This window comes from Bufo bufo, chromosome 3, assembly GCF_905171765.1.
Source record: "Bufo bufo chromosome 3, aBufBuf1.1, whole genome shotgun sequence".
NCBI classification, from domain to species: Eukaryota; Metazoa; Chordata; class Amphibia; order Anura; family Bufonidae; genus Bufo; species Bufo bufo.
The window spans coordinates 87,387,677-87,964,392 of record NC_053391.1 but is presented as its reverse complement, the minus strand read 5'-3'; the positions used below and the strand labels follow the sequence as shown (position 1 = coordinate 87,964,392).

At 44.6% G+C, this 576,716-nt stretch overlaps 7 protein-coding genes across 13 annotated transcripts in view; 3 read left to right on the top strand and 4 right to left on the bottom strand.

Annotated features, from left to right (window-relative positions):
• The window catches only part of NIT2 (nitrilase family member 2), a 25,681-nt gene extending 220 nt beyond the window's left edge, over positions 1-25,461 (bottom strand). The window contains exons 1-10 of the mRNA XM_040423300.1: positions 25,368-25,461; positions 21,543-21,661; positions 19,277-19,397; positions 17,177-17,265; positions 14,129-14,222; positions 13,939-14,013; positions 6,911-6,989; positions 4,187-4,285; positions 2,244-2,299; positions 1-33 (exon numbers count right to left, since the gene is read on the bottom strand). The exon at positions 1-33 is cut by the window's left edge and continues 220 nt beyond it. Coding sequence (XP_040279234.1) covers positions 1-33; positions 2,244-2,299; positions 4,187-4,285; positions 6,911-6,989; positions 13,939-14,013; positions 14,129-14,222; positions 17,177-17,265; positions 19,277-19,397; positions 21,543-21,661; positions 25,368-25,392 — 790 coding nt within the window. The 5' untranslated portion in view covers positions 25,393-25,461. The remainder of the gene's footprint in view (positions 34-2,243; positions 2,300-4,186; positions 4,286-6,910; positions 6,990-13,938; positions 14,014-14,128; positions 14,223-17,176; positions 17,266-19,276; positions 19,398-21,542; positions 21,662-25,367) is intronic.
• Positions 25,462-34,620: 9,159 nt separating this feature from the next.
• TBC1D23 (TBC1 domain family member 23) lies at positions 34,621-111,291 on the bottom strand. 2 transcript variants are annotated; one of them, XM_040423298.1, is made up of 19 exons: positions 111,125-111,289; positions 72,644-72,755; positions 71,298-71,403; positions 69,636-69,840; positions 69,386-69,509; positions 62,663-62,787; positions 62,528-62,574; positions 61,243-61,346; positions 58,842-58,958; positions 57,135-57,227; positions 56,880-57,050; positions 54,657-54,699; positions 52,749-52,858; positions 52,467-52,609; positions 49,605-49,649; positions 44,936-45,024; positions 39,877-40,012; positions 39,574-39,768; positions 34,621-36,025 (listed from the first exon to the last, which is right to left on the bottom strand). In XM_040423298.1, the coding sequence occupies exons 1-19, from the start codon at positions 111,214-111,216 to the stop codon at positions 35,944-35,946; spliced, it is 2,139 nt and encodes a 712-aa protein (XP_040279232.1). In that variant the 5' UTR covers positions 111,217-111,289; the 3' UTR covers positions 34,621-35,943. The 2 variants fall into 2 exon arrangements, with proteins under 2 accessions (XP_040279232.1, XP_040279233.1); XM_040423299.1 differs by lacking the exon at positions 49,605-49,649 and having other exon boundaries at positions 111,125-111,291.
• Positions 111,292-156,980: 45,689 nt separating this feature from the next.
• On the top strand, positions 156,981-495,785 carry CMSS1 (cms1 ribosomal small subunit homolog). Of its 3 annotated transcripts, none has more exons than XM_040423292.1 (10): positions 156,981-157,134; positions 473,052-473,152; positions 480,368-480,439; positions 483,517-483,646; positions 490,359-490,418; positions 490,942-491,044; positions 492,696-492,756; positions 493,551-493,638; positions 494,833-494,921; positions 495,583-495,785. In XM_040423292.1, the coding sequence occupies exons 1-10, from the start codon at positions 157,074-157,076 to the stop codon at positions 495,664-495,666; spliced, it is 849 nt and encodes a 282-aa protein (XP_040279226.1). In that variant the 5' UTR covers positions 156,981-157,073; the 3' UTR covers positions 495,667-495,785. The 3 variants fall into 3 exon arrangements, with proteins under 3 accessions (XP_040279226.1, XP_040279227.1, XP_040279228.1); XM_040423293.1 differs by lacking the exon at positions 156,981-157,134 and adding an exon at positions 272,659-272,710; XM_040423294.1 differs by lacking the exon at positions 156,981-157,134 and adding an exon at positions 454,321-454,562.
• On the bottom strand, positions 167,363-205,875 carry FILIP1L (filamin A interacting protein 1 like). Its single transcript, XM_040423290.1, has 3 exons — positions 205,410-205,875; positions 186,099-188,844; positions 167,363-167,706 (listed from the first exon to the last, which is right to left on the bottom strand). The coding sequence occupies exons 1-3, from the start codon at positions 205,580-205,582 to the stop codon at positions 167,524-167,526; spliced, it is 3,102 nt and encodes a 1,033-aa protein (XP_040279224.1). The 5' UTR covers positions 205,583-205,875; the 3' UTR covers positions 167,363-167,523.
• LOC120994610 (filamin A-interacting protein 1-like) lies at positions 261,954-457,565 on the bottom strand. Of its 4 annotated transcripts, XR_005777443.1 has the most exons (6): positions 457,141-457,565; positions 325,843-326,116; positions 323,252-323,425; positions 311,100-311,278; positions 295,760-295,866; positions 262,126-262,230 (listed from the first exon to the last, which is right to left on the bottom strand). XR_005777443.1 is itself a non-coding variant. In XM_040423295.1 (5 exons), the coding sequence occupies exons 2-5, from the start codon at positions 326,104-326,106 to the stop codon at positions 262,092-262,094; spliced, it is 756 nt and encodes a 251-aa protein (XP_040279229.1). In that variant the 5' UTR covers positions 326,107-326,116; positions 457,141-457,565; the 3' UTR covers positions 261,954-262,091. The 4 variants fall into 4 exon arrangements, 3 of the variants coding, with proteins under 3 accessions (XP_040279229.1, XP_040279230.1, XP_040279231.1); XM_040423295.1 differs by lacking the exon at positions 295,760-295,866 and having other exon boundaries at positions 261,954-262,230; XM_040423296.1 differs by lacking the exons at positions 295,760-295,866; positions 457,141-457,565 and adding an exon at positions 349,416-349,576 and having other exon boundaries at positions 261,954-262,230.
• A 36,791-nt stretch (positions 495,786-532,576) lies between the features above and the next one.
• LOC120993228 (cell cycle control protein 50C-like) lies at positions 532,577-554,829 on the top strand. Its single transcript, XM_040421778.1, has 7 exons — positions 532,577-532,871; positions 538,566-538,676; positions 540,281-540,391; positions 543,841-543,928; positions 551,905-552,048; positions 553,652-553,861; positions 554,501-554,829. The coding sequence occupies exons 1-7, from the start codon at positions 532,665-532,667 to the stop codon at positions 554,689-554,691; spliced, it is 1,062 nt and encodes a 353-aa protein (XP_040277712.1). The 5' UTR covers positions 532,577-532,664; the 3' UTR covers positions 554,692-554,829.
• Positions 554,830-563,105: 8,276 nt separating this feature from the next.
• LOC120993626 (zona pellucida sperm-binding protein 4-like) lies at positions 563,106-572,299 on the top strand. Its single transcript, XM_040422103.1, has 12 exons — positions 563,106-563,280; positions 564,691-564,812; positions 566,482-566,578; positions 567,105-567,260; positions 567,349-567,536; positions 567,775-567,872; positions 569,714-569,841; positions 569,925-570,114; positions 571,088-571,232; positions 571,321-571,396; positions 571,482-571,574; positions 572,163-572,299. The coding sequence occupies exons 1-12, from the start codon at positions 563,106-563,108 to the stop codon at positions 572,297-572,299; spliced, it is 1,605 nt and encodes a 534-aa protein (XP_040278037.1).
• The last annotated feature ends 4,417 nt before the right edge of the window (positions 572,300-576,716 follow it).

Here is a 576,716-nt window from a genome sequence, read left to right as displayed (position 1 = left end):
TTTGCTGACGAACATCCGCCAGGTACTGCAAATCTAAAAAACAGGAAGCGGTGCAATACTGTGACATAAAATAATGAGATGTAACTAAGGCCGAGTTCACATCAGCGTTCAGCCTTTCCATTCTTTTGCTCTGTTATAGGAGCAGGATATGGGAGAGTATGGATTTGGCACTTAACTGAGCCGAACGGAGCCTACGGGCCCCATAGACCATAATGGGATCCACTAGGTTTCCGCTCAGAGGAAGATTTTTGAAGCGGAGACAAAAATCTTCCTCTGAGTGGAATCCTATCAGGCTCCATTATAGTCTATGGGGTCCGTAGGCTCAGTTATGTGCCTAATCCGTCCTTTCCGTTCTCCTGCTCTAATAACGGAGCAGGAAAACGGAAAGGCTGAACGCTGATGTGAACTCAGCCTAATAACGTCCGCTTCACCGGTATTATACTGATATACTTATTTATTAAGTTCACATATATATATAGAAAACACTTCCTGAACCTCTCTTCTAACATTTCTTCATTGGAAATCCAAGCAGCGCAGAATGTTTCACGTCCATCCTATTGCAGCATGCCGTAAAGCAGGGATGTGAATCACTATATAGACTGGGGCAAACGCAGAGCATTTACAATCTTGCCCTCTGCACCCAGGACTGTAATATATATATCGCTCCTAAAATGTCCGAACATTTATAAACACTCATACCATTTGCTATGGGTTTTTATATTATACCAGCAGATGATATAGTGATTTCAGGTGACAGGACCACTTATAAAATAGTTATAAATAATGTACACATCAGAAGCTAATAGATTTAGTCACACCTCCCCCGGGGAGCTTACAATCTAAGCACTAGATTTTGGACAAAGTCCAGTTGCATAATAAAGCCAACGGATAGATTGAGTGTACTTTTGGAGGAAGCCAGAGCACTTAAAAATATAGAAACTCAATACAAATGTCCAGGATTCACTGCTGTAAGGCAGTGGGGAGACAAACATTGAACAGAGGGTCCCCGAACAAAGAATAAAGAGGTTGTCCTTCCAAGTAAGTGTTCATATTAATTCCAAATGAGGCAGTGCTTCTCTATTCTTAAAGGGCATCTGTCAGCAGTTTTGTCCCTATGACACTGGCTGACCTGTTACATGTGCACTTGGCAGCTGAAGGCATCTGTGTTGGTCCCATGTTCATATGTGTCCACATTGCTGAGAAATAGGTTTTAAAATAAATGCGAATGAGCCTCTAGGAGCAACGGGGGCGTTGCCATTACACCTAGAGGCTCTGCTCTCTCTGCAACTGCCACGCCCCCTGCACTTTGATTGACAGGACCATGCATGATCATGTTTACACTGTCTGGCCCTGTCAATCATAGTAAAGAGGGAGAGGCAGTTGCAAAGACAGCAGAGCCTCAAGGTGTAATGGCAGCACCCCCATTGCTCATATATTAAAACATCATATTTCTCAGTAATGCGGACACATATGAACATTGGACCAACACAGATGTCTTCAGCTGCCAAGCGATCATGTAACAGGTCAGCCAGTGTCATAGGGACAAATCTGCTGACAGACGCCCTTTAAGGGGGTTTGCTAGAAGTTATAGATTGATAACCTATGCTCAGGATAGGTCAGCAATATCAGATCGGTGGGGGTTCACTCCCGGCACCCCCACTGATCAACTATTCGAAGACGCTGCTCCGAGAAAAGCCCTTGAAAGATTCTGACCTCTGCCCTTCCCTGACCCTTTTCTTTTGCTAATGGTCCTTTTACATGGACTGATGTTACAGGCAATTATCGGGAACAAACCAAACGTCAGCGGAGATGAAGATCCGTTTGCATGCAGTAATCATCTCCACTATATGGGCACAAGCGATCGCTGCACTGCACTGAAACAATGATTTTAGGTGCTGATGAGTTTCTACAAATGCTGAACCTTGATAAGTGTCCCGATTATCGGTCCGTGTAAAACGACCCTCCTCAGGTTTAGGGTCCATTCAGACGTCCGTAGGTGTTTTGCGGTCCACAAATTTCGTAGGTGCAAAACACAGACACCAGCAATGTGCGTTACGCATTTCACAGATCGCCGGCACTATAATAGAAAATGCCTTTTCTTGTTCACAGTTGCGGAACGGATCCGGACCCAAGTTGCGGACGTGTGAATGGACTCTTACACCTTCCAGGAAAATTTAAAAAATAGGCAGCGGTCACAGATTTCACTAATAAGGAGGGAGGTCTAAAACAAGCACTCCATTTACCAATGTCTGCAAAAATGATTGTCTCATCTGCTTCAGCCTTTGCAATGACCTCTCCCCTGAAAAAGAAAAAAGTGATTAAAATAATTATCATCACAGGTAACCTTCACAATACCATCCAGACTGCTTTTCCTGCTTCCTTGGTTTTAATTTTGGACTTTATTTGACTTTTTTGTTTTTTACTTTTTATTTTAGTCACACAAAACCTTTTACTGGTTTATTTCAGATGTTTTGATAAAGAAATATATAAGAAAAAGCTAAATCACATCTTCTAGACCAGGAAAAAAAAATATCAAGGGACAAAAATGCAGTACGTGTAGGGCATTTTCTAATTTTCCTGTTGGCTAACGTAATATCTGAAAGTGTGCTGTTTAAAAAGAAAAAGAAAAAGAAAAAAAAAAAAGAAAACGAGTGCAACCACGCTTAGGGCTCTTTCACACGAGTGTGCCCCTTGTGGGAATCACGCTCCGTGTAAGAGAGGGATAATGCGTTCTGGACTTACAGAAGAGCAGGGCATTATCATGAATGATAATGCTATGTGCCTCTGCGTTACCCATCATGATAATGCCCTGCGTTTCTGTAGTCCAGAACACAGGATCTCTCTCACACGGAGCGCGATTCCTGCAAGAGACACGCTCGTGTGAAAGAGCCCTTAAACTATTTGTACAGTGGATACTTACTGATGAATACTAACTAAAATAAAGCGCTCTGTCTGGCATGGCTTTTGCTGCTAGTAAGCTGCAGAAAACTGACTGAAATCAATAACTGTGATAAGCAGAGATTGATAAAAATGGACTCCTTGCAATGCTTTCTTCCCGTGTTGTGGTTGCATTTGATCTCAGATACTTCAAGTGCAATCAGCCTCCTGCTAAACTGGACAGCCCGTCTGAGACAGAGATTCACGTCTGCGCCAGTTTTTTTTCCCCCGCATTATCCTGTTCCATTTTAGAAGGAAACGTGACACAATATGACACAAACGAACAATGCCTAAGACCCGTGGACTACAGCGGGGTCCATCATGTTTCCAGCATTTTACAGAAGAAAACAGAGCCGCCAGCTGCACTACTTTGTCCAGATTTTTTAATAGAGACTCCAATGCAGACGTTAAACTACCCTGAATGTGCTGGGGGGGATTACAAACCTAATGTGACAACCTCTAGTGAAATGCTCAAAAATCCTGGCAAACCTTGTCCTTCTGATATTTGGATCCCAAATGAACGGTTGTATTAAGGATAATAGGATGAATTAAAAGCTGTAGTAATTCTATAGCTTTTATCTCTGCGACTTCTGATGTGCTGCTGTAGTATTAAGTGTGAGTTCACCCATAGGTTTTTAGTGGTGTTTTTTGCAGTTTTAGGTCCAGCTCCAGATGTTAGTTGGTCTATGGGAAATCTGAAACACAGGGCACACAGGTTTTCTTGTTACTGGCATTTTTGTTAATTAAGTGGCTTTTTTTTTTGGGGAAGGGGGGGGAGTTCTGGCCTGTTTTCGGCAGGATGTTGAAGATTTTGATGTTTTGACATATGGAGAGAAAAAAAACTGCAGAAAATAAAAATGTAGTTCACACAGTTGTTCAGAAAAAAAAAAAAAAACGCCACTAAAAAGATAATGCCATAACGACTGCATGCGCAATTTCTATGCTTTTTTCTTTAGTGGAAGAAATCTGACAAAAAAAAAAAAGTCTTCTGTGTAGGGACTCTGCACAATCCTTTTTTTTTTTTTAAGACTCCCACGACGATAAGCTAATCACACTGATTGTCCCACCAGAAGCAACAGCGATCACCTATAATCTGTCGTTAACCAAGTGTTTAATTTTCCTGCAGCGCCACCCCAGGTGAAATAATGTATTACATGTCGTACACTGAAACTTGTATTTCAGAATGTCTTAGAGAAATGGTGCCACATGCATCTCTCCCTTATGGAGGACATATTTTATGATGTCTTACCATGGGCTGACCACGGTGCTGTGTCCCCAAGCCACATAGGAGGCTTTATCATCTCTAGCGGGTGACGCAGTGGCCACATAGACTTGGTTATCTAAAGCCCTAGAAAGGCATAACAATTCAATATGAGACACACAGATTAACATGGCTCAGCAAAACATTTCAGGATCCTTTGAAGCTTAGGCTACTTTCACACTGGCATTTCTGGGTCCGCTTGTGAGATCCGTTTCAGGGATCTCACAAGCGGCCCAAAACGGATCAGTTCAGCCCCAATGTATTCTGAATGGATAAGGATCCGTTCAGAATGCATCAATTTGGATGCGTTTGGTCTCCGTTGCATTTTTTAGACGGTCACTAAAACGCAGCTTGCAGCGTTTTGGTGACCGTCTGAGTACGCGGAGCCAAAACGTAAGTCAATGGGGACGTAAGTCAATGGGGACGGATCAGTTTTTCACTGACACAATATGGTGCAATTGAAAACGGATCCGTCCCCCATTGACTTTCAATGTAAGTCAAGACGGATCCGTTTAGACTTAGACTTTTTTTTTAATGAATAATGCAAACGGATCCGTTATTAACGACTACAAGCGTTTGCATTATTGATGCGGATCCATTTGTGCATATACAAGACGGATCCGCATCAAACGCGAGTGTGAAAGTAGCCTTATTTGTAGGGAATATAAAAGCCAACAAAACCTATTACTCCAAGATTAAGAGGATTACTCTAGGACAGGGATGGTCAACCGGTGGCTCTCCAGCTGTTGTAAAACTACAATTCCCACCATGCCCTGCTGTAAGCTGATCGCTGTAGGCAGTCTGGGCATGCTGGGAGTTGTAGTTTTGCAACAGCTGGAGAGCCGCAGGTTGGACATACCTGCTCAAGGATGAGGGCTGCTTGGAGCCCAAACCCACTGTAATCTGACATAGGACATAGAATCACAGCTAGTTGAAGCATAAAGCGATTAGCAATGACCCTTTGGGCATGCCTATGAGGTTTAGGGAAACTCTGCACATACACAGCAGTGACCGTGACCAGATCTCGACCCTCCACCGATGTCATGTTCTTAACTAGGTTTCTGGCCTAGTTGTGGACGGTTCAGAACTATTTCCCTCAACGGTCAGGAGTAATTCTTGACCATTCCTCTTTACAGAACTGTTTCAGTTCAGCAATATTCTTGGGATGTCTGGTGTGAATCGCTTTCTTGAGGTCATGCCACAGCATCTCAATCGGGTTGAGGTCAGGACTCTGACTGGGCCACTCCAGAAGGCATATTTTCTTCTGTATAAGCCATTCTGTTGTTGATTTACTTCTATGCTTTGGGTTGTTGTCCTGTTGCAACACTCATCTTCTGTTGAGCTTCAGCTGGTGGCCTTACGTTCTCTTGCAAAATGTCTTGATAAACTTGGGAATTCATTTTTCCTTCCATTATAGCAATCCGTCCAGGCCCTGACGCAGCAAAGCAGCCCCAAACCATGATGCCCCCACCACCATACTTCACAGTTGGGATGAGGTTTTGATGTTGGTGTGCTGTGCCTCTTTTTCTACACACATAGTGTTGTGTGTTTCTTCCAAACAACTCAACTTTGGTTTCATCTGTCCACAGAATATTTTGCCAACTGTAAACGTGCAGCAATGTTTTTTTTGGACAGCAGTGGCTTCCTCTGTGGTATCCTCCCATGAAATCCATTCTTGTTTAGTGTTTTACTTATCGTAGATCCGCTAACAGGGATGTTAACATATGCCAGAGACTTTTGTAAGTCTTTAGCTGACACTCTAGGATTCTTCTTCACCACATTGAGCAGTCTGCGCTGTGCTCTTGCAGTCATCTTTACAGGACGGCCACTCCTAGGGAGAGTAGCAGCAGTGCTGAACTTTCTCCATTTATAGACAATTTGTCTTACCGTGGACTGATGAACAGCAAGGCTTTTGGAGATACTTTTATAACACTTTCCAGCTTTATGCAAGTCAACAATTCTTAATCGTAGGTCTTCTGAGAGCTCTTTTGTGCGAGGCATCATTCACATCAGGCAATGCTTCTTGTGAAAAGCAAACCCAGAACTGGTGTGTGTTTTTTATAGGGAAGGGCAGCTGTAACCAACACCTCCAATCTCCTCTCATTGACTCCAGTTGGCTGACACCTCACTCCAATTAGCTCTTGGAGATGTCATTAGTCTAGGGGTTCACATACTTTTTCCACCTGCACTGTGAATGTTTACATGGTGTGCTCAATAAAAACATGGTAACATTTAATTCTGTGTGTGTTATTAGTTTAAGCAGACTGTGATTGTCTATTGTTGTGACTTAGATGAAGATCAGATCACATTTTATGACCAATTTGTGCAGAAATCGATATCATTCCAAAGGGTTCACATACTTTTTCTTGCAACTGTATATTACAAACTGTCTCATATAGGTGCATTCTGTGTTATCAAGCTGCCTTTGCAGGACCTGATGGGTCCCAGATAACCCCTTTAAGTTAAGGACAAGAACAATAACATCTGAGATAATATTAATCCAGAGTCAATGGGAACCTATTAAAGCAGGGGTCAGCAAATCGACACGCCAGATGTTGTGCTCCATTCACTCCTATGGGTGTTCAAAGAACAGCTGAGCAAGGATACATGCTGGAAGGTGTAGTTTTACAACAGCTGGAGTGCCGGAGGTTGCTGACCCTATGTAAAAGCAATTATCTTAGAAATTCATTTAGAATAAACTTTCATGCTTACCGAGCTCTTTGTAGTAATTCCCAATGTGCTGGACCAGTCGTCATATTAAACGCCCCTGGGTACACCAACAACTGACACCCTAGATTTAAGGCAGAAAATAAAATAACTGTAAAAGGGGCTGTCTAATTTAGAAAACTCATTTTTATATCCAAAATTAGGGATCGGAGGAGGGCCCTCTGTTCAGGATCCTCATCTCTTGGCCACAGTGAAGAGTGGAGGACCTGTCCATAGACCCCCTATTGATTTGAATGGGCATGGAGCAATACTTCATTTCTCCTGTGTTGGGGCTTTAGGGAAATTGAACATTTACTACCAGGTTTTGCTGGAAGTCTCAGCAGAACGACACTGTATGATCTGCTTATTGTCCAGAGACCCTTCTAACAAGTAGGGATTGTCTAAAACAGAGAACCCCTTTAAGTAAGTGACATGTAAAAAAGTATTCTGGTTCCTGCAAATAAAAGTAATTCTTTGCATAAGGCCTCCTGCAAACGAACGTGTGCGCCCCGTGGCCGTGCTGTGGCCCACAAATTAAGGGCTGCAATGGACGAACACCGACTGTGGGGCAGCCGCAGCAGATCCCTTTAATGGGTCCGTGATCCGCCCGTTCCGCAAAAAGATAGGACATGTTCTATCTTTTTGCGGAACGGAAGTACGGAACGAAACCCCATGGAAGCACTCTGTAGTGCTTCAGTAGGGTTGCGTTCCACATCTCCGGATTTGCGGACCCATTGAAGTGAATGGGTCCGTATCCGTGATGTGGAATGCACACGGAACGGTGCCCGTGTATTGCGGATCCGCAAATGCGGTCCGCAATACGGTAACAGGATACCTACGGTCGTGTGCAGGAGGCCTAATGAGAAAGTGCACAATTTTCCAATACATTTTCTGTAGCAAATCCTTAGAGTTTTCAAGATCTCTACTTGCATTTTCTCAATAGGAACCTTTCTTGGGTGTTTCCAGTGATGTGATGGACGCACAGGTATATGGCTCGCAGTGGCGTGCCTAGGGTGTTTGGCAGCCGGGGCGGGTCCTTTCTCTGGCACCCTCCCCCCCCAAAAAAAATTGTACCCCCTCACAGTAGTTTTGTAAAGATGTGTGCCCCCTTCACAGCAATCATGCCCTCTGGCTGTGCCCCCTTCACAGCAATCATGCCCTCTGGCTGTGCCCCCTTCACAGCAATCATGCCCTCTGGCTGTGCCCCCTTCACAGTAGAAATGCCTTCTGGCTGTGCCCCCTTCACAGTAGAAATGCCCATTGTGCCCCCTTCACATTAGTAATGCCCTCTGTGCCCCCTCCATAGTAGTAATGCCCTCTGTGCCCCCAGCTGTTTGAAGAGAGGACAGCGCTCATATGAGAGCTGCTTTCTCTGTTCTGTTCACCGGCTCACGGTAGCATTTGCAGTGATGAGCAGGTAAACAGAGCAGAGAAGGCAGTGCTCATACAAAGAAAAAGAAAAAAAAGACAAAGAGACATACTTGGAAAACATTACATACAGCGCTACAGAACATACAGGGTCATACAGTGCCAAATACCTCTTACATCCAGTGACTTCTCTGATGTAGATATTCGCTTTCCTCTTCTTCTCCTGTTAGACCAGACCGCCATGGCGGCTTCTTTCAGCCGCGCCTCGTCTCTGCAGAGTTTAGCAAACAGACATCTTATTTTCTTACTTTTCCATCCTCCTCACCTTCTCAATACCCCATCCTGCCACCCCCAATACTGTGTCTGCTGTGCTCCCCAATACTTTCCTGCAGAAACAGTCCCCCTGAAAATACTATTACGACACAGATAGTGTGTCACTACAAAAACACCCCATTATATTGTGCGCTAGTACAAAAAAAATCCCCCCTTCCTTTCAGATCAGACCCCCATATAAAACCCTAAATGAGATCCCCCCATCTCAGACCAAACCCACTTTAGACCTCTATGTCAGACCCCATATAAGACCTCAGTTTTAAACCTCAGATCAGACCCTCATTAGACCTCCATGTAAGACTCCGACCCAATATCAGACCCCCAGATAAGACCCCCATTAGACCTCCAGACCCCCATTGGACCTCCAGACCCCCAGTCAGACCTCAGATCAGACTGTAAAATAATAAAGTCACTTACCTCCTGTTGCCACTCTCCCTCCCCTGGCCGTCTTCTCTTCTCAGGGCTGACGCTGCACTCACCTGACATCCTGCAGCGTCAGGTCTGAGTGCGCTCTGTACGTCCTGACGCTGCAGGCAGCCAGGACACAGCAGCGTGGGCCCTGAGAAGAGCGAGCAGGAGGAGGGGTAAGTACTGTATAGCGCTTCACTCCCCCTCCTCCTGCAGACTAGTGAGCGCTGAGTATTCCCTTTATAAGATGCACTGCATTTATAAAGGGAAAAGCAATGAGTGCTTCCATCTGTATTTATGGAAGCGCTCATTGCTTCTGGCACCCCCCTGAGAGCTGGCACCCGGGGCGGACCGCGCTCCCCCCCTGAAAAACTGAAAGAAAGATACAGAAAATTGTAAAACTTTTCATTATACAAAGAATAGCACTTAATCACTGAACCAGAACATCCCGTTCACTTGTACTTCACATTCTAGCTCTTTGCACAGAATGATTACGAAACATGCCTCACAGAGGAATCTATGTCTATATGCTTATGTGGGCAGGAACGTTTGATTTAGTGAATGAGGGTAAAGTGATATATTTTAGCACACTGCACTGAGGTATATTGATGTACAGTCCTGATCAAAAGTTTAAGACCACTTGAAAAATGGCAAAAAAATCCTATTTAGCATGGCTGGATCTTAACAAGGTTCCAAGTAGAGCTTCAACATGCAACAAGAAGAAATGGGAGTGAGACAAAACATTTTTTGAGCATTCAATTTAATGAAAACAACGAATATACTGAAACAGGCTGTTTTTCAGCTGATCAAAAGTTTAGGACCACACCTCCCAAAAAAAACTAAACCCCCCCAAAACAGAAATCCAACTTCCAAACATGAACTCAGTAATGAGTAGCTCCGCCGTTATTGTTTATCACGTCAAAAATTCGTTTCGGCATGCTTGATGCAAGCGTTTCCATGAGGTGAGTGGGAACATTTCTCCAAGTGGTGAAGACGGCCGCACGAAGGCCATCTACTGTCTGGAACTGTTGTCCATTTTTATTAAACTTCCCTTGCCATCCATCCCCAAAGGTTCTCAATTGGATTTAGATCAGGGGAACGCGCAGGATGGGCCAAAAGAGTGATGTTATTCTCCTGGAAGAAGTCCCTTGTCCTGCAGGCATTGTGTACTGTAGTGTTGTCCTGTTAAAAAACCCAGTCGTTACCACACAGACGAGGGCCCTCAGTCATGAGGAATGCTCTCTGCAACATCTGGACATAGCCAGCGGCCGTTTGATGCCCCTGCACTTCCTGAAGCTCCATTGTTCCACTGAAGAAAAAAGCACCCCAGACCATTATGGCGCCCCCTCCACTGTGGCGCGTAGAAAACATCTCAGGTGGGATCTGCTTGTCATGCCAGTAACGTTGGAAACCATCAGGACCATCAAGGTTACATTTTTTCTCATCAGAGAATAAAACTTTCTTCCACCTTTGAATGTCCCATGTTTGGTGCTCTCTTGCAAAGTCCAAACGAGCAGTTCTGTGGCGTTCAAGGAGACAAGGTCTTTGAAGAGGTTTTTTGTTTTTGAAGCCCTTCAGTCTCAGATGCCGTCTGATGGTTATGGGGCTGCAGTCAGCACCAGTAAGGGCCTTAATTTGGGTCGAGGATCGTCCAGTGTCTTGACGGACAGCCAATTGGATCCTCCGGCTCAGTGCTGATTAAATTTTTTTGGGTCTTCCACTTGACTTTTTTGTTCCATAACCCGCAGGATCATTCAAGAAATTCCAAATGACTGTCTTACTGCGTCCCACCTCAGCAGCGATGGCGCGCTGTGAGAGACCCTGCTTATTCAGTTCAACATCCTGACCACGTTCAAAAAGGGAGAGTTTTTTTGCCTTTGCCATCACAACGTGTGACTACCTGACAGAAAATGACAATTAATTCACATCTTTGCACAGATTTGGCCTTTTAAAGGCATGTGGTCCTAAAATTTGGATCAGCTGAAAAACAGCCTGTTTCAGTTTAATCGTTATTTTCAAATAATTGAATGCTCAAAAAATGTTTTGTCTCACTCCCATTTCTTCTTGTTGCATGTTGAAGCTCTACTTGGAACCTTGTTAAGATCCAACAATGTAAAATATGTTTTTTTGCCATTTTTCAAGTGGTCTTAAACTTTTGATCAGGACTGTATATTACTACTCTATCTACCTACAGGGCTGGCTGCCTTCTTAATTAAGAGCCTGGAAATGCAATGGCAATTAAAAAAAAAAAAAACACTTTGTAAATAAGTAACCCTGGTATGACCACCGCTCCCCTCTGCCAGTGTAGCAGGGAGATGTCCTCCTGCAGAAGTAGATGTGTTCTGCAGGGACAGTAGGTAGGGGTATCACAAAGACAGATCCTTCCTACAATAAAGCCAGCTAATAAGCCCATCGCCACGGGTCCAGCTTCTCTCGCCACGTCTGGGCAAACGTTCACACAGCAGGGGTAATGTAGTATTACATGCATGGACCACACCAGGTCAACCTTTAAAGAAGCTCTCCATTCTAGCAAATAGCCCCCCCCTCTCTTATGATGTCTACACATCCTTATAGAGCACAAGGAGTGTTTGTACCATAAGAAAATCCTAAACCTATGTTATAGTAAAAAGACAAGGTAGGGAGGCTCAACACTTGAAATGAACGGATAGCGGTGGGTTCACTGCTAATTGGGTCACTCACCCAATTAAGAAAATGAAATATATAGCAAAGAAAAGCAGGCAACACCACCTTCTGGAATAAGCGTGGAAAAGTGGAAATACTCTTTGGAATATTTATTCAGAGATATCACACATATAAAAATGGCCAATATAATGATATAAAATACACTAAAACATATCAGTTACAATAATACACTGAATAAAAACAATTGATAAGGAAGTGGTCTCCTAAAATAATGTCACATGAGATGAATTGCGGCAGAGAGTTGTAAAAATTATTTTTGCCAAATAGGACTGTCTCTGTGAGACTCTTACCGCTCAATAGTCCCGATGTCTAAGGTAGACTTCCACAGAGCGGTGGAGAGGTGTAATCACCAGAACCCTGGACGCTGGATGTTGAACAAGCGTGCAGTAAGTAGTCACACGTCGGTGCAGGATACAGACACCGGAGCGCAGGACGCTGAGTGCTGAATATTCAACTTGGAGGGCGTGCTCTCAGTCAGGTGATCCTATGCAAATGGATCAGATGTTCTGATCAGCTGACAAGCATCGCCCAATCACGTACCGCTCAGGTCCTTGTACCAAAGGTCACTAGGCACAGCGTCAATCCAGGTCCTCAAATTGCAATATTGGTGGATAATATTACGAGTGTAAATACTCTTTGTCCACGGGATCTTTCGTACTTTGGGTCCGGACCAGTACTGGATATGAAGACCACTTGACTACGCAACCTTCATATCCAGTACTGGTCCGGACCCAAAGTACGAAAGATCCCGTGGACAAAGAGTATTTACACTCGTAATATTATCCACCAATATTGCAATTTGAGGACCTGGATTGACGCTGTGCCTAGTGACCTTTGGTACAAGGACCTGAGCGGTACGTGATTGGGCGATGCTTGTCAGCTGATCAGAACATCTGATCCATTTGCATAGGATCACCTGACTGAGAGCACGCCCTCCAAGTTGAATATTCAGCACTCAGCGTCCTGCGCTCCGGTGTCTGTATCCTGCACCGACGTGTGACTACTTACTGCACGCTTGTTCAACATCCAGCGTCCAGGGTTCTGGTGATTACACCTCTCCACCGCTCTGTGGAAGTCTACCTTAGACATCGGGACTATTGAGCGGTAAGAGTCTCACAGAGACAGTCCTATTTGGCAAAAATAATTTTTACAACTCTCTGCCGCAATTCATCTCATGTGACATTATTTTAGGAGACCACTTCCTTATCAATTGTTTTTATTCAGTGTATTATTGTAACTGATATGTTTTAGTGTATTTTATATCATTATATTGGCCATTTTTATATGTGTGATATCTCTGAATAAATATTCCAAAGAGTATTTCCACTTTTCCACGCTTATTCCAGAAGGTGGTGTTGCCTGCTTTTCTTTGCTATATATGTTATAGTAAAGCCTCATGCACACGACTGCACCTGTTCTGTGGTCCACAATCTGCGGATCCTCAAATCACGGATACCAGCTATGTGCGCCCCGCACTTTCCCATCCTAATCTTTTATAAAAATGCCTATTCTTGTCCGCAAAACAGACAAAATTTATTTTTGATGACATTCGTGTTTTCTCCTCATTTGTTGCAGCCCTTTAGAAATGAATGGGTCTGCGTGCAATCTGCAAAAAAATGCGGATCGGGTGCAGACTAAAAAGATGGTTGTGTGCATGAGACCTAATGACATCTCGATTCTTATAATGTCACCTGAAATAACTTTAAAGGCTATGTACACCATTTTTTTTATGGTTGCATTTTACTAATTTTTGGCTAAAAATCTTTTTTTCAGTTAGCTTTTATTAAAAATATTGAGCCGTTCTGTCACAAAGGGTTAACTGTTTTTCTGTGTGACTGGTACTTTCACTTTGCGCCACGCCAGTCATCTAATAACCCTTATCTCTAAACTACTGAGAGATCATAAGCGCTTATTTAAGCCACATTCTTATCAGTAAGATAAGAACGGAGTTATAATGAGTGTTTATAAGGTCAAAGAGCCGAGATAAGGAGTCCGTCTGCTCCTGGTCTGACGGAAAAGACAGAAAATTCAAAGGGTGCTACTAGAGCATCTCAGCTCTGTGCAGAAAAAAAGACCACATATTTTTAATAAAGTCCAATTTAAAAAAATATTTTTAGCTCAAAAGGAGTACAATGCAATAATAAAAAAAAAAAAGCCCACAAAAGAGTACATAGCATCTAAACTAAATACATAAAATAAAGCCAAATACAATGAATTCTCACCTTTCTTGGTATAGATTTGGGCCAGTTCTGCAAACCTGATGTCATAGCAGATGCCTACTCCAATTTTGCAAAAGGCTGTTAAAAAAATATTAAGAGATTACATTCTACACCTTGATTCCAGGGATGTGAGACGGTCATGTCATACACTGCACTATTCTGCTGTGTTCACCCTAAGCAGAGTCCAACATACGTGTATCAAACACAGAGAGACTGTCTCCAGGACTGAGTGTTTCTGACTCCTGGAAACGAATTTTCCCTGGAATGTCAATATTAAACAGGTGGATCTGTGGAAGTAAAAAGTGAAAAATAAAGACTAAAGTTACATATCGTGTCTAACTGTACCTACGGATTAAAAAAAAAATAACTCAAAATAAATTTACTTAAGTTGTTGTTTCCTTTTCTGCACAATGGGACTTGAGACATACTGATAAAACCAATCAAGGACTTATATGACAAAATACAGAGCTCCAGTCCCCTGCTCTATTGTGCACGACTTGCAGCTGCCACTAGAGGGAGCTCTCTGCTACAGACTTCTACAGCAAATATTGACCTCAGCAATAAGGCTCCATTCACATGTCCGCAATTCCGTTCCGCATTTTGCGGAACGGAATTGCGGACCCATTAATTTCTATGGGGCCGCACGATGTGCGGCCCCGGGACCGGAAATGCGGACCCGCACATTAAGTGCTGGCGATGTGCGGTCTGCAAAATGCGGAACACACATTGCCGGTGTCCGTGTTTTGCGGATCTGCAAAACACACACGGATGTGTGAATGGACCCTAGGGCTACATGTAAAATGCAGAACGGAATTGCGGACGTGTTCATGGAGGCTAAGGCTACATGCACACGACCGTATGTGTTTTGTGGTCTGCAAAAAAAACGGATGACGTTCCGTATGGCATCCGTTTTTTTTTGCGGATCCGTTTTTTTTTTTGCGCATTCATTGTAATAATGCCTGTCCGCAAACTAGAAAAAAATAGGACATGCACTGTTTTTTTTTCGGGGCAACAGAACGGACATTCTGATGTGGACAGCACACTGTGTGCTGTCCGCGTTTCTTGCGGACCCATTGAAATGAATGGGTCCGCATCCTATCCGCAAAAAAAACGGATAGGACACTGAAACAAACAACGTTCGTGTGCAGGTAGCCTAAGTCTGTAAAGCATTCATAATGTCGGCTGCGGGCTCTGAGGCTGTGCGATGAACAGCATGGGATTTGTAGCTAAAGCAGAAAACGAAAAAATAAATCTTCATCCCCTATAAAGATGTTTTCAGAAATGACTTAGCAGAGAATGCTATGTGTACCTGGTGACTTACAATACGGAAATAATCTCATTTTAGAAAAAAATGTTGATCAACAATGGCTCCATTTTGTTTATTATATGGATTACATTTTCCGACACTTTTTTACTGATGATCTATCCTCTGGATAGGTCATCATCATTATCTGATCGGTGGGGGTCCGACACCCAGGACCCCCACCAATCAGCTGTTTGAGAAGGCACCGATGAACCCGTGAGCGCTGCTGCCTTCTTGCAGCTTTTCCTACGCCAGTGACGACACACTCATCGGCCTAGGAGCAGCTCAGTCTTAGACTCCATTCACACGTCCGCAAAATGGGTCTGCATCCGTTCTGCAATTTTGCGGAACGGGTGCGGACCCATTCATTTTCTATGGGGACGGAATGGATGCGGACAGCACACAGTGTGCTGTCCGCATCCGCGGTGCGCGGACCCGATCTTTGGGTTCGCAGCTCCGCAAAAAGATAGAGCATGTCCTATTCTTGTCCGCAGCTTGCGAACAAGAATAGGCATTTCAATGGGGGTGACGGGCTGGTGTGTTGTGGACCCGCAATTTGCGGGTCCGCAACACACCACGGACTTGTGAATGAACCTTATTGGGGCTGATATTCAATACCAAGCACAGCCGGTATACAAATGTAAGCGCTGTGCTCGGTAAACTGAGAGAAGGCAACAGCGCGCACAGGAGTGCCAGTACCTTCTCAAGCAGCTGATCAGCCGGGGTCATGGGTGTCGGACCCCCACCGATCACATACTGATGACTTATCCTGACGATAGGTCATCAGTTAGAAAGAGTCGGAAAACGCCTTTAATCTGGCTTCCAAAAAGGAAAAACAGGCAGATTCTATGTCTGAATCATACACGTAACATTGCCACAATAAGGCTACTTTCACACAGTCCGTGTTTGATCAGTGATTGTGAGCCAAAACCAGGACTGGAGCCTACACAGAGATAAGGTGTAAGGGAAAGTTCTGTGTTTTGGACCCTGCATGGTTCTGGCTCACAACCACTTACGCCCCTTGAAGAAGCCGAGCGAAACGCGCGTCGGGGTGCGCTCACCAAGGCTCTAAGGTTTGTCCCCCATTACATGTTTGATTGGTGTCACTTGGGTTTCAGATGGATTTGGCACATGAGTGTCTGATGTTTTTGATACTGATATCATATATTATTTCCAATACCGGTTGTAACTTGGTTGGTATGTTATCACCTGTATGACCATGATAATGCACGTTTGCCTTTGGCCTGCTGGGGAGATTCATTATCTCTGCACTTATATTATTGTCAGGCCATTAGGAGGGGTACAGTGATCTGGTGTATGTTTGGTGTGGCGCTGATTCGCAGCACTACTGCATTACTGCTATGTATTAATTATATTTATTACTGTCTATTTTGTTGTCTTTTATGAGGCTATTCAATAAAAATGTGTTATTTATGTATATGTGTGTTCTTGTTCATCGGGTATATTGAGTTTATGCTCACACATGATTCTTCATCTTTTTGATGATTATTTTGGTTATAATGATAGGAAAACTCTGACCAAACACTAACTGCGTGAAAGCAGCCTAAGGGTCCATTCACACGGACACCCGGGCATGTGCGTTCCGCATTTCGCGGACCGCACATGGCTGGCACTTTAAGGGTCCATTCACAAGTGTTTTGGGGTCTGCAAGTTGCGGATCCGCACATGGCCGTCACTTTAATAGAAATGCATTTTCTTATCGTGTCTGCGGACATGAATAGGACATTTTCTTTTTTTTTTGCAGAACGGAAGTGCGCATCTTTTCCGGCCCCATTGAAAATGAATGTGTCCCTTACACATACAACCGAGGACAACCAGATACATGTAGAGCAAATGAAAAATGATAGATTGCGACTTTCTTACAATCCCCCCCCCCACGGTCTCTATGTACCGCAGTGTTTATAGAGGCTCCATTACCTTCCTGTGCTTTACCAGTAATGTACCATCTGGGCCATAAACTGTACAAGTGTTGTACAATTTCCCAGAATCCTCTTCTGGAATTGAACCTTAAAGAAGAATGACATAATTAGACATAAGACCTTCAATGACGTGTACAGGACACATACAGGTATATGAAGAGACTACATAAGGATTATGGTTTTTGTGTGAGGAAGGAGCAAAAGATTGTATGGCCAGGGCTGTCAGTGGTGTACATAGAAGGGGGGCCATAGCAAAATGACCTCCACATTATGGCGATGGGGTCTGCCGCTTGTTCCCTCCTCCATGCCATTTCCATGACCCTTGGGACAATTGCATACCCCTTTGTTTGCTCACTATGCAGTTCCCCAGTTGAATTAGTTTCTTGCCAAATGTTGTTGTAAAAAGCAATGGCTTAAAAAAAAAGTTGCAAGGACCCGTTTTGCGACTTTTTTAATGCCTGTGCGACAATATTTTGTTGCATCAGAATTTTTGCGAGGGGCAGGGGTTGGGATCCGCTAAATTTACTATCATGCGTAAAAGAGGAATAAAAACTACTCCAGTCAGGAGCTGGAGTAGTTTGTACTCCAGGTGCACAGACTGATAGTGCATACCTCATCATAAATTAGGTAAATCCTCCATCAGCGCAGGGGAAACAAAGACCGGTGTAAAAAGCCAGTCTTTGTAAATGACCCCCAAAGTCCTTGCTGTGCCTTGATTGACGTTCTGCCCAGTGGTGCACATCAGCGCTATATCTGCAGAGCAGAATGTTAATTGAGGGCATCCTGCCCTCAATTAACATTCTGCTCTGCAGATATAGCGCTGATGTGCACCACCGGGCAGAACGTCAATCAAGGCACAGCAAGGACTTTGTGGTGCGAACAAAAAGGACACTGTAAGGCCTCTTTCACACGAGCGTGTCCGGATAAGGTCCGGATGCGTTGCGGAAAACCCGGGCGAGTAGGTACGCAATTGCAGTCAGTTTTGAGTGCGATTGCGTTCTGTTGTTCAGTTTTTAGCACGTGGGTGCAATGCGTTTTGCACGCGTGATAAAAAACTGAATGTGGTACTCAGACCCGAACTTCTTCACTAAAGTTCAGGTTTGGGTTCAAGGTTGTGTAGATTGTATTATTTCCCCTTATAACATGGTTATAAAGGGAAAATAATAGCATTCTGAATACAGAATGCATAGTACAATAGGGCTGGAGGGGTTAAAAAAAAAAAAAAAAAAAAAAAAAAAATTTTTTCTTAACTCACCTTAATCAACTTGTTCGCGCAGCCGGCATCTCTTCTGTCTTCTTCTTTGAGGAATAGGACCTTTTTATGACGTCACTGCGCTCATCACATGGTCCATCACATGATCTTTTACCATGGTGATGGATCATGTGACGGACCATGTGATAAGCGTAGTGACGTCATCAAAGGTCCTATTCCTCACAGATGAAGACAGAAGAGATGGCGGCTGCGCGAACAAGTGGATTAAGGTGAGTTAAATTATTATTATTATTTTTTTAACCCCTCAAGCCCTATTTTACTTAGCATTCTGTATTCAGAATGCTATTATTTTTCCTTATAACTATGTTATAAGGGAAAATAATAAAGATTGGGTCCCCATCCCGATCGTCTCCTAGCAACCGTGCGTGAAAATCGCACCGCATCCGCACTTGCTTGCGATTTTCACGCAGCCCCATTCACTTCTATAGTGCCTGCGTTGCGTGAAAAACGCACAAAATAGAGCTTGCTGCGATTTTCACGCAACGCACAAGTGATGCGTGAAAATCACCGCTCATGTGCACAGCCCCATAGAAATGAATGGGTCCGGATTCAGTGCGGGTGCAATGCGTTCACCTCACGCATTGCACCCGCGCGGAAAACTCGCCCGTGTGAAAGGGGCCTAAGTACTCGCCATGCGCTGTTCACCAGTAGTCATCTGGGCGGTGCTGGAAAGGTAAGTTTTATAACTTCTTTGCCTCCTGTTAGACATTTACACGCCCCACAGCAGCATGCCGGTGGTTTAGTAACTAGAGCTCTGCTGACAGGTTCCAGTACTACGGCAGATGACAGGTCCACTAACACATCACCAGTAACATTGCATCTTACCTCCGATTAGATAGATCCCACATTCCTTGGCCACGTCTGATAACACCTGCGTGGACGGCCCAGGGATCTTCTCGGCATACTCAGGAAAGAATTTGGTACCATAAGGAGAATTGAAGCACTCCTAGGAAGAAACAAGGCCACAAAAGCAAGATTATTACTTAATAAATCACTTTCCTTCAAGAGCTGGTGGGGAGATAGCTGGGGGCGCCCTCCCTGCAGCCTCTGCTACATGACTGATAAGTGAAGATTGAAGATGTAACGAGGCCCCCGGCCATCTTCCCGGGAAATACTTGCATCGCCTGCATAAGGAGCTGTTCAGACAGATTTTCAGGTGACTTGTCACAATGAATCTCAGTAGTCATGGCCAGTTCATCTGAAATAGGGCACCTTATCAACACCGTGGGGGGATCTTCAAGGACGACCTGCCATCTGTCTTAAGGCTGTATTACACCGCCTGATGTGGTAGATGATTGCTCCCCTCCCAGCAATCGCCTTCTCGCTAGCGGAGGAGACCGCTGCTATTACATGCAGTGATCTCCTCCGCAGCATGGGGAGGGGCGATCGCTATGCCACCGCTCATCCTCATGCTGTATAGTGGTTTGCCGGTGGCAGATTGCTATTAGGCTCCATTCACACGTCCGTAAGTGTGGTGCGCATCCGGTCTGCAATTGTGCGGAACCATTCATTCTCTATGGAGGCGGAATGGATGTGGAGAGCACACTATGTGCTCTCCGCATCCCCAAACCATCTCGATTGGGTTCAGGTCCGGTGACTGTGGGGACCAGGTCATCTGGCGCAGCACCCCATCACTCTCCTTCATGGTCAAATAGCCCTTACTTTCAAAGTTTTCCCAATTTTTCGGCTGACTACTGACCTTCATTTCTTAAAGTAATGATGGCCACTCGTTTTCCTTTACTTAGCTGCTTTTTTCTTGCCATAATACAAATTCTAACAGTCTATTCAGTAGGACTATCAGCTGTGTATCCACCTGACTTCTCCTCAACGCCACTGGTGGTCCCAACCCCATTTATAAGGCAAGAAATCCCACTTATTAAACCTGACAGGGCACAGCTGTGAAGTGAAAACCATTTCAGGGGACTACCTCTTGAAGCTCATCAAGAGAATGCCAAGAGTGTGCAAAGCAGTAATCAAAGCAAAAGGTGGCTACTTTGAAGAACCTAGAATATGACATATTTTCAGTTGTTTCACACTTGTTTGTTATGTATATAATTCCACATGTGTTAATTCATAGTTTTGATGCCTTCATAGTCATGAAAATAAAGAAAACTCTTTGAATGAGAAGGTGTGTCCAAACTTTTGGTCTGTACTGTAATATATATATATATATATATATATATATATATATACACACATACATAAGGGCCTGTGTTTGAGCATCCATTTAGGGCATTTGTCTCAGATTCTACAAAACAGTAGACAAAATATCCCGCACGCAGGACTTTATTCCGGCAAAAAAATGCTTAAAGAGTGGACTCCTGACGGAAACCAAACGGAACAGAACAACAGAAACTAGCGCAGATGTGAACGAGCCATAAATAGCACCGCCACATCCGAAAATATTATATCACATTACTGACCCCACCAGGTGAACGCCTAATAAAAATTTTTAAAAAAGCACAATGCCAGAACTGCATATGAAATGATCAAAAGGTCTTAAGTACCCCAAAATGGTACAAATAAAAACTACAGCAGCTCATCCTGCAAATACACAGATCGGCTGGAAAAAAAAAAAGTTATGGCTCTTGGAAGGCAGGAAGAAAGTAGGAAAATGGCTCTGCCAAAATGAGTTGGTAAGGGGTTAAGGAGGACGCGGCAGCTCTCCGGACATGTGATTTTAGCAAACACTTGGGCTATTCATTAAATAACAACCGTGGACTCTGCCTTCCGCACCTCTCTTATTCCTGCAGGTTCAGGATGGAGACTCACGTTCACACACGGAGCGCGATTCCTGCGACTTTGCATGATCTAGCAGGCGATTACCGGGAGGGAAGAGTTCCTTCCCAGCAATAGCCTGCTCGTTAGCAGAGGAGACTACTGCCATTACATTCAGGGATCTCCTCCACAGTATGGGCAGGAGAGGTAGTTATGCCATCGCCCATCCCCATACTGACTAGTTGTTTGCCAGCAGTAGATCGTGAATACACTGCGCGATCAAAAGAGGATTTTTAAGCATGCTGGAGGATTCCAATTGCATTCGATCATCGCTGATGTCTAATACAGCCTTCAGATCCATGGACATACTCACGGGCAGGGCCACGATCTGCGCGCCTTGCTGTGCAGCCCGTTTTATCAGCTCAGATGCTCTTTTCAGGTTATCGGATTTCACCGGCGACACCAGGAGCTGCACTAAGGCCACTTTAAATTCTAGGGAGACAAATGGAGGTTTCAGGATCAAAGACGTGTGACGCTATATAGCAGTGTGCCGCGAGGCTGCAATCTCACAGAGCAAGAGGACTAAAAGAAAGACAGATTTTGGATCCATGTCTGTGTTTGGCTCAAATAATGGGAATCTGCCAGGGGTGAACCAGTGGCATCACCCTATGCCTCATTCACACGTCAGTGTTTGGTCAGTGTTTTCCATCAGTGATTTTGAGCCACAAGCAGAAGTGGAGACGACACAGAGATGAGATATAAGGGAAAGATTTGCCCCTGCTCTGTGTTTAGAGCCGCAGCTGGTTTTGGCTCAAAAAAAAAATCACTGACCGAACACTGACGTATGAATGAGGCATTAGGGTCCATTCACACATCCTTATGTGTTTTGCGGACCTCACATGGCCGGCACTATAATAGAAAATGCCCAATCTTGTCAGCAATTGTAGACAAGAATAGGACATGTTCTATTTTTTTCGGGAACGGAATTGCGGATCCGTAAGTGCGGATCCGCATTTCTGGATACGGACAGCACATAGTGTGGCCCCATAGAAATGAATGGGTCCGTAATTGCATTACGCAAAATGCGGAAACAGAATTGCGGACGTGTGAAAGAGGCATTAGTCTGGATGGAGCCAGTAGATTGCCCTCTAGGCTCTTCTAACAGGCACGGGGCTCAGGCTCGCCCAATAGTATAGACTGCATGTGACTGCTTTTTAGAAGTCGCAAAACCTTAGGCCTCATGCACACGGCCGTCGCAATTTGCGGTCCCCAATGCACGGGCACTATCCGTGAGGCTGCCGCGACAGATCCAGACCCATTTTTTGCTGTGCGGAGGCAAGGAGAGAAACCCCACGGAAACACTCCGTAGTGCTTCCATAAAATGCGCCAGCCACATGTGACCTAAGGCTCTGTTCACACTATGACCATGGCTTCTGTTTACAACGGAGCCAGGTCCACTGTTAAGGGGCAGGCGCAGGAGCTGAGCACACTCCACAGTAGCTGCGTTATACACAAGACCCACCACCTGCAGTGGCCATTTAACCTCTAACAAATGGGGCATCTTAGCAATTAGACAGATGGAGGGGGCTTCCTTCTGCAGCCTGACTGCAAACTCCCCACACCCTCCCAAAGTGCTGAGCGGCTGTCATAACGGAAATAAAGTCAAGAGCACAATACAAAAGTACAGCAGTGATTGCACGTTCAAGTCCTCTAGGGGGATTGGAAAAAAAAAAAAAGTTTACTTTTTTTTTTTTTTTTTAGTTATTAAAAACAAACATTTTTCATATCTAAAAATAAAATTTATGTATATATCTGTATTGGAGCATCCATTTAGGGCATCTGTCTCAGATTCCACAACACAGTAGACAAAATATCCCGCACGCAGGACTTTATTCCCGCTAAAAAAAACGCTTAAAAAGTGGACTCCTGACGGAAACCAAACGGACCCCATTCTAGTCAAAGGGATCTGTTGGGCTCTGCTGGTTTCACTTAGGCCCCTTTCACACGGGCGAGTATTCTGCGCGGATGCGATGCGTGAGTTGAACGCATTGCACCCGCACTGAATCCTGACCCATTCATTTCTATGGGGCTGTTCACATGAGCGGTTATTTTCACGCATCACTTGTGATTTTCCTCTTTGTCCGTTTTTCTCACGTAACGCAGGCCCCATAGAAATGAATGGGGTTGCGTGAAATCCGCAAGCAAGTGCGGATGCGGTGAGATTTTCACGCACGGTTGCTAGGAGACGATCGGGATGGAGACCCGATCATTATTATTTTCCCTTATAACATGGTTATAAGGGAAAATAATAGCATTCTGAATACAGAACGCATAGTACAATAGCGCTGGAGGGGTTTAAAAAATAATAATAATAATTTAACTCACCTTAATCCACTTGCTCGCGCAGCCGGCATCTCTTCTGTCTTCTTCTTTGCTGTGTGCAGGAAAAGGACCTGTGGTGACGTCACTCCGGTCATCACATGATCCATCACCATGGTAAAAGATCATGTGACGGACCATGTGATGACCGGAGTGATGTCACCACAGGTCCTTTTCCTGTACACAGCAAAGAAGAAGACAGAAGAGAAGCCGGCTGCGCGAGCAAGTGGATTAAGGTAAGTTTAATTTTATTTTTTATTTTTAACCCCTCCAGCGCTATTGTACTATGCATTCTTTATTCAGAATGCTATTATTTTCCCTTATAACCATACAATCTACAGAACACCGATCCCAAACCCGAACTTCTGTGAAGAAGTTCAGGTTTGGGTACCAAACATGCCGATTTTTCTCACGCGAGTGCAAAACGCATTACAATATTTTGCACTCGCGCGGAAAAAATTGTGCATGTTCTTCCCGCAACGCACCCGCACCTTTTCCCGCGATGCCCGTGTGAAAGAAGCCTTAGTTGTTCTGCTCCTCTATTGGTGCAGAACAGAATAAACTAGCGCAGATGTGAACGAGCCATAAATAGCACCGCCACATCCGAAAATATTATAATATCACATTACTGACCCCACCAGGTGAACGCCTAATAAAAAAAAAAAAAAAGCACAATGCCAGAACTGCATATGAAATGAACAAAAGGTCTTAGGGTACTTTCACACATGCGGCAGAGGATCTGGCAGGCAGATCCGGCAATCCGGGCGCAAACTGATGGCATTTGTCAGACGGATCCGGATGCGAATCCCTCTGACAAATGCATTGAAATACCGGATCCGTCTCTCCGGTGTCATCCGGAAAAACGGATCCGGTATTAATTTTTTTTTTTTGCATTTTTAAAAGTCTGAACATGCGCAGACCGGAAAACCGGATCCGTTTTGCCAGAACACTTAATGCCGGATTCGGCACTAATACACTTCAATGTAAATTAATGCCGGATCCGACATTCCAGCAAGTGATCAGTATTTTTGGCCGGAGAGAAAACTGCAGCATGTTGCGGTATTTTCTCCGTCCAAAAAACGTAAGAGGGACTGAACATCCTGACGCATTCTGAACGGATTACTCTCCATTCAGAATGCACGAGGATAAAACTGATCAGTTCTTTTCAGGTATTGAGCCCCTAGGACGGAACTCTATGCCGGAAAAGAATAACGCTAGTGTGAAAGTGCCCTTAAGTACCCCAAAATGGTACAAATAAAAACTACAGCAGCTCATCCTGCAAATACACAGATCGGCTGAAAAATAAAATAAAGTTATGGCTCTTGGAAGGCAGGGAGAAAGTAGGAAAACTTGGTAAGGGGTTAAGGAGGACGCGGCAGCTCTCCGGACATGTGATTTTAGCAAACACTTGGGCTATTCATTAAATAACCGTGGACTCTGCAATCCGCACCTCTCTTATTCCTGTTGGAAATCTATAAAATGTATAAATAAATGGACAGAATTGCCATATTATGTAGCGTAGAATTATTTGCTAAAACAGGCATGTGAGGGGAGGTGACCCGATGGGGGCACCATGGGGACTGCCACCTGTGGAACTACAACTTCCAGCATGCCATGATGGCACCGACCTACTGGGAGCCCCAGGTTTACTCCCCATGTAACCTGAGGTCTGTGTCCCTTCCTCCTTTATGGACACTAGTGTGTGCAGAAATACAGGGACGAGAAAGGCCGGTAAGTAACCCGTGCGGTAAGTTCCAGGCTCCCCCCGCCACTGAGGACAGGACCCCACAGCAGCACTGACATACACCCGGGTACTTACTGGCCATGGCTCTAGCAGTCTGCATAATGTAATGTGACCTGCAGCACGCTCCTGTCAATCATCCACCAAACCCGGAAGTGGGCGTGCACCTCCGCCTATAGGGATTGTGGGAAGTGTAGTTCCAGTGCTTGCGTTCTGTAGCATGAACGAAGACGGAGACGCCATGAAGCCATCTTGTTTTGCCACTTTTTTTTTTTCTTTCTACAAATTGTTTTAAGGAGGCCCGAGGAAGGGTCAGAAATATTTCATGATATTTTGCCTGGCTGAAGAATATAAGTCATTGCCCCCAGTTATCAGCCCTTTACTCTAGGGAGAAGCTGGCTTTGAAGGAAACCACATGGGCCAGCGCTATAGTGAGGGGGCACAACAACTACCTGGGGAAGCAGTAAGGGGGCACTGATAGGACCCATTCACACAACCATATTTTTCTGTCCGGATTTTTCTGTTGCGGATAGGATGCGGACCCATTCATTTTAAAGGGGCACGGTGTGCTGTCCGCATCTGCGCGTCCGTTCCGTGACCCCGCAAAAAATATAGAACATGTCCTATTCTTGTCCTTATTTGCAGACAAGAATAGGCATTTCTATCATGGAGAAGGACGTACAAAATGCAGAGCGCACAGGGCCGGTATCCATGTTTTGTATCACGCTGCGGTTTGTTCTCCGGTATGAGAACGGAAGGCATTTTGGAGCACTCCGTTCTGTTCGGTTATGTTTTGTCCCCATTGACAATGAATGGGGACAAAACAGAAGCGTTTTTTTCTGGTTTTGAGACCATATGACTGATCTCAATACCGGAAAATATTAACACTAGTGTGAAAGTAGCCTAAGTCCTGTGTGGGTACACCTTTACGGGTATCATACCGAGAGCGCACTGCCAAACTGTGTTGGCCCCTAAGGGGTAGTAATACTGAGTGCGAGCACAAAGGAGACTAAGCAGGATAGTGTATGGAGAGAAGACGGCAGGATTACTGGTGTCCTCAGGATGGCTCCTGCATTGTACAGCGGCTGTGCTTGGTATCACACCTCACCCCCATTTACTTGAATAGAACTAAACTGCTCCTAGACCACGTGACGTCACTGGGCCCAGGAAGAGACTGCAGCTCCGCAGCCGGACCCCCGCAATTCAGATATTGATGACCTTTCTGTGCAAGCGCTGCTTCCTCTTCAGAATTATCTGCGCGTTGTCTCCTTTGTCAGTGGCGGCACAGTGTAATTAGAAACTGCTCCATCTAAGTGACTGTACTATTTCTGTGCACATAGCTGTATGAGGGCTTATTTTTTGGGGGACAAGTTGTACTTTCTAATGCCAACATTTATTATGGCTTACAATGCCCCATATGTATAGGTTTTTATGTCTAAATAGTGTAAAAATAAATTTAAACTTTGAATTTTTTTTTTTTTTACATCATCCTATTCTAGTATATCTACTAGTTATATCTACTGAGCTGTGTGGGGGCTCATTTTCTTGTGGGACAATCTGTAGCTTTTATTGATACCATTTTGGAGTGTGTGACTTTTTGATCACATTTTATTTTATTTTTTTTGGGTAAGAGAAGCAATAAAAAAATGTCAAATTGGCCATTTTGCCCCTTTTTTCCGTTACACCATTTTGTTTATTGGAAAAATATTTTTATAATTTAATAGTACAGGCGTTTTTTGTTGCGGTGATACCCATGATGTTTATATTTTTTGTTATTTATTTATCAATTTTTTTTTTTTATTATATGGAAAGGGGGGGTGATTTAAACTTTTATATTTATAAAAAAAATTATATATTTTTTACTTTTTTGTAATGATTTTGAAGCTTGTATTTGAGCGTACAAAATCCCAATGATTTTTTTTTATTCTGAACAATCATGGATTTTTTTTAATCCAGTTATTGCTCAAGATTGCTCATTTCTTATGTTGGCCAGCCACCTGGTGGCCAAAATAATAATTGCAGCTTTAATCAATTACCGGCTTCCTCACTGGCTGCAGAGGATGCCGGTAAGAAGCCCTTGATTTCACTTGATCATAGCATCTAAAAGCTTTAATTACCGCGAGACCCGAAAGCCATGACACCCGCTACACGTGCGAACGGGTGCCATGTTTCCTGTAGCGAAAGTTTTTTTTTTTTCTGGTCTGAGGGATACCTCATCAGATTCTGCTACTTCAAGGGGCCACCATAAAGTGGCAACACTCAGAATGGTGTTAATGGAGGGCACGCTGCTAGCAAAGGGGCTTCTTGCTGACCATCTACTTGCTGCGTGAAAATGAGCAGTTTCTTTCATTGAAGAGAAAAACACTCATTAATTAAAAAGGTTTTCCAGTTTTCCTCAGTATAGGTCATCAATATCTGATAGATTGGGGTCCGACTCCTGGCACCCCCCACGATCAGCTCTTTGAAGAGGCCCTGGCGCTCTGAGTGCTGTGGCTTCTTCCTAGGCCGATGATGTCACATTTGTGGCCACAGTCTATGTGCAGCTCAGTCATGTTCAAGGGAATGAGCCAGTCTACAATGAATGGCGCGGTGCTTGGCATGCTGTCAGGAGGCTGCAGCGCTCACCGAAGTTGCTTCAAACAGCTGATCAGGCGAACAGATATTGATGGCCTATAGGATAAATCATCAAAATTGCACTCCCAGAAAACCCCTTTAAGGCCTCATGCACACGACCGTATCCATTTTGCGGTCCACAACATGCCGATACCGTCTGTGTGCACGCCGCAGTGCTTCAATAGAACTGCTTTTTATTTTCTGCAAAACAGACAAAAATAGATAATGTTCTATAATCTGCGGAATGGACACACGGATAACATCTGTGTGCAGTCCACAGAAACGAATGGGTCCGTGTTTGATCCGCAAAAAAAAAAGGAATTGGTCATGTGCATGAAGCCTAATACGGACGTCTGTTACCTTGTTACAGGTTATGTCTGTGTTGCAGGCACCTGGAATAAAAAACGCACTTCTCCCTCACGTCAGTAAAAGTGCGTGCGGTTTAGGGCTCATTCACACGGCTGTATCTTCCCCGTGCTGCAGACCGCAATGCACAGGCACCGGCTGTGTAAATCCCGTATTGACTTAATGGGTCAGTGATCTGCAATATACGGCAAAAGATAGGACATGTCCTATTCTTTTGCAGTGCAGAGGCACGAACCCGAAAGCCCACAGACGTTCTAGTGCTTCCGATCCGTGCCTTTGCTCCGCACTGCAGACTCATTCAAGTCAATGGGACCACAAACGTGGTCACACGGCCGGTGTCTGTATATTGTGAACCTGCTGTCTGCAATACGGGCACGGACCGCCTACCGTTGTGTGAATGGGCCCTTACTGAGTGGCGCACCGGAGGACACAGCTGTCTTTATGTTAATTTCACACGAGCGAGTTTTTCATATGGGTGCGTCCCACCCCTGGACTGAACCCTGACCCATTAATCTCAGTGGCTATATGCACAAGCGTTGTTTGTCCCTGACATCTATCTGTCCATGCATAAAAAAATTGAAGCATGTTCTATCTTCATCTATTTTTCACTCAGTGCTGCTCCATTCAAGCCAATGTAAAGCAAATGTATCATCAACATTTTTTTCTGCTCGTTAAAACCAGATAGTGACGCATCTCCTTTTTTTCAAATCTCTTTATTTTCTGATTGCAGATTTTTTTTTCCATTCTATTTCCTGAACATGATTTTGGGGGCGGCCATCTTGCCTGAGCTACTTATTTAGAAAGCATTAAAGGGGTTAACTGACACTAACAAATGCTCCCCCATACGCCGGGCCCCTCAGACTGATTCAACTTACCTGTCTCCCCACGCTGCTCCTGGTACCGCTGCTGCTTCTCCCAGTGCGCGGAGGAACACGTCCGGTGTCGGGGGGGGGGGAGCAGCCAATGGCAGGCGTTTTCGGGGACGAGCCTCCCTAGCGTCACCCACCAGGTGTTTTCATCCACGCACAGGGAGAAGCAGCAGCGGCAGTGCGGGGACCATTTGTTATTGCACTTTAACACTATTATTACCACATTGGGGCCCATATACTTAGTTTTTTCTTTATGGCTCTTTTTTGTGACAGCAGCATCTATATGATCCCTGATACTTTCCTCATACATGCACTTTGATACAATCTCCTCAGGAGTCCGCACTTTACATTTGGTGTATCATGTCTCTTTTTATCTATCTATGTTATATGTGTATTTAATAAAGTATATTTTTGATTTGAAGCCTGTTTAGTCTCCATTGTCTTGTGTAGGTCTTATTATTGTTTACGGAGTAGTTTTTGACTAGGGTCTTCTATAGTGCCCTGCACTACATCTGGGCCAATATTAGATTTTTATGTTTTGTAACCGATATATGCTGCTATCTAGTGTTGGTCGAGCATTGGTGCTTGTGTGCTCGAGTAGAACATGATGCTCGGTGAGCACCTGGGAGAACCTGAGCATTAAACCAGACACCCCCTGCTCTGAAGAGGGGAGGGTGTCGGGACTCTAGTTCAGCTTAGGAGTCCCTGATCCAACTCCATATATAGCTATGTCCATATATGAAGTCAGTGCTTGAGGACACCAAGTGTATTTAAATCTAATTTAGCCTCTATTTCTGAAAAGTTTCTGGCGGGATTCGAACTCACAACCTTCTACATTACAGCCAAGAATGTTAATCACTACACTATAGAGCTGCATGGCCAGTAACTTAAAAAATATGAGACTTCTGCTGTATAGGAATACTTACTACTACTAACAGAAAAAGTATCATTTTATTTTTTTGTAACTGGCCATGCAGCTCTATAGTGTAGTGGTTAACATTCTGGTGCTGTAATGTAGAAGGCTGTGAGTTCGAATCCCATCAGAAACTTTTCAGAAATAGAGGCCAAATTTAATTTAAAACATATATATAAGTTTTTAGCCATAATATATTTACATATATTATATATTTAGAATATATCATATATTATAATATATGTAAATATACTGATGTTTTAGCCATATTATGCATTCATATATATCAGAAGTATGATTTTCTCTCTATATATAATAATTTTTAGTAAATATAAAAATTTTATGTAGCCTCTATTTCTGGAAAGTTTCTGATGGGATTCGAACTCACAGCCTTCTACATTACAGCCAAGAATATTAACCACTACACTATAGAGCTGCATGGCCAGTTACTAAAATAAAATGAGACTTCTGCTGTATATGAATACTTACTACTACTAACAGCAGAAGTATCATATTTTTTTAGCCATGCAGCTCTATAGTGTAGTGGTTAACATTCTTGGCTGTAATGTAAAAGGTTGAGTTTGAATCCCGCCAGAAACTTTTCAGAAATAGAGGCTAAATTAGATTAAAATACACTGACTCGAGCATCGCGCTTGAGCAGACACGATATTGCGATGCTTGAGCTGAACTGGTGTTCAGCTGAGCATAGAGATGCTTGAGCTGAACTGGTGTTCAGCCGAGCATGCTCGCCCAACACTAATGCTAACCACATGTGAATATAGCCCTTATCATAAGAAAAAAAATCTATCCCCACCCACAAAACAATGTCTCTTTATTGTGCATTAGTGGCTACCAGGCCGTGCCTTTAAAGGCTATGTATACCTTTGGGGGCAATTATTTTATTATTATTATTATATTGTACTCCTTTTGAGCTAAAAATCTTTTTTTCAATGGATCTATAATAAAAAATGTTGAGCCTCTTTCTCTGTGCAGTCTTGAGATTCTCTAGTAGCAGGCTGACGCTCCTTATCTCTGACCTCCTAAACAAACACTCATTATAGCACATTCTTACAGATAAGAATATGGCTTAAATAAGTTTTTAGGACCCTTTAGTAATTTAGAGATAAGGGTAGTTAGATGATCAGCACAAAGTCAAAGTACGATTCACACAGCTAGACAAACAGGTAACCCTTTGTCACAGAACGGCTCAATATTTTTAATAAAAGCCAATTGAAGAAAAAAAAATTTGCCCAAAATTTGTAAAATGCAATCATAAAAAAATGTCCCTGAAGGTTTTATATAGCTTTCAAGGATTAAACAAAGACAGAAAAAGGTACTTGAGCCCTGGTAGTAAAGGGATCCGGACTTCAGTTAGTTGTTATGCATGGTGGTAAGTAGTGTCGTGCTATGGGCCTCAATAGAACCAGAAAGGCAGATGACCAGTAGCTGTATGACTGATCTAAATCTTATCATAGACAACTCACTTCATAGTCCTTTACCTGAGCATTTATCACACAGCAGCATAAAAAAGCATATAGAAAGGATCTGTTGGTGCTCCTAATTCACTAAGTCCAAGTACTCCCCAGGAAATAACACTTCTGGAGCATCTTTCCTTAGAAATCAGACTTGCGCTGTCCCTCTCTTATTCCTCTTTGAATTTTACAAATAAAATGAGCCATTTCTTATCAGGTAGGGCTGTGTCCCTGCCCAGAGTACCTTCACACGCTGCCGATTTTGTTGCAGAAAATTCTGTGGCTGAAAAACAGTTCCATTCACCCGACTGGGGCTTTTCAGGAATCTGCAGCGTGTGAAGGTATCCTTACAGGCCAACCAACACTGACATGGTCATACTATGTAAGGATTCATGGACAGGGGGAACGCGAACACCTACTTCTCAGTTTATTCATACATTTCTAGTAAGAATAATAGAGGCAAGGCACAACTCAGAATTAGAAAAAAAAAAAAAGATGCTCAGGAATTGTTCTATTGTGGGGAGTGTTGTGCATTTTCATAAGTGTACAATGTATCTGATGATACTATATTCAATATGGATGATCATTGCCTTTAACAGCATGTGATCAGCATGAACCTGGAAAAAACCAAGATGGGTTCATGGCAAGTTCAATGTGTTAAAAGTAAATATATAGGGAGCATTATACTTCGTATTTTTGTTTAGAGACATGGATTTATCTACACTGGTTTCTCTAAACTTGTCTGTCTGAGGAACAATGGTTGTTTCATGGCTAAACCATGATCTGATAAGAGACGTCCATAAAACACATCTGGTGTGAAACAGATATCTATTCATAAATTCATTTTATATATATATATATATATATATATATATATATTCCTGTGTGCATTTATTTAGCGTTTGAACTTGTTAATGATTCATATATACTATGTGGTATTGATGTATTATAACCAAATATTATTAATGTATCTTTATGTGTCTGTATCTCACTGAGAGGATATATTCTAGGGGATAGAGAGTGTTTAAAGCGAACCTGTCACCATGATTTTGCGCATAGAGCTGGGGACATGGGCTGCTAGATGGCCACTAGCACATCTGCAGTACCCAGGTACCATAGCTCTCTGCGCTTTTATTGCGTTAAAAAACAGTTTTGAGTGATATGCAAAATTACCTCATATGAGTCCTGTAGCCGGAGATGAGTCAAGCGTCAAGGAGCCCAGCACCGCCCCGCGTCCTCCGAATCTCCTCCTTGCCCGGTGACGTCACAGAGCTGGATCGCCGAAATCTCGCGATGCGCGAGCTAGCACATGCGCAGTGTCGGCATCATGTTCATTCCCTGTGCTGGCATCAGCACAGGGAACGAACTACGCATGCGCCAGCTCGCGCATCGCGAGATTTCGGCGCTCCAGCTCTGTGACGTCAGCCGGCAAGGAGGAGATTCGGAGGACGCGGGGCGGTGCTGGGCTCCTTGATGCTTGACTCATCTCCGGCTACAGGACTCATATGAGGTAATTTGCATATCACTCAAAACATTTTTTTAACGCAATAAAAGCGCAGAGAGCTATGGGACCTGGGTACTGCAGATGAGCTAGTGGCCATCTAGCAGCCCATGTCCCCAGCTCTATGCGCAAAATCATGGTGACAGGTTCGCTTTAAGTTGAATTTTCTTAAATAGGGTTTATTTTAGAGGAGCTGATGTTATTTCAAACATCATTACTCAATAGCTGAGACAGTTAAGATACACAAACCAGGAGAAAACTTTCTAAAGGACCATTATACTCTTATCTGCCCCATAAATTCAGGGATTAGGGAAACTTCTGATACCGCCAGTCAGTCTGAGCAAAGTGTCAGAAAGAGTCCCTCCTAATTGATTTAAGGTGGGAAAGGTCAAAGTTTAAGTGGTAATAAAGCAATATATATGTGTTAATTCTTAAAATATTTAAAATTGTTATATGATACAACAGTGCCATCAAGTGGTAGATGGGCAGAAGTTTCTAAGGAATGTCAATTAAATGACATCATCCCCATGTTTAACATACGTCACACCCACCTTATCGAATTGGAAATCCCTAATCCAAGAGGGGATGGGCATAGATAAGGATTGGAATATCTGAACCAGTTTTGGGAGATCAGGACACTACACAAGGATTGCACAAAGAGAACACTTCACAAAAGATTCATCAGCATCACTTCAAAGATTCATTCATCAGCATCACTTCACACGTCAGGAACGTACCACAGGACGGGACATATCTAAATCTTGGAAAGCTGGGTCCATTCTAAAAGCCCTTTATCCCAAAGCCAGGGGTAATGTATAATCTATTTCATTTGCAGTAATTATAAATCGCTCCAATTGGCATATAGTTGAGACCCCATTATTAGTGGGTCAATAGTGTTAAAACAATAATTTTATGGGAAATTGTAATGAACGTGCACATCATTAGAATTCCTGTAATATTGCTATCAGAGTGGGATCTCTGATCGGATTTTATTATCCGTAGTTAGGCCAACGGGCGTATTTATAAGGTGTCTCTTACTGCCATATTCTTTGATTGAGCATAAGGGATTTTCCACAGATTCATTTCTATTGTTTTTGTTGTTGTTGTTACATTATAATATTTTGATAATCAGTACACTAATCGGTAATAATTTGATAAAAGAAAAGAGTAGTATTGTATTGTACTTGGTGTAGTAAATTAAGTGAGCCCGGTGTAAACGGTGGAGCATCATCTTGTGGTCAATTTTGATATTATCCTTGTATTCATTTGTATGCCATTTTTACTGCATGTATTTATTTGTAATAAATTATATTTTATATAATTAATTGCACCCTGTTTCATTATCTGCACAAATTAACTTTAGATTTCATCAATAAAAGAACTGGCGTTTATATGTCCGCCAATTACATTTTTAATTTTTCATATTTCCTAAAAATATGAAATCATAATTTTTATGATTTCATATCTTATATGAAATAAATACTCGACAGGAGCACAAGTATTTTCTAAAACATGTCACAATGCCAGGTCTTTTTTTTTTTATTGCATACGAGAGAAATACATAAAGCGTTAATAAATCCTCAGACACACTACCATGCAGATGTTTTCCGTAAAATGTTTTATTATTCGGCCACCGGTTATGAGTTTCGTAAAAGCAAATGTACATAGACAAGATTTGCTATCATTCAATATGAGGACTTAATACTTGTAGAAGAAGCTTAGGTCCTGATGTAACCTCAAGTTCAACGTCTGGATCATTGAATAAAAAAAAAATTAAAATTAAAAGCAGAATTACTCTTTAACCAGCCATCCAGGGAAGAGGCAGGATGCTTCTGTGTGCTTTATGATACAGATGCTTGACTATACTTGCAGCTTCTACTTATTCCTTCCATATAGTCTTGGCCATTAAAGTGGTTGTCCCGTCTGGGACATTGATTGCGTATCACAAGGATGTGCCATCAATGTCAGATAGGTTCGGGTTTCATCTCTGGGACTTGCTCCCGTCTCCAAAACAGGCCCCCAAAGTGCAGGGCCAGCAGCCGAGCATGCGTGGCCACCCTCTGTTCTCCACTATGGGGGTTCAGAAAATAGCCAAGCACTGGATCAGCTATTTCCGGCAGTCCCATAGCTGTGAATGGAGAGGTGGCCGCGCCTGCGTGGTGCACTTTCCATTCACCGCCATGGGGCTTCCAAAAAATAGGTGAGCGCAATCGCTTGACTGTATATGGAACTCCCATAGCAGAGAATGGAGAGCAAGCAGCGAAGGCATGGTGCGCTCTCCTTCACTGCAGGTGGCCCGCGCCGATCTGACATGGATGCCTTTTCCTAGCGATATGCCGCCTATGTCCCAGACGGGAATACCCGCTCTGTCCCACAACACGTTGCACATTGTTCCCCAAATATGACTTCCAAATATAATGGCTACAATAAACTGAACAGGCATAGGTTATAACTCGGCATACAGCGCTAGCCTTGGGTAAGTTCGTTTGTTTCATGTCGGGCGTACAGCTCCATAGGACACATTGTTAGTGCACTGCGGTCAGAGGGATTTGGTTTAGATGTGAATCGGCTTCCGGTGTGTAATACAGTCCTCTCTGTACACCGTCCGCTCTGAATACTGATGCGTACCATGGCAGGTATGCTAACCTGAGTGTTATTCCCCATGTACAGACACCGTTCCGTCACTGAACCTACCGCCTCACCTTCTCTCCTCCGCAAACAGTCGTCTTCAGTACAGAAATGTTCACTTGTCAGAATTATTCTTATACAAAAAAAAATTAAAAATAAAGTTAATGTAAAAGGGAGTGTTATGAAAGAGAATCCGGAGGAAAATTAAATAAACTTTTTTATTATCTTGCCAACAAATAAAAAAGGTCTTTTTCTCGTCCAGACATTAGGTATCTGTGATATCGGGAAGGTGTTAGCTCTCCAGAGCATCGAGGACTTTAATGATCTGTTGCTTAATGGCTTTGGTTGCGTCTCCTGCATTTGGAATTAAATATCTGAGGAAAAAATAAAAAAAAAAACACATAGGTCAGCAAGCAATTAAGAGTATGTTCACATGGGACAGATTTTGTTGCAGAAATGTCTGTGAATGAACAGGGGGGTCACTGAAATCCACCATCTGAAACATAGCTTTTATTAGTATATTACAATAAGAACTCGTCCCCATATATACACACAAAAAATGAAAAAAATAATGATAATAAAATGAAAATAGCTATCCCATAAGGGCAATGAAGTATAGGGCGGGTCGGGTAGACCAATGATGGAAATAAGGGAAGCTGACCCTAGTTTCACCCTATACTAGATGGCCCTACCTACAAACGGAATAGCCGCCCCCGATAGGGGCGATCCCGTGTCTCGTGCCTCCTATAAACCCTAGGAGACCCTAAACAGGGGGATGGGTACTGCCAATAGATCAATGGCAGGCAACCTATTCCTAGACAATAACGTACAAAAAACAACAAAATAGTGCATGTATCCCAAGTGATATAGACAAAGACACAGTACCAAACATGTGAGCACACGTGAGGTCTGAGAACAAGCCCAACGCGTTTTGCCTAATTGATGATCGGCTCGTCAGGGGATTACTATGAGAGTGTTGTCAGAACAAACCTAAGAGAAATATGAATGGACCAAGATGCAGCCAATCAAAGACAACTATTGAGAACTAAAGTATTGTCTATTTGGTTCCCAAATCTGGATAAACTAAGCGGTAGAACCCCATATGCACTTCAGGGGATACATAGATAGGACTCCCGGTTAACAGTCAGGTGGTCAATACCCCAATGTGCAGGTAAGATAATGCCGATATTGATGTATCAGGACATGGAATGATGATAAGCAGCCATATAAAGGCAAATTAACAACAGGTTACAACCAAAGAGGTACAAAGATGGCTGGATAACTGATATACAATCCAAGTCTATTCAAATAACAACCCCTTATTGGTATATTCTGTGGTGCAAATAGCGAAAACAATGTCCATAAGATAGAACAACAAGCCAACTCAGTAACAACAGATATTGGTAGAATCCCATATAGACAAAAGGGGATATATAGATATGACCCCCGGCTGATAATCAGGTGGTCAATACCCCCATGTGTAGACAAGGGAATACCATTCTCTCAGAACATGATGGTAAGCAGGCATATATAGGCAAGTTGACAACATGCTATAACCAAGGAGATGGCTGGATAACAGATATATAATCCAGACCCATTCAGATAACAACCTCTTATTTGTATACGTGGCAGAACAAATGCAAAAATAAATAAAAAATGGAACCAGATACAAACTCAGTTATAACAAGCGTGAAGTGGTGCTAGGTTTGCGCCATGATATTTAGTGATACTTGCGTGCCCAGGCACTAGCGGGGAAGGGGAGAGAGGTCCCACAAACAATACATGCCGCCGCGCTGATGATATCTGCAGAATGACACGCTGTATGGCGCGCTGTTTTAAATGATCGGCTGGTCACCTGACATCAATGAACATCAGTTCCATTCATTTGAATGGAATCAAAATTAAAAGACTATAAGGGCATTACTAATATGTCTTCTACTGATCTGCAAAAAGTCTAGGGTGCGTCATAGGTCCCACATCTATGTCTGGGAAGAGTCCAGCTATGAACAGAACCTCTTGAGCGTGCAGGTTCTGAGCTGCAGTAAGGCGCCTTTCAGACGAGCGACTTTTCCACGCAGGTGGAATGCGTGAAGTAAACGCATAGCACCTGACCCATTCATTTAATGTTTTCAACGCATAATTTTTGCGTTGCGTCAGAATCGCAGCATGTTCTATATTCCGCGTTTTTCACGCAGCCCTGGCCCCATAGAAGTGAAAAACGCATTGCATCCGGATGTAATCCGTTTTTCATCGATGTCTGCTAGGAGATGTTGTTTGTAAACAATGGGTTTTTTTTTCACGCGCGTGAAAAACGTATCAAAACTGATTGCACCCGCGCAGAAAAAAACTGAAACCCTGAACGCAATTGCAGACAAAACTGACGGAACTTGCTTGCGAAATAGTGCGAGTTTCACTGAATGCATCCTGACACAAAAGAGGCCTATGACAGCTATAGAGGCGCGTGGTCCCTGTATTGTATTTCTGTACGCCTGACTTGCATATGTCCAGAATGTTCCATCAGATGCTGTATGTATAGAGGTATTCCTCCCTAGAAGCCTGCATGCGGGGAAAGGAGGGCTTTGTCGCTCCGTGCCAACATGTGCATATGTCCTTATATTAATATACTGTGTGTGGGGTATTCTGATCCTCGCCTAACGGTAGATATTGGGTGCATAGAAGATTGTGCATGTTATGATTCCAACAAACCTGATTCTTTGTTCTCATAAGAGGAAAAGCCGCCACCAGAAGTTTCTGGCAGCGGCTTATTTCCCTGTCTGGTGGGGCGTCAGGGGGAATAAGTGTCCACTGAACAGGCGATCTAAGGCTTCATTCACATTTCTGTTTTTCACGGACATGTTCTGTATGCATTTTCCATAAATCACACACGTACCCATTGATTCTAATGTGTTTGTTCACTGTGGGTTAGTGAAAAATTTCACACAGACAGGCACCACTTCGGTCCGTGATGTGGACCAAACACATCCATTGAAGACTATGGGTCCATGAAAATCACGGACACAAATACAGATGGCATCTGTCTTTGGTCCGTTTTTCACTGACCACTGGTAGGAGATGCTCTGGAAATGAATTTTCCGCTGAGCAGTGTGAAATATGGACCCACGTATCCCTTCATGGATGGGCATGGAAATGTGAATGAGGCCTAAGGTGTGTGGCCAGCTTAACGGTACAGCTACTCAGAGGTTCTGATGCAGACTTTACGCAGCGGAAAATCTGTAGCGTGTCGTGCCGAAATCTGCAGGTGCAAAATCCACACCAAACAGTGAGAAATTTGCTGTGGATTTCGGTGCAAAAATGCTGCATATTTGCAGCAGATTGCTCCCTCTGCACTGCAAGGGTTAATAATCAGTGGCAGAAATCCGCAGCCTGAACGGATTTGAAATCTGAACGTCAAGGTATGTGTGAATTTCAGTGCGGAAAAGGTCTGCGGCATGTGGATGTGATTGGTGAAAATCTCTCTGACTCTGCTCCTATGTAAACACTGGGGATTTTCCATGCACAAATCCGCTGTGGAAAATCCACTACGTGTGGCCGAACCCTTCGCATGTCCATAAGAATAGGGATGAGCGAACTTGTGTTTTCAAGTTCGGCGTACAAGGTTCGGGTTATCTAAGAATTCCGTTATGGATTCCGCTACCACGGACCATAAGTCATGGTCCAAGGTAGCGGAATCCTTAACAGAATTCTTAGATAGCCCGAACCTTGTACGCCGAACTTGAAAACACAAGTTCGCTCATCTCTACATAAGAAGCTTACACGCAGAAAACTTGAGATTTACTCCATACATTATATCAGGGAGTTCCCTTTTAAGCAATTGCCTAATACGCTCAGTAACTCGGGTCAATTGCCAGCTCATGAGTACAAAGGTAATCCAATGGGCGCTATCACATCATTTAACACTTACCTCTCCACTGCTAATATTTCCACTCCTGAGGCACTGCTATTACCATACTTAAACGTAATCAGCTCAGGGTGTTTCTTTTTTGACGTAATCTTGACGACCGAGCTGAGCGCCTGCCGCGACTGTATGTAAGCGAATCCCTTTCTGGACTGGATCTCCCGCAGACAATACATGTGGGTGGCAGTTACCAGAAGGTGGCTTTAAAAAGAAACGGGAGGGAAAGTGAGTGAGCTTCCACACAGGGGGTCAATTATTTATTCTTACATTCAAAAGTGACTTGAGATATAAGATGTGGTGGTGACAGACCTGAGAAACATATGTCCGTTTTCTTTCACCTCGTGACAGGAAAAGTGGCTCTTGATGTCAGGCTTGTTTATCCAGGTCTGAATGTTAACAATTTCTTTGCGGTCATCATCAGACATGGAGGAGCTGTCAATCTCATCTGAAGAGATATCATAGCAATTAAAATAGTCTTCTAAATGATTAAAACGTTTTATCTAAAGGCCGTATGAAGGGTCACTGCAATCTACGGCGACTGGACAACACCATCAGGTAATATCGCACATTATCAAGTCGTAAGTGTATTACAAAGGCTGATCTGATATTGATAGCCTATCCTTAAGATAGGTCTTTCATTTCAAAATCCTGGACAACCCCTTTAACCCCTTAAGGACTCAGCCCTATTTCACCTTAAGGACTTGGCCATTTTTTGCAAATCTGACCAGTGTCACTTTAAGTGCTGATAACTTTAAAACGCTTTGACTTATCCAGGCCATTCTGAGATTGTCTTTTCGTCACATATTGTACTTCATGACAGTGGTAAAATGAAGTCCAAAAATATTTTTTTTTTGCATAAAATAAAAAAAATAAAAAAAAATACCTAATTTACAAAAAAAAATTGAAAAATTTGCAAATTTCAAAGTTTCAGTTTCTCTACTTCTGTAATACATAGTAATACCCCCAAAAATTGTGATGACTTTACATTCCCCATATGTCTACTTCATGTTTGAATTATTTTGGGAATTATATTTTATTTTTTGGGGATGTTACAAGGCTTAGAAGCAAATTTTGAAATTTTTCAGAAATTTACAAAAATCCAATTTTTAGGGACCACTACAGCTCTGAAGTCACTTTGCAAGGCTTACATAATAGAAACCACCCAATAAGGACCCCATTCTATAAACTACACCCCTCAAGGTATTCAAAACTGATTTTACAAACTTTGTTAACCCTTTAGGTGTTGCACAAGAGTTATTGGCAAATGGGGATGAAATTTGAGAATTTAATTTTTTTGCCTAATTTTCCATTTTAACCCATTTTTTCCACTAACAAAGCAAGGGTTAACAGCCAAACAAGACTGTATCTTTATTGCCCTGACTCTGCCGTTTACAGAAACACCCCATATGTGGCCGTAAACTACTGTACAGCCACACAGCGGGGCGCAGAGTGAAAGGTGCGCCGTTTGGTTTTTAGAAGGCATATTTTGCTGGACTGGTTTATTTACACCATGTCCCAAAACTGATTTTACAAACTTTGTTAACCCTTTAGGTGTTGCACAAGATTTAATGGAAAATAGAGAAAAAAATTCAAAATTTAACTTTTTTGGCAGATTTTCCATTTTAATATTTTTTTTTCAGGTACAAAGCAAGGGTTAACAGCCAAACAAAACTAATTATTTATGGCCCTGATTCTGTAGTTTACAGAAACACCCCATATGAGGTCGTAAACTGCTGTACGGGCACAGGGCAGGGCGCAGAAGGAAAGGAATGCCATACGGTTTTTGGAAGGCAGATTTTGCTGGACTGGTTTTTTTTGACACCATGTCCCATTTGAAGCCCCCCTGATGCACCCCTAGAGTAGAAACTCCAAAAAAGTGACCCCATTTTAGAAACCACGGTATAGGGTGGCAGTTTTGTTGGTACTAGTTTAGGGTACATATGATTTTTGGTTGCTCTATATTACACTTTTTGTGCGGCAAGGTAACAAGAAATAGCTTTTTTGGCACCGTTTTTTTTTTTGTTATTTACAACATTCATCTGACAGGTTAGATCATGTGGTAATTTTATAGAGCAGGTTGTCACGGACGCGGCGATACCTAATATGTATACAATTTTTTTTATTTATGTAAGTTTTACACAATGATTTCATTTTTAAAACAAAAAAAAGTTTTAGTGTCTCCATAGTCTAAGAGCCATAGTTTTTTCAGTTTTTGGGCTATTATCTTAAGTAGGGTCTCATTTTTTGCGGGATGAGATGACGGTTTGATTGGCACTATTATGGGGTGCATATGACTTTTTGATCGCTTGCTATTACACTTTTTGTGATGTAAGATGACAAAAAATGGCTTTTTTTATACCGTTTTTATTTTTTACGATGGTCATCTGAGGGGTTAGCTCATGTGATATTTTTATAGAGCCAGTCGATACGGATGCGGCGATACCTAATATGTATATATTTATTTTTATTTATATAAGTTTTACACAATGATTTCATTTTTGAAACAAAAAAAGAATCATGTTTTAGTGTTTCCATAGTCTAAGAGCTTTTCAGTTTTTTCAGTTTTTGGGCGATTATCTTGGGTAGGGTATGATTTTTGCGGGATGAGATGACGGTTTGATTGTTACAATTTTGGCGTACATTTCAATTTCATCATAGTTTTTCATTTTTTATTTTTATGGTGTTCACCGTTCGGGTAAAGTAACATGACCGTTTTATAGATCAGGTCGTTACGGACGCGGCGATACCAAACATGTGTAGGGAATTTAATTGTTTTCATTTTTAATCAGTGATAAATGTGTTTTTTGATTTTGACTTTTTTTTCACTTTTTTAAACTTTTTTTTGAACCAGACCCACTTGGTTCTTGAAGATCCAGTGGGTCTGATGTCTTTATAATACAGTACAGTACACTATATAGTGTTTTGTACTGTATTTTACTTACACTTTGTCTGAACAGATCTATGCCTTTAGCACAGATCTGTTCAGCACCATGGACAGCAGGATGCCTGAGAAGGCGTCCTGTCGCCATGGGAACCTTCCCCGTCTGCTCAGTTGTGGCCACAACTGCACAGACGGGGAAGGGTAAGGACTGGGGCTCCCTCCCTCTGTCACCCCATCCTGTCAGGGGGCTGCAAAGGCACAGCAGCCCCCCGATGGGAGAGGGATGGAGCTCCCGACTGTTAACCTGTGCTTTTCCATACTGCGGTCCGTACGGACCGCGGTATGGAAAGGGTTAAACGGCTGACATCGCATCACAGATGTCAGCCGTTTATACCAGGGTGTCAGCAATGTGCTGACACCCTGGTATACCCACTAGACGCCAACGATTATTCAAGGGGAGGCGGGCGGGGGATCGCGATCGCGATCCCGCCTGCCGCACCGCCCGCCTTCAACACCCCCCCTGCACCTCCCGCCGCCATATCATCATTCAGGGGTGCAGGGGGGGTGACACATATATAATTTAGGCATATTAAAGTTTCTGATCCCCGCGGTCAGGGACCGCGGGGATCAGAAACTGTAGAAAGCGCAGCAAACCGCAGGTCTGAAATGACCTGTGGTTTGTTGCGATCGCCGACATGGGGGGGGGTCATCGGACCCCCCCCGCGCATTTAGCCGAGGTGCCTGCTCAATGATTTGAGCAGGCACCTTGTTCCAATCACCGCCGGCCGAACGGCAGTGATCGGAACAACACATGACGTACCGGTACGTCATGGGTCGTTAAGGACTCGGGAAACATGCCGTACCGATACGTCATGCGTCCCTAAGGGGTTAAGGCCTTTTTACATAGGCAGTTATTGGGAATGAACTGTACGTTCCCGATAACTGCCCATTATTTACATGCAGAAATCATCTCCTATGTATGGGGGCGTATGATGGCTACAGCGATCGTTCACCCCCATACGGATTTATTGTTTGGAGGCAGCACATCCCCGTTAACACAGGAGGATAGACTAAGGATGATTCCCATGAACAGATGAAACCATCTGTTTGTTTGCCAGGTGACTGGTGGCACCAATAAATGCACAGATCGATTATACTGTAAACACTTGTACCCTACAGTGACCCTGATCCTCAGCCTGTGTAAAAGGGCTTTCAGGATGTTGTGTCTCCAATAGCTAGAATCTGTGCACACCCAAGGTGTTTGTTTTTTTTACTGCCTCTTCGTTTGAAATCAGTGGTGGTCCAGGCTTAGGATCTCATGTTGCAAGATCGTCACGTGACAAACCCATCAGCTATACATTACTTTTAGGGATGTATTAAAGGGGTTCTCCAGGAAAGAAATACAAATAAAAATACAGAAAAACATGTTATTATAAACTCTTAAATGCCTTATAATGGCTCATTTTGTCTAGGGGACTATCAGTGCAGGAGTTAAAATGGCCGCTGTCAGATTCCTGGACATGGAATCCGTCCTCCTAATCTCACAGCAGGACGGCCTGTATGAGAAAGAAGAGTACAGAGCAGGAGTCCTTTGCAAGCTCCTCTGCCTGTATGAGCACTGTGAAGCACAAAATGATATGCAGATGACAGCTGAGATAAGCTCTTACCTGTCTGTCAGTCTGAGAAGAGAGCTGAAAGGGAACCGGTCATCAACTTTATGCTGACCGTACTGAGGTACGGTTATCCATGAAGTCCTGCTCTCCCGCCCACCTGCTGATGACTGACAGGCTTCTACCTAGTTTTCTCCCTTTCTCTCTAGGAGAGAACTGCCAATCAGCAGATGGGTGAGAGAGCAGGAGATTATGGATAACCATGACTCTTCTCAGGTAGATTTGACTCTTTTCAAGGCCTGGGCTGCAATGATTATGATGCTGGTTCTCGGCAACCACTTACTTTTAGCTGATGTGTGACACACCGCTAAAATCAGTATTTCTGTCACTACTGCCCTCAGTACGGTCAGCATAAAGTTAATGACAGGTTCCCTTGAAGTCACCTCCAACACACAAGCTGAAGTGTTTTCTAATGACACTTTTCCCCCACAGCATTGTGTGTCTGGTACTCATCCCTACACTTCATCTTGTGAGTACGAGGCGAGGTCCGTCCCAAAGCACTTATCTCAGCTGTCTTCGGTACATAATATAGAGACAGGAGGTTACACAGGGCTCCGGCTCTGTGCTCTGCGTTCTCACACAGGCCGTCCTGCATTAGGAGGATGGATTCCATGTCCAGGAATCTGAGAGTGGCCATTTTAATTCCTTCACCGATTGTCCCCTAGATAAAAATGAGCCATTATAAATATTTATAGGCATTTAGGAACTTATTTATAATAAACATGTTTTTTCAGTATTTTCATTCTTTTCTTACCTGGAGAACCCCTTTAACTATTGAAATAATAGAAACAAACTATACATTATAACAAAAAGGTACCTGTGTCATATTCTTCTTCATCTCCAATGCTAAACACCGGTTTGACACCCCGATACGGCTTCCCCACTCTGTCGCTGCTGCTGACGTGTCTGCAGGATTCAGAGAAGGAAATAACATGGAGCTGATTTAATGAAAGCTAAAAGGCATGCAGGAGATATAAGCCGTCCTTGTTGTGAGAGGGGCACCATGTGACATTGTGCTGTTAGATTAAGCTTCGGCATTAGTCGTGTAAGCATTACACAGCAGGTTATGTCACCAGGAGATGTCCATGCAAGCAGAGTTGCATGCCTGACCGTTAAAAGCAAAAGCAAAACTTTTTGACTGGTAAGTAAAAGCTTATCATCTGCTGTAGAGTTGCGGGGTGCCCATTACTGCATTTTGTGTCCCTTGTGTATAGAGTGTATATACAGGGTTCACCTGGGATATGCTACATTCCTGGACAAGCAGCCAGAGAAACGCGAGGGGGGCGACAGTCCAGGAATGAGCAGAACGGCTGTACCATTGGCCATAAACCTCTGCAATCTTGGGCCACAGATATGATCCAAATACTTGTGTGCCAGGGAAGGAGCAATACGAGCTCTGCAGAGGAGGTACCGTTCTGCCCCAGAAGAACCATCCCTTAGGACTGTTTTGTACGCAGTCCCTAATGCTCAACTATAAAGCAGATTAAATATCGTAAGGACCCACAAATTACAACTGTGTGTCGTGGGTTAACAAACTTTCTTAAAAACATGTCAGACGTGTGGGAATATCCGGCGATGCAAAGAATAAGGCCTCTTTCACACGTGCGATACTGATTATGTCAGGGTCTGTTCAAAGAAAAACTGATGGTTCTGCACGTAAATTGAATCAGTTATTTCTGCTTTTGCGTTCAGTGTGTGCATTTTTTTCCCCACCGGATTGCATGTGTTCTTCTACTGCATGAAAAAAAAACACACAATATCGATATGGATACGTGAAAAACAAGGCTCATGTGCACAGACCCGTTGAAATCATTGGGTCAGGATTCAGTCGATTCCCAAAAAGGCATCGCATCCAGACGGAAAACTTGCTCGTGTGAAAGAAGCCTAAGGGACTGATTCACACGAACGTATCCCGTGTCCATTCCATTTTCCCCGGCGCCTCCCCAACGGCACTGATAAGAGGGTATCCCCGCCCCCGGGACAGGAAACAACACTGGAGCTCCAGATTAAAAAGGCCTCCTCTTCTTACCTAAGCCAGTGTTGTTTCCTGTCCATGGACAGCCGCGGATGCTCCTGCCAGTACTATGAAGATCACCTGGCAGCTGGAACTCCTAGAGAGGAGATCTTAGCATCTCTACCGAAGTTGAAACAAGCAACAAACTTTTTAGCTGATGCTTCAGCTGATTTGGTGAGACTATCTGCTAGGATTTTTCTATGGGCAGAAAAACATCGACTTCCTTATCAGCGGTCCATTTAAAGGGAAGCAAAAATCTTGTAGCAGATTTCTTAAGCAGGCAGACAATAAAGGAAAGATATGGGGCCCTGAGTCCCGACGTATTCCAATTGATCACAGCAAAATGGGGTGTTCCAATCCTGGACTTCTTTGCAGATCGGGGCAACAGGAAGGTACAGAGGTTTTGTTCTCTGTCCCCACAGGACCAGCCACAGATTCTAGATACCCTATCTCGTCCAAGGCCAAAGGGGCTGCTTTATGCTTCCCCCCCCCCCCCCTTTCAGCTTAATTCCGAGAACCCTAATGAAAGTGGTGGAAGAACAGGCGCAGGTAATTATGATCGCTCCTTATTGGACAAGAAGAGCCTGGTTTTCCCTGCTTCTCAATCTGTCGGGGGGGGGGGGGGGAGAATACTGGACTCTTCCAGCACTTCCAGATCTTTTATTTCAGGGTCCGATTCACCACCCCAGAGTCTCTCAACTCAAATTGACAGCTTGGAGATTGAACGCCTAGCTTTAAAAGGAAAGGGCCTCTCGGATCCAGTAATCTCCACTATACTAAAAGGTAGGAAAGTCGTGACATCAAAAATTTATCTTAGGACCTGGAAGGCCTTTCTTGCCTTTACGAAGAGCAAAAACTGTCAAAATTCCCTTCCGAATGTTCCCATTATTTTGGATTTCCTACAGTCGGGGTTGAACAAGGGTCTCAAACCCTCTACCCTCAAAGTGCAGATATCGGCCTTGAGTATTTTTCTGGATGCAAAATTGGCAGAACCACCTTTAATCAAGGAATTTATTAAAGGTGCAGTCAGAATCTCACCAACCATACGCTCTACCATTCCAACATGAAACTTAAATTTAGTTCTTACAGTCTTAATGGAGTCATTGATGGTATCTTCATGAAGCTTTTATCACTTAAGACTGCCTTTCTTCTAGACATAATAACCATAACAACTGCTAGAAGATTCAGGCACTCTCTTGTCGTGCACCGGATCTTAAAATTTTAGATGACCGTATAAGCGTTCCTTCCAAAAGTAGTTTAAAAAGTCCATTGTAATCTGGAAGTTGTTCTGCGTCCTTCTGTGATTCTTCTACCATGGACCAAGAGAGGAAGTTCCACAATCTGTATGTAAGACGTTGCCTACTAGGTTATCTGGAGAGAACAAAGCAGATCAGACAGTCGGACCACCTCTTTATCCAGTTCCAAGGTCCTAATAAGGGTCTAGAAGCCAGGAAGCCTACAATCACTCGGTGGATAAGAGACGCTATCTCTCTTTGTTATACAAACAAGAATCTTGTTTCCCCAGCAGGACTCAAGGCCCACTCGACTCGGGCTATGTCAGCCTCCTGGGCAGAAAACGCTGCTATATCAATTGAACAGATCTGCAAAGCGGCTGCCTGGGCTAATCCTATGACCTTTTTTAAGCACTACAGGCTGGATGTGACCCATAATCAGGACTTGTTCTTTGGGCGTAGAATTCTTTCTACAGTAGTCCCTCCCTGAAATATGTTCATTCTCTGTTAATCCTCCTGTCAATGCTGTTGGGGAAAAGGGTTAATTACTCTTACCGGTAATTGGATTTTCCATTAGCCTCCCCAACGGCACTGGGGGTTTTTCCACCCTTCTTTGTTATTTTTGGTAAAAGTATAATTACCTTGGTGGATTGTATGATGTTGAATTAATAATAATAATTTTTCTTTCCTGTCCAGGGGGTGGGGATACCCTCCTGTCAGTGCCGTTGGGGAGGCTAATGGAAAATCCAATTACCGGTAAGAGTAATTAACCCTTTTCTTTAAGGCCCATATGCGGAACTATTCACTTTAATGGGCCCGCAAAAAAACCTGAATTGACTCCGTGTGCATTCCGTTTCCGCATGTCCGTTCTGCAAAAAAGATAGAACATGTCCTATTCTTGTCCGTTTTGCGGACAAGGACAGGCATTGTTACAATGGATCCGCAAAAGAAACGGATGCAATATGGATGTCACACGGACGTCATTTGTATTTTTTGCAGACCGCAAAATACATACATTCGCATGCAGTCTCCGTTATTCCATTCTTACCAATATCACTTTTACAAAACCATAATACGCTTTAAAGTAATTGTCCAGGATTAGAAATAGCACCACTATGGTCCACGAGATGAATGCAGCTCAGCCCCATTCACTTCAATGAGGATAAAGTGCAATACTAGACACAGCCCACTGACAGAAGGGGCGCACTTTCTGTGAAATTAAGAGACCCTCTTCTAATCCTGAACAACCCTTTTAAGTTAAAACCTCCTTGAATAACCCTCACAATGAGAGAAACCTCCGCAAGCATTGCTCTGTAAGAGAAAAAGCCTGGAATAAATGGACTTCTTATGAGGACAACATGTGGATCAGCAAACAATATGGCGACCAGTCCACAGATTTACCATACATGAATAAAGTGCAGCAAGCAAACAAAGCATACAAAATATTTCTACACACGGTGAGCCGAAAATATTTTGTAGCTTTCAAAAGGCACTAATGGGGAAAACCAGTAATGTGCTTCTAATGTCCGTGTCTATTGGAGGAAAGTGTGAGAGGAAATGGTTGGCATTAACGCATCTATAATTTACTATTCTGGAGTGAAATGTTATGAGCAGAGAGCAGATCAGCTTCAGATGGAAGAGAACATTAGTGCGGCTGTGCGGTTAGGAGACGAGGTGAGCGGGGCCCTCTACTCTTCAGTAATGGAGAGAGAAGCATCAGTGACACCGACAGGCCACAAGGGGGCAGGATCTTCCACAAGGACCAAAGTTGCTTTTCAGAATTTGGGCGCCTATAGATTATAGACTAAGGCCTCATGCACACGACCGTATTTAGTATCCGTGTCTGCTCATTTTTGGCGTATTGCACACGGACCCTTTCATTTCTATTAGTTTGCAAAAAAAATATAATAATAATACAGCACAGCTATGTCATCCATCTGCTGTCCGTTCCGAAAATGATATAACTTATGGTCGACAAAAATAGTTATTTCTAGTAATGGGAGTGAGAAAATTGCGGATTGCACTCGGAAGGTATCCGTATTTTGTGGCTCCGTGATTTGCGGACCACAAAAACGGACACGGTCGTGTGCATGAGGCTTAACATACAGCAGTGGAATCAAGATGGCGGCAGGGGAGGTGGGGCTGGTGGCACGTGTCGGCGTGACTGATGCTTACGTAGGGTGAGACACTGTGCTTAGAGGACAGAAGAGGTGGTGGAATCACAGCTCACTACAGCTTACCGCTCCAAACTCGCCCTCTCTGGCCAGGGAAGATTGAAAGTCATTCTACAGTAAATTGAGGCACAGGACACAAACCGAAAAGGATTACATCAACAAAAAAGTCACATTAACCGACAATTCCAATATGTCTGATCTTAAAAACTAATCAACAAATACTCGGGGAAAGAAATACAGACTTTTCTATTCACTACACACATTTCTTTTTAGAACATTTTCTACACATATAACCAGAGACGTATAAAAAAAACAAAACAAAAAAAAAAAAAAAAAAAACATAAAATCAGCAATTAAGTATTACTGTAACCTTCAGGGGTTTCTGGTGATCTGCTTGACTTGTGCTCCAGCATCTGCTGCGCTTGTCTGACTATTTACCAGACACAACGCCATACTGTGGCTGTGCCTGGAACTGCAGCCCACTACAGCTCGTTCCCTCTTCTATAAAGGCTCATTCATGCATCTGCATCTGTTCCGCAATTTTGCAGAACGGGTGCGGACCTATTCATTTCAATAGGGCCGCAACAGATGAGGATAGCACACCGTGTGCTGTCCTCATTGGTTGTTCTGTTCCGCGGCCCCTCAAAAAATATAGAGCACGTCCTATTCTTGTCTGCAATCGCGGACAAGAATAGGCATTTCTATAATGGGCCACCTGTTCCATAAATTGCGGAAAGCACACAGGCGGCATCCCTGTTTTGCGGATCCGCAATTTGCAGACTGCAAAAACCCGGCGCGGTCGTGTGAATGCACCCTAAAGATAAAGCTGAACGTTTACCAGGACTGCAACAATGATAGCCTATCCCGATAACAGGGCAACAATATTAGATCAGTTCGGGTCCAACTCCCCCAAATCAGCTGAATAAAGGGGGCTGGGGCATCTCCATTGCTTTCTAGGTGCAGCGCTGTACTTGGTAGTGGCTGTGCCTGGTATTACAGCTCACTGAGGCTCAGTCCCGTTCAGGTGAACAAGAAATATCTGCAATTCCTGGCACAGCCACAACTGACAGAGCGACGCTGAGTCCTGGAAGCTACGAAGGAGTTATTTTCCCCTTCTATCAGCTTATTGACAGGGGAGCTGGGAACTGAACCCCCACAAGTCTATTCTTAGGTTAGGCCATTCACTTTAGAGTCTTTACCTATTACAGGGGTTGTCCAGACTGTTTTAAGTGATAGACTATCCTCAGGATAGGCCATTACTAGCCTATTGGCGGGGGTCCGCCACCCTGAACACCCACAGATCAGTTGTTATGTGTTGCTCCTTCTTCAGAAGTCATCGCTGGAACTGCACACTTGCCATTGTAGTAGACGGCTCTTGGCGCTGCAGTAACAAGCGCCGTCCACTACAATGTAGACAATGCTCTGTAGCTCTGGCGCCAATTTCCACTGACGGACACACACAGAACAGCTGATCAGAGGGGGTGCGGGGTGTTGGAGCCCCGTCGATAGGATCCGGAGGATCAGCCATCGCTTAAAAAGGCTGGACAACCCCTTAAAGGGTTTTCTGTCACCTGAGAAATGGGTATTAAGCTGGCTGACACTAGCCATGTGCTAATGTCAGCTGAACAGAACTATATTAGAGCCATCTCACTGTCTGAAGCCTTTATTGAGGAAAAACAAACTTTTATAATATGCTAATTAGCCTCTAGGAGCAGGGGGGGGGGGGGGTTGCACCTGCTACTAGAGGCTCCGTTTGCCCACCTCTTTTCACGCCCTTCTTCTCTTGATTGACAGGGCCAGGGCAGCGCTGCTCTCCTCCCGCCGGCCGTGCCTGCAGTGTAAATCTCCCGCTATTCAGTATTGAACGGCGCAGTGAGGAAGCCAACAGCCACCGAGCGTCCTTCCCTCACTGCGCCTGCGACGAATACTAAACGGCGCGAGATTTACACTGCAGGCACGGCCGGCGGGAGGAGAGCAGCGCTGCCTGGCCCTGTCAATCAAGAGAAGAAGGGCGTGAAAAGAGGTGGGCAAACGGAGCCTCCCCCCCACTAGAGGGTAATTAGCATATTATAAAAGTTTGTTTTTCTCAATAAAGGCTTCAGGCAGTGAGATGGCTCTAATATAGTTATGTTCAGCTGATATTAAGCTGGCTGACATTAGCCATGTGCTAATACCTATTTCTCAGGTGACAGAAACCCTTTAAAGTTTAATCTTTCTAAAAGGGGAGGAGGAATAACATAGCTGTACACCTGCAGTCCTGATATACATTAAATGTATACAGTGCATTCATACAATCCTACTCTATACAGAACGGACATGGACAGGTCTCACAGCTATATTCAAGGCGTCTTCATAAGGCAACTAAAAGTGTGTAAGAGGAAGAAGAGCACAAACCACTAAATGTTAAAGGGCAAATGAGCCTCTAGGAGCGACGGGGGCGTTGCCGTTACACCTAGAGACTCTGCTCTCTCTGCACGTTGATTGACAGGGCCAGGCAGTCATGATATCGTTTACACTGTCTAGCCCTGAGTCAAAGTGCAGAGGGTGCGGAGGTTGCAGAGAGAGCAGAGCCTCTAGGTGTAATGACAACGCCCCCGTTGCTCCTAGAGGCTCATTTGCATATATTAAAACATCATTTTTCTCAGCAATGCGGGCACATATGAACATGGGACCAACACAGATGTCTTCAGCTGCCAAGCGCACATGGAGCAGGTCAGCCCGTTTCTTAGGGACAAATTTGCCGACAGATGCCCTTTAAGGGCAGGCCATAAGCTGACGGTGAATAACTGCTTCACAGTAAAGGTCTTTTTTAAGCCAATAACTTATCTGTATTGCACATTTTATCCCAACAAAATGAATGAGAAGTAAAAATCCTGATACAAGGAGCCATGGGATGCAGTTGGCGTTTCACAGCACTTACACACTCACCTGTCTACAGGGGTGGAAGTATTCTCAATAAAGCTGATCACTTTCTCCTTGACATTCACAGACTTTGTTTTCAATGCCACCGTCATTTTATTTACTAAAGACTTCACCCCTTTGCCGTCCCCAAATCCATTGGAAGAATCGCCCTGCAAAATAAATCACCTCCGTTCTTAAATGTGCAAAACCTTATTACTGCGACATTCAGTCCTCGGGGCGTTACCATACTATACTGCTATACGGTGTAACATCAGGAAGAGTCAGGAGGCAATGAATATCTGCACTTACATCTGTATAGGAGCTCATACTGCCCCGGGATCCAGATGTACTAACAATCCAATGCCCATAGCCACAGTCCGGTCCGTCTACATTCATGTCTGCCAGGTGCTGCTGCAACACTGTATAAAGAGCAAAAAACAAAGACTGAAAAAACACACATTAAAGGGGTTTGCACGTTATATGGGACAATGAATAGAGGAGATTTATGCAATTTGCTAATATACAATGTGCTTTTTTATTGCCTTTTTAAGCAGTATCCAATGGTAATACTGGTCCTCTCCCCGCACAGCCCTGCTGCTCTTATCCTGATAATAGCCTGTAATGTATCCGATTGTAAACCACTGCTCGTGTGCAAGCCAGCACCTGGATCTGAATACTTTTGTAATTGGATTTAATTAAACATTTAGTATAGCCACTGAGTTATTCATTGAAATCTATCTGTATAGCGCCACCTGCTGTTTGCACTTTAGTGGACGCACATGCTCAGTTCCATCCTTCCACTGCCACCAGCTGCAGCAGACAGACCACGTTTCCTGAGAAAGGGCACGCCCCCGTGACCTGGCAGCTTGAAATAAAGCAGAGCAGACTAAAGATGTCGGATTTTGAACATTAATCATGGGACAGCCCCTTTAATCTGTGCGTGCGCATCAAGAAACCAGTGCAGGCATAGTGCGTTACAATGGGAGAGACTAATAGGGGGAGTCGTATCACGTGCTTCTACATCAGCAGCCATTTTCAGGATGAGCGTATTGGGGCACTGAATGACACTGTGGCAATTTTATGATGCGTTACTGCTCAGGACGAGCTGTCTGTAAGGGAAAAAAAAGGGGATGCAATTTTCATCGGATTTTACCTAGTCCCTTTTTCCTCTGTAAAATACCCCACTCCCCTAAATTTGGAGCTGGAGGCCAGCCGCCTGGTGAAAGAGCACCCTCACTAGGACTGACCAGAGTACCTGCAAAATTGGGGTGAAAAGGAGGAAGCGAGCGCCCGACAAAAGGATAAGACGCAGAATCGGAAAGAATTATGTAACATATTCATAGATTATAAGGCTGAAAAAAAAAAGATCTGTCCATCCAGTTCGGCCTGTTATCCTGCAAGTTGATCCAGAGGAAGGCAAAAAAAAAAAAAAAAAAACGAGGTAGAAGCCAATTTTAGGGGAAAAAAATTCCTTACCGACTAAAATCACGCAATCAGAATAACTCCCATGTGATTTATTTCACATTGAATGATGACCATAGGTGTGGTGAGTACAACCGCCCACTGAACCGAGGCATTTTTTAAGATATCAATAAATCATCAATATCAGGAATCCTCTTCACTTGAATGGGACGAGCAGTTGTAATCACACTGCTACAAGCGAGACGGCGTGCAAACAGCTAAACAGTGAAGAGGATGCAGTGCTGTGACTTCAGATGATCGGCGAGGTGCCAGGAGTTGGACCCCTGCCGTTCTGATAGTGATGACCTATCCTGAGGATGAACAATGAACAACCCCTTTAATTAGAAAGCCCAGGGACAATTTTTGCTCTTGTTTAATTGGCTATAAACAGTGGAGATGTAGCCATCAACACTGAGCGCTCTGCTTCTTTATAGAGAGAAGACTTCGATACTCAGGGGGCAGCACCTCACAATATAATAAAACAGCAAGGACGTGTGTGTGTGTGTGTGTGTGTGTGTGTGTGTGTTTGTGTGTGTGTGTTTGTGTGTGTGTGTTTGTGTGTGTGTGTGTGTGTGTGTGTGTGTGTGTGTGTGTGTGTGTGTGTGTGTGTGTGTGTGTGTGTGTGTGTGTGTGTGTGTGTGTGTGTGTGTGTGTGTGTGTGTGTGTATATATATATATATATATCTCTGTATATATTTCAAATACCTGGACAAACATCTACATTCGCACAGATGACTACAGCAGAAAGTAACTTACCCATAAATCCTCCTTTGGCAATACTTATATATTCCTTGTTTTTCTGTTAAAAAAAATAAAAAAATAAAACAAACACATTGAATGAAGAAATTTTACCCATCAACATAAATATTCTTCTGGTCTACATGATCCAAGAACATTTCTAGTGACAAAGGGGCACATTTATTAAAGGGGCATTCTCATCTCAGACAATGGGGGCATATCGCTAGGATATGCCCCCATTGTCTGTTAGGTGCGGGTCCCACCGATGGGACCTGCACCTACAACGAGAATGAAGCGGGGAGCGCTGTGGCTGGAGGACCCTGGATTTCCCGGGGTCCGTCCACCACCAAGCACTGCTCCCATAGAAGTGAATGAAAGCGCACCGCGCATGCGCAGCACATGCTCCCATTCATTTCTATGGGGCAGACGGCTTGGCTATTTTCGGCAGCCTCATAGAAATGAATGGAGAGCGGCTGCGCATGCGCAGTGCGCCCTCCGTTCATTTCCCGGCTCCGTTCTCATTGTAGGTGCGGGTCCCGCACCCATCAGACAATGGCGGCATATCCTAGCGATATGCCTCCATTGTCTGAGATGGGCAAAAACCCCTTTAAGACCAGCATTTTAGACGCCGGTCTTAATAAAGCCCCATAGCTGGCGGTGGATTCGCCAGTGTTATGAAGAGGCGCCGGCCTCTACATAACTTCGCCTGATCCACCACCGCTTCTAAATGTATGAGAGCCTCCTAGCCGTCTTACATTTAGACCTTTTTCTATACCCATTTCAATGGTAAATGAGACGGGCTGGCCCCTTCCCTGGCACATCCACCTATTGTGAGCGGAGAGAAGTCGCTGATTGCGGCGCAACTAACCGTTTGGGTTAGGTGTTCTGTAGATTGCTATTATTTTCCCTTATAACATGGTTATAAGGGAAAATAATACATTCTTAATACAGAATGCATGGTACAATAGGGCTGGAGGGGTTAAAAACCTTAACTCACCTTAATCCACTTGATCGCGCAGCCGGCATCTCTTCTGTCTTCTTCTTTGCTGTGGACAGGAATAGGACCTTTGATGACGTTACTGTGCTCATCACATGGTCCAATCACATGGTTCATCACCATGGTGAGGGACCATGTGATTGGATCATGTGATGTGACGTCACCACAGGTCCTTAGCCGGCAGCTCAACAATACAGAAGAAGACAGAGATCCGCAACTACGCGATCAAGTGGACTCGGTGAGTTAATTATTAAAAAAAAATTTAACCCCTCCATCACTATTGTACTATGCATTCTGTATTAGGAATGCTATTATTTTCCCTTATAACCATGTTATAAGGGAAAATAATACAGATCGGGTCCCCAGCCCGATCGTCACCTAGCAACCATGCGTGAAAATCGCACCGCATCCGCACTTGCTTGCGGATGCTTGGGATTTTCACTCGGCCCCATTCACTTCTATGGGGGCCTGCGTTGGGTGAAAAATGCAGAATATAGAGCTTGCTGCGATTTTCACGCAACGCACAAGTGATGCGTGAAAACCACCGCTCGTGTGCGCAGCCCCATAGAAATGAATGGGTCCGGATTCAGTGCGGGTGCAATGCGTTCAACTCACGCATTGTACCCGCACGGAATACTCGCCCGTGTGAAAGGGGCCTAATAGTAAAAAGGGTGGTTTCACTCTTGCATGTTTTTAGGAAAAAGCTATTTTTTTATGGCAGTTTTCTATATATAAGTATTTGCAACAAAAAAAATGCTGCAGCCCAATGTATGCTCAAAAACCAATAGTGAAATAAAAAACATGTACTATAAACAGTGCTTTATTTCCTCGTATTTTCTCTGTGTATTTTTGGGGGTCCATTGTATTTTTTCAGTTGTCTTCCCAACGCCTGAAAAAACACGTTAAAAACGTGCCGCATCATAGATGGAGCACAGTTAATACAGACAATCACTGAACCAAGGACGCGGCGGCGAGGGATTGCTTAGCTATTACTCCTTTTCTTTTTTTGTCAGCTGCTGGTAAAAAATGCCATGAGGCTGGACAACTCCAATAATCCATAGAGGATTTAGATCGAACACCGACCATTAAGTCCAACACCAAATTATTTGCAAAAGGTGATAACAATTAGTGACCTTCTGTATCTGTCCCTCTAGATGGTAAGTAGGCAGAAAACAGATTCCTGGACTGCAGTTGATTCTGTGATTCTATTAATCATGAGCCTATACAATATGAGGAGATCAAACCTGTAAGAAATGGGCAAGAACCATATTCATGTACATGTCTTCTTCTTCCCTGCCACTGCCCATGAAGCACAAGTGTTCTCCTCCGGCCACCGAGCCAGACTCAATGGACTGCTTCTGCGCCTCTAGAAGAGACTTCACCGACAATGCAAACTCTCCGGGATTGTGTAGCATCTGTAGAACACACATCAGAGCTCACTACATACAGTACAGCAGGCTTTCACAGCTAGATCAGCAGTGACCGAGAAGTCTACACACCAAGTCCGAGTCCAAGTGAAACGCTGTAGAGAGATGGCCAGAATTGTACTGCTCTGCAGGCCGGCAATCCACCACAAAGAACCGCACGCCATCCTGGAGGAGCAAGAAAACATGAGTGTTATGCCTTCGGCCTCATGCACACGGCAGTTGTTTTGGTCCGCATCCGAGCCACAGTTTTTGCGGCTCGTATGCGGACCCATTCACTTCACTTCCGTCGCTCCGTTCTGTGGTCCGCAAAAAAATATAACCTGTCCTATTCTTATCCGTTTTGCGGACAAGAATAGGCAGTTATTTTAATGGCTGTCCGCGCCGTTCCGCAAATTGCGGAACGCACACGGACGCCATCCGCGTTTCTGCGGATCTGCAATTTGCGGACTGCAAAACACACAACGGCCGTGTGCATGCGGCCTTATTCACACAGTGTTCGGTCAGTGATTTTAAGCCAAAACCAGGTTCGGCTCTAAGCACAGAACAGGTGCAGATCTTTCCCTAAGGGTTTGCGGAACGCACAGGGCCAGCCCTATATAGAAATGCCTATTGTTGTCACTGCTTGTCAGCCGGCGGTCCCATATTCTCCAGCATCATCTCTGCTGGTCATAGGAGGAGAACGCCATTGCGTATGCTCTCAAGAAAAGAAGATTCTGGAGATTATGGATCAGCTGGCTCAACAGCTTTGACATATCCACACTGCCGAATATGATCAAGCCGAGAAACTGTGCATCTCCACCTCGTAACACTCACAAGGGTGGCTACACTATGGAGGGGGAGCTGAAAGGCTACATGGCGCTAGAATACGTTAATATAGTAACTTGCACAGAAAAACGGTTATAAAGGATTAAACACAGTATTATTTGTGGGATAACCTCTTGATCTATATTGTCTTTAAAGTGAAGGAGATATGAGAGAATCTATGAGGGACATTACTGCACCAGCAGATAACATACTGTATGCTAGAAATAATACTTCCAAGCTGGATCGGACTGCAGACATCATGCACTCGTGTGCTGAACGGAGTCAAGGCTGCAATCACGTGGTGCCACATTACTGTGGGCCCTTTAAATAACCCCCTCTTTGTAAACAGGCATCAAGTGCTTAGACTTTTTATTCACCAAGAAATAGTAAAAGGTAAATACAAGAAGAGTCTTGTGCTCTGTACATATTGCCTGTCTGTATCCTGCAGTCTAGTGTTTATTAGTTCAGCTAAACACAAGGATGTCCCTGAAGAGTAAGCACACGGCCACATGGACTGCTGTGGATCTTCTGCAGATGTACCCGAAATCATGCATATTGCGGTGTGGAAATGCTGTGGCGGTTCTACCAATTTCACCCCATGCACTGCAAAGAGTGAAATCACAGCCGATAGTAACATAAAATGACATGCTACGGATTTAAAATCTGCAGTGCATGACACCGTATGTGCGGATTTCACTGCAGACACGCTCACCCACGTCACTGCTACCGTAAACTCTGCGGGTTTTCCGCGCACAATTCTGCTCTACGTGCGGCCATACCCTACCTAAGGAATGTGCCTGCTGGGTGAGAGAAATCTAGAACATTTTCTTTTATTCCTTATATGCCGGATTCTTTGGCCTAGTTGCATACAGCGTACTGGCAGAGAGGGTCAAGGTCACGTTCATTTCCTTTTGCTCATGGCCAACACTGCAGATGTCTCCTAATAAAGGACTCAATGGCACTTACTGTACTTACCTCTTGCTGATTTGCCTGAAGAATTTCTGGTACAGAAATTGCCAAACAAAGAGCCTGACTGAGATCAGAGTCGTCTTTCAGAGCGATCAAGCTGCTGCCGAACAAGCTCTGGTTGTCCTAGAATAAAGATACATAGGCAAGTAAGAGGCCAGAAACATCATTAAAGACTGGCGTTTACTTCAATGGGTTGTCCAGGTGGCATATCCTCAGGATAGACAATCAATATCCGATTGGTGGAGGTCCGACAACCCGCTTCACCTGCCGACCAGCTATCTTGTGGATAGGTCATCAATATAAAAATCCTGGACAGAACCCCTTTAATGTTATTAAAGGGGTTTTCAGACTTACAACATGTATTATCTATCCACAGTATCGGTGATAAAATGTACCATTGCCGGAGGTCCGACTGCTGGCACCACCAATGGTCACGACAATGAGGGTCCCCTGTGTGACCACAGCAACATTCACTGCCTAGGGAACTGACGGAGATAGCGTGCTGTGCTTGGCTGTCCCTTAAGCAGGCCATACACACTAGATCAGGGATGGCCAACCTGAGGCTCTCCAGCTGTTGCAAAACTACAACTCCCATCATGCACGGACAGTCTACAGCTATCAGCCTACAGCAGGGCATGGTGGGAGTTGTAGTTTTACAACAGCTGGAGAGCCGCAGGTTGGCCATGCCTGCACTAGATAAAGCTGAACCTGCCAACAATTTTTTCATGTGTATGGGGGTCTCTCGGGCTAGATACACTGGTGCCAGGCACCTATGACAGCGGCTTATCTCCCATAGAACAAAAAGAAGGCAAACTCAAGGGGCCCCTCATACACATTTGATGATTGGCTTTATCCCCACACTCTATTTACACATTGAAAGAGATCCCTGTTGGCTGAACGCATGTATATGGCCAGCCTCAGACAGTGAAGAGGGTGGTGATCATCCATGCACGATACCACGGGGGCTCTCGTTCACTGACCTCTTCTGTGATAAGTCTTAAAGGGGTTGTCTCACTTCAGAAAGAGGCATTTATTCTGTAGAGGACGTTAATACAAGTCACTTACTTTGCTGGCTGAATTCATTTTTCCATCAAATTATACACTGCTCGTTTCCATGGTTACAACCACCCTGAAATACATCAGTGGTGGTCGTGCTTGCACACTACTGGAAATAGGGCCGGCCTATGCACACTGCCATGGTCCCAGCCACCAGAGAGGCCGTTGCTTTTTCCTATAGTGTGCAAGCACGACCACCACTGATTGATTGCAGGGTGGTCGTAACCAAGGAAACAAGCAATGTATGTGATGGAAAAATGAATCCAGCCAGCAAAGGAGGCAATATGGACAATCACAATATATTAGTAAGTAGGGGTGGGCGATATGGCCTAAAATCTATATTGCGATATAATTTGAAGCATGTGAGATATGCGATATATATTGCGATATATTATTTTCTTCTGTATGTATACAAAAAATACAAATTAATAAACTTTGCAAGAAATTTCATCAGCCCCATGCCATTTGCCATCAGTCCACGTCAGCCCCATGGCATTTGCCAATTGCCATCATCAGACATGTGACCCCCAGCAGTGAGCCAGTGCCATCAGATCAGCCGTATATGGCATTTGCCATCATCAGGCATGTGTCCCCCAGCAGTGAGCCAGTGCCATCAGATCAGCCCCATGTGGCATTTACCATCATCAGACATGTGTCCCCCAGCAGTGAGCCAGTGCCATCAGATCAGCGCCCCATGGCATTTGCCATCATCAGACATGTGTCCCCCAGCATTTTCCATCATCAGACTCCATGTGTCCCCCCTGCTATATATTCAGACAGAGCAGCCTGTCTCAGTGCCATCAGAAGATGATCAGGTTCAGGCCATCCTTTGCAAAATAATCCTTTCCTTATCCACTCTTCTCCTCCTCCCCCCACCCCCCCCCCCCCAACCCCGATCCTCCAGCAAGAGTCCCCGTCCCCCCACAAGAGTCGCTGTTATTATACTTACCTTTCCTGCAGGGTGCTCGGCAGCGGCCGGCTAATGGAGTCCGCAGATGTGGCATCTTCTTCAAGCACTGGGCGGGACCTGACTGACGTCACATACAGCGTCAGCAAAGCGGGCAGACGCTGTGTGCACGCCGGCCCTGGCCAGTACAGCGCGGTTCGGAGTGGGGAGGCCAAGGGGCGGTGAGCCAGAAACTTCTGCGCAATCATTCACTACCGCTCCGTGGTCATATCGCAGGGCGGCGATATACACAAAATCCATATCGTGGCACATATCATATCGCCCACCCCTATTAGTAAGTGCCTCGTATTAACTTCCTCTGCATAATAAATGGCACTTGCTGAAGTGAGACAACTCCTTTAAATAAATACTCCACCTCATAAACTTAAAAATAAATGCATTTACCTTGCGAAAAGAAGCCGGAGTCTTGATGTAGTAATGATGAGCCAAACTGAACAGATCTTCTATGTCTCCTACATCAAGGTTAGTAGGTGGACTTTCCAGGAACTCTAAAAAAAATAAATGCATCTGAAGGATGCCTCTGGTATTTGTAAAGGCTTGACATGCCACAATAACTATTTCCATTGTGACTCTACTTAAAGGCTTATGCATACGAGCATATGTATTTTGCGGTCCACAAAACACAGATCTGCAAAAAAAAAAAAGATGGCATCCGTGTGACGTCCGTCTTGCATCATTTTTTTTTTGCGGATCCATTGTAACAACAATGCCTGTCCTCGTCCACAAAACAGACAGGAATAGGACATGTTCTATTATTTTGCGAAACTGACTTGAGGACATACGGAAACGGAATGCACACAGAGTTATTTCAGTTTTTTTGTGGACCCAGTGAAGTAAATGGTTCCGCATATGGGCTGCAAAAAAAAAAAAAAACGGAACGGACATGGAAAGAAAATAATGTTGTGTGCATGAGCCCTAAGTCTGTGGCATGCAAGGCCATTTTGCTGAATTAATGAAGGTTCAGGTGATGGTTTCAGCTCGCAGACCACTACCAATAAAACAGTTCTCTGTTAGACCCGTTTCACATTGCCCAGCAGTACAGAACACGTACAAGACTATGGGTACAATTCAAGAAGACGCTCAACAAGATAACTCATCTTCAAATTGAAGCCAACCAGCGACTAGATGATTGCTGCTGGTCTGCCTTCAGAAACCCCTGCCCAACAGTTAAAAAAAAACAAAAAAAAAAAAAAACTGTCTGTTTGCAGACTGTCCCTGCCGAGTTCCGTCAGCTGACAGCTCATGTCCTGACCTCATAGAGACTCATTATAGCTAAACTCTTATCAACCCCATAATATGAATATGGCTTCAATGAGTGTTTATGAAGTCAGAAGATCAGAGATAAGGTCTCTCATGAGTCAGCTGACAGAACTCAAGAGCGAGTCTGCAAATAGACTGATTTTTAACTGTATGTACCACAAAATTGCTCAAAATTGTTAATGAAAACAATTGAAAAAAATTATTTTCAGCCCAAAATGAGTAAAATGCAATAGTTAAAAAATTGCCCTGAAGGTGTCCATAGCCTTTTAGCCTAATAACCAAGCACCTGTACAGTTTTATATATCTGTTACGCTTCAGACTGCATTGGCCTATTAGTTTGCCGCTACTCTGGATCATCAACACCGAATCCACAGAATAAACACCCCTCAGAGCATGCCCACAGTCTTACTTATGAGTTCTTCTTTAGACTCCATTTCTTCAGCCAAGACAGCCTCTCTGCAAAGACAGATAAAAGCCATTAGTGCCAGATCAATACGGACACGGAGCCCTAGCAATCTGCCTCACACCTCCCCCAAGTACTCACTTGACATTGACAAGCATGATCAGCATCAAGAAGTACATGATGAATGGATCTGCCTGCTGTAAATAACTATCCCAAATCGCCTGGGTGACTTCCACCGAGCAGTGATAGGCAAAGAGGCTACCAAACTGAAAAATCACAAATGAAGAGACGATTAGCCACAGAGAACACATGCGAGACCGGGACGCTCCTTCCTGAGCAGGGTACAGTCACCTTCTATTCAGACATAGGCCGCAGCCATGGCAAGGTTCGGAAACAAGACCCCACCCGTCACTGTCTGCCTCTGTTCGTGAAACCAGTCTGGCATTTATGGACCAATATATTAAAAGTTTGGGATACTCTCTTTATAAAAGTGGTTTTATTTCTTAAAGGGAGGATACATAAAAGAAAAACAATTTCTCCTTTAAAGGGGTTATCCAGGAAATACTATTGATGACCCACCCTCAGTATTGGCGGCCTCCCGGGCACTTATGAAGCACAGCACCGTACAGCAGCTGTGCTCGGCGTCGCAGCTCAGTCTCATTGACTTGAATGGGGCTGAGCTGAAACTAGTCATGTGACGGATGTACGGTGACGTCACACGGCCTAGGGAGAGGATGAGGTGCTCAGAGAGGTCGGCCTCTGCGGATCTGATATTGATGACCTATCCTGAGGAATGGTCGTCAATATAAATTCCCCAATAACCCCTTTAAGTCCACACTTGATTTAGGCTTAGCGAAATTTTAACTCTTGCCTAGAATTAGCCACTCACTCCTGTACACTAAGGGGGTCTTTTAAAAAAAAAATATACGCCACTTTTTGGCGTATTTAAGACCCAGATTTTGTTGCAAAGGTGTTTTGAGGCAAAATGTGTTGTTTTTTCTCCCCCCCCCATGTACGCCACTGGGGACCCGAAGTGGGCAGGCCAGCAGGCCCATCTGATTCATCATTTTCTATGCCTGTTTTTGGAGTAGAAATTGACTGGAATCTATGCCAGCAAGGGAGCTGGTAAAGGGCCTAAGCTCCTCTACATAACTTAGGCGCATCAATCGGCAGTGGACATGGACTAAGACCGCCGTCTAAATCGTGGTCTTAGTTCATGTCCCCCTAAGGTCCTATAGAACGCTTGTCAAGCCCCATTTTGGAAATGTATAGAAAATAACTAACCACATACACAGCATAGCTGAGCTGTTCCCCACAAAAGGTTCCGAGATGAGACCTGACAACCACGGTCCAGGACACCAAGAAGTGACTGCACCAGATGTATAGTACTAGATAACATTTGGATAGGACCATGGAATCTATTAAAGAGAACCTGTTAGCTCTTCTGGAATGCTTATGCTAGTAAATAATTCTGGAACATCTTTTCTCATAATTCTATAATATCCTATAATTCCTCCTAGAATTTTATAATAAAATTGACAATTGGGTGTTACCAGTTGTTGGTGGTGGTGGGGGTGGGTGACACTTTCCAATCTTGAAAGTGCTGCATGACTGTGCAGGGACAAGTGGTTTTCCAGAACATAGCTGACCTATCCTCAGTAAAGGTCATCAATATCAGATCAGTGGGGTTCTGCCTCCCAGCACGCCCACGATCAGCTGTTTAAAGAGGCCGCCGTGCTCCGTTGAGTGCTACGGCCTCTTCCTTGGCCAGTGATGTCGCATTCATTGGTCACATGGCCTCTGTGAAGCTCAGTCCCATTCAAGAGAAACATACCAAGCACAGCCTCAATACAATGTATGGTGTTGTGCTTGGGATGCTGTGAGGAAGCCGCAGCACTCTTCAGTGCTGCAACTCTTTAACACAGCGGGCCAGCAGCGGCAGGGGGTACTTGGAGAAGGACCCCCATTGATCTGATATTGATTACCTATCCTGAGGAAAGGTCATCACTATTGTACTCCTGAAAAACCACTTTAACCACCTCAGCCCCCAGTGCTTAAACACCCTGAAAGACCAGGCCACTTTTTACACTTCTGACCTACACTACTTTCACCGTTTATTGCTCGGTCATGCAACTTACCACCCAAATGAATTTTACCTCCTTTTCTTCTCACTAATAGAGCTTTCATTTGGTGGTATTTCATTGCTGCTGACATTTTTACTTTTTTTGTTATTAATCGAAATTTAACGATTTTTTTGCAAAAAAATGACATTTTTCACTTTCAGTTGTAAAATTTTGCAAAAAAAACGACATCCATATAGAAATTTTGCTCTAAATTTATAGTTCTACATGTCTTTGATAAAAAAAAAATGTTTGGGTAAAAAAAAAATGGTTTGGGTAAAAGTTATAGCGTTTACAAACTATGGTACAAAAATGTGAATTTCCGCTTTTTGAAGCAGCTCTGACTTTCTGAGCACCTGTCATGTTTCCTGAGGTTCTACAATGCCCAGACAGTACAAACACCCCACACATGACCCCATTTCTGAAAGTAGACACCCTAAGGTATTCGCTGATGGGCATAGTGAGTTCATAGAACTTTTTATTTTTTGTCACAAGTTAGCGGAAAATGATGATTTTTTTTTTTTTTTTCTTACAAAGTCTCATATTCCACTAACTTGTGACAAAAAATAAAAAGTTCTATGAACTCACTATGCCCATCAGCGAATACCTTGGGGTCTCTTCTTTCCAAAATGGGGTCACTTGTGGGGTAGTTATACTGCCCTGGCATTCTAGGCGCCCAAATGTGTGGTAAGGAGTTTGAAATCAAATTCTGTAAAAAATGACCTGTGAAATCCGAAAGGTGCTCTTTGGAATATGGGCCCCTTTGCCCACCTAGGCTGCAAAAAAGTGTCACACATCTGGTATCTCCGTACTCAGGAGAAGGTGGGGAATGTGTTTTGGGGTGTCATTTTATATATACCCATGCTGGGTGAGAGAAATATCTTGGCAAAAGACAACTTTTCCCATTTTTTTATACAAAGTTGTCATTTGACCAAGATATTTATCTCACCCAGCATGGGTATATGTAAAAAGACACCCCAAAACACATTCCTCAACTTCTCCTGAGTACGGGGATACCAGATGTGTGACACTTTTTTGCAGCCTAGGTGGGCAAAGGGGCCCATATTCCAAAGAGCACCTTTCGGATTTCACTCCTCATTTTTTACAGAATTTGATTTCAAACTCCTTACCACACATTTGGGCCCCTAGAATACCAGGGCAGTATAACTACCCCACAAGTGACCCCATTTTGGAAAGAAGACACCCCAAGGTATTCCGTGAGGGGCATGGCGAGTTCCTAGAATTTTTTATTTTTTGTCACAAGTTAGTGGAAAATGATGATTTTTTATTTTTTTTTCATACAAAGTCTCATATTCCACAAACTTGTGACAAAAAATAAAAACTTCCATGAACTCACCATGCCCATCAGCGAATACCTTGGGGTCTCTTCTTTCCAAAATGGGGTCACTTGTGGGGTAGTTATACTGCCCTGGCATTCTAGGGGCCCAAATGTGTGGTAAGTAGGTAAATGACCTGTGAAATCCGAAAGGTGCTCTTTGGAATGTGGGCCCCTTTGCCCACCTAGGCTGCAAAAAAGTGTCACACATCTGGTATCTCTGTATTCAGGAGAAGTTGAGGAATGTGTTTTGGGGTGTCATTTTACATATACCCATGCTGGGTGAGATAAATATCTTGGTCAAATGCCAACTTTGTATAAAAAAAAATGGGAAAAGTTGTCTTTTGCCAAGATATTTCTCTCACCCAGCATGGGTATATGTAAAATGACACCCCAAAACACATTCCCCAACTTCTCCCGATTACGGAGATACCAGATGTGTGACACTTTTTTGCAGCCTAGGTGGGCAAAGGGGCCCATATTCAAAAGAGCACCTTTCGGATTTCACAGGTCATTTTTTACAGAATTTGATTTCAAACTCCTTACCACACATTTGGGCCCCTAGAATGCCAGGGCAGTATAACTACCCCACAAGTGACCCCATTTTGGAAAGAAGAGACCCCAAGGTATTCGCTGATGGGCATAGTGAGTTCATGGAACTTTTTATTTTTTGTCACAAGTTAGTGGAATATGAGACTTTGTATGAAAAAAAAAAAAAAAAAAAAGCATTTTCCACTAACTTGTGACAAAAAATAAAAAATTCTAGGAACTCGCCATGCCCCTCACGGAATACCTTGGGGTGTCTTCTTTCCAAAATGGGGTCACTTGTGGGGTAGTTATACTGCCCTGGCATTTTCCAGGGGCCCTAATGTGTGGTAAGTAGGTAAATGACCTGTGAAATCCTAAAGGTGCTCTTTGGAATATGGGCCCCTTTGCCCACCTAGGCTGCAAAAAAGTGTCACACATGTGGTATCGCCGTATTCAGGAGAAGTTGGGGAATGTGTTTTGGGGTGTCATTTTACATATACCCATGCTGGGTGAGAGAAATATCTTGGCAAAAGACAACTTTTCCCATTTTTTTATACAAAGTTGGCATTTGACCAAGATATTTCTCTCACCCAGCATGGGTATATGTAAAATGACACCCCAAAACACATTCCCCAACTTCTCCTGAGTACGGCGATACCAGATGTGTGACACTTTTTTGCAGCCTAGATGCGCAAAGGTGCCCAAATTCCTTTTAGGAGGGCATTTTTAGACATTTGGATACCAGACTTCTTCTCACGCTTTGGGGCCCCTAGAATGCCAGGGCAGTATAAATACCCCACATGTGACCCCATTTTGGAAAGAAGACACCCCAAGGTATTCAATGAGGGGCATGGCGAGTTCATAGAAATTTTTTTTTTTTGGCACAAGTTAGCGGAAATTGATATTTTTAATTTTTTTCTCACAAAGTCTCCCGTTCCGCTAACTTGGGACAAAAATTTCAATCTTTCATGGACTCAATATGCCCCTCACGGAATACCTGGGGGTGTCTTCTTTCCGAAATGGGGTCACATGTGGGGTATTTATACTGCCCTGGCATTCTAGGGGCCCTAAAGCGTGAGAAGAAGTCTGGAATATAAATGTCTAAAAAATTTTACGCATTTGGATTCCGTGAGGGGTATGGTGAGTTCATGTGAGATTTTATTTTTTGACACAAGTTAGTGGAATATGAGACTTTGTAAGAAAAAAATAAATAAATTCCGCTAACTTGGGCCAAAAAAATATCTGAATGGAGCCTTACAGAGGGGTGATCAATGACAGGGGGGTAATCAATGACAGGGGGGTGATCAGGGAGTCTATATGGGGTGATCACCACAGTCATTGATCATGCCCCTGTAAGGCTTCATTCAGACGTCCGGATGCGTTTTGCGGATCCGATCCATCTATCAGTGCATCCGTAAAAATCATGCGGACGTCTGAATGGAGCTTTACAGGGGGGTAATCAATGACAGGGGGGTGATCAGGGAGTCTATATGGGGTGATCACCACAGTCATTGATCACGCCCCTGTAAGGCTTCATTCAGACGTCCGGATGCGTTTTGCGGATCCGATCCATCTATCAGTGCATCCGGAAAAATCATGCGGACATCTGAATGGAGCTTTACAGGGGGGTGATCAGGGAGTCTATATGGGGTGATCACCACAGTCATTGATCATGCCCCTGTAAGGCTTCATTCAGACGACCGGATGCGTTTTGCGGATCCGATCCATGTATCAGTGCATCCGTAAAAATCATGCGGACATCTGAATGGAGCTTTACAGGGGGGTGATCAGGGAGTCTATATGGGGTGATCACCACAGTCATTGATCATGCCCCTGTAAGGCTTCATTCAGACGTCCGGATGCGTTTTGCGGATCCGATCCATCTATCAGTGGATCCGTAAAAATCATGCGGACGTCTGAATGGAGCTTTACAGGGGGGTAATCAATGACAGGGGGGTAATCAATGACAGTAGGGTGATCAGGAAGTCTATATGGGGTGATCACCACAGTCATTGATCACGCCCCTGTAAGGCTTCATTCAGACGTCCGGATGCGTTTTGCGGATCCGATCCATCTATCAGTGGATCCGTAAAAATCATGCGGACGTCTGAATGGAGCTTTACAGGGGGTTGATCAATGACAGGGGGGTAATCAATGACAGGGGGGTGATCAGGGAGTCTATATGGGGTGATCAGGGGTGATTAGGGGTGATCAGGGGCTAATAAGGGGTTAATAAGTGACGGGGGGGGGGGGGGGTAGTGTAGTGTAGTGGTGCTTGGTGCTACTTTACTGAGCTACCTGTGTCCTCTGGTGGTCGATCCAAACAAAGGGGACCACCAGAGGACCAGGTAGCAGGTATATTAGACGCTGTTATCAAAACAGCGTCTAATATACCTGTTAGGGGTTAAAAAAAACACATCTCCAGCCTGCCAGCGAATGATCGCCGCTGGCAGGCTGGAGATCAACTCTCTTACCTTCCGTTCCTGTGAGCGCGCGCGCCTGTGTGCGCGCGTTCACAGGAAGTCTCGCGTCTCGCGAGATGACGCGTATATGCGTGACTGTGCGCAGGGCTGCCACCTCCGGAACGCGATCCTGCGTTAGGCGGTCCGGAGGTGGTTAAAAAGGAGAATGGTAACACCCAGTTGTCAATGTAATCATACATTTCCTGGTGGAATAACAGAGGAACAGGACAATGCAGAGTTATGAGTAAAAAAAAAAAAATGCAGACTTGCTTGGCATACAAGAATTTACTAGAGGGCTAAGAGGTCCTCTACAAAAGGGCTGTCACCAGTACCTTATCAGACATTCGGCTAAAGTATAATAAAGTGTACAATGCGTATACTACACACTCTAATGAAGGATATACAACCCAACACTTACCCAATTAAGTGCATAAAGATCTGGTGTGATCTTCTTCGTGTCCAGGAAAGAACACAGTTCGGGCTCGTGATACTGGAGGAGAAGCCGGAATAGGTGGAATGGTTTTCCTTTCTTGTAACAATCTCTAAACAGAAAGAGATACCTGACAATCAGAATCACCGCGGCTGCACACGTCACGGATCCAGAAATCCATGGGGACACATTACCTACCCAGCCCCACGTCATACCAAACACACATACATGTGAATACCTTGGAATATACTTATTCATGATTGCATAGAAGCAGTTATAGAAGTCGCTCCGTGACAGGTTGAGGTCCACCAGCGGTTTCAGTAGGTAAAGCCAGCTGACGTTTTCATGGTACTTGACGTTACGGGATTTACAATAAAAAGTGACTACAGATTCAATGTCCTGGAGAACGACTGGTCTCCTCTCCTCGGGTATGGTGAGCTGGTCTGAACAAACACAAAGGAAGCAAGATGATAATGATTCAAGTGCAAAAACCATTTCACCCAGCAGAAAACCCCTACTTGTTCGGGAGAGTTCCCATCTCTGCTTCAATTTCTGTTCTTCTGATCCGTCCGAAGAACAGAAAATAATGAAAATAAATACCGGATCCCGTGCATAAGATATGCACATTGCGTTTGAGCCATTTCCGTCTGAGATCCGTTTTTGTAGATGGGGGGGGAAAAAAAGTGCTGCATACAGTACTAAAAAAACAGATCTCAAACTGAAATGGACCAGCCGACCAGCGCCAGAATTAAAGGGGTTCTCTGGGAATTGGGAAAATGAAAATACTTAAATATTACTTATTACTATTATAAATATACTCCTAAATACCTTTCATTAGTTATGATGGCTCGTTTTGTGTAGGGAGCAATCATTAGGAGAAATAAAATGGCCGCCATGCGATTAAGTACACACAGAACCTGTCCTAATCATACAGGAGGACATGCTACTTGAGAGCAGTGCCTCATCTTCTTTTATGGTCCTGAATACAGTTCAATATGATCCTCAGCTAAATCTATGTAGAAATGGAGTTCATGAGAAGACATGAAGTACAGAGAGCCGGTGGGGGTGATGTGGATAATGTGCAGCAGCACTTGTATGCAGACTCCATTACCACAGTCTGTCCTGTCCATCCTCTCTGTACCTCATGTCTCCTCCATTCCCACAGAGATTCAGTTAAAGTGCTTATAATCTATATTCCCTGACAAGTAGGAGAGAAGGATGAGGCAGCTCTTTACCTCATGTCCCCCTGTGTGATTAGGACAGGTTTTGTGTGTATTAATAGGACAGCGGCCATATTGTTTCTCCTAATGATTGCTCCCTAAATAAAATGAGCCACTATAAATAATGAAAGGTATATGGGAATATATTTACAATAAAGTAACATTTAAGTATTTTCATTTTCTAAATTCCCGGAGAACCCCTTTAAGTGGTGTGCGCCTCCACACTCTATATCAGTCTTGATACATCTCCCCCACAAAGTCTCTCAGTAATCAGCTGTAGTTTGTGGGTAAACGCTAAAACCTAAGGGAAGGTCCACGTGGGACATATAATTGTGCAAAAAAATCAGCTGTCGGTCACACTGCAGGTCAATTTACACTGAGAATTTTTTGCGAGCATGTGGATGAGATTGGTAGTGTAATACACTGTCGATTTAGCACGAGAGAATCTACAACGTCAAATTCACAGCGCATCTATCATGTGTGAACAATACCTAAAAGGATTTATGGAAATGGGTTATCTAAACTAGACAACCCCTTTAAAAACCTGGTACCTGGTGAGGTCCAATTTCTCCAAGTTCGCCAACCAACTTGGTGCCAGTTACCTCCTTATCATCCAGTAAAGCCCATTACAGAACTGGTTGAGGAACTCCTGTGTGATAAATAAATCCCTTAGGTCTTACCTATAAGATTTTGACAATCCTGATGAATGACAGACTGCTCTGGAAGATCTAAAGAACCGTCCCACGCTGCCAAACTGTCCCCTTTTCCTGCAACGTTTAAAGCGATCTAGAGAGAGAAAAAATAGTGAACATGCATTATGCTCCATTTCATTGACACTGGGGGAGGGTCATTTATTATTACCCCCTTAAGCCAGAAACCTGTGTTTAAAGAAAAAAAAAAAAAAAAACTCTCAAACTCCCAATTTACAACTTTTTGAACTCCACTGCACCTAAATTTAGGCAAAAGTCTGCCATAGACACTAATTGAAAAGGAGAAGTGGCGGGGTGTACTATGGGTAGGGCCATGTACCCCCAGCACATTCACTACGATTTACACCAGTTTACTAGGTAAATAACGTCTCAAAACTACTTCAGCTAAAGGCTGGAGTGAATTTCAGTCTAAGCATAAGGACTGCGTGAGGATGCGCCTAATTTAGGACAAGACCTGTACCTTGTCATAAATTAAGTGCATCCTCTGGCGTGGAGAGGCATATCAAAGCCCAGCGTAAAACACTTGTCTTAGATAAATGACCCCCATTGACTTGAGCTGGTTCCACCAAAATCTAATCTGTATAGAGGCCTCCTGACAGAGGTGTCTGGTAATGGTGTACTTCCGCCTAGCAGTGATCCCGGCGACGTCACCAGCACTTAGGGGGCAGTCTTTAGCGCTATCCTAGTCTGAAAAAAAGCGCTAAAAACCGTCTAATAGTGCTGGTGACTTCACCGGGTTCCCTTCTAGATGAAAGCCTCCACCTAGCGTACCCATGAGAAACCCGGTACGTCACCAGTATTGAAAAAAAAGCCCTTGTTCCGCGCTAAACAGCGTACGGCAGGGGGGGAACATCGGTACATTTTTAGCTATATATCATACATAGTAAATGAGTGAAGGGGAACTTATGTCTGGGTTCAGTTCTAAACCCAGAGAACCCCTTTAAGTAGCATGAGAGAGTAGACACAGAAATAAGGCTCTGTTCACATCACATTTGAGAAGTATCCAGTGGGCCTCATTCGCTCAGTCCATGCTGTCCTTTTGATATATACATCAGATGCTGTTTCATGCAGCACTGATTAACTATTAGACTATACTCTTCTGTACAGAGGATACAGTAAAGTATATGTTTCTGTACAATGGAAGCCTACTGGTCACGTAAGCCGATGCATGCCTTGTACAGCGCTATACCGCACTGCCTGCCGTCAGAGATTGGGGCGTCGTTAGAAAATTCTCCTGACCTATACCTCAAACGCAACGTCTACAGAGTCTACACTGAACACCAATATACATAGAGAGCAGAACGGAATATTCTTACCTTCCATACTTTTGCCCTGAGGTCTGAAGGGACAGGCCGCCCTTGTATAATATTTCTTACAGTTTCCAGGTCACAACCTCCTGCCTCAAGAGCCTCGGCTAGATCCGTCTCCCTGCAAATACAGAAAAACTGAGTTTTAGGTAACGATCACAGATTGCAAAAGGATTCCGGAATTACAGGAATGGAACAATACTGTAGACGTTAGAAGCCAGAAGGATCACAGAAGCAGACGGACACCTTTTTGGGCGACAGGGTAACTAGAGCTTTCATCAAAAATAGCTGAAGACCCCCCCCAAAAAAATCTCTCCTCCCCCCTATCTAATTTCCACAGTTTCTCCAAAGTTACCACAAAGAGATGTCATTTGGCAAATTTGTCAAAAAAGGGTATTCCTGAGCATTTTTGAGTGTTACCGAGCTAATGCTGGGCGAGAAGTATTCCCATGATATGCCTTTATCACCTCTGGTGCTTGCCCTGATATCCAGAATACCTATTGCCAATTCCACATCCCCGTCCTGCCTGGTAAGGTGAGCACCACATCCAGGTGGGTAATGAATGGAGAGTTGGCACAGTTTCTAAGGGAGTTAGCATAACAGCCAGGAACCCATACCCATCACCACACGGACAGAAATAATAAAGAAGTACACTCCTCAGCATTGAAATGACTACAGCAAGAAGGAAAAGGAAATCACAGGATGGATGGACATCTTAATGATATGCAAATGATAAAAAAAATGGAAGCAAAATATTCCAGACATCTCAATTTATTCAATATAGAGTATGAATGCCACGTACAGAAATACAAGCACTTACATGACCTGGCATGCTATCAATGAGGTTGTCTGAGGTATGTTCTGCCACGCTGAACGCACTTCGCCGACGCAGACTGCTCACAGTAGGACGAGCAACATGTGGCCTGGCATGGTCCTGTTAAAGATGACCTTTCATCTGTTTAACCCTAGTCTGATTAGGGTCTTACCTTATAGGGTGGCCCCCACTGATGTCATCGCACTTTTTTTTTTTTTTTTTTTTTTCAATCAGAGCGCACCACTCATAGCCAGGGAGAATGAGCTCCTTCCTGGCTATGAGCGGTGCGCTCTGATTGGATGCGCTCACAGCCAGGGAGAAGAGAACCGCTCCACTCTCCGTCATCAAAAGGTCCTATTCCTCAAAGAAGAAGACAGAAGATGCCGGCTGCGCGAACAAGTGGATTAAGGCGAGTTAAATTATTTTAAATTAATTTTTAACCCCTCCAGCCCTATTGTACTATGCATTCTGTATTCAGAATGCTATTATTTTCCCTTATAACCATGTTATAAGGGGAAATAATACAATCTACACAACCTTGAACCCAAACCTGAACTTCTCTGAAGAAGTTCGGGTCTGGGTACCACATTCAGTTTTTTAATCGCGCGCGTGCAAAACACATTGCACCCGCGCGATAAAAACTGAACAACGGAACGCAATCGCAGTTAAAACTGACTGCAATTGGCTACCTACTTGCGCGGGTTTGCCGCAACGCATCCGGACACGCTCGTCTTCAAGGGGCCTAAGGTAAGACCCTAATTAGACAAGGGCTAAACAGATGAAAGGTCCTCTTTACAGGGGATATCTGATTTCTGAAACATCCCCCCCATGTGCCGGGCCCCTCACAGGTAATATACTTACCCCACTCCCTGTGCCGCTCCTGGTCCCCGCACCGCTACTGCAGCTTCTCCCTGCACACGGATGAAAACATCCAGTGCCGGAGGGGGAGCAGCCAATGGCAGGCGGGGACAGGGACAAGCCTCCCTAGCATCGTTTTCATCCATGTGCAGGGAGAAGCTGCAGCGGCGGTGCAGGGACCAGGAGCGGGGTAAGTATATTACCTGTGAGGGGCCCGACACACGGGGGGGGATGTTTCTGAAATCGTGATAACCCCTTTAAGAAATGGCTCCTGTGACACTTTGGAGAAATGGCCATACCACTGGTTCCACGACCAAATCATTGTAAGGCCGAGCTGTTTCTGTGCCTAAAATGAAGACTAGAGGAGTCTGGATACTGTACATTACGATACCCCACACCATAATCCCAGGAGTAGGACTGGTGTGACGTTCCCTTGTGAAGGCCATGGTATTGACCACGTGGTCTACAAACCAATCTCTGGCTAAAATTGAGAGGACAAAAGCAGGTCTCATCGCTGAAAAGCACAGACCTCCATTCCAGCTGTCTTGCTGTGCACCATGATAGCCTTTGAGAGCGGTGACATGAGGTCAAGGGGACACCTCTATGTAGCTTGTCTTCTGGCTTGTAGCCCAATGTCTTGCAAACACCTTCTGTTCTGTTTGAGTAGACACAGTTTACCACCACAGGCTTAGGGCCCTTGTAGACGAGTGTTGGTCACGCTGCGAGTCCGCAGCGCAGCTCCCGGCCTGAACTCCCAGCGCTGCCGGGGGTCACATAGCATTATATTGATTTATGATGCTATGTAACCCTTACAGTTCTGGAATGTATTGTATATAACTGACAGCATTATGCCAGTGTTATCCAATACATTTCAGAACTGTAAGGGTTACATAGCATCATAAATAAATATAATGCTATGTGACCCCGGCAGCGCTGGCACTTCAGGCTGGGAGCTGCGCTGCGGACTCGCAGCGGGACCAACGCTCGTCTGCAAGGGCCCTTAGGATGTGAGGTTTAATATCATTTGCAGTACAGAATGGATCACTACGACCCATTACTCTAATCAGACCATCCGATTGTTCTCCTAACCACTAGGACACACAACGCTGCACAGTACTAACATCTCGGCAAAGGCGCGCAGTGATCTGCTGAAACGATCTCAGCTCAAGGATTCTGTCCCTCTCAGTTGGGGGACAGGTGCCTATAACTGGCACATCGATGAACAGGAGGCATCGCACAATCATCCCACACGACGGGATCCGAACATTTCACGTCCCACAAAAAAAACTGTCTTTTTTGCCTCTCCCACCTGCCACAGATTGGAGCTAGGTGCTTGAATATGTGATCACCTATAGATCTTAGCAACACCTGATACTCCCTCGTTTTGCCAATGTTGAGGAGTGTAATAATAAACCATGTATACATGCAGAATATGCTGGCGATACATAAATAATGGGTAAGGAATAAGATGGCAAATAAAATGTTGACAGGAAAGCAGCGCAGGCTCTGGAGCAGTAGATTCTAACGTCGGTCTGAGGATGTGGAGGAAGAAATCAATAGAAGCGTCAGGTTTCATCCGTGATGTGAAGACATGAATTACTGCACTATGGAGGTCATCTCCTAATGTAGGTGAAAGTGCTCGGCCGGCAGATGGGGGCGGCTCCGAGGGATGAAGACAACATCTCTCTTATCGTGGTACTATGCAGACCCTGCTGCATGGACTGGGTGCAAGGGTGCCAACAGCATGTTCTAGGATTTTTAAGCCAATTAAGAAATTTGGGGTGCCAAGATTTGGACCACCACCAATAGTCAGTAGGGGCAGCATCACTGTTTGGAGCACTACGTTCCCATCTTTGCAGTATCTGACACATTGACACACAGAACCAGCTGTGTCTGGCACTTTAGCATAAACCTAGCCACTAGAATGGGCTGACTTGCATTACCAGGCACAGCCACAATGTGGCATCGAGATTCTGGGGGGTAAGAGTCCCTCCATAACACATTGATTGCCTATCCAGAGTCAAAAGTGCAAGCTGCATACCTATATCTGACCCTTCAAAATAATTACTCAATTGAACAGGAGATTGTCGGGAAGGAAGTGTTCCTTTCCTGACAATCGCCTGCTCGGTAGTGGAGGAGACCGTTGCGATTACATGCAGCGATCTTCTCCACAGTATGGGGAGGTGAGATCACTAATGCCAACGCTCGTCCCCATACAGAATCACTGCTTGCCGGCAGCAGGGGCCTTTTAGACACCACGATCTGCTGCCAGCAAACAGCGATTTCGATGTCTGCCTGAAAGATAGGATTACCCGATGGACGAGCGTTTCACATGTTCACTGGGTAATCGGCAGTGTAAAGGCCCATTAAGGCCTCTTTTACAAGAACGATACAGACTGCTAGGGTGCGTTCAGTGAAGTTCACACCATTTCGCAGGCAAGTTCAGTCCGTTTTGTCTGCGATTGCGTTCAGTTTTTTCTGCGCGGGTTCAATCAGTTCCGCGTGAAAAAAAACGGAAGGTTTACAAACAATAACTCGTAGCAACCATCAGTGAAAAACGCATTGCATCTGGACTGCATCCAGGTTACATCCGGATGCAATGCGTTTTTCACTGAAGCCCCTTTCACTTATATGGGGCCGGGGCTGCGTGAAAAACGCTGAATATGGCCTCGTGCACACGACCGTGCTGTTTTTTGCAGACCGCAAACCGCGGATCCGCAAAAAACGGAAGCCGCCCGTGTGCCTTCGGCAATTTGCGGAACGGAATGGGCAGCCTATTGTAGACATGCCTATTCTTGTCTGCAAAACGGACAAGAATAGGATATGCTATATTTTTTTAGCGGGGCCTCGGAACGGAGCAACGGATGCGGACAGCACTTGCGATTCTCATGCAATGCAGAACTGATGCCTTAAAAACAACGCTCATGTACACAGACCCATTGAAATGAATGGGTCAGGATTCAGTGCGGGTGCTATCCGTTCACTTCACGCATCGCAACCGTATGGAAAACTCACTCGTGTGAAAGGGGCCTAAAGAAGACCGGTCACCAGAAAATGCAATCTGACAGCAGCGTGTTATAGAGCAGGAGGAGCTGAGCAGATTGATGAAAGATTCAGTAAAACCTATCATTTTTACATTTATATCTTTGCTTTTTTCTGGAGGGATGTGTTATCAGTGATAGCATTGTGTGCATAGAGCGATAGCGGTCAGTCACTGATATCCTGTCCCCCTGTACCGATAGCTCTTCACAGGAGGTAGAGAAAGCAGAGATATAAATGTATAAAATACAGGTTTTATTGAATCTTTTCCCATAAAACTATATACCAATCTGCTCAGCTCCTCCTGCTCTATAACATGCTGCTTTCAGATTGCATTGTATTTTGTGATGACAGGTTCTCTTTAAGCCGTTCCACTGCTCTCCTCACAATAATGACCTGTGATCTCAGCTATTATGTGTACTGCATGTACAGACACAATGGTCACCAATACAGGAAGTCATTGACTGCTGGGGAGAAGGAACCTGCCACAATATGCAGGGGGAGGACAGGAAAAGCAGCAAAGTTTCAAGGTATTTTATGATTATTACATTGCAAAAAAAGGTAAATCAGCTGATCGCTGCGGGTCTGGTATCTGGAACTTCAATAATGTTGCTTAAAAAAATAAAATAAAATCAATGCCAAACCTGTGCAAATACTGACCAGCAGTGCAGATTTTACATCTGGAGCACTTCAATTTAGGCTAGGTCTACACGACGACAGTCGATAGATTTTCTGCAACTGTTGCGTCGCAGTCGCAGCATGTTGCATGTTAAAGTGCGACACCATAGACTGCCATTATAAAAAATTGTCGCGCGACATTGGTGCAACAAAATGTCGCGCAACAAATGTCGTCGTGTAGACCTAGCCTTATTTTGCATGCATAGGGTGAAGTCCACTACAAAAAAATTGCGACACCGCAGCTGCTGGCAAGTGTAATTGCAACTCCACAGTTCCATTCACCTCTGCCGTCCAACTGAAGTGAATGGGGACGGCAGATGTAATTACACTGCTCGTCACTGTGATGTCGACGGTGAGCACAAATGAAAAGAGGGCAGCGCTCGTACCAGCACAGTGTTCTCTCCAAACTGCTGATCGGAACCCCCGCCGATCTGATAGGGATAGGTCATCAATATAAAAAAAAAAAAAAAAAAAAAAAATAAAAAAAGAGGTCAACCCATCAATACCTGAAAAACACAGTTATACACTTAAAGGGGTTATCCCATGACCAATGTAAAAAATAAAACAGACACCATATAGTACATAACACCCTCTTTCTAACAAAGCTAGAACCAGCCCTGTACCTCACATGGATCCAGAGATCTCCCCATTCATTGCTCTGCTAGATTTATATCAAGCTGACAGCTCAAGGGGAGTGTCTTATCTACTGCAGCTCAGGGGGCGTGTCTCAGCTCTCCCTATCACAGCTCAGGGGGCGTGTCTCAGCTCTCCCTATCACAGCTCAGGGGGCGTGTCTCAGCTCTCCCTATCACAGCTCAGGGGGCGTGTCTCAGCTCTCCCTATCACAGCTCAGGGGGCGTGTCTCAGCTCTCCCTATCACAGCTCAGGGGGCGTGTCTCAGCTCTCCCTATCACAGCTCAGGGGGCGTGTCTCAGCGCTCCCCATCACAGCTCAGGGGGCAGTTGAATGACGATACTGAGCATATGCGGCCATCTCAGCGAACAGGTCAAAGAAATAAGAACAAAAACCAACAGCAGGTGGCGCTATACAGATACATTTTATTGAATAACTCAGTGGCTATGCTAAATTTTTAATTACATGCTATTATAAAAGAATTCAGATCCGGATGTTAGTTTGAAAACTGTAGAATATTTTTCATGAATATTTTTCCCTTTAATAATTGTAAGAAATCTATAAATTTGGGCCCACAAGAGACACGTCACCACTGAAGCCAGTCATTGGCTGCAGAACATCAGATGATCAGGTCCGTGCCAGAGAAAAAGTTAAACAAGCCATGGACCGGAAGATGGACACACAGGAGCCAATGCACAGGACCAGAGCTGCGGGTAGTAGGTAAGTATGAACCTTTCCACATATGCAGTGGCAAATCCGCATCAAATCATGCAGATTCTGGTGTGGATTTTCTTGCAGAAAACAGTGCAGATCTCATATCCCTGAGGTCAAAACTCTGTAAGACATGGGTGTCAAACATGCGGCCCGGCAAAGATATTCATTGCTCTGGTTACCTGGAGGCGGGCGGAGATAAAATAAAAAAGTCAGAGGCGGTCCAGGAGCGGTTGAAGGATGGCGGAGCAGTTGGAGGCGGTCCAGGAGAGGATGGAGGCTGGCGGAGGCGGTCCAGGAGAGGATGGAGGTGCGCAGAGGTAAACGTCACGTCCTGATGTGACGTCATCAGGCTCCGCCTGGAGTTCTGACATGCTGCGGACGGCGCCATTGCGGCTATAGACACAGGGTACCAGATTCACAAGATAAGAAAAGTACCGTATTTTTCGCCCCATAAGACGCACTTTTTCCCCCCCAAAAGTGGGGGGGGAATGCCCCTGCGTCTTATGGGGCGAATGCTTCCATTTTACAGCGCAGTTTGCGACGCTGCAGCATCGCAGACTGCTATGTATGAGCCGGGAGAGAGGAGGGGCTGGAGTCCGTAACTAGGGGCGGGGCCCGGTGCAGTCACTGTACTCTTACACCGGGCCCCGCCGCTCACCAAAGTATTTATAAACGTGAATCCTTATCCTGTTATTAAGTTGAACTAACGCTGCGCTCTCCCATGTTCCCATGTTCCCCTGTATCCCCATAGCACTTACTTAAGCTTCCATAGCAGGCAGAGCGGACGGCAGCAGTAACGTCACTCACTGACGTCGAGCGCCTGCTCCGCCCACTTTATGAATGAAGCAGGCGGAGCAGGCGCTCTACGTCAGTGAGTGACGTTACTGGTGCCGTCCGCTCTGCCTGCTATGGAAGCATGTTCGTAAGTGCTGTGGGGATACAGGGGAACATGGGAGAGCGCAACGTTAGTTCAACTTAATAACAGGATAAGGATTCACGTTTATAAATACTTCAGTGAGCGGCGGGGCCCGGTGTATTGGGGGACACTGTTATGAGGGGGATCTGTGGATGACATATAGCAGTGTCATCCACAGATCCCCCCCCATAACAGTTCCATCCACAGATCCCCCCCACCTCATAACAATGCCATCCACAGATCCCCCATAACAGCACCATCCACAAATCCCCCACCCCATAACAATGCCATCCACAGATCCCCCCACCCCATAACAATGCCATCCACAGATATCCCACCCCATAGCAGTACCATCCACAGATCCCCCATAACAGTGCCATCCACAGATCCCCCATAACAGTGCCATCCACAGATCCCCCATAACAGTGCCATCCACAGATCCCCCATAACAGCGCCATCCACAGATCCCCCATAACAGCGCCATCCACAGATCCCCCATAACAGCGCCATCCACAGGTCCCCCATAACAGCGCCATCCACAGGTCCCCCATAACAGCGCCATCCACAGGTCCCCCATAACAGCGCCATCCACAGGTCCCCCATAACAGCGCCATCCACAGGTCCCCCATAACAGCGCCATCCACAGGTCCCCCATAACAGCGCCATCCACAGGTCCCCCATAACAGCGCCATCCACAGGTCCCCCATAACAGCGCCATCCACAGGTCCCCCATAACAGCGCCATCCACAGATCCCCCATAACAGCGCCATCCACAGATCCCCCATAACAGCGCCATCCACAGATCCCCCATAACAGCGCCATCCACAGATCCCCCATAACAGTGCCATCCACAGGTCCCCCATAACAGCGCCATCCACAGATCCCCCATAACAGCGCCATCCACAGATCCCCCATAACAGCGCCATCCACAGATCCCCCATAACAGCGCCATCCACAGATCCCCCATAACAGCGCCATCCACAGATCCCCCATAACAGCGCCATCCACAGGTCCCCCATAACAGCGCCATCCACAGGTCCCCCATAACAGTGCCATCCACAGGTCCCCCATAACAGTGCCATCCACAGGTCCCCCATAACAGTGCCATCCACAGGTCCCCCATAACAGTGCCATCCACAGGTCCCCCATAACAGTGCCATCCACAGGTCCCCCATAACAGTGCCATCCACAGGTCCCCCATAACAGTGCCATCCACAGGTCCCCCATAACAGTGCCATCCACAGATCCCCCACATGACAGTGCGTCATGCACAGACCACCATTAATTCAAAGCCCACCAAAAGCACAACTTTTGGTTAAAAATATTTTTTTCCTATTTTCCTCCTCAAAAACCTAGGTGCGTCTTATAGTGAAGTTTAATATTTGTGTATATATGTATATATATATATATATATATATATATATATATATATATATATATATATATATATATATAGGTCTCACTTGTGTTATTGGGCAACGGGATGTTGGGGGTCAGCAGTCATGAAACAACAATGTTGTTCTATGAAAATGTACGATTTTTTAATTTATTTTTTATGCGGCCCACATAAACTTAAATTTTGTTTTTTTGGCCCATGTTAGCCTTTGAGTTTGACATGCTTGCTGTAAGATATCCGAAACAATTCTGCAACAGAAACCAACATGCAGCGGATTAACACTATTAATATTATCATTCACTTTGCTGTTATTCCAATCCACTGCCGATTTTCCGTCTGCAAGTCCAGACGGAAAATCCGCACTAATTCTATGACACGTGGACGAGACCTTTGCAATGCACAGGGTGAAATTTGGGTCAAATCGACAACACGATCGGCATGCAACATTTAGACTTTGCTGCAGATCCATTGCCGGAAATGCATTGAAATCCGCACAAAAACACATTGCCTTGTGCCCGTGGCCTAATATTCCTAGGATCTCATTATTACACAAGTACTGACAGGAATTGAGGAAATTCTCATAGAAATGGCACAGAGCCGGCTCTATATTACCGAGAAGTGGAGTTCAGTGTATTGGAGGATGGGCTGTACCATTCCGAGGTGCAAATGTGATCACAACCTCCATCGCCAAGTAACTAATCCTCATCTTAATCCCATAAGTAGGATCTAGAAGAAGATGAGGAGAGGCGAGCAGCCTAGATAAATCCTGGAAGACAGGAGCGGCTCCAGAGAACATCTCCACCGCCCCACGATTGATGATCGGACGGTTTATCGTTCCAGCTGATTGAAGTCCTTAGATCAATAGATGGATGAAGGAGTTTTCTTTGCCATCACATCTCTCACATGGGATGTTATTGACCGAGTACCATTTACATGCAGCAATATCAATAATGAACTTGTTTGCAGAGAAAAAAAAAAAAAACACAACACACACTTTCTATAACGCAGTTCCAAATTTTTAGGTAAAACGTTTTTAGCCGCTGATAGAGAAAGACTGAGACCTGCTTCCCCCGTCGACTCCCAATGATTGACAGCTTCAGTGTATGACTGTGTTCACACCGACCAGCCTAAGGTCATCTGCACATGGTGGCAGGTGAACGTACATAAGAACTGCACAAATCTGCCCAATAGCGGTATATGGTGTGGATTTGATGCGGTTTTGCCGCAGATCTCACCCTTCATTTGAAAAGTGTGAAATCTGCAGCTAAAACCGCAAACATAATAGACATGCTGCGGATTTTGAAATCCACACATCAGGTTAATTTCCGCACGCAAAAATCTGCAAAGTGTGCATGAGATTTGTGTAATCGCATACACTATGCTGGTACTGTATTACGCTGCATTTTTTTGCGGCTGACCTAAGGCTACCTGTGCACAGGTGCGGGTTTATCAACAGGTTTCCCTGTTCTGATTTCTTTGCGTTTCTGCACCAAAATCTGCATGCGTTACTTGTAGATTTTGATATGCATTTACCCCAATCTGACCCTTTGCATCGCAATAAAAATCCGCAGAAACAATTGACATGCTGCGGTTTTCAAAATACGCACAGAAGGTCTGGCAACACTCATTGACTTTGCCAGTATTATATTACACTGCAGTCTTCCCCACACAAAAATCTGCACAAAAATTCTGAATTGCATTTACCGGTAATCGTTTTTCCATGAGCCCATGACAGCTCTTAAGGAGGGGCTCTGGCACAGAGAGGCAACGAGCTGAGAGCCTTTTCACTGCCGCTGTGAAACAGCGCCTTCTCAGCCCGGGTACACTGCCACCAGCTTCTCGTTTGATATAAGCCTGGTCCGCTAACAGGATTATATAGGGTGAGAAACCAACCCGCGGTAGCTTATAACTAGGCCAGAACACGGACGTGGGGATTCGTGATCAAGATACAAGATAGCAGAAGATTAAATTATGTATTTAATCTCTTTAAGGGCTCACTAGATATAACACAATATACACAGAGAATATATACAGTGGTCTGAGGCTACAGATACAGGTGATATAGGTACAACAGGGTTAAGCAGAGCAAAAGTCAGTTACCGGGTAAGATGAAAGTTACTTTGGGTTATAATGGTGGAATAGTCCTTGGCTGCAGTCACGTGGGGGCAGTGAGGTCAGCTGGTTCCCAGGTCTCTCCAAACACATTGGCACGATGTGACTGTCACGGAACCATGAACCAGACGTACAACAAGAGATAAGTGAAAATAAGAAGGCTTTATTGAAAATAAAGCTGTAAAGCAAAAGTCCAAACGGATGGTGAAACCGAGCAGAGTCTTTGCGAAGCCAGAGGTCAGGAACCAGAAGGGTAGTCAGACGAAGCCAGGATCAGGAACCAGCAGGGTAGTCAGACGAAGCCAGGATCAGGAACCAGCAGGGTAGTCAGACGAAGCCAGGATCAGGAACCAGCAGGGTAGTCAGACGAAGCCAGGATCAGGAACCAGAAGCAGCAGCAGTCTTAGGAGCATGTGAACACAAGAGGACCAAGCAAGGAACTGAAGCCACAGACCTCCTATATATATGAGCTAGGCATCCAGCTCCTCCCAGGGGAAGGAGGAGCCGCAGGGTGGAAGGCTACAAGAAACCCAGGACCCAAGATGGCCGCCAGCACATGTCAAACGAAGGAGAGCAGCAAGCAGGTAAGACCATGACAGTACCTCCCCCTCAAGGGCCCCTCCTCCGCGGAGCACAAAACGGTTTCTGAGGGAAGCGTGCGTGGAAGGCTCGGAGCAAGGCAGGAGCATGGACATCTGCGGAGGGAACCCAGGAACGCTCCTCTGGACCATAACCACGCCAATGGACCAAAAACTGCAACCGACCGCGGACCAGGCGTGAGTCCAGGATATTGCTCACCTCATATTCCTCACGATTGCCCACTTGGACCGGACGAGGCCGAGGAACCGAGGAAGTGAAACGATTACACACCAGTGGCTTCAACAGGGAGACATGAAACACGTTGGAGATCCGCATGCCAGGAGGAAGCGCAAGGGCATAGGCTACCGGGTTTACCCTGCGAAGCACTCGGAAGGGACCAACAAAGCGAGGCGCCAGCTTGGGAGTGGGCACTCGGAGGTTGAGGTTGCGGGTGGACAACCATACACGGTCTCCGACCTGGTAGGAAGGAGCAGGCGCTCGTCTGCGATCAGCCTGGAATCTCTGGCGCTGCGCAGAGACCTCAAGGGACTTCTGGATCTGTACCCAAGAAGCACGTAGGACGGAAAGGTGATCCTCCACAGCCGGAATATCCTGGGGAGAGAATACCTCCGGTAACACGGCAGGTTGGAACCCATAATTGGCCATGAAGGGAGACGTCCCAGAGGAAGAGTTCACCGCCGTGTTCCTGGCAAACTCAGCCCAAGGCAGGAGGTCAACCCAATTGTCTTGGTGATCGGAGACATAGCAACGAAGGAATTGCTCCAAGGCCTGATTGGATCGTTCTGCGGCCCCATTGGACTGAGGGTGGTAGGCCGAGGAGAAGGAGAGATGAATCCCCAACTGGGAGCAAAAGGCGCGCCAGAACCTGGACACAAACTGACTCCCCCGATCCGACACAATCTCCTTAGGCAAACCGTGCAACCGGAAGACCTCCCTGGCAAAAATCGTGGCCAACTCTTGTGCAGAGGGTAACTTCTTGAGAGGAACACAGTGGCACATTTTGGAAAACCGATCCACAATCATGAGAATGACCGTATGGCCTCGGGATGCAGGGAGGTCCACAATGAAATCCATCCCCAGGTGTGACCATGGGCGCTCCCCGGTGGCTATGGGTTGCAGAAGGCCCAACGGAAGGTGCCGAGGGGACTTACTCTGGGCACAAACGGAGCATGCCGCTACATATGCGGCGATGTCGGAACGTAGGGAAGGCCACCAGAACAGACGTGAAACAGCCCAGGACAGCTGATTCTTTCCAGGATGCCCCGCGGTCTTGGAGTTATGGTAGGTTCGCAACAACCGAGTGCGCAACTCCTCAGGCACAAAACATCTGCCGTTGGGTCTCCCAGAGGGAGCACCAGATTGAGCCGCCAAAATCTGCTCACCCAGGGGAGAGGTCAGGCTGGTGCGAATGGCGGCCAGGATCTGATTCGGAGGTATGACCGAAGTCGGAATCGACTCCTCCCTGGACAGCTCGGAGTACTGCCGTGATAAGGCATCCGCCCTGATGTTCTTGGAACCGGGTAGGTAGGAGACCACGTAATTAAAACGTGACAAGAACAGAGCCCATCTGGCCTGACGTGGTGTCAATCTCTTGGCCTCAGAAAGGTAGGTCAGATTCTTGTGGTCCGTCAGGATGAGAACCGGAACCACCGAACCCTCGAGCAAGTGCCTCCATTCTTTAAGGGCCTGCACGATGGCCAATAACTCCCTGTCACCAATCTGATAGTTGCACTCCGCGGAAGACAGTTTCCGGGAGTAAAACCCACAAGGAAGCAGAGGACCCTCTGGTGTTCTACGCTGAGACAGAAGGGCGCCTACTCCCGTCTCAGACGCGTCCACCTCGAGGACAAAGGGCAACCCAGGGTTGGGATGCGACAGAATCGGAGCCGACACAAAGGCGGACTTTAGGGCCTCAAAAGCTCGGATGGCCTCGAGCGGCCAGACCTGGGAATTACTGCCCTTCCTGGTCAGATCCGTGAGAGGCTTGGCCAGCATGGAAAAGTCCCTGATGAACTTCCGATAATAATTGGCGAAGCCCAAAAAGCGCTGCAGGGAACGAAGACCACTGGGCTGGGGCCACTGTAAGACAGCCGAAACCTTCTCAGGATCCATGGAGAACCCCTCAGCGGAAATGATGTAACCTAAGAAGGTTACCTGGGATCGGTGAAATTCGCATTTCTCAAGCTTACCGAACAGCTTGTTCTCTCGTAACCGTTGCAACACTCGTCTGACATCCAGAATGTGGGCCTCCATGGATTCAGAATATACCAAGATGTCATCCAAATAGACTACCACACACTGCTGCAACAGGTCACGGAAAACATCGTTGATGAATTCCTGAAAGACTGCGGGCGCATTGCACAACCCAAAGGGCATAACCAAGGATTCGTAATGACCGGTCCTGGTGTTAAACGCGGTCTTCCACTCATCGCCCGCCTTGATCCTTACCAGGTTATATGCCGCCCTCAGGTCGAGTTTGGTAAAGACCGTGGCCCCTTTAAGGCGATCGAACAGCTCGGAAATCAAGGGTATCGGGTAAGCGTTCTTGATCGTGATGCGATTGAGACCCCTGTAATCGATGCAAGGCCTCAACTCACCGCCCTTCTTTTTCACAAAGAAAAATCCAGCCCCTGCCGGGGACGAAGATTTGCGAATGTGTCCGCGTGAAAGCGCCTCCCTCACGTACTCCTCCATGGCCTCATTCTCCGCTACCGACAGTGGATAGACTTTGCCACGAGGAGGAACGGCACCAGATTGTAACTCTATGGCACAATCGTATGGGCGGTGCGGAGGTAGGGCAACCGCGCACACCTTATCGAATACATCCCGGTACTCCTCATATTCAGGAGGCAATAGAGAGTCCGAGGAAGTACACAGCAACTTGACAGACCCATGGATGCAACTAGCCCCACACTGCGGTGACCACGAGAGGATCTCGACCGATCTCCAATCGAAAGTCGGATTATGCTTCTGGAGCCAGGGGTACCCCAAGACCACCGAGTAGTGTGGAGACGAAATAACCTGGAGGCAGACCGACTCTCTGTGAACGGCACCAATGGCTATCCCCACTGGAAGGGTCTCATGAGTCACGTGTGGCGGCAGAAGGGGTCTGCCGTCTATCGCCTCAAGAGCCAGTGGGGAACCTCGAGCCTGCAGAGGAATGGAATTGGCGGCAGCGAACACACTATCAATGAACAAACCACCAGCACCAGAGTCCACCAACGCCTGGGTCGTCACCGAGCCCCCGACCCAGGAGAGGACAACAGTGATCAGTGGTTTGTCAACACGGGAAACCGGGGACGAGGAGACTCCACCCAAGATCTGCCCCCGACAGGATCTCAGGGTACGAGCGTTTCCCGGACGGTTCGGACATGCCAACCGAAAATGCCCACCGAGACCACAGTACATGCATCGGCCCTCGCGTCTCCGGAGTGCCCTCTCCCCCTCGGACAGGCGAGCAAACCCCAGCTGCATGGGTTCACCCCCAGACAAGTCATCCCCAGGAGGCGTGGGAGGAGAGGGAGGCACGGGTGGGACAGCAAACGTAGGCACCAACCTGTTAGAAGACCTCCGCAGGTTCTCCTTAAAGGAAGGTCTCTCCCTGAGTCTGGTGTCAATCAAAATCAGGAAAGAAATAAGAGACTCGAGCTCAACTGGTAGGTCCTTAGCTGCAACCTCATCCTTCAAGGCATCCGAGAGACCATGAGAGAAAGCAGCGACCAGAGCCTCATTATTCCAGCCCACCTCTGCTGCCAGGGTACGAAACTCAATGGCGTATTCAGCTACGGATCGTGAACCCTGTCTGATGGACATAAGGAGCTTCGCAGCAGAGGCAGCACGAGCCGGCACATCGAATACCTTCCGAAGAGAAGCAACAAAACCGGAAAACTCGGCAACCACCGGATTGTTGTTCTCCCATAAAGGGCTGGCCCAGGCCAAGGCCTTGTCCGAGAGCAGCGAGATCAAGAAGCCCACCTTTGATCTCTCAGTAGGAAAGGCATGTGGCAGCAACTCGAAATAAATGCCCACCTGGTTAAGGAAACCTCGGCACTGAGTTGGCTCTCCCCCAAAGCGCTGTGGAAGAGGGGCAGAACCGGTCATACCCCGAAACACCGCAGGCGCAACAACAGGTGTCGGGGTAGACTCTGGCGCAACAACCGGAGCGGCAGTAGGAGCGAGCCCAGGAGCGACAACCGACCCATCGGCAACGGGAGCGAAATGAGCCGTGCGTTCAAGCAGGGTTTGCAACGCCACAGCGAACCGACCCAACAGGTGATCCTGCTGATCAAGTCTGGCAACCAGCGTGGGTAGCGAGGATGGCCCTGTACCGTCAGAATTCATGGCTTGGTCCTAATGTCACGGAACCATGAACCAGACGTACAACAAGAGATAAGTGAAAATAAGAAGGCTTTATTGAAAATAAAGCTGTAAAGCAAAAGTCCAAACGGATGGTGAAACCGAGCAGAGTCTTTGCGAAGCCAGAGGTCAGGAACCAGAAGGGTAGTCAGACGAAGCCAGGATCAGGAACCAGCAGGGTAGTCAGACGAAGCCAGGATCAGGAACCAGCAGGGTAGTCAGACGAAGCCAGGATCAGGAACCAGCAGGGTAGTCAGACGAAGCCAGGATCAGGAACCAGAAGCAGCAGCAGTCTTAGGAGCATGTGAACACAAGAGGACCAAGCAAGGAACTGAAGCCACAGACCTCCTATATATATGAGCTAGGCATCCAGCTCCTCCCAGGGGAAGGAGGAGCCGCAGGGTGGAAGGCTACAAGAAACCCAGGACCCAAGATGGCCGCCAGCACATGTCAAACGAAGGAGAGCAGCAAGCAGGTAAGACCATGACAGTGACCCCCTTGAGAAAAGACCCCGCCCGCTGGCTTGCATGGGCTTATGACCTGTAGCTGGCCGCTCCCCTCCTCGCCTAGGGGTAGGGTCCCCTCCTCCTTCTCTGGTGCTGGCAGCAAATTACCCATAAAACCCCTTAGGGCTCATAGCCCCACACCAGATTGTCGCAGGAAGATGGTTCCGGGCTCAATTGATCCGCCTGGGTTCCGGCTACAACTAGAGTCCAAACATGGTGCCGCTATGTGGTTTCTGTGGGGAGATATGTATATCTCCCCTCCCAGGCATCCTAGCATCAAGCCAGGACAACGTGGATGTTTGGCTTTGCCCCAGGATCATAAAAAGATAACTGAATTATGCCTGGGATGGACGGACGATTCATGATTCCTTATGAAATGTAGGTGCCAACATGTCTGGAAGGTATCATTGATCCTGGGCAAGGGCTGAGACCTCCTGCTGGGGGTTTTCCTGCAGGATTAGCTTGCCTCCAACCTGGCTGGTTGAGGTGTGCCTTTATCCACCTGGGGCCTCCTTGAAGCCTAGACCCCTGGGGCTTCCTCCCTTGCTAGCTGACAGCAGATGGCCGGGAGGTGGGAACATATTTTGCGTGTACACTGACTGTGTACATGCCAAAAGGTGAATCAAATGACAATCACGGCTGCCAATAAATGACAATCCATATTCCTGACATGCATTATATACAAGCTGAAAACATAGGGTGGGAATAAATCCCGGGTGCTGTCATGGGCTCATGGAAAAATGATTACCGGTAAGTGTAATCCTGAATTTCCCTGACGACCATGACCGCACCCTTGAGAGAAGACTAGAATAGTAACTAGCTTAGGGGGGACTACTGCCTGCAAGACCTTCCTGCCAAAGGATAAACGGTCTTTAAAGTCTAAATCTAACCAGTAGTGATGAAAAAAAGTACATGGAGACTTCCAGGTAGCAGCCCTACAAATTTGTTCTAGAGATGCATCAGCCCTCCCTGCCCAAGAAGTAGAAATGGATATGTTGAGTGAGCACCAAATCCCAAAGGGGGAGTTTCCCCCACTGAGGAATGGGCTAAAGCGATAGCCCCCACTATCCATCTGGATAGAGTTCTAGAAAAAACTTTACCTTTGTTCCTTTCACCAAACTGTACAAAAAGTCTATAGGATTTCCTCCATTGACTTTCAGATATTCATACAGGCATCTTTTAACGTCTAGACCAGGGATGGGCAAACTCGGCCCTCCAGCTGTTTTAAAACTACAAATCCCCTCATTCCCAGTCTGCCTACAGCTATCAGCCTACAGCAGGGCATGATGGGATTTGTAGTTTTAAAACAGCTGGAGGGCAGAGTTGGCCCATCCCTGGTCTAGACAATGGAGCCTCCTCTCTTTCTCGTTCTTTTGGGATTGACACAAGGATGGAAGAACAAATGTCTTGGGTCCTATGAAACAGGGAGACCACTTTAGGTAGAAAAGAAGCATCTGGTTTAATGAGCACTCTGTCCTCGAGGATGTAAGTATAAGGAGGAGAGGCTGAAAAGGCAGAAATCTCACCCACACGCCTGGCAGAGGTTATAGCCACCAGAAAAGAAGTTTTGAAAGACAAAGTTTTAATAGATAAATCCAGCAGAGGTTCGAAAGGAGGCTCCATCATTCTAGACAAAACTAGATTAAGATCCCACGGGGGAACAGAAGATCTGATCACAGGCTTAAAAGAGGACCTTTCACCACTCCTGACATGTCTATTTTAATAGTTTCATGCATTCCCCATGTAATAACAATTCTGGAACATCCATTCTTATGTCTGTATATTGTGCCATTCCTTGATTATTTCTACTAGAAGTTATGAATGAATTGCTAGCAGTCTGCAGTAAGGGTACAGAGGGGAGGTAACAAGTTGGGGGCGTGTACCTGCACAGACTCACTCTATCCAATCAGTGCTGTCCTTTTCATGACTGTGCAGGTACAGTCCGGAAGAATCCAGGGATCTGCAAGAGATAGCTTCCTCAACCAAGTGAGCCACGTTTCTCCTTGGCCAGAAAGGGGCGATTAGAATGAGCCTCGTCTGTTCCTGCCTTAGCTTCTGTAATACCCTTGGAAGAAGTCTTAGAGGAGGAAAGGCATACAGAAGCTGATCCAGCCATGGAAGGGAGAAGGCGTCTATCCCTGATGGAAAATCTTTCGGATTTAGAGAACAGAATAGGTTGCATTTTTTGTTCGGTCTGGTTGCAAAAAGGTCTACTTGAGGTTGGCCCCACAGCTGAACTATCTGACTGAAGACTTTTTGGTAGGGGTGCACCGAAATTCCGGCGGCCGAAAATATCGGCCGAAAATGGGCCTAATCCATTTCGGCCGATATTGGTACATATCGGCAGAAAATATGGGGTTTGGGATTTGTGGGATTTGTCACCCGCGCCGGGCGGGCGGTTTACTTTAAGTCACTGCATCTTTATTTTACCTTACAATCGTGACGCTCCAGTAACAACTCTGCAGGCAGAGCGGAGGGCGGCGTAACGTCACTTACTCACGTGACGCGCCTGCTCCGGCTCCTTCATTCATAAAGTGGGCGGAGCAGGTACGTCACGTGAGTAAGTGACGTTACGCCGCCCTCCGCTCTGCCTGCAGAGTTGTTACTGGAGCGTCACGATTGTAAGGTAAAATAAAGATGCAGTGAGTGATTAGTCTGCTGTGAGCAGCAGGGCCGGGGCTGTTATGGGTAGGGGGATCGGTCTATGGCACTGCTATGGGGAGGGGGGATCTGTGCACTGTTATGAGGAAAGGGATCTGTGCACTGTTATGCCCATAACAGTGCACATATCCCCCCCCTCCATAACAGCGCCACCCACAGATGAATTTCATTCATGAAAAAGAATTATTAATAAAATCATTAAAAAAAAAGTATTTTAAAAGTATTTGGGCAAAAAGGCAGTTTCGGTTTCGGTCAAGGGCATCCTGAATTTTCGGTTTCGGACCAGAATTTTCATTTCGGTGCACCCCTACTTTTTGGTTTAAACACCATTCTCCCTGATCCAAATGGTTTCTGCTTAGATAATTCGCCACCTTGTTTTCTGTCCCCTTTAAGTGTACTTCCTTGATGAAAGGAACATAAGGAATGATTAGAGAAAAAAAAATGTCTGAGGCTAAGGACATAAGATTTTCTGACCTTGTCCCTCCTTGTCTGTTTAGATATTATACCACCGTGGCGCTGTCTGGGAAGATTTTTACTCCCTTTCCTCGTATTTTGGGTAGTATTTCTCTTAAGGCCAACAGAACCGCTCTCAACTCATATTCGTGGAATCCTGACTCTGTTGAACTCCACACCCCTTGCCAAACCCCCCCACTGACAATAGGCCCCCCACCCGGTCGAACTGGCATCCGTGGTGATGGTTATTTGCTCCTATAGATCCCAAGGGAGGCCCTGAGTCAGATTTGAAGGTTCCATCCACCAGGTTAAGGATTGTATCACCTGAGGGGTGAGAGGAAGCGGGGCATCCAATGGGGACAATGATCCCTGCCACTCTTTTAGAATGTGCCATTGAAGCGTCCTGGAGTGAAACAGGGGCCAACTGACAGCAGGTATTGTGGAGGTCATTCTGCCTAATACTGCCATCCCTTGCCTGATAGTTAGATTTTTTGAGGCTACCAAGGACAGCATGTCTTCTCTTATTTGGGATATCTTGCGCTGGGGGAGGATGCAACGTAGCTTCACAGAATCAGTCCTAGAAACACACATTTTTGGGAAGGGGTCAGGTTTGACTTTAACCAGTTTATCTGCCACCCTTGCTTCGCTAGAATTTCTATTACTATTAATTTATTTATTTTTTTCAGATGACAAGGGCACTCTGAGATAGCTCAGGTGCCATGTTTATTTAAAATTATTTATTATTTTACTTTTATAAATTACAACTTGAATATACACGTTTCCAGTATTTGCATGCATCCTGCGTAAGCATACCAATAGGATAAGTTCAACTTAAACATTTCATTAAAATGCATACATCCTTTAAATAAAGCCCCAACCCTCCCCAATCCCTTCTGGATTTTAGCCTCAGTGCCTCCGGAGCCTAGTGGGGTCGACGGGTGAGCCCGCCAGTCTCTACGAGCTTCTCATATAGCCACATAGGAAATATACATCAAGTGTAGAGTATAGGGGTTGCCGGCCTGCCTCCTCCAACTACGTCCAGTTCGCCCATATCCTTTCCCAGCGTAATAACAGTTTTTTGGATAGACATAGGTTCTAGTCTTGTCCATCAGATTTTTCCATTCTGTTATAGGGGGGGAATCACAGGAGCCCCGTTTTCTTGCGATTATGACTCTGGCTAGTAACATAACTTTCAACCAGGCCGAAAACTTGTGTCTATTAATATCCTCAGCTCCAAGAGTTCCCAATACCGCAAGCTTAATTCCCATTTCCAGGACTTTATCCAGTTTGCTAGCCAGTAACTGATAAATTTCTACCCAGTATTTCCGAATTTTTGGGCAGCTCCAGATCATATGCATGAAATCGGCCTGACCTATTTGGCATTTAGGGCACTTAGATTTCGATTTCCCATACATCCTTGCAATTTGTAATGGGGTATAATACAACCTGTGGACGATTTTGAATTGTACGAGTCTAAAGTTGGCAGAGGTGATAGCCCAGTTTATATTTTTATATACCTTCACCCAATTAATACCAGTGTCGTTTCCTATCTCTAATTCCCACTGCTTTTCACTTTTAAAATGTGTCGAGTCAGCTAATCCATCTTTAATCTGTTTATATACCTGAGATATGGAAGTTTTTGTGTCTTTCCAGTGGTAACAATAATCCGTGAAACTATAGTCTGCTACCTTTAAAAGAGGTTTATTTTTTATATTTCTAAATGCGTGCTGTAGTTGTGCATATCTAAACCAAAATATATTATCTAGTTGGGAGTCGGGCAGCATTTCTTTTGGTGATCTTATACTCCTGGACTCAGCTAAGTGCGAAACTAAAACTATTCCCCGTTTTTGCCAATACGTGTTCTCTTCTATTTTCAGGAATTCCTTTAAATTATAATTGTGCCATAGTGGAGTAAAACTTAAACCCTGTGTAATCCCTAGTACTTTTTTAATTTTATTCCATACCAACTGTAACATTCCACTAATGGGGCAGTATTTCCCTCGAGTGGCTAAATACCCGGTTTCTAATATACTAAAGATATTGCGATGAATCCCCTAGTAATCTCTTGTGAGAAATTCTATAGGGCTATTCTCTCCTTATCCCATGCACCATTGAATTTGTGCAGCCATATAATACCCCTGAATATATGGCAGGGATATTTCTAGAATATATTCTATTACTTCTAGAAGGTCTACGGATTCTGCTACCACTAGAAGATTGTCCAAATAAGGAATAACCAGAATGTCTCTTTCCCTTATGTGGGCCATAACCTCTGCCATCAGTTTCGTAATAAGAGCCTAGGGGTCTGAGATATTCCAAAAGGAAGTGCCCTGTATTGTAAATGATGAACTTGGCTTTCCATAGACACCTCCACTCTGAGATATTTTTGAAAATCTGCATGAATTGGGATGTGATAATAGGCATCCTTTATGTCTATGGTAGCCATGACACAGTCTTTAAAGAGATGTTTTATTGCAGACTGTACGGATTCATTCAGAATTTTTTGTATTTTAGGTATTGATTTAAGTCTCTCAGGTTTATAATCATTCTGAATGATCCGTCTGGCTTGGGTAAGAGAAAAAGGGACAAATAAAAACCTTCTCTGAGTCTGGAACAGGAACAAACCATTTTCTTTAAAAAAGGGAAAAAAAAACTTATTGTCTTAGTGCTAAGTCTCTTACAGAATTTGGAACCAGATTTGCAATTTTTTATCTTTCCGGAGGGGGAGAGAGAAACTTTAGACGAAAACCTGTCTTTTATAATACCAATATAATCCAAGGGCTTGCCGAAATTTTTTCCCCCCAAGTTCGAGAAAAGAGAGAAATTCTACCCCCCCCCCCCCCCCCATGGGACAGTAACCGTTATTGTTGACCGGTCTTGGGCCCTGAAGTGGACTGGGTATTAACCCCTTAGTGACAAGCCTGTTTTGGGCCTTACTGACAAAGCGTTTTCTTTCCTTTTTTCATCGTCGCGATCCAAGAGCTATAACTTTTTATTTTTCCGTCTATATAGCTTTATGAGGGATTGTTTTTTGCGGGACAAGTTGTCGTTTTTAATGGCACACGTAACTTTCTGATTAACTTTCATTAACTCTTTCAGGGAGGGAGATGGGAAAAACAGCAATACTGCCACTGCGTTTTTACGTTGTAAATTTTACGGCATTCATTTTTCGGTATAAATAACATAATATCTTCATTCCCCGGGGCAGTACGATTACAGTGATACCAAATACATACAGTTTTTTTGTTACATGAAATTTTTTTTTTGCATTGCCGCTTCCCAAGATCCATAACTCTTATTTTTCTTTCTATGGAGTTGTGCGAGGGCTTGATTTTTGCGGGATGACTTGTATTTTTCATTGGTATTATTTAGGAGTAAATGGCGCTTTTTGATTGCTTGTTATTACTATTTTTCGGAGAATAAATGAGCAATTCTGTCTTTATTTTAAAATAAAAAAAAATTCGGCGTTCACCGTAGGGGATAATTTACATGATATTTATGTAGTCCGGGTCGTCACAATACCAAACATATAGGGAAAATTTTTTGTTCCATTTTTTTTCATTGAAAAGCGTATTTTCTATGGAAAAAAATTAAAGCATAATTTTTTTTTTTATGGGATTTTTTTTATTGAATAAATGTTTTTTGTTTTTTTTTACCACTTAATAGTCCCACAAGGGGAATATAACAGACAGCTTTTTGATTGCTTTTAAAATGCAATGCACTATCCCTATCGTGCATTGCATTTTAATGGAAATGCTATTCAAACATTGACCAGCAGACTGCGTTAGAGAGGCGCAGCCTGCTGGAAATTACCGAAAGCTGGACTGGGGCCTACGTCAGACCCCAGGCAGCCTTCACACACATCGGCACCCCTCGATTGCATTTGCGGGGTGCCGTTAGGAGACAAAGGGAGTCCGCTCCCTCTGTCAACACTTTACATGCGGCGGGCGCCATTGCCCAAGGCATGTAAAGTGTTAAACAGCCCAAACCAGCACTCCTGCTGTCCGGGCTGTTAGAGCAGGGCCGCGGCTCTCATGTGAGAGACGGGTCCCCGCTCCCCGGGGGACCCGTGCAGCACTTAGTGACCGCTGTAAAAACACATATGGGTGGGCACTAAGGGGGTAAAGAGGAATCCCTTATCCTTCCTACCTCTGTTTTCTTTCCAATTATTCAGCTTTTTGTCAGTTTTATTAAAAATGTTTCTGTGAAAAAGCTGTTGTCTTTTAGGGGGTCTGGAAACAGCAAAGCCTTTTTTTGTTGTTGTCAGAGGCCTTTTCTAAAAGGTCATCCAAAACTGACCCAAAAAGGAAATCTCCCTGGCACTGAATAGAGCATAGCTTATTTTTTTAACCCGTGTCACCAGACTACCCCTTAAGCCAAATGGTCCTTCTAGCAGAATTAGATAGAGCTGCTGACCTGGCATTTAATCTTAATGCATCCACAGAAGCATCTGAAATGAAGGCCACCGCTTTAAAGGTGGTAGGAAACACACCAAGCAACTGGTCTCTGGAGGTTTTATTCTGTATATGGGATTCCAACTCTTGTAGCCATAACTTTAAAGACCTGGCAGTAGAGGTAGTGGCAATATTTGGTTTAAATGATCTTTCAAGGCACCGAGGTCCTCAAAAGGCAAAAAAGACCTTTTAGAAATCTTGGCGATTGGGGCAGGAGGACTCGCCCTCATAAAAAGGATATTTTCTTTTAACATTTCTAGAGAGAAAAAAAACTTCTTGTCTGTTTTTTTCCCACTCTTTCTGAATTAAATATTTTATATTTTCATTCAACGGAAAGACTCTTGATCTTTTGCACCCCAGGTCACCAAACATTATATCCATAGGCGTGCGCACAGGGTTGGGCTCTTATCCGAGGTTTGATTAGGGGTCATTCACATTGGGGTCTGATCTGAGGTCTTATTGGGGCTGTCAGCTGAGGTCTGATTAATATTGGTGGTCTGACCTCAGGTGTAATGAAAAATATTTTTTTCTTATTGTCCCCCTCTAAAACCTACAATGCGTATTATGGGCCAGAGTGTCTTATAGGGCGAAAAATACGGGTAAGTTTAAAAATTATTTCTTCTCCCTTCATTATATTAATAGTGCGGGTCTGTATCTATGTATGCAGAGTGTATTTGTGTGTATATATATATATATATATATATATATATATATATATATATATATATACACACACACACATACACATACATATATATACATACATACACACACACACACACACAGTTGCAAGAAAAAGTATGTGAACCCTTTGGAATGATGTGGATTTCTGCACAAATTGGTCATAAAATGTGATCTGATCTTCATCTAAGTCACAATAATAGACAATCACAGTCTGCTTAAACTAATAACACACAAAGAATATAAATGCTACCATGTTTTTATTGAACACACCATGTAAACATTCACAGTACAGGTGGAAAAAGTATGTGAACCCTTGGATTTAATAACTGGTTGAACCTCCTTTGGCAGCAATAACTTCAACCAAACGTTTCCTGTAGTTGCAGATCAAACGTGCACAACGGTCAGGAGTAATTCTTGACCATTCCTCTTTACAGAACTGTTTCAGTTTAGCAATATTCTTGGGATGTCTGGTGTGAATCGCTTTCTTGAGGTCATGCCACAGCATCTCAATCGGGTTGAGGTCAGGACTCTGACTGGGCCACTCCAGAAGGCGTATTTTCTTCTGTTTAAGCCATTCTGTTGTTGATTTACTTCTATGTTTTGGGTCGTTGTCCTGTTGCAACACCCATCTTCTGTTGAGCTTCAGCTGGTGGACAGATGGCCTTAAGTTCTCATGCAAAATGTCTTGATCAACTTGGGAATTAATTTTTCCTTCGATGATAGCAATCTGTCCAGGCCCTGACGCAGCAAAGCAGCCCCAAACCATGATGCCCCCACCACCATACTTCACAATTGGGATGAGGTTTTGATGTTGGTGTGCTGTGCCTCTTTTTCTCCACACATAGTGTTGTGTGTTTCTTCCAAACAACTCAACTTTGGTTTCATCTGTCCACAGAATATTTTGCCAGTACTGCTGTGGAACATCCAGATGCTCTTGTGCAAACTGTAAACATACAGCAATGGTTTTTTTGGACAGCAGTGGCTTCCTCTGTGGTATCCTCCCATGAAATTCATTCTTGTTTAGTGTTTTACGTATCGTAGATTCGCTAACAGGGATGCTAGCATATGCCAGAGACTTTTGTAAGTCTTTAGCTGACACTCTAGGATTCTTCATTTCATTGAGCAGTCTGCGCTGTGCTCTTGCAGTCATCTTTAAAGGATGGCCATTCCTAGGGAGAGTAGCAGCAGTGCTGAACTTTCTCCATTTATAGACAATTTGTCTTACCGTGGACTGATGAATAGCAAGGCTTTTGGAGATACTTTTATAACCCTTTCCAGCTTTATGCAAGTCAACAATTCTTAATCGTAGGTCTTCTGAGAGCTCTTTTGTGCGAGGCATCATTCACATCAGGCAATGCTTCTTGTGAAAAGCAAACCCAGAACTGGTGTGTGTTTTTTATAGGGCAGGGCAGCTGTAACCAACACCTCCAATCTCATCTCATTGATTGGACTCCAGTTGGCTGACACCTCACACCAATTAGCTCTTGGAGAGGTCATTAGTCTAGGGGTTCACATACTTTTTCCACCTGCACTGTCAATGTTTACATGGTGTGTTCAATAAAAGCATTCCCTGGACTTTATGTGGCTGTCATGGCCCATAAACAGGTAGGAACAAGAGTTAGGGACCACTCAAATGAGACGACCTTGACGCGGTGAGTGGCTTATTACGCTTTGGCCAAAATGTACACCAATGTCTCATCCAGCATGGAGGCAGGGCAGAATGCTGGATGTAGTGTGCGATCACATTTGCATTTTCTGTTTGCTTCAATAAAAACATGGTAACATTTAATTATTTGTGTGTTATTAGTTTAAGCAGACTGTGATTGTCTATTGTTGTGACTTAGATGAAGATCAGATCACATTTTATGACCAATTTGTGCAGAAATCCATATCATGCCAAAGGGTTCACATACTTTTTCTTGCAACTGTATATTACAAACCGTCTCATATAGGTGCATTCTCTGTGTTATCAAGCTGCCTTTGCAGGACCTGATGGGTCCCAGATAACCCCTTTAAGTTAAGGACAAGGACAATAACATCTGAGATAATATTAATCCAGAGTCAATGGGAACCTATTAAAGCAGGGGTCAGCAACCCGACACGCCAGATGTTGTGAAACTACACCTTCCAGCATGTATCCTTGCTAAGGCTACTTTCACACCTGCGTTCAGGTGTCCGCTTGTGAGCTCCGTTTGAAGGGGCTCACAAGCGGCCCCGAACGCATCCGTCCAGCCCTAATGCATTCTGAGTGGAGGCGGATCCGCTCAGAATGCATCAGTCTGGCAGCGTTCAGCCTCCGCTCCGCTCAGCAAGCGGACACCTGAATGCTGCTTGCAGCGTTCGGGTGTCCGCCTGGCCGTGCGGAGGCAAGCGGATCCGTCCAGACTTACAATGTAAGTCAATGGGGACGGATCTGTTTGAAGAGTGCCGGAGGTTGCTGACACCTATGTAAAAGCAATTGTGTGTGTGTATATATAATATATACTTACATACACGCGCGCGGCGTGTGTGTTTGTGCTTTAGGGTGCACACCCTAATGCAATACGCTGCACACGCCTATGATTATATCTTAAATAGATTTTTGTTCTCTAGATTCATCCACCTTCATCGTGGCTCTAATAGCCTTGAGCAGAGAATCCGTATCCTCAGGGGAAAATAAAGTTCTACCCGTGGTTTCTTCATCTGAGGAAGAGTTTGAATCTTCTAGGATTTCTCCTTGCTTATTCTCGTCTGAAGACTCAGAATCGGATACTATATTAGAGTGACCCTGCTTGCCTGAGGCTGAGGGAGGGAGGCACTTTTTAAACATTTGCATTGAATCGGAAACTTCAGATTTGACAATATCTTTGATACTCTGAAGTAGTGACAGGGATTCCTCCTCTACCACCTTGTTCACACAATGCTGACTTAACAACTTAGACCAGGAAGGAGCGAGTTCTTTCTTGCATACAGCACACGCTCTTCCTTTAGATTTTGTGGTAGCTTCCCTAGGGCCCTCTTTGATATTCTAAAATAAAATAAAAGAATAAGCCCCTATTAGACACTGAAGGAAGAAATAAAAGGTGGGCATTCGCCCCCTTACCTCCCCCAGGAATACCGGTCTGGCGTCATGACCCTCCTGGACATCAGCGCGCTGACTACCCTCTTCCTCTATGGTACCAGACAGGGACAGAGTTTTCCATAAGTGGATCCACAGAACACATCCAGGACTCAGAAGGATTGGCCCCAGACTTATAAGACTCCACTAGGAGCCACCTGCTGCCGCACCAGGTAACCCCTATAAATGTTGCACCTCAGATGCTCCTGCAGCCTGATCCTAGCTCTCCACATAGACGTCCTATCCATAGGACAGGAAACGGGAACTGGTGGTATAGGGGCAGAGCCCCTCCTTAAGAGCTCTCCACGAAAGTTCCTGTTTCCTGTCCTGGATGGAGGCGGTCTCTCAAGGGTTCTGTCATGGGCGTAAGGGAAAAACATACATACATAATCTACACCATGTACAAGGAATCTTAAAGGGGTGTTCCCATTATCAACATTTATCAGCTATGGTGGTGGTGGGGGTGCTTCCCCATGTTCCCTGTGTGAATGCAGCACGGGATGCATGAGCACCACCTCTCCATTCACACAGGAGAAGTGTGATCCTATGGGTAATGTTCTGCTGGTCCAGAAATTCTAATGGATCTTACTAAACATACCACCTACTGAATAGACCAAGTACACCCCCCCCCCCCCACCCCCTTCCTGTTCAATGTCATTAGGGAATATTACTGCCATTAGAGTCTGGGCAATAAACCAAATTAACTCAATTAGTTTGCCCTTTTAGTGCCCGATGATATTGATTTTTAAAAAATCTTCATATCGATCATTTTTAAAATTTATCCTGGAGTGTTGTGACTTTTCAGCAGATCCGGTGATGTACCGGGTCTCTGCTAGGGGGATGCTTCCGCCTGGCAGTGAGCCTGGTGACATCGCCAGCGCTAATAGGTGGGATTTAGGGCTGCTCTAGCCTGTAAAAAAGCTAGGGCAGAAGCCTCCGCCCAGCAGTGTAAGTTTGTAAACAAAAAAAGCCCTTGCCCTGCGCGATTCAGCACAAGGCAAGGGAGAGCATTGGTGGATGAAATGTATCGATGCTCATCTCATAGGGGCTGTCCGGGTGAAGAAGGGGATGTGCCCGGGTTCAGCTCTGAACCAGGACAACCCCTTTAACGTCTGGGTGCCAGATACTACAGGACACCATCAAATGCTCGTGGAGTCCATGCCTTGATGGGCTAGGGTTTCTTTGGTGGCACGGGGGGTACGTACACTATTTTAGGCAGGTTGTTTTAATACATTGGCTGACGTGGTGTATATCACATTTTAGGTATCAGCAGTCGTCTCCACTGACGTCAGTGAGGTGCGACAATTCATGTACCGACGTCTCGACGGAAGGTTAACCATGTTCTGCCCAGGAATATTTTGTATTTGAAGGCCCACTGTATCATATGGTTGAGCTGGGCATATAACGTCTCCAGTCACGTATCCACCGCAGGCCTGGGATGTGCTCTCAATCCCCGAGTAGCAGAATTTAAGGATGCGAAGCATAAAACGTGATAAAGCGCTTCCTCTTCCATAGTCAGCAGCTTCCTTTTATGAAGAATAAATCCCATGACGTCTGTGTGTCATTTCCTCAATAGAAAGCGTCTCAGTTTCCATCTGTATAATGGAGGCCCCACACTGCAGACAATAGTCATGGCTGGAGGAGATGCGTGGCTCCATACAACAGACGGACACACACCTGCTCTCTGGAGCCCCGATTCAAAAACCCCAGATGCTACTGCCTCGCAGGCATCAGCCAAAGTCTCCTAATAACTGTAAGCGTGGCTGTAATAGGTTGCGGTATTACTCACATATTGGAACCTTTGAACCGCACTCACCTACCTTGCCTGTATGACGCCCACAGTGCCTGCAACCTCCTGGAAACCGCTGACTAAGCCGTAAATCCGCGCCTCGTGCATCTGCTGTAAGTAATGTGTCTGGCCAATAAAAGTGACAGCATCGGGCAAGAATTCAGGGAATTTTACAGCAGCCAGATGAGGTCAATCCTTCATCTTTATGACAGGCAGAAACCGTGCCAGGAAGTCAGGTACATGGAGAATATGGCGGCACACACCCAGGCTCAGGCCCCAAGGCTATTGTGCACCTATGGCGCTGTCCAACACCACAATTATTACACGGTCAGCTTTTTTTCTTGCAAAACTGCGGTAAAATATCACAGTGTACGGTAATGGTGGTAAAAATGCAATATTCTGAATATTCCCTTAGGGAAGACATAGTCAAGCATCATAGGGTGAGGTTTCTTACAATCTTATCCACCTTGCTGGTACTGTAAGGGCTCATTCACACAAACGTGTGCTGCCCGTTTTCATATTGCGGACCGCATTTGCGGATCCGCAATACATGGGCACCGTTCCATGTGCATTCCGCATCATTGATGCGGACCCATTCACTTCAATAGGTCCGCAAATTCGGAGATGCGGAACGGAAGAACGGAATGGAACACTACAGAAGCACTACGGACTGCTTTCTGGGGTTGCGTTACGTGCTTCTGCACCGCAAAAGGATAGAACTTGCTCTATCTTTTTGCGGAACGGAAGAATCGCGGACCCATTCAACTGAATGGATCCACAATCCCCATGCGGCTTCCCCACGGACGGTGCCGGTGCATGTGAACGAGCCTTAACACACAGCGGATTTGCCGCACAGAAATCTACGACATGTGGAAGTACCCCAGCCCAGTCTAGTACTGCAGCTAAACCCTAATCACACAGGACATTGACAGACGTTGAGCAGTTTTGTCATTCAGGAAAATTCCTTTAAAGGGGTTTCCCAAGTGTTTAATCCTGAGTATAGGTCATCAGTATTTGATCGGTCCCTCGTCAATCAGCCGTTAGTGCTGTGATGGGCATCCTGACCTTCTCGCCACTCACGGGGCACAGTGCCATCCATCGTATAGTGGCTGTGCTTGGTATTGCAGCTCAGCCCCATTCAATTAAATGGGACCGAGCTGCACATAGGCCACAGCCTCTTCAAAAAGCTGATCAATGTACTGATGCCTGTCCTTAGGTCATCTCAGACAACCCCTTTAAAAGGAGCTCAGTTAATAAATTTGGGGAAAGGTTAAAAAAAAATAAAAAATTTTTTTTTTTAAAAGCTGACTTTGAACCGAAAAGACCGCAGAACAGCTGGTCCTGGAAAGTCAGGGCCTGTAGGAGATTCTCATCCATACAGAATATACAGTACGCTGTATTATGGACATGCATCACCTACAAACGGCATTCCTTACACATCTACGGTACATTCCTGACATACTTCCAGGTCTGTTTCGATGGTGTCAGTCAGTAATAAAAGCTTCCGTCTATCCCACAATATACATTTTTGCAGCAGTCACACTGAAGCCAGCTGTAGACATGTCATACAGGTTATCAGCCCCTGCTCCCCCATATACATCGACGCATGGTTTAGCCCAGTGTGAATATCATTTAAAAATAGGGAAGAGACTACTTAAATCGGGGAGGGTGCAGGATCGGACTGGATGGAAAAGGTCGGGCTTTCTGGCAACATAGAAGCGCTGACTATTCGGTACTGACAACAGAATAGGATTGGCAGAGAAACATACCGTCTATGGCCAGTTTGTGGGCTCATGCGTAAAACAGAGGCACATACGCAGACCCGTATCCGAGAGGCTATGTATTGTACCTGAAAGCAGTTGTCCAAGTTAACAAAAAATAAAAAAAATGGAGAAAGGCGGGCACGGTGTCCAAAAAAACAAAAGAAGTTATATCGGTTCACCCCCCCCCCCCCCCTCCAGTCCTATTGGCCGTGCTTGATTTACATGGCTGCAGTGGCGACGTGTCCGTGTACAGGCACCACTGCTGCAGCCAAGATGATGATGTCATGGCTACAGCGGCGGGTGTGAACCAATGAGTAAAACATATTATTTTTAACGCCATCCCTGCCTGTCACCAGTTTTGTTTTGTTTTTTCTTAACTCGGACAACCCCTTTGCAGGGGTATTACAGTTCTAACAGGTTATGCCCTGTCCACAGGATCATGAGAATGGGGGCTCCGTACCGCGGCTGCCACTCCATTCATTCTCTATAGGGGGCTATAGAGAGGTGAGCGCTGTGCTTGGCTATCTCTGGCAATGACTGGGACAGTACAGCCGATCCTTTCATTTCAGGGTATGGGGTCCCCGTTTTCGTGACTGGTGGGTTCCGGTGGTCAGACCCCCACTGATCTAATACTTACTCCACATCCTGTGTATAGGGGATAACATGCTATAAGTGGAATACTCCTTTAAGCCCCGTATCCATGTATATGATGGATCAGGAGGCAGAGCACGGCCTGTATAACCTCTGAATTACCGACCCGGACATCAAAGATCCAGAATACAGCCAAGTGCATGGAGCCGAAGACTGCGCTCACATAATGATTAACTCTCTAGTCATCACTAATGTGTTTTAAGACTGCACAATGATCAAAGTCGACACCCAGTGTACAGGAAGTAAAGCAATGTATTAAAGGGATTGTCCAGGAAAAGATATTTATGACTTATCCTCAGGATAGGTTATCAGTATTAGGTCTGTGTGGGTCCGACACCTGGGACCCCAGCCGATTAGCTCCTGTGAGCACTGCGGCCTTCTCACAGCTTAACAAACACAGCGCCGTACATGGTTTAGTGGCTGTGCTCGGTATTGCAGCTCATCCCCATTCACTTCTATGGGGCTGAGCTGCGCCTAGGTCATGTGACCGATGAACGTGATGTCACAGCCTAGGAAAAGCTGAGAGAGTGCCGGAGCGCTCACAGGTGCTGTCTTCTCAAACAGCTCATCGGTGGGGGTCCCGGGTGTCGGACCCCCCACTAATCCGATATTGATGACCTATCCAGAGGATAAGTAATCAGTAAAAAAAAAAAAAAAAAACTCAGAAAACCCGTTTTTGGCTACTTTCACACTAGCAGCAGGACGGATCCGACAGGCTGTTCACCCTGTTGGATACGTCCTGCCGCTATTTCGCCGTGCTGCAGCTCTGTCCCCATTGACTATAGGGGACGGAGCGGCGGTCCGGCGAAATAGCAGCAGGACAGATCCGACAGGGTGAACAGCCTGTGGGATCCGTCCTGCCGCTAGTGTGAAAGTACCCTAAGGCTACTTTCACACTAGCGTTTTTGCTTGATCCGGCAGGGTTTAGCAAAAACTCTTCGGTTACTGATAATACAACCGTCTGCATCCGTTATGAACGGATCCGATTGTGTTATCTGTAACATGAACTCCATTGAAAGTCAATGGGGGACAGATCAGTTTTTTATTGTGGCAGAAAAAACGGATCCATCCCCATTGACTTGCATTGTCTTGCTCCGCATCCCACGACGGAAAGCAAACTACAACATGTTGCTATCCAGTCTGGGAACGCAACTAAACTGAAATGCATTCCAATGACAATGAATGGGGACAAAACTGAAGCGTTTTTTCCCGGTATTAAGCCCCTATGACGGATCTCAATACTAGAAAACTAAAAAGCTAGTGTGAAAGTAGCCTAAGCTATAATGAGTTCAGGAGATCAGAGATAAAGTTTCACATGAGCTGTCAGCTGACGGTATTTTAACCCCATATATATATTTAAAAAAACTGCTTAATATATATTTTTTTTAAACAAAGACCAATTAAAAAATGATTTTAGCCTAAAATGAGTAAAATGCAATCATAAAAAATAAATAAAAAATTGCCCTAAAAGGTGTCCATAGCCTTTATGTAGCAATTCCCCAAGTTCCATGCCGCCAGCCCGCCTAGGCCCAAGTCTCCCAGTCCTGCCTCCTCACACTGCCAGTACTCAGGATATTATACCAAGGTGCCCGTTCTCCTAGTCTCCCCATCCCATAGTGTCAGTGTCCGGCTATGCCAGCTCTCCTAGTCCCCCCATCCCATAGTGTCAGGCTATGCCCGCTCTCCTAGTCCCCCCATCCCATAGTGTCCGGCTATGCCCGCTCTCCTAGTCTCACCATCCCATAGTGTCCGGCTTTGCCAGCTCTCCTAGTCCCCCCATCCCATAGTGTCAGTGTCCGGCTATGCCATCTCTCCTAGTCTCCCCATCCCATAGTGTCAGTGTCCGGCTATACCAGCTCTCCTAGTCCCCCCATCCCATAGTGTCCGGCTATACCATCTCTCCTAGTCTCCCCATCCCATAGTGTCCGGCTATACCATCTCTCCTAGTCCCCCCATCCCATAGTGTCCGGCTATGCCCGCTCTCCTAGTCTCCCCATCCCATAGTGTCAGGCTATGCCCGCTCTCCTAGTCCCCCCATCCCATAGTGTCCGGCTATGCCCGCTCTCCTAGTCTCACCATCCCATAGTGTCCGGCTTTGCCAGCTCTCCTAGTCCCCCCATCCCATAGTGTCAGTGTCCGGCTTTGCCAGCTCTCCTAGTCTCCCCATCCCATAGTGTCAGTGTCCGGCTATACCCGTTCTCCTAGTCTCCCCATCCCATAGTGTCAGTGTCCGGCTATACCAGCTCTCCTAGTCCCCCCATCCCATAGTGTCCGGCTATGCCATCTCTCCTAGTCTCCCCATCCCATAGTGTCCGGCTATGCCATCTCTCCTAGTCCCCCCATCCCATAGTGTCCGGCTATGCCATCTCTCCTAGTCCCCCCATCCCATAGTGTCCGGCTATGCCATCTCTCCTAGTCCCCCCATCCCATAGTGTCAGTGTCCGGCTATGCCAGCTCTCCTAGTCCCCCCCATCCCATAGTGTCCGGCTTTGCCAGCTCTCCTAGTCTCCCCATCCCATAGTGTCAGTGTCCGGCTATACCCGTTCTCCTAGTCTCCCCATCCCATAGTGTCAGTGTCCGGCTATACCAGCTCTCCTAGTCCCCCCATCCCATAGTGTCCGGCTATGCCATCTCTCCTAGTCCCCCCATCCCATAGTGTCCGGCTATGCCATCTCTCCTAGTCCCCCCATCCCATAGTGTCCGGCTATGCCATCTCTCCTAGTCCCCCCATCCCATAGTGTCAGTGTCCGGCTATGCCAGCTCTCCTAGTCCCCCCCATCCCATAGTGTCCGGCTATGCCATCTCTCCTAGTCCCCCCCATCCCATAGTGTCCGGCTATGCCATCTCTCCTAGTCCCCCCATCCCATAGTGTCCGGCTATGCCATCTCTCCTAGTCCCCCCATCCCATAGTGTCAGGCTATGCCAGCTCTCCTAGTCCCCCCCATCCCATAGTGTCCGGCTATGCCATCTCTCCTAGTCCCCCCATCCCATAGTGTCCGGCTATGCCATCTCTCCTAGTCCCCCCATCCCATAGTGTCCGGCTATGCCATCTCTCCTAGTCTCCCCATCCCATAGTGTCAGTGTCCGGCTATACCAGCTCTCCTAGTCCCCCCATCCCATAGTGTCCGGCTATGCCATCTCTCCTAGTCCCCCCCCATCCCATAGTGTCCGGCTATGCCATCTCTCCTAGTCCCCCCACCCATAGTGTCCGGCTATGCCATCTCTCCTAGTCCCCCCATCCCATAGTGTCAGTGTCCGGCTATGCCCGCTCTCCTAGTCCCCCCCATCCCATAGTGTCCGGCTATGCCATCTCTCCTAGTCCCCCCATCCCATAGTGTCCGGCTATGCCATCTCTCCTAGTCCCCCCACCCATAGTGTCCGGCTATGCCATCTCTCCTAGTCCCCCCATCCCATAGTGTCAGTGTCCGGCTATGCCATCTCTCCTAGTCTCCCCCATCCCATAGTGTCCGGCTATGCCATCTCTTCTAGTCCCCCCATCCCATAGTGTCCGGCTATGCCATCTCTCCTAGTCTCCCCATCCCATAGTGTCAGTGTCCGGCTATACCATCTCTCCTAGTCCCCCCATCCCATAGTGTCCGGCTATGCCATCTCTCCTAGTCCCCCCATCCCATAGTGTCCGGCTATGCCATCTCTCCTAGTCCCCCCATCCCATAGTGTCCGGCTATGCCATCTCTCCTAGTCCCCCCCATCCCATAGTGTCCGGCTATGCCATCTCTCCTAGTCCCCCCCATCCCATAGTGTCAGTGTCCGGCTATGCCATCTCTCCTAGTCCCCCCATTCCATAGTGTCCGGCTATGCCATCTCTCCTAGTCCCCCCATCCCATAGTGTCCGTCTATGCCATCTCTCCTAGTCCCCCCATCCCATAGTGTCCGGCTATGCCATCTCTCCTAGTCCCCCCATCCCATAGTGTCCGGCTATGCCAGCTCTCCTAGTCCCCCCATCCCATAGTGTCCGGCTATGCCAGCTCTCCTAGTCCCCCCATCCCATAGTGTCCGGCTATGCCATCTCTCCTAGTCCCCCCATCCCATAGTGTCCGGCTATGCCATCTCTTCTAGTCCCCCCATCCCATAGTGTCCGGCTATGCCATCTCTCCTAGTCTCCCCATCCCATAGTGTCAGTGTCCGGCTATACCATCTCTCCTAGTCCCCCCATCCCATAGTGTCCGGCTATGCCATCTCTCCTAGTCCCCCCATCCCATAGTGTCCGGCTTTGCCATCTCTCCTAGTCCCCCCATCCCATAGTGTCCGGCTATGCCATCTCTTCTAGTCCCCCCATCCCATAGTGTCCGGCTATGCCATCTCTCCTAGTCTCCCCATCCCATAGTGTCAGTGTCCGGCTATACCATCTCTCCTAGTCCCCCCATCCCATAGTGTCCGGCTATGCCATCTCTCCTAGTCCCCCCATCCCATAGTGTCCGGCTATGCCATCTCTCCTAGTCTCCCCATCCCATAGTGTCAGTGTCCGGCTATACCAGCTCTCCTAGTCCCCCCATCCCATAGTGTCCGGCTATGCCATCTCTCCTAGTCCCCCCATCCCATAGTGTCCGGCTATGCCATCTCTCCTAGTCCCCCCATCCCATAGTGTCCGGCTATGCCATCTCTCCTAGTCCCCCCATCCCATAGTGTCCGGCTATGCCATCTCTCCTAGTCCCCCCATCCCATAGTGTCCGGCTATGCCATCTCTCCTAGTCCCCCCATCCCATAGTGTCCGGCTATGCCATCTCTCCTAGTCCCCCCACCCATAGTGTCCGGCTATGCCATCTCTCCTAGTCCCCCCATCCCATAGTGTCAGTGTCCGGCTATGCCATCTCTCCTAGTCTCCCCCATCCCATAGTGTCCGGCTATGCCATCTCTTCTAGTCCCCCCATCCCATAGTGTCCGGCTATGCCATCTCTCCTAGTCTCCCCATCCCATAGTGTCAGTGTCCGGCTATACCATCTCTCCTAGTCCCCCCATCCCATAGTGTCCGGCTATGCCATCTCTCCTAGTCCCCCCATCCCATAGTGTCCGGCTATGCCATCTCTCCTAGTCCCCCCATCCCATAGTGTCCGGCTATGCCATCTCTCCTAGTCCCCCCATCCCATAGTGTCCGGCTATGCCATCTCTCCTAGTCCCCCCCATCCCATAGTGTCAGTGTCCGGCTATGCCATCTCTCCTAGTCCCCCCATTCCATAGTGTCCGGCTATGCCATCTCTCCTAGTCCCCCCATCCCATAGTGTCCGTCTATGCCATCTCTCCTAGTCCCCCCATCCCATAGTGTCCGGCTATGCCATCTCTCCTAGTCCCCCCATCCCATAGTGTCCGGCTATGCCAGCTCTCCTAGTCCCCCCATCCCATAGTGTCCGGCTATGCCAGCTCTCCTAGTCCCCCCATCCCATAGTGTCCGGCTATGCCATCTCTCCTAGTCCCCCCATCCCATAGTGTCCGGCTATGCCATCTCTTCTAGTCCCCCCATCCCATAGTGTCCGGCTATGCCATCTCTCCTAGTCTCCCCATCCCATAGTGTCAGTGTCCGGCTATACCATCTCTCCTAGTCCCCCCATCCCATAGTGTCCGGCTATGCCATCTCTCCTAGTCCCCCCATCCCATAGTGTCCGGCTTTGCCATCTCTCCTAGTCCCCCCATCCCATAGTGTCCGGCTATGCCATCTCTTCTAGTCCCCCCATCCCATAGTGTCCGGCTATGCCATCTCTCCTAGTCTCCCCATCCCATAGTGTCAGTGTCCGGCTATACCATCTCTCCTAGTCCCCCCATCCCATAGTGTCCGGCTATGCCATCTCTCCTAGTCCCCCCATCCCATAGTGTCCGGCTATGCCATCTCTCCTAGTCTCCCCATCCCATAGTGTCAGTGTCCGGCTATACCAGCTCTCCTAGTCCCCCCATCCCATAGTGTCCGGCTATGCCATCTCTCCTAGTCCCCCCATCCCATAGTGTCCGGCTATGCCATCTCTCCTAGTCCCCCCATCCCATAGTGTCCGGCTATGCCATCTCTCCTAGTCCCCCCATCCCATAGTGTCCGGCTATGCCATCTCTCCTAGTCCCCCCATCCCATAGTGTCCGGCTATGCCATCTCTCCTAGTCCCCCCATCCCATAGTGTCCGGCTATGCCCGCTCTCCAGGTACCAGTACAGACCTCTCCAGCCTCTCCCACCCCGGTCCCTCCTGCCTCCACAGCTTCTCCCAGCAGCAGTCCTCCAAGTCCGGGTCCCATGATCAGCTGTGCCCGCTCCCTCCTACCCCGGAACTATTCACACCCGATAATAACCCTCCAGCCCCTTCCCCGCAGTCCCCTCACCAGATGTCGGTCTCCTCTTCGTCTCCAGCTCCCGGGGATGACAGTGGTGGGGAGGGAGAGGACAGCGGAGACAATTCCCCGGGCTCAGCCATGTTTCAGTGTTGACGTTCCACGTCACTCAGCCGTAAAGCAGCGAAAAGCACCCAGCTGGGGCCGTGAAGTCCTGATGTGAGCTGATATTACATGGAATACGACACAGGCTGACAGGACAGCAGCCGTATGTAGTCGTGAACGCGCGCAACATGCACTGTACGGGTTCTCAGAGGGGTCATGGGGCTCATGAATGACAATTACCGGTTTGCTTTTAGGATTGGACTGTAAGGCAACGTTTTAATCATTAACGTGTGACATATACATAAAGTTTAAAAGGACATCTATCAGCAGATTTGTACCTATGACACTGGCTGACCTGTTACATGTGCACTTGGCAACTGAAGACATCTGTGTTGGTCCCATGTTCATATGTGTCCACATTGCTGAGAAAAATTATGTTTAAATATATGCAAATGAGCCTCTAGGAGCAACAGGGGCGTTGTCATTACACCTAGAGGCTCTGGTGTCTCGCCAAATGCCCGCCCTCTGCACTTTGATTGACGGGGCCAGGCAGTGAAAATGTCAACACACCTGGACCTGTCAATTAAAGTGGAGGACAGTAGAGCCTTTAGGAGTAATGGTAACACCCCTGTTGCTCCTAGAGGTTCATTTGCATATATTAACCACCTCAGCCCCCAGTGCTTAAACACCCTTAATGACCAGGCCACTTTTTACACTTCTGACCTACACTACTTTCACCGTTTATTGCTCGGTCATGCAACTTACCACCCAAATGAATTTTACCTCCTTTTCTTCTCACTAATAGAGCTTTCATTTGGTGGTATTTCATTGCTGCTGACATTTTTAACTTTTTTTGTTATTAATCGAAATTTAACGATTTTTTTGCAAAAAAATGACATTTTTCACTTTCAGTTGTAAAATTTTGCAAAAAAAACGACATCCATATATAAATTTTTCTCACAATTTATTGTTCTACATGTCTTTGATTAAAAAAAAATGTTTGGGTAAAAAAAAAATGGTTTGGGTAAAAGTTATAGCGTTTACAAACTATGGTACAAAACTGTGAATTTCCGCTTTTTGAAGCAGCTCTGACTTTCTGAGCACCTGTCATGTTTCCTGAGGTTCTACAATGCCCAGACAGTACAAACACTCCACAAATGACCCCATTTCGGAAAGTAGACACCCTAAGGTATTCGCTGATGGGCATAGTGAGTTCATAGAACTTTTTATTTTTTGTCACAAGTTAGTGGAAAATGATGATTTTTTTTTTCTTACAAAGTCTCATATTCCACTAACTTGTGACAAAAAAGAAAAACTTCTATGAACTCGCCATGCCCCTCACGGAATACCTTGGGGTGTCTTCTTTCCAAAATGGGGTCACTTGTGGGGTAGTTATACTGCCCTGGGATTCTAGGGGCCCAAATGTGTGGTAAGTAGTTTGAAATCAAAATCTGTAAAAATTGGCCGGTGAAATCCGAAAGGTGCTCTTTGGAATGTGGGCCCCTTTGCCCACCTAGGCTGCAAAAAAGTGTCACACATGTGGTATCTCCGTACTCAGGAGAAGTTGGGCAATGTGTTTTGGGGTGTCATTTTACATATACCCATGCTGGGTAAGATAAATATCTTGGTCAAATGCCAACTTTGTATAAAAAAAATGGGAAAAGTTGTCTTTTGCCAAGATATTTCTCTCACCCAGCATGGGTATATGTAAAATGACACCCCAATACACATTGCCCAACTTCTACTGAGTACGGAGATACCACATGTGTGACACTGTTTTGCAGCCTAGGTGGGCAAAGGGGCCCACATTCCAAAGAGCACCTTTCGGATTTCACCGGCCATTTTTTACTGATTTTTATTTCAAACTACTTACCACACATTAGGGCCCCTAGAATCCCAGGGCAGTATAACTACCCCACAAGTGACCCCATTTTGGAAAGAAGACACCCCAAGGTATTCGCTGATGGGCATAGTGAGTTCATGGAAGTTTTTATTTTTTGTCACAAGTTAGTGGAATATGAGACTTTGTAAGAAAAAAAATCATCATTTTCCGCTAACTTGTGACAAAAAATAAAAAATTCTAGGAACTCGCCCTGCCCCTCACGGAATACCTTGGGGTGTCTTCTTTCCAAAATGGGGTCACTTGTGGGGTAGTTATACTGCCCTGGCATTCTAGGGGCCCTAATGTGTGGTAAGTAGGTAAATGACCTGTGAAATCCGAAAGGTGCTCTTTGGAATGTGGGCCCCTTTGCCCACCTAGGCTGCAAAAAAGTGTCACACATGTGGTATCGCCGTATTCAGGAGAAGTTGGGCAATGTGTTTTGGGGTGTCATTTACATATACTCATGCTGGGTGAGAGAAATATCTCGGCAAAAGACAACTTTTCCCATTTTTTATACAAAGTTGGCATTTGACCAAGATATTTATCTCACCCAGCATGGGTATATGTAAAATGACACCCCAAAACACATTGCCCAACTTCTCCTGAGTACGGCGATACCACATGTGTGACACTTTTCTGCAGCCTAGATGCGCAAAGGGGCCCACATTCCTTTTATGAGGGCATTTTTAGACATTTGGATCCCAGACTTCTCACGCTTTAGGGGCCCTAAAAAGCCAGGGCAGTATAAATACCCCACATGTGACCCCATTTTGGAAAGAAGACACCCCAAGGTATTCAATGAGGGGCATGGCGAGTTCATAGAAATTTTTTTTTTTTGGCACAAGTTAGCGGAAATTGATTTTTTAATTTTTTTTTCTCACAAAGTCTCCCTTTCCGCTAACTTGGGACAAAAATTTCAATCTTTCATGGACTCAATATGCCCCTCAGCGAATACCTTGGGGTGTCTTCTTTCCGAAATGGGGTCACATGTGGGGTATTTATACTGCCCTGGCATTCTAGGGGCCCTAAAGCGTGAGAAGAAGTCTGGAATATAAATGTCTAAAAAAATTTACGCATTTGGATTCCGTGAGAGGTATGGTGAGTTCATGTGAGATTTTATTTTTTGACACAAGTTAGTGGAATATGAGACTTTGTAAGAAAAAAAAAAATAATTTCCGCTAACTTGGGCCAAAAAAATGTCTGAATGGAGCCTTACAGGGGGGTGATCAATGACAGGGGGGTGATCAATGACAGGGGGGTGATCAGGGAGTCTATATGGGGTGATCACCCCCCTGTCATTGATCACCCCCCTATAAGGCTCCATTCAGATGTCCGTATGTGTTTTGCGGATCCGATCAATGTGTCCGTGGATCCGTAAAAAACATACGGACATCTGAATGCAGCCTTACAGGGGGGTGATCAATGACAGGGGGGTGATCAATGACAGGGGGGTGATCAATGACAGGGGGGTGATCAGGGAGTCTATATGGGGTGATCACCCCCCTGTCATTGATCACCCCCCTATAAGGCTCCATTCAGATGTCCGTATGGGTTTTGTGGATCCGATCCATGTATCCGTGGATCCGTAAAAAAAATACGGACATCTGAATGCAGCCTTACAGGGGGGTGATCAATGACAGGGGGGTAATCAGGGAGTCTATATGGGGTGATCACCCCCCTGTAAGGCTCCATTCAGACGTCTGTATGTGTTTTGTGGATCCGTAAAAAACATACGGACATCTGAATGCAGCCTTACAGGGGGGTGATCAATGACAGGGGGGTGATCAGGGAGTCTATATGGGGTGATCACCCCCCTGTCATTGATCACCCCCCTGTAAGGCTCCATTCAGACGTCCGTATGTGTTTTGCGGATCCGATCCATGTATCAGTGGATCCGTAAAAATCATACGGACGTCTGAATGGAGCCTTACAGGGGGGTGATCAATGACAGGGGGGTGATCAATGACAGGGGGGTGATCAGGGAGTCTATATGGGGTGATCAGGGGTGAATAAGGGGTTAATAAGTGACAGGGGGGGTGTAGTGTGGTGGTGTTTGGTGCTACATATTGCTGAGCTACCTGTGTCCTCTGGTGGTCGATCCAAACAAAAGGGACCACCAGAGGACCAGGTAGCAGGTATATTAGACGCTGTTATCAAAACAGCGTCTAATATACCTGTTAGGGGTTAAAAAAATCACATCTCCAGCCTGCCAGCGAACGATCGCCGCTGGCAGGCTGGAGATCCACTCGCTTACCTTCCGATCCTGTGAACGTGCGCGCCTGTGTGCGCGCGTTCACAGGAAATCTCGCGTCTCGCGAGAGGACGCGTATATGCATGACTCTGCGCAGGGCTGCCGCCTCCAGAACGCGATCCTGCGTTAGGCGGTCCGGAGGCGGTTAAAACATCATATTTCTCAGTAATGCGGGCACATAAGAACATGGGACCAACACAGATGTGTTCAGCTGCCAAGTGCACATTTAACAGGTCAGATAGTTTCATAGGGACAAATCTGCTGACGATGAGATTTATCAAAACTAGTGTAAAGTAGAACAGGCTCAGTTGCCCAGAGCAACGAATCAGATTCCACCTTTCATTTTCCAATAGAGCTCTGAAAATTGAAAGGTGGAATCTGATTGGTTGCTACGGGCAAGTAAGCCAGTTTTCCTTTACACCAGTTTTAATAAATCTCCCCCATAGCCTTAAATCCAAGGGGGAAGCGGTAGGATTACCCATGAAAACAGATTTCAGTCACCAAATTGCATGTTAGGAATCATTAACACCAGGTGGTAAGAGTGAAGACGAAAATGCCTATGGGTGAAAAAAAAACTTACACATAAAAAGATAACATTAACAAAGTATAACTCATTCGCACATACCTCATATATACTAGGCAGACGTTGGTTTCTTATATCTTTTGTAATTTTTGTTTTTCTTCATTGAAATTTGAGTAGAACTTTTTGCTAGTAAAAATTAAAGGGGTTGTCTGTCTCATCTTGGACATTGGTAGGATACACCCCCAACATCTAATAGAATGAAGCTTGCAAAGCGACGGAGGGTGCAACGCACATGCACAGTGCCTTCCATTCATTTCTATGGGAGAGCCACGTGGACAGGGTAGACTTTGGTAATGTGGGGCTGTGGTAATGAAGACTGCTGCTCATTACCCCCAATCTGTGTCTCTGTACTTCATGTCTTCTCATGAACTCCATTTCTACAGCGATTCAGCTGAAGATCATATTAACCTGTATTAATCATAATTCCTGACGAGCAGAGCAGAGAGGAGGATGAGGCAGCTCTTTACCTCAGTGTGGTGAAGAAACTTTTCCTCCCCTGTGATTAGGACAGGTTTTATGTGTAGTAATAGGACAGCTGCCATTTTATTTCCCCTGATGACTGCACCGCACCCTAGACAAAACGAGCCATTATAATGATAGAGATGTGAATATCATTCTGTTTCAAGGACTACGTAACCAGGTGATTTCTATGTAGCTGCTTGAAACTGCCTCTTCCATATCACAAGTGCCTCCCCTCCCCCTTCGCTTCAAGCTGCCTGTTTATTCAACACTGCAGAAAGAAAGGAGGGGGAACGAAGCTGCAGAGGCCCCTCTCTTCTCCACTAGTGATGAGCGGCAGGAGTCATATTCGAATTCGCGATATTCAAAAAATCGTCAAGGTAATGATCGCATAATATGCGAATATTACGCGATCAATACAGGCGTGGGTCAAAAACAAATCTATAGTACTAAATTGAATATAGTGCTATATATTAGTTTTTTAGAATATTCTTCATTTTTTTTCCATCTGAAGTCATGATTCCTCCCTGCTAAGGTTGACAAGCAACTTAAGCAGGGAGGAATCATAACTTCAGATGGAAAAAAATGACGAATATTCGAAAAAAATGAATATATAGCACTATATTCGAAATATCCGCGAATTCTCGAAGTTGCAATATTCGCGATAAATATTCGTAATTCGAATATTTTCGCTCAACACTATTCTCCACACAGATGTGTCAAGATTGATGTATGGACTCTAGAAGAATGCTTAAGCCAATTAGTTAGATGATATATATATCCAGTGCCTATAAAAGCTCCTCCTTGAGGTGTCACATATGACTTATGCAGTATTGATAGTGAGAAGCCATTACAATATGGCGCTGGCACACAGATGTTTACGTTAGTTCACATACCAAAGTATGTAAGATAGTGCACAATGCGCAGATGCCAAGTGTTATCTCTTTTCTTCTTACCTTTTTAGCCAATGAAACAATGCCTGGGCTTCAGTGGAGGAACGCCATCCCTGAACATATATCAACTGCTTAAACTTACTGTAATAAAAAAAAGAAAGAGAGATTGTCTTTGACCCACCTGTGTCAGTGTCTGTCTCTACCACGCGTGGATATTGACCCCTTGGGGTACCTTGATTTGGAGCACCAGAGTGTATCTTAAATGCTTTAATTGAAAGCAGCTTCAACAATAACTAATGGTAGGTATTTGGGAATATATTTATAGTAAAGTAATATTTAAGTATTTTCAGTCATTTTATTTTATTTATTCCCGAAGAACCCCTTTAAGTTGCATTGAGCTGTCCTGAAGTAAAAACAGTTGAATGCGGCATGAAAACAGAAATGACTGGCACACAAATGTGCATCAAAGTTGGCACAAAGTTGAATTCGGGCCACTGCTACCATACAAAGGGTCGTGCCCTGTATCGTATGCAGTTGGGGTCAGCCTGGCCATAACAGGTTCTTGGCACAAGAACTGGCATCAAAATAGGCAGATGGACACTTTTCACTGATTTGAATAAGTAACTGGTGTTTTAAAGGGTTAAATTAATTGAGGCCACTGATCTCACTCTGAACTCAACTGCATATGATGCGGGGTATTGCCCTCTGTATGTTGGCAGTGTGAGATCAGTGGCCCCAGGTCATTTAACCCTTTAAAAACACCAATTAGTCATTCAAATGAGCGAAAAGTGTCCGACTGCCCACTCTGATGCCAGTTCTTGTGTATATTCATAGTGAAAGATCAGTGGCTCGAATTAATTTAACCCTTTAACTCACACTGTTTTGTGCCAACTTTGATGCCCATTTGTGTGCCAGTCTTTTCTGTTTTCACGACGCTTTTAACTGATTTTACTTCAGGACAGCTCACTGCAACTTACTTTTTTACTCGTGAAAGTGGTGTTCAAGTCATTAAAGGGGTTATCCAATGTCATAAACAGCCCCCCATGTGCCGGACCCCTCACATAGATCATACTTACCTCGCTCCCTGCGCCACTCCTGGTCCCCGTGCCGCCGCTTCTGCCTGTGCACAGATGAAAACATCCGATGTTGGGGGGGAGCAACCAATGGCAGGCGGGAATGGGGATGAGCTTCTCTAGAATTGCAGGTGACGCTAGGGAGGCTCGTCCCCGTTCCCACCTTCCATTGGCTGCTCCCCCCCCCCGACACCGGATGTTTTCATCTGTGCACAGGGAGAAGCAGCGGTGCGGGGACCAGGAGCGGTGTGGGGGGCGGGGTAAGTATATTCCGTGTGAGGGGCCCGGCTTATGGGGGGGGGCATCTGTTTATGATATTGGATAACCCATTTAAGAAAAATGGAAAATACAAATGATGTGAATAAGAAACTGACAAATAAGAAACCAATTTCAGCCTTGTGTTATATATTATGGCTTCTTCAAGTTTGCAACAGTTATTCTATACATACAGATGTAGTAGGGTTAACACACAAACTCTTAACTCAAATTTCTTAACTCATCGCGTTATCTTGAAGCGTTAATTTTTAACGTAAATTTGTTTTCCCTTAGTCCTAACAGCAGCACAAGTGAGGAGTTCTCCCCTGTGAAACTAGTAGGACAGGTGGAATTTTTGATGAGAATAAATTTCCTACCAAGTAATAATTAAATAATTAGTAAAACCCACCCCTATAAAGGGCAGACTGCCCATAATTCAGTGCTTTTATAGCAAGTAGAAACAAACAAGGGTGGGAAATTTGTGTGCTGCTGTTAGGACTAAGGGAAAACAAATTTACGTTAAAAATAAACGCTTCCCTTACGTCCTAACCAGCAGCACAAGTGGGGACCTAGCAAGTAACCCAACAAATTAGGAGGGCCTTTCCCAGGTATAATCTTATTTATTTTTATTTTTTTATGAGAGGGCGGCAGACAGAATGGTACGTCCGAATGTTACCCCCTCCGAACGCCTAGAGTCTAGGCGATAGTGTCTAATGAAAGTGCTGTGGGAGCTCCAGGAAGCTGCAGCACAAATCTGTTCAAGTGGAACGAGATTTCTTTCCGCAAAAGAAGTAGATATTGCCCTCGTGGAGTGGGCGGTGACAAAGGATGCAGGAGCCAAGCCTTGGGATAAAAAGGCTTCCCGGATTGCCTCCTTTACCCATCTACTTGGAGATGGTTTGGAGGCTTTTAGACCTTTGCTTTTACCAGAAAAGGAGAGCAGTAGGTGTTCCGCTTTCCTAAAGTTCGCAGTCCTGTCCAGGTAGATTTTTAGATTTCTGGAAATGTCCAAGGAGTGAAGGGCTTCCTCTTCAGGAGATGATGGAGTAGGACATAGGACTGGCAGGGAGATAGTCTGATTTCGGTTACCGAATGAGGGAACCTTAGGAGAAAAGGTCGGTAGAAATCTCAACAGGACAGAGTCCTGGAGAAAGAGGGTATAAGGCTCAGTGGCGGCTAGGGCCTGTAATTCTCCAATCATTTTGGCCGATGTTATGGCCAGTAAAAATGTGACCTTTAAGGATAGAAACTTAAGGTCTACATTCTCTAAGGGTTCAAAGGGGGGAGAGGATAGCCCCTTTAGAACAATGGATAAATCCTATTCAGGGATAGGTCTCAGGATTCTAGGTTTTAATCTTTCGGCTCCCTTGACGAACCTCCTGAGTAGGGGGTCTTGAGATAATGGTCTACCTAAAGAGGCAGAGAGAGCACTGATGTGGACTCTGAGAGTAGACGGACTTAGACCCTTGTCCAGGCCGTCCTGCAGGAATTGTAAAATAGCTGAAAGAGGAGGATCTGAGGGTACTACCTCTTTAACAGCACACCACTGAAGAAAGATCTTGTGAATTCTTGAGTACGCCTTGTTTGTAGACTCCGCACGGGAGTGTGAAATAGTTCTCAAGACCTCCACAGAAAGCCCTCTAGCTTCTAGTAGGGGCCTGTCAATCTCCAGGCTGTCAGATTGAGTTTCCTCAGATCTAGGCAGGGGCCTGTGTCCTGATACACAAGGTCCTGCATTAGGGGAAGTCTCCAATATGTGCCCTGACTCATCTTCATGAGCTGGGTGAACTAAGACCTCTTCTGCCAGAATGGTATTATTGCAATGACCGGGGTCTGGTCTTGTCTGATTTTCGTCAATACATGTGGTATCATGGAAAGTGGAGGTAATATGTATGCCAGCCTGAACCTCCATGGAATGGACAGAGTGTCTATCACCAAGGGGTTGTCCTCCTTGTAGAGGGAGCAGAACTTGTCCACCTTCGCATTCAACCGTGTCGCCATCAAGTCGATCTCTGGAATACCCCAACATAGAGTGATCTGGGAGAGGATGTCTCTGTTCAGTGACCATTCGCCTGGAACTGGTAGACCCCGACTGAGTCGATCTGCAACTATGTTGAGATCTCCCCTGATGTGAACCGCGGCTAGGTGGGATAGACTGAGCTCTGCCCAAGAGAGAATTAGACCAACTTCGTGGAGAAGAGGTTGAGATCTCGTACCTCCCTGTCTGTTGATGTAAGCGACCACAGTCGTGCTGTCCGAACTGACTCTCACCGCCTTTCCGCGGATGAGAGGAGCAAAGTGATAAAGAGCTAGACGTACAGAAGCCTCTCCTGTGGAGTCCAGATACCTTGTACTGGACTGTCTTCCAGATGGGCTCCCCAACCTAGAAGGGAGGCGTCTGTGGTCAACGTGATCCAACAAGGTTGAATCAAGGACCTTCCATCTAATAGGTTCCTCCACCATTTGAGTGAGGACCGGACTTTGACAGACAGGGAGTGAGTCTTGTCCAACCCCTTTGGGTTGTGGTTCCAGACTGCTAACACTTCCTCTTGAAGTGGACGGAGGTGCCAAAGGGCCCAAGGAACTGCTTCTGCAGATGCTGACATGTGGCCCAACATCTTCATAAGTGTTCTGATGGACACTCGACGAGGTGCCATGAGAAACTGAGCAGCTCTTATGACTCGATCTTTCCTTTCTGGGGAGAGAGAGAGAGTCATCCTTTGAGAATCCACGATAAACCCCAGGAATACCCTGGAAGTGGAAGGCAGGATCTGGGACTTTTCCCAATTTATCAGCCAGCCTAACCGCTGGAGAGTCTGAAGAGCCAGATGAAGATGGGTCTGAAGAACGTCTAGAGACGCAGCTTTTAAGAGCCAGTCGTCTAGATATGGCACGATTTCTAGTCCTTGAAGCCTGAGCTTGGCAACAACCGGAGCCACAACCTTGGTAAAGGTGTGGGGAGCGGAAGAGATGCCAAAGGGTAGAACAGCAAACTGGTAATGCTTTACCACACCTTTTATGGAGACCGCAACTCTTAGGAACTTTCGGTGAGTTGGATGAATAGAGACATGAAGATAAGCGTCCTTTAGATCTATGGTGACCATGAGGTCTCCGGGATTTAGAATATTGATTAAGGAACGGATGGTCTCCATTCTGAAGCGCTTCTGCCTTATGAAGCGATTTAGGTAGCACAGATGTATTATCATGCGCCAGTCTCCAGAAGGCTTTGGGACTAGAAATATGGGGGAATACACCCCTCACCCTCGTTCGTGGGAGGGAACCTCCTCTAGGGCTTTTTTGTGAAGGTAAAGGAGGACTGCGTCCTCCAGGATCTTTTGTTTGATTTGGGGTAAAGGTCGGGTTAACACAAATTTCTCCTGAGGGGGAGACACGAAATCTATAGTGTAACCGAACAAAATTATATTTAGGACCCACTGGTCCGGGATCTCTTGCAGCCAGGTCTGCTGAAAAAAACTTAAACGACCTCCGACCGGAGGATTGCACAGAGTGTCTGGAGGGGAAGGGAGAAGGTAAGCGGGAGAGTCATAGGTCCGGAGGACGCCTGACGCCTCTGGGATCTCGAGGGGCCCTGATGTCTTGTGTTTCTGGACCTACTGCGACCCCGAAAGGACTGTTGATTTTTCCCTTTCTTATCTGCCAAGCTTTCCATGAGCTTATCTAGCTCAGAACCAAAAAGCCTTCCTGGCTCATAGGGTAGGCCACTTAAGTTGAACTTGGAGGTGTTATCGGCGACCCATGGTCGTAACCAAAGGGGCCTACGGCTGGCAGAAGAAAGCGCCATACCTTTCTCAGCCAGTTTCAAGTGCTGCGCAGAGGCGTCACATAGAAAATCCGCTCCCAATAGGAGGGTCTTAAATTGGTCCAGAATGTCCGTTCTGGCTACTCCGGCCTCTAGGTCAGCCTGAATTCTTAGGATGCGGGAACGTACAAAGTCTGCGGTCTCAGAGGAGGCGACAGCTACTGACGCGGAGGCTGCAGCAGCAGAATAATTGCGCCTTAAGGTGCATTCGACCTTTCGGTCTAACGGGTCCTGGAGATTACTACCGTCATCTGATGGGACTAGGGTCCTTTTGGACAGTTTGGATATCGCCATGTCAACCTTTGGAGGCGGTACCCAATGGTCAGACTCCGATTCCTGGAGGGGAAACATGAGTTTAAACCTGTTATTGAGGACTGGACCCTTCTCTGGGTGTTTCCATTCCGTAAGCATAAAACTCTTAAGGTTTTCGTCCACTTTGAAGGTTCTTAACCCCTAGATGGCGGAGCTTCCCCTTGCTCAACATCACGGTCCCTTGACCGGATGGAGCGTAAAAGCCTTTGAGTCTTCTCGGCTGGGAACAGGAACAGTGAATCTTCGTCGTCAGAGGAAGAAGAGGAATGGTCGTCCACGGAGATTGCTTCCAGCATAGGCATCGGACCCGGAGATGATTCTCTTGGTCTCTTTGAGGCGAGGGCGCTTTTAATTTCGGAAATAGAATTTCCCATGAAGTCCTTCATCCACCCAAACATGTCGCTTGCAGTGGGTTGCGACAGAGGGGGACGACATGATGGACACCGATTGTACTCTTAGGAGTCCGGCATTGGGATCTCGCAGGAAGCGTATACTAAATGTCTCTGCTTGTGGGCGGATTTACCGCGCTGATCACCGTTAGGAGATGCCATCTGAAAATACATTTTCAGTTTAGAAGTAGTAGCCACAGGCTGTAGCTTTAGCTCTCAGTAGTAGTTAGCAGGCACAGAACTGTAGCCTTAGCTCTCTGCTCAGAAAGAGGAAGTACTCCTCTTGTTGTGGGCTTATATAGGTGGATAGCTCCACCCCTAACCTTAGATCGGCCCCCTCTGGATAGCACCGCCTCACTTAATCTTTCCCCTAGGAATATAAGCTTTTAAAACATATATACATAATATATATCATTAAATATGCAGCCCGCAGGGCTCATATAACTAAAATACACTTGCGTTTTAAGTTTAACAACGCTGGCCGAAACCGGAAGTCGTCAATGACGCACCTCCTGTCGGCCGTGCAGCATGCAGCAGGAGCCGGCGAAGAGACGCCGGCGATCCAAGCCCTGTAGGTGGCCGAGCGCTGATAGGCTCCGCCCCTGTAGACTTGACTGCCGCTACCGCAGGTGCAGCGTGCGGCGGATCGCGAATTAACGCCATGAGCAGAGGGGACCCCATCAGACAAGCGGTAGGAAAAATCGATCAAAAAGTAAAAGTATTTTTAAAGTAACAGGCCGTGGCCTGACCCGTCCTACTGTCCACAGGGACGGAGAAAAAAAGCACTGAATTATGGGCAGTCTGCCCTTTATAGGGGTGGGTTTTACTAATTATTTAATTATTACTTGGTAGGAAATTTATTGTCATCAAAAATTCCACCTGTTCTACTGGTTTCACAGGGGAGAACTCCCCACTTGTGCTGCTGGTTAGGACGTAAGGGAAGCAAAAGCTATTGAAAAGCAATTGAAGGTGTTTGCTTAAAGGGCTTCTGTCACCGCACTAAAGTCATAATTTTTTTTTTGGGCTAGTTAAATTACTTATACTGCGATATATGAAAATATAATGGTCTTACTTACTTTGATTAAGCAGTTTCTTCTAAAAACAAAGTTTTATAATATGTAAATTAGGTCTCTACCAGCAAGTATGGCGTCTACTTGCTGGTAGCAGCTGCAGAAAACCGCCCCCTCGTCGTGTTGATTGACAGGGCCAGCCGGGATCTCCTCCTCCGGCCAGCCCTGTCGGCATTTCAAAAATCGCGCGCCTGTGTTCATTCGGCGCAGGCGCTCTGAGATGAGGAGGCTCGCCTCCTCAGAACTCCCTCAGTGCGCCTGCGCCGATGACATCACCGAAATAGAAGACGTCATCGGCGCAGGCGCACTGAGGGAGTGCTGAGGAGACGAGCCTCCTCATCTCAGAGCGCCTGCGCCGAATCAACACAGGCGCGCGATTTTTGAAATGCCGACAGGGCTGGCCGGAGGAGGAGATCCCGGCTGGCCCTGTCAATCAACACGACGAGGGGGGGGTTTTCTGCAGCTGCTACCAGCAAGTAGGGCGGCTTGAAAGACCTAATTTACATATTATAAAACTTCGTTTTTAGAAGAAACTGCTGATTCAAAGTAAGTAAGACCATTATATTTTCATATATCGCAATATAAGTAATTTAACTAGCCCAAAAAAAAAAAAGACTTTAGTGGGGTGACAGAAGCCCTTTAACCACTTCAGCCCCCAGTGCTTAAACACCCTGAAAGACCAGGCCACTTTTTACACTTCTGACCTACACTACTTTCACCGTTTATTGCTCGGTCATGCAACTTACCACCCAAATGAATTTTACCTCCTTTTCTTCTCACTAATAGAGCTTTCATTTGGTGGTATTTCATTGCTGCTGACATTTTTACTTTTTTTGTTATTAATCGAAATTTAACGATTTTTTGCAAAAAAATGACATTTTTCACTTTCAGTTGTAAAATTTTGCAAAAAAAAAACGAGATCCATATAGAAATTTTGCTCTAAATTAATAGTTCTACATGTCTTTGATAAAAAAAAAATGTTTGGGTAAAAAAAAAATGGTTTGGGTAAAAGTTATAGCGTTTACAAACTATGGTACAAAAATGTGAATTTCCGCTTTTTGAAGCAGCTCTGACTTTCTGAGCACCTGTCATGTTTCCTGAGGTTCTACAATGGCCAGACAGTACAAACACCCCACAAATGACCCCATTTCGGAAAGTACACACCCTAAGGTATTCGCTGATGGGCATAGTGAGTTCATAGAACTTTTTATTTTTTGTCACAAGTTAGCGGAAAATGATGATTTTTTTTTTTTTTTTTTTTTCTTACAAAGTCTCATATTCCACTAACTTGTGACAAAAAATAAAAACTTCTATGAACTCACTATGCCCATCACGAAATACCTTGGGGTCTCTTTTTTCCAAAATGGGGTCACTTGTGGGGTAGTTATACTGCCCTGGCATTCTAGGGGCCCAAATGTGTGGTAAGGAGTTTGAAATCAAATTCTGTAAAAAATGACCTGTGAAATCCGAAAGGTGCTCTTTGGAATATGGGCCCCTTTGCCCACCTAGGCTGCAAAAAAGTGTCACACATCTGGTATCTCCGTACTCAGGAGAAGGTGGGGAATGTGTTTTGGGGTGTCTTTTTACATATACCCATGCTGGGTGAGATAAATATCTTGGTCAAATGCCAACTTCGTATAAAAAAATGGGAAAAGTTGTCTTTTGCCAAGATATTTCTCTCACCCAGCATGGGTATATGTAAAATGACACCCCAAAACACATTCCCCACCTTCTCCTGAGTACGGCGATACCAGATGTGTGACACTTTTTTGCAGCCTAGGTGGGCAAAGGGGCCCATATTCCAAAGAGCACCTTTCGGATTTCACAGGTCATTTTTTACAGAATTTGATTTCAAACTCCTTACCACACATTTGGGCCCCTAGAATGCCAGGGCAGTATAACTACCCCACAAGTGACCCCATTTTGGAAAAAAGACACCCCAAGGTATTCCGTGAGGGGCATGGCAAGTTCCTAGAATTTTTTATTTTTTGTCACAAGTTAGTGGAAAATGATGATTTTTTTTTTTTTTTCATACAAAGTCTCATATTCCACTAACTTGTGACAAAAAATAAAAACTTCCATGAACTCACTATGCCCATCAGCGAATACCTTGGGGTCTCTTCTTTCCAAAATGGGGTCACTTGTGGGGTAGTTATACTGCCCTGGCATTCTAGGGGCCCAAATGTGTGGTAAGGAGTTTGAAATCAAATTCTGTAAAAAATGACCTGTGAAATCCGAAAGGTGCTCTTTGGAATATGGGCCCCTTTGCCCACCTAGGCTGCAAAAAAGTGTCACACATCTGGTATTGCCGTACTCAGGAGAAGGTGGGGAATGTGTTTTGGGGTGTCATTTTACATATACCCATGCTGGGTGAGATAAATATCTTGGTCAAATGCCAACTTTGTATAAAAAAATGGGAAAAGTTGTCTTTTGCCAAGATATTTCTCTCACCCAGCATGGGTATATGTAAAATGACACCCCAAAACACATTCCCCAACTTCTCCTGAGTACGGCGATACCAGATGTGTGACACTTTTTTGCAGCCTAGGTGGGCAAAGGGGCCCATATTCCAAAGAGCACCTTTCGGATTTCACAGGTCATTTTTTACAGAATTTGATTTCAAACTCCTTACCACACATTTGGGCCCCAAGAATGCCAGGGCAGTATAACTACCCCACAAGTGACCCCATTTTGGAAAGAAGAGACCCCAAGGTATTCGCTGATGGGCATAGTGAGTTCATGGAAGTTTTTATTTTTTGTCACAAGTTAGTGGAATATGAGACTTTGTATGAAAAAAAAAAAAAAAAATCATCATTTTCCACTAACTTGTGACAAAAAATAAAAAATTCTAGGAACTCGCCATGCCCCTCACGGAATACCTTGGGGTGTCTTCTTTCCAAAATGGGGTCACTTGTGGGGTAGTTATACTGCCCTGGCATTTTCCAGGGGCCCTAATGTGTGGTAAGTAGGTAAATGACCTGTGAAATCCTAAAGGTGCTCTTTGGAATATGGGCCCCTTTGCCCACCTAGGCTGCAAAAAAGTGTCACACATGTGGTATCTCCGTACTCGGGAGAAGTTGGGGAATGTGTTTTGGGGTGTCATTTTACATATACCCATGCTGGGTGAGAGAAATATCTTGGCAAAAGACAACTTTTCCCATTTTTTTATACAAAGTTGGCATTTGACCAAGATATTTCTCTCACCCAGCATGGGTATATGTAAAATGACACCCCAAAACACATTCCCCAACTTCTCCTGAGTACGGCGATACCAGATGTGTGACACTTTTTTGCAGCCTAGATGCGCAAAGGTGCCCAAATTCCTTTTAGGAGGGCATTTTTAGACATTTGGATACCAGACTTCTTCTCACGCTTTGGGGCCCCTAGAATGCCAGGGCAGTATAAATACCCCACATGTGACCCCATTTTGGAAATAAGACACCCCAAGGTATTCAATGAGGGGCATGGCGAGTTCATAGAATTTTTTTTTTTTTGGCACAAGTTAGCGGAAATTGATATTTTTAATTTTTTTCTCACAAAGTCTCCCGTTCCGCTAACTTGGGACAAAAATTTCAATCTTTCATGGACTCAATATGCCCCTCACGGAATACCTGGGGGTGTCTTCTTTCCGAAATGGGGTCACATGTGGGGTATTTATACTGCCCTGGCATTCTAGGGGCCCTAAAGCGTGAGAAGAAGTCTGGAATATAAATGTCTAAAAAATTTTACGCATTTGGATTCCGTGAGGGGTATGGTGAGTTCATGTGAGATTTTATTTTTTGACACAAGTTAGTGGAATATGAGACTTTGTAAGAAAAAAATAATAATTCCGCTAACTTGGGCCAAAAAAATGTCTGAATGGAGCCTTACAGAGGGGTGATCAATGACAGGGGTGGTGATCAATGACAGGGGTGGTGATCAATGACAGGGGGGGTGATCAATGACAGGGGGGGTGATCAATGACAGGGGGGTGATCAGGGAGTCTATATGGGGTGATCACCACAGTCATTGATCATGCCCCTGTAAGGCTTCATTCAGACGTCCGGATGCGTTTTGCGGATCGGATCCATCTATCAGTGCATCCGTAAAAATCATGCGGACATCTGAATGGAGCTTTACAGGGGGGTGATCAGGGAGTCTATATGGGGTGATCACCACAGTCATTGATCATGCCCCTGTAAGGCTTCATTCAGACGTCCGGATGCGTTTTGCGGATCGGATCCATCTATCAGTGCATCCGTAAAAATCATGCGGACATCTGAATGGAGCTTTACAGGGGGGTGATCAGGGAGTCTATATGGGGTGATCACCACAGTCATTGATCATGCCCCTGTAAGGCTTCATTCAGACGTCCGGATGCGTTTTGCGGATCGGATCCATCTATCAGTGCATCCGTAAAAATCATGCGGACATCTGAATGGAGCTTTACAGGGGGGTGATCAGGGAGTCTATATGGGGTGATCACCACAGTCATTGATCATGCCCCTGTAAGGCTTCATTCAGACGTCCGGATGCGTTTTGCGGATCCGATCCATCTATCAGTGCATCCGTAAAAATCATGCGGACATCTGAATGGAGCTTTACAGGGGGGTAATCAATGACAGGGGGGGTGATCACCACAGTCATTGATCATGCCCCTGTAAGGCTTCATTCAGACGTCCGGATGCGTTTTGCGGATCGGATCCATCTATCAGTGCATCCGTAAAAATCATGCGGACATCTGAATGGAGCTTTACAGGGGGGTGATCAGGGAGTCTATATGGGGTGATCACCACAGTCATTGATCATGCCCCTGTAAGGCTTCATTCAGACGTCCGGATGCGTTTTGCGGATCGGATCCATCTATCAGTGCATCCGTAAAAATCATGCGGACATCTGAATGGAGCTTTACAGGGGGGTGATCAGGGAGTCTATATGGGGTGATCACCACAGTCATTGATCATGCCCCTGTAAGGCTTCATTCAGACGTCCGGATGCGTTTTGCGGATCGGATCCATCTATCAGTGCATCCGTAAAAATCATGCGGACTTCTGAATGGAGCTTTACAGGGGGGTGATCAGGGAGTCTATATGGGGTGATCACCACAGTCATTGATCATGCCCCTGTAAGGCTTCATTCAGACGTCCGGATGCGTTTTGCGGATCCGATCCATCTATCAGTGCATCCGTAAAAATCATGCGGACATCTGAATGGAGCTTTACAGGGGGGTAATCAATGACAGGGGGGTAATCAATGACAGGGGGGTGATCAGGGAGTCTATATGGGGTGATCACCACAGTCATTGATCACGCCCCTGTAAGGCTTCATTCAGACGTCCGGATGCGTTTTGCGGATCCGATCCATCTATCAGTGGATCCGTAAAAATCATGCGGACGTCTGAATGGAGCTTTACAGGGGGTTGATCAATGACAGGGGGGTAATCAATGACAGGGGGGTGATCAGGGAGTCTATATGGGGTGATCAGGGGTGATCAGGGGCTAATAAGGGGTTAATAAGTGACCGGGGGGGGGGGTGTAGTGTAGTGTAGTGGTGCTTGGTGCTACTTTACTGAGCTACCTGTGTCCTCTGGTGGTCGATCCAAACAAAGGGGACCACCAGTGTCACGGCCATGCCCATGACCGTGACTCCTCTTACCGCATGCGGTTGTCTGCGGTTTTGTATGGGCGTTCAACCACGGGTGAGGGCCGCTTGTTTGTGGTCTCACTTGTGGTTGCCGCGGACAACCAGTGTTGCAATTTGCAGCAGAGCAGCCTGAACGTTCTTAGGCAGCTGCTGCCCTGGCATGCGGTCACACCTAGCAACCCTATTGTTAAGTGTGTGTGTTGTGTGCACTGTGTATTATGTTTTGTGTGCACTTTCCCTTGATGTATGTTTGTTTTCCCTTCTGTGTTACTGGAAGGGTTAACTTCCTTCCCAGTGTGTGTGTGATGTCACTGGGTGTGTCCAATCCTTGGGTGTGGCCACTTGGGCCTATAAAGACCCTCTCTCTTGCAGAGCTCAGGAGGTTGCTTCAGCATGCTTGCTGATAGCAGCCTCCTGTGTTTGTCATCCGCCAGTGAGAGCCACCACTGTGGTCATAGTTTGAGTTTACAGTTTAAGTTTATGTTTATGTCCTCTTATGTCATGTTGTATGTGATGTTCTGTTGGGACCTTCCTTGTCACTTTGTGCAGTTTACGGTTCTGGATTCCTGTTGCTCAGGGATCCAGTCAGCAAGGCTGTGGCAGGTTGGTGGAACTTCTATTTCGCCTGCTACCCGTAAAACTGTTTGTGTTCCCCTTTTTCCCAACAGCTTGGCCAGTGAGACTCCTGCTCCTCCGCGTCTAGGAGGAGTAGGTCGTCTTACCCTGACTCCTAGCGCAGGGATCTGCGGAGGGTAAGATAGGGCTCCGAGGTTCCTGCGCATGGGTCCTCCTACCTTTAAGGTCGGCCCATGCAGTTAGGAGTTAGGGTCAGGGTAGGGACACTGTTAGGAGGTGACCTGCTCCCTATCCTGTTCTCCTGTCCGAGTAGGCCTACAGCACCTGGCATTGCACGGCTGAGGATTTCCCCCATCCTCAGCCGTGACAACCAGAGGACCAGGTAGCAGGTATATTAGACGCTGTTATCAAAACAGCGTCTAATATACCTGTTAGGGGTTAAAAAAAACACATCTCCAGCCTGCCAGCGAACGATCGCCGCTGGCAGGCTGGAGATCAACTCTCTTACCTTCCGTTCCTGTGAGCGCGCGCGCCTGTGTGCGCGCGTTCACAGGAAATCTCGGCCATCGCGAGATGACGCATATATGCGTGACTCTGCGCAGGGCTGCCACCTCCAGAACGCGATCCTGCGTTAGGCGGTCCGGAGGTGGTTAAAGGGGTTATCCGAGTTATGAAAAAAAATAATATAGCACTGAATATCTGATATATAACTGAGCTAAGCAAGTTTTATGCAAAAAAAAAAAAATATATATATATATTTCCTCATTTCCCTGGTTGTTTTCTGGCCCTTTGTTTACATGCAATAAAAACAATCTCTGCCCCTCCCCCTGCTCTGCTAAGGGAGTGAATACAAGAGCTGCCCTGAGTGACATGTCTGACTGCTGGGAGTCTTTGAAGCATGTTGTATGTGTAGGACTACAAGTCCCAGCTGTATAATGACACTGCTAAGAGAGTGAATACAAGAGCTGCCCTGAGTGCTGGGAGACTCTGCAGCATGTTGTATGTGTAGGACTACAAGTCCCAGCTGTATAATGACACTGTTAAGGGAGTGGATACAAGAGCTGCCCTGAGTACTGGGAGAAAACAGCAACTTGTAAGTGTAGAACTACAAGTTCCACTTATATAATGACACTGCTAATACACACAGGATCTTCCCCCTACCTGTAATGCTTTGCAGAACTTATCTGTCAGCTCCTGTGCCCAGCATTTGTCTCCTCAATGCCTGCAGCTACACAGTAAACACTTCAGCCCTGAGTCTGTGCAGCTGAAGGGGTTAACAATCCTAGCAGAGAGCAGAGTGAAGGGGGCGTGGCCAGCACAGTGACATCTCGTTTACAGGCTTGTAAACGACCTTTATCAAAGCAGAGAGAGAAGCTGACATCACAGGTCATGTGACCCTCAGTGAAATCGGAGAAACCAGCTGTTCTGTCCCCACATGAAGGCGAATGAAGGTGTAACTGATAATGGCTTTGTGACTGTCCTACCTTCGTATCCAAGCAGTGGAGCAGACCGGACCGGCAGATGCTCAGGTTAGATGGATCCAGACGTAGACATGAGGATGCAATCAAACGTGGGTTTATTTGATCCAGAGCAGTGACATACGGTGATGGAATACAGTAGATGCTGTCATGTGGATGTCTTTTCTGAGGCTAACTGCTGAGGCTAACTGCTGAGGCAACTGCTGGTCAAAAACTGATGCCTTCACAAGCCGAGGTGTGTGTCTCCAGTCACAAAGAATGCAGCACTGAAAAAGGCTACAGGAAGTGACCAGGCCCAAGGCTGCTAAAACCACGCCCAGAGAAAAAACTTTATAGACAACGAACAAGGCGTGCAGCATACAAATTCCGGCCAGCAGATGGCAGCAGAGAACAATAGACTTAAACAACATAGGTAAAACAAGAAATAATACAGTGCAGAAATTCAATATGAAAGGAACAGCACACTCCCCGTCTGAAATTCACTTTGGGGATTTCACTATGACGAATGTCCATAAAATATAAACAACCTGTAAAAAGAACATGTTAGAATGCAAAAACATAGATTAGTCCTGTTTTCCAACTTGGAATGGAGAAGATCTGCGAAGCTAGATACAGTCCTGTTCACCCTGCAGGGACGTTCTCGATGGGCAATATTAAAATGAGTTCGTTGATTGGTCTTGAGAACGTTTTAAGCTCGTCTTTCCTGAAGATCTTCAACTCCACCTTCCGGACCTTGCCATCCTTGCTAGGGAAAACCTTTGAAATTAGTCCGATAGGCCAGTCAATCCTTTCGGTTTGTTGCTCTTTCATCAATACAAGGTCTCCTTCCTTCAAGTTTGGTTTGTTGTGTTGCCATTTTCTTCTTCCTTGAAGAATACTGAGGTACTCCTTTCGCCACCTGTTCCAGAAGTAATCTGCTAGATATTGTACACGCTTCCAGTGTTTTTGGTAGATGTTAGCATGAGTAAATTCTCCACTAGGTATTAGCGTATTCTCAGTTTTTTGGGTAAGTAGAATAGCCAGAGTCAGTATGGCTGGTGTTTCAGGATCCATAGACACTGGCACAAGGGGTCTTGAATTGATAATGGCCGAAACTTCGGCAAGAAGGGTGACTAGAGTCTCATGTGTGAGTCTTGACGAGTTTACATCCATCAGCATAGAATTTAAGATGTTGCGTGAGATGCCGATCATTCTCTCCCAGGAGCCTCCCATGTGGGAACTATGAGGAGGGTTGAAAATCCAAGTGCAACCCTTTTCCGCCAACTGATCTTGAATGGACTTGGTGTCGATGTTAAGTTCTCTATAAGCTCCGATGAAGTTGCTTCCCTGGTCAGACCTCAATTGTTTAACTGGTCCTCTGATTGCGAAGAACCGTCTTAAGGCATTGATAAGGCTGGATGTGTCCATAGATTCTATCACCTCTATGTGAACTGCTCGCACGCTCATGCAAGTAAATAGTACAGCCCAACGCTTACTGTTTGCGTGACCGCCGCGGGTCCTGCGTGCGGACACCATCCATGGCCCAAAGACATCTAGGCCAACATAGGTGAAAGGCGGCTCTGTACATAGTCTATCCGCAGGCAAGTCGGCCATTTGTTGGTGTAGTTGTTTTCCTCTTGCTTTACGACAGTGCACACATTCATGCAGTACTTGGGCCACACGTTTTTTCATACCTATAATCCAAAGGCCTGCAGACCGTAATTTGCCCTCAGTAATTTGTCTGCCTTGGTGTTCGGCCCTTTCGTGGTAGTGTCGGATTAGCAAGACGGTGATATGATGTTTGTTGGGAATGATGAGAGGATTTTGTTCTGCAATTCCCAGGTGGGCTTGATTCAAACGACTGCCAACTCTTAGCAAGCCAAAACTGTCGATAACTGGGTTTAAGTTGGCAAGAGGACTTTTTAAAGGAATCTGCTGTTTGTTGTACAAGCACTTCCATTCTATGTTGAAATATTCCTGCTGGACGTGACGTATTATGAGGTGCTCGCTATGAGAGATGTTCTCAGCAGAGAAGGGTTTATGACAGGCATGCCAACCATGACAATCTTTATCTTGGTGAGTATTATGATAACATCTTGCAATATGCACTAACCTTGCAATAGTTCTGACGAGTCTCATCCAGCTGGAGAAACGTTCAAAGCGCTGACAACCGAAGCTGGCGGTTTGCTTTGTTCCAGTGACTAATGCACTAACTTCAGCGCGGATTTCTGGATCATTATCCGGATCCTGGATGCTGAAAACTTCCTGTACACGTTCGTCCGCCTCTTCAAGCAGAAACTCTGGACCTGTAAGCCAAGTAGAGTTAATAAAGGAACCTATAGACATAGGCCTAGTGGCGTGATCTGCTGGATTAAGTTCGGATGGTACGTAGTGCCATTGTTCAGGTTTGGAGGACCTCCTGATTCTCTCTATGCGGTTACTAACGTACACATAAAATCGCTTGGTCCGATTGTGGATGTAACCTAAAACGACCTTACTGCCGGTGTAATACTGGACTTCAGCTATGTCGACACCCAGTTCTTGTTGTATGAAATCCGCAATCTCCACTGCCAACACAGTCCCACAGAGTTCCAGTCTGGGAATAGTATGATCGGGCTTGGGGGCTAACTTAGCCTTACCAAAGACGAATCCAACGTGATTTTGGTTGTTGGGTTCTGTCACCTTCAGATAGGCAACCGCTGCGATGGCCTCCGTGGAGGCGTCCGAGAACACGTGGAGTTCTTTCTTTATGCTAGAGGAAAGTGAAGTTTTAATATAGCATCTCGGGATGTGGATCTCATCCAAGGCACACAAAGATCGCTTCCAGGCTTCCCATTTTTGCTCTTTCTCGGAGGGAAGTGGGGTATCCCAATCCTTGACTGTTTCAGAAAACTGTCTCAGTAGAGATTTACCTTGTATGGTGATGGGCGCTACAAATCCCAGCGGATCAAATAGGCTGTTTACCACTGATAGGACGCCTCGTTTTGTGAATGGCTTGTCTGCACAACTTATCTGAAAACCGAAGGAGTCGGCTGAGAGATCCCATCTGAGGCCCAAGCTCCTCTGCACAGGTGGACTGTCCAGTCCCAAGTCAATGTCCTTGAATCCTGGTGCATGATCGCCTGATTCGAAGGCCCTCATAACGGCCAGGCTGTTTGAAGCAATTTTGTGTAGTCTAAGTTTAGCTTGGTACAACATACTTTGAGTCCTTTTGAGCAGATCGATAGCCGCTTCTTCAGTCGGTAGTGATTTGAGTCCATCGTCTACATAGAAGTCCTTTTCTACAAAGTCTCTGGCGTCTTTACCGTACTTGGATTCTCCCTCTAATGCAGTTCGCCGAAGGCCGTAAGTTGCCACGGCAGGTGAAGGGCTGTTTCCAAATACGTGTACCCTCATTCGATATTCTGCCATCTCTGCGTTGGTGTCATTATTCTTGTACCACAGAAACCTGAGGAAATTCCGGTGGTCCTCTCTGACTACAAAACAGTGGAACATCTGTTCAATGTCGGCGGTGATGGCAACGAGCTCTTTTCTGAACCTCATCAGCACTCCAACTAGGTTATTCGTCAGATTAGGACCTGTGAGAAGGACATCATTAAGAGATACACCTTGATGTTTGGCACTTGAGTCGAAAACAACCCTAATTTGATTAGGTTTCCGTGGGTGATACACTCCAAATGAAGGCAAGTACCAGCACTCGTCGTTCTTCCCTAAGGATGGAGCTGGTTCTGCATGGTTGTTGCGGAATATTTTGTCGATAAAGGCAACGATGTGTTCTCTCATCTCAGGCTTACTGTTCATGGTACGCTGAAGAGAGTTAAATCTAGACAGAGCTTGTTCCCTATTGTTCGGGAGTCTCACCCTGGTAGCTCGGAAGGGTAATGGAGAAACCCAGTGATTGGTTTCGTCTTTAAGGAACTCATTGTCCATTATCTTGATAAATTCTCTGTCCTCTACTGACAAAGCTACTTTATCATCGTCCTTGCTTGTGTGAAAGACTAATCTTCCCAAGTTGTCAGCAAAGTAGGGAATGTCATCAGGTGGTTGTATGAGGTCTGGAGGCTTCTCTTTCACCTCATAGTGATGAGGGCAAGGCTTAATGCAAGTTGTGCGTCCATCTCCACGCACGTACGTTTTGAAAGAGCGGATTCTTGGTTGATCCAAGCATACATTTCCTATGACTACCCATCCCAAGTCCAGTCTCTGGGCGTATGGTGCATAGTCGGGACCATTACACTGTTGACGCACCTTGTGCACCCTTAGATTGTCTCTGCCAAGCAGGAGTAGAATCTCGGCGTTGTTGTCCATAGCTGGGATAACGTTGGCTAGGTGCCTTAGGTGTGGATGGTGAAATGCAGCTTCCGGGGTAGGAATTTCATCCCTATGGTTGGGTATTTGATCGCATTCGATCAGCGTCGGTAGAGGTATTTCCGTATTTCCACTGACGGAACAAGCGATGAATCCTTGTGCCCTCCTGCCGCTAGTCTCTATGCGACCCGAGCAGGTGTTTAAGATGTAGGGTTCTGACGGTCCCTTTATTCCAAAGGCTTCAAAGAATTTAGGTCCTGCTAGGGAGCGGTTGCTTTGGTCGTCAATGATGGCATACATTTTTACTGCCTTTTCTGGTAGCCCCTCCGGGTAGACCTTTATTAGGCATATGCGGGCACAACATTTCTCACTTTGGCCCTCCCCACATACGTCCAAGCATGAGCAGGAAACAGCAGTGGCTGTGTTAGCGTGGTTCTGGGGCTCCCCGCCATGACTTTGAGCAGGACTGGTGGTGACAGCAGCAGGTGAATCCCTTGTGAGTGGAGTTGGGTGCATAGCTGAGGCATGTCTTTCACTATGCCACTCCTCACACTTGATAATGGATTTACAGTCCTTAGCCATGTGCTCCAATGAAGCGCAGCACCTGAAGCATACCCCAAGCTCGGTGAGGACTTTCTTGCGCTCCTGTATTGTTTTGGATCTAAATCCTCTGCATTTGTTCAGTGAGTGTGGTTTTTTATGAATGGGACATTCACGATTGAAGGCCTTGTTTCCTGATGAGGTAGTGTACTGTCTACCAGTGGGTACTGCAGATGATGGTAGGTTAGTCTTTCTAACATTCACGCTGCTCTTAAAGTCTCTGTGTTTATGTACAATACTTTCGTACCTTGATGATGGTGTCACTGAGGCTGTAGTATTGAACTCCAGGAAGTCGAGGCTGGGGTCATTCCTCATCTGGGACTGTTCATCGATGAACCTACAGAAATGAATAAATGGGGGAAAAGTGACGTCATGCACTCTTTTGTACCTTGAGACTGATGCCGCCCACTTCTCTTGCAGGCTGTATGGTAGCTTCATGACAATTGGGTTCACCCCATGGGCTGTATCCAGGTAGCACAGCCCGGACAGACGAGGGTCTCTTTTGGCGAGCTCCAGTTCCATGAGCAAATCACTTAAATCCTGAAGCTTATGGACATCTTTGAGACTGATCTTGGGGACATTCTGCAGTCTCCTGAATAGTGCCTTCTCTATTGCTTCTGCACTGCCAAAGGTGCGTTCGAGTCTCTGCCAGGCCGCAGCGAGACCTGCTTCTGCTTGTCCCACATAGACAGTTCTAAGGCTCTTGATGCGATTTGTGGAGCCTGGGCCCAGCCAGTTGATCAAGAGGTCGAGCTCCTGCTCTGCGGTTAGGTTGAGGTTGGCGATGGCGGCTTTGAAGGTTGCCTTCCAGGCTCTGTAGCTCTCCGCACGGTCATCAAACCTGGCAAACTCAGACATATCTGATTTCTCACTGCTTGTTGCCATGACAACTTGTGATGCCCCTGGGGCGTATAGGCTGCGTGGCGTGAAAGGGTGAGATGCTTCCGGGTAGAATGATGTTGCTGCAGGGTTGAGCTGTGGTCTAGCCTCTGTAGATTCTGATGACTGCTGCTTGAGCTGTGGAGGTAGGCCAGGAAACACCTGGTAGCCATCTTGCTGTAATAACTGCCCTTGAGAGAGCGCGTCTGGGCGACTGTTATTGGATTGCTCGGGTGCTGTGGGTGTCACTGGCCCTGCAGGTAGAGCTGACTTGGAGGTTTCAGTGTTGTTGGCTTGGACAGTACTGCACACTGGGGGTGGTGCAGATAGCCGTTTCAGTACATAGTCGCTGGTGCGATCAGCTGGATCGTCTATCTCCTCTGGTGGTAAGCAGACTGAATCAAGGCCTTGGCTCAATGCTTGCTCAAGTAGTCTTACTTTTGCTAATGCGATTTCCTCTTCCCTCTCTGATTCAAGGATCTTTATTCGAGCCTCTGCTTCCACTTCTGCCCTCTTGGCTTCTGCTTCTGCCCTCTTGGCTTCTGCTTCTGCCTCTGCCCTCGCAAGGACTTCTTTTTCGGTGAAGGAACGCCTCACTTTGGATAGCTCTGCATTTATGCGGGCCTCTAGTAATCTGTCGCTCAGGGCGGAGCTTCTAGAGCATGATGATCTGTAGGACCGCGAGGAATGTTTGGATGAATAGGATCTGTGTGATCTAGTTTCTTGCAAATGAGAGATGCGGAGTTCCACTTTATCTTTAGCGTCCAGCACCATGGCGTCTCTTTGTCTGTCTATTGATTCTGCCTTGCACAATTCTGACGGGGCTTCTTCAATATTAGAGTATTTTAGAAAGGTTATATACCTTGTGGACAGTCTCTTGTATCTTTCATGGGCTGCGTTCAGCCGCCCGACGGCAACTTGTAAACTGGTGGCATCGCCTGAGGAGGACTTAAGTCCTGATATGAGGGAGGAAACTCGTTCCCATAGCTCTTCCAGGTTGTCACATAGCTCATCTTTCATGGTGTGATAGTTTTCTGTGATCTTTATAGTTGGTTTGAGAGAGCGCCTTGGTCGCGTGACTTGGTCTGCTGGAAGTGTGGGTTCTACCTCCAGCTCTTCATAATGATCAGTATCAGGTTGCATTTGCTTTGTTTTATCACTGGGGAACTGTACGAGGTCCTTTTCGGCCATTTTTATTTAAGGTGCGCTGTCTCTTTAAGAAAATGAACTTTTGAATTGGGGGCTGAAAATTGCAGTGCGGCTCGGATGAGGCACCCCGATGAGTTTCCCAAAGTCCTTTTAGTGAATTGCGGGGTTTTGGTTTAAGGGAGGCCCCGCGTGTGTGAACAGTCCTTATATCATGCGAGCAAGGGTTAATATAGGATGTAGAAAGTGGCTTGGCGAGTAGTGGAGGACTTCCAGGCGAGAGTATATCTACTGCGGACACGCCGTGCTTCCCCTTAGGCTTATGGGACATGCACTGTTGCTGGGCAGATTTGCTGGGAGTGGGCCTGTGGCAGGGGAGGTTCCTGAGTGTGGCGCTGGGCTCTGAGGGGAACCTGTAGCCGGGCATTGGACATTCAGACGGATATTGACTGGGGTATAAGGCTTTAAGGCAGTTTTTGACTGTTCTGTCCCCACATGAAGGCGAATGAAGATGTAACTGATAATGACTTTGTGACTGTCCTACCTTCGTATCCAAGCAGTGGAGCAGACCGGACCGGCAGATGCTCAGGTTAGATGGATCCAGACGTAGACATGAGGATGTAATCAAACGTGGGTTTATTTGATCCAGAGCAGTGACATACGGTGATACAATACAGTAGATGCTGTCATGTGGATGTCTTTCCTGAGGCTACTGCTGAGGCTACTGCTGGTCAAAAACTGATGCCTTCACAAGCCAAGGTGTGTGTCTCCAGTCACAAAGGAATGCAGCACTGAAAAAAGGCTACAGGAAGTGACCAGGCCCAAGGCTGCTAAAACCACGCCTAGAGATAAAACTTTATAGACAACGAACGAGGCGTGCAGCATACAAATTCCGGCCAGCAGATGGCAGCAGAGAACAATAGACTTAAACAACATAGGTAAGAAGAAATAATAATAATACAGTGCAGGAATTCAATATGAAAGGAACAGCACACCAGCCACTGGAGATAAAGTGAGTGAATTGGAAAGCTGTTACATTTGCCTAGTTAGGAACATAGAAAGAACAAAAAAATAACTCGGATAACCCTTAATGCATTTAGTTTAGATAACACGTCTCATAAAGCATGTGTGTTATCTGTACTACATCTGTATTTAGACATTTTTACAGAAAATATAATAATTTTTATTTTGTTGTCCCTAATCCCCTAAATACAATTTTTCTAATATACTTTATTTATTAGGGGAGAGCGGTATGTCACCCGTAGGTGATGCAGGACAGATAGCGCTGGATTGTGCGGTCAAGACAGCTATTCCCGTGAGTAATGATGTCGGTGCTGGCCTGATGTGATGCTGAAAGTGTCAGCGTTGGCCTGTTGTAAATATTTGTATCGATATAATAGTGTATGTTGTTTATACTTTGAGCAAAAAACAAAACAAAACTGAACTGAAAGTTAGCATGAATAATAATGGAAGTATCTCTACCTTATGATTCATCCGATGTTAGTCCTTTTATTGGTGGTACGATGTGGTGATCGATATAGGTTGATCGCTGAGAGCTTCTTCTAGTGGTTCTGTTTCTTTAAGACGCGGCGTCCTCCTGGCTCACCTCCTAGCAGCAGCGCGGCCCCGGCCGGAAGCACGCGCAGCGCGAGGGAGCTTGTTCGTCTGTTGCCCGGGAAACCGTTGGTGGTGACGTCACCGCTTTGGGTACAGGAGCCTCCGTAGGACAAAAAACTACCTGCGCGTTTCAGAGCTCCTCACCAGACAGTAAGCAGCGGGATCTCCCCATCCAGGTAGATCTGTCCGGTCAAACTATAGGAGCGCAGGGGGAGCATTCTTTCCTACTTTATTTATTAATTTTGTATTTTTACTGTACTTTTACATCCCTAAAGCGCACCATTCAGTGTGCGCTTAAAAGTCAGTTCTTCTTACACCGCTGAGCTGTCAGTGATGTATGGAGTAGGGCTGCAACGATTAATCGAAGTTATCGATAATATTCGATAACGGGATTCGTTGTCGACGAATCCCGTTATCGAATAATAGGCCGATTCGTTGCTATGCGGACGGGAGCGGGTGGTCAGGCGCTATGCCTGCGGGTCCTTAACCGGCAGTAACTTTTACTTGAACTATAAATCACTGCATCTTTATTTTACCTTACAATGAAGCTCCGGTAACAGGCAGAGCGGGCGGCAGCGTAACGTCGCTTACTGACGTGACGCGCCTGCTCCGCCTGCTTCATTCATAAAGTGGGCGGAGCAGGCACGTCACGTGAGTGAGTGACGTTATGCCGCCGCCCGCTCTGCCTGTTACCGGAGCTTCATTGTATTTGTAAGGTAATAAAGATCATAGCGCTGATTTAAAGTTCAAGTAAAAGTTACTGCCAGTTAAGGAATAGTCTTTAGATATGAATACTGATGTGGCCGGTGTATTAGGAGATCTGTGGATGGCAGTGGTACTGTTATGGGGGAGATCTGTGGATGACACATAAAGCATAAGATTCTATATAGTGTCAACCATAGATCCCCCCATAGCAGTGTCATCCACAGATCCCTCTCCCCATAACAGTGCCATCCACAGATCCCCCTTCTCATAACAGATCCCCCTCCCCATAACAGTGCCACTCACAGATCCCCTCCATAACAGTGCCATCCATAGATCCCCTTCATAACAGTGCCATCCACAGATCCCCCATAACAGTGCCATCCACAGATCCTCCATAATAGTGTCATCCACAGATCCCCCATAACAGTGTGTCATCCACAGATCCCCCATATCAGTGTGTCAGCCACAGATCCTCCATAACAGTGTGTCATCCACAGATCCCCCATAACAGTGTCATCCACAAATCCCCCATATCAGTGTGTCATCCACAGATCCTCCATAACAGTGTCATCCACAGATCCCCCATAACAGTGTCATCCACAGATTCTCCATATCAATGTGTCATCCACAGATCCCCCTCATAACAGTGTGTCATCCACAGATCCCCCATAACTTGTCTTTTTTACATTGTAATGCAACATTTTTATAATTATATGGTTGATTACTGCTTTGCACACTCTTGGCATTCTCTTGATGAGCTTCAAGAGGTAGTCCCCTGAAATGGTTTTCACTTCACAGGTGTGCCCTGTCAGGTTTAATAAGTGGGATTTCTTGCCTTTCAAATGGGGTTGGGACCATCAGTTGCGTTGAGGAGAAGTCAGGTGGATACACAGCTGATAGTCCTACTAAATAGACTGTTAGAATTTGTATTATGGCAAGAAAAAAGCAGCTAAGTAAAGAAAAACGAGTGGCCATCATTACTTTAAGAAATGAAGGTCAGTCAGTCAGCCAAAAAATTGGGAAAACTTTGAAAGTAAGGGCTATTTGACCATGAAGGAGAGTGATGGGGTGCTGCGCCAGATGACCTGGCCTCCACAGTCACCGGACCTGAACCCAATTGAGATGGTTTGGGGTGAGCTGGACCGCAGAGTGAAGGCAAAAGGGCCAACAAGTGCTAAGCATCTCTGGGAACTCCTTCAAGACTGTTGGAAGACCATTTCAGGGGACTACCTCTTGAAGCTCATCAAGAGAATGCCAAGAGTGTGCAAAGCAGTAATCAAAGCAAAAGGTGGCTACTTTGAAGAACCTAGAATAGGACATATTATCAGTTGTTTCACACTTGTTTGTTATGTATATAATTCCACATGTGTTAATTCATAGTTTTGATGCCTTCATAGTCATGAAAATAAAGAAAACTCTTTGAATGAGAAGGTGTGTCCAAACTTTTGGTCTGTACTGTATGTAACTCCTAAATTTGTTTTAATATGGCCTTTGAACATAATTTTTCAAGTAAAATCATATAAACCCCTTTTTTGTCATTTTGGTGTTTTTTCCAGATGAATCCATTAACCGCCTCACGTCCGCCCATAGGATATAAACGTCCTATGGGTGGACGTCTATTTCTGACAGCACGTTTTAAAACGTCCTGTCAGAAATAGCAGCTGCACGCTAATCGTGCAGCTGCTGATCGGGTTGCCCGCTGTCAGTGACAGCAGGGCAACCCTAAGACAAGGCAGGGACAGTGCCCAGGTGTCCCTGCCTTCACGATCGCTGCAGACACAGCGCTCGCCGAGCGCTGTGTCTGCAGAGCAGGAAGCGCTGTGCGCTTCCTGTTCCGGCCCGGCGGTCATGTGACCGCCGTGACCGGAGTGTGCAGGAGCTGTGTGAGGTCTCTCAGAGACCTCGATCAGCCCTGCACTGAGGCTGTACAGCGCAGGATTGCTGCTGTACAGCCTCTATAGGGGTGCATTTGTCCTGTAACTGAGGCTACTATGTCAGCCCCAGTTACAGGAGAAATCAACAGTGAAAAAAAAATAAAAAGTGAAGTAAATGTCCCCCAGAGGTCTTGTATGACCTTATGGGGGACGAAAAGTGTAAAATAAAATAAAAATAAAATAAAGGGTTGAAAAAATAAAATAAAATAAAGTTTCACATGTAAAAAAAAAAAAAAAATCCCAAGTAAGGAATAAAAAAAAAAATTAAAAATAGAAAAAATAAAATAAAATAGACATATTTAGTATTGCCGCGTCCGTAAAAACCAGCTCTATAAAAATATCACATGACCTAACCCCTCGGGTGAACACCGTAAAAATAAAATAAAAAAAACTGTGTCAAAACAAGCAATTTTTGTCACCTTGCATCACAAAAGGTGCAACACCAAGTGATCAAAAATGCGTATGTCCCACAAAATAGTACCAATAAAACCGTCACCTCATCCCGCAAAAAATGAGCCCCTACATAAGAAAATCTCTCAAAAAATAAAAAAACTATAGCTCTTAGAACATGGAGACAATAAAAAAACATCATTTTTTTGATTTCAAAAATGCTATTATTGTGTTAAAGTGAAACAAATAAAAAAAAGTATACATATTAGGTATTGACGCGTCCGTAAAAACCAGCTCTATAAAAATATCACATGACCTAACCCCTCGGATGAACACCGTAAAAAAAAAAAAAAAAAAACTGTGTCAAAACAAGCAATTTTTGTCACCTTGCATCACAAAAGGTGCAACACCAAGTGATCAAAAACGCGTATGTCCCACAAAATGGTACCAATAAAACCGTCACCTCATCCCGCAAAAAATGAGCCCCTACATAAGAAAATCTCTCAAAAAATAAAAAAACTATAGCTCTCAGAACGTGGACACATTAAAACATAATTTTTTGGTTTCAAAAATGCTATTATTGTGTAAAACTTTAATAAATGAGAAAAAGTATACATATTAGGTATCGCCACGTCCGTAACAATCTGCTCTATAAAAATGTCACTTGACTGAACCCCTCAGGTGAACGCTGTAAAAATAAATAAATAGAAACTGTGCTAAAACAACCAATTTTTTGGTCACCTTGCCCCATAAAGTGTTATAATGAATGATCAAAAAATCATATGTACCCAAAAATAGTACTAATAAAACTGGCACCTTATCCCCTAGTTTCCAAAATGGGGTCACTTCTTGGGAGTTTCTACTGTAAGGGTGCATCAGGGGGCTTCAAATGGGACATGGCATCTAAAAACCATGTGGAGTTCCTTTCCTTCTGCGCCCTGCCGTGTGCCCATACAGCAGTTTACGACCACATGTGGGGTGTTTCTGTAAACCGCAGAATCTGGGTAATAAATATTGAGTTTTGTTTGGCTGTTAACCATCGATGTGTTAAAGAAAAAAATTGATTAAAATGGAAAATCTGCCAAAAAAGTGAAATTTAAAAATTTGATCTCCATTTTCCTTTAATTCTTGTGGAACGCCTAAAGGGTTAACAAAGTTTGTAAAATCGGTTTTGAATACCTTGAGGGGTGTAGTTTCTACAATGGGGTCATTTATGGGGGTATCCACTATGTAGGCCCCACAAAGTGACTTCAGACCTGAACTGGTCCTTATAAAGTGGGTTTTGGCAATTTTCTTAAAAATTTGAAGAATTGCTTCTAAACTTCTAAGCCTTCTAACGTCCTAAAAAAATAAAATGACATTTCCAAAATGATGCCAACATAAAGTAGACATATGGGGAATGTTAAATAATAAATATTTTATGAGGTATCACTTTCTGTTTTAAAAGCAGAGAAATTGAAATTTAGAAAATTGCGAATTTTTCTAATTTTTGGGTAAATTTGGGATTTTTTTCATAAATAAAGGTGAAATATTTTGACTCAAATTTATGACTATCATGAAGTACAATGTGTCACGAGAAAACAATCTCTGAATGACTTGGATAAATAAAGGCGTTCCAAAGTTATTACCACATAAAGTGAGATATGTCAGTTTTGCAAAATTTGGCCTGGTCAGGAAGGGGGCAAAGGGCCCAGATGGGAAGTGGTTAATCAATGAAATTATCGACAACTAATCGATTATTTAAATAATCGTTAGCTGCAGCCCTAGTAAGGAGTACTCATTTTATGAGTTGGCAGCAGCAGCACAGGGAGTACGGGCAGGAGCACACATTGCTGCTCCTGCCCGTGCTCTCCGGACAATTACTAACTGCTGGCATAGCACCCTGTAGTACCCATCTACTATACCAGGATTAGCTGAGCGGAGTGGGCTCCTGCTTCTGCCTGCTCCACTAAGCTAAGAGAACTGTCATAAAATGAGTACTCCGTACACCGCTGAGCTGTCAGCGGTGTAAGGAGAACTGGGTTTTAAGCGCACACTGAATGGTGCGCTTTAGGCCTCATGCACACGACAGTGTTTATTCACTGTCAGTGATTTGGCTTCAGTGGTCCGTGTCCGATTTAGCTTCAGTTGTGTTTCCTTGTGTCTTCCTTTTTTTTGGTCTGACAGGGGGGAAAAATGAAAAGTGTAATTTTATTGCACCAAGGTCTTGTAGAAAAAAACGGACGCGGACACGGATGACATAACAGTTGTGCATCAGTTTTTTTTGACGGACCCATTGACTTGAATGGGTCCATCCTCTGTTTTCCACTGACAAGAATAGGACAGGTTATATTTTTTTGACGGACTGGAATCACGGACGCGGAGAAAAAAGAGAGAACTATCAGTTTTTTTTCACAGCTCCATAGAAATGAATGGGACCTCCGCTAAACTGTGAAAAATGACGGAAGGGACACGGATGCACACAACGGTCGTGTGCATAAGGCCTTAGGGATGTAAAAGTACAGTAAAATGCAAAATGAATAAAGTACCGCAAATTTTTTTAGGGGTTTAGGGAGAACATATTAAAAATCATTATAAAGTTTAGTTACTATTTAATGCGATGGACCTGGCATTTTCCAAGTTGTGAAGACGGCACCTGTTGTATGTGCATTTATCTGTGCGTAAAACAAGCCCACCCCCTTAGGCTACTTTCACACTTGCGCTTGATCGGATCCGTTCTGAACGGATCCGATCATATTAATGCAGACGGAGGCTCCGTTCAGTACGGATCCGTCTGCATTAATAACTTAGAAAAATTTCTAAGTGCGAAAGTAGCCTGAACGGACGGATCCGCACGCCTCCGCACGGCCAGGCGGACAACCGAACGCTGCAAGCAGCGTTCAGCTGTCCGCCTGGCCGTGCGGAGGCGAGCGGAGCGGAGGCTGAACGCCGCCAGACTGATGCAGTCTGAGCGGATCCGCATCCATTCAGACTGCATCAGGGCTGGACGGAAGCGTTCTGCTCCGCTCGTGAGCCCCTTCAAACGGAGCTCACGAGCGGACAGCAGAACGCTAGTGTGAAAGTAGCCTTACATGTACAGCGCTGGGTTCGGGCAGGTGCAGGAGATGCGCCCGCCCGATCCGCGGCAGGGGTCCGGCAGTCACTGATAGCCGGACCCCTGCTGCATGCGCCGGCATCGGTGAAATCACAGATGCCGGCGCATTAACCCTTGATGTGCCGTGGTCAGCGCGATGTCCTCGGGGACCCGATGGCATGGAAGGCAGCGCGATGCCTTCCTTGGGCATCGGGTCTGGCTTCTGGGGGAGAGCCTGTGAGATCCAGCCCCCTGGATCTCACAGGCAAGAAGCTGTATGAGTAATACACAGTATTACACATACAGCCAATGCATTCCAATACAGAAGTATTGGAATGCATTGTAAAGGGGATCAGACCCCCAAAAGTTGAAGTCCCAGAGTGGGACAAAAAATAAAGTGAAAAAAAAGTTAAAAATTTAAGTTTCATGTAAAATATAAATAAAAATATCCTTGTGCCAAAATAAAGGGGAAAAAAAATTTAAAAAATAGGGGAAAAAAGAAAAGTACACATATTAGGTATCGCCGCGTCCGTATCGACCGGCTATATAGAATTAACACATGACCTAACCCCTCAGGTGAACACCATCATAAAAATAAAATAAAAACTGTGCTAAATAAAAAGAATTTGGTCACCTTACATCACTAAAAGTGCAACACCAAGCTATCAAAAAGGCGTATAACCCCCAAAATAGTACCAATCTAACCGTCACCACATCCCACAAAAAATGAGCCCCTACCTAAGACAATCGCCCAAAAAATAAAAAAACTATGGCTCAGAATATGGAGACACTAAAACATCATTTTATTTTGTTTCAAAAATGCTGTTATTGTGTAAAACTTAAGTAAATAAAAAAATGTTGACGTATTAGGTATCGCCGCGTTCGTAACAACCTTCTCTATAAGGATACCACATGAACTAACCCCTCAGGTGACCACCGTAAAAAAATGAAAATAAAAACGGTGTAAAAAAAAACTTTTTTTATCACAAAAAGTGTAATAGCAAGTGATGAAAAAGTCATACGCACCCCAAAATAGTGCCAATCAAACCGTCATCTCATCCCGCAAAAATCCTACTCTACCTAAGACAGTCGCCCAAAAACTGAAAAAACTATGGCTCTCAGACTATGGAGACACTAAAACATGATTTTTTTTGTTTAAAAACTGAAATCATTGTGTAAAACTTACAAAAAAAAAAGACATATTAGGTATCGTCGCGCCCGTAATAACCTACTATATAAAAATATCACATGACCTAACCCCTCAGGTGAATACCGTAAAAAAAAAAAAAACTTACATCACAAAAAGTGTAATAGCAAGCGATCAAAAAGTCATATGCACCCTATAATAGTACTAATCAAACCATCATCTAATCCCGAAAAAAATGAGCCCCTACACAAGACAGTCGCCCAAAAAATAAATAAAACTACGGATTTCAGAATGCGGAGACACTAAAAAATCTTTTTTTTTCCAAAAATGCTTTGTTAAGTAAAACTGAAACAAACAACCCAAAAAAGTTGTCATATTTGGTATTGTCGCATCCGTAACAACCTACTCTATAAAAATACCACATGATCTAACCTGTCAGATGAATGTTGTAAATAACAAAAAATAGAAGGACTTCCGGTTCCGGCGTGCGGAGGAGCTCCGTATACCCAGCTACATACCAGGGGATTGCCGGGACCCAGAGCCTTACCTCCCCGATCGCTGCCTCTCACCTTCAATCGGGAGGCTCATGGAAAAGTTTTTAGTCCGCAGCGGCTCCCCACAGACGGACTCTCCTCTCCCACCACGAGATCCAGACCAGCTGCAAGCAGGCAAGATGGCGGAGGGGAAGCGGAGAGCGACTCGCTCCTCTTCTCAGCCCCCCCTTCCACCCGATGCTGAAAACTCCAAGGGGGTGCAGGCAGCGCAGACTCAGCAGCTGCAACAGTTCCAGGGGATGGAGCTTCCATGTAAAGAAATCGCGATGGCAGTCGCGCAAATATTGGCCCCTGACATAAAGGCCACTCTGAAAACTACTATAACCATGAAGCAACTACAACAAGATATTGCGCAGAATTCTTTGCGTATACGTGAATTAGAGGACAAAGGACTGATGAGCTGGGGAAAAATCAAACCCAGGTCAGAGAAATTTTACGCATTAATCAGGCCTTACAGGACAATATCCGGATTATAGGACTTTCCGAGGACACTCCGGCACACCAGCTGGCTCATTTTTGTGCCACAGAACTCCCACAAGCGTTGGGGCTTCCATCGCCACTTACAGTAGAAAGAGCCCATAGAATCGGCCCGCCCAGAGAGGCACGCTTGGAAGGTCAAACATCCAGACCGAGGGCGGTTATAGCAAAATTCCTAAATTACGCAGACAAGGAATCTATCCTGCTGAAGTACAGGCGCTTAAACCAGCCACTCACAGTAAGAGGACATAAACTTCTGTTGTTTGGAGATTATTTTGTGGAAGTGGCCAAGAAGAGGAGAGCCTTCTCTCAGATATGTACACAGCTGGTGCAAAAGAAGATCCGGTTCACCCTCATTTACCCAGCCATGCTGCGTGTCTTTAGACAAAATGGGGGGACTGACACTTACCTGTCACCAAGTGATGCGATGGCTGCTCTGGAGGACGGCAACTCCGCTGGCAGCCCAAGGTTAGGAACAGCACCCAGAGGACGCTCATCACCTAGAGGAGGACGTACGAGGTCCTTCGACGCATATTCACGCCTGTCCGGAGAGGCTCTCAGTCAAACATCCAACTCGGACTGGGACTGACTTCCTTTATTGGAGACTACTCAGGCTGGAAGACACTCTCATTGACGGTACCAGGATATCGTGGGCCCTTTGCTGATCTCTGGGACTCCCACAGTCCTAAAAGCTGATTTGTTCTTCTATGCTGGGGACAGTGGGTCGTGCTGGTCTTTTGGGGGAGTGTATCGGTGCGAGTACCTTCTTGTTTGGAGACGGGGGAGAGCGGGTGGGAGAGGGGAGTAATCACTACTAGATATCTACGGGTAATAGGGGCAGAAGAAAGATGGGAGGAAATCTGGCGAGGCAGAGTCCGGCTACTCTCGCCAGTTTAGTGCGAAAAAAGTGAAGTCTAGAAAGTCACCACACGGATCGCCAAGTTATACACAGGCGAGACAATTTGTTTTTGTTACTGTTCTAAGGTTGGGGGAAAAGTTGTTGGTTGCATATTCGGTCATGATTTGTAGATGTACTGCTCCTATTACATGTGATGTGAACAAATGGAAGAGGTTTCCTCCTGGTGGCGCTCCCTGCAATTACCTGGAATGTAAAGGGTCTCAGGGCCCCGCAGAAAAGATTAATGGTACTTAAACACCTTAAAAAATTGAATGCTGATATTGCATTGCTTCAGGAGACGCACCTGGAGGAAGCTGATCTGTGGCGTATGCAACGTCTCTGGGTAGGGCGTGTTCTAGGCTCCCCCTCGAGAAGTAGGAAAGCAGGGGTAGTGGTTCTCATTTACAAAAGGGTGAGATATGATGTCGTCTCAGCGGTTTGTGATGATGAAGGCAGAATTTTGAATCTCAAGTTAAACACTGATGTGGGATTATTGAACATCTTTAATGTTTACGGGCCGAACTCCGGTCAAGCCTCTTTTTTTAGGGACCTGGAAAGCGAGATTTTATGGGATGCGGGGGGCCAGATTCTGGTAATGGGAGACCTCAATGCAGTGCACAATCTGGCAGAAGATCGTAAACAATCTCAACCCACGCATCAGACTCAGCAGTCCATTGGAGGGGGAGGTATTCCCTGGGATCCTTTTTGAGTTCCACAGGGCTGACAGACATATGGAGGTTCTTGAACCCGGTAGAGAGGGAATTTACTCACTTCTCTCATGCGCACCGGTCGTGGTCTAGGTTGGATTATGCCTTGACCTCGCCGCAGCTCTCGGAGAAAGTTCTACTAGCGGAGATCACAGACATGGTGGTATCAGACCACGCCCCGGTGTGCATTACACTTGCTGAAAATGCCCCTAGAGGTACTGACCAAGTGTGGTGCATGCCTAGCTACCTGATGTCGAATGATGATTTTATAGACAAGTTGAGGGGATGGTGGTGGGAGTTCCTAGATAACAATGCAGGTCATAAAGATAATCACTGCCTTCTCTGGGACACAGCGAAGGCGGTCATCAGAGGGAACATAATTTCATACACAGCGGCTAAGAAGAGGAAGGTGTGGCTTGGGCTTCAGCAAGCTACGGAAGTAGTCCGTGGCGCATACACCTCTTTTCTAGCGAACCCTACTGACCTAAATAAGGTCAAATGGGTCACGGCGAAACACAATTACGATCACAATTTAGAACAACAGATAAAGTTGTACTTGGACTACCACTCAGCTAAATTGTTTAAGTATGGCAATAAAGCAGGGAGAATGCTGGCCAATCTGATAAAAACACAGCGTTATAGCCCTGCCATTAAGTCAATAGTAGATGGGTCTGGGAAAAAACTCACAAATCCGAAGGATATTGTGGAATGCTTTGGGAAATATTATGAGGCGTTGTACTCACAGGATGGGTATAACCAGGCGACACAGAGGACATGTTGCGTCATCTCAATAAACCAATTTCAGTTGAGGAGGTTCAAAATACTATAAAATCACTTAGAAATGGGAAAGCGCCGGGCCCAGATGGGTACCCAGCGGAGTTCTTTAAGGCCCTAAGAGAAGAAATTTCCCCAACTCTAACAGAGCTATTTAACTCCTGCTTAGCTGGGGGAGATATTATGTCGTCAGGGAAATTAGCACACATAAAGCTTATCCAAGATTTCTCCCGTGCATCCCCCATACCCTGGAACTCGCTACCCCAACATATCAGACTCTCACCTACATTGGAATCCTTCAAAAGAAACCTGAAAACCCACCTCTTCAGACAAGCCTACAACCAGTGACCCTGCTGCCTCTATACCGCCATGACCTACTTAACTCGCACCTACTGTGTCCTTCTCCCATACCATGTAGATTGTAAGCCCTCACGGGCAGGGCCCTCTCTCCTTCTGTACCAGTTTGTAACTTGTCTTGTTTATGATTAGTGCAATTGTCTGTATTATGTATGTACACCTCTTCTCATATGTACAGCGCTATGGAATGAATGGCGCTTTAATAATAAATAATAATAATAATAATAATCCCTAAACCGGGTAAGGATATTGCCCAGATGGGCTCCTACCGTCCGATCTCCCTGATTAATCAGGATTTTAAAATCATGACCAAACTGATGACGAATAGATTAGCGGACTTTATGCCATCCCTGATTGGCCCTCATCAGGTAGGGTTTACTAAGGAGAGAGCGGCTGTGACTAATATTAGGATGGTTTTAGCAGTGCAGGATTATTTGCTCCATGGACATGACGGAACTGTTGGCCCTGCCTTGTTGTCTGTGGATGCGGAAAAGGCCTTCGATAACGTAAACTGGAGGTGGCTCTGGAGGACACTGGAGGCCTTTGGTCTTAGTGGACCGTTTCGGGCATTCCTTGACAGTATGTATGCTAGTCCAAGAGCGCAGGTTCATTTACCAGGATTTTTGTCGGCGCCTTTCCGCCTCCACAGGGGCAAGAGGCAGGGTTGTCCTCTATCCCCTCTCCTTTTTAACCTGGCCCTGGAGCCATTGGTCCGATTCTTGATACAGTCAGATCTGTATGAAGGCATAAAGGTGGGGAGTAAATACATGTTTTGCAGACGACATTCTGCTCTTTATTAATTCCCCGGCCACAGATTTACGAAGAGTTCTAGACTCCTTACACTACTTTGGGTATACGACAGGTTACCGAATTACTGTGAGTAAAAGCCAATTGCTATATTTAAGAGGCTTTGCCCAGCATCTTTGTTTACCGCCTATGCCCCAAGTTGTGGAAGTGGTTCCTCAGTATTTGACATATCTCTGCATTAAAATAGGCAGAAGCCCGCTATCTCTCTACAAGTTAAACTTTGACCCATTAATCAGGAAGATAGAGGAAGAACTTGAGAAGTGGTTACATTTACCGCTGTCACTATTTGGGAAAGCCCATCTATTAGAGATGGTTAGTTTTGCCAGACTGCTTTATCCTATCCAAACCATTCCTCTCCTGCTGAAACATGTAGATGTCAACAGGATTCATGGTGCTTTATCGCATTTTCTATGGCAAGGGAAGAGGCCGCGGATTACGTACGCCAAATTATGTTTACTGAAGTGGGAGGGTGGACTGCAGATGCCCAATGTCAGGAATTACAATTTGGCCTCCCTATGGAGACATATCAGGGATTGGCTGAAAGGGTCGTCAAATTTCTCAAATACGCCATTAGAAAGGGAACTGGCTGCTCCATGGGATCTAGGGGCCATCTTGCACACTAGAGTCCGAGACGTCCCTCCTCTTTTTAGAAAATATACATTATTGAAAGATACTTTTGCGACATGGAGAGGGATTCGTAAACTCTACCGGTTGCCCATGTATCTCTCTCCGTACATGCCGCTATGGACCCTCCCGGCAGGGAGGCAATCTGTGATGTTTACCCGATGGAGAGAGAAGGGGATAATCTCCTTGAAACAGCTACTGGCCCCCACAGGGACCGAGCTCCAATCATGGCAGGAACTCCAGTCACAGCTCCGATTGCCTCCCTCACACTTTCTGCCCTATAATCAATTAAGATCGTTTTGTAGCGCACAAGCCACACATATGGGAGATCGGGAGAGGCGAGCTTGGTTTGATGCCCTGTTGGGGGTCCAGAGCTTTTCCTTGTCAGACCTATACCGGAAAGTTCAAAATACTCATTCAATTCCTTTGGAAGCCAAGGTCTTCCAGAAATGGGAAGTTGAGCTTGACGACCACCAAATTGAGAGAAGGGATGGAGCGAGTGAGGCAGGCTATTAGCAATGAGACATGGAGGGAAATGCATTTTAAAATATTACACAAGGCAACATATGCATTCGACTTATCTTATAAAGATGCCCCAGCGCATTATCTTATCTTATAAAGATGCCCCAGTGCATTACAGAAAGCCAATCTACTACACAGGTTGTGGAGCTGCCCTTCCCTGCATCCCCGATGGAAGGGGGGGTTGGAGTACATGAAGCAGATTTGGGGAATAGATGTTCAACTAACCCTGTTACATTGTATTTTTCATTATATTCCTTTTGATGCCAAGGGGGAAATAACCCAGTCCACACACGTCAAAGGCATTCATTTGTTTTTATTGGCAGTCAAAAAAACAATACTGAGACATTGGATATATCCCACCATTCCAACACTGGAAGAAGTTGTAGGTACACTGAAACAGGTCCTTTATATGGATAGGTTAGAAGCGGAACATAACAAAGAAAAGTCTACAAAGCCCTTTTTTAGTAAGTCGGGGAAGTTTATTGCTCATGCTCTGACTTCGATTGAAATACAGGAGCTGATGACACCGTTCGGCCACACTAAGTGGTATCTGGAAGAACAGATAAGAGGGACGTTAGGAAAACTGGGATTGGAGAACATGTGAATGTGAGTTTATATCGGCAGATTAAGAATATAGGGAGCTACATATCTGTCAACAGATGTATAGACCGATAGGATATATCTGCGCAGGCATCTTCAATGATGGGGTTGTGACCGATAGTTTTTTTTGCGGTTGGGGAAATTGGTTATAAGTCGGGAGGGGGGGGGGGGGAAGGAAAATGGGGGATATACCTGTTTTGTGATTAATGTGATACACTACCTGATTCTTTATGATCTCATGTATGTTTATGATGACATACAGTACAGACCAAAAGTTTGGACACACCTTCTCATTCAAAGAGTTTTCTTTATTTTCATGACTATGAAAATTGTAGATTCACACTGAAGGCATCAAAACTATGAATTAACACATGTGGAATTATATACATAACAAACAAGTGTGAAACAACTGAAAATATGTCATATTCTAGGTTCTTCAAAGTAGCCACCTTTTGCTTTGATTACTGCTTTGCACACTCTTGGCATTCTCTTTATGAGCTTCAAGAGGTAGTCCCCTGAAATGGTTTTCACTTCACAGGTGTGCCCTGTCAGGTTTAATAAGTGGGATTTCTTGCCTTATAAATGGGGTTGGGACCATCAGTTGCGTTGAGGAGAAGTCAGGTGGATACACAGCTGATAGTCCTACTGAATAGACTGTTAGAATTTGTATTATGGCAAGAAAAAAGCAGCTAAGTAAAGAAAAACGAGTGGCCATCATTACTTTAAGAAATGAAGGTCAGTCAGTCAGCCGAAAAATTGGGAAAACTTTGAAAGTGAGGGCTATTTGACCATGAAGGAGAGTGATGGGGTGCTGCGCCAGATGACCTGGCCTCCACAGTCACCAGACCTGAACCCAATCGAGATGGTTTGGGGTGAGCTGGACCGCAGAGTGAAGGCAAAAGGGCCAACAAGTGCTAAGCATCTCTGGGAACTCCTTCAAGACTGTTGGAAGACCATTTCAGTGGACTACCTATTGAAGCTCATCAAGAGAATGCCAAGAGTGTGCAAAGCAGTAATCAAAGCAAAAGGTGGCTACTTTGAAGAACCTAGAATATGACATATTTTTAGTTGTTTCACACTTGTTTGTTATGTATATAATTCCACATGTGTTAATTCATAGTTTTGATGCCTTCATAGTCATGAAAATAAAGAAAACTCTTTGAATGAGAAGGTGTGTCCAAACTTTTGGTCTGTACTGTATATATTTGCTGTGTATCGCCAACAGCTTTGTATGCTGCTAAATTGTATTTTCCCTGAATAAAAATGTGTTTTAAAAAATAAAAATAACAAAAATAAAAACTGTGGCAAAACAGCTATTTCTTGTTACCTTGTCTCACAAAAAGTTTAATATAGAGCAACCAAAAATTATATGTACCCTAAAATAGTACCAACAAAACTGCCACCTTATCCCGTAGTTTCTACTCTAGGGGTGCATCAGGGGGGCTTCAAATGGGACATGGGGTCAAAAAAACAGTCCAGCAAAATCTGCCTTTCAAAAACCGTATGGCGCTCCTTTCCTTCTGCGCAATACTGTGTGCCTGTACAGCAGTTTACAACCACATAGGGGGTGTTTCTGTAAACTACAGAATCAGGGCCATAAATATTGAGTTTTGTTTGGCTGTTAACCCTTGCTTTGTTAGTGGAAAAAATTGATTACAATGGAAAATCTGCCCAAAAAGTGAAATTTGGAAATTTCATCTCTATTTTCCATCAATTCTTGTGGAACACTTAAAGGGTTAACAAAGTTTGTAAAATCTGTTTTCTATACCTTGAGGGTTGTTGTTTCTAAAATGGGGGTCACTTTTTTTTGTAATTTCTACTCTAGGGGTGCATCAGGGGATCTTCAAATGTGACATGGGAGCTTAAAATTATCCAGTGAAATCTGCTTTCCAAAAACCATATGGCGTTCCTTTCCTTCTGCGCAATACCGTGTGCCCGTACAGCAGTTTACGACCATATATGGGGTGTTTCTGTAAACTACAGAATCAGGGCCATAAATATTGAGTTTTGTTTGGCTGTTAACCCTTGCTTTGTAACTGGGAAAAAATGGATTCAAATGGAAAATCTGCCAAAAAAGTGAAATTTTGAAATGTTATCTCTATTTTCCATTAATTCTTGTGGAACACCTAAAGGGTTAACAACGTTTGTAAAATCAGTTTTGAATACCTTGAGGGTGTAGTTCTTAAAATGGGGTCATTTTTGGGTGGTTTCTATTATGTAAGCCTTGCAAAGTGACTTCAGACCTGAACTGAGCCTTAAAAAGTGGGTTTTGGGAAAAAAAACTCACCCGCGTTTTGAGCTTACTTTTACCATCTGGTGATTGATAGCATGTTATTGGGTAATTGTACCATTCTGCCAATTGAATTTATGCCATGATTGTTGTTCTACTGACCAAAATGCGTTAGGGCTGGTTCACAATTGCGTTAGGGTATTCCATTATAGGTTCCGTTTATAACGATATATAGATTAATTCTCGGACTGAATGCAAAACGGAAACCAGTCCTTCATAACGGAAACCAGACGGATCCGTTATGCTTGCCCATAGACTTCTATTATGACGGATCAAAACGGAATGTCTCTTAAAGGGTTCCATTTTGCATTCCGTCCTAGAATTCCATTATAAACACAACCTGTAACGGAATACCGTAATGCAAGTGCGAACCCACCCTTAGCAGTAATATACTGTGGCTTTGAAGTTATTTTTTATTAATTCCTTGAAACAAAGTTAACTAGGTGTGCTGGACAACTTCATCTTGGATTAAACACCACTGGAATTTTGCTTCATCTCTGGTCAGCTGTGTGTAATATATATATATATATAAAACAAATTCTGATAACCTTACCAATCATGTTATTGTGTTATATGATTTGTGCCCACTTTTATATATTGCAAAACAAGTGAAAGATGTTGGAATTCTTCCTGCAATTCATTGTAAATTTCTGTTTATTTACGGTGTCAATAAAGACGATTGCAGAAAAAAAAAGTTGTAACCAATCAGTGGAGGGAAGGGGCGTGGTTTACTGCGGGATCGAGGCTTGGATCGCTATCCCCGCCCACACATGTGGTTCTGAGTTGAACCTGAAGAGTTGGTAACATCCAAGTTGTCAGAGTTGAGCGCGGAGTTTGGGGTGACATGGCGGATGACCTGGGAGATACGTGGTGGGAGGAGACAACTGGCGGCGCCGCTGATGAAGGTAGGGATGCCTGTCATGTGTGGGTGATGTGGTCATACGGCTGTGAACGGGGGAGCTACAGCGCCCTTCTCCTACGTGTCTCATGAATGGTCAGCAGCTCCTGGAGATCTCCATGTGTGTGAGCTAGGGATGAGGACGACTAGGAGGTGAAGTGCTGAGCGCCAGTGAGATGTTAGTCCTGTCAGGCACGCCCCCGAGTACAGAAGCCACGCCCCCAACCAAACCATAGCCATGCAAATGTAAGCATTTTATAAGATGCAGCCAGTTGTAATGACTCAAACGGATGCCTATTGCTGTGGTTTTGAGTAATAAATAATGTGCAGAGCTGACAGCGGCACAGCGCACTCATACAGCGCAAGTCCTCGGACACTATGGCTGTTATACAGGGGAGGCTGCCACCCTCATCATGTCTTCCCATGCTATTCCAGCCAGTGCGCCCTCTTCTCCGGTGCTGCCCCGGGCACAGCGCGCCCCCTTCTCCGGTGCTGCCCCGGGCACAGCGCGCCCCCTTCTCCGGTGCTGCCCCGCAGCCCCGGGCACAGCGCGCCCCCTTCTCCGGTGCTGCCCCGGGCACAGCGCGCCCCCTTCTCCGGTGCTGCCCCGGGCACAGCGCGCCCCCTTCTCCGGTGCTGCCCCGGGCACAGCGCGCCCCCTTCTCCGGTGCTGCCCCGGGCACAGCGCGCTGCATGCCCCCTTCTCCGGTGCTGCCCCGGGCACAGCGCGCCCCCTTCTCCGGTGCTGCCCCGGGCACAGCGCGCTGCATGCCCCATTCTCCGGTGCTGCCCCGGGCACAGCGTGCACCCGTCCTGTGGCACAGTGCACCCCCCTGCATGCTCTATTTTGTCCATATTTACGGATCCATTACGTCCATTATAGCCAATGGGTCCGTGAGCAACATGGATGCCATCAGTGCTTCATTCGTGCTACACAGATAGGGATGAGCGAACTTTATGTTTCAAGTGTGGCGTACAAGGTTCGGGTTATCTTAGGGCACTTTCACACTAGCGTTATTCTTTTCCGGCATAGAGTTCCGTCCTAGGGGCTCAATACCGGTTCAGAACTGATCAGTTTTATCCCCATGCATTCCGAATGGAGAGCAATCCGTTTAGGATGCATCAGGATGTCTTCAGTTCAGTCTTTTTGACTTTTCAGGATGGAGATAATACTGCAGCATGTTACGGTTTTATCTCCATCCAAAATTCCGGAACATTTGCCGGAATGCCAGATCCGGCATTTTTTCCCATTTAAATGCATTAATGCGGCCCCGAGTGTTCCGGCAAAACGGATCCGTTTTTGTGGCCTGCGCATGCTCAGACCGGAAAAAAATGTGAAAGAAAAGAAAATGCCAGATCCGTTTTTCCAGATGACACCGGAGAGACGGATCTGGTATTTCAATGCATTTGTCAGATGGATCAGGATCCTGATCCGTCTGACAAATGCCATCAGTTGGCATACGTTTTGATGGATCCGGAAGGAACTGCTTGCCGGAATCCTCTGCCGCAAGTGTGAAAGTACCCTAAGAATTTCGTTATGAATTCCGCTACCACGGACCATAACTTATGGTCCGTGGCAGCGGAATCCATAATGGAATTCTTAGATAACCTTGTACGCCGAACTTGAAACACAACGTTCACTCATCCCTAATCACAGGAGATTCTTAGAAAATTAGTTTTGATCTGTGCAGTGTCTATGGAACACGGATGACACACGGAGAGCAAAAAACGGACACATGGATCCCTCACAGAAATCTTTACTGATGAATCACTGACCACACTGTCGCAGCTTTCAGCAGGGATCCGGATGTGTGAATGAGGACTTACTCAGCAGAGCAGTCCACAAAACCTTCATCCATAAAAGCATTTATTGGAGAGTGTTTGGCTCCTCAAGGACTGCTGCAGAGCTGACTCTCCATTGTATGTTCTCGCCGCATTTGTGATGTGGATCTGTAATGTTATTTCTATAAATTGACCTTTTGAAGACATTGTACGGCTATTTTCACATCTGCGTTTTCCTTTCCGGTTTTGAGATCCGGCAGAGGATCTCAATAACGGAGAAAAACGCTTCAGTTTTGTCCCTATTGAAAATGAATGGGGACAAAACTGAACAGACCTGATCGTAGGGCACCAGCTTCTGCAAGCAGCGTTTTCGGACACGGTATCCGGCATGTTCATTTTTTTTATATAATACAACCGGATCTGTTCTGAACGGATGCAGCCAGTTGTATTACTCAAACGGATGCGTTTTGAGATCCCATGCCGCATCTCAAAACCAGACAGCAATACCGCCGATGTGAAAGTAGCCTAATTAGGATATTATCCAATCACTGTGAACTACTGGAAGTAGAGGGATTGTACCGGTACAGTCTGTAACGGCTCATTCAGACGGCCGTATGCTGTCTGCAAAAGTGTGGATCCCTTTTTTTGCGGATTAGGCACAGACCTATTCACTTCTATGGGGCCCTTTTCTTCTGTTCAACGGCTTCGCAAAACAAATAAAACCTGTCCTATACTTGTCAGTGAAAATCAGGATGTGGCCCCATTGAAGTCTATGGATCCACAAAAATGCGGCAATCCGTTTTTTTTTTGCAGACATGCTCAGCGCTTGTGCGAGAGCGCTGCGTCCTCGTTAATGATCGCTTGCACACTGCTGTGCTGTGTAATTACAGCTGCTCGTCAAGTGAACAGGAGAAGAAGTTGTAATTACACTGCACCGCCCCTACCAGGGAGACAGTGTGCAGGGAAGTATTGAAGAGGACGCAGCGCTTGTATGGGCTCCGCGGCCCCCTTAAACAGCTGATCCACGGGGTTCCAGAAGTGCAGATATTGATGACGTGTCCTTAGTATAGCCCACTGCACAACCCCTTTAGAAACCAAAAAAATGAAAAAAACAGAACTTTGATGTGCGTAAGTATTCACCCCCTGAAAGTCAGTACTTTGTGGAGCTGGCCTTTACTGCAGTTACCGATGCAGTCTCTTGGTATGTCTTTAGTGCTTCTACCGATTGGGATTTCTGTCTATTCTTCCAGGCAAAACCCGCTTCAACCCCTTGAAGTTGTCAGAGGTCATAGTTGTCATAGACGCCTGTTCAGGCCATTTTACTCCCTGGAAAAAGTCTAAGGTGTACCGATACTCCTCAGACTCTTCTTCCCCCATTCATCAGTGCGGTGAGCGATGCTGTCTGTGCCTGAAATAACCAATAGCAAAGCTCCTTACAGTAAGGAGCTTAGTGATTGGTCAGTTTGAGCTTATGGCACACCGCTCTGAAGTGAGGATGGAGGCGCACGATCCTCACTGGCGGGGTAAGTGGCCCTGCTGTGTAGTGAAATTTAGTGGGGGTCCCGGATCTGAGCGCCTTGTTTTTCTCTATAATGATGAGTCTGAAGCCTCAGCCGAGCGCTGTCTCTCCTCCCTGCTGAGTGCGGTACTGAAGACGGCCTCAATAGAAGGTCTAGGGGACCGTCTTCACTACCGCGCTCAGCAGTGAGGAAAAGTGGCTGAGCTCCTGCTTATAGAATTTAGCGAGGGTCTCAGCGCTGGACACGCCAACAGGAGACCAGCAGCAAGCAACACCAACCTCCGACTTGGGTCTGACCGCCAGCTGAAAGGCAGCGAGGACACGGGAGGGAGACCCTCAGGGCAGGTCATTCTATTGTCCTGTAGCCAGAAAAATAAAGGAGGAGCAGCTTATAGATGCAGCAGACTGTGATGTGCCTGTGTACCCGCTGTGGGGCCCAGCACAAGCCCCTGGCTGATATCACAGCATGACTGACTTATAGATACCCCTACTCTCATTGCCAATGCTAATCCTGGAGATAACAGGGGGAGAAGAGAGGATGCTGCATGAGGGGTAGGGTCGGGTTCACACACAGACAGTAGTGGCCAAGGAAAAGCATCACTGTCCCACTATATACCGGATACTACTAAACTATGTGCGCTATAGTCCAGGACACTATATACCGGATACTGTATCACTATGTACACTATAACAGTATATACAGTACATTATCACACTATGTACACTATAACAGTATATACAGTACATTATCACACTATGTACACTATAACAGTATATACAGTACATTATCACACTATGTACACTATAATAGTATAACAGTACACAATCACACTACATACAGTACATTACCACACTGTGCTACCCTGAGCCTACCACCCTGACCCTGCAGAGCCCTCTGTGCCACCCTAAGCCTACATAGCCTCATACTGTGCCAACCTGACCCTGCAGAGCTCTCTGTGCCACCCTAAGCCTACATAGCCTCATACTGTGCCAACCTGACCCTGCAGAGCTCTCTGTGCCAACCTAAGACTACATAGCATTAGCATCCAATCTGAGACCACTGCAGAAGGGGAAGCTCTCATGTGGGCAGCACGGTGGCTCAGTGTTTAGTACTGGTGCCTTGCAGCGCTGAGGACCTAGGTTCGAATCCTACCAAGGACAACATCTGCATGGAGTTTGTATGTTCTCCCCGTGTTTGCGTGGGTTTCCTTTCCTCCCACAATCCAAAGACATACTGATAGGGAACATAGATTGTGAGCCCCATTGGGGACAGTTGGTTGCTAATGTCTGTAAAGCGCAGCGGAATATAGTTTATTTATTTTACGTTTATTTACGTTTATTTATTTATTTTATTTTATGCATATAAGTGCATAAAATAAATAAAAGGTGCGAGGTGCTTTGTCCAGTTGCCCCTAACCTCCATTTCCACTGAGTGTAACAGTGTCGGAGGAATGACTGTAATAAGGAGTCTACTGTTCACAGCTATACCGGCAAGAACTGGTGGCACTGTTTAGGTGGCAGTGGTCTTATGTTTAGTATATAACCTCCAGCTAAATTTAAAATATTCTAAATTAGCTTTTTATACATGGAAGACAGTTCTAGATACTAGTAATGGTTTCCCTGCATAAATAGCAACCCCTTAATGTTACGTAGGCCTTCGTATTAACTATCTGAATTACTGTAACTTTCGTACTCCTCATCGGCTAAAAATACTCCTCAAAAATGGTAAGAGGAGTGTTTACTGTAGCGCGACCTCTGTGGGTTTTGTTTCTGTATAGCAGTCTTCAAGTCATGTCATAGATTCTCGATTCTGGGTTTGCGTTTCCCATGATGGACAGTTTCCTCTGACCAGAGACCCTTCTTCCATGTGGTTGGGGAGTCTGCCGCATGCTGTTTGCTGATATCCAAATATGTTTTCTTATGCTGTTCTTTAAAGTGTCACCGCACATTGAAACATTTTTGATATGTCATATAACTTGCCAGCAGTAAAGGTCCTGCTGGGTGTTATCAGCAGCGGGTGTGTCTGTCCAATCAGTGCTACTGTGCAAACACCCCCAGCTGGTAACACCCATCAGTACCTTTTCTGCAAGCTGCTGGGAATGCGTTCATAAACCTCTAGTAGAAATAACAAAGGAACGGCACAACATAGCGTCATGGGTTGTGATACTTTAGTGTCACAGTCCCGGTTAGGAGTTGGGACGTAGCTGTACATCTGATTACAGCAAGTTACATGCAATCTGAATGAACAGCTACGTCCATTTGCAGCAAGGGGTTAATGGTGCTAATGGTGATCTATACCACTAGGGGGAGCCCACTGCCTAGGGATTAGATAGCATCTTTTGCACACCATATTAAATTCTTGTGCACTGATCGCCCCCTAGTGGTAGCATAAAGATTCTTAGCACTTAAAATGGCATTATGTGAGTGCTAAAATGAAAGGGGTTGTACAGGTTTTTTTATTTTTTTTATCGATGACCTATCATCAGGTGTCCGATATGCGGGGTCCAACACCCTGCACCCCGCCGATCAGCTGTTTGAAGAGGAGGCAGCGCCCCATGCAAGCCCTGCTTCCTCTTCATTTCACTGCCGATCGTCTCTCTTGCAGGGGCGGCATAGTGTAATTACGGAGCGCCACCGTCACCGGTGGGGTGCCAGGTGTCGGATCTCCGCCGATTTTAGATATCGATGACCTATCTTGACGAAAGGTTATTAATATAAGACGCCTTGCAGAACCCAAAAGTTATAAAATAAACCACAGCAATCATTCTGCAGTGCCATTAATTGGCTGCAGTGGTTGTATGCCAGCATGGTGTCTTCATACCAAGACAAACAGTGAACCATTACATGTTGGCGCATGTGCAGCGTGGGATTTAACCAGTAAGAACTGCCTTTACGCTGCTGCTAACCTTAAATAAATAAAAAAAATTATATAGCAGAAGAACTTGAAGATACCGTGTTAACACTATGTTTTCTCACCATTTTCTCAGAAGGTGGGTTTTGGGTTCTACAAGCCCCTTGCAAAGCGTGCAACAGACTTGGGGCTCATGCACACGACCATGTTTTTTGTCCGCATCGAGTCTGCATTTTTTGTGGGTCAGATGCTGACCCATTTATTCAGTGGGGCCGCAAAAGATGTGGTCAGCGTACTGTGTGCTGTCCGCATGTCCGTTCTGCGGCACCTGCAAAAAAATAAAAATAAATAGAACCTGTCCTACTCTCCCATTTTTATGGACAAGGATATGACTTTTCTATAGATGGCAGTACGTTCCGTTCCGAAAAAATGCGGAACGCACATGGCCGGTATCCGTGTTTCGCAGATCGCAAAAACTGCTACAGCCATATGCATGAGCCCTTAGTATCATTTGTGGTCAGCGACTGTACCGATGACTGGATAATGGGCAATCAAGGGTTCACTGATGTGAGTGGGAGCGAAGGCTAGGCCACACAGAAGTACTGTAGCCATGATAGAAAAGTGTCAGAACACACAGGGCATTGCTGTGTAGTCACAAACCTTGTCCCCAGCCACCATGATGGACATATGAGCTTCAGGACTGGACCATGGAGCAATGTAAGAACGAGACGTGGTCTAATGATTCACACTTTCTTTTACGTTATGTGGTTGGCCTGGTGCATGTGCATCACTTACCTGGGCAGAGATGGCACCAGTAGAAGAAGGCAGGCTGGCGGAGGCAGTGAGATGTTCTGCACAATTTTCTGCCTCAATAACCAGGAGTCCTGGCATTCATGGGTTACACTTACTATGACACGTACCACCTACCTAAATATTTTTGCAGACCACGTACCCTGCTGGTGGTGGTGACTTCTTTCAGGAGGACAATGCTCTCTGCCAAACTGCACAAATTGCTCAGAAACGGTTTGAGGATCATGACAGAGAGATAAAAGTGTTGACCTGGCCTCCGAATTCCCCAGATTTGAATCCGGTTGACCATTTTTGCTCATTTTGGGCTAAAAATAATTTTTTCAATTGGTCTTTGTTAAAAATATTGAGCCGTTCTGTCACAAAGTGTTTTCCTAGCTGTGAGAATTGTACTTCTCACTTTGTGCCGGTCATCTAATAACCCTTATCTCTAAATTACTAAAAGGTCATAAACACTTTATCAGCAAGATACAGATTGAGCTATAATGAGTTATTGAGACTACTTTCACACTAGCGTTCGGGGCTCCGCTAGTGAGCTTCGTTTGAAGGCTCTCACAAGCGGCCCCGAACGGATCCGTACAGCCCCAATGCATTCTGAGTGGATGCGGATCCGCTCAGAATGCATCAGTTTGGCACCATTTGGCCTCCGCTCCACTCAGCAGGCGGACACCCGAACGCAGCTTGCAGCGTTTTCGTGTCCGCCTGGCCGTGCGGAGCCAAACGGATCTGTCCAGACTTACAATGCAAGTCAATGGGGACGGATCCGTTTGACGTTGACACAATATGGTGCAATTTCAAACGGATCCGTCCCCCATTGACTTTCAATGTAAAGTCAGAAGTCCCTATTAATATACCATCAGATCGGAGTTTTCTCCAATCCGATGGTATATTTTAACTTGAAGCGTCCCCATCACCATGGGAACGCCTCTATGTTAGAATATACCATCGGATTTGAGTTACATCGTGAAACTCAGATCCGACAGTATATTCTAACACAGAGGCGTTCCCATGGTGATGGGGACGCTTCAAGTTAGAATATACTGAGAACTGTGTACATGACTGGCAGATGCTGCCAGGCAGCAGGGGGCAGACCCCCCCCCCCCCCTCCTGTATTTAACTTATTGGTGGCCAGTGCGGCCCCCCCCTCCCTCCCCAGTATTAATTGTAACCAGTGCGGCCCCCCTCCCTCTATATTCATCGGTGGCCAGTGCGGATTCCCAGTATTAAATATGACCAGTGCGGCCTCCCCCTCCCTCTATATTTATTGGTGGCCAGTGCGGATTCCAAGTATTGTGACCAGTGCGGCCTCCCCTCTTCCTCCCCCCTAATTAAAATCACCCCCCCCCCCATCATTGGTTGCAGCGGAGAGTACCGATCGGAGTCCCAGTTTAAATTGCTGGGGCTCCGATTGGTTACCATGGCAGCCAAGACGCTATTGCAGTCTTGGCTGCCATGGTTACTTAGCAATAAATAGAAGCATTATACTTACCTGAAGAGCTGCGATGTCTGTGTCCGGCCGGGCGCTCCTCCTACTGGTAAGTGACAGGTCTGTGCTATAGGCAATGCGCCGCAGGGGGCAGTCATGTACACAGTTCTCAGTATATTCTAACTTGAAGCGTCCCCATCACCATGGGAACGCTTCTGTGTTTAGAATATACTGTCGGATCTGAGTTTTCCAAAGTGAAAAATCAGATCTGAAATAAACAGTTATGCAGACGGATCCGTTCTGAACGGATACAAGCGTTTGCATTATAGGAGCGGATCCGTCTGTGCAGACACCAGACGGATCCGCTCCTAACGCAAGTGTGAAAGTAGCCTTATAATGTCAGAGAGCAGTGATAAGGAGCCCGTCAGCTCCCTGCCTGACAGAGCAGAGGGAAAATACAGATACTACTAGTAGATAAACTTAAACTGTGCAGGGAAAATAGCTCATCATTTTTAATAAATACCACTTGAAAAAATGATTTTTAGCTCAAAAAGAGTACAATGCAATAATAATAAAAATTGCCACCAAAGGTGTACGTAGCCTTTCATTTTTTAACACAAAAGTAAACAAGTAAACTTCTGCATCTTGGCCTAGTTTTTATTCAGTAATGACATGGTCAAATTTGTAATTTGTTGCTCTTCATCTGTGATTATATTTACCTATTTTTAAGGCCCCTTTCACACGAGCCAGACGGTTTGACTCAGGGTGCGTTCAGTGAAACTCACACCATTTCGCAAGCAAGTTCAGTCAGTTTTGTTTGCGATTGCGTTCCGTTGTTATAAGGCGGGTGAATTGCACATTGATGCATTTTTCACGCATGTGATAGCAATGTTTACAAACAACATCTCTTAGCAACCAGCAGTGAAAAGCGCATCGCATCTGCACTTGCTTGCGGATGCAATGTGTTTTTCACGCAGCTCCATTCACTTCTATGGGGCCAGGGCTGCGTGAAAAACGCAGAATATAGAACATGCTGCGTTTTTCAGGCAACGCAGAACTGTGAAAGGGGCCTTAGACCTCAGTAGAACGTTATGTGTATTTTATGCCAGACACTTCTGGTGGCGGCTTATCTCCCGGGAGAACAGAAGGATCGGGTGAAAATATTAATTTCAACCGATCCTACTGTCCCCGACATCATCTGTTCGGGAAGAGTTGGGTGCTCCCCACACACCTTAGAGTGTCTGCCGAACCTGCCACTGTCAGCGGGTCTGCCTGAAATACACTAACGTGTAGGGGCCTTAAAGGGAACCTGTCACCGGGATTTAGTGTATAGAGCTGAGGACATGGGTTGCTAGATGGCCGCTAGCACATCCGTAATACCCAGTCCCCATAGCTCTGTGTGCTTTTATTGTGTAAAAAAACGATTTCATACATATGCAAATTACCGTGAGATGAGTCAGGGACAGGACTCATCTCTGGTTAATTTGCATATGTATCAAATCGTTTTTTTTACCTAATAAAAGCACACAGAGCTATGGGGACTGGGTATTGCGGATGTGCTAGCGGCCATCTAGCAGCCCATGTCCTCAGCTCTATACACAAAATCCCGGTGACAGGTTCCCTTTAAAGGGGCTTTCCAGGAAGGACTTTTTATCTGATGCCTCCATAAATGGAAGATTCATACTTCCCCGCTCCCAGGCGCTTGGGTCCTCGGTAAGATAGGTCATCAGTATGGTGTGGTTGCACAACCCCTTCAATATCACATAGATTTCGCTATATAGAGAAGTGTAGTCTGCTGCGCCCTCCTATACAGAGAGGGACGCAGCAAAAAACATTCACAGTGCGCTGTATTTTACATTTTTTTAACTTTTTTATTTTTTAAAAATAAAATCCATAGAAATCCCGCACATAGACATACATTGTAACCTCTACTAAGCAATATACAGAATGAGAACGAAGAACCCCCTCCATAGTGGTGCAGTACGTTGCCTGACGCCTCCACTCACGGGGATCACCTCTTTGACGCACACTGGAAATTAGACACCGCTCTTGGTGAATGGAATTTGTCTTTGTTCACCTGTTCGCCATTTATTGCATTTCCTACTGGCTTTTTAATGGGTAGCTTGGATGTGGTCCAGGCTTTCGGTTTTGGAATCCGAGTTGGCGGACCGCCATGAAATGCCTCTTCTGACACCTGAAACAGAATGGAAGGAATATGTTGTAATTGTAATCGTTTTATGGGCTAGACAGGACGGTTGTACTAGATATAATGTCATGTATACAGTGACCACCCTGCATTTAGAGGATCGGGCTGGACGCATTCCCCGAAGCAAATTGCCGCCAGATTTTGGACTGTTATCTACTGACGCTTTTCTTGCTGTGCTTCTAAATTCTTATGCACGTACATGCGCAGCCGCCCTCCATTCATTTTCTATGGGGCCTCGGCTATTTCCGTTGGGCCCATAAAAGTGAATGGGAGCGGTGGCCGGTCATGTGCCGTGTGTTCCTATTCACTTCTATGGGGAATCCTGCATCCGCTCCAAAATCTTCTTCTGAGCGGAAACCTAACGGACCCCATTATAGTCGACGGGGCCTGTGGGCTCCGTTCGGCTCAGTTATGTGCCGAATCGGTCCTTTCCGTTTGAGTGGCAGGAGAATGGAAAGGCTAAACGGTGATGTGAACGAAGCCTTAGTGGTCTGTATTCACTTTCTCTACATGATAAATGTCATTTGCTGAAGTGAGACAGGCCCTTTAAGTAAGATCAGCTGTCATTCTAACGGACCGTTTGCTCTTTTATTTTTATATTATGCTGGATGAAACTAGAATAATTTGCAAAAGAGAATGGCTATATGTATTTATATTGCTCATCATTTGGTTCTGTTAAAGCATTATATCTATATAAGCTGTCTTACATTTCATATACTTCGGCGGATCCACCGCCAACTTAGGGGTTTGTTAGGAGCGTCGTCTAAAACGCCGGTCTTAATAAATGTGCCCCTTTATGGGTATGAGAGAGATGTTCCATTAAAGGGTTTCTATCACTTTGTTTCACCTATTTAGCTTTCAGACACTAGCGATCCGCTAGTGTCTGCTTTATCTAACCATCCTAATATAAGAGCTTATTGTCCTGCCGTTTAGCTAAAAAAAGAACTTATATAGATATGCAAATGAGCCTCTAGGTGCTATGGGGGCGTGATTAGCACCTAGAGGCTCCGTCTACCTTAACAAACTGCCGCCGCCCAGCGCGTCCCTCCAGCCCGCCCATCTCCAGCTGAAGCGATCCTCTCCGTGCGCGTCTCTGTTCTGCGCATGCGCAGTAATTGTCTGATCGCTTCCCTGCTCAGACATCTCCACTGCGCCTGTTCCTCGGAGCACTATGACGTCATCGGCGCAGGCGCAGTGGAGATGTCTGAGCAGGGAAGCGATCAGACATTCACTGCGCATGCGCCGAATACGAGGAGCATCGCATTCCGGAGGAGATGGGCGGGCTGGAGGGACGCGCTGGGCGGCGGCAGTTTGTTAAGGTAGACGGAGCCTCTAGGTGCTAATCACGCCCCCATAGCACCTAGAGGCTCATTTGCATATCTATATAAGTTATTTTTTTAGCTAAACGGCAGGACAATAAGCTCTTATATTAGGATGGTTAGATAAAGCAGACACTAGCGGATCGCTAGTGTCTGAAAGCTAAATAGGTGAAACGAAGTGATAGAAACCCTTTAAGTAGAAATGTTGTGCTCATATTTCATCACTAGGTGGCAGCATTTCCTTCTCCCATCATCTTCTGCTACAACTATAACTTTATATGACAGGGTGTTCTTATGTATTAAATTAATGGAATTGTCACAAATATAAACTTGTAATAAATGGACGGCCTCACTGCATCACCGCCTGCGCGTCTGTCATCCTTTATACTTATTACTATCCGCTTATTCGCTTTAATTCATCTTTGCATTCGCTGAGATTACAGAGCATTCAGGAGCTCACCCTATACTGTACCCACCACAGGCACACATGGGTGGTACGGACAGTTTCATCAGCAGATAATTAATCGGATACATTGTTTTCCTAACATGGGATAGAAGAAATCCACAAGAGCAAATTTAGTACATGTAGCCCCCATGCTGCCGGCACTCGTACGCGCCGTGGTTTCCTGATTGCAGGACAGTAATAATAGTAATCACTGCCATGAGTTTTATATGTTTGTATCATCCATATATTTAGATCTCTTCGGTTTCCCCTTACACTTTATTTTTTATTTTTTTTTGCATGTCGCATGCATTTTCTTTTCTTCATACGTGGGTTAAATCCGTTTCTTTTTCAGGCATTTTTTTCTCTATAGAGAAGGGCATGGAAAAATGCCTGAAAAAAAAACACAATTGGGCCTCATGCACACGGCCGTTGAACGTCCTTTCCATGCAATTTGCGGTCCCCAAGGCACGGGCAATATCCGTGCAGATTCCGCAGACGGATCGAGACCCATTCAACTTGAATGGGTCCGTGATTTGTCCGTACCGCAACAAAGTAACGCATGATCTACCTTTTTTGCGGTGCGGAGGCACAGACAGAAACCCCACGGAAGCACTTCGTAGTGCTTCATTGGGGTCCCGTGCCTCCGTTCTGCACCGGACCTTCCGGATTGTGGACCCATTCAAGTCAATAGTCCACATCTGTGATGCGGGGTGCACACAGCCGGTACCCGTATATTGCGGACCCGCTGTTTGCGGTCCGCAATAATGGCACGGCCGGATGTGCATGAGGCCTCAGAGCTCATGCACACGGCCGTTGCCCGGCCATGGCCGTATTGCGGACCGCATACGGCGGGTCCGCAATACACGGGCACCGGTCGTGTGCACCCCGCATCACGGATGCGGACCCATTCGCTTGAATGGGTCAGCAATTCGGTAGATGCGGAACGGAAGCACGGATCAGAACCCCACGGAAGCACTACGTAGTGCTTCCGTGGTGTTTCTGTCCGTGCCTCCGCACCGCCAAAAAAATAGAACATGTTCTATTTTTTGGGCGGTGAGGATGGATCACAGACCCATTCTAGTTGAATGGGTCTCGATCCGTCCCGGCCACAGCAAAGACGTTGCCCGTGCATTGGGGACCGCTAATTGCGGTCCCCAATGCACGGAACGGCCACACAACAGCCGTGTGCATGAGGCCTTTTTGTGATGAAAAATCTGATCGGTGGGACTCCCAGCACCCCCACTGTTTGAGAAGGCCACAGCTCTAGAGAACGGCGCCCTTTTCCTAGGCCAGTGACGGCACGTTCATCAGTCACGTGCGTAGGTGCAGCGCAGTTCCATTCAAGTGCATGAGGCTGAGCTGCAATACCAAGCACCCCTGGAAGACCCTTAAAATGAAAAAGGTTATTTAAAAAAAATATTCTTTGATTACCAATTTCTTTAGGTGCCCCCACAACCCATGTTCCACCAATGTACATCATTGTGATGTGCCATCTACAGTGGCCAGTAAATGCCATGGTCTCTGATGTCCCCGCTGGTGAGCCTCACTATGTGTTCACACGAGCATCACGCCTCCCATTTCACTGGACTTTGGAAGCCAGCGAGGAGAGAATATGACTGCAGGACCCGACTACGCAGAGTTTGTTTGTTGTCTGTTACCATGGAAATGCACAGGACTGCATCGGAGCTGTAGATACAAAACGATTGGACAGTTTTAGCTAACCCCTATCGCACCGTGTCTTCGTTTTTTCATTTTCTATGCCCAGTTTTAATGAAAGCGGCCTCCTCAGTACTCGCTCGTCCCACAAAATGGCCGCCTCTGCCGTGTGTGTAGGCGACGGGTGCGATTTAGAACTTAAACAAATGTTCTAAAGGGTAAAAGCAGATCCAGCTGTTGCGGATTCGTTTCTGGTTTGTGTCACATTAGCATGCTGTAACATTTTCCAGTACAGTAAAGATGGCTTTCGGTCACAGGCTGTAATGGATCTCCTTGTGGTTATTCACACATTACAGCCAGAGATTGGCATCGCATGGAAAGTGCGGCGGCGTGATGAGCAGAAGCGTACCATCTCCAAACGAGCAGATGTGTCCTGGGCTCGCCATAAACCGCTAGCCCCGCCATAATCCTCTTTTGTAAGGAAATGAGAGAGAAACTTTCCCCTCGTCAGTTTGTTTTGCAGCGTTGCCATGGTGATGCAGATTTCCCAGGCTTTTTCCGTCACCAGGGACCATAGGCCAGTGACCAGTGCGCGTTCTACCACTGACTGCACAGATACCGGGCCCTGGAGGAAGTCTTCACGCTGGAAAATGAGGGAATGCAGGGGAAAAGCAGGCAGAGATCGAAATTCTGCATCGCGCCTCTCTCTCTCTTTCCATCAAAAAATATAGTGACTGGTCATCCAGTCAAATAAGTTGCCTATTTTTATGGACAGTCCAGAAAGTTCTGGACGGTTGTCAACCCTTCTCTCTATATGTAAAAAAAAAAATCCAAAAATCCTGAGGTTTTTGCAGTGGCCAATAAGCCTAATAATAGACACCACTTCGTCTGTACAGATCACCTTTCAGCAGCCATCTCATTATCATCACAGGCAGGATTACAATGGCAGGTATCACCTATATATAGATAACACAGGATCCACTATTCACAATAGGTGGTATCACAGCTACTGTCTAATAACAGGCAGCACTTCATCTGTACAGATCACCTTTCAGCAGCCATCTCATTTTTAGCACAGGCAGGATTACAATGACAGGTATCATCTTTTATAGATATAGATAACACAGGATCCACTATTCACTACTAATAGGCATCGCATCGCCTGTACAGGTCACCTTTCGGCAGCCGTCTCATTATTATCACAGGCAGGATTACATTCACAAGTATCACCTATATATAGAGAACACAGGATCCACCATTTACAATAGGTGATATCACAGCTTATCTACTCCCTCCTGACCTCTGCACAGGTTACAGAGCATGCCTGGAAAACTCTCCCATAGAAGTAAGTGAGTCACATGGCGGCTGCTGTAAACCATATCTCTAAATGCTGTTAGGAACAGCTCAGGCAAGATGGCTGCCCCCATAACCATGTTCTGGAAATAGAATACAGAAAGTCTACAATCGGAAAATAAAAACGGATTCGAAAATAAGATGCGTATCGCTATCTAGTATTAACTAGGAGGAAAAAAATAATCGACGACACCTTCCCTTAAACTGAACACTCCAGGAAAGTGTTATTCCCAGTGCGGGAACAGGAGTGTGAACATGCGACTTTTATGTTTGGTGTAACAATTTTAGAGCTGTTTACTGTGCCATTCCTCTCTTATTCCTCCAGGAAATCTATGAGCAGAATGCCATACCCTTGTCTATAGGACATTTCCCTTCACACTCTGACGTGTAGAGCGCTGAGAATGGGTCGAGGCACATGTTATTGTGAAGAGGAATGGAAACACCCGTCATTTCTTATTCAAACATTTCCAGGAGGAATCACAGAGGAAGTTCTTAGTAAAGTTGCTCCAGAATTCTTATGAGGCATGCAGCTATATATGGGCATTAAAGGAGTAGTGACAGGTCCCCTTTAAAAATGGGGTCATTTAGTCTTTTAACATTTTTTAAGAGAATATTTTCATATCAGAGATTTATGACATCTCCTGTGCATCACATGACTCTAGAATGGGGGTCCCCCGACCCCGTCCTGCTGGCCACCGCATCTAGGCAGCAAGAGGCTGACATATTTATGGCATATCCACAGTATAAGGCTACATGCACACAACCGTATGTGTTTTGCGATCCGCAAAAAAAAACTGATGACATCTGTATGCCATTCGTTTTTCGGATCCATTGTAACAATGCATAAAACGGACAGGAATAGGACGTGTTATATTTTTTTTGCCGGGCTACGGAACGGACATACTGATGCGGACAGCACGCGGTGTGCTGTCCGAATTTTTTGTGGACCCGTTGAAATGAATGGGTCTGCATCCTATCCGCAAAAAAAATCCCAGAATGGACATTGAAACAAAATACGTTCGTGTGCATAAGGCCTAAATGTGTGAAATAAGAATACTTCCCTTCCCACACCTGAATGGGGGCTGAGCTGCAGTAACTCTACACGGCCAGTACACATTAGATGTAGGGTTGTTGCGGGTATCGAAATTTCGATACCCAATCGATACTTTTGTCCCGGTATCGATACGATACCGGGATTTCCGTTTTTTCGATACTGGGCTGCGCTTCTGCGCAGTCTAGTATCTCTGAACATGAGCGCGCTGCTATCGGCGCGCTCATGTTCTCTCTCAGCAGCACGGGGAGAAGGAAGCTGTCCTCCCTCCCCCTGTGCTGCTGCCGCTGCCACCAATGAGAAGAGAGGGGCGGAGGAGGGGCGGCAATGAGAAGAGAGGGGCGGAGGAGGGGCGGCAATGAGAAGAGAGGGGCGGAGGAGGGGCGGGCGCACTGCGCCACCAATGATAGGATTACTATCGGAGCGATGGGAGGAGACATCAGCTTCACTAGTGGGCGTTCCTTTTCCCTGCGCTGCGATTGGACAGCGCTACAGCCAGGGAGAAGGAACGCCCACTAGTGAAGCTGATGTCTCCTCCCATCGCTCCGATAGTAATCAGCAGCATGTGGAGCAGGAGAGGAGACAGTAATGGGGCACTGCGGGCGAACGGAGCGGCGCCCAGGACTAAATGGTGAGTGCTGAGACATCGCTGGGCGCCGCTCTGTGTGGCCTAATAGTGAAAGTCTGGACTCATATACAGTAGTCAGTCTTTAACACATACAGGAGGCGGGTGCCGGCAGCAGAATCGCATTGCCGGCACCCTGCCCCTGACAGGGAGCTGCGATCAGCGGCAGTTAACTGCCGCTGATCTGCTAGTACCCGCCTCCTGTATAAAGGGGTAAAATCATTGGTGGTGCAGTGTGCCCCCCCCCTCAATCCCCCCATCCCATTAAAATCATTGGTGGCACAGTGCGCCGGCCCCTCTCAACCCTCCAGTATTAAAATCATTGGTGGCAGTGGCCACAGGGACCTCTCCACTCCCCCTCATTGGTGGTGCAGTGGCAGCTTCTGATCGGAGCCCCAGCTGTGTAAGCCTGGGGCTCCGATCGGTTACCATGGCAGCCAGGACGCTACAGAAGCCCTGGTTGCCATGGTAACATCCCTGATGCTGTGTGCACAAAGCACAGAGCAGCAGGGACAGTGTGGAGTCCTATTCACCCTGATAGAGATCTATCAGGGTGAATAGGAAAAGGGATGAAAGATCCCAGGTTCTAGCCCCTAAGGGGGGAAATAGTTATTAAAAAAAAAAGTGAAAAAAAAAAAAACACTAAAATATGAAGTATAAATCACCCCCCTTTTCCCAATTTCACATATAAAATATATAAATAAACATATTACATCGCCACGTCAGAAAAGTCCAAACTATTAAAATATAAAAAAAAAATCTAGGTGGTGAATGCCGGAAAAATAAAATAAAAACTGCGCGATTCGCCATTTTTAAAAATGAGGAATGCACGTGGCTTTTTTTGTTTATTTTTTTCGCGTGGTATCGAATGGTATCGAGTATCGCAATACTTTTTCATGGTATCGAAACCGAATCAAAAATTTGGTATCGCAACAACTCTAATTAGATGGCGCTTTCTGCTTCCGCTCCGTCCACTGTTTTGTTTCCAGGGTTGGCGGCTGCCAGGTGTCTGCCCCCCACCCATCCGATAGTGATGACCTATCGTGCAGTTAGGTAATCAGCCATGTGACTCATGAATGTGATGTCACAGTCTCACCCGGCTGCCGCAGCTGGTGGGTGGCGATGGGTGAGTTGAAGTCCTAGCGATCTGATATTGGATACCGATCCCAAGGATAAATCATGTATAGGTAAAGGGGTCGGCCAAGGAAAAATATTCCACGTTTTTCGTAGCAACACCAGAATACATTTATAATTGTATATAATTCAAGGTTTAGCACAGCCGCTGAGTTATTCATGAAAATGTATATAAGTATAGCGCCACCTGCTGTTTGTTCTTTATTTCTCTGTCCACTTTGCTGAGATGGACAGACGTGCTCAGTTCCATCGTTCACCTGCCACCAGCTGCATTTACTATTAGAGGATGGGACAGTTACATGCCCCCTGAGAAAAGGCACCCCCCCCCCCCCCAAGAAAGGACACTACCCTCAAGCTCTAAAGGGAGAGAGAGGCCGAAATGACACACACTCTGAGCTTTGAATGAGAGAGAGCTGCAGCAGAAAGAACACCCCCCAAACTGTGACAGGAAGAGAGCTGCAGCAGAAAGAACACCCCCCAAACTGTGACAGGAAGAGAGCTGCAACAGAAAAAGCATGCCCTGGAGCTGTGAAATGGAGAGCTGGATCTGTGAAATAGAGAGCTGCAGCAGAAAAAGCATGCTCCTGGAGCTGTGAAAGAGAGCGAGAGCTGCAGCAGAAAGAACACCCCCCAAACTGTGACAGGAAGAGAGCTGCAACATAAAAAGCATGCCCTGGAGCTGTGAAATAGAGAGCTGCAGCAGAAAAAGCATGCCCCTGGAGCTGTTACAGGAAGATAGCTGCAGCAGAAAAGCATGCCCCTGGAGCTGTTACAGGAAGATAGCTGCAGCAGAAAAGCATGCCCCTGGAGCTGTGAAAGAGAGCGAGAGCTGCAGCAGAAAGGACACACCCATGAGGTGCCAGCTTGAAATAAATCTAACAAAACAATTGGAGCAATGAATGGGGGGGATCTCTGGATCCATGAGAGGAGTATGCACCGCACCGGACTTTCCGTTTTATAGATTTGCCTCTGTGTGCATGCTCGGTAGTGCAGTTTCCTCTCCTTGCACTATAGTTATATTACATGATGCAGCGTTTGTCGCACGTGTGCATCCATATGTATGGCTGGGCTGCAGGAAAAGGCTTTCTGGGGTCTGCGTCCTTGGCTGATTATTACCAGACGGCCTCTGCTCCAGCTTCCTCGTAGATTGCGATCATGTTAGTGGAAACAGTGACTGCTTAAACAATGCTCGTGTCTAATTATCAGACATTCTTCTTGGACTTCATTCCTCAGCTTCCAAGTAATGGACTGGAAGGCGGAAAATGAACGTCTGGCATGCTACGGTAATGCTATGGCTTGGCAGGGACTCAATGGAACTTGCAGCTCTTCTTCCATGGATAGATTTTACATCCTCGTGATGATGGGGAACTGAACAGAAATGAATATCGCGTTTCTTTTCTATGTTTTTCAATATTTTATATATTGGCTCAGATTCAGTACGTGTCCCCATGACTCAGGAGGTTTTGCAAAAAGATTGTTATTTTAAAGGGGCTTTCTGGGAATACTAGGATTTTTAACAGATATACGTATCTCATATACATCTTCCCCATGCATTTATTTTTCCAATTTTGACTCTCCTGAGTCTCATTTTCTCCATGTAAAGAAATCCATCTGCTTGGTCTCCATCCAGTATGTAGCACTTCCTGTTGCTGTATCCAACCAAACCCATGATGCACTTCTCCTTTCTCAGTAACAGCTCCAGCACCGCCTCTAACAATGTCCAGTTAGTTTATTGCCCCTCCCGTGGACATAACTTCACAGGAAATAGAGATGACTGGACATGGTCATGTGACCACAGCCCAGAACAGAAGATAAGAGCAATAAAGGGAAAATAAATACGATATTTTTTGCTTTATAAGACACTTTTTCCCCCCTCAAAAGTGGGTGAGAATGTCAGTGCGTCTTATAAAGTGAATACTAATGAGTGCTTCTATTATGTATGCGTTTGTTATTATGCAGGAGGCGCGGGGAGCCATGAGTGAAGTGCTGCAAGCTCTGCCAGTACTCATCGCTCCCTGGTCTATTATGGGCCCACGCTGCCCTGTCCTAACTGTGTACAGCGCGAGGACGTAGTGCGTGCACTATGACCTGATGCTGCACGCAGTTGGGTCACAGTGCAGGCCCGGAGAAGACCAGGGAGCGTGACTGCAGGAGAGACTCCTGGACCTGCAGAGTATTGCAGAGCAGGAGAGGTAAGTTAATTATTTTATTTTGGCTGATGGGGGTCTCATCTGAAGTCTGATGGGGATTTGACATGGAAGTCTGATCTGAGGTCTGACATGGGGATCTGATTTCTGATATGGGGATCTTAACTGGCATCTGATGAAAAATATTTTATTTCTTATTTTCCTTCTCTAACACCTAGGTCGTCTTATAAAGTGAAAAAGATAGTACATTACAAAATTACAGCTGGCTTCATAATTTTTTTTATATAGGATGTTCATGCACACTGAAAAACCCCTTCAAAGGGGTTCTCCAGGAATGAAAAAAAAATTTAAATACTTAAATATTATTTTATAATAAATATATTCACAAATACCTTTTATTACTTAGAATGGCTTGTTTTGTCTAGGGAGCATATATTAGGAGAAATAAAATGGCTGCCGTCCTATCAGTACACAAAAACCTGTCCTAATCACACAGGAGGACAAGTTACTTCACCACAATGAGCCATAGAGCTGCCTCATCCTCCTCTCTGCTCTGCCTGTCAGGGATTACGATCCTGAATACAGGTGAATCTCTGTGGAAATGGAGATGATGAAGAGACATGAGAGGAGGGTGAGGCTGTGGGTAATGAGCAGCAGCACTTGTTTACAGTCTCCATTACCACAGCCTGTCCTGTCCATCCTCTCTGTACTTCATGTCTCCTCATGAACTAAATTCCCCAGAGATTCAGCTAAAGTGCTTATAATCTGTATTCAGGATCATAATCCCTGACAAGCAGAGAGGAGGAGGAGGCAGCTCTTTACCTCAGTGTTGTAAAGTAACTTGTCCTCATGCGTGATCAGGACAGGTTTTGTGTAAACTGATGGGACAGCGGCCATTTTGTTTCACCCTATGATTGCTCCCCAGACAAAACGAGCCATTATAAATAATGAAGGGTATTTAAGAATATATTTATAATAAAGTAACATTTACTATAAGTATTTTCATTCCCGGAGAACCCCTTTTAAGGAGCACCCAAAAACATGTTTTCTATATGTGTTACTGAAGGCAACTGTCTTATTCCCCTCCCAAAGTGCTTATATACAGTGTCTTATTCGATGCCTAGGGCCCACAGATTAAATTTATACTGGGTGCCCGGCCCCACTGTGCATGCAAATATATCCTGACCTTATTTCCAAATTTCCATTGGCCATGTTCTCCATACACCTCAATAGAAAGGCGGCTGCATTTGTAGATGGCCGTGTCTCCATTAAAGTCTATGGAGATTGTGGGAATGGGTGGACTCTGATCCAGAGGCATTTCTGGCATATCACGGAGAAGGTCAGATCACCAGTAAGTGCGCCAGCATGCCTTTTTACCGCAAAGCAGGTGATTATTATTGGATGTGTGGTTTTGCAGGTAAACAACTGGCGGCCATTAATAATCTGTTTGAAAACCCTGCCGAAAACAGCAAACATGGACACATTGGCTGACCAGTGTACTGTGTACTCCTGGCTCGGGGGCCCCCAGGGCACTTATCGGCTCCCCTGTGGGTATAACTGCCTGCTGTGTATTCATATCCAGACCCCTCCCAGGGGCTTATTAAAGAGGACCTTTCACCTGAAAATGCAAGTTAAACTAAAGATATACCCTTACTTGCCGGCCCCCGGTGGTGCTTATTCAGTTGTTCATTTTGCACTCAGTGCCCCCGTTTGTCAGCGTGCCCCCCACAATATTTCTCGCCTTCTATGCTAATGAGCCATTCGGCCCAACTGGGCGGGCCTGCAAGAGTTCTCCCGGGCGTGTCTTTCTTCTCCCTGGCACGGAGCGCATCCAATCAGCGCGCTCCGCTCTTAGCCAGGGAGAAGAAGCTCCAGTTCTTGCGAGATTCGCGAGAACTGGAGCGATTTCATCCATCCTGAGCCGCGAGCAAGGGTATATCTTTAGTTTAACTTGCATTTTCAGATGAAAGGTCCTCTTTAAACCTATCCTGGAGGGAAGGGAGTGCTGCTATTTACATGGGAATATATGTTGGAGGGGGTGTAATATTTGCATGGGACTGTATGATGGAGGGGCTGAAGGGAGGGGAGTGTTATTTACATGGGGCTGAAGTTTGGTATCGCCGTAATCATACCGACCCCCAGACTTCGTATCTTATTTTTAGCGCATGGTGAATACCGTAATATCAAAGCCCAAAAAACCTTGGTGGAATTTTTATTTTTTTCACCCATAAAGAATTTTTTTCCCGTTTTTCCAATACAAGCTATGGTAGATTAAATGGAGCCAATCAAAGTACAACTCCCTGCCTCCTAAGACTGTGTGAACAAAACATTTTAAAAGTTGCGGCTTTTGGAAGGCGGAGAAGAAGAAACGAAAATGCAACAACTGGCCTGGTCCCTAAGGGGTTAACGACTTATACTTACTATTCTAGTCTGGCTGTAAAAGCGTGTGCGTCACCTTCCAGAAAATGCACGGACTTGGCTATTTCCTACTTTCATTAGATATGTTTTCAGAAATCTGTATTCGGTGCCAAATCATTTACCAGAAATAGGAAAGTATACGGGCAGCGAGTTTATCACATACCCCCGGGGTCTCCCGTCCTGTACTACGTGAAAATATTTACAGCATCTAAGGGTCTGTTCATATGGAACATCAGCAGAAAACTTGTCGCTAAGGAATAAACGGAACAATAATGCTCCATAGGAAACGAGGAGGTCATTGCAGTTCCTTCGTTCGTGCGTCACTTGTCTGATCATCTCTCCGAAAGGGAGCGTTTAAAATGAATAAAATGTCCTTAAAGCAGCCCAGTCTTGTCATCGGTGATCACTCGAGACCTGATGCTCTCAGCATTAATTAAAAGGGATTTCTAAGACTTTAGAACTGTTGACCTATCTTCTGGATAGGTCATCCGTAGCTGATCGGTGGGGGTCCGACACCCGGGACCCCTGCCGATCAGCTGTTTGTGAAGGCCTGTGAGCGCCTCGGCCTTCTAAGCTCACCAAGCACAGCGCCGTACATTGTATACCGGTCTGCTTGGTATCGTGCTCAGCCCCATTCACATCAATGAGGCTGAGCTGCTCCTAGGCCATGGGACCAATAAATGTGACGTCACTGGTCTGGGAAAAGCTGAGAGAAGGCTGCGTCACTACTGCGAGCGCCTGTGCCTTCTCAACCAGTTGATTGGCGGGGGTCCCGGGTGTTGGACCCCCACCAATCCATAGGACCTCCTCGTTTCCTATGGAGCTGAGAGAAGGCTGCGTCACTACTGCGAGCGCCTGTGCCTTCTCAACCAGTTGATTGGCGGGGGTCCCGGGTGTTGGACCCCCACCAATCCATAGGACCTCCTCGTTTCCTATGGAGCTGAGAGAAGGCTGCGTCACTACTGCGAGCGCCTGTGCCTTCTCAACCAGTTGATTGGCGGGGGTCCCGGGTGTTGGACCCCCACCAATCCATAGGACCTCCTCGTTTCCTATGGAGCTGAGAGAAGGCTGCGGCACTACTGCGAGCGCCTGTGCCTTCTCAACCAGTTGATTGGCGGGGGTCCCGGGTGTTGGACCCCCACCAATCCATAGGACCTCCTCGTTTCCTGTGGAGCTGAGAGAAGGCTGCGGCACTACTGCGAGCGCCTGTGCCTTCTCAACCAGTTGATTGGCGGGGGTCCCGGGTGTCGGACCCCCACCAATCCATAGGACCTCCTAGTTTCCTATGGAGCTGAGAGAAGGCTGCGGCACTACTACAAGCGCCTGTGCCTTCTCAACCAGTTGATTGGCGGGGGTCCCGGGTGTCGGACCCCCACCAATCCGTAGGACCTCCTTGTTTCCTATGGAGCATTATTGTTCCATTTATTCCTTAGCGACAAGTTTTCCATATAAACAGACCCAGAGGATAGGTCATCAGTTATAATTAAGTTTCGGAAAACCCCTTTAATGCTAGGAGCATCAGGCACTTATGCACCTGGTCAGCAGGTGGCCTCCTGAATTCAACTGTATTACCGTCCTCAGTATGGAGATAGGGCGGTATTTTATGCTGCACTGTGGTGTTTGGATTTGCTGGGCGGTATTTTGTGCTGCATTACGGTATTGCTGGCCCTGCCTACTTCTGTTGTCCCTGTCTACTTGTGGCTTGTGTTGTCCCGCCTTCTGTCAATTTGGACTCGTCTACGTTTTAGGGGCACTTTAAGTTTTTTTTTCCACTTTCAGTTACCAGTCGGCCCCTGCTTCCGTTTAGATGCTTGGATTCCTTGCTTATTGGCCCGATACTGACAACGTATGTCTTTGTTTGAGATGTTCGGCTGCGGCTTTTTCACCTTTATCAAAATGAACATGCACTTGTGGCATATTTGTGCCTCTCTGGTGCCACCTAGAGGTGAGCTGATGTAAAAAATTCATAAATCTGAGCTGCAGTAGCCAATCTCTGATCATTAGTGAGGTTTTTTTTATTTTTATTGTGCAGACAATGGAGGAGATTTATCAAAACTGCTGTTAGATGCCCATAGCAACCAATCAGATTCCACCTTTCATTTTTCAGAGCTCCTTTGGAAAATGAAAGGTGGAATCTGATTGGTTGCCTTGGGCAGCTAAGGCTACTTTCACACCTGCGTTCAGGTGTCCGCTCGTGAGCTCCGTTTGAAGGGGCTCACGAGCGGTCCTGAACGCAGCCGTCCAGCCCTGATGCATTCTCAATGGAGGCGGATCCACTGAGAATGCATCCGCCTGCCAGCGTTCAGCCTCCGCTCCGCTCAGTGAGCGGACACCTGAACGCTGCTTGTAGCGTTCGGTTGTCTGCCTGGCCGTGCGGAGGCGAGCAGATCCGTCCAGACTTATAATGGAAGTCAATGGGGACGGATCCGCTTGAAGATGACACCATACGGCTCAATCTTCAAGCGGATCCGTCCCCCATTGACTTTCAATGTAAAGTCTGAACGGATCCGTCTGAAGCTACTTTCTGACTTAGAAAATTTTCTAAGTTATAATGCAGACGGATCCGTTCTGAACGGATGCAAACGTCTGCATTATAGGAGCGGATCCGTCTGATGAAACATCAGACGGATCCGCTCCGAACGCTAGTGTGAAAGTAGCCTTAGCCGCTTAGCTTTGCTAATTCTCCCCCCTAGTTTCTATCTGTAGCACTTACGTAACTCGCCACAATTGGCCTCACTTCTTGTGATAAAGGAAGTTCTCCACATAAAAATCTGTCTGTGTTCAATAAATTAGGCTTCATTACTGTTTATTTCATGGGAACAAATCACAGCCTGTGTCAATAAAAAAAAAAAAAATGGGACTCTTCACAAAAGAACCTCCTCAGTTATAGTCCCACTGAATCCCACGCGTTTCCTGCCTGGGATGACACCATTGAGGCGATCTCGTAATGTCTCTCAGTAGCTGCTCTGTCATTCACTTTATGCCGCCTGGAAAGTGGGAAGCCGTCTCATTCCCGGTTAGAAAGATAAATAATCTCTAATAGGAGCGCAGTGTTAATATATTTAGTATAGCACAGATGTCGACGTGATGAGGTTATTCCACTTATGCACCCATTCATCTGCTTCAATTACCTAAATAAATCCTAGACTTCCCTTAGGAGTCGCCTTCATTGATGGGCCCCATTGCAATACATTAAAGCCTTTTTTTTTATTTTTCCATACTATTCAGTACAAAGAAAAGTTTGAGATTTGCCCTAATGAGTCACTGTCTCGTTTCCAGTGGAATGTGAGGGACTTTAACACTTATTTCTGCTCGGTTTCTCTGTCTTAAAAGGACATAACGGTGCCTTTAACTTCTGTCATGTGAAAACCTCTGTGTTGGGGCTCATGCATCACACACACATGGTTTGGTCCGCATCCGATCCGCATTTTTTTCCTACCCATTCATTTCAATGGGGCGGCAAAAGATGTGGACAGCACGCGGTGTACTGTCTGCATCCGTATGTTTACTCAGAAACAGGCAACGGTCGTGTGCAATGAGGCCTTACCTTTAATAAACCAAAACACTAGACTGGAGAATTACATAAATAGCAATTACCCCATTATTATGGGACTTTAGTAGTGGGGATAGTCAGATATCAGCTAAAGGTTCCTGGATCAGCTCACCTTGCTCTGCATGGACTCAAGCATGAAAAGTCTCCAAAAACAGCAAACAGTGAATGAAGTCCAGCATAATCCTCTTCATAAAACTATTGTCTAGATTTCAGTCCTTTAGAGGGAGTCTGTCACCACAATTTGACATTATAGACCGCTTACATGGCGCTGTAGCATAACTATACACGAGGCAAAAACAGTTTTATTCATATGCAAATGAGGGCTCGCAAGTGCCCAGGGTGCGGCGTTCGGGCTGTAAGTGCCCAGGGGCAGAGTTCGGGCTGTAATTGCCCAGGGGCAGAGTTCGGGCTGTAAGTGCCCAGGCCACTTTGCCTTCTTCTCAGATAACCCCAGTGTACCAGCTGAGATCGCGGCGGCGCATGCGCACTGCATAAATCCCGTAATGGTCATCACAGTGCGCATGCCCGGGCCGGCGGTGAACTGCGCACTCGTAGGATCTCAGCCAGTACACTGTATGATGCAAGAGGCTTACAGGGCGGGCCAAGCAACAGGCTGAGGAGGGGTTATGTGAGAAGAAGGCAGAGCAGCCTGGGCACTTACAGCCCGAACTCCGCCCCTGGGCACTTACAGCCCAAACGCCAGCCTTGGACACTCGCAAGTCCTCATTTGCATATGAATAAAAGTGTTTTTGCCTCTGGTGAAATTCAGAACCATAAAAAACAAAGGTACCATTTGACTCGTGTATAGTTATGCTACACTTTTTGGTGGCGTATCACTAGGATATGCCACCAATGTCAGGTCCACCTCTGGGACCCACACTCATCTCCAGAACTAGACCCCTGAACTTAGAGGAGAGTAGCACAGCTGCCCTCCATTCATTTATATGGGACTGCTGAAAATAGCAAAACGCTATCTCCGGCAGTCCAGTATAAGTGAATGGAGCAGTGGTCATGCTTGCACAGTGCACTCTCCATACATTTGTATGGGACATCCAAAAGTAGCCGAGCGAAAATAGATGATGAGACCTCCAAAAAATTTTGGAACTACAACTTTCGGGGGACCTGTTCTGGAGATAGGATTGGGTCCCTCTGGGACATCCTAGAGATATGCCATCAATGTCTCAGATGAGACATCCCCTGTAAGGACTAGCGTTGTCAGAAACATGTTGACCGAGGTTCCCTCCAGGTTCACATTATTCTGCTATACTCCGTCAATATTGCTTGGATAATGTTTTTAAAAGACTGAAATGAAGAGGATTGCACTGGACTTCATTAACACTTTGCTGTAGTTAGATATCAGCTGGCAGAGGTCTGGAGAATTTCTTATTTCCCACTGTAAGGCTACTATCACATCTGCTCTAGTCATTTCTGTTCTGCTCTATTGGCTGAAACGAATGGAGCTGAACAAACCCAATTGACTATAAAGGAGTCTTCTCTAGTTTCCGTTCCAATGTCCACTTTTTTAGTGGGAAAAAAAGTCCAGCATGCAGGACTTTTTTTGTCCACTCCCTTTGGTGGAATCTGCAGCAGAGCCTCCAACGCAGATGTGGACAAGCCCTAAGGCTATTTGAGGTTCTGGTAGTCTTAATGGCTAGATATCAATAGATTTAGAAGTTTACTCTTTAAATTACATAAATGTTTTGCTGGGGTTGTAAAGAAAACTTTACCTTTTATTGATTACAAAAATACCATGAATAATCAGTGGAAATTTTAAGAAGGAGAATTTACTCCTAACCTTATAGTATAATGGTTAAAGGGGTTATCAGAGATCATTAAAATCTCAGACAATAGTGTCTTGGAATAAAAAGCATGATATACTCACCTCGTTCTCCAGTGCCATTCTCTGCGGCACTTGTCCAGACCGCCTGGGGCTGTTTGTTGATATGCCTGGATATGACACCTGACCACTGTAGCAGTCACTGTCCTCAGTGGTCCATAGCTGAGGACAGTAATTGGCTGCAGTGGTGAGGTGCCGATTCCAGGCCCATCACTGTGAACATCATAATGTTGGTTATATTGGTTATATAACCCTATTCAGCACCTCTCTATGGAGGACTCAGCCTGTCTGACTATACATTGATTTCATTGGACACCATGTAATTCTCCATTTTCCCCGTGTAGGCCCTGGAGAGGAATTGAACTCTTACTGCCAGGTGTAGAAATTTGGATGCATAGTCCACAATCATGGAAGGATGATGCAATTTTCCACAGAATGAGTTGAAGGAACGTTTCTATTACAGATTGCAAAACCATTTGTCATAAACAATCGAATGTAATAAAAGAAAATGAAAGTAAAAAATAAAACAATAAAATATAAAAAAACATTATGAATTCTTTTTAAGCTCAGACTTCACTCACAAAGGTTGTGAGAAAATATTACATGAAATGCAATCAATACAAGTGCACATTTTTAATAAGTACTCCATACAGATATTGTAAATGTGAAAATAGAATAATCGTGTATGCACGCCCAGGTAAACAAAATGTATATTAAAAAAAATGTTAACGTGAAAACAGCTCTCCGAAAATTAAAGTTTTAAAAATTGGTGCGATTTGTGCAAAAAGGTTCTAGGAAATGGGATTTGAGTGGGAGTCGGATCAATTATTCACGTTACTTACTGTAATTTGTGATTGCCGTGATAGTGGAGTAGCTGTTGGTGTTATTGTAATACTGCTGGTGATTTTATTTGTGGGTTTATTTGGAGTCCCGTTAGTCAGTGAATGTCTTTTCTCTTGCACGGGCGTGAAGGGACTGGTGGGCGTTCCTAAGTGGATGTGTATTTTATTGTCCTCAGTAGTTATTACACTTGATGTTGAACCAGAACTGTTTGACCTTTGAAACTGCCAACCAGTCTGTTTGTCAGGGGAAACTCGAAAAACTGCATGTGTTCCACCAATTTCCATAGGTTCTGGAGAAAGCAGCCGATCTGGGGAACTAGAAGAACTTGCTAAAGCCAATACCTGGATAGGGGACATTGTTCTCTCGGGAGTTATAGAACCACATGAGTCTGGGCTCCTAGGCCGTACAAAAGAAGTCATTGTAAGGGGTGGTACTACTTGCTCTGGTGTTACATATCCATCTATTACTCTCGATTTCACAGGTGTCAATGAACCATTTTGAATAATTGTTATTCTTTGTTTTGGAGTCCCACAACTTGGTATTACGGCAGTACTTGTAAAGGAGTGTGGGTTTTCCATAGTAGGGCTTGTAATTTCAAGTGTGGCTGTGTTTTGTCCATGATCTGGTGTAACTTTGATATGTAAAGGTTGTCCAGGTGTATGTGTAAGGACCATATCTCCTGGATGGATGTAGTTTCCATTTTGTTTCAAATGTACTTTCCCATTTTGGGCCTGTTCTTGACTAGGCTTATTCCATGGAGATACTTCTTTTCTGTTGTTGTTTATAGAATTTCCATTTGTGGAGTTGCACTTGTAAGTTATAGCAGAATCGTCATCATTTGCCTCATCGTCCTCGTTATCACTTTCTTGATAAAGTTGTCCGTTTATAACTGCTCTCTCCAAAGGAACAAGACTTTTGTAATCGGGTGGCTCATTGTATGTTGGATCTGTCTGCACCTCTTTTGAAAACACTTGAAAATCTGAAATTCTCCGTCCATTAAGGCTAGGTCTAAGGCTCTTGCTAAACCGACGATACCTTTCAAGTTCCTTCGAGAGGTTTTCCATTTCTTTTGACAGCTCTTTGTTTCTGTTTTCTTGTTGATTGAGCTTCCTCTGAAGGACAGACTGGTCTCCTTTCAAACGACAAATGTTATCTTCTGTTTTCATGTAGTCATGGATCTTTTCTTTCAAGGCCGTCACTTCTCTAGAAAGGTGACCTGACCTTGCCTCTTCTTCCTTCAGCTTTGCAAGTAACATTTTCTCTTGGTACGATCCTGATTTCTCAGCCAGTTTGTGGTTTGCTAGTTCAATTTTTATGACTTCAAGTTCTTCAGAAAACATTTTGGCTTTCTGCTGTTCATTGTAATATTTTTTCTCCAGAGATTCAAACTCGTCCTCCGTTTTCATGAGGTCATCTTCCATTGCTTTCATTTGCTTAAGGGTGTGTTTTAGCCTTTCAACCTCTTGCGTGAGCTCTCTAATTTTGTTGTTTTCTTGGTAGAATGCTTCTGGCTGCCTACTTTCTTGTTTCATTTTGTTCTTCAGAAACTCCTTTTCAATAGATTCAAGGGACTGAAGCTTCTTCTTGAGGACAGTAACTTTGGACATTAGGTCATCTCCCTTCTCCTCCTCTGCTCTTAGTTTGCACTTGAGATCTTCATTATCTTTTGTGATTGTGTGCATCTTCTCCTGTAATTCTGCATTGGACTTAAGAGACTTCTTACTTTCTTCTATCAATTTCTCAGTGATAGACGTCACTTTGTTTTGTTCCTGCTGTAGTTGTGTATTAGCTGACTTTAATTTATCCTCAGTTTGCCTGATTTTTTCTGTTAGTGATTTCCGTTCCTCCACAAGCAACACAGTCAGAGTTTTTAGTTTGGTTAGGTCTTCTTTTAGTATATTTTCCGTCTTTTCAAGCTTCACTTCAGTTGCTTCCAGCTCCCGTATTCGAACTTTTAAACTTTCTAGTTCATTACACAGTTGTTTGGTGGCTGCTCGCTCTTTTTCCATGGTGCATTTGATAGATTGACATTCTTGTTTACTTTTATTAAATGCGTCTTCCAGTTTTTCCAACTCATTAATTCTTTTGCTCAGCTTGTCTACCTCTACTTTAAGGGATTTACTTTGTGATGCTTCTTTTTCTAATTTTTTGTTTAGATCTTTGCATTGTTCTTCCATTTTTATGAGTTCTTCATCTTTGCCTTCCATTTCCAGCAGACGTTTTCTCAGCTCCTCAACTTCTGCCATGAGGCTGGAGTTTCCACATTCTCCTTTATTCATCTTCTCTCTTAGGTCATGAAGTTCGTCCTCTGCTTTACGCAGTGTCTTGTTTGTTTCCTCGAGCTCATCGATTTGTCTACTGAGAGCTGCCAGCTTTAATCTGAGTTGGCGATTCTGAGTTTCCTCACTGGTTAGTTTGGCCATCATGGATTCGTGCTCTTGAAAGAACCTACTTTCCTGAGTTTGAAGTTCTGTTTCAAGTCTGTTTGCTTTTTGCTCTTCTTCTTCTGCTTTTAGTTCTGTAGTGGCAAGTTTGTCCTGTGCTTTTTGGGCAGTTAATGTTAGCTCTTGGATTTTGGCACTTTGTTCATGTAAGTGTTCAGTTAACCTCTGTTGCTCATCGACCACAATTAACGCAAACGACTTCAACTTTGTGAGCTCATCTCTGAGTTTGGTTATTTTTTTGTGGTTCTCTCTCTCTTTTTTAGCTTGGTATGTTGTTTCCTGTTCAATCAGCTTTTTTAGCCTAGAACATAGAAGAGAAAATGAGGCATGAAAACTAAGGGTCACAATTTTAGAAACATAAGGAAGTATAGAATGTGGTTTAAAACTTATGTCAAGTAGGCAAGTCTTAAAATAATCTAACATTTCTTAAATGAGTTCTCTGCGTATATAAATTAGTGCTCAAGTGCTTTATTTGGTACATTTTTTTAAAACTATTTTCCAGGAATTTTCCTCTGGATAGGTAATCAATATCTGATCAGGGTCCGACCCCTGGCAGCCCTGACCTTTTAAGAGGCCATGGTGCTCAAGCGAATGGAGCTGAGCTGCAGTACCAAGCACAGCCTGTATACAATGTACAGTTCTGTGCTTAACAGCTAATGGGTAGGGTTGTCGGGTGCCGGACCCCACAATCATATATTGATGACAAATCCTGAGGATACATGATCAATATTCTTCTTTCAGAAAACCCCTTAGAAAGTTAAACTATCTTACTGAATATCCTAATTTTTTAGCTTAAAAAGTTGAAGAAATCAATATGGTATATTCTCATTTGTATTGTTTTATTGCCTGAAATAGACTGTTATAGTTGAATTTAGGGGCTTATAAGGAACATGCATTTTTTCATATTTTTTTGCCTATGGATTATCTACTATTACTGTTACAAATGGGGTTACACCATTCTTAGGGCCAGTTCACACAAATAATTTTGAAAAACATGCTTAAAAAATCAGAGTGGAATCTACGTGTTTGTTTGTTTTTTTCAGCACAAATAATGCTTCTTTTTTGTGTATTTTTTTTTGTACGCCTTTTTGATGCAGTTTTTTTACTTTTTTAACCACCGGGTTCAATACAAAGCTGAATTTTCAGCTTGAGGTTTTTAAAGCAGATCTGCATCAAAAAACTTACAGAAATGCATGGACTTACATGAAGCTGTTTTCTTTTGCTTCCCATTCATTTCAATGGGAGATTCAGTGCTGTTTCTGGCCCAAGATAGGCCATGCTGTTTCTTTTTTACACGTGTAATAAAAAAAGTGCTGCTTCCCATTGAAATGAATGGGAGGCTGTGTTGAGGCGTTTTTTGGAGCAGATTTTAAGGCAGAAATGCTCCAAAATCAGTGACTAAAAACTCAATGTAAAAAGTACCTGAACCCTTGATGGAAAGAAAGCACCAATGTGATCAGAGCCTAAACTGGATTTTTTTTTATTTTTAGCCCTAGTCCTACCCTCCATTTGAGAATAACATTTCTTGAATATTGTTTAAGTCTACTATGGCTTCCCCATTTCTTCAGCGATAACTGATATAGTACGTCAGATAGATAGGATATTCAAGAGCTAATAATAATAAAATAATTAAAATACATAAAAGTATTTTGTAAATATGAAGTATTGTGTGATCACAAGTATCATTAGGATGAGGCGACTCGCCTTTCCCTTAGTTGCCAACTGTCCCAAATTTGTAGGAACTGTCCCTAATTTTCAGAGACCTGCCCTGGAAATTCAGGCTGTCCTAGGCCGAAAATGGAGGCGGTAAATGTAAGTGGACATTCACGGGTGGGTCTGGGTGTTCCTAAGGTGGGGCCCACATGCCCTGAATTACTTACTAAAGTGTTGGTAAATATGCCTTTAAAGGGTTTCTACCACCACATTTTCACCTATTTAGCTGTCAGACACTAGCGATCTGCTAGTGTCTGCTGTACCTAACCATGCTATTGTAATCCCTTTCTCTGCAGCGGTTACCCTAAAAAATGTAGTTTTATTGGTATGCTAATGAGCCTCTAGGTGCTATGGGGGCGTCTTTTCAGCACCTAGAGGCTCCGTCCACTCACTATTTCTGCCGCCCAGCGCGCTCCAGCCCGCCCCTCTCCTCTAGATTGACAGCCCACTCGCGCCTGCGCCGTGTGCTTCTGTATTCGGCGCAGGCGTAGTGACTGTTGGACTGCTCCCTGCGCCGTAATCGGTGCAGGCGCAGTGAAGATGCCGGCGCAGGGAGACAGTCACTGCGCCTGCGCCGAATACAGAAGCACACGGCGCAGGCGCGAGAATTCGGCCGAGATCAGAGAAGTAGTCTGTCAATCTAGAGGAGAGGGGCGGGCTGGAGCACGCTGGGCGGCAGAAATGGTGAGTGGACGGAGCCTCTAGGTGCTGAAAAGAAGCCCCCATAGCACCTAGAGGCTCATTTGCATACCAATAAAACTACGTTTTTTTAGGGTAACCGCTGCACAGAAAGGGATTACAATAGCATGGTTAGGTACAGCAGACACTAGCAGATCGCTAGTGTCTGACAGCTAAATAGGTGAAAATGTGGTGGTAGAAACCCTTTAAATTGGTTTTTAAAATGCACATGATTTTGCTGGGTATCTGTTATTTGACCCTCTATTCGTGGGCGAAGCAACTTTTTTCCAGCAAAATCATGTGGCCATTTAATAATGAATTTAAAAACCTGAACAGCCACAAGCCGCTGAGGTTTTGAGCCTTATTGGTGGCGCCCCATGCAGCCTCACCCTTACATTAAACCAACATGGGCTACATGGAAAGCATAGGAATAGTGGGTGGCTCATTACAGACAGCCGTCGTTCCAAAAGAGGATTATAAAGTAACAAGGCATCACTAATGGCTGTTGTGTCCTAATAATTCTGTGTTGAAAGGACTGGAGAGGGAAGCGCTCTAGTGTCTAATGCTCTGTATGGAGCTGGTGATAGATTACTGCACGGCATGATCTCATACGGCGTTCTGCCCTTCCTATATCCTGACATTTTGGATCCACAGGAATTGTGCTCATGACTGGAAGGCTGGCACAAACGCACACCTGGACCGGTGCCAGAAATTTCACTGAATGAGATGTTCATTGAGCATAACCACGTGTATCCTCAGATGAGACCAGAACAAGGAGTCTACTGCCGATCTAATCTATGTTAATGTTCTAGCAGCACGAGGCTTCATGCTTTGCATTACGAGGGAACGTGTGGACAAGCGTCTGACATGCATATATTGCATAAGCCCTTGTGCACACTGCAAATTATAGAATGTGTCCTATTCTGGTCTGTATTGCGGAGAATAGCTATTTCTATTGATGTGAGTGAGAAAAATGCAGAATGCACACAGAAGTTATCTGTATTTTGTGGATCCGTGGTTTGTGGACTAAAATACAGATACGGTTGTGTGCCTGAAGTCTAATACTTTGTTTAAAAATTAAGCTTGTCCCCGTTATTCTGCACTGAATACCCCATGAAGACAAAGTGAAAACAGAATGTTCGAAATATTTGCCTATTTATTTAAAAAGGAAATAATAAAATCTTGCATTGACATAAGTATTCAGTCCCTTTACTCAGGACTTAGTTGAACCACCTTTGGCAGCGATTACAGCTTCCAGTCTTCTTGGGTATAATGCCACAAGGTTTGCACACCTGGATTTTCTGCCATTCTTCTCTGCAGATCCTCTAATGCCCTGTCATGTTGGAAGGGGACAGTTGGCGGACATCCATTTTCAGAGATATTCGATTGGGTTCAAGTCAGGGCTCTGGCTGGGCCACTCAAGGACATTCACAGAGTGGCCCCTGAATTGTCTTGGCTGTGTGCTTTGGATCATTGTCTTGTTGGAAGTCGAACCTTTGGTCTAGTCTGAGGTCCAGAGCACTTTGGTTCACGTTTTAATTAAGAATATCTCTCTACTTTGCTCCATTCAGTTTCCCTCAACTCTGACAAGTCTCCTTGTCCCAGCTTCTGAGAAAAACCCTCCAGATCATGATGCTGCCACCACCGTGCTTCACTGTAGGGATAGTTTCCTCCAGACACGACACTTAAAATTGAGGCCAAAAAGTTAAATCTTGGTTTCATCAGAGCAGAGAATCTTGTTTCTCACAGTCTGAGAATCCTTTAGGTGCCTTTTTTTTACAAACTTGTATGTGTCTCTTACTGAGAAGAGGCTTCTTTCTTGCCACTGCCATAAATCCCAGATTGGTGAAGTGCTGCAGAGGATCTTTGGACCTCAGCCAGAGTGAGCATTGGGTTCTTGACCACCTCTCTTACCAAGGACTTTCTCCCCCAATTACTTAGTTTGGAGGGGCATCCAGCTCTAGGGAGAGTCGTGGTTGTTCCAAGCTAATTCCATTTGAGAATTATGGAGGCCACTGTGGTCTTGGGAGCTTTCAGTGGAGCAGATTATTATTATTTTTTTGTACCCCTCTCCAGATCTGTGCCTCCACACAATCCTGTCTTTGATCTCTACAGGCAGTTCTTTCCTTCTCATGTCTTGGTTTTTGCTCTGATGTGTATTATCAGATGTGAGCCCTTATATTGACAGAGGTGTCTTTCCAAATTATGTCTAGTCAACTGAATTTACCACAGGTGGACTCCAATCAAGGTGTAGAAACATCTCAAAGATCAAAAGAAATGGGAGGCCCTCACAGCTTAATTTAAAGTGTCATATTAAAGGGTTTGAATACTTATGTCCATGTGAAATTCTAGTTTTTCCTTTTTTCATAAATTAGCAAAGCTTTCTAAAATTCTATTTTCACTTAGTCATTATGGGGTATTGCGTGCAGATTGATGGGAGTACAAGGCCGCAACATAACAAATTGTTAAAAAGTGAAAGGGTCTGAAGACTTTCCGAATGTACATTGTTAGACCCAAGCACTATATTCATGATACTTTTGCCAACATGTGCGGCAGTTTTTCTAACTATTTTCCCAGCTGAAACCTGTGCCACGTTGTGAGGCATACTGTACTCCATCCACTTTATGTGACTGAGACAGAAATAAAAAATTTCCCATGTGGACATATAGGCTAAATGTAAACATACTAAATTACATGAAGCCTACACAGAGAGTTTAAATTCACAAAATTATTACATGTCCTGTATTGGTTGTCTGCGCTGACTTGTTCCGTTACAGGTAGACATGCATGCGTGACTCGCCATACATGCATGTTTCTTCTAGTAGAGCTGGGAATCGGTGGCTGGAATTGCCATTTATCTCCGAGTGAGCATAGACTGCACAGGATGATTCATTCAGAATATGCGGACTGCAGCACTAGCCGAGCATTGTGGCAACTTTAGGTTGCATCCACACATGACAGCGTCACCGCATGCGTAAAATCTGGAGGTCATAAAGTATAACAAAGGGCATTAGCACTCATGGATATGCTGCAGGAGATTTCTGCAACGGAGATTGCACTTCACTAGTCCCGTGGTGCAGATATATATATATTTACATGTCCTAGAGACACATCAAAAGATTTGATTGGGGGGGTCCGAGGTCTGAGACCTCCACAATCACTAGAAGGGCTCACATAGCATGCTCGCTCTCACCACAGCAGATGGACTCAATAGAAAGTCTATGAACCTGTGTCAAGTCTGTCTCCTACAGCAGGGATCATCAACCTTCGGCGCTCCAGCTGCTGTGAAACTACAACTCCCAGCATGCATGCATACATGCTCTGTTATTCTTCTCCTATAGAGAAGCATTCTGGGAGTTGTAGTTTCTGAACAGCTGAAGTGCCGGAGGTTGCTGATCCCTGTCCTACAGAGTTGAGCTCTTGAATATCCTATGTGAGCAGTTTGTTCTCCTCTTTGTAGTGATCTGTGGGGGTCTCGACACTCAAACCGCCATCGATCAAAACCTTTGTTGTGATGCTATGACAGATCAAAAGTTTAACCTGTACAGATTAATCTGCAGTTTTTTTTTCCCCCTTCAGAAGGTGAAATCCTGATCAAAATCCCCCGTGAGGACTTACCCTTAGGCCCCTTTCACACGGGCGAGATTTCCCGCACGGGTGCAATGCGCGAGGTAAACGCATTGCACCCGCACTGAATCCGGACCCATTAATTTCTATGGGGATGTGCACATGAGCGGTGATTTTCACGCATCACTCGTGCGTTGCGTGAAAATCGCAGCATGCTCTACTTTGTGCGTTTTTCATGCAACGCAGGCCCCATAGAAGTGAATGGGGCTGCGTGAAAATCGTAAGCATCTGCAAGCAAGTGCGGATGCGGTGCGATTTTCACGCATGGTTGCTAGGAGATGATCTGGATGGGGACCCGATCATTATTATTTTCCCTTATAACATGGTTATAAGGGAAAATAATAGCATTCTTAATACAGAATGCTTAGTAAAATGGGGATGGACGGGTTAATAAAATTAAAAAATAAAATTAACTCCCCTTAATCCACTTGTTCGCGCAGCCCGGCTTCTCTTCTGTCTTCTTCTTTGCTGTGCAGGAGGAAAATGACCTGTGGTGACGTCACTGCACTCATCACATGGTCCGTCACATGGTCCATCACCATGGTGATGAATCATGTGATGGACCATGTGATGAGCGCAGTGACGTCACCACAGGTCCTTTACCCAGGTCCTGAAGAAAGAAGAGATTCCGGCTGCGCGAACAAGTGGATTAAGAAGAGTTAAATTATTATTATTTTTTTAACCCCTCCATCCCTATTGTACTATGCATTCTGTATTAAGAATGCTATTATTTTCCCTTATAACCATGTTATAAGGGAAAATAATTACATCTACACAACCTTGAACCCAAACCCGAACTTCTGTGAAGAAGTTCAGGTCTGGGTACCACATTCAGTTTTTTATCACGCGTGTGCAAAACACATTGCACCCGCGCGATAAAAACTGAACAACGGAACGCAATCGCAGTCAAAACTGACTGCAATTGCGTACCTACTCGCGCGGGTTTTCCGCAATGCACCCGGGACGCATCCGGAGCCAAAACGTGACGCCCGTGTGAAAGAGGCCTTAGGGTATGTTCACACTGAGTTTTTTCTGTGCTGAAAAAAGAAAAAAAACTTGGATTCTGCCTGTTTTTTTTTTTTCTCAGCTTTTATTTTTTAATGCGGTTTTTGCCATGGTTTTTGACTATTTCCTGCTCACGGCAGGTCTAAAAAAAAGTAGTCGTGACATGGGCAGAGAGGGGGACGGGTCGGTAGACCGTCTCATTTACCATCTTCTACTCCTGTATTAGGCATAGAAAATGGTCTAAATGTAAGGCTACTTTCACACTAGCAGGGTTCAGCAAAATCTCTTCCGTTACTGATGGTACAACCGCCTGCATCCATTATGAACGGATCCGTTTGTATTATCTTTAACATAGCCAAGACGGATCCGTCATGAACTCCATTGAAAGTCAATGGTGGACGGATCCGTTTTCTATTATGTCCGATTTGTGTCAGAAAAAACGGATCCGTTGCCATTTACTTGCATTGTGGGTCATGACGGATCAGTCTTGCTCCGCACCCCAGGATGGAAAGAAACCCACAGCCTCTCTCCGGTATGGGAACGCAACCAAACGGAAAGGAATGCATTTTGGGGAATTCCGTTCTGTTCAGTTCCGTTTTGTCCCCATTGACAATGAATGGAGACAAAACGGAATATAGAGATCCTATGACGGATCTCAATACCGGAAAATAGAAACTTTAGTGTGAAAGTAGCCTAAGCCAGCAAGGAAGTTGTCTTACATTTAGAAGCCGGCGCCTCTACATAACTGGCGGATCCACTGCCAGCGCAGGGCTTTATTAAGAACCACGTCTAAAACGCAAGTCTTAATAAATGACCCCAGAATCTGTGTGAACGTAGCCTTATACTGTTCTTCCCTAAAAAGAAGAGATCCCGTCTACTTGCGGGGCAAGGGTACATTCACACACGCTGGATTTATTGTAGACGTTTTAGGGAACGCCATTAGAAGAGGCTTGCAGAATTAACTCAATTCAGATGAATGAAAATGATTTCAGGTTAGGCTACATGCACACGACCGTATGTGGATCCGCAAAAAAAGTCCGTATGCCATCCGTTTTTTTTGCGGATCCATTGTAACTGCCTAAAATGGACAAGAATAGGGCCTGTTCTATTTTTTTTGCGGGGCTACGGAACGGACATACTGATGCGAACAGCTGTCCGCATTTTTCGCATACCCATTGAAATGAATGGGTCCTCATCCTATTCCCCCAAAAAAACGGAACGGACACGGAAACCAACAACGTTTGCGTGCATGTAGCCTTACAGAAATTTGAGAAATTTGTAAATCTGCCACATGTGAATATATACGATTTTAGCTTTGGGAAGGTTTTTTATAGCTCTGCATGAAGTGATGTCACTACCCCATACACGCACAATACACGTATATGTAGATTGATGTCATCATTCTCCGTCTATGTAAAGCAGTTTGTGTCTCAGACTCTCCCAGGAGGTAGACGTGCTGACCAGATGATGGGTCTGTTAGCAGGCCAGATATTCTAATCATACTTTGATGATGTCATGTCATCATGATCCACATGTGGTGTACAGCAGGGCGGACGCCAGCAGGACCACCTGCATTTCATCAGCGGTTCTCACATAGTGTGTGTCCTCGTATTTATGTAATCTGGAAATGCCCAGCGTTGTAACAGATAACCCTTCAGAGCTGGAAGCGTATTTCTTCAGCTTGGAGCACTTAGGAGTACTGTCACTCATCGGAGTGCTCCCTTACTGGTTTCTAAGTACTGCGCATAGGGGGAGATTTATCAAAACTGGTATAAAGTAGGACTGGCTTAGTCACCCATAGCAACCAATCAGATTCCACCTTTCATTGTACAGAGCTCTGTTGGAAAATGAAAGGTGGAATCTGATTGGTTGCTATGGGCAACAAATGCCAATTCTACTTTACACCAGTTTGATGAATCTCCCCCATGGACTATACCTCTATGCTCCCTATATGTATATACTGTAGTTATCGACATGGGCATATAACCATCACATGACAGTATTTTCGGTCTGTGTCTATTCTGCATTTTTTACGGACCCTTCTTTTCTATGGGTCCGCAAAAAATGCTGACGGCACACGGATGTCATCCATGCACGAGAGAGAGAGAATCACAAGGTGTCAGCCATTGTCCTATAGAACACACAAAGGTCCTTAAAAGGGACAATGATGGCATAGCGCTAGGATACGCCATCATTGTCAGAACTTCAGAGCGAGACCTCCAAAGTGAACAGCGAGCAGCTGCGCATGTGCCGCCACCTCTCTCACCGCTATGGGACTTCCGAAAACGGTTGAGCGCACTTGCTCGGCTATTTTCAGAACTCCCATAGTCATGGATAGAGAGGTGGCGGCACATGCGCGGTGTGCTTCCATTCTCTAGATAGGAGCTGGTCCCACAGCTATCCTAGCAATATGCCATCAGTGTCCCAGAGGGGTCCACTCCTTTTAAGACTCCCTTCCAGTCATAGTAGGGGGGGCACTTGAATGTTTATGGGGTCCACTAGGCAGGTGATACATGTTTGATTGCTGGGCTAGCCCTTTACGTAATGCGGTCTTTTATATGTACTGTAGGTTCACACAAGTTCTTATCATGTTCCCCAGTATTGTCAGTCTGACCTGGCATTGATGAGAAGGTGTTTCGTGTTATCACTTGCCCATAATTGGCATCGCTCTGGGCACTGGCACGGCCGGTGGCTGCTTGTAGTGTGTGTAGAGAGTTTGGTACATTGTATGTGTGACATGTTGGCAGTACATTATGAACACTTATCAAAGGCTAAGACATCTGAATTTGTGGTGACTCTCCTTTTACAAGCAGGTGTGTAGACACGTATCGAGTCTCTTCCGCTCTCCTCTGTAAGGCCTCATGCACATGCAGTCCCCAAATCACGGATACCTGTCGTGTGCTTTCTGCATTTTCCCATCCACGGATCCCACAGTATGTTTTAAATGCCTATTCTTGTCTGAAAAACGGACAAGAATAGGACCTGTTCTATTTTTTTGCGGGACTGCCTGAGGCCTAAAGCTGTAGCTACATGGCGACGTGTTACGTGACCCTAGATCTCTGTGTAGCAGGGCAGCCATTGAACAAAATGGGGTCACAGCAGGACTCGCAAGTGACGGCAATGCAAGAATCACAAAAAATCCAACACTGCTGTCTATTCAGTTGCATGGTTGCACCACCACACGGCGATCTTTGGTCATGCGACGCCTGGTGCTGCTGAAGTCGCCGTGTAGCCCTCACCTTTACTTTCTGCCCCCCAGTGACGGATTATCTGAGGCTGTTACAGCCCCCCACTAAGGATTTCCATGGTTCTGCTCTGTCAAATGACTGAAGTGCTAGATTCGACACACAATGGATCCGAACGGAGACAACCGGATCCCATGGACTATAATGGGGGTCTGTTTGGTTTCCGTTTTGGAGGTCACTTTTTCAGTGCAAAAAAAATGTCTTGCATACAGGACTCTTCAAATTTCTTGACAGAATCTGCTAGGATATGCCACGTCTGGTACCCATTTCTATCTCCAGAATGGGGTCCAAGAAGTGAAGGGGAGAGCAGCTGCGCATGTGCGGCCATCTTCCGTTCACCACTATGGGGGTTCTGGTTCGGCTGTTCCTGGCAGTTCCATAGCGGTGAATGGAGAAGTGTCCGCACATGCTCAGCTTGCTCTCCATTCACCACTATGGGACTTCTTATTTTCACGAGTCCCATAGCAGCGAATGGACAGCAAGTCGCGCGTGCGCAATGTGGTCTCCTTCACTTCAGAAGCCCCGTTCTGGAGATAGAAATAGGTCCCAGAGGTGGGATCTACAATTATCGGACATTGATGGCCTATATCGCTAGGATATGCCATCAAGGTCATGGGCATACCCCTTTAAGACTAGCAAATAAAATACCAGTCTTAATAAATGGCTCCCCATCTGCGTCGTTAACCCACCAATTTAAAGTTGACATGTAGAAGTCCCCTACCTAAAAGGTTGAATAACTTTGTAAATCCATTCCATTACTTGTAGTGATCTTGAATTAACAGCCTGCATTGTACTTCAGAGCAGCACTCCTAATTCTGTAAGCGTCACATTTGAAATCTCACCACATTCCTAAATGTTTTCTCTGGAGATTTGCATTCTGGGAATTGTCACTGGAAGTTAGAAAACGAGCTCTCGCATGTGTCTAATAACATGCTTGTTGATGGTTTCCGGTAATAACCAGCAGAAATGTGAACGAGGACATGATATTAATCACAATTAGTACAACCACCGTTACTGAATGTTCTTTAAATAGGCATGATGTAGGAGCTGTAGAAGGATGCAGAGGATGACGGGTGCACATATGCTGCGCTGCGGGGGGATGTATCCCAGCTGATGTGCGGCTTCTATCCCAGCTGATATGTGTCTTATACGTGGACTTTCTTTGCTGCTACGTGCCATTGCGATGAATCAGCGGCCAACGCCGACCTCCATATTCCATGAAGGTCTTATATGGTTGCAAAGTTTCCAGGAACTTCCCTGAGAGATCTGTTCCGCTACTAATTATTTATTCATCTTTTCTGTGTTTTTTTAAATCCATTTCTGGATAAATTGTGCTCGGCCGAGACCAACTGTACATGGGAATTGGGGAAGTACAAATTAGAAAGTGTTTTCCTTGGTAAAGCACTTGCCAGACCATCTGAAGTGCAGCTGGTGGGGCTTTGAGGGATGTTCTGATACTCGGCCGGCTGGCTGCCTCTGCTCCACATCATCTCAGGGGATTTGAAGCAGCAAATAGGGATTTTTCACCCCCCCCCCTTTTAACTCCGTTTTAATCCGCTTCATCGGAAAGAATACCTTTTAGTAACCTCAGGTTGTAGACAGAAGTTGGGGTGTCCTTCTCTGTGCCTTCTATCCATGAAGGACACCCCTCCCGTCCTATGTTAAGTCTCATTTATAGAGGATCTCTAGGACCACCATCTACAATAGCGGGGTAGGAGAATGAGCAGACTTGGGGCAAAAACTAGCTTTAAAATCTTCCTGTAGTTACCTACAGTGACATCACAATGATTGTATGATGTCATCACTTAACTGGCAACTCCCTAATATAATGTCATTATCACCATCTCTGCTGCTTTCCTGCACGCCCCCCTGTAATCGATGTTGGCAGCCTGTGTTCTGTCAGGCTGGTCCTGGCTGTCGCCATTCCTGTCTAGTGACTTCTTAAGCAGCTTCCCATTGAATGGACCCTCGCTTGAGGGAAATTCGATGGTAAGCTCCCCTGGCACACGAACCGACTCGTGGGATTGGCACGCCGCACGGCCTAATATGTAGTCAGGATTAATATTACGCGTCCCTGTGTGATTAAAGGAAAGCCGCCGACTGCAGCAGTATTCCTCGCTGGAGCATCGTCACCTCGTGCGCAGGTTACCAGCTTGTCACTCTCTAGGTGTTGTCCATCTACAAGTTCGAGCATGCCTCGTCAGCGATCGAAACGCGGGGTGTGATGGCTCTGCATGCTGAGACTTGTAGTCCTTTAAATGCACGCCTTTCTCCCACATCATCTTTGTAAGGCACTTTTCACACCCCATCTGCAGTGTTCCCGTTAGCAGTATTTCCTGACGGAAACCTGTGACACGTGCGTTTTAACATAGTCACGCATAGCCACCTATATAAAAAAATATATACAGTACAGACCAAAAGTTTGGACACACCTTCTCATTCAAAGAGTTTTCTTTATTTTCATGACTATGAAGGCATCAAAACTATGAATTAACACATGTGGAATTATATACATAACAAACAAGTGTGAAACAACTGAAAATATGTCATATTCTAGGTTCTTCAAAGTAGCCACCTTTTGCTTTGATTACTGATTTGCACACTCTTGGCATTCTCTTGATGAGCTTCAAGAGGTAGTCCCCTGAAATGGTCTTCCAACAGTCTTGAAGGAGTTCCCAGAGATGCTTAGCACTTGTTGGCCCTTTTGCCTTCACTCTGCGGTCCAGCTCACCCCAAACCATCTCAATTGGGTTCAGGTCCGGTGACTGTGGAGGCCAGGTCATCTGGCGCAGCACCCCATCACTCTCCTTCATGGTCAAATAGCCCTTACTTTCAAAGTTTTCCCAATTTTTTGGCTGACTGACTGACCTTCATTTCTTAAAGTAATGATGGCCACTCGTTTTTCTTTACTTAGCTGCTTTTTTCTTGCCATAATACAAATTCTAACAGTCTATTCCAGGGATGGCCAACCTGAGGCTCTCCAGATGTTGCAAAACTACAACTCCCAGCATGCCCAGACTGCCAACAGCTATCAGCCTACAGCAGGGCATGGTGGGAATTGTAGTTTTACAACAGCTGGAGAGCCTCAGGTTGGCCATGCCTGGTCTATTCAGTAGGACTATCAGCTGTGTATCCACCTGACTTCTCCTCAACGCCACTGATGGTCACAACCCCATTTATAAGGCAAGAAATCCCACTTATTAAACCTGACAGGGCACACCTGTGAAGGGAAAACCATTTCAGGGGACTACCTCTTGAAGCTCATCAAGAGAATGCCAAGAGTGTGCAAAGCAGTAATCAAAGCAAAAGGTGGCTACTTTGAAGAACCTAGAATATGACATATTTTCAGTTGTTTCACACTTGTTTGTTATGTATATAATTCCACATGTGTTAATTCATAGTTTTGATGCCTTCAGTGTGAATCTACAATTTTCATCGTCATGAAAATAAAGAAAACTCTTTGAATGAGAAGGTGTGTCCAAACTTTTGGTCTGTACTGTATGTGTGTATATGTATATATGTGTATGTGCATTTATTTTTATTTTTTTACTGGATGCCTCTATATGGAATAGCTCAGTTTCCTGCATTATTCCTTGTGGTAAAGAAAAAACGGAAACCCTGACAAGTACCGCCCAAACCGAGGAGACTCTCTTCATAGCGGGGACCTATGTATACATATAATGTATGCGCCAGGGGTTTTACAAGTATATATGGTAAATGTACACTTAAGATGCAATGTGAAAAGATCCTAGTACTACAAAAATCTTAGTATAGGGCCACAGACATACCGCCATAGTATAGCTCAATAGAAACTTCCAGGTATATAAGTGTCCTTAGTGTTCCTCCATATGCTGAGGAATGGAAAGTTTACTCCTGTCATATGAATCTGGAAATGCTATGTATATGTGTGTGTGTGTGTGTGTGTGCGCGTGTGTGCGCGTGCGTATGTATTAACCCCTCCCCAGGTGCTTTGCTTGTAGTGGAGCACGGTATGGCAGCACACAGGCCATACAGCCCTGCACTAGGGAGCCATATGGTTCCCCTGTTCTACTGTACAAGCTCCATGTGCATGAAGTTTTTTTTTTCTCTCCTGATGATGTCTACTAAAGATACCCATGATGTAATGTCGTCCCAGCTGGGACTTGTAGTTCCACCACCGCTGGAACGCTGCAGGACGCTGCGCTGCTACCTAAATCCTAATGTGTGAATCGTGAGACCTGGTACTCTCCAGCCGCTGCGAGCTGGAGACTGTCATCTCACACCATCCATGGCAATACACCAATGGAAGCTTGTATATGAACCTGTTTATGTATTGTAGTAGCTAGCTGGGACTTGTAGTTCTACCACAGCTGGGAAACTACAGGACGCTGCGATCCAAGTGTGAACTGTGAGATCTGGTACTCTCCAGCAGCTGCAAGCTAGAGACCATTACCATCTCGCGCCATCCATGGCAATACACGGATGGAACCTGTTTATGTATTGTAGTCGTTTTTATACGAACCGTAAAGTTTTATATGATAAGTTTTTGGCTGCTTTTTAGCCTATGACATACAACAATAATAATAATAAGTGGGGAGGACTATCCCGGAATCCAATATTCCTCCATCACCCTGCAAGTCCATTGGCAGAATACAGGCTGCTGTTTATTCCGTCTGTGGCACAGGGGACATGGACTGTCACGAGCTCGCCCCCGCTGTCCGTAGATCTTTATACTCCTGTCCCCCAGGGGCACAGCTGCTTCCTTACAGGAGGCTGATGGACCGATCTCTCAGGCTCCGGACTGTAATTACCCTTCGTATAGCGCCGTCCGTCTCCCTGCAGTCCCTCCTCCATTAATGAGGTTTTCTGTCTAATCTCTATTATGTATTTTATAAAAAAAATTCCAGTTCCTACTTTTTCTACCTTTTTACTCTGATTTCTTCCTGCCCGAGGTCCATTTGTGTCAGTCGAGGAAGATGTCTCGGAGAATCGCCTCTTATTCCGCTCGTCCTAATGTCGTCTATAACCCAGAATTTACCCCATTAGGACCAGAAACACATTCTTATTTGCTTTCTTAATTCGCTGCACATGGCGCTGGGAGGAATCTGAACTCTTGGGGCAGTTCTGACCTTCTTTACCGACATGGCGAGACCTTCATCAGTGACATGCTTCAGCTTTAACTTAAAAACATGTGACTGAAGAATTTGGGAAGAATCCCCTCCAGAGCATCGCGTCTTCCATGTAACCTCCAGACACCTCAGACTGCATGCTGCTGCCCCTGCGAGGCGCCTCAGCCCTATAGACGCTTTTACAATGGCCCTCTGATCTGGTCGTCTGTATGGATTACCGCCATATGGGGCGATATGTGTTCATTTCCTTGTGAGTTCTAATATCTCTATAAGCCCTCCTAAAACACGTCGATTACACGGCTATAACCCAGCAGGCACCCGCTGCCTCTGTCATTTTATTAATGGTAGCGTATCAGCCAGTATAGAGGTAGCAGAGCTGAGTTTGTCATCGATTACAACATTGTGGATTGCAGGTAACCCTCCACCCTTATCCTAAAGCCTCATTCACACGTCCGTGCTCAAATCCGTGAGAAGGTGGTCAGTGATGCATCTGTGAAGGATGTGCGTTTGGTCCGTTTTTTTGCCATCTGTATTTCACGGACACTATGCAGCTGAAAAATAATTTTCGAATCATCTCTTCCTAATGATCCGTGACACATGGATGGCATCCGTGTTGCATCCCTGGTTTTCACGGACCTATAGACTATAAATGGGTGTGATGGATCCGTGAACACTGACAAAAGAGAGCATGCCTCCGTGCTAAAAACACGGACTGCGCTAAAACACTGTCTGAATACACACATTAAAATGAATGGGGACGTGTGCTGTCCGTGGAGAACACGTACAGCACACGTCTGTGGAACACTGACCTGTGAATGAGGCTTAACTGGGAAAGTTTTCAGGTTGCAGCCCCAAAGAGTTAAAAAAATAAATAAAAAAAACTGCACATATGTAGGTTCCTGGACTTGCTGTACCCAACGTGCTTACTGTATATTACTGCTGCGTAGATCTAGCAGAGCTGAGTTTGTAATAGCTGTGACAAAACGCGCTGTCCATGATTGCAAGCAACTTCTCCATTATCTTAATTCCATGCAGTGAGAGAACATAATCAGCTCTGCTATGTCTGTACCTGACAGAAGGATAATTATGGAAGGACTCTTCAAGAGCGCAAATGTCTCTGTCTAGGTACTTGCTAAATGAGGATAGTGCACCAGAATATGTTGGTGCTAGAGGCAGGGGAAGCAGAGCTGTAGTTGTCATGTTGTTAAAAAAAACTAAAAATGAGAAGCTACGACAAACTCAGCTCTGCTACAAATGACTGTAGGGACATTGAAACTTTTCAAAGTGCACCAGAATATGTTGGTGCTAGAGGCAGGGGCAGCAGAGCTGTAGTTGTCATGTTGTTAAATAACTCAAAATGAGAAGCTACGACAAACTCAGCTCTGCTACAAGTGACGGTAAAGACAGTGAAACTTTTCAAGGTGCTGCAGGATGTGATGTGCAGCAGAAGCAAATGGAAAGCGGTGTGGTCCAGATGGCCAGGCTCTTACCTGGGGCTGTAGGGCTGTAGGGAACGGCCACAGCTGCTGCTGTCCCATGGAGGGACGGACGTCTCGGAGAGGCAGTTTTCTCCCAGGCATGAGATGTGAGCATTCCAATGGAAAAGGCAAACAATGAGAGATAGGCTCTCAGCTTGTCCCAAGCCTATAGGGCATGACGTCATGGGACTGCCTTCTGAGCTGCTGACTGCTGCTGTCTGACTAGTGCAAGCCCGGCCAGAACCTGGGAAGTTTATTAATGTTTTCTGGCCGCGCCTGAGGTTCAAGCCTGTGTGAAATCCTTCATTTGTCTGCGCAGGAATGTGCAGAAGGCTGGAGCTACAGAAAGCGCTGTCTGCTCGCTGACCATGGAGTCACTGGGAGTCATTACTGCTCAGGCGCTCAGACTGGCCTTTCTCTACTGCCTACTTTCTGCTAGAGGGAAAGCTTTGGGCAGCTCCTCTGTGAAGGATGTGGACTTTGTGTTTCTGTGGAGGGGGCTCTCGGGGGGATAGTATTTTATTTCCTGATGATGTAACTACACAACAATTCTCCCAGTGATGATGGGAAGGCCAGATGAAGTCCATCGCTCTTTTGTCTAAGCGTTTCAGCTTTTTTCTCGTCTCCTCGCCGGTTTAGCGCAGGATGCTGAGGGGCCGCCGGGCTTTGTTTTACCGCTTTTCAGCAAATTTTGTAAGAATATAAGATTGCATTATCGGCATGATAAATTTCAAGTGTATTACCCGGGATTAGTAGTAATGGTTGTAGTCATTTAAGAGTCCATTCACACAACCTTAAGTGTTTTGAGGCCCGCAAATTGCAGATCCGCATAACACGGGTAACGGCTGTGTGCTTTCGCATTTTGTGGAACGCACACAGCCAACCCTATGATAGAAATGCCTGTTCTTCAAGAATAGGCATTTCTATATTTTTTTGCAGGGCCGCGGAAAGGAACTACGGATGCGGACAGCACATGGTGTGCTGTCAGCATCTTTTGACGCTTCATTGAAATGAATGGGTCCGCACACGTTCTGCAGAACGGATGCGGACCCGGAATACCGTTGTGTGAACGGACCCAAAAGCCGTTCCTGTATTATTCCTGCTAGAAGTTTACAAATAAATTGCCAGCAGTCTGCAGTAAAGGTACTGCTGGGTGTTATCAGTAGTGGGTGTGTTTGACTCTGTGCTGCTGGTGTCAGACTGTGCAGGGACACACACCCGACTGCTACCACCCATCTGTACCTTTTAGGTCCCTTTCACACGAGCGAGTTTTCCGTGCGGGTGCAATGCGTGACGTGAACGCATAGCACCCGCACTGAATCCTGACCAATTCATTTCTATGGTGCTTTGTACATGAGCGTTGTTTTTCACGCATCAGTTTTGCATCGCGTGAAAATCGCAGCATGTTCTAAACAACAAGCTGAACACTTGACTTCTGAGGATGATGGATGAACAGGACTTTAACAAGAACCACAATCCAGCTCTTCCAAAACCAAATGAAGCTATCCAAAGCAAGGAGTGATGGGTAATTACCAGTCAGACTAAATAGGGGGAGGTAAAGGTCACATGATCCACACCTGAACAGGAGGTGTGGACATACCAGCAACACACAAAGTGAAACCAAAAGAGGCTGTCAGATCACTCATGTGCAGCCAGTCTTTCAGACGTTCTAACACCTGTCACAGGTGTCACAGACAAACATGCCGAGAGGCGGCCAGAATAAAACTACGACATCGTAGTTTTATTCCTGCCGCCTCTCGGCATGTTTGCCGTTCTGCGGCTGGACCTTTATAGTCAATGGGGCCGGAGCTGACTTCCAGCAGCATGCATCCGGCAGGCTGTTCCCCCCCCCCCCCCCCTACCGGAACAGCCTGCTGGAGAAGACTGCCGCTACTGTGAGAGTAGGGACAGGAGAGAAAAAAGAGGGGGTTAGTCACCTGGCTCTCACAATGAAGGTCAGGAAACCTAACTCGCAGGGCGCCAAAGGTTTGGATCCGACAAAGAAGAAAAAAAGTTTTTTTTATAGAGAATATATATATATATATATATATATATATATATATATATATAGGCTGCCAGTGAGATAAACCTAGCTAGGAAATGCACCTAGGCAAGAATAAGCAATTAGGGAGAGGTAGAAAGGGTTTTTATCTCACAAGGGGGCGCCACTCTTTGCTTAATTGTTTGCAATATTCAATTACCAAATGGTTATAATATTTAAAATATCTTAAAATGTTTTAAAATATTTTACCAGAGTCACTATGTCTGAGAAGCTGGAGATTGATTATTCAGTAGATTTTAAGCCAAATTCATATAAAACCACATCTGTAAAGTGAAACTAGGTTCGTACTCACTTCACCCAGGAGGAGTGATGGGGGATAAACTCAAAACACCCCCAAACCCTTCCTCCTGCGCCTGGTTCGCTTCTAGAATATCAGGAAATAACGGCAGTCCTGTAGCTGGAACTTCTTGTCAATTCCTTTATTTGGAAAATCAGGGTGGGGTGAGGAGGAGGCCCAACGCGTTTCGGGGATATATAAATCCCCTTCATCAGGAGCATGCTGAGAGTCGTAGTTTCACCACAGCTGGAGTACCGGAGTTTACCCATCACTGCCCTATCCTTTATGATTCACATCTGCTTTTGGCTTCAACATTGCATTAACAAACCTGATCAAAACCTAAAATGGAGAAGGCGGGGAGTCGATCGGCTAGTAAGGACAACTGCAGCTTCTCAGCCATTGACCGTGAGCTCTGGGGACACCCACTCGATAGGTCACTGGTATTGGGCGCCGATAGCGGCTGAACCGGAGAAGCGAGAAGTTAAAGAAAGATGGCGCAAGAGTCGGCCGTGATTTACAGCCTGCAGAACTTCTGTGAGGACACTACAGGTCCTCTTCACCCCCTGGACATCTGACAGGACCATCATCTATCCTCACATAGACAACCTGGTGAAAGCAAGTCTACAAGCTCAACCCCATAGAAATGGGTAAACCCCTTAGGCTCCTCTTAGACTCATTTACACCTGATTAAAATTTCCTTGAAAGTTGGACGCTTAAAGAGGTGGGCCACACTCCTGTCCTGGCACCGACATGTATCATGAAATGGTTTCCATCTCGCAGTACCCACAATTCCCCGCATGCCTCACTCCCCCACCTCTCCAAATTCGTCACATTGCACAACATGGTCAGTGTAGTAGATTTGGCACATGTATACTAAGGGTAGGTTCACACTTGCATTAAATAGATCCAGCAGACTGCTCTCGGCTGGGGTTCACCAGATCCAGCCTAGCCGGATACTGCCATTCTTCGCTGGACCCTATTGACTATAATAGGATTCGTTGGAGATCCGGCTACGGGTTTTCGGATGGACAAAAATGGTGCATACAACGGTTTTTGAACTGTTGAAAGCTGGCATTTCAATGGAAAGAGGCCAGATCCCATTATAAGGCGGTGACGGCAGTTTCCGGCTAGGTCGGATCAGGTGAACTCTGGCAGAAAACAGCCTGCTGGATCCATTCAACACAAGTGTGAACCTACCCTTAAGGCTACATGCACACGACCGTATGTGTTTTGCGGTCCGCAAATTGTGGATCCGCAAAAGAAACGGATGACGTTCAGTATGGCATCCGTTTTTTTTGCGGATCCGTTTTTTTTGTAATAATGCCTATCCTTGTCCGCAAACTAGAAAAAAATAGGACATGCACTATTTTTTTTGCAGAGCAACGGAACGGACATACGGATGCGGAGAGCACACGGTGTGCTGTCCGCGTTTTTTGCGGACCCATTGAAATGAATGGGTCCACATCCTATCCGCAAAAAAAACGGATCGGACACGGAAACAAAATACGGTCGTGTGCATGAGGCCTTACAGTCAGTGAAGGGAGCTAACCTTGATGTCATGGATGTAGTGTTGAGCCAACTTGTGTTTTAAGTTCGGCGTCTAAAGTTCGGGTTATCGAAGAATCGGGTTATGGATTTTAAATTCCGTTATGGTCCGTGGTAGCGGAATCCATAACGCGATTCTTTGATAACCCAAACTTTAGTCGCCGAACTTAAAACACGAGTTCGCTCACCACTACATGGATGTGTTGGTCACATGGCATGTCCTCTAACCCCTCAGGGCTTCACATTGTATGGTTCTAAATCGACGCACCCCAGGACTGTTAACATCCAGTGCCGCATCATAAGACCTCCGGAAAGTGGCGAATAGAAAGAGAGGATATATTTATAACAATACAGGCAAATCTTTAAGGCCACCTGCTCGCGTAGTATTTAAATGGGGTTTCCGAGAATATTTAAGGCCTTCTGCCCATGACCGTATCTGTTTTACGGACCGCAAATCGCAGATCTGCAAAATACAGATGCGTGTGCATCCCACAATATCCGCTGGACTCGCTGTTGAAAAGCCTATTCTTGTCAACAAAACGGACAGCACATGGATGACACCCGCATGCTGTCCTTTTTTTTTTTTTTTTTTTTTTTTTTTTGCGAGCCCATAGAAATGAATGGGTCCGTGTTGATCAGCAAAAAGCAGATTGAAGGCGGACCAAAAATACGTTTGTGTGCATGAGGCCTAAGGTTCATACTTGCCTGCACCTTGCCGCTCCAGTCTTGTGCACTGCCTCCCGTTCCTTCCATTCCACACATCACCGCTGAAGCCGGTCATTGGCTACAACTACGCAGATGACCATGTCCATGCCCCGGCCAAAAGAAAACAATCTGGGGACTGGAAGTTAGAGGAAGAGGAGCAGCACACAGGACCAGAGTGGAGGGAAGCGGGTCAGTATGAATCGTTCAGGAGGCGATGCAGGTTAGGGGCCTTCCATTGTTTGTTAATATTTCCTTTAAACCCCTTTAAAAGTCCTGACACTGATAATATAAAAAGGTTATTATTTCATAATGTACTGGCTGGAGAAAATTAGTCCTTAAAGGGATTGTACCTTAAAAAAAAAAAATTCTACATTTTTCAAACCGGCACCTGGATCTGAATACTTTAGTAATTGCATGTAATTAAAAATTTTGTATAGCCACTGAGTTATTCACTGAACTCTATCTTTATAGCGCCACCTGCTGTTTGTTCTTTTTCTAATTTCTCAGTCCTGCTCACTGAGATGGAAGCACATGCTCCGTTCCATCCTTCAAATGCAACCAGGTGCAGCAGAAAGGACATGCCTCCTGAGAGTGCACGCCCACTGAGCTGCCACTGAGGTACAGGGCTGGTTCTAAGTTTGTTACAAAGAAATTGTCATGTACTATATGATGTCTGATTTAAATTTTTTTTAAATGAATCGTGTGATAAGCCCTTTAACTTCCTCGTTGTGAGGCACATGAAACTCACTCAGTGAGACCATTACTACGGCCAGAGAGAGTCTCCCTGTAGTAACACTCCCTGTAGCATCACTCATTACAATTAAGGCCTCGTGCACACGACCGTTCCGTTTTTTTTTTGCGGATCCGCAAAAAAAGAAGCCGTCCGTGTGCCTTCCGCAATTTGTTGGACGGAACAGGCGGCCCATTGTAGAAATGCCTATTCTTGTCCGCAAAACGGACAAGAATAGGACATGTTATATTTGTTTTTGCGGGGCCACGGAACGGAGCAACGGATGCGGACAGCACACGGAGTGCTGTCCGCATCTTTTGCGGCCCCATTGAAGTGAATAAATCTGCACCCGAGCAGCAAAAACTACGGCTCGGATGCGGACCCAAACAACGGTCGTGTGCATGAACCCCAACACTGGGACTGTTCATTAGTTATTTTGTGAATTAATGTTTTTAGATGATGTTATTGTATTTTATTATATAGATCTGTTACTGTAAGCCAGCCATTTGTATAATGTGTTGTATCTTGAGGACTACCCTGCAGATAACAGCAGTGGATTACCCATCTATAGAGGGAGCCCTATCATTTGTGTTAACTGCTGCGGAAGGACAATATTTAGCATTTCATTTTCAATGGCATAGTACTGCCAAAATGCGAAACAAAAACCGCCAAAAAATTTGTAATTTGTTTTCTGCCAATATTGGGCGTCATTATAAAGACTGGCTTTTTACGCAAGTCTTTGTTTGCCCGTTGTCCATAAATTAGCTGAATCCTCCGGCTGTGTGCACCTGTCGAGAAAAACTACTCCATTTCCTGAGCGTAGTAGTTTTTTGACTACTGACGTAAATGTAAGTAAATATGCTGGCGCCAATGGCATGACCCTGATCCCCGCCACTCCCAAATGGCAAGGACGATGTAAAAATGCCCATGTGACAAAATATTGTCACACGAGCGTTAAAATCGTAAAGCGGGGTCTTTTACATTTTCCGTCACAGTTCCCCCTGGGATACTTCATTTAGGTCTGCATTTAAAAAATAAAAATACTGCACGATATGTTCTCTATGTACATCTCTATACACGTGTTCTTACTAGTACATTGCACGCCTCTGTTTTTACTAGTGTTATGTAAAATGGAAAACAAACAGACTAATACAAAGTTAATAGTTAACACTTGTGTGTGGTATTCGGCTGGGAGGTTCAGCCCTGAAGGACGAGCCAGAGGTCAGACCTCGCGGTGAGGACATGCCCAAACCACCAGTTATTCACAAGATGGTGCAATGCTGCTGTTTGTCTATAGGGCACCCTATCATTGCCAGTGCTTGGGGTGTTGCGTTTAGCTCAGCTAGTCCTACAAGGCATGGTGCCTGGTCTAACAGTGACTTTCACGTTGACCGGTTTAGGCCTCATGCACACGACCGTTGTTTTGGTCTGCATGCGAGCCGCAGTATTTGCGGCTCGGATGCGGACCCATGCACTTCAATGGGGCCACAAAAGATGCGGACAGCACTCCATGTGCCATCCGCATACGTTGCTCCGTTCCGTGGTCCGGAAAAAAAATATAACCTGTCCTATTCTTGTCCATTTTGCGGACAAGAATAGGCAGTTATATTAATGGCTGTCCGGGCCGTTCTGCAAATTGTGGAACGCATACGGACACCATCCGTGTTTTGCGGATCTGCAATTTGCGGACCTCCAAAACACACAACGGTCGTGTGCATGAGGCCTTACTCTCAGGAAATTGTAATGTCTCATAGTTGGGGATCATTCAGTGTTTGGAATCCTCAGCTTGCAGAGTGGAGGTCAGGAAAACCTTGTTCTCCTGATGGATTTACCTCTAGGATCCTCTACTATCCATGGAAATGCCATCATTTTGTAAGATGGGACTATCTCTTTAAAGGATTTTTTAAACAAGTTATTTTTGCTGTGTTTTAAAAAAAAATAATTGTAGGGAAAAAAAAAAGCTGTTACGGCAGTGGGTGTGGAACCACTGTGTCAACAAACTGGTTTGGCTTTGGGCTAATCCTCAGAGGATTATTCTGGCAGTACCTGGTTTTCATCCTTTAACCTCTATACAGGGATCTGGACTTCGCTGCAAAGGAACCACCAGGATGGTACTTCCTGGAGTAGTCTCTGTATGATTGACAACTGATGCACAGGGATCAGAGACAGCGGTGTGGGGCACTGAAGGGTTAGGCAAGACCATAGTCAGGGACAGGCTGAGGTCAGGGCAGGCAGAGTATGAGTAGTACAATAGTCTGGGGTCAGGGAGGACAGAGAAGCGTCAATACAGAAGTCAGGCACAGGTCAAGTAGTGGAGGGTCAGAATCCAGCAAACGGGCAGATAAACAAATCTAGCACACCTTTGCGGGACCTAGAAAGTTAGGATCCTATTGCTCAGGCACCATCCAATAGGAGAAGATGCCATAAGTACCCAAAGGTGGCCAGCGATAGGCTGGTATGAATTTGGATGCATGTTTGCTGACTCTTTAAGAGCTGGAGGGAGCTTGCGCAGCCTATGCCCAGAGGGGCGAGGCCTTGCAGCTCGCCAGAGAGAAGGTGCAGACAACTCCAGCAAGTTGAAGAGGAGGACCGCCGGGTTTGGGACGCCAGTACAGGAGAAGGAGCGGCGCCCATGTCCACCTGGGAGAGCTTAACGCCAGCGGGTATGGGTCACTGAAATGGCAAAAACCTTTAGGTTCAAGTGTTTTTCTTTCAGATTTTTTTTTTTTTTTTTTTTAACAATAATTTTTTCTGTTTTGCAACTTTCAAAGTATGCATTTTTCCTAGTGTTTTTTTGAGTCCTATAGACATATAGGAAAAACACCAGGAATAAATGCCATATTTAGAGCATGCTGCATTTCAGAAAACACACCAAAAATAAAAAGGCTTTGGCCTGTATTTACTAATGTGTCTGCACCAAAAATCTGTCTAAAAAGCTTTGTGAGAAAGGGGGCTGGGCCTAAAATGCACCTCAATTGTAGCGTAAAGAGGCGTGGAGCGCCTTGTCCTAAATTAAGCGCATCCTCCTGTAGTCTGTGGATGTAGATTGAAAACCACTCCAACCCCTGACTGGAGTAGTTTTCATTCATCATTTACACCTGTTTTTAGGCGTAAACGTTTGTGAAATTGCAGGAATTTGCACTGGACACGTCCGCTCCACTCCCCAGTGGCAAGGAAAGCATTAAAAAACGCCATTGTACGGGCAGTTAAAAAGTCGCAGAACGTGGTCTTGCGACCTTTTTGCGCCAATTACAGATGTAAAGGCACCTAGTAAATCATCCTCAGTGGGGGAGATTTATCAAAACAGGTATAAAGGAAAACAGGTTTAGTTGCCCGTAGCAACCAATCAGATTCCACCTTTTCATTTTTCACAGCTCCTTTGGAAAATAAAAGGTGGAATCTGATTGGTCGCTATGGGCTTGGATAAATCTCCCGCAATGAGTTTTTATGATTGACTATGGACTTTAGCTCCTAGAGAACCAGCCTAATTTGGGCCTTTTGAGTTTTTTTTATTTTAGTAAACTTAATTTAAAAGGGATTCTGTGCTTTTGCTATATTAATGACCTAAGCTCAGATAATATCAGATCAGGAAGGGGGGGCCTGACATCCGGGACCCCCCGCTGATCAGCAGTTTGAAGAGAATGCAGTGCTTGTACTTCCCATTCAGGTGAATTGGAGGGAGCCGTCCCATGGCGGAGTTGTAATTAGACCTGCTTGCTGCTGCAGTGTTGTAGGTGAGCAGGGAAACGGGAAACACAGAGCTTGTATGAGCGCTGCGTTCTCTTCAGACAGCTGGCTGTGGGGGTGTCAGCTCAGTGTTTGAACCGAGACACTGAAAAGATGATTTTTTTTTTCTCCTTTTTTAAATTATTTTATATACTCTTTAGGCACCCTGTACATTTCGTTGAATGTCAGACCAGCCTTTTAACCATGTGTTCACTTTATAGTTACTAAAATGTCCTACCTGGCCACATGGAAAGAGTCTTACATAGGTAGAGACTCACCCGAGAGGGGTAATCTAAATTGACTGTGGAGGAGATTTATCATCTCCCTGAGCCAGAAAAGTGGCCTTAAAGGGGTTGTCTCATTATGAACAAGGATAGATCGGTAGGATATGCCCCCCTTGTCTTATAGGTGCGGGTCCTGCTGGGACCCGCACCTATATCGAGACCAGAGCCCCGCACTGGCTCGGCTATTTCCGTTAGCCCCATGGGGAGCTGGCTTGGTGGTGGCCGGACCGTAGTCCTCCAGTCACCACCTTGCGGGGCTCCGTTCTCGATATAGGTGCGGGTCCCAGCGGTGGGACCCGCACCGATAAGACAATGGGGGCATGTCCTACTGATATGCCCCCATTGTCCATGATGAGACAACCCCTTTAAATAGTCACTTATGTTTGTGACTTTTTAGAAAGAAGGCGTGGGAAGGAGACGTAGCTGCCTTAGATTTCTGTTTAGGCACGCAGACTGCTGGAGGATGCGCCTAATTTATGACGAGGCCTGCACCTCGTCATAAATTAGATGCATCCTCCGGCAGCACAGGGGATATCCGCCGGTCTTGATAATTCTCCCCCTATGAGTCCATAATTAATATTGGTCTCCTCATCTGGCAACTGTGCCATGAAACATACATGTCCATATAAATAGAAAAATAAAAAAGCGTATCAACAGAATTATGGGGGGTCATTTATTAAGACCGGCGTTTTAGACGCCGGTCTTAATAAAGCCCCATAGCTGGCGGTGGATCCACCAGAGTTATGTAGAGGCGCCAGCTTCCGAGCTGTCTTACATTTAGACCATTGTCTACTCCTAAAATAGGCGTAGAAAATGATAAATGAGATGGGCCTACCGGCCCATTTCCCACGCCATGCCCACAATTTTAGACCTGGCGTTAGCAGGGAAAGTCGCAGATGGCATCGCAACTAACCGCTGCGGTAATAATAATAATAAATTATCCCCTATGTCAGGGATGGCCAACCTGCGGCTCTCCAGCTGTTGTATGCCCTGCTCTAGGCTGGGCATGCTGGGAGTTGTAGTTTTGCAACATCTGGAGAGCCTCAGGTTGGCCATCCCTGCCCTATGTCTTCAGAAATCACTGACCTTAAACAATGTCTGTGCTCCTGCCACTTGATTTCTTGGGTTACACTGGGACATATAGAAACGACAGCGACAGGCGTACAGATGGAAGTTCCCAGAGATTTGCCGGCTGTGCAGAAGAACCAGTTTTACCAGTTCACTGGGAAATGTTCTTGCACTGGTTATCAGTGAACAGCCCTGATGACATCAGACTCGTGTTCCCACTTCCCCTGTAGCTAATCTAATCGGCTACCAGTTACTGTAGTGGATGGAGACGAGCAGTCCACAATATTTCATATCTGGTACTGCTGAGGGGCGCTTTAAATCATGTACATACATTTAGGATACTTCCGCATAGGACAGATAGACTGCAGCGTTTAAAGAATTGCATTCCACACACTGAAAAAAAAAAAATCTGCAGTGTAAATTGACCTACAGTGTGAGTTTTAAATTTGCAGCAAGTCAATTTGTACTGTGGATTTCCACTGGAGATTTCACACTCTGCAATTAAATTGAATGGGAGCTGAGCTGCAGTACCGAGCACGGCCACTATATTTTAAACGGTGCTGTGCTTAAGGCTTTGTTAAAGGGCTTGTCCCACTTCAGCACATGGTATGTATCATGTAGAGAAAGTTAATACAAGACACTTACTAATGTTTTGTGATTGTCCATATTGTTTCCTTTGCTGACTTGATTCATTTTTCCATCACATTATACACTGCTCATTTCCATGGTTATGACCACCCTGCAATCAATCAGCGGTGGTCGTGCTTGCACACTGTAGGAAAGTGTCAGCATCTTTGGTGGCTGGGACCATGGGAGCGAGCAAAGGTAGGCATGCGAAGCAGCTCCCATCCTGACCACCTTGTATCTCCCCTGCAGCGGTGGTCATAACCCCTGGAAACGAGCAGTGTATAATGTGATGGAAAAATGACTCGGGCAGCCAAGGAGGAACTATGGACTATCACAATACATTAGTAAGTGCCTTGCATTAATGATACTCATCATGTCATTTTTTTAGCACATATTGAATGCCATATCAAAACCCAAAAAACCATGGCGAAAGGGCATTATTTAAATTTCACCAAAGACCCCCCCCCCCCCCCCCCGCCCCATTTTTCCATACAAAAATGTAGTGAACTAATAGTGTCATAAAAAAAAAAGACTTGTCCCACAAAAAAAATAAGCCCTCATAATGCTGTGTGAATGGAAATGTAAGAAGTTTGTCTTGGAAGGCAGGGATGAAGACATGATAATTGACCTTGTCCTTAAGGGGTTAAAAGTGCTAGTTACAGCGGCTGCAGGGAAAGCTTTGTGGGGTACAGGTTGGCGGACCCCACTGAATGCGTTTTTGACCTACCCTGAGGATAGGTCATCAACATTAGGAGCCTGGTGAACCCTTGTAATCCCTTCATGACATCCACGTACATGTATGGTAGATGGTGCCTGCTCCAGAGTGGAGAAGGAGCCATAGCCACTAGCCATTTCACACAACAGCCACCCGAGATAATGCCAATCGCAGACATTTAACCCCTCAGATGCCGTGGTCAGTTGTGACCATGGCATCTGAGGCACACTGGGAGATCAGGGAAGCCGTTCGTTCTCTGTAATAGCCTGGGTCTCTCTGAAGGAACTCAGGCTATTACAGCTGTAGTTCCTATGTAGGCTTGCAGGTAGCAGGGCTGCATAGGAACATAGTGAGTTTCCTATACACTGCAATAGTAATTCATTGCAGTGTAATGGAGAAGCGAACAGAAGAGCCCCTAAGGTCCCTTTCACACGAGCGAGTTTTCCGCGCGGGTACAATGCGTGACGTGAACGCATTGCACTTGCACTGAATCCGGACCCATTCATTTCTATGGGGCTGTGCACACGAGCGGTGATTTTCACGCATCACTTGTGCGTTGCATGAAAATCGCAGCATGTTCTATGTTCTGCGTTTTTCACGCAACGCAGGCCCCATAGAAGTGAATGGGGCTGCGTGAAAATCGCAAGCATCCGCAAGCAAGTGTGGATGCGGTGCGATTTTCACGCACGGTTGCTAGGAGACTATCGGGATGGGGACCCGATCATTATTATTTTCCCTTATAACATGGTTATAAGGGGAAATAATAGCATTCTTAATACAGAATGCATAGTACAATACGGCTGGAGGGGTTAAAAAAAATAAATATATAATTTAACTCACCTTAATCCACTTGATCGCGCACCCGGCTTCTCTTCTGTCTTCATCTTAGCTGTGTGCAGGAAAAGGACCTTTGATGACGTCACTGCGCTCATCACATGGTCCGTCACATGATCCATCACCATGATAAAAGATCATGTGATGGACCATGTGATGAGCGCAGTGACGTCATCAAAGGTCCTATTCCTCAAAGAAGAAGACAGAAGAGAAGCCGGGCTGCACTAACAAGTGGATTAAGGTAAGTTAAATTATATATTTTTTTTAACCCCTCCAGCCATATTGTACTATGCGTTCTGTATTAAAGGGTTTCTATCACTTCGTTTCACCTATTTAGCTTTCAGACACTAGCGATCCGCTAGTGTCTGCTTTATCTAACCATCCTAATATAAGAGCTTATTGTCCTGCCGTTTAGCTAAAAAAATAACTTATATAGATATGCAAATGAGCCTCTAGGTGCTATGGGGGCGTGATTAGCACCTAGAGGCTCCGTCTACCTTAACAAACTGCCGCCGCCCAGCGCGTCCCTCCAGCCCGCCCATCTCCTCCGGAATGCGATGCTCCTCGTATTCGGCGCATGCGCAGTGAATGTCTGATCGCTTCCCTGCTCAGACATCTCCACTGCGCCTGCGCCGATGACGTCATAGTGCTCCGAGGAACAGGCGCAGTGGAGATGTCTGAGCAGGGAAGCATCAGACATTCACTGCGCATGCGCAGAACAGAGACGCGCACGGAGAGGATCGCTTCAGCTGGAGATGGGCGGGCTGGAGGGACGCGCTGGGCGGCGGCAGTTTGTTAAGGTAGACGGAGCCTCTAGGTGCTAATCACGCCCCCATAGCACCTAGAGGCTCATTTGCATATCTATATAAGTTATTTTTTTAGCTAAACGGCAGGACAATAAGCTCTTATATTAGGATGGTTAGATAAAGCAGACACTAGCGGATCGCTAGTGTCTGAAAGCTAAATAGGTGAAACAAAGTGATAGAAACCCTTTAAGAATGCTATTATTTCCCCTTATAACCATGTTATAAGGGAAAATAATACAATCTACAGAACACCTAACCCAAACCTGAACTTCTGTGTAGAAGTTCGGGTTTGGGTACCAAACATGCCGATTTTTCTCACGCGCGTGCAAAACGCATTACAATGTTTTGTACCCGCGCGGAAAAAACGCGAACATGGAACGCCATCGCAGTGAAAACTGACTTGTTTTAGTGTCAAAATCGCACCATTTTCCCTGAACGCATCCGGCCCCAATCCGCAACGCCTGTGTGAAAGGGGCCTAAGTGGACTTAAGAGGTAATATATATAATAATTTTTTTCTTTAAAAAAAAAATTATATTAAAATTCTAATCGTCCCTCTTTCCCCATGATAACAATAAACAACAGATCATCGGCATCACCATGTCCCAAATTGCCTGTATTATTAAAATGTATATGTATTTATCCCATAACGTGAACGTCGTAACCAAAAATAAAATCAGTATTGCCTATTTACCATTTTTTCATCCCTTCAAATAGAATAAAAAGTTATTAAAAAGTCATTTACAGCTCAAAATTGTATCCCTGAAGACTACAGATTGTCCGACAAGAAAAACTATACAACTGTGCTATCGCTGCAACTGTACTGACCTGTAGAATGAGGGTAATAGGTCAGTGTTAACGCATAAGGGACACTGTAAAAATGAAACCTCAAAAACTATGATGGAATTATGTTTTTTTTTCCATTTGGAATTTTTTGGTCCCACTTCCGACTACATTGTGCGCAATATTAAATGGTACCATTAAAAAGTACAAATTGTTTGCAAAACAAAAAGCCCTCATATACGGCTATGTGAACAGAAAAATAAAAAAAAGTTCTGGCTCCAGGAAGGCAGAGAATGAAAAGCAAAACACGAAGATGGAAAAGCGTTTGGGGCTGAAAGGGTTAGCTATCAATCTATAACTTTTTGTAATCCAATTTTTGAAACCCTGTGTTTTCTGCAGGTCCGAAGGACTGGATAGAGAATATGTCAGCGCTCCAATTAGTTTACCAGTTAAACTGGATTTTATTTTTTTATTTTTTATTGGAATGAAAGCTTTATGAGATTATAGTCTGGTGTGTAATGTTCGTCATTCCTCGAAATAGCAGTAAAAATATGGCCACAACTGCCGAAAAGACAAGGAAAACACAGCCACGACGCCTCCTACGCTACTAAACAAAGCTCCGTCTCCCTGACAACTAATAATAGGTTTGCTTTGTTGTTCCAGTGAAAAAACAGAAGTGTGCAGCGATTTCGGCGAACGCTGAACTTCAACATTTTCTAATTAAAGAGAACAGACGAGCGCAATTATAGCAGAATTAACGTTCCCACCAGAATTACAGCTGCTAAAGTAACTTCCATTGTAACTTGGTTTGTTAAAAGGCTGAATATGTCCTGTTGTTTAATGTTCTTCGACTCTTAAAGGCGTATTCCAGCAAAATGCAAAAAGGATGGTCGTGGTGAATTTTTACACATTCCCTTCAACCCAGATATTTCAAAACGTGACGATATGAAAAGTGATACGACTTCAAACATCTGTTATGTGAAACCTGACAGTTCCAGTTATCTCAGTGGGCTGTTGACAGCCATGACCACATTCGTGTACCTTTGTGACAAACAGGAATTATTTTATAAAAATTTGTAAAAACGTAAGTTTGTGCTTAAGGGGGTTTTCCAGGATTTTAATATTGATGACCTATCCCCAGGATAGGTCATCATCCATATCAAACCGTCACCCCTGCTAATCAGCTGTTTGAAGAGAGTGCCGCACTCCATGCGAGCGCAGCCTTCCCTTCACTGTTTACTTGCTCGCCGTCACCAGCGCAGCGGTGAGCAGGTGTAAGCACAAGGCGTCCCATTCATTTTAATGGTATGGCTCGTTCCTATTTAAGTGTATACGACAGAGCTGTTCTATAGAAGTGAATGGGGCGGCTTCTTGTAATTACACCTGCTTACCGCTGTGATGGCGAGCAGGTAAGCATTGAAGGGAAGGCTGCGCTCGCATGGAGTGTGGCCTTCTCTTACAACAGCTGATTGAATGGGGGTGCCGGGTGTCAACCCCGCGGATCTAATATTTATGACCTATCCTGAGGACAGGTCATCAATATTAAAATCCCGGAAAACCCTTTTAAAGCTTAAGTACAAGCAGTGGTTTACACTTAGGGTACTTTAACACTTGCGTTTTTCTTTTTCCGGCATAGAGTTCCTTCCTAGGGGCTCAATACCGGAAAAGAACTGATCAGTTTTATCCCTATGCATTCTGAATGGAGAGCAATCCGTTCAGGATGCATCAGGATGTCTTCAGTTCAGTCTTTTTGACTGATCAGGCAAAAGATAAAACCGCAGCATGCTACGGTTTTATCTCTGGCTCCAAAAAATTAAGACTTGCCTAAATGCCGGACCGGGCATTCAAAATACTGGAATGCCGGATCTGTCCTTCTGCTCTGCCCATGCGCAGACCGGTAAAAATGTAAAAAAAAAAAATCAAAACTGATCCGTTTGTCCGTATGACGGACAGACGGATCCGTTCTTGCAATTTATTTTTAAAGACTGATCAGGATCCAGGAACCATACTTCCAAAATCTACATTCCTTGGGATTGCACAGCATATTGTACATACAAATCCAATTTAATAATTTGTACACACAGCCACCGTCATGCAACTTTGCATCAAACGGGGAGGAAAAGCGAAAATTGCACAAAAATGTAACTTTGATTGAAATAGTTACTTAAGCTGATCCCTTAGGGTGTGGCTACACGGTCAGGTTTCTGGATGCAGTTTTTTAGAATCCAAAATCAGGAGTGGGTCATAAAAGGAGAGAAAGTATAAAAGACAAATACAACTTCTCCTATTTTTTTTTTTTTTTTTAATTCTAATTCACTCTTGGTTTTGGCTTCCAAAACTGCATGCAGAAACCTGACCATGTGACTGAACCCTTATGCAAAAAAATAGCAAGTATGCTTTCTGATTGATAAGGAGGAGGGGTAGATAACGTGAACAAGAGTCCATGTTACCTCTCCCTATACTGTTTACACAGGCTGAAATGAGAGCTCCTACAATAACTTGTTATAGCTCTGGCTAGATTGTGGCTAGAGTTACAATTCAGATCTGGTTTTTAGCGGAGACTTTTGGCTTTAAATCATGGTGGGGGGAAGTCATGGTTTTTCCGGAACTACATCGTTTAGTAACAAAGCAGTAAAAGGGGTATCAGATATGTTCTTGGCTACTGAAGTGTTTCTCACTGCATATATATTCTTGGGAGAGAAAGGGTCAAGGAACATCTCTAGCTGAAGTAAAAGAAGAAGGCCTTGAGTTGTCCATTTCTGTCAGCTTAAAAATTCTCTTTTTAGCCTGTTCTTAAAGAGGTTGTTTCATCCTGATATACCCCAACAGAACAAATGGAAAGGAGCTAAGGATGCTTTTGGGATCCCCCTGTATGACCAACGAGCAGCAGCTCTCGCTCTGGAGGACCTAGTCTATTTAAAGGGGCTCTCCGGAAATTAAGAAAATAAAAATACCTAAATATTACTTTATTATAAATAGATTCTCAAATATCTTTCATTAGTTATAATGGCTCGTTATGTCTGAGGAGCAATCATCAGGGGAAACAAAATGGCTGCTGTCCTATTACTACACACAAAACCTGTCCTAATCACACAGCCACATCCCCACACCCTCTCTGTACTTCATGTCTCCTCATTAACTCCGTTCCTTCAGAGATTCAGCTGAAAATCATATTAAACAGTATTCAGGACCATAACCCCCTGACAAGCAGAGCAGAGAGGAGGATGAGGCAGCTCTTTACCTCAGTGCGTGTGATTAGGTCAGCTTTTGTGTGTACTAATAGAACAGGGGCCATTTTATGTCTCCTAATGATTGCTCCCCAGAGAAAACAAGCCATTATAACTAATGTAAGGTATTTGGGAATTTATTTATAATAAAGTAATATTTAAGTTTTTTCATTTTCTTAATTCCTGAAGAACCCCTTTAAGTATCGCATAGCTGCTATTCATTTCCCGCTTGCTGAAAACAGCTGCGAATTCCACCTATCCCATCACAGACTGCAGAACAGGTTAGGCTAATTTCACACTAGAGTTAAAACTTTTTGGCAGGCTGTTCTAGCAGAGGAACAGCCTGTGGGAGTTCATTGTATCTGGCATAGCCGTTTACTGCCTTTCCCCGCTGGAGCCCATTGACTATAACGGGGCCCGGTGAGGATCCAGACGTTTTCTGGCATGAGGGCCCATGATTCAGGTGGAAAAAAACTGGTGCAAGCACTAGTTTTTGTCCGGCTGAATCCTGGCATTCATGCCCGCTGGGTCCCATAATCTGGGGGTGCTCCGGGCCTTTCCAGGTTTGACGGATGTGATGAACTTGGTCAGGCTGTTCCTTTGCCAGAATAGCCTGCTGGATAGTTTTAAGTCTAGTGTGAAACTAGCATTAGAAAATGGAATAATCATTACTCAATTCACCAATCCCGTGCTGCTGAGGTTCCAAAACGTACTGGGTCCCCGCTAGTCTCCACTTCTTGGTCCCGCCCTGACAAACAGGAAATGAGATGGGACACCGCTGCCAGTGGAAGCTGAGACAGGACCAGGAACTGAAGACCAGTTGGGACCTGGTAAGCATTGAAATGCGGCCCCATTATGTCACTTTCCTACAAAGTTTTATCCCACTGGCCAGCCTCTTCATATGAAATAGTTTGACTGAGACATGGAAATTATGTGAGCCCATTGGGAGCAGCTTTGATGTGATGACCATCTCTGTACAGCGCAGCAGAATACGTTGACGCTATATAAGCAACATCAAGTAATTCATTGCCAATTTTTCTCGTATCGCCAATATGCAAATGTCACACCTGCTTTGTTTTTTTACTGCCACTGGTTACATAGTCCAAGATTTTTGGCACTTGACTTCTGTTCTCCCAAGCCGATCAGAAAACAGCCATAAGGAGGAGTGAGACCGAGGTAAGGGGCACGTGATGCTGACATTACAGTAGGAGATATCAAGTTCTGCATTCCTGCATTTTTTCCATATATATATATATATATATTTTTTTTTTTACTTTTCCAAACAAATCTCTTATGTTTCCTAGTAAATAATCTACTCCAGATGTAAGTACCTGCTCTTCAGAGTAGATGCAGCCATGAGGCCGGAGTATTATGGCGTGACACAGAGCCTTCGATCTGAGCAGAGCGTGCCTCATGCCCACAGAGAACCATAATCCTATAATTGCCGTTTTCATTAATCTACGGAATTTTCACTTTGGGTTGAAACATAGATTTATAAAGTTAAACCGAGAATGTATTTTGGTCTTTTTTGTTTCCATTACAAATCGAGGTGACGTATGCCTGTTCTGGCTTTTGTAAAGTCTCTGACTTTTTTTTCGCCACACAGGCTATCTTCTCCCTTTACCTCATACAATTCACTTCAGGATCCAGTACTGTAGCAGCGCTGCACGTTTTGTGCATTAAAGGGGTTCTGCATCCAACACCCGGGACCCCCACCGATCAGCTGTTTGAGAAGGCAGCGGCGCTGGCAGTGGTGCCGCGGCCTTCTCGCTGTTTACCGCAGGCCCAGTGACGTCACGACTAGTATCACTGGCCTGGGCGCGGCTAAGCTCCATTCAAGTGAAAACCCTTTAATCATAAATGGAGCTTCATTCTTAGTACAATTATCTTCATTTTAGGTTTTATAAATGTACCTACCTTAAAGGGAATGCATCATTTTATGTTTTTGACTGATTAAAACCAGATAGCGACACTTTCTTCTTTCTAATGTGGTTTTATTTTCTGATTTTTTTAGATTTCGTACTCTATTTTCTGTACATGAATATGGGGGCGGCCATCTTGCCTGAGCTTCAGTTAACAGATTTAAAAAAGATTCTACGGGAGGTTTTCTTAGATATGCTTTGTGATTGTGCAGAGATCACTGTGCAGGGAGGAGGAGTAGATAAGTTGTGACCATCTACTGTGAATGGTGCATTATTTTGTATTCTGTCTGTGATGAAGGTGAGATGACAGCTGACAAGTGATCTTTACAGAACACGAAGATCAGTCTATCTTGAGGCTCGTTGGCCAGAGTAAAAACTGCAAGGTTTCTGGAATATTTTTTTTTTCTTTTATATATATATATACACTGAACAAAAATAAAAACACAACACTTTCGGTTTTGCTCCCATTTTGCATGAGCTGAACTCAAAGATCTGAAACATTTTCTACATACACAAAAGACCCATTACTCTTAAATATTGTTCACAAATCTGTCTAAATCTGTGTTAGTGAGCACTTCTCCTTTGCCGAGATAAACCATCTCACCTCACAGGTGTGGCATATCAAGGTGCTGATTAGACAGCAAGTGTGCCTTAGACTGCGCACAATAAAAGACCACTCTGAAATGTGCAGTTTGATCACACAGCACAATGCCACAGATGTCACAATGTTTGAGGGAGCGTGCAATTGGCATGCTGACTGCAGGAATGTCTACCAGAGCTGTTGCCCATGCAATGAATGTTCATTTCTCTACCATAAGCCATCTCCAAAGGCGTTTCAGAGAATTTTTGTTCAGTGTACATTGTGACATGAACAATAAAACATTCTTAAAAAATATGTTTAATGTAAAGACGGCTTAAATAATACATCTTTTTCTGATCACACTTTCCCCTTAGGCCTCCTGCACACGAACCTGCGCGCCCCCGTGGTCGTGCTGCGGCCCGCAAAATGCATGAACACAGTCCGTGGGGCAGCCGCGGCGGACCGCAGACCCATTCACTTTAATGGGTCCGCGATCCGGCCGTTCCGCAAAAAGATAGGACATGTTCTATCTTTTTGCGGAACGGAAGTACGGGACGAAACCCCACGGAAGCACTCTGTAGTGCGTCCGTATGGTTCCGTTCTGTGCTTCCGTCCCACACCATTCCGCATCTCCGGATTTGCGGACCCATTGAAGTGAATGGGTCCGCATCCGTGATGCAGAATGCCTACGGAACGGCACCCGTGTATTGCGGATCCGCAAATGCGGTCCGCAATACAGCAACAGGGCGCACACGTTCGTGTGTAGGAGGCCCTAAGATGTTGGTTGCCTTATTATTTAAATGTATTTGCTATGATTTTATGGGGAGCCATGCACTAGAAGATCCACTAAAACATAGTGAATTCAACCATGGGACCATGTAAGAAGTCCTTAAACTGTCATATTTTTTATCTGCTAGTTTATTAGAGCTAGGCATGTATACCTGAGTTAGTCTGTCAATGATTATCAAAAGATCTGTAATTAAATTATAACAGCTTTTATTAATGTCCTCTGTCCCTTTCTACTGGTCCCTTAAAAGACCGTTGCGAGGGCTTTTCTGTCTTCCCGTTAGCGTAAACAGAAGACAGAGGGGCGGTCCGTCACACTGCATGCCTGCATTAGGCTTCAGAGTGAGGGTGGGTGTCTCAGTAATCCAGTCTGATTGGCTGGCAGGGAGCTGCTGGCTACAGCAAGTGTGTATGTGAAGTGAGGTAAGGCAGTTCTCAGGGAACTGGCAGAGGAGCCATCTTGAGAAGATTATTGTAGGGTTCAAAACAGCCATAACTAAGGGGAAAAAAATCAAGGAAAACAGTGGTAAGTGAAGAAACTAAAGACTGCCTCATGCATAATGCTGCAGCAGCAGTAACATACAGTGGCGGAAATAATTATTTGACCCCTCACTGATTTTGTAAGTTTGTCCAATGACAAAGAAATGAAAAGTCTCAGAACAGTATCATTTCAATGGTAGGTTTATTGTAACAGTGGCAGATAGCACATCAAAAGGAAAATCGAAAAAATAACTTTAAATAAAAGATAGCAACTGATTTGCATTTCATTGAGTGAAATAAGTATTTGAACCCCTACCAACCATTAAGAGTTCTGGCTCCCACAGAGTGGTTAGACACTTCTACTCAATTAGTCACCCTCATTAAGGACACCTGTCTTAACTAGTCACCTGTATAAAAGACACCTGTCCACAGAATCAATCAATCAAGCAGACTCCAAACTCTCCAACATGGGAAAGACCAAAGAGCTGTCCAAGGATGTCAGAGACAAAATTGTAGACCTGCACAAGGCTGGAATGGGCTACAAAACCATTAGCAAGAAGCTGGGAGAGAAGGTGACAACTGTTGGTGCGATTGTTCGAAAATGGAAGGAGCACAAAATGACCATCAATCGACCTCGCTCTGGGGCTCCACGCAAGATCTCACCTCGTGGGGTGTCAATGGTTCTGAGAAAGGTGAAAAAGCATCCTAGAACTACACGGGAGGAGTTAGTTAATGACCTCAAATTAGCAGGGACCACAGTCACCAAGAAAACCATTGGAAACACATTACACCGCAATGGATTAAAATCCTGCAGGGCTCGCAAGGTCCCCCTGCTCAGGAAGGCACATGTGCAGGCCCGTCTGAAGTTTGCCAATGAACACCTGAATGATTCAGAGAGTGACTGGGAGAAGGTGCTGTGGTCTGATGAGACCAAAATAGAGCTCTTTGGCATTAACTCAACTCGCTGTGTTTGGAGGAAGAAAAATGCTGCCTATGACCCCCAAAACACCGTCCCCACCGTCAAGCATGGGGGTGGAAACATTTTGCTTTGGGGGTGTTTTTCTGCTAAGGGCACAGGACAACTTATTCGCATAAACGGGAAAATGGACGGAGCCATGTATCGTGAAATCCTGAGCGACAACCTCCTTCCCTCTGCCAGGAAACTGAAAATGGGTCGTGGATGGGTGTTCCAGCACGACAATGACCCAAAACATACAGCAAAGGCAACAAAGGAGTGGCTCAAGAAGAAGCACATTAAGGTCATGGAGTGGCCTAGTCAGTCTCCGGACCTTAATCCAATCGAAAACCTATGGAGGGAGCTCAAGCTCAGAGTTGCACAGAGACAGCCTCGAAACCTTAGGGATTTAGAGATGATCTGCAAAGAGGAGTGGACCAACATTCCTCCTAAAATGTGCGCAAACTTGGTCATCAATTACAAGAAACGTTTGACCTCTGTGCTTGCAAACAAGGGTTTTTCCACCAAGTATTAAGTCTTTTTTTGTTAGAGGGTTCAAATACTTATTTCACTCAATGAAATGCAAATCAGTTGCTATCTTTTATTTAAAGTTATTTTTTCGATTTTCCTTTTGATGTGCTATCTGCCACTGTTACAATAAACCTACCATTGAAATGATACTGTTCTGAGACTTTTCATTTCTCTGTCATTGGACAAACTTACAAAATCAGTGAGGGGTCAAATAATTATTTCCGCCACTGTATGTTACTGAAAACATGACACTTTAACTCACTGTTCATCCCACAGAGTCATTTACAATACAGGTTCCTGGGTGGATCATGGCAACCGCTGCAGGAAACCTGAATAAGCAGGCCGGAGCGGCCAGATAGAAGACATTCTTGGATCCCCTTGTTGTCAGGGACCATAGAGGCTAAGCCCTTTTTCAGTCGGTGTTTGTTTCAGTTAATGAACACATTTTGGCTTCCCCCCGATCCGGACGCGTGGGGCCAGTCGTCCCAGTACACCCCGGCTGCCTCCGTCTCACATATTAATGACTGTTTTGTTTTCATAAATAAACCAATTTGTTGATCATTTTTTATTCTTGGTCTTTTCTTTGACCCCCTTAATACGAGCCAGGCCATGAAAGACCTTTCTTGTCCTGTAGGAAGGCATTGCTGACGCTGTATCAGCTGTTTCCAGTAAGGGGACCACCTGCCCTCGTGGACGGCCGCTTCCCTTTCTGGGGGGCACATGGTAGTAGTTGGTTGTTTTGGCAATTGTTGCGCAATAAATCTGAGCTCCCTTGTTGTGAGAGCGCTTGTTTCACACTGCGAGCATGCTGGTGTTGCCATATGATCTGATGTGTTCTCAGTGTGAACTGCAGGTGGATGACATCATACATGCTGCTCTCACTTCTTTGTAACACAAGACGGGGTTAACACTGCTCTGTGAACTGCGCAGGTTCACCTTCCTACATCATTGTGCAGTGAACATCGACGTATAACCTACAGAAGCAGTTTGGTCGCTTTACTAATATGTTGCATTGCTCCTGATCCTGATTTATGGCATTTGTATATCGCCATTGTTGTCCAGTCCCTGCGTTTACTTCTCCTGTTATCCATTGCTTGTTCAGTGTCTGGACAGAACTTAATATCTTGAGATTTAGTTTCCAGAACTATCGTAGGCAAAGGGAACATGGAATTTTATAACTTGTAGTTTCAGCATAAAGTAGAAAATGATCTTATAATGTAGTGTGCGTTGTAGCACCACTTTCCTGAAGAGTCAGTCTCTGATTTTTAAACCCTCCTTTCTATCTTTATTGACATTCCCCTGTCTCCTCCAAATCTCGGATGTGCCGTAGCCTTTCACTCCCTATGCATGTGCAGTGCAGCGAGATGTACTCCCTGGGCATGTGCAGTGCAGCGAGATGTACTCCCTGGGCATATGTACTCCCTGGGCATGTGCAGCAAGGCATACTCCCTGGGCATGTGCAGTGCAGCGAGGCGTACTCCCTGGGCATGTGCAGTGCAGCGAGGCGTACTCCCTGGGCATGTGCAGTGCAGCGAGGCGTACTCCCTGGGCATGTGCAGTGCAGCAAGGCGTACTCCCTGGGCATGTGCAGTGCAGCGAGATGTACTCCCTGGGCATGTGCAGTGCAGCGAGATGTACTCCCTGGGCATGTGCAGTGCAGCGAGGCGTACTCCCTGGGCATGTGCAGTGCAGCGAGGCGTACTCCCTGGTAGGGGTGGGCGATATAGACGATATGCAATATAAACTATATAAATCTGGCCAACGATAGAGATTTCGTTTATATCGCCATATCGCAGTAGGACATGGCATGCGCCGCTCTCGGCAGTCACCATGTTCTCCTGAGCCGGCACAGTGTAGGAGAGAGTCCCTCCCTCCCCACTGTGTGCGGTTTCCGCTGACAACCAATGAGAACAGACTAGGAGGAGGAGGGGAGGGACTGTGGCCACTGCGCCACCAATGAGAACAGAGAGGAGGAGGGGAGGGACTGAATACAAACGTAGCCTGCATATGCCGGCCATATCCCATACCCGGCCTCTATTACTGCGCTCCGTGATCCTGAGGGGTTAATTGCAGCGGATCACGGCGCGCAGTAATAGAGGCCAGGTGTGGGTTATGGCCGGCATATGCAGTTAGCTACGTTTGTATTCGGACATATTAACTATATTTATTGGTGGTGCTGTGGCCACAGCCCCTCCCTTCTACTCCCCTTCTTCGAAGTATTACATTAATTGCGCCCCCCCCCCCTTCCACACGATTAAATCATTGGTGGCAGTGGCTCTGATTGGAGCCCCAGCAGTGTAATCGCGGGGCTCCGAACGGTTACCATGGCCAGGACGCTACTGAAGCCCTGGCTGCCATAGTCTGCTCCTTGCTGCTGTGTGTACTATGCACAGAGCAGCAGGGAGAGTGTGAAGTCCTATTCACCCTAATAGAGCTCTATCAGGGTGAATAGGTCAAGGGTTCTAGCCACTAAGGAGGCTAATAGTTATTAAATAAAAAGTAAAAAAAAAAAAAAAAGTTTAACCCCCCCTCGAAATATAGAATATATTGCACATGCTTAAAATTATATTGCAATATAGATTTTAGGGCCACCCCTACTCCCTGGGCATGTGCAGTGCAGCGAGGTGTACTCCCTGGGCACGTGCAGTGTTCCTCAGCACTGTACTAAACTGCCTCCTCCCTTCCTGACACTGCTCTTAGCCTGCCCACATGATCATTGGTGGCGGAGGGAGGAGTGTGTTCCACACTGCACCTGTTTGCTGGCCACATCACAGTAGGAAGGGCAGGACACTCTCCTTTCTTCTCAACTGCCAGAGATGTGCGACCACTAATCAGGACACGGTGTACTAAGTTCTCTCAGTTGGACCTGATACTAATCTGCGCTATTGTGCAGCTTAGTATTGAACCGAAGAGGGCATCAACGTTTGGAAATAGTATCGATATGCCACCCTATTCTAGTGTGACCTTTTAAATCAAGATTTGATGTGAACCTACCATTTTCATCCAAAGCACAAAAATGACCACACAGTATATTAAGTGGACCAGATCAAGGTTAATGGAGGCCCCTGGTCAAAAACATCGGAAGCAGCCTATTTTGGTGGAAGGTGTACACAGACCCATTGAAATGAATGGGTCAGGATTCAGTGCGGGTGCTATGCGTTCACATAACGCATTGCACCCGCACGGAAAACTCGCTCGTGTGAAAGGGGCCAAAGTGTTAGGTCTACCCGCGACCACCAAGCAACCAATATGTCCGCTCTTCCAGTTACAATGTTTCCAAAAATATGGCTGCCGCAACAGAATTGGAAGATTCCGCCGTCTCTATAAGTAAAAGAAGTATAATGAAACAACTTTGGGTAGAACGCTAACTTCTAATTTTCTCCTAATAATCTTGCAACAATGACGTTCTCTCCAGGTTAAAACTCTGTTATGAACCTCCACAACGATATCCCTCCGGCCAGGTCCTCAGCACGCGCATTCCCAGGGGCAGAAGAACGCATTTTTGCTTTCTTGCTGTGTTCTTTTTCAGGATATTCTTGCATTCTTTAGCCTTTTGTCGCCATGGAAACGCTATGTGGTGGGGACGTTGTTTAAACTGGTCCAGCTTCCTATATCTTTATTATTTTCTGTTGGCAGCCAAGTGTCTAGTCAGGCTAAGCTGTCCAACTGCATTAGATCATTTCCTTTGTTGCGAGAGCAGTTAATAGCTGAGTCGTTCTTTTTTTTTTTCCCCTTTCTCATACAACATGTTTCAGAATAGCGCCAGGCGTTGTGCTGCATGGACGGAGCGTTTCTTGTATTCTGTCCCATATTGCTCAAGCGCCTTCGCTGTAATATGCATTAGAAACGCTTGTTTAGGGCTCATTCAGACGACCGTATATTTGTGTCTGCAATTTGGCGGAACAGATGTGGACCTATTCATTTCAATAGAGCCGCAAAAGATGCGGACAGCACACCGTGTGCTGTCCGCATCCGTACTTCTGTTCGGTGGGGTCGCTAAAAAGATAGGGCATGTCCTGTTCTTGTCCATCGCTGCGGACAAGAATAGGCATTTCTATCATAGGGCTGGCCGTTTCGTTCCGCAAAATGCTGAATGCACACGGCTGGCATCGGTGTTTTGCAGATCCGCAGTTTGCGGACTACAAAACGAATGCGGTCGTCTGAATTTGCCCTTAAAGGTATGTTAATGGAAAGACAACCCTTGTGGAACTGGAAGCTGCTGGTCCACCTTTTCTGACCTCCGGTGATCACTTGTAGCCACGTCTGTAGATCCACCAAAACTGGAGGCGCTCTTTGAGAGCTGCTCTCAGTTCTGGCTCATAGAGGGGGTAACTATTAGGGTATAAATAGGGCATATAATCAAATGGACCCCAGTAGATGGGTTCAGTAACCTTATTATGAATTCACAGTTTGCTACTAAGCCAAAAAAAAATTATATATATATATATATATATATATATATATATATATATATATTATTGTTAACCCTTTCATGACCGGGCCCAAAAAAAGCCTCAATGTCCAGGCAACTTTTTGTGATTTTATGCACATGGTGGTTTAGTGACCGTAACTTTTTTATTTGTTTGGCTACCAAAGTATATGTATTTTATTAATCTAGGTTTTGATTTGGAGGGAAACCCCTAATTAAATGTAAAGTTTTTTTTTTAAATTATAGCTTTTTATTTCTTAAATATTGAAACTGATGCAAAAATTAATTATTGCAATGGGTTCCCTATTTTGTGACTATCGTTTTCATATGTAACCTGTATAGGTTTGAGCGAATGGGGCAACTATGGTGACTGATTACTGCATTAAAATATATTTTTTTTCTTATATTTCAATTTATTTTTGGCACATATGCCCCCCCAGAAGGTCATTAAAAGACCTCTGGAGGACACAGATTTTTTATTATTTTTTTCACTGTAACTGGGGCATCCTCAGGAGCCCCAGTTACAGGGGAAAACAGTCCTCTGTGGGGGCATTACACACAGGCAGAGCTGATCAGGGTCTCCTTGGACCATGCAGCTCTGCTTCTGCCCCTGCCCCAGACACCCCTGACGGTCACATGACCGCCGTGACTAACAGAGGAAGCGACTCTGCCGACCTGCTCCTACTAGATTGCAGGAGCTTTAGGCCTCTTGCAGATGAACAATACGGATTAGGTCCGGATGTGTTCAGGAAAACTTGCACCATTTTGCAAGCAAGTTCAGTCAGTTTTGTTTGCGATTGCGTTCAGTTGTTCAGTTTTTATCACGCAGGTGGAATGCGCATCGATGCGTTTTTCAAGCATGTGATAGAAAACTGAATGTTTACAAACAACATCTCTTAGCAACCATCAGTGAAAAACGCATTGCATCCGCACTTGCTTACGGATGCGATGCATTTTTCACGCAGCTCCATTCTCTTCAATGGGGCCAGTGCTGCGTAAAAAAAAAGCAGAATATAGAACATGCTACGATTTTCACGCAACGCAAAAGTGATGCGTGAAAAACAACGCTCTTGTACACAGACCCATTTAAATGAATGGGTCCGGATTCAGTGCGGGCGCAATGCGTTCGCATCACGCATTGCACCTGCACGGAAAACTCGCTCGTCTGAAAGGGGCCCTAATTGCTGATCAGTTCGTCTGCAGTAACTCTGGAACTTCATACCTGCTTCCATTGATTACTGCAGTGCTGCCTCCGTTCACTTCAATGCCGCAGTAACCAACTCTCTCCACTACACAATGGGTGGAGCTGTGTAGTTCCTGAGCCAGAGTTACTCACACTCACACTGATCTGATATTGGTGGCCTGGAAGGAGTGCACAACCCCTTTAAGATGAATAGTTTCACATGAAAAGCTTGACTAGCAGTCATATATTCTGTATACAGCTAGCTCTAAGGCAGTCTATTGATTTCGAAGCGGGTGACGCAGGTCGCATCAGAACTGTAATCTATAATAAAAAACTCTTATCACTGATTACATTGCAAATTTAAAGGGGTTCTCGGGGCTTTTAATATTGATGACCTATCCTCAGGATAAGTGATCAATATCAGATTGGCGGGGGTCTGACATCCGGTACCCCTGCTGATCAGCTTATGAGGAGACGGTGTGCACGTGCCGTCTCCCGTCTCTTCCTGCTCTGCTTTGCCATAGGCATAGCAGCAGCAGGAAGAGAAACTGGAGACGGCATGTGCACACTGTGCGTGCCGTCTCCTCATACAGCTGATTGGACAGGTTTAGGACTTATCCCGAGGATAAGTCATCAATATTAAAGGGCATCTATCAGCAGATTTGTCCCTATGACACCGGCTGACCTGTTACATGTGCGCTTGGCAGATGAAGACATCTGTGTTGGTCCCATGTTCATAGGTGTCCGCATTGCTGAGAAAAATGATGTTTTAATATATGCAAATGAGCCTCTAGGAGCAACGGGGGCGTTGTCATTACACCTAGAGGCTCTTCTCTCTGCAGCTGCCATGCCCCCTCCTCTTTGATTGACAGGGCCAGGCTTCATGATGTTTTCACTGCCTGGCCCTGTCAATCAAAGTGGAGAGGCCGTGGCAGTTGCAGAGAGAGCAGAGCCTCTAGGAGTAAAGGCAACGCCCCCTTTGCGCCTAGGGCACCTTAAATGAGCCGCCAACACTTACAATGGTCATCTGCAGTGGCAGCGCTCATTAAAGGGGTATTCCAGCGTTATCAATACACAGTTCCATGACCTCCAAATGGTTGGGTGAAATTAAATGTTTGCTCTCTGCAACTGCCCCATCCTCTGCACTTGGATTGACAGGGCCAGGCAGTTCAAACATCATCATGCCTGCCGGGCCTTGTCAAAGCGCACATGTAACAGGTCAGGCAGTGTCATAGGTAGAAATCTGCTGACAGATGCCCTTTAAAGGGGTTCTCTGGGCCTCTTTCAGCTAACCTGTGGAGGGAAGACATTTTGAGCAGTGCTTATTCTTCCGTCTTTCTGCCGATTCTGCAATCCTGGCTGCAGGCTCCTCCTCTGACGTCACGGCCGGATATGCTCCTATTTCTTCCTGTATTGCGACATTTACATCATGCAGCTGCGCAGGAAGAAAGAGGAGCGACATCAGATGAAGAGCAAACAGACGGCCCAGCCAGGGTCGCAGAATTGGCGGAGTGACGTATAGATAAGTACTGTGTCTTCTCTCTACAGATTAGCTGACAGAGGCGTTTTAGGTACAAGCCCGGAGAACCCCTTTAAGTGCAATCTGCTATTAACTGCTTTTATATCAAATGCTTTTCATGCGGTTAATTGAATGGCCCTTATATTTTGCATTCGTACGTGCCTTTAAAATGACAGGAGTTTTTTTTTGCAGGCGCTGGAAAATTCCTTCTTTTAGCAAAGGTTGAATGCCCAGTTGTCCAAAAATCTATTTTCTTTGAGATGTATCCTCTTATGTTAGCTCAAACTTCAGTCATAACCACCGAAAAGAATGAGTCATTTTCTTGCAGCGTTGAGGAATTATTTATTGCCTCCTGCTCACAGGGTACGGTTGTCTTTCTCAGCCCTGGAATCATAAAGTCGGCTTTCCCCTTTATGTAGGCCTGTTACGTGTGTTTTATTTTACTGATTCCACAGACGCGGCCATTCAGAGATTTTATAGCGGCCATGACTCTGCGGACTTCTGACACCCAGATCTTCATCCTTTTTTTAAGTATCAGAAATATCTCATTATATACAAGAGAGTTTTTCATGTTACAGAGACGGTCAGATCTCCTGACATATCCGTTTTAGTGCATTTCCCATGAAATAGGAATTGTGGGGCATGTTTAGTTAGATCTTTGCTTCGTGCCATTCCTCTGTTATTCCTACTAGTAATTTCTGAATGCACGGACAGCTGGGTGTTACCAGTTAGAGGCGTGTCTGTACGCAGTCTGATGCTGTCCGTTCAGTGGTAATAGTGCCAGGCTGTCCAAGGGAATGTTAACGCTCAGTTGTCAATTTATTCATACGTTTTCAGGAGGAATAACAGAGGAATGGCAAAACACAGAGTAAAGCCTCATTCACGTGTCCGTGCTCAAATCCGTGAGCAGGTGGTCAGTGATGCTTTCGTGAAGCTGTCCATGAAGGATCTGTGTTGGGTCCACGTGTCCGTTTTTTGCTGTCTGCGTTGCATCCGTGTTTCACTGACACTGAACAGCTGAAAAATCATTTTTAAAGCATCTCTTCTTAACGATACGTGAAACACGGATGGCATCCGTGTTTTTCATGGACTTATAGACTATAATGGACGTGATGGATCCGTGAACACTGACAAAATAGAGCATGCATCCGTGCTAAAAACACCGACCCATGGACCCTGGTAAAACACTTCTGTCAGAATACACACATTAAAATGAATGGGGACGTGTGCTGTCCGTGGAGAACATGCACAGCACACTAGGGATCAACCGATTATCAGTTTTACCGATATTATCGGCCGATATTAAGGATTTTCAACGTTGTTGGCATCTAATTTGCCGATATACCGATAACGTACGGAGAACAAGGATCGCGCTGCTCTCAGCGCTCTCCGTATTCCCTCAGCAGCACAGGGGAGAAGGAAGCAGTGTCTCCTCCCCCTGTGCTGCTGCTGCCGCCAATGAGAGGAGGGAGGACAAGAGGAGGGGCTATGGCCGCTGCGCCACCAATGAAGATACCTCTCTCAATCATTCATATACAGGAGGCGGGAGCTGGCTGCAGAATCACATAGCCGGCTCCCGATCTCTATGAGCGGTCGCTGCGATCTGCGGTAGTTAACCCCTTATGTGCCGCGGATCGCAGCTACCGCTCGTAGAGGTCGGGAGCCGGCTATGTGATTCTGCAGCTAGCTCCCGCCTCCTGTATATGAATTAATGAGAGACTTATCTTCATTGGTGGCGCAGTGCACCCCCCCAATCCCCCCAGTATTAATCATCGGTTGCGCAGTGCTCCCCCCCCCCCCCCAAAAACCCAGTATTAATCATTGGTGGTGCAGTGCGCCCCCGCCCCCCCCCAAGTATTAACATCGGTGGCAGTGGTCCCCTCCGCTCCTTCTCATTGCATTGGTGGCAGTGGCCACAGGGTCCCCTCTCCCCTCCTCCTCAGTGGCAGTTCCGATCATCGGAGCCCCAGCAGTGTAAGCCTGGGGCTCCAATCGGTTACCATGGCAGCCAGGACGTTACTGAAGCCCTGGCTGCTATGCTAAGCTCCCTGCTGCTGTGTGTACTATGCACAGAACAGCAGGGAGAGTGTGAGATCCTATTCACCCTGACAGAGATCTCTCAGGGTGAATAGGACAAGGGTTCTAGTCCCTAAGGGGGCTAATAGTTAGTAAAAAAAAAAAAACACACCAAAATATTAATTATAAAAGAGAAAGAAATATTTACAAAAAAAATAACTACACGTTGACAATAAACATAAATTTTCAGCAGATTTTTTTCAAAAATGAAAATTCACAGAATATCGGTATAAATTATCGGCTATCGGCCGGAAAGTTCACAGATTATCAGTATATGTATCGGGCCTAAAAAATCTATATCGGTCGATCCCTACAGCACACGTCCGTGAAACACTGACGTGTGAATGAGGCATTATAAGAAAAGATTCTCCTGAACAGCTCTATAGGGAATACAACCATTTGCTAATACAGACATGTCAGGAATTCCGACAAGTCCCCATTAAACCAGTGAATATTATTTTTTCACAGCTTGGGGAAAGTCTCCTATTCACCTGTTGCCCCTTTAAAAATCTTACTTATCGGGGTTCCTTCTTACAGAAATGTATGCTCCATATATTTTCCCTTCAAGGTTCTTATTATGCAAAAAGTCTCATGCATGTAGTTGTATTATGGTTACAAATGCTGCAGTAGAGCACCCTTTGAGGTGTATGGCGCTGTACTGTGCCGCCATTGATGCAGATTTTATACAGAAGTAGACAAACTAACTGTAGCATGCTCCATTATATGGACAATTATTAAAAGGGTTATGACACAAAAAATATTCTACAGTTTTCAAACCAGGACCTGGATCTAAATCCTTTTATAATTGCATGTAATAAAAAATTTAGCATAGCGCCTGAGTTATTCAATAAAATGTATCTTTGTAGCGCCACCTACGGTTTGTTCTTATTTCTTTGTCCAGCTCACGGAGAAGGCCGCACATGCTCAGTTTAATCCTTCAACTGTCCCTGTGCTGTGATAGGTAGAGCTGAGACACGCCCCCTTAGCTGCAGCAGATAAGACACTCCCCTTGAGCTGTCAGCTGGATATAAATCTAGCAGAGCAATGAATGGGGAGATCTCTGGATCCATGTGAGGTACAGGGCTGGTTCTAGCTTAGTTAGAAAGAGATTGTCATGTACTATATGGTGTCTGATTTTCATTTTTCACATTAGTCATGGGATAACCCCTTTAAGGTATTCTGTACAAGCATTGCTCCTTGGGTGAGATCTCAGTCATAGGGCAAGACATGAAGTCTCTGCTGCCTTGTAGTATGGAGTCACATGGGACTTTGTATGCTGCCATACAGCCTCCTGCACATGGATTTTCCATATGCTTGCGGCCCAAGGCAATTTTCTTTCCACTAAGGAACTGGGGAAATGAATCCAAAGGTGGGGCAAGGTTAGGGTGAGAAGGACTAAGAGAAGACTATTTATGTTAAGCTGGAGAAACCAAGTATAAATAGAGGTGGAGCGGTGCAACATTGATTGTCTGCCACTTACAGTGCTGTTCTAACACCTCTCCCAAAGCAGTTTAATCACAATATCTTCAGTCATGCAAATTGCAGACAACATCTTACCTCCGTGAGGTCCTTGACCTCATGTTGATTATGATAAATTAAAAATGCTGACTGAAGCATGAGTCACCAGTATTTAATGCTGGAGATTACTTGTACAAGTCATTCTAATTGAGAAAAACAGTTGGATCATTAGTAAAATGTCTTAAAGAGAAAATACAAGAAGTCGAGTTGCTCTGACTTATTACTACTGATATACCTATTCACTTATGCAGTTTGGGAGGCAGCAAATCTTAATTAAAACAGTAGGTATGAGGAGCAATTTCGATTCCCTGAGAAAAGAATTACTAACAGATTATGCTGAGTATTCTAAGTTGTTTATGTCATGGCTGGCCAGAATTAATGCGGTCAAAATGATGATTCTACCTAAGATCCTCTATAAACTTAGATGTATCCCTCTTATCATTCCTCAAAAAATATTAAAATTGTTGCAGTCGGATCTTATAAAATTTATATGGGGTAACAAAACACCTAGAGTGGACCGACGAGCCCTATACCCAAAACTGAGAGAAGGGGGACTTGGAGTCCCGGACCTCATTTGTTATTACAAGGCGAACCTCATTGAGCAGACTAAAGAGTGGTGGGCGCCTTCCTCGCTATAGAGATGGCATGAATTAGAATCCACCTACACAAAACGGGGTTCTCTTCCAGGCTTTCTTGCCGCCCTTTCCCTGGAAGCGCCTAAATCTTCACCCCCTCTCTTGACTATGCAAGCAACAGTTTGGACCTGGTGCCATTATATAGAGAAAGGGTTGCTTTTCTCACCTAAGAGATCTGAGATTCCACTGGTTGCGCTTACGTATGGGGTTCCCGATCTCTCCTTAGAGAAATGGGAGGAAGCAGGTATCATATGTTTAGATCAGTTGTATGAAGGTGACACTATGAAAACATTTGAGACCTTGCACCAAAATTATGGTATACCTAATACTTGTTTCTATCAATACCTACAAGTTAGGCATATGCTGCAAAGAACGAGACCTCCTATTATTTCATTGAATAAAATTACCCCTTTTGGTAAATACTTTATTAGTACGACAGGTCAGGGGAAAGGCCTAGCTACTGCATATCATGCACTTGACCCTACTCTAGAAACAAAACTGAACTTTATGGTGAAATGGGAAGAAGAGTTTGAGAGCTCTTGGTCGTTCGAGGAGTGGAGGGATGCTTTCCACTGGATGATAGCTACTGCCAAATGCATTAATCACATTGAACAAAATAGGAAAATACAACTTAGATGGTACTTGACGCTGGCCCGCATAGCACACATGGATCCTGAATATAGTTCAAACTGTTGGAGGAATTGTGGGGAAAAGGGAAGCTTATCACATATGTGGTGGTCGGGCCCTATTATTCTCCCTTTTTGGAGGACCTTATCTCGACAGTGGCGGGCTTCCAGATCCCCCTCGACCCTCCATTAGCTGTCCTATCAATCGGAATAGGAGTTTTACCTCACTACCATAGACCGGTTGTGATGGGCATTCTCTCGGCTGCAAGGAAGCTTATCGCGACCTCCTGGAAGATGCCCATTACTCCTCAGGTGCCTGATGTGATCTCACTAGTTAACCAGTATATGCAACATGAATATATATATATGCAGACTCTCACTCGGAACGCTTAAGGGCTCACAAAAGGTGGGAATTGTGGAACTCTTGTCCGTTCGCAGTTAAGATTCACTCTATAGCTTTGTAGTGACTGATGATGTGGTATACATATATGGCGGGAGAGAGCGGTGGACGGAGGACGGCGGATGGATAAAGGTGTAAGGTAAACACATAGAGGGGCACGCTAAAGTATAGAATAAATTATATCTTAGAAATGGATCACAAGTTCTGGATTCAATTTATTAGTTTTGTTCTTGGAATGACTGTGTTACAATCTGTTGTGTATGTCACCAATATGCTTTGCATATATTATGTAGCATCACAATATGAATGCCAAAGTTGTACTATGCAAATCTTAACATTGTTCTGGCTTATGCAAGTGACATATTTACTGTCTGATTTTCTTATGCTGAAAAATCAATAAAACTTGAAAGTTTAAAAAAAACCAGTAGGTATTAAGGGAGAGAGCAGACAGTGGAGAGGCGATAGTACACCGCCTTCAGAGGCGATTGCGTTCCTTGAGGAGGACAGCTAATCATATTGCGAACTGATCTTGGCATTTCTTATTTCCAGTGCACATGATCTTGTCTTCCTGTGTATCAGCACTATATAAACCATTTTTATTGTCTGTATTTTACGCGCCGCACTGATATCTCGCCATTGTATACACGGGTATTCTAACTACCCACATGCTGGCTATTAATTACTGCTCACATGAAGCTATCTTTAGCAGCCTGCTGTGTCTCTAGAAGCAGAAAATCACAGTGGTCAGAAGTGAAAAGATGTCCACGTGTTTTTCCCATTTTTAAAGTGCATTTCCTTTCAACATTGAGAAAAAATGCCTGAAAATGTAAGACCCTGAGTCGTCCTATGAAGGGTTTTAATGTTCCCGTCAGCTGCCACTGGTGGTAGCCATTACTGTTCTCATGGTGGTTTGCCACCCAGCTTTCTACAGACGGTGAGTGCTATATACATCACATTTAGTACATTACATACCGCTCCCCCTCCGCTCTTAGAGGAATACATTTAAAGGGAATCTGTCACCAGCGACCTCCAAGGCACGTAGCTGTGGTTCACGTGATTAAAACGCTGATTTTCTTTTGTTGATCTGAGTCTTCGTTCCCGAGTTATGATACATTTTCTTAATATGCAAACTAGGCCTTTGGTGCAGTGAGGGTGTCACCGTTGCTCTTGTTGCACCCAAGCTCCACTCCTTTCTGTGGTTAGCTGCTTTAATTGACAGGGCCAGGCAGTGGCAAAGCGGTGAGGGAGATACTGGCTCGATCATCAGGCAATCCAAATCTTTTGACAAAATAATCGTTTGCAGGAAAATTGTGCTGTCTAATAACTATCTGCCGCCAGCAAACCACTATACAGCATGGGGACGAGCGATGGCATAGCGATCGCCCCTCCCCATGATGCGGAGGAGATCTCTGCATGTAATAGCAACAGTCTCCTCCGCTAGCGAGCAGACGATTGCTGGGAGGGAACGCTTCCTTCCTGACAAACGTCTGTGTGATCGGGGTGTGTAATATGGCCATTATAAGTTGATTGCTGTGACTTTCTTCTCTATCCCTATTGAAAACACATACAGTGCCTTGCAAAAGTATTCACCCCCTTGACTTTTTTCGTATTTTGGTGCCTCACAACCTGGAATTAACATGGATTGTTTGAGGATTTGCATTATTTAATTTACAGAACATGCCCACAACTTTGAAGATATTTTTTTAATTTTTTTATTGTGACGCAAACGACAAATAGGACAAAATAACAGAAAAATTCAATGTGCATAACTATTCACCCCCCTAAAGTCAATACTCTGTAGAGCCACCTTTTGCAGCAATCACAGCCTCAAGTCGCTTTGGATAAGTCTCTGTGAGCAGTTGCCACATCTTACCACTGGGATTTTTGCCCATTTCTCCTTGCAAAACTGCTCCAGCTCCTTCAAGTTGGATGTTTGCGTTTGTGAACAGCAATCTTTAAGTCCGACCACAGATTTTCGATTGGATTGAGATCTGGGCTGTGACTCGGCCATTCCAACACATTTACATGTTTCCCCTTAAACCACTCAAGTGTTGCTTTAGCGGTGTGTTTGGGGTCATAGTCCTGTTGGAAGATGAACCTGTATTTAGCACCATCCATCTTTCCCTCAACTCTGACCAGTTTCCCAGCCCGGCTGCTGAAAAACATCCCCCCACAGTGCTCCAGACTAAAAAAAATACCTAGTAGCCATTGGCTCCTGAACTGAAAAATTTAGGACCCAAAACAAATTTTTAGTCGCCAAATCGAAACCAAATCAAAATTTGGGTATCGTGACAACGCTACGCCGATCAGATCGGCGTAGGGTTGTTTCGATACCAAAATTTTGATTCGCTTTCGTCACCATCAAAAAGTATTGCGATACTCAATACCACGCAAAAAAAAAACACCAAAAAAAGCCGCGTGTATTTCGCATTTTATGAAACGTTCATCCCATAATAGAACAGTCCGATCCTATTTTTTGGGGTGACAAGGTGACTAGAAAATGGCGAATCGCATGGTTTTTATTTATTTCTGTTATGGCGCTCACCACATAGGAGATATTTTTAAATAATTTAAAGGGATTCTGTCACCAGGTTTGACCCCTGTCAGCTAAACATATGCTGATGTTCAGGGCGTCTTCACGATTCCTAATGTGGTCTTATAAATGTCATCTGTGGGCTTATTTAGCTAAAAAACAGCTTTTACTAACCTGTCAGTCAATCAAATAAGGTGCCCAAGGGGATGTGAAGCGATGCCAGGTGCCGGCCGCACTCGCCGCCGTTCGTGCCCAGCGCCGCCTTTCCGGACTTCTGCGCCGCCTCCTAATTTTTGTGCCGCCTCTCGCTCTCCCTCCCTCCCCCCTCCTCCTGCTGTAAGATCTCGCGCTTGCGCACAGGCCTCTGCCTGATGCGCCCGTGCGGACTTCTCGATTTGGCTTCTTCCAGCGAAGTGTGCATGCGTCGGCACTTCGCTTAACCGAGATCTTATAGCAGGAGGAGGGGGGAGAGAGGGAGAGCGAGAGGCGGCACAAGGATTAGGAGGCGGCGCAGAAGTCTGGAAAGGCGGCGCTGGGCACGAACGGCGGTGGGTGCAGCCGGAACCTTGCATCACTTCACATCCCCTTGGGCACCTTATTTCTTTGACTGACAGGTTAGTAAAAGCTGTTTTTTAGCTAAATAAGGCCTCTTTCACACTTGCGTTGTTGGGATCCGGCATGCACTTCCGTTGCCGGAGGTGCCTGCCGGATCCGTAACAACGCAAGTGTACTGAAAGCATTTGAAGACGGAACCGTCTTCCAAATGCTTTCAGTGTTACTATGGCACCCAGGACGCTATTAAAGTCCTGGTTGCCATAGTAGGAGCGGGGAGCGGGGGAGCGGTATACTTACAGTCCGTGCGGCTCCCCGGGCGCTCCAGAATGACGTCAGAGCGCCCCATGCGCATGGATGACGTGATCCATGTGATCACGTGATCCATGCGCTTGGGGCGCCCTGACGTCACTCTGGAGCGCCCGGGGAGCCGCACGGACGGTAAGTATGCTGCTCCCCTGCTCCCCGCTACACTTACCATGGCTGTCAGGACTTTAGCGTCCCGGTAGCCATGGTAACTATTCAGAAAAAGCTAAACGTCGGGTCCGGCAATGCGCCGAAACGACGTTTAGCTTAAGGCCGGATCCGGATCAATGCCTTTCAATGGGCATTGATCCCGGATCCGGCCTTGCGGCAAGTCTTCAGGATTTTTGGCCGGAGCAAAAAGCGCAGCATGCTGCGGTATTTTCTCCGGCCAAAAAACGTTCCGTACCGGAACTGAAGACATCCTGATGCATCCTGAACGGATTACTCTCCATTCAGAATGCATTAGGATAATCCTGATCAGTATTCTTCCGGCATAGAGCCCCGACGACGGAACTCTATGCCGGAAGACAATAACGCAAGTGTGAAAGAGCCCTTAGCCCACAGATGACATTTATAAGACCACATTAGGAATCGTGATGAGGCCCTGAACATCAGCATATGTTTAGCTGACAGGGGTCAAACCTGGTGACAGAATCCCTTTAATCGTTTGGACTTTTCGGACGCAGCGCTATGGAATATGTTTATTTATTTATTGTTTATATATTTTATATGTAAAATTGGGAAAGGGGGGATTTAAACTAGGGTATTTTCACACTAGCGTTTTTCATTTCCGGCATAGAGTTCCGTCACAGGGGCTCTATCCCGGAAAAGAACTGATCAGGTATATCCCCATGCATTCTGAATGGAGAGTAATCCGTTCAGGATGTCTTCAGTTCAGTCATTTTGACTGATCAGGCAAAAGATAAAACTGTAGCATGCTACAGTTTTATCTCCGGCGAAAAAAGCTGAAGACTTGCCTGAATGCCGGCATTTTTCCCCATAGGAATGTACATGCGCAGACCGGTAAAAATGTGTAAAAAGATACAAGACGGATCCGTCTGTCCGCATGACAAGCGGAGAGACGGATCCGTTCTTGCAATGCATTTGTGAGATGGATCCGCATCCGGATGCGTCTCACAAATGCATTCAGTCACATCCAGATTGGCGGATCCGGCAGGCAGTTCCGACGTTCTATTCACCCTTAGGCCCCTTTCACATGGGCGAGATTTCTGAGCGGCTGCAATGCGTGAGGTGAACGCATTGCACCCACACTGAATCCGGACCCATTCATTTCTATGGGGCTGTGCACAAAGTACCTGTGGTGACATGAATGTGCTCTTCACATGGTACATCACATGATCCGTCACCATGGTAATGGACCATGTGATGAGCTCAGTGACATCACCACAGGTCCTTTAACGGGTCCTGAAGAAAGAACAGGAGACCGGCATCTACGGGATCAGGTGGAGGAGGGGAGTTGAACATTTTTTTTTTTAACCCTCATTGGCACTGCGCCACCAATGTTTATTATACTAGGGGGTTGGGGGCGCACACTGCGCCACCGATGTTTATTATACTGGGGTGTTGGGGAAGGGGGGGGGCGCACTGCACCACCAATGAAGATAACTGACCTGTTAATACAAATACAGGAGGCGGGTGCTGGAATCAAATAGCCGGCACCCGACCTCTATGACAGGGCGCAGGCACGGTGTGACAGGGCGCAGGCTGCCAGCTTCCTCACCGCGCCTGCGCCGAATGCTGAACGGCGCGAGATTTCACCAGAGCACAGGGCTGGCAGACGAATGTGAGCGCTGCCTGGCCCTGTCAATCAGGACTTGGAGGGAGGCGACAAAGGTGGGAGAACGGAGCCTCTAGGAGCAGGAACAACGCCCCCCCCCCCTCTCCTAGAGGCTGATTAGTATATTATAAAAGTTAGATTTCTGGCGTAACGGAGGCATAGATAAAAGTAGGAATAGGCTAGTTAGGTTTAGCTGACATTAGCACATCGATAATGTCAGCTAGCTTCATAGGGTTAAATCTGGTGACAGAATCTCTTTAAAGGGGTATTGTCTCAGACATTGGGGGCATATCGTTAGGATATGCCCCCATTGTCTGATAGGTGCAGGACCCGCGCCTATCTCGTAATCTGAGCCAGCAAAGTGAAGGAGGGCGCACTGTGCATGCACGGCCACCCTCAACTTATTTCTGTAAGCCAGCCAAAAAATAGCCCAACGCTGGCTCGGCTATTTCCGTCGGCCCCATGGAAATTAATGTGAGCGCACCGCTCGGCTATTTTCAACGGCCCCATAGAAATGAATGGAGGTCGGCTGCATGTGCGCGGTGCTTACAATATGCCCCCATTGTCTGAGATGGGAATACCCCTTTAAGGTTCAGCACAGTTTTCAGTTTGTATTGTGTAATTGTTTTGGCAGTAATAGACAATACAATTGTGTTACATGGTTTTGCTTCTGTTTAGCTTAGGAAGTCATGAAATTGGAATGCACGTTAGTTCACTCTCTGACAGTTCTCCATGTTTAGCTTCGGGTTAATTGCAGCATTCAACAGAGAAGACGACCATGTGGAAGTAGCATTGTTGTGACAGTGCCTACAAGTTCCAGCATTTTTATTGTCATCTAGAGCAGCAGAGCCGTATTCATGTTTTAGCGCTCGTTCTTTCAAGCGTTTTAACATTAGGATTTCGAGTGGCAGCAGTTGGAGCAAGTAGCAGGGTAGGTATTAAGTAGCATCAGCGGATCTTCCGTCTTCCAAGCAAAGTCTGACAACTACTGTGATTTAATCTCCCAGGAATTCCGCTGATGATCCCCTAGATGGTACCACAGTTTTCCCTTTTAATCTTTTAAGTCGTCCAGCTTTGACTTTGTATTGGTTTAGTTTATGTAACCATGGGCACTGTCCATAGTCTGATGTACCTTTTTACATAGTTTTGGGGATTGTGATGGTTATTATGTAAATTTACACCAAACTTGCGTTCTCCCCCTTGTCCCCGAATGCAGTAATTGCTTAAACCGCTGCAGCTACGCTGAAAATTGATGATACCGCCGGAGTTTCCATTGGACAAAGTACATTGGTCGTATTTCATGTGAAAAACAAAAGCCTAATTTAAAAAACATAAGATGATTATTTAATGGCTTAATGCTGTGATGCACACGGACGGCTTGCCATCATTTCTGGAGCAACCCCAGGATCTGTATTTTTTGTGTTTACTGAGTCTGGAAAGATAATTATCACTGCCTAAGTCCTTTCCTTCGGAGTGACTGAAAAAACGTAATTATCACCTCAATTTATGTAGAATTGCTGTAGAAATGGATATGGATGTTTAAAGAGTCACTGCACTTCCACACAATTTCATTAAATAGAGAATGGTGTAAGTAGCACATTTCTAAATCACTTCATTTATAAAATCTACCTGCATCCACCTGGAAAAAGCTGTAAAGGTATGGCCACTAGGGGTCTCACTTCCATCTATGTTGCAGTCACTTCCTGTTGTCAGGCAAGATCTGTCCTGGGTAACAGAGACTCAGAAGACAGCTCACAGGAAGTGGGGGCGTGCCAGAGCTAGCTGAGATGATGAGCCTGATAAAACAACTGCTTCTAAACATCACAGGAGCATCCTGCTTTTCTGTAAGTGTGTTTTTTCTCCCCTTATCAGCTTTTTGAGCTCCCGAAAAGAAAACAAACACAGTGGGAATTGAGGTCACTGCATACAGTACGGGCAGAAGGTAGACACCCACTGCTTGTGAGAGAAATGCATCTAGCTGCGCAGCTGAAACAGGGAATAATATAGCTGAAAGAGAAGAGACTTTAAGGAAGCCCAAACATAGCTGTTCCTTCACAGTTCTGATTGTACAAAGTAGCACAGCCATTATGCAAACTTTTGTTTTGAAAACTCCGTTACACTTGAAGGCCTTACTTCTCATTGGTAATCCTAAATGTTTTATCCTGTAGGCTACGTGTGCACAGGAATGAATTTGAAGATTTTCACAAGGATTTTGCGCTGTTTTCTGTGTGTGGTGTTTGTTGCGGATCTACTGCAGATCTCGAGCACTTCGCAGCTACTGAAAAAGCTGCTGATTTTTGCCGCAGAAAAGCTGCATTTACGTGTGGCCATACCCTTGCGGTACTAATGGCTAGTGTTTCCCAGAAAGGCTTTCTGAGGTTCATTTACCACAGGCGACACATCTCTGAATCCAGCATAGCCAGATAGTGCCACGTGCCTGCTGGACCCCATTGACTATAATGGGAACCAGCGGAGATCTGGAGAGTAGCCGGATCCCCACTGGTTCCCATTATGGTCAATGGGGTCAGGCTGGCAAGAAAATGGTCTGCTTTTTCCCCAGAAAGAGCTCCACCCGAGTGCATGGGCTGCATCTGGTACTGCAGCTCAGAACCTTTCATTTCCCTGAGGATGAGCTGTAGCACCAGGTACAGCCCATTGAAAATAGCGCAGTGTGTGTGGACAAAATACACTGTCACGCTTACCTATTCAGCAGTGCTCCTAAATGTACATTTTAAACGTACAGGCTAATATTTAGACTTCTTTTAGTGGCCCGGCAGGCAGAAAAATCTGAGGAGTCTTTTTTTCGGTTTTCAGTGTACGATCTGTGGTTTCGCCTAAGGATTTAGCCCCATTCAAACTGCGCCAAAATTTTTGACATGCATCTTTTAAGTGTTTTTTTTTTTCTTTTTCTCCTGTATAGAGAATGGGAATTTCTATGGGAAAAAACACCTACAAAAAAAAAAAAAAACACGCTCAAATCATGCTGTGTTTTGAAAAATGTGCAATGGACCCCCCAAAAAAGTACTGAAAGTGAGAAAAATATACCACAAAAAAAGCATGCAGTCTTTCTAGTGTGTTTAATAATTTTCCTATTGCCTTACAGCTAAAATCTGGAGGTTTTTTTTGCTGGAAGAAAGTGGAAAGAAGTGGCTGGAAAAAAATGCATTAGGCTGGGTTCACACGAGCTTGTCCGGATGCGTCCCGGTGTGTTGCGGCAAACCCGCGCGAGTAGGTACCTAATTGCAGTCAGTTTTGACTGCGATTGCGTTCCGATGTTCAGTTTTTATCGCGCGGGTGCAATGTTTTTTGCACGCGCGTGATAAAAAACCGACTGTGGTACCCAGACCCGAACCCGGACTTCTTCACAGAAGTTCGGGCTTCGGATCGGTGTTCTGTAGATTGTATTATTTTCCCTTTATAACATGGTAATAAGGGAAAATAATAGCATTCTGAATACAGAATGCATAGTAGGTGATCAATTGAGGGTTAAAAAAATAATAAAAAAATTAACTCACCTCCTCCGCGTAGTTCCCGATCTCTTCTTTACTTCTTTAATGATGAGCTGTCGGCTAAAGGACCTTTGGTGACGTCAGATCACATGCTCCAATCACATGGTACATCACCACGGTGATGGACCATGGTATTGGAGCATGTGATCTGACGTCACCAAAGGTCCTTTAGCCGACAGCTGATCAGAAGAGACCGGGAACTACGCGATCAAGAGGAGAAGGTGAGTTAATTTGTTTATTTTTTTTAACCCCTCCAGCGCTATTTTACTATGCATTCTGTATTCAGAATGCTATTATTTTCCCTTATAACCATGTTATAAGGAAAAATAATACAGTGAATAGACTGTCACCTAGCAACCATGCGTAAAAATCGCACCGCATTGCACCCGCGCGGAAATCTCGCCCGTGTGAACGCAGCCTTAAAGGGACTTGTCTCCTACAAATTGTATGTGCGAAGCCACTTAAAAGGTTTTTTTTTGAGATAATGAAAAAATTGGCAGTGGGGTGGCTGGGATGCCATAAAATAGTAAAAGACTCCCCTCATGCTCCAGTGCCACTTAGCTCCCCCTGGTGTTCATTTACAGTACTACATGAATGAGGTGCCCGTCTGCGCCACATGACCGCTGCGGACAGTCACTGGTCTCGCTGATTCTGCCAGTCAGAAAGCACAAAGGATGGTACTGGTTACGTCCACTGCTAAGTAGTATATCAGGATATGGTAAGGTTATAGTCAAAGGTTACCAAAGATCATTTCCATTGATATTTCCAATGACATGTTTTCAGAAATATGCTGTCTGCAAGACGTCGGTTATGACAGATCCGCTGTAGCGTGGAGAGCATCAGAATAGTTAAAAGGCAATACCAGCCATCATCATGAAGAGCTATTTGGGGGCATTGTTCTACCTCACCCAGCGTCTTATAAGCAAGTTTGGCATGGACAATCTGCAGAATCTAATTGTAAGGCCCTGTCAACCTTGTGCAGATAAATGCCTCTTGTATGCAGTTTTATCTTCTATTTTCTAGCCCTATGTTCAGTCGGACTCTGCCAGAGTAGGGTCACAAATCCAGTTGACAAGGCTAATGGTAATACCAATTGTGTGTCTCCTGGTTTGGAGCCACAAAACCAAGAATTTTTATGCCGTCTTGGTTTAGGGTCCCAAACTTGCCCATCGCAAACCCATTCATCTCCACGGGAAATAAGTGAAGTTCAGAATCACCAAGAGAAGAGTCCAGGACTCTTCTCTAGAGGTATCGAGTGAGGCCGAGGATGCTACACCTTGCTTCCGTACACCTGTTCTGCAGTTTGATCACACCCGTAGTGAAGCGAGGTATACCATCCTCTGCATTATCAGAGCACCGCAGTGGCACTGGAGAAGAGTCCTGGACTCTTAGTTTGAATTTCATTTACTTTCTTTGCCGGGAAATGGTGAGTTTGCTATGGACGTTTGTAGGACCCTAACTTCCATCTGCCTAACGGCATGCTGGTGTTTGTTGCCCAGAACCATTTACCTGTAATTGGCGCATGTGATTTTTTTCGATAGGGCTATTGGGTTTCCCGCAGAGAGGTTTAGGAGGACTGCTTTAAATTTAGATTTTGCATAGTATAGTTAAAAAAGAAAAAAGAAAAAAAAGATCTGCCTATAAAGTTCCCTTCCCAACTAAAGAACAGGGCTGTCCTCTTGTTTGTATTGCCCGGTATGAGTTTGGCACACCCTGTGTGATCTACATAGAGAAATGACATGATGGAAAAGTCCGCTCATGTAGGAAAGTGATGTCACTGCTCGTTTCCTACTTGATTTCAGCTGCAGGTGAGACCCCTGATGTGTTATCTGACCACAGCATTTGGGAAAATCTTCTTCTTATCTTGCCCTTCCGTCTCCCCCAAAGGAACACTGTATTAAATTCTAGAGAAACTGGTGACATATTGTATATCGCATGTACAGTAGTCTGCAAAGATCATGGCTGCGGTCTTAATTTGGCTTCCTTGTTACCATAAGTCTGTCACCCACTCCCGCCCCCCTACACTTTCCATTCACCCTCTCCAACATGTGTAGCCACTTATATGCCAGGAAAGGAATCTCTGCTCTGCCCTCCTTCTGCATGATGCAATGGCAGACTGTTTGGAGCCATGGAGAACACCATTAGAATATATTCACATTTCTGTTTTCTCTTAAATCTATCGCTGCCCTTTTATTCCTTATGTACAGAAGAGTGCAACCAGAACAAGATCCAGTCCAATGCAAAGGCTCTAGGGGATTTCATGGAGGTAAATGGTGTCTTTCCAGAAAGTGCTTTCCCCCCCCCCCCCCCCCCCCCCCCCATTTAATGTTAAGAGTTTTGTGAAACGCGTTTGTAGGACGTTGCTTTACAGGGCACTTCCTATGAGGCGCAGTATCATTTACCCACTCGTAGCAAGAATTATTGCTTTGTATTGATGTTACCAAATATAAGACATCAGCTTGTTCATGCCGAACCCTTACAGCTGTCCAAAACACAACCCCCCCCCCCCCTCAAAAAAAATAAAAAAATTAAATGTATTACATTTTGCTGTCAATGGTTTTATGGGGGCAGAAACATGAGATTTTAGTGGGTGAAAATGCACAAAACGTACATATTTAGAAAACTGCTAATTTGGAGAAATCCTTAACGAGGTTATCTCATCAAGACGATTCATACACGGTTAATACGGTTGAAAAAAGACATAAGTCCATCAAGTTCAACCAATGGATGGGTGGGATGTGAATTTTAGAAAAGAGAATAGAGACCTCGATTTCTACACTTTCATAAGTATTATAGTGGTCCTGAGTGTCCTCAGGATAGGTTATAAGTATCTGGTGGGTGTGACACCTGGAACCCCCGCTGATCAGCTGTTTGAGAAGGCATCGACAATCCCGTGAGCGCCGCAGACTTCTCGCAGCTTTCCCTAGGCCAAGTGACGTCACGTTCATCTGTCACATGGCCAAAGGCACAGCTCAGTCTAATCCAAGTGAATGGGGCTGAGCTGGGACACCAAGCACAGCTGTTATACAATGTATGGCACTGTGCTTGAAAAGCTCAGCGAAGGCCGCAAGGCTCACAGGAGTGGCGCTGACTTCTCAAATAGCTGATTCACAGACTATTCCCCAGATTCACAGTTCTTACAGTAAAGAAGCCTTGACACCTCTAGGGACTAAACTTTTTCTTCTCCAGTCGGAGGCAGTGCCCCTTGTCTTTTGAGGGAATTTTACATGGAACAGTTTTTCACCATATTTCTTGTATGGTCCATTTACATATTTGTATAGGTTAATCATGTCCCCCCTTTGATGTCTCTTCTCAACTAAATAAATATCATTCTTTTAATCTTTCCTTATAACAAAGACCATCCCTGCCCCTTATTAGTTTAGTTGCTCTTCTTTGTACTTTTTCCAACTCCAGGGCACCCTTTCTATCCTTAGGGCATATGGACATCACACAGGTTTCCCTTACCCCCGGACCTCCTCTATGAGCCAGAATGAAAAGACATAACGCCATGTAAAGCTACATTTCCTGGTGGCTGTGGCTTCTCCAAAAAATTTGCTGCTTGCTGGGTGCAGGATCCAGGACAATTGCCCTGCATATGCTTTAAGGCCTCTTTCAGACGTGCGTTGCGGGAAAATGTGCGGGTGCGTTGCGGGAACATCCGCTATTTTTCAGCGCGAGTGCAAAACATTGTAATGCGTTTTGCACTCTCGTGAGAAAAATCACGCATGTTTGGTACCCAAACCCGAACTTCTTCACAGAAGTTCGGGCTTGGGTTAGGTGTTGTGTAGATGTTATTATTTTCCCTTATAACATGGTTATAAGGGAAAATAATAGCAGTCTGAATACAGAATGCTTAGTAGGTGATCAATTGAGGGTTAAAAAAAAAAAAAAAATTAACTCACCTTCTCCTCTTGTTCGCCTAGTTCCCGGTCTCTTCTTTACTTCTTTAATGATGAGCTGTGGGCTAAAGGACCTTTGGTGACGTTAGATCACATGCTCCAATCACATGGTACATCACTGTGGTGATGGACCATGTGATTGGAGCATGTGATTTGACGTCACCACAGGTCCTAGCCGATAGTTCATCTTTTAAGAAGTAAAGAAGAGACCGGGAACTACGCGAACAAGAGGAGAAGGTGAGTTAATTTTTAAATTTTTTTTTTTAACCCTCAATTGATCACCTACTAAGCATTTTGTATTCAGAATGCTATTATTTTCCCTTTATAACCATGTTATAAGGGAAAATAATACAGTGAATAGACTGTCACCTAGCAACCATGCGTGAAAATCGCACCGCGTCCGCACTTGCTTGCGGATGCTTGCGATTTTCACGCAACCCCATTCACTTCTATGGGGCCTGCGTTGCGTGAAAAACGCAGAATATAGAGCATGCTGCGATTTTCACGCAACGCACAAGTGATGCGTGAAAATCACTGCTCATGTGGACAGCCCCATAGAAATGAATGGGTCGGTATTCAGTGCGGGTGCAATGCGTTCACCTCACGCATCGCATCCGCGCGGAATACTCGCCCGTGTGAAAGGGGCCTAAAGTTTTTTTTTTTTATTTGGACTCTCCTGCCTCGTTTTCACCAGGTATACAAATAAATAAGAAAGAGCTTCATGGACATGGTCATGTGCCTACAGCCTAGAGCGGAAGATAAGGGCAATAATAGTAAAAGAAATACATTACAAAATTACTGCTACCTTCATCAATGATCAATGCAAACCGGACTTGTAGTCTGGCCGAAAGCTGGCATATATTCCGGAAAGTGTCCGTATCCCCATAGTACCCATTATCTGGCTTTAATGATGATGTGAATGTAGCCTAATAGACATAGCCGATATACAAGAGCGACACTTTTTTTTCTAAATGCACATAACCCATTTATGCTCAATATAACTTTTTGTTGCAGATCAATCTAAAATTTGTCCGGGAAGCAGAGATGGGGGATGCCCATAGAACTGCTGAATTTCTATCTTGGACAGGACTAATGGTTCAATTAGGGGTGGGCGATATGGCCTAAAATCTATATTGCGATATGATTTTAAGCATATGCGATATATATCGCAATATATTGTTTTCTATATTTGGGGGGTTTAAACTTCTTTTTTTTTTTTTTTTTTTTTACTTTTTATTTAATAACTATTAGCCTCCTTAAGGGCTAGAACCCTTGTCATTTTCACCCTAATAGAGCTCTATTAGGGTGAATAGGACTTTACACTCTCCCTTGCTGCCCTGTGCTTTGTGAACACAACAGCAGGGAGCTGACCATGGCAGCCAGCCTCTCATGTGCCCCCCAGCCTCTGATCCTGCCCCCCAGCCTCTGATCCGCCCCCCCAGCCTCTGATCCGCCCCCCAGCCTCTCCCTCTTATCAGCCCCCTCTGGTAACTCAAACCCACCCCCCCTTCCTCCCCAGTATTAATCATTGGTGGCAGTGGCCACAGGGTCCCCCCCCCCCCCCCATCATTGGTGGCAGTGGGCAGTTCCGATCTGAGTCCCAGCAGTGTAATGCTGGGGCTCCGATCGGTTACTATGGCAGCCAGGACGCTACTGAAGTCCTGGCTGCCATGGTATGTTAGTGAGCAGCATTATACTTACGTGCGCCGTGGCCGCCGGGCGCTCCTTCTCATAGGTCTGTGCGGCGCATTGCTACTGCTGTAAGCATTAGCAATGCGCCGCACAGACAGAAGAAGGAGTGACCGGCGGTCACGGCGCACATGAGTATAATGCTACTCACTAACATACCATGGCAGCCAGGACTTCAGTAGCGTGACTCCTGGCTGCCATGGTAACCGATCGGAGCCCCAGCATTACACTGCTGGGACTCTGATCGGAACTTCCCACTACCACCAATGCAGAGACTGAAGAACATTCCCGGCACCCGACCTCTGACAGGACTCTGTGATCCGCGTGATTAACACCTCAACTGAGGGGTTAATTGCGGCGGATCGCAGCATGCAGTCATAGGGGCCGGGATATGGCCGGCACATGAACGCTACGTTGGTATTTAGGCATTCATTCTACTCTGTTCTTATTGGTGGCCAGCGGCAGCCGCGCACAGTGGGGAGGGAGGGACTCCCACCTTCTCCACTGTGCCGGCTCAGGAGAACATGGTGCGCGCCGAGAGCGCGATCATTCACTACCGGTCATATCGCAGTCCGGCGATATGCACAAAATCCATATCGTGGCACAAATATATATCGCATATCGCCTATATCGCCCACCCCTAGTTTCAATACGAAAAAATGTTTTACATCCCTGTCCTTTCTTTCCTTAATATTTACCAGAGAAAGGGGTAACATCCAGTCGTCCCTTTATGCATGCATTTCTAAAAGGAATAACAAACGAATGGCACAAAGCGTATGTCTAAAAAAATAAATAAAAATAAAAAAATGCACCAGTTATTTTATGGGATATTTACTAAAACGGACACAAACCTGTCCTGTTTTAAATGGGTTACCTCCCGAAAAATATTCTACAGTTTTCAAACTAGTACCTGGATTTGAATACTTCTGTAATTGCTTGTAGTTAAAAATGTATTATAGCTACTGTGTTACACACGATCTGTATAGGGCCACCTGCTTTTTGTCGTTTTTTTCTAAATTCTCTGTCCAGCTCTCTGTGGTTGACATCCATGCTCTGTCAATCGTCAACTGCCACCAGCTGCATCAGAAAGGACATGCTCCTAAGAAAGTGCCCCCCCCCCTCGTCACTGCCATCCCTGTGAGAGATCTGAGGAGATCTCACGTGCAGCAAGTCTATCTGACAGGTTCTAGGTGTTTCTTTTTCAGTTTGTTGTTGTGGGCAGGATCCCACCTCTCCACAGGTTCGGCTCGTTTGCTGTTTAGAAGCTCTATTTCAGTCTGCCTCTGTCTTCTCACCATGCGGTTGATATTTCCTTCTGGAGTTCCTGCTGGTTGTGGATCCCTTGTTCCTCACTCTTCCCAAGCTAAGTTCCGCTTTTACTCTGTGTTGTTTGTGTCAGTCTAGGACTCAGGGAGATGCTGGCCCCTTCACTGTGGAAGGTATCGGCAGTCTCATCATTCCCCATTCCCTAATCTAGGGTTTGCTACAGTATTAGCAGGGTCTAGGTACGAGTGTATGTGTTTGTCCACCATTAGGGCTTAGACATACTGTCAGGAGTCGGAGAGACTCAGGGATTGCTAGGAGGTAACCATCTCTCCCTCACTAGCTTCTAGGCCTAGACTGTTATCCTATGCTGTCTGTTTATCTTGTGTACCTGTTATCCACATTACCCCGTCCCCCCCCCCCCTCGATAAGCCAGCTGGAAATAAATCCAGCAGAGCAATTGCATTAATGAATGGGGAGATCTCTGGTTCCATGTGAGGTACATGGCTGGTTCTAAGTTTGTTAGAAAGAGACTTTCTTGTACTATGTGATATTGGATATATATATATATATATATATATATATATAATCTGTGTGTATAATATTGGTTTGTGGGAAGAGAATGGTATATCTTGTAAGTAACTGAGAGAAATCCCTGCTGTTTCTGTGCTTAGGAGTGCAGTAGACGTTCATTATCAGTGATTCTTCCCTCTATGACCCCAATGACTGGGTGAGACCGCCCACTGGACTCATCAGTATAGAAATATCCACAGATAGGTAGATATACTCCTTCTTTTCCGACAAACCTATCTATCAATTTGCTCCTCCTGCTCTGTAACATGATGGTAGGAGATTGGATAGTGTTTCCATGATGACAGGTCCCCTTAAAATTAAAGCGCCCCTCTGGTTCAAGAAAAGTATTCATGTTAACTGGGAACGAACAGAACACATAGATGGTGGTGTGTCTGTTCCACAGTCCCGCTAAAAAGATAGAACATGTCCTATTCGTGTCCTTTTTGCGGATTAGGCATTGTTACAATGGGTCTGCAAAAAAAAAAAAAAAAAAGATGCAACACAGATGTCATCCGTATTTTTGGGCAGATTTGCATTCCTTGCCCCACATTGCGGCCCACAAACAGTTGTCCACAATAAACGGGCACCGGCCCTGTGCACTCCGTTTCATGGATGAGGACCCATTGACTTGAATGGGTCCGCCATCCACAAGATACGGCGTGGAGGCATGAAGCTCTTTTTTATCCGTGCCTCAGCACTTCAAAAAAAATATAGCATGTTCTATTTTTTTGGGGCGGTACAGAACGTATCTTGTAGATCTCAGACTCGTTCAAGTGAAGGGGTCCGCGTCTGCAAAGAGCGTGAACTCGGCCGATACCCTGCATTGTGGACCTCTATTTGCAGTCCTTAACACTGGGCACACACTCTTATATACATGAACCTTCAATGGGAATTTTCTTTCTTGAACTGTAGGGTTGCTTTTAAAGATCTCTGACAAGATTTCTCACAAATTGCTTGCGGTATATGATATGTGGTCGTTTTTATGGATGTTGTAGTTTACCTGATGCTTTATATATGCTTATTTAAGAAGGCCAAACCTTTCCAGAATGCTAACTCTGTGACGATATTATGTGTACCTTATAAAACTAGAAGGAAACAGAAGGAATAATTTTTGTTTACAGCTATATTTCCTCATTAATGGACTTTTTTATTTCCGGACTTGTTCATCTGGCATCCCAAAAGATTGCTCCAAGTCTACTCATTCACTTTAAGTTTCTGGCTCCTTACGTTTCCGCATAGTGTTGTGTCCGCATACAGATGTGAGTCCATTCTCACAAATACATTGTTCCTTTGTTTATTTCAAAGTAATAATTGTTTATGAGGAGGAGGAAATGTTTTAGTCTTACGTGTGCAAATCTCAGGGAGCGCCTTTCATCACATCCTGGAATATGTATATAATGGATTATGACGTGAAGACCTGGGAGTCTCCATGTTGACGGGCTGCGCTGTGTATGGTCTGATCCTGTGTGTTGTCCCATCGGAGTGCTCCTCTAAAGATGAGGTGATCGGGCCAAAAACACGTTTGTATTCTGTAACAGTGAATACAAATATAGTATACACAATACGGGGCTGTATACAAAAAACTATGAGGTTGTTATGATTGGGCTAGTTTGTTAGTTTTTTATTTATTCAGATTTTTATGTCTTGGAGCATTAAAAATCTGTTGCTAAATTATATGAAAATGTAGCGCTAATAAATAAGAATGTAATAGTTTATTACAAGTATTATATTTTTCAACAATTCTAAAAATAAGGACTTCGCCTTCATGGGAAATGAAGACCATATATCTCATTAATGGGACTGTTTGGTTTCAAAAACATGTTTGAATACTGATTTAAGGGCATCCATTAGTGGGGAATCTGTAAGTGGAGGCGTCCATGGTCGAAAAATGCATCCCTTTTTCCAGAGCTTGATTTTAATGGGTACCATTCTTCCTTTGCCCTGTGGTGGCGCTGCAGCGGAACTGAACACTTGCTGCCAGGTTCCCATGTGCGTTACAGCTGTTTGCTGGGGTTTCAAACATCTTTAGCAACTTTATTTGTATGCTTTATTAAAAGCATACAAATAAAGGGTTGTCCTAACCCCAATTGAGAATTCAATAATCCAGATTGGAAAGTCATATTCTAAAACCAGTTCATAATTATTAAAGGGGGTGTCTGACCCCTAACTCAAAATGAAATACACTTAAAGCCACTCACCGCTGCCAAGCAGCTCTGTTGCAGCGCCAGCCGTCCTGTTCCTGTTGCTTTGGTCCGGTGGACTGGAAGTGTAATGCCTTGTCCGTCATTTGTTAGCCTATTGACTGCTAAGGTGTATGTGACGAAGAACAGGGCGTCGCACTTCCGGTCCACAAAGGACTGAAAGCAGTGACGACATAAGTGCCAACAATGCTGAGCTGCTCGGAAGGGGTTAGTGGCTTTCTTTTTAAAGGGAATGTGTAATCTGAAAATGACCTATTGTTTAAATTATGTTTTTATGTTAAACACATTTTTAAATAATTTTTGGTGATGTCATTTTTTATTTTCCATGTGAATATCTAAACAAAAAACGTAAAATACTGCAGTTTTCTGACCGTCCACTAGAGCTAATAGGCGAAACTTGGTCTGTACAGTTCACTTTACTGCAGTTATCTCCTTATCATTAGAGACAGGTTTAGAATGACAGCACCTCTGTGTACAGATAAGACAGGATCCTCCATTCACAATAGGGGAATGTAAGAGTTTATCTCTTCTTCCCTTGCGCAATGACCTCTGCACAGGACACAGAGCCTAGAAAACTCTCCCATAGAAGTCAGTGAGGTCCTCTCCTGTCCGTTCTGTCTATGGACCATGGGACTGCCATAAAGCAATTTACTTAATGCTTTCTAAATGCTCTTCCAAACAGCTCAGGCAAGAGGCCACCCCCCCATAATCCTATTCAAGAAATAGAATATAGCAATTTGTAATCAGAAAATAAAAACAGATTCAGAAAAAAAGGATATGTGTCGCGATCTGGTTTTAACTGGCAGAAAAAAACAGTTTGGTGACACACATCCCAGCCATTATTTGATTTTGAGTTCAGGGTCAGACACTCCCTTTAAGAAATATGAACTGCATTTACAATATCACTTTCCAATGTGGATCATGTTGGAAAACGGACAGTAAAACAGATATATGTGTGCAAGATTATTTACTCTACCCTTCCAACCACTTGATCTGGTCAGACTACCACTGAAATGCTACATTAGATGTCCAGGTCTTTGAGTTCTGGTTTTCCTGGAATAACGTTAAAGGCCTTTAAGGTTCCACTGCTGGATCAGAAAATCCTGAATTGTGATAAAGTGATTTACAGTCCAGGTAAATATTGGGCACCGCTCCTCTGTAACGGACGCATTCAACGAGACTTCAACAGATGTTTTTTTGTTTCTTTCCAACCCACGGTGCAAGGACAGACCTGGCTAATTCTTCATTTCATCATCCTCCTAAAAGCATTGGAAAGGCCATTAATAAAGTAGTAGCGCCAGTTGCTTGTGACAGCCCGTCTGTGGATTTTGGAGAAGTCTTCTTGTGTAAGTGAAGTCAGACATGACAAGAGTGATCCCTGTGGAAGGCTGGGAAGGACATGGCAAGGCATGGGTTCTGCTGAAAAGTAGCTGAAGTGTTTTGCTTGTGACACAATAAAGATATATTATCCGTTAAACTTCAGGCTGTAGAAGCATAAATTACATGACTAGGATGGTGGAAATGAGCCGTCAAAGGTTTCCTAGAAGATAGGAAAGCGAAGTCTCCTTGTTTGCTAGTTTGGGAAATTTAGGAACCTAGTTTTAATGCTGCTACATAAAAAAATAACTATCATGCTATATTCAATCTCAAGATACAGTGGGACAAAAAAGTATTTAGTCAGCCACCAATTGTGCAAGTTCTTCCACTTAAAAAGATGAGAGAGGCCTGTCATTTTCACCATAGGTATACCTCAACTATGAGAGACATAATAAGAAAAAAAAAATCCAGAAAATCACATTGTCTGATTTTTAAAGAATTTATTTGCAAATTATGGTGGAAAATAAGTATTTGGTCAATAACAAAAGTTCATCTCAATACTTATATACCGTTTGTTGGCAATGACAGAGGTCAAAACTTTTCTGTAAGTCTTCACAAGGTTTTCACACACTGTTGCTGGTATTTTGGCCCATTCCTCCATGCAGATCTCCTCTAGAGCAGTGATGTTTTGGGGCTGTCTCTGGGCAACATGGACTTTCAACTCCCTCCAAAGGTTTTCTATGGGGTTGAGATCTGGAGACTGGCTAGGCCACTCCAGGATCTTTAAATGCTTCTTACGAAGCCACTTCTTCGTTGCCCGGGTGGTGTGTTTGGGATCATTGTCGTGCTGAAAGACCCAGCCACGTTTCATCTTCAATGCCCTTGCTGATGGAGGGAGGTTTTCACTCAAAATCTCACGATACATGGCCCCATTCATTCTTTCCTTTACACGGATCAGTCGTCCTGGTCCCTTTGCAGAAACAGTCCCAAAGCATGATGTTTCCACCCCTATGCTTCACAGTAGGTATGGTGTTCTTTCAATGCAACTCGGCATTCTTTCTCCTCCAAACACGACAACTTGAGTTTTTACCAATAAGTTCTACTTTGGTTTCATCTGACCATATGACATTCTCCCAATCCTCTTCTGGATCATCCAAATGCTCTCTAGCAAACTTCAGACGGGCCCGGACATGTACTGGCTTAAGCAGGGGGACACGTCTGGCACTGCAGGATTTGAGTCCCTAGAAGCGTAGTGTGTTACTGATGGTAAGCTTTGTTGCTTTTGTCCCAGCTCTCTGCAGGTCATTCACTAGGTCCCTCAGTGTGGTTCTGTGATTTTTGCTCACCGTTCTTGTGATCATTTTGATCCCACGGGGTGAGATCTTGCGTGGAGCCCCAGATCGAGGGAGATTATCAGTGGTCTTGTATGTCTTCCATTTTCTAATAACTGCTCCCACAGTTGATTTCTTCACACCAAGCTGCTTGCCTATTGCAGATTCAGTCTTCCCAGCCTGGTGCAGGTCTACAATTTTGTTTCTGGTTTCCTTCGACAGCTCCTTGGTCTTGGCCATAGTGGAGTTTGGAGTGTGACTGTTTGAGGTTGTGGACAGGTGTCTTTTATACTGAAAACAAGTTCAAACAGGTGCCATTAATACAGGTAACGATTGGAGGACAGAGGAGCATCTTAAAGAAGAAGTTACAGGTCTGTGAGAGCCAGAAATCTTGCTTGTTTGTAGGTGACTAAATACTTATTTTACCGAGGAATTTACCAATTAATTCATTAGAAATTCTACAATGTAATTTTCTGTATTATTTCCCCCCATTCTGTCTCTCATAGTTGAAGTGCACCTATGATGAAAATGACAGGCCTCTCTCATCTTTTTAAGTGGGAGAACTTGCACAATTGGTGGCTGACTAAATACTTTTTTACCCCACTGTAAAAACTTTATGAAATAAACTTCCCACCAGACATCTCCTTCAATCAAGGAAGGACCTGTGCCTAGGAGGCCATCCACATAAGATAATAGTCAACCAAACCCCATCATTTGTGTTGGATCTGTTAACAATCTTATGTGTGTGGTAGGCTCTTGACTCTCCCTTGATGGCAGATGTTTGGCGAAGGACAGGTTGGACATGTTGGATCTTGACATGCTTCCTTCTTTGTTCCTGTGGGAAATAAAATGCTGGCTGAAGTATCCATCACATTTCTTATAATTGTAGGATACTTTTTATTACATTCACTCCATGCTATGGTAAACCCATGACTGCTAGCGCTCTCCTAGTTCAGAGATGTCAAACTCGTGGCCCTCCAGCTGTTGCAAAACTTCAACTCCCAGCATACCCAGAGAGCTGTAGGCAGGGGCGGATTGGGAACTTAAAGTGGCCCTATTTTGTAGGTAAGTCCAAATTAGGCCATCATGGATCTGCAAAAACACTTCCGTTACAATATTACAACCGCATGCATCCGTCATGAACGGATCCGGTATTATGTCTTCTACAGCCAGGACGGATCCGTCAAAAACACCATTGAAGGTCAATGGGAGACGGATCATTTTTTTCTATTGTGTCAGAGAAAACTGATCCATCCCCATTGACTTACATTGTGTGTCAGGACGGATCCGTCTTGCTCTGCACCACATCGCGGACAGAAAAACTCTGCTTGCATCGTTTTTCTGTCCGCGATGGGGATGCACCCAAATGGAAACGGAATGCATTTTGGTGCATTCCATTTCATTCAGTTCAGTTTTGTCCCCATTGACAATGAATGGGAACAAAACTGAAACGTTTTCTTCCACTATTGAGATCCTATGACGGATCTCAATAGCGGAAATGAAAACGCAGATGTGAATATAGCCTTAAAGGAAGGCGAGATAATAAGTAGGCAGGGTCAACATTACCATAGTGCAAAATACCATCCTAGCAGAACCAAATAACACAGTATAGCACAATATACTGCCCCAAAAGCTGGCCCTCTGTGGTGGCCATCAATAGCTACAATCTTCTGTCCTTCTCCTCCAGTTGTCTATGGAGCAGGGGGCTTAGGAGGTGAGGTGCAGGCCACAGCAGTTGAATTTTTTGAGGGCATGTGCGTTCGCTGGCTGGGTACGTGAGTGCCTGATTCTCACAGCATCAATTACTGTTGAGAGCTCATTATGTACCATAACCAGTCAGCGGCAGAGAGGAGGACTTGGGTGGTCCCTTGGGGCATTGGCCTACTAGGAAATTTCCCTGTAGGGTCTGTGGCCAATGTACCCCTGGCTGTAGGCTGTCGGGCATGATAGAAGTTGTAGGTTTTGCAACAGCTGGAAGGCCACGGGTTTGACATCCTTGTCCTAGTTAGTTTCTATGAAGGCTTGTGCTTATTCTCACAGATCCCATATCAAAGATGATTTTCCAAAGGCCTCCACTGGATCTGTTTAGAAAGAGTCATAGAAACTTTTTTAGAAAATGTTTATAGTTTAGTGTCTTAAAGATTAATGCCAAATCCTCAAAAATTTTGCGACGAGAGATGACTCATTCCGTCTCATGTCACAACAATGTGGTTTTGAAATTTTCTCTTCCCTCGAGAAGCTATTAAAAACTAAACCTAGTGCTGGAGAGTGAAACTGATCAAGTGTTTTAAATTATGTTCTCAAGTTGGGCTATTTGCCAGTTTCTCATTGGAAATGCTCTCCAGCAATATAAAACCTATCATTTACACTGACAATGCTAATGCACAGTTTACATTTCAAGCGCCCCAACGTTAGCTATACAACCAAACACAATCCTGACTCTTTGCAAACTGTTTGTGTAACTGGAAACCGCCAAGTGTATTTTTAGGCGGAATGTATATACTGATGAGATATGCTTCACTGGCACTGATGATGTATGTCTATGTAGATCAACACTGGCTGCGCGTGTGTTCGTCAGTCCCGCAATGCAGTAATATTAGCAAATGGTTTATTTGGCAATTTAGAGTCTGCAGAGGTTATTGGTTGGGTTGTGTCATTGTAGTCACACTTTGATATTGCATTCCTTCATGCTTTTCTCAGAATACAGACGGGAATTTTATAACGAGGACATTTATTTATTGGTTTGCAACTATTGTTTTACACTGTTTCTAGCAATCTATGGCGTTTATTAGCTTCATTCACTTGTAGGCTAAACACTCCTCTTTTTTAATATGTGGCAGAAAATGATATGACTTCCTTACTGCTGAATGATAGATGGCTAGTTAATGAGAGAGATACTAAAATAACATGGACTCGCCCCACCCGAATAGTAAATTATAAGCCGTGCATCCTGTGATTTCTGCAGCATCAGCACTGATTTCAGCAGCCAGTTTCTCTCTTTCCTATTGTCTATTTTTAATGGTGATATCCATAAAGCAAACTGTGTCTTTTAGTATGTGTTTTTTATTTATTTATTTATTTATTTTAAATAAGGTTCTGTATATTCCAAGCCAAAAAATATTTATGGTATATCCCAGGTCAGAGATCCTTGCAATCACATTCAGCACAAGTACAGTACAGAAAAAGAGGCTCACCTGGCAGTTCTCTTCTGTACTGTAAGCCCCTTTCCTGTATTGTACCTGCACCGGATAGTGAAGCACAAGGTGTAGCGTGAGACTTTAGGAGAAGTCAGGGCCAGGCATGCTCACGTTCAGACGGCCTGGTCATGTCAATTAAAGTGCAGCGTGCGTGGCAGTTGCAGAGAGGACTGAGCTTCTAGGAGTAATGGCAACACCCATGTTGCTCCTAAAAACTCATTCGCATATATTAAAACTTCATTTTTTTTCTTTAATGTGGGCACATAAGAACATGGGACCAACACAGACGCCTTCAGCTGCCAAGTGCACATGTAACAGGTCAGCCAGTGTCATGGGTACAAATCTGCTGACAGATGCCCTTTAAAGCTTCTTGCACATGTCTATATAGTAGTAAATTGTTTAGCCCAAGCTTATTTACCTTTCTTGCACAAGACCTTTTTATAGAGTGAAAAAAATGTCCAGCTAAATCAATATGTATCAATGAAGAAGGATCATAAAATCAAAGTAATGTCCAGCAGTATTGATCCCTTTAAAACATAACTTTTACTATTTATATTATAAAATAATACCACCGTAGTGGTTCACCAGTGAAAAATAATGAGACGAACAACAATAATGAAAATATACAAAACGCTCCTGGGAGCCAGCCGTAGATACACTGGTTAGGTGGTGAGTAAACACAAGGCAGCTAGGGGGAGCAGTGGGTGAAACTGTCCTGTCCCTGCGCTCACCCTGACTGATTCCTCAGCCCAGGGACGTCCCCTAGAGGTGGAGACTCCCTGTCCTCGTTCCTGGGCTGACTGCCCTGCGTTTACCCTCCTCTCCAACAATAAAGGTAACAAAATATGCTCCCCAGGAAGCTGACGGGTGTAATAATGCGTCCCTGGTAACTAATTACCCTCAGGGACACCGATAGATAAACAAAGACCAAATCACATAAAAGGTGAATAGGCTAAATATCACCTATATAGCCCCTGGGGGCTTATGTGGAACCAGCCTGGGAACGCACCGTTATGATGCCCCTGTGCTTGGCTCCTCACTCATATAGGTGATATTTAGCCTATTCACCTTTTATGTGATTTGGTCTTTGTTTATCTATCGGTGTCCCTGAGGGTAATTAGTTACCAGGGACGCATTATTACACCCGTCAGCTTCCTGGGGAGCATATTTTGTTACCTTTATTGTTGGAGAGGAGGGTAAACGCAGGGCAGTCAGCCCAGGAACGAGGACAGGGAGTCTCCACCATCAGGGGACGTCCCTGGGCTGAGGTCTTAGTCAGGGTGAGCGCAGGGACAGGACAGTTTCACCCACTGCTCCCCCTAGCTGCCTTGTGTTTACTCACCACCTAACCAGTGTATCTACGGCTGGCTCCCAGGAGCGTTTTGTATATTTTCATTATTGTTGTTCGTCTCATTATTTTTCACTGGTGAACCACTACGGTGGTATTATTTTATAATATAAATAGTAAAAGTTATGTTTTAAAGGGATCAATACTGCTGGACATTACTTTTTATAGAGTGCACTGAAATCAATTGACTAAGAAAATGTGTTGATTAAAGCGGACAATGGGGCACATTTATTAGGACCGGCGCTTTAGACTGCAGTCTTAATAAAGGCCCATATCTGGCAGTGGATCTGCCGGAGTTATGAAGAGGCGCCGACCTCCTCATAACTTCAGCGGATCCACCGCTGCTTCTTAATGTAAGACAGATTCCTGGCTGTCTTATATTTAGACCGTTTTCTACGCCTAAAACAAGCGTAGAAAATGGTAAGTGAGATGGGCCTGCCGGCCCGTCCCCTTTGCTGCCCACTTTTTTTAGACCTTGGTGAGTAGGGAGAAGTTGCAGATTGCGGCGCAAAGAAATATGTGCTTCAGAAATACGCCTAATTTATGGTCCATTCATACGTCCGCAACTGTTTTCCGGTCTGCAAATTGCAGATTTGCAAAAACACGGACACTATTATAGAAATGCCTTTTCTTGTCCGTGTTTGCGGGGCCACGGAACGGAAGTGCGGATGCGGACGGCACACTGTGTGCTGTCCGCATCTTTTGCGGCCCCGTTGAAAAGGAATTGGTCCGCACCCGTTCCGCAAAATTGCGGAACTGATGCAAACCCATTTTGCGGACGTGTGAATGGACTTTTTGTTTAATAAATGACCCCCAATATCTTTTAACGTTGTTCTGAGTCTTTCCTTGTATCTAGCCCTGCAGGTGTGTTACTACATCTTATATGTACTTGGACCACCAGTGTGGAGACATCCGATAGTGAAGGACCTCTTTAAGAACCCTTCTACTAGAAATGTTAACGTATCTCCAGCTTCCTAAATTGCTGTGTCCATCCCTGTGGGTTGTTCACTACAAACATGTGTGGAGGACTCACACCACCAAAAATGGATGTTCTCATTAGATATTACGTACGGTTTGGGTGAGAATAAGTAATTTGCTTTCTTGAGAGAGTTTTTTGTTCTTTTACAAGCCTCTACTCGGCTTCCCATTTATTAATGGTAGCTCTTAAGTTCAACAATAACGTGTCATCTCTAGATGAAAAGGTATTTTCCTGAAGTTGAGTTGACATAGAAGTATTAAACACATAATCTTCTTTTAAAATCCGCCTATTCATTTTGCAGCTTATTAACTTGTATCTCCGTGGTTTGAACCAGGTCCTTGATAGTCTCGCATTCCCTGACCTCATGAGGTATCCAAGAATTAGGTGTGTCATTGTTAGCGTGACTGAGCAGAAGGCTTCCCCCTTGAACATAATGACCGAGTCCTGTGGTAACTTGCCGATATTTGGCATCATCTCTTTTATAACCTTTGTCTTTCAAATCGAATGTATTATTCCAGAAGGTTTTCTGCGGATTCACACACTGCACTCCTGGCATGCATCAGTTCTCTCCATTGTGCTTGTAGGGATAGTTTAGCTCTTATGTAAGAGCTCTTGTGAAATGTTTTTTAGCAGTTTCTTGGATGGGGAGTAATATTGTAGCGTGCTATTGGGTTTTCATGGGCTGAGTAGAAAACGGCTTGTATCTGTGACCATAATAGGCAGCAGCAGGTTATAGGAGCGGGTCCGCGGCAAGGAGTAGATTTACTACCTTTCAAGGGGTTTCTGGCCTCACAGCATGTGTCATTAGAAATCATGTTTTTATGTCACTATATACATTATTTTTTTTTATATATTCTTGCAATTTTCCCTCTGGAAATGTTAAAGGGGTTATCCAAGCCCTATAATGCCCCCCAAAATGTCTGGACCCCTCATAATGGTCATACTTGCCCCGCTCCCCAGCACCCACGTCGCTTCTGATTCTGGCACGGCCACCACTGCATCGGGTGACGCTAGGGAGGCTCGTTCCCTCCGCGGCCTTCTATTGGTTGCCTCCCCCTGTCGCCAGATGTTTTGATCCACGCGACGGGGAGATGCAGCGGGAGCCGTGTCGGCATCAGAAGCAATGCGGGCGCTGAGGAGCGGGGTAAGTATGACCTGTATGAGGGTTGCGGGCATTAGGAGGCACATTATAGGGGTCGGATAACCCCTTTAAGCCTTCCTGTCTTTTCAAAGCAGCTACATGGGCCATAGACACAATGGACAGGCGCTGACTCGGTCACTTCTATGGGAGGTTTTTCTAGGAGGGAGCTGATAAGCAGTGATATCACCTATTGTGAATGGAATGGTGGATTCCATGTTATCTATATAGAGGTGTTACTTGTCATTGTAATTCTGCCTATGGTGATAATGGCTACTGAGAAGTTGAAATCATGACATAATATTAGGCCTAAAGGCCCATGTGAAAATTACTGGATTTTATCCTTTTTTTTATTTTATTTTTATATTTTTTATATAGTGACATTGAAAATTGTAAAAAAAAAACAAAAAAAAACAAAACATGATTTAAACAATAGCTCATTTTCTAATGACACATTCCCTGGGACCAGTGCCGTAACAAGAAAAAAAATAACCTCTGACCTGTTAACTGTCAAGCTGTACGAGTGCCTTGTCGCCTGTCCTGGCCGTTCCTGGTCTCTGTTGGATTGGAAGGTCCCATGACCACTATTGTCAATCACTGCAGTGCCGTTCTAGGTCAGTGATTGGCAGCGGTAACGGGGGCTTGTCACTTCTGGTCCAAAACTGGCGATTCAGCACTGAAACAGCTTGACTGTGAACAGGTGAGTTTTTTTTTGTTTTTTTTTCTTAGCAAACACGTTCTGGGCACTGAATAAGGCCACCGGCACACCACTGTATTTTTCATTAGTGTGCGTTCCACACTTTTTGTAAATAGCCCACTGACCCATTCTTTTTTTATGGGTCCACGCACACATCTGTGTTTTTTCAGATCTGTGTAGCCTTTCTTAAAATTATAGAACATGTTGTATTCTTGCCTGTATTATGGATGAGAATAGCCCTTTCTGTTGATGCACGTGAGGAAAATACGCAATGTTCTTGGAGGGTTCCATATTTTACGGATCCACTGTTTGCACAACGCAATGCAGCCATGGCTGTGTGCATGAAGCCTTAGTTTGCTGTGTGACCAGAAAACCCCTTTAAAGGAGTTTTTCTGGACCAGAACAGCTCCACACCTTGTCGATGGGCCCTGGCTGGTATTTCAGATAATCCCCTTTACTTGAATGGGGATAAGCTGCAATTCTAGAGACCACCCAAGGACAAAATAGCAGACCCTTTTTCCAAATCACGGACAGTTGCTTTAATCCATAAGTCATTGCCTCTACTAGTTCATCGGCTGCAGCTATATCTAGTCTTCATTTTTAAAAGGCACTGTTAAAGGGGTTGTCCTACAAAGGTAATAAATGTCTGATCGCTGGGACTCCCACTGATCGCTAGAATGGCGGTCCAGAGCCACTCATTCCTTCTCAGCACACGACCTCAGTAAGTTAAATGGAGCGGTGGTCACTGATGCTCCAGCTGAGTACACCTTGGGTCTCTGTGAATATCCTTTGTGGAATAACCACGTTACACTTCTGGCCATGTTTATTCAGGCATATGTAATTTTCATGTGAACACGTTTGGTCCGAAAAAACACGCTCCATGTGATGGCCATGATTCCTGAGCAAATCCTGCTCTTCTGACTTGAACTCACAGCATCATAAGGACTTACTAACAGTGGCGTAGCGTGGGTTGCCAGCACCCGGGACAAGCCAAGTATTGACCCCCCCCCCCCCCAACCTGTGGCCACGCCCCTTTTACAGATAATGTAGTAGATATCTCTTGCAGTCATAGTAACACCACAGATAACACAGTGATAACTCTCTGAGTACAGATAATGTAGTAGATGTCACCTGCAGTCCTATGTAACACCACAGATAACACAGTGATAACTCTCTGAGTACAGATAATGTAGTAGATGGGTGTGAGCCCCCAGAATTCAGGACACGCACAGTGTGACCTGAAGTCTGGGGCCAGGATGCGGTGGGTGGACCAAATTCTATATCCACCCTCCCATCACTACAGAACATACAGGGTAATACAGCGCCACATACCTCTTACATCCAGTGACGTCTCCTTTGATGTAGATGTTCTCTTTCCTCATCTTCTCCTTTCAGACCTTCAGACCAGACCACCATTTTTTTTGCCATTTCTCGACTGCAATTTGACAAAAAAAAAATCTTAGTTTTACTTATTTTCCATCATCCTCCCATCTTCTGGACAAATCATCCTTCCACCCCCAATACTGTTCCGCTGTGCTCCCCAATACTATACTGCAGAAACAGGTAAACCCCTTGATAATACTAGTACATTTCAGATAGTGCCCTTCAATAATTATTGGCACACACTCTCCCTAAAATAACTGCGCCCAGCAAATAGTGCCCCTGACACTAATAGTGTAGACATAACGTCCCCCAAAAATAATTGTGCTAAGCTGATACTCTGACAAGGTGCCCCCACAGTAATAGTGCTTTCAAAAGTCCCACCAATAGGAATAATTCTCTGCTAGAGCACACATGGTAGTAACAGTGCTCCTACAGTGCCCCCAACATGTCCCCAGAAGTAATAATGCTCCCATAATGCCCATACTAGTAATCATGTTCCCCATAGACCCTCAGTAGTAATAAAGCCCACCATAATGCCCCCAGTAGTAATAATTCTCCTTATAATGTGACAGTAAAATGCCCCCTTATAATGTGTGCCAGTGCAAAAAGTACCCCCTTTTTAATGCCCCCAGTTGAGCTAATGTCGCCATAGTGCCCCCATAATGTGCCAGTATAAATTGCCCCATATATAGTGCCCCAGTAGATGTCCCCCATAATTTACAAGTATAAGGGCTTTTTCACACGAGCGGATGCCATGCATGGAATCCGCTGTGTGAAAGAGTGCCAAGCCCCGTTCCGGACAGCAGAGACACGGAGCATTAACATGATTGATAATGCTCCGTGCCTCTCTGTGATCTTTTTACTACAAAATCACAGTGAGATAAAGTTGTCACCGTGATTTTGTAGTAAAAAGGTCACAGAGAGGCACGGAGCATTATTATTAATGTTAATGCTCCGTGTCTCTGCTGTCCGGAACGCGGCTTGGCTGTCTTTCACGCAGCGGATTCCACCCACGGCATCCGCTCGTGTGAAAGAACCCTAAAATACCCCTTCTTAGTGCTCCCCTTAGATGACCCCATAGTATTCCTCTCCCCCCTTCACCATAGTACCCACCATAATGCGTCCCAGTATAAAATATACAGAGCCCCCCATATAAAATACCCCTTCTTTGTGACCTCAGTAGAAGCCCCCATAGTGTTCCTCTACCCCTTTCACCCATAGTGCCCCCCATATAAAATACCCCTTCTTTGTGGCCTCAGATGCCCCCATAGTGCCACCCAATAATGTGCCAGTAAGAAGTGCCACCATATATGCCCCCCAATAATGTGCCAGTAAGAAGTGCCCCCCAATGATGTGCCAGGAAAAAGTGCCCCCACAGCGCTCCTCTCCTGTATTGTTTCATATAAAAAAATAAACACTTATACTTATCTCCATCAGGCTGGCAGCGATGCGATGCAGGCCTCTTCCGGCCTGTGTCCTGCGATGTACGCCTCTCCCCTGTGCCACAGCATCCATCTGTATCGCTGTCCTGAGGACAACGATACAGATGACTATGGAGATAAGCCCTTCCACAATGGAAGCGCTCATCTCCCTGTGCCCTGCCGCTGCCTCCTACTTGTCACCAGGGCCCCGCCGCCTGAGGCGATCGCCTCACCTCGCCTAATTGGCGGGGCGGCCCTGCTAGTGTCCCCTGCAATTTTGCCCCAGGGGCAATGCCCCGACCATCCACCCCCCTTCCCCGCGCTGAGCCACTGCTTACTAATGATGCTGTGATTTCCGTCCCAGCCGCAGGTCTACTGTTACCTTGAGCACAGTACAGTAGATCTGCCATCAGTCAGGAACTCACAGCGTCATAAGTTATCATGATGCTGTGAGTTCGGGTGAGAAGAGCAGTGTTTGGTTGGGACATGAAGCCATCACACAGAGCCTGTTTCCTGAACTGAACACGCTCTTGTGAAACTGGCCTTAGGTTTGATTTTGTACACTGCCTTGTGAACGGCAAGAAAAGAATATGTAGTATCTAGCAGATGTTCAGATTTAGATCATGGCCAATGTACGTTAAATAAACCCAGTTGAATCCCATTTCCAAATGTAACCCCTTGAAAGGTGGACCTTTTCTCCTGTTAACAAGTGGCTTGGGACTTTGGTGGGCTTCTAGCTGTTAAAACATACGGAATGAGTTATGACAAGCCAGCAGAGCTCTATTAGTGTAATGTCAACCTGGATCTACAAGTTTTGCTTTTCCCTTTTTACACACTTAGATTTCATATGCCGAAACCGTTCCAAAACAAATTCTAAAGTGGATGTCTTTTAGTTGGACACTCTCCTTTTATGTGTTTGCTTAAAACATTTTATACACTCCGGTATAACTTATAAAGCACAAGCAGATGTCTCCAGAGCCCCACAGCATGTTAAATAAAGGATTAGGTCTGTTCAGAAAAATACTTCAAGTTGAGAAATGTTAGCGAACGTTACGTACAATTAGTGGATTAGTTTGGTGCGCCGCGAACCAGTGCCGAGGAGATTTTAGGACAATATGGTCTGTGTTCCTCTACGCGGCTCTTCTCCTTCAGGTAAGTCAGTAATGTGAGACTACCATTTTATGGCACCATGGTTGTGCATATTGGCTTTCCATGTGACAGTGCCCCCATCACAGTTACACCCTTAGATTTGAATGAATACCGTTTTTTGTCCCCAAATCTTTGGATTGAAGTTGAACTCTTGCCTCAGACTGCCAGAAGAGAAGTGTGATATACTTGACGTTCCTATATATGTGCACTTCATATAGTGAAAGGTAATATATAGCAGTACCTAAATCAAATAGCCCTGAAATAATAAACCTGTGCCTGTCACATAGCAAGTGCCATGGAATAAGATAGCAGCAATTTATTCTCACAGCTAGAGACCAGGAATACAAATCAATTTGTATAATCATAGTGTGACGTGGTGTTTTTTTTGTTTTGTACCCTTGGTGCTTTTACACAATATATACATACGTATTTCAGGAGTTAGAAATGTTGTTTCCAGTCTTGTCAAAAAAGAAGAAGAAACCAGGAACTCCGGAATCGGTGCTCCCTTAAAGTGCAGGACAATCTAGATGTAAGGTTGGCTAATTTTTTAAAGTTGTCTGAAGCAACGCGTTTTGGGGCTATGTAGTTTTATGTTGTCATTGCCTGATGAAGAGGAGTAGTACAGCTCCGAAACGCGTTGCTCAGACAACTGTAAAGGAATATCTAGACTTACATCCAGATTGTACTGCACTTTAAGGTGGCGCTGCTTCAGGAGTTTCCAGCTTTTTATGTTTTGTTGTGTGTGTATCGGTGGGAACCGTCTGCTGCACCTTGCTAGCGCCTTTTCACTGCTTTACAGGGTGTTGTGCTCGCGCACAACAGTTCCAGGTAAGAGGTTCACTACCTGGACTTCCTTCTGTGTATTGTCATGCTCCCTATGGTGCTCTCTCCTTTTTTCCTTCAATGTCATAAAACAGAAGTGACAAAGGTTCATTATACTGCCATAGCTGTGTAATTAAAGGGGGTCCCCGTGTTATCAATATCAGATCGGTGGGAGTCTGACACCAGGCACCCCCACTGATCAACTGTTTCAGGTTCCGCACCACTGGAAGCTTTATAGAATACAGAACTGCCATAAACTACACAGTGTACCCAGTTGGTGGGAGTGCTGCAGCGCGGGGACCTAATGGGTAAGGAGAGGGAGCCCAAACCTCCCATATGCCGCGTTCAGCGCTGACCGAGGCATATGAGGGGTTAATCCACCAGCATCGGTGATAACAGCCGGATCCGTGCTGTTGATTGCTGGACTGCTCATGGGGGGAGGAAGGACCGCAGGACAAGAATGCTCGTCCTGGGGCGCAAAGTACCGGCCATTTAGGACGAGCATTCTCGTCCTGGGTCCTTAAGGTGTTAAAAAAAAAAAAAAAATACAAATTTACCTCCCTTGCTCCGGACAGTGCTGCCAGTCTGCAGATCCAGGACTCACTGCTCCATGATCTTCCAGCCTCCACTGCACTGTGACTTACGTTGCACAGCTTCAGGGCATAGTACGCGCCTACATGCACTTCGTCCTGATGCTGTCAGGACAGAGTGCAGAGCGGGGCCGGGGCCCGGAATAAGATCAGGGAGGTTGAGTACAGCCACACAGCGCTTCCCTCACTGCTCCCCGTGGCTCCTGCATGCTAATGACCGTTTCCATACTGGAAACGGTCATTAGTATTCAGACTATAAGATGCACTGCCACTTTTCCCTCAATTTTTTGGGGAAAAACTGTACGTCTTATAGAAAAATACGGTAGTCCTGCATTTTTCACACTGGCTACTGGGCCTAATAGGTCATGATTTCCTGTTCTATACTTTTCAGCAGCTATTATAATTATCATCACAGGCAGAATTACAGTCACAAGTATTAACTCTAGATAACACAGGATCCACCATTCACAATAGGTGATTATCATAGCTTAGGGGATTGGTGGAGGTGAGTAATGCTCCATTGTAGGGGTGGGCGATATAGACGATATGCGGTATAATCAATATAAATTTGGCCATCGATAGAGATTTCGTTTATATCGCCATATCGCAGTAGAACATGGCATGCTCTCGGCACGCACCATGTTCTCCTGAGCCTACACAGTGGAGAAGGACGGAGTTCCTCCCTACCCACTGTGTGTGGCTGCCGCTGACCACCAATGAGAACAGACTAGGAGGAGGAGGAGGGGAGAGACTGTGGCCACTGCGCCACCAATGAATATAGTTAATATGCCTGAATACAAACGTAGCCTGCATGTGCCGGCCATATCCCATACCTGGCCTCTATTACTGCGCACCATGATCCGCCGCAAATAACCCCTGGGGCCAGGTATGGGATATGGCCGGCACATGCAGGCTACGTTTGTATTCAGGCATATTAACTATATTCATTGGTGGCGCAGTGGTTACAGCCCCCCTCTTCTAAGTATTATATTAATTGCGCCCCCCCCCCCCCACACACACACGATTAAGGCTGGATTCACACGTTCGTGGAACACGGTCCGTGTGATACCTGCCTGGATTTCTTCTGAGTGCAGGAGCGCACGGCGTCATTGGTTGCTATGATGCTGTGCGCTTCCTGCTGCCGCCGCAGTACAGTAATACACTGGTATGATCTATACCAGTGTATTACCGTACTGCGGCGGCAGCAGGAAGCGCACGGCGTCATAGCAACCAATGACGCCGTGCGCTCCTGCACTCAGAAGAAATCCAGGCCGGTATCACACGGAACGTGTTCCACGGGCGTGTGAATCCAGCCTAAATCATTGGCGGCAGTGGCCCCAGGGTGGCAGCTTCTGATCGGAGCCCCAGCAGTGTAATCCTGGGGCTCCGATCGGTTACCATGGCAGTCAGGACACTACCGAAGCCCTGGCTGCCATAGACGGCTCCCTGCTGCTGTGTGCACTATGCACAGGGCAGCAGGGAGAGTGTGAAGTCCTATTCACCCTAATAGAGGGTGAATAGGACAAGGGTTCTAGCCCCTAAGGAGGCTAATAGTTATTAAATAAAAAGTAAAAAAAAAAAAAAAGTTTAACCCCTCCGAAATATAGAATATATTGCGATATATATCGCACATGCTTAAAATTATATCGCAATATAGATTTTAGGCCATATCGCCCACCCCTACTCCATTGTTATTTTTAACCCATTTTGACTTTTTTTTTTTTTTTTTTAAGGGGTTGTCCACCTTCAAGGCCTTTCAGCATATATACTGTGGAGTTTCGCTCTGGTAGATAGGATAAGCAGATGCAGTATAGAGGCAAAAGACAAGTTCTTATTGCAAAACTTCAGTGTTTATTCACACTTGAGGCATATGCATAAAACAATGCGTTACTTTGCAGTCTTGGTGTTTACTTCACACACAATGGAAAGTACATCTTGGTGTTACTTCACACAAATTGGAAAGTTCATAAGGGACAAGTCACCTTGATGTCATTTCTGCCCCCAGCAGTCCACGGCAGGCTTTAGGGGGCCTGTTTTCTCGGCCCATAGGTCTCAGCCCTCCAACCTGGCACCAAGCCCCAGATCCCAACACAGAGACCTTGGTGCTGAGCCCAGCTGCCTATTTAAGGACAGCCAGGTGCTGCCAAAAACCCGGACCGGCAATTAAAATCCAGACCCCACCTGGCTGCAGATCAACCCAGCAGGAGGAAAATACCTGTTTTTCCAGACCATTCCCCTCAGTGTCACAATACCTACTCCCCGCCACTGGTTTTGTCTCCCCCGCTGCTGCTACCATGCTTCTGACCCACTGGTAAACTTCCTGTTTGAAGAGGAATAAGTGTCCATTACAGCCAGTGACTGTCAGCGCTGCCGACAGTGATTGGCTGCAGCAGCTATGTGACCCCTGTCGAACAGATTATTTTTTTTTCCAGTGGGTGGTGGCACCAGAGGACCGAAGGAGCTGGAACCCCGAGGCAACACGGTTGAAAGTCCCCTGAAAGTAAACGACCCCAGTAAAGATAATCTCCCTTTTAAAAGGATATGTCCACCTTCTTACATTATAATGCACCCTCTACTGTAAATGACAGGACTATCAGCAGAGGAGTACTGTGGCCTGAGGTGGCAGGCAGAGTGCGCAGAAATCTGACTTTGCCTCGGCTGCCGCAGAACCTCATTTTGAAGAAAACGGTGCTGATATTTAGCATCCTGATTTTTTTTCATAAAGATCTGCAGCAACTAAGGTATGTATTTCTATGTTCTTCAGCAGCCGGGAGATAGCACTGTATACTATGCGCTGCAGCTGCTGGATAACCTCTTTGTAAAGAACTGGGGTATGCGTCTAATGGAAGCATTTCCTATAGATCATTTATTTCATTAGCTAGTCAATAGCACAAGTGGTCATGTCATATGGACATCGGCCGTTTTTTTCCATTCACACCTTCTGGATGTCTATTTATGGATACCTTGAGGAGCATTCGAGAACCTAAAATGGGAAATTACAGAACACATTGCTAGTGCATGATGTCAGGCATAAAATGCGACGCTTTCTGCCAGGATGTAGAACTTGTAAATATAGACGCTCCTAGTCATTGTTTCCTTGCCTAATTGCGGGACTTGCAGGTTTTGGTCTGCAGCAAGTAAATGATGATGATGATGATGGTGGTCCTCTAATGGCATCTGCTCATGGAAACCTATCACACTATATCACATCGGGATACATTCTACATGCAATTCATTTCTTCATTACTTTGTGTTTTTAGATTTTAGATTCCTTTTTAAAAAAAAAAAAAAAAGGTGTCCTCCTCGGTCTCTGAAGAAACTCATTTCTCTTAGGACTCATGCAAACGAACATATTTTCTTTCCGTGTTCGTTCCGTTTTTTTTTGCGGACTGTATGCGAAACCATTCTGCAAAAAAATAGAACATGTCCTATTATTGTCCGCTTTACGATAGTACTGTTCTATATGGCCAGTTGTTCCGTTCCGCAAAATATGGAATGCACGCGGACTTATTTTTTGCGAATCCGTTTTTTGAGGACCGCAAAATACATACGTTCGTGTGCATGAGCCCTTATATTTAATAAAAAAAATTTATGTAAGGATATTTACATGAGCCGTCATGAACTCCATTGAAAGTCACTGGGGACGGATCCGTTTTCTATTGTGTCAGGATAAACAGATCCGTCCCCATTGACTTACATTGTGTGCCAGGATGGATCCATCTCGCTCCGCATCCCAGGACGGACAGAAAAACGCTGCAGGCAGCGCCTCCAGAGCGGAATGAAGGCTGAACGGAGGCAAACTGATGCATTCTGAACGAATCCTTTTCCATTCAGAATGCATTAGGGCAAAACTGATCCGTTGAGAGCCCATGACTGATCTCATAAACGGAAGGCCAAAACGAGTGTGAAAAGTGTGAAAGTAGCCGTATCCCCTCACTCACATAAAACTGTACATATTGTGTATTAAAACGACCGACACAAAATGCATTTTAATAATTTATTTTGGTGTCCGTTTGCATATTTATTGAATAAGGAGTTATAGTTTTATTTTTATTTTTTTTATACAGTTTGCCCCAAATAAAACTAAAAAAAGAAAAAATATATATATTAAAAAGCCCTACAGTACATGTCAGTTTCAAAAACTATTTTGGTAGTCTAACAAATAGTTACCATTAAACCACCACATGCGCTAAATCACCAAAAAGTGTCTGGTCATTAAGGCCTTTTCTGGCCTGATCATTAAAGGGTTAACCAACGAGCGCTTTCCCTGCTAGTAATAAAGGTGGTTACTGTCACACAGATGATGTAAGGAGGCTGTAATAACCAATGAGTGCCGTCCTCTGCAGAGAAGGAAAGCGCTCGTTATGAATAGGAGACCGGATGTATGAAGGAAATGTCGCCACTTAAATCCCTATTACACTGCATCATTTTCGGGCCAATTACTGGGAACAACTGTTCATAGGAACGGTCGTTCCTGATAACTGGCCTGCAGAATTACAGTTACAGATAATACCTTTATATAGATAACCCAGGATCCACATATCACCATAGTTGATATCGCAGCTTGTCTATTCCCCCTCCCTGCACAATGACCCCTGCACAGGTCACAGAGCATGCCTAGAAAAGTCTCCTCCAGTCTATTGTGTCTATGGCCCATGTAGCTGCTGTAAAGTATCTCTCTAAATGCTATTAAGAGCAGCTCGGGCAAGATGCTCTCCCCCCCATAATCATGTTCTGGAAATAGAATTAACAAAAATCTCAGTCAGAAAATAAAAACTTATTAGAAAAATAAAAGAATATGTGTCACTATCTGATTCGAAGTGGCAGGAAAAATGATAGGTGGTACGTTCCCTTTAAAGGAAATCTGTCACCAGATACCTGCAAATGAAGCCAACTCACTCTGTAAATGTGCGCTTGCCCGCTTAATGCAAAGGACTTTGTCCCATCCTGATGGGTGGCCCCTATTCTGAGAAAAAAAGAATATTGTATGCAAATGAGCCTCATGGTGCAACAAGGGCATTGTTATTGCACCCAAAGCACCGCTCACTTTCTTTGCCAGCTGCAACATCCCCCCCCCCCTCGAGCCCTGCTCTGAGTGACTTGGCCAGACAGTGTAGAACTCTTGCATTCATTACTGTGATCGGCGCACGCGCGGTACAGTGTCCATCTTTTTGGTGGGCTTCAGTACTGTACTTGCGCCGATCTTCAGGGCCAAGCACAATTATGTCTACACTGCCTCGCCCTGTCACTCAGAGCTGGCACAGAAAGTCAGCGAAGCTTCGGTGCAACGGCAGCACCCTTGTAGCTCATTTACATGTAATAAAAAACTCTTGTTTCTCAGAATTTGGGTGGCACAAAGTCAACTGCATTCAGAGGGTAAGCGCGCATCTGCTTTATGTCCTTTAAGCCAATGAAATCCCTCAGGATCTGTTACACTGTTGTAATCCTCATTAGCAGAAGCCAATGTGAACAGAGTCTTACTGATGTGTTATTTTTTATTTTTATTAATTAATTATTTTTTTGCAGAAAATTGTCTACATTGAGTATAGCCGTAGGAAATATTAGATATTAGGTTTCAGCCTTTAGGTGTAAACAAGAATGTACTTATTAATTCACAGCAAGCAGAGGTCTTGAAAATGGTGAGTGAAGGAAACACAGAGCATATAGTGTTAAAGGGGTATTCCGGTTATAACAAGTTAACCCCTTAGCCACATGATAGGGGTTAACGATCACATTGCTGAGGGTTCTACTTACGGGAGCCCCATAGAAATGAACGGAAAGGCGGCTGCTTCGTCCATTTCAAGGAGGCTCCACAGGGTACAGGGCCCCTGTTCTTGTGAACGGTGGGACCCCCACCAATCTAATAGTTATCCCCCTATCCTGGGAAAAGGGATAACTTGTGGAATACCCGTTTAAGCTGCTACTTAGAACACCGAAAGTACTATATAGAGACAAGTATAATTAAAGGGGTTTTCTGGTTATTTCAGAAAAACGGGCAGACGAATAGACTCCAGAATATTAGTTTCAGCGCCAGTCCTATTCTCACGTGTGTCATAGCCCGCTCCCGGTGCTGACATGGGCTTTAACCTAAGTCTTCCTAAAACGGTTGTGAGTGGAGGTGAGATTATTTCCTTTATATCCTGAGAACGTCTCCTCATCACAATGGGAAATCGAGGTTTAGCGCTGATAAGTCGTCTGTGGCCCCGGGTTCTCATTCTGTGCCACACTTGATAAAATTGGAATATAATTGCAGCACTTAAGGGCACTTTAATTTCCCCGTCCCTGGCTAATGCTATTAAGGCTTAAGTTGTTTTTCTAACTTAAGGAAATATGCTTGAGAATTGTATCTTAATCGGGAAAATTAATAGCTTCCTACTGGACGGACAACTTTTCAGTCTTATCCACCCCTGATTAATATGTTTTCTTAACATAGTCCTGCACAAAAAAAAAAAAGTCTCCATTTTACGTGTCCGATTCGTGCGTATCCTGCATTTGTTAGGTTTTGAAATGTGAAGCTGCAGCTCGTAGATTTGATAATTTCAGGAGCCACCTTTTCAACCGTAATTGAAATATCACAATCATGAGGAGCCGGGACCATAGTACAAGGAAGGGTGGCGGCTGTGATTTTCCTATATAGATTTTTACAGGGGTTCTCTTTTGGTGCCTTGACACTTAGGGCTGATTTACATGAACATGCTCTGCCCAGGAAGACCCACCAAGTCTCCTCTGAACGGAAACGAACTGCATTATAGTGATTTATGATACAGTTCGTTCCTACATGATTGCAGGTCACCATGTGAGTACAGTAGAATAGCCCCACAATCAGATAGGAACTCGCTGTACCGTAAATCACTATAACACAGTCAGTTGTAGGTTAGGGAAGCCGCGGTCGGTCCGGGAGATGCAGCTGACACATGGCTGGTGCTTCCTGGGCCAAGCACAGTCGTGTGAATCAGCCCTTGTAGTATGTTAGCAGTTTCCTTATGTACTTCTAGAACTAGAATTCCTCTTCTAATGGAAGAGAGAGCAGCTGCGAGAAATGAAAAGTCTGCGCCGCTGTTCTCCTGGGATTTGATGTTCACAGAGTCTGCAATATCCACATCTCTTCTCTGCAGTCAGGACTCTTTTACACAGGCCGATAATTTGCAGAATGGGCATTCATAATAATGCTCGGATTTTGGGGTACTATCTCTCCTTGGGGAGAGAGCGCCTTAATCGGCGCGAGGAGACTTATAGGCCATACATGCTCCTCTGGAATTCTGGGAAGAAGGGATGCAGATGAGCTCTTAAAGGGGCTGCCCGGGTTCAGAGCTGAACCCGGACATACCTCCATTTCCACCCCGGCAGCCCCCCTGACTTGAGCAGTTCATGCTCCGATGCTCTCCTTTGCCCTGCGCTAAATCGCTCAGGGCAAAGGCATTTTGTGGCGATCCGGTGACGTACCGGGGCTCTCCATGGGGCTGCCAGGAAGCCCGGTGACGTCACCGGCACTAATAGGCGGGCTTTAGCATTGCCCTAGCCAGTAAAACGGCTAGGGCAATGCTAAAGCCCGCCCATCAGAGCCGGTGACGTCACCGAACACACTGCCCGGCAGTGTGTTATTGAAAACAAAAGAGATCTTGCCCTGCGCGATTTAGCGCAGGGCAAGGGAGCGCATCGGAGCATGAGATGCTCCGATGCCAACATCAGGGGGGCTGCCTTGGTGAAAATAAGGGTATGTCCGGGTTCAGCTCTGAACCCGGACAACCCCTTTAACAAGCTCTATCTCTAATACCACCAGATGTAAGGCAGCTATCCTATCAGTCAATGTTCTACCCTTTAAATAGGCCATGAGGCATGGCTCATATATTAAATAAGCCAGCGTCTCATCTGCAGACAGGTGTTTCGGGATGATTGCCCCTCTTCCGCACAGAGCAGAGAATACTGGCTTAACTGGGTGAGAGGCCTAAGTCAGGATTTGGGGGGTATGCCCTATAAGTCTCCTTCTTTATTTGTTGGATTTGCTGACTGTCAAAAACAAAATCTGGAGCGCAGATCCTGGGAAAATAGTGAATTCATGCATCATCTACAGATACAAAAATGTCATCTACGCAGCTGCACAGATTTCAGGCCAATACTTGTATCCAGCTCCTATGACTAGTTATGTAAACCTTTATTTCCAAGCAGCTTTTCTGTCACTGATTAGTGCTGGGAACTAGGGACCGAATACGAACACGATTGTTCTATGACCGCTGACAGCGATTTTCTTACATAATGAGTGGACGTGGGTGGCATCACTAAGGATGACTCTTTATTACAAGACCTGTACATGTTCTCATGCCTTAATGGTAAATTATACAGGAGATATTGAAGGTTTTTTTGAGATGAAAAATAAGGTCTGCCTTTTTTTCACCAAAAACAGCGCCTCTCTTGTCCATGGGCTGTATGTGGTAATGCAACTCAACCATGTTCACTGAAATAAGATCGAACTGCAATTCCAGACACAACCTATGGACAGGAGTGGCACTATAATTTTTTAGACATTTGGCCATCTTTAACAGGGTGTGGCAAGATATGCGCTGTTTTTGCGCCCAAATTGTGCCACCATTTTGGCATACAATTCTGTTTGAAAGTAAGCCAACCACTAGTTGGTAGAGAGTCAGAGAAAGTGTCTCTCCCTGGATCACATGTGTGAGTAATATGTTTGGATTTAATTGTTGCCGTTTTCTCCCATTGCTCTTAAGACTTTAAACTTTTGTCACTGATATTTTTGTGCTTTCCAAAAAGTTTAGTTTCTCATGTTGCAGCGGCACGTTGTTCCAATTTTCTGTATTGGCATGGGCTCGAAATAATAAAGCAGATAATACGACGAAGTTCTTCTCTTTGCCAAAGTTCTTTTCACACCCATTCACTACAAGGATCTTACGACAAAGCCTGGGCTCCCCACAGGATTCCTCAGACAGCTTTCGGAGAATTTATTCTCCAGCCTCTGATTCACATTCCCCTAGACAAACATGACGGATGACATTTACATATCTTCGAAGGATGTCACTGGATGGGTGGAAGAGCTGATCTCAAGTTCTAAGCACAATGGGGCACATTTATTAAGACCAATGTTTTAGACGCCGATCTTAATAAGGCCCTGCTCTGCCCGCACCTCTTTATAACTTTGGCGGATCCACCACCGCCTCTAAGGGCTCATGCACACGGCGGTGTGCTGGCCAGGCCTGTGCTGCGGACCTTGAATGGGATCCGCGATCTGCATCTGATGGTCCGAACCGCAAAAAAAGTACTGCATGCACTACATTTTTGCGGTGCGGAGGCACGGACAGAAAACCCACCCTCTGTAGTGCCTCCGTTCCGCACCGCACTGCATCTCCCGGATTGCGGACCGTGCGCATGAGCCCTAAGTATAAGACAGCTTCCTAGCTGTCTTACATTTAGACGATTTTCTACACCTAAAACAGGCATATAACATGGTAAATGAGATGGGGCTGCCGGCATGTCTCCTTCTCCGCTACCCCCACTTTTTTTTAGACCTGGCATAAGTGGGGAGAAGTCGCAGATTGTGGCGCAAATCTAGTAAATGACCCCCAATGACTTTCTATTCAAATGGCCCAAGGAACTTTCTTGCTTATACCACGCGTTAGTAATTCTTGATGAACTATCCTTGGTGAAGGTCCAACGGCCAGCACCTCCGCCGATCAGCTGCTAGCTGGAGCCACGATCACTAGAATGGAGGCTGAGCTGCAGTAACCCGGCACGACCACTTTACAGTGTATGGAGAGGTATGCTTCCAGCTCCATATACTCATTGGGCCTAAATGATCATGCTACGACAGTCTGTGATAACCCCGCGTGCTCCCGGAGGCTGTGCCTAATTTCTGACGAGGCATACACCTAATTTCCATCCTCCTTCTACGCCAGAAAACTGGCATCAAAGAGGATAAACGTGGCAGAGCCACTGGCCCTGTCCTCACCATTACCCCTTTTAGAGAAAGTGGCGACGGCGGTGGAGAAACACCACTTGAACAAAAAAATTTCTGCAAGTGGTGTTGAAAAAGTTGCAAACATGCAGTTTGTGGTTTTTTTCACATCAGAAAATTGCTGAAACAGTATAATAAATTAGGGCTATTGTATTAGTTCCCGTGGCCATGGCTCCTGCTAGCAGCTGATCAAAGGGGGTCTGGGTGTCAGACCCCCTGCTGATCTGATGTTGGTGGCCATCAATATTGATGTCCCCAAAAAAACCTTTATGACGTTAATAATGAAGATTGTCCCAATTTTGGTTATGCTTTAAAAAAGCCAGCTGTAGCCGAGTATTAACAGTAGCTCTGCCTAATATTTAGTTTTCTGTGAATGTACCATCTGCTGGTTTGTGTAAATGTAAGTTTCTCTCCACATTTTTGGAGTGGCAGATCCTTCCTTGTATCATGTAAGAGCTGTGCTCTGAGCCAGGCGGATGTCTTCCATGTGCTGCTCCTGCAGCCGTATCCCCCTCCTCCCTCCTATATTTCCGGGGGTTGTGAACATTTACAGAGGCAACTACAGGAAGGTGAGGGAGATGCCACCTTTTCCCACAGAAATGTCTATCATATCCACAGGATAAAGTATGGATAGCTTTTCATTTTGTTCCATGTGAGTTATGGAAAAAGCCAAGCAAACATGGAGAGAGCCGTGTACGTGTGTGGCCATCTGTCTATGTATTCTCTTTCTGGATGTTGTGGCCAGTAGCCACCTCATCAGGCGCCACAGAGGAGGAGAGACATTGGTGTGGGTCCTACAGGATGTGGTTGAGTTTGAATTGCTTTCCATTGGTTTGCTTTTATCTTTCATTGGGTGGGGGGGGGGGGAGAGTTATTGGGGGTTATGGATGTCCATTTTTTAATGGACAGGATGGAAAACCATACAGCACCATGATTACAAAACGAACCTGATAAATTACCCCTGTAAATAAGACAGAATAAGTCCTCAGAAAGCAGTCGTCACACAAGACATCTTCACCTTCTTAAGGATTTCACATTCGTGAAGTGAAGGAAAGCAGTTTTCTCACTGGAGGTTTATTTTTCTGTGTTTGTGTAATTGTAAGTAATGGAATAAGTGGTTTTACCATTGCAGACTATAGGCTTGAAATGTTCTGTTATGTTAAAGCTCACCAGGACTCGGCTGTGATTGCTGTATGACATCACTAAACAAATGTCTAGTGACATCACTTGGCAAGCAATGGAGAGAGGGGTCAACATGTGAGGTCACAGTCCTGCAGGATTTTCTTTAAGTCTGACTGTCCATGTTGCCAAACTGTTAGTCACTTCCTTAGATACAATATTTATATAGAGCTGGAAATGATAATATTTCATGTTTATGGTCTCTGAGGTTATTACTCTCGTGCAGATTATCTCGTGCCTGAGCTTTTGGTTTGAACAAAATGCTCCTTATATTTCTTCAGAAAAATAACGGGAACGCAGCACAAGAGGAAAAATAGTTTGTTTTTTTAGATAGAAAATTAACAACTTAACTAATATGACGCTGCCATGGGTTTTGAGACAACCTTTGTCGCCGTAATATTCTGAAGGTACGGGTTAGACCACATTGCAGTGGCGCCTTTAAAGGGTTTGTGTGACCTGCAGGTCCTTTTAAACTGGACCACAAGACCCCTGTTTTTGTGATAGGTGGGGTTTCCGAGGACAGACCCCATCAACCAGATACTTGTCCCCATTCTGTGTATAGAGAGTGAGTTGCTATCTTGGCAGTTGGCACAACGCCTTTAATGCACAGATATGTACAGAGGTTTATCCTAAGGTTAGGCCATCAATTTGTGATCGGTGGAACCACGAGATCAGCGGAACTAGGGGGCACACTCGAATACAGCAGTATCCACACAGTAGCAACTTTGTCACACAGTCAATTGAATGCAGTACCAATGATCTAACCCCCATATAGCTAGTATCCTAATGATAGGCTATCAGTGTAAGGTCTCATACACGCAACCGTATTTTTGGTCCGCATCCGATCTGCATTTTTTGAGCAGATACAGATCCATTCATTTCTGTGGGGCTGCAAAGACGGTTTGCAGACCACAAAACAGACAAGGTGGAGGGCATGAGGCTTAAAGAGGACCTGTCACCTCCCCGGACATGCCTGTTTTAATAGTTTCATGCATTTTCCATGTGATAACAATTCTGGAACCTCTATTCCAGGGGTGTCAAACTCAAATTCATCGGGGGCCGCATCAGCAGTTTGGTCACCCTCAAAGGGCCGGAAAACGTACAGTTACTTGGCTTGGCCCTTGGGAATCGGACGCCACTTCCACACTTTGGCTGGGGGCTCGGTGGAGCTGATGAGGTGTTTTATCCTAATGAGAAAGATTTCATAAGTATTTGGAGAAGGTGCAGAGGGATAGCAGAGCAGGGAGAGGCTGGTGCTGCTACTAGGGGGTCATACCATGGGGGAGTAATAAAGCCCACCATAATGCCCCCCCAGTAGTAATAATTCTCCTTATAATGTGACAGTGCAAAAAAATACCCCCTTGTAATGCCCCCATTTGAGCTAATGTCCTCATAGTGCCCCCATAATGTGCCAGTATAAAATACCCCTCCTTAGTGTCCCCCGTAGATGACCCCATAGTACTCCTCTCCCCCCTTCCCCATAGTACCCACCATGTGTCCCAGTATAAAATTGTACTGTACAGAGAGCCCATATAAAATACCCCTTCTTTGTGGCCTCAGTAGATGCCCCTATAGTGCCCCCAATCATGTGCCAGTATTAACAGCCCCCCCCCCCGTGCCAGTAATAATAGCCCCCTATGCTAGTAATAGCAGCCCCCCTGTGCCAGTAATAACAGCCCCCAGTAATAAGAGCCCCTCTGTGCAAGTAATAACAGCCCCCGCCAGTAATAACAGCCCCCGCCAGTAATAACAGCCCCCACCAGTAATAACAGCCCCCCCCTTTGCCAGTAATAACAAACAGCCCCCCCTTTGCCAGTAAAAGTATTGTACATAATAAAAAAAACAAAAAAAAACACATACTTACCTCCATGTCAGTGATGCGATGCAGGCCTCTTCTGGCCTGTGTCCCACGCTGTATGGCTCAGGCAGCGCGATGACGTCATTGCGCCGCCTGCGCCGGCCTCTGATAGGCTGCAGGCACTAGGCCGGCAGCCTATCAGAGGAAGGGAAAGGGACACGCCTCTCCCTCCCCTACCGCAGCACAGGCAGGCATCTGTATCGCTGTCCTGAGGACGGCGATACAGATGACTGGAGATGAGCGCTTCCACAATGGAAGCGCTCATCTCCCTGTACCCAGCCGCCGCCGCCAGCTCGCTCGCTGCGCGGGCCACATGACGGGGTCTGGCGGGCCGGAACCGGCCCGCGGGCCTTGTGTTTGACACCCGTGCTCTATTCTTATGGCTCTATGTTGTGCCATTCCTTTATTATTTCTACTAGACTTTATGCATGAATTGCTAGCAGTCTGCAGTAAGGGTACAAGGGGTGGTAACCAGTTGGGGGGGGGGGGGTGTACCTGCACAGTCTGACTCTATCCAATCAGTGCTACCATTGTCAGACTGTACAAGTACACCCCCAAACTTGTTACCACCCCTCTGTACCCTTACTGCAGACTGCTAGCAATTCATTCAGAACTTTTAGTACAAGTAATAAAGGAATGGCACAACGTAGAGTCCTAAGAATAGAGGCTCCAGAATTGTTATTACATGGAGAATGCATGAAGCTTTTAAAACAGGCATGTCAGGAGCGGGGACAGGTCCCCTTTATTTAAAAGACCTTTCTACTGCAGTCTACTTTAAAGGGTTCTTCCACTCTTTAGATACTGATAACCTGTCCTCCGCATAGGTCATCAATATCTGATTAGAGGGGGTCCAACATCCAACACTAGAGATGAGCGAACTTCTGTTTTAAGTTCGGCGTCTAAAGTTCGGCTTCCGGTTAGCGGAGGATCCCGATATGGATTCCGAATTCCGTTGTGGTCCGTGGTAGCGGAATCAATAATGGTCATTATTGATTCCGCTACCACGGACCACAACGGAATTCGGAATCCATATCGGGATCCTCCGCTAACCGGAAGCCGAACTTTAGACGCCGAACTTAAAACAGAAGTTCGCTCATCTCTGTCCAACACCAATCAGCTGTTTTTGGCAGCTGCTGCCAGTGCTGGAAACAAAAACAGTGAGTAGGCAGCAGGGCCGGTACAAGGCAGGGGCCGAAGGAGCGGGTGCCCTGGGCGCTACCATTTGCGGACAGGAGGGGGGCGCAGGTGAAGTGCCAGCAGCAGTGGCGTCGCCAGGGGGGGGGGCCAGAGGGGGCCACGGCGGCGGCCCCCCCTACATCATGCTGTGCCCCCCCAACTAAAATGACCCCCCCCCCCCCCCCAAGTGAGCAGCCGCCGCCGGGCACAGGGAGATGAGCGCTTCCATTGCGCTCATCTCCATTGTAAACTGTCTGTGCCAGTGGAGGTGCAGGGGAGGGAGAGGCGTGTCCCTTCCCTTTCCTCTGATAGGCTGCAGGCAGGCACCGAAGTGGAGGAGAGGCCCCGCCCCCTAATTACTCCTGTTTACCTTTCTAAAGCTAAAGGACCTTTGATGATGTCATCACAGGTCCTGTAAGGGAACTGCACAGTGTAAAGTGTAGTTCCCAGGTTAGAACAGTGCATCTGCCAGGACCTGTGATGACATCATCTTCAACATCACAGGTCCTGCAGAATCTAGCAAAGGAACTGCACCAAAAATGGTGTAGTTCCTAGGTTTCAAAGGTACATCTGCCAGGACCTGTGATGACATCATCACAGGTCCTTCAACCCCTAACAGCAAGTATTAAAAGTTCACAAGCAGCTCTGTATTGATCCATACAGACTGGAATGGAGAGGTAAGAGGAGGTCCTCCACTTTTCATCATTTACCCCCCCCCCCCTCCATGCCCTGTTTTTACTCATTGCTCACTCATGTATACTACTTCAGACAGTTACCACTACCTCATGTACCTCACAGTGACTATAATGCATAACTGACCACATATTTCTATAAACACTGCATCTACAGTATTATACCTTCTATGTGTCACATCAATACACTGCTCTGTATATATATATATATATATATATATACAGGGAGTGCAGAATTATTAGGCAAGTTGTATTTTTGAGGATTAATTTTATTATTGAACAACAACCATGTTCTCAATGAACCCAAAAAACTCATTAATATCAAAGCTGAATATTTTTGGAAGTAGTTTTTAGTTTGTTTTTAGTTTTAGCTATTTTAGGGGGATATCTGTGTGTGCAGGTGACTATTACTGTGCATAATTATTAGGCAACTTAACAAAAAACAAATATATACCCATTTCAATTATTTATTTTTACCAGTGAAACCAATATAACATCTCAACATTCACAAATATACATTTCTGACATTCAAAAACAAAACAAAAACAAATCAGTGACCAATATAGCCACCTTTCTTTGCAAGGACACTCAAAAGCCTGCCATCCATGGATTCTGTCAGTGTTTTGATCTGTTCACCATCAACATTGCGTGCAGCAGCAACCACAGCCTCCCAGACACTGTTCAGAGAGGTGTACTGTTTTCCCTCCTTGTAAATCTCACATTTGATGATGGACCACAGGTTCTCAATGGGGTTCAGATCAGGTGAACAAGGAGGCCATGTCATTAGATTTTCTTCTTTTATACCCTTTCTTGCCAGCCACGTTGTGGAGTACTTGGACGCGTGTGATGGAGCATTGTCCTGCATGAAAATCATGTTTTTCTTGAAGGATGCAAACTTCTTCCTGTACCACTGCTTGAAGAAGGTGTCTTCCAGAAACTGGCAGTAGGACTGGAAGTTGAGCTTGACTCCATCCTCAACCCAAAAAGGCCCCACAAGCTCATCTTTGATGATACCAGCCCAAACCAGTACTCCACCTCCACCTTGCTGGCGTCTGAGTCGGACTGGAGCTCTCTGCCCTTTACCAATCCAGCCACGGGCCCATCCATCTGGCCCATCAAGACTCACTCTCATTTCATCAGTCCATAAAGCCTTAAAAAAATCAGTCTTGAGATATTTCTTGGCCCAGTCTTGACGTTTCAGCTTGTGTGTCTTGTTCAGTGGTGGTCGTCTTTCAGCCTTTCTTACCTTGGCCATGTCTCTGAGTATTGCACACCTTGTGCTTTTGGGCACTCCAGTGATGTTGCAGCTCTGAAATATGGCCAAACTGGTGGCAAGTGGCATCTTGGCAGCTGCACGCTTGACTTTTCTCAGTTCATGGGCAGTTATTTTACGCCTTGGTTTTTCCACACGCTTCTTGCGACCCTGTTGACTATTTTGAATGAAACGCTTGATTGTTCGATGATCACGCTTCAGAAGCTTTGCAATTTTAAGAGTGCTGCATCCCTCTGCAAGATATCTCACTATTTTTGACTTTTCTGAGCCTGTCAAGTCCTTCTTTTGACCCATTTTGCCAAAGGAAAGGACATTGCCTAATAATTATGCACACCTGATATAGGGTGTTGATGTCATTAGACCACACCCCTTCTCATTACAGAGATGCACATCACCTAATATGCTTAATTGGTAGTAGACTTTCGAGCCTATACAGCTTGGAGTAAGACAACATGCATAAAGAGGATGATGTGGTCAAAATACTAATTTGCCTAATAATTCTGCACGCAGTGTATATATACACACACATACATGCACACACACTGCATATATTACACAGTATTATACATGCAATATGTACAGATATATAGTATATACCGCAGTGCACTGATATGTGAGGTATGAGGTATAATAGATGCTGTGTGTACAGATATCAGTACACTTCTGTATATACTATATATGTGAGGTACGAGGTATAATAGATGCAGTGTGTACAGATATATAGTATATACAGCAGTGTACTGATATGTGAGGTACGAGGTGTCAATACACTGCTGTATTTACTATATACCTGTACACACTGCATCTATTATACCTCGTACCTCACATATTACACTACTGTATATACTGTATACACTGCATATATTATACCCCGTACCTCACATATCAGTACACTGCTGTATATACTATATACCTGTACACACTGCATCTATTATACCCTGTACCTCACATATCAGAACACTAGGGAATATACTATATACCTGTACACACTGCATCTATTATACCGCGTACCTCACATAACTGTACACTGCTGTATATAATATACATCTGCATCTATTATACCTCTTTTGTGTGCCAGGGCTGTTTTGTAATCCCATTCCGGCCCTGATGGCATAAATTATAAAACGCAGCAGCAAGAATAGTTCATGGAACAAAGGGAGGGGCTATAAAAGGGGAATGGGGGCCCAATTTAGATTCCTGCTATGGGGCCTAGTGATTTTTATGTACGCCCCTGGCTGCAGGCACTAGGCCGGCAGCCTATCAGAGGCCGGCGCAATGACGTCATCGTGCCGCCTGAGCCTTACATTACAGCGTGGGACACAGGAAGAGGCTGCATCGCATCGCTGACACTGAGGTAAGTATAAGTGTTTTTCTTTTGTTTTTTTTTACAATAGTGTTACTGGCACATTTGGGGGGCTTATTACAAAACTGGCACATGATGATGGGGGGGACTTTATACTGGCACATGATGATGGGGGGGAACTTTATAGTGTCTGTGACTTTCAAAGTCCCACAGTCCTTTGTTCTATTGCTTTAAGTATATTCTTGTTTTGAAACAACATTGATTCTTTCTTAAAAACAAGGGGGGGGGGGGGGGCAGTTTGCCATCTTCGCCCTGGGCACCAAATGGCCTTGTCCCAGCCCTGGTAGGCAGGATAGGAGCATAAGCGGAAATAAACACACAAAAAAAGTAACAAAACCGCATGTATTACATGATTCTGCCCCAAGATAGGGCACGCTGCTTCTCTTTTCCATGCTCCTTTTTTACACGTGCAAACAAAGCAAGTGCTGCTTCCCATTGAAATGAATGGGAGGCTGTTTTGAGGCAGAAATGCTTCAAAATCAGCACCAAAAACTCTGTGTGAACTGGCCTTAAAGGGCTTCTGTCACCCTACTAAACAGTTTTTTTTTTTTTTTGGTTACTTATAATCCCTATACTGCGATTTATGCATACATACTGCAATTAATCATTTTGGTTCAGCAGATTCTGTTAAAAACGTACTTTTAAAATATGCAAATTACCTTGTTACCAGCAAGTAGGGCGGCTACTTGCTGGTAGCAGCCGCATCCTCCTATCCTAATGACGCCCCCTCCGCATGTTGATTGACAGGGCCAGCGGACGGGATCTTTCTCTGCTGGCCCTGTTTGCATTCAAAATCTGGCGCCTGCGCCGTACCTGTCTTCAGTCGGCGCAGGCGCACTGAGAGGCTGACGCTCGCTCGGCCGCTCCATCCTCAATGCGCCTGCACCGATGACGTCACATCTACACCCGGCGCAGGCGCATTGAGGAAGGAGCGGCCGAGCGAGTGTCCCCCTTCTCAATGCGCCTGCGCCCGGGTGTAGATGTGACGTCATCGACGCAGGCGCATTGAGGATGGAGCGGCCGAGCGAGCGTCCCCCTTCTCAATGCGCCTGCGCCGGGTGTAGATGTGACGTCATTGCCGCAGGCGCATTGAGGATGGAGCCGCCCTACTTGCTGGTAGCAAGCTAATTTGCATATTTTAAAAGTACGTTTTTAACATAATCTGCTGAACCAAAATGATTAATTACATTATGTATGGATAAATCGCAGTATAGGGATTATAAGTAACAAAAAAAAACAAAAAACAGTTTAGTGGGGTGACAGAAGCCCTTTTAGCAGTGATTATTACATATTTTTGTTGGCAAGGACTACTGTTGGTTTCTTTACATATAAAACATCATAGGTTTCACCTATGCAATTGTCATTGAACTGTGTATTACATTACCGGTCAATAATTATATTTGGTTATTCCTTGATATTTTTGGACTCTAATTCCTCTAGTTCATGCAAACATTGCAGCCTGTTACATCCTGACTGGTATTCAACATTTTTCTATTTGATGTGATGTGTTATAACTGGTATCATCTTATTTTTTGTATTTATGTGGTTGTGGTATCAGGGTGTTTTCTGTAGTTAGGGAATACGTTTCCTTGTTTTTGTAGCTGCTATACATTATGGTTTTAATTCTCATGTATTTGTAATATATACAACAAAGCTATACATTTTTAATCCTTTATTGACCGAAATTTAATATATATTTTTTTTTTCGTTTTTTCCCCCAGCCTTCCCAAAGCTATAACTTTTATATATTTTTTTCCATTCACATAGCTATATGAGGGCTTGTTTTATTGTGGGACAAGTTGTATTTTCTAATGGCACAATTTACGGTTGCATACAATGTAGTGGAAAGTGGGAAAATAATCTAAATGGCTGGAATTATAAAGTAAAACACAGTTTTATGGGTTTTTATTTTTATTATATTTTAATAGTACAGATGTTTTCGCACGTGGCGATATCCATGATGTTTATTTTTTTAATTGTTTATGTATTTTTATTTTTATTTTGGGAAAAGGGGGGATTTGAATATATATATAATATATATATATCCATATCCAATATCTAAAGCTTAGTGTGTGTATGTCTGCTAAATGAATCTGCACCATCGCATTTACAATCCCGAAATTTGGCACACCGGTACATCAGGTGTCTGGGAAGGTTTTAGACCGGGTCTCAGCTCTCTAGCACATACTGTTCTTGAGATATTCCCCAAAAATGCAAATATGGCATATCACATGACCTACATTAGCCAATAGAAGCCTGCAAGTCTTTCTCTTTATATCCCAACTGCCCTACACACGGTCACATGTCCCTTGTTCGCCAATAGAAGCTCGCAGGCCCTTAGTCTCCACATACACACACACACCAGGTTTCCATAACAACCCAGCGATATTTCTTCACTGCTGCAGGTCAGCTTTAAAGGGGCAGGGCGCTGTGGATGACACTGTTAAGGGAGGGGAGTGCTGTGGAGGTCACAGTTCAGGGGGCAGGTAGGGTGGCCATTCAGGCCACCCTCAAAAGACGGACTTAAACCTCGCCCCCAGGTCCCGCTAAGCCACGCCCAGATCTGGTTAGGCCATGCCCACTCCACAGCCGACAGGGATTGAAAAAATGAAGGTAAAAATCAACTTTTATCAGCTGCAGAGGTGGGAGGGAGGGTGACTTTCTCCCTGCAGCTCATCCTCAGACAGTACAGGGCTGCTGTCTGAGAGTGAGCTGTTCAAAAGGACATTCCTGCGTGAGATATTCCCAAAAAATGCATTAGCCAATAGAAGCCTGGCCACCTGACGCTTATCAGCCAATAGAAGCTCGCAGGCCATTAGACTCCACATACACACAGTTTTTCAACAGGTTTCCATAACAACCCAGCCATTTCTCTTCACTGCTGTAGGTCAGCTTTAAAGGGGCAGGGCGCTGTGGATGACACTGTTAAGGGAGCGGAGTTCTGTGGAGGTCACAGTTCAGGGGCAGGTAGGGTGGCCATTCAGGCCACCCCCAAAAGACGGACTTAAAAACCCTGCCCCCATGTCCCACTAAGCCAAGCCCCCTCCCACTCCTCAACCGACGGGGATTGAAAAAATGAAGGTAAAAATAAACTTCTGTCAGCTGCAGAGGTGGGAGGGAGGGTGACTTTATCCCTGCAGCTGATGCTCAGACAGCACAGTGCTGCTGTCTGAGAGTAAGCTTTTCAACAGAGCATCCCTGTGTCTGTCCAGTCTGCTGTGGAGGCCACAGTTAAGGGGACGGTCCGCTATGGAGGTCAGTGTTAAGGGGAAGATTGCTGTAGAGGCCACTGTTAAGGGGACGGGGTGTTGTGGAAATCGCTGTTAAGGAGATGGGGTACTGTGGAGGTCACTAATAAAGGGGCGGGATGCTGTCAAGGTCACTGTTAAGGGGACAGGGAACTGTGGAGGTCACAGTTAAGGGGACGGTCCGCTATGGAGGTTAGTGTTAAGGAGATGAGTGCTGTAGATGTCAATGTTAAGGGGGCGGGGTGTTGTGGAGGTCACATTTTAAGGGAACAGAGCTCTGTAGAGAGGGCGGGTTATTGTGGAAATCACTGTTAACGAGACTGGGTACTGTGGAGGTCACTTATAAAGGGGCGGCCGCTGTGGGGGGTCACTGTTAAGGGGGCAGGCTGCTGTGGAGGTCACTGTTAAAGGGGCGGGGTACTCTGGAGTTCACTGTTATAGTGGATACTGTTGATATCTTTTAACGACACACAAACATTAAATGAAATAGATTAAATATACCCGTGCAAGGCTGGGTCCTTTTGCTAGTCTCTTATATATGTCGCAGGGAAATGATGAAAATGGAGGTTTGATCAAATCCCTAAAGGGAAATGTTGAAAATGGAGATTTGAATGCTGCAAAACACCTGAAAAGATCAGCTGAAAAAAATGAAAGAAGTTTCTTTGAAGAAATTTAAAGACGTGTTAGTGGATTCCACAGTTTTGGTTTATGAACCTAAGGTAGATAGAGGCCCATTAGATAGAAATAACATTGTGGGGATCGTATTAGATATAAAAAATAATTTATACCAAATTGGTGCCTCAGTTGGAATTATAAAAGATTGGCTACCTAGAGACGCTCTTCAAATAGCTACTACAACATTTACCGAAACAGTTCCCCGAACTAACCTAAGTCTGCGTGAGATTGCAGGAAAATTATCCTTATTTGGAGGTCAAGGATTTAAGAAGTGTTCTTGTGAACAATCCAAAATGCAATGTAAAACAAAAAGATGTGCCTGTAAAAAAGAAAAGTTACGTACTTTGTAACTTGAGATGCCACAAATCAACAACGTGTTTTAATAAAAATGAATGAACATTATTATTTATTAATTACATTCACTAAAAATGTTTAAAATTTCACTAAAATTATCCTTTTTGTTTTAAAAAATATCAGCTTAAGTACCTATTTCTTACAATATTATTTCATATTATTATTATTATTATATTATCAAAAATATTAAACTTTTCACTAAAACATTTAACTCCTTAACGACACAGCCTTATTTCACCCTAAGGACCAGGCCATTTTTTGCAAATCTGACCAGTGTCACTTTAAGTGGTGATAACTTTAAAACGCTTTGACTTATCCAGGCCATTCTGAGATTGTTTTTTCGTCACAAATTGTACTTCATGACACTGGTAAAATGGAGTAAAAAAAATAAAATAATCATTTTTATTTATAAAAAAATACCAAATTTGCCAGAAATTTTTAAAAATTTCCAAGTTTTAATTTCTCTACTTCTATAATACATAGTAATACCTACAATAGTTATTACTTTACATTCCCCATATGTCTACTTCATGTTAGGATCATTTTGGGAATTACATTTTATTTTTGGGGGACGTTACAAGGCTTAGAAGTTTAGAAGTAAATCTTGAAATTTCTCAATTTTCAAAAACCAACTTTTTAAGGACCAGTTCAGGTCTGAAGTCCCTTTGTGAGGCTTACATAATAGAAACCACACCCCATTCTAGAAACTACACCCCTCAAGGTATTCAAAACTGATTTTACAAACGTCGTTAACCCTTTAGGTGTCCCACAAGAATTAATGGAAAATAGAGATACAATTTCAAAATTTCACTTTTTGGCAGATTTCCATTTTAATATTTTTTTTCCAGTTACAAAGCAAGGGTTAACAGCCAAACAAAACTCAATATTTATGGCCCTGATTCTGTAGTTTACAGAAACACCCCATATGTGGTCGTAAACTGCTGTACGGGCACACGGCAGGGCGCAGAAGTAAAGGAATGCCATACAGTTTTTGGAAGGCAGATTTAGCTGGACTGGTTTTTTGACACCATGTCCCATTTGAAGCCCCCCTGATGCACCCCTAGAGTAGAAACTTCAAAAAAGTGACACAATTTTAGAAACTACGGGATAGGGTGGAAGTTTTGTTGGTACTAGTTTAGGGTACATATGATTTTTCGTTGTTCTATATTACACTTTTTGTGAGGCAAGGTAACAAGAAATAGCTGTTTTGGCACTGTTCTTTTTTTTAAAATTTATTTACAACATTCATCTGACAGGTTAGATCATGTGGTATTTGTATAGAGCAGGTTGTCACGGATGCGGCGATACCTAATATGTATACATTTTTTTATTTATGTAAGTTTTACACAATAATATCATTTTTTAAACAAAAAAAAAAAATCATGTTTTAGTGTCTCCATATTCTGAGAGCCATAGTTTTTTCAGTTTTTGAGCGATTATCTTAGGTAGGGTCTCATTTTTTGCAGGATGATATGACGGTTTGATTGACACTATTTTGGGGTGCATATGACTTTTTGATCGCTTGCTATTATACTTTTTGTGATTTAATGTGACAAAAAATGGTTTATTTAGCACAGTTTTTATTTTTATTTTTTTACGGTGTTCATCTGAGGGGTTAGGTCATGTGATATTTTTATAAAGCCGGTCGATACGGACGCGGCGATACCTAATATGTATACTTTTTTTATTTATGTAAGTTTTACACAATAACAGCTTTTTTTTTAAAACAAAAAAAAATGATATTTTAGTGTCTCCATATTCTGAGCCATAGTTGTTTTTTTTTTTGGGCGATTGTCTCAGGTAGGGGCTCATTTTTTGCGGGATGAGGTGACGGTTAGATTGGTACGATTTGGTGGGTGTATGCCTTTTTGATCGCTTGCTGTTGTACTTTTTGTGATGTAAGGTGACAAAAAAATGGTTTATTTAGCCCAGTGTTTTTTTTTTTTTTGTTTTTTTTTACGGTGTTCATCTGAGTTGTTAGGTCATGTGATATGTTTATAGAGCCGGTCGATACGCACGCGGCGATACCTAATATGTCTTTTTTTTTTCTCCTATTTTTTACCAATTTTTTTAACTTTATTTGGGGAAAATGACGTTTTTGTTTATTTTTACTTGAAACTTCCAATTTTTTGGGGGGGGGGGGGAAACTTTATTTTTCCAACTTTTTTTTCACTTTATTTTTTTTCCCACTTTGGGACTTCAACTTTTGGGGGTCTAATCCTTTACAATGCATTTCAATACTTCTGTATTTGAATGCATTGGCTGTATGAGTAACACTGTGTGTATTACTCATACAGCTTCCGGCCTGTGAGATCCAGGGGGATCCAATCGCGCTGCGTTCCATGCCATCGGGTTCCCCCTACAGCCCCATGGGGACCCGATGGCACCGCCGCTACCCGCACCATAAAAAGCCTCAAACCGCAGGTCTGAATTGACCTGCGGTTTGCGGCGATCGCCAACATGGGGAGGTCACAGGACCCCCCCGCGCATTTAGCCGAGGTGCCTGCTCAATGATTTGAGCAGGCACCGGCTTCCGATCACCGCCAGTCGCGCGGCGGTGATTGGAAATACACAGGGCGTACAGGTACGCCCTGTGTCCTTAAGTACCAGAACATCAAGGGCGTACCTGTACGCCCTGTGTCCTAAAGAGGTTAAGGGATTTGATGATCAAATCACTTACTTTCTTTAATAATTTGTGTTTCAATGACTATTGTTGTATTACCTACTCTACATTTATTAATGCATGGTTTACTAAATAAATACTTTTAATATCTAAACAATATTATTTCATATTATTATTATTATTATATTATCAAAAATATTAAACTTTTCACTAAAACAGTTAAAGGGTTTCTGTCACCCCGCAAAACTCATTTTTTTTTTTTTTGGTAGTTAGATTCCTCATAGTGCGATATAGCAGAATATAATGCTCTTACTTACTTTCATGCGGCCGATTCTTTATAAAACGAACTTTTATAATATGTAAATGAGGGCTCTACCAGCAAGTAGGGCGTCTACTTGCTGGTAGCTGCTGCAGAAATCCGCCCCCTCGCCGTGTTGATTGACAGGGCCAGCCGTGATCTCCTCCTCCGGCCGGCCCTGTCAGTAATTCAAAAATTGCGCGCCTCGCGTCATTCGGCGCAGGCGCTCTGAGATGAGGAGGCTCGTATCCTCAGCACTCCCTCAGTGCGCCTGCGCCGATGACATCACCGAAAGAGAGGACGTCATCGCCGCAGGCGCACTGAGGGAGTGCTGAGGATACGAGCCTCCTCATCTCAGAGCGCCTGCGCCAAATGACGCGAGGCGCGCGATTTTTGAATTACTGACAGGGCCGGCCGGAGGAGGAGATCACGGCTGGCCCTGTCAATCAACACGGCGAGGGGGCGGATTTCTGCAGCAGCTACCAGCAAGTAGACGCCCTACTTGCTGGTAGAGCCCTCATTTACATATTATAAAAGTTCGTTTTATAAAGAATCGGCCGCATGAAAGTAAGTAAGAGCATTATATTCTCCTATATCGCACTATGAGGAATCTAACTATCCAAAAAAAAAAATATGAGTTTTGCGGGGTGACAGAAACCCTTTAAGGGATTTGATGATCAAATCACTTACTTTCTTTAGGGAACATCATCTTCCGTGAATTGATCATCTCCCTTAGGGATTTGATCAAATCTCCATTTTCATCATTTCCCTGCGACATATATATATATATATATATATATATATATATATATATATATATAATTATATTTTTTAAAACTTTTTTTGTTTCTTTTTTGTTTTTACGTCTTTTTTTTTTATAGTTCCTTTAACAAGCGAGAGATTGCTTCTCTCATAGACTCCAATGCATTATCATTGGAGTCTATGAGACAGGTGGACAGGCTCTCCATAGGAACTAATGTGCAGCAGCCTCCTGGAGGGCATCGGCTGCTGCGCACACACTCCGGCTCCCCCGATCCTTGCCAGGGGGAGCAGAAGCATGGCCGGGAGCGCGCGCTCCCAGTTTTTATCATCACAGATGTTGTGATCAGATTTGACCACGGCATTTGAAGGGTTAAATGTCTGCGATTAGCATTACCACCAGTCACGGATATTAGCTTCTGGTGTCTGCTGTTTAAAGTCCTGGCAGCCAAAATATATATAGGTAAGGCGGTCGGGAATGGGTTAATTGAACCAGAGCTTTCATTCATTCGGGTTTGAACCTGCTGGTCTTGCCAGGATTCTGTGTCTCCCTGTCTTGTATTAGGGCAGCTCAACAGTTTTCCGACCACTGCCATTGGGGGATTGAAGGACTGGGTATGTTAAGTTGGTCATACTCTTTAACCCCTCAAACACATGCATGTTCAGCTTGGAAAACTGTTTGCTTGTTCTAATTGGGGAGAAGGAGAAAACTGCCGGCCACCTCTGGTGAAGGCTTATCTGCAGTGAGAACTAGGGGTTATAGTCCACTGGTTAGACTACTTTCACACTAGCGTTTTTTTGCAGATCCGTCATGGATATGTAAAAACAGTCGCATGCATCCGTCATGAACAGATCTGGTTGTATTATGTCTTGTATACCCATGACAGATCCGTCAAGAACACCATTGAAAGTCAATTGGGGACGGATCCGTTCTCTATTGTGTCAGAGAAAATTGATCCGTCCCCATTGACTTACATTGTGTGTCAGGACGGATCCATCTTGCTCTGCACCACATCGCGGTCAGAAAAACGCTTGCAGTATGACGGATCTCAATAGCGGAATTGAAAACGCTAGTGTGAAAGTAGCTTTAGCTGCATTTACATGCAGCAATGATCTGTGATGTATGGGATGAATGATCATTACTGTGATTGTTCGTCCCCATAGTTTCCTTGTTTGTCAGCAGGACATCCCTGTTTACATTTGCCACAAGAAAGATACAATCGCCCGTTTGTTCATTTATCGGGTAATCAGCCGCACATTTATACAGGCCACTGATTGTTAATGAGCCTTCGTAGATATATAAAGACTATTCACGTAGTCCATTCTTAGGACCTTATTAGGCTACTTTCACACTAGCGTTTACGTTTTCCAGTATTGAGTTCCGTCATAGGCGCTCAATACCGGAAAAAAAACGCTTCCGTTTTTCCCCATTCATTGTCAATGGGGAGAAAACTGAACGGAATGCTCCAAAATGCATTCCGTTCCGTTTAGTTGTGTTCCCAGACCGGAGAGCAAACCGCAACATGTTGTAGTTTGCTTTCCGTCCTGGGATGCGGAGCAAGACTGATCCGGCATGACCCCCCAATGCAAGTGTCAGTTTTCTCTGACAAAATCTGACACACTAGAAAACGGATCCGTCCCCTATTGACTTTCAATGGAGTTCATGACGGATCTATCTTGGCAATGTTAAAGATCATACAATCGTATCCGTTCATAACGGATGCAGGCGGTTGTATTATCAGTAACGGAAGCGGTTTTGTTGAACCCTGCCGAATCCAGCAAAAACGCTAGTGTGAATGTAGCCTAAGGCCTCATTCACACGACCGTTGTGTGCATCCGTGTCCGTTGTTCCGTTTTCTGTGATTTTCTGCGGACCCATTGACTTTCAATGGGTCCGTTGAAAACTCGGAAAATGCACCGTTTTTCATCTGTCCTATTTTTTTGACGGACAACGGTTCACGGACCCATTCAAGTCAATGGGTCCGTGAAAAAACACGGATGCACACAAGATTTTTTATCCGCGTCCATGATCCGTGTCCGTAGGCTACTTTCACACAGACGGATCCGCAGATCCGTCTGCATAAAAGCTTTTTTAGATCTGAGTTTTCACGAAGGCGAGGCGTTCCCATAGTGATGGGGATACTTCAAGTTAGAATATACTAAGAACTGTGTACATGACTGCCCCCTGCTGCCTGGCAGCACCCGATCTCTTACAGGGGGCTGTGATCCGCACAATTAACCCCTCAGGTGCCGCACCTGAGGGGTTAATTGTGCGTATCATAGCCCCCTGTAAGAGATCAGGTGCTGCCAGGCAGGAGGGGGCAGACCCCCCTCCCTCCCCAGTTTTTAAATTCATTGGTGGCCAGTGCGGCCCTCCCTCCCCTGTATTACATTCATTGGTGGCCAGTGCGGCCCCCCCTCCCCTGTATTACATTCATTGGTGGCCAGTGCGGCCCCCCTCCCTCCCCTGTATTACATTCATTGGTGGCCAGTGCGGCCCCCCTCCCTCCCCTGTATTACATTCATTGGTGGCCAGTGCGGCCCCCCTCCCTCCCCTGTATTACATTCATTGGTGGCCAGTGCGGCCCCCCTCTCCCCCCCCCCCTAATTAAATCCCCCCCCCCATCATTGGTGGCAGCAGAGAGTTCCGATCTGAGTCCCAGTTTAATCGCTGGGACTCCGATCGTTAACCATGGCAACCAGGACGCTACTGCAGTCCTGGCTGCCATGGTTACTTAGCAATTTTAGAAGCATTATACTTACCTTCGCTGTCTGTGGCCGGCCGGGCGCTCCTCCTACTGGTAAGTGACAGGTCTGTGCGGCGCATTGCTTATAGCACAGACCTTTCACTTACCAGTAGGAGGAGCGCCCGGCCGGTCACAGACAGCGAAGGTAAGTATAATGCTTCTAAAATTGCTAGGTAACCATGGTAGCCAGGACTGCAGTAGCGTCCTGGTTGCCATGGTTAACGATCGGAGTCCCAGCGATTAAACTGGGACTCCGATCGGAACTCTCCGCTGCCACCAATGATGGGGGGGGGGGGGATTTTAATTAGGAGGGGGGGGGAGGGGGGGCTCACTGGCCACCAATGAATGTAATACAGGGGAGGGAGGGAGGGCCGCACTGGCCACCAATGAATGTAATACAGGGGAGGGAGGGAGGGAGGGGGGGCCGCACGGGCCACCAATGAATGTAATACAGGGGAGGGAGGGAGGGGGGCCGCACTGGCCACCAATGAATGTAATACAGGGGAGGGAGGGGGGGCCGCACTGGCCACCAATGAATTTAAAACTGGGGAGGGAGGGGGGTCTGCCCCCTCCTGCCTGGCAGCACCTGATCTCTTACAGGGGGCTATGATACGCACAATTAACCCCTCAGGTGCGGCACCTGAGGGGTTAATTGTGTGGATCACAGCCCCCTGTAAGAGATCGGGTGCTGCCAGGCAGCAGGGGTCAGTCATGTACACAGTTCTTAGTATATTCTAACTTGAAGCGTCCCCATCACTATGGGAACGCCTCTGTGTTAGAATATACTGTCGGATCTGAGTTTTCACGATATAACTCAAATACGATGGTATATTTTAACATAGAGGCGTTCCCATGGTGATGGGGACGCTTAAAGTTAAAATATACCATCGGATTGGAGAAAACTCCGATCCGATGGTATAATAGGGACTCCTGACTTTACATTGAAAGTCAATGGGGGACGGATCCGTTTGCAATTGCACCATATTGTGTCAACGTCAAACGGATCCGTCCCTATTGACTTGCATTGTAAGTCAGGACGGGCGGACACCAAAACGACTTTTTCCTTCATGTCCGTGTATCCTCCAAAAATCAAGGAAGACCCAAGGAAGAAAAAATAAACACGGATCACGGAACTACGGAACCCGTTTTTGCGGACCGCAAAAAAAAACGGTCATGTGCATGAGGCCTAAGTCAAATGCTCTGAAACCAAGAACTAGTTGAGGAGATTTGGAGACCTGCCATATCTGCTCCATTTCCTTCTATTTAACAATATGTTCCAGATGGGAAAATTTGGGTGTGAGAACGCACATCCACTCATGCATAGATAATGTTTTACAAGCTCTGTATAGCTTCAGTAGTTCTTGCTGTAGAGTAGCAGCTATCATACAGGCTGAGATCAGTCTAGTGTTTTAGAGTAGTGGGATTTTACTTTAATGTTATAACATTCCCTTATAAAGAAGAAGCACAAGGTTGCTGTATTGGCCATATGCCCATTGTAAATATATATATACATAAACTTGGATTTCATGTCCTGGCTCACTGTGTTTTTACTACGCCGGTCTTAATAAAACCCCTGCACTGGAGGTGGTTCCGCCGAAGTTATGAAGAGGTGCCAGCATCTACATAACTTCGGCGCATCCAGCGCCGCTTCTAAATTTAAGCCAGCTTCCTTGAAGGCGTAGAAAATGATGAATGAGATGGGCCTGCTGGCCCATCCCCTCCTCCGCTCGAGCCACAACCACTTTTTTAGACCTGGCGTGAGCGGGTAAAAGTCGTAGCTTGCAGTGCAGCTAACCATTGCGCCGCAGTCTGCATCTAAAATGCGCCTAATATAGGCGTATTTCAGGTTAATAAATGACCCCCTTGATTTAAAGGGAACCTGTCAGCAGCAAAAACCACCCCAAACTGCCAGCAGTACCTTCAAGTAGCCGGCAGTGTGTTTCTAAGGCTACATGCACACGAACGTTGTTAGTTTCCGTGTCAGTTCCGTTTTTTTTGCCGATAGGATTCGGACCCATTCATTTCAATGGGTCTGCAAAAAATGCGGACAGCACACAGTGACTGACAGCGCTTATGCCCGACAGCCGGCTGTTAGTCACAGGAGAAGGGGCAGGGAAGGGGGCGCGGTTACCGTGACTTGAAGCAAGGAGGCCGCTGCTTGGCTTCAAGAGTGACTCGAAAATAGCGCGGACGGAGGATTAAAGATAGTTTTTTTTTTTTTTTCCTGCTTTTACCGCATCTGACTGCAGGAAGAAAATAATCATTAGAAACTCACTGCCGGCTACTTGAAGGTACTGCTGGCAGTTTGGGGTGGTTTTTGCCGCTGACAGGTTTCCTTTAAGCAATAATGCTTTGGGGAAAAAAACACAAACCACATTCACACTTGGTATCTGATCTGTTTCAGTTTTTACTACTAACAATAAGGCCTCATGCACACGACCGTTCATTCACTTCAATGGGGCCGCAAAAGATGCGGAAAGCACGCTGTGTGCTGTTCGCATCCGTTGCTCCGTTCCGTGGCTCCTCAAAAAAAAATATTGCGGACAAGAATAGGAATTTCTACAATGGGCCGCCTGTTCCGTTCCGCAAATTGCGGAAGGCACACGGGCGGTTTCCGTGTTTTGCGGATCTGTAATTTGCGAACCGCAAAAAAACGGAACGGTCGTGTGCATGAGGCCTAAGAATAATGTTCATGCCTGATATTTGAATAATGGATTTGGTTCATGATGCTAGTAACAAGAGTAACGTGCTGTTTGTAAGTCCTCTCACATGTATGTTTCACATTAAAGGGCAGGGGAAGAACCTAGGAGAGACTTATTTAGGTGAGTTGCATATGCAATTGACTACTCCTGGGAGTACAGAGAGGAGTATCTGCCAGGGTGTTAAGACGTGAAACAGTGTACCAAACATACTGCTATGAGTAAGGACAAGAAAGTTGTCCGAAACGTGTAGGAGGAGTTTTGATTTTTTGCAGCCACTTTTTCTGTGTGGAATTTCTAGAATAAAGCCCCAGTTTATGGATCCTGAGATGCTGGTGAGGAACCCAGCGCTGCCTGGCCCTGTCAATCAAGAGAAGAAGGCCGTGAAAAGAGGTGGGCAAACGGAGCCTCTAGAAGCAGGTGCAACCCCCCCCCTGCTCCTAGAGGGTAATTAGCATATTATAAAAGTTTGTTTTTCTTAATAAAGGCTTCAGGCAGTGAGATGGCTCTAATATAGCTATGTTCAGCTGACATTAGCACATGGCTAGTGTCAGCCAGCTTAATACCCATTTCTCAGGTGACAGAAACCCTTTAACCATCTACCGGTTCCCCAATATGCTCAGACTAAATTTTAGTCTGTGGCCTAAAATTATACCGTATGTGAATCCATCCTTACAGATCTGAGAATTCCCATCCAATGGACCAATATGGAAATATTTTTGATTGAATGGTATATAGGGAATATTAGATGTTGAAGTTAAATGGTTCTTTAGAAGACAACGTCTTTCATTAGTTTGCAAATGTAAATTACCGGTAATGAAGCTTACTAATTTACTTTAATTCACAAAACTTTACACCTGGATGTTTTTTTGAGACCTCGTCATGTGGTCCCGGGAGTCGAGCTTTCTGAGACCGGTTCTGGTGACTGGCTGTCTGGTTCAGGTTATTAGATAAGCCAGGCCCTTTTTCTGTCTCAGCCAGGTCAGAAAAGGGGCAAGTTTAGCTAGTGAACTGACCAAGATAGCCAGCCCCTTCATGACATCACTGGTCACAGGCCAACACACAGGAAAGAGGGAGGGAGCTCCCTGCCTACAGCAAAAGCTCCACCTTTGAGACCACGTGATGGGGTTTAAAATGGAGCCATCTGTGAAGTTTTCAGAATGAAAAGGGTTCTCCAGGATTTAACAATAGATGAAGTTTCCCTACCATCAATATCAGGTTGGCAGGGACCAACACCCTAAACCTCCACTTATTGGCTGTTCGACGCAAGTAGCTCTGGCGGACAAAACGACACAACGCTGTGTATTGTATAGTGGACGGAACTAGTTATTGCAGCACTGCTCCTACTAAAGTAAATGGGAGCAGCGCTACAGTATCCATTTCTATCCACTACACAACTACTGTGTAGTTCTGGTGCTTTTCCCAAACAGCTGATCAATGGGGTGAGGGGTGTTGTGCTCCCACTTATCCGATATTAGGGATAGGTCATCAATTGTTAAATCCTGAAGAACCTCTTTAAAGATTACTTGTAAGTTTCATGTGCCATGGTTGGACAACCCCTCTAGGGTATGTCCACAAGAGATGTATACAAATCTGCCAGGTATTTAAGACCCGTTTACATTGCCCGATGATTAGCGCTAATGAGCATTTGTACGAGCACTCCTTAGCAATAGTCTGCCAGTGTAAATGTACCCCAGTTACCCGATCAGAGAATACTGAAGATCGTTGGTGCAGGCACCAAAACTATCCTTTGCCGGGAGCAGATCGCACCATCTAAACATACACTGCTGCCGGCAAACAATGATTATGTATGGGGACGAGCAATGGCATTAGTGATCGCTCCCCCTATACAGTGGAGGAGATCGCTGCTTGTAAATGTGGTGTCCTGAAAGGAACACTTTCTTCTTGCCAATCGTCTTCTCAATTGAGCAGTGTAAAGGGGCCTTCACACCACCAGCAAAGTGGCTGACATTTTAGAAAACCCACATGCTGGAAAAATTTCTGCAAACAAATTGACCCTCAGTACAGAACTTAAGTCCACAGCAGGTCAATTTGTACTCCGGATATCCATTACAGATTTCACCCTTTGCAATAGGGGGATTCTGCCTCAAGTTTGCAGCAAAATCGCTGAACCGCAGCAAAATCGGCAGCAGAAGATCTGACCCCTGTGGCCGTACCTTTTTTAAATTTTAAAAACGTCGAATTTTTCAGTACAGACCCATTCTTCCAGGCTGAGTCGTGTAAATAATTGTTCTAAGCGGTTTCACATTTGTTGATGAATGTGATAGCTGATTGCTCAGCAGTACTGCCCTTTGTAATTTCCTAGAAGAACCTTGGCCTCGAGACTACCTGTCTGAGAACCACTTGGTATTACACATTCCTGGCCCAGGAAGGGAAATTAGGCTACTTACACTAATTATGTTTGTGCAGTCATGCAGGTTGAGCTATGGGTCACTGGCCATTTCTGCGTTTTGTGCTGATTTGCATTCTTTTTCACAGAATTGGAAAAGAATTTGGCAGAAGTTTTATTTCTCCTGAGCTTTAATATTGCATTAAGGGGTCATCATGAGCCAAATTAGAGTTTTATTTTCTTGTCCAGGTTCTTAGTGTTGTTAACATAGGATGCAGTGTTCATCGCAAACCACGGAGAAACCATCAGCAGTAATGGAGGGAAAATGGGCGAGGTCTTGTCTACGGGGGGAGCACAAAACGTTCCAAATAGTGAAGACGTTCAGTAATATAAGCAGACAGCGGCGGGACGTAGTGGTATTTACAGTAGGTGTACAGTAGGTGTACCTGAAAGAAGACCTGCCACCTCTCCTGCCGTGTCTGTTTTAGTAACTACTTGCATCCCCCCTGTAATAACAATGCTAGAGCATCTGTTCTTAAGACTCTATGTTGTACTATTCCTACTATTATTCATTCTAGAATTTTATAATTGAATTGGCAGCAGTCTGCAGTAAAGGTCCAACTGGGTGTTACCAGGGGGGAGTGGTGTACCTGCATAGTCTGACATTGACAGCACTGATTGGATAGTATCAGATTGTGCAGGGGGACCCCCCCCCCCCCCCCCCCCCAACTAATAACACCCAGTTGGACATGAGAGAGATTCCGCACATGGGCAGTTTACCACCGGCCCGGGCATGCGCACTGGTCGCTGGTTTTGTGCCATTAGCCGGCGCATGCGCACTAGATGTTTCGATGCCACTGCCCACAATGGGCATCACAGTGCTCATGCCTGGGCCGGCAGTGAACTGCGCATGCGCAGGATCTCAGCCGGTAATGGGGATGACGCAATAGACTTACATGGCGGGACAAGCAAAAGGCTGGGGAGGAGTAATGTGAAAAAAAGGCAAAGCGGCCCGGGCACCTACACCACGAACCCCGCCCCTGGGCACTTGCGAGCCCTCATTTGCCCATGGATTAAACAGCGTTTTTTCAGCTGGTGAAAGTCACAACAAAAGAACAAAGGTACCATTGGAATCATGCACAATGTAAGCAGTGTAGAACGTCCAATTTTGGTGACAGACTCCCTTTAAGAAAGTTTCTTGGGAACATCAAATTACTAAAAACTGCTGATCGCTACTGGTTTTTAACTAGAAGTAGCAGAAGAAGCTTGCTCCATGGGCTTCTTCTACGATACACATGATGTATCCTATGGCCTGCAGAAATAGTGTTACTTTTTTATTACGGTAAAAAAAGGACCATTTTAGGGAGCTTAGCCGGTGAAGAGCGCCCTGGGTGGCTCCTCTCTGCCTGGCTCAGCTTGATTGACAGGTTTCTCCCCATACTAAAAGTTTCTTTGTAATGTGGGAGCCTGCCAGTGTATTATGATGCCTGCGGTTAGAGCAGCATTAATCTCCTGACAAGTTCCCTTTAATTAAAAATTTCATTTTCTGATTGAAGTGAAAAGTCGGCCACAACACAGACTTTGGTTGCCAATGTGGATGTGTAATTTTTGGCAGTTTAGATTCTGCATTAGTTTATAATTCTGTGGATTTGCCTTCAGCTCTCACTGTGAAGACGGAGAAGTGACATAAGTAACCTTGGTCAATGGTATGGCCATTTTTACCAGGTGTCTTCATCTCAGTGTTTGTTCACATCAGCTTCTGTTCTTAAAGAGCCACGACAGGGTAAAATGGATTTCCTGGGAGTATGATATTGATGGCCTATCCTCAGGATAGGTCATCACTATCTGATTGGTGGGGTTCCACACCCTGCACCACCACTGATCAGCTGTTTGAAGAGGCCACAGCTCTCCGGTGAGCACTGTGGCCTCCTCACCGCATACCGCCGTTCATCATATAGTGGTTGTGCTTGGTATTGCAGCCTAGACACCTTCTCTTGAATGGGACTGAGCTGCACCTAGGCCATGTGATCAATGAACGTGACATTCCTGGCCTTGGAGGAGGAGCCTCTTCAAAGAGCTGATTAGCGGGGAATGATGAGAGTCAGACCTTGACTGCTCCGATATCGATGACCTATCCTGAGCATAGAGCATTATTATTCTAGTCCCAGAAATCCCTTTTAACATTGACGGATCAATTTTGAAACCGATCTCAACAAATCCTGATGGATCCCATTGGCTTAAAGGGGTTTTCCAAAACCTTTATATTGATGACCTATCCAATCGTCAAGGATCTGAGATCCCTGTACTCCTGCCAATCAGCAAAGCAAGCAAAGCACCAGAACCGGGCACAGCTCCGTACACTGTATGGTAGCTGTAACAGGCCATGTGAACAGTTATAGATTACATTTTTACCACTGAGGAAGGCGCAAGATTGCTCCGAAACGCGTTTGAAGCATAAGGATGGCTGTTTAAAAATAGTTCTATATTTAAAATCCATTCTACAACGCAAGTAGATCAACCTTTGTTCATCGCCATGAGCTGTCGACGTTCAGATATTCCTATTACACATACTCGTGAATTTATCGAGGGCTCAGCAGACTGCGAGAGAAAACCAAGCACCGCATATTCCCAGGCCAGCCCGCAACTAGAAGGAATTCAAATCTTTACCTCTTTGCACTTTTGGAGCGCGTGCATGATCATGATCAGTCAACTCCCCACCTAGTATACAGCTTGGAGGCAAAAGTATCATCAGCGCACCATTACTATCACTGGTTATTTTACAAATTCTAGTGTATGATCAACATCATGTTGACTATTGAGCCAATTGGTATATCATCCGGACCTGTGGTGTACATATAAAAGTTTAAAAAAAAATGTGGCGATGCACAGAAAAAACTTTTTTTTTTTCTTTCAAAGATTCATTTGTTTAAGTATAAAAAACACAAGAAAAACTATGTAAATTTGGTATTACTATGATGGTACTGACCAGCAAAATGAAGTTAACGTTGTTTTTACTGCATAGGGAGCGCTGTGAAAATGAAACCCATAAAACTAATTTTATTTTGCATGAAGTATTAAGTGGCACCATTCGAAAGTACAACTTGTGAAAAACAAGTCCTGATATGGCTGTGTGAGCAGGAAAAGTTCTGGCTCTTCAAAGGCAGGGAGTAGAAAAAACCCCAAAAAAACGAAAATGGCTGCATCAGGAAGGCGTTAATAATAATAAAAAGCATAAATCTTTCCTCTATATGGCTTCTACTAATACAATTCAGGCTTCGTACATTGACAGAGTGTTTTTGTGTTTTAGACCTATGTCCTTCATACTCCATGTTATTTTACAGCAGTAGAATTAGCGCACTCTCTTTCCTTATATGTAAATTCATCTGCTGCTTTGTTAGGTTTTCATTTGTTTCCCTTGTTGCTGGGAGACCCTCCTGCTCGAGGCGGACAGCGCTCGTCATAGAGGTCTCCGCACCATCAGGAAGTGACGCTTGACACATTTACACAGATGGAAATAGCAGAAATACCAGTCTTCACTGCTGCATCTCATTAGGGGCTGGGTTGGCGGGTGGTCTCGGGTCCCCTGTGGAGGTGCAATGTACTGGATCTAGATTTCTACAGCATTTCATTTTTACTACTATTATGCTTCATTTATTTAAACATATTGATCAAGAATGGATTTTCTTTTAAATTTGGTAAAACAAAATTCTTGCCATCATTACCTTTCTCGCTCTTGCTCCAGTAGATTGGTAAATTCGTCACTTTTTTCCATGTAATCGGTATGTTTTCTTTTTTCTTCCTCTAAGTCATACAAGGTTTCTCTTTGGGATTTCTCCACCATTAGAAGTTGCTCCAGCATTCTCTTGTGAGTTTCCTTGTGCTTGCCCACAACTTTATCCAGCTGAATAATACAAGAGAGATGAGTTAGTAATAGTCCTGGGTCGTAGTGGTCCACCAGAGTACCAGGGGATCCTCTGATGGACCCAGCCTCTGATACCGTAATGGGCCCCAAAGATCCAGGAGAAAAAAAACCATTTGAGCCAATCACTTGCCACTAGGGTCTATTTCTGTGATTCAAAGCCCCTTAAACTTTATTGATGATATAGGGGTTGGGCCTTGAGAATAATTCTTCTAGTGGGCCCCAGCAATCCCGGTCTGACACTGTTTTAAGGGATTATCTAAGTTTTTAGCCATAGGATAGGCTACCAATATTGGATTCAAGTCAATGGGACAAAGTTGTATTTGTTCACTATGAAAATGATGGCGGTGTGCATTATGGACCAATGTAACCAATAAATGAAGAGGGGGCAGCGTTCACCTGTGTGCGACAAACAGCTAATTGGTGGGGTGCCAGGAGTCGGACTCGCAGGGGCAGATTTGCCATAGACTCTACAGGGAAATTTCCTGGTGGGCCACCCAAGTCCTCCTCTCTGCTGCTCATTGGTTACATAATGAGCTCTCAGCTGTAATTAACGCTGTGAGAATCAGGTATTCATGTACCTGGCCAGCGACTGCACCGGCCCTCCTGAATTCAACTGCTGTGGTGCGCGAGCCCCCCTGCTCCATAGACAACTGGATGAGGACAGAAGATGGTAGTTATTGATGGCCACCACAGAGGGGCAGCTTTTGGGGCAGTATATTGTGCTACACTGTGTTATTTGGTTTTGCTGGAATGCTATTTTGCGCTATAGTATTGTTGACCCTGCCTACTTGTGTTTCCCCGCCTTCTGTTAATTTGGACCTGCCTACAAAATGGGGCTACTTTTATTTATTTATATATATTTTTCCAGGGCCACTTTAAGTTCCCAGCCCTGCTCATTCCAATCTAATGTTAATGGACAATCCTAATTATAGTCAATCTCGGAAAACAAATTTGATGTATAACAGTCATATAGGTGTCCGTAAAGTGAGTATTATCTTAGAGTATTGGACCCTTTGAGTCCAATACTCTAAGATAACAATCCTAATGATAGGCCATTAATTTAACCTCCTCAGGACCGCCGTACGCAGGATTGCGTCTTTGCGGCGGTCCTGTTGTTCTGGGTGGACGCGCCGGTGCGTCCTCTCGCGAGACGCGAGATTTCCTGTGAACGCGCGCACACAGGCGCGCGCGTTCACAGGATCGGAAGGTAAGCGAGTGGATCTCCAGCCTGCCAGCGGCGATCGTTCGCTGGCAGGCTGGAGATGTGATTTTTTTAACCCCTAACAGGTATATTAGACGCTGTTTTGATAACAGCGTCTAATATACCTGCTACCTGGTCCTCTGGTGGTCCCCTTTGTTTGGATCGACCACCAGAGGACACAGGCAGCTCAGTAATATGTTGCACCAAGCACCACTACACTACACCCCCCCCCCGTCACTTATTAACCCCTTATTAGCCCTTGATCACCCCTGATCACCCCATATAGACTCCCTGATCACCCCCCTGTCATTGATTACCCCCCTGTCATTGATCACCCCCCTGTAAAGCTCCATTCAGATGTCCGCATGATTTTTACGGATCCACTGATAGACTGATCGGATCCGTAAAAATCATACGGACGTCTGAATGCAGCCTTACAGGGGAGTGATCAATGACTGTGGTGATCACCCCATATAGACTCCCTGATCACCCCCCTGTCATTGATTACCCCCCTGTAAAGCTCCATTCAGATGTCCGCATGATTTTTACGGATCCACTGATAGACTGATCGGATCCGTAAAAATCATACGGACGTCTGAATGCAGCCTTACAGGGGAGTGATCAATGACTGTGGTGATCACCCCATATAGACTCCCTGATCACCCCCCTGTCATTGATTACCCCTCTGTCATTGATCACCCCCCTGTAAAGCTCCATTCAGATGTCCGCATGATTTTTACGGATCCACTGATAGACTGATCGGATCCGTAAAAATCATACGGACGTCTGAATGCAGCCTTACAGGGGGGTGATCAATGACAGTTGGGTGATCACCCCATATAGACTCCCTGATCACCCCCCTGTCATTGATCACCCCCCCTGTCATTGATCACCCCCCTGTCATTGATCCCCCCCCCCCTCTGTAAGGCTGCATTCAGTCTTTTTTTTGGCCCAAGTTAGCGGAATTTTTTTTTTTTTCTTACAAAGTCACATATTCCACTAACTTGTGACAAAAAATAAAATCTCACATGAACTCACCATACCCCTCACGGAATCCAAATGCGTAAAATTTTTTAGACATTTATATTCCAGACTTCCTCTCACGCTTTAGGGCCCCTAGAATGCCAGGGCAGTATAAATACCCCACATGTGACCCCATTTCGGAAAGAAGACACCCCAAGGTATTCCGTGAGGGGCATATTGAGTCCATGAAAGATTGAAATTTTTGTCCCAAGTTAGCGGAACGGGAGACTTTGTGAGAAAAAAATAAAAAATATCAATTTCCGCTAACTTGTGCCAAAAAAAAAAAAATTCTATGAACTCGCCATGCCCCTCATTGAATACCTTGGGGTGTCTTCTTTCCAAAATGGGGTCACATGTGGGGTATTTATACTGCCCTGGCATTCTAGGGGCCCCAAAGCGTGAGAAGAAGTCTGGTATCCAAATGTCTAAAAATGCCCTCCTAAAAGGAATTTGGGCCCCTTTGCGCATCTAGGCTGCAAAAAAGTGTCACACATCTGGTATCGCCGTACTCAGGAGAAGTTGGGCAATGTGTTTTGGGGTGTCATTTTACATATACCCATGCTGGGTGAGATAAATATCTTGGTCAAATGCCAACTTTGTATAAAAAAATGGAAAAAGTTGTCTCTCACCCAGCATGGGTATATGTAAAAAGACACCCCAAAACACATTCCCCAACGTCTCCTGAATACGGCGATACCACATGTGTGACACTTTTTTGCAGCCTAGGTGGGCAAAGGGGCCCACATTCCAAAGAGCACCTTTCGGATTTCACTGGTCATTTACCTACTTACCACACATTAGGGCCCCTGGAAAATGCCAGGGCAGTATAACTACCCCACAAGTGACCCCATTTTGGAAAGAAGACACCCCAAGGTATTCCGTGAGGGGCATGGCGAGTTCCTAGAATTTTTTATTTTTTGTCACAAGTTAGTGGAAAATGATGATTTTTTTTTTTTTTTTTTTTTCATACAAAGTCTCATATTCCACTAACTTGTGACAAAAAATAAAAACTTCCATGAACTCACTATGCCCATCAGCGAATACCCTGGGGTCTCTTCTTTCCAAAATGGGGTCACTTGTGGGGTAGTTATACTGCCCTGGCATTCTAGGGGCCCAAATGTGTGGTAAGGAGAAATATCTTGGCAAAAGACAACTTTTCCCATTTTTTTTATACAAAGTTGGCATTTGACCAAGATATTTATCTCACCCAGCATGGGTATATGTAAAAAGACACCCCAAAACACATTCCCCAACTTCTACTGAATACGGAGATACCAGATGTGTGACACTTTTTTGCAGCCTAGGTGGGCAAAGGGGCCCACATTCCAAAGAGCACCTTTCGGATTTCACTCGTCATTTTTTACAGAATTTGATTTCAAACTCCTTACCACACATTTGGGCCCCTAGAATGCCAGGGCAGTATAACTACCCCGCAAGTGACCCCATTTTGGAAAGAAGAGACCCCAGGGTATTCGCTGATGGGCATAGTGAGTTCATGGAAGTTTTTATTTTTTGTCACAAGTTAGTGGAATATGAGACTTTGTAAGAAAAAAAGAAAAAAATCATCATTTTCCGCTAACTTGTGACAAAAAATAAAAAGTTCTATGAACTCACTATGCCCATCAGCGAATACCTTAGGGTGTGTATTTTCCGAAATGGGGTCATTTGTGGGGTGTTTGTACTGTCTGGGCATTGTAGAACCTCAGGAAACATGACAGGTGCTCAGAAAGTCAGAGCTGCTTCAAAAAGCGGAAATTCACATTTTTGTACCATAGTTTGTAAACGCTATAACTTTTACCCAAACCATTTTTTTTTTACCCAAACATTTTTTTTTAATCAAAGACATGTAGAACAATAAATTTAGAGCAAAATTTATTTAAGGATGTCGTTTTTTTTGCAAAATTTTACAACTGAAAGTGAAAAATGTCATTTTTTTGCAAAAAAATCGTTAAATTTCGATTAATAACAAAAAAAGTAAAAATGTCAGCAGCAATGAAATACCACCAAATAAAAGCTCTATTAGTGAGAAGAAAAGGAGGTAAAATTCATTTGGGTGGTAAGTTGCATGACCGAGCAATAAACGGTGAAAGTAGTGTAGGTCAGAAGTGTAAAAAGTGGCCTGGTCTTTCAGGGTGTTTAAGCACTGGGGGCTGAGGTGGTTAAACAACCTGGATATCCCCCTTAAGACTTGTGTGGATTGTGGCACCATCGATAAGTGTGGGTTCACACTAGGCATTCAGTTTGCTTTCAGTCCTAATAGAAGTCTATAGGAAAGCATAACGGATCCGTGTGGGTCCCGTTATGCAAGACGGAAAACAATGTGGCTTTATAGTCATTACTAAAAGGGAACATGTCATCAGAAAATTATGTATTGTTTAAATAAAGTTTTTTTTATGCTAGAATTAAATCACTAAAAATTAAAAAATAGTTTATTTTTTAATCTTTGCCACCATCTATATTTTAAAGAAATTCCTAAAATCCTGCAGTTTTTGCAATGGACTCTAAGCCTAATATGTCAAGACTTCCTGATCTGTAGAGATCTCTTCTCAGCAGTCATCTTATTGTCATCAAAGGCAGGATTACAATGAAGGATAACACATTTGTATAGTATAATGCAGGATCCACACTATTGACAATATGCAATGATCACAGCTCATCTACTATGCTTCATTGTACAATGACCTCAGCACAGGTCACAGCGTTTCTAGAAAATTGTCCCATAGACGTCAGTGGGTCATCTCCTGTCTACAGATTCCTATGGTCTGTGTGGCTGCCATGAAGAATACTTCTGAAAGAATATGTGTCACTATCCAGTTTTAATTAGCAGATAAAATTATAGGTGACACATGCCCTTTAAGAACATTGGCAGGTCTTATGATCGTTTATTCATAGATTCATAGTAATTTTCACTTCTTACTATAGGTGTTTTATATTGATCCCAGAGTTTCACACTTGCATTTATAAGATCCAGCAGGCTGTTCTGGCAGAGTACAGTCTACCGGATTTCACTGGATCCGGCCTAGCCAGCCTGGTGAACTCCGGCAGGCTGTTCTCTGCCAAAACAGTGTTTGAAGCCAATTCCAGGAGTGGAATCGAAAAGAGGTGAAGACTCATTTTTTTCTATTTGTGTCCTTCGTTTACGATTTGTTACTGGCTTTGGCTTCAAAAACAGCTTAAAAAATCCTGAATGTTGAAACCCAGCCTTGTGACCAAAGTTACCAAACAACACGGGGACAAGAAGACTTGGTGTGCGCTCGGATGTCTCAGGTCCCATCCACAGTCTGTTGGCTGGTGTACATGGAATATATATACAGCATTTTGTGATGGCGTTTATTTTTTGCTGCCACTTACGCTGAGTGTTTGTTATTTTTATATCTCTAGTTTTTGGTCTTCAGAATATGTGTAATATAATGGAATCATTAGGACCCAAAAAATATATGGTTTTATATACACCGGTCTTAATACTGCGCCGGTGGTGGATGCGCCGAAGTTATGTAAGCTGTTGGCCTATCTTTTGGACACACCACCAATGCCGACCCCATGGCGCCCACTGATGAGTGGAAGAAAGGGTGGATTACTAATGTGATTGTGCCGGTTACTGTAGAAGTGAATGAGGCTGAGCTGCAGTACTATGCGCACCCACATTCATATGGACATCACCAGGATAGATACTAGAGTGAAGGGGCTTCTGACCCTTAGGCCTCATGCACACGACCATGGTGTGTTTTGCAGTCCGCAAATTGCGGATCCGCAAAACACGGAACGGCACGGACAGCCTTTAATATAAATGCCTATTCTTGTCAGCAAAGCGCGGACAAGAATAGGACATGTTAAAAAAAGATTTGCGGGACCACGGAGCGGAGCAACGGATGCGGACAGCACGCGGAGTGCTGTCCGCATCTTTTGTGGCCTCATTGAAGTTTTGTGTGAAAGCTGCCGTATTCTACAGGACAGGCTAGCAATATGCAAAAAAATAAAAATTCTGCAACACCCATATAAATAAAGTGACCGACATACCTGTGACTTTGCCCCCCTAGGCTAGTTTTACATCTCTGCCATTGTGATCCAGCAGCCAGTTCCGCTAGAAAAGGCTGGGAATCCGCTGGACACAAACCAGCTGTGCGGCTGACTCTCTGCATTTTTTCAGATAGCGGCTGGATCTCCGCCGGACCCGATTATAGTTAATGAGGCCGGTGGGCATTCCGGTGGCATCCAGCAGTGCTGCCGGAGATGTGATACTAGCCTAAAGGCCAGTTTTTGAGAAAACTCTTGCCTCACAACAAAAATGTATGTGAGCCAAGTGCTTTGGGTTCTTTGCAAGCAGTTCTGACCACGTCCATGCCTCCCGAAAGTAGTGCTTTAGAACTTGTCCTTTAGGGTACTGTATTATTACTGTGGTTGCTACTCTTTTCCTCCATCCGCAGCATTACAGGGAACCAGATTCTAGATGAATAACTGTTTAGCTAACCAAAAAGGGCACCATTTACGTAATACTTTACGCTTATTTATAGGAGGGCTATCATTGTAAAAACATCTCAGTCCACCCATCTCTATTATTTAAAGCGCAGTATATATTGTTTGTCTAGTGAAGGACTTTTTTTCTCTGCCTTTTGAGCTTTGTGTGTATTCTTTGGCTAATTTCCACCAGAGCAAAAAGAGAAAAACAACTGATTTATTCCCATCTGTCGGTTTATATTACATGCAGCCTACTGGCGGTAATTACTGACGTTTACCCTGTAGATCGTCTTCCATTAGTGTCTGCTTTTATAGATACTGCCAGGGTGTAAAATGCTGATATCGAATCGCTGTCTTTTAAAAAAAAATTGACCTTTTTTTGGGGGTTCTGTTTTGTTTCTGTTCAGCCTCCTGTACTTATGTCTCCATATTTGTGCTTGTCTAAAGGTCTGTTTAGTACATCTGATTTTTTATTTTATGAATTTTTTATATATCCTTGATATCATACTTCCAAAAAATTATTTTTTCCCAATACTAAAGAGGTTTTCCTAACAAATTAGATATGCCATCAGTGTCTAATCATTGGTTGTCTGACTCTTAGGACTCCCACTAGTTCCATCGATGAAAAGGCAGCTGTGCTTTAGACTATTTCTTGATACTTTCTTCTATGATGTGTCTTGACTTGGAGTTTAGGGGGTGCTATCTCTCCTTAATGCCAGAGGAGCATGTACGGCCTAAAAGTCTCCTCACACCAATTAAAGGGCTTCTGTCACTCCACTAAACAATTTTTTATTTTTTTTTGTCTCCTTAAAATCCTTATGCTGCGATTTCTCAATATATAGGGCTATTACTCAGTTTGGTTCAGTAGTTATATAAAAAAACGGACTTTTATAATATGCAAATTAACTCTCTAGTATCAGGTAGGGCGGCTACCTGCTGCTAGCAGCCGCATCCTCCATTCATAATGACGCCCCCTCCTCATGTTGATTGACAGGACCAGCCAATGCGCTCGTCCTCTGACTGGCCCTGTCTGCGTTTTAAATCTCGCGCCGGTCTTCAGTTGGCGCAGGCGCACTGAGTGGAGGACGCTCGCTCGGCCGTTCCATCCTCAGTGCGCCTGCGCCGGGTGTACATGTGACGTCATCGGCGCAGGCGCACTGCGGATGGAGCGACCGAGCGAGCGTCCTCCACTCAGTGCGCCTACGCCAACTGAAGACCGGCGCATTGGCTGGTCCTGTCAATCAACATGAGGAGGGGGCGTCATTATGAATGGAGGATGCGGCTGCTAGCAGCAGGTAGCCGCCCTACCTGATACTAGAGAGGTAATTTGCATATTATAAAAGTCAGTTTTTTGATATAACTACTGAACCAAACTGAGTAATAGCCCTATATATTGAGAAATCGCAGCATAAGGATTTTAAGGAGACCAAAAATAAATAAATGAGTTTAGTGGAGTGACAGAAGCCCTTTAAGGCCTTTCTTCCCTTGAACTGGGGTTGTAATACAGTTCCCACTCAACACCTAGTTAGGAGCAGCGCTGTATATGGGAGAAGGCCAAAAGGGAGCTGAACTTTACTTTTACTGACCCTTCTTTGTTCTTAGGATCTTTGGAGGTCTTGGACCCTCACCAATCTAACACTGATGGCATATCTAATCAATATGCAGTCATAGTTATTGGTAAGAATACCTACTAGCTTTCCTGGCAAAACTGATGTCTGTGTTATGACTATTGCGGGCCCCCAGGGGCCAGTGCATGGCTTTTCTGTTTGCTGTTTTTTGAATCCCTTATTCTTGTACATTCTCTACATGCACCTCACCACTGCAGGTCAATCAACGGCCTCAGCAGTGTTCAGACATGGTGCCATTTATTGTCTGGCAGGGGTGATGTGCATAAACATGTCACGCGACACGTCCAGTCCAGCGGGAACCAGAAGAAGGGAACTTGGCCCTGGACCTGGAATGCCTGTGACCGGTGACTCCTTTAATTTTTTTTAGCTTTTGCACACTTCCCTGCCTAGCATATATGGTGTTAGTTGATATTTTACTTTTTCACCCATTATTTGGTGTATTTTGATCATTTTTACCGTCTTATGTGATATATTGTTGTATTCTGTTATGACTGAGGTACGATCAAATTTAGGGCTTTTGTTAAGGTGTAGTTTCTCTGATTACTTCCCATCATGGTGTCCCAGGTGCATTGATCCTCTAGTATCTAGCAATGCCTATGTGATTTTTTTATTTTTTTTTGTTGTTTTATGTTTTTGGTTACGTTTGAATTGGGTTAGCTATTGACTATAATCTGTCTTGTGTGATAGGACAGTGCCAACCTCAACATATCCTCCCCCATGGTCATTCATCACCGGTGTATAGTCCAGCACATGGCTTACATTCCTTATGGTATCATGGTCATTTGGAGATATGAAGTCCAATCTACAGAAATCCCCAATCAGCAAATGAGCCTCAGTTCATCTTATTTAGAAACCAATGTAAGGAAAATCAAGACAATATCCTGCTCCGCACACGGCCAAGCGCTGACATCATGTCCACATGTCAGAATGGATTTCTACCACTTCAGGCCTACAGAGAGACATCTTTGTAAATGGCTAAAATATTAGTCTTTCCAAGTGAACATTTCAAGTTTTAATTGAAAGCAGATAGAGTTCAACTGGAAAGGTTACCCCGTAACAAAAGTGCTATGTCTGAAGTGGGAGCGCCAGCCGGAGCTTGACTGGCAGCTATTGAAGCGCCATTTCAAAGAAATATATTATCTGCTATTTTTCATTACTTCAAATATTATTTTTGCTTTAAAAAGCGTAATAACGCCATGATTTATGCCAGGGCTGATGAATTAGCGCAATGATAGAATGAGATTTCAAATTAAAGTTCTCTTCGCATTGGTAGTAAAGAACGGCAGCAAGAATTTAGTTCTTATTACTTTTATGGTGTAGGGAGTCCCTGGCAATGGTAAAATAAATATATGTGGTTTACATTAGGAAACCTATTCCTTGGGCTACAATTTCTAACCAGACTGTTGGGGGATACGTGACTCTACGCACTTTTACAGAACATTACACTACATCACCACCGTGACAAACGTGCAGAGATTTTCACTTCTGGTTTGGAACTTTTATAGCTTGGAACTTTTGAAGGCAGTCATTTTGTGAAATTGATATGCTTCAGATTGCATTTGCCTCCAAGATGGCTGCCTTTTGTTGTGCGTAAATTAGAAGACCATTTTCTGTCTGCAAATCTCAGTCAAGATTTATCTTATTAGTATTCCAATCACAGCATGGCCGCATGTCTCTAGGTTTGGTGTGGTCCAGAGACTGAAATCTCCACCCTATTTGTTTAAATCACCGCTTGGACAGCTGAGCGATGCCATGCGACAAAAATGCTCAAGGTGCCTAGGCCCTTAAAGGCGTTGTCCTCTCCCCCCTCCTTTATTAGCTATTCTGCAGTAACTCCTGCAAGAAGTAATTGCCAGAATTGCAGCTCCATCCGTTGCGTAGTGGACTTCAGTGGGAGTAGCGCTGTGTTAATCAGCTCTGTCCACTGCACATTGGATGGAGCCTTAGGCCCCTTTCACACGAGCGAGTTTTCCGCGCGGATGCGTTGCGGGAGGTGAGCGCACAGCATCCGCACGGAATCCTGACCCATTTATTTCTATGGGGCTGTTCACATGAGCGGTGATTTTCACGCATCACTTGTGCGTTGCGTGAAAATCGCAGCATGCTCCTCTTTGTGCGTTTTTCACGTAATGCAAGCCCCATAGAAACGAATGGGGTTGAGTGAAAATCGCAAGCATCCGCAAGCAAGTGCGGATGCGGTGCGATTTTCACGCATGGTTGCTAGGAGACGATCGGGATGGAGACCCGATCATTATTATTTTCCCTTATAACATGGTTATAAGGGAAGATAATAGCATTCTGAATACAGAATGCATAGTAAAACAGCGCTGGAGGGGTTAAAAAATAAATAAAAATCATTTAACTCGCCTTAATCCACTTGTTCGCGATTCCGGCATCTCCTTCTGTCCCCTTTACTGAATAGGACCTGTGGTGAGCATTCATTATAGGTCAAGGACCTTTGATGACGTCACTCCAGTCATCACATGGTACGTCACATGATCTTTTACCATGGTGAATCACCATGGTAAAAGATCATGTGACGTACCATGTGATGACCGGAATGACGTCACCACAGGTCCTGTTGCTGCACAGAGATCAGATGAAGCCAAAAGGAGATGCCGGGCCGCGAACAAGTGGACTAAGGTGAGTTAATTTTTTTTATTATTATTTTTAACCCCTCCAGCGATGTTTTACTATGCATTCTGTATTCAGAATGCTATTATTTTCCCTTATAACCATGTTATAAGGGAAAATAATACTATTTACAGAACACCGATCCCAAGCCCGAACTTCTGTGAAGAAGTTCGGGTTTGGGTACCAAACACGCGCGATTTTTCTCACTCGAGTGCAAAACGCATTACATTGTTTTGCACTCGCGCGGAAAAATCGCGGGTATTCCCGCAACGCACCCGCACATTTTCCCGCAACGCCTGTATGAAAGACGCCTTATAGTTGTGGCACCAGAGCTACTGCAGAACTGCTGATCGGTAGGGGTGCGACCCCCGCTGATCCGATATTGATGGCTTATCCTCTAAAGATAGGCGATCAGTATAAAAGTACCAGAAAACCCCTTTAGTTCTCATAATCATCTGAGCTCGATTCGTTCAGACCACCATCAATCTCCAAGCAACAGCCATGGCTTGAGCAGCCCTTGAAGAAGCCATGCATGCAATTCATACTCCTATACTTCTTCAGCATCATCTTGTATCTCACAATAAATTCAATGTATTAACTAACTTTTTGTTTTGTTCTAAATCTTCCCAAAACTATTAATTAATAATAAAGTTGTAAAAATGAATACTTAAAACTATAGAAATCGAGCAAGATTGAGTTTTCCCAAGATATAAACTTATTTCCTGTCGATAGGATAGAAGATAATTACGGTATTTGATCAGTAGGGGTCCAACTATCGGGATCCCCACTGATCATGAGAACTGGTGTCGCAGGTCCCCACAAATGGATGACGCAGTGGTCAAGAACACAATTTCCTGTATTTTGTGTCAACACCCTCTGGCCATTAAGTGCAATTGTTATATGAAATATTAGTAAGATGTTTGACACCAAAATATAAACTAGCTGTATATTCTCCACATCATTTTTTTCACTGTTGAACCCCTTTATGCGCTGTCATCCAGCTTTACGCACCTCACACATTGGCTTTTCGTAGATGTCTTCTTGCCATTGTGTAGCATTTGCTCTGATTGCATCTCTTTGAAGGGCCTCCAAGACCCGTTTTGGAGTCACAAAACCATATTGGGCTTCTAGTAAAGCCAGGTCAATTTTTTCTGCCTTCAGCACAGATATAACTTCATCTCGAGCCTAGAGGAGAAAAGAAAGGAACACGATTATGTCAGTCTAAGGTTACATTCATACACTGTCAGTTTTAATAGCCATTTCTCATCCATTTTGCTTGATAGGCTTTTTTTCTCCCAATCCCTGCAGCATACTCAGTCTACATATAGTGACCCCTGGACATCAAATGGCCTCCATAGGACCCCTTAGTATGAATAATACCCCCCTTAGTGCCCCCAGTATAAATAAGGCCCTTCTTAGTGTACCCCAGTATTGTTAATGTCCCTTTTAGTGCTCCCCAGTATAGGGCCGACCAAAAAAAAAAAATGATCACCAAATGCTCTTGCATTGACACTTGCTCCTCACAAATTGAAGAAATTCAAAACCATTATTACCCTCCAATGAGTGATCCATGAGCAAGTATGTGAGGTCACAAAGGAACCCAAGATAACCTTTAAGTAACTAAAGACTTTTCTCACAATAATAGTAATGTTCATGAGTCCACCATCAGGATGACACTGAACAACAATGCTGTGCATGGCAGGTTTTCAAGGAGAAAGCCACTGGTTTCCAGAAAGAACATTGCTGCCTTTCTTCAGTTTGCTAAAGATCTTCTGGAAAAGCCAAAAGACTATTGGAACAAGGGTTTGTGGACAGATGAGGCCAAAATAGATATTTTTGGTTTAAATGAATGGAGAAAAGAAAATGCTGCATTTCAGCTTAAAAACCTCTTCCCATCTGTGAAACGTGGTGGTGGTATCATGGTTTGGTTCTGTTTTGCTGCATCTGGGCCAGAATGGAGTGTCATCATTGATGAAACAATGAATTCTGAAATATACCAGCAAATTCTAAATAAAAAAAATTGTCAGGACATCTGTCCATGTCCAAGAGAATGAGTCATGCAGCAAGACAACCCTAAGCACACAAGTCATTCTACCAAAGAAGGGTTAAAGAAGAGTAAAGTTAAAGGGAACCCATCACGTGACATGGTGTCTGAGCTGCCGGCTGCATGCTGTAGAGCTGGAGGAGCTGAGCAGATCTTTTGTGGGGAAACATTCAGTAAAACATGTTTTTTTTAGTCTTTTAAATTCCTGCTCGTTTTGGGCTTTGAAGTCCAGGAGGCGGTCCTATTAGTGATTGACAGCTGTGTATATGCACAGTCAGAGAGGAAAGGTTGTCAATCACTGATAGGACTTCAAAGCTCAGAACAAGCAGAGATATAAGTAAATAAAATAAGTTATACTGAATCTTTTCTCATAAAACTATATATCATTCTGCTCAGCTTATCCTTCTCTATAATATCCTGCCTTCAGCTCAGACACTGTATTCAGAGTGACAGGTTCCCTTTAAAGTTTTGGAGTGTCCTTACCTGGCTTAATCCAGTAGAAGTGTTGTAGAAGGACCTGAAGTGAGCAGTTCATAAGAGGAAACCACTAACATAAGCGTTTTAGCTGTGTTATATGGAGGAACGGGATAAAATTCCTCCAAGCTGTTGTGCAGAACTAATTAACAGTTACCAGTTATTGCTGCACAAGGGGGTTACACCAGATACCGAAAGCAAAGGTTCACATAACTTTGTCACTCATAGACACGTGATATGGAATCATTTCCCTCAATTAACAAATGAACAAGTCTAATCTTTTTGACTCATTTGTTTGATTTGGTTATCCTTATCTTCTTTATCTACTTTTAGGACTTGGACTTTAGGACGTGTGAAAATCTGATGTAATTTTACATCAAATTTATGCAGAAAAGTAGAAAATTCTCAAGGGTTCTCAAACTTTTAAGCACCACTGTATGTGGCTGTGTGGTCCTACAGGCATTACATCAGTGACTGAATAGCCACCTCCACAGGTGCTGGGGCAAAGGATAGCACGAAGTTATCTGAGCCCTGGGACAGGATTTGGATATGTGCATTAGCCCTAAAGTAGTAGACATCTAAAGCTGATTCTGGGAAATTATTTTACGTGGGAGAGAACAGACCGGACTCTGGACTGACTCTGGTTGTTTGCAGCAACCATGGGAAAAATCAATCAGGGGCATTGCTAAGATTTGTTGCATCAGAGAAGTCATTGGTATTTATGGACATGTAATTACATTACATAGGGGATAACGTTCTCCAGTTTGGTTGCTCGTATCCCTTCACAGAGCAGACCACTTGGCTATAAATTAGACAAGTCTGAAAAAAGTTGAACTGGAAATGACAGTCACACTGTATAATAAAATAAGAGCTTCACTTCCCACAGGGCAGAAAATCATCTCAATGACCCTAATATTGTCCTCTCTGTCTGTGATGGGGAGAGGATATGCATACCATTAGTATGTAATAATGACAGCACTTTTAGATATGATTTATAAGGTCAGCAGATGCTGGCAAGACAAACCCATATCCATAATCCAAATATATGGTCTGCTTATTGCCTGAAGTATGATATATGACTTACTTGTAGCTCTCCCTCCAGCACGCTCAGAAGGAACAGCAAGTCATCTCGTGAGAGGTCGTCTGCCTTTCTGTTAGAGGCCTTTTGTTTCCGATCTGATTTTTCACTCCTTATGACTGTGCCAGTCTCAGAAATATAGTCTTGTTCTTTCTTATTTCTGTTCCTTTTGACAGTGTCAGAACCCTCTTGGATGCGCTGGTAGATGTCAGCTTCTCTACAGCTCATTGTCTTGTTTGGACACTCAATGCAGTTTCTTTGTGGTCGCATTTTTAGAAAGCTGCCAAAACATAAATTAATGGAAATTTTTTTTATTTTTTTTTTTAATATGACACCAGCATATTCCACACCACTATACTCAGATCGTAATCTTTCCTTTTCCCCATTTGAGGAACACGGACACCACCGTTTCGGTCTATTTATAGTGCTTTATGTGCGCTGAGTTGCGATACCAGACACAGCACACGGGCAGTTGTTTCTGGAAGAAAGCTGCCATTTTTTTCTAATTCTGTACAACCCATTATAGGGGTTTTCTAAGTGTTTTTTTTTACGGATGACCTATCCTTTAGATAGGTCATGAGTATCTGATTGGTGGGGTCTTACACCCGGGACCCCAACCAATCAGCTGTTTGAGAAGGCGGCAGTGTTCGCAGTAGCGCCACAGCCTTCTCTCCGCTTACCAAGCACAGCGCCGTACTTTTTCTCATGATGTAAAACCCCTTCAATATAATAGCCGCAGAAGCAATCAGCTGCTAGCTGAGGGTCTAGCTCCCAAGACCCCCTTGCAGACAGGTGTTTTGGAAAAATTGGCGTTGAATATTAATTTTATTTGCAAGAGCCTCTAAAGGGGGAACCAAATAAGTGGCCATTCATGTAATATATGGTCTGGGCCCACCAGAGTGAAAGCAGCTGCTTGTTATTGGCGCTCTGCACTCATAGAGGTGGCCAACTGTAGGGCATATCAAAATGGACTATCTGACAAGACAACCCCTTTAATTTCAGTTGTCTTAAATAGGTTATCCAAGTAGCATAGACCATCAGTATTAAATAGGAGGTGGTACGACTTATGACACCCACCTGTTAGCTCAGGCATCCTCAAACTGCGGCCCTCCAGCTGTTGTAAAACTACAACTCCCACAATGCCATGCTGTAGGCTGTTCGGGCAGGCTGGGAGTTGTAGTTTTGCAACAGCTGGAGGGCCGCAGTTTGAGGATGCCTGTGTTAGCTGTTTGAAGGGGCCTCAGCACTCCACTCTTACAAAAGCTGTATCCCCTTTATTATTTACACAAGTCCGTATGCACAACGCCATAATTTTAGTAGCGGCTGTTCCTGGTATTTCGGTTTCGAGGACCCATTCAAACAGCTGATTAGTGGGGGTGATGAGAAGTAGACCCTGAGTGATCTGATATTGATGGCCGTATCGTAAAGATAGGCTATCATTTTCTGGAAAACCCCTTTCAAACATTCAGGTTACAAGAAAGCAAGTATATGTGTGTGTATGTAGAAGTATCAAACTAGTGCATAGTCCATAGCAACCAGTCACATTCTGTCTCTCATTCTTCCGAAACTGTTTAGAAATGCAAGAAACTGAAAGATCACTCTAAAGATTTTTTTTTTCTTTGTTTCTACTGCTCACACCATATAATTATTACAGTTGAAAAAAGGCATAAGTTCAATCAAGGGATAGTTAGGGATGTGAATTTTAGAAAATGGGAGTGAGACACAGATTTATACCCATTTTCATCTACGGTAAGCCTATATAGCCTATAGAGTAAACATGCAATTTTTCTGTGGTTTTATTTTGTTATAATTTGAGAAAAAGTTTCTGAAATGGCGCTAAAGCCAGTCATAAGTGAAGCTCATTGATTGTCTTCTAGGTTGTTGTCCAGCCTCATCACATACCAGTAGGACAACTTGGACACATCTGATCAGACTGCAGATATACCATCTGCCAAGGACGACGTCCCTGGAGTATAACATGTTCATCTGGGAACAGTTAACGTTCACATGGCCTTTAATCATTCCTGGCCATCTTTTTTGGTCAGCAAGCCTCCACATTGGGACTTCATATTCCCAAATTGCCATCTTAAATGCAATTACAATTTGGAAATTCTGCATTATTTTTTGTTATGTTCTGGACCAGACAGTAGAAAAATATCCTGTTTGCTAACATGATCATATGGATGTCTAAATCGGGTATTATCTTTCAACCACTTTTTTATTTTTGTTACCTTGTCTAGAATAACATACTGGTTGCGATGATGTCATTATAAATAGTTCACCTCAGGACTTTGCTCATTGGTTTGATCCCCACCCCCCAAGCTCAGACTGCAAGTTAACAACGGAGCATTTATAGAAGAATATTTTGTGTATGAATTAACAGTCGACCACAGACCAGCATGTCCTTAAAGTGGTTTGTTAAGGCCGAGATCAAAACAATCCACTTCTGTGTGATCATGTGGAAGCGTGTCTTCGCAATGAACTCATGTCTGCCAAGTTCACCAAGGACTATCAATGACCGTGTTACTGGATTTTATAAAGTGATGGATTTGACTTGGCTAAAATTCATCCAGCCAGACATCCTCCCCATTCAGTTGTCTTAGGGATGTCTGTGTGATTTTTTTTTTTCTTGAATGTCTGCTGATATTAATTTGCCAGCATTTTAAATATCTTTCTAGTCCTTTTTACTGCTTAGTTGGTGTATTATACACTATGCCATCTGGGGAGATCAGTATGGCATAGTTAGTGAATCTCTGTATAAAATTTTAAAGATGGTTTTCAGTGGGGAAAAAATTGGTGGCAGCGGGTCAGAGTAGGTTAAAAAAGTTAAAGAACCGACTCCCCACTGATCCCCTGCCACGCTTCAATGGTCTCTACTTCCTGGTCTTGTCTTGGCACATAGGAAATGCCCTCTCCGTGAGTCACCGCTGTGGCCAGTGATTGGCTGAATGGGCATTTCCCTTTTGTGAGTTGCAACCAGGTAAGTGAGACCATTGGGGATCGGAAAATTGGAACAGGAGTGGTGGGAAATGGGAGATTATTGGTTCTTTTATTTTTTAACCCACTATGAGGTACTGTCATCAATTTTTTTTCTTGCTGGAAAAAACCTTTAAAAAAAAGTTTGAACATTTGCGATTTTGTTTTTCTTTATGAAGAAAATGCGATAAAATAGCTATGATTTCATAATATTTAAAGGAGGAGGATTTTAAAAATAGCGCCGGGGGTGTCGCCAGCAGCGCACGGAGTAGGTCGCGCTTCAGCACGGCTCTGGTGCTTCAGGTCTGAGATTGCAGCATACAGCATACTTGCACTGCCCTGAGTCCACTTACCAGATGGGGACTGTCACCCTGAATGGACTGGACTGGCGATGATAAAGACCAAGGCTGCGAGCACAACACAAGGTGGCGGCGGCGTGTGGCGTATCTCTGAAGAACCAGCTCGAGCAGCACACACTCCTGCAGGTACTCCTTCCTGGTGGCCTTCAAAACAGGGATCCTCATTATTTCACCCTACCTCCTCTCCTGGCACTTCAGAGACGCTTCTCCCAGATAACACACTGGGAAGAAATATGGTGACGACACATCTCAGCCATGAAACCTACCCTGGGCAGCATTATGCTAACGCTAGGAGGCCCCAGGGTCAGGTTTTACCAATTGATCATCATTATGGAGAGTCCTCGCCTATGGTATACTCCCAACCTTATCCTAATATTAGCAATGCTGGATCCGACAGACCGGTTACTGAAGCTTTTCTAAAGGCCCTAATGGGAGACTTGCGGTCATCTCCACAGGCGGATTTTTGTGCCATGTTAACCCCTTTACAAAAAGAGATGAAGTGGGGATGCCTACATCCCGTCTGGAGAACAAAATGTCTGAATTCACAAAAGCACATAATGAATTAGTAAATACTACCAATGAAAAAGATGAAGAACTGGCCGCACTTTGTGCAGAAGTGACTAACTTGGAAGATTGTTCCCGCCGCAATAATATCAGATTCCATGGGATCCCGGATACAGTGAAACCTGATCAACTGCACGACTTTCTGATTGACTTTTTCACAATTCTGTTACCCAACACTCCTCAAACAGAGCTCTTTTTTGATAGAGCTCATAGAATACCAAAACCTAAAAGATTTGCAGCAGAGGTGCCTAGAGATGGGTTGGCACGTATCACCTTCTTTCACATTAAAGAAAATCTGATGGCTGCTTCCCGAAACAACCCAGAGGTGCCGGAACGATTTTGTTCCATTTCTCTCTACACTGATCTATCTGTGGCTATTCTCGCTAAAAGGCAGGAGTTTCAAGAGGCTACTAAGATCCTGAGGTCTCATAAAATACCATATAGATGGGGCTTCCCAGCTAAATTGCTGTTCTCAAGAGATGGCGGTAAAATGGTGGTATCCAATCCAGCAGAAGCAATGCAATTGATCTCCAGCTGGAACTTAATCCTACCATCTAAACCTGCCTCACCTTTTCATTTGGAAGAAGAATGCTCAACGGTTCGTCAGCGAAATTCTCCCAATGACTGAAGGGACCAGCAGCAAATATGTCTTTCCTTTGCAGTGAAGTTCCATTGTCTCAGGCCTGATTGGCCGATATTGGGAATCTTTCTTCTATTCTTCCCCCCGCCCCCCCCCCCCCCCAGTAACGCCATATTACATCTATTATTGGCGTCTTGGCGTTCCGTAATATGAAAACCACTATATTGTGTTTCTGGTTTATTTTTCTTATATTTGTTTGTTGTTTTTTTGTTTTTCTTTATGGAGAAAATTCTTTTCTGCAACTTAACTACAATTGGGGATATGATTGCATTTAAGTTAATAGACTCCTGTATAGATGAGGGGGGTAGATATGTGATTCTAATTTGTGAACTCAATAATATGCGGTTTACTCTTGTAGCAGTATATGCTCCCAACAGACGACAGCTTAGAGGCTTTTTGCACTGGTTGATTCGCTAAAGAAGGGGTCTTTTCTGTACATGGGTGACTTTAATTTGCTTATGTGGCCTGAGCTGGACTCCTCAGCTATGTCCGCGGTAATCAGATCTTTGAAATCTAATAAACCTCCTGGCCCAGGCGGCATTTCTAATGATTACTATAAGCAATTCGCTCCTCTTTTGGCACCATATCTCCATAGAATGTTTCATTATGTATGTAGTTCAGGAACTTTCCGTAGTGAGATGCTTCCTGCTACGATAGTTGCTTTGCCAAAACTGGGGAAATCACCTGATAGACCTGAGATTTTCCGTCCATTTTCCCTGCTAAACACTGACCTGAAATTGTATGCGAAGATCTTAGCTACTAGACTGGCTGCCGTTCTCCCTACACTAATTCTTAGGGAACAAATGGGATTTGTTCAGGGTAGACAGTCGATGGATGGAACGAGGAGATTTTTGGATCTGGTGGGGAGGGTGGAGGCTGTTGGATGCCTTCTCTGCTTCTCTCTCTTGATGCGGAGAAGGCGTTCGACAGGGTACACTGGGGCTACCTGGGAGCAGTCTTAAAATAAAGTGGCATTAAAAACAGAGAGCGCCTTTAGGGTCCATTCACACGTCCATAACGCGTTTTGCGGATCCGCAAAACACGGACATGGTAATGTGCGTTCCGCATTTTTCAGACCCCACATTGCCGGCACTAATAGAATATGCCTATTCTTGTCCGCAATCGCGGACAAGAATAGGACATGTTCTATTTTTTTCGGGAACGGAAATGAACGGGTCCACAATTCAGTTTCTAAGGAGTTTATTATTGGATTTGTGCAGGCCATTTTTAATGATGACCTATTCTCAGGATAGATCATCAATATCTGATCAGTGGGGGTTGAACACCAGGCACCCCCCCGATCAGCTGATTGAAGAGGAGTGGGAACTCCATGTGAGCGCTACTTCCTTTTCATTACACTGCGTCATTGAAGTCTCGCAAAATCAATTTTAGCTCACAATGAGTACAGTACAGTAATAATAAAACATTGCCCCCAAATGTGTCCATAGACACTGAATGAAACGGAGCTGCACTACCAGGAACAGCCACAAGAAAATGTATAGTGCTCTACCTGACTAACAATTAAGAGCCTGCTAGGCTCGCTGGAGCTTCACATCCCTTTCATTTCACTAGTAGTTGGACACCCACCAATCTGATTTAGATTACCTATCCTAAGAATAGACCATCAATATTAGAGTTACATAAAACACAATAACACCTTTTAAAGAGGACCTTTCACCTTTCCTTCATCGAAAAAAAAAAAAGCAATATCGCATATCCTCAATATGCCCTACACTGCTACTAATATTGTAATGTTAAGACTGGTGAAAGGTCCTCTTTAAGCTCACTAGAAGGCCAAACAGGTTGTCCCATGAAGACCTCTTATCACATATCCTGTGGATAGCGAATAAGTATTTGATCAGCAAGGTCCTACCGCTGGGCCCCCCTGATAATGAGAACCGCGACTGGTGCTCCCCCTATTGAATGGAGCAGTGGTAACACATTCACACTGCTGCTCCATTGAACTGTATGAGGCTGCCAGAGATAGCGGAGTGCTTGTGCTTTGGAGTTGAATGGAACTGTGGACACACATGCCACTCCATTCAGAGGCAGAGCACAGGCTTCCATTCACATGATCATCAGGGGGCTCCGCCAGACCTTTATTCCCTATTCTGTGGTTGGGGATAAGTTGTCATAAAGGGACAACCACTATAATATAAGCATGGGAGTAGCAGGCATAGTTGAGTGGTGCCACTTTCCAAGTTTTGTTCTAGTTTTCCATAATTTTTGTTAAACCCATAGCAGCCTGGCTCTGTCGGGCAGTCTGTATTCTGCTAATGGTTTTGCAAAAGCAACAGATAACTTCCATATGACTATTTGCAGATTGATAAAGATCTCTAATAATAGGGGATAAGGAAGTGCTGGTCATGAAATTCGATAATATATTAATGAGCCAACCTAGAGGAGGTCCAGCATCAAATCCACAAAACGTTTTACTCTCCCTGTCTGTGGAGCATCCAGCATGTCCATGCATTGGATGAAGCCTATTGATTTCAACAAGCACCATGTAATATTCCATTTCCCCTCTGGTGGCTCTGCAGACAAACTGAACACTTGCCGCCAAGTTCTTCTACAGATTACAGGACCAGAACCTGCTGTTGCCAGCTAAGTCTTGGGGGCCCTACCAGCAAATCCCAGAGAACTCCTTTATCTACATTGTATTTTCTTACTACATTAGACCATCCGAGAATTTCAAAGAATGTCCTATTCTGGTCCCTTTCTAGACATTTCTATTGATGGGAGTGACAACACAATGGAATGCACATGGAAGCATTTAATTTTCACAGATCCATTTTTTTTTTTTATGGATGGGAAATCAGGATGGGTCGTGTGAAATCAGCTCTTCCCTTCTGATCAGTTTAAAAGCATTGCACTCTTGGCACCACTGTGCTCTGTTGGGTTATTTTTCAGAGATTATCTGCAGAAAGGGCTAATGTTTCCAGGTTTGTTAAGCTACCATATAAGGCTACATTTTCTTTTCGAGCAGTATCGTTCCATTTTTACGGGCTGCCTTGTTTATAATTATTTGTTGCTAAAGCCTGGCTTAAAATAATAGTCTTCTTCTGCCGGCACATAACGCAGTAGTGACATCACTAACCAAAAATTGCTACACGGCCCTAACGAGGAGCTCTTCTAGTTTACAATGCAAGGTTTTTATGTGATGGTGAACTGCGACAATAGGTAGCTTGTGTCTGCGGTTATTACATGGGTGTTCAGGTTACATACGGTGTTGTCATCCTCCGCACTAACATTCATAGATGCAATCATGACCTTTGTATAAGTAACAAGGGCTACAAGTCAGAGGTCACATTCCTGGCAGAAGCATGATTATTCTGCATTTTACACGGAATTTCCTTTTGTATGTAAAATGTAGGGTTAACTCATGTGACCATGACGCCATCTATATATAATGTTGTAAACATCCCTTTATAGGCGTGCATCTTCATGTCCCCCGGCATGTTTCAATGCCATTGTCTTGACAACGAGAAATACAAAGAATACATACAGTCGATGTATAAGCTTTGCTAATGTGGAGATACTGTCCAAGTTTGTTCATAGGTAATGCGTAAAATAGAATAATTTCAGCTACTATTTCACAATTAATGTTGAAGTAATTTCCATCAAGCAGAACAGGAATTTAAACATTATTTCTAGTGCATGGATTTAGATTGTATACAACTGTATTGACTTCATTTGACCTCTATCCCCCAGTGTCACAAACCAGCGGGTGTGAACCCATTGTGCCACGTGTCCTACCTCCTCTAAGGGCGTTGTCTAAGTGAACCCCTCGTTCCGGCGACAGTTGGCAGGAGATCGGTGAGACTGGCAACACGTGGTTTGATCTGACATGTTTTCCGTTTAGATCAAATGACATCTGTGTTGTGTCTGGTGCTTGCCTCACCTTCTTTCCCCAGGTGTGGCTATTATGGTCATTTGACCGTCTCTATTTATTGTTTCTCCCACTATGCTATGCGGTTTATAGCTTCTGTTGGAGTTTTGGATTGTTGGTTTGTGGATCTCAGCTGAGTTCCTGGTGCTGCCATAGCCACTTGAAGTTAAGTGTTTTCTTTACCTTTTGTATTTTGTTTGGGTTATTTTGTGTGTTTCATTTCCCTGTCATTTGTATTAAGGCCTGAGGGAGACTCCTGTTCGTCCTTCCTTTTGGAGGAACAGGTTGTCCCAGTCCTGACATTAGTACCAGGGTCCTATAGGGTGAGTTAGGACACTAGGTATTCCGGTGTATAAACTGACCTATCTCTGGGGTCGGTTCATACTGGTAGGGTTTTACTATGAGATGTCCATTTCCTTTCCCCTAGTTTCCAGGTATTATTCCCTCACCCCTTTCCCTCCTATCTTCGATGTGGTGTTTCCCTCCCACACTCGAACGTGACACCCTGATGGTGTGGAAAGACTTTCACGAGGGATACATCAGGTCACTACATCTTGAGGAGGATACGCACATGAGGCAGATGGCGGACCAGGAGGTACCTGAGAAAGGTACCAGAGGTACAGGCATTGTCAGCAGGCTGAGTCGTAACCAGGTGCAACAGTGCAGGACCGAAGGATGAGGCAGAGGCAAAGTCAGACAGGCAATAGGTCAGGGCAGGCGGCACAGATACAGGTCAGGCAATCCGGGTCACCAACAGGAGAGTCAAGGCAAGCAGGCAGGGATCAAACTGGTAGCAGAGTCCAGGAACACAAGTACGAGTCAGGAACATAAGCGGATATCAGGAACCTTAGCAGGCACAAGGACCTTGACACTGAGGCATCTGGGAAGGGGGCTGAGCCACTTATATATGTGCAGGAGGGCTAGGATTGGTTGGCGAAGTCACATGATCCAACCCATAAAACAACCCTTAAGGAAATGCTGCAGGAAACAAGCAGCAAGCATGCTGTGGCCAGGGCTGAAAGGAAACACTGGCAGCAGATCATCGCTGAACACAGCGCCCTGGCATATGGATCAAAATTACCTCCCTCTGGATATGCAGAGGGCCTCACAAATCTAAACCATCACACACAGATATGCTATGCATTTGGAAAGTCTTCAGACATTTTCACTCCCCCCCCCCTTTTTTTTTTTTTCCATATGTTGCGGCCTTGTGTATCAATCTGCACTCGATACACTATAATGGGAAAGTGAAAACAGAATTTTAGAAATTTTAGCAAATTTATAAAAAAGGAAAAGCAAAAATTTTGCATGGACATAAGTATTCAAACCCGTTGCTATGGCACTTGAAATTTAGCTCTGGGGGCCTTCCATTTCTCTTGATCATCTCAAAGCTGACAATGCATATCAAAGCAAAAACTAAGCCATGAGGGGGAAAGAACTGCCTGTTGAGCTCAGAGACAGAATTGTGTGGAGGCTCAGATCGGGAGAAGGGTACAAAAAATGCTGCTGCACTGAAAGTTCCCAAGAGCACAGTGGCCTCCATAATTCTTAAATGAAAGACATTTGGAACAATCAGGACTCTTCCTAGAGTTGACTACCCTACCAAAGTCAGGGAAAGGGCGTTAAGAGAGATGACCACTCTGGTTGAGCTCCAAAGATTCTGTGTGTAGGAGAAACTTCCAGAATGTCAACCATCACTGCAGCACTGCAAGAATCTGGGATTTATGGCACAGTTTGCAAAAAGTAGCCTCTCCTCAGTAAAAGATGCATGGAAGCCACCAGGAGTTTGCAGAAATCAGATTCTCTGGTCTGATAAAAAAAAGATTGAACTTTTTGACCTCAATTCCAGGCATTGCCCAAAACCATCCCTACAGTGAAGCATGGTGGTGGCTCCATCATGCTGTGGGGTTGTTTTTCAGCACCTGGGAAAGGGAGACTGGTCAGAGTTGAGGGAAAGCTGAATGGAGTAAAGTACAGAGATATTCTATATCCAGAGTGCTCTGGACCTCGGACTGGATCGAAGGTTCACCTTCCAACAAGACAATGATCCAAAGCACACAGCCAAGAAAACACAGGAGTGACTTAGGGACAACTCCATGATTATCCTTAAGTAGCGCAGGCAGAGCTCTGACCTGAACCCAATCAAACATCTCTGGAGAGACCTGAAAATGGCTGTCCACCGACGATCCCCATCCAACCTGACAGGGCAATAGAGGATCTGCAGAAAAGAATGGCAGAAAATCCCCCAAATCCAGGTGTGTAAACCTTGTGGCATCATACCCACAAAGACTGGAGGCTGTAATTGCTGCTACAGGAGCTTCAACTATGTCAATGCGAGATTTTAGTTTTTCCTTTTCAATAAATTTGCAGATTTCTAACATTCTGTTTTCACTTATTCATTTTTGAGTGCAGATTGATGGTAATATATTTTTTTCATATTCGTACAAGGCCGCAACATAACAAAATGTGAAAAAAGTTAAAGGTTCTGCAGACTTTCCAAATGCATTTTATTAGTGGTTGTACAGTAGAAAGCAGAATTCAACTTGAATTTTGGATTCTCCACTGGAAATATCCAGATCCTGCTTGTGGTGGATATCAAGGCAGAACTACAGCATGAAGATCATGTGCCCATTTGTAAAATCTAGAACAGTTCCCGCCAGAAATCTTTTATTGAATTTATTTCCTGATATGAGATCCTTTGGTCCAGAACCCAAGTATTATGATCAAAGCCTCTACATCCACTATAGTTACACCCCTGCACCAAGGCTATTTGTCTGTTAAAGTTCTTGGGTCCATAGTTTTTGAAGTTGATCAAATCCTAACCATATTCCAAATGTTTTGATCCAGGGAAAGGCGAAAGCCCCTGTTGCCAGCTTCTCCTCGTTACAGGTAAAAATCAACTCCCTCAACTCCAAGTCTGGCATCCAGAGTGGTTGCTGTGGGCATCTAAGACGGTTTTCCTTTACACTACTTTTGATAAATCTCCCCCAAAGTTGTGATGCAAAGAGAATGAGGCAAATTTATGAAAACTGTCTAAAAGAAAAGCTGTCTTTGTTGCCCATTGCAACCAATCATGTTGCAGCCTTTATTTTTCCAGAGCTATATTAAAAATGAAAGCTGGGCTGTGATTGACTGCCATGGGTCCCAGACAATCTTTGTTAAAACGTTTTCATAAATCTCCTCCAGGGTTTTCCTCCTTAAAACAAGGTCACATGGATTTGTGTTGAAGCTTGGAAGGGTGACACTGCTTTGTAGATTTCCTGCAATTTATCACATTTCGGAGAGACCTGATGTTGCCCGGTAGTCCTGTCCTTACATCGTTTGCTCTATGAAGGCCGTTTGTACATGACAGAATTTAAGATGTGCTCTGTTATTAAAATGAAATAAATCCCTTATTTAGCCAAAGGTTATGTAATATATAAGCAGCTAATAAATATACTTGATTTACACATTAAATATTACAACACATTAACTTTATTTAGGCTTCCCTTAAGACTTGAATTTTTTAAGATTTGGTTCTTGTGAAACATAAATGGCTTTTCTTTTAATTCAGAACTCGTATATCATCAAGCACCGTGTACTTGTCACTAAAATGAGTTTTCATTATAATTCTGTCCTCCGACCAGTGAGGAATCTCACAGAGAACCAACAGATTTATCATACTGAGTTTTATGATCTGCATTGTGTAAGCCGAGTACAGATTTATGCTCTTCCTTCTTACGAAATCCGAACGTACAGATGTTTGTATGGGAAATACTCTTTTTATAACCAGTATCTATAATATGGATATGGGAGCAGAGAAAACACAAAGAATAAAGGCTCATCTACATGGGTCGATAGACAGGGCAGTGATCCAGAATCAACCTTTTTTTTTTCTTAGGATTGCCTGCTCATTTAGTTGCATACCTTTGTAGGGGATAAACAATCACTACTACGATCATTCATCCCCATACAGATTCATTGTTTGTCAGTTGCACATTCAAGTTTACACAGGGCGATGTGCTGATTTGTTGTGATGCATAATTCCTGATAATTATCAGGAACGAGCATTCATAGAAACGTTTGTAGTCGATAATTGGCCTGATCTTCGGCTCATGTAAATGAAACGTAGGCTCATTTCACACATGCCTCAAGGAAGTCTGTTCCAGCAGAGAAGAGCCTGCCAGAGTTCTCTGGATCTGGCATAGTCGGTTAATGCCTCATGCTCGCTAGACCCTTTTGACTATAATGGGATGCCCCTGGGGATCCTGCCGTTCTCCGGTATATATACCGGAATTCTGACGGACAAAACCAGGCATAGTGCATTGCATATTTACTCACAGCGGTGACCTGCTCACCCTGCGTCACATGTGAGGGGACCAGGTCACTGCTGCGGCCTGTGATTGGCTGCAGCGGTCACGTGTGTCCCCCTCAATGGTTGTTGTCCTCTGCACACGTGGGAGCGGAACTGCTGGCTTAGGAGACCGACAGACCAGACCCAACGGCGGGGATCAGGTAAGCATCACCCCCACCCTGGGTCACACAGGTCTGGGACACTCTTTTAGAGCTGGATAACCCCTTTAAGTAGCATGATTTACTAACACGTTAGTTAGGGTACTTTCACACTTGCGGCAGAGGATTCTGGCAGGCAGTTCCGTCGCCGGATCCGTCAAAACGTATGCAAACTGATGTCATTTGTCAGACGGATCAGTCGGACAAATGCATTGAAATGCCGGATCCGTCTCTCCGGTGTCATCCGGAAAAACGGATCCGGCATTTTTATTTTTTCAAATTTTTTGTGGTCTGAGCGTGCGCAGACCGCAATGCCAGATCCTTTTTGCCAGAACACTCAGGGCCGGATCCGGCATTAATGCATTTTAATGGGAAAAAATGCTGGCAAGTCTTCCGAAATTATGGACGGAGAGAAAACCGTAGCATGCTGCGGTATTATCTCCATTCTCCATTCCAAGACATCCTGATACATCCTGAACTGATTGCTCTCTATTCAGAATGCATTAGGATAAAACTGATCAGTTATTTTTCCGGTATTGAGCCCCTAGGACGGAACTCAATGCCAAAAAAGAATAACGCTAGTGTGAAAGTACCCTAAGAAAAAGCTTAACATTACCATTTTACTACAGTAAATCTGACATATGGTGCCCAAATAATACTGTCTGGAAGTTATCTAAATAACACTACTCTAGTCATGTCCAATTTGAGTAGTAGAGCAGAGGGGGAAGATACTAAAACCTAATTTTTATTATTACATCTAAAATGCCTAATACACACTAGATACAATATTACCATGATGGAGAGAAAGTGAACTTGCAATATATATAGATAGGTAGTGTCTTGTATACAGTAAGCAATTGGTTCTAGTGACGATTGGGTGTGAGCGTATCTAACGTTGAACTGGAGTGGCTTCTACCTCAACCCTAATGCTCTACAGATATCCATACTGACTCGCCCTACCAGGTGACAAGTAGCATGGCTTGGGAACATAGTTATATGCAGTGCAGATTTCTTTCTGTCGATTTGTGCGCCAACTGTGGGATTGATGGTGCAAGTTCCACATGCCCAGGTCATGCCAGTAGCGAGACTTGATGCTCCTGGGTTGTCTATCCACTGTTTTTTCACAGACAGCTCAAAGGTCAACAGACCCGTTTGGCTGGGACGTTTTCATTCTTCCCATTTTGCTGTGTTCTACTAGAACTAGCAAGTGGATGCTACTGTAGCAGTGAGGTGTTCTAGAGCTGACATCCATGAGCTAATCACTCTGACAGAGCATGCATTGTCTGTGGAGCTTCTCTTAACATCAGTTGGGACTAATAAACAATTAGAAAGAGTTAGGCAAGAATAACACATCCCCACAGTTCACGTTTTTCTCTTGGGAGCAATGAACCTGCTTTTGTTACCTTAACGTTTGTTTGGTTTGCTCAACATGTCGGAGAACTGGCTTGTTGGGTTATGGTAAGTCAGACTAGTAGTGGTCCTCAGCCGGAGAATTGTTTTTCTCTGCACCATTTCACCCTATCCATCTATGTGTCATGATGGTGTGTTACAGATCTGTCTTATATAGAGGAAGCCAGTAACAAATAAAATAATATAGGGCCAGGCCATCTAACATGGTGGCCTAACCAATTTTAACAAAAAAAAATTGAGTAAAATGGTATAACATTTATAATTGTTATAAAGACCATTTCAATGTTATTTTGTTACTTAAAAATGTTTTCTGGGACCTAGAACATGCTGAATACCCATCTTAATTACACATTACACTTTTCAAAGTTGTGAGGATTGGCTTCTGGAGATGCTCCTCTTCTGAAAATCCTGGTTCCACTGACATGTCCTTTACCAGGTGTCCAGCCTCAGCTATGGACAGGACATAAGTCCACTGTGGACGGGGCAGAACTCTATCGCTCCTTGCCGTATGCGCATACTCCTAAACTGACCCCGTTTGTGGATCTGTGGAAAAGTTCTGACCCTGTCCACAGCATAAGTGACTTCTCATCTATAGTGCAGGTGAGGATGTAACATCAACAGAACAAGTATTTTAGAAGAGGAACATCACGTAACCGGGCTCCTGAGAGGATGTTCCACGCAAGTATATAACAAATTTTGGCTAAGTTTACACATCAGTTATTTGGTCAGTTATTGCCATCAGTTTCTATCAGTTATTGTGAGCCAAAACCAGTAGAGAAGCCTACTCTGAGATGAGGTATAATGGAAAGATTTGCTCCTGTTCTATGTTTTTGACCTGCACCTGGTTTTCATTCACAATAACTGATGGAAATAACTGAAGTGTGAATTATCTGTAATCAAGGTGGGTTTGCCAGACCTACTGGGTCCCAGGAAAACCCCTTGAAGGTGAACAGTAAAACGGCATAAAAATGGTATAACAATGGTGGCATTGCTGTGTTTCAGACATGCCCAGGGTAGAAAACCCATTTTCATATTCTCTGTTAGAAGCTAACAAAGAAACTTTTTGGAGAGTGGTTACAAAAAACATCTCTTGCTCTGTAAGACCTGACCTATCCTATAATACATAGACAACCCATTGATTTGAATGGGCGCTGTATAATGTTCTGGATGAACTGTGTTGCGGCACTGTAGGGAACTTGAACACTTTATGTCCAGGTATCCCCATAGAGAACAGCTGATCGCTGGGGGTTTAAAATACCCTTCTAACAAGTAGGCAGTGTCCAAAGTGAAGAACCCCTTTAAGGTCAGAATTGGTACTTAGTGTTAAACTGTTGAACAGTTTTGGGTACTTTTACACTAGCATTAGAAGATTCCGGCAAATCCGTATGCAAACAGAGATCATTTGTTTCCGGGTGCGGATCCGTCTGACAAATGCATTGAAATACCGGATCCATCTCTCCGGTGTCATCTGGAAAAAAACGGATCCGTCAATGCGGCCATTTCTTGAACACTTGGTACCGGATCCAGCATTAATACATTTCAATGGAAATTCCGGCAAGTGTTCTGGAATTTTGGCCGGAGAAAATACCGGCCAAATACAGTAAAAAGGACGGAACGGAAGACATCCTGATGCATACTGAACGGATTGCATTCCATTCAGAATGCATCAGGATAAAACTGATGCATTTTTTTTTTCCGGTATTGAGCCCCTATGACGGAACTTAATACCGGAAAACTTTAGCGCTCGTGTTAAAGTAGCCTTAAAACGTAAATGAAGATGATGAAATTTTGTTGAGTAGCAAATGCATTTTACTATTTCCTGGCCTTTAGGATGCATTTTGGTGGATCACTACAGTATTTCATAGATCATCATAGATGAATGTATTATATTGTATCCTTTCTCCTAAACTGGAAATCTTTAGGGCTCATGCACACTACATAGCTGCTATATTGCGTTATAACTTGCGTCAAGGTGCATGATGCCTTATTGTTTCCCCAATTTTTTTCTAGATGGTAATTCTCCAGTATAAAAGTCATGACCTGTGTGTGTTCTGTTCTGTCCTTTTAGGGCTCTTTCACACTTGCGTTGTCCGGATCCGTCGTGCACTCCATTTGCCGGAGGTGCCCGCCGGATCCGGAAAAACGCAAGTGAACTGAAAGCATTTGAAGACGGATCCGTCTTCAAAATGCGTTCAGTGTTACTATGGCACCCAGGACGCTATTAAAGTCCTGGCTCCCATAGTAGTAGTGGGGAGCGGGGGAGCAGTATACTTACAGTCCGTGCGGCTCCCGGGGCGCTCCAGAATGACGTCAGAGCGCCCCATGCGCATGGATGACGTGATCCATGTGATCACGTCACCCATGCGCGCGGGGCGCCCTGACGTCACTCTGGAGCGCCCGGGGAGCCGCACGGACGGTAAGTATACTGCTCCCCCGCTCCCCACTACACTTTACCATGGCTGCCAGGACTTTAGCGTCCTGGCAGCCATGGTAACCATTCAGAAAAAGCTAAACGTCGGATCCGGTAATGCGCCTAAACGACATTTAGCTTAAGGCCGGATCCGGATTAATGCCTTTCAATGGGCATTAATTCCGGATCCGGCCTTGCGGCAAGTGTTCAGGATTTTTGGCCGGAGCAAAAAGCGCAGCATGCTGCGGTATTTTCTCCGGCCAAAAAACGTTCCGGTCCGGAACTGAAGACATCCTGATGCATCCTGAACGGATTTCTCTCCATTCAGAATGCATTAGGATAAAACTGATCAGGATTCTTCCGGCATAGAGCCCCGACGACGGAACTCTATGCCGGAAGAAAAGAACGCAAGTGTGAAAGAGCCCTTAGGTTCTATAAGACATCATTGCCTTTTTATTGTTTTATGTGTTATTGGTGTTGCGCCACCATTTAATGTTGTTCTAATATAATGTAGCGTGAAAAACTAGTTACAATACTTTTGTCATTTACTTTCTGTTACTCAAATGCTCCAGTTACTAAAATGCTCTCTTTATTTCATTATAATGGGGCCCCTGGTGTTTAATCTTTATAATAATATATATGTCTACCTATTGGGCTGATGAGCATGGTCGCACATGTTCAATTTTATCTTCCCACTGCCTTTCTGTTAGGGCTCATGCACACGACCGTATGTTTTTTGCGGTCCGCAATAAATACGGATGTTCTATTTTTTTGCGGAACGGAAATATGGACATACGGAAACGGAAAGCACACGGAGTAACTTCCGTTTTTTTTTTGCGGACCCATTGAAATTAATAGTTCCGTATACGGTCCGCAAAAGAAACAGAATGGACACGGAAAGAATATACGTCTGTGTGCATGAGCCCTTAGAAGCTAGTTACAGGCGCTAAAGCACCACCCCAACGCAGTGGCAAGGAAAGAGATGCAGCACGTAGGACACCCCTCTTAGCTGTAACAGGGAGAAAGCAGCAGCAGCAGAAAGGAAACGTCCCCTGAGCTGTGACAGGGAGAGAGCTGCAGCAGAAAGGATACACCCCCTGAACTGTCAGCGTGCAATACATCTAGCAGGCCTTATGGAGCAATGAATACTGAAACTGCTAGATCCATATGAGGTACAGAGCTGGGTCTGGCTTTGTTAGAAAGAGACTGTCATGTAGTATATGTCTGATTTTGTTATTTCACATCGGTCATGGCATTACCCCTTAAAGCGAAAGAATCCTACCTTGCGTGCAAAGCCAGCAAAAGTTTTTAGTGTCCTCGGGGCTCGCTCACCAAATCCTATTGACAAGCTCATACCACAGCTAGAAGCTAATTGAATAATATTTGATATTGATACTAGACGTTGGTCTTAATCACCCGTTACAATGGCTGCACTAATCCTAACCTTAAGCACTAAAGACCAAGAAGTCACTTTGCAGTATGTACAACGCTCACGGAGAAGGTAACCTTCCTGCTGAGATTAGATTTAATGACCTAAGTCATTGTAACTCCTTGAATTCATGTAATGCTGGTTTAATGCTTGTAAAACCTCCACAAATTAATAGTCTTCAATGGCTCCTAGAAATAACAGAGCTTTCATTCTAGCCATGAATATGGAGACTTTAAAAAGCTCCTGTTGCGTACCTCCCCTTACCCTCAGGGCTCTTACAATTCTGCGATAAGTGGCCTACTAACTTGGATTTTTTTTTATTTTCAGCCCCGTAAAATGCAATCAACCCGCATGTGCCCGTGGGAGTATGGAGATAAGACATTCGAGATCTTACACAAGCGGCGGTGCCCTTGACTCACAGAATTACATTCAGAGCAATGTCCTGTGTTCTCACTCACTGGGACTGGGTTAAACCATGGCTGGTTACAATATACTCAACTTTTTAGTTTGTTTTCTTACTTACGGTCCTTGAACCAGTTGACATAAGAGCTCACCCTATTTGGTTGCCTTTACTTTACTTTAAGTCTACACCCTCTTCATATCTGGTGACTATCATCTATGGACTGCTCCTGGACATTCCTGGGGAGCGGATCCTCACCGCACTTTCGCAACTGATAGGGAATTGTAAAATTAGGTTTTTTTTTTGCAAGAGGTGGTTGAAGGCTTTTGTCTTGAAGGGGTTGTCCCATCTTGGTCTTTCATGGCCAAGATAGGAATAACTGGCGTGCCAGTCAGGGGAGGTGGAGTTGTGGAAATTGGTGAGGTACGGCACCCCTTCTTTCGTAACTCCCACCTCAGTGAACAGGAACTGTGCAACTATCGCAGCAAGATACAGTGCGCTGCTTCTGTAACTGACTGTGTTACGTTGTTTGCGTAGCTCCCATTCAGTACCATTGGAGTTACGGAATTGGCGGAATGTTTCCCTAAGTGCATCCCCCCCTAGCTGACCGCCACTTGACTATATACGTCTGGGTGGTCATCCTTTATCTGTTCATGGACGTTTTAAAACGTCCTTGCAGAGATTGCAGCTGCAGGAGCAGGGTGCCAGCTGTCAGGGACAGCCACTCTCCCCATAAAGAAAACAGGAATGGTTTTTCACTGTCCCTGCCTTTCCCATTTCTATATACAATGAGCACTGTGTATAGAGATCAGGAAGTAGTAATGCCTCTTCCTGCTGCGGTCCCAGTGGTTATATGACCTCTGGGGCGCGGGAGTCTGCGTGAGCTGCTGGATTTTGGCAGACTCAGATCAGCTGTGCAGTGAGGTTGTTAAGCGATGTATAACCTCTCTGGGGGATGCATTTCTAAATGGGGGGCTAAATGGGGGCTGGCGGATCCTCCGCCAATTCTAAATGTAAGATGGCTGCCTAGTTGACTTACATTTTGACCTTTTTCTATGCCGAAAACAGGCATAGAAAATGGTAAATGCGACAAGCTTTCCAGCCTATAAGACAGGGCTCGACAAATCCCAGGCGCCAGGTCGCCATGGCGACCAGGAATTTAGTCCTGGCGCTTGGGTATTTGTCAGCCCGTTTTCAAAGGTGCCCGGCCGATGGGTGCGGAGCTGCCGTTCTGTCCGGAGGCAGCACCGTGTGAAACGGCTCCTCAGTCTGAGTCAGCTCCGTCACAGCACACAATAGCAGAGACGCTGGCAGCAGGGAGGGGAGGGGCTCGGGAGGAGTGTAATCTGATCCTAGAGTGGAAGCTGCTTCTGCCAGCCCCTCCCCTCCCCGCCCACCAACCAATCAGAGCTGAGGCAAGGCAAGCACTAACAGCTCTGAGTCACTGACACAAGTACAGGAGGGAGTCTAAGTAAGAAAGAATCGAATGAGTCACAGGTTAAAAGAATCTAATCCGACTTAGTTAGTGACTCATTCGATTCTTTGAGTTAAAAGAACAGGTTACACTGAGGCTGTGCTGATGCTTTTGCAGCAGTGATAAGACAGTGACAGGACACAGTTTAGATTACAGTGTGAATTAACCCTTTATGATCAAATTGGCTTCTCAAGGAGATCTATATGTTAAAGGCATCCCTTCTTCTGTCTCATTCAGTAGCTATAGAACTAAGCCTACTTTCACACTTGCGGCAGGATGGATCTGGCAGGCGGTTCACCCTGTCAGATCCGTCCTTCCGCTGTTTCGCCGGACCGCAGCTCTGTCCCTATTGACTATAATGGGGGCAGAGCTCTGGCGCAGCACGGCAGTGCATGGTAAAAGTACTGCATGTCCAACTTTTTAGTCCGGCGGCCTCTCACCGCGAACTGCCATGCTGCGCCGGAGCTCCACCCCCGTCCCCATTATAGTCAATAGGGTCCGGGGACGGAGCGACGGTATATGTAACATGGTATACAGCATTATTGGGGGGCTCTATGGAGAAGTGGGGGGGAAGCACTATGGGGGCACCTACTGGGGGCTTTATGACGCGGCTCCGCCTGGCTCCTAACTTTTTTAGCTGGCTCCTAGATTCCAAGGAAATTTGTCAAGCCCTGCTATAAGACACCTAATATTGGCATATTTCAGCTTAATAAATGACCCCCATAGACTTGTATTATGGGTTAAATCTAAAAGAAAAAAAAAAATATCTGAAAAGAAAAAAACTAGAAATTTCTCCCAGAATTCAAACCTGGGATCTCTACATGCAAAACCAATCACTTGCCACCAAGCTAACGCTATGGCATTACCACAGAGATGCATGTCTATGCTTATAAGCTAACAGATATTACTAGTGTCTTTATTATCATATATTGTGCTTGTGAATGAAGTAGTAATATGTATATTATCTTTCTGAGCAGATCTCAGTGTGGTAAAGCTGTAGAGCAGAGGGGGTGTTACAAAGTAGTGCTCAAAGGATTCAGCCCCACCTCCTGGTGCTCAAACTTCTCATTTGTATAAGAATAAAAACATAGATTTCCCTGCAGCTGTTTAGCATGCAGACAAAAGAAAGGTTGTCTGGTTTAATAGGGTTGATCCCGGTGACAGAGCAGGTTTAAGTCTATGCCGGGATTTTCTGTACCATGCATGTGGAGCTCTGACTTTGTTTTCAGCTGTGCCTGTTATTTCAAGATATTTTACTGCTATACTTGTATGCATGTTTGATAATCATAAAACCAAAAAAGATGTTTTTAACGTGAAATATTTTTTTAAGCTAAATCCTTAGCTGCTGATAGTAAAAAATCATTTTCAGAAAGTACAAGCTGGACATAAGTTATGGGACTGGTTTAATTTCCAGTGTGTCCTCTTCACACAATTCACTGCTATCATTTTAATGCGCAGCAGTCTTGACATATTTTTCTTGTCGACACAGATTAAAATGTTTTTTCACATTTTTCTCTCCGCATGCACACGCCAGTGCCAACAGTTAAAACCATATATTTTTCAGATTAAACCATCTATTACTGATAGATAATGACAGAGCAGGAGCAGAAGGCACCAGTTAGTCTGCATTAGCTCATGGATTCTGGATAACTTTGTAGTCGACTATAAGATTTGTGAAATTCTACCTCTGTATGCTGACTTTTCATCGCTTCATGCCTGATGAATAGTCCACTTTACTAACTTTCTGACAGGTCACTCACAAGCTGCCTGAGAGCTCCCTCCACAGTGGCTTATTTAAAGAGCCCTGCCGTTTTATCCGATTTTGGATTTGCGAATTAGTGCTATATTATCTGGTATGATGTCATTCCTGTTAGTCAAATGCGTCTGGATTTCATACAAGCTTTCTTGACATTTACCAGGTGATAACCATTTTCTCCAAATTATCCTCATATTTTCTGTTGCCTGTTTTAGATTATACCTCTGGTATTTATGTGATGTATGCTTTGCACTTTTTGGTTCTGTGTGTTTTATGCATTTGTTAGTTTTATGAATTAGTCCTGTACTGTATGTAGTTTTTCATTCAAAAGGTTCTCCAGGACTTAAACATTTGAAGGCCTATGCTTAGTTCCTTGGCGGTCTGGACTCCTGGACCCCTGTCGAAGAGCACAGCACCTCTTCTGTTTGGTTGGCTGCTCCTGGTATTGCAACTCATTCCATTCTGTTTCATTTAGGTTCATGGTCTGTGCTGTAGTACCAGGCACAACTATCTGCACAGATAACCCACTATGCCAGTGCTTAACAGATTGCTGGAGGTTGTAGGTCCTACAATCAAACAATGACTTATTTTAAGGATAGCCAATGTTAAAGGCAGAGAACCTCTTAAATGTCTAACTGCAGCACTCTATTTATTCAGATAAAGGGGAGGTCCTTAATAAGTCTTCTGAACCAAAAGCTCAAATTATGTTTGCCTTTAGGGGCCAATTCTAATCCAGGGAGCAATTAGATTTCTTTTTTTTTAATGGCCAGACCAGTTAAGTAGCAGCAACAAACTTCTAGGCACGCTGGTTACCTTAGTCAAATGAGGTGCATCAGGGATAGGTTTCTGGCTGTGATAGTAAGTTCAAGCACCTCTAAATGGTCCTCTATCATGTAATATATAGTAAAGTTTAACTTGGTGTAGAGGGTGCCCCTAGGCACTAGAGCCATAGTACATCCCTAACATCTGCACCCACTTCAGTTACCCTCTGATATTTCCACTCTCCATGTTGGCTTAAATATTTACATCTGACTGATTGAACCTTTCATGGGGGAGTCAGAAGATAGAGCTGTCTACTTGTTTGGCCACCAGTCATCTCTGGTATAGCGTTAGACAGGATTTGCATTCAATCATAAGGACGTTTGGCCTTGAAAACCAGAGAGGGAAAAATCTGGGCCAGGCAATAACTGAGATGTCCATGGATAGCTGGATGTTTTGTATGCTCTCCAACCACTTTTGATTGTTTCCGTTCCATAATTGCAGACAAGATCCTGTGTAAAATATTTTTAGCAATTTTTTTTATTTAGCCAACATACATTTCTTACTGACAAGAAATATTAAATATATGGTCAGTAGTAAAATGCAATACACATATAGACTGACCAGAAGGCAAACTTGTCTGTGTAAGGACGGAGGCTTTGCTCAATGTCTAACTTACAACACATGCAAAGAAGTGAGAGCCCTGGAGATTTTTTTTATTCAGTTTTGTTTAGCTAGAGCTCCGTGACATCAGTATGTCAGTGATGTCAGGTATTCTTCCCCTTGTGCGCCTTTGATATTTGTTCTTGTTCTAGAGCAAACATGCATTAAATAGATTTTTGTCCATTTTTCCCTTATGTATATATATATATATATTTTTTTTTTTTTTATCCAATCACTATGATTTATATGATCCTCGGTATAATGGTAGCTGCCATCTCATACATTATTGCTATTATGAAACATTTAATATGATTCTAATTACATCTTTGAATTTTACATTTTCCTTCTAAGAATCACACCTTGGTTGGCGTCTATCTCCACGCTTGTTGGTTGGATAGGTGGACCTTCTAATGTGATGGAAGAGCTCTGCTGTGTTCTCAGTGAAGTCTTCTCATTATCATGTGATTCATCTTCTCTTAGCACTTCCTCCCAAGATAAAGTTTCTCTACAATATAGGAGATGCACCATGCAGCCATTTTATATCCAGATGAAAAGGGGTTGGGATAAGTACAAATTGCTCTAACTCTGGCTCACACCTGGTTTTGTTTTACCGCTTAGATTATTAGCTTTAAAACAAGATCTGACTCGTATCTCTAGCTGCTATACAGCCTGAGATAGAGCTTGTTAACAGTTTTGGATTCCCTGACTTCAGACTATATATCATTATCATATATAATATGTTATAATAGTTCTTTAAAATGTAAAATATGTACTAAAATATCAAAAGCCTCATACAATAAACAGATGTGGTGGATCTCAGATAGTTTTCTAAACTTTGCATTTCATATTTGCTTATATTTATCATCACCGTTTACAGCTTTCATGATCTCGCCTTTCATATTCACTTTCCTAATGGAAACATTCTGCTATTTCTTTACATGGCGATATTTGCTAAAACAAATAAATGCCATTTCCGTTCTTGCTGCAGCCTTCCAAAATGATGTTTTGCCTGCACACCACTTCTGAACGTGACTTTGCTGGGACTGAACAATAATGTTTATTTTGTTCCCTGCAGAGCAAGTGGTGGCCCTTTCAAAACTCCTGTCTTGACGCTGCACAGAAACTTGTATAGACACATATTATTTATGACCCAGCTCTGTATGTCACAGACTGAATGCCATGGCTTGTAAAGCGGTGAGCCCATAGAAGTGAATTGGGGCATTGCATCAAAGCACATGTGCCTTATTGTGCAGAAAAGGATTATATTTTACCTGACAAATGGACTGAAATTTTTATGAACCACAGTATTTCCAAAGCACAATTTAACTTCATACATCATCCAGTGTCTCATATATGCTTTCAGTAGCTATCAGCCGAACGCTTGTTTGACTCTCAACTCCCCCATACACATGCACAGTCTGGGCAGCTTTTCTCATGAGAAGAACGTCGGTTTGGGCATGTTGAAGTTTAATATTCCAGATTCTTCTTTTCTCCCCGACATATTCTGTCGGGGGAGAGTCTGTAAACACTTAAGATTGTCTGGCCCCCTAAGGTTGTCTAGCCCCTCCGAAATAGATGGGTTCTGATCGCTTTGCTGTCAAGGGCGGATAGGCCATAGATCTTACAGGGAAATTTCCCAGTAGGCCCTCAAGTCCTCCTTTCTGCCGTTGGCCTGGTACATAATGAGCTCTCAGAGATAATTAACTCTGTGAGAAGCAGGTACTCATGTACTCAGCCAGCAAACACACATGTCCTCCTAAATGCAACTGCTGTGGCCTGCATTTAACCTCCTAAGCCCCCTCTGTAGACAATTGGAGGAAGAAGACAGAAAATGGTGGCTATTGATGGCCACAATAGAGGGACAGCTTTTGGGCAAATATATTGTGCTGGTTTGTGGTTATTTTGCGCTGTGGTATTGCTGACCCTGCCTACTTGTCTTGCCTCGTCCTCTGTCAGATTGTGCCCCCCCCCCTACAACTTGAGGACCATTTTTTGTTTGTTTTTCCAGGGCCACTTAAAATTCCCAGTCCGCACCTGTTTGCTGACAAATTAGCAAATCTGTTGTCAGGAAATGCACTTATAAACCAGTTAGGGATGCGCAAATCGTATCGGAGCTCCAGTTAGGGAGCTCCGTACAGTATTAGAATGTATTGGCTCCGATGAGCCAAAGTTATTGCTTCGCAAAGTCGTGTAATGACTTCGGAAATTAATTTGTACTATAAAAAAACATTTCTTGAACTTTAAAGGGGTTGTCTCGCTTCAGTAAGTGGCATTTATCATGTAGAGAAAGTTAAAACAAGACAGTTACTAATGTATTGTTATTATTAGAGATGAGCGAATTTCATATTTAGAAATTCGTTAACGCTTCATTTGGTGGTAAAAGCAGAATTGCGTTATGGATTCCGTTACCACGGACCATACCGCAATTCTATGACTCAATGCATAACGGAATGCCTTTAGAGGCATTCCGTTATTCCTTCCATCATAATAGAAGTCTATGCGCTGCAAAACGGATCCGTCCTGTTTCCCTTATGCAGGGGAGTCCTCTCCTGCATAACGGAAACTGGACAGATCCGTTATGCAGGCCATAGACTTCTATTATGACGGAATGAATAATGGAATGCCTCTAAAGGCATTCCGTAATGCATTCAATCATAGAATTGCGTTATGGTCCGTGATAACGGAATCCATAACGCAATTCTGCTTTTACCACCAAACGAAGCGTGAACGAATTTCAGAACATGAAATTCACTCATCTCTAGTTATTATCCAGATTACTTCCCGGAACTCTTAAAAATGCCTTTGCCCTGCTCGATTTAGCGCAGGGCAAAGGAGAGCATCAGAACTGCTCCGATGCTCTTGTCAGGGGGGCTGCTTGGGTGAAAATGGTGGTATGTCCAGGTTCAGCTGTGAACCCGGACAACCCCTTTTACTTTCTCTACATGATAAATGCAACTTACTGAAGTGAGACAACCCCTTTAATGACATGAGTTATATGAAAGTTTATCTTTACTTGCCATCCGTTACTTGTCTGACTTTTTATAGCATGAATGATGCCGGGTTCATCCACAGTGAGTCTTGATGTCATCTAAACATGGATCATCCCTTGACCATGTATCATGTATTTGTTCCTGCCAGGAGGTGACGGCATACTAAATCTGTAGAAGTATATGTAACCATGTACAAGGTCTACACCTTGTGTACTGCCGTCATGTAAATGAACATGTTTAAACTATTATGCTATTGAGGGTTTATTTTTAGGGTAGATCTTGGACAGTCTGCACATTCTTATATGATATGTCAATGACTGGTTCATATTATCGTACAATATTTATTGATTCCAACTGGATTATGTCACCAGAACCTGGGACATATTATCTGGAAGAATTTCCGATGTTAAGAGTTGATTTTTGACATCACAGCGTATCCCCTCAGCCCAACACGCAGGAAATTAGCCACACTATTCAGGTTTATTAATGGCACATGTGCTGTATATTATATCCTCGGCCGTGTGTTGAATCCCTTCTTCTGTCATTGTGATAGCCTTCAAAGGTCCTGATCTCCATGGAGAAGAAGCGTTAGTGTGCACTCTAGAACAATTTGCATACTGTAACTACAGTAGGGCCTTTTTGGAAAAAATATAAGTTTGTGAAAATGTCTTTTTTTATTTTGCCACTTGATATATTGGATTCAGATTTTGCTTGGGTTGATGACTTCTATAGACTTTAGCCATCTCTACATTCAATCACCACATGGATGCCGCAACTGCCTCACCAAAGCTCATGAGAGCCCTATTTTCCAGGTTGTTGGGTGTCTTACCTTTGAAACCCCCATCTATCGGACACAAATGGTGTATCCTATGACAACAAGACAGGACAGTCATTAGACTGAACGGTGGTTGTCAAAATAGGTGACAACCGCTATAGAAGACAAGAGGTCATTTTATGCTGTCATGTTTGCAGAAAGGAAAAATAATTATGACTACTTACAAAGATAACTGGCCTGTCCTGGATTAATTTAAAAAAATAGACGGCTATTTCGCCCCCCTACCTCCCCCCCCAAAAAAACAGGGCCATTTTTTTCTATAGGTTGTGTCTGGTATTGCAGCTCAGCCCTTTTTCTTGAATGGTGCTGAGCTGCATACCAGATAGATGCCATCTGTGGTCTAGAGTGGTGCTTTTTTGGAGAGGAGGGAAAGCAAACCTCATAAACCTTATAATTGAAAATAAAAATGGCTTATAATGGGGTTATTATTTTGGATGGAAGGGGTAAGTAAAGCATAAAAAAAAATCAAACCTAGCTGGCTAGTCTGTCGTCACTAGCACAATCGGAAGTATTGGAGCTCCCATGCTTATTAGATCACTAGAAACTGTTGGGGTCATTTATCAATCTGATATATGCCTAAGGGCTCATTCACTTGACCGTATGAATGGGTCTGCATCCGTTCCACAATTTTCCGGGATGGGCGTGGACCTATTCATTTCAACGGGGCCGCAAAAGTTGTGGACAGCACACCATGTGCTGTCCGCATCTGTTTCTCCGTTCCGTGGCCCTGCAAAAAAGATAGAACATTTTGTGGACAAGAATAGGCATTTCTATAATGGGTGGAACGCATCAGTGTTTTTCGGATCTGAAATGTGGACCGCAAAACATGGCACGGTCGTGTAAATAAGCCCTAAATTAGGCGTACTTCATCTGCAATTTTTCCCCGCTCACGCCAGGTCTAAAAAAGTGGGCCGGGAAGGGTACTGGCTAGTAGGCCTGTCTCATTTACCATTTTCTACACCTGTTTTAGGCGTAGAAAAAGGTTTAAATATAAGACGGCTAGGAAGCTATCTTACATGTAGAACTGGCGGAGGATCCGCCGAAGTTATGAAGAGGCCGGCGCCTCTTCATAGCTTTGGCGGATCCCCCACCAGCTTAGGGCTTTATTAACACCGGCGTCTAAAACGCTGGTCTTAATAAATGTGCCCCTATGAGTTATCGGACCATAGTCTCATATGTATAGACCGCTTATACTTGAGGTGCACTATCTGCTCAGTAGTGGGTGTCTTATCAGACTCAGAATTTTGATCTGAATTTTTTAATGAGACGCTGCACGCATAAGGAATAACAAGTCGTCGCATATTTTGGCTCAGTAGGAGTATGGCGATAACCATTCCGGCTTTACCACAGGTTGCATAAAGTCTACAAGAATTAAATCCCCATGGCATAATTAATTTCAATGCAGTCTCCAGGAATTAAAACACCAGTGATGACATCACCACATGCCATCTCCTGGAATTGATGTAAGAACAGGTGGTGAAGTAAGGAGTGGAAGATATAACATGATACCCTGAAAATTACAGTATTTCACATTAACAGCTTTGTGCATTGCATTATGTCACCAACACTTGGGACTCATTAATGAGGAAAAATATTGCACATGTTTACACTGTTATTAAGTGGGACGGCCATGGAGATAGGATTTAGTTAGTTGTGTGGACTATGGAAATCCATGAAGAAGCAAGCCCTTGTTCAGACTGGCCCCTTGATGGTGCAAAGGCATGCAGTGCTTCCTGAGTGGGAACAGGTTAGATGATCCCACCAACATTCTGTCCTACAAGGCATGGAGCAGTGACTACTAGACCCTTCTGTACTGGGGTGGCATGAACTACAGCCACATAAGCAGTTTTTGGAGTCCCCCTTTTCTCTGTAAAATCGGAAAGAAGAAAACGAGAGCGCCCCCTAAGGTAGTATTGTAAGGAGACTTTCAGATTCACATTTGTGAATGCTTATTACCTGCCTTGATGTGCTATGATATTTGGCACAACTCAATAGTGGACATATCAAGTCATCCTTAGGGTCCATTCACACGTTCGTGAACGTGTCCGCACCCGTTCCGCAATTCTGCGGAACGGGTGCGGACCCATTCATTCTCTATGAGGCAGGGATGGATGCGGACACCACACAGTGTGTTGATAAAGATAAATCGGTCAGCACTCGCTTTAATGCACGCCGCGTGGGATCAGGACCAGTTCCACGTGCAATGAAGTAAAGGATCCCAGCAGACGTGACTTGATGCTCATAAGAAATTTATTGCAGTGTAACAATATGTCCCATATTCTAGGACGCGTTTCGGCTAAAACGCGTCCTAGAATTTGGGACATATTGTTACCCTGCAATAAATTTCCTATGAGCATCAAGTCACGCCTGCTGGGATCCTTTACCACACAGTGTGTTGTCTGCATCCTCATTTCCGTAGCGCCCCCCCAATCTTCCGGTCCACTGCTCCGGAAAAGAATAGGCAGTTCTATGGGGTTGCCGGCCGGGTGTATTGCGGATCCGCAATACACTACGGACGTGTGAATGGACCCTTAAAGGGGTTGTCCAGGCTTTTACTATTAATGCCCTATCCTCAGGATAGCAATCAAACCACAGGTGACGACAGCATCTCCAGTCGATCTTTATTCATCATACTTCCATGAATGTGTACTAAAAGAGCAGTAAAGTGCAACGTTTCGGCTACATATTAGCCTTTTCACTTTACTGCTCTTTTTGTAGACATTCATGGAAGTACGATGAATAAAGATCGACTGGAGATGCTGCCGTCACCTGTGGTTTGATTGCTGATCTGTGGACCGTTGGGGATCTACGGTCGTGGACAGGCTGTTGCATTCCCGTATCGTCTAGAAGGTCCGTGGGTGCTGCTCTTAATCACTATTGTTTTACTATCCTCAGGATAGGTCATCAATATCAGATCGGTGGGGTCCAACACCCGGCCCCCCCACCAATCATCTGTATGAGGAGATGGCGCGTGCAGTGCGCACGTGCCATCTCTCTTCCTTTCGGCTGTTGCCGTCTATGGTCTTTGCTGTCTATCGGCCCCCCGCCGATCTGATATTGATGACCTATCCTGAGGATAAGTCATCAATAGTAAAAAAAAGCCTGGGCAACCTCTTTAATCTAGGACAGTAAAGGCTGCCAGCTCCACACCAGACAACATCCACACTCCTCCTTAGCAGGGACAGTATCTCAATGAAATCTGACCATCAATGGAAAAAATCTTATCTTCAAGGCAAGTCCTAAGAATCTTCCATAAATGATGATTGATAATATGGTGGGTGTGATGCCAACGGGTTTATTGGAATAAAAACCACATACAACTATAAAACATAGAGGATATGAATTTCGTCACTGGATCAGAGTCCTTCATCAGGCCTGATGGTCCAAACACATAGCCTTCATGTCTTAAACTTTTATCTGGTTTTCATGACAATAAACCTGACTGGTTTCAAACTGGTACCAGTCATCTTTTATGGCAGATGAATACATCAGCACTCCGAAAGAGAAGCTCTTAACACTGGTGATTACATTTTCTCTATAAATGTCCATCGCCACATGCGACTCTTGATGGCTTTATTTTATTTGCTGCTAGTCTAGTTAGGGTCAGTTCACACAGCAAATTTTCAAAATACACGTGTGAAAAATCAGCTCTGGATCCAAGCAGATTTTTACGCCTCAAAATTACGTTTTAACGCGTTTTTTGACACTATTTTCTTTTAAGCCTTTTTCAGGCAGATTTTTGATGTTTTTTGGGGGTTTTTTTTGGGACTCAGCTATTCTTTAGAACTTTTCCCACAACAGTTTTTTGGCGTGTTTTTTGCACGTAAAAAAAGGAGTAAAAAAAAAAACGTGCAAAAATCAGTCGTGTGAACTGACCGTTACACTTAAAATGAATTCTGCAAAGAATATTTCTTAGACATTGAAAGCTACTGTAATAGCACTTTAGATTACTAATATATGACAGCCATGATCCCCAAGTGATGATCACTAGGCCATGGCTGCAGTGTGGGGAAGGGATGTTTCTTAGGGTATGTTCATGGGACGTTCAGTCTATACATTCGGTGTCCTGTTCAAATTAAAATCAGCCTGTGGGAAAGATGGGTCTGTGTTAGGAGACCGAAAATGAAGGCAGCTGCATCTCCAAATACATACTGCAAAAACAAAAGACAAAATTAGGCTGAGTTTACATCTGTGTTGAAATTTCCGTTCTTCTGATCCATCAGAAGAACAGAAAAAAAAAACGGAGTCCGTTATTTTGTGCATCAGTCGAGCTCAGTTTACATCAGTTTTTGTCAGACATAAGTTATTTTTGAGAAAGAGTCCTACATGCAGGACTTTTTTGCTCGTGAAATATCTGATGGACCTAAGAAAAACTGATGCAAGCTGAGCTCAACCGATGCTCAAGATAACTTTTTTTTTCTTCTGTTTTTCTGATGGATCGCAGATCTGAACTGAGCCTCAGTCAGTGCATCCTGTAAATGAAGTGAATGTGCATATGTGAATCGCCAAAGCTCCTAACAAACCCATATTTTCCACAGACTGGTTTTAATTAGTGCTGTAACGGGGTTCCGAGGGTGCACTTGGTCCCCCATTGCCCGCAGACCTGTTGCTTAGCTTTGGGAATGAGGATCTGTGTTTGACCTCATTCCCAGGGCGGCTTTACTAGCTGGGTGGCTCCCTGCTCCTAGTCTGCCTTGAGCGCCGAGCTGATCACTCGGTGCTCGACTGGTTGGTCTGTCGGTCATGTGACGCTGGCCGCGTCACATGACCCTCACTCCCCACTATAAATACAGGCAGCCTGCTGGCCACAGGTTGCCTGTTAATTTAGGTTCCACCTGTGATTTGGTCTTTCCTGGCGTACTTACCTCCTGCTGAATTCCTGACGATCCTCCGCCTGCTCCTTGTGTACTTTGCTGCTATCCTGGTATTCTGACCCCGGCCTCCTCCTGACGTTCCTCTGCTGACTCCTTTGGTACTTCACGTCTCTCCTGGTATTTATGACCCCGGCTTCTCCTGACAATTCTCTGCTTGCTCCATTTGTACTTTGTAGCTTTCCTGGTATTGACTCGGTCCGTTCACGTCCTGTTGTTTGTCTGTCTGTCATCCCTGCACTTAATCCAAGTTAGGGATTGCCGTCCAGTTGTCCCCTGTCATTAGGACTCGCGAGGCAAGTAGGCAGGGCCAGGGGTAAGGGTGGAGCGCAGTGGTCACTTCCCTCCCCCCTGTGTGTGTGTGTACGCGACCGTTACAAGTGCAATATATAGCCGAATCCTGCTCTTTCTGAATTTAGTTGAGGCCTGTTGGCACAAGGGGATCCTATGAGTATCATATAGAGTAGGTTCCCATCCATAAGAGATCACCTTGCCATGGTGGATGGGCACAAATGATTTTGATCAAAATAGATTTGCTAATTTATGTGGTGAATATAGCATGAGTTCATGCCATTGCATTGTGTTTTTGCTTTTAATATGTTTGTCTGTAGACATGGTGCCTGAAGTATCTTGGCTTGAATCTTGTCCTTGTGGATGAGTCCTCCAATTAAAGAATGAATGACACTTGTTACTAATTGGTGGCAGTGATTTCTATCCCTTTTCAACCTGTTCACGGCCGATTTAGAACAGTTTATCTTTCCCGGCTGAGCGGAGTAAGACTTTGCTTTAGAAACATGGAGGGATAGGAACATATCAAACCGAAGGGTTTTGCACACTTGAGTAAAAATGAATGCAGGTTGGAGTGTGTGACAATGGGATGTGGTTTCTTAGCTGCCTATAAATCAGACATTCTTGCTGGGTTACATCAGAGGAGCAGAGGCATGATTAATGCAAGCTGGTTGGAGGGAGATGACGTACAGGCTCAAGCAAAGTTTACCTGAGAATTATCTCCTGTACGGTTTAATGTGTGCATGAGTCATGTGCTGAAACTTTGCTTTGCTCTGTTCTTAAACATGGCTCTATCACGCTTACCTCATCCAAGACATTCTTCTCTTTAACTCTCTCTCAGCTAGACACAGGCTTGTGAGACGTTGCATTTACTATTACTCCTCTTTGTAGTCTTCGAGACCGGATAGGAATTATCGTATACTTAGCATATGCAAGTCGTTTAACGGACTAGTTCTAGTTGAACTTTCTGCTTACAGGCAACCAGCGTGCCCTGCATGGACAGTAAAGCTGTACTGAACTGTCTTCATGTATGTATACATTGGGGGAGATTTATCAAAAGTAGGGTAAAGGAGAATTGACTTAGTTGCCCATAGCAACCAATCAGACTGATCCTTTCATTTTCCAAAAGTGCCCTGAAAAATGAAAGCTACAATCTGATTGGTTGCTATTGGCAACTACGCCAGTTTTCCTTTACACCAGTTTTGATAAATCTTCCCCTTTATGTTTAATATACAGTATACTAAAATCAACATTGCTACAGACAGAACGGTGATGTAGGAAAAGAAGTAGATATCCAACACGGAGATAAAAAAAATCTTCAATCTTTATTTTAATTTAAATTGTATAAAAATGCATCCCCACAAGGAATGCGGTGACTCCACCAACGCATTTCGATCTAACCATGATTAAGATTACTGCAAAGAAAAAGAGGGTCAGTCAGCACATCCCAAAGCACAGATGCGCGCTGCCATGGCAAAGACAAAAAATACAATGCAACAGCACTCTGCAAACCAAATAAAGTACATTAATGCCATAGTAATAGAAAATATTCTGGCGCTAATGCTACGCTTATTTTGTAAATTTGAGATTCTCAGAGGACTCCCCTGCATAACGGAAACGGGACGAATCCGTTATGCAGCCCATAGACTTCTATTATGACGAAATGAATAACGGAATGCGTCTAAAGGCATTACTTATGCATTCCGTCATAGAATTGCGTTATGGTCCACGGTAACAGAATCCATAACGCAATTCTGCTTTTACCACCAAACGAAGCATGAACGAATTTTAAAATATGATCACTAATTAAGATCTTCTAAATTGAAACGCGTTGGTGACATTACCACATTCCTTGTGGGAATGCATTTTTATACAATTTAAATAAAAAAAGAGATTGAAGATTTTTTATCTGTGCTGGACATCTACTTCTCTTCCAGGATTATTCACGTACTGGACCGGGTCCTTGCATGTGAAGCCTTACGAGAAGTGCTGGCGTAATCCTCTTGCTCCCAGAGAACTATAATGTACTCTAACAAACAAGATGGATCGATATGAGATAGATGGATAGATAGATATTAAATAGATAGGTAGATGATGAATATTATATAGATAGATTAAATATTAGATCGATAAATAATAGATATTAAATAGATAGGTAGATGATATATATTAGATATGAGATAGATAGATTGAACAAAAATATAAACGCAACAAAAGACCCATTACTCTCAAATATTGTTCACAAATCTGTCTAAATCTGTGTTAGTGAGCACTTCTCCTTTGCCGAGATAATCCATCCCACCTCACAGGTGTGGCATATCAAGGTGCTGATTAGACAGCATGAATATTGCATCGGTGTGGCTTAGACTGCCCACAATAAAAGGCCACTCTGAAATGTGCAGTTTGATCACACAGCACAATGCCACAGTTGTCGCAACGTTTGAGGGAGCGTGCAATTGGCATGCTGACTGCAGGAATGTCTACCAGAGCTGTTGCCCGTGCAATGAATGTTCATTTCTCTACCATAAGCCGTCTCCAAAGGCTTTTCAGAGAATTTGGCAGTACATCTAACCGGCCTCACAACCGCAGACCACATGTAACCACACCAGCCCAGGACCTCCACATCCAGCATGTTCACCTCCATGATCGTCTGAGACCAGCCACCCGGACAGCTGCAGCAACAATCGGTTTGCATAACCAAAGAATTTCTGCACAAACTGTCAGAAACCGTCTCAGGGAAGCTCATCTGCATGCTCGTCGTCCTCATCGGGGTCTGGACCTGACTGCAGTTCGCCGTCGTAATCGACGGCGAACTGCCGCATTCGATGGCGTCTAGCACGTTGGAGAGGCGTTCTGTTCACGGATGGGTCCCGGTTTTCAGGGCAGATGGCAGACAGCGTGTGTGGGTGAGCGGTTCGCTGACGTCAACGCTGTGGATCGAGTGGCCCATGGTGGCGGTGGGGTTATGGTATGGGCAGGCGTATGTTATGGACAATGAGCACCCCCCAGTAAGGCAAAACTTTGCAGATTTCAGAGTGGGCTTTTATTGTGGGCAGTCTAAGGCACACCTGTGCATTATTCATGCTGTGTAATCAGCACCTTGATATGCCACACCTGTCAGGTGAGATGGTTTATCTCGGCAAAGGAGAAGTGCTCACTAACACAGATTTAGACAGATTTGTGAACAATATTTGAGAGTAATGGGTCTTTTGTGTATGTAGAAAATGTTTCAGATCTTTGAGTTATATATCTTTGAGAGATAGATAGATATGAGAGATAGAGAGATAGATATGAGATAGATACAATAGATAGATAATACAAAGATTTATAAACTGAGGCTGTCTATCAACAGGGTCATTCACAAATCTGATTTTTTGTGCAGACCATGTGTCCATGTGAAAAAAACAAAAACCTTTAGAGCACGTCCTGTACTGTTCCTGGATCAGAATAACCTATGCAATGTTTTTGTTAGATTTCCTTGCACTGCACCCATAGCACTCCGAGCTGCCAGAGTGTAATTTATAGTACAACAAACTTATGGTAGTTTTTTATTTTATTTTTAAAGACCACTAAGGGTCCATTCAGATGTCTGTAAGTGTTTTGCGGATCCGCAAAACTCAGATACCCACCGTGTGCGTTCCTCATTTTGCGGACCGCACATGACCGGCCCTATGATAGAAATGCCTATTCTTGATCTATCTTGATCTATTTTTTTTGCGGGGCCGCGGAACGGAAGTACGGATGCGGACAGCACACGATGTGCTGTCTGCATCTTTGACATGAATGGGTCCGCACCTGTTCCCCAAATTTACGGAACGGATGCGAAGCCAGAATTATGGACGTGTGAATGGACCCTAAAGCTAATCTCCACAATAAGAACCCTGCCCAAAACCCCCCATATTTCAACTTTGTGTACCTGTATGTCTTTTTTAATCATACATAAGAGTGGCTAGAGAACAAACAATTTTATGGCTAAAAAAAGAACAGCATGTGCAAATCCGGCCTTAAAGGGGTATTCTGGACTTTGATCTTGATAACGTATCTTTTAGTCACTGGGTGACTGCCATGGAATCTGCTCATACCCGGTCCAATATTTTATTTTGCCACCTGCAGAGCGATAAGAAGCCACCGAGGTCCGCACGTGGCTGTCTGGTCATTGACATGTGATTAGTGTTAATTACCCACTGTCTGTGATTGAACTTTTCAATAAGATCATTTGGGTGTCCAATTTCCAGAACCCCCCATTGGTACAGCTGCATGAAGAGGTTGCGGCATTCCAGCAAGTGTTGCATCCCCTTCAGCCACTTGGAATAAGGGACTTTAGTTCAGTTTCGGGAGAGGTGACTGTGGAGCTTATCTGATGGATTTAGCATAGAACGGGATCAGGCAGCCTGCACTGTATGGCAACCTCTACAAGCCAAACTACAGAAATACATGCAATAGCATGAAAAAGTGCCCATAGGCTTTAACTTTAATATATGGCTACCACTGTATTTGATAGCATAGCGTTTACATAATGTAACATTAAATAACGTGCAGACCTGCAATTTCTTATTGGTGAGCGGATTATTTCATATTCTTCCTCAAAATAAAGTATGTTTTTGTTAGCCTGGTTCACACCAGTGCATAGGATTAGTGCACGGATTCAGAGAAGGCTCGTTTGCCATGCACAATAAATTCCCATCCATTTTACTATCCAATTATAGGATAATAAAGCCTGCTTGTAAATAGGGTAGATTTTACTTTAATGAATATCCCCCGCTGAGTTTATAGAGTAAACCAGAGACATACAAAAAATGCAGGCAGTCCGCTGTGCTCTGTGGATGAGAACCTTATCTCAGCACGCTAATGGAATTTCTCTATTCATTTATCAGCAATATTATAACATTTTTGAAATATTTGGACGTTCCTTTTGAAGCTGGTCGCACGGTCATTGAAACATCTCTCTCTCATGGTGGTACAATGATGGAGCAGACTTTTTCTTGTCTAGGTTGAAACATTCATTTTAGTGAAGTTGAGTATTTCTGTTATTCTTTTAAAGGGGATAATCTGAAAATTATATATTATTTAAATCAGATTTTTATTCTAAGCATATAAAAAAAAAAGACAATATTTGGTGCTTTTTTTTATTGTGTAAGTGGCTATCCACATAAAGATACAGATGTCACATGGTTAGCACTCCTTTTTTCTGAGATTTCTGAGTTTAGTTATCTAATCTAAGCAAACACCTTCAATGGCTTTTGTCTCAAGATAATAAAATGAGTTAAGAAATTTGAGTTAACAGCGGGAGTGCTAACCATGGTACAACTGTATTTGAAATATAGCAATTTTCACGTTGGTCACTAGAGCAGACACAGTAGGCTGACTCTTCTTTTTTTTTTTTTTTTTATGCCGCTCACTTTCCAGCTTTGCTGTATAGAATGGGACGTGATGAGTATATCTTTTCCTGGAAACATAAATAATCTATTACATTTCTCTGGCAGTTGAGTCTCATTCATTGTAGCTGCCATAAAGCACACATACCCTGCTGTCTGTACAGTGTATTTTACCTGTACAGACAGTCCAAGAAAGACTTGTGTAATTCTAATCAGTCAGATCCCCGGAAAGCTTTTGAAAATAAAAAACTAAATATTTATAACCTTAAAAAAAATAAAAAATAAAATAAAATAAGTCGTGATTCAGACAGGTGTATTTCCACCCATGTTTAGTTGATTGGACATGATTTGGAAAAACATGCCCCTGTCTCTAACATCTCACAGCTGACAATGCATATCAGAGCAAAAAACAAATCATGAGGAGGAAAGAACTGCCTGTAGAGCTCAGAGACAGTACTGTGTTGAGGCACAGATCTGGAGAGGGGTGCAAAAACATTTCTGCCCCACTGAAAGTTCTCAAGAGCGCAGTGGCCTCCATAATTCTTAAATGGAAGAAGTGTGAAACAACCAGGACGGTTCTTAGAACTGGCTGCCCCACCAAACAAAATAATCTGGGGAGAAGGGCCTAGGTAAGAAAGGTGACCAAGAACCCAATCATCACTCTGGTTGAGCTCCAAAGATGCCGAGTGCAGATAGGAGAAACTTCCAGAAAGTCTACCATCACAATCTGAGCCAGAAAGAAGCTTCGCCTTGTTAAAAGTCTCAGGAAAGCCTGCAAGAAAGCACTGAAGGTATTTTCCTCCCAGCATGTGCGGCTGGTGAGGTCAATTACCGGACCGGAGTTTAAGTTCCGGTCCGGGTTTTGTCAGCACCTGGCTGTCCTTAAATAGGCAGCTGGGCTCAGTAGAGGGGTCTCTGTTTTTGGGATCTGAGGCTTTGTGCCGTGCTGGAGGGCTGAGAGCCGCACGCTGGGGAAACAGGCCCCCTAAAGCCTGCTGTGGACTACTGGAGGCAGAACTGCCAGCAAGGTGACTTGTGTTTATATGAACTTTCCATTGTGTGTGAATTAACACCAAGACTGCAAAGTTACGCACTGTTTTGTGCAATTGCCTCAAGTGTGAATAAACACTGACATTTTGAGTTAAGAACTCGTATTTTGCCTCTGTACTTCGCCCGCTTACCCTATCTACCAGAGCGAAACCCCACAATTGGTGGAGGATGCGGGCAAGAGCAGTGAGGCTGACGTGAACGCTGATATTTTTGGTTTCTGCATTTTTCAGGCACGGTTGTATGTCGTACATTAAACCAGCTGTATTACAACCAGTGCCCCACGACAAAATGGAGGCTGTTGTGAAGGCCCTCATGGAGGCTATTCTGCAGCAGCGAGAGACAAACCTGCAGCAATGGAGGCTAATAAGCAGCAGCAGTAGACTAACCAGTTGCTGCTACAACATGTGATGGCTTTGCAAACAGCAGGACAACCCGAGGCATCCACGATGCCCGTGAAGCAGTCCGTGCCGCGATTCCTAAGATGACCCCCGCATAGTTAAGAACTTTTATTTTGCCTCTGTACTGCGCCCGCTTACCCTATCTACCAGAACAAAACCCCACAGCACCTAAAGGACTCTAAGAATTTGAGAAACAAGATTCTTTGGTCTGATGAAACCAAGCTTGAACTTTTTGGCCTCATCCAACCTTACAGATCTTGAGAGGATCTGCAGAGAAGAATGGCAGAAAATCCACAAATCCAATATACACTGCGTGTCCAAAAAAAAAGTCGCCACCTGGATTTAACTAAGCAAATATTTATGAGCCTCCTATTGGATAATTACTGCATGGGCGATTATCTTTCAGCTGGCAACAAGTTATTTAACCCCAACTGGTGCAATGAGTTGCTTCTCGTTTCTTAAACAACCATGTTGAAAGACACATCTCGTGGTCGTGGAAAAGATGTTAGTCTGTTTGAGAAGGGTCAAATCATTGGCATGCATCAAGCAGAGAAAACATCTAAGGAGATTGCAGAAACTACTAAAATTGGGCTAAGAACTGTCCAACGCATTATTAAAAACTGGAAGGATAGTGGGGATCCATCGTATTCGAAGAAAAAATGTGGCGGGGAAAATATCCTGAATGGTCGTGATCGGCGATCTCTTAAACGTTTGGTGAAAACAAATCAAATAAAAACAACAGTAGAACTCAGGGCTATGTTTAATAGTGAAAGTAAGAGCATTTCCATATGCACAATGCGAAGGGAACTCAAGCGATTGGGACTGAACAGCTGTGTAGCCGTAATAACCACTAATCAGTGAGGCAAAACAGAAAAAAAGGCTTCAATTTGCTAGGGAGCATAAAGATTGGACTCTGGAGCAATGGAGGAAGGTCATGTGGTCTGATAAGTCCAGATTTACCCTGTTCCAGAGTGATGGGCGCATCAGGGTAAGAAGAGAGGCAGATGAAGTGATGGCACGGGCATATTCCAAGATGACAATGCCAGGATTCATCCGGCTCAAATTGTGAAAGTGGTTCAGGGAGCATGAGACATCATTTTCACACACAGATTGGCCACCACAGAGTCCAGACCTTCACCCCATTGAGAATCTTTGGGATGTGCTGGAGAAGGCTTTGCACAGCAGTCAGACTCTACCATCATCAATGCAAGATCTTCGTGAAAAATGTTTGCAACACTGGATGGAAATAAATCTTGTGACATTGCAGAAGCTTATCGAAACAATTCCACAGCAAATGTGTGCCGTAATCAAAGCTAAAGGCGGTCCAACGAAATATTAGAGTGTGTGACCTTTTTATATATATTTTTTTTTTAGGTGGCGACTTTTTTTTGGAACAGGCAGTGTACATGGACACCAGGCTTGGCTGTGTCCTTGTGTTCTCAATGGGGAGAGGGGAATAAGCCACCTTCAAACACTTCTAGTAGTGGCTTATCTCCATTGAGAACAAAGGATAGGGTGTGTTGTAATCCAGTAAATCAAACCTACTAATGTCCCAAGGACTAATTTACACCTCTTAATCCTGCACCTCCTTATTCCTAAAACTTAACTTTTAATTAGTGAATCTAGTATTACTAGAGGATGCTTTTAAAATTGTCAGTTTGTCTCAGCTTGCACTTCTAAGCATACATTACACTTCCTGCTATAGTATCCTAGCTAGGAATGTAACATTGTTGCCTTACTGGCTGCGCGCTGCCAGTATATTCTGTAGGTACAATGTATCTTTTGTTTTTTGTCGTACTGGTGCTTTGCTAGAGACTAGGCTCAATTTAAACATAAGAGCAACGCTGCCCCCCGACATGTTTCGCCGAGTACCGGCGTCTTCAGGGGTTAGGGCAGAGTCACTCTCTCCCTCCCCCTGTGCCGCGCTGCCAATGAGGAGAGGCGGGATGAGGAGGGGCGGGCGCACTGCGCCACCAATGATAATTAACGTCTACTGCAAATACAGAAGGCGGTGCCCAGCCTATATGACAGAAAGATGCAATCAGCGGCAGATAACCCCTTAGGTGCCGCACCTGGGGGGTTAACTGCTGCCACTGATTGCAGCTCCCTGTCAGAGGCAGGGTGTCAGCTATGTGATTCTGCGCCGACACACCCGCCTCCTGTATTAAACGTTAATTATCATTGGTGGCGCAGTGCGTCCTCCCCAGTATTAAAAACATTGGTGGCGCAATGTGCCCCCCCCCCCCAGTATTAATTACATTGGTGGCGCAGTGCGCCACCCCGCCAGTATTAAAGTCACTGGTGGCAGTGGCCACAGGGTCCCCTCCCCTTCTCATTGGTGGCAGCTTCTGATCGGAGCCCCAGCAGTGTAATCCTGGGGCTCCGATCGGTTACCATGGCAGCCAGGACGCTACTGAAGTCCTGGCTGCCATAGTCCGCTCCTTGCTGTTGTGTGTACTATGCACAGGGCAGCAGGGAGAGTGTGAAGTCCTATTCACCCTAATAGAGCTCTATCAGGGTGAATAGGACAAGGGATTAAAAGATCCCAGGTTCTAGCCCCTAAGAGGGGTAATAGTTATTAAATAAAAAGTAAAAAATTTAATAAAAAATACCAAAATATTAAAGAGGACCTTTCACTAGAAAAAAAAATCTAAACTAACAATACAGACATGCGCGGCGCCCAGGGATCTCCCTGCACTTACTATTATCCCTGGGCGCCGCTCTGTTCTCCCGGTATAGCCTCCGGTATCTTCATATGTTAGGCTCCACCCAGGGGAACCTGCCGGCATCTCCTTCTCCCAGGCTGTAGCGCTGGCCAATCGCAGCGCTCAGCTCATAGCCTGAGAGAAAAAAAACCCTCTCAGGCTATGAGCTGAGCGCTGCGATTGGCCAGCGCTACAGCCTGGGAGAAGGAGACCCCGGCAGGTTCCACTGGGTGGAGCCTAACATATGAAGATACCGGAGCGGCGCCCAGGGATAATAAGTGCAGGGGGATCCCTGGGCGCCGCTCTACATGTCTGTATAGTTAGTTTAGATTTTTTTTTCTACTGAAAGGTCCTCTTTAAGTATAAATCACCCCCTTTCCCAATTTTATATATAAAAGATATAAACAATAAATAAACATATAACATTGGCACTTCCGAAAAGTCCAAACTATTTTAAAAAATCTCCTATGTGGTGGACACCGTAACAGAAAAAAAAAAAAATAATGTAAAAAAATTTAAATGCACAGAATATTGGTCGATCCCTAGTATGAGGCCAAACCTGGAATGAGCCCCTCTCCCTTGGTGCTCTATAGAAGCAGCACGGGCTGGCTCTATGGTACATACGTCTTTAGCGTAGGCATCTTATGTACCAGGAGTTAATTCTGCCTGCACATGAAGCCAGTGGTACTTATTTCTGTAGAGTGTATACGGTATATTTGGCACGTTGGTGAGTGTCTATACAGTCATCAATAAAGGGAACCTGTCTTCAACGTTATGCTGATCTCACTGAGGGCAGCATAGAATAGTGACAAAAATGCAGATTTCAGCGGTGTGTCACTCATAAGCTAAAAGTAAGTGGTTGCCGAGAACCAGCATCCTAATCATTGCAGCCCAGGCCTTGAAAAGAGTCAAATCTATTTGAGAAGAGTCATGGTTATTCCTAATCTCCTGCTCTCTCTCGCCCATCTGCTGATGATTGTCAGTTCTCTCCTAGAGAGAAAGGGAGAAAACTAGGTAGAAGACGGTCAGTCATCAGCAGGTGGGCAGGAGAGCAGGACTTCATGAATAACCAGGACTCTTCTCAGGTGGCCGTGACTCTTTTCCAGGCCCAGTCTGCAAGGATTGTGATGTTGGTTCTCGGCAACCACTTACTTTTAACTTATAAATGACAGACCGCTGAAATCATCTCACCTGTCTGTACTTTATACTGCCGTTAGTATGGACAGCATAAAGTTGATGACGGGTTCCCTTTAAGCTCATCACTCTGGTATTTGGCATTCATATACTAAACAGTCAGATCATTCTTCCACTAATCTAGATAAACTAATCAGTATCACATTTTGTCTTGTAAACCAGAGTCTAAATATACCGCAACGTGACTGCGGAAAAGATGTCAAAACAGTTCTTTTTCACAGATGCGGAGTGTTAGGAGCGAGCAGTGACACGAGGCTATCATATGACCGCCTGGTCGTGTGTTTGACGCTCAGTATGTCATCCGATGAAAAGAAAGCTTGTATCTCCTCAGAACCACAGTATAATTCTCACATACAAAATCAATGAAAGCTAATGAACAAAACGTTAACCATCATATCCCTTATGGCGTTGGTCACCAGGTTTAACTGCAAACCACAAATTAACATTTCCATTCTCCGCTTGCTTATCTGTACCTTTATAGATAAAGTTTATTGGGATCATTTATCAAACTGGTGTAGAGTAGACCTGGCCTAGTTGCCCATAGCAACAAATCAGATTCCACCTTTTATTTTTTATAGCTCCTTTGGAAAATGAAAGGTCGAATCTGATTGGTTGCTGTGGGCAACTAAGCCTGATCTATATTACACAAGTTTGATAAATGACCTTCCCGTGTTCCTAGGAGTCTTAGGGTACCTTGACGCTAGTGGCAGGGGACTCCGGCAGGTGAACAGCCTGTCGGATCCGTCTTGCCGCTAGTTCACGTGTGCCCCCGGACTGCCGCTCCGTCCTCATTGACTATAATGGGGGCGGGGCGGAGTTCCGACGGCAGCGCACGCCGAGAGGCAGCCGGACTAAAAGTACTGCATGCAATTATAGTAAATGGGGACGGAGCGGCAGTCCGGGGGCACACGTGAACTAGCGGCAGGACAGATCCGACAGGCTATTCACCAGCCGGAACAGCCTGCCGGAGTCCCCTGCCGCTAGTGTGAAACTAGCCTAACCAGTGCATTGTCAGATATGCTTTTACTTTGCCACAATGTTGGGCTCATTGCGGGTTTTCACAAGATAAGGGGCATTCACATGACCGTATCTACTTTTCGGTGCGCAAATTTAGGATCAGCAAAACACTGATACCAATGGTGTGCATTACGCATTTTGCGGTTCAGCATGTCCTGCCCTTTGTTAGAAATGCCTATTCTTGTCTGCATAACGGACAAGAATAGGACATGTTCTATTTTTTTGTGGGGTGGTGGAACGGACATATGGATGTGGACACCACACGTTGTGCTGTCCGCATCTTTTGTGTCCCCATTGAAATGAATGGGACCGCATCCAATCCTCTAAAAATGCAGATCGGATGCAGACTGAAACTACAGTGGTGTGAATGCCCCCTAAAAGGTTAGACAATCCCTAGTTGTTTAAGGGGTTTTCTGGGAATATACATTGATGAACACCAGGAACCCACCAAAGGGGGCCTCAAGTGATTCTCTGTTGAAGGTACTACAGTCCAGCCCCGTTCACTAGTGCCGCTGTTCCTGGGTTAACTATGAACAGGCCACAGCGCTGCAGAAAAGGTGGGATCAGACCTCCACTAATTTCTTATGTCCGAAATATAAACTATCAGTGTTGTTCCCTGCAAATAAACTTAATGGTGGTGGGGGTGGGGGGGGGGGGATTTATCATTGACCAGCATTTTACGCCAAACCAGGATATTCCCGTGCACTGGCATAATTTATGATGAGGCTCACACCCCATAGATTTTGTTCTTCTTTTGCGCCACTGTCCATGCCACCGTCACACCCCCTTTTCAGGAAAGAGTAGCAAGGTCCACACAGTGCCCCCGCAGGCAAAGCAAAGGATTACAAGAAGCTCGTCCTCCTTCTTCACCATACTTTGTTTTTAACGGATGCTGTAAAAGGAACCTGATCTGCCAGTATCGTGTTATAGAGCAGGAGGCGCTGAGCAGATTAGCCAGTTTTGTGGGAAAAGATTCAGTAAAGCGTGTATTTTATACATTTAAAACCCCGCTTATTCTGAGCATAAGAGTCCAGTAGGCGGTCCTACTGAGTAACTGACTGATTTTTTATTTGTATGCACACTTGTGCAGAGCAGTCTGTCAATCACTGATAGGACCGCCCACTGGACTCCTCTGCCCAGAATGAGCAGGGATTTAAACCAGGATACTGGTGGATAGGCCTGTATTTAAAGGATAACCTTTATTCTTATAAGAATTAATGACTGCCGTGACCAGTTTTTTGGCCTTGGACCAAGTAAAAATGGTAATAGGGAAATCTACAGAACGTTAATATGGGATGTGACGGCTCTTGAGCCTTTTTACAGAAGTATACATAGAGAAGATTTCCCAACTTTCCCACCGATGGATGTACTCCACTGTATATTCCAACTGGGGCATACATCTTCAGTATGGCTTCAATGTAAAAAAACGTATTCCTTACTGAATATATTTTTTTGTGGTAGTCCTTTGTGTAGGAAAGTGCGGTCTGCTGTGCTTGCCTGTACAGTTGCAAAAAAAAGGTATACAAGCACCTACCAGCCCAATGGAGGACAGGACACTCTTTTGGAGGCCTTGTAGATGTGTTTGACGTGTACAATAAGGCTACGTGTACAGCCTTACGAATCTGGTAGCCTGATCCAACGGGCTGTTCCGGCATAAGAACCATGCATGCAGAGGTATTTGTTTGGCCAAAACCTGCCATTTATGCCAAAAAGCGGCCTGATCACTACCCGATCCCATTATGGACCATGGTGATCCGGCAGCGTACGGTCATATCCGGCAATGTCGGATACAGTGAGCTCCGGTAGCCTGATCGCAACTGAATCAGGTGACTGGAATTCAAACTTGACTGTGAATGGGGCCTAAGAGCTTTTTCAGGCGTATATGGCAGGCATAACCCTTGAGCGCAGCTTGCACAGAGCCTAAGTTCCTTCATTATTCCAACCGCACTTGTATGAGACTTTCTCTATTTAAGCCGAAATATTGCCGTGATATGTATTAGGGCTCATGCACATGACCGTATGATTTTGCTGTTCGCAAAAAAACAGATTACCTCCTTGTGACGTCTGTTTTTTTGCGGATCCATTGTAACAATGCCTGCCCTTGTTCGCAAAATGGACAAGAATAGGACATGTTCTGTTTTTTTATGGAACAGATTTGTGGACATACGGATACGGAAAACACATGGAGTCATTTACTTTTTTTTTGCGATACCAATGAAATGAATGGTTCAGCATACAGGCCGCAAAAAAAAAAAAAAAAAAAAGCCACGGACAAAAAACACGTTTGTGCGCATGAGCCCTTAAAGGGGTTGTCCAAGTTATATCAGATCGGCGGGGTTCCGACACCCAGAACCCCCGCCGATCAGCTGTTTGAAGAGGAGGCGCGCCGTGCCAGCGCTGCCTCCTCTTCACTGTTTACCTGCTCGCCGTCGCATCTAGAGCGGTGAGCAGGTGTAATTACACCCAAGCCGTCCCATTCATTTCACTGGGACAGCTTGTTTCTATACACTTGTATAGGAGCGATCCGTCCCATTGAAATGAATGGGACGGCTTGGGTGTAATTACACCTGCTCACCGCTCTAGATGCGACAGCGAGCAGGTAAACAGTGAAGAGGAGGCAGTGCTGGCGCGGCGCGCCATCTCCTCATACAGCTGGTCGGCGGGGGTGCCGGTGGTCGGACCCCAGCCGATCTGATATTGATGACCTATCCAGAGGATAGGTCATCCATAAATATAACTTGGACAAGCCCTTTAATGGAATAACCATTTGTACAGGATAGAAATGCCGTCAGGGGATACTTAATTTGACATTGTGCAGAGGATTGTGGGTTCATGCGCCAATGATTTATTCTGTAACCTCCTCCTTTGTTCTGCCCCGGGGGTTCCGTGTACCTGTTGTCAATTCTCAAATGTTGCAGGTGATGAAGCCTTTTTATATTCTGAACTAACCCCTAACATTTCCTTTTTCGTTTCTAGGTAAGATGTTGGTCTGACGTACTGCTGCGTTCCGGTAACGTATAAGATGCTTTCATTCATTAAACATGGATTCGTAAAGCGTACGGGGGCATGATTGCTGGCAGACCGCTCCCAGTGTTCAGAATGTTCCTAATGTGTTTGCAGTAATGGTTACGGGTGTGATAATAGCTATGATCTCCAGCTGATACAGATATAGTCCAATGCTGCAATTCTTCTTCTCCACTCCCATCATGTTCCCTTGGTTTCCATATACTGTAGAGTACACAAGCTCCTTACTACAGATACAGGGGGGAATTTATCATGGATCGGCTACACGCTGTACGCTGACGGAGGCTGCGTCTAATGTATGATGAGACGTACGGCTTGTTAGAAATTAGCCATAGCCTCCGTCTGTCCGTGCGCCTAAACTAGCGCGGGTTTTAGTCTGCTGTTACATCATAAAACTGGCGTCAAAGAAGATAAATATGCCATTCCGCTGGACCGATCCCTCCCTTGTCATGCCCCCTTTTCAGGAAAGCAGCGAGGATGGCAGAGAAATGCCACCACTGAGGATAGGTCATGACTTGTAAAGGTTTGGACAAGGATGTAGGGTAAAAGTGAAGATTTTATTAAATAAATGTGCCACAGAAGAAGACACTGGTATTATAGAAAGTGCATGCTGGTCAAGTTACACCTCTTGGTGGGGGGAAGGGGTTAGGTCAAGAATTTTTTGCCTCAGGCAGCACAAAGGCTATGTGCTTCCCTGCCCCTGGCCTCAAAGCACTGAGGGAAGCCCCCGGTCGTAGGGTCCCCGCCATTACTTTCATATGCTTATGGACAGAAATTGTCCTTATAAGGAAACCTCCTTGAGTCTTATGTCTCCTCTTTTCAGTCATTTCATACATGTTATTTTGCTAGCAACCAATATATGTCCACCATTGGAGCCTCCACAGGGGTCTTCATTCAGGTTGTGAATGACAAGTATTCCTGCCTATATATAGTGATACTTACTATGCTTTCTAATTGCTGCATTAATTCTGGGAAAGCTAGAGCTGTCATGGCGGTCTGCTCCCTTCATCTCTATGGCAGTGCTGTAGATTGTATGGTCTACTATCTTCTAGTTTGAATGGCGCACTGCTGTGCATTCATGACCGCAGCTCTGTCCATAGTGGGACACATAACCCCTGTTCTTGTGATTTACTTTTTGTAATCGGAATACATCTTTGTGTTTTTCATTCAGGTATGTCACTACTACTGACACCATGTAGAACGTTTCCAGTCTGTCTCGCCGTGTAGACCCGTGCAGTCTGTCTCGCCGCGTAGACCCGTGCAGTCTGTCTCGCCGCGTAGACCCGTGCAGTCTGTCTCGCCGCGTAGACCCGTGCAGTCTGTCTCGCCGCGTAGACCCGTGCAGTCTGTCTCGCCGCGTAGACCCGTGCAGTCTGTCTCACCTCTACCTTTTACCATCATACATTATTTTCTTATTAGTGATGCTTAGTGATTACAGTCCATATACTGACAGATGAGGAGGGCTAACATTGGTAATTACTAACAGACTGTGCATACCACAGACCCGAAATCCTAAATCACACGCCTGGCCTCACTGAGGTAAATGGGACGTAAAGCATCTTTCAGTTTTTGCATGGTTTCATGGCATGTCGGCTTTTAATAAATATGGGTCAGACCTGTTGACACATGTGGCCGTCTATCTTTTTATGTAGAGTCCTGAAGCATTCACAGACAATTACTGTTCATTGTATGTCTCATATCCTACTATGACCATGTACTGAAATCAAAATGATATTATATTAATATATATATTAATATAGAAGATGACAAGGCAGCACTCCGGTCTCCAGGGAAGCACAGTGGATCTTTATTACACCCAATGCCAATGCAATGTTTCAGCTCTCTCAATGGAGCCTTTGTCAAGCAGTGAACACAGTGCTCTGAACACACATGTAAATAGGGCTGTGCATTAAAATCTACATAATTATCTTCAATTTGTGAATAAACATGATTTGACTAAAAATAAACATCATTATTCAATAGAGTGTACTTTGCAAATATATACATATCATGTGTCTCGAATACATTAGAATTCATATTCTCCCTGGCTGTAGCGCTGTCCAATCGCAGCGCAGAGCGTCACTGCCAGGGACAAGGAGACGCCTACGGAGAAAGACTTAGTCTCCTCCTCATTGCTCTGATGCTAAAATTAGCATACCAGGCGGGAGAATACAACGGGGGCCACAGCGGGAGAACGGAGCGGCGCCCAGGAAAAATAGTAAGTGCAGTTAGATCCCTGCACTATCCCCTATGTATCCTGATACTTGGTTTAAAATGTCTGGACCCTTGAAAGGGCCTCTTTAAGAGCAGGCTTAAAATGCGCAAAACTTCTTCGAAAGGATGAAAGATTACCAAAACTAAATCTTGAACATGGTTCCTCCAGGGAAACTTGTATAATCAAACCATGGCCACTATAAAAGGGTTGCTTTTGTCTTCTGGGGAACCCCTAACCAGATCTTTCTAGGGAACCTCAGCTATGATATAAGCACCGTCTGTAAAGCTGTGTATGTGCCATGCACAATGCTAAATTCATGGTGTCAGGGACTCTGAAGTAGCATTTATGGCTTTCATGTTGAATCAAGAAGCAATTTGTTTCAGCGCACCATCTATTTTACTAGCTATAGGAAGCCTGGTTTACATTAAAGCCATATGAACCAGCGCATTAGCAGTCTGGACTGACACAATTTTGACTTTTAGTCGTACAGCTCAAAGCTCACATTAAACATCATCTATCATCCCTGTCTGATGCGCCATTCGTCTTATATTTTCTTGGAGACAGGAGCGTCCTTTGCAGGTGTTGTAACTGGGATTTCATTCCTGCCAATGCCGTGTCCTCGAGTCAGGCATATGGAGAGAAGGTTTCCAGTATCTGCGCACAGTAGACTGGTGCAAAATTCTACACGTAGAGCAGAAAGTTAGTGCGTGGATATTACTTTTCCTTTTATTATGCCATGTGTCAAGTGGTGACCTAAATGTAATTCCATCATTGTAATGGAAATGGTATGTCTACCCTGGAACACCTCTGTGTTTTTTATATTATATGTATGCCATGTAATTTCATAGTACGAAAAATATGAAACACTGCAAATAGTGAGTACCTCAAGGAGTATATTAAAAATGTTTATTGATCAGGAAGAAATAGCTTATAAAACATGAAAAACACAATAGAATATGACAATGGTCCAAAAAATATATACAGGAAGTGCAGAATTATTAGACAAGTTGTATTTTTGAGGATTAATTTTATTATTGAACAACAACCATGTTCTCAATGAACCCAAAAAACTCTTTAATATCAAAGCTGAATATTTTTGGAAGTAGTTTTTAGTTTGTTTTTAGTTTTAGCTATTTTAGGGGGATATCTGTGTGTGCAGGTGACTATTACTGTGCATAATTATTAGGCAACTTAACAAAAAACAAATATATACCCATTTCAATTATTTATTTTTACCAGTGAAACCAATATAACATCTCAACATTCACAAATATACATTTCTGACATTCAAAAACAAAACAAAAACAAATCAGTGACCAATATAGCCACCTTTCTTTGCAAGGACACTCAAAAGCCTGCCATCCATGTATTCTGTCAGTGTTTTGATCTGTTCACCATCAACATTGCGTGCAGCAGCAACCACAGCCTCCCAGACACTGTTCAGAGAGGTGTACTGTTTTCCCTCCTTGTAAATCTCACATTTGATGATGGACCACAGGTTCTCAATGGGGTTCAGATCAGGTGAACAAGGAGGCCATGTCATTAGATTTTCTTCTTTTATACCCTTTCTTGCCAGCCACGCTGTGGAGTACTTGGACGCGTGTGATGGAGCATTGTCCTGCATGAAAATCATGTTTTTCTTGAAGGATGCAGACTTCTTCCTGTACCACTGCTTGAAGAAGGTGTCTTCCAGAAACTGGCAGTAGGACTGGGAGTTGAGCTTGACTCGATCCTCAACCCGAAAAGGCCCCACAAGCTCATCTTTGATGATACCAGCCCAAACCAGTACTCCACCTCCACCTTGCTGGCGTCTGAGTCGGACAGGAGCTCTCTGCCCTTTACCAATCCAGCCACGGGCCCATCCATCTGGCCCATCAAGACTCACTCTCGTTTCATCAGTCCATAAAACCTTAGAAAAATCAGTCTTGAGATATTTCTTGGCCCAGTCTTGACGTTTCAGCTTGTGTGTCTTGTTCAGTGGTGGTCGTCTTTCAGCCTTTCTTACCTTGGCCATGTCTCTGAGTATTGCACACCTTGTGCTTTTGGGCACTCCAGTGATGTTGCAGCTCTGAAATATGGCCAAACATGTGGCAAGTGGCATCTTGGCAGCTGCACGCTTGACTTTTCTCAGTTCATGGGCAGTTATTTTGCGCCTTGGTTTTTCCACACGCTTCTTGCGACCCTGTTGACTATTTTGAATGAAACGCTTGATTGTTCGATGATCACGCTTCAGAAGCTTTGCAATTTTAAGAGTGCTGCATCCCTCTGCAAGATATCTCACTATTTTTGACTTTTCTGAGCCTGTCAAGTCCTTCTTTTGACCCATTTTGCCAAAGGAAAGGAAGTTGCCTAATAATTATGCACACCTGATATAGGGTGTTGATGTCATTAGACCACACCCCTTCTCATTACAGAGATGCACATCACCTAATATGCTTAATTGGTAGTAGGCTTTCGAGCCTATACAGCTTGGAATAAGACAACATGCATAAAGAGGATGATGTGGTCAAAATACTCATTTGCCTAATAATTCTACACGCAGTGTAGGGGCACATTTATTAAGACCAGCATTTTAGACGTTGATCTTAATAAAGCCCCATAGCTGGCGCTGGATCTGCCGAAGTTATGAAGAGGCGCCAGACTCTCCATAACTTCAGCGCATTCAGCGCCAGTTCTAAATGTAAGACAGCTTTATTTTAATTAACACTAGTAATTAGTTTTTTATTAGTATATTGAACTTATAGACGTGTATCACTTATAATTTTTATTATTCATTATGGTTTTTCAATTTGTCAGTATAAAAATGTTGTCTGTCCGTGATTTTTGGATAACTTGTACGGTAAAAAGAAAGATTCTGGTTGGCAACCCTGGTGCTGACTCCAGAGGTCCTTTGGAACAGTTAATTGGCAGTGGTGCCGCGTGTCAGACGCTGTCACGAGGGTGTCAAGAGCCACGTCTGACTCCGTTATACCCTGGGTCAGGAAGTCGCAGCGGGTGGCTGCGCATTCGATGTACAAAGACAGTGCTGTTTCATAATGGTAGCTTTCTGGGTTTGCCTTGCAATCCTTTTTGGCTCACTCAGGGATCCGTAGCTTCTCTCCTCAGCAATGTCCAGCAATCCCAACCTCCTTATATTCCCATCTCCCACTTCTCTGGTTGCCAGATATAGAGCTTCCTGCCTGGACTTCTATACTGACCCACTGGAGCTGAGTAGCTGAGATCCCTGGTTGTTGTTCCAGAGTGTTACCCTCCGGATCCCTGTTGGGCCTTGGTGTTCTGCTGTTGTCGCCCACCTGGGATTATATGTTTGTCTGTATTGTCTGTCCTCTCCTTGGTGTTTTCCTCTTAGTGTCAGTGGTGCGGACTAGTGATCCCACCGCCCCGTTCACTACATAGGGCTCATCTTAGGGAAAGCCAGGGTTTAGGCACGTGATCGGCGTACGGGTGAGGAACCCGTCTAGGGATGTCAGGGCAGTCAGGTGCCAGCCGCAAGGTGAGTCAGGGGTCACCATCTTTCCCTCTCCCTTGGACAGGGCCTTGCCATTTCCCTCCCTTTGCGTGACGCCGGTCATTACATTATATCTAGCCCTTATTTTGTGTAGGTAAAAGAAAAAAAAAAAATTTCTTTCTACCTACTTAGAATCCAGTATGGATCCAATTGCTGCTTTGTCAAAGCAACTTCAAGGCCTGTCTTTGGAGGTGGCAGGATTGAAGGTGTCAGTCCTCCAGCAACAGCAGCAATTGCAACAGACCGCAAGCCCAGCGGTTGCTACAGGTAACCAGGTTGTTACGGAACCCAAGGTTGTACTTCCTGACAAATTTTCTGGGGGAAGGGACAAATTAGTGACGTTCCGTGAGGCCTGTAAATTATATTTTAAACTGCGCCCTTACTCCTCTGGTAATGAAGAACAGCGGGTGGGGGTTGTTATTTCCCTGCTGCAGGGGGACCCGCAATCCTGGGCGTTTTCTTTACCCACTGATTCCCAGGCTCTCCGGTCAGTGGATGCATTTTTTGGGGCCTTGGGTCTCGTATATGACGACCCTGACCGAGTCGCACTGGCTGAATCAAAATTACAGAGACTCCTACAGGGAGAGCGGCCAGTAGAGGAGTATTGCGCAGAGTTCCGTAGGTGGGCTACGGATACCCAGTGGAACGACCCGGCTCTCAGGAGTCAGTTCTGCTCTGGGTTATCCGAAAGGATTAAGGATGCGCTTGCGCTGTATGAGACTCCCTTTTCCCTTGATGCGGTTATGTCCCTTTTCTATCAGAATAGATAGACGTCTTAGGGACAGATTGAAAAATCCGGAGCAATTGGTAACCCCTCTCAAGCAGCAGTTAGTCTGTACGGACTTAGACGAGCCTATGCAGCTAGGAGGAACTACTCGTCAGGTCCATCCTCCTGAGGCTCACCGTAGGCGTGGGGTTTGTTTTTTCTGTGGGGAGAGGGGTCATTTTATTAATATCTGTCCTTCCTTCCTCAAAAACAAAAGACCGTCGGAAAACTACTAACCCCAGGCTGTGTGGAGGATGTCAGCCGGGGGGTATACGCTTCCTCCATACGAACATCGCAATTTGTGTTGCCAGCGGTTGTTGTTTTTGGCGTTAAGACGGAGACTATTTCTTTTTTTCTAGACAGTGGAGCAGGAGTAAATTTGATAGATGCCCATTTTGCCCACACTATGGGTTTGTCTCTCTGTACGCTACAGAGACCTATTCCCATATTCGCCATTGATTCTGCTCCTCTGTCTCAGAGAAACCTCACTCACATTGTCCATAACTTACACCTTTGGGTAGGGGACCACCATAACGAGTTGCTTTCATGTTATGTTTTGGAGGGGCTTCCCACTCCGGTGGTGTTGGGTCTTCCCTGGTTGATAGCGCACAATCCAGTGGTGGATTGGCAGGCCAGGGAGATATTGGAGTGGAGTGAGCAGTGCAGAGAAAATTGCTTAAATAGCAATTGCTTAGTTTGTTTCGGACTTTGAGGACGTTTTTTCTGAAAAGGGTTGTCAGAAGTTACCACCTCACCGTCCTTATGATTGCCCAGTTAACCTGATTCCCGGGGTAAAATTACCCAAGACCAGGTTATATAATCTTTCGGGTCCAGAGAGACAAGCCATGAAAGATTATATCTCCGAGAGCTTGGCTAAGGGACACATCAGACCCTCTTCTTCACCCGTGGCTGCAGGGTTTTTCTTCGTTAAAAAGAAAGATGGGGGCCTGCGTCCTTGCCTAGATTTTCGCGAATTAAACCGGATAACCATCCGAGACCCATACCCTCTTCTTCTCATTCCTGACCTGTTTAATCAGATTGCGGGTGCTAGGTGGTTCTCCAAACTTGATCTTAGGGGGGGCCTACAATCTGATTCGTATCAAGGAAGGGGATGAGTGGAAGACAGCTTTTAACACCCCTGAGGGGCATTATGAAAATCTAGTCATGCCTTTCGGTCTGACCAATGCTCCTGCTGTCTTCCAACATTTCTTAATGACATTTTTAGTCATCTTATCGGCAGGTTTGTGGTGATATACCTAGATGATATTTAAATTTATTCGTCGGATCTGAAAACACATGAGGTGCATGTCAGACAGGTACTGCAGGTCCTACGGACTAATAAATTATATGTTAAAATTGAAAAGTGTGTTTTCGCCGTTCAGGAAATACAGTTCCTAGGGTATTTATTATCTGCTTCAGGTTTCCGTATGGATCCTAGGAAGGTCCAGGCAATTTTAGATTGGGATCTTCCTGAGAACCTCAAAGCACTGCAACGGTTCTTGGGCTTCGCAAGTTTCTATAGAAAATTCATTAAAAATTATTCGGTGATTGTAAAACCCCTTACTGACATGACTAGGAAGGGGACTGATTTTTCTAAATGGTCTGACGCCGCTAAAATTGCTTTTTCCTCTCTAAAAGAGAGGTTTAGCTCGGCACCTGTACTAATCCAACCTGATGTCTCCCAGCCTTTTATTGTTGAAGTAGATGCGTCAGAGGTGGGAGTGGGGGCTGTGCTGTCTCAGGGTCCGTCTCCTGGCAAATGGCGTCCTTGTGCTTTCTTTTCTAAAAAAACTATCTGCAGCAGAGAAGAACTACGATATTGGCAATAGGGAACTATTAGCTATTAAACTAGCGTTTGAAGAATGGCGTCACTTTTTAGAGGGGGCAATCCACCCCGTCACTGTGATTACGGACCACAGAAACCTTCTGTACCTCGAATCAGCTAAGCGTCTCACCCCTAGACAAGCTAGGTGGTCGCTATTTTTTACCAGGTTTAACTTTGTTATTACCTGTTGTCCTGGGGCAAAAAATACCAAGGCAGATGCATTATCTCGTTGTTTCCCTGGAGGGGGTAATGTGAGTGATCCGGTACCCATTCTACAAAGAGGAGTGGTTGTCTCTGCGGTACACTCTGTTCTGGAGGGGAAGGTGTTAGAGGCCCAGGGGGACGCCCCGGTCTCTTGCCCCTCAGAGAAATTGTTTGTACCGTTGAACCTGCGTCTCGAATTATTAAAGGAACATCATAATTCGGCACTTGCTGGGCACCCGGGTAGTAAAGCAACCTTGGAGCTATTGTCTCGTCGTTTTTGGTGGCCAAGGTTGCGTCAGGATGTAATGGATTTTGTGTCTTCTTGTTCTACTTGTCTCTCATACACGTCCTGCAGGGTCTTTATTGCCACTTGTCATTCCCAATAGGCCATGGACACATCTGTCAATGGATTTTATCACTGACTTACCTTTGTCTGCGGGTAAAACAGTTATCTTGGTAGTAGTGGACAGGTTTAGCAAAATGGTACACTTCATTGCGTTACCCGCACTACCTAATGCTAAGACTCTTGCTCAGGTATTCATCAGTGAAATCGTGAAGCTTCACGGGGTCCCTTCCGATATTGTTTCGGATCGGGGAACCAAGTTTATTTCTAAATTTTGGAAAGCTTTTTGTTCCCGTTTGGGGGTACACTTGTCCTTTTCCTCAGCTTTCCATCCTCAGTCGAATGGACAGGCTGAGCGTACCAACCAAAAGCTTGAGACATATCTAAGGTGTTTTGTGTCTGAGAACCAGGAGGTGTGGTCATCATATTTACCGTTAGCCGAGTTTGCCATAAATAATCGCCGTCAGGAATCTACTGGCAAGTCACCATTTCTTGGTGCATATGGTTTTCATCCCCAATTCTGTACTTTCAAAGAGGGGGGTCTTCTGGGGTTCCCGAAGAGGAACGGTTTTCGTTGTCTCTTTCATCTGTATGGGAGAAAGTGCAAGCTAATTTGAAAAATATGGGAGGTAAATATAAATGCATGGCTGATAAAAAACGGTCGCCAGGTCCGGACCTAGGAGTGAATGACTATGTGTGGTTATCTACTAGGAATATTAAATTAAAGGTTCCCTCTTGGAAACTGGGTCCTAGGTTTATTGGTCCTTACAAAATAGTTGCCATCATTAACCCCGTGGCTTTTCGCCTGGAGCTACCTCAGACTTTTAAAATTCATAACGTCTTCCATAAATCGTTACTCAAAAAGTATGTTCCACCTCTAGAACCATCACCGCTGCCGCCCCCTCCTGTTATTGTGGATGGTAATCTAGAGTTTCAAATATCCAAAATTGTTGATTCTCGTCGGGTCCGCCGTTCTCTTCAATATCTGGTGCATTGGAGGGGTTACGGTCCCGAGGAAAGAATGTGGGTTCCAGCATCTGAGGTAAACGCCGACAAGTTAGTTCGGGTTTTTCTTGCCTCTCATCCTGAGAGACCTAGTGCTGAGTGTCCGGAGGCCCCTCGTGGAAGGGGGGGTACTGTCACGAGGGTGTCAAGAGCCACGTCTGACTCCATTATACCCGGGGTCAGGAAGTCGCAGCGGGTGGCTGCGCGTTCGATGTACAAAGACAGTGCTGTTTCGTAATGGTAGCTTTCTGGGTTTGCCTTGCAATCCTTTTTGGCTCACTCAGGGATCCGTAGCTTCTCTCCTCAGCTGTTTCTTGTCCAGCAATCCCAACCTCCTTATATTCCCATCTCCCACTTCTCTGGTTGCCAGATATAGAGCTTCCTGCCTGGACTTCTATACTGACCCACTGGAGCTGTGTAGCAGTGTTCCCTGGTTGTTGTTCCAGAACGTTACCCTCCGGATCCCTGTTGGGCCTTGGTGGTCTGCTGTTGTCGCCCACCTGGGATTATATGTTTGTCTGTATTGTCTGTCCTCTCCTTGGTGTTTTCCTCTTAGTGTCAGTGGTGCGGACTAGTGATCCCACCGCCCCGTTCACTACACAGGGATCATCTTAGGGAAAGCCAGGGTTTTGGACAGGGCCTTCCCATTTCCCTCCCTTTGCGTGACGCCGGTCATTACAGACGCCCACTGGTCAGAAATTGATAACCTATCCTGACGATAGGCCATCGATATTAAAATCCCAGAAAACCCCTTTTAAGATGCTTTTCCTTTCTTTTGTTAATCTGTTGGGAACTATTCACACCATTCAGAGAAAATATTGTATTTCAAGGGTTGTCTAGTCAGGACAAGCATTTTTCATATGACCTATTAAAGGTGTCTTTGTAGCTAAAATTATGTTTTAATAAAATGAAGTCTTAATAAAATTACCGTAAGTCTTTATAAAGTCCCATAGCTGGCCGCCGAAGTTATGAAGAGGCGCCAGCGCCAGTTCTAAATGTAAGACAGCTTCCGAGTGGTCTTGCATTTACACAATTTTCTACACCTAAAGCCTCATGCACACGACCGTTGTGTGCATCCATGGCCGTTGTGCCGTTTTCAGTTTTTTTTTCGCGAGACCGTTTTGCAGCCGAGACCGTGATCCGTGTATCCTGTCCGTCAAAAAAATATGACCTGTCCTATTTTTTTGACGGACAACGGTTCACGGACCCATTCAAGTCAATGGGTCCGTGAAAGAACACGGATGCACACAAGATTGGCATCCGCGTCCGTGATCCGTGTCCGTAGGTTACTTTTATACAGACGGATCCGAAGATCCGTCTGCATAAAGGCTTTTTCAGAGCTGAGTTTTCACTTCGTGAAAACTCAGAACCGACAGTATATTCTAACACAGAGGCGTTCCCATGGTGATGGGGACGCTTCAGGTTAGAATATACTAAAAGAACTGTGTGCATGACTGCCCCCCCCTGTAGTTAACACATTGGTGGCCAGTGTGGCCTGCCCCCCCCCCCTCCCTCCCCTGTAGTTAACTCGTTGGTGGCCAGTGCGGCCGGCCCCCCTCCCTCCCCTGTAGTTAACTTGTTGGTGGCCAGTGGGCCCTCTCCCCTCCCTCCCCCTCCTAATTAAAATCTCCTCCCCAATCATTGGTGGCAGCGGAGAGTACCGATCGGAGTCCCAGTTTAATCGCTGGGGCTCCGATCGGTAACCATGGCAACCAGGACGCTACTGCAGTCCCGGTTGCCATGGTTACTTAGCAATTTGTAGAAGCAATATACTTGCCTGCGAGCTGTGATGTCTGCGTCCGGCCGGGAGCTCCTCCTACTGGTAAATGACAGATCATTAAGCAATGCGCCGCACAGACCTGTCACTTACCAGTAGAAGGAGCTCCCGGCCGGACGCAGACATCGCAGCTCGCAGGTAAGTATAATGCTTCTACAAATTGCTAAGTAACCATGGCAACCGGGACTGCAGTAGCGTCCTGGTTGCCATGGTTACCGATCGGAGCCCCAGCGATTAAACTGGGACTCCGATCGGTACTCTCCGCTGCCACCGATGATAGGGGGGGAGATTTTAATTAGGAGGGGGAGGGAGGGGGGAGGGAGGGGGGAGGGCCCACTGGCCACCAACGAGTTAACTACAGGGGAGGGAGGGGGGCCCACTGGCCACCAATGCGTTAACTACAGGGGAGGGGGGGGGCCCACTGGCCACCAATAAGTTAACTACAGGGGAGGGGGGGGCGGCCGCACTGGCCACCAATGTGTTAACTACAGGGGGCGGGGTGCTGCCCCCTGCTGCCTGGCAGCACCTTCCAGGCAGCAGGGGCAGTCATGTACACAGTTCTTTTAGTGTATTCTAACCTGAAGCGTCCCCATCACCATGGGAACGCCTCTGTGTTAGAATATACTGTCGGATTTGAGTTTCAGATCTAACTCATATCCGACAGTATATACTAACGTAGAGGCGTTCCCATGGTGATGGGGACGCTTCAAGTTAAAATATACCATCGGATTGGAGAAAACTCCGATCCGATGGTATATTAACTCCTGACTTTACATTGAAAGTCTATGGGGGACGGATCCGTTTGAAATTGCACCATATTGTGTCAACGTCAAACGGATCCGTCCCCATTGACTTGCATTGTAATTCAGGACGGATCCGTTTGGCTCCGCACGGCCAGGCGGACACCAAAACGACTTTTTTTTTTCATGTCCGTGGATCCTCCAAAAATCAAGGAAGACCCACGGACGAAAAAACGGTCACTGGTCACGGAAAAACGGAACCCGTTTTTGCGGACCGCAAAAAAATACGGTCGTGTGCATGAGGCCTAAAACAGGCGTAGAAAATGTTGACTGAAATGGGCATGCCGGCCCATCCTCTTCCTTGCCCACAATTTTAGAGCTGGCGTGACCACCTATGTGTTTGCTGGGGTGGTCAAAGAAGCTGGACCTGTGGTTTATTTGCAAAAAACTATGTTAAAGACTTAAGCAAAAAGAAAAAAAACATAAAAAACCTCACAAATCTACCACCGCTGCTGTTTTGACGCTTTTTTAGTCCCTCGCTGATCTGTACTTCCTGTTGTATTCCGACACACACAGGAAGTGCCCACTGAGCCAATCACTAGTCGCCCCAGCCAGTAACTGCAGCAGTGGGAACCAGAAAAGTGTCTATGGCATATGGAGGTGGGGGTTGGTAGGGGGGAACTGTGATTTTTATTTTTATTTAATTTTTTTTCCACTTTTTTTTTACACCATTCTGCAGACTTTGAAAATAATTTCGTTTCACACAGACAACCTCTTTAAACCGTATAGGTTATGGACTGTTATGGACCAGTTGCGAGAATGATTTTTTTTTTTCAGCCCCTACTATGATTGCAAAATAAAGTTCTCAACCCTATAAGGACAGAATCTCATAAATACTTGATTTTAATTGAATTTGATTGAGCCAAAATCTTGTTTGTATATCTTATATACTAATTTCAGTTTTCATTAATCTTGACATGAATATAATCTTTTAATTTGACAGATTCTTGCCAAAAAAAATCATCCATTTACCTCTGGGGGAGGCTTAGACCATTACATTTTGTAAGCAAGTTAATCATAAGTTAAAAAGTAACATGATGGCGACCAAGTTGTACTTTAGTAAATCTGATCTGTAGATAATTTGTCTGTTTTCTATGCAGTAAATGACGTGTAATTCATACCAGACCGGCCCATGGCAGACCAATGCATTGTAGTGCTGTAAATTAGCAGGCACTCATGCCAGTGCTTAGATGTGTTGGTATGTGACCGTCCAGGATAAATGCATTCCTGCCCATGATGAGGCGGTGTGTGGCATTTCATGTAAAGTATGGTGTAGTTATGCTTTTGCTACGTAGGCTGCTCTTTCTGGGTAATGCAGAAATCACTGGGTGCGTTTTATGTTTATATGAGGCCTAATGTTCAAAGCAGAGCCTACCCTTGGCGCCATATTATAGAAATATGCAAGTAATGCTTGTAGGGGGAAAAAATGCTGTCATACGGTGCTGAATAAATCCAGAAAATGCCGTAATATGGTGCTGAATAAATCCTTTGTATGCCTTCATACAAGATCAGAGTGTGCCGTTGTTCAGTTTGTTGGCCTACCAGTTGGCAGGTTGGGATGTCATTGTTCTTGTTCTCCTGATTTCAGTCACGTAATTTCAACTCACACTTCAGTAGACTGGGGCTGACTAATATTTTAGTAGATTAGGCTAGCTGTAGCTTTGCCAAACTAGGCCCCTATGCAATAAAGCTGGCTGAAATCCCATTAGCTGATGGAGTAGGAGATGTCACTTTGTCAAAGTGTGTCAAGCGCTCAAGTGTCAAAGGCTCACTCTGTTGGTCTTGCCCTACAGAATTGTACTGCAGGTCACATATTTTTGTGTGGGTTCCTATATATGGAGTTTTTCCCTAGAAGTCCTGAAAACCGTGATACATATGGCATCCAATGGAACATGCTGTGAATACTATGAAATGATCTCTACATACTGTGGTTGCTGGACTACAACATTAAGGGCTATGGACACTTTTGGGGGCATTTTGTATGACTGAATTTTAACCCTTTTCGGCTAAAACAAATCACTTTTTCAATTGGTCTTAAAAAATGGTCAGCCGTTTCTGAGATACAAGGTTTAAAAATCAGTCTGTTTGCAAGCTGTCAGTCTGTTTTCTTTGAATACTGTGATGTGATGCTCATGTGTAACTCTTGTCTCTGATCTCCTGACCTCATAAACACTTATTTAATCCATATTTCTTATCTGTATAATTAGCGTTTATGAGGTCAGGAGATCAGAGATAAGAGCTTCACATGAGTCTTCAGGTGACAGGATTCAAAGAAAACCGACTGGGACTGCTTGCAAACAGACTGATTTTTAACCATTGTATCTCAGAAACAGCTGACATTTTTTAATAAAGACCAATGGAAAAAAAAGTTTTTTTTAGCCTAAAATGAGTAAAATGCATTCGTAAAAAATTGCCCCAAAGGTGTCCACAGCCTTTCTTATGGATCCTTTACAGTTGTGTTTTTGTCCCAGGCTATGTACCCTGTTGTGCCCTATTCCTATTTTCATTGAGTAGCAGAAGGACTCATGAACCATCTTAACTGTTGGGCCCATTGGTAAGGAGGACTATGGTGTTAGTCCTCCTCCTGGGCTTACCCTTCTTCTGAGTAACCATTCAGTCCTCTTCCAGCTTGACTATGCTAAATTATAATGAGGATCTTTTCTCGTATGTCTTTAGGGCTGTGATGCGGGCCAGCAAAGTACATTATGGAAAAAATGACAGGAGATAGGCTCGAACTGAAACTGTGATAAGGGAGGCGATTACCTTTCATTGGTATGCTATAGCGATATTTTTATGCCATTGTATGGAGTTGCCATTTCCTTTCCATTGCAGTACATTAACTCTGTGGTTAGCACTTCAAGTGTGAATGTGCACCTATTTTATCTTGGGAGTAGCATTCCTCTGCACCTTTGCCCTTCCTATCTAATAGAGCGCCTTGATTAGGTGGTACATATGGGTGTGCTTGCTCCTCCTCCCATTGGTTGCTTCATGCACATGGAGGTGACTAGGAGCAGCACACCGTATGTGCGGCGTCTGCGCTCCTCAACATAGAAGCCCAATGGCTTAGGTAGGTTTAGCGTAGGACCCGCCTGACCTGAGACCACCTTGGTGCTTGGTAGGCGGACTCAGATGTGTTTTGATCAAAATATATTGGCTAAGTGTCTCAGATATTATCATATCAGAGTGAGGACTTTGTCCATATATAATGCTTGCATCTACTTTACTAAGTGCATTATCATCTTATTTCTGTGATTTTCTTCAACAATATTGCCCGGGACACTTGCACATTTGTAGATCATACCGTGCAGGATGTTTTTATCTTAGTTTTTTCTGTTATTTTTTTTGTCTAGCACTGCTATCTCGCAGCATTGTGGCTTTGGGGTTGTAGTCAGTCAAGGACAACATCTTCATGGATTTGCACGTTCATTGTAGGGGTTACAACTGTGTACTATGGTTTACATCCACACTCCAAAGATATACTGATAGAACCTTAGATTGTGAGCCCAATTTTGGACTGAGACTAATGTGAATGGTGCTATTCTGTGGAAAATATGCAACAGGCCAATTTGCTCTCCTCACAAAGGAAGAAAACACTCTATAGTGTCACTTTTGGTGGTAGCTACTCTTGTCAGTATCCAACCCTTGGAATCTCCTCCAAAAGAAGTCCAGTGTCAACCCTTAGAGTCCTCCAAAAAGGAATGTGTAGACAGCTGTTATGGGGTTCTTACCTCTTGTTGGTGTAGACCAGGGCACTGATTGGCTGGGTGAGAGGTTTTTGATGTAGCTGTTGGTTGGGGCACTATTGTGGACAATGCCAGAAGGTTTAGGGAATCTTACAGGTCAGGCAATGCTACTGTTGTTGCAGGTAGCACTTTAGACACATCTTTTATCCAGGAGGACAGAAGCTGTCTCTCTAATGCGACCTATTGGAGTGGCTACCCTATAAGGCCTTACGCACACGACCGTATCTGTTTTATGGTCCGCAAATCACAGATCCGCTAAACACTGATCCAGGTTGAGTGCATGCCACCAATTTTTTTTCAAACTCCTCTGGAAATGTCCTATCCTTATCCAAAAAACAGACACAAATAGGACATGTTCTATCTTTTTGCGGGGCAGCAGATGCGGACTGCACACAGTGTACTGAAACTATGGTCGTGTGCATGAGGCCTAAGTCAGTGTTTGGCCCTTTAAACAAAAAAGCCAACAGCAGACTCTTTCCCATAAGGAAATTTGCCCATCTGCAGACAGCTGTTTTGGGGGTTTTGCCTAAAGATTCTAGATTTGTCTTATTCCCCAAGTCATTGTTCCAAGGGCCAAATATTGACTTATAAAGTAGCCATCCAATAGGTGTCACAAGAGCCAGTTCTGTTTATTTACATATTTTTTCCCCAGGGAGCATTGCCTGACCTGTAAGACTCCATACATGAAGTTGTTTTCCACTAAAGAAATACTTAATTCTTCCCCCATTCCTCCTGGAGAAGAACTAATTTGCATACTTTTTTCCCAGGCAGCGCTGACTGGCCTGGAGGACTCGCTACACCAGCTGGCGGTCTCCACAAGAAGAAACGGTACTCCCCGCGGTATAAGCATCAGGAAGCAGACGAGTGGTATTATTGCTGGCTTGGTTGTTCCTGTCGACCCCTCTTGCTTTGTCACTCCTCTTCTTCCAAATTCTCTGGTTACGTGGGATATTTAAAGGCCCCCTGTTTCCAGTAATACAGTCGTACTCTGCGGATATAAACCGGCTAGCCACTTTGTTCCTCTGACATTCTGCACGGTGACGGTGTTTACGGTTCCATTACCCTGCCACACCATTAAGGTTGTGTCAGAAAGGCATTGTAGTTTCAGGAAGCACATTTAACATGGGACTTGGGATAATTATATACGCTTAATATAATTGATTCGCTTTCGTCTACCAAATTTCCTTTCTGGCACGTATAAACACGTCTTTAGTATCAGTTATCACATGTAACATTTCTGAAAGTTCATTCTCCGCCCTGAAATTCTGTTATTTGTCCCGGGTCTTAGGCCACGAGATGCTTTTTTGATAGGGATGGAAATGAACAGGAAATCTCCTTTTCCCTATGAATGTTTGCTTAGAATGTTATGGAGCATAGAACGTAGAGCCGAATCTTTGCCTTCTCGGCTGGAGCACGCACAGCTGACCTTTACAGCTAGGCTGTGTGTTTCAGCCTCTGAGCGAGTTGTTTCCTTTTTGGTAATTAGCTCTTTTTTATGGTGCACTTTACGGTTACTTTACAGGCGTTTCAAGGTTTCAGAAAAGAACATTAGACATTTTACTGAGATTTGTGGACTGAAAAGTTTATGTTCGTTAAGTTAGATTAATATTTTCCAGCGGTTTTAGGATCCCAAAGTTTGACATGACGCTTCATCTCTATAGGGTAGTTAAAAAAAAATAGCAAATTCTTAATACGGTATTTTTCTTCAGAATTACCACCCTAAGAAACAATGCAGATCTGTTAACCAAAAAAGACTGCAGTTTAATCAACAGGACTGTCAGTGGACACACATACAGGCTGCGATCATTATTATGGACTTGGTATTAAATGGGTTGTCCTATGAAAAAATATTCTGCACAGCACCTGAATCTGAATACTTTTGTAATTGCATGTAATAAAAAATTTAGCATAGCCACTGAGTTATTTGATAAAATGTATCTGTATAGCGCCACCTGCTGTTTGTTCTTTTTCTTCTCTGTCCATCTCACTTAGGGTGGACAGACATGCTCTGTTCCATCATTTCACTGCCTCCTGAGTTGTGATTGGTCGAGAGCTGCAGCAGATAAGACACTCCCCTTGAGCTGTCAGCTTGATATAAATCTAGCAGAGCAATGAATGGGGAGGTCTCTGGATCCATGTGAGGTACAGGGCTGGTTCTTGCTTTGTTAGAAAGAGATTGTCATGCCCTATCTGATGTCTGATTTTCGTTTTTTACATTAATCATAGGATAACCCCTTTAATACAGTAAGGTTCATCTTACATGTAGTGTTGAGTGTACTTGTGTCTAAAGTTCGGGTTATTGAAGTATCCCGTTATGGATTTTAAATTCCGTTATGGTCCGTGGTAGCGGAATCCATAACGGGATACTTCGATAACCCGAACTTTAGACGCCGAACTTAAAACACAAGTTCGCTCAACACTACTACATGGTCTGATCCCGGGTCAGTAATGAGTGCCGATCACGTAACGAGTGCTTGTTTGTAAGGGCCCATTCACACGCCGAATTATGACGCTGTCAATATCTGCCAAAATTTCTGTTGCCGTACACCACGCCAAGGGAGACGTCCCTTCTTGGCGCTATCGTGGCTTTTAACCTCCAGGCTGCAAACTCCAGCGCTGCCTCCTATTGAAAACAGTGGAAGGCACACACCACGTGGCTGCTGCTGGAATTTTGCCGCGGTGTCCTTGAGAAAATTCCTGGAATTCTGAAAAGTATTGATTTTTCTCTCCTGTTTAAAGGGGTTTTCCCATCTCAGACAATGGGTCCATATCGCTAGGATATGCCCTCATTGTCTGATAGGTGCGGGTCCCACCCTTGTGGGCGCAGTATGCCCTCCGTTCATTTTCCCGCTCCGTTCTCATTATGTGGCTTCTGTGACTGGAGAAGTGACGATGGCTGTCTACATTCAGTTCTTTAGGGTACATGGACCTATTTCCGCACCAAACTCTGCCTGTGTTACTTGGAGATTTTGCTGTTCATTTTGACATGAATTTGCCTCAGATGCACTATACTTGCACACTATAGGAAAAAGCACTAACTTACTTGCGCTCCCATGGCCGCGGCCACCAGAGATGCCAGCACTGTATCCTATAATGTGCAAGCACGACCACCACTGATGGATTGAAGGGTGGTGGTAACCATGGAAACGAACAGTGTATAATGTAATGGAAAAATGAATCCAACCAGCAAAGGAAGCAATATGGATAATAACAATACATTAGTAAGTGCCTTGTATTCTTCCTCTACATATAATAAACGCCACTTGCTGAAGTGAGACATTCCCTTTAACTTCCTAATATATTTTGTTGGAGAAATTGGTTTTAGAGTTTCTCTCCTCATCTAATAAATATGTGAACAATAGGTATGGTAAAGGGGTGGAGCTTAGGCCGTTTCATTCCTAAGGTTGTAGGAACTATTAGCTACTACTCTGCCAGCAGTTGGCGCAAAATAAAACTAAACTCCACCCCTTTAATCAAAACAGGCCTTATATAGACACTTAAAAATGTCCAGGGTTAAAAGGGTTGTCTCACTTCAGCAAAATGCATTTATCATGTATATGAAGTTAAAGGGGTTGTCCAGGTTCAGATCTGAACCCGGACATACTCATATTTTCACCCAGGCAGCCCCCCTGATGTTAGCATCGGAGCATCTCATGCTCTTTTGTTTACAATAACACACTGCCGGGCGGAGGCTTCCGCCCGGCAGTGTGTTCGGTGATGTCACCGGCTCAGATGGGCGTGCTTTAGCGCTGCCCTAGCCGTTTTATTGGCTAGGGCAGCGCTAAAGCCCACCCATCAGTGCCGGTGACGTCACCGGGCTTCCTGGCAGCCCCATGTAGAGCCTGGTTTGTCACCAGAACTCCTGAAAATGCCGTTGCCCTGTGCAATTTAGCTCAGGGCAAAGGAGAGCATCAGAGCAGTTCGTGCAAGGGAGGCTGCCTGGGTGAAAATGGAGGTATGTCCCCCCTTTAATACAAGGCACTTACTAATGTACTGTAATTGTCCATATTGCTTCCCTTGCTGACTTATTTCACTTTTCCATCACATTATACACTGCTTGCTTCCATGGTTATGACCACCCTGCATTCCATCAGCGGTGGTCGTATTTGCACACTATAGGAAAAAGCACTAGCCTAAGTGCACTCCCACTGTCCCGGCCACCAGAGAGTCCGGTGCTTTTTCCTACAGTGTGCAAGTACAACCACTGCTGCTGGATTGCAGGGTGGTCTGTAACCATGGAAACAAGCAGTGTATAATGTGATGAAAACATGAATCCAGCCAGCAAAGCAAGCAATATGGACAATCACACTACATTAGTAAGTGCCTTGTATTAACTTTCTCTACACGATAGATGTCACTTGCTGAAGTGAGACAACCCCTTGAAGCATCCTTGCTGATTTTTAAAAGTGGGTTTTTAGGCATTTTTTTTTTTTGGGCACTTTTTGATGCTTTTTTTTAAGTTTTTTTTTACGGTGTATACGTGTATGTAAAACTGCATTTTCTGCTAGCGGTTTTAGACATGAATCTGCACCAAAAACCACACAGAAAGCGTTCGGGCCTTTTTTTTACCGTTTCCCATTCATTTCAGTGGGAGATTCAGCACAGATTCCACGCTTGCTTCTTCTTTTTCCCAGCGTGGTTTTAAAGGATAGGTCATCGGTGGGGATCCAACTCCCACCCCGCCATGATCAGCTGTAAAAGGGTCACCTAACAGTATACCAAGCACAGCGCCATACATTGTGTAGTGGCTGTGCTTGGTATTGCAGCCCATTCACTTAAACGGTACCGAGCTGCACACAGGCCATGTGACCGATGAACGTGATGTCACTGGCCTAGGAAAAGGCTGCGTTGTTTGAAGAAGCACTGTGATCTCATCAAACAGCTCATCACTGGGGTTGCTGGATGTTGGGTTCCCATCGTTCTGATATTGATGACCTGTCCTGAGGGTAGGTCATCAATATTTTACTCCCAGAAAACCCCTTTAAGTGCTGTGAGATATTAAAAATGTGACACAGTATGTGTCGTACTCCTTTACTCGCCCTTTATATAATTCATCTCTCGTAGGTCCCGTATGGTGGGAACATGGTTATTTTATTTATTTTTTTGTCGCCTTCTTTTCACCTCTCGGCCTTGTGTGTTGCTGTTAAGGCTTTTATTTGCACATCTATCCAGATCTATCCCAGGTTTGAAAATGTCTGAGAATTTTACCTTTGGGCAACGTCCATTTCCAGGCGTATTTAATGCAGCCGATCCGCTCCACCTTCGTTCTTCTTCTATAATGGGATTAAATTCTAAGTAAGGCTCATAATTGACTATGATAATTCTCCCTTAAGAACAGTTATGAGCGTAGAAAATGGCGACAGCCTTTTTATTCGCAGTGAGCGGAGCGTGTTCGCCTTATGCATATTCCTTTGCAGCTATATCCTTGTGATGTTTCTGGCCGAAATCTGGACTTTATTTTAATATCCTTTTATGTGCTTAATAATATTGGGAGAACATTACCTGAGGAGCAGCAATCCCAGCGCTGGAAGGCCTGATCCGTGCCGAGGCCAGAGCTGTAGCCAGTGTCTGCATGATGCTTGGAAATAGTATTTTGGCTGAAAGACTTGTTTTTAGACATTATTGTTCTTGGCCTTTATGTTTAGTGTGAGGGATTCGAATAGTATGTGGTTACTTCCAAACCCTGTGTTGTATCCACGTTCATTCACGCATTTAGAGTGGCGGGCCATTTTTCATAATTAATAATAATAATAATAGTAACATCCATGACTTTCTAACTATAACTTTTCTTCTTTTTTTTTTTTGTATGTCAATGGAATCCATATGCTATTAACCCTTAAAGGGGGCTTCCAGAACTTAGATACTGATGACCTATCCTCACTGTAGGTCATCACTATCAGATTGGTGGGGGTCCGACACCTGGCACTCCCACCATTTAGCTGATTCAGGCAGCCGACACTGGTGGAAGCTGTACAGTGCATGGGGCTATATGCAGACAGCGCCATGCACTGTATAGTGGCTGTGCAGGGTACTGCAGCGCAGCTCCCATTCAGCTGAATAAGCTATTATTACCTTGGATTTCTGTAATTATTTTTATGGTGAAAAAATATACACAAGAAATGGACCCACCACAAACAGTGATTGGCATGTTGAAAGGGACCAAGAAGTAGAGAAAGAAGGGGGACCGTGAAGCGCTGCAATGGGAGCATTAAAGGTGTTTTCCCATCTCAGACAATGGGGGCATATCGCTAGGATATGCCCCCATTGTCTGATAGGTGCGGGTCCCACTGCTGGGACCCGCACCTACAATGAGAACGGAGCCGGGAAATGAACGGAGCTGCCCTCAATTCATTTCTATGGGGCCGCCGAAAATAGCCGAGCGCTGGCTCAGCTCTTGCCGTCTGTCTCATAGAAATGAATGGGCGCATGCGCAGTGCGCTCCCATTCACTTCTATGGGAGCAGCACTTGGTGGTGGACAGACCCCGGGAAATCCGGGGTCCTCCAGCCACAGCGCTCCCCTCTTCATTCTCGTTGTAGGTGCGGGTCCCAGCGGTGGGACCCGCACCTATCAGACAATGGGGGCATATCCAAGCGATATGCCCCCATTGTCTGAGATGGGAAAACCCCTTTAAGGTAAAACATGTTTTACGCTGTTGGGAGTCTGTGTGTGGTTTGCAGCTTAGCATCATTCACTTCAGTGGAACTGAGCTGTGAGCAATACCAGATGGTACCTGGGCAGAGGAGTGGCACTGTTCCTGGAGGAAAGCAGCCATGTTTTTCCATTTCTGCACAACCCCTTTTTAAGGGGTTTCATGAGATTTCGATATTGGTGGCCAAAGCTCGGGATAGGTCATCAATATGTGATCTGTGGGAGGTTCTGAATCCCAGCACCCTCACCAGTCAGCTGATTGAAGTGGCCTCTTCCTAGTATAATGATGTCATGTTCATTAGTCACATGGCTTAGGCGCAGCTCAGGCAAGTGAAAGGGCCTGGGCTTCAATACCAAACACAGCCGCTAACCAATGGACGGTGCTGTGCTTGGTAAGGTTTAAAGAGCATCTGTCAGCAGATTTGTCCCTATGACACTGGCTGACCTGTTACATGTGCGCTTGGCAGCTGAAGACATCTGTGTTGGTCCCATGTGCATATGTGTCCGCATTACTGAGACAAATGAAGGTTTAATATATGCAAATGAGCCTTTAGGAGCAATGGGGGCGTTGCCATTACACCTAGAGCCTCTGCTCTACCTGCAGCTTGAGCGCCTTCTGCACTTTGATTGACAGGGGCAAGCAGTGTAAAAGTGATCCTGCTTGTCTGGCCCTGTCAAAGTGCAGAGGGGGCGTGGCAGTTGCAGAGAGAGTAGAGTCTCTAGGTGTAACTGCAACACCCCCGTTGCTCCTAGAGCTCATTTGCATACATTTTCCTCAGTAATGCGGGCACATATGAACATGGGACCAACACAGATGCCTTCAGCTGCCAAGCGCACATGTAACAGGTCAGCCGGTGTCATAGGGACAGATCTGCTGACAGATGTCCTTTGAGGAGGCTGGAGTGCCACAGCCATTATTGTTGTTCTCCTGGAAAAACCCTTGAACTCTGTGGAGTTTTGAATCTGCCAATACAATATCCATGTTTTATCCTCTCTATTTCTCCCCATTCTGTTTGGCTGAGATCTGACTGTGTCTGTTGGGTCATGGAAGACGCTTTAATGGGTTGCAGTGATTGCATCCGGGCAGATATGTAAGTCATCTCTTTCACACCTGCTGCTGGGAGTTTTCCAGCTGGCAGGCCCTGCAGACAGTGCCGGAAACCAGCCGGACAAAAACCGCTGTGTGCAGGAGTTTTTGTCCGGCCAATTCTCTGCATATCTCTGCTGGACCCTGTTATAGTCAATGGGGTATGGCGGTAGGTCCAGCAATGCCGGATCTGGAGAACTCTGGCAGGCTGTTCTCTACCGGGATAGCCTGGCGGAGATCCCTTCTGCAGATGTGACTAGCCTTGTGCTGTGAGAACGTGTTCCTGTGAAACATACGACTCCACCGAGCGAGGCTTGATAGATGCGTTATCGACGGAGTACATTGGGATTCCAGAACTCCACATCCAACCCTTTGATGTCTGTTTTCGAGATGTTGGCGGCTGGAAAATGAATGTGCGTGCCGTTATATGTGCAAATGAGGTTGTATGTCATCTTGAGGGAGATTGTATTGGAAGTGATTTCTAAGTGTGTCCTTCAGCATCTGCTGACAGACATAGACCAGTAGACGCAGCTGGACATACCGTACATCAGTAAGGACACAAGGAGTGGAGCTGGCGGGTCTACTCAACGAGCACCATGATAGATCTGTGCCCACATTTCCAACATTACAGCACTTATCACACTTACCCTTACCTTTACCATTGTAAAGGTGTCCATAGACATATAGAACTATGGGCATGCTGGATTTTAACATGCCGGTACTTTGGCAGCAAGTTATAACACTCTCCCCATTGAAAGAAACATGCATGTTTTTTGGGGAGACAGGAGAAGTAACTGTTGGAGTTTGTCCATTAGTTATTTAAAGGGCATCTGTCAGATTTGTACCTATGAAACTGGCTGACCTGTTGCATGTGCACTTGGGTCCTGTCAATCAAAGTGGAGAGGGATCAGCAGTTGCAGAGAACAGAGCCTCTAGGTGTAACAGCAACGCCCCCGTTGCTCCTAGAGGCTTATTTGCATATGTTAAAACATAATTTTTCTCAGCAATGTGGACACATATGAACATGGGACCAACACAGATGTGTTCAGCTGCCAAGTGCACATGTAACAGGTCAGCCGGTGTCATAGGTACAGATCTGCTGACAGATGCCCTTTGAGGAGGCTGGAGCGCCACAGCCTCGTCACACAGCCATTATTGTTGTTCTCTGTTACCATACAATTATCTATTAAATCAAGCACCGTGCATTGTAGGGGTAGCTGTGCTGAATGTAATGATGTATTTCACTTAGTGATTTGTTGCTTCATTCTGGAGAAAAAGTACTTTTAATCCATATACAAATGAGCAGTTAAGTGCACTGAGGGCGGGCCCAAGCCACTCTGTGCACCCTTACTCCTGCTCCTTCCGCTGCCAGCCCTTCCCTCCCCAGGTTCCTGAAGCAGGAGTAAGGATGCACAGTCACTCAGACCCGCCCTCGGTGCATTTAACTGCTCATTTGCATATGCATTAAAAGTATTTTTTTCTCCAGAATAAAGCAGCAGATCTTTACATTCACCTGAGCTAGTCCTGCAAGAGATTATAGGAGGAGATTTATCAAAACTGGTGTAAAGTAGACCTAGCTTAGTTGCCCATAGCAACCAATCAGATTCCACCTTTCATTTTCCAAAGGAGCTCCAAAAGAATCTGATTGGTTGCCATGGACAACTAAGCCAGTTTTCCCTTGCACCAGTTTTTATTAATCTCCCCCTATGTCTGGTTTAACAGTGAATGTCCCGGTGAAAGATTACCTTTAATATTTAGGGCCACCTTAAAGATGTTATCTCATGAAGACAAGACATGAAGACACTATTAGGAAACATGAACGTCGTAGTTGGAGGGTCCCGGCTCAGGACCCCCCTCTGTAAGACACAAGGGAGAACTGCTCCATGAGATCGGCTCTCCTTCGCCAGGCAATCAGATAGTTGCCATGGTGCCTGCATTTTGATAGGGGTTGTCTCTGAAAACACAACCCTTTTAAGTCATACACTGACTGGATCGGCATAAATAAGGATGAACAGGGGCAAACTGGGAACTTAAAGTGGCCCTGATTAAAAAAAAAAAATAAAAAAAAAAGCTTAAAGTGGCCCCATGTTGTAAGTGGGTTCAAACTGATAAAAGATGGGGCAACGCAAGTAAATGGGGCCTGAGGAGGTGCAACACCAAGCCAGCCCTACCTTCAGCATTCTGCCTGGATGTCCTCTAATAAGGACTCCCATAGTTTCCCCAGCGCAGTGAGGAGGGCTCGGTGGCCCTATGGACATCGGCCCACTGGGAAAATTCCCTGTAGGATTTTATGGCCAGTCCGCCCATGAGGATGATGTTGGCTTGAATACAGCCTTTGCACCCTTTTTGCTATCTCACTGAGCTCCGTATCTAGATCCAGCTTCCTAAAATAACAACAACCATAACAAAGTCATGGGATTTCAAGTTTTCCTTCACGTCGATTGATTGGAATTTTGAAGGGAAAAATGCCAAAATGATGTGAAATGACGGAAAGTTGATTCATTTCTTTACCAGCAACAAATACTGTGCATTCCCCGTTACAACTGCAGCAGAAAACACAGCCATAGAAGGCATGACATCCACGTGAGAAGGGCCAGATGTCTCCCTCCGTAGTCGCCCCTTCATTTATTACTTTATAATGGCTATCTTTCACGTTATTAACTACAGCCACACCTGCCCTGCTCCTTCATTTGTTATGTGTTAGTTGGTGTCTTTTATATGTAATGACTGTAAATCTAATTCTATTACTTTACTTAAAGGGAATCTGTCACCTATTTTGACCATATAAAACCGTTAACATAGCAATGTGCAATAAAGTACCTTCATTCCAGCATGTGTCCTCTTTCTTTTATTCAACTTTTCATTCAGATGAAAAAGCGATTTTTCTGAGATGCAAATTAAGTCTCAAGGTGCCCAGAGGGGCGTTATTACTCTGCTCTGGTGCCCAGTAACGCCCCCCTGCAGTGCCCAGCCCGCCTTTCTTCCAAGCCCAGCACGCCTCCTAAGAAATAAATGTCCTCCCACATACTTGCCGCCCCCTCCACTACGTCATTTAATTTATTCACTGCACCGTCCTTGCTTCCTCCTCTCTTGGCCTCCGAAATCCCGCGCAGGCGCAGGATCGCTGAGTGCCTGCGCCTGTACGATACTCCTGCTCCAGAGGGCAACAGCCTTAATAGTGTCACTGGGCATGCGCCGAGCCTAGTGACGTAATCAGAGCGCTGTTGCCCTCAGGAGCAGGAGTATCGTACAGGTGCAGGCAGGGATTTCGGAGGCCAAGAGAGGAGAAAGCAAGGACGGTGCAGTGAATAAATTAAATGACGTAGTGGAGGGGGCGGCAAGTATGTGGGAGGACATTTATTTCTTAGGAGGCGTGCTGGGCTTGGAAGAAAGGCGGGCAGGGCACTGCAGGGGGGCGTTACTGGGCACCAGAGCAGAGTAATAACGCCCCTCTGGGCACCTTGAGACTTCATTTGCATCTCAGAAAAATCGCTTTTTCATCTGAGTGCAAAGTTGAATAAAAGAAAGAGGACACATGCTGGAATGAAGGTACTTTATTGCACATTGCTATATTAACGGTTTTATATGGTCAAAATAGGTGACAGATTCCCTTTAAAGGGGTTTTCTAGTTTGCATCCACATCATATAAAATATTAACTGTTGAGGGTAGCTGTAATTTTGTGATATGTTTCTTTTACCTTTATTGCACCTATCTTCTGTTCTGGGCTGTGGTCACATGACCATGTCCATGCAGCTCCTTCTTATTTCCTGTGATGTTATGTCCATATAAGGGTAGTGATAGGGGAGTGTCTATGTAACTAACTGGGTGGGAGGAGCTATAAACTAGCTGGGCGTTGTTAGGGGCGGTGCTGAAGCTCTGGCAGAGAAAGGAGAAGTGCATCATGGGTTTGGTTGGAGACAGCAACAGGAAGTGCTACATACCGGATGGAAACAAACCGGAGGGATTGGTTTACATGGTGAAAACAGGTTAAAAGAGTCCAAATTGAAAAAGAAAAACCATTGGGGAAGATATACATGAGGAAAGCAACTACATGGGCATAGTGATCCCGAAAACCCCCTTTAAAGCGGTTGTGCACTTTGGATAATCTTTTTGTAAAAAGAGCCCCCCCCCTACAATAAGCTGGTCATTTATTCCCATGCAGCGCCACCACAGGTGAAATTATGTATTACACACATCAAATAAATGTGCTGTACATGTACTGCATGGACATACCACTTCCTCCTGGGAGAGGTTATTTATTTTATTTTTTTAGACTCTCTCTGATGTAGCCTATAGATGGGGGATGTGAATAGGTGACACCTCAGAATTTTATAGTATGGTATTTAAAAATTACGGTAGTTTTCTAAACCTGACAGCCCCTTTAAGAAATATTAAATGTGTAAACTTCAAAGAACTTGATGCACATATTCAAAACCATTCTACTGAACTTTTTTTTTGCTCTAGGTGCTGTCTACCATTAGCACTGCTTATGGTGGAGAGGAGAGTGTAGAAAAGGCAACCATCTTGATTTTTCTTTATGCTGGTCCACTCTGCATAAGGTCCTAGGTTTGTCACTTTCCTACCCATACAGAAGAGCAAATTGGAAGGGGAGATCTCCCCATCTATTAGAGTGATCTGAATTTGGATGTTTGTCAGATTAAAGGGGTTTTCTGGGAGGTAGGCACTGAGGATAGGTAATCAATATCAGATTGGTAGGGGTCTGACATCCAGCACCCTCAACAATCAGTTTTATAAAGCTGCCGGCGCTGGAATCACTCTGGTGACGGTGAATTGCAGCTCACTCGAATGAGAACTGAACTGCAGTACCCTGTCATGGCCACTACAAGGCGCACACAGCCTTCTGTAGCCCGCTCCATCCGCTGCTGGCGGCTGCCCGAAACGGCTAATTGTTGGGTGTGCTTGGTGCCAGACCCCCAACGATCTCATATTGATGTCTTATCCTGAAGATAGGTCGTTAATATCTAGGTTCCAGAAAACTCCTTTAAATCATAGTTCTACAGTCCTGATCAAAAGTTTAAGACCACTTGAAAAATGGCAAAAAAATCATATTTGACATTGTTGGATCTTAACAAGGTTCCAAGTAGAGCTTCAACATGCAACAAGAAGAAATGAGAGTGAGACAAAACATTTTTTGAGCATTCAATTATTTGAAAATAACGATTAAACTGAAACAGGTTGTTTTTCAGCTGATCCAAATTTTAGGACCACATGCCTTTAAAAGGCCAAATCTGTGCAAAGATGTGGATTCATTGTCATTTTCTGTCAGGTAGTCACACGTTGTGATGGCAAAGGCAAAAAAACTCTCTCCCTTTTTGAACGTGGTCGGGTTGTTGAACTGTATAAGCAGGGTCTCTCACAGCGCGCCATCGCTGCTGAGGTGAGACGCAGTGAGACAGTCATTTGGAATTTCTTAAATGATCCTGAGGGTTATGGAACAAAAAAGTCAAGTGGAAGACCCCAAAAAATTTCATCAGCACTGAGCCGGAGGATCCAATTGGCTGTCCGTCAAGACACTGGACGATCCTCGACCCAAATTAAGGCCCTTACTGGTGCTGACTGCAGCCCCATAACCATCAGACGGCATCTGAGACTGAAGGGCTTCAAAAACAAAAAACGTCTTCAAAGACCTCGTCTTCTTGAACGCCACAGAACTGCTCGTTTGGACTTTGCAAGAGAGCACCAAACATGGGACATTCAAAGGTGGAAGAAAGTTTTATTCTCTGATGAGAATTTTTTTTTACCTTGATGGTCCTGATGGTTTCCAACGTTACTGGCATGACAAGCAGATCCCACCTGAGATGTTTTCTACGCGCCACAGTGGAGGGGGCGCCATAATGGTCTGGGGTGCTTTTTCCTTCAGTGGAACAATGGAGCTTCAGGAAGTGCAGGGGCGTCAAATGGCCACTGGCTATGTCCAGATGTTGCAGAGAGCATTCCTCATGACTGAGGGCCCTCGTCTGTGTGGTAACGACTGGGTTTTTCAACAGGACAACGCTACAGTACACAATGCCCGCAGGACAAGGGACTTCTTCCAAGAGAATAACATCACTCTTTTGGCCCATCCTGCGTGTTCCCCTGATCTAAATCCAATTGAGAACCTTTGGGGATGGATGGCAAGGGAAGTTTACAAAAATGGACAACAGTTCCAGACAGTAGATGGCCTTCGAGCGGCCGTCTTCACCACTTGGAGAAATGTTCCCACTCACCTCATGGAAACGCTTGCATCAAGCATGCCGAAACAAATTTTTGAAGTGATAAACAATAACGGCGGAGCTACTCATTACTGAGTTCATGTTTGAAAGTTGGATTTCTGTTTTGGGGGGGTTTAGTTTTTTTTTTGGAGGTGTGGTCCTAAACTTTTGATCAGCTGAAAAACAGCCTGTTTCAGTTTATTCCTTGTTTTCATTAAATTGAATGCTCAAAAAATGTTTTGTCTCACTCCCATTTCTTCTTGTTGCATGTTGAAGCTCTACTTGGAACCTTGTTAAGATCCAGCCATGCTAAATATGATTTTTTGCCATTTTTCAAGAGGTCTTAAACTTTTGATCAGGACTGTATTATATGACATGATCTAAAACCATAACAGTTTATTTATTTTTTTTGTTTGTTTTTTATCAATTCTAATGTATAACATCCATGTACAAATCTGCATAAAATGCTCCTTGTACAGCCCCTTTTCATCTGTTCCATTATAAGTACTGTATGTGGACGCCTATGGCAAATGCTGTTGACCTCATCCTACTCTGAAGCTTGTCAGGTCCTGGATGTTGAGAGTGATGTCTAGATAAGATGGTTTTATAAGAGAGTTTTTCTGTTTATTCTTTTATACTTTGTTACCGTTTATTTTACATACACTAAGTTTGCTTTACTCTGTCAGTGTCTTACATACTGAGTTTATTCAGAAATCTTTTTGAGTGTTTGCCGTGGGGTTTGATGAATATGAAGGGTATTATTCAGTGCTGTAACAAGCACAAAGCAAAGTGTCATTGAATTTGAAGATCCAACAAAAGTACCTAAGGCTGCCAGAGAATATGACCTCATGGCTCAGAAATCCTGACCCTGAATGTCTCATTGTCATCATAATCTGTGTTCTGCTAAATAAATAAAGAGAGCGAGGTCTTTCAGGATCATGTGTGTGGTAATGAAGGCTATGAGATCATACTTCAGACTATATAAACTGCTTTAAGACGAGAAAGACTAGCCAAATATTACTAAGGAGTGTACTGTGGGCCCTTACACTGAGCTTGTTTGTTATGCTGATTTCTAGGTAATTATAGAGCGCTTTACCTTAATGCTTCTCAACAGTCCTCAAGTGCCCTGAAGTCAGAAGGTACAGCGCAAAGTTACCCTTGCCCTTTTAGAAGCTGTCAGCTCATTCGGCCGACAGCAAATCCTCCGATATGCCATGCACGTTCATCTTGGCTGAGCATGCATCTAAAGGGGTTTTCCAGGCCTATACCTAAAAAACCCTCTTTCAGCTAACCTTTGGAGAGAAGACACTTTAAGCAGTACTTACCCTTAAGATGCTCTGCCGTTTCCTCGATCCTGGAATCACTTGACAGCCCAACTGGCTGCAGGCTCTTCCTCTGATGTTGTGACCAGATGTGCTCCTCTTTCTTCCTGTCCAGCTGTATAATGTAGATGGGACTGAACAGAAAGGAAGAGGAGCACATCTGGTCAGAAGAAGAGCCCACAGACAGTTGGACCATCACATGATCCCAGCTGGGATGGCAAAATCGGCAAAGCCACATAAGAGTAAGTGCTGCTCAAAGTGTCTTTCTACAGATTAGCTGAAAGCTTTTTTCAGGTACAGAACCAGAGAACCCCTTTAATATGGACAAAGGAATAAGCAGCTGCCAGATACCTCTGGCAGCAGTCTATCTTCCGCAGGAACTGAATCAGTTATGTAGAAATGCAACCAGTCCAATTCTTCGGTCATGGGGGAGACTGGGGACATCCATTGCTTCTCATGTTAAAAAGATGCCGTAGAGGTGACCTTAATAATATGCATAATCATATACAAAAAAGTGGCATGTGAACTGGTCCAAGAACTGTGCAACGGACCAGAGCAGGGATCAGCAACCTACAGCACTCCAGCTGTTGTGAAACTACAGCTCCCAGCATGCTGCGTTCACTTCTTTAGAAGTTTAGAGAACAGCCATGCAAGTGTGCATGCTAGGAGTTGTAGTTTCGTAACAGCTGGAGGACCAAAGGTTGGTGATACCTGGAGTATAATCCTATACGAGGTCAGTGCAGATGACTGGCACCAAGGTGCTCTGGACTAAAGGACATGACTTGTGTGGGAAGGAAAATCTCTTACATTAATATGGGAAGGGGGTTCTTTACAGTAACAGTTGTCAGAAGTTGATATGATCTGCCACAAATGGTAGTAATGGCAAGAAACAATGACCTCATTTAAAAGGAATTTGTGATCATAAAATGAGCTATTTTTCATGTTAAACATAGTTGTTTTTTTTAAATGTTGGTAATTTTTGTTTTTTACTTTCCATGTTTTTAAAACATCCTAAAATCTTGCAGTTTTCGCACTGGTCACCAGGCATAAAATATTTTAATACTTCCTGGTTTTTGAGAGCAGCCAGATGGGCTTATAGACACATGGAACTGGAGGAGACCTCAATGACTTCTATCGAGAGTTTTCCAGGCATGCTCTGTGACCTGTGCAGAGGTCAGGAGGGAGTAGATAAGCTGTGAGATCACCTACTGTGAGTGGTGATCCTGTGTTATCTGTACAGAGGTGATATCTGTCATTGTACTCCTGCCTGTAATGATATGAGGCGGCTGCTGAAAAGTTACCAGTACAGAACAGGACGTTTCAACATATTAGTCATAGTGGCCAGTGTGAAAACGGCAGGATTGTAGGGATTTTTTAAACAATGGGTAGTGGCATGAAAAATGAAAACAACTCAGCAAAAATTCTAGAAAAAGGTTGAACATACAAATGGGATTTATAGAATAGGTCATTTTCTAATGACACATTTCTTTTAATAGAGGGCTTGACATTTATCTAATGGGTAATAGCTGAAAATAAGTAATAACAGAGTAATAGTAGAGTGGACATTGCAGAAGGAGCTCTCTCAAAATTTTTTTTATTGTAACTCACAAAACTGTAGAGCTTAGTAGGTGCTACATACAACATAAATACCATATACATATGTAGCCAGGATGGTCACCTTAATGGGAGTTGTTGTTTTACAGTACTGTGTTTTTGTTGTGTTAGCACAAGGGGTTTTATCTGATCAGTGGTAGTCCGATGCCCTGGACCCCCGACGATCAGCTGTTTGAGAAGGCATCGGGGCTCGCAGTAGCGCTGCATCCTTCTCTCAGCGCAGTACAGGCTCGGACTGGCCCACAGGGGTACAGGGGAATCCACTGGTGGGCCCCTGGGCAAAGTGGGCCCCAAGTCTCCCACCCACTGCACAAGTTGCACATAACACAGTAGACTTACTGCACTACATACATATATTCAATGGACACCACCTCAACCAGCCTATGTTCATATAAAAAAACTTGTTAGATTATTTATTATATTTGAATGTATCCGTACGGTGGGCCCCCAAAACAAATTTTACTGGTGGGCCCTAGGTACCTCAGTAGGCCATGTGACCAATGAACGTGACGTCACATGGCATAGGGAAGTCTGCGAGATTACTGTGCCTTCTCAAACAGCTGATCGGCGGGGGTCCCGGGAGTTGGACCCCCACCGATCAGATACTGAAGACCTATCCAGAGGATAAGTAATCAGTATAAAGATCTCAGAAAACCCCTTTAAGATACTCAAAATAATAGTGGCTACATCCTCTCTGTGGCCCCCGCACCCTGGAATAAGTCTATGGTGTACTGACAGGCCGCACATTGAATGTAGGCAGGCTATTATAGCTAAATGATAAAGTACATGGAAGATATACTATATTGGACTGTATTTTTTTATCCTTGCATTTTACTCATTTTGGGCTGAAAATCATTTTTTTCAATGTGTCTTTATTAAAAATGTCAAAATGTTCTAGTTTTTGTCAGTATATCTGCAGACGATATGTTTCTGCTTTACAGTGAATGATGCTTTGACGGCTCCATCTGTCGCCCTTATCTCTGAACTCCTGATAGCTCATGAACACTTATTTATGCCATACATATTCTCTATCAGTTTAATAAGAATTGAGCAATAATGAGTGTTTAGAAGCCGTCAGGAGTTCAGAGATCAGGGCTACAGATCGAGCTGTCAGGGCAGCTCGCTAATGTAAAGCAGAAAGCAAAAGTCTGCAGATACACAGAAAATGAAGGCTGTAGAGCAAAAAGTGTTGATAATGTTTCATAAAAAACTATGGAAATTCGTTTTATACCCAAAATGAGTAAAATGCAATGATAAAAAAAAAATTGCCCACAAAGGAATTCATAGCCTTTCAGAAATCGCCAGTTATTAACGTGATCATGTGGAGCAGTCTTGATCGCATGTTGGACAATGACACCAATATATAATACTGATTTATATGTCATGACATATAGTAAAAAATATACATATGTTGACTACAACCTATTTTAGTTGCAGGTAACTTTCAACAGCACCACCCCTGTTGTGTGTGGAATTGCAGCCCAGCCCCTTTTAAAGGGCATATGTCCACAGATTTGTATCTATGAAACTGGCAGACCTGTTACATGTGCACTTGGCAGCTGAAGACATCTGTGTTGGTCCCATGTTCATATGTGTCCGCATTACTGAGAAAAATTATGTTTTAATATATGCAAATGAGCCTCTAGGAGCAACGGGGGCGTAACCATTACACCTAGAGGCTCTGCTCTCTCTGCAACTGCCGCACCCCCTGCACTTTGATTGACAGGACCAGCCAGTGAAAACATCATAATGCCTGGCCATGCCAATCACAGTGCAGAGGATGCAGCAGTTGCAGAGAGAGCAGAGCCTCTAGGTGTAATGACAACGCCCCCGTTGCTCCTAGAGGCTCATTTGCATATATTAAAACATCATTTTTCTCAGTAATTTGGGCACATATGAACATGGGACCAACACAGATGTTTTCAGCTGCCAAGCTACTAATCTGCTGACAGATGCCCTTTAAAGCTTATTGTGCTTTTATCTTTTATTCTATTACAAATTAATTTGACAGATTTATCAACTGCATGTTCCTTTAGTGCGATGCAAATGTATCCTTGTGTAAATGTTAATGTTTATTGTTGAAGGGATGTTTGAAGAAAAATTCCAAGTTGTTAATTTATGTAAAAATTGTGTAAATGTTAAGACTGCTGGTAGAATAACAGGAGACAGGTCAGGCGCTGCGCTGCCTACAAGGATCGTTCTTTGCAAATTTCCATTTATAGAAGTGTACCAAGATATTATTGCCAATGGTATGCTCGATGTCCCACAGCACATCCATTACTAAAATGTAAAAAATGAGTGTGTCTCATATTAATAATTTCATTGATATTGAAATCACAAGCTTAAAGGGGTATTCCAACCCTACACATTTATGGCGTATCTGTAGGAGGTGAGGGTAGAAGAAAAGGAGGAGAGGAAGTATGAACATGTGTGCTGCTCTCTATAGTAAAGTCTATAGGAGTCGCAGAATAACTCATCACTCCCATATGCTAAACCCCACTAAACCCCCCCCCCCCCCCCCCCCCCCCCCCCCGAGAAAAAAACAAAAAAACAAAAGGAAGCCACAAGATGAGGTGCTGAAGAGTTATTGGTCTCTCCATTATTAAAGTCACCCACATCTGTACCCACGGGTGTACAGAGATGTCATGATGCGCAATAGGAAAACTTAGTAAAAGCACCCCCTCCTCAGTGAGATTTCTGACAAAATTACAGTTTTTTTTAAATCGTATAGGAAACTTTTAAGAGAGTTTTTTTGCCAACTTTCCATGAGTTTGTTGGGAAAAGTCGAATGGATGCTTCATAGATTTGGATCTCCATATTTCTCTGTGTATTTACTAGAGAAAACTGGTATAAATACATCAATAAATTTAGTTACTATTGAACTCAATGGAAGCTGTAAAATCGCAAGTGGTGGCTGCAGAAATATGCTGTGACACTATGTCAGGAAGTAGAAGAATCAGTTCACCGTAGCCCCACTCCACCCTACCTAAACTTAGACACCCTTAGACTGTCATTACTTTAAAAATGCCTGTGTGACGGTCATGTGAATGTACATAAAGGGGTTGTCTATGATCTTGAAAAAAAAAATGGGATAAGGGTAACAAAAAATGCACAAAATAATACACCCTTCAAGGTGCACTATACCTTAAAAAAACATAAATGACTACTTTAAATCCATAGTGCACACATAGCTATGTCTACAAGGTGACCTCAAAACTGCTGCCATAAGCAATTTAGGAGAGATCTTGCAGACAAAGCACTTTTTCCTTCCCCCACTCTTCTCCATCTTTGGCTACAGAACGGCTGACATTGAAATGCCTGTGCTGCTTTAGGAGTCCGTGCTCTGACTCCATATAAGGTTTGGGAGTCCCTGCTCTGTGGCAGACACCATATATGGGAGTCAGCACTATGAGGATGGGTGAGGGTATCCCCAGTGCCTGAGGACACCCCTGTATATTTAACTTTTATTCTTTCTCTACTTTTAAATGGTCACTGTCAGGTCTTGAATTTAGGACGTTTTTATTGGATGCAGATGCTCTAACCAGTAGGCTACACAGCCCACTGTTATTAATATGAGGATTTTCTAAGTACGTACATTGTACAGGTGTTTTTTTTTTTTAGAGAGAATAAGTCAGAAGTATAATTTTATTATTTTTTTAGTAATTGCAAAAAATTTTATGGCATAAAATAGATTATAATAATCACAAAACTGTCCATTGCAGAAGGAGAACAAAAATAATAATAGAGCCATTTCCATAAAATAACAGAAATAACGTCATCTGACGGACGATACTTTGGTATTCTGCAGTCTTATTACAGGTTTACGTGGTTGTAACCCAGCTTTCCTAGGATCTTGAAAGGCAAATCTGCCTAGCTATGGCACTATTTAGAAATGGTAAGATGGATTTATCTTGGTTTATTTAGTACTCTGCAGTCTTTATTACAGCTCCACATTCGAGGACCCTGAATGGCAAATATGGCTAGCTATGGAACTATTTAGGAATGTAAATGGGGGATTTATCTTAGTAGATTTTGTATTCTGCTGTCTATTACAGTTCCACATGGTGATAACACTGCTTTACCATAACCTCCTCAACCTCTGGGGTGATGTTGGGGGCATATTGTTTATATAACATACACACAATGCTGCACTAATACATTACGTAAATCTATCATTTGGTACCAGAGCAACATAATCTCGTTGTCACCAATGCAGCTGTACAGTCTTGTCACTCAGCTTTTCCAGAACCCTGAATGGCAAGTTGGTCTAGCCCAGGCATGGTCAACCTGTGGCTCTCCAGCTGTTGTAAAACTACAACTCCCACCATGCCCTGCTGTAGGCTGACAGCTGTAGACTGTCCGGGCATGATGGGAGTTGTAGTTTTGCAACAGCTGGAGAGCCTCAGGTTGGCCATCCCTGGTCTAGCCATATGAACTGATTTATCACTACATAACTAGGCAAATTTGAAATTCTGCCATTTTGGATAGCTGGGTAGCAACCTCTGCAGAGATGTAAATGAGGCCATACATGGTACATATATTCTGTATACACTATATCCATAAGTATATTATCAGGACAACCGTGAGTATATAACATATATGTAGTTTGGTCCCCAGCATACCTCTACATGCTACCCAGCTTCCCTAAGCTGCTAGAAAGCACAATTGTGAAGTGAAAGGAAGAGTTGTCACTGCATAGCTGGACAGATTAGCTATTCAGCTGTATGTACTATGGCTGGTGCTATGTATGTACTACAGCTGATACAATTGGACTATGGCTGGCAGTTGACTTGCATTCACTAGGATCAGAGGGGGGAGAGGGAGGGGGAGAAGTCATGGCTGCAGCCTGAGAGAACAATTTAACACACATAAGGAGATTATGCTATGTTTTGTTGGTTTCTTCTTTTTTGTAATTGGATTGTGGCTTCAGTTGCCCTTTAAGTAACAGCAACATTCTTATAATATCCTGGGTCTATGATCCGCAATCCACAGACCGGCAGTAGATTGGAGTAAACGGTATCCTGTAGTCTTCTGAATGAACTTCTCATCAGCCCAGAGCATAAATAGAGGGAAATAATCCCTGGAATCACATAATTTTATGGAATTGCTACTTAGGCAATTATATACTAGATTTGTATTTTAAAATAGCTCCTCATGTAGTTCTGTGCTGTAATTTAGAATCTTCTAGCACGAAGACACTGCTGAATTACTGCCCTCGTTCTCCCCCAATGTGTGGAATGTGAGGTTCCTTTGGTAATTCAGACCATGGAAAAACGAGCAATGTCCATGCAGAGATGAAATGATGAGACGAATCTGTATGCAGCTGTTCAGTGTAGGCTACAAACTCAGCCGATCCTGGCATTGCATGCGACGGAGGACGAGACAAGAGTAACTCTACCTCCACTGGATGTCAGCTGGGAGTATACGTAGTGAATGTAACATTGAGTGATTCAATTAGATTTGTTTAGTCTATTAAACTGTAATTTTATGTTACATGCTCCGGAGTCCTCCAGACCATTTTCTGTGGTATTATTAATAGTGTTTTTAATTTTTCAACTTCCTGTGGTTCACCTCGGAAATTCTTCAGTACTTCCTAATCCATTCCCCGAATTAATTATAAGGTAAATAGAAAAACATTGAAGAAATCTTTAGGAGAACTATTTACTAAGGACAAAAAGAAATGGTGACTTGGTGAGTGTAAATGTTTATGGGCCTACAACATCCGTAGAGAGAGAGAAATCGGCTGATAAGAGTCCTCAGTGGTTTGACACATGACCATATCTGACTGGATATGATTATAGTATATGAGACACTTTTCCATTGGACCATGAAGCTAAATCACCCTACGTGTAAAAGAGCTCATTTTCTGTAGAAAGCAGGTATTCTTCACGACCACTCGTGAATATGAATGTACATGTGCTCACAATGGAGAATGGGGCAGTAAACGGATGTCAGACGCCTCTGGAGGTGGTTTATCTCCTATGGGGACAAAGGATTGGGCAAGTAAACAAACCCGATCATTCTCCCCTATCCCCTCCACCCAGTCTTCTATTGGGGAGAGTAGGGTTGGGTTGGCAGGTCTTCATACACATAAGATATGGTTGGCCAATCCTACTAAAATCAAGAGGCTCTTATGTGTATGGGTGCCTTAGAGGAACCCAGTAGATCTGCTCTGTGCATATACTCTAATAACCAGACCTAATCTAGGATACCAGCTCAACAGAGTACTATAATGGAGGAGACACTCTTTAAAGGCTATGGACTCCAATTTTTTTATTATCGCATTATACTCACTTTGGGCAAATTTTTTTTTTAACATTTTCATCAGTTTTTCTTGTATAGCTTTTAGTTTCAATGCATTTGCTGACTTTCAAGCTCTCTGCTTCACACGCTGAATAGTGTTGGTCGAGCACCAAAGTGTAGAACACCAGAACACCAGAGTAGAACACATCGGCATGCTCGGGTGCTCTACCGAGCACCCGAGCACAATGGAAGTCAATGGGAGAACTCTAGCATTAAACCAAGCACCCCCTGCTCTGAAGAGGGGAGGTTGTCTGGTTCATAGGAAAAGGTCAGAAATTGATGGAAACACCACTGAAATGGTTCGGGAACAGCATGGGGGGGATGTCTGGATGCATCTTGGACTCCCAAGTCGCTTCTGGGAACGATGTTGTCCGAGTAGTACGCCACTTTTACAGACTGACAATAATATGCACCAAACTCAAGATAAAATCGATTTTAGAGGAAAAATTGTTAGGAAACATTCTTTCCTGTATATTTACTTGTATATAAAGTGCAAGTGCTGCCAAAAATTACAAGGAAGAGGCACACCGATACAACCTGTATATCACATAATGGAGGGCCTCAATCACATTGTGGTACAATTGTTCAGGTAGTGAGACTCCTACATTCATAAAGCCTATGCACTAACTGAAAGGGCTGCCAAAAATTACAAGGAACCGGCACTACAATACACCCTTTATTATACATAAAGGAGGGAATCACACACCCTTGAAAATTTATAATTGATGGCCTGCTGGTAACCCTCTAAAACATTAGGGATGAGGGCCTGCTGCTGAGCTGACCATCTAAAACATTATGGACGAGAACCTGCTGCTGAGATGACCATCTAAAAAATTGTGTGGGTAAGGGCCTGCTGCAAAGCTGACCATCTAAAAAAAATTCTGGGTGAAGGCCTGCTGCCGAAATGACCATCTAAAACATTATGGCGAGGGCCTGCTGCCGAACTGACCATCTAAAAAATTTTGTGGGCAAGGACCTGCTGCCGAGCTGACTATCTAAGAATATAGGGGTGAGGGTATGCTGCTGAGCTGACCCTCTAAAGCATTATGGTTGAGGGCCTGCTGGTGACCCTCTAAAACATTAGGGGTGAGGGCCTGCTGTTGAGCGGACCCTCTAAAACATTAGGAGCGAGGGCAGCCTAATATGCATGTTGATATGATGGAGAAGGAGGACGAGGTCGAGAAAAGGGAGATTTGAACCATATACCCTTTTTAGTGGTGGAAGGGGTGCATGGGAATACAGTGTATTCAATACACCATAAAATCCACATTTAGAGTGCCTTTATGTTCAGCCGCTTTCCTCTGGTGGAGTAGAGAAGTCAGGGGCAATACAGGCCTTGTTCATTTTTATAGAAGTCAGCCGGTCAGCATTTTCAGTTGACAGGCGGATGTGCTTATCAGTTATTATGCCCCCAGCAGTACTAAATACACGCTCTGACAAAACGCTGGCGGCGGGGCAGGCCAGCACTTCCAAGGTTTAGAGCTCCAGTTTGTGCCACATGTCCAGCTTGGACACCCAATAGTTGTAAGGCACAGGGATCACTGAGGACGTTGACACGGTCTGCTACGTACTCCTTCACCATCTTCCAAAAGTTTTCCCTCCTTGTGACACTAGGCTGCGCATCAGGGTGAGGGTGCTGGCAGGGTGTCATAAAACTGTCCCAGGCCTTGGACACTGCTGTGTGTTCCCCTCGTCTCCCCTCCTTGGTTGGCCAAGGAACTACGTACTCTGCAGCCAGCGTTGTCAGCTGGAAGTTTTTGGAGCAATTTTTTCACAAGGACCTTCTGGTATTGCACCACTGTGCTCGTCCTCTCCACCACAGGTATGCGCGGGGGTCGAGAAGGGTGAACAACCAGTAATCGGTGTTGGCCAAAATGTGCACAACGCGAGGGTCTCTGGAAAGGCAGCCTAACATAAAGTCAGACATGTGTGCCAGAGTCCCAACAGACAAAACTTCGCTGTCCTCAACAGGAGGATGACTCTCAATCTCCTCATCCTCTTCCTCCTCTTCTACCCATCCACGCTGAACAGATGGAATAAAACTTCCATGGGTACTACCCTCTGTAGCGGAGGCAACCATCTCCAGCTCCTCCTCCTCATCATCCAATTCACGCTGAGAAGACGAACTGAGGGTGGTCTGGCTATCACCCTGTGTACTTTCTTCCCCCATTTCCACCTCTTCCACATGCAAAGTGTCCGCCTTAATTGTGAGCAGCGAACGTTTGAGTAGACACAGAAGTGGGATGGTTACGCTGATAATAGCGTTATCACCGCTCACTATCTGTGTTGATTCCTCAAAGTTGCATAAAACTTGACAGAGGTCAGACATCAATGCCCACTTGTCGCTTGTGAAGAGCAGAAGCTGACTGGAAAGGCGACCATGTTGCAGCTGGTATTCCACTACTGCCCTCTGCTGCTCACAAAGCCTGGTCAACATGTGGAACGTGGAGTTCCAGCGCGTGCTCACGTCGCACAACAGTTGGTGAGCTGGGAATTGCAAGCGCTGCTGCAGCGTTGCCAGACCGGCGGAGGCTGTCGATGACTTGCGGAAATGGGCACACACGTGGCGCACCTTCACCAGTAGCTCAGGTAAATTGGGGTAGGTTTTGAGAAACCACTGAACCACTAGGTTGAACACGTGGGCTAGGCATGGTATGTGTGTGAGCTTGCCGAGCTCCAAAGCCGCCACCAAGTTACGGCCATTATCAGACACAACCATGCCTGGTTTTAGGTTGAGTGGCGAGAGCCACAGCTTAGTCTGGTCCCTTATCCCCTGCCACAACTCTGCGGTGGTGTGCTGTTTGTCACCTAAGCAGATGAGTTTAAGCACGGCCTGTTGCCGCTTCCCCACTGCAGTGCTACACTGCTTCCAGCTACTGACTGATGGCTGACTGGTGATGCAAGATGATAGTTCAGAGGTGGAAGTGGAGGAGGAAGCGGAGGAGGAGAAGGGGGGCTTGCAGAAACCCTGATGGAAGTAGGGCCTGCAATCCTTTGTGTCTGTAGCACCTGTGCCATCCCAGGGTACGACTCGCTCCCAGCCTCCACAACGTTCACCCAGTGTGCCGTCGGGGAAATGTAGCATCTCTGGCCAAAAGCTCTTGTCCATGTGTCATTCGTTAAGTGGACCTTCCCAATAACTGCGTTGGTCAGGGCACGGACAATGTTACGGGACACATGCTGATGTAAGGCTGTGACTGCACACCCTTCTCTCCCTGGCCTCAGCTGCTCTACTGCACCCCCAGGATGTAAACATCTATTTTGCCGCTGCTACAGCCATTCGCTGGCTGCAGCGGTGACTTGTTTCCTGTGACACTTTAATACTAGTTTACATCCTGGCAGCACAGGGGAGAGAAGGGATGGAGAGCCAGCACCAGGAAGCAGGTAAGTATGATTCCCTTCACAGGTCTGCCCAAGATGAATTTGCCAACCCAAATGTGCACAACTCCTTTAAAGAAATTACTCTTGCCCTTATTGCATTTCTGTTTATTCCATCATGTAGTATATGTGTAGCTGATATAGCCTATTGTTTACTGACCACTACCTTCATGGCGGGCTGTACTCGCAATTAAAGGAGTTGTCCAGGATTAGAAAACCATGGCTTCTCTCTTCCAAAAGAAGCACCACATCCGTCTATGATTTGTGGCTTGTATTGCTGTGCAGCTCAATGGGGATGAATGGGAAGGCAGCCCCTTTAACCTATATATACAGTGTTTGCCAGTCTCCTGTAGGCTACAGTTACATAGTGACTTAGGGCATTAAAATCACAAATGTTGAGCTCTTCAAAATGAATGGGGTCAAACAAGGATCACATTACTTATGACGTAGTAGAATGACTCCACCATCTTATGTCGTGTGACTCAGTTACTGTGTAGACCTTGCCTTAGATAAGCGTTACTAAGACCTCCATGTAAACATGCTGAGAACCAGTGTTCAGAAGAAGGCCGGAAAACTGTCATGAGAGACATTCTAGTGAGACCTTAAACTGATCGATATGTTCTGCATGATGACTAATGATTAACAAGTATGACAAATCTTAAACCAAGAACATGAGATTTGGAATAATTCATCGCTGTATCAGCCTATGAAAATATCTTCAAACTTAAGAAACACTTCATAAATCTGAACATGTTCCCAGACAAGCTAAAAAGGGCCATAATCTAAAAAAAACAACCCTGGAAGCATCCGGCCAGCACTCAGCCTTCATTCACTGCTAATGTTGGAAGAAAATGTCTAAGAAATCCAACTTGGTGGCACTTAGCGGAGCAAAACCATCTTCTAAATTGGTCAGGACATGATGACTGGCAGGCCACCATCGCTTTACTGCTCTACCACCCACCCCTCAGCCACAGTAGTATGAAAATATTGGCTACGCATGCAGGGTATGAGTGAATGATATTTGCTGCCATATTTGTTATGGCAGAGGAATCGTTTACATAGGGACGCCTGTTTCCTTCAGTCATTAAAACACCTCTGGTGGCCTGTGGACTTTTTTTAGTTCAGAAGATACCTATGTGACAACAACATGACCTCTGTGTCTTAAGCATCAGATAGCTCTAGGGATGTGACCTGCAAGTCATTATTTATAAGCTGCAACGCTAATTTATATATAAAATAACGCCAAATAGCAGTTTTATGCCTTCACATGTGAGTTTCGCATTCTTGTCCTCATGTGTTATGGATTGTGATGGATAGATGGCATGGAGGCACCGCACCACATGTGGTATGAGATGAAGTCATATGTGACCTATATTGCATGGCACATTCTTCTAGATCTGTTTCTCATCTAGTTTCTCCACATTGCTAAGCCAAGTACACCCCTACTCAAATCAGTTACCGTACATTAAATCTGAGACAACCCCTTTCCAAGTGCAGCCACTGGGTTAACCAGCTGTCCTGGGTCCTACTACCAGCACCCAAGAGCCTCAGTCACCCAGGCATTTCTTCTGCAGTGCACCCTTGCAAGGAAAATGTAGTTCTGGATGGTCACTATTCAGCTAAATGGCTGTCCATGTAATCCAAGGAACGATTGACCTGCCCCCTTCCCCAGAACTGATCCACTCTCCATTCTGGTTCGTAGAGGGGAATCCCAAATGGGTGACACAGTGAGTCCATGATGTCCTATACACACTAATAGGGCATAAAGGACATACCGTAGTTGTCTTCATAAGGCAACTCCGTAAGCCTATGATCATACACTTGGCTTCACCTAGTAAAGCACAATGTGAGTACCCCTAGAACCATGACTCTGCCCCTTTGTTATACGTACCCCTGGTTGAGAACCTAGATGATACAATTAGTAATGTCCCAATTGACTGTTCTGTGTCTTTGATCACTCTCATCTATATGACTCATAGTCCTAACAGGGACATTTGGAGCTGGGATCTGGCCCCTTGAATCCACATAGGGGTAGGGAAGCTTAGCCAGGTTTATATTCTATGGTGGTGACCTTTTTACCGGTTGTAAAGGTTAGGGCGCTATTCTAGCAGAATGCATTTTGTCTCTTAAAGGGACTCTGTCACCACTTTCTAACCCCCCCTTTTAAAAGTATTGTTATCTCCATGGCGCCCCTGTGATTACAAAGGTGTTGTTAGAAGATAAATTCGCCGTCTCCTTTTGATAAAAAGAGCTTTTATCTAACCTGTCAATCTTCTTGATAAGGTGCCCAGGGCGTTTCTGTTGGTCTCAAGCTGCCGCCCGCCGCCGCCGCTGTTGGTGCCCAGCTCCTCCCCTGATGCTTTCAGCGCCGCCTGAATGTAATGAAATACGCCTCCGGCTCTCGCTCAGTGCCCCCTCCTCCTTTTCAAAGATCCCGCGCGTGCGCACAGGCCTGTGCCTGATGCGCCCGTGCGGACATTTACAATCAGCCTCATTGAGCGAAGTGCGCATGCGCGCACTTCGCTCAACCTCCTCATCAGACGAGCACTGCAGCCAGCCACTCAGAGCCTGCGGCTCCATACAGCGCTTGGCAGGCTCTGAGTGGCTGGCTGCAGTGCTCGTCTGATGAGGAGGTTGAGCGAAGTGCGCGCATGCGCACTTCGCTCAATGAGGCTGATTGTAAATGTCCGCACGGGCGCATCAGGCACAGGCCTGTGCGCACGCGCGGGATCTTTGAAAAGGAGGAGGGGGCACTGAGCGAGAGCCGGAGGCGTATTTCATTACATTCAGGCGGCGCTGAAAGCATCAGGGGAGGAGCTGGGCACCAACAGCGGCGGCGGCGGGCGGCAGCTTGAGACCAACAGAAACGCCCTGGGCACCTTATCAAGAAGATTGACAGGTTAGATAAAAGCTCTTTTTATCAAAAGGGGACGGCGAATTTATCTTCTAACAACACCTTTGTAATCACAGGGGCGCCATGGAGATAACAATACTTTTAAAAGGGGGGGTTAGAAAGTGGTGACAGAGTCCCTTTAAGCTTTCAGTATGTGGACATCCTTGTTGTGGGTGTCCATGGTTGAATATAAATCTTGTGCCCTTTTCTAACCAATGTAAGAGTTGAATTAACAGATTTTGAACTGGCAAAGTTTTGGTTGCTGCTGATATCAACTCATTTTAAAATCAGCAGATGTTGTGGCCAAGTGCCATCTTTAAAGGGCGTCTGTCACCAGGAGTGCCACTGATACCAGGCGCAATGTCTTGTAGCACTAGCTCAGCTGATTGTAATGATATTTGTCACTTAGTGATCCGTTTCTTTATTGTGGAGAAAAGTTTGTTTAAAATCCATATGCAAATGAGCAGTTAAGTGCACTGAGGGTGGGCCCGAGCCACTCTGTGCACCCTTGCTCCTCCTGCTTCCAGACCCTCCTTCTTCATGTTTGACAGGGCCAGGTTCCTGCACAGTCATCTTACCTGGTCTTGTCAATCTAGAAAGAGAAGGAGGAGCTGGTAGAAGAAGTAAGAGGAGCAAGGGTGCACAGAGTGGCTTGGGTCAACCAGGGTTATTCAACCCTGGGGGCCTTTTATGCAGCACCTGAGGGGGGAATGGCCCATGCAGGTCTCTGATAGCCACGTTACAACATCCAATTTGACACAGGTCATATAGCTGCTGCAACCAATGACTGGCCGCAGCAGTGTCATCACTGGGTCATGTGATGAATGGGTGACACATCACCATTAAGGCGGGGATCAGAGAAGTTTGATTTCCACTGTGGGGTGGTCTGCAAAAAAGGTCCTATGGGGTGAGCAACTCCTTTCACTAAGTGAGAGGTGCCATTACATTCGGCTGAGCTAGTCCTACAAGCCATTGGGCCTGGTTTATCAGTGAAGGTCCTGGTGACGAGCTCCCTTTTAATAATGCAGGATGGGGTACAGGAAGCTGACATGATTGTCCTCCTGGTATTGTTACCAGTGGCCGGCAGATGTTGCTTGTGGTGCACATCAGTAAGCAATTGAGGTAGATTTTGCAGTGAATGGCCTCCAGTTGTGTGGGGGCAGCATTATACATGGCTGTTGATTATATGGTGACAATATGTGGGCTTTGCTCTGGCTTGAGTTTAAGGCTTTTTGTCTATTCAGCTGAAGTTTGAAGGAAACGTTGTTTTCCAAATGTCGGCCGCATGAAATATGTGACTCCTTTCCGAGTTGTTTAATTTATCCACATAATTCCAGCAGAATATCTTATTTTAGTCACATAGCAGCTGCATCGGCCTAAACTTTGCTCTCTACATCTTAAGAGGGAATTTTAACCATTTCTCCGGAACGTTTCGAGTGGACTGAACTGAAAGCTTCTTGTATTAGGAATCGAAAGAGGTTTTTAGTAGATTTAATGTATTTTAATTTTTTTTAGATCGCGCCACTCTTGTTCATGGGCTGTATTTTGCTCCTTGCTCTTCCTTGTGTAACGGAGTTCTCCGGCATTTACATATTGATGGCCTATCCTAGGATAGGTCATCAATATGAGATCAGTTGGGATAGGACTCCCGCACCCTTGCCGATCAGCGCTGACTGGAGCTCTAGTGAGCGCCTCGGCCTCCTTGAAGCTTTGCAAGCACAGCGCCGTCCGTTGTTTGGTGGCTGTGCTTGGTATTACAGTTCAGCCCCATTCACTTGAATGAGGCTGTGCTGCGTCTAGGCCATGTGACCTATGAATGTGATGTCGCAAGACCTAGAAAGAGGCATAAGTGCTCACAGAGTGCCGCCACCTCTTCATACAGCTGATCGGAGAGAGTCCGGGGAGTTGGTCTCCTACCGATCTGATATTGATGACCGATCCTGAGGATAGACCATTGATATGTAAATCCTGGAAAACTCCTCTAAGTGAGTGAGGCTAAGGCTACTTTCACACTAGTGTTTTTTGCGGATCCGTCATGGATCTGCAAAAACGCTTCCGTTACAATAATACAACCGCATGCATCCGACATGAATGGATCCGGTTGTATTATGTCTTCTATAGCCATGACGGATTCGTCTTGAACACCATTGAAAGTCAATGGGGGAGGGATCCGTTTTCTATTGTGTCAGAGAAAACGTATCCGTCCCCATTGTCTTACATTGTGTGCCAGGACGGATCCGTTTGGCTCCGCTTCGTCAGGGGGACAGCAAAACGCTGCAGGCAGCGCCTCCAGAGCGGCATGGAGACTGATCGGAGGTAAACTGATGCATTCTGAGCGGATCCTTTTCCATTCAGAATGCATTACTGCCAAACTGATCCGTTTTGGACCGCTTGAGAGCCCTGAATGGATCTCACACACTGAAAGCCAAAACGCCAATGTGAAAGTAGCCTAAGTTGCAATATCAGACACAGCCCATAGACAGATGTGGCGAGCTGAACAAAAAAAGCCCCGTTTCCAATCCTGGAGTTTCCCTTTAACCCACAATTCCCACAATCCTGTTTCATCTCCGTGTGACCCTATCTACACTTGCTATGAATTGAACTGCAATTATTCTATCTTTTGTCCAACAGATGGCGCCATCAATCTAAGTAATTACTGTTCTTCTGGTTTATAATCGGAGAAGCCGCTAATAATATCTATTGTATGAATGTCCAGGTTCAGAATCTCATATTACCTGGTTAGGAATTAGTTTCCCAGGAAATTTTTCTGTTACTGCATCTGAATGAGAAGCTCCATAATCTTTGGCTACATAGTCCACATATGTAAAATCTAGTATAAATATTTCTTCACTGTTCTAAAGGGAGTCTGTCACCACACATTCACAAATTAATTTAGGGCTAATGTACACGAACGTATATATTTTGCGGTTCGCAAAAAAAAAAACTGATCTGCATTAAATATGGGTGACGTCCGTGTGCCTTCTGTATTTTGCGGAATGGAACAGCTGGCCCCTGATAAGAACAGTGGTATTATGCGGAACGGATACAGACATACGGAAACGGAATGCACACAGAGTAGCTTCCGTTTTTTTTGCGGATCCATTGAAATGAATGGTTCCGCATACGGTCTGCAAAAAAAAAAAAACACGGAACAGACACAGATAGAAAATACATTAGTGTAACCGTTCCTGGTTTCATGCAGTTGACATACATAGTATCCCAAGCATACTTATGTCCGTTTGTTGATATTCTGGGCCCCCAATTTCCTTTGATTCATAAGCAAATTAGTTGAAAAGAGCCCAAGGGGCGGTCGCCATCTGAGACGGTGCCCAGGCACTTCCAACTACGTCAAGCCCTGCTCCTCCCCTTCGTGCCTTATCTCCGCTTTCTTCTGGTCTCAACGCCGTTGAGCCACTGGTTGAAATTTCGCGCAGGCGCACAGCTCAACTCTGTTCACACCTGCTCAGTCAGTGCCCTACTGTGGGTAGTGGCGTCATTGGCATAGTCAGTGGCACTGTGACGTCAAGACCAGAAAGAAGCAGACATATGGCACCAAGGGGAGGAGCGAGGGGCCATTCAGGTATTCAGTTGGAAGTGCCTGAGCACCGTTAGCGATGGGGATCACCATTGGGCTCTTTTCAACTAATTTGCATATAAATCACAACACGTTCTTTGGGGCTCAGAATATCAACAAATGGACATAAGGATATGTTTGGGATACTGTGTATGTCAGACTGCCTTTCACATTTTCAGTTCATTATTATATATAGGGTAGAAGTTATATAGTCAGTAGGCCGCTTATAGCAGGTATTTTCAGTGTATATTGTCATTTATTATGTATTAACGCACAAGTATACCATTAGATGTACACAGTTGAATCACATTATTATGACCACTAGTTAATATCCGTGTGCAGCACGGACAGTAGCTAGATGGGCTGGGAGGGACTCAGTAAGGTCCTGGTAGGTGGTCACAGGTATGTGGAGCCATGCTGACTACTAAGGGGGAGGTACCATACAGCAAGCTCGACTATCGAGATGGTCCCGCAGATGCTCGTTTGGGTTCAAGTCTGGCATATAAGAGGCTGAGGGCACTACTTGGAAGTCTTGGTCATGCTCTTCCAACCAATGTTGGTAACCTCACTTATACAGGTCACTGGGTCCGCCTGTGAGATCCGTTTCAAGGCTCTCTCAAGCGGCCCAAAACAGATCAGTTCAGCCCCAATGCATTCTGAATGGATAAGGATCCGTTCAGAATGCATCAGTTTGCCTCCGTTCAGCCTCCATTCCGCTCTGGAGGCGGACACCAAAACGCAGCTTGCAGCGTTTTGGTGTCCGTCTGACGAAACTGCGCCAAACGGATCCGTCCTGACTTACAATGTAAGTCAATGGGGACGTATTCGTTTTTACTGACACAATATGGTGCAATTATAACCGGATCCGCCTCCCATTGACTTTTAATGTAAGTCAAAACGGATCCGTTTGCATTATCATGAACAAAAAAATATTTATTTATTTTTTGTTCATGGTAATGCAAACGGATCCGTTCTGAACGCATACAAGCGTTTGCATTATAGGTGCGGATCCGTCTGTGCAGATACCAGAAGGATCGTGTGAAAGTAGCCTTATGGCGGTGTAAATGCCCATCATCAGCAGCAGAACAAGCATTTAATGGCGGCAAATGGTAATAGTAGAGCAGCCTGACCCCCTCAATGGTGGAAGTAATGATCCTAGTGACGTAGAGCCCAGGAGAAAATACAATATTGCTTCGGCCGCAGTCACAGAGCACAAGTTAGTGCTCAATTAACTGTGATACTTCACTAACTCAGCCAAAAAAGACAATATCTAGTGAGAAAACCTGATTACGTATGTGTATGTATGAGAGACCATAGAGTTTATTTAATAAGGTAATGGAAAGCAAAGGGCAACCACGAGCACAGCTCAGCAACCGCAAGGTTAGACGCCGTGCCGTGAGCTCACCCCCGGGCTGTGACTGAGACACGGGGGCTTCTCTGTATGCATAGGGGGTATTGGCAATAACTGGGGTTTTCACAGGACAGCAAATTGGGAAAATTCTCGTTCTGATGTTTGTTTTACATTTGTTTTCATTTTTTCAACCTTTTTTTTCGTGTATTTAATCATGGACTCAAGTGCAGGAGGAACAAAACCATTGTCTCCCCTGCCTGCCTGGATTTTTCTGCGACTGTCGCAGTCACAGCATGTCGCAGTGCGACGCCTCAGACTATCATTATAAAAATTGTCGCGCGACATTGGTGCAGTGTAGTTGTGCCCTGTCGCGCAACCTATTGTCGCGCGACACAAGTCGTCGTGTAGACCTAGCCTTACCGATCAGATACTTGATGATCCATCCAGAGGATAGGTCATCAGTTAGAAAATGTTGTAAAACCCCTTTAATATTAGGCAGAGCGACTCCCTAGTAATTTTTAGTGAATGGGAGAAAGCTGCAATACCTAGGACAGCCGCCGCTATACAGAGCACAGTACATAAACAAGGCTGCAGCGTGCCGTGGATCCATCATACTGATCGACAGTCGTACCCCCAAGCAATCTGATACTGATGGCTTATCCGAAGGATAGAACGTTACTATGAAAATCTAGGAAACCCCCTTTAAAGGGAGTCTGTCACCACAGTCTGACATTATAGACCGCTTACATAGCGCTGTAGCATAACTGTAGATGATTCAAATGGTACCTTTGTGTTCTTGTGAAGTTCATCCGAGGCAAAAACTGACTTTTATTCGTATGTAAATGAGGGCTCGCAAGTGCCCGGGGGGGCGGCGTTCACTTCGTTGGAGCCCAAGCTGCTCTGCCTCTTTTGCTCATATCCCCAGCCTCTGCCTCTGCCCGCCCTTCTCTTCCCTTGCGTCCTCCTCCTCTCCCAGCAAGATCACGCGCGTGCGCTCTCCCTCGCTGGGCCGGGTCAGAGGCTGGGGGGGGGGGGGGGGGGGGGATATATTCAAAAGAGGCAGAGCAGCTTGGGCTCCAACGAAGTGAACGCCGCCCCTGGGCACTTGCGAGCCCTCATTTACATACGAATAAAAGTCAATTTTTGCCTCGGGTGAACTTCACAAGAACACAGCAAAGGTACCATTTGCCTCGTGTATAGTTCTGCTACAGCGCTATGTAAGCGGTCTATAATGTCAGACTGTGGTGACAGACTCCCTCTAAGGTTGGTGTCACACATAGGTCTGTTCTGGTGTTCGTGGCAAAAAAACGCCAGCTCCAGATGGAATTCTGTTTGAATTATTAGACACAGGACATGGAGGGTTTTTTTGCTCTTCAATTCGGAGGTGTATTCTTTTTGGTGATGGTTGGGATTTTTGAAGGCAGCATGCTCTGGGTGTGGCTTTTTTTCAGGTAGACTTCTCTATATGAGAAAAAAAGACCTAAAAATGCTTCTATAAAATAAAAATTCACAAGCCCAAAAAAACCTCTGTGTGGCAGTGCCCTAAAAGTCATGCCCCCTGCCATCCTTTCAGGTTCCCAGAGCTAGCTAATGTATTAGTGAACGCAGGTCTGTCCTGGTAAATCCTATAGTATAGAACTCCTTAGAGGCTTTTAGCACGGACCGAAAACGCACCGTTCTGATCATTGCCCCTATGAGACCATGCCACTGGTCACCCAAAAAAACAAGCAAATGCTTGTATGGCCTAGTGCACGTGCACGTGTCCGAATTGCAGTCTGCATACCACGGATCCACAAAATACCTTCTGTGTCCACTCAGCGTTTTTTTTCACTAGAAATGACTTTTCTCATCCGCAATATGGTCAAGAACAGGTCATGTTCTGTAATTTGCAGAACAGACATACGGATATGGATAAAGTATGTTTTCAGCTCTTGCATTCCTTTATACAGTGTATATATGTAGCGCACACACACATCTACCAGGGTTCCTCCGCTATGTATAACGTAAGGTCGGAGGTGCTGACAGGCTGAAATCTTATAAAGCCCGTCCAGTGCCTGCGCGGTGTCTTCTCGGTTTCCAGCTTGTGCTGTTTACTTTCCAGTTACTATGGGAAGACTGAAATAGATGACCACTTCCATGATGCCATCAGCGGCTCTCGCTCTCTTCTGCCCTTGATGACTGTTTCTGGAAAGTCGTTGGCGCAGAAATACTTTTCAAGAAACTTCTACAGATGTCTAATTTTTCAGAGTGCCGAGAATATCGTCCCTGAAGGAGAGCCGGGGACAGGGATGTGTTCTAATTAGGGATGAGCGAATGTCATATTTTGAAGTTCGTGTGCGGGTTCATTGTTCATGTTGTGGTATTTACTGAATTGCGTTATGGATTCCGTTTCCACGGACCATAACGCAATTCTATGACGGAATGCCTTTAGAGGCATTCTGTTATTTATTCCGTCATAATAGAAGTCTATGGGCTGCAAAATGGATCCGTCCGGATTCCGTTAGGCATTCCGTCATGGAATTGCGTTTTTGGTCCGTGGTAACGGAATCCATAACGCAGTTCAGTAAATACCACAAAACGAACCCGCACACGAACTTCAAAATATGAAATTCGCTCATCCCTAGTTATAATGTAGGATATTTCAGGGCTCCGATTATGGCAGTGCCTGCATTTTCATCATTATGAAATTTGGTGCACGTTGTCATTGTACCTTTATTCCTGTTAACCCTTTTAAAGGTTTTTTTTTTGTGATAATTACTGTTAATCTAATGTCTGCAGCCTGCCACTTGAAACTAAAAATTCATAAGTACCTGCTCGCTCCCTGCTCCAGTTTCCACAGTGTTTACATCTGGTGTTGCATGGTCACATTCTCCGCTGCTGCCAATACTGTCTTGCGCATCACTTGTGCGTTGCGTGAAAATTGCAGCATGCTCTATATTCTGCGTTTTTCACGCAACGCAGGCCCAATTAGAAGTGAATGGGGTTGCGTGAAAATTGCAAGTGCGGATGCGGTGCGATTTTCACGCACGGTTGCTAGGAGACTATCGGGATGGAGACCCGATCATTATTATTTTCCCTTATAACATGGTTATAAATAATAGCATTCTGAATACAGAATGCATAGTAAAACAGCGCTGGAGGGGTTAATAAAAAATTAAAAATAATTTAACTCACCTTAGTCCACTTGATCGCGATGCCCGGCATCTCCTTCTGTCTCCTTTACTGAACAGAACCTGTGGTGAGCATTCATTACAGGTCAAGGACCTGTGGTGACGTCACTCCGGTCATCACATCATCCATCACATGATCTTTTACCATGGTGATGGATCATGTGATGACCGGAGTGACGTCACCACAGGTCCTTGACCTGTAATGAATGCTCACCACAGGTTCTGTTCAGTAAAGGAGACAGAAGGAGATACCGGGCATCGCGATCAAGTGGATTAAGGTGAGTTCAATTATTTTTTTATTTTTTTTAACCCCTCCAGCGCTGTTTTACTATGCATTCTGTATTCAGAATGCTATTATTTTCCCTTATAACCATGTTATAAGGGGAAATAATACAATCTACAGAACACCTAACCCAAGCCTGAACTTCTGTGAAGAAGTTCGGGTTTGGGTACCAAACATGTGCGATTTTTCTCACGTGAGTGCAAAACGCATTACAATGTTTTGCACTCGCGCGGAAAAATCACGGGTGTTCCTGTAACGCACCCGCACATTTTCCTGCAACGCCCGTCTGAAAGAGGCCTAAGTGTTTAAAACATTTTCATGTCAGTGATGCTTACTAAGGCTACTTTCACATCTGCGCTTTCCCTTTCCAATGTGGGCATATTACTGGGGAGCACAATGTGGGCATATTACTGGGGGGCACAATGTGGGCATATTACTGGGGGGCACAATGTGGGAATATTACTGGGGGGCACAATGTGGGCATAGTTCTGTGAAGAAGACGCAATGTGGGCATAAATACTGTTCGGTGGCATGAAGGGGGAATAATTACTATGTGGGGCATTACGGCGATTGGGTGGGATTAGGTGTATAGTTATGTTTTGGGCAGAGTTAGAGGCGTGGCCTAGTGCAAAAAATATATGGGCATATTACTGGGGAGCACACTGTGGGCATATTACTGGGGAGCACACTGTGGGCATATTACTGGGGAGCACACTGTGGGCATATTACTGGGGAGCACACTGTGGGCATATTACTGGGGAGCACACTGTGGGCATATTACTGGGGAGCACACTGTGGGCATATTACTGGGGAGCACACTGTGGGCATATTACTGGGGAGCACACTGTGGGCATATTACTGGGGAGCACACTGTGGGCATATTACTGGGGAGCACACTGTGGGCATATTACTGGGGAGCACACTGTGGGCATATTACTGGGGAGCACACTGTGGGCATATTACTGGGGAGCACACTGTGGGCATATTACTGGGGAGCACACTGTGGGCATATTACTGGGGAGCACACTGTGGGCATATTACTGGGGAGCACACTGTGGGCATATTACTGGGGCGCACAATGTGGGCATATTACTGGGGCGCACACTGTGGGCATAGTTCTGTGAAGGAGACGCAATGTGGGCATAAATACTGTTCGGTGGCATGAAGGGGGAATAATTACTATGTGGGGCATTACGGCGATTGGGTGGGATTAGGTGTATAGTTATGTTTTGGGCAGAGTTAGAGGCGTGGCCTAGTGCAAAAAATATATATTTGCGCGCCGCACAATGTGTCCCTCTTTGTTCGTTTACAAAGTTGGGAGGTATGGTGTACTGGGGAGGAGAGATTCTGAAGTACATATACTATAGATCACCAATATTGCAAAAGGTAATCCAAAATTAGTTAGATGTATATAAAACGTAACTTTTAATAATATTACCTTCTAAAATAGATAGCCCTCAAGATAGATCATAATAGTATAAATAAACAAACAAAAACAAAAGGCTTTTGTCAGTGAATCATCACGATACAGATAAACAAACAAAGACAAAAGAAAGCCTTTTGTGTAGTAGGTGAGGTAGCGCACGGCGGGTTCCAAGGCGCATCAATTCTCCCGATGAACAGGATGAGGATATCCCATGGAGGGAAATAAATTAGGGAATGGGACTGCCTATCCCTGGTTTGCCCTCAGGTGTGGGTGCTAAACTGGCCCTGATAGCCTAACCACAGAGCACCCGCCCTAACATTGGCGACCCTGTCCGGAACCTTTACCTAAAAAGACTGGTCCTAGTTCGCCTTATCCTAGTTAGTCCCTACATGCATGTTTCGCTTTCAGATGAGGTGAAAAGCTCATCAGGGGAAACACCTAGGAGCTGGGCATATGTTGAGGAAATACAAAAATAACTCAGCCAAACTCAGTATTGGATCCAGCAAGGAGAAGTACAAGTCCTTCCTCTATATTCCCGATTCCTTTTGAATCCTCTTCTGACTTTGGCTGAAAAACCTAAAGGGAAATCTGCATCAAAACCTGCTCCAAAAAACTGTATGTGAACCTACCCTAAAGGATCAGGTTTAGGCTCCATTCAGACATCCGTAGGAATGGTCCGGATCCGTTCCGCAATTATGCGGAACAGGTGCGGACACATTAATTTTCAATGGGGCCGGAAAAGATGCGGACAGTGTGCTGTCTGCATCCGCACTTCCGTTCCGTGGCCCCGAACTTCTGGTCCGCAGCTCCACAAAAAATAGAACATGTCCTATTCTTGTACGCAATAGCAGACAAGAATAGGCATTTTCTATTATAGTGCCGGCCATGTGCACATGGCCGGTGTCAGTGTTTTGCGGATCCGGATGTGTGAATGGACCCTTAGGGCTCATGCACACAAGTGTAATGGTTCTGTGCCCATGCTGCAGTCCACAATGCACGGGCACCGCCCTTGTGCCCTTTTTTTGGCGGATGCAGACCCATTGACTTGATCGGGTTTGCGATCCACAAAATACGGCCAAAGATAGAACATGTTCAGTCTTTGTGCAATGTGGAGGCACAGACCAGAAAGCCCACTGAAACACTTCGTAGTACTTCCGTGGGCTTCCGATCCCTGCCTCCGTTCCACAAAAGACAGGTGAAGTCCAATCTACTGTTGTATCTGGCGGATCGCGGACCCATTCAAGTCCATGGGTTCGCATCCACACCACGGAGTGCACATGGCCAGTGAATGATCCCACTACTATGACATTACTATGTGAATGATCCCACTACTATGACATCACTATGTGAATGATCCCACTACTATGACATTACTATGTGAATGATCCCACTACTATGACATTACTATGTGAATGATTCCACTACTATGACATTACTATGTGAATGATCCCACTACTATGACATTACTATGTGAATGATCCCACTACTATGACATTACTATGTGAATGATCCCACCACTGTGACATTACTATGTGAATGATCCCACTACTATGACATTACTATGTGAATGATCCCACCACTGTGACATTACTATGTGAATGATCCCACTACTATGACATTACTATGTGAATGATCCCACCACTGTGACATTACTATGTGAATGATCCCACCACTGTGACATCACTATGCGAATGATCCCACCACTGTGACATCACTATGTGAATGATCCCACCACTGTGACATCACTATGTGAATGATCCCACCACTGTGACATCACTATGTGAATTATCCCACCACTGTGACATCACTATGTGAATGATCCCACCACTGTGACATCACTATGTGAATGATCCCACCACTGTGACATCACTATGTGAATTATCCCACCACTGTGACATCACTATTTGAATTATCCCACCACTGTGACATCACTATTTGAATTATCCCACCACTGTGACATCACTATTTGAATTATCCCACCACTGTGACATCACTATTTGAATTATCCCACTACTGTGACATCACTGTGTGAATTATCCCACTACTGTGACATCACTGTGCATTATCACTGTAACATGGAGACCAAAATAATAATATCTTGAACTTGCTTGTGGTCATGGTTGAGTGGAACCTTGTTACATGTTTAACTATTGGGCCACCTGGTTACTTGTTATACCCCTGGTATGCAAATAGCTCCCTCTAGTGGTGACTGGTTAGCAAACATAACTTTCTCATTTAACTGTTCTCTGACCACTGTAAAATTATAAGGTGGAACAGAGTTTTAGACCTTTACAACGGTTAAATTCATGCTCTGCCCTATGTATACTATTTTGCACAAACATGACAAGTGACGTAATATTGGCAGTTTTATAAAGAAACTGTCTGTCACCGCTGTGTCATGTTCTGGTGGTAGTGGACCGTGACACTTGTGCTGTGCATGCTTGTTGCTGGTGGCAACGTGTTGTTTTAGCATGTGTGGTCACTTCCCCTTTTAGTCTGGTGTTCCTTCCCATTTTGGTGTGTATGGGGTTATGGTGTGTGCAAGTTGGAGTTAGGTGTGTCCTCTTGGCTCTTCTTATGTTGGAGTTGTGAGCTTGAGGTCAGTTGTTTGTCTGCCTTTTGTAGGAAAAGGAGCTTTGATTCTCTTTGGATTTGTCACCTGTCTGTGAGGGCCTCCTTGTGGAACATCAAGGTCTTTAGCGATGTCTCCCTATGTTCTTCTCCTTGTTCCCTTCCTTATCTGTTGTTATGTTTGGTGTGAGTTTGTTTTGGGGATTTGTTGTTCTATATCTGGTATGTTTGGTGTATTGCCCCGCATGGTTGCTACACATCCCCTTGTTTGCCTGTTCTCCGGTGAGGGGGTCCCAGGGGTTCCTCAGAGGGCCAGCTCATACAGTTAGGAGGTCAGGGATAGGATGAGGGTGGCATTAGGAGGTGACCTGCTCTCCTTATCCCGGTATCCAGGCCTAGTTGCCTTCCCAAATTCCCAACATTGTACGGTGGGGAGTTTTCCCCTACTCCCCACCGTGACACTGTCGTTGTGTAGTGAGAAATCGTCGAGGAGAATGTAAAATAATTGCTGTTCCCCATAGTATGTCCTTAACTGGGATGAATGAGGTCATTGATGTAATATAAGTGTGCATTACACACAGCTGGAAATAGCAATATTATTACGTTCTGCACAATTCTGGCCCGTCACCACTTTGTCACCTTACTTTTTGATACGGAGCTGTGGTCAGACATGATCACATAGTGCTTTGACCTTTAACTATTTAAAGTTGTTTTGACTTTTCATACGTCTACACTCATTGGTGACAATCCTCACTTTATTTGATCTGACTTGTTCCAGGTATCTGCCCTGGAAAAAATGTGCGACAAGAGGTCACATTGCTTTCTGAGCTCCTTAGTAGGGAAGAGGGGAGTTCTAAAGACCTTGTTGGCTATAGCACTTGGTTCTGTAAATAACCCTTTGTCTCTTGAGAAAACACTTTTGCTTCTATTGGTATGGCTGCCCAGTGACAGTAAAGTTCATGGTGTTACACACGCAGTGTCCCACTGCTAAGCAGAGCTCCTCCGCAAGGGGTTAATGTGATTGTACTTTATGAACTACATGTCCCATAGGCTGTCTCTGGGAAGGGAGGGAGTTCCGTAGCAACAGTCATTAAGTAGGACTGGCAACACCTCTTCCTCTGAGAGGAAGTGGTTCAGTCTAATGTAAGCTGTGAGTGAGTAAGCAGCAACGTTAGAGAGGGAAACCCCTTGCCCTGTGGATTAAAAGCATCAGATAGACAGCATCTATGCCAGCCCCTGAGGAAAAGAGCTACTAGATTCAGCAGAAGGCCTAGTCGTCACACATCACATAAAGGAAAATGCAGAGCATCTGTCAAAGCAGGTAACACCTACATTTGAGGCTACAGACTTCACTGCATTTTGTTTGGGACAATATACCTTAGGGCCCCTCCCATATTAAAAGTACAGATTGTAATTGATCAGTTTGGAGGGACTGTATCCAGGGCACTGTGGATATGTAGATCTGAAAATAAAGTGTACCACTTAGGATGAAAAAAGAGAGATTGTACAGACTAATTGAAAAGAGAGCGCGACCCAAATGGGATCAGTAGTTTACTTGTCTCCCATATACAGGCCAGCTGTAAAGACTTCCCCAAGGGGAAGAAAAGGTGTGCCCATCACTGCACAGCCCTAGATAGCACTAAGGAGGACAGCCACCGTGAGTACTACAACTCCCATTTGTGCCACTATCACCACTCATCCTTTCTGCCTCCCCTCCTGACTGCTGCTGACAGACATCATATAAATTTGCCAAAATGTTGTTCTAATTTTAAAAAAAAGTGTTATAAAACAGGCCACAAACATTAAAGGGAAACTATATAGATTGTTTCTTCTCATCATTGGTTATTGACTCCTTTATGCATTTTTCTTGGTTAAGTACTCCTGGCTCCCTTTTGAATGATGCCTTTTTCCTGCATTTATAAGTCACACCCAGGTCTTTTTGGGATGCATAGCATACCGTAGGTGCAGGAGGAAGCCGATGACACCACTAGATCTCAGAACAGTTTTTGTAAGTTCTGTTGGTACATACAGATGATGCCATGTTATTCAGACCAGATGGCTGCAGATGAGAAGAGGTAACTATGGACAGATCTGGGCACCACAGTGCCCAATCAGTCAGATCCTCACAGTGCAAATTTTGGGTATATTCACATATTTATGACAGAAATCAATTTCATACATCTGAATGAGGTTCTGTCTAGAGCAAGCACAAGGTTTTCTTAAAGCACATTAAAGTGAATGGGACAGGGGCATACATTTCTGCAACAGATCTGCTGCTTGTGAATAAATCCTTTTATGGCACATCTGGGCAATGCAATGAAAGTATTTGATAAAATAATATATGATTTTAAGTGACCGTTCTTGGTGCATAAAACCCAGAGGCGATTGTAGACATGCTGTGTATTTAACTCTTTGCTATGCATCAAGTGAAACATTTGCAGGCCTTTTCTGCTAAGTGTGAATGCAGTTTAAAGGTGTTTTCTGAGAATGGAATAATGATCACCTGTCCTCCAGATAGATCATTAATATCTGATTGGTGAGGAGCCGACTCCAGGCACCCCTGCCGATCAGCTGTTTAAAGAGTCCATGGCACTCCAGTGATTGCTGTGTCCCCTTCCTAGACTAGTGACATCACGTTCATAGGTTACATGGCCTGTGTGCAGCTCGGTCCCATTCAGGGCTGCAATACCAAGTACAACCACTACACAATGGACAGCGCTGGGCTTTGTAAGCTTTGAGGAGGCCACAGCGCTCACCGCAGCCTCTGGCCTCGTCAAACAGCTGATCGGTGGCGGTGCCGAATGTTGGACCCTCTATCCCCACCCGCCCCACTGATCAGATATTGATGACATTCTCCAATTCTGCTCCTGGAAAACCCCTTTGAAGACTACATGCACACGAACGTTGTTTGTTTCCGTGTCCGTTCCGTTTCATTTCAATGGGTCCGCAAAAGATGCGGACAACACACCATGTGCTGTCCGCATCAGTATGTCCATTCCGTAGCCCCACAAAAAAAATATAACATGTCCTATTCTTGTCCGTTTTAGGCATTGTTACAATGGATCCGCAAAAAAAAAAAAAACGGATGGCAGACGGATGTCATCCGTTTTTTCTTTTGCGTATCCGCAATTTGCGGGCCGCAAAACACATACGGTCGTGTGCATGTAGCCTAAGGTTGTGGAAAGAGGCCTAAGGGATAACTAACTGATCACTGGGTGTCCGACCTCTAAAACCCCCACCGATCCGGAGAACGGGGGATAAGTGAGGATCCCACCGGTCGGACGCCAATGATCAGTTAGTTATCCCCTCTTCTGTAGATAGGAGATAACTTTCAAACTTGGAAGAACCCCTACCGTACAGCATTATTATTTTAGGAACTTGATTTCCCTAGAAGCGTGGGATGTATGTGTTACTGCAGTAAGATTATCTACATCATGGTCCTGTATGGGAATTATGCTAAAGAGACTTGTTGGAAAATTTGGTAAAGTACATGGATAGCGCCATTCACTGTTGACACAGTCATATTATTTTCAGGCCTTTGAGGAAACCTATAAATAACATGCAATTACTTCATATCACTAGATTAGTACTGAGGAAGTATGCGACATCTCCTCTTTCAGAGTGGACTTCAAGGAGTACCCACATTAATTAAGGAAACCATCATTTCCCTGTCTAGTTTAGCATGGTTTGTCCTGGTTACATTCATTTCAGTCAGGGGTTCTGTCTTGACCATTTGATCCTAATTACATGATAACATTTCCGAGCAGGAAAAATTTGGTGTAACATTTGTGGGAACACCGTGGAGAATCCTATTGTATAAAGTATTCAAAATCCATATCACTGACCTTATCAGAACAGTTTAATCCAGCAGGAGTCAACATTTGTTCCTGTTAGACACGCCTGAGATTGAGATATTTTCACTTTCCAAAAGCACTTTCTAGAAAGCATATGAGTGTCAAATCCTCAATGGTGGTAAGGCAAAATAAGAATTCAGGGGCTGGTCACAAGCTGATAGAAGTTGGTACAGGAACTTCCAGTGTGAAAGTTATATGTCATGGAGGAGATTCGTGCCGGCGACCGCCCCACTATCTGGGGCTGAAACAAGCGCTGCATCACTAACTCTGCTCTTGGTGGTTGGGTCCTGCTGGTCTTCTGCTGCCCTCCAGAATGGGCTGAGCTGCCAAAGTTCGGTGGCCTCCCCTGCTGGAGGCTGTGTCTTGCCCCTGGTAGGCCTCTTCACTGCTCCTTGCCCTTAAAGGGATAGCACACCAATCTTCACCAGCCAATGGCTAAACACATGAGAGTACTTAGAATACGTTTACCTAGATAGAGGTGCTGAGCAATATGTTCTCTAGCTTGCTAGTTCCTGCGAAGTTATGCCACTGCCGGAGAGTTCACACGCCATGTTCTCAAATGGGAACTTCTGCTAAGCTGCGCAATAGCGTAGCTTAGTATCGAAAAAATGCCAATCTCCTTATTGAACGGACTGGGCATAAAAGTTACATTAAAGATCGATACTTCAATACCCGGTGCATCCCTCCTTCGCAGTGCACTTGTAGTAGCAGAACTTGGCAGAATAAAAGTTCATATTCGCACTACTCCTGATAATAAAAACTCCACAAAAGGTACTTTGTCCAGCTCTCCCTGGCCCCAGTCCCTTTAAACATCCTATTACTATGTAACAAATCTATGTTACAGGAATTCCCCTTTAAGATGGCATAGTGTCGTCAGTACATTTTCCTGTATCCTCACACTTTTATTCCTTTAATAGCCCTGTTAAAAAAAAACTGTGATAATTATCTCTATATCCGCTCTAAGCAATGTTTTTCAAAATAGCAACGCACAAGCTTGTTGTCCTTTCAGGTTACTCCGACGCCTGTTGAAATCAATGATCATAATATTCCAATTCTCCTGAGATCTGATTTCTCTCTTATTTTCCCAAACATGCCGACTGGATCCCTCCTCCAAGATTAAAAAAAGAATTGGTTTCTAAAATAAGCTACAGAATTGTGCAAGTTACTGGAAATGTTTGGTGTTTGACAAGTTTAAAAGCCGTAGGTTTCATTCTTGCTCCGCACGGCCAGTTCTTGGTAGTCAGGTCCTGGCTCCATTACAGTCACCGAGAATCAAAACATGTTGTTTTGCTTTGTTCTTCGTAAATAGCTGGCGAGTGCGGGGGTGTCCTAAGCCAGAATCGCTGATTAATTGCAGGTTCTTTTTCCTTATGGAAACCTCTTATCTACGTTTTTCACATTCCAGAAGTCGGCCACATTTGTATCATTAATGCCTCCTGTGAGGAAACCACCAAACACATTTTGCAAATAAATAGGGACAAGCACTGAGATGCTGCCAGCTTACCATGGTGCCTAGTGTGGTACCTAGTGAAGGTATGCAATGCCCAGTGCTGGTTGGTTAGCGAGGATGAGGATGTATTATGAGAGGGACCAAACTAAAATCTAACACAGCTGCATAACATATAATAAATCAGAGGTGTAGCTAGGTATTCAGCTTGGGGCGAGGGTATGCAAAAACCATCTCTCTTGTGTGGGCCTCCAACCAAGGTAATGCCATAGCATGAACACAACTAATAAGGGGGGGAATTTATCATGATGAGAAAATATTAAGTCCGTTTTATCTGAGTCTGCGTTGGAGTACTTTGTGCCACATTTATCCAATGTCACAGGTTGTTTGATAAATTTGGCTTGTCCTTAAGGCTCCATTCACACATCCGCAATTCCATTCCGCATTTTGCGGAACGGAATTGCAGACCCATTAATTTCTATGGGGCCGCAATTCCGATCCTGAAAAAAATAGAGCATGTCCTATTCTTGTCCGAAATAGCGGACAAGAATAGGCATATTCTCTTAGTGCCGGCAATGTGCGGTCCACAAAATGCGGAACGCACATTGCCGCTGTCCGTGTTTTGCGAATCCGTGGATCTGCAAAACACACACGGATGTGTGAATGGACCCTTAACCTAACACTTCTGTCTAGAAAAGCTACTCCAGTTTTCCTACTCCACCTTCCTCCTTGAGTGACATTTTTGATAAATCTGGAGTGAAACTCATTAACATAGCTAACCACACCCACTTTCCCACCCATTTTACAAAACTGGACTGAGTGGTGTAAAAATGCTAAAAGTCACAAAATTGTGCGAAAGTTTATGTAAAAAGTCGCAAAATTTTGCGCAAGCGAGTGCAAAAAGGTCGCAAAAGCCCTATTTTACTAAAAAGTAATAATGCCCACTTTAAAGTAATAATGCTCCTGAGTTCCCCTAAAAAGTAATACTCTATGGCAGCGGTCCCCAACCGCCGGGCTGCGGCCCAGGACCGGGCCGTGGAGGATTGTTAGCCGGGCTGCGGCGATCAGGGCAGTCTTTAACTCTGTACTAATGAAGCGCTTCCATTAGGGAAGCGCTTCATTAGTACAGAAGGACCAGGAAGCGGTGAAGGATCTGTACTTACCACGGCTCGGCTATCGGCTGTGCGGGGCTGCGCACAGCGTGAGGTCGCTCTGTGACCTCACACTGTGCGCCGCTATACACAGCCAGCCGACAGCAGAATGAAGAGGATCGCGATGGTGACCAGGAGCAGGAGAGGTAAGTGGTTTTTTATTTTATTTGCACTGGGGGCTTATGGCTTGACAGAGGGGGGCTTATGGCTGGCCAGAGGGGGGCTTATGGCTGGCCAGAGGGGGGCTTATGGCTGGCCAGAGGGGGGCTTATGGCTGGCCAGAGGGGGGCTTATGGCTGGCCAGAGGGGGGCTTATGGCTGGCCAGAGGGGGGCTTATGGCTGGCCAGAGGGGGGCTTATGGCTGGCCAGAGGGGGGCTTATGGCTGGCCAGAGGGGGGCTTATGGCTGGCCAGAGGGGGGCTTATGGCTGGCCAGAGGGGGGCTTATGGCTGGCCAGAGGGGGGCTTATGGCTGGCCAGAGGGGGGCTTATGGCTGGCCAGAGGGGGGCTGATGGCTGGCCAGAGGGGGGCTGATGGCTGGCCAGAGGGGGGCTGATGGCTGGCCAGAGGGGGGCTGATGGCTGGCCAGAGGGGGGCTGATGGCTGGCCAGAGGGGGGCTGATGGCTGGCCAGAGGGGGGCTGATGGCTGGCATGGGGCTGACCAGAGGGGGGCTTGAGGCTGACCAGAGGGGGGCTTGAGGCTGACCAGAGGGGGGCTATGGCTGACATTGGGGGGGGGGGAGGGGGGGAGGGGATGTTATGGCTGACATTGGGGGGGGGGTGTTATGGCTGACATTGGGGGGGGTTATGGCTGACATTGGGGGGGGTTATGGCTGACATTGGGGGCTGATAGATGGCTAAAGGTTTGGGGGTTGATTGCTGGTTGATGGCTGATTAACATTGGGGGTCTGATTGCTGGTCTGACCCGAGGTGTAATGAATTTTTTTTTTCTTATTGTTCTCCTCTAAAACCTAGGTGCATCTTATAGGGCAAAAAATATGGTACAGTGCAGCAGAGACCATAGTCAGTTTATATTGTCGTTATATAGTGTTATATATTTTAATATGCACCTTGTGTTTTGTTATGCGCGTGAATCAGTCAGCCCCGCCCACCCCCTAAGCCCCGCCCAGAACCCCCCCCCAGCCCCCCCCCCCCCCCCCCCGGTCCCTGGGAAAATTGTCTCGCATGAAACCGGTCCTTGGTGCAAAAAAGGTTGGGGACCACTGCTCTATGGGGCACATTTATTAAGACCAGTGTTTTAGATGCCGGTCTTAATAAGGCCTTGTGCTGACTGTGTTTCTGACGGAGTTATGTAGAGGCGCCGGCCTCTCCAGAACTTCAGCAGATCCACCACCGCTTCCAAGCTGTCTTAGATTTAGACCATTTTCTATGCCTAAGGCCTCATGCACACGGCCGTTGTTTTGGTCCGCATCCGAGCCACAGTTTTGGCGGCTCGGATGCGGACCCATTCACTTCAATGGGGCTGCAAAAGATGCGGACAACACTCCGTGTGCTCTGTGGCCCTGCAAAAAAAATATAACCTGTCCTATTCTTGTCCGCGCTTTGTGGACAAGATTAGGCAGTTATATTAAAGGCTGTCCGTGCCGTTCCGCAAATTGCAGAACGCACACGGATGCCATCCGTGTTTTGCGGATCCGCTATTTGCAGACCGCAAAACACACACAGGTCGTGTGCATGAGGCCTAAAACGGGCATAGATGTGCAATTCAAATGATCACAGCACACATCTATTTCAGTGGTCAGAAGGGAACTGTGTGGAGGCTTTGGGTTTGGCCACAAATGCAAAATCTAATATCTGCATTACTTTGTTTTTTCACTTCATTTCTGTTTTTTACTTGTGCATTTTTATTTTTTTTTTGGAAGAAAATATATTGCTTCCTGGAAACAATCATCAAGCAGGCTGCTAAATTTTATTGTGACTGATGTCTGCTAATTAGTGTTGAGCGAACTTCTGTTTTAAGTTCGGCGTCTAAAATTCGGCTTCCGGTTAGCGGAGAATCCCGATATGGATTCCGAATTCCGTTGTGGTCCGTGGTAGCGGAATCAATAATCGGCCAATTATTGATTCCGCTACCACGGACCACAACGGAATTCGGAATCCATATCGGGATTCTCCGCTAACCGGAAGCCGAATTTTAGACGCCGAACCTAAAACAGAAGTTCGCTCAACACTACTGCTAATAGCTGGTGTAAGGTACCAGGCAAACAGAATGAATGCTTTCTGGCCCTAAAATGTGACCTCATCACCATGGTGGATGGGTGGAGATGGGAAGAGACCAATAAGACCCACAGCGCATACGCAGCAGAAAACCATTATGCAATACTGTATAATAGCAATAATCATCAGCAGCTTGTTGACAGTTTTCAGATAGTCGCAGATTTCTGTTCTGCTCTAAAAAGAAGCAAACTGCAAATCAGAGTAAACCCAGAGCACAGAGGATATCTTACAGAGATGATAGAGCTGACGGTAATACATGTCCGCTGCGGTCAGTGTGCGTGCTGGTGATGGACCTCAGGGGGAGGATTTCACTAGATAGTAATAGCCGTTATTCCATCCAGCATCGGGCCAAATACAGGAACGTCAGTTTCAATGACCAGCTGAGGTCGGTATTATTAACCACTGCAGAACAGAGCTTTTCCTGGCAATAACCTTCTGGAAGGACAGAGTCCCTAACGCATGGTAATCTCCACATATTCTACGGCAGGACAAGCATGCGGTGGGGCCGGAGCCAAGGCTACACATGCAGATTCTGAACCCATGTCAAAATAAATATAGATCTAAATCTCCGAGCCTGGCACCGCTTTATGCAGCAAATGGATATTCTCTCGGTTGTGGCTTCGAGTCCCCCATCCAAAGATCTTCTAAATCTCTCATCTGGAGGTTGACGGATCACAGAGTGTTAGTTTGTGGTTATATAGTAGAATAATCTCATAAAAACTAATAGGATAAATATAAACTTCTGCCATATCTGAACATAGCCTAAAGCAAGACCTTTCTGTTGTGCTATACAGTGGGATGCGAAAGTTTGGGCAACCTTGTTAATCGTCATGATTTTCCTGTATAAATCGTTGGTTGTTACGATAAAAAAATGTCAGTTAAATATATCATATAGGAGACACACACAGTGATATTTGAGAAGTGAAATGAAGTTTATTGGATTTACAGAAAGTGTGCTATAATTGTTTAAACAAAATTAGGCAGGTGCATAAATTTGGGCACCACAAAAAAAGAAATGAAATCAATATTTAGTAGAGCCTCCTTTTGCAGAAATTACAGCCTCTAAATGCTTCTTGTAGGTTCCAATGAGAGTCTGGATTCTGGTTGAAGGTATTTTGGACCATTCCTCTTTACAAAACATCTTTAGTTCATTCCGGTTTGATGGCTTCCGAGCATGGACAGCTCTCTCAGTCACACCACAGATTTTCAATTATATTCAGGTCTGGGGACTGAGATGGCCATTCCAGAACGTTGTACTCGTTCCTCTGCATAAATGCCTTAGTGGATTTTGAGCAGTGTTTAGGGTCATTGTCTTGTTGAAAGATCCAACCCCGGCGCAGCTTCAGCTTTGTCACTGATTCCTGGACATTGGTCTCCAGAATCTGCTGATACTGAGTGGAATCCATGCGTCCCTCAACTTTGACAAGATTCCCAGTCCCTGCACTGGCCACACAGCCCCACAGCATGATGGAACCACCACCATATTTTACTGTAGGTAGCAGGTGTTTTTCTTGGAATGCTGTGTTCTTTTTCCTCCATGCATAACGCCCCTTGTTATGGCCAAATAACTTAGTTTCATCAGTCCACAGCACCTTATTCCAAAATGAAGCTGGCTTGTCCAAATGTGCTTTAGCCCACCTCAAGCGGCACTTTTTGTGCTGTGGGCAGAGAAAAGGCTTCCTCTGCATCACTCTCGCATACAGCATCTCCTTGTGTAAAGTGCGCCCAATGGTTGAACGATGCACAGTGACTCCATCTGCAGCAAGATGATGTTGTAGGTCTTTGGTGCTGGTCTGTGGGTTGACTCTGACTGTTCTCACCATTCGTCGCTTCTGTCTATCTGAGATTTTTCGTGGTCTGCCACTTCGAGCCTTAACTTGAACTGAGCCTGTGGTCTTCCATTTCCTCAATATGTTCCTAACTGTAGAAACAGACAGCTGAAATCTCTGAGACAGCTTTCTGTATCCTTCCCCTAAACCATGATGGTGAACAATCTTTGTCTTCAGGTCATTTGAGGGTTGTTTTGAGACGCCCATGTTGCTACTCTTCAGAGAAAATTAAAAGAGGAGGGAAACTTACAATTGACCCCCTTAAATACTCTCTCATAATTGGATTCACCTGTGTATGTAGGTCAGGGGTCACTGAGCTTACCAAGCCAAGTTCCAATAATTTGTTCTAAAGGTTTTGGAATTAATAAAATGACAACAGTGCCCAAATTTATGCACCTGCCTAATTTTGTTTAAACAATTATAGCACACTTTCTGCAAATCCAATAAACTTCATTTCACTTCTCAAATATCACTGTGTGTGTCTCCTATATGATATATTTAACTGACATTTGTTATCATAACAACCAACGATTTATACAGGAAAATCATGACGATTAACAAGGTTCCCAAACTTTCGCATCCCACTGTATCTGTCAAGTGGGGTGAGGCGGACACATTTCAGTATGGGGCTGTTTTTGGAAGCATGAGTAATGAAAATAATAATAAAATAAGGATACTTTCACACTAGCGTTATTCTTTTCCGGGGGCTTATCCTAGGGGCTCAATACCGGAAAAGAACTGATCAGGTTTATCCTAATGCATTCTGAATGGAGAGCAGTCCGTTCAGGATGTCTTCAGTTCAGTCTTTTTGACCTTTCAGGACGGAGATAATACCGCAGCATGCTGCGGTTTTATCTCCGTCCAAAATTCCGGAAATGCATTGAAATGCATTAATGCCGGATCCGGCCTCGAGTGTTCCAGCAAAACGGATCCGGCATTGCGGTCTGCGCACACTCAGACCGCAAAAAAATAAATGCTGCATCCGTTTTTCCGGATGACACCGGAGAGACTGATCCGGCATTTCAATGCATTTGTCATACGGATCAGGATCCTGATCCATCTGACAAATGCCCTCAATTTGCGTCCGTATTGCCAGATCCGGCGGGCAGCGACAGAACTGCCTGCTGGAATCCTCTGCCGCAAGTGTGAAAGTATCCTAAGGGTGCACTTAGTTTTTTGGACACTTTTGACTTGTAAAAAACGCAGTGAAATGTATGCATTGTATGCACAACTTTTTTTTCGGGGGGGGGGGGGGGGGGGGGGCAGTGGTATACATAGAGAAGGGCCCCATAGCAAGGATACAACCAGGCCCCCCACACAGGACAGAAGGGTTTCTGCCTAAACCCCTTTAATGACCCTTGGGCCATTTTTTCCACTGTCTCATTTGCTAAAAGTTGTTCCTTTTAGAGGGTAGAGCCTGACCAAGTTTTCACTCCCTATAGAAGAGGGGATGGTCCCCAGCTGGGCGCCCTCTTGCCCTGGGCCCCATAGCAGTTGCATGGTCTGCCGCTATGGTAGTTACGCCCCTGGTGGGGTGGGGTCGCGGTTTTCTTTAGTAGTTTTTCTTTATATATATATATATATATATATATATATATATATATATATATATATATATATATATAAAAAACGAATGATGAGGCAGCACTTCCAGTATGAGGTGAACGGGTGAGGAACCCCAACTTTATTCAAGCGACGTTTCGGCCTGCTCAATGAGGCCTTTCTCAAGCTACATAACAGTGCATATGACAGGGTATATATACCCAACAATCAATACAAATCAATTACAATCAGTGGTTAGGCGTGACTACAAACCAGTCACGTGATCATTAACCATTTAAACACATGACATAGGTGTATAGTAAACATTCTCATGTTGTGAGCATACAAACATTTCATAAGTGATCTATGATGCCAAAATAAATAATATAGCGAGATAAATCTCTGTGTATCCATTACATTTAAATAGAATATGCATCTCTCTCCATTTAATATGTGATTACCCATATCGAACACTGTGCAAAACGTGTTAGGTACATACAGGGTTAAAAACATATGTTGCTGGTACAGCCGTACCTTAACACAGATTAAAAACATCAGGACGGAGCTCACCATACTTGAGTTCTTGGAACCGGCCGGCATTGGTGTCCCCTCGTCGGCGATGCGCATGCGCCGAGCCCGACGTCATTGGCCACGCCCCCCGATACAGCCGCGCTCACACGTGACAGCTCCATGGACCGCAGCGTCATCCCCTGGAGCGCACCGCAGGGAAAACAGCTGAAAGGGGAGGGAGGTCAAGGCATGTGACTCAGCGTCAGACGCATAGCACTTGGGGGTGTGCCGAAGTGACCATGGTGATGTAAACAGTACGGAGACTAGCGGGCATACGCACCATAACTAGGACCCTTATATAAGCACATAGTCCAGATCCCAATACACCTATAGGTACATTTAGTCAGCTCAGCGGGTAGGCGATCTAGCTCTGCCAGCGCACCCAGAGCGACCGCCCAATTCACACTGGCCTTCCCCAATGCACCTTATTATTGTGTGGTTACGATGGGACACACCTCCCATCTACCTACACCTATAGCACTGATGTGTGTAGGAAAACTCCACCAGCTCCCAGTGTGTGGCTAGTGAAATCACACCCCATCAGTACCAATAAGAGAACTATCAGATATCAATACTTAAAAAATGCTTCATGCATATATATAAATATATAAATATATATATATATATATATATATATATATATATATATATATATATATATATATATATACACACACATACACATACAGACAAGCACACTGTGATTTGAAAAAAAAAAGTGTTTGTCGGGTGTTTTGGTCAAAATGTAGTATCTGGCCATTTTGTTTTTGCGTTAAAAAAAGTAAAATCTGACATAAAAGTGGTGTTTTTGAAAATAAAAAGGCATCTTTCTGCCGGAAAGATCCCACAGGTGTGAACCTAGCCTTACATGCAGCAGAATTTTCAAGCCCAGGCACTTTGGTGCAAAACATTATTAAGACTGGTAATGGGACCTTAGGGATTAGATACCCACCATCCAAGTTTTAGGATATACTTCATTTTTCAGACTATGTGGGTGGGTACAGATGTTGGTTTTTGTGGCAGTTTTTTGCACCAAAGCCAGAAGTGGATCCAGCAGGACAGACATGTAAGCCTAAAAAACTGCCACAAAATCTAGTGTATGAACCCGTACCCAAACCTGTGTATGCACTCTTAGCAAAGAAAACCATGCTAAAAGGTCCATGCATCTTATAGTCTGAAGTCGGGGGAAAGGGGGGGCAGCAGCTACTATCGCCTCTATCTCGGGTTGTATAGCCGCTAGAGATAGGAGCCAGGTCTGGTGCATGGACATCCTTCTAGAGGGACCGCCCTCATTAATCAGAGAGCAAATCTGCAAAGTGTACAAGAGATTTGTGTAATCTCATACACTTTGCTGGTACTGTGCGTCGCTGCGGCTTTTGTGCATGGGAATCCGTGTGGAAAAAATGCATGTGTGAAGGCGGCCTTACAGATCTGTAGGGTTTTCTGTATGGCTCTGTCATCAAGAGCTGTGCTACAGACCGATCAGAAATCAGACTGGCATTTACAGTCACTTGTATTCTGTCTCGGGACAGTAAGCCGTTGTACAGCAACTGATATCTGCTCACGGGTCAAGTACAGGTCATTTCAGACTATTTTTTTTTAATGCTAAAATGACACTTTTTGTATAATATTTTGTTATATTAAGCAGTTTCTGGAGCTCCCTAACGTATTCTTTAACGGAGCTGCTCCTGATTTGAATATTGATTGCCTGTCCTGAGGATGGGACATCAATATCGAAATCATGAACAAATCCTTTAAAGGGCATCTGTCAGCAGATCTGTACCTATGACACTGCCTGACCTGTTACATGTGCGCTTGGCAGCTGAAGACATCTGTGTTGGTCCCATGTTCTTATGTGCATGCATTACTGAGAAAAATTGTTATAAAATATGCAAATGAGCTCTAGGAGCAACTGGGGTGTTACCATTACACCTAGAGGCTCTGCTCTCTCTGCAGCTGTTGCACCCTCTGCAATTTGATTGACAGGGCCAGGCAGTGTAAACATCATATGCCTGGACCTGGCAAAGTGGAGAGTGTGTGGCAGTTGCAGAGAGAGCAGAGCCTCTAGGTGTAATGGCAACGCCCCCATTGCTCCTAAAGCCTAATTTGCATATATTAAAACATCATTTTTCTCAGTAATGCGGGCACATATGGACATGGGACCAACACAGATGTCTTCAGCTGCCAAGCGATCATGCAGCAGGTCAGTCAGTTCCATAGGTACAAATCTGCTGACAGATGCCCTTTAAAGTAGATGCAGTAGTGGAGCTTCACTTTAAAGGGAACCTGTCACCTAGACATATTAAGCCGCCAGCAGTACCTTATTGCAGCCTGTAGCAGATTGTAAAGGTGTCTGTGTCTTTTCTGTACAATGCGCCAAAAGTCTGAAAAAAGACTTTTATTCAACTGGCCCCGTTATGTAAACGATACTCTCGAAATCAAGGGGGCAGTGGATTTCTTGCCTGAAGTCCAGAACGCCCCGTCCCCTTTTCTCGTCCCTTAGGGTCCATTCACACGTCCGCAATTTCGTTCCGCATTTTGCAGAACGGAATTGTGGACCCATTCATTTCTATGGGGCAGCACGATGTGCTGCCCGGACACAGGATTGCGGATCCGCACATCCGGGTCCACAATTCCGTTCCCGAAAAAAATAGAACATGTCCTATTCTTGTCCGCAATTGCAGACAAGAATAGGCATATTCTATTAGTGCCGGCAATGTGCGGTCCGCAAAATGACGAACGCACATTGCCGCTGTCCGTGTTTTGTGGATCCACAAAACACGTTGCAGACGTGTGAATGGACCCTTAGTGTTTGATCGATAGGATGTCCAATTCCTTCACTGCCGGGCTCTTGTGTGAGTGCTTGAGCATTGAGCTTTAGAAAACTACCCCACAGCAGAGTGGAACAGTACGCTGGCGCCGGCATTGCAGGGTCACAGCGCACGCGCAAGACTACGTTCACGTGTCCAGTAGTGAAGGAATTGCCTTCAGGCAAGAAAAGCGTGCAGCCCCTTTGACTTCAAGACTATCATTTACATAGCGGGGCCAGTTGAATATGTATTTTTTCATACTTTTGGCGCATTGTACAGAAAACACAGACACCTTTACAATCAGCTACAGGCTGCAATAAGGTACTGCTGGCGGTTTAATATGCATTTTCTAGGTGACAGGTTCTCTTAAAGTGCATATATAAAAGGTTGATATATATATATATATATATATAAAATTTATGAGCCTCAAGGTTTAATAGTCTTTTATTCCACATTTCCATCTGGAAGCTGCTCAAGAAGGAAGTTGCGGTGGTATGTGTGCAGTGAAACGTTAGAGGGGCCTGTGGTGTATCGTGTTCTGGGGTCTGCAGCTCCACTCAGCACCTCTCTACCAGGAATTCCATCACTGTGCTGCTTGTCTCCGAGCGCTTGCATCAGGATGACTTTTTGACCACTGCTTCAGTGGAAACTCCTAAACCTGTTCCTACGGGTGGCAAATCGATCACAGATTCAAAAAAATATATCCGAAATCTGATCACCTCTGAGCTGCGGAGGTGACCCACCCAAATTAGATTATTAGACTAGATGTGAGGAGCCTTACATTATAATTCATTTATAGTAATTCTGCATGTGCCTTATCACCAGGATTAACAGCAGCAGCACCTTTTCTTCCGCAGAATAATTGGACAGAATTTCCAGTTTTATCACCGTTGCAAAATATTAACAGAAATGGTCGATAATATTGGCCTAGATCCACCGAAAATCGATAATTGTGGTATAAAACATAGAGAGAGCAGTACAATACAGGGCAGCATGTACCTATGCTTTTTAACCCGCGCTCACTACTTTCATAAAATGAGGGCCGGAGAAGGTTGGGGGAAGGGGGGGGGAGGTGCCTGAGCAATAGGTTCTAGTTTGCTAGTTTTCGGCAAAGGTGTGCTGTTAGTTTGTTTGCCTGTTCCATGCACTTCTGGATTTGACCCTTCGCTGCCTAACCTCACAGGACAGCTCCTCTGAAATACACAAGCAATTGCTGATGAGATACTGTCGCCATATGGATGACAATATACTGATCCATCCATGTTTTGAACAGTGGCCATTTTTTTGCGCAAAATGGATAAATGTAATGCAAGGAATAGCTTCACAGAAAATCGCTGGATCCATATTACACACCAAAAAATGTTAATACTGATGAAACGTACGCTGTGTGAAAGATGCCTTAGGTTATATTCTTCTTTCCTGTTGTATTGTGTCCACCTTGATTGATGTATTTGCGGTGGATCAGTTGCACGTACTGTACCGCAGGACGTATAGGGTGAGGTGGCTTTGCCAATGTAATTGCAAACAGTTGTACTGTTTTTACAATGTTTTCCCTGTCGACAAAAAGTGATCTAGAAAGATTTTTTGCAGCGGTTTCTTGTGACTTTATTTCCCCTTGCTGTTTATCTCTTGTGAGACATCGGGGAATAAAATAAAACTTTTTGGAAATTGCTGAAAATATGATCTTCTTGACATATGACATGGAGCACAGACAACCTAGAGACGCAGAAACTGTTGTTGGGTCATGGTTGGCGGGTGAGACCCCCCCCCCCTCCCCACTTCTCAGCGGTGTCGATGATGGACAGCTCCCGCCATGTACTGTTCTTAGAAGGCATCTAGAGGAAAGTGCTGCTCTCAGTTTTCTTGCAGCTTTTTTTAGTGAACTGTACAAACCCGGCCAAGAGCCCTGACAAACCGGGACACTCTGAACTAATGCCAAGGAAACACTGCAGTGAGGGGTCAATGAAGCCAAACCTCCCCCCTAACATATACAATATACATACTGTATCTACAGATCTGTTCACCCTTACTGTAGCTGTAATTTGGTTAAATATTCAGTTTCTCAGGGAACCAATTTAACACAATATCGGCACATCCTAGAAAAACCCTTGAAAGGCTGCAATTCACAGCACAACCACTGGGTGGCTACTCACAGACACAAATCTATAGGATAGACATCTCTTGACACAATATCATGAAATAATGTTGTTTTGAAAAGCTGGTCATCTCATGACACACATAGAGAACATGTCCGGCCAAGAGGAAATGGAAGGAAGGACACATGTATGTATGTGTATATATATATATATATATATATATATATATATATATATATATATATATAATGATTGGCTTTGGAGATGAGCGCCTTGTGTTTCGAATTAAAGGGTTCTACCTATCGCCTACATTGATGGCATATCGCTAGGATATTGTCACGGCGGACGGGGAACTCAGACACACAGATAAACCAACAACCAGGCTCTAGGCGAGAAGCAGGGGAAGGGTCACCTCCTAGCTAAACCCTGACCTCTTTCCCTGCACTGCTCAGCCCACATTCAGACCTTGAAGGTAGGAATGATGTGTCCTCGTGCCTGGGCTAAAACACCCTAGATTCCCTGAGATGGTGAAAAGGGGAAAAGGAGCAGCCTGCTCGCACAGAACCTGGATGGGAAAGATGACACAAACTCAACCTAGACAGCAATCAACAAAAACTGAAACCACACTTATCTTTTCTGAGCTGGAACAGACAACCTTCCTTCCTTGCTTCCAAGGCCAGACTGATTTCTATAACTCGCTCAGAAAACTGGACTAGAGTGATATTTAAACCAATGACCCCACCCAGTGCACCTGATGGGAGGCGGGTTCAGCACGACTCCAAATCAAAAAAAAAACTAAACACGTGCTGCTTTTCTGGCCGACCTCCGCACATAGTCAGAGCAGGGCATGACAGATATGCCACAAATGTCAAATAGGTGCGTGTCCTAAACGGGCCCCCAAAGTTAAGGAGAGTCCATCGTGCATGTACACATTCTCTCCACTTCTATGAAAATTTGGAAAATAGCCAAGCGAGTGCGCTCGGCTGTTTTCAGAAGTCCTATCAGTGGCGTACCGCCAATATAGGCAGCGCACGCAGCTGCTATGGGGCCCGTGGCAAGGGGGGGCCCGAAGTGCATGGAAGGCCCCGCCCCTATGTTTGTAGTTATGTATTTATCAATGCTACAGTCTTCTGTCCCGACTCCCGAGTCCCCATCTGGAGCTTGGGCGGGCCCCGCTTCCCCTCTGCTCAGGCTCCCCACCCGACCCAGCCAGTGACATACTGCAAGTCTGCAACGCCGCTCATTCTCCTCTGTTTGCTGGGCGCTCGCACTGAACTGGCCAATCAGCATTTAGTGGTACAAAGCTCCTGCTGCTGATTGGCCAGTGTGCGAGTCACAGGCTCAGCAGACAGGTCACAGATCAGAGAAGAACTGTGCAGGCGGGTGGTTGGGCAGGGTGGCAGTCTTGTGCTTACCGCGCTCACCACCTGCCTCATACTGCCACCAGTTCCACTGAGACCCAACTCCAACCAGCCCCCAGCATCGTCGGCTTGCCCCTGACCTGTTGTGTGCCGCTGCCAGTCTGCCACCAAAGACAAAGTAAGTTGTACACTCACAGCAGTGAGTGACAGACTCTACGTTTAAAAAAGTTCATGGGGGGTGGTGAGGGATGGCTATTGGTGGGAAAAGGGCAGGAGCAGCAAGCAGAGTTCCTGCAGGGTTGGGGGGGGGACGGGGACTGTTCTATAAGGGTTATTATTATATAGAGGACTCAGGAGGAGTACCCCCCCTCCCCCCCAATGAACTCTGCTGTTAAATTGCTAATTTAGAGTACTGTGTCATGGGGGGATGGTTAGTGGGGGGAAGAGGGCAGCAGAAAGTATGGTTGGGGAACACTATTCTATAAGGCTTATTATTATATAGATGACTCAGGACAGTGCACCGCCCCCCGTAATTTAACCCCTCAGGTCCCACACTTAATAGCAATTTTTTTTTATAGATTAATAGTAAAAAAAGAGTGAAAAAAATATAAAATAAAAAACACTGATATATTAAACGTTTAAATCACCCCAATTTTACATATAATAATATATAAACAATAAAAAAAATCATATTAGGTATTGCCGCACCCGAAAATGTCTGCACTGTTAAAATATTTTAATAAATAACCTGTACAATAAACGCCTTAACGAAAGAAAAAAAAAAAAATTAACAACGGAAAAAAAAAATGGAAAACATGCAAGAGCAGGTGGTGGGATGGGTAGCGGGTGGAATTAGGGGGCCCAATTCAGATTCTTGCTATGGGGCCCAATGATATCTATGTACGCCCCTGAGTCCTATAGAAGTGAATAGAGAGCGAACCACGCATTCATGGCCACCCTTCTATTCACTGCTGTGGGACTGCTGGAAATAGCCAAGCCAGATCACGTCTATTTTGGGAATCCCATAGTGGTGAACGGAGGGTGGCCGCGCGTTGCACACGTCTTCACTTTGGGGGGCCTGTTCTGGAGATGGGAGTACATCTCAGAGGTGGGACCTGCTCCTATCTGACATTGATAGCATATCCTAGTGATATGCCATCAGTGTCTGAGATGGGAACACCCCTTTAAGGTACCTGCAGCCCGCTTCACTAGTATAAGTCAATATAGCTTTTCCTTCACTAATGATCATTCTCTTAATTAAAAGAGCCTTGCAAATTCCATAGTGTGTCCCATAATGCCTTGCTGTGTAGTCAGCTGTATTATAGAAATTCCTGCTATATATACAGATTCCTTTATAACCAGTGGAGCAAAGAACGTGCAGAATCGCACAGTAGAGGCTGCGGGGCTGAGGCTGTCTACCTCCTACTGTAAAGAAAAAGACAGATGCTACAAGCCAGTTATTTTGTCCCATTTTGATGGTGACAACAGCACTATCCCGAGAGCAAAAAGTGTCTCACGATGTGGCCCCCCCCCCCCCCTCCCCCCCGGTCGTTTTACATATTACGTGGCAGCCCATGTGGGTGAAATGTATGGCCGGATCCGCAGTGATCTGCTTATCTCCTGGCCAGCTTGATGAGACGATCAGATTGTTCTGTGCACGATTATAGATTTGCAGTACAATCACAATTTGGAAATACCAGAAGCGCAGACATTTCAGGACTGTACCCTGGTGGCTCAGATGTCTGTTTAAATGAATCGTCCTCCACGGAATGTATTTATACACTAACAGGCAGTGGTTGCTTTATCCGGGCGATTGACATAACTGAGTATCAGCTTCCATTTCTAGTTAATGTCGCCGTCATCTGTGACCCGGGTGCACTTGTTACTGCGCTTTATTTGTTCGGGTGGTCACACCTTTATATACTGTTCTTCATGGACTACAATCATTATATAATATATCCTCTATTGCTGCTTGACCCCGTCCTGCGTAGATCTTGCAGCCGGAGGTGGTCAGGACGGCCGACCAGTCTGTGATACTCTGTTTCGGTAATTCTCATACAAGTCGCAGAAACCCCCTAGCTGCACTGGGCAGGAGCGGCCCATTCTATAGATCGGTTTCAGAGTTGGGACCCGGATCTATCAGACAGTATACATGTGTATGATTTTGCATTTATAGCACACCGTATATGGCTCAAATTTCAACACAGCCTCATATATCACACCCCAAACCACAAAAACCATGGCTCCTGGGCTTTATGCACACAGTCGTACCTGAAATCCATATTCTGCGCATCCCGAATATTGCAGCAGACCATCCCATAGGGGCATATAACAAACACCTCGTACGGTGTACTCTTCTAGAAGCGATATTTATGGCCATGGCATAACTATAGAGGGTGCAGTAGATGCAGCGACATACACAATACCACCCTGCCCCATATGAGGACATGCATAATAGATAGTGGACCCTGTAACAGACATTTGCTTTGGGGCCCAGGACCTACAAGTTGCACCTTTGTATATAGCACTCAGTATACGGTGCACCGAAACGTAACTAACACTAGTGTGGGCTAACAAATAGGGATGAGCGAACTTGGGTTTTCAGGTTTGGCGTACAAGGTTCAGGTTATCTAAGAATTCCGGTATGGATTCCGCTACCACGGACTATAACTTATGGTCCTTGGTATCAGAATCCATAAAGGTAACCCGAACCTTGTACGCCGAATTTGAAAAACACAACACAAGTTCGCTCATCCCTACTATCAAACCACAAAAATACAGCCGAATCCAAGCACATTGTGGATGTGCAGCTCTGTACTGGCCTCCATCCACCACCACAGGTGACGTGAACATGGCTCTGCTAGGAACATGAGCGCTCCCGTCTCATCACATGTTCATCACTTCTCTACGCAGCAGCTCTGATATTGCAGCTGAACGGGGGTGAGGTGCAATATCACAGTCAATGTACGTGTATAAGCGTGCCTCTGTTTCTGGGAAATAAAACCTATTACGGCTAGGGCTACACGACGACATGTGTCGCACGACACATAGGGCACAACTACTCTGCAACATCTATCGCGCGACATCGATGTCGCAGAAAATCCATCTTGGATGGAATTTTTGCTTCTGTTGTGTCGCAGTAGACTATCATTATAAAAATTGTTGCACGACAAAATGTCGTCGTGTAGCCCTAGCCTAAGAGAACGAACCTTCTAGCTCCCCCAACATAGGTGTAGCTACTCTAGTAGAGTAGAGGGGGCTAGATGCTGTGGGCTGTCTGCATCCGCATGTCTGTTCCGCAGCCCCGCAAGGAAAATAGAAAATGTCCTATTCTTGTACATTTTGTGGACAAGGATAGAACGTTTCTACAGAATAAATAGTGGCATGCACTCGGCGGGATCCGCGATTTGTCGGCTTTGTGCATAAGCCTTATTCAGTTTTTCTTCACGCGCGTAAAAAAAAATGAAAAACTGATGTGATCCTGACAGAAAAACTGAAATACAGAACACGTTCACAGACTAAACTGACTGAACTTGCGTGTAAAACCATCAGTTTTCACTGAACAGACCCTGACACATTCTGTATCACTTGTAAGAAAGAGGCCTTAGATGTCAATAACTATTAGGTAAGGCCTCTTTCACAATTGCGTTGTCCGGATCCGTCATGTACTCCATTTGCCGTAAGTGCCCGCCGGATCCATAACACCGCAAGTGAACTGAAAGCATTTGAAGACGGATCCGTCTTCAAAATGCGTTCAGTGTTACTATGGCACCCAGGACGCTATTAAAGTCCTGGTTGCCGTAGTTGTAGTAGTGGGGAGCGGGGGAGCAGTATACTTACCGTCCGTGCGGCTCTCGGGGTGCTCCAGAATGACGTCAGGGCGCCCCATGCGCATGGATGACGTGATCCATGCGATCACGTCATCCATGCGCGTGGGGCGCCCTGACGTCACTCTGAAGTCCTTTTGGATTGCTTATTTGCCATTACTCACACAAATGTCCCAAAGTTTTTATATTGTCCTCTGTTACCCTTAATATTGTATGAATAGCTGCACACGCCCGACAGGGCTGGATCTAGGGTGGCCACTGGCTTCACCCAAGAAAGCCAGAACTCACCGGCCACGCACTCGTAAGTGAAGCCACGCTCCGCATCGCAGGTCCGGGGAAAAACAGGGGGAGGAGAGGAAAGAAATTTCTCAGGAAGGTGAGCCGGGGGCAGCCAGGATGCTCCTCTCCCCCTCAGTCAGCCACAGGGAGCCATGTCTGCGGATCTAGTGACTGACTGGGGGTGAGAGAAGCCACAGTCAGTTGCTCCAGCTCACGCTCAGATAGCACAGTGCTGCTGTCTGAGCGTGAGCTACTGCAAGGGTGGACATCCCGGTGTCTGTCCAGGCCCTGCGCCGGACGGAGGACAGGGAGCCAGAAAACCGGACTTTCAAGCCTAAAACCGGATGTCTGGCCACGGTGCAGGTGGGCCACTGAGCAACAGAGCCACAGTGGGATTGTTGTCAGCCCAGCACTGATCATATTTTCCAAGATCATCATCATCAGGACCCCCAACCCCAATGAGCAGCAGTAAGAAGTAGTCATAGGCAGTGGCCTACCTCTAACAGAGTTGCTATGGGGCCTAGCCGTGCAGGAAGCAAAGTCTCGCTCCCAATTACACTCAACTAGCAGTGGAGATGATGTCATCATCATGTCATCAGGGTCAGTAGTTTACAGCTGAACGAACTGTGATGATGTCATCGTCATGTGATCAGGGCAGGAGATGAAGCTCCGCCATGGAGAGGAGAATGTAGTGTAACTACATGGGGAGGAACATCTGTGCCTGGAGGAGAGGTGAGTAGTGTCCTGGGATTGCCCATAACATCCTGATACTGGGAGTTGTAGTTTTGTCCTAATGGTATCCCCCTCCATATAATGTTCTCTGATGCCCACCAATAACAGTCTGGGCATGCTAGGAGTTGTAGTTCTCCCCTCTTATAATATCCACTGGTGCTGTATAATAACAGTCTGGCAATGCTGGGTGTTGTAGTTTTCTTCTCTTTTACCCTTTCCCTGTAATGTCAACTTGTGTTCCTTAATTACAGCCTGGACATGCTGGGAGTTGTATTTCTCTCCTCTTTTAACCCTCCGTGTATTGGCCACAAATTTTCAGCAATTAGGCCTGTTTTCACACTGCGGCAGTAGTTCCAGCAGAGAACAGCGTCCCGGAGATCTCTGGATCTGGGATTGCTGGAGGTTACAGGAGTGCCCGCCGGCCCATTGTACCCAGAGAGCCCTGGCAGACCGTTCTCTGCCAGAAATACTGTCTGCAGTGTGAAACAGGCCTAAACTGGTCATGATGAGGCTTGTAGTCCTCTTATCACTATTATGATGTTCTGCAGAAGCAGAGGAGTATATTAGGAATTGTATGTATCTGCAGTAGTGATGTTCGCTGTTCTGCTGTCATAGGAGTACACCAAAGAAAATCACAGTAGTGCTACATCTGGCGCCTCTGCACATGGGGGCCCAATTCTTGCTATGGGGAATAATGAGTTTTATGTACACCCCTGGTCATAGGTAAGGCTTCGGTCACATCAGCGTTCAGCCTCTCCGTTCTCCTACTCCGTTATAGGGGCAGGAAAAACGGAAAGGACAGATTCGGCACATAACTGAGCCGAACGGAGCCTACGGAACCCCATAGACTATAATGGGGTCCGTTAGGTTTCCGCCCAGAGGAAGATTTTTGAAGCGGAGATAAAAATCCTGCATGCACTACTTTTGTCTCCGCTTCAAAATCATCTTCTGAGCGTAAATTATAGTCTATGGGGTCCGTAGGCTCAGTTTGGCTCAGTTATCTGCCGAATCCGTCCTTTCCGCCCCTATAACGGAGTAGGAGAACGGAAAGGCTGAACGCTGATGTGAACTTAGCCTAACATGTTGACACCAATTGCCATTGACAAAGGTCCCAAGCTGCAGTTCTTGCCAACAGTTGTGTTGGAAGATATCAATTTTGCATCTCCGTAGACTAATGGATGCAATCTCGTGGCCTGTCAATGGACTCTCACAACTGGTTGGTTCCTAATTCTGCCTTGTCGTAGTCTCCATGTTCTGCCTCTAGGACTTCTCCCGTGTTGCACCCGCACTCTGGCATGTAATACCTCAGTCCAACCTACCTGATGATGATCAATGGACATTGAGACATTTTTTGGAAAGCATGTGGCCTCCATCAGGGTGTCCATACACCTATTGATAGTGTGCTGTGTGGCCAAATGCTGCAGTTTGCCTGATTTCAATGGGAGTCACCTATCCAGGTCGTGCAACGAAAAACAAACCAAAAACGCATTGCAAACACTTGATGATCTTGGGTCAAACCATGCATCACTTTACCGCTACCTCCACCCTTACAATAGACCACTTCATTCATAATGGGACGTGAGTGCTCCTATCCACCCTCCTATGCTGTGGATTACACGCATCCTCCTGGTACATGTAAGCCCATTATGAACATATGTCGCACCTCGTCCACCCCGTCCACCAAGATATGTGCAAGGAAAATCAATGCATCCTGCGTCTGTGCAGCTTGTCTCACATTTCACCCTCCGCTCCAGCGAAGCGGCTGTGCTGGAACTGATCGGCCCCTGCAGCATGTATAGCTTTCACGTGCCAGATCATCCTGAAGGTTATTGCTGGTTTTCTCTATTATATTGCAATCCATACACTGATGATACTGACACAAGGCAATGGGATTTTTAAATAGAAGGCAACGCATGTTACCAATATTGAAACAAAGTAGATACAATGTAGCTAATCTAAATCTAATGATTTAAATATTGAAAAATGAATATGTATAAATATAAACACTGAGTAACACTTCTCTCATCTGTTCTGCAGAGCTTGCACTCTAAATGTAATAATCCACTGTGTTAATCTGCACAGAATGGACAGCACCAGACAAGTTCAAAACTTGAATTGACTGAGTTTTCGTAGAATTTTTGCATGCTAGACCTTTGAGCCTGCTGGAACTTGTAGTTCTCCAGCAGGTGATGCATCGTTAGGACCTAAGGGTATGGGCACACGGTCAAGTTTTGGGAGCCAACATCAATAGTGGGTACTAAAAAAGAGAGAATACCGGACAGATAAAAGGTCTCCTCTTTTTTTTTTTTTTATTCCCTCCCGCTTTTGGCTTCCAAAACTGTATCAGGAAACCCGACCGCGTGGCCGTACCCTAACCCTGCTGCGTATTTTAATACGTAGTGCTATAACAAGTATCATGTTCCGGTATGGATGCAGTAAAGCGGTGTTTGTCATTTGGCACAAGTGCGGTTTTACAGGCAAGTGAGTGATCAGTGAAAAAAACAGCATATAAAGAGTAAAATAACAGATTCAGCTCTGCTATGTCTGTATAGGATAATTTAACGCGTTTTGGACTTACCTCTACTGCAGGAGATGCCAATTAACATCCGACCTCCTATCAGGCGACCAGTATGACAGATCCATGTATAGAGGTAGCCGGCTTCCCCGCCAGGGATGTATGTGCAGGTTGTAATAATCCGCTTAACTCTTTTTCTCCCCGGTGTCGCTCTATTATTCCCCCTGTACACTGATGGCATCAAAGTGTGGCAGCCAGAGCCCGGGTGAGAGCTGCGTTGGAAAGGCACTCGGGCCCTCCGCTCTTCATTGGACCAGGCTCTAAATATAACCCACCCACTTATAGTTCCCTCTGCAGGCAGATGGCCCTGTCAGAAAGCTGACCTCGCTGCTTGGCCGCATCCGCAGAGACATCCAGCCGGGGAGATCTGGACTGTAATGGGATAAAATACAGTTAGCCATCTGTTTCTAAACAGCAAACATTTCACGTCAAGCCTCCATTGTTGTCACCGTGAAGAATAAAACCATAGGACGGGTAATTATAGACCCGCAGCCTCCTCGCTATTAACATGCAGCGATACCTGAGTCAGGGATGAATCACTTCCTTATCTGCCGGGGTCTCTGCCAGGAACATCTTACTGTGGGATCGATGTGGTTCTTGAGCTAAATTCACTACAACAAAATGGCATCAAATAAAATGTAATAGGATTTTTTTTTTTCCCCTGGAAGCTTTTTTTTTTTTGTGCACGTCTTTAAAATTGGATTATATTGCATTATCTTAAGTATGACGGCACTGAGCAGCATTTGTCAGATGTGTCATAAGCGTGTAGCATCTTGGACCCCCGCTGATCTCAGGAAAGAATGGGTTCTCGTCTTTGTCCCCGTATGCTTTTACTGTCATCCTGTGCACAAGGGTGGAGGGGCTTGAGTTCGATCCATACTGCGCTTGGACATTACGTTGGTCCTGAATGTTCAGAGCAATCCGCTGAAGCGGTCCCCAGACATATGCGGCTATGTTTCTATACACCTGCCATTGACTCCCATGTTAGGAAGAAAGTACAGTCAAGTGCTGTATACTTTTTACACTCTTGGAATGCATATATTAGATCAGGGATCAGCAACCTTCAGCACTCCAGCTGTTGTGGGACTACAATTCCCAGCATGCGCCATTCATTTCTATGAGAGTTCTTAGAAGAGCAGAACAAGTATGCATGCTGGGAGTTGTAGTTTCACAACAGCTGGAGTGCCGGAGGTTGCCTGTATTAGATGTATATGTCAAGAGAAATTCCTGCAGCCTGGAGCTCAGGACTGGAACAAGTGTGGCCCTGTTATGGGGGCCCGATCTGGGCTAAACCTCCTTGTAAATGCAGGCCTGCCTGTGATTAGTCAGGTTTGGCTGCTTAAAGGGAAACTGTCACCCCCTACCCCCCCAATCAGTTTCAGAGTTAACATACCGCCATGTAGATGCCCCAAAGCATGACCCTACTTTTCTTGTGAGGCTTCTTTCACATTACCGTTAAAATATTCTGGCAGGTCGTTCTGGTAGAGGAACACCCTGCCGGAGTTCATCGTATTCGGCATAGCCGGATACTATCTTTCCCCACTGGAGCCCATTGAGCAGAATTTTTTTGTCCGGCCAAATGTTGTCACTAATATTGGAAACAGGCTGAGTCCCCACTGGTTCCCATTATAGACAATGGAGCCTGGCGGTGCTCTGGTCCTTTCTGGCTATGCCAGATAGGGTGAACTTAACGGGCTGCTCCTCTGCCGGAATGACCTGCCTTTTTAGCGCCAGTGTGAAACTAGCCTGAGAAATGCCACTGGCACCTGACTTCTCCTGTGTCACCGCCGCTATCTCTGAGATCTCAGCAGGGCCGGATTAAGAGCATCATGGGCCTGGTGCTGAGGATTTTGCCGGGCCTTTTTATGGAACTGCACTCAGTGTCTTAATTACATATATATTTTATCGATACCATTAAAGTATTTTGTTCCTGCAACTACCCCTTCATTTGGCGTCTATCTTGGCAACATGGAGGGGGACCACGGGAGGGGGACCCTGAGGGTGGGGGCACCCTCAGGGCACTATAGTGTCAGGAAAACCGCTTTGTTTTCCTGACACTATAGTGATCATTTAACATGACTATGAAGATTACTGTTTTCTAGCTGCTGTGGACTGTGGACAACAGCAGCTAGAAACAGTAATTTTCATAGAACTGTGTTATGATTTATGGACACAGCACTCAGCATGCTTAGCCAGTCAGATAGAAGGCTGGCTAAGCATGCTGAGAGCTGTGTCTAAATAACATAACACATTAAAGGGATTCTGTCACCAGGTTTCACCCCTGTCAGCTAAACATATGCTGATGTTCAGGGTGTCTTCACGATTCCTAATGTGGGCTTATAAATGTCATCTGTGGGCTTATTTAGCTAAAAAACAGCTTTTACTAACCTGTCAGTCAAACAAATAAGGTGCCCAAGGGGATGTTAATGGATGCAAGATGCCGGCCGCACCCGCCGCCGTTCGTGCCCAGCGCCGCCTTTCCAGACTTCTGCGTCACCTCCTAATCCTCTGTGCCGCCTACCCCCTCCTCCTGCTGTAAGATCTCGGTTGAGCGAAGTGCCGGCGCACGCGCACTTCGCTGTAAGAAGCCAAATGGAGAAATCTGCACGGGCGCATCAGGCAGAGCCGGCACAGAGGATTAGGAGGCGGCGCAGAAGTCCGGAAAGGCGGCGCTGGGCACGAACGGCGGCGGGTGCGGCCGGCACCTTGCATCCATTAACATCCCCTTGGGCACCTTATTTGATTGACTGACAGGTTAGTAATAGCTGTTTTTTTTAGCTAAATAAGCCCACAGATGACATTTATAAGACCACATTAGGAATCGTGAAGACGCCCTGAACATCAGCATATTTTTAGCTGACAGGGGTCAAACCTGGTGACAGAATCCCTTTAAAGAAATTACTGTTTCTAGCTGCTGTGGACTAGCAGCTAGAAACAGTAATTTCTTTGTGTTATGTTATTTAGACTGAGCTCTCAGCATGCTTAGCCAGTCAGTAATTTTCATAGTGCCGTTATGATTTATGGACACAGCTCTCAGCATGCTTAGCCAGCCTTCTATCTGGCTGTGCTTCTTGAGAGTCACAGTCCACAGGCTCAGAAACAGCCAGATAGAAGGCTGGCTAAGCATGCTGAGAGCTGTGTCCATAAATCAGAACAGCACTATGATTGCCCTCCCTTCCAACTGGATGAGTTTATCTGATACCTGCTCCAGAAGCTCCTGCTGTCTCGCGGGCTGGTGTGGCTGAGCGCTGTGGGCCGTGTGCTGGTCGAAACTGCTGAGCAGGTTGTACACAGCGCAGCGTGCAGGAGGGATAACCGCGGGCGCACTGAGGTCATATCCGGCGGGCCGGCATTACAGGACCTGCACCAGCTGCTCTGATGTCCTGCCGCCGGATATCCTGTGACGTATATCTGGCGGCAGGACGTCAGAGCAGCTGGTGCTGTTCCTGTAATGCCGCGGCCCGCCGGATATGACCTCAGTAGTGATGGGAAGTTCGGATCTTTCAGATGAATCGGTTCATGAATCGGATCTTCGGTTCACTTGCTGAGTCACGGACTGCTGAGCTGACTCGCAAGTGAACCGAAGACTCTAGGTGCCGGTGCCATGCGCAGATGCTATCCATCCGATTCACTTGCTGCTGCTGACTCAGTCGGCTCTTCAGCTCTCTATGAGTGAGTCAGGATCAGGAAGAGTGATTGATTATAGTGATAGTGAAGGGAAGCTGAGGCTGACGCCGGACAGGAGGACTCAGGAGCTGTCACTGTGGTGTGCATTGTTGTCTGTTGTGCATTGTTACCCACAGTGACAACAGTCTGACACTGACAGTAGTACAACCAACCAAGTGAAGTGAAATGTGAATGCACAGGGAAAACTATGTGCTGAACTGATAACAGTATTACAGTAACACAGTCACTGGCTGATAATAAAATAGTCCCCACTTAACGGAATCCATAAAGGAGATGTGAACCCACCCTTGGTTATATAGCTACTGAATGAGATGCCTTTTAACATATATATCTCCTGAGAAGCCAATTTGATCCTAAAGGGTTAATTCAACCCGTAATCTAAACTCTGTGTCATCTGTCACTTCTCTTATCTCTCTGCTCCTGTCCCTTAATCTTATCACTGCTGCAACAAGAGCATCAGCCTCAGTGTAACCTGTTCTAGAGTCTGACAGCCTCAGTGTAACCTGTTCTAGACTCTGACAGCCTCAGTGTAACCTGTTCTAGAGTCTGACAGCCTCAGTGTAACCTGTTCTAGACTCTGACAGCCTCAGTGTAACCTGTTCTAGAGTCTGACAGCCTCAGTGTAACCTGTTCTAGAGTCTGACAGCCTCAGTGTAACCTGTTCTAGACTCTGACAGCCTCAGTGTAACCTGTTCTAGAGTCTGACAGCCTCAGTGTAACCTGTTCTAGACTCTGACAGCCTCAGTGTAACCTGTTCTAGACTCTGACTCACGGCTCTTTTAACTCAAAGAATCGAATGAGTCTCTAACTAATCGGATCTTTAGATTCTTTTAACTTGTGACTCATTGGATTCATTTCTATTCTTAGACTCCCTGTACTACTCAGACGGCTCAGAGCTGCTAGTGCTTGCCTTGCCTCAGCTCTGATTGGTTGGTGGGCGGGGAGGGGAGGGGCTGGCAGAAGCAGCTTCCACTCTAGGATCATATTACGCTCCTCCCGAGTCCCTCCCTCAGGCTCCTCCCTGCTGCCAGCGTGAGCGTCTCTGCATTGTCTGTGCGCTATGTGACGCTGCGCTGTGTACAACAGAGGACTTTTAGCGCGGGCCGCTCCCGACGGCCTTTTGGCTGGCGGATGGGCCTATTTTATGGTAGGGGCCTGGAGCTGCAGCCAAATCAGCCCCTACGTTAATCCGGCCCTGGGGTTGTCAATGAAACAAGAAGGGAGGCGCTGGGCACCGTTACAGACGGGGTAATGATGGAGCAGTTCATAAAAATATAAAGAAGCATTTCTCAATATCAGCGGATCAGATTTTCACTAAGAAAGGCATGGTTATGGCGGTATGCTTACTTTGAATCCAATTTTGGAAGTGACAGACTCCCTTTAAAATTCAGGCTGTGTTGACAGATCCCTGGTCGTAGAAAATGTCTAATAAATTCAGATAACTGGGCGGCGTGTGATACAAGCGAGCGTACCCCAGTGTACTGTAACTAATAGAGGGGCGCTCCCCTCCTTCCCACCACTCATGGTTGGTCATGCATCCTGCATAATGCGGTGAGCATACACCCGTCTATTGTACATCTTCTGGTCAGGGTGGATGTGGACATGGCAGTGATGGACACACACCTGCTTTGACGGTATATGGTGGAGGGCACAGGTATAACTTTTACACCCGGGCTCAGCTGCTTCAGGTTACTTCTCTTGGTTGAATTCCAAGGGGATTGTGTGGATTGTGATTTATCCTGATCATCTATCCACAGGAAAGGGGATGATAAGAGTCTCCTCAGTTGGGGTCCAACAGCCAAGACCCCTGCCGATCATAAGAACAAGGGGTCCTGTGTCTTCCCCCTATGAATGAACTGGTGGTCGGACATATCAGTCCATTCCTCTGCATGGGACTGCTGGAGATTGCCGAGCATTGCATCAGCTTCTCTTTGGCAGTCCCATACAAATGAATAGAGTGGAAGCGTCATGCTCGACTGCCGCTCTGTTCATACAGGGAGACACCGGACCCCCATGCTTGTGATCTGTGGGGTCCCAGTGATCAGACCCCCACCCTTCAGGATTCCTGTGAATGGAGGACAAGTGTAAAACTTGCCACAGCCCCTTTCATTTACTAAACAATCAGCAGGTTTCTGTAACTGATTTGCACAGGCGCAACACTGTGCTGCATGCGAGGACCCTGTATGGCGGCACATGGAGTCTGCCCGCTTCTACAAGCTGCTGAATACCTCAGTAGTACTGTATGCAATGCTACCTGCCAACTATGGGCTCCATGTTTGATATCTGCATGATACAAATGATGACTATGGCAGTGTGCACAAGGCCTTACATTTCACATCTTTCAGATTAATAATTACTCCTGAACATTGAAATTGCAACACCAAGAAGGACAAGCCATAAGGGTATGCAAATCACGGAAGTACCAGGTGTCGTTGGGATCTGCAAATGATAACATTTTCAAGCACCTAGCTCCAGTCTGTGGCATGTGGGAGAGGCATAAAGGCCAGATTGAAAAAAAAAAATTTAGCCACATAAAACCTCAAAAATTGGATCAAGCCGCGTGGGATGATTGTGCGATGTCTTCTGTTCATTGGCGTTCCAGTTATCACCATGTGTCCTCAACTGAGAGGGACAAAATCCTTGAACTGAGAGACCTTGGTTTCTACGCTCCTAGGCCGAGATGTCATCACTGTTCAACGTTGTGTGTCCTGGTGGTTGGAAGAACAACGAAAAACAGGAATGACGGCAAGAGGTGCACAGAGGAGAACATCTATACAGATTGATGGTCTGATTAGAAGAATGGGTCGTAGGAATCTATTCGGCACTGCAAGTGAAATTTGACGTCACATCCCAAGCCTAGGACGGCAAACACTGTCTACACAAACCATCAGAAGGCATTTGCACAACATTGGTCTACAAGCTAGATGTCCAGCTATAGGGGTTCCACTTATCTCACGCCACTGATCTGAAAGGTTATCATGGTGCATAGCAAAACGGCAATGGAGGCTGGAATGGAGTTCTATCTTCTTCAGCGATGAGTCCTGATTTTATATTGGATGCAATGATAGCTGGAGATTTGTGACCACGTGGGCAATGCCATGAAGAGTCCTTCAGAAGGGAACGTCACACCGGTCCTACGCCCAGGCTTATGGTGTGAGGTGGCATAATGTATGGTAGCTGGACCCCTCTAGTCTTCATTTCAGGTGCACTAACAGCTCTGCGTTACATTGATTTGGTCATGGAACCAGTGGTACTGCCATTTCTCCAAAGTGTCCCAGGAGCTTTTTTTTCCACTCGGACAACACTAAGCCACATGTTACTTGTGCTACTGTGAACAGCCTGTGGCCTAAATTGGTCGGCAGTTGCAAAGGGAGACGCCAGCGGCGGATCTTGATGATTTGTGTGCCCAAGTGCATGCAACATTCAACCATTAATAACCTCACTGATAGCATGCCAAGGCCTGTATGTGCGTGTATATCTGCTTGACGCTTATACTTGATGCTGAAAAAATCAAGATGTCTTCAATATTTTGTTTCCATCCTTTATGGAGCACGGTGGCTCAGTGGTTAGCACTGGTGCCTTGCAGCGCTGGGGTCCTAGGTTCGAATCCGACCAAGGGCAACATCTGCATGAAGTTTGTATGTTATCCCCGTGTTTGGGTGGGTTTCCTTTGGGTTCTCCGGTTTCCTCCCACACGCCAAAGACATACTGATAGGGACCTTAGATTGTGAGCCCCATTGTTGGATGCGAATGTCTGTAAAGCGCTGTTGAATATAGTAGCGCTATATAAGGGCATAAAATAAATAAACATATCTATCGATCCTGTGATTTCCATAATTCCACGGCTTTTCCTTCTTGGTGTTGCAATTTCAATGATTCAGGAGTTTAGATATAAAATTATCCTATATCTTAATTTTATTTGCCAACTTCTACATTTCTACTGTAAATCTGATGTCATCCTCAAGGACAGTACCGCCCCCCCCCCCCTTTAGGCAATGAAGAATAAAAATAATCATCCTCCACACGAGCCGGCGTGACTCAGGCCCTGAATTGTCAGATGAATGTGACATTGTGAGAAGAATTTATTGCTAGAAATCACTGCCCAGCACTTGTGCGTCCAGTTATAAATCTGAGCTGACCTTATTCAGGAACCCTTCGCCGTGACCGCCCTCCTTGCTCGGATGCTAGCTTCTGCACGCACGGCCTCTTGCACACGACCTTATGGCTTTTTCAGTATTTTGAGGTCCGCAAAAAAACGATCCTCAAAAAATACGGATGACGTCCGTGTGCATTGTTTTTTGCGGAACGGAACAGCTGGCCCCTGTTAGATCAGTACTATCCTTGTCCATTATGCGGACAATAATAGGACATGTTCTATCTTTGAACGGAAAAACGTAAATACGGAAACCGAAGGCATACAGAGTACCTAACTTTTTTTTGCGGATCCATTGAAATGAATGGTTCCATATACGGTACGCAAAAAAACGGAACGTAAACAGAAAAATAAACTTTCGTGTGCAAGAGGCCTAAGTCTTTGACCTCTGTGATGTCTGGAAGGATGCAGTCATCTTATCTAATGCTGTTATGGTGCTGTCCATGATTAGAAAAGCATGGCTTCTTTCTTCCAAAAACAGCGCCACCCTTGTCCATAAATTGTCTCTGGTATTGCAGCTCAGCTACAATGAAGTGAATGGGGATGAACTGCAATACCACTCACAACCTGTGGGCAGGTATGGCGCTGTTTATGGCATTGTACAAAGTGATTTTACAAATCTGTTAGTAAATTTGGTGCATGGCCCAGACCCACTCAGTCACACACACCGCTTCTCATTTTTGGCCTGGGAAAAGCTGAATTTACCAGGATTGCCTCTGAACGATCCCGGTAATTTCAGGTCTGCGGGCAACTACAAACATATGGTAATACACAGACTATAGTCCAGACCCATATTGCAGTCTGTGTGTCCATGAGGGACTGTATTCTGGTTGGAGAGGAGACTCTGAGGGCCCTAGGACTATGCTGCCGTATTTGGGATCCTGAATGAAGCAGTGTGCACCTCCATACGGCTTCATTATGGTGACCATGTAGATCTGTATATTCAGGGCCAGGGAGGTGATAACGAGCTTGTTTGGGGAGGTTGCCGTGCATTGTCTTTAGTCCTCTTCCTGTACCGAGTTGCAGTACAGACGTCTGAATGCAGCCTGAAGACTAGGCCTGTGGTGCTCAGCTTTGTGATGATGCAAAATTCCAGCTGAAATCACTTGGCTGACTATGAAATGTCCCGAAAATGGCGCTCGCCCCATCCTTAATCTCATTAGTTTAATCCAGTCCTCAAATGAAAATCTTACTCCAGGCCGGAATTAAGCCACGGTACCCTGCTGTGCCTAATCTACGGCAGACCGGGGCACCCTTTCTCTGCCTGAACTATCCATCCTCATGGACGGTATAGCCTATTGGTTGGTGTTTTCTTCATCATTTTTTTGCTGTTTGGCGGTTTTTAACTACAGTAAGAAATAAAAAAAAACGAAAGAACGTCTAAAAGGGTTCTCAAGGATTTTATAACTGTTGATCTATCTTCTGGATAGGTCATCAGTATCTGATCGGTGGGGGTCCGCCGATCAGCTGTTTGAGAAGGCATCGGCGCTCCTGTGAGTGCCGCTGCCTTCTCCTTGCTTACCAAGCACAGCGCCGGACATTGTATAGCGGCTGTGCTTGGTATCGCGCTCAGTCCCATTCACTTCTATAGGACTGAGCTGCACCTAGGCATCATGACCGACGAACGTGTCATCGCTGGACTAGGAAAAGCTGAGAGCAGGCTGTGGCTACTGTGAGCCCCTCTGCCTTATCAAACAGCTGATCGGCGGGGGTCCCGGGAGTCAGATTCCCACCAATCAGAGGTCATCAGTTATAAAGTCCTGGAAAACCCCTTTAATGTTTAGTACATGTAGGATAATATTCCTTTGAACTGATTTGAAAGGGGTTCTCCCATGATTAATTCATGAAAATCAGCCATGACAACCTCTTTCTAACAAAGCTACAACCAGCCCTGTACCTCACATGGATCCAGAGATCTCCACATTCATTGCTCTTCTAGATTTATATCAGGCTGGCAGCTCAGGGGTGTGTCCTTTCTGCTGCAGCTCAGAGGTGTGTCCTTTCTGCTGCAGCTCAGGGGTGTGTCCTTTCTCAGCCAGGACATCCACAACTCCAAATGCCTCTTTGCTCTAGACTCATTGTGCTGAAGAAGGTGTTATAACAGAAACGTCCAATTTAAATGAGTATTTCTGGCAATCGCGTATTTACCTTTGTCTGGATTTATTGTGACTAATGTATGCACCAGTAAAACTCTCTGCTCAATATAAACTGATGAGGGCCGTGGTACTAGCAATATGATATTGTGAACATTCACCTATCACGGGCACCACACTTTCTTAACGGCGTGCAGGGGTCAGAGCTTTATTTTGGGACTTTCTCAGTGGGTGTGTCCTGTCTGCTGCAGCTCTCTCCCTGTCATAGCTCAGAAGTGTGCCCTTTCTGCTACAGATCTCTCTCTGCCACAGTTCAGCGGGTGTGCCCCTCTGCAGCCGTCTCCCTGTAGCTGTTACAGCTTTTAACAGTAGATACAGCCGGTGGCAGTTGAAGGATAGAACTGAGCATCTGTGACCACCGGAGTGAGTGGACAGACAAATAAGGAAAAGAACAAACAGCAGGTGGCGGTATACACTACAACATGTTATTGAATAACTGAGTCATTATACTTAAATTTAATTACATGCAATTACAAAAGTATTCAGATCCAGGTGCTGGTTTGAAAAATGTAGAATATATTTCATGGGACAACCCCTTTAGGGCCATTCAGACGCCATTTTTTGCCAGTGGAATTTCGGTGCAGACAACCATGCTGAAATTTCACCAGTGGCCGCGTTGTTTCTTCCTCCCTTTCATTTCAATAGGGGGCAGCACTGAAGATCTCGATGCAGTGTGTTAAAGCCACGTCCACACCGAGAAGGTACATAGCCTATATAACCTGTGTAGGGACACACCCATTTGACCAGGGAAATGGCAACTCTCATTCGCCATTTTGTTCATCCGTTTCCAGAAGGAATAACTGAGTAACAGAACAGTGCAAAAAAAAAATTGCTCCAGAATTTTGTGGGGGTTAAGGCCTCTTTCACACGACCGTTTTTTTTTGTTTGTTTTTTTAGTTTATGGGCCGTATACAGAGCCATAAAATGGAATGTACTCCGTATGCATTCTGTTTCCGTATTTCCGTTCCGTTGAAAGATAGAACATGTCCTATTATTGCCTGCAAATCACGTTCCGTGGCTCCATTCAAGTCAATGGGTCCACAAAAAAAACGGAACACATACGGAAATGCAATCGTATGTCTTCCGTATCCCTTACGTTTTTGCGGAACCATCTATTGAAAATTTTATGCCCAGCCCAATATTTTCTATGTAATTACTGTATATGCCATATACGGAAACAAAAAACGGAACAATGGATCCAAGAAAAAGGACCACAAAACACTGAAAAAGCAATACGGTCGTGGGAAAGAGGCCTTCTAAGTAGTTACTAATGCAGACATGTCAGCAGAGGTGACAAGGTCCTCATGACAACCTTTCTTTTTTTTATAATGACACCGACCCAGTGGTCAGCCAGTCGTCCTGGGTCCAGATGCTATAGGCGGGCGAATCTGCATCAAGGATGACAGTCCAAGAGCGGAAGTCACTGATATTTAGCGGCTCGTGGAGGACATCCCGTCCCATAACGTCCCCTAATAACATTTTACTTCTACACATCCTGGGGGGCTGTATATACAATCCCGTCATTAGAAAAGTGCGGCCTCGCTTTCCGTAGGTGTCGGCTCCTTTTATTTCCTCTGTACAAGAAGTACACGGTTTGGCGAGATCTTCCTGAAGTCCTGCTGCTGGCCATAAAAAGAGCAGATGTGCTCAGCTACATGTCACATAGATCAGCCGTGACAGGGCAGCTATTTTTCACACAACTCATTAATGTCTTCAGGCCTGTACAGGGGGTGGCAGTCGCTCGCTCTCCGAGGGGCCGCATTCCTTTCCAGGCCTGGCCCGGTGAAATGACTCTTTTAGATACAGGAGAGGACACTTTTAGACTCTTCTGAGAAGCCCTCGGGGTCTATTTGCATTGGTGACAGTCACTCCAGGACTTGGGTAACTTGTAAAGTTTTATGAATTATGATGACCTTCTTCTAATAAATGGGAGAAGTGTAAATCTCTGGAAGAATGGACACCAAAGAGACCGCAGCTGTTCTTCTCTATGGTGAAGAAACCTTGGAGATGCCCTCCATATAGATGGACAAGTCATGTGGACATATCGTAAAGATTTGTGCTACCACCACATTAGGGCGCAGACCGCGGACACCAGCTGTGTGCAGACCTCCTCGCGTGTGCTTCTGTTTCTGTGTGGCCATGCCGTTCATACGTGATGTACAGCCGGAACGTACGGATCGCGGACACATGGAAGTCAGTGGCCATGTGGGCTGGTGTCCGCGGATAAGGATTTTTCATTTGGCTCTTTAGGCCCCTTTCACACGGGCGAGTATTCCGCGCGGATGCGATGCGTGAGGTGAAGGCATTGCACCCGCACTGAATACCGACCCATTCATTTCTATGGGGGTGTGCACACGAGCGGTGATTTTCACGCATCACTTGTGCGTTGCCTGAAAATCGCAGCATGCTCCTCTTTGTGCGTTTTTCACGCAACGCAGGCCCCATAGAAATGAATGGGGTTGCGTGAAAATCGCAAGCATCCGCAAGCAAGTGCGGATGCGGTGCAATTTTCACACACGGTTGCTAGGAGACGATCGGGATGGAGACCCGATCATTATTATTTTCCCTTATAACATGGTTATAAGGGAAAATAACAGCATTCTGAATACAGAATGCATAGTAAAACAGCGCTGGAGGGGTTAAAATAATAATAATAATAATTTAACTCACCTTAGTCCACTTGATCGCGGCCCGGCATCTCCTTCTGTCTCCTTTGCTGAACAGGACCTGTGGTGAGCATTTTACAGGTAAAGGACCTTTGGTGACGTCACTCCGATCATCACATGATCTTTTACCATGGTGATGGATCATGTGATGACCGGAAACACCAAAGGTCCTGTTGCTGCACAGAGATCAGATGAAGACAGAAGGAGATGCCGGGCTACGCGATCAAGTGGACTAAGGTGAGTTAAATTATTATTATAATTTTTTTAACCCCTCCAGCGCTGTTTTACTATGCATTCTGTATTCAGAATGCTATTATTTTCCCTTATAACCATGTTATAAGGGAAAATAATACAATCTACAGAACACCGATCCCAAGCCCGAACTTCTGTGAAAAAGTTTAGGTTTGGGTACCAAACACGCGCGATTTTTCTCACGCGAGTGCAAAACGCATTACGCACCCGCACATGTTCCCGCAACGCACCCGCACATTTTCCCGCAACGCCCGTGTGAAAGAGGCCTTACATTCCTCACTTGCAATCAGGCGCTTGTATCTTCTTACAAGTAGGTAGCTGGTACCATGCTAGATATTCAACACCCCTGGTGTGAGGGACACTACAGTGCGGCAGGCTGTGGTACACACCTATCACCGCAGAGATACCAACAGTTGCATTTCTCATTTATTTTCACAAGACTGTCTCAGGAACTGGATCCCTTAAAGGGGTTATGCCGTGATTGATGTAAAAACTGAAAATCAGACACCATACATGATATCTCTTTCTAGAACCAGCCCTGCACCTCACATGGATCTAGAGCTCCCTTCATTCATTGTGTCAGTTGCTCTCCTGGATTCTCTTCAGGCTGGCAGCTCAGTGAGCATGTCCTTTCTGCTGCAGCTCTCTCCCTATCACAACTCATGGGGTGTGTCCTTTCTTAGGGTACATGATCTTTCTGATGCAGCTGTCTCCCTATCACAGCTCAGGGAGTGTCCCCTATCTGTACAGTGTATAGCGGCTGTGCTTGGTATCGCGCTCCATTCACTTCTATAGGACGGAGCTGCACTTACTGTAGGTCATGTGATCGATGAACATGTCGTCACGGGCCTAGGAAAAGCTGGAGAAGGCCGTAGCGCTACTGCAAGCACCGCTCTCTTCTTGGACAGCTGATCGTCGGGGTTCCCAGGTGTCGGAACTTCACTGATCAGATACCGATGACCTATCCTGAAGTCATCCGTTATAAAGTCTCAGAAAACCCCTTTAATGTTTAGTACATGTACGAGAATATTCTTTTCAACTGATTTTAAAGGGGTTCTCCATGATTGATTAACTCATGAAAATCAGAAAATCACCATATAGTACATGACAATCTCTTTCTAACAAAGCTAGAACCAGCCCTGTACCTCACATGGATCCAGAGATCTCCACATTTATTGCTCCAATTGTTCTGATAGATTCTCTTCAGGCTGGCAGCTCAGGGGTGTGTCCTTTCTGCTGCAGCTCAGGGGTGTGTGCTTTCTCAGCCCAACATCCAAAACTCCACTTGCCTCTTTGCTCTAGACTCATTGTGCTGAAGAAGGTCTTAGGAACAAAACGTCCAATTGTAATGAGTATTTCTGGCAATCACATAATTACCATTGCTTTGATTTAATGTGACTAATGTATGCATCAATAAAACTCTCTGCTCAATATAATGGCCGTGGTACTAGCCATTTTATATTGTGAACATTCACCTATCACTGGCACTACACTTTCTTAACGGCGTGCAGGTGTCAACGCTTTATTTTGGGACTTTCTCAGAGGGCGCGTCCTGTCTGCTGCAGCTCTCTCCATGTCATAGCTCAGGGGGTATGTCCTTTATGCTGCAGCTCTCTCCCTATCGCAGCTCAAAGGGTGTGTCCTTTCTGCTGCATGTATCTCCCTATCACAGCTCAGGGGACGTGTCCTTTCTTTCCGTGGTTCCGCACCGCAAAAAACTATGACATGTCATATTTTTTTGCGGTGCGGACATACCACGGACCCATTCAAGTTGAATGGGTCCGGCCCGCTGCACGGATGTTGCCCTTGCATTGGGGACCGCAATTGCGGTCCCCAATGCACTGAACGGCCACACAACGACCGTGTGCATGAGGCCTAACTGTGATAGCCTCTAACAGTAGATACATCTTGTGGCAGTTGAATGTTAAACCTGAGCACGTGCGACCATGCTCACCTAGGTCAGTAGGTGGACATGCACATTATTATACAGATTAAACACTAGAGGGCGCCATTATAAAAGCCTAAAAGGAATATCTCACAACTGGAGCATTTATGTAACAAAATAAATTACAAATGTAACTACCGTCGTTTTTCCTGGTGAATTATGTTAAAGCCATGTTTAATGGTGGCACTACTCCTTTAAGGAATCTGGTCTATGCTAATTTGCAAAAACACATATTTTTTTTCTGGTCTGTTGGGGGGGTAGAGGGTGTTTTTGGAGTGGAACAAGGGTGGGGATTTAAATGTACGCAATTCTGAGATTCCAGTCTCAGTAAATGCAGGTGTGCACATACAGGACATAGTCACATCCCATGGAAGACAATATACCTATCTTCTGAACTATTCCCCTAGAAGCTTGAGCAGGACACATGCAGCTAACTGAAGGCAGCAGAAAGTGCAATGCACGTGATTGGCACCAGCGGCAAGGTTACATGTCCCTCATTCATCAGTACAGATTCCTGCCTGTTATCCTACAGCTCTTCCAGTCAGGTGAACCTGGCTCTCTGCTGGTCAGATGACGGCTAATAAAGACGTTCTCTCCATTAGTGGCCGGCAGGGTCCTCTCCCCTTTGTACCCGTCTTCACCGGATTAATCTGTGCTTCTTGTCCTTGTTTTTCTATTATATTCTATATGTAAAGCCTTATCCTGTGTACAGCTCCATGATACTATGGATCATTAATAGAGGATAGATATGCTACATATAAGGGGCATTTTTTCCCCCCCAAAATTTGATTATATGCATTTTTTTTTCACTGTGGCAGTTTTGTTTCAGTTGCACCTTGTTCACACACAGAGCATGACGGTTGTCAGTAGTAAACGCCTGTGTTCTTGTATTAGTTTCAATATCCTATGCAGCAACCCTCAGACCATCAAACACTTTGGGCCGTTATTTCATAGTTTTTTGTAGGTTTTTAGGCCTGACTTGACATGGCGCCCCTATACTGCATGGTAAGGGTTTGCACTGTGTAGTGGAATAAGCAGTAATTTGGGATTTCTTCTAGAACCTGTCGAGGAGGTAAAAGAAAGTGAGGAGAGTGATGAAGAGCCAAAGCCAAAGAAGACCAAAAAGGCAGATCAGTCTACAAAGAAGAAAAAGAAGCCGGTAATGTGTTATGGTGATCATACCGCGTATATATTCTGTGGCGCCGCTGTACAGGTCGTAGATTAAAGGCAAGTAAATCAGCTAGCTCTGCTGAATGTAATGATACCTTTCGCCTCATTTCTGAAGAAACAGCACTTCAATCCATATGCAAATGAGCTGTTATGTGCCCAGAGGGCGGGCCCAAGCCACTCTGTGCACCCTTGCTCCTCCTGCTTCCTCTGCTAGCCCCTCCCTCTCCTCCTTGATTGACAGATGACTGTGCAGGAACCTATACAGTGGTCGTCTCAGCACTCTGACCCCCATCAATCAACACTTTTGATATGTCACTATATGACATATGACTGCTATGGTGCCCTTTAAGTTAAAATGACACTTTAATCCCTCTAATTAGCCACTAAATTAAATGTATGGTGAGTTGAGGCATCACAATTGGTTGCAGTGCAGTAGACTCTACCTATGTCATTTTTACCTCCGGTTCTACAATGTATCGGATGAGCCTATGTACTGGGAACACTGGCAACCAGTGGATGACGAGCAGGGGTCGCACGTGTACAGGGCTTTTGACTCCATCGCACTAAATACCAGTTTGCCGAGCTCAGCACCTCGCCTCCCTTTACTGCTCTATGATCGGGCAGCATCACAGTCCTGAAAGCTTTGCTTCAGGATTAGCAAAAAGTGTCACCATTTGTGTCCAATGGACTGTATCTGGTACATGGGGCTGATTTGCAGTACTAGACACGGCCCATGGACGAGAGTGGCGCTGTTTCTGGAAATAAAAAGTGGCGCTGTTTGCCATGAGCCCTTTGTTTCAGTGATTAAAGGGGTTGTCTCACTTCAGCAAGAAGCATTTATCATGTAGAGAAAGTTATTACAAGGCACTTACTAATGTATTGTGATTGTCCATATTGTTTCCGTTGCTGGCTGAATTCATTTTTCCATCACATTATACACTGCTCGTTTCCATGGTTACGACCACCCTGTAATCCTGCAGAGGTGGTCGTGCTTGCACACTGTAGAACAAAGCGCTGGCCTATGCACACTCCCACGGTCCTCTTGAGTCGATGCTTTCTCCTATAGTGTGCAAGTGCGACCACCTCTGCTGGATTACAGGGTGGTCGTAACCATGGAAACAAGCAGTGTATAATGCGATGGAAAAGTGAATCAAGCCTGCAAAGGAGGCAATATGGACAATCATAGTACATTAGTAAGTGCTTTGTGTTTGTCTATATCATAAATGCCATTTCCTGAAGTGAGACAACCCCTTTAAGCATAATTTACATGAAACTGCAAAAAAAACCTCTTTAGGGTCAAAGTTGACCTTGTCCTGAAGGAGTTAATACAGGCAGTGAATTTCTCTGAGATGCTGTAACATGGCAGACAATAGGATCCGTGGTATTTGGTGTCACTACAGGCTAGGAGGTGGCGGCTCATAAGTAGCAGAATCTGAGGGTTTCCATCACGTCCACGTTCCCCCGAGCTCATTTTACAGGAAGTTTTGGGCTTACATCATTGGTGTGAAGGGCTGGGATTGACCCCTATCATTGGAATGTAAACGCTGATGTAATGGTGTCCGTTTTCCATCTGGGTCCCTCTAGGCCAAAATCTATAATTTTTTCCTACACAGAACCCGGCGCAGGAAACTGCTCTAACAATCTGAGCTTCAAACATAGATGGAAGAGCTCCTGTAGATGATACGCCTGGGCCAGAGCGGCACGCTCCCTATTTTCGCTTACTAGGAAAATCCACTTACCGGATCACCAGATGTGACCGATTATAGCAAGAAAAGCCAGACGGATGTAAAGATATCTCTATTTTAGCTTCCAGTGTCCCAGTCCATGTACTTAGATCTCATACAAAGCTTGAGGCTGTAGATCAGGTCTAGAAACAGCTGCTGCGATACCTCCCTATGATGTAGTGTCCAGAATACAAAGCTGCCGGAGATTGGAAGGGTACATGTACCGGTTTAGTTGGTGCAGTGACCACATGTTACCTTGTAGTGATAACATGGTGCTTTGGAGTCCATGTTCTTCCTTTATTTGCCTGGATTCCAAATACATTCCAGATACTGATTTCCAAAACTTATTTACAGATGTCCTATCCTCTGGATAGCTTATCAGCATCTGATTGGTGAGGGTGTGACACCCGGGACCCACGGCGATTACCTTGTGGTTGCGCTGCGGCCTTTTCTCATCTTTACCTAGACCATGTAACTTCATGCTCATTGGTTACGTGCCCTAGATCAGGGGTGGGGAACCTTTTTGCTGCTGAGGGCCATTTGGATATTTGTAACATTATTCGCAGGACATACAACATTTTCAACTTAAACATTTGACTGCCATATTTGGTCAAATATATAATTGACTTACGGGTAAGTTACAGAAATTGTGTTTCAATAAAAAATAAAAAAATAAATGATCAAACCAAGGGTTTGGCTTTGTGTCTCATGTTAGCTCTTGTTGGAATGGAAAAGAACTGTACAAGAAAGATGGTTTGCACCTTTCTCTCAAAGGAACGAATGTCCTCGGTGAACAGTTCCAGGTATTTGCTAAGAAGCATTTAAACTAGGAAAGGGGGGCAAAAGAGTGATAATCCAGCAGTCCAACTGCCCCCCGAAACAATGCCAGAAAAGGGCAGTAGCACAAAGGTTAAGAAATGACAAGCTCAGAGTCTTGTCTACAAATGCTCGCAGTCTAGGAAATAAGATCAATGAACTTGAGGCTATAATGGCATCTGAGAATATAGATGTAGTGGCTGTTACTGAGACGTGGTTCAAGGGGAGTAATGACTGGGATATATCAATACCAGGGTTCTCTCTATACAGGAAAGACAGAGAAGGCAAGAAGGGGGGAGGGGTGGCCCTGTATGTGAAAGATAACCTAAAATCTAATTTGATACAAGTTAGTGAGAACAATTTAGAGTCAGTTTGGGTTACCGTGCAGCTTGATAATCATAAGGCAACTCGTGTAGGTGTGATATATAGACCACCTAGCCAAGTCAAAGAATTAGATGATCTACTAGTTGAGGAAATAGCTAAAATGACATTGAAGGGGGAAGTTATCATTATGGGAGACTTCAATCTTCCAGATGTAAACTGGAAAACCAAAATAGCTAGTTCTGCCAGGAGTACAGATATTCTAAATTCCCTACTGGGATTATCTCTACAGCAAGTAGTGGAGGAGCCAACCCGGAAGGAGGCCATTTTAGATTTAGTATTCACAAATGGGAATTTGGTATCTGATATTACTGTAGGGGAAAGCTTGGGATCTAGTGATCACCAGTCAGTGTGGTTTACTATAAGTACAGTGACTGAGTCACACCACACAAAAACAAAAGTTTTAGATTTTAGAAAAACAGACTTTTCTAAAATTAGATTAGTGGTATACGAGTCCCTATCAGATTGGAACAGTTTCATTGGAGTCCAGGAGAAATGGGACTACTTAAAAGTGGCACTATTGAAGGCAACAGAAAATTGCATTAGGCTTGTCAGTAAAAGCAAAAAAAGGAAGAGACCACTGTGGTACTCAGCAGAAGTGGCCAAAATCATTAAAAACAAAAAGATAGCATTTAGGAATTATAAAAAAAAACAAAACGAGGATGACAGACAAATTTATAAGATTAGGCAGAGAGAGGCCAAACAAGTTATAAGAGCTTCCAAAGCACAGGCAGAAGAGAAATTAGCTCAGTCAGGAAAAAAAGGCCAGAAGGCATTCTTCAGATACATAAATGAAAAAAGGAAACTAAAACAAGGAATTACCAAATTAAAAACAAAAGAAGGAATGTATATAGAAGAAGATAAAGAACTAGCTGACTGCCTCAATGAATATTTCTGTTCAGTTTTTACAAAGGAAAATGAAGGAGAAGGACCTCAGTTAGGAAAGAAGACTAATGAATCTTTTGATGCATGTGTCTTTACAGAGGAAGAGGTTCTAAGTCAGCTGTCTAAAATTAATACAAATAAGTCACAGGGGCCTGATGGGATACACCCAAAGCTATTAAAAGAGCTCAGCGTTGAACTAGCAAAACCATTAACAGATTTATTTAACCAATCGCTGGCAACAGGAGTCGTCCCAGAAGATTGGAAATTAGCAAATGTTGTGCCCATTCATAAGAAAGGTAGTAGGGAGGAATCGGGCAACTATAGGCCAGTAAGCCTGACATCAATAGTGGGGAAATTAATGGAAACCATACTTAAGGAGAGGATTGTGGAACATCTAAAATCCCATGGATTGAAAGATGAAAAACAGCATGGGTTTACTTCAGGGAGATCATGTCAAACTAATCTTATTGATTTTTTCGATTGGGTGACTAAAATAATAGATGGAGGAGGTGCAGTAGACATCGCTTATCTAGACTTTAGTAAGGCTTTTGATACTGTCCCACATAGAAAGCTTATCAATAAAGTGCAGTCTTTGGGCTTGGACTCCCATATTGTTGAATGGATTAGGCAGTGGCTGAGGGACAGGCAACAGAGGGTTGTAGTCAATGGAGTATATTCAGACCAAGGTCTTGTTACCAGTGGGGTACCTCAGGGATCTGTTCTGGGACCCATATTGTTTAATATCTTTATCAGCGAAATTGCAGAAGGCCTCGATGGTAAGGTGTGTCTTTTTGCTGATGACACAAAGATTTGTAACAGGGTTGATGTTCCTGGAGGGATACACCAAATGGAAAAGGACTTAGGAAAACTAGAGGAATGGTCAAAAATATGGCAACTAAAATTTAATGTTGATAAGTGCAAGATAATGCACCTGGGCCGTAAAAACCCAAGAGCAGAATATAAAATCAGTGATACAGTCCTAACCTCAGTATCTGAGGAAAGGGATTTAAGGGTCATTATTTCAGAAGACTTAAAGGCAGGCAGACAATGTCATAGAGCAGCAGGAAATGCTAGCAGAATGCTTGGGTGTATAGGGAGAGGCATTACTAGTAGAAAGAGGGAGGTGCTCATGCCGCTCTACAGAGCACTAGTGAGACCTCATTTGGAGTATTGTGCTCAGTACTGGAGACCATATCTCCAGAAGGATATTGATACTTTGGAGAGAGTTCAGAGAAGAGCTACTAAACTGGTACATGGATTGCAGGATAAAACTTACCAGGAAAGGTTAAAGGACCTTAACATGTATAGCTTGGAAGAAAGACGAGACAGAGGGGATATGATAGAAACTTTTAAATACATAAAGGGAATCAACAAAGTAAAAGAGGAGAGAATATTTAAAAGAAGAAAAACTGCTACAAGAGGACATAGTTTTAAATTAGAGGGGCAAAGGTTTAAAAGTAATATCAGGAAGTATTACTTTACTGAGAGAGTAGTGGATGCATGGAATAGCCTTCCTGCAGAAGTGGTAGCTGCAAATACAGTGGAGGAGTTTAAGCATGCATGGGATAGGCATAAGGCCATCCTTCATATAAGATAGGGCCAGGGGCTATCCATAGTATTTAGTATATTGGGCAGACTGGATGGGCCAAATGGTTCTTATCTGCCGACACATTCTATGTTTCTATGTTTCTATCTAGTGCGCTGTTTTCTTGCAGCACAAAATGGCGCCTGTGCTATATATATTAAATATATTACAAGCGCCATTTTGGCCAAATATAGCAGTCTGATTTTTAAGTTGAGAATGTTATATATTTAGTTCTTTATTTGCATAATTGCAGCCAAGCTCATCCCAGAGGGGTCCAGAGAGGGGTTCACCCCGCTTCCACTCTACCTGCCACTGTCCCTGCCTCTGCCTTCACAACTGTCACTGCCCTCAGAGCCTCAGATCAGCCCCCCCACCTCCATCAGCCTCAGATCACACCCCCATCAGACCCCCAAAGTCTCCATCAGCCTCAGATCAGACCCAATCAGACCCTCCCCAGTCTCCATTAGCCTCCCATCAGACTCCCCAGCCTACATGAGCCTCAGATCAGACCCTCCCTAGACTCCATTAGCCTCAGATCAGCCCTATAAGACCCCCAAAGTCTCCATCAGCCTCAGATCAGACCCTCCCCAGCCTCTATTCGCCTCAGATTAACGCCACATCAGACCCCCTTCCCCCCAGCCTCAGATCAGCCTCCCATCAGACCCCCCCAGCTTCCATCGGCCTCAGATCAGACCCCCATGAGACCCCCCCCATCAGACTGTCTCCAGCCTTCATTAGCCTCAGCTCAGACCCCCATAAGACCCCCCAGCTTCAGTTCAGCCGCCCCCCCAGCATCCGATCAGACCCCCCAGCCTGCACTTCTTCAGATCGGGCCCTCAAGCAGACCTTCGATCATCAGACATAAAAAAAAATATTAAATTCAGCTCTGGACTGTGCTGCCACTCGCCCTCCCTGGTCTTTTTCCCACTGTGCTGTACTGTGACCTGACAGCGCACAGTGCCGAGTCATAGTGCGTGCCTTCGTGCAGTACATCCTGACACTGTATGTGTCAGGACACAGAGCGGGGTCCGGAAGACGACCAGGGAAGGTGAGTACAGCCAGCACAGCGCTGTTCTCATCTTCCTGTGTCTCCCTCATTAGCATTTTCCCTATTTTCTTTGGCAGGGAGCCAGGAACCATATGAAGCGATCTCGCAGGTCATATGTGGCCCGCGACCCGCAGATTCCCCACCCCTGCCCTAGGCGAATGGGACTGAGCTGCAATACCATACACAGCCACTATACAATGTACGGTGCTGTGCTTGGTGAGCTGATAGAAGGCCGCAGTGCTACTCCGAGCATTGGTGCGTTCTCAAACAGCTGATCGGCGGGGGTCCTAGGTGTCAGACTCCCACTGATCAGATACCAGGGGATAGGTCATGAGTCAAAAAGCAGTGTACATGGAATACGGATGATAGCGGGCAAAGAGCAAAGAATTGACACACGGACCAAACATGGACCCTTCACGGACATCTTCATGTATTAAACACTATCTTGTCACGGACATCATCACGATGTGTGGTGGAGACCTAATTGGTCCCCTTGGAAATCGGCTCTAGTGTGCGACGAAGAGGAATAGATTGTCAGGCCCATGAGTCATTGTCTTCTTAGGACTCATGTACACGACCGTACTTTTTGTGTTTCATCCACATTTCTTCAGAAATAAGATTGGTCTTCGTAGAAATAAAGTAACTTTACTAAAAACAGAACATTTGGAAGGTATGACGGATATGTAAAATTGTGCCATGGTTTCTAACAGTCTGCTTACATTGTACAGAAAAATAACATGACTTTTGGTTTATTTTATTTTGCAGGCCAAGGAATGTATCTTAAACAAACCAGAAGAAAAGGAGGAGACGGTAAAGAAGTCTAGGAAAAGGAAGAAGGTACAAAAACTACAAAGCTTTCTACCCCTTAAATTGAATCTTCACTAGAGGGAGCATTGGGGCCTACTGCATATTGTGCTACTAATGTGATCGATGTACACTCATTGCCCAAAAAAAATAACGCACCCTGATAGAAATGTCGGACTGCTGCAAAACTTGTCATGCAGTTATGTCTCAGGCAGATATGTAAATGATTAAATACTAGGTCTTGTCACAAGAGGGTGAAAAAAAGAAGTGTCTCTCAGAGGCTACTTTTGCGTAATGTACCTGTTTGTGAGAGATTGTGGACTGTTAGACATGCCTCTATAATGCACTTGACGACATTTTGCCCAGTTTACAGATTTTGAGGGGGGTGCGTCATTGGACTGGCATGAGCAGGATAGCCGTTCTGACATACTGTAGCTGTTAGGTGTTGGGAGCAGTGGTTACGTGAGGGCACGCACAGTGAACTGGCTCCGGACGGGCCAGACAGATCATCAGTAGTGAGGGTTGTTTCATCCGCCAATAAGCACGAGCAGCTTCCACGGTTTCGTTGTCCACCATCCAGAGACACAGGTAGCATCTTCATTACACACCCCTGTCCCAGCCTGGACCCTCTCCAGGCACTTAGCAGAAGGAAATTTGGTGTCATGGCGCCCATTACATGTCCTTCTATTTTCCATGGTGTCATGAACAAGAAACCTAGACTGCTATGGACTGGAATCGCATCCAGGTTCTGTTTGGGATTCCACAATGGTTGGGTTTAAGTGTGGAGGCCTCGTAGTGAGCGCTTCAATCCTGCCTTTGCTGTGGAGGACACACGGCCCGGACTGCAGGTGTGATCATGTGCGGAGCCCTCACATATGACAGTCTGTCACCCCTAGTAGTAATACGATGGACACTAACAGCTCAGTGATATGTGCAGGACATCCTGGGGTCCCATGTGTGGTCTCTCATGGTAGGATAATGGTCACCCATCCACAACAAGGGTTTCCCAGGAATGTCTCCTCCAGATTACAACACTTCCTTGGCTGCCCGGTCACCAGATTTATCACTAATCCAGCATTTATGGGACCGGCTGGGATGATAACTTTGGCAAACTATGAGTGTGCAGAGTCTACAGGCCAAGCTGTAACGTCTGTGGACAAATGTGCTACAGCACAGATGCCACAACCTGCGGCCCTCCAGCTGTTGCAAAACTACAACTCTCAGCATGCCTGGTCAGCCTACAGCTACTACGGCATGCTGGGAGTTGTAGTTTTGCAACAGCTGGAGGGCCGCAGGGTGAGCCTCCCTGTGCTACAGGATACCGTACTGAGCATGTATGCCTCCTTCACCAGCCATATCTCATCTTGTATCCAGATTACAGGCGGCCCAACAGGGTCCTAGAGCCTCCTTTCAATTGTACAGTTTTTCTCAATAATCATCCTTTCGCTCTAATATTGTAATCACTTAAATATATCATCATTACATTCACACAAAGTTTCATTCAATTCCAACAACTCCTTCAGGTCAATGAGTGTATGACAGTATGTAGCAAGTGCCCTCTAGTGGTCATTGCAAGCAGAGCACTCTGTTTTAATGAGGACCGATCACCACTCTTGACATGTCTGTTTAACTACTTGCATTCTCTAGGTAATAACAATTTCATATAACTCTATAATGTTCCATCCCTGAATCTGCAACTGGGTGTTACCTGCCAGTCTAACACTGTCCGATCACTGCTGCCAGTGTCATGCATTGAAGGGACCCCCCTCCCCCAACTAGAAACACAGTTGCAGATTCATGAACAAACTTCTAGTAGCAATAACTGAGGAACAAAAGAATATAGAGTTTTATGAAAGGATGCTTCAGAATCATTATTGCATGGAGAATACAATTATTTAATAAAACAGCCATGTCAGAAGAGGTGACAAGTCCTCTTTGTCTATGCAGGGGATTTGGAGCCCTGATAAGAAAACACTTTGGGGAAAATTTATGAAACGGACTAAAAGTAAAACCGTCTTTGTTGCCCAAAGCAACCAAAGAGTAAAAGTGACTTTTAGATATCTGATAAAATCCCCTAGACCTGTAGGATTGTCCGTCTGCCATTGTATAGCACTATCATCGAGTTATACTACAGACCAGTCAGAATGCAGACATTGACAGCAGCCTGTATTCTGTTTTAGGACTGAAGGCTGCCGTAAAGCCGCTGATATGTGCTGATGCGTCGAGTACAGGCAATTTCAGATTTGTTAAAGTTGGCCCATCTTTCAGGGTGGGTTCACATTTGCGTTCTGGATTCCGTTATGGCTTACCATTATAATGGAAATTAACGGAATACATAAGACGGAAGTCAAAACGGAAAGCCTTTAAGAGGCATTCCGTCTTAATAGAAGTCTATGGGAATCATAACGGATCCGTCTGGTTCCCGTTATGCAAGACAGAAAACAAAGTCCTGTCGACAGGCCTTTTTAATCCGTTCTGCATAATGGAAACGGGACGGATCCGTTATGATTCCCATAGACTTCTATTAAGACGGGATGTCTTTTAAAGGCTTCCGTTTTGCATTCCGTCATAGTGCAAGTCTATGGGCAGCATAATGGATCTGTCTTATGGATTCCGTTATTTTCCGTTATAACCATGTTATAACGGAATCCAGAACGGAGATGTGAACCCACCCTAAGTCTAACACTTCGCCTTCTACACCACGCTTTCACTGGAGTAAGCCCTCTTGCACACGACCGTATGGCTTTTTCAGTATTTTGCGGTCTGCAAAAAAAGGATCCGCGAAAAATATGGATGACATCCGTGTGCATTCCGTTTTAAGTCTTAGTTTTTTAAATTTGGCTTAACTCAGCTCGAGAAGCTAACCAGGACCACTTTTCCACCCACTGTTCAAAACTGGAGTAAGCAGTGTAAAAATGTAAAATGTCGCAATTTTTTCTGCAGATCGGCTCAGAAAAGTTGCTAGGCGTTAATTTGCAACTTTTTGAAGCCAGGATTCTGCAGTGCAGGTCATGAAAATTCCCCCCTAAGTCTATGTAATAGACAGTACTAGTGACAGATATTTGGGGCTTCAGTACATTGGTTAACCTGTTACAAATGTTTTATACCAGAAGACAATCACTGATGTTCTTGCATCATCTGAACCAAAACCTGGAACTCCAGAAGATCTGCAGCATCTTATTGAGCAATACTACACCAAGACGCGCTCAGTGATTGAGATGGAGGAACTCCAATTACCAGGTATGAGCCATCACTTTATGGTACGGAAAAATAGCAAATATCTAGAGGAGCTATAGTATGAGGTATGATCCTCAGTCCAGGACTCACCTGGTAATGTACAGCATATATAGTATAGAGACATAAAGGTCCCTACTCGATGCAGAATATGAGAGTAACAAAGTATAGCAGAAAACATTTTATTTAGTAGAATGTTTATTGTAATATTGAAGTAAATTATCCGGTACTTTGCTAGTAAGTTGTTGTGTTTGGTAATAATAGTAGTCGTAGTTACTCACTCTGACGGTGATGAGGATGCACCTTTCTTTCCTACCCGACCTGTCTTCTCCTGCCTGGTGGTGGTTTGAGGTGCCCTTGGTGGTGGTAGATTTTGAGAGTCTCCTAGACATTTCTGGAGTGTTCATGAATATTATAATTACTGTATAAAAAGACTGATCTCTCAGAATTGCTTATATCAGGTCCTAAGAACATGGGGTCTAAGGCTCCTCTGCTTTCCTCAGGGTGCTCCAGCTAAGTTGTTTTGCTCACTTGTTCCATCGGCATGTGTATATAGTTGTCAGACTGTGGCTGTCTGTAAAATTACAGATTCTATAGTGTCCAGGCTAAAAAAAATCCCTTTAAATAGTAATTTTCCTTACATGTCTGTAATTCATCCTTCACTGTACCTCATTATGTCTCCAAGGTCCTATCCTGTTTCCTTGCCAGTAACCTCAGCCATTACATTGCTTCCTAATGAGTTGCTAGGGTGTATTCCTCATGAATATATGCTCATTAGAAATGGCCGCCTCTACCGTGTGCAGGTCACGGGTGCCCTTTAAGAGACATTCAAAGAGATTGATGCCTACTCCGGGCCTATACCTTCAGCCACAGTATCAGAAACCACAGAAAAGGTTAAATAAAAATGCTTCACTTCTGGAAACCGCAGAGATTTCAGTGTGTGGTTGGGACATAAGTATAGGCTTCTCAAGGCCTGCTCTTGTTTGCTTGCACTCTGTTTGAACCATCCGGAGAAACCTAAGGCTCAGGCGTCGCGGCTTGTGATTGTTATAAATGTTGTAGGTTATTCCAAAGATAATCTGCTTCTGTTATATGAGATTTCATGTATGGGCAAGATCTGTCTTCCCTTCTCAAGAAAATGAAAGGTCTCTTATTCCATACCTGTTTATTTTTAGCCACGTTCCTGAGGGATAGCAGATTTATTCACAAGCGGGGTTACTTGCCCTAACCGTGACCTAGTTTTGCTTGGCTCCGTCCTCGTATTGGAGATATGATGGACCCATAGGCCATTGTCTTCTTCAGTGGTCACTGTTCATTTCAGTAGACTTGCATTGGCCTCAGAGAATTATGAATTTACTAACATGCTAAAACTGGTCACTCTGGACCCTCTATTCTGACACCCAGGACCCTCTATTTTCAAACCCTGGGACGCCCCACGTTCACGTTATAATAAACAATCATGTCTACCATACAAGGGATAGTTTACCATTGACATGGCGTATGCCAAAAGGGTGTCCTTTAGGCGTCCACCAGACCGGTATGTGTTTTTTTTCCTGTAGTACTACGTTATTTTGTGCTGATAAATTTCAGCCTATTGGGTTATGTATGCTACTGTATGTCTATCCAGTGCAACCATCTCTCAGAGCTTTATGTCGTGAAGTACTCCCAATGCAAACATCCATTGGAAGGCTCAAGCACAATGTGAATAGATCCATAAAAAGCAGCAATGACCATAGGAAGACCAATCTGTAGTAGGTGTGCAGATTAAAGGAGTTGTCTACCTTTGATGGGTATTTTTTCAGAAAAAAAGTCGGACCTGGTGCACACCCGATCACCACCCCTGGGGTTTTGCTATGAGCCACCATTACTCTCAAGTCACTTGAAATTTCATTAAAAGGCTATGGACAACTTTGCACCAATTTCTTTTACTGTTCATTTGCATTTTAAATGCTAAATGAAGCAACTCTCTAAATAATCATCATTAAACATTTCCCATCATTTTGCCACGTCACTTTCCGGAATTATAACCCAAAGACATAGTAGATAACTTATATAAGGCCTCTAGATATCTGCTATCTTACTGAGATATCATATCAAGATATCACTTAATATCACACTTAAAGCATATATCTTTCTGTTACAGAATTATCTTGTGTAGAAAACCCCCACTTCTTCATGTCCTAGCGGACCTTTTCAACTATTTTTGGGGATGTCCCTTGATCAAACAATTTTGGAAGAAGAGCGAATCCTTTGCCCTCGCCCGCCTTGTAAATTCTGTCCCCTTCACGCCCTTTTGGGTGGTCTTTGGCTATCTGGACTCCCTCTCCTCATGATCCTTTTGGTGATCATTACAAAAGCTTTCCCATCTATTTTGTATGGACTGGGTGGAAACCGCACAACATAGGCAAAGGTTCAAATTTTTTTACCCCTTGGGAACCTTTTATTGAAATTCTGCCCTCCAGAATCAAACAACCTTGCACTTACTTCCAGAATACAAACTGATATCTGACTCAAACAGGGGCGGTTGCATCACGAATTACATAATGTCATATGCCGTGGGGTGGCAGGGGCAGCTACTCCTCCCTCCCCCGCTTACTTCTTGACCTGATGACGCTCTTCTACTTTGTAGTCTTTATGGGATGGTCCGTGTACGTTTTTGTTATCCGTGTACGGTCAGCAGCCATGTCGCAAATTATAGGACATGTACTGTTCTTTTAAGGACAAGAATAGGCATTTTGATAATGGAGCCCAATAAAAGTTTGGAATGCACATAGCCGGAATCTGCATACACCCATGTGATAGTAGACCAGCGGTGCACAACCTTTTCTGGTTGGGGGCCACATTGTCAGACTGAAGGAATCCCAAGGGCCGAAAATAAAAGTTATAGGGGTATTACCAACTGAAATACTGTATTTATGGCATATTGTACATACAGTATATACTATAAATGTCTAGTTACACTTCTATTACTCCCATCTAAGTGGAGAATACATGAAAAATGCATGTGAGCAGCCACAAGACATAGACATCCATGTACAGGGAGTGCAGAATTATTAGGCAAGTTGTATTTTTGAGGATTAATTTTATTATTGAACAACAACCATGTTCTCAATGAACCCAAAAAACTCATTAATATCAAAGCTGAATATTTTTGGAAGTAGTTTTTAGTTTGTTTTTAGTTTTAGCTATTTTAGGGGGATATCTGTGTGTGCAGGTGACTATTACTGTGCATAATTATTAGGCAACTTAACAAAAAACAAATATATACCCATTTCAATTATTTATTTTTACCAGTGAAACCAATATAACATCTCAACATTCACAAATATACATTTCTGACATTCAAAAACAAAACAAAAACAAATCAGTGACCAATATAGCCACCTTTCTTTGCAAGGACACTCAAAAGCCTGCCATCCATGGATTCTGTCAGTGTTTTGATCTGTTCACCATCAACATTGCGTGCAGCAGCAACCACAGCCTCCCAGACACTGTTCAGAGAGGTGTACTGTTTTCCCTCCTTGTAAATCTCACATTTGATGATGGACCACAGGTTCTCAATGGGGTTCAGATCAGGTGAACAAGGAGGCCATGTCATTAGATTTTCTTCTTTTATACCCTTTCTTGCCAGCCACGCTGTGGAGTACTTGGACGCGTGTGATGGAGCATTGTCCTGCATGAAAATCATGTTTTTCTTGAAGGATGCAGACTTCTTCCTGTACCACTGCTTGAAGAAGGTGTCAGTAGCTGGCAGTAGGACTGGGAGTTGAGCTTGACTCCATCCTCAACCCGAAAAGGCCCCACAAGCTCATCTTTGATGATACCAGCCCAAACCAGTACTCCACCTCCACCTTGCTGGCGTCTGAGTCGGACTGGAGCTCTCTGTCCTTTACCAATCCAGCCACGGGCCCATCCATCTGGCCCATCAAGACTCACTCTCATTTCATCAGTCCATAAAACCTTAGAAAAATCAGTCTTGACGTTTCAGCTTGTGTGTCTTGTTCAGTGGTGGTCGTCTTTCAACCTTTCTTACCTTGGCCATGTCTCTGAGTATTGCACACCTTGTGCTTTTGGGGACTCCAGTGATGTTGCAGCTCTGAAATATGGCCAAACTGGTGGCAAGTGGCATCTTGGCAGCTGCACGCTTGACTTTTCTCAGTTCATGGGCAGTTATTTTGCGCCTTGGTTTTTCCACACGCTTCTTGCGACCCTGTTGACTATTTTGAATGAAACGCTTGATTGTTCGATGATCACGCTTCAGAAGCTTTGCAATTTTAAGAGTGCTGCATCCCTCTGCAAGATATCTCACTATTTTTGACTTTTCTGAGCCTGTCAAGTCCTTCTTTTGACCCATTTTGCCAAAGGAAAGGAAGTTGCCTACTAATTATGCACACCTGATATAGGGTGTTGATGTCATTAGACCACACCCCTTCTCATTACAGAGATGCACATCACCTAATATGCTTAATTGGTAGTAGGCTTTCGAGCCTATACAGCTTGGAGTAAGACAACATGCATAAAGAGGATGATGTGGTCAAAATACTCATTTGCCTAATAATTCTGCACGCAGTGTATGTCACCAGATGGTTGGGGGCCACACAGAATGGTATCAAGGGCTGCAGGTTGTGCATCCCTGTTGTATACTACGAGATAGCAGCAGGGAGGGGTAGGAGCTTGTACAGGGCAGATCAGTGTGTGGAGAGGATACAAACAGGGCAGCACACACAGGCTGTAGATAGGATGAAAAGCACAGACAAGGGCGCCTACAGAGGCGGGGGGCTGTGTAGAGACAAAGCAGAGCACAACAACAACTTATGTAGGGTAAGTGGAAAATCGCACACATTACTCAGCATCATTGATTGTCAGCACAAGTGAAAGGAGATCTATGAAAGGAGCTGCAGAAGGGGAAATCAGTCCAGGAATGAAGCTATGCTTATACATGACAGCTAGTGAGGCAGTAGCATCCAGAACACACAGGGCTAGACTTATCATTAGCTCAAGTCAATATAATGGAGTGAAAAAAAGTCGCAAATTTTTGCGCAGTCGCTAAAACTCCGCAAAAATGTGTGAATTTTATTGGCTCTGCGCTATGCTCGCCAGTTTTCTAAAAATGGGCGTGTTTTCTTATGTAAATGAATCTCTAGACAGATTTACTATTGCGACAATTTAAAAAGTCGCATAAAATTGCGCAATTTCACTCCAGTGAGGACCATGCTTATCTTATTCGACTTTTTATTAGAACATGCGACTTTTTCGTAAAGACGTGCGACTTTTGCAAAGCCGCTTACTGAAGGATGAACTGCTACCGTCAAACCACATTTATCACAGTATTAGAGGACCATTAATAAATCTGACTTAGCCAAAAGTGACTTTGGACATATGTAAAAGTGGAGTAAGATGTAAGTGTAATGATAAATCTGGCCCACAGACTTCACCTCCAGCATGTAGCACTGAGAGGGGCAAGCACATGATAAAAGTCTGCAATTTAGAGCAGATGGCAAACTGAATATCAAGGGTCTCAAAATTAATGAAAATTGTATCATAAAAGTTGTTTGCTCAAGTTATCCACTAATATATGTATAAATCATTTTTTCCATGTCAAAGGTTAACATGGGCTTTAAAGGGGGTCTGACAGCAGTTTTGACCATACTAAACTGTTGACAGCATTAGGCTGTGGCTAGGGAGAGAAGCAAAAACATATCTTTAGTTGAGCTGTCACCCAGAGAAGCAGGTAGGGGCTATGAAGCAGCTCGGTTCAGAGAGCACAGAATATTTCATAGTGAACACCCGGGGCACTTGCAGAAGCCGAGTCTGGCAGAATAAAGCTTTATATTCACACTTCTCCTGATAGCAAAAGCTCCACAAAGGTATGTTTGTCCTGCTGTTCCCAGCCCCAACCCAGTTTAGTATAGTCAAAACTGAGCAGAGGACATGAGTTATAAACACATTTCTGTTTTAAACTTTTAATTAATGTTAGTTATCAGTGTTACTAAGTTCTGATGTTTAGATGCTTGAATAAATGATCATTTAAATAAATGATAATTTTAATAATCTTATACAGAATAATGAAATAGTAAAGGAGATTTTGGGTACTTAGATATCGATGGGCTATCCTCAGAATAATCAACATCAGATCTGACAGCCAATCAGCTGTATCGGGCATCCATAAACTATACATTGGATGGAGCGGGAAGCAGAAGGTTTTTGTCCAGTGTATAAATAGCAGCACCAACAGCTGATCTGTGGGGCCTGATACCCGGTACCCCCACCAATCTGATATTGAGGATAGGTTATTAATATCTAAAGGTCCCTTTATACGGGACGACATAGCAGAAGATTGTCGGGAAGAAAGTGTTCCTTTCCAACAATCGCCTGCTCGTCAGTGGAGGAGACCTCTGCTATTACATGCAGCGATCTTCTCCATAGTATGGGGAGGAGCCATCACTAATGCCATACTGACTTGTTGTTTGCCGGCAGCATATCCTGATTACACAGCAGGATCTACCAGTAAACGATAATTTTTGTGTGCGCCCGACAATTCAATTACCCAACGAATGAGCGTTTCCCTCATTGATAGGGTAATTGGCCGTACATTTACACTGCCAGATCATTTCTACCGAGCGTTCCTATGCAATTATCTTTTGGATTCTCGGTCTTTGTAAAGGGCCCTTAAGTACAAGCATACCCCTTTAATACGTTTTTTTATATTTATTCATAGATAATTGTTTTGCAAAAGAAAATGACCTCAGCCATACCATGTCATCGTACCTAAAGGAGAGTAAGTATGTGACATGACTGTGGGGGGGGGGGGGGGGAAACCACCGCAGTTATATTGGGGTGAACGCTGATACAAATGCTACTGATCTTTTTGCATCTTTATATAAACAATACATTATGTGTGTGTGTGTATGTATATATAGTATATAGTATAAGTGCAAGTAAAATTATGCACATATAATACAACGTAACTATAGGCTTCATGATTCCTGTCCCATGTGGCTTACAATTACACCATACAATGGTGTTTGGATAATGTGGGTGAGCTACCACCATCTTGTGGTTATTATTGGTATTGCAGCCTTTTTTTTTTTTTTTTCCTCAACATTTTCTGGACAGTATTTTGGATTGGTGGATGACTCCACGCGATTTTTTTGTTGTCAATGAATGTATTAACACATTTGCAGTATGTATACTGATACCAAACATATTCTGTTGATCTTTTAGTGCAAAAACTTGTAAAAGTGAATTTAGAGCAGACATTTGTAAAAGTGAATCTAAAATATAATTCTGTTCATTTTCAGTCTGCCCTAAATGGTCAAAGCTAACAAAAAATCACAAAGAAAAGAAATCTGTCCTCATTCTGGTTGTCTGCAGCTCGGCTCACCGCACCCTGGAACTGATTAAGTAAGTGTCAAACGGCGATCAAAGACTTTCTGTTCATTTCTATATCATCTGCTCTTATGTCTAGAAAACAGAGTTAGACCAGCGCCTCCTAATAATAGGAAATGAACGTACAAGTGCAAGATTCTACGGCTGACAATGCAGAAGCAAACAAGCACCGCAGCTCACAGTATAATGTGTTCTTCCAGTTCAGTGTATACAGAGAACGCACAGAGCTCCCTCTAGAGGTAGCAGCAGGCAGACACCATTTAATCCTTTAATTATTTGTTTATGAGGGGGACTTGGGGCTCTGTACCAGAAAAGAGCTCTGATCGTTATGAAAGTGTATTAAGAAATCAATCAGCACAAAATTATGGATCTAAAGAAAGTACATGTTGTAAAAAAGAGGGTATTCATTTTAAAGTGAAATTTTATTTTTTTGTTACTATGCAACTAAAAAAGAAAACACTACCGTTTTGTGTGTACAGCTCCTATGCAGAGTTAGACATCTCCATGGTAACAGACTACAATAAAAACCTGGGTGTAATTTGAACCTGAAGTCATATTTTACCGCAAATTGACTTCTATATATACATAGTAGAGAAGGTTACCAGGAATCTGAGGAAGAGGGAAGGGAGACATGTTTGCAGACTCAAACTAAAAGCGATTTATTTGAAGTCTGTAACCATAGAGATATGCAGATCTGAATGGAAGCTGTATACACCAAAAGGTAGGAAATTTTGTAATCCTGAATACTTTCATAGTTGCATTACTTTGTGTTTAAAGGGCATCTGTCGGCAGATTTGTCCCTATAAAACTGGCTGACCTGTTACATGTGCGCTTGGCAGCTGGTAGCAGTAACAGTTGCAGAAAGGCTCTGCTCTTTCTGCAACTGCTGCGCACTTTGATTGACAGGGCCAGGCGTAATCCCGTTTTAAGCACCTGGTCCTGTCAATCAAAGCGCAGGGGTGCGGCAGATGCAGAGAGAGCAGAGCCTCTAAGTGTAAAGGCAACGCCCCTGTTGCTCCTAGAGGCTCATTTGCATATATTAAAACATAATTTTTCTCAGCAATGCGGACACATGTACATGGGACCAACACAGATGCCTTCATCTGCCAAGTGCACAAGTCACAGGTCAGCCGGTGTCATAGGGACAAATCTGCTGACAGATGCTCTTTAAGGCCACCTGCACACAGGTGCGGGTGAACGCACATAAGATCCGCATGGATTTCTGTGCGTATTTATATGTGTTTCTGCAGCATATCCGCACCAAAATCTACAATTTCTAACTGGTTTTTGGTGTGGATTTCATGCTGTTTTGCCACAGGTCTCACCCTTCCATTGAAAAAGGAAAAATCCGAAGCTAACATAATGGACATGCTGTGGATTTGAAAATCCGCAATGCAGGTCAATTTCCACACCGAAACAATCCGCAAAGTGTACATAAGATTTGTATAATCTCATACACTTTCCGCAATGTATTCCGCAATGTGTGCAGGTGGCCTAAAATGTAATAAAACGGAGTAAACCGGTTGGGATGTTGTTGCCTGTAGATTTTCCATGCCAGCATCGGGATCCAGCATTACACAATACATATGTCTTTTATATTATAGTAATATGCATGTAGTCTTTTCTCGCCGATCCTCATGCTTCATTCTTATCCCCATTCTTGCAGACTAGTAAATGCGTTCCGAGGTGACACCAAGATAATGAAATTATTCGCAAAGCACATTAAGGTATTTCTGTGCTGCAGTCACTATTTGTTACTCTCTTATTCTGCAGGCAGCACCGTTTAAATGGAACTTGTTGCTATTTGTCCCCAATGAAATACACATCCTTTTTTGAAATGAATCAAAAGAAAATGAAAGTGATGATAGATATATTAAACGGATTATACGAAATTAGAAAAACGTCTGCTTTCTTGCAAAATCGGCGCCATAAGTGTCCACAGGTTGTGTGCGGTATTACAGCTCGGCCACATTCGCTTTGATACAGCTGGACTACAACATTACACACAACCAGCGGACAGGATTATGCACCATTTTTTATGAAGGCAGACATATTTTTCTAAAGGCAGTCTGTCTGTTATCTGCAGTACTATGTGAGCAGTACCGCAAATAAGAGTCTAGATTGCTACTTTTTATTTCCCCATTGTCCTCCGTTCCTGCACTGGAATGCACAGTCTGAACTGCTGTGCCACATTAACACAACGGAGAGGACTCGTGTGCGCAAGCAGTCCTGATAGTGTATTTCATTGCAGCTTGGACAGCTGACAGTAGCATTCAGGACTCCTTCTCCGCTGTGCGCCTCATGTACAAAATTGTGGCAATGTATGAGATTAGCTGCAATACCAAATACATCCCGTGGGCAAATGTGGCGCTGTTTCTGGAAGAAGTCAGCCATGCTTGCTAATTTCAAGCAACCCCATAAACAACAAAAAGACGTTCCTTATGCAGCTGAAAACATAGTTTGATGATACAGAATGTGACAATTTACCAAATAACCTCCATGTTCTCAAACTTTATCACAGATTAAAGAGCAGATCAAATGGCTGGAAAATAACGTCACTCACCTGGGAGTAGGAACACCGGGCAGAGTAAAAGCTCTCATAGAACAAGGCAAGACATGGTTTTTACTATATGAAATCTATAAGGGCTCTGAATGCTCTATTTGGTGTGTAGCTAAATATACTCTATTGCTCCCTGTTATCAGCCATGATCATCACTGGGATTACTGACCGGTACCGTGGCTTCTTTTATAACGGCACCATGGCATCCATGCCATATCCATACTCAAACCAACACCAGTGAACACTATTGCACCCCACTGACTTCATTGGGTGCACTGAGTGTTTTTGACAGCAAGAATGTTGTCACAGACTGCAGTATTCTTGCCATAAGTGTGGCCAAAGTCTTTAATAAAAGGGCAATACATTTATAGGGAGTCAGTCAGCAGTTTTCAGCCCTCAAGTCCTTGGGGCAGTCCTGTAATATTCAGGGTCCTGGGTTCTCTGCTCTAAATGCTTCCCAGCCCTTCCCTCTGCTCTGAGTGACGGCTCAGGTGTCAATTCAGGAAACCGCTAGAGCTGTGACATAAACAGGAGAAGTCGAGAAGCGTTCAGTGCAGAGAGTCTAGGGCACTGAATATTAAAGCACCGCCTCCAGGGCACTTCAGAGCTCATAACTGCTGACAGACTCCCTTTAAATGTCTCCTATACTAAACAGAAGGCATGTCTTCTCTAGCACAAGTCCGTTCTACCATGTATCAATGGAATTTATGTGAAAGCAATTAAAGGCTACTTACACTTTCGGGAGCATTTTTTATGATTTCATATTACTCATTTTAGGCTAAAAATATATTTTTCAGTTGGTCTTTATTAAAAATATTCTGCCGTTTCTGTGATACAGGGGTTAAACATCAGTCTATTTGCAAGCTGCCACATTCCTGACCTCATAAACACTTAATTAAATCATATTCTTATACATTTGATAAGAATTGAGCTATAATTAGTGTTTAGGAGGTCAGAGATAACATGAGCCGTCAGATGATGGAATTCAAAAAAAGCAGACTGTGACCGCTTGCAAACAGACTGATTTTTAACCCCTGTATATCAGAAATGGCTGACCATCTTTAATATAGCTCAATTAAAAAATATATTTTAAAACAAAATTAATAAAATTCAATCATAAAAAAAGGTGACCATAGCCTTTAAAGACCCCCCCCCCCATTCCCAAATTCTGTGCTGTACTTATAAGTATATATAGTTCCTCACGTTATAATGTGGTAATATTTTCCTGTTTTCCTGCTCATAGATGGGCTCAGCTTGCAGTCCTTGAAATACCTTGTTTTAGATTGGAACTGGAGGGATCAGAAGCTGAGGAGGATGGTGGATATACCAGAGGTAAATACTGCTTTATTTTGCCCTTGACATGTATAATGCCACCTATAGCACCACACAAAGGGTTTACTGTTTTTCTAACTGTGTGATTGGTACGTTCACTTTCACTTTGTGCTGGTCATCTAATAAACCTTATAAACTACTAAGAGGTCATAAATACTTATTTAAGCCACATTCTTATCAGTAAAATATAACTGAGCTATCATGAGTGTTTATAAGGTCAGAGAGCAAACATAAGGAGCCGTCAGTTCCCCAAGTAACGGAAAAGATAGATAATTCAGATCCTGCTACTACTCAGCTCTGTACAGAAAAAAGGCTCCATATTTTTAATACAGACCAATTTAAAAAAAAGATTTTTACCCCTAAACAACAAAAAAAAAATTGCCCCCAAAGGTGTACTTAGTCTTTAAGCCTAGGACCCCAATGCTAAGCACTGATCCTCCTTTTTTTTTTTTTTTTAAATCCCTTCGCAGGGCAATGAGTTGTACTTGGGGAGATACCTGTTTGGTATGGTTAGATATTAGGTGTTACCATGACCCTTGACATGTCCCTACGTTCTTTGCCACTTACCAATGACAGTGCTAATGTTGGCTCAGTGATGTGTGTGATATCTTCATGTCATTTATGGATACCTTACTGGATATTCTGTGCTCTGCTTTTGCAGGTGAAGAAGGAGATGGTTGAACTCATGGAGTCGGGTCTCATAGCAGCATGCAGAGAAGGATCTGTGAAGATTGGTTTATTTTAACCCCTGTGTTCTATACAACTAGTGAACTTTTTATCTGCATGTTTCTGTTTTAACTGCTGATTTTGTGTGTCCTTACATTCCTCATATGCATAAATAATAAACCTGGCTTTGTTTCAATTTCTTAACTGAATGTACTAATCCGTTATTAGAAGGACTATGATATCCGTGTGCTCACAAAGCACAGCAGAATAAAAGTCAGAATGCAGTATTTTATACTGTTTCTTCTATAAAAATTATATTTATGTGAATGGGGCTGAGCTGCAATTTATGGAGAAGAGCAGAGAGTGCTACAGGGACAGTGTCACAATTCTGACATACACAAAGAAAATCTGACTTTCTGTATAAGCATAAAAATCTCATTAAACCCCTATACCCGTATAAATTCTGAAAGCTGAAATGTGTAAGATTGCATCAAAGTGCAATGTTTCATAAAAAAAAACACACATATAGACACACCTAGGTTTTAGAGGAGGAAAATAAGAAAAAAAAGTTTTCATCAGACCCCCAAACTAGACCCTCAATCTTCATCAGACCTCAGATCAGACCCCCCATGTCAGACCTCAGATCAGATGCCCACCTGCAGTCGCGCTTTCTGAACTTCTCTGGGCACGCGCTGCACTATGACCTGTGAATTTTAGTGAACAGCAAACTAAGCTGTAAAAAACAGTGTCAGGCAGCTGCTACCAAGGCCAATAAGATAATGGGTTGCATCAAACTGGGCATAGATGCCCATGATGAGAACATAGTCCTACCACTTTACAAATCACTGGTCAGACCACACATGGAGTACTGTGTACAGGCAGACATAGCAGAGCTGGAGAGGGTCCAGAGGAGGGCAACTAAAGTAATAACTGGAATGGGGCAACTACAGTACCCTGAAAGATTATCAAAATTAGGGTTATTCACTTTAGAAAAAAGACGACTGAGGGGAGATCTAATAACTATGTATAAATATATCAGGGGTCAGTACAGAGATCTCTCCCATCATCTATTTATCCCCAAGACTGTGACGAGGGGACATCCTCTGCGTCTGGAGGAAAGAAGGTTTGTACACAAACATAGAAGAGGATTCTTTACGGTAAGAGCAGTGAGACTATGGAGCTCTCTGCCTGAGGAGGTGGTGATGGGGAGTACAATAAAAGAGTTCAAGACGGGCCTGGATGTATTTCTGGAGTGTAATAATATTATAGGTTATAGTTACTAGAGAGGGGTCATTAATCCAGGGAGTTATTCTGATTGGAAGGGAAGGGATTTTTTCCCCCTAAACTGAGGAAAATTGGCTTCTACTTCAAATTATAATTTTTTTGCCTTCCTCTGGATCAACTTGCAGGATAACAGGCCGAACTGGATGGACAGATGTCTTTTTTTCAGCCTTATAAACTATGTTACTGCATGCAGTGTCAGTTCATACTGTGTACACTACGTCCTGACTCTGTACGCAGTAAGGACAGTGCAGTGCACTGCCCAGAAAAGTTCAAGGAGGTTACTACTGGCAGTGCTTTGCTTCCCTCGACTCCGGCATGGTATTCTCTTTATAAGACGCACTCCCATTTCCCCCAACTTTTTTTTTTTGGGGGGGGGGGGAGGAGTGCATCTTAAGTGGAAAATATGTGTTATGCCCGCGTGTGGGAGGGAGACACCACACCGGACGAAGGAGAGGGAACAAGGAACAAGACCTGAAAGCAAGGGAAGAAAAAAGGACACCTCAAATCCCTAGTCACAGTCCTGACTGGCTATCAGTATGAACAGACCCCAAAGGTAGGTGAGTTCATACACAGGAGTACCTAACTCACCCTATAAGACCCTTGCGATAGTGGCAGGACTGAGACTACCTCTTCCTCCGGAAAGGAAGGACGACCAGGAGTCTCCCTCAGGCCTAAAACAAAGAGCAGGGGAAAAACAACACACAGATAAACCAAAACAAAATGCAAAAGGGAAAGGAAAAACTTAACTTTCCAGTAGCTATGGCAGCAACAGGAACTAACCCGAGAACCAAACACCAGCAGACCACAGATACCACTGAAGCTATAAACCGCACAGCATTGTGGGAGAAGCAACACCTGGAGGTTAGAGGTGTGGCCAGTATCCGAAACAACACAGGGATCCACAAGGAAACCTGTCAGATCAAAGCTCGTGTTGCTAGTCGCACAGATCTTCTGTCACCCACTGTCACGGGGACGTCCGTATGCCTCGATACGTCCATGACAATATGGTAGTTATATCTGTGCCTAAAAGACTGACCCACACAAAGCTTGACAAGTACACAACCTGCTAAAAGTAAATGTTCAGGCTATTTATGACTACAGTTGCAGGAAAAAGTAAGTGAACCCCATAGAAATACATGCATTTCTGTACTGATTACTAATAAAATGGAGTCTGTTATCAAAGTTACAATTATAGACAAACACAATTTAACTAATAACACACATACAATTGTACTGTTTGTCTTTTATTGAGCACATTGGGAAAATGTCAGTGAACCTCTATCTTAATCACTTCTTCGAGAGCTAACTGGCAAAAGGTATTTTACAGGTGTCCAAGAACATAAGTTTGGAACTGTGGGTTAAATAAAGGCACACAAGGCCTGGTTACAACAGGTGCGAATTTACACAAGACAGACAAAAGATGCAGCAGTTTATCACAGTGGCTGATGCTGGATGACCTGGCTCTGAACCTGGCGCACCTCTAGACTGTTTCAACCTCCTACGATATTAACTTATTTACGTTGTGCCAGAATTTACGGTAGTATTCTGGCACAATTTCGGTGTACAGTGTTGCTTCTTAAGCCACGTCCCCTTACCCACTAACCCAGAACTGATTTCCTCTTGGCCACGTTAACATGCACAGCGGACCAAATATCTAAAACCCCAAAGAAATGTGAAGTAAGCCACGTGTATGAGACTTCGAGCACATTTTTAATAGTAATTCTTCCCCACTGAGTACAAATCCACAGTGCAGGGTGAAAAGTAAGGCCCCTTGCAGACGAGCGTGTCCGGATAAGGTCCGGATGCGTTGCGGCAAACCCGCGCGAGTAGGTACACAATTGCAGTCAGTTTTGACTGCGATTGCGTCCCGTTGTTCAGTTTTTATCGCGCGGGTGCAATGCGTTTTGCACGCGCGTGATAAAAAACTGAATGTGGTACCCAGACGCGAACTTCTTCACTGAAGTTCAGGTTTGGGTTCAAGGTTGTGTAGATTGTATTATTTCCCCTTATAACATGGTTATAAGGGAAAATAATAGCATTCTGAATACAGAATGCATAGTACAATAGGGCTGGAGGGGTTAAAAAAAATAAATAAAAAATAATTTAACTCACCTTAATCCTTTTGTTCGCGCAGCCGGCATCTCTTCTGTCTTCTTCTTTGAGGAATAGGACCTTTGATGACGTCACTGCGCTCATCACATGGTCCATTACATGATATTTTACCATGGTGATGGATCATGTGACGTACCATGTGATGAGCACAGTGACATCATCAAAGGTCTTTTTCCTGTGCACAGCAAAGAAGGCAGAATAGAAGCCGGGCTGCGCGATCAAGTGTATTAATGTGAGTTATATTATTATTATTATTATTATTTTAACCCCTCCAGCCCTATTGTACTATGCATTCTGTATTAAGAATGCTATTATTTTCCCTTAAACCTTGAATGCAGTAACCTGTAGATCCCCTTTAGCAGCAATCTCCTCTATTAAGCAATGAATGTATTTGCATATGAGATTTGAACAATATTGAGGAATTTTGGACCATTCCTTCCTTGTCTTTCTTTTCATCAGTATTTTTTTTCTGGGGTGCCTTATGTGCACAGTCCTGTTCAGGTCATGATAAAGCATCTCGATAGGGTGGAGATCAGGACTGGTTTGGTCATTCCAACAAGCCTCCTTCAACCATTCTTTAGTTGATCTACTTGTGTGCTTTGGGTCAATGTCTTGTTGCATCCTCCAAACTCTCTTCAGCTTGAGGTCATGGACTGCGACCTTTATGTTGTACTGTTACATGTATTGACATACCTTGGAATTCATTGTTCCCCCAGTGATTGCAAGTCATCCAAGCCATGAAGCAGCACAAAACCATGATGCTCCCTCCACCATGCTTCACAGTTGGGATATTTTGGTGTTGGCTTGCAGAGATGTGAATTTGTGCTAAAAAGTAAATTTTTTCTCTCATTGCCCATATATTATTTTCCGAGAAGCATTGTACAACATCCAGGTGGTCTCAGTCAAACTTGACACGGGCCGCAACGTGTTTTTCGGTCCTTTGTGGTGTCCTTCCATGAACACCATTCATGTTCATGTTCAGTTTTTTTCTAATAGGACTCAGGAACATAGGTTTTTGCAGTGTGTAGAGTCTTCTGTAGGGCTTTGACTGCTACCCATAGATTCTGTCTCACCTCTTTTTAGGATTGCTAGATGTGCTCGTGGAGTGATCTTAACTGTGCTCGATTTTCTCCATTTATAGATACATTGTCTGATTTGACCTACACCCAAGGCTGTAGTAATGCTTTTGTAGCATTTTACAATTTTATACATCTCTATAACATGTCTTCTGAGATCTTTTCAAGAATCAATAATTTTTGAGAAGAACTGATTTGTCAGTAACTAGGCTTTGTGTGCTTTTATTTAGTGGGAGAAGCTTCAGTGAAATCCACAGTACCATTGTTATGTTCTTTGAAACACATTTTGCCAGTCAGCTCATGGAGAAATCATTGACACAGAGGTTCACTTGTTTTCCTAATGTGTTCAATAAAACACACGGACGGTGCAACAGTATGAGTGTTATTGGTTAGACGGTGTTTGTCTATAATCGTAACTTACTGTAGAGAACAATCAGATCACATTGTATTAGTAATCAATGCAGAAATACCAAATGGTCACTGACTATTTCTTGCATCCGTATGTCTATATGCACCTCTAAACCAAAATCGCCAGACCGCGAAACACACAACGGTCGTGTGCATGAGGCCAAACACTGATGAAAATCACTGACCAAACACTGACTGTAAATAAGGTCTAAGTTGCCATAAACATTTCGGTGGTCAGACGGTCTAAGTGGGCAGAAGATGATTAGATGCGAAACTACCCATTTTTTCACTCCTCTTGGTAAAAACACCCCTAAATGTAATATTCTGGTTGGTAAAATGGGGTGATAACATGGGGAAAAAAGTCAATCCCTTCTCCCCCTCCTGATGTCACTTGCAGCTTCTCCCCTTTGGCTGCTTGCTTCCACACACATAGAACCAGGACATAAAACTTTTCTCGCTGCTCCCTGACTTCAAACAAGTGCTGCACCCCAAATATTTAACCTTTGTTCCTGGTATCATTTTGGAAGCTGATATCCTCCGCTTTAACATGATATCAAGACCTATGCTCCATCCTCTATATTTTGGAAAGCATGTAAAGTCATTGGTACATCTTTGGCAGTGAATGGGTTAAACCAATGAAATGATATCCAGGGCTGGAGACTTGTTGAAGGTCAGGACCTCCAATAGTCTGGCAGAACCTGATAATCTGACACAGCCTTGGCCAAGATCATGACAGATGATTGGAATTCTACTGTATCGTTATTTAGGACTTCGGCTTCCTTTTATGTTGAGATTTTGGTGGTTTGCTATGAAACCCGGAGAATTCCCAGGTCTTTACTTGTGGAAGACTACAAATCTGTGAAAATAAAGCAAGGTTAGGTGTACTTCTGAAATAACCACCGTGAGAGAGCGTGGCGTCCGAGATGCCGAGTAACCACATGTATAAAGTGAAGTATTTGGTGAAGAAGCTGTCAGAGAAGAATCTCTTTGCTATGAGATGGTGCCCAGCTATGACAGGCATCTGCAGGCAAAACCCCAAAGAATTTCCCTTCATCACCACATTACTTGTGAAAGTGAAGGGGGTCTGATCTGCAGTAAAACATGACTGATTGTGTCCAGGGTCACATGCTGCGCCACGCTGTATGTTTAATCAATGTGAGGTTTATTGAGACTGGGTGAAGACCACCCAGTGATTGTTGACCTCAGTGTTGATGTATCACACATCGGGTAATCAATCTACAGATGAATGCTTCACATATCATATTTATTTCCCAACAAGCTCTTTAGATACTTATATTGTTCCTTACAATAGAAGTATTATAACTGGTGCCAAGAAACTGCAGAATATGCCATCAACCACAGATAAATTGTACTCTAAGGCTCTCAACCCCCCGATCACATGCCCACTTGGCTCGGCCAAGCATGGGGAGAGGTGAATAAGCCACTGTTAGACACCTCTTATAGTTGAGGCTAGGAAGAAGAGGAATGGGACATCTTGAATTTCAACATGCCCAATCATGTTATCCTATGGAAGATGAGTACCAGGTCTAGATGTAGTTTTTTACCCCCTTCCCGTTGAAAATGCTTATGGTGAAGTTGGGCTTATGGGAGTTGCCATGTCTATTGTAAAACATTAAATTCAGACTCCATATAGAAAATGACAATCTCTTTCTAACAAAGCTAGAACCAGCCATGTACCTCACATGGATCCAGAGATCTCCACATTCATTGCTCCAATTGTTCTGTTAGATTTCCTTCAGGCTGGCAGCTCAGGGGTGTGTCCTTTCTGCTGTAGCTGTTTCCCTGTCACAGCTCAGGGGTGTGTTCTTTCTTCTGCAGCTCTCTCCATGTCACAGCTCAAGGGGGGCATATCCTTTCTGTTGCAGCTCTCTCCATGTCACAGCTCAGGGGTATGTTCTTTCTGCTGCAGCTCTCTCCATGTCACAGCTCAAGGGGGCATATCCTTTATGCTGCAGCTCTCTCCATGTCACAGCTCAGGGGGACATATCCTTTCTGCTGCAGCTCACTCCATGTCACAGCTCAAGGGGGCATATCCTTTATGCTGCAGCTCTCTCCATGTCACAGCTCAGGGGGGCATATCCTTTCGCTGCAGCTCACTCCATGTCACAGCTCAGGGGGCGTGTCTTTTCAGCTCTATAACCGTCACAGCGCCTAACTGTAGATATGATTGATGGCAGTTGAAGGATGGAACTGAGCATGCGCACCCCGCTCAGTGAGGTGAACAGAGAATTAAGGAAAACAAACAGCAGGTGGCGCTATACAGATACATTTCATTGAATTACTCAGTGGCTACATTACATGTTTAATTACTTGCAATTACAAAAGTTTTCAGTAGAGATGAGCGAAGTTCTTGAAAATTCGATTCGGCAGTCTCGCTGAATTTTACAAAAAAAATTCACTTTGTGATGAATTACTTCGTCATGAAGCGCATTTCTTTGTAAGTAGTGGGTGCAATGACAGGGAACAGCAATTGCGCCGCTCCCCATCATTGTACCGCTTAGATGCCGAGTTCATTGCTGATTGCAGCATCTGAGATTAAAAATGTCTATAATAGTGTTGGGCGCGAATATCGCCACTTCGAGAATTCGCGAAGATTTAGAATATAGTGCTATATATTCGTATTCGCTAATATTCTAGATTTTTTTTCATCTGAACCCATGATCCCTCCCTGCTTCTTGCTTGTGGGCCAATGAGAAGGCTGCAATGTCTTTGTCTGAGCTTAGCAACATCCTTAGCAACCAATAGGAAAGTTGCTTACCCCTTACTATATAAGAACCTCCCCAGCAGCCATTTTCTACAGTTTTATCGAGTTCTAAGAGAGAGAGCAGTGTCATTGTCAGTGCTTTACTGTTTAATTACATTAGATAGATAGTTAGCTTCTATATAATACAGATAGTCAGTGTAGGTTAGATCGTGATATAGTGTAGCTGATAGGTTCCAGTGCAGGGTGTTAGGTAGTGTGATAAGCAGGGGCGTAGCTATAGGGGTTGCAGAGGTAGCAGTCGCTACCGGGCCCAGGAGCCTGAGGGGGCCAAAGACCCTTGTGCTGCATAAGAAGACACTGGTATTATAGAAAGTCCATGCTGGTCAAGTTATACCTCTTGGTGGAAAGAAGGGTTTAGGTCAAGAATTTGGCACATGGGGGTACGGTTAAAATTTTTGCCTCAGGTAGAAAGGCTATGTGCTTCCCTGCCCCTGGCCACAAAGCACTGAAGGAAGGGGGGCCCAACTGAACTCTTGCACCAGGGCCCATGAGCCTTTAGCTGCGCCCAGGTTCTGCTGTCCATACAGACATACAGACAAAGTGCTGTGATGTCACAAGTTCACAACAATACTTGGGGCACCAATCACTAATATGTAGTCAGACCTGTTAAAATGTGAAGTTGCACGTTTTGCGCCAAAATATGCGCATCATTAATTGCTGATTTGCGCAATCGCAAATATATTGGAGCACTCTATCTGCATATAAAGCTATTGTAATGTTCTGCTATGCCAACCATTTTCTCCAGTCTCCAGAAACTTCTAGCAGCTTGAAAAATGTAGCATAAGTGACCCACGCCTGTATTGCGCACGCAATACGCGCGTATTACATTGCCAATTTTCGCAATCAAGAAAATAATTGAGAATTTGTGAATTTATGACGAATATTCGCCCAAATATTCACGAAATATCGCGAATTGGAATATTGCCCCTGCCGCTCATCACTAGTCTATAATTAAAAAATAAAATCATTCTTACCTCATCTATTCCAATTTGTGGAACGGAACGGGTTGCCCATAATAGAAATGCCTATTCTTGTCCGTAAAACAGACAAGAATAGGACATGTTTTATTTTTTTTGCTGCCCCACAGAAGATAGCAATGGATGCGGATAGCCCCATCGTTCTTCTGCACGAGCCCTTGGTCTAAAAGATTTTCCCCTCTGTTCTTTGCAGTGCCATTTGCAATTACTATATGAGAACATCTGGCTACTCTTGGCTTTGGAGTTGGAAGAATATCCCTGTCCAACTGTTTAAACATGTAATGTTTGTAGAGCCACCATATTAAACACTTGGCCAGATAATAGTAAAGGGTACAAGGGTCATGTCCTGGGCTAGCCATATAAAAGCTGTGTTACTTCCCATACTAAAAGTGAAATTAAACTCCTAAAGGGGGAGACATTTTGAAATACCTTGGGATTAAGCTCTTGGACAATGTTGCAAAGTTTAATAAATTAAATACTATTCTGGTCATTAGAGAAATAGAGAAGAGAATAAGATTTGGAAGAAATTTCTACCAGAGCTGACAATATCATTCACTGGGTTTCTTTCGCCTGAGCTGCTTTATGTCTAAGGACATGTCTAAGTCTAAGGACTCGTTCACACGAACATGTAAAGCCCGTGCCCGTGCTCTGGTCCGCAATGCACGGGCACCGTCCGTGGGGCAGGCGCATGGGGATCGCAGTCCCATTCACTTGAATGGGTCCGTGATCCTTCCGTTCCGCAAAAAGATAGAGCAAGTTCTATCTTTTTGCGGTGCGGAAGCACAGAACAGAACCCCAGAAAGCACTCCGTAGTGTTCCGTTCTTCCGTTCCGCATCTCCGGATTTGCGGACCCATTGAAATGAATGGGTTCGCATCCGTGATACAGAATGGTGCCCGTGTATTGAGGATCCGCAAATGCAACGGGCATCACACGTTCGTGTGAACGAGCCCTAATGCTGAACCAGTTTGAAGTGAAGATAAGTGGTATAGTATTAGGCCTCTTTCACACGTGGCGAATTAGGTCCGGGTGCGTTCAGTGAAACTCGCACTATTTTGCAAGCAAGTTAAGTCAGTTTTGTCTGCGATTGCGTTCAGTTGTTCAGTTTTTTCAGCGCGGGTGCAATGCGTTTTGATGCGTTTTTCACGCGTGTGATAAAAAACTGAAGGTTTACAAATAACATCTCTTAGCAACCATCAGTGAAAAATGCAGTGCATCCACTTCCTTGCGGATGCGATGTGTTTTTCATTGAAGCCCCATTCACTTCTATGGGGCCAGGGCGGTGTGAAAAACGCAGAATATGGAACATGCTGCGTTTTTCACGCAACGCAGAACTGATGCATGAAAAAAACGCTCATGTACACAGACCCATTGAAATGAATGGGGCAGGATTCAGTGCGGGTGCTATGCATTCACGTCACGCATTGCACCCGCGCGGAAAACTCGCTCGTGTGAAAAGGGCCTAATAGTATATTAACGCAAAATATAAATGCAATAGCACTCTGCAACCAGCACTCTGCCCTGCCTCCATGCTGGATGCTGAATGAGGCATTGGTGTACATTTTGGCCAAAGCGTAATAAGCCACTCACCACGTCAAGGTCGCCTCTATTGAGTGGTCCCTAACACTAGTTCCTACCTGTTATGGGCCATGACAGCCACACAAAGTCCAGGGAGTGCAGGTACAGCAAGCACGCCAAGCACACTCTGATTTTAACCCCGTCCGGTGCCATTACAGCTTTCATCGGATCCAGGGATGCAAGTACCAACATGCATGCTGAGCCCACTATATACTTCTCCTGGAGCCAAATGGCTACTGGTAGGTGCTATATAAGCAGACTCAGTTTTATACTGACTTTAAAACCAGCCTCCAGGACAGACCAAGTGGTCAGGTGTGCATGACTGCATGGAGATCGCCATGCCTCCAATATATACTACAAAGAAAAAAATGTGGGGGATTCAGTCAGCACAACCCTGTATGCAGGTGCACATCGCTATGGTGAATACATATACAAACGCAAAATACAAATGCAATAGCGTGAGCGGATTAGGTGCGGATGCGTTCAGTGAAAAATGTGCGATTTTGCAAGCAAGTCCATTCAGTTTGCCTGCGATTGCGTTCAGTTGTTCAGTATTTATCGCACGCGTGCAATGCGATTTAATGCGTTTTGCACGCGCGTGATAAAAAACTGAATGTTTACAAACAACATCTCTTAGCAACCATCAGTGAAAAACGTATCACATCCACACTTGCTTGCAGATGCGATGCGATTTTCACGCAGCCCCATTCACTTCTATGGGGCCTGGTTGCGTGAAAAACGCAGACTATAGAACATGCTGCAATTTTCATGCAACACACAAGTGATGCGTGAAAACCAACACTCATGTACACAGACCTATTGAAATGAATGGGTCCGGATTCAGTGCGGGCGCAATGGGTACGCTTCACGCATTGCACCCGAACGGAATACTCGGCCGTGTGAAAGGGGCCTTAAAGGGGTTTTCTCACTTAAATAAATGTAACATGCTTGCATGCTATAGGAAAATGTGCTGGCATGTCTGGTGTCTGGGACCATAGGAGTGTGTATAGTCCGGCACTTTTTCCTATAGTATGCAAACACGCCCACTGCTGCTGGATTACAGGGTGGTTGTAATCCCTGGATATCAGCAGTTTATAATGTGATAGAAAATGAATCAAGCCAGCAAAGGAAGCAATATGGACAATCACAATACATTAGTAAGTGGCTTAACTTTCTCTACGTGATAAATGCAATTTGCTGAAGTGACACATGCCCTTTAAAGAGGACCTTTCATCAGAACAAAGTGTGTGCAATTCTTATACATGCCGATGTAGGTTCATTTAAACCTAAATTCATTCAGCCTACTTTGGCTCCTTTGAAAAATGGTACGTTTCCTTGTTTAAATTGTGCCCAATGTACTAATGTTAAAAAAGGTAATACCTTCTCTCATCCCCATTCTGGGAAAATCTATAATATTAAAGGATACTACACTTGTGCAACATCCTACGTAGTCTATATGATTAAATGCCCTTGTGGCCAAGCCTATATCGGTGAAACCTCTCAATCCATTCGCGACAGGATAAGTAAGCATAAGTCCGATATTAGATGTAAAAAAGCAGAACTCCCCATTCCTCATCATTTTTTGCAGATGCACCATACTGTCAGCCAGTTACAATTTCAAATCATAGACCATGTACCTATGCCAAGACGTGGCGGTAACCGTAAGCTTTTACTACAAAAAAGAGAGTCCTTCTGGATCTATGAGCTCAAAACGATCTCACCACATGGACTTAACCGTGACTTTGATCTCCTACTATGAATATAATATGTAAATTTGATGTCTTTACGAATAATGTCTGCTATTGAATATTCTATTGCAAAATATTGTAATAATTATACCATTTCATGTGATCACCAATTAACGATCTTTTTTAATTTTTCTTTATCTAGACGCGCTGAAACATAAGTTTGGGTATGCTTATAATTTTACTATCTCGTTTTTTCTAACATATACTAATCTTGGTTATATCTAATTCTGTAACTAATCAAGTTGTCTAACATGATGGGTGATGACCGACACTATGAAACACACAGTGGTGATGACCGACACTATGAAATTCAAGATATCTAACATGAATTGTGATGACCGATTTGTGATGATTGACACCATGAAACTGCGACATATGATGCATAGAGATCCTATGTTGGATAATTTGCGACATGTGACGAGCGCGCCATATCACTATTTGTTTGTTCTTCATATTATTTATCTGCTTTTTATTTCTATTGTTATAGATTTTGATATGACACTATAATCTGTAACTCTTTTATCGATATAACTATATTCTCATGCAAAGCGATGGCTCAGCAGTGATATAGAGGCTAATCCCTGATACATAGCGTCTTGCGTTCCATTTTGCAACCAGACGCATAGTTATGACGTCAAACGCATACGCGCAAGCCGATTTGCGTTCCACATACAAGCTAGACGCACATTTGCGTTCCAAATACAAACGAGACGCGTATCAGTGACGTCAGACGCCGAGTAACATGAGGCAAATTGGCTATAACTGGCGCTTTACAGCCAGTCTCCCCTATACCACCAACGAGCACACATCGTTCCTGATACACTTGGTAAATACTTTTGATAAGACAGTCTAGTGCCTCTGATATATTTTGATTTATCCTCTGTATTCTATATGTCTATATGCTAGCATGATACCACTTGATGCTTATATCTGTAATGTGTACATTTGCATTGGAATTATAGATTACCTGTTCTCTTGTTTGGTGTCTGTCCATCTATTTGCTATACCATAACTAGCATTGTTCTTCCGTTGATAAATTTCTATATAACCCCCTATTTGATTGGGATTTTCTATAATTACCATGGTATATGATATAGATTGGACTAGACCCCATTTTCTATTTTTATTTTCTTTACCCTGTTGCTTGTTTGACTAATCCACCCCTGTGGCTCAATATTACTTATTACTATAGAAATGTAGACTGAATATCTCATATATTTGATACATGTCATTCAGCAGCTGATTGTTGTAATATATATATACTCTTATATTGTTTATAGGCCGTGATCAAGGTCCAGTTTGGACCGAAACGTTGAAACGTTGGCCCTATCCTCTGGATATACAACACAAAGTTGGTGTTGACAATATAATAAACTATATTTCATTGAAAATTACATGAGTGTGCCGTGGATATATATATAATCCAATTCTTATACTAACCTATCGGGCTGCTGCCACTGATGTCCGGACACTTTATTTTTTTTCAAAAGGACCCCCCGTTCGCCCGCTGTGCTCGCGTTTGTTTCGTCACCTCATATGCAAATGAGGCGACTTGGTCATAGTAGGCATTGACATTTTAGTTCTGCTTGGCGCGGTTATCTTCTCCCTGGCAGCGAGCGCATCCTATCGCAGCACCCCGCTCTTAGCCAGGGAGAAGGAGCTCAAGTTCTTGCGAGAAAGACAACCTCGGTCCGGATGTCTACAAGCTTAAGTTCTCGCGATTCTCGTTCCTTCTCCCTGGCTAAGAGCGGGGCGCTGCGATAGGATGCGCTCGCTGCCAGGGAGAAGATAACCGCGCCAAGCAGAAGTAAATGTCAATGCCTACTATGACCAAGTCGCCTCATTTGCATATGAGGTGACGAAACAAACGGGGAGCACAGCGGGCGAACGGGGGGTCCTTTTGAAAAAAAATAAAGTGTCCGGACATCAGTGGCAGCAGCCCGATAGGTTAGTATAAGAATTGCACACACTTTTTTCTGATGAAAGGTCCTCTTTAACCTCTTGCCGCACACCTAATGCCGAAAGGCGTCATTGCGGCGGCTCTCCCAGGCTACACTAACGCCGATTGGCGTCATCTCACGTGAGCCGAGATTTCAAGTGAACGCGCGCACACAGGCGGGCGCGTTCACAGGATCGGAAGGTAAGCGAGTGGATCTCCAGCCTGCCAGCGGCGATCGTTCGCTGGCAGGCTGGAGATGCGATTTTTTTAACCCCTAACAGGTATATTAGATGCTGTTTTGATAACAGCGTCTAATATACCTGCTACCTGGTCCTCTGGTGGTCCCTTTTGTTTGGATCGACCACCAGAGGACACAGGTAGCTCAGTAATATGTAGCACCAAGCACCACACTACACTACACCCCCCCTGTCACTTATTAACCCCTTATTCACCCCTGATCACCCCATATAGACTCCCTGATCACCCCCCTGTCATTGATCACCCCCCTGTCATTGATCACCCTCTTGTAAGGCTCCATTCAGACGTCCGTATGATTTTTACGGATCCACTGATATATGGATCGGATCCGCAAAACACATACGGACGTCTGAATGGAGCCTTACAGGGGGGTGATCAATGACGGGGGTGATCACCCCATATAGACTCCCTGATCACCCCCCTGTCATTGATCACCCCCCTGTCATTGATCACTCCCCTGTAAGGCTCCATTCAGACGTCCGTATGATTTTTACGGATCCACTGATACATGGATCGGATCCGCAAAACACATACGGACGTCTGAATGGAGCCTTACAGGGGGGTGATCAATGACGGGGGTGATCACCCCATATAGACTCCCTGATCACCCCCCTGTCATTGATCACCCCCCTGTCATTGATCACCCCCCTGTAAGGCTCTATTCAGACGTCCGTATGATTTTTACGGATCCACTGATACATAGATCGGATCCGCAAAACACATACGGACGTCTGAATGGAGCCTTACAGGGGGGTGATCAATGACAGGGGGGTGATCACCCCATATAGACTCCCTGATCACCCCCCTGTCATTGATCACCCCCCTGTAAGGCTCCATTCAGATGTCCGTATGTGTTTTGTGGATCCGATCCATGTATCCGTGGATCCGTAAAAAACATACGGACGTCTGAATGGAGCCTTACAGGGGGGGGGGGGTGATCAATGACAGGGGGGTGATCACCCCATATAGACTCCCTGATCACCCCCCTGTCATTGATCACCCCCCTGTAAGGCTCCATTCAGATGTCCGTATGTGTTTTGCGGATTCGATCCATGTATCCGTGGATCCGTAAAAAACATACGGACATCTGAATGGAGCCTTACAGGGGGGTGATCAATGACAGGGGGGTGATCACCCCATATAGACTCCCTGATCACCCCCCTGTCATTGATCACCCCCCTGTAAGGCTCCATTCAGACGATTTTTTGGCCCAAGTTAGCGGAAATTTTTTTATTTTATTTTTTCTTACAAAGTCTCATATTCCACTAACTTGTGTCAAAAAATAAAATCTCACATGAACTCACCATGCCCCTCACGGAATCCAAATGCGTAAAATTTTTTAGACATTTATATTCCAGACTTCTTCTCACGCTTTAGGGCCCCTAAAATGCCAGGGCAGTATAAATATCCCACATGTGACCCCATTTCGGAAAGAAGACACCCCAAGGTATTCGCTGAGGGGCATATTGAGTCCATGAAAGATTGAAATTTTTGTCCCAAGTTAGCGGAAAGGGAGACTTTGTGAGAAAAAACAAAAAAAAATCAATTTCCGCTAACTTGTGGCAAAAAAAAAAACTTCTATGAACTCGCCATGCCCCTCATTGAATACCTTGGGGTGTCTTCTTTCCGAAATGGGGTCACATGTGGGGTATTTATACTGCTCTGGCATTTTAGGGGCCCTAAAGCGTGAGAAGAAGTCTGGGATCCAAATGTCTAAAAATGCCCTCCTAAAAGGAATGTGGGCCCCTTTGCGCATCTAGGCTGCAAAAAAGTGTCACACATCTGGTATCGCCGTACTCAGGAGAAGTTGGGGAATGTGTTTTGGGGTGTCATTTTACATATACCTATGCTGGGTGAGAGAAATATATGTATAAAAAAATGGGAAAAGTTGTCTTTTGCCGAGATATTTATCTCACCCAGCATGGGTATATGTAAAATGACACCCCAAAACACATTTCCCAACTTCTCCTGAGTACGGCGATACCACATGTGTGACACTTTTTTGCAGCCTAGGTGGGCAAAGGGGCCCACATTCCAAAGAGCACCTTTCGGATTTCACCGGCCATTTTTTACAGATTTTGATTTCAAACTACTTCTTACTCATTCGGGCCCCTAAAATGCCAGGGCAGTATAACTACCCCACAAGTGACCCCATTTTGGAAAGAAGACACCCCCAGGTATTTCGTGATGGGCATAGTGAGTTCATGGAAGTTTTTATTTTTTGTCACAAGTTAGTGGAATATGAGACTTTGTAAGAAAAAATAAATAAAAAATCATCATTTTCCGCTAACTTGTGACAAAAAATAAAAACTTCCATGAACTCACTATGCCCATCACGAAATACCTGGGGGTGTCTTCTTTCCAAAATGGGGTCATTTGTGGGGTAGTTATACTGCCCTGGCATTTTAGGGGCCCAAATGCGTGCAAAGTAGTTTGAAATCAAAATGTGTAAAAAATGGCCGGTGAAATCCTAAAGGTGCTCTTTGGAATGTGGGCTCCTTTGCCCACCTAGGCTGCAAAAAAGTGTCACACATGTGGTATCGCCGTACTCAGGAGAAGTTGGGGAATGTGTTTTGGGGTGTCATTTTACATATACCCATGCTAGTTGAGATAAATATCTTTGTAAGGAAAAAAAAAAAAAAAATCATCATTTTCCGCTAACTTGTGACAAAAAATAAAAAGTTCTATGAACTCACTATGCCCATCAGCGAATACCTTAGGGTGTCTACTTTCCAAAATGGGGTCATTTGTGGGGTGTTTGTACTGTCTGGCCATTGTAGAACCTCAGGAAACATGACAGGTGCTCAGAAAGTCAGAGCTGCTTCAAAAAGCGGAAATTCACATTTTTGTACCATAGTTTGTAAACGCTATAGCTTTTGACCAAACCATTTTTTTTTTACCCAAACTTTTTTTTTAATCAAAGACATGTAGAACAATAAATTTAGAGAAAAATTTATATATGAATGTCTTTTTTTTTGCAAAATTTTACAACTGAAAGTGAAAAATGTCATTTTTTTGCAAAAAAAATCGGTAAATTTCGATTAATAACAAAAAATGTAAAAATGTCAGCAGCAATGAAATACCACCAAATAAAAGCTCTATTAGTGAGAAGAAAAGGAGGTAAAATTCATTTGGGTGGTAAGTTGCATGACCGAGCAATAAACCGCTAAAGTTGTGGAGTGCCGATTTGTAAAAAAGGGCCTGGTCACTAGGGGGGTATAAACCTGTGGTCCTTAAGTGGTTAAGGTGCCACACACCTTCAATAGCTGTTACTCAAACACTTGCCAGGACGACTGCTATTGCTTCTGACTCCCCCATACACAAGCAAGCATGTATTTTCAATAGCTAGAGGACAGAAAGCCACTGCCAGTCACGTGTCATGGCGGCTTATCAACTGGATCGTTATTGAAATTCCACTTGGTCCATCCTTTCTGAGGCCCCTCTGGTTTGGCTGGCAGGCTTGTGTATTGGGACCTTTAGGATAAAATGGGATATTTTTTTAAAATTATTGAATGAAAAAGGTGACATTTCCTGACATAAGAATGTACTACTTCTGGTTCCGGCGCTGGTATGGAGTGACGCGACTAGCGGAGCTCCGCTACCCTTCCAAGTGGTATCACCCTCCACAGACCGCCTAAGGGCTCATTTATTTTTTCTACCAGTGTGAGGGATACCCCGCATGATCTCCTAAATTGCATGGAGAGGTATTTATTACGGAGCGGGAAGAAACAGGGTGACGGAGAAGACCAGCATCCTGGCCAGCTTAATAACATGCTCAAGATGGCGTCAGATAACACTAACACCATAATAAACAGCGTGCCGCTCGACTCACAGCCAATCCTCCTCACAAGAGGATATCTTTGGGCCCAGCCCACTTCCAGCCACTGACCATAAACGTCTGGCAGTTGAGGTGGCAAATCATCTGGCCCCAGACCTCAAGGCCTCTCTATCAGCAACGATACAATCAGCCCTCACAGAATTGCAAGATGCCTTCACACAGCAAGAGTACCGTATAGATGAGCTTGAGTAGCGAACCTCATGTATGAAAGATGATCTAGAAAGCACCAATACAAAAGTGGCGATGCTGCAACGTGCAGTCGGGGAACTCAGGGACAAGGTGGACGATCTAGAAAACTGCTCCCGCCGCAGCAATCTAGGCTTGGTGGGGTTACCGGAGGAGGTGCCGGGGTCAGAGCTAAGACATATCTGTGAGTCGGACTTACTGAAAGCACTTGGTTTATCTATATCAAGGAAAGTGGAGCGAGTACATAGATTGGGCCCAAATTTGAGCACTGCAAATGGGCCCAGAGAGAATGGGGAGAGGTCCCCTAGAGCGAGACAGGTCATAATGAAGTACTTAAGATAGGAAGTTCACGGCATTCAAAATATAGGAAAATGCAAAATTATCTTTATTGAAGCCACCATTAGTTTTTAATACATAAGGCCAACTTTTCGGTCCCTCCCAGACCTTGTTCACGGCCTACAAAAAAAATGGTATATATTTCCAAGAAATGCCAATACTCAAAATATAATCATGAAAACTAAAAAATGAAAAAATACCGATACTATAAAGGTGAATGTAAGAGCGGGGCGCTGCAATTGGACATGCATTAGATATTATATGCTATTTTAGTGCAGAGCCTCTTTTGTTTGTTCTCCGCTAGTCTTGCTCTTTTCCGATTTAGCTTTTTTTCCACTTCTAACTATGATTTTGTTTACCTCCCTTTTGGCTTCCCTTATCTCCTTTTCTAATACATTATTATGCTACTGTGTTTCTGATGTATCCATTTATTTAATTACGGAAAGATCCCTCCACCATACGTCTGATACCTGATCATTTATTTTTTTGGCTAGTTAAATTCCTTATACTGCGATATATGAATATATAATGCTCTTACTCACTTTCCTTCAGCAGTTTCTTCAAAAAACGGACTTTTATAATATGTAAATGAGCTCTCTACCAGCAAGTAGGGCGGCTACTTGCTGGTAGCAGCCGCATCCTCCTTTCATAATGACGCCCCCTCCTCATGTTGATTGACAGGGCCAGCAAACGTGCTCGTCCTCTGGCTGGCCCTATCTGCGTTCATAATCTGGCGCCTGCGCCGTACCTGTCTTCAGTCGGCGCAGGCGCACTGAGTGGAGGACGCTCGCTCGGCCGCTCCATCCTCAATGCGCCTGCGCCATTGACGTCACATCTACACCCGGCGCAGGCGCACTGAGGAAGGAGCGGCCGGGCGAGCGGCCGGGCGAGCGTCCTCCTCTCAGTGCGCCTGCACCGACTGAAGACAGGTACGGCGCAGGCGCCAGATTTTGAACGCAGACAGGGCCAGCCAGAAAACAAGCACGTTCGCTGGCCCTGTCAATTAACATGAGGAGGGGGTGTCATTATGAAAGGAGGATGCGGCTGCTACCAGCAAGTAGCCGCCCTACTTGCTGGTAGAGGGGTAATTTACATATTACTTTTATACCTCCATGAAATGTCGCAGCGAGGGTGACAGGCTTTATTTTATTTCATAATTCATCATTAAAATAATCACCTGGAACGTCAAAGGCCTGCGTTCCCCGCAGAAGCGTATGATAGTGCTACGCCATCTCAAGCGCCTAGGCGCAGACATTGCTCTTCTGCAGGAAACACACCTTATGGAATCTGACTTCCAGAGGATGGCTAAGCTCTGGGTAGGAGGGGTATATGGTTCTCCGGCAGCCCAAGGCAAAGCAGGAGTGATTACTTTAATACACAAAAACCTAGTCCATAAGGTACAATGTCAAGCCACAGACGATGAAGGCAAAATACTAGTATTACAAATTTCAGGCCCGGATGGGGAACTCAGTTTCTATAATGTATATGCTCCTAATGTATCTCAGAAACCATTCTTTGCATCTCTGAGAGACAGGCTATTGCAAGACCCGATAAGGGACAAGCTAGTAGGAGGGGATTTCAATGCAGTAGCAATCCTAAAGGAAGACCGCAAGCAGGCAGATGAACTTAGGGCCACTATGAGGGCGGGTGGTGGGGTATTGGCAGCCTTCCTAGAGGATACAGCGATGTTAGACGTGTGGAGGATCTCGCACCCTGATGACAGGGAGTATACCCACTACTCCCAAGCGCAAAACCCATGGTCCAGAATCGACTACTGGTTCACAGGCTCCCAGTTGTTGTCTAGGGTGCAGAAGATACTGGTGATATCAGACCATTTACCAGTGATCTTGACTCTAGCAGACACAGTCCCGAGGGGAGCAGAGTTTGTATGGAAGTTCCCATCCTTTCTGGCGAAAGATGAATCTTTTGCGGAGCTGATACAGGGTTGGTGGCTAGAGTACAGTACCCTAAATCAGGAACATGTCACTAATCCGATACTGTTTTGGGAGGCGGGTAAGGCGGTGATAAGGGGCCGCCTGATTACATATGCAACAGGGCTTAAAAAGGCCACCAAGGCACAATATATCAAAGCTAGCAAGGAGGTTCAGAGGACTTATAGAGAATTCATACAAACCCATACGCCCCAACATAAACAAGCATGGATTGAGGCAGGCGAGACTTCAACACCTGGGCAGAAAGGAGGGAGGGTCTCTACAAATCTCAATGGGAATTAGAACTCCATAAATATGGTAATAAGGCAGGGAGACTGATGGCCAATTTAGCTAAGGGACGTCGCCCAATACGTCCCTTGTGTCAGCTACGCAGACCTGAAGGGGCTCTGGTATCAAATCCCTTGGAAATCCTAAAGATCTTTAGGAAATACTATGCAAATCTATATTGCAAACCCACAGAAAGTAGAGAGGGAGAGGCAAATTTCTTGGAGGGATTAACTCTTCCAACCCTGTCCTCCAAGCAGCTGGGTTGCCTAAATGCACCCATGACGGCGGAAGAGATACAAAATACGATTGCCCAACTGCCCGGAAATAAGGCCCTTGGACCTGATGGATACTCGGGTGACTTTTATAAAATGCTGAAAGTGCAGGTCTCACCTATAATGTCCTGTGTCGGAAATGCGATTCTACAAGGAGGGATGCTTTTACCCCAGATGAATATGGCTCACATCAGACTGCTACTAAAAGAGGGTAAACCCTCCGAGAACCCATCATCTTACCGATTTCCCTTATCAACCAAGACCTGAAAATTTTCTCTAAATTAATGGCTAACAGGCTGGCTCAATTTCTCCTGAGCTTCATTAGCCCAATCGAGGTTGTCTTTGTGAAGGGAAGGTTGGCTGTCACAAACAGACGCAGAGTCCTGGCTGCCCTTGATGTGATAGGTCGAAGGGGAAAGGAGGTCTCAACCCCCACCCTGGTCACATTAAATGCTGAAAAAGCATTCGATAAAATCCATTGGGTTAGGGCGGGTGCTAGACAAACTGGGGATGTTAGGTTTATTCTGGACATGCTTGACACAATTATATTCCAACCCACAAGCTAGAATAGGCATACAAGGCTTTTTGTCTGAAACAGTGTCCAGCAGTATTGATCCCTTTAAAACATAACTTTTACTTTTTTATATTATAAAATAATACCACCGTGGTGGTTCACCAGTGAAAAATAGTGAGACAAACAACAATGATGAAAGATAAAAGATGCTCCTGGAAGCCTAACGTCGATACAGTGGTTAGGTGGTGAGTAAACACAGGGCAGCTAAGGGGAGCAGTAGGTATATCTATCCTGTCCCTGCGCTCACCCTGACTGATTCCTCAGCCCAGGGACGTCCCCTAGAGGTGGAGACTCCCTGTCCTCGTGCCTGGGCTGACTGCCCTGCGTTTACCCTCCTCTCCAAAAATAATAAATAATTAACAAAAAGCTCCCCAAGAGCTGACGGGTGATACTCTGCGTCCCAGGTAACAAATTACCCACATGGACACCACTAGATAAGATCAGACCAGATTATGTTTATAGATAGGTGAACAAGGTATGTATCACCTATGAACATGAAAGAGCCAAGCACAAGGGCATCATAACAGTGCGTTCCCAGGCTGGTTCACATAAACCCCTACGCGTTTCCCCTATTACTAGGTTCATCAGGGGGCATTCACGGTCAAGGGTACAACCGTCATATATGACAAGATAAATCAAATATACTTATGATATAGTGGAGGACACAGGACCAGAGACGCAGACGATAATAGGCATAGGACCAAGAGACCAATTGATATGTCCCACCTGTGAAAAATAAAGACATTATAAATTTGGGTGCTAAATATAAGATATATCAAAAGTCCTCCTGCATCTCAGCACTTACTTAGTGTCCTAGGCAGTCAGGAGGCTAAAAGGGCCCAATAGGATAAGGGCCAGCACTTCACCCAAGAAGCTGTAAGCAAAGAGTTTTACATATAATGTGAGGCATATTACATGCCAAGATGTTCATTTTCCAGCTCCCAATAGATGGTGCTTACTTACATTTAGGCCGCGTCCCAGTAACGTCCTGTTCCTCCTACCATTCAAACTCTCTCTCATTTCCCTATATACCCTCTTACCAGCTGTTCAGATTTGGCGTAGATTGACACGTCAAACGGGTCACTTCCGGGAGTCAGACGCCACAATCAGCGTCATTACCGATCCGTGAGCCGCACACACAGATTACCACCGGTCCCTGCAGTGAAGGAAGACGTCACTTCCGTCCGAGGAACCTCTGTTAGAGCCTCAGTGCGCCGCCTACATCGTGTGGAACGCATAGAGCGGCCACATCCGGTCTCGTGGAACGCATAATCGCATCACATCCGGTCTGTAAGCCGTCCCACTCAGAATGCATCAGATTCTCTGTCATAGGAGGCGGCCCCACGGGCCTGGAAACATCATACATAGGTATATTAGCAGCAGCGGCAATCTAGTGTATATATATGATATTACAAGGATCAGTTGGTAAGGGGCAGGGGGATTAGGTGTGAGAATGATAAGCAAACGTCCATTTCCATAGTTTTCACTTAGGTGTACTGCCTCCGATATAGGTGACACCTGATGCACATTAGATGTTGAATGTGCAATATCTGGATACAAAATGTATCCTATTTGTTTCATCTTGGCTATAATAAAATTACCGAATAGCGCTATTCTTGATCAGAGGGATAAGGGGAAAAAACACACACATAGCCACCCCCGCAGATCATAGAAAACAAGAAAAAGTGAGTCTTTCATTAATCCCGAGTGGTGCTGGGATCTGAAGCGATGAATCCAGACGCACTCTTTCTGGAGAATTTTCCGGTCCCAATCTCCACCCCTAGGTGACAGTGGGATGGTCTCAAGGACCGAAAATCTCAGACAACTGGGGTCACCACCATGGACGTCAATTACATGTGACGCGACTGGTGTGATCTTTTTCTTGACCACGTCGTTCACATGTTCACAAATCCGCCGCCTGACCTCTCTAATGGTTTTGCCTATATAATCCATAGGACAAGGGCACTGGCATATATATACCGCACCCTTGCTCCTACAGTTATAAAAATCCCTAATTTGGTAGGCTTGACCAGTGACTGAGCAAATGATTGATTTTGCAGTGGAGATAAATGCACAGGCTTTACAGGAGCCACACTTGAACATACCGCAAGGCTTGCGGTCCAGCCAGGTCCACACTCCACTTGGTGTAGTGTAGTGGCTGTGGACAAGGCGGTCTCTTAGGCTCCTCCCCCGCCTATAGGTGACACTCGGCTGCTTAGTGAGCACACCCCTAAGGTCAGGGTCCATGTGGAGAATATGAAATGAAAATTGCGGCACTCAGATACTGGATTATTGCGTACAAAACTTTTTTATTTTTTCATTTTGTCAAGCATTTAGCAGTGATTCATCCAAAACAGCCCAATTTTAGATCCTTGGTACAAACAGTGGATTTGAGACCAGACGTTTCGGTCGTGACAGACCTTCATCAGTGGTCACATATTTTATCTGGAATAATACATGGTGCGAGACATAAGTTTGGTATCAAAAAAACTGAAAATACTTGTTTTTACATAAAAAAAGGAAATTTTTTACATATATATATATATACAAATGTAGTTATCCAATATATTGTATAGTATATAATTGACACATAAGGGAACATGTTGCTGACGTCTCAGAGTGATGAAATACATCAAGGCCGCACGATGCAGGTTATGGTTGGATGGATGTCTCATCATGATAAACAGCTACAATAAGGTAAATATATGTCATGACAAAATGATATAGCTACCCAATTATCTAATATATCCATCGTCATATCCTGCATGGTACAAAGCATAAATGTGGAACGATGAGGTGATGACCTACATGAAATGTGGCCCCTCCTATGGTATTGATGGTAAGTATGGTCTAGGTGCATAGAGGGTCACAGTATATATTGTTAGTATTGACATCATAGATTATAATATGCAATGTGGCACGGTATGTATGGGTTGTAGCGTGCATCTACAACATGGTTTGTGAGGTATTAAGGCAATGCAATATTAGGTATATATATTATTAGACGTAGTCTGAGGTATTGTGCATTTGTGTGCACGCCCCCATCCATACATGCGTGCCACCGTACATGTGTTAGACAAGATCAATGAAAGTGGTGGATGTCAGATCCTGCAGGAGATGATTCCATGGGGAGTGACATGGCAGGCTGTATATCTGTATCGGATCGGAGGTGGCGGATGCCGCTGTAAGTACTGTCTTGATCCTTTATAATCTGCAAGGCAAATATTTATACAGCTCATTACCTGTTCTTGTAGGGTCCGGACATCTGGGTTTGGATGCATGGCATTGCATCGAGCCCGTCCCTGTCTTAAATGTATGGTCTCCCTTGTAGTTCCGGTCACCTGACCGGAAGTGACGCGGACGCTGGAACGCATGTTTGCGTTCCACAGGGACATCATGTGATCAGGGAGGAGGTACAGGTGTTACAACGTCGGATACATACCGGAGTATGTTTTCTGACTAGTGTGAAAGCTCCTATGTCTAGTCAGGGAAGTAATACAGGATATGGACGTTGATCAAACGTAGTGTCAAATCTTTCTGATGTCCAAGGGGGCTATATTGTATAGTTTGTGTTGTTGTGGCAACTATTAAACAGATGAGTCAATTCCACATGCTGTAATGTACATTCTATAATTATGAAGAGAGGGGGATGGGGGAGGGGTATGAAGAAGAGGAGAACCTGGAGAGAAAAGGATTAGTCATGCAGGAATGGGGGGGGGGGGGAAATTAGGGGAAGAGATAATCTCACCCACATCAGTTGCAATATTATTTTCAGCGTGTCTGTGAAAGTGAAAAGACAAAAGCATATTAGAGCAATATTCACAAACACGGGTCATACATTAATAAAAAAGTCGCATTCACGGTTTAGTCCATTAGGTGCCAATGTCCCTAGTTTATGGATCCAGAACGCCTCTCGTTGCCTTAGGAGGAGTATCCGGTTGCCTCCTCTCCTTGATGGGTCTATCTGGTCCAGAATTTGGAAACGCAATTGCGAAATTTGATGTTTTTTGTCCGTAAAGTGGTATGGAATTGGCAAGTAAGTATGCCCAAGTCTTATTGTCGACTTGTGCTTGTGCTTACTTATGCGGTCCCGTGCGTGTTGCGTCGTTTCTCCTACATAAGCGAGTCCGCATGGGCATTTTATCAAATATACCACAAAAGCTATATCATTTTGTCATGACATATATTTACCTTATTGTAGCTGTTTATCATGATGAGACATCCATCCAACCATAACCTGCATCGTGCGGCCTTGATGTATTTCATCACTCTGAGACGTCAGCAACATGTTCCCTTATGTGTCAATTATATACTATACAATATATTGGATAACTACATTTGTATATATATATATGTAAAAAATTTCCTTTTTTTATGTAAAAACAAGTATTTTCAGTTTTTTTGATACCAAACTTATGTCTCGCACCATGTATTATTCCAGATAAAATATGTGACCACTGATGAAGGTCTGTCACGACCGAAACGTCTGGTCTCAAATCCACTGTTTGTACCAAGGATCTAAAATTGGGCTGTTTTGGATGAATCACTGCTAAATGCTTGACAAAATGAAAAAATAAAAAAGTTTTGTACGCAATAATCCAGTATCTGAGTGCCGCAATTTTCATTTCATATTTATTGACTGCTCGCAGTCCTTGATTGGCACCAGAGACAATTGATTGAGTGCGGTTCTTCACTCCACTACTCTCCATGTGGAGAATAGGCCAGTACCTTTTCAAGACTGACATTACCTCCGTGTTTGCACAGTCAAACATAGATATCAGGCGTATCGGTTGTTGTCCACTCTGTGCCTTGGGTTTGGGGACGAGAAGTTCAGTGCGTTCCCTACCTAAGGCATTCTGGAACGCGCCCCCAAGGACCGTTTGAGGGTAGCCCCTCTCCCTGAATCTCGTCTGTAACTTCTTGGCCTCAGTGTAGAACGCTTCACCCTCAGAACAGTTTCTCGGGGTCCTCAAATATTTTTTCTTTTTTTCTTGTTTTCTATGATCTGCGGGGGTGGCTATGTGTGTGTTTTTTCCCCTTATCCCTCTGATCAAGAATAGCGCTATTCGGTAATTTTATTATAGCCAAGATGAAACAAATAGGATACATTTTGTATCCAGATATTGCACATTCAACATCTAATGTGCATCAGGTGTCACCTATATTGGAGGCAGTACACCTAAGTGAAAACTATGGAAATGGACGTTTGCTTATCATTCTCACACCTAATCCCCCTGCCCCTTACCAACTGATCCTTGTAATATCATATACAGTATATACACTAGATTGCCGCTGCTGCTCATATACCTATGTATGATGTTTCCAGGCCCGTGGGGCCGCCTCCTATGACAGAGAATCTGATGCATTCTGAGTGGGACGGCTTACAGACCGGATGTGACGCGATTATGCGTTCCACGAGACCGGATGTGGCCGCTCTATGCGTTCCACACGATGTAGGCGGCGCACTGAGGCTCTAACAGAGGTTCCTCGGACGGAAGTGACGTCTTCCTTCACTGCAGGGACCGGTGGTAATCTGTGTGTGCGGCTCACGGACCGGTAATGACGCTGATTGTGGCGTCTGACTCCTGGAAGTGACCCGTTTGACGTGTCAATCGGCGCCAAATCTGAACAGCTGGTAAGAGGGTATATAGGGAAATGAGAGAGAGTGTGAATAGTAGGAGGAACAGGACGTTACTGGGACGCAGCCTAAATGTAAGTAAGGACCATCTATTGGGAGCTGGAAAATGAACATCTTGGCATGTAATATGCCTCACATTATATGTAAAACTCTTTGCTTACAGCTTCTTGGGTGAAGTGCTGGCCCTTATCCTATTGGGCCCTTTTAGCTTCCTGACTGCCTAGGACACTAAGTAAGTGCTGAGATGCAGGAGGACTTTTGATATATCTTATATTTAGCACCCAAATTTATAATGTCTTTATTTTTCACAGGTGGGACATATCAATTGGTCTCTTGGTCCTATGCCTATTATCGTCTGCGTCTCTGGTCCTGTGTCCTCCACTATATCATAAGTATATTTGATTTATCTTGTCATATATGACGGTTGTACCCTTGACCGTGAATGCCCCCTGATGAACCTAGTAATAGGGGAAACGCGTAGGGGTTTATGTGAACCAGCCTGGGAACGCACCGTTATGATGCCCTTGTGCTTGGCTCTTTCATGTTCATAGGTGATACATACCTTGTTCACCTATCTATAAACATAATCTGGTCTGATCTTATCTAGTGGTGTCCATGTGGGTAATTTGTTACCTGGGACGCAGAGTATCACCCGTCAGCTCTTGGGGAGCTTTTTGTTATTTATTTATTATTTTTGGAGAGGAGGGTAAACGAAGGGCAGTCAGCCCAGGCACGAGGACAGGGAGTCTCCACCTCTAGGGGACGTCCCTGGGCTGAGGAATCAGTCAGGGTGAGCGCAGGGACAGGATAGATATACCTACTGCTCCCCTTAGCTGCCCTGTGTTTACTCACCACCTAACCACTGTATCGACGTTAGGCTTCCAGGAGCATCTTTTATCTTTCATCATTGTTGTTTGTCTCACTATTTTTCACTGGTGAACCACCACGGTGGTATTATTTTATAATATAAAAAAGTAAAAGTTATGTTTTAAAGGGATCAATACTGCTGGAAACTTTTTGATTCTATGATCCTTCTTCATTAATTGATATTGATTTAGCTGGACATTTATTTTTTGTCTGAAACCCTTCGCTCTGCATAGGGGTACCAGACAGGGTTGCCCACTGTCTCCTCTTTTGTTCAACCTGCCAGTGGAACTATTGGTGCGATATCTAAACACCCGGGCGCAGTTCGAAGGTATTAGGGTAGGGTTGAACTGAAAGTAGCCTTTTTTGCAGATGACATTCTGTTATTCATGGAAAGATCCCAGGAGGAATTGCAAGGCGTGTTGACCAGTATAGATGCATTCGGAAAGCTCTTAGGCTTAGAATTAACACTGCTAAGTGTGCACTCTTACAGTTACAGTGAGGGAAAGATATAGCCCATCAGGACTCAACATTATGTGGAATACCAATAGCGAAAGACAGTATAACATATCTGGGGATTAAATTGGGACATAGGGTGAATTCTCTATACAAGCTAAACTATACTCCCCAATTTCACAAAATAGCACAAGAGTTACTTCCACGTTCAGCGTCCTGTGTCTTGAATTTATTTGCATGTTTATTAAAGCTGCATCACTGGCACATTTATTACCGTATATCAGTGATTTCGCTGGAGCATAAATGTGAGGTAAAGGTAAGTACCTAGCAACGTTCCCTCTACACACAGAAAGCCAGGTAGGTCAATGTCCAGTGTAATGGATTATCAGATTTACAGTCTATTAATCAAACAATTATAAAAAGGAAGTCTCTGGCTTTACGACAGCTCCATAGTATTAATGTCTAACTCCACTGAGACACTGGGGGAGATCTACTGCCAGTGAAGCTGGGCATGGGCAGTAAGAATTGGTTCTGCTTAGGAAGCTGACAGAAGAAGAGAGCAGCTGCAGGCAGGATCGTGAGGTTAGTATGCTCTCCTCCTCCCCCACAGCCCTCTCTCTCTTGTCCTGATGTTCCGCTGCCACCGATAAATGCCTGGACCGCATGTAATCCGCAGGACATTATTTTGCTAACACACTGACACCACTGATTTAGGGTACAAAAATGCGTCCCGCAAAATAGAAAAGAATAGGACATGGTTTTTGCGAGGGCACGGAATGTGTCACGGCGGACAGGGTATAAGATACACAGAAAGATGAACAAACAAGTTTGTAGGCGAGAAGCTGGGGATCAAGGTCACCTCCTGGCAAATCCCTACCAGCTCTCCCTATACTGCTATGCCCACATTCAGACCCATAAGGTGGGAATAATGTGTCCTCGTGCCTGGGCTGAAAATACCCTAAAAACCCTAAGATGGTGAAAGGGGAATAGAGGCAGCCTGCTCCCTCAGAACCTGGAGGGGCAGGCGTCTCTCTAACAGCCTAGACAGCAAACCACAAGAGAACAAAAAACCAACTTATCTTTCTGAGCAGGAACAGCCAATCCTTCCTTCCTTGCATACACAGAGCCAGACAGAAGCTATAACCCGCTGGGAACACTGGGAGTGGGTGTGATTTAAACTGAAACCAAGGACCCCACCCAGTGCACCTGAAGGGAGGCGGATCTAGCTTGACTCCAAAACAAAAGGCTAGACACGTGCTGCTAATCTGGCAGACCTCCGCACATAGCCTGAGCAGGGCATGACAGTAACCCCCCTTCTACGGGTGACCTCCGGACACCCCGGACCAACCTTATCCGGGTGGGATCTGTGAAAAGCCTTCACCAGTCGGCTGGCACTAACATCCAGAGCCGGAACCCACATCCTTTCCCCAGGGCCGTATCCTCTCTAGTGTACCAGGTACTGAAGGGAACCCCGAAGAACTCTTGAGTCAAGAACCCTGGAGATCTCGAACTCTAAATTTCCATCAACAAGAACAGGAGGAGGAGGCAATGATGATGGTTCCACATATTTTTTCAGTAAAGACCTGTGGAACACATCATGGATCCTCCAAGTCTGCGGAAGATCCAGCCGAAACGCTACTGGATTGACCACCGCAGATATTTTGTACGGTCCAATAAATCTTGGACCCAGTTTCCAAGATGGTACTCTCAGTTTAGTATTTTTAGTAGACACCCACACCAGATCACCCACACACAGGTCCGGACCAGTCATACGTCTCTTGTCAGCCATTCGCTTATACCTCTCACCCATCTTCTCCAAATTCACTTGGATCCTCCGCCAGATAGAAGACAAGGCAGAAGAAAATTTCTCCTCCTCTGGCATCCCAGAGGAACTAGTCCCAGAAAAGGTACCAAACTGAGGATGAAAACCATATGCGCCAAAAAAGGGCGACTTACCCGTGGACTCCTGCCTACGGTTATTCAAAGCAAACTCTGCTAGGGACAAGAATGAGGACCAGTCCTCCTGATTCTCAGCCACAAAGCACCTCAAGTAGGTCTCCAGGTTTTGATTAGTACGCTCTGTCTGCCCATTCGACTGCGGATGAAAAGCCGAAGAGAACGAAAGTTGAATGCCAAGCCGAGAGCAGAACACCCTCCAAAACCTGGAGACAAACTGTGTGCCCCTATCAGAAACCACATCCGAAGGAATGCCATGCAATTTCACGATATTATCCACAAAAATCTGCGCAAGAGTCTTGGCATTGGGCAGACTAGCTAACGATATAAAGTGAGCCATTTTACTAAAACGGTCAACAACCACCAAAATTACTGTCTTCCCGGAGAAACTCGGCAGATCCGTAATAAAGTCCATAGACAAGTGCATCCAAGGACGAGACGGAATAGACAAAGGAAGAAGTGAACTAGCAGGTAGAGTATGAGCAACCTTTGACTGTGCACAGGTTTCACAAGCTGCCACGTAATCCTCAACGCTCTTACGTAACCCGGGCCACCAGAACCTCCGGGACACAAGATCAAAGGTGGACTTACCACCAGGATGTCCAGCAAGGACAGTATCGTGATGTTCCTTGAATACCTTGTATCGCAGTCCATCAGGAACGAGCAACCTCCCTGGGGGACAATAACCAGGAGCCCCCTCCTCGGCTCTCAACACCTCCATCTCCTATTCGGGATACAGAGCGGAGACCACCACCCCATCGGCCAAAATCGGAGCAGGGTCCTCTGAATCACATCCCCCAGGAAAACTGCGAGACAACGCATCTGCCTTAACGTTTTTAACCCCCGGGCGAAAAGTAACCACAAAATTGAACCTGGTAAAAAACAGTGACCATCTGGCCTGTCTAGGGTTCAGACGCTTGGAAGATTGTAGGTAAGCCAAATTCTTATGATCCGTATATACTGTAATGGGGTGAGACGCCCCCTCCAACCAGTGACGCCATTCCTCAAAGGCCAATTTGATGGCTAGCAATTCTCTATCTCCTACATCATAATTCCTCTCGGCGACCGAGAATAAAAAGCACATGGAACCCATTTGCCAGGAGATGAACCCTGCGACAGCACTGCTCCAACCCCCACCTCTGATGCATCAACCTCCACCACGAATGGCAGAGACACATCGGGCTGCACCAGAATGGGAGCAGACGCAAAACATTCCTTAATAGTCTAAAAGGCCTGCAATGCCTCATCCGACCAGACAGAGATATCGGCGCCCTTCTTAGTCATATCGGTCAGGGGTCTTACAATGGTAGAATAGTTCGAAATAAATTTTCTATAATAATTAGTAAACCCCAAAAACCGCATCAAAGCTTTCTGATTCTCCGGTCAGTCCCATTCCAGAACCGCCCGGACCTTTTCGGGGTCCATACGAAAACCAGAGTCAGAAAGCAGATATCCCAGAAACGGAAGCTCCTGCACAGAAAACACACATTTCTCCAATTTGGCAAATAATTTATTCTCCCGAAGGATCGTCAAAACCTGTCTCACGTGATCCTGATGGGTCTCCAGATCAGGAGAGTAAATTAAAATGTTATCCAAGTAAACTACCACAAACCTCCCCACAAAATGATGGAAATGTCATTGATGAATCGCTGAAATACCGCTGGCGTGTTCGTTAACCCAAAAGGCATAACCAGGTTCTCGAAATGACCCTCATGCGTGTTGAAGGCCGTTTTCCACTCATCCCCTTCCTTGATTCTGATCAGATTGTAGGCCCCTCTTAAATCTAACTTGGAGAACACCTTGGCTCCAACAATCTGATCAAAAAGATCGGAGATCAAAGGAAGGGGATATGGATCACGGACCGTAATACGGTTCAATTCCCGTAAATCCAAACAAGGTCTCAGCGATCCATCCTTTTTCTTTACAAAGAATAAACCCACTGCCACTGGAGACTTAGATGGCCTAATATGACCTTTTGCCAAACTCTCGGCAATATACTTCCGCATGACCTCTCTTTCAGGTGGAGAAAGATTGTAAAGCCGTGACTTTGGCAACTTAGCCCCTGGGATGAGATTAACTGGACAATCATAGTCACAATGAGGGGGCAATTCCTGAGCCCCACCCTCCGAAAAGACATCCGCAAAATCTGAGAGATACAGAGGTAAAGCCGTAGTAGACACACCAGAGATAGATGTGCCAAGACAATTATCCGAACAAAACTTACTCCAACCAATGATCTGTCTTGCTTGCCAATCTATAATTGGGTTATGTTTTGTCAACCACGGTAACCCTAAGACTATAGGAGCGGGTAGGTCCTTCATGACAAAACAAGACATAATCTCAACATGTGAATCACCCACCCTTAACAAAATACCATGAGCAATACGAGTGAGACTCCTTTGAGAAAGAGGGGAAGAATCAATTGCAAAAACCGGAATCTCTCTTTCTAAAGTGCAAGTATTTAGACCCAGATTTTGAAGAAAAAGAAAATCAATAAGGTTTACCTCAGCACCACAGTCAATGAATACTTCAACCAAAAATGTTGTTGAGTCTAGCGCCACCATAGCTGGAAGGAGAAAACGAGTACTACAGGGAGCTTGCATACCTGCTTGCTCCACCACTCCATTCACACTACCAAGAGTCAGGCATGTTTTCTTTTTCTCTTTAAGTAAACCTCTTTGTGATTATTTCTCATCAACATGCTGTTTAACAAAAGGACAAGAAAAAATAAAATGACCACTTTTTCCACAGTAATAACAAAGTTTATGCAATCTCCTAAAGTCTCTACTACCAGAACGGAAAGATACCTGACCCAGCTGCATGGGTTCCTCCCCTACCCCAGAGTTACATGTAATATCACCCTGGGGAACAGGTGAGACGAAACCCCTCACAGGAGGGATCCCTTGCGCGGAGGGAGCTTTACACCTCTCTCTAATACGTCTATCTAACCGTACTGCCAAAGACAGAGATTCTCCTAAGTATCCGGATACTCATGAAAGGCAAGGGCATCCTTCAATCTCTCAGATAACCCCTGACAAAACTGACTACGTAACGCGGGGTCATTCCACTCTGACTCGGTAGCCCATCTCCTAAACTCAATGCAATAATCCTCTGCAGTATGTTTACCCTGTAATAAAGTGCGCAATTTAGATTCCGCCATCGAGACCCGATATGGATCATCATATATTAATCCCAAGGCTTTAAAAAATTCTTCCACCGACCGGAGGGCCAGAGAACCGGGCGGCAGAGAAAAGGCCCAGGATTTTGCGTCCCCTTTAAGCAGAGAAATGATTATACCAACCCTCTGACTCTCATCACCAGATGAAGATGGACACAGCCGAAAATACAACTTGCATGATTCTTTAAAGCGGATAAAGTCATCCACACCCCCTGCAAACCTATCAGGGAGAGCGACTTTAGGTTCCCCATAAATTTGACTTACACCTGATGCCAGAGCATTCTGACACCGTGTGACCGAATTACGCAGATCCGCAACCTCTAGGGATAATCCCTGCATGCGAACAACTAGCGCATCAATTGATTCCATCTCAAAACCGCTGAGCAATGGCAGTCAAAGTATTGGCGGGTTATAATGTCACAGTGGACAGGGTATAAGATACACAGAAAGATGAACAAACAAGTTTCTAGGCGAGAAGCTGGGGATCAAGGTCACCTCCTGGCAAATCCCTACCAGCTCTCCCTATACTGCTATGCCCACATTCAGACCCATAAGGTGGGAATAATGTGTCCTCGTGCCTGGGCTGAAAATACCCTAAAAACCCGAAGATGGTGAAAGGGGAATAGAGGCAGCCTGCTCCCTCAGAACCTGGAGGGGCAGGCGTCTCTCTAACAGCCTAGACAGCAAACCACAAGAGAAAGAAAACGTATCTTTCTGAGCAGGAACAGCCAATCCTTCCTTCCTTGCATACACAGAGCCAGACAGAAGCTATAACCCTGCAGGGAACACTGGGAATGGGTGTGATTTAAACTGAAACCAACGACCCCACCCAGTGCACCTGAAGGGAGGCGGATCTAGCTTGACTCCAAAACAAAAGGCTAGACACGTGCTGCTAATCTGGCAGACCTCCGCACATAGCCTGAGCAGGGCATGACAGAATGCACATATGGATGTGGACAGAATCTTTTGGAATTCCCCATTGGAATTAATGGGTCTGCATCTGATCTGCAGAAAACAACACTATGGTCTGGTTCATGAGCCCTAATTTGCCATTATTAGTGGTTCCCAGGGGCGTAGCTATAGGGGTTGCAGAGGTAGCAGTCGCTACCGGACCCAGGAGCCTGAGGTGGCCCAAAGACCCTTGGGCCACATAAATAGACACCGGTATTATAGAAAGTGCATGCTGGTCAAGTTACACCTCTGGCTGGAGGGAAGGGGTTGGGTCAATAATTTGACATGGGAGGAGTGCTGTTTCAATATTTGCCTCAGGGAGCACAAAGGCTATGTGCTCCCCTGCTCCTGGACACAAAGTACTGAGGGAAGGGGGGCCCAAGCTGAACTCTCGCACAAGGGCCCATGATCCTTTAACTACGCCCCTGGTGGTTCCACACCACTGGACCACCAATGTAAGGGGCCTCCCCACGACAATTTCTTGGGGGACTCATGGTGGCTCAGTCACAGTCATGGCCCTCTTGTAGGCATTTTTTATTTTGGGGTTAATGTCCCTAATTAAAGAGGTACTCCATATTTTAGTTGCCCCCCCACCTTCTTTTTATTGTTAGTTCCCCCTTGGTGGTCTTGTCCTGTTCCCCCCCACCCCCCACCCCCCACCTCTTATTATTTTGTTTCATTGACACTTACCAGTCAGTAAAGGTCAGAGATGGGTTAGCTGTGTGGCCAAAAACTGTTTGATCTGGTTCTGACTGTTCCAAGAGCCGGAAGGTCTCTGGCTATGGATTGGCTGAATCATCCAACGGCAGGAAGAACCTCCTTCAAAATGAGGCATTTTTGAGGGTTCGGTGCCTATTTGAAGAAGACTTGCGCCCCACCCTCCATTATTTTAAGTTCTATAAATGTTGCAATGTTTTTTAGTGGGAGTTTTGGTTTTCTATATTGGTTTCCAATATAGATGACCTATCCTTTGCTATATTGATGACCTCTCCTCAGGATAGGTCATCAATATCTGAGTTGTGAGGGTCCGACTCATAAGCTGTTTGAAGAGAACACAGAGTTCATGAACCTGGAAATAACCCCTTCTTGACCCAGTCAGCCCGTAAGAGCTTCCGCCTAGCAGTGTTCCTGGTTATGTCACTGGCACCAATGGGCAGCCTATAGCGCTGCCCTAGGCTGTTTTACAGGCTAGGGCAGTGCGAAGGACAGCCCATTTGTGCCGGTACGTCACCAGATCTGCAGAAAGAGCCCTTGCCCTACACTATGCAGCACAAGTCAAGGGAGAGCATTGGATAATGAAATGCTCTGATACTCAACTAATACGGGCTGATTGGGTGAGGAAGGGGTTATTTACTGGTTCAGCTCTGAAGCCAGACAACCTCTTTAATAAATGTTCTTAGATATTACATATCTGGAGGACTTTCTTCCCTTTCTGAGGGTGGGTAGCAAATCATCAAACACCTGCATCTCCCAGGATGCATTGCAACTAGCTCTTTTTAACCTGTCCCTCCCCTGCATAGAAAGTAGGCCCTCACATATACATATGGTATGCAATTCCCCTACAATTACCTTCACCAATGTCTAGAGCAGGGGTGCACAACCTGCGGTCCGGGAGCCACATGCGGCCCTCAATACCATTGTGTCCGGACCCTAACCCTCTGGTAACAGAAATGTATGTCTAGGTCTTGTGGCTGCTCACATGTATCTTTCATGTATTCTTCCATTAGATGGGAATCCTGGAAGTGTAACTAGACATTTCTGATATATACTGTATGTTCAATATGCTGTAAATATAGTATTTCAGTTGGTAATACCCCTTTAAGTTTTATTTTCGGCCCTTGGAAATGGTTTAGGCTGACAAGGTGGCCCTCAACCAGAAAAGGTTGTGCACCCCTGGTCTATATATTTCTATGAATTTAGATGTAGTGATGAATGTATGAGATCTCTATAAGATCCCTGCACCAGCACTGATGGGAAGGGAACATGGAAGCTACTGAGCATGTCAGTCCACCTCTGAATGCAGGAGAAGGTGGACCAGAAGAAGAAACAGCAGGAAGTGCTACAAATTAACTATATTTTTACTGTATATATACTGTAATAACACTTCATTTGAAACGCCCTAGTCATTGCATAGAAATATTTTTTTGTAAATAACCCCTTTAAAAAGTAGTATTTAAGAAGTGTATTGGTATGGATGTTAAATAGCCTTGTAAAGCAAACACACACCTGTATAGTATATTGATTGCTTTATATATGAGCAAAGTTCGCTGAGCAAGACTGACACAGGCTGACAAAAGGAAGGGGTGATCAAAGCACACAGACTGCAGCCACCACTGTGGGGTTAATCAGTAATTTCAGGAAGTTCACTAGATGATAGGTTCCACCACCTCTCAATGGAGAACGACAAACAATCCCAGAGAAGCTTTTTATAAGTAAGACACCATCATGGGAAAGAAGAAGAAAGAAGAGAATGAGAAGGCTCCTGTCTCAAAATGTCCAGATAACTCCGCATTCAAACAGCAGAGAATCCCAGCATGGAAGCTCACCTTAACCCCCCAAATCGTCCTCAGCTCATTCTTTATCATCGGCCTCTTCTGTCTTAGTGTAGGAATCAGTTGGATTGTAGCCACTAGCAATGTTAAAGAAATATGGGTAAGAAATGAATACTTTTATACATATTTAATGATATTTTTGTCTTAGATTTTCATATATTTACTGTATTATTAGTATTTTTATTCTAACCATTTCAGAACTCAACCTATTTAGATTTTTTCATCTTCTTTTTTTTCCCTCCCTGCCTTCCAAGAGATATAACTTTTTTGCTTTTCAACATAGCCAAATGAGGGCTTATTTTTGTGGGACAAGTTGTATATGTTAATAACACCATTTAATGCACTGCATTTGGAAACAGGGAAAATATTCTTTGTGAGGTGATATTGAAAAACAAAAAAACACAATTCAGCCATGTTTTTTTGGGTTTTGTTTCAACAACGTTCATTGTTCAGTAAAGTTGACGAGATGAGCTTATTGTAGATTGTAAGCAGGGCCGTCTTTAATATTGATTGGACCCTGGGCAAAAATTTACTTGGGCCCCCTGGATCCTGCCTTCCCACACCCTTGCATGCAATCACGCCCTCCACCACAACACACACACAAAAAATCCACACACCTGGTAGAGTACAGTGAATGACTGTAAATACTTCCAATTCTTAAGACCTCCGCAGCTCAGGATCAGTGCTCTGGGCAGCTGGGCTCAGGCTGGAAGTGGCACCTCTCTGCAGGAAGGAGACCAGGGCTCGGCTCACCCTAGCATTACAGTGCACCCCAGCACCCCACAGTATGCAGTATAGCACCCTATAGTATACAGAAACCCACAGTATGCAGTATAGCACCCTATAGTATACAGCACCATACAGTATAGCACCCCACACTATACAGTACCCCACAGTATATAGTAGAGCAGTATAGCAACCCACAGTATACAGCACCACACAGTATGCAGTATAGCACCCCACACTATACAGTACCCCACAGTATATAGTAGAGCAGTATAGCAGCCCACAGTATACAACACCTCACAGTATACAGTAGAGCAGTATAGCACCTCACCATATACAGCACCCCAAACTATACACGATACAGCACCCCACACTATACAGCCCCCCGCACTATACAGTACAGCAGTATAGCACTCCACAATATACAGCACCCACAGTATACAGCCCCCCACAGTATACAGTACAGCAGTATAGCACTCCACAATATACAGCACCCACAGTATACAGCCCCCCACAGTATACAGTACAGCAGTATAGCACTCCACAATATACAGCACCCACAGTATACAGTATACAGCCCCCCACACTATACAGTACAGCAGTATAGCACCCCACAGTATACAGGCCCCCACAGTATACAGCCCCCCACAGTATACAGCCCCCCACAGTATACAGTACAGCAGTATATTACTCCACAATATACAGCACCCACAGTATACAGTATACAGCCCCCCACACTATACAGTACAGCAGTATAGCACTCCACAATATACAGCACCCACAGTATACAGCCCCCCACAGTATACAGGCCCCTACACTATACAGCACCCCACTATACAGTAGTTTACAGTATATTAGCATAACAGCCCCTGTCACCTTTTTCTGATGTAATCTTCACAAAAAAAGCTCCACAGTTAAGGCAAACTTCTGCTACAACACTCCTGGTAGACAGGACCTTGATGACCTCATAGCCATGTGACCAGTAATATTGCTAGGTTACTGGTCACATGGTGATGATGTCATCTAAGGTCCTAGAGAATCACAGCTCTCACAGTACGCTGCCTGGTGTGCCGGCAGGCATGGCATGGCAGCACCCTCTGTGTAGCTGACAGCCTGACACCCGGGGGAGTGGCTAGCAGGGCTCAAGAGGCAGCTGCTTTGGGCCCCCCAGGAGCAACTGGGCCCAGGGCAGCTGCCCCTTTTGCCCCTTGTTAAAGACGGCCCTGATTGTAAGCCTTCGCAGGCAGGACCCTCTCTCCTTCTGTACCAGTGTAACTCTTCTTGTCGATGCTTAATGCAACTGTCTGTATTATGTATGTATAACCCTTTTCATATGTACAGTGCCATCAAATGAATGGCGCTTTAATAACAAATAATAATTCTGTAGGTCAGTACGATTGCCAAATTTTATAGTGTTTATTATGTTTTACAAAAAAAAAAAAAAACAACTTTGAAAAATATTGTATTATTTTCATTGCCAGATTCTGACAGGTATAACTTTTTTCTATTTCCATCTACAGAGCTGTATAAGGGCTTGTTTTTTGAGGGGTGAGCTGTAGTTATTAGTCCCACTTTGAGGTGATATTCTCATTACTTTTTATTGTATTTTTTTGTAGAACAAAGTGACAAAAAAATGGAAAATCGGCCACTTTGTTTTCCTATTCAGACATTTTTGGATGCAGCAATACCAGCTATATTTATTTTTGTTATTGTTTATTTTTATATGTAGAATTAGGAAAGGGGATGAATATATATATTTTTTTAATATTTTAGTGTTATTTTTTACACATTTTTTTACTGTAATTTTTAGTCCACTTAGGGGACTTGAGTCTATGGGATTGTTACTGGCTGCCTGACAAACCTTGACGCAGGCCTGGGTCAACAGGCAGTTTGCTATGGCAGGTCTAAGAGCTGTTACAAGGCCCCAGGTTTCCACAGCATCTAAATGGAGCGCTGCGATTACACAGTGGGGGCTCAGATTGGAGGACAAAGCAAACCCCCCTCTGTCTAATTGCTCAGATGCTGTAGTCGCTACATACTGCAGCATCTGAGTGGTTAAATGACGGGGATCAGAGTTATCCCCGATCCCAGTCATTGGAGCCGTGTGTCAGCTGCATTACACAGCTAAAAACTGATGTATATGGACTGGGCTCAGCTTTTGCGCTTGCACCATATATTTACAGTGCACCAATGAAGTACAGTTACATTATAGTACATGTAAAGGTTAATCATGGTCTGCATAATTATAATTTTTTAATTCAATTTAAAATTGGGGTTGTCTCACTTCAGGAAATGGAATGTATTATGTAAAGAAAGTTATTACAAGGCACTTACTAATGTATTGTGATTGCCCATGTTGCCTCCTTTGCTGGCTGGATTCATTTTTCCATCACATTATACACTGCTTGTTTCCATGGTTACAGACCACCCTGCAATCTATCAGTGGTGGTCATGCTTGCACACTATAGGAAAAAAAAAGTCAGCCTCTCCGGTGGCTGGGACCATGGGAGTGCACATAGGCTAGTGCTTTTTCCTAAATTGTGCAAACACGACCACCACTGATGGATTGCAGGCTGGTCTGTAACCATGGAAACAAGCAATGTATAATCTCATAGAGAAATTAATCCAGCCAGCAAAGGAAGCAATTTGGACAATCACAATACATTAGTAAGTGGCTTGTATTAACTTTCTCTACATGATAAGTGCCACTTACCGAAGTGAGACAACCCCTTTAACGTGTCAAAAGCTGGCTATACCATCAAATATATATATGCTGAACCCGCCCATGGGACCAGGCAACTATTATGTATGTTGACCTTCCAACTGTCCCCCAATCGCAGATGTCGGGGGAGATTAGTATTGGGCTGTTTGATTTCAACATGTCCAATCCTTGGGAAGATAAACTCAGTGTCTCAGCTCCGCTCTTGATGCTCAGAACACATGCGTGCCCAGTGTAGCTGAGCTTACCTATATTCTGAGGGATTCAGAAGGGATAGCTTTCAGCTGAATGAGCTTTAGGCTAATAGTTATCTCATGTAAAGGGCCACTCTCGTTATTTCTTGTAGCTGTAGTGTGGCACGATTATGGAAGGTACAAAATCATTGTTGCCAGCTGAATCCTTTCACTTCCAAGTACAAAAACTAATTAAAGATCATAAGGCTACTTTCACACTAGCGTTTTTGCTGGATCCAGCAGGGTTCAGCAAAAACGCTTTCGTTACAGATAATACAACCGTCTGCATCCGTTTGAAAGGATCCGGTTGTGTTATCTTTAACATATTTTTAACATTGTCAAAACTGATCCGTTTTGAACTCCATTGAAAGTCAATGGGGGACGGATCCGTTTTCTATTGTGGCAGATTGTGGCAGAGAAAACGGATCCATCCCCTTTGACTTGCATTGGGGGTCATGACGGATTTCCGTTTTGCTCTGCATCCCAGAAGGAAAAAAAAAACGCAGCATGCTGCGTTTTTTTCTCCGGTCTGAGAACGGAACGGAATGCAGTTGAGTTTTGTCCCCATTGACAATGAACGGGGACAAATCTGAAGCGTTTTTTTTTCCCGGTATTGAGCCCCTATGATGGAGATCAATACCGGAAAACGTTAACGCTATTGTGAAAGTACCCTAAAATAATTACTTGAACATGAGTCATCTTCTTATCTAACCTGGTCTGCTGATTATCCTTTGGCCCAGGAATTACCATCAGTAATGAGGGCATAGGGCTGTATGCAAGAACTCCTCACAGATAATTGTGCCCAGATAAAAAGTAATTCTTTGGTTTGCCACTACATGCATAAAAAAATACATCCAGGAGGGAAGAAATTAAGGGACATAAAAATGTAGAAATTTAATGGATGTTTTTGCAGCAATGCCTGATAAAAATGAAAAAAATAAAATAAATAAATCACCCAGCAGTAAGACCTCATTAGCATGGGAGAACATTGTGCAGGTAGCTGTATGGTGCCACACACAGTCCCACATGGCTGCTGTACCATGGTCCATCAGGTGTATTTATGGAGCTAGGAGACAAAAGCTTCATATTTAGACGTATAATGGAGCATGCACAATTTAGTTTCCTGTATGAAATCAGAGCCATGTGGAGATACTGTAAGGACCCATGCATTTCCAAGTCTGTCCAATTATGGCTCCAGTCCATATAATATGAAGCACCATATGCATGAAGCCTAATGCATAATGGGGTGGGTGTAGCTAAAGCTTTGCTCATGGGCTCTGCTGCAAGACTTCAGCTTTGGCCCCCCTTCCTTCAGTGCTTTGTGGCAAGGGAAGCACATAGCCTTCGTGCTGCTTGAGGAAAAAATTAAAACGACACCTATACCCCCCCCCCCCCCCCCCCCATGCCAAATTCTTGACCTAACTCCTTCCCTCCAGCCAGAGGTGTAACTTAGCCTGCATGCACTTTCTATAATACCGGTGTCTTCTTATGCGGCACAAGGGTCTTTTGGCTCCTGGGCCCGGTAGCGTCTGCTACCTCTGCACCCCTTATAGCTATGCCCCTGCTCTCCCCATGATATCATGACAGTAACAAGTCTATATTAGCTGTAAGATACCATAAAATAGGTGAGGTAGGTGACAGATTCTCTTTAAAGGGGTTCTCCAAGACCAGGAACCCCTTTTGATATTATCAGGCATGGTGCAGAGATAATAAAAAATATTCACCTGTCACTGGCACTCCAGTTCCGTTCTTCTCCTCTTCCAGTCCTGGAAGTGTGACAAGCTGTCTACACATGTCACCACTGCTGGATGATCAACGTGTGCAGGCACGGCACGTGCCACCACTGAGGACATTGCCTGACCAACAGTGATGACGTGCATGTAGATGGCACGTTCTGATTCAGTGGTGATCAGGGAGCTCACTACTGGAACCAGTGCGCCAGTGACAGGTAAGTCTTTTTTTTTTATCCCTGCACCATGTCTGGCAATATCAAAATAGGTTCCCAGTTTCGGAGAACCCGTTTAACTCATAAAGTGTCAAGCTAATGATTCCTACATTGTGTAAATCCTACTTTCTGCTGGATGTGATACATTATATTGTGTTGTATTATTCACAGATCACCTATTCTGACCATTGTTCATACTGCTCACAACTACGGGAAAATTCTTCAAATTCAGAAACTTCATGCCCGTGCGCTGTTACGTTTTCTGTGAAAGAAAAGATTCAGGTCAGTATAATGAAACTGATCAGACATATTATCATCTCATTCAGATATACTGACACTTGAATGGAGGCTTTGTTTTTTTTTTATGATACTTTTTATTGAATTTTGAAATGCAAAAAAGTAGATTCAAAGTCAGATTCTAGGAACTGCAGCCTTCACAGCATGGAGAAAAGGAAGAGAACAGTCAGAGGAAGAGGAGAAGGTTAGAAGAAGCAGTTCAGGGGGAGGGCTATAGTGGACTGTGGACATCAAAGTGTAGGTGGGTCTATGAGACGACTTATGGGAGGGGCAAGCTCCAACAAGACGGTCAGCTTTTTGACAAATTTGTTGGAAGGAGGTTTCTTATATATAGAAAAAGATGCAGCGTTTGACCTCAGTGAAGTCCACAAAGTTCTGTACGTCACTTGTTTGGTTGCCAAAGAGATGAAGATCAGGCCATGAACCCTCTGAAAGACCCTCAGCCATTGCCCACCAATTCCACACTGGTTAACCCTGATCAACAAATGTTGGACTTTAGGGTAGTTCCGCCAGGTATGCAGGATGTTTCTGGGTAAGGTGTATGTTTGGAAGCAAGAGTGAGAATCTAGGGAACAAGTGGACAATTCGAAAGGGCATTACATAGCTACCTGGTGGGAGTTTTTAAAGAGCAAGAAATTATGAGAGCACTTGCTTGTCCTTTCCCACATGGCTTGCCATCTGAATTGTGCAACTGATATCCCAGATCTGTCTCCCATTTTTGTACATTGGCTTAGGTTAGGCTATATTTGGGAAATTGTGGCTGAGGTGATCACCTCAGCTTTTTTTTGAGTTGTGTACATCCAGTAGTAAACTGTGGAGATATTACATGCATTTCATACCATTCTCTGGTTACAGGGGCGTAGCTAAAGGCTCATGGGCCCTGGTGCAAGAGTTCAGCTTGGGCCCCCCTTCCCTCAAACCTTCGTGCTGCATGAGGCAAAAATTGAAACTGCACCCCCCCTCCTCTATACCAAATTCTTAACCTAACCCCTTCTGTCCAGCCAGAGGTGTAATTTGCATACAATTTCTATAATGCCAGTGTCTTCTTATGTGGCACAAGGGTCTTTGGGCCCCTTAGGCTCCTGGGCCCGGTAGCGACTGCTACCTCTGCACCCCCTATAGCTACGCCCCTGTCTGGTTAGTCTTCTACTTCTAATATATACAAGCAGACATCATCATATGAGTATTGGACAGCAGAAGTCACAGCACCATAGATAACTATAGTTCACTGAGTTCGGGTCAGCAGTCAGTCCAGAAATGAGGCTGTCACATAGACTGTGCTTTACGGACCGCACATGCTTGTCTCAAACTGGCCATAGTCCTCATGCACACAACTGTATTGTTGTAAGGATCTAGTCATTGTTGCTATTCATGCCTCCGTTTTTTTCATGGATCCAAAGATCTCGCCACAGATCCTATTCTTTGTCCATTTTTGTGGATAAGAATAGACATTTCTATTGATGACCGTGAGAAAAAAAAAGAATGCACATGGAAGCTATTCCTTTTTTAAGGATCCATTACAGATATAGTGACTTGATATACAGCATCCTTTTTACGGTTTTATTGTCATGTAACTTTCCATACAACAGGGAGAAGTCTTTTTGTATTACGGGCTCAGCAACTTTTTTCAGAACAATCGGAGATATGTGATATCCAGATTTGACACCCAGCTGCTTGGAAGAAATGTGACCACTAAAGAGGTCGGTATTATTTTACCTATATTCTTACTATTAGGATTTGTCCCTATATTTTGGTTTTAGTTTCTAGGATGATTATAGTAACTCTGCCTGTAGAACGCGATCAGCTGCTCAAACTGGCTATAGCTAGAGCAATTTTTCAGCCAATACGATTGAAAATGATGATAACTAATATACAGGGGTAGGTTGAGAAAGAGAATCATTGGCGCTGAAGGGGCCCCAGCACTAGCCACAATCATAGGGCCCCACCAACCACAAAGAAGAGTAGCGTCAGGGGCCAGAGTGGTTGCTCTACACATTCTGCCTCCCTTCATGCTCAGGTAGCTGCTCGGTGGATGTTTTGCTGCTTTATACATCCCAACATTTGAATCCCAAATTGTAAGCCCTTCCTACGCTCCTTCCTTGAAATAGCCTAAAAATGTCATTTTCAAGCCTCCTCCTCATTGGCAAATGATGTTGGGGGAGACAAGGATCGGGCGAAATGAATATTTTAGCCTGATCCTTTTGTTCTCCCAGGAAATAAACCACTGCCAGAAATGTTTGGCCGCTGCCTTCTCCACTCTCCCCATAGAAGACACAGACACATTCGGCCGAGCCAAACGTGTATGGGGGTCGGGGGAGAAGGGAGGGGGTCAGGAGAGATAGCTATTGAATGTGTATGGGCAGCTTTACTCTGAGCACAGCACAAGAACCAGGCCCTAGATCAGGGGTAGGCAACCTCCGGCACTCCAGCTGTTGTAAAACTACAACTCCCAACATGCATACTTGCACTGCTCTTCTCAGAACTCACATAGAAATGAATGGAGCATGCTGGGAATTGTAGTTTCACAACAGCTGGAGTGCTGAAGGTGGCTGACCCCTGCCGTAGATGAACAATGAAGATAATAAGTGACTCTGGAAATATGTGAGAAGCTAAATATAATCTACACAGTTACATTATCACAGGGTAATAACCTGAGCCTCCCGCACCACTCCCCGCTTCAAGTTTACAATGTTACTCACTTTTTACGGCACCTACAGAATACGTCAACTGAACTGTAGAAAGCAATGAATGGATATTGACACTGAATAAACAGAAGCTGCATAAAATGTGAATAAAATATATCATTGAAATTTAAATGATACACGATTATGTTGGAATTTCATCCATAGATAATGCTTTACATACCCCAGGAAGAAGGTATACAAGTGAGCTCTTAACAAGCTCTGCCTCTAAGCCACCAGTTAAGGTAAGGTAGCTATCCTATAAGTCAAGAGAGTTATCAAACTGGTGTAACATAGAACTGGCTTAGTAGCCCATAGCAACCAATCAGATTCCACCTTTCATTTATCACAGCTCCTTTGGAAAATGAAAGGTGGAATCTGATTGGTTGCTATGGGCAACTGAGCCAGTTCTACTTTACACCAGTTTGATAAATCTCACACAATGTTTGACCTTTTAAATAGGCCTTGAGACATGACTTGGATATTGAATAATCCAGCACCGCATCTGCAGACAGCTGTTTCGGGGTGAAGTGCAGAGCAGAGAGTACTGGCTTAGCTGCGTGAGAGGCCTAAGTCAGGATTTAGGGAGTACTATTTCTCCTTATAAGTGGCATTAGAGGCAGAGCTAGCTAAGAGCTCATTTACATACCTTCCTTCCCAGAATTCCAGAGGAGCATCAATGATTATAATGATTATAATTTTAAGCAGATTCATAAGTATCACATCTGGGATATATTGTAACAGCATCAGGGACGGATTAAGTGCATGATAGGCCCAGGGCTGTCTACTCAATTTGGGCCCCTCCCTCCATTTTAGTTTAGTTTTCTTTTGTATGAAGAGGCTGCGGTGCTTCGTGAGCGCCACAGTCTCTTCCTAGGCCATATGACATCTCCAGACCAAAAAAAAAAATTACCCCAAATTGGCTCCTAAACTGAAAAATTTGGTCGCCAAATTTAAAATACATATAATTATAATAAAAAAGACTTGGAGGAGAATACAGCACCACATACCTCTTACATCCAGGGACATCTCCTGTCATGTAGACTTTCTCTTTCCTCTTCTCCTCCGTTAGACCCAGACCACCATGACAAATTCTTTCAGCCGCATCTTGTCTCTGCAGAGTTTGTAACACAGAGACGTTAGATTTCTAAATTTTTCCATCAACCTCCTCATCCTGGTGTCCCCACAGCGTCATCCTGCTGCCACTCCCAATACTGTGCCCGTGGTGCTCCCCAATGTCCCAGGTACTATACTGCTGAAAAAATACTGACCCTAATAGACATAATTGGGGTCATTTATCAAACTGGTGTAAAGTAGATTTCCAAAAGACCTCTCAAAAATGAAAGGTGGAATCTGATTGGTTGCTATGGGCAACTAAGCCAGTTCCACTTTTCACCAGTTTGATAAATTACCCCAAATGTCCCTATAGTGTCTACAGCAGTTATAATGTCCCCTAGAGTGCCCCCAGTATTAATAACACCCTATATTGTGCTCCAGGTAATAATCCCTGTATAGTGTCCCCAGAAATAATAGAATTTCCCCTACAGTGCCTCCCCAATAGCAACGCCCTCCACGCTGCCCCAAATAGTAATTTCCCCCCACACTGCCCCCACATAGTAATCCCCCCATAGTAGTTTGCTCCCACACAGTTATTTCCCCAACATAGTAATTTCCACCACACTGCCCCCATATAGTAATTTGCCCCCACACAGTAATTTCCCCCACAATGTCCCCACACAGTAATTTTTCCCACATTGCCCCATATAGTAAATTCCCCCCACATAGTAATCCTTCCCATAATAATTTCCGCCCACATATTAATCCCTCCCATAATAATTTGCCCCCACATAGCAATTTACCCCCCGATGTACTGTCTCTTCATATGTCCTCCTGTGTCCCCTCTCTCGCCATGTCTCCCAAAGTTGCCACATAAAATTAAAAAAAAACAAAAAAAAACTAAAAGCTAAATACTCACCTACGTCATCACCCCCGCCTGCACCGGGATTTCACTACCTCATAGGCCTCAGTCCTACTAGGCCCAAAGCCTATGGCGGTGATTGGCGGCTGGGCAGGGAACTATGCGCTCCCGTGCCCCGCTGCAGTATGTGGACGTTCGGGTCGGCGTTGGCAGCCCCGGGCCCAGCATCGCTGGGGGGCGCGACCCAAATGCCCCTATTGTAATCCGCCATTGAACAGCATCAGGTTAACTGAATTAAGGCTCTTTCACACCAGCGCTATGGATTTCTGTTGATCTGTTCGACCCGAACAGAACTAAACCAATCCCATTGACTATAATGTAGTTTGTTTCCATCCGGGAGAACACAGCTTTAGCAGAGAAAAAAGTCCTGCATGCAGAATAATGAAATCTGCGATGGAGGCCCAGTACGGAGCCTCCCACACAGATGTAAACAGACCCTTAGTAGAATTTAATCTGACTTCTTGTTTGTTACCCTCTCTAGAGCATACAGAATGGCGGCTACTGTGCTCCATTTTCTGTATATAATAATGGCACCCCAATGGCTCCCTGTGGTGCAATTGCCAACAGCATGTTTAATGGTAAGTAGGTAATACACAGTATCCAAATAATACTACCATATAGTGACCACATAGAATGACCTAAAACTGCCTGTCTAAACAATAATGATACACAATTCTTAAATAGTAGAAAAGTTAAAGGGAATGTGTCATCAGAAAATGACCTGCTGTTTAATTCACTTTTTTATGCTTAACATATTTTTAAATTATTTCTGATTATTTCTTTACAATGGCAGACCTGGTTCTCTGCAGGAATTGTTGTGCTTTTATTTCAGGTTCCACTCTTCAGAGGTTTGGATACTGTCTGATCTGTAGACAGCTCTCCATAATGCAGCAGGAAATTAACTTTTTGAAATATGAGATTTTTAAATTAACCACTAAACAAACTCAGGCTGAGAACATTGCAATGCCACTGCCACAGAGGCCCCCTAGAATAGGGAGATGGGTTACTGTAGGTTCTGATAGACTGAGAGTTGTGGATAGAAGGCATGTCCCACAGTCTGTGGCTCTCCATAATTCATTTGCAGCACTTTCAGAGTGCAAGAGCAACATGGAGGATGGCTCAAGCACAGTGGGTGAGAAACAATCATCTCCCATGCCTAAAGTATGTAAGACTGCAGCCAAAGACAAAAAGGAGAAGGTGAGGATTGATAGTAAGCAGCTGTTGGTGGGCGATTCCATCATAAGAGGTGTGAAGTTTGAGGAGAATGGTGTTGTGAGATGTCTCCCTGGTGCTACCGCTAGCAGGGATAGACGACGGATCCTTAATATTGTTAGGCAAGCAAAGCAGGAAAGGGAAGTGGATGTTATTCTCCATCTTGGGACAAACGATCTGGCTTGCAATGAGGTTTCAAAGGTGAAAGAAGCTTTTCACACACTTGGAAAGGATATACGGGAGGTTGCATCAACTGTTTCATTCTCTGCAGTTTTGCCTGTGCATAACCTTCAGCATGACAGGAAGATGCGCATTAAGGAATTCAATGTATGGCTTGGTGAATGGTGTCTGAACCAAGGGTTTGGCTTTGTGTCTCATGTTAGCTCTTGTTGGAATGGAAAAGAACTGTACAAGAAAGATGGTTTGCATCTTTCTCTCAAAGGAACGAATGTCCTCGGTGAACAGTTCCAGGTATTTGCTAAGAAGCATTTAAACTAGGAAAGGGGGGCAAAAGAGTGATAATCCAGCAGTCCAACTGCCCCCCGGGACAATGCCAGAAGAGGCCAGTAGCACAAAGGTTAAGGAATGACAAGCTCAGAGTCTTGTCTACAAATGCTCGCAGTCTAGGGAATAAGATCAATGAACTTGAGGCTATAATGGCATCTGAGAATATAGATGTAGTGGCTGTTACTGAGACGTGGTTCAAGGGGAGTAATGACTGGGATATATCAATACCAGGGTTCTCTCTATACAGGAAAGACAGAGAAGGCAAGAAGGGGGGAGGGGTGGCCCTGTATGTGAAAGATAACATAAAATCTAATATGATACAAGTTAGCGAGAACAATTTAGAGTCAGTTTGGGTTACCGTGCAGCTTGATAATCATAAGGTAACTCGTGTAGGTGTGATATATAGACCACCTAGCCAAGTCAAAGAATTAGATGATCTACTAGTTGAGGAAATAGCTAAAATGACATTGAAGGGGGAAGTTATCATTATGGGAGACTTCAATCTGGAAAACCAAAATAGCTAGTTCTGCCAGGAGTACAGATATTCTAAATTCCCTACTGGGATTATCTCTACAGCAAGTAGTGGAGGAGCCAACCCGGAAGGAGGCCATTTTAGATTTAGTATTCACAAATGGGAATTTGGTATCTGATATTACTGTAGGGGAAAGCTTGGGATCTAGTGATCACCAGTCAGTGTGGTTTACTATAAGTACAGTGACTGAGTCACACCACACAAAAACAAAAGTTTTAGATTTTAGAAAAACAGACTTTTCTAAAATTAGATTAGTGGTATACAAGTCCCTATCAGACTGGAACAGTTTCATTGGAGTCCAGGAGAAGTGGCACTATTGAAGGCAACAGAAAATTGCATTAGGCTTGTCAGTAAAAGCAAAAAAAGGAAGAGACCACTGTGGTACTCAGCAGAAGTGGCCAAAATCATTAAAAACAAAAAGATAGCATTTAGGAATTATAAAGAAAAACAAAACGAGGATGACAGACAAATTTATAAGATTAGGCAGAGAGGCCAAACAAGTTATAAGAGCTTCCAAAGCACAGGCAGAAGAGAAATTAGCTCAGTCAGGGAAAAAAGGGCAGAAGGCATTCTTCAGATACATAAATGAAAAAAGGAAACTAAAACAAGGAATTACCAAATTAAAAACAAAAGAAGGAAGGTATATAGAAGAAGATAAAGAACTAGCTGACTGCCTCAATGAATATTTCTGTTCAGTTTTTACAAAGGAAAATGAAGGAGAAGGACCTCAGTTAGGAAAGAAGACTAATGAATCTTTTGATGCATGTGTCTTTACAGAGGAAGAGGTTCTAAGTCAGCTGTCTAAAATTAATACAAATAAGTCACAGGGGCCTGATGGGATACACCCAAAGCTATTAAAAGAGCTCAGCGTTGAACTAGCAAAACCATTAACAGATTTATTTAACCAATCGCTGGCAACAGGAGTCGTCCCAGAAGATTGGAAATTAGCAAATGTTGTGCCCATTCACAAGAAAGGTAGTAGGGAGGAATCGGGCAACTATAGGGCAGTAAGCCTGACATCAATAGTGGGGAAATTAATGGAAACCATACTTAAGGAGAGGATTGTGGAACATCTAAAATCCCATGGATTGAAAGATGAAAAACAGCATGGGTTTACTTCAGGGAGATCATGTCAAACTAATCTTATTGATTTTTTCGATTGGGTGACTAAAATAATAGATGGAGGAGGTGCAGTAGACATCGCTTATCTAGACTTTAGTAAGGCTTTTGATACTGTCCCACATAGAAAGCTTATCAATAAAGTGCAGTCTTTGGGCTTGGACTCCCATATTGTTGAATGGATTAGGCAGTGGCTGAGGGACAGGCAACAGAGGGTTGTAGTCAATGGAGTATATTCAGACCAAGGTCTTGTTACCAGTGGGGTACCTCAGGGATCTGTTCTGGGACCCATATTGTTTAATATCTTTATCAGCGAAATTGCAGAAGGCCTCGATGGTAAGGTGTGTCTTTTTGCTGATGACACAAAGATTTGTAACAGGGTTGATGTTCCTGGAGGGATACACCAAATGGAAAAGGACTTAGGAAAACTAGAGGAATGGTCAAAAATATGGCAACTAAAATTTAATGTTGATAAGTGCAAGATAATGCACCTGGGACGTAAAAACCCAAGAGCAGAATATAAAATCAGTGATACAGTCCTAACCTCAGTATCTGAGGAAAGGGATTTAGGGGTCATTATTTCAGAAGACTTAAAGGTAGGCAGACAATGTCATAGAGCAGCAGGAAATGCTAGCAGAATGCTTGGGTGTATAGGGAGAGGAATTACCAGTAGAAAGAGGGAGGTGCTCATGCCGCTCTACAGAGCACTAGTGAGACCTCATTTGGAGTATTGTGCTCAGTACTGGAGACCATATCTCCAGAAGGATATTGATACTTTGGAGAGAGTTCAGAGAAGAGCTACTAAACTGGTACATGGATTGCAGAATAAAACTTACCAGGAAAGATTAAAGGACCTTAACATGTATAGCTTGGAAGAAAGACGAGACAGAGGGGATATGATAGAAACTTTTAAATACATAAAGGGAATCAACAAGGTAAAAAAGGAGAGAATATTTAAAAGAAGAAAAACTGCTACAAGAGGACATAGTTTTAAATTAGAGGGGCAAAGGTTTAAAAGTAATATCAGGAAGTATTACTTTACTGAGAGAGTAGTGGATGCATGGAATAGCCTTCCTGCAGAAGTGGTAGCTGCAAATACAGTGGAGGGGTTTAAGCATGCATGGGATAGGCATAAGGCCATCCTTCATATAAGATAGGGCCAGGGGCTATCCATAGTATTTAGTATATTGGGCAGACTGGATGGGCCAAATGGTTCTTATCTGCCGACACATTCTATGTTTCTATGTTTTTTTTAATTTTCCATGTCACATTTTTTATATTTAAACTAAAATGAAAAATCCTGCAGTTTTAGCACTGGCCACTATGTCTAATAATTGACGCCACTTCTTGGTTTGTGCAGATTACTTTACTGCAGTTACCTTATCTGTCATTCTAATCCTGCCTGTAATGATATCACCTCTGTGTATAGATAAGACAGGATCCTCCATTCACAATAGGTGATTGTCAGAGCTTATCTATTCTTTCATTGTACAATGACCTCTGCACAGGTCACAGAGCATGCCCAGAAAACTCTCCCATAGAAGTCAATAGGGTCAGCTCCTGACCCTTGTGTCTATGGACCACGGGCTGCCATAAAGCAATTTTATTAATGCTGAGTAAATGCTGTTAAGAACAGCTCAGACAAGATGGGCATAATAATGTTCAGCAAATAAAATAAAAAATCTACAATCAGAAAATAAAAACTGATTAGAAAAAAGGATATTTGCTACTATCTGGTTTTAACTGGCAGATAACATTTTTGGTGACACATTTCTTTTAAAAGGTTGTCCAACAGTAGACAAAGGTATTTATTGCTTTTAATGTGTAAAATAATGTAACTTACTAGTATGCCTTAATCTTTCACTTCTGTATTCGTTCCAACATAGACATTTAGCCACCTCCTCAGTGATAGGCTTCTCTGCAACAGCCATGATGAAAAAAAGGTATGGCTTAGCTAATGGACTGAGCCAGACAGACGGACCCTTCAAGCACATCACTAAGGGGTAGGCAGCTCCTCGTCTGTGCTGGAACAAATGCAGAAGTGGTGCTTCCTGTACCACATGACAGGCGATGAAAAGGGGTAATGCAAACCGTTTAGAAAACTAAAATATAATAGTAAGTTCAATTTTACTTAAAAAAATTAATTATTTTTAATTCTTTGGACAACCCCTTTGATAATAAACTCCCTGGTAGTCTAGTGCAGTGAAATTTTACATTCTTGACTGGCAACTCCTAAAAACAGCCCCTGCAGTTTTCTAATTGGTTACTTCTGTAACTACAACCCCAATTTCCAAAAAGTTGGGACACTGTGTAAAATGTACATAAATGAATATATAAACAGAATGCAATGATTTACTAATCTCATTGAGTCATATTTTATTCACAATAGATGATAGAACACATATCAGATGCTGAAAGTGAGACATTTTACCATTTATGGATCTCGAAAAAGTTGGGACAGGGCCATGTCTACTATTGTGGAGCATCCCCTCTTCTTGCAACAACAGTCTGTAAACATCTGGGAAATGAGGAGGCCAATTGCTGGAGTTTTGGGAGAGATTTGATGTAAGATTCTAGCTGCTCAATAGTCCTGGGGCTTCTTTGCTGGATTTTTACTGGATTGTTTATGATGCACCAAATGTTTTCGATTTTTGAAAGCACCCAGACCGTTCTTCTGTGAAGCCATGCTGATGGATGCAGTATGCAGGTTAGCATTGCTGTGCAAGGCATTCCCTGAAAGACACGTCTGAATGGGAGCCAGGGGTGTACCTATAGGGGATGCAGTGGACCCAACTGCGACCGGGCCCCCAAGCCAGTGGTGCACCGCCAATTATGCATCATCGTCCTCAGGACATCAATACAGTTGAATGTTGTGGGGGGGGGGCACGGGAGAGATTTCTCTCTGCCCCGCCGTTACTCTCTGATAGGTTTTCAGGCACCGCATCGCCAGCAGCTGCATGGAGGTAAGTATATGTTTTTATTGTTTTTTTATTTGGCACCATGATGTTGGGCCACGATGGGGAGGGGAGAGCACTATAGGGGAATCTACTGGGGGGGGGGCTAAATAGCGGCATTTTGTAGTGGCACACTTAAGGGGGCATGTTCTTGTACTGGCTCACATTATGGGGGGCACTATGGGGACACTGGTTCTACTGGGGGCACTAATGGGACATTTTTAGTACTGGCACACAGAAGGGGGCATTTTTGGCACTGGCATGCATTATTAGGAAGGTATTTTTTGCACTGGAATGCATTATAAGGGGGTATTTTTTGCACTGGTACACATTATAAGGAGGTATTTTTTGTACTGGCTTATATTATTAGGGGGTATTTTTTGTACTGCCGCACATTATAAGGGGGTATTTTTTGTACTGGCACACATTATAAGGGGGTATTTTTGTACTGGCACACATTAGGGGAATTTTTGTTTTACTGGCACACATTATAAAGAGAATATTTACTACTTGGGGACTATTGGGAACATAATTACTAGTATGGGCACAATGGGGCATTATTACTATTGGGGGCATTGTTAACACTAAGGGCACTCTGGAAGGTAATTATTTCTTGTGTTGGGACGTTGGGGAGCACTATTACTATGGGAGGCACCCTGGCACAGTATCAGTTTAGCACAATTATTTCTGGGGGGCATTATGTTTATTAGTATCAGGGGCACTATTTGCTGGACAGTTATTTTTTAGGGTACTGTGTACCAATAATTATTGAAGGGTGAATTGTTTCTGCAGTATAGTATTGGGCAGCACAGTGGGCACAGTATTGGGATGGCAGGATCGGGTTTTGAGAAGGTGAGAGGATGATGGAAAAGTAGGAAACTAAGATTCTGTTTGTCAAACTCTGCAGAGACAAGAGATGGCTGAAAGAAATCATCATGGTCTGAAAGGAGAAGATGAGGAAAGAGAATGTCTACATCAGAGGAGACATCACTAGATGTAAGAGGTATGCGGTACCTGTATTACCCTGTATGTTTTGTAATGCTGTATGTAATGTTTTCCAAATATGTCTTCAACAGAAGGGCTGGAGGGAAGGGGTTAAGCTGAGAATTTGTCATGGGGGTTCCATTTCAATTTTTGCCTCAGGCAGCACAAAGGCTAGGTGCACCCCTGCCCCTTTGCCACAAAGCATTGAGAGAAGGAGGCCAAAGCTGCACTCTTGCACCAGGGTTATTGATCCTTTAGCTACACCACTGATGGGAACTTGTATTGTTCTAAAACCTCTATATACTGTATACTGCCACTTCATACCATCACAGACGCAAGCTTTCGAAATTGTATTCTATAACAAACTGGATGGTCCCTCTATTCTTGAGTCTACAGAAAACGGCGTCAAAAAACTATTTCAACTTTTGATTCACCTGATCACAGAACAGTTTTCCATTTTGCCTCAGTCCATTTTAATTGACATATGGCTTCTTCTGTCCATGATGCAGCTTTAACTTGCATTTGTTGATTGCACAGCGAACTGTGTTCACAATGATTTCTGGAAGTGTTCCTGAGCTCATGCAGTGATTTCCAGTACAGAACCATGCCTGTCTTTAATGCAATGCCACCTGTCTGTAGACATTAATTTCTCCAGATTCTCAGAATCTTGTGATATTATCCACTGTGGATAGTGGGATATTCAAAGTCTTCTCCCTCCTGATCTCGAATTCTCAACAGAGTCCCGATGCACAAGCCGATAAGAAAAATAGGTAAAAAGCATGATCTGCTTCACCAGCTGTTTTTTTCATTAGTACTACTTACTTTTCCAACATTTTTTTGCTTCTGTCCAAACTTTGAGATGTTTTGCTGCCATCAAGTTCTAAATGATTTTTTTCATGAAATGCTAAAATGTCTCACTGTCAACATCATGTGTTCTATGATCTATGGTGAATAAAATATGGGTCTATGAGATATATAGATCTATATCATATATTCTGTTTTTCTTTACATTAATTTCCATTTTACACTGTGTCCCAACTTTGTTGGCATTGGGGTTGTACTTCGTTTTCTATTGGTTACTTACATTTTTCTTGAAGTTATTGAATATTGAAGTTATTTCTTAAAGTTATTGTTATTGTATTATTCAAATAACAGATAAAATCTGTTCTGGTCGTGTGATGCTCACACAGATTCAGAAGAAACCTTTTCTGTGATTCTACATAATATTTTTTACCTTTTGTGTTAGATACAATAATACTGGTCTATCAACCGAACTCCACTTCCATAATCCAAGTTCCATTGCTAAAAACTGGAAACACCTGGTGGTCTGATAAGAATGTAAAGTTTAGTAACCCCAAACCAAACGATGATCTTGTGCAGGCATTTGCAGGTAATGTACATTTTTCTCACATAATATTGGAAATACTGAATCTACTTTTTTCCAAGGGTGTCCTAAGGATCTTAGCCAAAGTCTTAGCTAAGTGTCCTCCTTTGAGTTGAAATGTTATACAATGTTTTATTAGTTGTGATGATCCTGGACCTTGTGTGAGGATCCCGAGTCAATCAAACAAGACAGCTCTAAAGACATTGGAAGTAGTATCTAAAGGTCCTATCTAGTGCCAGCAGGTCACTCAAGTGTAGAGCATGGGTTAGGTTAGGATAGCTGGAAAAAGGGCATTACAGATTTTAGTCCATAATAGCAAAGGGGAGCTATAGCTGTTCGGTTTGTTTCAGCAACAAAAGAGTGTAGAAGTAATGAGAATACAGATTAAATTAAAAACAGGGTGTCCTATAAGGCTATAGATGCCAGGACCACAGGCACAAACAAAATCCCAGCACAAGGAATAGCAAACATACAGGATAGGGACTAGGAACTAGGCAAAACTATGGCAGAAAAAGACAGAAGGAGCAGATCTTCAGGAACTAAGCTATAGAAACAGTGCAGAGGTCTACTGATAAGTAGGATCATGATCTGAAGATATGAAGCAATAAGCACTAGGGGTCTAAGAACATGGAAAGACATAGAGCTGTACTACAGTACTTCTTCTTGTGTGTGCAACATCCAATGCAGGTAGTTAGTATAGAGAAAATCTAGTTACTGCACTGACCTAAACAGATTATGTTGAGGATTTGAATTTCAAAGCCAGATCCTTTTGTTCTCCGGAGAGATATGCCACTACCAGAGGTGTCCTCCCTGGTGTCCACCCCAGGCTGTAGTGGAGAAAAACTATGGGGGATAAAGAAAGAGAATTTGGAAGTGGGACATGGTATTAACCTAGGCAGGGTGACCATATCAACACACATACATGCTTGGCCAATCTATTGTGCAATTTTTTCCCCCAAATATTGCCACAATTTACGACAAGTCTAGGTACTCTCACTTTAATAAGTGTGGGCCAATGTGTTTAATACCTCCATTTAATATGGAAATACTGCTACCATATGGTGCATACATGACAGTGCCATATATTTCCCATAGAATAATGCCATTTAATGCTAAAATAAAACTGCTATGTCATAATAATCCTGGTATAGATGACAAGACAAAATATTCTATAAAGTGCATTTAATCTAATTTCATTGTGAAAATAAGTCTTACAGCAGTGTACGGTATATATCAAATAACACTCCACTAGAAAAAGTGCAGAATCTGAATACTTACCACCAGTTGATAGCATAATGTGTGGCATGTTCGTTCCGTTGTAGAGAGGTAGCGCATTCAAATGCTAGATGGCAATGTCTTGGGGACCACATCCCCTTCCTCTTGAGTCCAGGTGGTCTATGACAGTAAGAATCTTTTATTCTTCCAATCTTATTTTGTCTCCTGCTGACACCAGCCCTGATCATGCATGTTAATATATAGATGACTCATAGCATTGAGAAGCTTTTTGTTAACTTAGAAGGACATTCTGCTCTAGTGATGTGACTGTCACACAGATCCAGACACAAACACAGCACTAACAAACCAACCAATCATTATTTTGTCTTTGCAGGAAGTGCAAGGCCACCATATTGGCAGAACCCAGCTTACGCTCTTGATCCTCTTGACCCCAATAACAATGGTTATATAAATGATGACTTTATCAATTGGATGAGAGTGGCAGCTTTCCCGAACTTCAGAAAACTTTATAGACGTATCTCACGAATACAACAGTTCTCTGATGGCCTTCCACCTGGAAATTACACCTTCGTCATTGAATACAGTATCCTTAAATCTAAGGGCATATTTTGTGATAGATAACTTCCTTCCATCAAGTTGTTGGAATAAATCAACCATTCCTATCTCACCAACCACTCTCAGATATGACAGGTGGTGTTGAACCTTACTGGGTATTGGGAGGAGGAAAAAAGGTTCTGACCCAAATTCCCAGGTTAATTTGCTGGTGCCACTATAGCACAATAGTATATAGAGCTGTTCTCAGCTAGAGAGCCGTGTGAAGACATACACACTCCAGCTCTAAAGTCTCAAGGGAGCTCCTTTGGCACTCCATCCCTGTACAGCACTTGTGCCGAACGAGCTACCACAAGACTTTTGGTCCAAGCGTGAGTACATATTCTGACTACGAATATTGCATGACCCCTCAGTGCTTTGCACTGGTGTATCTGACAACTATGGGTCAGCTGCCAGCTACACTGGAACTACTCCAGGAGTTAGCGGCCTGGTTGGTTCCCTGCAGCAAAGTCTAGATATTCGGATAGGGGACTACTGGAAAGCTATATTGAAAAATTAATCAGCACTAAATTTTGCACAAAAGAAACAAAAATGCACGTTCAAGGGCTGAAATCAAATAGAGGTGATATTTATAAAATCAATCTATTATTGTCTTAACGTAAAAACTCAGATTTTCCAGTATCTAAATTCGGAGGGAAAAAGCATGTGATCCTGTCAACCCTATCATGGTGCGGAGGAAGTAACATGTTTCTGGGAATTGCATACACTGTGACTGGAGCAGCCATTGTACTCACAGCATTTGCCATGCTTGCTGTGCACCTGAAGAAACGGAAGCCTAAGAAGAAATTTACTGTCAAATAAGTTAAATTGGCAGTAACCTTCTGGTATCTCACTGACTCTTTTTTTATTGCTGCATCTGTAAAATAAAAATGACACATCAGCAGATAACTCTCTTAGCTTATATTGGCAAACTCTAATAAAGGTCACAGATCCATATTGTATGAATGCATAAGTTGGCATTTATAGCCTGGTGGGGGCCCATACTGTAACTCATTGTGGTTCCGTATGAAATTGGTACTTGGAATTAGAACATTAATTATACTGTATGAGACATTGCGCTGTATTACAGAAGAATTTAATAATGGAAGAAATGCCTCTTGGGTTGAATACTGTGCCATACGGAGGCACCATACAGAATGCCTAAGTATTCCATAACACAATCTTAGTGTGCCATGATGGAGGCTCTGTGTAAGCACCTTGGCCATGTCCATGAGGCCTAAAGAAAATGATCTTTGGCAAAAGTAGCGTGTAGTAGGAAAAGGAGACAACACCCATTGAAGTGCCTGAAACTGAAGCACTCGGTATAAAATGGGTTTTTATTCACTTTCATTTAACTTTTTTCTTTTATGAACAAATCAGAATTTTTATTAAGGCCTCATGCACGCGGCCGTTGCCTGACCGTGCCCAATATGCGGACACTGGCCGTGTGCACCCCGCATCACTCCAAACCTTAAATGTGCATACAATCCATGTTACCTTTATCCTCATTAATGAAAATGTCTTGACACTGATGACACGTTATGTGTTCCTGGATTGAAAATACGATTTACAAGTTCCCTTATTCGTTTGTAGTACTACCCACGTACTGCATATTACTACCCACGTACTGCATATTACTACCCACGTACTGCATATTACATTTACTGCAGGTTATGACATAAACTACATGTTTGGGTGGAGCAATTAATAAATGATTTGATAACATGCGAGACCCCTGTATTTGTAGATATTATTTCCTTGGTATTATTAATGAATTTGCATGTTCCACGCCGAGAGGAATCACATTAATAAGTACCAGTGGTGTGCAGCCAAGTTTCCTTCTTTTTACCCATACTGATAACATACCAAAACCGAATAAGACTTTACAACTGAATTGCCCCTGATGAAAGCATTACTGCGTTCCAAACGCACAATAATAAGTATACTACACCGAGAGGTCTACTATACATGTTCCAAAGTTTATGAGGTTTTATTAAGGTATGCAGAGTAAACTGCTCTTCATCTATTACTTACAGTATTTGCATTTCGACCTGCACTTTTTATCTATCCAGATAACCATGATTACTTGTATAAAGGACAAAATTATAAGGGTTTGTTCACACATCTGTGTTCGTGTTGATGTCCATGACAAGGAGCTCAGTGTTTCATCCATGAAGGTGTCTGTCTGTTGTGTGCCCTTCCATGTGTCATCCCTATTCCATGGACACTGCTAGGCTGAAAAAGAGATTTCCAGAGCATCTCCTATCAATGGTCAGCTAAAACCACTGATGGAACATGGAGACCATCCGTGGTCCTTCAGTAGTTTTCATGGATCCATAGACTTCAGTGGATGTGTTTGGTCTGCAACACGGACCAAAGTAGTGCATGTTTCTCTTGACTATAGGTCAGTGGAAAAACAAGGATGTGTGAATGCCACTTAAAGGGATTAGCCAAGACTATAAAATGCTCCCCCATATGCAGGGCCCTTCACAATGAATATACTTACCTGGCTTCCCACTCCCTGCGCCACTCCTGTTCCCGCACCGCTGCTGCTTCACCCAGTGTGCGGATGAAAACATCCGGTGTCGGGGGGAGCAGCCAATGGCAGCCGGGGACGAGGACAAGCCTCCCTAGCGTTACCCGCGATGCTAGGGTGGCTCGTCTTATCACCGCCTGCCATTGGCTGCTCCCCCCGACACCGGATGTTTTCATGCGCACACTGGGTGAAGCAGCAGCGGTGCGGGGACCAGGAGCAGCGCAAGAAGAGGGGAGCCAGGTACGTATATTCATTGTAAGGGGCCTGGCATATAGGGGAGCATTTTATAGTCTTGGATAACCCCTTTAAGTCTTCAGGCACACAACTATATTTTTCATCCGTGTGATATCTGCAATTTCTGTGGATTGCGCATTGACCCATTTATTTCTATCCGGTCATGCCCACAACCGCATTTATTGTGGATCTATGTGGTCGTTCCACAAATTTTTGAACACGTCCTATTTTGGTCCGTATTGTGGATGAGAATAGCCGTTTCTGTTGATGGAAGTGACCAAAATGCAGAATGCACACAGGAGGTATTGTAGTTTGCAGATCCATTTTTAGTGGACCAAAATACGGACAAGGCTATGTGCTTGAGGCTAAGCCGAAATGCAAATTTAATAATCAGTCTACCCATTGTATAATATACAGCTTGAAGGGGTTTCCAGGACTTACCTATTGATCTATATCGGATCAGTGGAGGCCAGACTCCTGGCACCCCCAACCACCAGCTGCTTTCACCAGCTGTGGTGCTGTAACCAGATACCAGAACTGCGCAGCTGAGTACATTGTGTAGTGGTCATGTCTGGTTAATGCAGTGTTGCTTCCATTCAAGTGAAAGGGAGCTCACTCATTTTAGCAGTTGGTGGGGGTCTCAGGACCCAGACCCCCACCAATCATAACTTCTGACATGTCATTATAACATCTTGTCTCTCTCACTCTTACTAAATAGGTATGTCTGAGGTATGCTCAGCAGAATCACTGAACAGTCTGTTATTTTAGTAAGATGGGGAACATGAAGATGTTTATTCCTACCAACATGCAGTAAAGAACATGCAGTTACAGTCAGGTCCATAAATATTGGGCCATCGACACAATTCTAACATTTTTGGCTCTATACACCACCACAATTGAAATGAAACGAACAAGATGTGCTTTAACTGCAGACTGTCAGCTTTAGACTTCTTTCACACTACCATATGGCTATTTCAGTGTTTTGCGGTCCGTTTTTCATGTTCCGTTTTTTGCTTCCGTTGTGTTTCCGTTTCTGTTCCGTTTTTCCGTATGGCATATACAGTATACAGTAATTACATAGAAAAAATTGGGCTGGGCATAACATTTTCAATAGATGGTTCCGCAAAAACGGAACGGATACGTAAGACATACGGATGCATTTCCGTATGTGTTCCGTTTTTTTTGCGGACGAATTGAATGGAGCCACGGAACGTGATTTGCGGGCAATAATAGGACATGTTCTATCTTTCAACGGAACGGAAAAAAGGAAATACGGAAACGGAATGCATACGGAGTACATTCCGTTTTTTTTTTCGGAACCATTGAAATGAATGGTTCCGTATATTGACCGTAAACGGAACGCAAAAAATGGCCCGCAAAACGGAAAAAAAAACGATAGTGTGAAAGAGGCCTTAATTTGAGGGTATTTACATCCAAATCAGGTGAACGGTGTAGGAATTACAACAGTTTGCATATGTGCCTCCCACTTGTTAAGGGACCAAAAGTAATGGGACATAATAATAATCATAAAGCAAACTTTCACTTTTTAATACTTGGTTGCAAATCCTATGCAGTCAATTACAGCCTGAAGTCTGGAACACATAGACATCACCAGACGCTGGGTTTCATCCCTGGTGATGCTCTGCCAGGCCTCTACTGCAACTGTCTTCAGTTCCTGCTTGTTCTTGGGGCATTTTCCCTTCAGTTTTGTCTTCAGCAAGTGAAATGCATGCTCAATCTGATTTAGGTCAGGTGATTGACTTGGCCAAGGCAAACCATTCCACATTTTTCGCTTAAAAACTCTTTGGTTGCTCTTGCAGTATGCTTTGGGTCATTGTCCATCTGCACTGTAAAGCGCCGTCCAATCAGTCCTGAAGCATTTGACTGAATATGAGCAGATAATATTGCCTGAAACACTTCAGAATTCATCCTGCTGCTTTTGTCAGCAGTCACATCATCAATAAATACAAGAGAACCAGTTCCATTGGCAGCCATACTTGCCCATGCCATGACACTACCACCACCATGCTTCACTGATGAGGTGGTATGCTTAGGATCATGAGCAGTTCCTTTCCTTCTCCATGCTCTTCTCTTCCCATCACTCTGGTACAAGTTGATCTTGGTCTCATCTGTCCATAGGATTTTGTTCCAGAACTGTGAAGGCTTTTTTAGATGTCGTTTGGCAAACTCTAATCTGGCCTTCCTGTTTTTGAGTCTCACCAATGGTTTACATCTTGTGGTGAACCCTCTGTATTCACTCTGGTGAAGTCTTCTCTTGATTGTTGACTTTGACACACATACACCTACCTCCTGGAGATCATCCACCACAGTTGTTTTCCGTGGTCTTCCGGGTCTTTTGGTGTTGCTGAGCTCACCGGTGCGTTCCTTCTTTTTAAGAATGTTCCAAACAGTTGTTTTGGCCACGCCTAATGTTTTTGCTATCTCTCGGATGGGTTTGTTGTGTTTTTTTTCAGCCTAATGATGGCTTGCTTCACTGATAGTGACAGCTCTTTGGATCTCATCTTGAGAGTTGACAGCAACAGATTCCAAATGCAAATAGCACACTTGAAATGAACTCTGGACCTTTTATCTGCTCATTGGAATTGGGATAATGAGGGAATAACACACACCTGGCCATGGAACAGCTGAGAAGCCAATTGTCCCATTACTTTTGGTCCCTTAACAAGTGGGAGGCACATATGCAAACTGTTGTAATTCCTACACCGTTCACCTGACTTGGATGTAAATACCCTCAAATCAAAGCTGACAGTCTACAGTTAAAGCACATCTTGTTCGTTTCATTTCAAATCCATTGTGGTGGTGTATAGAGGCAAAAATGTTAGAATTGTGTTGATGTCCCAATATTTATGGACCTGACTGTATATGTTATATGTTCCAGAACAGGCAGTTATATGTTACCTTCAATGACTTACAGACACTCTGCACTTTCTCCCCTATGGCAGCTCAACCTTCTGAAGAATCCAGTAACTCATTCCCTCAAGGGATGGCACATATGCTTTCACATTTCTGCTTTTCAATCCTCCTTCACTCACAGCTACACTAAACTGAACTGATGCAACCTACTCTTTATAGGAAGGGGTGGTGCTATGCTTGCTTTCTCCATACACATCTCAAGGGACATACAAAGAATACATACATAGAGTACAGTACACAAAACCCTGCAGCGGGACACTGCATACCCCCCTCCCCCAAAAAAATAAAACAAAAAAATGTGCTTGCAATATAAGCTTAAGAGCTTATTCACACATCTGTGAATCCTGGATACACGTTGTGTATGTTCTCCACAGCACACATACCCATTCATTTTAATGTGTTTATCCACACATATGTGATTTTTTACTGAGTGTGGGTCTTTGCAAAAACAACAGAGATATGCATCTTGGTCCGTGATGTGGATTAAACGCAACCATTGGGTCCGTAGAAACCACTGACATAACATAGATAGCATCTGTAGTCTGTCAGTGATTTTTATGGACAATTGATAGTAGATATTAGGAAATTAATTTTCTGCTTGTCCAGTGTCCGTGGAATACAGATGACACACTGAAGGCAAAATAAGATCACTCAGATCTTTCACTGGCATCTTCTCAGATGAAACACTAACTGTCTTCTCATGGACCTCATAAAGCCTAACACTATGCAGTTTTACAAAGACGCCTAGGTTTTTTTTTTCCTGCAAAACACGTTACAATACTGTGGAATTTATCCCAAGAAGCACTGCTTTTAGGAGAGAATTCAGTGCCTCATGGAGGCACCACATGGTGTGAAATACAGATCCATACTGTGGATCAGTGTAGCATTCCTCATATACCTCTGTGCATGACATCTATATTTCAGCAAGAATCCCCGTGGGCACAATTTATGTCTATGGACAGGACATGATATGTAGCAAACAGTTCCTACCCCCAAAGCTGTGGTTCCCCAGAACAGCAACAAAATCTACGAGGAAACAGGAGCTTAGATTGTTATATTTTGGTTTAATATACCTTTTTTCTACCATTTCTGGTACATAGGTTACAACCTTTGACACACTGCGGCACATTTACTAACGTGTCTGCGCCTGTTGTCATTAGTAAAAAGCCTGTTTACGACTGTCTCTTTTTTAAGCCTCATTTACCAACTGTTTTTGCCCCTGTTTTGGAGGCATTTGCGCCGGTTGCACCTATTTTGAATTTTAAAACAAATTCAGAAGTTTTCTAACTTTTATGCCTAACTTCCTTCCTATTTATGTAGGTGCCTCTTATTTTGCACCAGATTTTGTCGTAAAAACAGTCTACCACCCCAGGGCTGGTTTACTTTTCTGTCTCAGCTGTGAGTGGAGAGTTGCGCAACAATTTGCCTATTGTCATGGAGACGTGCGCCAAAATTCTGCTTACTTACGCCACATTTTCATACTATTTAGACCAGTTAAGGGTACTTTCACAGTAGCGTTAAAGTTTTCCGGTATTAACTTCTGTCACAGGGGCTTAATACCTGGAAAAAATGCTTCAGTTTTATCCTAATGCATTTTGAATGGAAAGCATTCCATTCAGTATACATCAGGATGTCTTAAGTTCAGTCCCTCTTACGGTATTTGGCTGGAGAAAATACTGCAGCATGCTGCGGTATTTTCTCCGGCCAAAATTCTGGAACACTTGCCGGAATGCCAGTTTCGGCATTCATTTCCATTGAAATGTATTAATTCCGGATCCGGTTTTTCTGGTCTGCGCATGTGCAGACCTTTAAAAATGCGAAAAAATAAATACACTGAAGAGACGGATCCGGTATTTCAATGCATTTGTCAGATGGATCCGGAAACAAATGCTATCCGTTTGCATACAGATTTCCGGATCCAGCAGGCAGTTCTGGCAACGGAACTGCCTGCTGGAATCCAACAACGCAAGTGTGAAAGTACTCTTAGTGAATTTAAATCTCTTACTAGAAAACGACCACTAGAGGTCAGACTTAAACCAAAAAAGACAAACCAGATTTAAAAAAGGATAATAAATGAGTTCCAAATTGAAGACAAACTTTGCCAATACGTCTGCTTTGTTTTGTTTTTACTCCAAAAAAAAGACGAACTTAGTAAATGTGCCCCGCTGACTTAGAAATGATGGGGAGATTTATCAAAACTGGTGTAAAGGAAAACTGGCTTAGTTGCCCACAGCAACCAATTAGATTCCACCTTTCATTTTTCAGAAAATGAAAGGTGGGAGCCTGAAAACAGGTGTAAAAGAGGAGCAAACACTACTGCAGTCAGGAGCTGGAGTAGCTTTTACTCCAGGTGCACAGGGCCTCATTTATCAAAACTGTCTAGCAGGAAATCTGTCTTAGTTGCCTATAGCAACCAATCAGAGCTCAACTATTATTTTTTCGGAACACTTCAAGACATGAAAGGTGAGCTCTGATTGGTTGCTATGGGCAACTAAGACAGTTTTCCTGTTAGACAGTTTTGATAAATGAGGCCCACAGACTGCTGGAGGTGCACAGGGGGTAAATAAGACCGATCTTTGTGAATGACCGCCAATATTTTTTGCAGCTGCACTGCCATACAGAGATTTTTGGTTGTGGTCAAAGTCGCCATGTAGCTACAGCCTAAGGCTCCATTCACACGTCCGTATAATGGTTCCGCATCCGTTCCGCAAATTGCGGAACGGGTGCGGACCCATTCATTCTCTATGGGGACGGAAAGGATGCGGAGAGCACACTATGTGCTCTCCGCATCCGCATTTCCAGAGCGCGCCCCCAATCTTCCGGTCCACGGCTCCGGGAAAAAATAGAACATGTCCTATTCTTGTCCGCAATTGCGGACAAGAATAGGCAGTTTTATGGGGTTGCCGGCCGGGTGTATTGTGGATCCGCAATACACTACGGACGTGTGAATGGACCCTTAGGCTTTATTCACCTTTCCGTTTCTGTTTCACGTCAGTGAAAAAATCAGCCTGTGTTACATCCATGAAGATGTCCACGAAGGATCCGTGTTTGACCTGTGTCTGTTTTTTACCCTCCATGTGTCATGCGTATTTCACAAATGCTGCCCAGCTGAAAATTAGTTTCCAGAGAATCTCCTATCGGTGGCCAGTGAAAAACGGACGCAACACGGATTCCATCCGTGTTGTGTCCATGATTTTCACGGACCCATAGACTTCAATGGGTGTGTTTACTTTGCATCACGGACCAAAGTAGTGCATGTCTCCGTGATTTTTTCATTCACCCATGGTCACTAAAAATATACTGATCTGTTAACAGACATCCTTGAACTAAATGGGTACATGTGCTGTCCATGGAGAATGAGGATAGCACACCTCAGTGAAGTGTGAACGAGGCCTAAAACTGTGCCTTCAGAAGCAGTTCTCATCAGCACTTCTCACATGTGACGCTAGGAGCACCTGTGTTACCTTCCCCCTCAGGTGTATCAGGAAATAAATAGAGGAGCTCCATGGTCTGGAGATAGTCTCTGAGCATCATGGCTGGGAGCTGGTGCAGGGTCTGGCTGGTGCTGCTGCTGGTTGGGGGCTGCTTTGCTGCTAGTGCGCAGAATGGGTTTTATGAGGAGCCTTTGCTGATCTGTGGAGATTACAGCCTGGAATACACTTTACAGCTTTTGGCCACAAACATCTCTACTAGACTTTCTGTCTATGGTGAGTTCATCTACTTTACCATGGCTGAGATTTCTCTAATTGTGTCAAAAGTAATAGGGGGGAGGCTTTGTGAAAAGGCACGTGGTCTAAGGTGTGCCAAAACTGTGCTACAATCCTGGTGTAAATATCTGTTTTAAAGTAAGCCAACTATTAGTTGGTATAGAGTCGGCGAAAACTGTCCATCCCTGCCCCACTGCTTAGTTATCCTTTATCCTCAGGATAACTATATAAATTGGTAAGGGTCTCCAGAACTCTCATAGAAATAGCGTGACTGGTCATTTCAGGGGGTACAGGGTCCTTGTTGTGATTGGTAGGAGTCCTAGGGTTTAGACCCAAAAAAAAGTGCCTTTGAACTTTTTTTTATTTTTTATGGCAGTCATCATGTGGGATACATGACTTCATGGCATAGTGAGGGTAGGGATGAGAGTACTTTTTTTTTTTTTAAGTCTGGCGTACAAGGTTTGGGTTATCTAAGAATTCTGTTTGATAACAGAATTCTTAGATAACATGAATCTTGTAGGCCTGACTTAAAACACAAGTTCATTGAACATTAAGTGTGGGTTGTTATGGATGTTTCTATTGAAAAGCATTTTTATTCAAGGGATTTTTTATTTTTTTTTTAACCATCTTAGTCCCACAAGGCAAAAAAAAAAACTAAATGACTTAAGGTTTTCTTTAATAGCCATAATAACTTTACAGCAGGACCATGCACTATGGCCTGCCACCTGCACCCTTGATGGGTGATGCAAAATGGTGCAATGCAGATTCCTTATGCCAGTGGAACCATCAATGTGTTCATGATCAGTGCTGTGTGCAGAGCTCAGCTCCTCTTTTCCTTTCCATGGCCTACTATTTAGCGTATGGAGAGAAATCAGTCACAGGTAGGGTGGACACCTTAAAACTTGCACCTTCGCTAGTAATAGCCATTCCAGCCTTCTAGGGGTGTGTGTGTGTGTGTGTGTATGTGTGTGTATATGTATATATATAATTTTACAGCTTTAACCTAATTTCACACAACTGTGTTCAGCCTGGGAAATGCAATCTGATGGCTGCACTTCCCAGACTGGGAACTGCTCCTCTTACCCAAACTCACAGCTTCATTGTGACTTAATATGCTGTGAGTTCCTGCCTGACCTTGTGTCTGTAGTACTGACAGTATCATTGGAGTACAAAACTCAGTTGGGCAGGAACTCTCAGCATTATAGGTCATTATGATGCTGTGATTCCAGGTTAGAGGAGAAGCGTTCTTTCTGGGAAATGCAGATGTCAGTGTTGTCCAGACCAAACACTGGTGTGACTGTCTATTCAGCACCCATGTATGTCTGCCTGCTCTGGGTGGGAGTCTCAATACTTGCTGTTATCACGCTCTGTCTATATGCAGTCATGCAGTGAGTTCTTATGTTTGTCTAGATGCTGATGCAAATGGGACCCCACTTGTCACCAATAAATCCTGTGGTGTCTCGATTACTGCTGAATCTGATGGCTATGTAGTCATCCATGCGAAATACAATGGCTGTTACATGCAGATAATGGTAAGCTTTGATTAGAAATCGTGGAATAACTTGAAGGCACCATAAACCTAGAGGAATGCAGTGACCTATGGAGGTTAAAGGGGTTTATAGAGACTTCTATACTGATGTATCCTCAGGATAGCTCATTAGTATCTGATCTGTGGGGGTCTGACACCCAGAACCCCCCAATCAGGATTTTAAGAAGGCACTGGCAATCAAAGTACTTCTGCCGCCTTCTCTCTGCTCAAGCACAGCGCTGTACATTGTATAGTGACCATAACTGGTATTGCAGCTCATCCCCATTCACTTCAATAGGATTGCACTGTGCTAAGGCAATGTGACCATGATATCCTAATCCGCTGTCCCCTGACGAAGCCGCATACCTCAAAGCATGTGTGGGGAGGGGTTTCCCTTTTTTTTTTTTTTTTACAAAACAGCTTGAACGCACTTGTCGCTATGTTTTACTACGAATTGAGAAATAAGTGAATATAATTTTTTTTACAGGTAGGATGACTATCAATACAGCTAGGGACTGTGTGGGGGATTCTCCCTATGGGGGAGGCTTAGCGGTGGTCCTCTGCATTGTCGCATGGGACCTGAATCGTGGTGCAGTGCTGATTACATTCTACATTAGACTGCTTCCCTCTCGCTGTACACTACATGATGATGCCCTAATTAAATTGAGAATAATCTAACAGCTTATTCATGTTCAATAAGATTTGAACTGAGGGTAGTGGTGACATGTATGTAATTGGGAGTCAATAGGTCAGGTTTCCACATGGGAACATCTAGGCACTTCATATAAAAGACCCTCGACCTAATACTAAATAAGGACACGTGAAATAGGTCCTGAATGTTAGTGTGGTACTGAAGCATCGGACACTAGTAATTTATAACAACCTGTGTGTTTTTTACAATGGAGAATTTTCATACATAATATCCAGTCCTTGCCGCTTACGCTTTATGTGGGATATAGTTATTTTTAAGCATTAGTTATTACGTTTCATTTTAAGTTTCCATTGGGTGGTCTTACAAGGGAGTTCTTGGCCTCTGGTGTTAATCTCCCAGACTGTATAATATGTAGCACTTCAGCCACCTGTAGCCAATAAAAGTCCACACCGGGAGCTCTGCTTACCAGTATAAAATGGTACGTCGTGAGTAAGGGGCGCATGTTCTGCCGAAATATTGAGGTGTGAACGATGTCTGTCTCAGTGTCCCTTATGATGTACCATTTTATACTGGAATGAATTAAAGAAACAAAAGGTTTTGTGCCAGCAACTTGTGAGTGACTTCTATTGCTCGCTCACATACAATATTGGCCCAATGAGGTACAAAGAACACACAAGTCTGCATGTGTGAAAGACTGCTAATTTTCCAGGATCCATCCAAGGGTATTAAAGTCTGATATTCAATGTGCTCCAGAAAAATGTTTTAATATATACAATTGGGGCATTGCCATTACACCTAGAGGCTCTGCTGAACCTTCTCCATTTTTGACAGGAGCAGGCAGTGAAATGTGATCATGCCTGGCTCACTTGCATATAGTAAAATATCATTTTTCTTTGCAATGTGGGCACATATGAACATGGGACCAACACAGATGTCTTCAGCTGACTAGCTCGCATGCATCAGGTCAGCCAGTTTCAGGTACAAATCTGCTGACAGATGCCCTTTAATTTTATACTTGCAGGAGAATAAATATATGATGACCATCTTCCTAGAGGTTAACACTACCGGAGAATGGGAGGTGTATCAGAAAGAAGATCTGATGTGTCCAGTTCATCTCGGTAATCTTGGAGGTTTGTCACGGGTGGAATTGATGCCCAGCTCTTAAATGTTGGTATAGCGGATCTGGCTGAAACCCACAGCTTCATAAAATCACATAGGACTTGCTGCAGATTGCAATGTGGAAATGCTCTGAATTTGCTGCAGATTTTATCTGCAACATAAGTTGACATGCTATGGACCTGATGTGGTCCACCCCCCCCCCCCCCCCCCCAAATTTGCTTCATCACTTGTCTGGGGGGGGGGGGGGGGGGGGTGACATGGCCACTGGCTGTGACTTGTCTTGCGCAAATGAAGACAAATCTACAGCAGCTCTGAGCTTCTGAAGACTTCTGTTTAGGCTCAGACTACCAGAGGAGTGTGCCTCATCCTAAATTGGTCACCTCCGGCAGTGCAAGGGACTGGTGACTTATTCTCCCAAAAAGAGTTTCCACATGTAACTGTGTGGCCATAACTTGGCGAGGGTGTGCTTTCTACTATGGGCTGCACATGTCTCGCTAAACCCGTTCTTCCATATTGACTTTTCAGTACATGATGCGCCATCCCCAAGTGAATGCTCAGATGTCTCTATACAAAACAGACTTGTGTGTGCTAGACCCCCGGTCTCCCAGGATGCATGTCTCCAGAATGGCTGCTGTTACGACCAAACGGACTCCAGAACACCATGCTATTATGGAAACCGAGGTAGATGTGTTTGCTAACTTACCGTACTACATGATTTCATTTACTTCATGCTTTTTAAACTTTTTTTTATTTTCTTCCTTTCCTATAGTTACTGCACAGTGTACCGCAGATGGCAGGCTCTCTGTTGCGGTTTCCAGTGGTGTCACTTGGCCGTCACTAATTCTACCATCAGTCAGGTTTACTAGAGCCAGCGGTGCAGAATGTGGACCTGTTGCACAAAATAACTATTTTCTTCTCTTCAGTTTTCCACTGTCAGCCTGCGGGACCACACAAACTGTAAGTGCCAAATTTGTTAGTTTTTAGGTTTCGTATGACAACTGTACGCTGGCATCAAATTAATCTGATCATGAGCATCCTCACTTGATCTTCAAGTCCACCAAATAGATGTGAGAATACAGCAATATCCCTTGTAGCATGTGTGCTGTTACTGAACAGGAAGCAAGTTACAGCACCCCCTCATGGGTGCTTTATGTTCTATGAGGTCACTTGTGTATATTTAATTTTTCCAAAAAAGGTTCAAGGCGGTAATGTGATTTATGAGAATGATATGATGGCAGACAAGATGGTGAGCACTTGGAGAGGATCGTCAATAACCAGAGATAGTACTTTTAGGTAAGATGGTTTGTCCTTCATAACTGACTTTCTGAAATGCAAAGCCTTTAACTTCAGGTTTAATTGTAGTTCAGTACCTTTAAGATTAGCACAAGATCTTGTGGTATTAACAATTCTCTACTCCTGTAGATGCTGTGGCCATATTTCTTGAGTGCATTTAGGTCCTACTACTTGTATCAAATTATGTAGAAAGCTCAGGGGTGCACCGCCAATGAGGCCTCCCTCTTGTCCATACTTGGTGCTGCCTGAGGCATCGGAAGGGCCATTTCAGCTTCTGCTCAGGCAGCAGAAGGGCTAGGTGCACCCCTGCTCATGGATAATGGCTTGATTGGCCCCTATAAAGTTCAGCCAGATATCTTAAGATGGGTTCAAACATTTTCTTCGCACTTCAGAAGTCTGATCCTGTACAGGAATGAGTGTATCACGCTTTAGTCTCTTGCCCTTTACTAGAAAGTGCCACCCCTGCTGATCAGCTGTTTGAAGAGATGGCCGCGCTCTTGTGGTCACTGCCTTTTTCTACTGTTTACCTGCTCGCTGGAACAATTGCAGTGGTGAGCAAGTGTAATTACAAATAAGGTGTCCCTATTCATTTCTATGGGCCAACTCTGTTCAAGTGTATAGGAAGGGGTCTTCCCATAGAAGTGAATGGGGACGCCATACTTGTAACTACATCTGCTCACCACTGCAATTGCAGAGGTAAACGGCAGAGAAGGCTGCGCTGCATTCTCTTCAAATAGCCGATCTGATATTGATGACCTAACCTCAGGACAGGTCATCAATAGTAAATTATACAACCCCTTTAAAGGGTCAAAAATGGGTTGCAGCTATGAGCTCAATTTTAGTCTTCATGCATGTGACCATATTTTGAGTGTCGGATCCAATTTTTTTTTTTATTGCTTTTTTTTCTTTTTTTTTTTTTTTTCTGTCAGTTAATACAAAAGGATGAACTTTGTTAATGGAGAGATATTTATATATAAATGGTAATGTTAAATAATAAACTTGCTCATAAAATAATTGCATAGTAACCCATTAACACCTATGGGTCTGCAAAAAATGGATGGGACACATGTCATTCGTGTGCCATCCATATGCCGGTACCACACACTTATAGAACATGTCTTGTCCATATTTCAGATAAGAATAATTGTTTCTAGTGGTGGTGGTGAGAAATCTGTATGCAAAAGGTAACTTAGCAGATCCCTAGTTCGTGGACCACAATACTGAGTTGTGTACACGAGTCCTAACTGACATGTCAGTGTCTGGACAGCACTGTCTGGATATGTCCAAGGCCTTTAATGCAATACAGAGGAACTTGGGGCTTCATGCAGTTGGTTTGAGGGTTAGATGAAGTGTATTCTCTGTATCTGAAATACGCCAAATGAAATAAAAAATCTTGATCTGGAATCTCCTGTTTTGAACTAACCCTTTCACACTTTGGTGTTTTATCAAAAAAGTAGAGATGAGCGAATTTCCGCTTATGAAACTCATTCGCTTTGTTTACTGGTAAAAGGTGAATTGCATTATGCATTCCGTTACCACGGACCATAACGCCATTCTATGATGGAATTCCATCATGATAGAAGTCTATAGGTTGTATAACAGATCTGTTATGCAGCCCATAGACTTCTATTATGATGGAATGCCTCTAAAGGCATTCGGTCATAGAACTACGTTATGGTCTGTGGTAGCGGAATCCATAACGCAATTCACCTTTTACCAGTGAATAAACTTCAAAATATGAAATTCGCTCATCTCTAGTCCCAAGCAATTATCCAATGGGTATGAGACAAGGCTTTCAGATAAGGCAGATGCAGTTAATGATACTTGTGTTTGTTTTTTAGCTTACACATACGCTGCAGTTTTATTGGAAGTGAATTGGTGCCATTAAGTGTAGAGGTCTTCACGCTTCCACCACCACCACCTGCATCTAGCCAGGGACAACTGAACTTACAAATGAGGATTGCCTTAGGTACTGTTTAACTCTCTGCCTTGCCAAACAAGCTTTTTCATATGTTAAAAGCCTGATTTATTTTTTTGACTTGCAATCTACAGATGCTGCGTACAGTCAATATTATGCCGATGAGGATTATCCTCTAGTTAAAGTACTCAGAGATCCAGTTTTTGTTGAAGTTCACATTGTAAATAGAAATGACCCTGGATTGGTGCTAATGCTGGATCAGTGCTGGGCAACTGCCTCTGTGAACCCTGACGAATTACCCCAATGGCCAATCTTGGTAGATGGGTAAGACTTGCACTTAACACAACTGTGTGTAATCTAAAATCGGATTAAGTCTTCCTAAAACCTGGTCCCAGTGGGGCATAAAGCTGTGCCAAAGGCAAGAGTGGATCCAGCAGAGAGAAGTCTCTGTTCCCCACTCTTAATCTACATGTAGCTTTGGCTCAACTGCATTAAAAACTACCCACAAACTGTAGGGTTTAAAAAGAAACAACTTGAAGGGGAGGTTTAATAAAAAAAGGGTTTCCACTTTTTGACATAGAAGTTGGACAAGGGGCTCATGAACAGCAAATTTCTCAATGTATCTACTCCCAACAAGTGGCACAAACTGATTAATTATCCAGCTTTGCTTAACATGTTACAAAGTTGTCTGCCTGCAGCTACCACTAGGGGGAGCTAAGTGCATAGGCTTTTATGAAGAGCCATGGAAGAGGTCTTTCCACTGGGCTCCCTCTAGTAGTGACTGCATGAAAATGAGTTTACCTGGGAGCACAAGTAGATTGTTAGAGGCCTGGAAGGGGCAGCGGCACCAGTGATGGAGACTGCCCTTTATTGAAAGTATGCCACCGTCTGGCTTTCTTCAGAAATTAGATGTATGTAAAATCTCTAATTCTGTCCCTGAACTGGTAGGTGGTGAGTAGCTGCTCATTTTGTTCCTCCATAGACTAGACTTGGTGATGACAGATCTTGCCCAGTATCGCCTATAGGGCATTATAGAGTACTGAATTGTGTAGATGTTAGTGTGATGAGAACACTTTGCTATTATCTGCTGAATCATGACTATGGTCTCTGTGCCCCCCCCCCCCCCCCCCCCCTATGGCCAGGAAGCTTGTTTGATGGTGGGGGAGAAAAGGGGTGAGGATATTGCAAAAGTTCTATATATTCACTGCTATTGAATTGTGCAAAATTGTATGACAGTATGGTGACAATTTATGCTCATCCATAAACGCATGTCAAACACTTTAAACCCTCCCCTTAGGTGTCCATTTGAAGGTGACAACTACAAGACCCAACTGCAAGCTGTAGCAGATCCTTCACTCCAGTTCCCTCTTTATTATAAGCGGTTTATAGTTAGCACATTTACATTTGTAAACTCTGCAACTCAGGCTTCATTAACAGGACAGGTAAGTTCCCCTTACTACAGCCATATTATGTTGTCTTTGATGCCATCCTCAAGTATTTGCCTACATCCTGACAATGTCTGTCTTCCAGGTCTACCTCCACTGCAGTGCATCTGTATGTGTGCCATCTTCCCAAGTCCAGTGTGTGACCATCTGCCCCATGAGACGTAAGAGCTTTCTATAATGCAGAAGATGGCTGGTGGTGACTTCTAACCAGTGGCATTTCTCTATATTGTGTGTATTTATTTCCAGGACGAAGGGCCTTAAACCTGGAGCCAGTGAGTGTGGTTTCTGCAGATGGACCAATTTACTTCTACATGGATGAAAGTCAACAGCTTTCTGAAGGTAATGTCACTAAACTTTTAGCAAAGTATAAATTCACTGGTCCTGCAATGGCACAATTGGACATCTCATACAGAGGACTTGTTCCGCGGTGGCGGAAACTTGCAAGAAACATTTTGGTGGCCAATAGACCATCTAGCCATAAGGAGGGAAAGGCTGGTAGAAAGGATACTTCTAAATGCATAAACAGGAGTTGTGACTTACTATCCAAAAACATTGCAGCTAGGGGTGAGTGAATTGACTTTGGATGAAACATCTAAAGTTGATTCGCATAAAACTGTTTCAATACTGTACAGAGCACTCTGTACAGTACTAGAATGTATTGGCTCCAAAGAGCTCATGTTGGAACCGAACCTGAGTTTGGGAATTTTTTTTTTACAGTAGAAATCCATTTATGAAGTTATTAGTATCGCTCAATAATTTCAGCTCATCGGAACCAATACTGTAATGAGCGCTCGCTCCATACAGTATTGAAACAAAGTTGAATGCAAATTGACTTCGGATGTTTCATCTAAAGTCCTTCGCTCATCCCTAATTGCAGCAGGCTTTCTGTGTTGTATACATATAACCAGGCATTTCTTTGTCTTCTAGGACATCAAGAAGAAGGGAACCATCTAAGACTGGACTGGATCTGGGCAGTGGTGGCTGGAAGTGTTGTTGGCATTGTTATAATGGCTGTGTGGCTGAAAAAACTAAATGGTTACACCATTAAAGATGTTAATATTTAAGTTGGTGTCTTTGTTTTGTTTTTTTTCTCCTCAAGTCTGACTTGGTTGAGAGGTGTTAAGAGGGTCTACTGTATACCCACAAACAGACAAGAGAATATATTTAAAGTGACTGGCACTACAAGTGGCCATGTTTGAATTTCAATACAAGTAATCTATATATCCCAAGTATTGTTACAAATGGGTCTATCACATAATTAATCGCAATGCAAAAACTTTTCTTTTTCAATATAAACCTGTGATACGTAATATTTGGGGATATAGTAGATTCAAGTCAAAAGGGAGGGATCCCCCTGCGCTCCTATTGTTTAGATGTGTCAATCTACCTATATTGAGCCAGAAAGACTTGCCAGACCTTGAGTTCCAACTTTGTTAGAGAGAAAAAAAAAAGTGGTGGGGATGCCTCATCCCTTTGAATGCTAATGATAGTCTGCGGCAAAAAATACAACTCATTGGTATTACCCTACAAGCAAATAGTAAGTGACCCAATAAGGCCTTGATTTGACTTTTTTTTTGGGCTAGCAAAGCGATGTATAATTGTTGCTTTCCTGTCCTAAGGGACAGGAGGGAATCGGATCTGCTGGAAATAAGACTAGATGGAGCTGCTGGGGCCCCGGCTATTGTTAGTGTGAGGGTTACCGTGTGCGGCGTAAGACTCCTTTGGGAGCCTCTGCAGAAGTCTGGGCTCCCTTCTGTCTCCCTACTCCTTTGGTTTTCGTTCCTGGCTCCTGGGGAGGTTTTAGCCTTTCTGGGCTCCTGAAACCCTCTGCAGCCATGTTCGGCCAGCGTGCTGGATTCCCTTAGTTCCGGCGGTGGGAGGAAGATGAAGGGGAGGGAGCCGGCTTGCACGCACCAAGGAGAAAAGCACAGCCAGCTCACTGCCATGCCGAGTGGTGTAGGTAGGCAGTTTCTCCTTCATTCTGGCTTTGTTTGCCTTGTTGGATTTTTTTTTTTTTATCCGTTTTTATTGAACCAATAAATGTAGGATATTACAAAACAATACATTGTCTTTTCTTTCTTTATCCACCTTGTGGAATCAGTGTACAGCAGTATCCGGTGAAAAACCATCACACATTAACATCAAGTATCTGTACAAAGCATGTATACATGAAGGAACAAATATTAAGACAAAGAATTGCACATGTCCTAACAGTCTCAGACCCCCCCCCCCCCCCAACCCTACCCACCCTGTTAACTAGTCATGAACCTTACCGAGCCTATATAACCACATGAGTATGAGATAACCAATCACTCCACAATTTTTCAAACTTCTGAGGACACCCTCTCTTCACATACACCCCTTTTTCCAATATCAGCATGTCATGCACCTTCCGCTCAAACTCACCCAGTGTAGGCGGACTTCCCTGGATCCACCTCATAGCCACCAGCTTCCTGGCCACATACAACAACCTCCCCACAGCAACCTTAACCGATTCAGTCCCTCCAATCTCGGACACATACCCCAATACACATACCTTGGAATCATTTTGAATTTTCAACGTCATTTTACTATTAATCATATTCCTTACTTCTCCCCAATAATTACCAATTACTGGACAAGACCAAAGCATATGTAACAAATCCGCACCATCTTCCATACACTTTGGACACTTGTCATCAATTCTTACTCCAACCTTTTTTAGGAACACTGGCGTTTTGTATACTCTATGTATGATAAATAGTTGGGACAGTTTGCCCTGTTCACTCAGGGACACCTTGGGGACTCCTTCCAGTATATCATCCGATATATCCCCCAAGTCAACCTCCCATTTCTTCATTCTTGAGAGCGGAAACCCGTCTAAGAATTTATCAAGCAGAAGAGCGTACACCTGTGATATCAGCCCTCTTTCTCCCCCCCCCCCCCCCTCTCTATCGGGAGAACAAGCTTATGAACCACCTCCATTTGGGCTATCACACATCCTTTCCGCAGCGTGACCTCAAGGGCATGCCTCAATTGAAGATATTTATAGAACCATCCCCTAGGGATATTAAATTCCTGCTGCAGGTTCTGAAATGACTTACATATCTTGCCCTCAGTTAATTGGCCAATCCTCATTACTCCATGAGTTTCCTAAGTCCTGACATGGCCAAAAATTCAGGCAATAGGTGATTATTTCTAATAGGGGAAAGCTCACTGATTCCACCTACACCTCTGTTGTTTCACCTTTGCCCAAACTTTTTTCATAAGTTCAATAAGAGCTAGTTTTTCCCTCTCCCAGCATGCATTCCTGACCCCTCCAGAATACCCATGAGGTCACGACTGCCCAACCAATGTTGCAATATCTGCCCTGTCATATCCAGCAATTGGAAGCTAATCCATCCCTTAAAATGCTGACATTGGGAAGCTAAAAAATAAATCCATGCATTAGGAACAGCCAGGCCGCCTTCAGACTTAGGGTATTGCAATGTCTCCAGTTTAATCCTAGCCTGACCATTTTATATATTTTTTTTAATAGTGCTCATGGGGTCATGTTTTGTGCTCGGGTGTCTAAGGAGTCTTCCAGAAAGCCCTCCAGAGCAAAGGAAAGGGAATGTGCTGTGTGTAAAAAGCTACCTTCTGCCTGGGCAAAACTCCTATGTTAAGTGTATCAGCAAGTTAATGGAGGAGGAAGCTCTGTCTTTAATGGGCAGCATTAGACAGATCCATGAAGAGGTCAGTCGGTTAGCGTTTTTTTTCCAAAGCCACCCCGGTACTTCTGCAGCTAAAGATTTCCCCTCCAGTGACAGTGATATACTTTTTGGTTTGGAAGAAGGAGAATGGGTGTCATCAGATGAGTCTATGGAGGACAAGGCTGCAGGGAAACCACTGTTTCATGTTGAGAACAGTAACTCCCTAGTCAAGGCGGTTAGAGCTACCATGGGGTTGGATGATCAGAAGCCACAGCAATCATTCCAGGACTCTATGCTTGAAGGTTTAGTTCCCAAAAAAAAAAGGTGTTTGACGTGTATAAAACATTCAAGTGGGCACCAGTGTTTATTCACACCATGTGTAAATAAACACAGAAGTTTGAATTACGATCTTGAATTTTGCCTCTGTACTGCGCCCGCTTATCCTAACTACCAGAGCGAATCCCCACAATTGGAGGATGCGGGCAAGTGCAGAGAGGCAGGCGCAAGCGCCAAAGTATTTTTTTCTCGCCTGTGACCCTTGACAAAATGGAGGCGGTAATGAAGGCCCTCGTGGAGGCTAACAAACAGCAGCAAGAAACAAATCAACTGCTGCTACAACACGTGATTGCTTTGCAGATGGTAGGAGCAACCCCGAGCATCCACTATGCCCAGAAAGCGGTCCGTGCGGCGATCCCCAAGATGACACCCGCAGATGACGTCGAAACCTACCTGGCGATGTATGACAAGGTGGCCACAAGGGAGAAGCTACCCCGAGACCAGTGGGCTGAGGTTGTCCCTCCTTTCCTGGTATGCGATTCCCAGCGGGTCTATTTTGACTTGCCGAACGATCAAGCGGCTGACTACCAGAAAATCAAGGGTATATTCTGGCAAGACTGGGGGTGAATGTGTTGGTCCAGACCCAGCAGTAGCATCAGTGGGGGTTTAATCCAGCTGAGCCTGCAAGACCCCAGTATCATAAATTACTTCACCTCTTGCAAAAATTGGCTACAGCCTGACATGCTGAGTCCCACTGCTGTGCTGGATCGTCTGTTAGCTGATATGTTCTGGAGGGCTTTGCCATACCCTCTCCAGCACTGGATCGGTCGGGTGTCTCCTGGCAATGCCCTTGAGATGGTGGACCTGGTGGAACGCTATGAAGCTACCAGGAATCTAAAGGAGGGTTCTGTCGGGAGGGGGGTGGGCAAACCCCGGAAATCTCCACCCCAGGCCCGGAGATTTGAGCCGATAAAACCCGCCCAGGATGTACCCACGGCGGACCTGGCTCCGATAGTTTGCTGGCGGTGTCAGGAGCCTGGCCATGTAAGGGCTGACTGTCCCCATCGGGTTGAGCCCATGGACACTAACTATGGCTACCGTCAGTGGCTATATGCCAGGAGGCTGCGTGCAACATGTACCCCAGAGTCTCTAGATCACTTGTGCCAGGTGGAAGTGGGAGACACTCCGGCAGAGGCTCTGCTGGACTCAAGGAGTTTGGTGACCCTAGTAAGGGCTACCCTGGTGCGGTCCACTGAGTATACTGGCCGGAAAGTCGGGGTGATGTGCATCCCCGGAGACTTAAAAGACTACCCCACCATGCTGGTGTCTCTAACCACGGTGTGTGGTAGATGGACCCACAAGGTGGCTGTCGCCACATATATACATTATGTACTCATAATAGGGCTTCACAGCTCTGCTATGTGGCCTGCTACGAGAATTACGATACCCACGAGACAGGGGTAACCCCAGCAGAGTGGCCTTGCTCAGGGGGGAGACCACATCCCTGGGAACCCGAGGCCAAGCGGTAGGGGTG

Bases quoted from the DNA above. Each gene is read 5' to 3' on its own strand.
- TBC1D23 (XM_040423298.1), bottom strand. From the start codon at position 111,216: ATGGCTGAGCCCGGGGAATTGTCTCCGCTGTCCTCTCCCTCCCCACCA. The intron at 57,051-57,134 runs GTGTGTAGACTT...TGTGTTCTACAG, and splicing joins TTCACTTGGACTCGGACTTG to ATGCTACACAATCCCGGAGA. The intron at 49,650-52,466 runs GTGAGTGTGTAA...AATTTACTGTAG, and splicing joins ACTTCCACCCCTGTAGACAG to AATGACTTTCAATCTTCCCT.
- CMSS1 (XM_040423292.1), top strand. From the start codon at position 157,074: ATGGCGGATGACCTGGGAGATACGTGGTGGGAGGAGACAACTGGCGGC. The intron at 480,440-483,516 runs GTACAAAAACTA...GTTTTATACCAG, and splicing joins AGTCTAGGAAAAGGAAGAAG to AAGACAATCACTGATGTTCT. The intron at 493,639-494,832 runs GCAAGACATGGT...TCCTGCTCATAG, and splicing joins AAAAGCTCTCATAGAACAAG to ATGGGCTCAGCTTGCAGTCC.
- FILIP1L (XM_040423290.1), bottom strand. From the start codon at position 205,582: ATGACGTCATGCCCTATAGGCTTGGGACAAGCTGAGAGCCTATCTCTC. The intron at 188,845-205,409 runs GTAAGAGCCTGG...TCTATGTTCTAG, and splicing joins CTACAGCCCTACAGCCCCAG to GCTAAAAAAGCTGATTGAAC. The intron at 167,707-186,098 runs GTAAGTAACGTG...ATTCTGTTTCAG, and splicing joins CACGGCAATCACAAATTACA to GTGTCAGAAGAGGCATTTCA.
- LOC120994610 (XM_040423295.1), bottom strand. From the start codon at position 326,106: ATGCGACCACAAAGAAACTGCATTGAGTGTCCAAACAAGACAATGAGC. The intron at 323,426-325,842 runs GTAAGTCATATA...TTTCTCCTCTAG, and splicing joins TGCTGGAGGGAGAGCTACAA to GCTCGAGATGAAGTTATATC. The intron at 262,231-311,099 runs GTAATGATGGCA...TATTTCCCACAG, and splicing joins CTGGAGCAAGAGCGAGAAAG to GAACAAAGAAGGAAGCATGT.
- LOC120993228 (XM_040421778.1), top strand. From the start codon at position 532,665: ATGGGAAAGAAGAAGAAAGAAGAGAATGAGAAGGCTCCTGTCTCAAAA. The intron at 538,677-540,280 runs GTCAGTATAATG...TCCATACAACAG, and splicing joins CTGTGAAAGAAAAGATTCAG to GGAGAAGTCTTTTTGTATTA. The intron at 543,929-551,904 runs GTAAGTAGGTAA...CTTTTGTGTTAG, and splicing joins TGCCAACAGCATGTTTAATG to ATACAATAATACTGGTCTAT.
- LOC120993626 (XM_040422103.1), top strand. From the start codon at position 563,106: ATGGCTGGGAGCTGGTGCAGGGTCTGGCTGGTGCTGCTGCTGGTTGGG. The intron at 564,813-566,481 runs GTAAGCTTTGAT...TTATACTTGCAG, and splicing joins GCTGTTACATGCAGATAATG to GAGAATAAATATATGATGAC. The intron at 567,873-569,713 runs GTAAGATGGTTT...TTTGTTTTTTAG, and splicing joins ACCAGAGATAGTACTTTTAG to CTTACACATACGCTGCAGTT.